At 44.4% G+C, this 572,222-nt stretch overlaps 11 protein-coding genes and 1 long non-coding RNA gene across 37 annotated transcripts; 7 read left to right on the top strand and 5 right to left on the bottom strand.

Moving 5' to 3' along the window:
* Positions 1 to 11,926: 11,926 nt before the first annotated feature.
* Positions 11,927 to 40,544, top strand: LOC121586397 (splicing factor, proline- and glutamine-rich). Of its 2 annotated transcripts, XR_006003936.2 has the most exons (12): positions 11,927 to 12,721; positions 16,908 to 17,096; positions 17,263 to 17,564; positions 17,682 to 17,777; positions 20,326 to 20,522; positions 20,615 to 20,699; positions 20,780 to 20,894; positions 20,983 to 21,022; positions 21,215 to 21,309; positions 37,542 to 37,593; positions 38,104 to 38,195; positions 40,287 to 40,544. XR_006003936.2 is itself a non-coding variant. In XM_041903043.2 (10 exons), exons 1-10 carry the CDS (start codon positions 12,071 to 12,073, stop codon positions 26,854 to 26,856), a joined length of 1,884 nt encoding a protein of 627 aa, XP_041758977.1. In that variant the 5' UTR covers positions 11,927 to 12,070; the 3' UTR covers positions 26,857 to 27,240. The 2 variants fall into 2 exon arrangements, 1 of the variants encoding a protein (XP_041758977.1); XM_041903043.2 differs by lacking the exons at positions 37,542 to 37,593; positions 38,104 to 38,195; positions 40,287 to 40,544 and adding an exon at positions 26,743 to 27,240.
* Positions 40,545 to 51,422: 10,878 nt separating this feature from the next.
* Positions 51,423 to 84,947, top strand: LOC121586399 (zinc finger MYM-type protein 4-like). 4 transcript variants are annotated; one of them, XM_045226329.1, is made up of 29 exons: positions 51,423 to 51,824; positions 52,153 to 52,864; positions 52,955 to 53,977; positions 54,236 to 54,397; positions 54,597 to 54,658; positions 54,905 to 55,066; positions 56,927 to 56,978; positions 57,780 to 58,044; positions 58,190 to 58,379; positions 58,652 to 58,855; positions 59,118 to 59,268; positions 59,446 to 59,561; positions 59,772 to 59,948; positions 60,142 to 60,292; positions 62,969 to 63,141; positions 63,527 to 63,677; positions 68,386 to 68,520; positions 68,811 to 68,848; positions 74,566 to 74,701; positions 75,487 to 75,599; positions 76,520 to 76,721; positions 79,082 to 79,291; positions 79,645 to 79,769; positions 79,932 to 80,109; positions 80,367 to 80,518; positions 80,583 to 80,697; positions 80,929 to 81,186; positions 83,738 to 83,867; positions 84,067 to 84,947. In XM_045226329.1, the coding sequence occupies exons 1-29, from the start codon at positions 51,792 to 51,794 to the stop codon at positions 84,299 to 84,301; spliced, it is 5,811 nt and encodes a 1,936-aa protein (XP_045082264.1). In that variant the 5' UTR covers positions 51,423 to 51,791; the 3' UTR covers positions 84,302 to 84,947. The 4 variants fall into 4 exon arrangements, with proteins under 4 accessions (XP_045082264.1, XP_045082265.1, XP_045082263.1 ...); XM_045226330.1 differs by having other exon boundaries at positions 52,153 to 52,702; positions 52,793 to 53,977; XM_045226328.1 differs by having other exon boundaries at positions 52,153 to 53,977.
* A 23,628-nt stretch (positions 84,948 to 108,575) lies between these two features.
* Positions 108,576 to 113,335, bottom strand: illr4 (immune-related, lectin-like receptor 4). 2 transcript variants are annotated; one of them, XM_041901893.2, is made up of 8 exons: positions 113,210 to 113,335; positions 112,284 to 112,370; positions 111,799 to 111,921; positions 111,349 to 111,444; positions 110,684 to 110,725; positions 110,109 to 110,260; positions 109,288 to 109,418; positions 108,576 to 109,052 (listed from the first exon to the last, which is right to left on the bottom strand). In XM_041901893.2, exons 1-8 carry the CDS (start codon positions 113,277 to 113,279, stop codon positions 108,863 to 108,865), a joined length of 891 nt encoding a protein of 296 aa, XP_041757827.2. In that variant the 5' UTR covers positions 113,280 to 113,335; the 3' UTR covers positions 108,576 to 108,862. The 2 variants fall into 2 exon arrangements, with proteins under 2 accessions (XP_041757827.2, XP_045082589.1); XM_045226654.1 differs by lacking the exon at positions 110,684 to 110,725.
* A 3,133-nt stretch (positions 113,336 to 116,468) lies between these two features.
* LOC121586400 (adenylate kinase 2, mitochondrial) lies at positions 116,469 to 121,909 on the top strand. Of its 3 annotated transcripts, XM_041903046.2 has the most exons (8): positions 116,470 to 116,643; positions 118,051 to 118,176; positions 118,381 to 118,491; positions 118,722 to 118,816; positions 119,151 to 119,223; positions 120,020 to 120,224; positions 121,148 to 121,213; positions 121,703 to 121,909. In XM_041903046.2, exons 1-8 carry the CDS (start codon positions 116,545 to 116,547, stop codon positions 121,708 to 121,710), a joined length of 783 nt encoding a protein of 260 aa, XP_041758980.1. In that variant the 5' UTR covers positions 116,470 to 116,544; the 3' UTR covers positions 121,711 to 121,909. The 3 variants fall into 3 exon arrangements, with proteins under 3 accessions (XP_041758979.1, XP_041758980.1, XP_041758982.1); XM_041903045.2 differs by having other exon boundaries at positions 116,469 to 116,643; positions 121,148 to 121,909; XM_041903048.2 differs by lacking the exon at positions 121,148 to 121,213.
* Positions 121,910 to 122,514: 605 nt separating this feature from the next.
* Positions 122,515 to 151,690, top strand: LOC121586401 (E3 ubiquitin-protein ligase RNF19B-like). Its single transcript, XM_041903049.2, has 9 exons — positions 122,515 to 122,806; positions 133,603 to 134,897; positions 139,210 to 139,409; positions 139,779 to 139,923; positions 147,536 to 147,698; positions 148,642 to 148,897; positions 149,101 to 149,290; positions 149,583 to 149,717; positions 150,086 to 151,690. The coding sequence occupies exons 2-9, from the start codon at positions 134,206 to 134,208 to the stop codon at positions 150,513 to 150,515; spliced, it is 2,211 nt and encodes a 736-aa protein (XP_041758983.1). The 5' UTR covers positions 122,515 to 122,806; positions 133,603 to 134,205; the 3' UTR covers positions 150,516 to 151,690.
* A 2,883-nt stretch (positions 151,691 to 154,573) lies between these two features.
* Positions 154,574 to 159,171, top strand: LOC121586402 (NADH dehydrogenase [ubiquinone] iron-sulfur protein 5). The gene is made up of 3 exons (XM_041903050.1): positions 154,574 to 154,681; positions 157,218 to 157,437; positions 158,937 to 159,171. The coding sequence occupies exons 2-3, from the start codon at positions 157,222 to 157,224 to the stop codon at positions 159,042 to 159,044; spliced, it is 324 nt and encodes a 107-aa protein (XP_041758984.1). The 5' UTR covers positions 154,574 to 154,681; positions 157,218 to 157,221; the 3' UTR covers positions 159,045 to 159,171.
* A 5,472-nt stretch (positions 159,172 to 164,643) lies between these two features.
* Positions 164,644 to 433,537, top strand: LOC121586404 (microtubule-actin cross-linking factor 1-like). 14 transcript variants are annotated; one of them, XM_045226332.1, is made up of 103 exons: positions 164,644 to 164,848; positions 171,625 to 171,897; positions 283,911 to 283,972; positions 291,043 to 291,132; positions 294,506 to 294,583; positions 295,213 to 295,305; positions 311,020 to 311,186; positions 311,270 to 311,382; positions 311,657 to 311,763; positions 316,033 to 316,152; positions 316,522 to 316,617; positions 317,312 to 317,439; positions 318,365 to 318,458; positions 319,545 to 319,699; positions 320,086 to 320,362; positions 320,567 to 320,695; positions 320,904 to 320,981; positions 321,363 to 321,524; positions 321,641 to 321,745; positions 322,537 to 322,632; positions 323,014 to 323,139; positions 324,979 to 325,131; positions 326,531 to 326,542; positions 327,422 to 327,576; positions 327,732 to 327,858; positions 329,308 to 329,491; positions 330,264 to 330,430; positions 330,611 to 330,789; positions 330,889 to 331,027; positions 331,218 to 331,411; positions 331,695 to 331,854; positions 332,705 to 332,788; positions 333,097 to 333,204; positions 333,307 to 333,405; positions 333,541 to 333,663; positions 333,805 to 333,896; positions 334,082 to 334,217; positions 336,484 to 342,972; positions 343,131 to 343,286; positions 343,383 to 343,598; positions 343,893 to 344,045; positions 344,205 to 344,501; positions 345,501 to 345,650; positions 345,938 to 346,171; positions 346,306 to 346,485; positions 347,841 to 348,182; positions 348,462 to 348,653; positions 348,998 to 349,171; positions 349,371 to 349,494; positions 349,776 to 349,975; positions 350,138 to 350,455; positions 352,513 to 352,679; positions 353,058 to 353,214; positions 353,442 to 353,553; positions 353,858 to 353,920; positions 354,582 to 354,823; positions 355,009 to 355,138; positions 356,164 to 356,363; positions 356,591 to 357,101; positions 357,376 to 358,370; positions 359,284 to 359,784; positions 395,690 to 395,851; positions 396,065 to 396,235; positions 397,163 to 397,329; positions 397,702 to 397,861; positions 398,467 to 398,793; positions 398,977 to 399,061; positions 399,256 to 399,482; positions 399,745 to 399,951; positions 400,382 to 400,609; positions 400,996 to 401,214; positions 401,502 to 401,705; positions 402,777 to 402,785; positions 403,831 to 404,056; positions 405,612 to 405,838; positions 409,144 to 409,266; positions 409,442 to 409,543; positions 409,775 to 409,876; positions 410,128 to 410,301; positions 410,680 to 410,835; positions 411,199 to 411,396; positions 411,761 to 411,889; positions 412,238 to 412,426; positions 412,866 to 413,021; positions 413,433 to 413,639; positions 413,787 to 413,906; positions 414,109 to 414,278; positions 414,631 to 414,790; positions 415,077 to 415,271; positions 415,546 to 415,818; positions 415,962 to 416,150; positions 416,254 to 416,365; positions 416,624 to 416,784; positions 417,016 to 417,178; positions 417,327 to 417,481; positions 417,780 to 417,854; positions 419,314 to 419,331; positions 420,489 to 420,606; positions 421,276 to 421,338; positions 423,213 to 423,424; positions 427,015 to 427,125; positions 431,140 to 431,251; positions 431,424 to 433,537. In XM_045226332.1, exons 2-103 carry the CDS (start codon positions 171,654 to 171,656, stop codon positions 431,666 to 431,668), a joined length of 23,742 nt encoding a protein of 7,913 aa, XP_045082267.1. In that variant the 5' UTR covers positions 164,644 to 164,848; positions 171,625 to 171,653; the 3' UTR covers positions 431,669 to 433,537. The 14 variants fall into 14 exon arrangements, with proteins under 14 accessions (XP_045082267.1, XP_045082271.1, XP_045082270.1 ...); XM_045226336.1 differs by lacking the exon at positions 427,015 to 427,125; XM_045226335.1 differs by lacking the exon at positions 421,276 to 421,338.
* A 3,007-nt stretch (positions 433,538 to 436,544) lies between these two features.
* LOC121586403 (bone morphogenetic protein 8B) lies at positions 436,545 to 448,407 on the top strand. 2 transcript variants are annotated; one of them, XM_041903051.1, is made up of 7 exons: positions 436,545 to 438,153; positions 439,784 to 439,976; positions 440,414 to 440,562; positions 440,805 to 440,999; positions 441,194 to 441,273; positions 441,425 to 441,535; positions 447,550 to 448,407. In XM_041903051.1, exons 1-7 carry the CDS (start codon positions 437,580 to 437,582, stop codon positions 447,697 to 447,699), a joined length of 1,452 nt encoding a protein of 483 aa, XP_041758985.1. In that variant the 5' UTR covers positions 436,545 to 437,579; the 3' UTR covers positions 447,700 to 448,407. The 2 variants fall into 2 exon arrangements, with proteins under 2 accessions (XP_041758985.1, XP_041758986.1); XM_041903052.1 differs by having other exon boundaries at positions 440,805 to 440,984.
* On the bottom strand, positions 442,531 to 445,905 carry LOC121586405. Of its 4 annotated transcripts, none has more exons than XR_006003938.1 (6): positions 445,112 to 445,905; positions 443,930 to 444,645; positions 443,747 to 443,833; positions 443,576 to 443,674; positions 443,371 to 443,451; positions 442,531 to 443,287 (listed from the first exon to the last, which is right to left on the bottom strand). It is a non-coding gene; the product is annotated as an uncharacterized LOC121586405 (long non-coding RNA). The 4 variants fall into 4 exon arrangements; XR_006003939.2 differs by lacking the exon at positions 445,112 to 445,905 and having other exon boundaries at positions 443,930 to 444,168; positions 444,300 to 444,719; XR_006003940.2 differs by lacking the exon at positions 445,112 to 445,905 and having other exon boundaries at positions 442,531 to 443,001; positions 443,173 to 443,287; positions 443,930 to 444,719.
* A 1,066-nt stretch (positions 448,408 to 449,473) lies between the features above and the next one.
* On the bottom strand, positions 449,474 to 454,146 carry LOC121586407 (zinc finger protein 706). 2 transcript variants are annotated; one of them, XM_041903054.2, is made up of 4 exons: positions 454,043 to 454,146; positions 452,957 to 453,098; positions 450,365 to 450,492; positions 449,474 to 450,233 (listed from the first exon to the last, which is right to left on the bottom strand). In XM_041903054.2, exons 2-3 carry the CDS (start codon positions 453,089 to 453,091, stop codon positions 450,397 to 450,399), a joined length of 231 nt encoding a protein of 76 aa, XP_041758988.1. In that variant the 5' UTR covers positions 453,092 to 453,098; positions 454,043 to 454,146; the 3' UTR covers positions 449,474 to 450,233; positions 450,365 to 450,396. The 2 variants fall into 2 exon arrangements, with proteins under 2 accessions (XP_041758988.1, XP_041758989.1); XM_041903055.2 differs by having other exon boundaries at positions 452,957 to 453,112; positions 454,043 to 454,133.
* Positions 454,147 to 521,545: 67,399 nt separating this feature from the next.
* LOC121585761 (C3a anaphylatoxin chemotactic receptor-like) lies at positions 521,546 to 522,595 on the bottom strand. The gene has a single exon (XM_041902065.2). It carries the CDS (start codon positions 522,593 to 522,595, stop codon positions 521,546 to 521,548), a length of 1,050 nt encoding a protein of 349 aa, XP_041757999.2.
* Positions 522,596 to 550,847: 28,252 nt separating this feature from the next.
* LOC121585762 (C3a anaphylatoxin chemotactic receptor-like) lies at positions 550,848 to 551,921 on the bottom strand. Its single transcript, XM_041902066.1, has one exon. The coding sequence runs from the start codon at positions 551,919 to 551,921 to the stop codon at positions 550,848 to 550,850; it is 1,074 nt and encodes a 357-aa protein (XP_041758000.1).
* Positions 551,922 to 572,222: the final 20,301 nt, after the last annotated feature.

Consider the following 572,222-nt stretch of genomic DNA (forward strand, 5'->3'; position numbering starts at 1 on the left):
CCATCTGCTGGTATGGTCGGGAACTCCACCCCTCTATGGCCAATCTTCCCACGCAGCTGAAACAAATGAGGAGCTGATGAGCTGAAGGTTTGGGAAGGGAAGAGACACAGTCTCCAACCTGGGCCCTCTGGAGGACAAGAGTGCTGCACGTCCACTTCCATGAGGAATATAAGGATTTGGAGATACTTACCTTTGGGAAATACTCACCTTTGGATATATACACCTGTGGAAATACGTGTGGGACATTTGGAAGGACGTTTTGCTGGGTTGGCCACTAGCTGCAACGTGGAAGACAGTAAGACTGGGGAAAAGTTATTTGAGCAAGGGAGAGTTATGATTTTGGATGTGGAAGAGACATCCCTGAACTGTTAACCCTTAAGAGCCACCAGAGAACAGTATTGTGTTATACTTTCGTTAGTTTCCCCAGACCTTTAATAAAATCCTTGTTTTGGTTGAACCTGGTCTCCTTGCACTACTTGAGCAATCCCGCTGAAAGCTGTGTAGCCTCTCGTGACATCACAGTATGTACAGATAACAAGTTCAAACAGGTGCCATTAATACAGGTAACGAGTGGAGGACAGAGGAGCCTCTTAAAGAAGAAGTTACAGGTCTGTGAGAGCCAGAAATCTTGCTTGTTTGTAGGTGACCAAATACTTATTTTCCACCATAATTTGCAAATAAATTCATTAAAAATCCTACAATGTGATTTTCTGGATTTTTTTCTCTCATTTTGTCTGTCATAGTTGACGTGTACCTATGATGAAAATTACAGGCCTCTCTCATCTTTTTAAGTGGGAGAACTTGCACAATTGGTGGCTGACTAAATACTTTTTTTCCCCACTGTATCTGGTTGTTCTTGTAGATTAACAGCAGCGCTCTGACTTTCTGTTATTTTGTTTTTCTGCTTTTGTATTTCAGATTGCAAGTACGCTAGTTCTTTCCCTCTGACATTTAGTTCTTTCATTTGACTTTCAATTTCTTCCCTCTGTCACAGTAGGTCTGCACTGACCTGCTCCATTCTCTGTCTCCTCCACTCTATCTCTGCCATCATGATCTTCTCGTCCTCTTTCTGAATAATCACGTTTTCCAGTTCCTTCTTTTCTCTCTGTATTTCAGTCTTTATCTTTTCCAACTCACTCTCCTGTTGTATTAACTCTTCCATTCTACTTTCAGTTTTGTCTTTTTGTTTCTGTGTCCAATACTTCAAAAGGTATTGTTACTCCATTTCCACCATTGTGATTTCTTTTCGGAGTCCATGTCCTTCTTCCATTTCTTGTGATATTTCCATCTCCACTAGAGATGTCTGTGTTGAAGCATTAGTCAGGTGTTTTATTTTGGTTTCAGCTTCATCCCTCTCACTCTTGTCATCAGATTTGACTACCTAATCATCTTCTCTCGGTGTATCTATGTCTGCCATACTTTCAATTTCTTCATTTTGCTGTTGGGCAGCCATTTCTTCTACATCCACCTTATCCCATTTTGTCTTCATCATTCTGTCTAGATTTTCTGATCTCCTCTGTAAATCAGTCTTGATTCTTCCTTCTCTCTTTCAGTCTCAATCTTTTATTTTTTTTATTTTACCTTTATTTAACTAGGCAAGTCAGTTAAGAACAAATTCTTATTTACAATGACGGCCTACACCGGCCAAACCCGGACGATGCTGGGCCAATTGTGCGCCGCCCTATGGGACTCCCAATCACGGCCGGTTGTGATACAGCCTGGAATCGAACCAGGGGGTCTGTAGTGACACCTCAAGCACTGAGATGCAGTGCCTTAGACCGCTGCGCCACTCATTTGTTCCAGATCATCTTTCTCCTACGATATATTATGTCCTTGATATTTTGAATTACTTTTTTCTCATCAATAACACTTCCAATTCCTGCCCTTTCTTTCTTCCTGAATTTGGGCAGTCATGTTTTCAACATTCTCCTTTTCTCTCTTTGTGTCCTCCATTAGGTTTTCTAGATTCTCAGATCGTGTCTGTAAATCAACCTTGATCTCTTCCAGCTCATCCTTTTCATCTTTTTTGTTTGTCTTGTTCGATTTCCTCTATTTGTGTTTGCATTTCAGGCACTAGTAATTCCAACTCATCTTTGCCTTTCATTGCCAACTCTCTTGTTCTCTCAAGCTCCTCTTTCTCATTCTGAATGTCAGACGTTCAAGGTCTTCTTTGTCCTGTTTAGATTATTATTATTTTTTCTATCTATTTCAGTCTTTGTCCTCATCACATCCTCCTTCTCCCTCTTTGTCATTTCAATGATGGCTTCCACTTCCTCCTTTTGTATCTCTTCCACTTCCTGCTTTTGTATCTCTTCCAGTTCATTATTTTCCATGATTATAGCATTTTGTCTCTTTTTCTCTGTCGATGTCCGTTTGAATGTTTTCCAACTCTTCCTTTTTGACATCTAACTCTTCCATTTGTATTGCAGTTTCATCTCCATGTAGTTGTATTTCAGCATTAATCTGCTCCAGATGTTCTTTCATCTTCCCAATATTATTTTCATATTCTGCTCTTCCTCTTTCAGTGCAGCCATCCGATTTTTCACTCCATCTTCTTCTCCTTTTAACTCAAGCTTTATTTGTTCCAGCTTACCAATATCGATTTCTATCATCCCCTTGGATTATCCAGTTCTTGTATTTATTTTTTCATCTTCATCTTAATTTGTTCCAAGTCATTTTTCTCCTTTGATATCATGTCCTTCAGTTTTTCTGTTTCTTGTTTCTGTGTCTTTATCTCAGCTTTCATCATTTACAGTTCAGCCTTCTTTGTCTTGGTTTCCTCAACAACATGTTACATTTCCTAATTTTTCTTTTGCATTTGCAAAGCCCTGTCTATTTCAGACTTCATGGGTTCCAGCTCATCCCTCTCTATCATTGCCAGCCTGTTGGTGTGTTCCAGGTCCTCTTTCTCTTTATGTATGTCATGACCTTCAACTTCTTCCATGTCTCTTTTGAGCGTATCCTCCAAGCTGTTTTCCATGGGCTCTGTCTGTGTTTGTACTTGCCTTTATCACATTTTCATTATTAAACTCATCTTCTGCACATGCTTCCTGACTCCCAGCGTATTACGTTACAGAATTCTACCTCGCAAAATGGAAGCAGCAGAGGATAAAACCATCTTCCAGACGGTCAAGGAACAGGGTCATCTACTCCACCAACACCGCGACCAGCTGGCGCAACTGGGTATGGCCATGGAGGAGGTCCTCCACGTTCTCCACCGCCTTGACACCACCAGCGAGGCTCTCCTTACCCCTATCAGAGGGCCTCCTACCACGGGTCGTCACAGTGAGCCAGTCCCCCAGCCTACCCAGCCGTCCGCCCAGGTCAGCGATGCCCGACTGTCCCTTCCGGAGAAGTATGACGGTACTCCATCGAAATGTAGTGGCTTCCTACTCCAGTGATCCCTCTAGTTCGCCTATCAGATGGGAGCCCCCACCACCGAGAGGTCCAAGGTTACATTTACATTTTAGTCATTTAGCAGACGCTCTTATCCAGAGCGACTTACAGTTAGTGAGTGCATACATTATATATATATATTTTTTCATACTGGCCCCCTGTGGGAACCCACAACCCTGGCATTGCAAGCGCCATGCTCTACCAACTGAGCTACACGGGGCCCCGTAATTTTCCTGTTGACCGTAGCCGGCGTTGGAATGGGCTACGGCCGACTGGGAAAGAGGAGAGGAGGAGCTGGGTTCCTATGAGAGGTTCATGGCTCTGTTCAGGGCGGTCTTCGACCATCCTCAAGAGGGCGGACAGGTAGGTGAGCAACTTCTCCAACTCCAGCAGGGTGCCCAGACCGCTGCGGAGTACGCCCTCACCTTTCGGACTGTGGCAGCCTCCAGCGGATGGAATGAGCCGGCGCTCCGCACTCTATTCTGGAGAGGACTGCGCGAAGAGGTCCAGACGGAGTTGGCGTGTCGGGATGACAACCTATCCTTGGACGCACTCAACACGATGGCCATCCGTCTGGATAACCTTCTTTGGCCATCCGTCTGGATAACCTTCCACCTCGCCACTTGCCTCCCTCCTTTGGCTGTCCTGAGGCAGAGTCTGAACCCATGGAGGTAGGGGCCACACCTCAGGTGTTGTCTCTACAGCTCTATTGGACTCCGGTGCTGCAGGGAATTTCATCGACCAGGCCTTTGTCTCCTCTCTGAACATAACTTCGTACCCGCTCTCCTCTCCTTTTCCTGTCCAAACCCTGGATAAGCGACCATTGGGATCTGGCACAATTACCACATCACAGCACCACTCACCCTCACCGTGGGACCCACGGTACCAGGAAAGCCTTCCCTTTCTCATCATCACCACACCCGTACACAAAGTCATCCTCAGCCTCCTGTGGCTCCAACATCATAACTCCACCATCTCTTGGTTGAGGATGAGAATCACCGCCTAGGGACCAGGATGCCGAAGGACCTGCTTTTCCGTATCCTGTGGTTCCACGTTGGTGGAGGGTCCTGTGAGTGCCCTCCAGCCCCCCGTATCGTTAGCCCAGTGTTTTGGGACATGGATGTGGACATCCGCCAGGCTCTGGAGAGGGAACCCGCTCCTGCTACCTGCCCTCCAGAACGCATCTACGTCTCCACGGGGGTAAGAGATCGTCTGTTTACCTGGGCACACACATCCCTTGCCACTGGACGCCCAGGTATCACCCGCACCATCCAATCCCTCTCTGATAAGTAATGGTGGCGCAGGACGTTGCCCACTATGTCAACTCTTGCTCTGTATATGCCCAATCCAAATCTCCCCGGCACACTCCAGCAGGGAAACTTCTTCCCCTTCCCGTGCCTCAGCGGCCTTGGTCACATCTGTCCACAGACTTCGTAACTGATCTCCCCCTTTTTGATGGTTTTACCACTGTTATGGTTGTTGTTGACAGATTCTCTAAATCCTGCCATTTTATCCCCCTCTCTGGTCTACCTACCGCTCTCCAGGTCGATGAGGCACTATTCCAGCAGGTCTTCTGGCACTACTACTCCTGCTTCCTCCCTCCGGCACGCGACGTCACCGTTCTACTAACCACTGGCCCTGGCAACTATCATTACGCACACCTGGTCATCATTATCTCCTTGATTACCCCCCCTTCATTTAGTCCTCCATAGACAGCAGTCACTAGGTAGTATTGTTTTCTCTCATGTTCTGTACGCTCGATTAATTATCAAACTCACCTTTTGCAGCTGCTTCCTGACTCCAGGCTTATTACGTTACATCGTTGACCTATTCCTCTGTGCTGGCACAGATCTACTACTCACAGGGATCCTCTCAGGATCCCTCACCCTTAACCCACCCTCCTCTACTTTCTTCACTGCCTCAGCATATGACACCTTCTGTACTACTCTGATCCTGGCCACCTCAACCTGCCTCTCTCACACCGAACACTTCCGATCGCCAGCAACATGGGCACCCCTACAGTTGACACACAACTTCTTCCACCTAAACTACACATTCCTCTGTCCCATGCCCTCCTGCACACTTCTCACATCTTGGAATCTCCCTCCTACACACTGCTGCAACATGACCATACACGCGGCACCTGAAAGACTGCAGTGGGTTCTGCACAAAGCTCTAACAGGATAACTGATATATCCTAACATGACTTTGTCGGGTAAAGACAATGATTCAAAACTCAAAAGGACAGATAGTGACTCCTCTACTTCCCCATGCTCACCACCAGGTCTGCGTCGCACCATACAACGGGCGTCACAAACACTGGGAATCTTGACCTTCAATTGCTCCACCTCCGCACTTAACGCTAACACAGAAATCACTCCTTTCAATGGCGCCCTGTTCCTAAGAGCAAAGCAAGAAACCGATCTTACCCCGAGTTGCATGACACAGAGCGCCAGTTCCTGCTGGGCAAAGGAAAGGCACACAAATATCACAAGTCCACTACGGGTTACCTTCACTGACTCAACTGTACCCAACTCCTTTCCCACCCACACTGAAAGCACAAATGGATCCGCCAAAAGGCAAGTATAAACTTTTTCCAAAAATGGCACTCCTACTGGACCAGATTCTTCTTTATCCTGTCCATCGATGCAAGGCTCGGGCTCCGTGCTCTTCACCAAACATTCCACTTCACTTAACACGCCCTCATTCACTTCCATTTCACCTCCAGAACTTGACCTGCTGTACTGCTCACTCTGTTGTACTTGCCACCAGTCTTCTTCACCCCCCATCTCCCTTTCTATCGCCATCTTCATATATAGTGCATTCAGGAAGTATTCAGACCCCATGACTTTTTCCACATTTTGTTATGTTACAGCCTTATTCTAAAATTGATTAAATTGTTTTTTTTCCCCCCTCATCAATACCCCATAATGACAAAGGAAAAACTGGTCTTTAGAAATGTTTGCTTATTTTTTATTTATTTTTCCTGAAATATCACATTTATATAAGTATTTAAAAAGTTTATACAGTACTTTGTTGAAGCACCTTTGGCAGCGATTACAGCCTTGAGTCTTCTTGGGTATGACGCTACATGCTTGGCACACCTGTATTTGGGGAGTTTCTCCTATTCTTCTCTGCAGATCCTCTCAAGCTCTGTCAGGTTGGATAGGGAGCATTGCTGCACAGCTATTTTCTGGTCTCTCCAGAGATGTTAGATCGGGTTCAAGTCCGGGCTCTGGCTGGGCCACTCAAGGACATTCAGAGACTTGTCCCGAAGCCACTCCTGCGTTGTCTTGGCTGTGTGTTTAGGGTCGTTGTTCTGTTGGAAGGTGAACCTTCGCACCAGTCTGAGGTCCTGAGCGCTCTGGTGCAGGTTTTCATCAAGGATCTCTCTGCGCTTTGCTCGGTTCATATTTCCCTCGATCCTGACTAGTCTCCCTGTCCCTGGCATTGAAAAACATCCCCACATCATGATGCTGCCACCACCATGTTTCACTGTAGGGATGGTATTGGCCAGGCGATGAGCGGTGCCTGGTTTCCTCTTGGTTTCATCAGACCAGAGAATCTTGTTTCTCATGGTCTGAGAGTCCTTTAGGTGCCTTTTGGCAAACTCCAAGCGGACTGTCATGTGCCTTTTACTGAGGAGTGGCTTCCGTCTGGCCACTCTACCATAAAAGCTGATTGGTGGAGTGCTGCAGAGATGGTTGTTCTTCTGGAAGGTTCTCCCATCTCCACAGAGGAACTCTGGAGCTCTGTCAGAGTGACCATCGGGTTCTTGGTCACCTCCCTGACCAAGGCCCTTCTTCCCCGATTGCTCAGTTTGGCAGAGCGGCCAGCTCTAGGAAGAGTCTTGGTGGTTTCAAACTTCTTCAATTTAAGAATGATGGAGGCCACTGTGTTCTTGGGGACCTTCAATGCTGCAAAAATTATTTGATACCCTTCTCCACATCTGTGCCTCTACACAATCCTGTCTCGGAGCTCTACTGACAATTCCTTCAACCTCATAGCTTGGTTTTTGCTCTGACATGCACTGTCAACTGTGGGACATTATATAGACAGGTGTGTGCCTTTCCAAATCATGTCCAACCAATTTCATTTACCACAGGTGGACTCCAATCAAGTTGTAGAAACATCTCAAGGACGATCAATAGAAACATGATGCACCTCAGCTCAATTTCAAGTCTCATAGCAAAGGGTCTGAATACTTATACTTACTTTCTGTTTTATTTTATTTTATTTTTATATTTTTTTTATTTTAGGGGGTAGATCAGCTTTAATATTGCAGATGGATTGTAACTTCCACCAATGTAATTGTCTGCATCACTTCCAATCCCCCATATGTTTTTTTTCTTCTTTTTCTCACATATATAGTATGAAAAATGTATGCACTCACTAACTGTAAGTCGCTCTGGAAACGAGCGTCTGCTAAATGACTAAAATGTAAATGTAAATATATATATATATATACATACATACATACCCTTTAAAAATATATATATTTCCCTTTATTACTTTCCAACCCCACCATCCCTTCCCTAATTGGAGTAAACTAGTGAACAACAATGCTTAAGCCTCTACTTCATGCTTATACATACTATATACATTTTATGGACACAGTCAATAATTATATTTTGTTTGTTTTTACTCCTGAACTTCCTCCGATCATTTTCATGATGTACATCTGGTATGCTTCTATATGCTATATCTTTCTAACTGTGCTCTTTCACAAAAGCTCACAATATATACAGTGGGGAAAAAAAGTATTTAGTCAGCCACCAATTGTGCAAGTTCTCCCACTTAAAAAGATGAGAGAGGCCTGTAATTTTCATCATAGGTACACGTCAACTATGACAGACTAAATTAGATTTTTTACTAAGTCTTTACAAGGTTTTCACACACTGTTGCTGGTATTTTGGCCCATTCCTCCATGCAGATCTCCTCTAGAGCAGTGATGTTTTGGGGCTGTCGCTGGGCAACACGGACTTTCAACTCCCTCCAAAGATTTTCTATGGGGTTGAGATCTGGAGACTGGCTAGGCCACTCCAGGACCTTGAAATGCTTCTTACGAAGCCACTCCTTCGTTGCCCGGGCGGTGTGTTTGGGATCATTGTCATGCTAAAAGACCCAGCCACGTTTCATCTTCAATGCCCTTGCTGATGGAAGGAGGTTTTCACTCAAAATTTCACGATACATGGCCCCATTCATTCTTTCCTTTACACGGATCAGTCGTCCTAGTCCCTTTGCAGAAAAACAGCCCCAAAGCATGATGTTTCCACCCCCATGCTTCACAGTAGGTATGGTGTTCTTTGGATGCAACTCAGCATTATTTGTCCTCCAAACACGACGAGTTGAGTTTTTACCAGAAAGTTATATTTTGGTTTCATCTGACCATATGACATTCTCCCAATCCTCTTCTGGATCATCCAAATGCACTCTAGCAAACTTCAGACGGGCCTGGACATGTACTGGCTTAAGCAGGGGGACACGTCTGGCACTGCAGGATTTGAGTCCCTGGCGGCGTAGTGTGTTACTGATGGTAGGCTTTGTTACTATGGTCCCAGCTCACTGCAGGTCATTCACTAGGTCCCCCCGTGTGGTTCTGGGATTTTTGCTCACCGTTCTTGTGATCATTTTGACCCCACGGGGTGAGATCTTGCGTGGAGCCCCAGATCGAGGTAGATTATCAGTGGTCTTGTATGTCTTCCATTTCCTAATAATTGCTCCCACAGTTGATTTCTTCAAACCAAGCTGCTTACCTATTGCAGATTCAGTCTTCACAGCCTGGTGCAGGTCTACAATTTTGTTTCTGGTGTCCTTTGACAGCTCTTTGGTCTTGGCCATAGTGGAGTTTGGAGTGTGACTGTTTGAGGTTGTGGACAGGTGTCTTTTATACTGATAACAAGTTCAAACAGGTGCCATTAATACAGGTAACGAGTGGAGGACAGAGGAGCCTCTTAAAGAAGAAGTTACAGGTCTGTGAGAGCCAGAAATCTTGCTTGTTTGTAGGTGACCAAATACTTATTTTCCACCATAATTTGCAAATAAATTCATTAAAAATCCTACAATGTGATTTTCTGGAATGTTTTTTCTCATTTTGTCTGTCATAGTTGACGTGTACCTATGATGAAAATTACAGGCCTCTCTCATCTTTTTAAGTGGGAGAACTTGCACAATTGGTGGCTGACTAAATACTTTTTTCCCCCACTGTAACCTATATACTTATTATGGACGCAGCATGTCTTACACTAGTTATCTTGTTGTTATTAGTTGTTGTTATTAGTCCCATCCTTCAGCTCCATTCAACACCTCCCATCTATCTCTTAACACCATCCATATTGGATTTCTATTTGCCATATATTTTTCAACTGTACTGTGATGTTTTACAAAAGTTCTGAACCTTTCTATTTTCATTGTTTCTACAGTTTGTGAATTGAAAATAAACATTTTTGCTAAAAGTATTATTATATTATTGATCGATTGACTATGACTTTTCAGATCACCCAGTAATGCTATCTGCAGGGTCAGCTCCATGCAAATATTGCAATCCTTCAGCCATTCCTGGACCTGTGTCCAGAAACAAGCTACAAATGGACAGTACCAAAACAAATGATCTAATGATTCTGTCTCTTCACAGCCAAATCTGCAGAGCTGGGAAGATTGTCTCCCCCATACAAATAACATTATATTGGTACCAAGAATTGTATATAATAATTTAAATAGAAAAATTGTCGTTTTGCGTATCAGTTCATAAACACTATGCCATGGAATCGGTACGTCAAAAATCTCTTCCCAACTATTTTGCAACTATTTTTGGGTTAATCTTTTTTGTTGTTGTTAGGGGGTAGATCTGTTGTTTATTTTTAATAAATGTGCAAAAGAAATGGCTTTGTCATTATGGGGTATTGTGTGTACATTGATGAGGATTAAAAAAAATATGTAATCTATTTTAGAATAAGGCTGTAACATAACAAAATGTGGAAAAAGTCAAGAGGTCTGAGTACTTTCCGAATGCACTGTATATATGTGTGTCTGTGTCTGCAGGTGTTCTGACGAGGAGTGCTGTGAAAAAGTATTTGCCCCCTTTCTAATTTTCTCTACTTTTGCATATTTTTGATACTGAATGTTATCAGATCTTCAATCAAAACCTAATATTATATCAAGGGAACCTGAGTGAACAAATAACACAACAATGATATACTTAATTAATTTAATTAATGAACAAAGTTGTGCAACACCCAATGCCCCTGTGTTAAAAAGTAATTGCCCCCTTACACTCAATAACTGGTTGTGCCACCTTCAGCTGCAATGACTCCAACCAAACGCTTACTGTAGTTGTTGATCAGTCTCTCACGTAGCTGTGGAGGAATTTTGGCCCACTCTTCCATGCAGAACTACTGTAACTCAGCAACATTTGTGGGTTTTCAAGCATGAACTGCTCGTTTCAACTCCTGCCACAACATCTTAATTGGGATTAGATCTGGACTTTGACTAGACCATTCCAAAACTTCAAATGTGTTGCTTTTTAGCCATTTTCATGTAGACTTGCTTGTGTGTTTTGGATCATTGTCTTGCTGCATGACCCAGCTGTGCTTCAGCTTCAGCTCACAAACGGATGGCCTGACATTCTCCTGTAGAATTATCTGATACAAAGCAGAATTCATGGTTCCTGAGGTCCTGAGGTAGCAAAGCATCCCCAAACCATCACACTACCACCACCATGCTTGACCGTTGGCATGAGGTTCTTACTGTGGAATTCAGTGTTTGGTTTTCGCCAGGCATAATGGGACCCATGTCGTCCAAAAAGTAATACATTTACATTACATTTTAGTCATTTAGCAGACGCTCTTATCCAGAGCAACTTACAGTTAGTGAATACATATATATATATATTTTTTATACTGGCCCCCCGTGGGAATCGAACCCACAACCCTCTATCAACTGAGCTACATCCCTGCCGGCCATTCCCTCCCCTACCCTGGACGACGCTGGGCCAATTGTGCGCCACCCATGAGTCTCCCGGTCGCGGCCGGCTGCGACAGAGCCTGGATTCGAACCAGGATCTCTAGTGGCACAGTTAGCACTGCGATGCAGTGCCTTAGACCACTGCGCCACTCAGAGTACTTTTGTATATTTAGCTCAATTATTTAAAGAAAGCGATAATCTTGGGGGGCCCAAGAGGCAACAAATAAATAAATATAACAATAGTCATATATACTGTATATCACATTTACATAAGTATTCAGACCCTTTACGCGGTACTTTGTTGAAGCTGTTCAGGTGCCTTTTGGTCATGGACTAATATTCTATTATTAAATTTGAATGAGTGTGTTAGATTATTAGACTGATAAGCGTTACACGGACCGTTAATGTGAAATTATATGATTTCCATCAAAAATAGTTTTAAAAAACACAGAAAGGCTCGTTTACAACAACAAAAAATCACATCCGGTGTAGACGCTCGATATGTAAATAATTATGGGCGGAGAAACGCATGCGCAAGTGCGATTCCTTTCACAATCACTAGCTACGTCGACGTTTTTGAATCGCCATTTTAGAAAGAAGAAGAGCTGTTTGGGACAATAGCAGTCAGTTAGCTATATACTTCAACTTTTTTTTAACGCGTAACGTTATAGTACATATTTTTTATTTTATCCAGTGATCCTACAACGCAGAAATGTCTCGGGACAGATTTAACCTCAACGTTAGAGGAAATAATCGTGGAGCTGGATTTCAACGCCGGGGAGGTGCTGGTCCTGGTGGCCCGATGCGAGGTGGAATGGGTAACCTGAATAATTTCAGACAAAACCAACACCCTTTTCAAAGAGGGCCTCATCCCGGTAACTTTGGAAAACCACCCAACCAGATACCTCAGATAACCCCTCAGAAGCCACTGCCACCAACTCTTTCCCAGCCAGGCGCTCAAGCGATTCGGCCACCACCTACTCCTGGCCCTGCGTTAACCATGAAGGGCCCCGTACAGCAACAGCAGGCCGCTGCGGTAGCAGCTCCGGCGGCCGCAGCAGCAACTCCAGTGGCCGCACCTCCGGCGGCTGCAGCAACAGCGCCCGCGGCTCAACCAAAAATTCAGTCCCCACCTCCGAAGCCTGTTCCTCCGAAACCCACACTCTCATCTCCCCCACCAAACCAAATTAAGAAACCCGCACTCTCATCTCCCCCACCAAACCAAATTAATAGGAACCAGCAAAGACCAGGACCCGGCAACGCCAATGGAAATGGACCTAAATCTGCACCCGCGATCAAAAAACCTGAACCTCAAACGCAGAAGAATACTTCAATTGAGACCGAGGAAGCCCAGCCTCCCAATGTGAGTAACGACGTTAGCCAGCCATGCTAGCGAACATTACGTAATTCGTATGTTAGCTAGTTACTTAGAGTAACCTGTATTTTAGCAATCTAACGTCAGATATGCAGATGTGTTATGTGAAATAAAAGTAGGCCATGGCATTGAGCTAGTTAAGCGTTCCATTCCGTTGTTGCGGAGTTAGCCAACTAGCTTTGCCAGCTAAGGTAACTAGCTACGTTAGTTGGCTACATGGGAGACACGTCGGCCATTTTGTGAGAATCGGGTACATTTCGACAATGTTACTGAAAGCGGATTACTAGAGATGCATCCACACTACGTAGGTAAAAGCGCTTGGAAGAAAGCCACTGTGAGAAGACACATTTAAAATCTTTGACGCCTTTTTCCTCCAAACTACATTTACATTTACGTCATTTAGCAGATGCTCTTATCCAGAGCGACTTGCAAATTGGTGCATTCACCCTACTAGAATGGTGGCATAAATAAATGCTCTATAGATTGAGATGAGCGAAAAACACAAGGCATTTGTCAAAATTGAACCGGTTGTGCAAGAAATCACTAAAAGGGCAGATGGAAGAAAATATGTTAAAATTGAGCGCTTTTAACTTTTGGGATAACAGGACAATTAAGGTAAAAGGTTGTCGCTTTTGACCAAAGCATGGGTCACTTCCATTGCAAAATATCGAATTATAATCACAAATTATATCATTAAAACCAATCGTATACACACATTGTTACATTTTTTAAAAATCCAAAATGTTCAAGTCATTCATTTGAAGTGGGAACAACCTCGTAATATAGGTGTTCTTAATCCAAGTCCAAGTATAGGAAGTGGAATTGCTTTGCAAACCTTTTTTTTGTTCTCTCAGTACTATTTACCTGAAATTTACCAGTTAACTCATCAAATGGCAATCGCTCCAGTGTTGTCTAACAAATCTCATACAAAACGAATGCCCTTGTCAAACCAAAGGCCTTTTAACATTTACATAAAATAATAATAATAATAAACGTAACACTACTTTTCGAGGTTCAAGATCACACTTCATTAGGAATTCAAGTCCACCAAATGTATTAAACAGATTTACCTACCTCTTTAAGGAATACCCGGAATAGTATAAAGTAATCCTTCTACCCACCCCCAGTAAAAAAAAAAATATATAGTTATTGTCCCACTGAACGCACAAATTTGTAAGTCGCTCTGGATAAGAGCATCTGCTAAATGATGTAAATGTAAATTTAGGGATATGATGCCATGTAGCGGTAGGATTAGATTAACATAATTTTAACAATTTAATCTTAAAATTAACCACTAACAACTGTCAATAGCCTATAAACCTCCATCATTTACATTTTACATTTACGTCATTTAGCAGACGCTCTTATCCAGAGCGACTTACAAATTGGTTCATTCACCCTATAGCCAGTGGGATAACCACTTTACCATATATATATAAAAAAACTTTTTTTAGGGGTGGGGGGGGGTAGAAGGATTACTTTATCCTATCCCAGGTATTCCATGATCATAGTCTTTCACTAATTGAGGTTTCTGAAAATATAATGCGTTTTATTCCTTCAAATAAATCTAAATGTCACAGAATTGACCTTTTTGATGTTATTAGAAGAAGAAAAAAGGGACTGACTTGGGTAAATTATTCTAGTTAAACTATCAGTCTTGGGCAAAATAATATGACCCAACGTTGAGATCACGTTGGAGCAATGACTTAAAGAAACTCTTATGGAATTATTGATACTATCAATGTTTAAAGATTCTCTATCAATATCGTTTTTAGTGATAACAATTCCTAAATATTTACTGTACTTTTTAACAGGTATGGAGGCAATGTTGACAGTCACAGCAATGAATTGACATGAGATCGCATTTGATAAGGTTGTGAGTCAACCCAGAGGCCATAGAAAGTTTATTGATTCTGTCAATAGCCAAGGGAATAGCCACCCTATCCTTTAGGAAAGGGGCATTATCATCTGCATATTGACTGATATTTATATCTTTACCAAAAACACGGATCCATTTTAGAATTCTCAGATTTGTTAAGAAATAAGGCAAATAAATGTGACTAAAATAAATGAGGGGAGATTGGACAACCCTGTCTAATTCCTCTAGCAATTTAGAAACTAAGGTATGTTCCATTACTCATAGCCACCAAACTGCTATTATCATTATACATCATCCTTATCACTTTGCAGGAATTCTCCCCAAACCCAAAAGTAGAGTTCTAAATAAAAAGTTGTCCTCTAAAGTGTCAAAAGCCTTTAAAAAAAATCTAAAAACAATATAACACCTTCTATAAACTCACTGTACTCTAAAATATCTAAACCCAATTGTATATTGTTATGAATACTCTTCCTTTAACGAAGATTGTTTTAAGTTTCACGGATTATATCAAGGCCTTTTTTCATCCTATTAGCATAAACATGGGCTAGTAACTTATAGTCCGTTGCCAACAACGTCATGGGTCTCAAATTGTCCAAGTAAAGAGTCCTCCTTTGGTTTGGGTGTTAGAACCATTTGTCCCGGTCTCAAATGATGTAAGATGGCATTAGCAATACCCTCTTTGTAGACCAAAAGCAATAATTCTCTATTAAGCCAAAAATGTTGTTAAAATTCAGGAGTCTGGCCATCTGGTCCAGGAGATGTACCTGTAGGCATTTGTTTAATGGCTTGTTCCAACTCCGTAATATCTATAATGAACAAAAATATAAACGCAACATGTAAAGTCACTACAGACACTGGTTCGATTCCAGGCAGTATCACAATCCGGCCGTGATTGGAAATCCCATAGGGCGGCGCACATTTGGCCCAGCGTCGTCCGGGTTTGGCCGGGGTAGGCCGTCGTTGTAAATAAGAATTTGTTCCTAATCGAATTGCCTAGTTAAATAAAGGTTAATCAATAAAATAAATATGTCTCAAGTTTTGAGGCAGCAAATAGATGTTAGAATAATGTTTCTTGACTTATATTATAAACATAAATATTTACCAATATGTAATGTGACCCTTTATATTCCAAAACAACAGTTGTCCAGTGACCTTCATCACACTTGCATTCTAAAACTGTACCTGGAAAACGTCTGAAAAGTATTGCCACACCAGCAGAATGAGATGAGCCATGGCTAAGAATGATCTTGTCACCCCATTGTGAAGTCCAAAATGTTAAGTCAACATCTGAGGAATGCGTCTGAGTAAAAATACTGACTTTACTGAATCTTTACAGAAAATAAAAACAGCCTTGCGTTTTACATTGTTGCGTAAACCCCTGGTGTTCAAGGATAAAAAGGAAAGAGAAATGTTCAATGAGAAGAGTATCTGAGAAAGTTGTCTAGAATAAACAGGGACCCTGAATAATATAAAGTAGCATAAGCCCTACAAAATTAACTTGACAAACGGTCACAACCATATAAAGGAAAATAAATGGATAGTTTGTGTAATAACACATCTTATATTCATAGTTTACATCTTCAATTGAATTCTCAAACTTAAAATAAATAAAACTCTGAAGTCTAATCAAGCCATATGAAAAAACAGTGTTTACGGTAGTTAATGTTTACAGGCAGAACTTGCCACAACAAATAATTTGGCCCTAAGCAATATCAATAGGTAGAAGAGCATCAATCAGTCAGTCACATAGCTCCATCCTGCAGCCGTCATTGACAGCAAACCCCTCGCGAAAGAAACCTTTTATTCCCCTGCATCTTGCCTCATCGACCTGTGGCCACAGCTTCGCACAGGCATCCCTGTCGCGCTTGGTCAAATCTTCTGCAAAGCTAATGCCTTTCTCCCTGCAGATCGGTGCCAGCTTCGCAGCTCTCCACACCTCGTCTCTCACGTTCAGTCTCCGCCCCCATCGGCGCTTGTATTGGTCCTGTTCAGCACGGACAGCTCCTCGTTTTCTTTTGTCAGGGCATCAACTTTAGTTTTCAACAGTTTCACGTCAGTAGTGATATCCTTAATGCCTGTTGAATTAAACTCTAGTTTTGGAAACGTTTGCAATTGAGAGGGTATTTTTATGAATCGATTGAGTAACATGCATGGACTAAAGACATCGTTTTTTTTTTACTGTACTTGTAATAATGTTAACCATAGTTATGTTCTAGTAACAGAATATCATGGGCATTTGTCAGGCTATAACATTTTAGGATTGGAATCTGAACTGAACGTTGTATCTGTCTGTAGGAGTTGAGAGCAACACTGTCCTCGCTGCGCAGACCTGGCGAGAAGACATACACTCAACGATGCCGCCTTTTCATTGGAAACCTTCCCAACGATATCTCAGATGACACATTCAAGAAGCTGTTTGCGAAGTATGGCGAGCCAAGTGAGATTTTCATCAACAAAAACAAAGGCTTTGGCTTCATACGCCTCGTAAGTACACCACACTGTAGTTAACATAAACATTGACCTTTTGGTAGTTAGCTCTACCATAAACATTGACCTTTTGGTAGTTAGCTCTACCATAAACATTGTCCTTTTTGGTGGTTAGTGCCTTATCTAGTTGTTAAAATTAAACGCCACATTTTTACCATTCCAGGAATCCCGTGCATTGGCTGAGATAGCTAAAGCTGAACTGGATGATGTGCCCATGAAAGGCAGACCGCTTCGGGTGCGCTTTGCAACTCACTCAGCTGCACTGTCTGTGAAGAACTTGTCACCTTTTGTTTCCAATGAGCTACTGGAGGAGGCCTTCTCCCAGTTTGGAGTGGTAGAGAGGGCTGTAGTAATTGTAGATGATCGCGGGCGCTCCACTGGCAAGGGCATTGTTGAATTTGCATCTAAACCTGCTGCACGAAAGGCCCTGGATCGTTGCAATGATGGAGTTTTCTTGCTCACCACGTAAGTGATTTACATTTATTTGGCACCATTCAGTAGAACATGAAATGCAGATGGAGCTTTCTCCTAATGGCTCACGTGCTGTTAGGCTGTAATTCATTGATACTCTTGATGTCTTAGGTCACCTCGTCCAATCGTCGTTGAGCCCCTTGAACAATACGATGATGAGGATGGTCTACCAGAGAAACTGGCACAGAAGAACCACAACTATCATAAGTAACCCTCACTTCATATAACTAAATAGCTTTAATTCAATCGCATGTCTTTTTGTACTATATTGGTGTGCTTATTTTGTTTTCTTATTACCCCTACCCACAGCACTCCTTTGTGATGTTATGTTCATATTGAGGTGTGAAGTGAAAATGTAGCTGTTGTAGCCAGGTGATGCCCAGTGGACCATGTCATGAAAATTACACTGCTAACACCATCAGTCCCAAGATCCCAAAAAAAATCTACCTTTCATTTATCTGCATTTATATCTAGCCTTACAATGAAGTGTTTGACCATATTCTTTTCAGAACATTTATATGAATGCTCTAAGTACACATTGTTTCCTGACTGGGAAACTAATATCCAACTAGTCGGTGACAACTGTTTGGCATTTGTGACATCCACTATATGAGCTTATACAGTGCATTCGGAAAGTATTCAGACCCCTTGACTTTTCCCACATTTTATAATAATAATAATAGTATGCCATTTAGCAGACGCTTTTATCCAAAGCGACTTACAGTCATGTGCGCATACATTTTTACGTATGGGTGGTCCCGGGGATCGAACCCACTACCCTGGCGTTACAAGCGCCATGCTCTACCAATTGAGCTACAGAGGACCACATTTTGTTATGTAACAGCCTTATTCTAAAATGGATGACATTATTTTTTTCTCACCAATCTACACAATATACCCCATAATGACAAAGCCAAAACAGGTTTTTAGACATTTTAGAAAATTTATATAAACAATTAAAAAACCAATACCTTATTTACATAAGTATTCAGGCCCTTTGCTATGAGACTCGAAATTGAGCTCAGGTGCATCCTGTTTCCATTGATTGTCTTGATGTTTCTACAACTTCATTGGAGTCCACCTGTGGTAAATTCAATTGATTGGACATGAAAGGCACACACCTGTCTAAGGTCCTACAGTGCATGTCAATGCAAAACCCAAGCCATGAGGTCAAAGGAATTGTCCGTAGAGCTCCGAGACAGGATTGTGTTGAGGCACAGATCTGGGGAACGGTACCAAAAAAATTCTGCAGCATTGAAAGTCCCCAAGAACACAGTGGCCTCCATCATTCTTAAATGGAAGAAGTTTGGAACCACGAACACTCTTCCTAGAGCTGGCCGCCCGGCCAAACTAAGCACTCGGGGGAGAAGGGCCTTGGTCAGGGAGGTGGCCAAGAACCCAATGGTCACTCTGCCAGAGTTCCTCTGTGGAGATGGGAGAACCTTCCAGAAGAACAACCATCTCTGCAGGCCTTTATGGTAGAGTGGCCAGACGGAAGCCACTCCTAAGTAAAAGGCACATGACAGCCCGCTTGGAGTTTGCCAAAAGGCACCTAAAGACTGACCATGAGAAACAAGATCCTCTGTTATGATTGAACTCGTTGGCCTGAATGCCAAGCGTCACGTCTGGAGGAAACCTGGCACCATCCCTGCGGTGAAGCGTGGTGGCAGCATCATGCTGTGGGGATGTTTTTCAGGGACTGGTCGGGAACGAGGGAAAGATGAACGGAGCAAAGTACAGAGATCCTTGATGTAACTTCTACAGAGCACTCAGGACCTCTGAATGTCCTTGAGTGGCCCAGCCAGAGCCCGGACTTGAACCCGATCGAACAGCTCTGGAGAGACCTGAAAATAGCTGTGCAGCGACGCTCCCCATCCAACCTGACAGAGCTTGAGAGGATCTACAGAGAAGAATGGGAGAAACTCTCCAAATACAGGTGTGCCAAGCTTGTAACTTCATACCCAAGAAGACTCAATGCTGTAATCGCTGCCAAAGGTGCTTCAACAAAGTACTGAGTAAAGGGTCTGAATACTTACGTAAATGTGATATTTCAGGTTTTTTATTTGTAATAAATTAGCAAACATTTTCTAAACCTGTTTTTGCTTTGTCATTATGGGGTATTGTGTGTAGATTGATGAGGAGATAAAAACAATTGAATCAACTTTAGAATAAGGCTGTAGCGTAACAATGTTGAAAAAGTGAAGGGGTCTGAATACTTTCTGAATGCACTGTGTATAATGGACACAATGTCTTCCAATGTAGAAAAAAACCGTACCTTCTAACGACTCTTATGTAGCTTATGAGCGTCATAGAGCAAAACGTGTTATATGTTCGTGAGAGTCTCCGCTTTTCATTGATGACTTTTAATAGTTTTTATAAAAGACCCGGCCTGGGCCTCTGAGATCCGCCCTTGTCTCACAAACACCGCTCTAGCTCAGCCCCCGTTAATCACACAGACTGATGGCTGGTATCTATGGTTGCAGAAGAAATGGAAGAATCCAAAAGTCTGCAGGTCAAACACAATGTTTAAAAGGGAAGTTAGAAGTCAAAACGCGCCTGCGTTACGGTGGGACTCATTGGGCTAAAGTCACTGGGTGGTGTTTACCAGAGGTCGGGGTTGGGTTAGCAGATACCACAGCTGTTAAAAACCCATTGCGGTTGTTTTTCAGATAACATGATTAACCCTCGAGTACCCCTTTTTGTTCTATGTCTTGGTTACAACTTGGTTTCTATTCTAACACTTATGTGCCTGCAGGGAGCGGGAGGAGCCACCCAGGTTTGCCCGTCCTGGCACGTTTGAGTTTGAATACTCTAAGCGTTGGAAGTCCCTGGACGACATGGAGAAGCAGCAACGCCAGCAGGTGGAGAAGAACATCCGTGAAGCCCGAGAGAAACTGGAGGGAGAGATGGACGATGCTTTCCATGTGCACCAGGCCAACATGATCCGCCAAGGCAAGTTTCGCTGGACAGAGACAACCACTTCTCAAAATGGAAGACTAGTTAGATGTAGCAGTGTCTTACATGCATGTTCTTACACTGTTTAGATCTGCTGAGGCGTGAGGAGGAGCTACGACGCATGGAGGAGATGCACAGTGCAGAGATGCAGAAGAGGAAAGAGATGCAGCTCAGGTATTTAAACTTGGTTGAATAACTGTTTAACACACTTCATTTATTGGAGTGTTACTAAAACGTGGCAGTGTGCATAACAGGCAGGAGGAGGAGCGTCGCATACGTGAGGAGGAGATGCTCCGCCAGAGGGAGATTGAGGAGCAAATGCGCCGCAAGCGTGAGGAGGCCTACAGAAGTGGCAACTTCATGGACAATGTAAGCTGAGCACAGTACCATACCACCATTCAGACCTTGACATTTGCATTTGAGGTATATGCATGTTCTTACTGTTTTGATTTCACAGAGGGATATGAGAATGACTGGTGGCGCCATGGGCCTGGCTGGTGAGTAGTACATCCTTAAAAATATTTTTTATGGGGGGGAAATGTCTTATTTTCAGCTTACACCAGAATTGTTTTGAAACAAGAATATGAAGTTTGAGACTGATTTATATAAGTATATGACAACTTTGCCCCCTAAGGGCTGCCATGACTCTCATTATAATGTGTGACATGTAGTCCTGTTGTCCCTACTAGACAGTCAATTTGGCTCACCCAACCAGAAGTTCCCCATGGGACACCAAGGCATGGCGGGACCTAACGCTGGGGGAGCCATGATGCCCAATGAAATGGTAATGTATTCCAAATGGAGAGGAACACTAATAGGGCTCAGTTGGGGGTGGGTTTCTCCACTGGTTGCTGTAGTTGTCATCTGGGAGAGTGAAGTGGATGGTTTTGCTCCGGTCAGCACAGTTTGGAAGCGTATGACAGAGAGAATGAAGCGCTGGTGCTGCCCCGTCTTCGTAGGCGTCTGTGCCATGTCGAGATTAAATTTGTGCTCAACAGTTTTCAGCAACAGCATGTCCCCTCAGTTCCTCCACTCTTACAGCCTGTATTTCAGCTGAAAATAATGAACCTGTACTAAACCCAGTGAATTGCTTTCTCAAAGCTCCTACTTTGTGGAATAGACCTATTGCAAGCCCTGTCTTGTGTGAGCCAGACAGGCACATTTTCTTGGCATGTGGAAAGATGTCACCTGGCAGCATTTTTATTTGGTGGAGAACCTTTTTAGTTGAAGCACTTTCCCATACTGTCATTGAACTTCATATGATCACATGAAATGGCACAGATGGTGTCTCTGTGTAACCTGGAAATATTTTTAGTTGAGTGTGAAAAGTGCATTTCCTGCGATGTTCACTTGTGGCATGGCAGTTGTTGTAACATTTCCCCAGCCACCACCTTGTCCAAGCAATTCAAATGAGGGGTATTAGTGCAGGTTGCTTTTTGAAGCAAACATGTCTCTTGACATAACATTAAGCTAATGAGTAAGCTCCTTAGTGCAACTTGCATAACACAAGATGAAGAACTGAGGGTGACAGGCATTGCCCTGGGACTGCTTGCTTGGATACCTGTACTATTTGTACGCTGTGGGTGAAATCATCTAATAAAAAATGCCCAGAATGTTAAGTCATCTGCATTAGGCCTATGGCAGGCAGGTGTGTTAATGTCTGTGTTATAGGCTACATACAATTAATAAGTTGACCAGTTAGATTTCTGGTAACTTACTTAGAAATGGTCTGACGCAAAGCTGTTAAAGTCCATAAAAATTGATACAGCTTGTGCTTCGCATGAGTTAAGTTTTTATACTGTCAAGGATATATCAATTCATGTAATGGAACACAGCCGCTTTGACGTAAGGATGGCAAACAATCGGACAGGAAAACACAGCTGGTCGGCTGCTTTTGCAATGGGTGAGCAGTTGTTGGTATTCGATACTGAATTGTACAGTTCGACGACGTAGCTGGTGTATTTCTTACTGATAGCACCACATCCGTTTTTCTGTTCTTCACTGCAAGCAATGCAATATGAACCCAACTTGTAGTGCAGTGATCGCAGAGATCCTCTCTTACCCAGAATGTAAGATGGCTAGTAGACATGTTACTGGCTAGACTAGCTGGTCTTGCCGCTATACACATGGACGCTATGACAAATCAGGATCCATTTAGTCAAGTTGACAGTAGAACTACCATTAATCGGCCAAGCATTTTAAAGTTTAATTTAAACAAGTGTTCTGAAAATGACTGGGGGGGACTCTGTCTACAAATTTGTAGACCACCTTAAAGGAAATCTCAATGTATGTAAATGGCATGTTCTAGAAGGGTCTAGACAAAAACATTTTGTACAGTATATACAGCTTTTTTTTTATTTACCCCAGCTGCGATACACTATCTTATTGCTCGTTGTGCCATATCGGGGGACACAAAAGACAATAACAAAAGCACCCAAATGTCTTTTAAGAAATGGGCACGCCCTCAGTGTTGTTATGTAGGTCTTTAGATGTACACATGAAATTGTGTCATTCCAAACTTTTTTCGTAACATTATAATCAAGGGTTTGAACCGGTTCAGGGAACAGAACCGAAAACCAGAAAATAAAAGTATTTGAAGAACAGAATGCAAAACTGGAACCGAAAGTGATCTATACTGTTCCGGAACAGAACCGTTATTTTTAAACGCGTGGGAACCGGTTAATAACCATTTTTTTGTTCCGGGTATATCTTTTTTTCAGTCCCACAAAGATTGGAACCAATCTCCTATGCAAAGCCGTCACTCAAACTTATTCCAGCATCTGCCTGCCAACTGGATACCTTTGCCAGGGGTGTGTGTGTGTAGGCTACTTGCCCCTTCACTCTGAAGCATAGGTTAGTTACTGTAGCCTACTGACGATGTTACAAGCATGATTCGGGAAATTAGGGAGAGATGTTTAAAAGAATAGATTAACCTTTTTCAATGCTCGTTAAGGATACTATACTTATCACATTTCACATTTGTTTTATTAAAGCTGCGGTATGTAACTTTTTGGGTGACATGGCCAAATTCACAAATGTGTGTTATAGATCTGTCACATGTCTAAGAAGCGGTAGATCTGTTCTATGTGCACTTTCTATGCTTCTCGTTAAGTTTTGTTTTTGCGTCTTTTACTTTCGGTTTTGTACACGAGTTTCAAACAACTGAAAATATATTTCACAGCGGTTTAGATGGTACAATGATTATCTACACTATACTTGCTTGTTTTGTCACAAACTGAAATTAGGCGAACTATTAGAATTTTAGCAACCAGGAAATGGTTGAGTGATTTCTGCATAGTGCATATTTAACTACAAAATTGTAAGACGTGTTTTATTTTCTAGTACTGCACACACAAGCTTGCTAGCTGACGTTTGCTTTGGTCCAACGTTATACCAACGCAGAAGTTCAAAGACATTCATAATCCCTCCATAGAATCCGCTTTGTAGGTATAATTCTGTGGGCCTAATTCAGATAATGCATGTGATAAAATGCCCAGCGCTTCAAGACAAACTTCCTCATACTCTCTCGCTTTCTCATTTAAATTGCATCTGGCGCCCAACACTGTGACTGGTAGCACAGTGTGTTTCTTTCATTATGATTAAACCATGCTGTTACGGCAAAATACAATTTGCTCTTAACCACTTTACTATACAGATTAAATCGCTTACCTGTTCAATAGCAAGCTGCTCTATCTGCACTGATTTTGAAGTAATTTGTCATGCTAAATGTAAAACATTTCAGGGGATTAACCAGTTAAATGTAATCTACGTAATCCCCAGAAGTAATTATTTATCCTGAGGGCCATCAACAATAATTAGTAATGCTAAGGTTAAAATTTCACCTTTCTTTTAAAAATGTTTGTAAATTGCAGAGGTGTAGTCACTTTTGAGGACACGCTCAAGGACACAGTACAAATATGATAAAAATATGAAATATTGATGCATTTCTTATTCAACAAAACTATGAATAAGGCTTGAAATGACACATGCTTTCTTAATATAGTATAATCAAAATTATAAAACTACTAAGATTTCACCTTCCTTATAACTGTAACATTTTCATATTTTCTAAAGGTCTCTCTAGATAAAAACGTTTGCCCCTATGGCTGTGAACGTCTAACAGAGCTCTAGCTTGGCTTCGTGAACTTGTTAGGAACTCACCTTTCATCGCATCTTGTCCGTCAATGACAGTGTTTTTGTTTAAAATCGCTGTTATTTTAGATAAATGGCAAATCGATCTCAATGTGCTACCGTGATCAAACCAAGCTCTCCTGCTGCGCTATGATGTGGCTATGACGTAGGGTTCAGCCAGGAGTTGATGGACAGTCGGAAGAGCGAATGAAATGGTAGGAGGGACATCCCAGCTTCAAGTGGTTTCAGATTTCACATAAGTCACACAGGCTCAGAAAATATACTCTGTCCGTGAGAACGAGGGTTATTGCTCAATGCAAGCTATTTCGATCTATGGTGTCCACAGATCGATTTTATAAGCTAAAATGTTGGTCAGTACCAGAACCACGCAGGTCCCCTAAACCGGGGAATTTTGCGTCTAAAATGTTTTAAAAAGGAACAAAAAATAACAATATAAACCTGCAATTTGTTTATGATTAGAACTGGTTCAGAACTTATTTTGCTGGTCGGAACAGTGGAACGTAACGGGAAAATAATTGTTCAGTTCAGAATGAAACGATTGGAATGTAATTTGGATTCCAACCCATGGTTTACATCCATTCTGGACGACTCGCGCTGTTTCCCCCGCACAGCTGTGCAGGCCGAGCGTGTCCCTATAATACACGGACACCCAGACCGCGCAGCACAGCAGGTAGAAGAAACGTCTTGAGTTGAAAAAAATGGAATGTAACGTTGCAGATAAAGTTTGGAATGACACAGTCATGTGAACAACATCTGAAGACCTACATCCCTATACTTGGAGCGTGTCTGTTTCTAAAAGGACATATTTGGGTGATTGTTTTTGTTACTTTTGTTCATGTCTTTTGCATGCCCTGAGACTGCACAACGAGCAATGACGAAGTGAATTGCGGCTGCTGCAATTTTCTCAAAAACAAGCCAAATCACTAAAGTGTGTAGACCCTTCTATAACATGCTATTTACATCAAAAATTGAGAACACTTCAGAAATGAGAATTCTCCTATTAAAAACCATACGATTGTATTGTGCAGGAGCAGGGTGACTATTTGTGTGTATATAAAATGAACCATGGTCTTTTTCGTCCTGGAACTTGTGTAGACAATCAGGATTTGCCACAACCGTTGTGGAACTTCAGTGCAAAGTTGAGTCTTAACCAGTATGGACCTCCTCATTCGCCCAACTGCCGTCATATTAACAAATATGTGACGCATAGTAAATTGTAGTAGGTTTGGTTGGTGAAATGGCACTAAAGCATAGACCAACCAAATAACATGGCAGGATTAGGCCAATGAACATCTATTTGAATTAGGCCTAGCCTATGGTGAGCCAGTAGACTCAGACTTGTAGTGTAATGTGAAATTCATTCCCCCCTTAAGTTGTTCAGCGTTTTACTAAGGCCATGAAAGTTTCAAGTGTAACAACTGGGCTAGACTTCATGTAGGCTCATTGATTAAAATCATATTTTTCAAATGTTTTATTGCCATTTGAAAGGTCAGCAATACTGTAGTTGTGCAGTATTGCTTGTGTAATTAAGCAATAGAGGCAAGACGAGCAACAATGGGGTTACAGCTATATTGGAAAATAGGGCTGATATAGGCTCCTTTTTTAAAGTGTTTAAGAAAGTGGAAGTGGAGCGCTGAAGTGCATTTATCAACTGGCCAGTCTGGCCTACCTGTAAGTTTTGGCATTAAACTTAACCTTTTGTGCCTTTGGGCCATAGCAAACCGGCGGTCTTCCCCTAAATGCTCCACATGATGCCAGTAGTGAGTGATGTAGCCCAGCCTTTGGCATGCACAGCAAACTACGGTAGGACATAACTAACGAAAACATTACCCTTTCTTCCTTCTCCGTATGTTACCTGTGGCACCTGTGGATCTGCGTATTGGAACTATTTCAACGAACGTTTCCCTTGGACATGTCTCCTGCTGTTTATTTTGTCATGGCTCTCAAACAAAACCAACTCTCTCTCTACCCCCTCTTACCTCTCCCCTGAATATGGACTTGAACTGCGTGCCATCGCACTGCCCTCTCCAATCTGCCTCCTTGGTATGGTTGTTGATCCCTATAGCGCAATGAGAGAAACTTCCCTCAGGGAGGCCGGGGGGGAATGGGTCCTACCAACCCAGGGTTTGGCAGGGTCCGGGAGGAGTTTGAAGGGCCTGCCAAGAAGCCCCGCTTTTAAATCTGTTCAGTGTCACTCATAGCAGCGTTTTTGTGTAGCTTCTCTGAACATCTTCACATTGAGTCATTGTTGTATTTAAGTTGAAAGTGTTCTTGCATTTTAGCCTGAAGACTCATTCATTTTATGGCAAGTTAGGTTTTTTCTTTTTGATTTTGTATTTGGAGTAGTGTGAAATTGATAAATTGGTCACCCTCAGTGATCACATAGCGCTATCCCACCTATGTATAACTTTCTTTCCAGTTGTATCGTGCTCTGTGACTCGTGTCGTAAATGGTGATAAATGTAAAAATTTCTCACCTTTCTATGGCTGTGTTTTGTGCCATTTAAGATTTGAACTAAAAACATGTAACTTTACAATAAAGACCTCATTTGGTTCTTTCCAAACCTTCTTAAAGTTTATTTTAACCCTATTTTGAGTTATCCTAAATAAGCCCAGCAAGAGTTGACGAGCGTTTTGTCCTAGTGATCATCTGTTAAATTGATCAATTATTGTCATATATATATTATATAGCATAACCTGGCTTTATGTTGGACGCCGGGGGTGAACAGCAACTTTATAATGTAAATGATCACCATGTGAACTAAATGGAACAACATATGCATACTGGGACAGTATTGATAAAGCAAAGAAAGTTGACATTTTAGAGCACAATTAGGCCTAGTAGAAATTGTACTTGTGGGGCCCAATTTTGACAACGGAAATAAGCAGTGCTGGTGTCAAACGCGACTAATGCTTCTTGAAGTGTTTGCTTATAAAAATTAAGGATTTTGTAATGCCCTTGGAAAGTCGCAGTTAAAATGCACTTTTCGGTGCAGATACTTCAGTGCAATTTTGCGACTTTTCATAAACAATTGTTTTTAAAGTATGACTATTTGTCTAGCCCTAATTGAAGTGATATGGTTTTTGACAACGGTGCTGTTTTTTTTTGCATTGACAAAAAGGGAGTATGTTGGACTCGTGTATTGTTCCCAAGTCGGCTACATATTATTGAACAGAGGTCGAAAGTCCTCTCTGATCACATTTAACGTCTCAAAGCAGCGCTTTATTCATCACGGTCTCTTGACATTGCATAATGCAACATGTTTCATTGGAATGTATGTATCATACACGGGAATGTATGAAAACGATCTAAGAATGTTACCCTAAATAATTCCAGTTCAAGCCACTGTCTGACAGATATTTTTAGGTCATAATTCAAATGGCCAAGTTATTACGAGAAACGGCAACTGTGAGGGAAACAGTAGCATGTGATTTTACCCTTCAAGCTATCGTAGAACTTTTCAGCCATCCACTTTGTACATTTTATTTATGGATCCTTCCCTGAATGTCTTTAGTCTCTTTCATAGCCTAAGCTCTGATAAACCAACAGTGATGTGAACTGATTCATTCCAGTGAGTACCACTGTCACTTTGAAGTTTCACATGAACAGATTGAACAACTAAGTCTGAAACCATCAGTGAAGCATTAAAGGGATAGTTTGGGGATTTGGCAATGAAACCCTTTATCTACTTTCCCAGAGTCTGATTAATTTATGCCTACCACATTTTATGTCCATTAAGAACAAAGTTAGAGGTAGTTTTGCGAGCTAGTGTTAGCTTAGTGCATAGACGAAGTTTTGAGGATGTTAGCTATACCTGAACTTCTAGTCCTTGCGCTAAGCTAGTTAGCGTTAGCTCGCAAAACTACCTCTAACTTTCTTCATACTGGATGCAGAGACATAAAATGGTAGCCACAAGTTTATCTGACTCTGGGAAAGTAGATGAAGGGCTTGATTGCTAAAACCCCAAGTTATCCCTTTAAGGATTAGGGCACATTGGTTAAAAACTGTCAATGTTATCTTTCACGCATTTATGAAGATGTTGAGATATGAAAAGGCCAGCCCTTTGCAACACATTTTCTTGATTTTTAAGACTGCTCGATTAGACCTCTAAATCTGTTTTCCAAGTGAGACTTAAAGGCGAAGCACACCAAAGGGTGGAAATGTCAGCGATGTAAAAAAATAAAATAAACAAACATCATAAATATATCATTACCTAGAAAGCTACAGAGAATTGAGAACATTTTCCCTGTAGGAATTTTTTTATTTATTGAAGATCAAACTTGTGCTCCTACGAGTTGTTTAAAAATGATCTCATCCATATTTTTTATACTGTGTACTTGAACTCAATAGGCTCTTTAGAATTTTGTCAATTTCAGACTCAACAATTACAGCACAAAGATTGATCATGGTTGTGCTCTATGTTACTCAAATGACTACAAACATTCAGTTTATCAAAACAGTTGACTAAACAAATCTGATTGGATACCTTGACAAAAGTAATGTAAACCATAAAACGTTCAATGTTGTTCCTGTATGTTTGTTTTGTGTACATTTCTTCTTTGACAGGTTTGGCCACCTTAAAGGTTGCAGTGTGTAAGGAGACATTTCTAAACCAAGAAATCCTAGGCCTAACTGAGTAGCACTTAATACAGTTTACTCCTGTGACTTGTCTTAGACAGACCAACCTGATGAAGACAGTCTTGCCTTAGTGAAGAGTTAGCCAATTTCAGTAATGTAACAGTATACCAGTTGGTGAAATGGTTGTTTTTGAATAACAGAACAGTAAATTGCAACCCACCGTGACTGAAATCGGAACTGACACCCCATCTAATATTCTAACTGGGTGTTGTTGCCAATGTATCTAGGTGATTTGGAAGACAATGAATGAAGCCAGTTTGCCAGAATGGCTGAATAACAAGAAGACTGATTTGGATCTGGCAGTTTCTCTTAGGGTGTATGTTTCTAGGTAAACTCTTTTAGTCAGCTCTTGCTGTACTACTCACCAAGTTGGTCAACTTGCCATACTAATGTTGACCGACAAGCAACTCGGTGGGATGTAGGCCTAGAAGTAGCAATATACTGGGAAAGAAAGATTGGACATCTTTTAAATGGAATTTCATCTTAATCTGTGGAGATCTTATGTTAACAAAAAAAGAGATTTGGGCTGCCTGTCTAAATGCAGCCATATCATACTCTGTTTGCAGATAGAATCACAGATCAGGAGACACTAGTGGTTAAAATAAATGTAGCTAGCTTTGTTTATATGCACCTGTAGTGGGAATGTAGACCACCCCTTAGTTATTTTTGTGTGTGTATATATATATATATGAGTTGTCCTGGTTTTGTGGATTATTGAAGTACTCTGAAATAGTTGTCAGACTTGTATAACCGATGGAAGTCTATGGTAGAACTTCCCCTTATTCCCCGTCACCCTTCAGCAGACTCAGGAGACCTGCGTACCTATAAGGAGCGAGAGGCTTGTCTTTGTCAAGTGTCTTGAGTGCATGGGCGTGCAGTAGCTGTGCAATAAAGTCCAACAGCCAGCCTGCCCCATTCCACAGTAAAGGCTCCAAGTAGAGGCTCCGGCAGTTGGTTACGTTGAGGATGAGTAGTTCTGCAGAAGTCAGTGGACAGTAGAGCCTGGACTTGTTTGCAGCGAGAGGTATGCTTACAGAGCCACTGAAAAGGTAAGTGTTCCTGTTAATGATTTGTTTAAATGCCAAACATTACTGCTCTACCTTCCTCTGTCACCTGACGTGATGTGACAATACAGGGGTTCTGGCATCACACTTCTGAAAAATGGAATCACAGTGCAGTACTTGTTCCTCCCTCTGTATGTGAACGTGTGGCAATGTGTGTTTTAGCGTGTGCAGTATCTGGTATTTTTCCTTCCATTTCTGACTGAAGCTGGTCTCTGTATGAAACAAACTGTATATAGACTGCTGTGTCACTGGCTCAACAATTAGTGTATGATGGCGTATACCCGCAACTCGACTTTGGTTCAGTTCAATCATCACAACTCCTTTTGCAGATACTCTTTCAAGCTGTAACGACAAATGCAATGGCCTCACGTATTGGCGGGGGGACTTTGTTGGCAAACGTTTTTTGACATTGAATTACTTTATTCCTTGGCACTGTAGAAGGGACTTGTAACCAATTGGTAGTCACAAGAATTCCCTTTTGGTTGTTGGTTGGGGTGCTTAATTGTTGATCATGACCTATTTCATGAAGTAATAGAGGAAGCAATTTGTGAAGCTTGTCCATTTGTCCAATGTTTGCCTAATATTAGAACATAATTTACTTTGCCTATATTGCCAACCTTCATACAGTAGCCTAAATCATGTAGACCTAGGCCAAAATGTTGCAGGTAAGGTGTATCGTAGTACTGGAGCACAGGACTCTAACTGAAGTTGGACTAGTTATTTGCAATACAGAAATGGTAGCTTTGACGCATACAATATTCAGCGCTTGACATTGGTTGGGTTTTTTTGTCTGGGGAAATGAGAATCATCATGGTGACCAATTGTTCATTTGGACTTGACGTGCTCTAAGTGGACTGGCTTTTTTGGGAGTCTACAATGCAACACTGGCAAGTGATATTTGTCCAGTCGATTCAATATTACGGCAAAGGTAAAACTCTAAGGACCCCTAACGAGTAATTGTCAGACTTGCCTTGTCCGAATACCCATACTAGCGTACTACATAAACTGCATACGATGTACTCCTCGTCACATACTATTTAGCATGTACCGTTTAGTAAAAAGTATGCAGTATGCCAGGGCCGCAACGCAGTAGTGGCTCCTGACTGGCTGAGTAGGTGGGGCGGGGCCGAGTGCTGGTGGATTTTTCCAGCCTGATAATAGCTCATATTCGATACATTTCTCTAAACTCTGAATAGAGTAGGAATGGAGTTATATGCCTACTCAGGATGGTTATAGGCAGACTATCACATTCAACCTATACCGTAGCACATTTTATCCTATTTTTAAAAAGGTCAAACAGAATTTGGTTCCATTTCAACATATTTATTAGTGAAACCAAAATGCTGTAACATATACTGAACAAAAATATAAACAACAATTTCAATGATTTTACTGAGTTACAGTTCATATAAGGAAAGCAGTCAGTTGAAATAAATGCATTAGGTGCTAATCTATGGATAGATTCATAGACTCACCCACTGGGGAGCCAGGCCCTGCCAATCACAATTAGTTTTTCCCCCACAAAAGGGGTCCTGGGCTGTCGTGGTTACACATGGTCTGCGATTGTGAGGCCGGTTGGACGTACTGCCAAATTCTCTAAAACGACGTTGGAGGCAACTTATGGTAGAGAAATGAACATTCAATTCTCTAGCAACAGCTCTGGTGGACATTCCTGCAGTCAACATGACAATTGCACACTCCCTCAACACTTGGGACATCTGTGGCATTGTGTTGTGTGATAAAACTGCACATTATAGTGGCCTTATACTGTCCCCAGATCATGCTGTTTAATCAGCTTCTTGATATGCCACACCTGTCAGGTGGATGGATTATCTTGGCAAAGGAGAAATTCTCTCTAACAGGGATGTAAACAAATTTGTGCACAAAACTTGAGAGAAATAAGCTTTTTGTGCGTCTGTAACATTTCTGGAATCTTTTATTTCAGCTCATGAAACATGGGACCAACACTTTACATGTTGCGTTTTATATTTTTGTTCAGTGTGTGTGTTTATATAAATTAAATCTAATAGCCTAGTGTACACACACCAGCTTTTCAAATGTTCAAATCAGAAGGCTATTGCACAAAAAAACGTGGACTACAAAAACTATTTTGCCTACATTTTAACATTGCTAAATATTCCCAATTTAAGTAGCCTAGTTTTGTTTGGATACTTAGAGAACTAGGGCTTATCACTCACAGTCCACCTGTTCCAATGCATTGTGGAAGTGTGCAATTCATTCTACTAGATGAAGAGCAGAAATGAGTATAACATCCTGGCATTTAAACCATACTCTATTTTTGAAAATTCACATGCTATAACACATTCTATTTCCGCGTACTTATAATGCGCCATGCGAGATTGCATTTCCTGCTATTTGTTGATTTCGGTAGCGCATCTCCATATCTAATTGATCAGCTGTTGTCAAAGCCAAAATGAGTATGACACTCGGCATTTAAAGTATGCTAGATTTTTTTTTTTTTATGTTATGTTGCTTACTATTAAACTTAATTTTTTTTACGTACTCAAGCTGCCTACTATTTAGGATGAAAGTATAGATATTCGGAAACGGCCACTGCATTCTCAATGCAGAAATACTGGGGATCAGTGAATTGTACTAGTATTTGTATTTTGGCTCTTTCAGTCATCTTTTCTGCCTGTTTTGTCACACACCAGTAGCCCAGTTATTTTGGTGGGACGTATATGTGATCAGCAATCTCAATTTCCAGATTTTCTTGGTTGTGCGGTTCATCATTATGGGATCTTACACGCTTTTTCAGTTGCTCCCCTAGGTAATTTAAGAAGGTTTTAGTTTGACTTAAGACTGTTTTGTTAGACCCATCTTATATTTATTTACTGTGAGATAGTAATGGGAATAGCAAACATGACCTTGTTGATTTTATTTTATACTTGACAACTGAGTTTAGGCTGGGAACAGCCTAACTTTTGTAGAATTTAACTTTGGTGTATTGCTAAGCTCAACTAGAACGTGTTAATCCACTGGGCTATTATTGGGCGGGTGGACAGTCAGGGGACTGGGTTTGGGTCTATCTGGGTAATTCACAACCTAGCTATGCATAAAGAACACTTGGTCACTTCACTTGAGACTGTAGTGTGGCAACTACCATACACAAGAAGGCATTGTTTCTCTTTCTCTCTCCTGTGCTTTGGAAAGATCTGTGGCAATGGCCAAAAATGGCAGCCTGTTTTTTTCCCTTGTGCATTTTAGGGCTGACTCCATTTAGTAGATTGTTTTGTCGATAGACCGTGTATGTCGACCGAGATTTCTTTAGTTGAGCAGTAGCAAAAATAAATAAAAGTTAATGGTGTACAAAGACACCTGTCTGATTTGCGCCCGTCTGAGTGGTCTAATCCATTGTGGAGGCCCCGTGGGGATGGCACAGTCCATCACTCTAAGACGTGCTACTGAAATTGTATGTGGTTAAGGACAATGGTGCAACACAAAAAATATTTAATAACAAATGCGCTTTCTCCCTCGTTTGATAGTGGTCGCTGTCCGCGGTTTGGAAATATCAGTGCGCTGTTCAATTACCGCCTTTTCCAAGACCATGTTGCTATGTGCATAATCGAAAAGTTAAACAACATATTAGTGTTGAGAAAAATGCAATGGAGGCAGCAACGGAGTTAGGATATGAGAAAACAGCCCTTGCCTTGTCTATAAAATGTGAGGAGAGTAAACCAACTTAATTAGGTCTATAATCAATAGCCTAACTGTTAAATGTGCCTGGCTTTATAAATCATCCATTAACAGTGGCTTGCGAAAGTTTTCACCCCCTTTGGCATTTTTCCTATTTTGTTGCCTTACAACCTGGAATTAAAATGGATTTGGGGGGGGGGGGGTTGTATCATTTGATTTACACAACATGCCTACCATTTTGAAGATGCAAAATATTTTTTATTGTGAAACAAACAACAAATGACAAAAAAACGGAACTTGAGCGTGCATAACTATTCACCCCCCCCAAAGTCAATACTTTGTAGAGCTACCTTTTGCAGCAATTACAGCTGCAAATCTCTTGGGGTATGTCTCTATAAGCTTGGCACATCTAGCCACTGGGATTTTTGCCCGTTCTTCAAGGCAAAACTGCTCCAGCTCCTTCAAGTTGGATGGGTTCCGCTGGTGTACAGCAATCTTTAAGTCATACCACAGATTCTCAATTGGATTGACATCTGGGCTTTGACTAGGCCATTCCAAGATATTTAAATGTTTTCCCCTTAAACCACTCGAGTGTTGCTTTAGCAGTATGCTTCGGGTCATTGTCCTGCTGGAAGGTGAACCTCCGTCCGTCTCAAATCTCTGGAAGACTGCACAAATACAGAATTTCCCTGTATTTAGCGCCATCCATCATTCCTTCAATTCTGACCAGTTTCCCAGTCCCTGCCTATGAGAAAAACATCCCCACAGCATGATGCTGCCACCACCATGCTTCACTGTGGGGATGGTGTTCTCTGGGTGATGAGAGGTGTTGGGTTTGCGCCAGACATTGCATTTTTCTTGATGGCCAGAAAGCTCAATTTTGGTCTCATCTGACCAGAGTACCTTCTTCCATATGTTTAGGGAGTCTCCCACATGCCTTTTGGCGAACACCAAACGTGTTTGCTTATTTTTTTCTGGCCACTCTTCCGTAAAGTCCAGCTCTGTGGAGTGTACGGTTTAAAGTGGTCCTATGGACAGATACTCCAACCTCCGCTGTGGAGCTTTGCAGCTCATTCAGGGTTATCTTTGGTATCTTTGTTGCCTCTGATTAATGCCCTCCTTGCCTGGTCTGTGAGTTTTGGTAGGTGGCCCTCTCTTGGCAGGTTTGTTGTGGTGACATATTCTTTCCAATATTTAATAATGGATTTAATGGTGCTCCGTGGGATGTTCAAAGTTTTGGATATTTTTTTTATAACCCAACCCTGATCTGTACTTCTCCACAACTTTGTCCCTGACCTGTTTGGAGAGCTCCTTGGTCTTCATGGTGCCTCTTGCTTGGTGTTGCAGACTCTGGGGCCTTTCAGAACAGGTGTGTATATATATATATATATTGAGATCATGTGACAGATCATGTGACACTTAGATTGCACACATGTGGACTTTATTTAACAAATTATGTGACTTCTGAAGGTAATTGGTTGCACCAGATCTTATTTAGGGGCTTCATAGCAAGGGGGGTGAATACATATGCACGCACCACTATTCCGTTATTTATTTTGTAGATTTTTTTGAAATAAGTTATTTTTTTCATTTAACTTTTTTGTGTATGTCCATTATAATCCTTGAATAATTAGCCTAAATAATAAATAAACTGTTCTATTTCGGCAATTGCATTCACAAATGCATGCGACTGTTTTTAGTATTTTGCTGTAATAAAGGATTTACAAAACAATTAAAATAAACGTTACAACATACTTTCTGGTATGCATATTTGTTTAGTGTTTACATTTTTCCAAACGGTCAAACTATATTGTAATCTAACCGCACCTGTTTGGCACACACAATATGCACGCAGCGCTTGCTCGTTAAATTCCTTTTCTTGATCTCCAGTATTTTCCACAACTAGTCAAATTTATTCCACACATCTGACTTCCCCTTTACCTCCTGTGCAACCAGTAAACATTCATGTTTTGAGTTAGTCACGTCCTCTGCATCCATTTTGCTGTTACGATGTTTGGCTTTTCTAACCAATTTATTGATGTGATTCTGATATGCTATAGGTCAGGCCCCATTGGTCACGTGCATGCGATGCATAGGCCTACATGGGGCACGTAAAGAGAGCAAGGGTTGAGGGAATAGTGAATGTTTTTCCAAAAAATTTGGGTAACAGAACCTCTCATTCAGAAACGGCTGTAATTATGTTGCAGCTTCAGCAACACGGACAGCGCGATAAACACTGTTCTGTGGTGGTCGCTGCAGCATAGAGGAGGAGACAACGGGTGCTAGTCACACAGTCACGCACTGTCTTTATTTATTTTTACACAGCACAGCAAGTCTGAGCCCCGCCTGACACAATCAAATCAATTGTCGGACTCCCTCTAGTCATTTGCCTTAATTATTTAATCAAACAGTGCGCTTAAAGCATCAGACAAGCTCAGTGCATATAGTTTATTTGATTAAAACACATAGGATGTCTATACATGGTTTTTAAAATGTTGACCAATCGATTGGTCGAAGGAACACACTATTCTCGGTCGACCAGGTTTTTTTTGTCGGGGACAGTCCTATTGCATTTCATGCTTCAAAGTATCATCAATCCTCCTGTCTTATATCAGTCACATTCTCAAGCCAGTGACCAGCCAGCCAATCGTAAAGGGTTCAGTTCACAAGGACTGTGCCAACCACCTTGGTGTAGCAGCTTGTATATAAAAAGTGTCTCATGCAGCAAACTTAGTGTTGGTAGTCTTGGACTAAGCGTCTTGTGTAGAGAACTACCATGAGCAGTGAAATCAGCCCTAGGGCTGTCGAGTGTGTCTGTCTGCACTGTGATCCATTTCCACTCGGGAGTCTCCTCTTTGAGTGGCCAGTCTGCTTCTCTCTAGCCCCTTCAGAGTGTGATGCCAGAACTACCCTCCAGGGCCTCTTCTGGAAGGGCAATGCCTTTTCCAAACTTGTTCTGCAAGACCGACGTCGCAAATGCCGGTCATGATGTATAAGGTGAAAGCGTCTTCATAGGTGCAACTCCTGACGTTTTGGGGGTTTGCTATAATACTTTTTCAGTGTCAACCAAGTCAAGCTTACCTTGCTTTGTAACTGTTTTCAGTCCTCACATTTTTGCATGATTGGTGTCATGGCTCTTATGCATTTGCCTGTTCCCTCGGGAGTTACAATTTTTTTTGCTATAAAGTGACGTAGCCTACATACCTACTACTGTGTCAAAATTCACCCGTATTATTGGGTTTGCTTTATAATTTACTTTTTTAAGATGTATGTAATGTCTTACATTAATTGGCACAAGTTCTTTACTTTAACATTTTATACAATCTGTCATTTACATCTAGTGCATGCATTTACTGTAGTTTTTTGTAATTTAAATTCCAAAAAGCCTAATGCACTGTATTTTAAACTTTCAAGTAGTTTAGCCCTCATATCCACAGTTATTTGTGTCTTAGGATCACTTACCTAAGTTCCTAGCTTCGAGCTCATTGTTTCTCTCTCACTGCAGGGGCCTCGAGTGATTGTAGGAGACTGAGGAGCTGTTCCTGGTCTAACATATGGTAAGCTACCTACAGAGATGGAAGCCTTTTAGTCATTGCACCAAAGGGCAAACACTAGTCTGAATTGATGTAATGTTGCAGAGACATTGTTTACCTTTTTGAAGCCTTTATCTTAAGTGCTCATATTAAACAAATATGGTTTGAGTATCTGTCCATAGGACCACTTTAAACCCCCCAAAATTGTAAAGTGGTTATCCCACTGGCTATAGGGTGAACGCACCAATTGGTGAGTCGCTCTGGATAAGAGCGTCTGCTAAATGACGTAAATGTGCCCTTGAGCAAGGCACTTAACCCTAATTGCTCCTGTAAGTCGCTCTGGATAAGAGCGTCTGCTAAATGACTAAAATGTAAATGTAAAATGTAAATGAAATATTTGTCAATATATATATTGAGTGTCAATATATATATTTTTTGGGGGGGTGTACACGCAGACCCCTCTGATTTTTGACAATGTCGCTTCATTCTTAGTGGAAGTTGTTGACTTATGTTTTTTTTCTTTTGTTGTTGCAGGTTAACTGAAGAGACTGATGTCTGTACAAAGCCTCTGGTCCAGCCTAAAACAAGGATGTGGTCTATCCTAAAGCAAGGAAATGGATCTGCAGGTTGGTTGAACTATTCTCAAACACGTTTTGACCGCTGGGTGGTGCAGCGCCGTCCGGGGTAGGGGAGGGTTTGGCCGGTGGGGCTTTCCTTGGCTCATCGTGCTCTAGCGACTCCTTGTGACAAGCGGACTCCGGTTGTCAGTCGAACAGTTTTTCCTCCCACACATTGGTGCGGCTGACATCCGGGTTAAGCGAGCAGTGTGGTAAGAAGTAGGCGGCCAGGGTCATGTCTCGGAGGACGCATGACTCGACCTTTGCCTCATCCGAGCCCATTGAGAAGTTGCAGAGATGAGCCAAGGGACGTAATTCGGGGAGAAAACAGTGTTTAAAAAAACGCTTGTAGCCATACCAGCCAGGGTCGGGCCTGGTTAGTACTGGGACGGGAGACCGCCTGGGAAAACCAGGTGCCGTAAGCTAAAAAAATATACAGTGGGGAGAACAAGTATTTGATACACTGACAATTTTGCAGGTTTTCCTACTTACAAAGCATGTAGAGGTCTGTAATTTTTATCATAGGTACACTTCAACTGTGAGAGGTGGAATCTAAAACAAAAATCCAGAAAATCACATTGTATGATTTTAAGTAATTCATTTGCATTTTATTGCATGACATAAGTATTTGATCACCTACCAACCAGTAAGAATTCCGGCTCTCACAGACCTGTTAGTTTTCTTTAAGAAGCCCTCCTGTTCTCCACTCATTACCTGTATTAACTGCACCTGATTGAACTCGTTACCTGTAAAAAAGACTCCAACCTCTCCACAATGGCCAAGACCAGAGAGCTGTGTAAGGACATCAGGGATAAAATTGTAGACCTGCACAAGGCTGGGATGGGCTACAGGACAATAGGCAAGCAGCTTGGTGAGAAGGCAACAACTGTTGGCGCAATTGTTAGAAAATGGAAGAAGTTCAAGATGACGGTCAATCACCCTCGGTCTGGGGCTCCATGCAAGATCTCACCTCGTGTGGCGTCAATGATCATGAGGAAGGTGAGGGATCAGCCTAGAACTACATGGCAGGACCTGGTCAATGACCTGAAGAGAGCTGGGACCACAGTCTCAAAGAAAACCATTAGTAACACACTACGCTGTCATGGATTAAAATCCTGCAGCGCACGCAAGGTCCCCCTGCTCAAGCCAGCGCATGTCCAGCCCCGTCTGAAGTTTGCCAATGACCATCTGGATGATCCAGAGGAGGAATGGGAGAATGTCATGTGGTCTGATGAGACAAAAATTGAGCTTTTTGGTCTAAACTCCACTCACCGTGTTTGGAGGAAGAAGAAGGATGAGTACAACCCCAACAACACCATCCCAACCATGGAGGTGAAAACATCATTCTTTGGGGATGCTTTTCTGCAAAGGGGACAGGACGACTGCACCGTATTGAGGGGAGGATGGATGGGGCCATGTATCACGAGATCTTGGCCAACAACCTCCTTCCCTCAGTAAGAGCATTGAAGATGGGTCGTGGCTGGGTCTTCCAGCATGACAATGACCCGAAACACACAGCCAGGGCAACTAAGGAGTGGCTCCGTAAGAAGCATCTCAAGGTCCTGGAGTGGCCTAGCCAGTCTCCAGACCTGAACCCAATAGAAAATATTTGGAGGGAGCTGAAAGTCCGTATTGCCCAGCGACAGCCCCGAAACCTGAAGGATCTGGAGAAGGTCTGTATCGAGGAGTGGGCCCGAAATCCTACAGGAAACGTATGATTTCTGTAATTGCAAACAAAGGTTTCTGTACCAAATATTAAGTTCTGCTTTTCTGATGTATCAAATACTTATGTCATGCAATAAAATGCAAATGAATTACTTAAAACTCATACAATGTGATTTTCTGGATTTTTGTTTTAGATTCCGTCTCTCACAGTTGAAGTGTAGCTATGATAAAAATTACAGACCTCTACATGCTTTGTAAGTAGGAAAACCTGCAAAATCGGCAGTGTATCAAATACTTGTTCTCCCCACTGTATATACAAAATAAAAAAGGGTGTTTGCTCTGTTATTCCTTGATTTCATGTTTGTCGATTAATTTCCAATGGATGACATTATTTGTAGCGGCTCTTTCCATTTTTTGTATTTTGTCTCCCCTAAGAGCTGGACAGAAGGGAATTCTGATGTCGCACCAGGATCCAACCAGCAGAAAAGCTAGAAGTTCAACAGGAGATGTGTTTCTACACACAATATTGTAATAAAAGGTTAAACTTGGAGATATGTCTAGTTTTGTTTTGAATAAATCTAATTTTTTATAGTGCATCTCTAGAGATCTATGATTACTATCCACATTGATGTTTTGTGCATAGTGGAGCTTGTTAAATTACCATAATTAAAAAGTGTCATAATGTAAAATATAGTACTGCCTCTGGTTTTCACCTTACTTGCCTTATTCAACAATTGAATAGAACTGATTTAACTTACATTTGCAGGTTTTACATGAAAATCCACCTACCATTATCAATAAGTGTGATAGTTAACATGTTTATAGTTCTGTCATGAATAGATTTTGGTAGACCTATTTAGCTTGTTCTGACTAAGGCATGGTGATCCCTGTCTACCAGTATATATCAAAGCTTTTAAACTCACTGAACCACACATGCCTATTCTGACCTGTCTCAGAAGCCTCTTGTCCAGTTACAATTAAGGGCGAGGTGCAACGTTTCCCTATGCTGGATCACTCTTGTATCCTGTAGGTTGGCTGTCAATGCTGGAGATGGTCCAGCCAAAGAGGCACCATGCTGGAAGCTGAAACCGAGGGAACAGAAGGCAGGGAGAATGTGGGTCAGTTTTGTCTGATCTGCATTGCACCCTGGCACTAGTCTCCTCTGTAAGGCTGTAGTTAGTTGGGCAGAAACTCTACCCCAACATTTCCCCAAAGCCCATGCTCTAGAAATGATTTGAACATAATCATTTAGAGTAGACATTTCATGATGACCGAAGAAATTTTATCAGTATATCTCGTAAAGACTGTATTCCTGTTCTGATGTAATTGTTGCTTTCCTAAAGATCAACTGAAGACTAAAAGCAGGAAAAACTAAGTGTTAACATGGGGCATATACAGTGTATTCGGAAAGTATTCAGACCCCTTGACCTTTTCCACATTTTGTTACGTTACAGCCTTATTCTAAAATGGATGAAATTGTTAGTTTTTTTTCCTCTCAATCTACACACAATACCCCATAATGACGGAGCAAAAACAGGTTGTTAGATAAATAAATAAAAAATGTATTAGAAATAAACTGAAATATTACATTTACATAAGTATTCAGACCCTTTAATCAGTACTTTGTTGAAGCACCTTTTGGCAGCGATTACAGCCTCGAGTCTTGGTATGACGCTACAAGCTTGGCACACCTGTATTTGGGGAGTTTCTCCCGTTCTCTGCAGATCCTCTCAAGCTCTGTTAGGTTGGATGGGGAGCGTCGCTGCACAACTATTTTCAGGTCTCCAGAGATGTTTGATCAGACTCTGGCTGGACCACTCAAGGACATTCAGAGACTTGTCCCGAAGTCACTCCTGCGTTGTCTTGGCTGTGTGCTTAGGGTCGTTGTCCTATTGGAAGGTGAACCTCCACCCCAGTCTGAGGTCCTGAGCGGGTTTTCTCCCAGGATCTCTCTGTACTTTTCTCCGTTGATCTTTCCCTCGATCCTGACTAGTCTCCTTGTCCCTGCCGCTGAAAAACATCCCCACGGCATGATGCTACCACCACGCTTCACCATAGGGATGATGCCAGGTTTACTCCAGACGTGATGCTTGGCATTCAGGCTAAATAGTTCAATCTTGGTTTCAGCAGACCAGAGAATATTGTTTCTCATTCCCTGAGAGTCTTTAGGTGCCTTTTGGCAAACTCCAAGCGGGTGGTCATGTGCCTTTTACTGAGGAGTGGCTTCCGTCTGGCCACTCTACTATAAAGGCCTGATTGGTGGAGTGCTGCAGAGATGGTTGTCCTTCTGAAAGGTTCTCCCATCTCCACAGAGGAACTCTGGAGCTTTTTCAGAATGACCATCGGGTTCTTGGTCACCTCCCTGACCAAGGCCCTTCTCCCCCGATTGCTCACTTTGGCCGGGTGGCCAGCTCTCGGAAGAGGCTTGGTGGTTCCAAACTTCTTCCATTTAAGAATGATGGAGGCCACAGTGTTCTTGGGTACCTTCAATGCTGCAGTAATGTTTGGGTACCCTTCCCCAGATCTGTGCCTTGACACAATCATGTCTCAGAGCTCTACGGACAATTCCTTCGACCTCATGGCTTGGTTTTTGCTCTGACATTCACTGTCAACTGTGGGACCTTATATAGACAGATGTGTGCCTTTCCAAATCATGTCGAATCAATTGAATTGACCACAGGTGGACTCCGAAGTTGTAGAAACAGCTCAAGGATGATCAATGGAAACAGGGTGCACCTGAGCTCAATTTCGAGTCTCATAGCTAAGGGTCTGAATACTTATGTAAATAATGTATTTGTTTATTTTTAATACATTTGCAAACATTTCTAAACTTTTTTTCGCTTTGTCATGGGGTATTGTGTGTAGATTGAGGATTTTTGTATTTAATCCATTTTAGAATAAGGCTGTAACCTTAAAAAAAGTGAAGGACTGAATACTTTCCGAATGCACTGTATGACCATTAATTTAAAGGACCTAAAAGCATTGGTTTAGGACTCTTGTTCAGATTCAACATGAAGCAGACTGTTAATTAGTCCTTGCTCCGACTTGAAGGCTTCCAAATTTCTCAAATCCAAACATCAAGAATGAAACTTGAAAAATAAATATTTGTATTCCATTCTGCCCTGCAGTTTTTGACTACTTTCAAGACTTTGTAAAATAAATAGAGAAGAAGTATGGCCCACACACACACACACTATTGCTCCACAAACCTTTTGTTACCCTAATAAGTACAAAGTGTTAACAGTGGATCATCAGATCCTTCTGCAGCCCAGGACCCAAGTGATGTGTGTTTTTGTGAATATTAATAAATGCAGCTTTGGAATGGTGTTAGGGTGAGGGATTGATGAGAGTCCATTACAAACCCTGATTGCTAAATCTGTAACAGCGATAATAGGATATATTGAAGTCAACCTACATGTCATTACCATTAGGTCCAATGCCCCTGCCTGTTCCCTGCTACCCGTGTAAGTTGACCTCTGGAAGAAGGAAAAGGGGAGAGGGTATAAAGTAGGTGGCGTCCACCTGGCCTGCCTCATCGATGCATCTTTAATGGACATTAATAATTGATCAGCCTCACCTGGCTGCATGCACCCCCAGGGGCGCCAGTGCACACACTGAGACGGGTTTGTGCAGTCTGCTGTTTCTGGGGGAGACATGAGCACCGCCGGAGCCAATCCTGGCCTCAGCCTGGACAGCGGTGGGCTATGGCACCAGAGAGCAATGCAGAGAAGCAGAGCTCTAGTCCGAACCTACCTCCAGTCCAACTCTGTGCTCCCTCTGCCTCAGCCCAATGGGACATGGCAAAGGGACACTGTCCGACTGCCTTCCCTAGCTGCCTTCAAAGCCTCGCACAGGCAGACCACCACGACTCCACTCAGGTAAGCGGATACTCATATTTCTAGGACCAGCCTGGGGCCCATGCAACCAGTAGAGGCTTGGCTGCTGAATGCATTGTTCTTAATTGCGTAAGTGTTTGCAAATCAGATATAATGGAGGAACTCTTTATAAATGAGTTTTGTGCTGTATTCTCATTGGTGCAATGTTCAAAATATACATTGTGTAAGAATCCTTTGCAATAAACTGTTGCCTTTATCAGGATATATTTCAGATACAATGATTCATAATACAGTATCATTATCATACAGTGAATTGATTAGATAATGAGGAAAGGAAAGATGATTATTTCCTGATTTGTCTGGAAATTGTATATAATTGCCCCAACTTAACTTCTGTTGGCAAATTGTATAGTTCCCAACAATTAAGTATCAAATTAGGTACTAAATACACTACATGCTTTGACAACAGAAATCTTCCTCTATAAATCTCAGGTGTAAGAGGATATATTTATGTTTGGGACACTGTGTAACTACAACGTAGTGCAAGAACAATGCTGAGTTTGTGTGTCTTGGAGGATAGGAGGAGAAACCTGAGTGAGGCACTAAAACACCTCACGAATGGAAACACCCCTGACACCCCACCGCTGCAGTCAGATAATGGCCTCATCTCTAGAGTGCAGGTTTTGAATAACTAAAAAACGATTAAATTCAACTCCTGCCAAAGGAAGCGGTTGACCAGTGATACATTCATACTGTACATCTGTGATCTTCATTGAGGAAATACAGTATTGAGTCTCGAGATAGACAGAGTAGGACTAAAATGCTTGCTTGAACGCAATTGGTTTGTTTCTGTTTAGGCCCTTGATACACAAATGATTACAGGATGTTTAAAGTGTCAACATTTCATACTGTTTCACATTTTACACTTGAATGTATAGTTTTACAGTATGTTTTACTAATGTTATTTGCCCCTAGTTGCTGATCAGTGTTTATCTTTGCCCCTGTCCCACCTCCACCTGTCTGACTCCTCTCCTCACAGCATCAGCGAGCCCTCCCTCTTCACCCCGGGAGAACGAGCCATGTTCGAGAGGTTTTCCCCTAACCGCCACCCCCCTCTGCGGAAACGACCTCTGCCTCTCTGCAAGTCCTGTGACTCAATAGTAGGAAAGAACCTGAGCCAGAGCAGCAGAACAGTGTACAACCACTTCTCCTACCCCATCAGACCCAACCCAAAGCTGGGGAAGCCCAGATCACAAAGCCTGACCCTGACCACGGAGCAAGGCAAGCTCCGTCCTCCGGTGATGCAGCACTGCCAGTCGTCACACAGAGAGGGTCTAACAGTGAGAGGAAAGCCCTGCCTGAGCCTCCCCAGCCAACCTTTGCCTCCCGCCGCTTTTATGCCAGCACGCACACAGCTTCACATATTCTTGCCCACGGAAGGAGTTGGAGTGAGGGAGGAGGGGGACAGTGAATCTGTGGATGAAGGGTTTATGGACGAGCTGGATAGTAAGATCACTTCCCTAAAACTCCAGCAGGGGAAGGCCAAGATTCACACAACCTGATTAGGCCTCTTGAAAAATAAAGTGATTTTCCACAACCAACTAAGCAAGTTGACTGCGTTTCATGTTTAGGAACAGGTCATAATTGAGGACTTCTCAGTTATGCAAGCCACTTTGTATGGTGTGTTACAAATCTTCTTACCCTGATAATACTGTAGGTTTAAAAGGCTCCAAATTAGTGTGATGGGATCACTAGTCCTTTTTTTGTGAAATGGTATTTGTAGGCTCAGAATAGAGGGGTTCTAAAAGTGCATGAAGCCCTCCACTGGTAATTTGTCACAGAAGAATAAATAAATCCAACCACTTCTAAGTTTTTTTATGTGCAGTACCTGTAAATACTTGTTAATTCTGCATATTCCTTCAATATGTAAGATTTCCTGATGTTCAATGGCCGTTTCAATAAATGATATACCCATTTGTTCTTAGAGAATATAACATACAGTGCCTGTAGAAAGTCGACACCCCACTGAACTTTAAAAAAAACATTTTGCTGCCTTAAAATTAAATCTAAAAGGGGATTTAATTCAATGTTTTTCCTACACATCTACACAACCTACTCCACATTTTCAAAGTGAAAGAAAGTTATAGAAAAAAAAATCTGTCAGGATCAGGTAAAATGTTAGAGGTAAATCTGCCTCAAGTCTTCTGAAAACCTAACTCTGGGATATTTTTCAGCGGGACAATTGCAAAATTTGAATGCCAAGGATACACCAGAATGGCTTTCCGAGAGATGTTGAGTGTTCCTGAGTGGTCTAGTCTCAGTCCTGACTTGAATTTCCTTGAAAATCAGAGACAAGGTTTGAATATTGCTGTCCATCAATGATTCCTAACTAAATTCAATGAGCTTGAGCAATTTTGACAAAAACAATGGATAAGTTGCCCTAAGTTGTGCAAAGTTGGTAGAATCTTAATGAAAATGATTCAAAGGTGCTTCCTCCAATAATTAACTCAGGGGGATGGATATTTATCAAATTATGACATTTCCATTATTTAATTATTTTCTTAATTTTGAAAATGTTCTATAAAAATGTGGAGGATGTGTAGATCTGTAGGGGAAAAAATCTAATTGAATCCCTTTTTATCTTCTACAGTGCATTCGGAAAGTATTCAGACCCTTCACTTTTTCCACATTTTGTTACATTACATCCTTATTCTAAAATTGATAATATAGTTTTTCCCCCTCAATCTACACACAATACCCCATAATGACAAAGCAAAAACAGTTTTTTAGAAATGTTTGCTAAATTATTACATATAAAAAACAGAAATATACATTTACATAAGTATTCAGACCCTTTACTCAGTGCTTTGTTGAAGCACCTTTGGCAGCAAATACAGCCTCGTCTTCTTGGGTATGACACTACACACCTGTATTTGGGGAGTTTCTCCAATTCTTCTCTGCAGATACTCTCAAGCTCTGTCAGGTTGGATGGGGAGCTTTACTGCACAGCTATTTTCGGGTCGCTCCAGAGATGTTCGATCGGTTTTAAGTCTGGGCTCTGGCTGGGCCACTCAAGGACATTCAGAGACTTGTCCCGAAGCCACTCCTGCGTTGTCCTGTTGGAAGGTGAACCGTCGCCCCATTCTGAGGTCCTGAGTGCTCTGGAGCAGGTTTTCATCAAGGATCTCTCCTGACTTTGCTCCGTTCATCTTTCCCTCGATCCTGACTAGTCTCCCAGTCCCTGCTGCTGAAAAACATCCCCACAGTATGATGCTGCCACCACCATGCTTCACCATGGGGATGGCATTGGCCAGGTGATGAGCGGTGTCTGGTTTCCTCCAGACGTGACGCTTTGCATTCAGGCCAAAGAATTCTATCTTGGTTTCTCATGATCCTAGTCCTTTAGGTGCCTTTTAATGAGGAGTGGCTTCCGTCTGGCCTTTCTATCATAAAGGCCTGATTGGTGGAGTGCTGCAGAGATGGTTGTCCTTCTGGAAGGTTCTCCCATCCCCACAGAGGAACTCTGGAGCTCTGTCAGAGTGACATCGGGTTCTTGGTCACCTCCCTGACCAAGGCCCTTCTCCCCCGATTGCTCAGTTTGGCCGGGTGACCAGTTCTAGGAAGAGTCTTGGTGGTTCTAAAATTCTTCCATTTAAGAATGATGGAGGCCACTGTGTTCTTGGGGACCTTCAATGCTGCAGACATTTTTTGGTACACTTCCCCAGATCTGTGCCTTGACACAATCCTGTCTATGAGCTCAATGGACAATTCCTTCGAACTCATGGCTTCGTTTTTGCTCTGACATGCACTGTCAACTGTGGGACCTTTATATAGACAGGTGCGTGCCATTCCAAATCATGTCCAATCAATTGAATTTACCACAGGTGGACTCCAATCAAGTTGTAGAAACATTTCAAGGATGATCAATGGAAACAGGATGCACCTGAGCTCAATTTCGAGTCCCATAGCAAAGGGTCTGAATACTTATGGAAATACGTATTTGTTTTATCTTTTATAAATGTGCAAAAATGTCTAACAATCTGTTTTTCGCTTTGTCATTATGGGGTATTGTGTGTAGATTGTTGAGGGGGAAAAGATTATTTAATCAATTTTAGAATAAGGCTGTAACATAACAAAATGTCAAGGGGTCTGAATACTTTCCGAATGCACTGTAGATTTAATTTTAAAGCAGAAAAATGTGAAAAGGGGGTGTAGACTTTCTATAGGCACTGTGAATGCCTCATGTGGAGCTTAGAGAGGATAAGGTAGACGGGTGTATGTATACCATACAAATGATCAAACTGACAAGCTACTCTGACATTTACATACTGAGATCAATTAAACGAACGACCCGTCTTAAATGCAACCAATAGCATAGGCCAATGAAAAGAGTGGATACACAGATTTTAGACTTACAATATGAGGAGGAAATTATAGTCCACCAACTTTCCAGTGGAACTCACCTATTCAGAAAGATTTTTCCCGCAATTGTATTTTGAAATATTGCAAAATACCTTCTAGCTGCTGCCTGCTGTTCATTTACAGCCACAACTCAACAATCAGCTGTTTTATATTTGCCTCGCGGGCTGCCCAATTGCGGGATTCCCGACTGTAGACTAGGCCTATGCGCTCATAATGTGACAAAACACAATCTACAGCAATTTTTAAAAATATGTGGCTAAATTATGCTGGTGTAGTATTTGCAATGATTTCATTTATTTTTATAGAGACATGAGTACTTATATAAGTTGGCAAATGTATTTCAATTTATCTGCAGCACTTCCAGCAGCACTTCCTGTAGCGTTTTCTTCCATGCACTGTGCTCTCCCCAATGCCAAATAAATAACAGGGGAGACCGGGGATGGTTGTAACATGGGATAGTTGTAACACTTGCAAATTCTTCCAATCAGGAGTGAGGTGGAATCATGTGATTTACTGTGCACATGCTCAGTTTAGTCCTGAACCCTCATGTGAAAAAGTAAGTCCCTGTGATAAACTCTGCAGATTTGATGCAAGTTAGCAATGCTAAAGTTTTAACATCTAGCTAAAATGGAAGCCGGCTAATGGCTGCAAGGGTCAGGGTTAGTTGTAACAACTTGTGAGAAAATGTTACAACTAACCCTGAGTAAAACTGAATGTTTTTGGTACATGTTTTCTTTTACTTTCAGCATGCAGAGATCATGGAAAAGAAAGACAGACAGGGGAGTACCTCTCCACACTTTGAAAAGAGCGTCAAATGATGTAGCAGAGCAGGGGAAGTCAATCAGATCGGTTGTATGGCATATGTCATGTGATACTGTACAGATTCTGCAAAGAGAGAAAGATGCTACTGGAGAAGGGGTCGAGAGAGCTTCCTGATGTAGCCTACTGTAGTGGAAACAGGGTCTTCATGGATGAGCAGGAGCAGAAGTTGTCAGAGTATCTCTTGAGGGCAGCTGATTTATATTATGGATTGTCTCCCCGTGAGGTAAGCACTTGATAGGAATTATTGAGGAGTAAGTCAGGGCAAAGTTAGCAGTTAATGTTGGTGGCAATTAAGGTCAAGGGAGGGAGTACTAATGTAAATTATTAATGTAAAGTATTAATTGAGGGAAGTATTGAACATATTTTATTCTATTGTTACAAGTCAGGAAATGTGCCTACCAACTCGCTGTACAATATGGTTGCAAGCATCCTCAGTCATGGGATGAGAGCTATTGCGGGAGCAGACTGGTTCTTGTCTTACCTAAAGCGGCACCCTACTCTCTCCATTAGGAGTGCTGAAGCAACTAGTCTGTCACGGGCCAGAACAACAGAACAAATGTGGCAGAGTTTTTCAGCAAACTTAGAGAGGTGATAAATAAATACAGCTTTGATGACAATGACATATTGAATGTTGATGAGACAGGAAGAACCACAGTACAAACACATGAGGTCGCGAAACACCATGCATTTGCAGTTTGATTTACATATAAATAACCACACCAATTTGTTAAGGACAGATGTATGTTGATTGTATCAAGTTTTGAATACACTACCATAAACGATCTCTGAGAAACTTACGAAAAGGTGAAAAGTGTTACAGCTCAGCATTGACATGATTGGCGGTATAAACACAAACTCACTTCCTTGACAACTTCCTTCACAATAGCTCTGGCCTGCTCCGCTAAGCGCAAGAAGTATGAAAGCCCTGACGTCTGCTGAGGCTGCATCAGCAGTAAATGCTGTATGGCCACTTCAGATTTAGAATTGACCATGCAAAGCCTTATAAACGCAAAGCACATTCTGGTGTATCTGGCAGTGTAGCGATCTCATCTGCTGTGAAAGAGCCGATAGGCGGGCAGACAGTCCCTGTACTCCTGTTAGCAGCTCTGACTGGCTGTAACTGGGATGTTGGGTGATATTGATTGAGGGCACTTAATGGGAGGGAATACAGGAAAACAGATTATCCCATTGGAGAATATTGAACAAGAGCTCCTTTTTTCTGATAAAAAAAGAATGTTCAGAAGTGATCAACGAGCCACTCTAAATTGATAAACGGGCCGAATCTGGCCCGAGGGCCACCAGTTGAATAGCCCTGCAGTACAGTATGGTTTAGAAACTCTGTGGTAGCTAGCTAGCTAGATGTGTACACCCGCCTCCAGTAGTTGATCTAGAAGTGTTGGAGAGACTACAGAAAGATAGGGAGGGTGTTGATCCACCTGGTTTCTTTGAGAGACGTCTGGAAACTGTGTATCAGGATTTTGTGGCCATTTACACAGATGGTTCAAAAGATCCAAGGACAGGACGTACTGGGTCAGCATTTGTAGTGCAGGAATGTGGGGTGGAAGTCAGGAAACGTATTACAGATCATCTGGCTGTATATACAGCAGAGCTGATGGCCATACTGTTGGCCTTGCAGTGGGTGGAGGAAGTCAAAGAAGACAGAGTAGTTATTTGCTCTGATTCATGTGCAGTGTTAATGAGTCTCCAGTCCTTTAGCTCACGTAGCAGACAAGACCTGCTTTATGAGGTGCTACAAACCCATGGCAGGATTAAACAGATGGGTATTCAGATACGATTTACTTGGGTCCCAGCCCATGTGGGGGTGGAGGGGAACGAGGCAGTAGATGAACAGGCTAAACAAGCACTTAATAGTGGGGATGTTGAAGTTTCAATGAGCAAGGCAGAGGCAAAAAGACTGATATATACAGTGATGGTGCAGAGATGGCAGGAGCAGTGGAATAGAGATAATAAGGGAAGGCATTTATTTCAAGTACAGAGGAAAGTCGGGGAGGGGAGGACGGCAGAAAGGGACAGAGAGGAGGCTATTTTTACAAGATTAAGGGTGGGACACAGCCAGTTGAATAAGACATTAAATGTGATAGGAAAGCATCCAACAGGAAAGTGTGATTATTGTCAGGAAACAGAGACCCTGGAGCATGTATTGCTACAGTGTGGGTGGTATCAGAGGGAAATAGAGAGGATGAGATCTAGTATGAGGGAGAAGGGGATACAGGAAATTAGTTTAAAGAGTATATTGAGTAGAACGTCATTAGATATAGTCTCAAATATTTTGTTTTATTTTTTAAGAGCAACGGGGCTGGGAGGTAGGTTTGAGTTTCTCCCTGTCTCTGGCCCACACTCCAGTACAGTAGGTGGCGGTAATGCACCATAACGTTGGATGCCAACCGCCGATAAACCCCACTGAAGAAGAAGAAGGAGAAGTAGCTTGTTGTGAAACAGGAAATGACATATCTAGGTCTTCCATGTTTACGCAGGTGTGTGTGTCTTTGAGGAGCTGTGCAGAGTGAAAATGCAAAGGATTTCACTTCTGTAAAGTTATAACTCACCGGCATTGCTATAATCGAAGTTAATATCTTATGCATGGCAAAGCTTAAGAACCTTATTCGGTAATTCAAATTAAGTCTCGTTTTAGCTGGCTACATATCGTTGCTAGCTAGCAGCTGGCTAACGTTAGCTAGCTAGCTTTCTCCACAACAAGGAGGCGGGCGGAAGTAGCTAATGCATGTTAGCTAGCTAGTAAGCCTCTGTTCCGTTTTTAGTATATTTTGGTGGACGTTGGTTAACCTATATTGTGAGTGAGTGACAATAAGAGCTAGCCGACTTTCGCCGCAAGCAAGCCATGGCTGAATCACAGAAAGCAGACCATTCAGAGGTGATTTACGTTTTTGAATGAATACCAGCTAGCTATGATCTCTTCTGCTAGCTAGTTATGTTGACCCGCTCCATCATTTCCCGCGCAGATGTTGTTATCGAATCAACAATCTAAAACAAACACTGCACGCTCCAACTTGGTTCTATTTGATTCTCCCCAAGTTGGTATTTGATTGCAAGCACGAATTACAATTTTCCCTCAATAGCCATGACACTTGATCAATCTGTAAACTGGGTTCTTGACATTTTCCTGGTCAGGTCATGTAGTAAGGGAAAACTCAGGGCATTACTTATAGGACCATTACTAATAGAATGTTGTTTTTCCTCAGCATACAGGTGAGCCAGACAAAGAGACAGAGCAGCCATCTCAGGCTGGAGTATCAATGGATTCCGTGGACCCTGGAGCCTCACACAGCAATGCACCCACAGCCTTGGCAGATGGAAACAGTAGGGATGATGCTACCAATGCAGTCAGTGCAAGTTCATCCTCAGTTATAGATAGGGCAGGGGATGCTGGTAATTCAGAAACTGTGAGGGAAACAGATGCAGAGGATTCACAGATGGTGGAAGAAACTGTAAAAACAGATGCCTCGCTGACTGTGGGAGAAACGGACAGTAAAGAGGATGCACAGACGGAAAGAGAAACAGCCAGTGCAGATGCTTCACAGATGGAAACAGCCAGTGCAGATGCTTCACAGATGGAAACAGCCAGTGTAGACACTTCACAGACGGAAAGAGAAACAGCCAGTGCTGATGCTTCACAGATGGAAATAGCCAGTGCAGATACTTCACAGATGGAAACAGCCAGTGCAGATTCTTCACGGACGGAAATAGCCAGTGCAGATGCTTCACAGGCGGAAAGAGAAACAGCCAGTGTAGATGCTTCACAGACGGAAACAGCCAGTGCAGATGCTTCACAGACGGAAACAGCCAGTGCAGATGCTTCACAGACAGAAACAGCCAGTGCAGATGCTTCACAGACGGAAAGAGAAACAGCCAGTGTAGATGCTTCACAGACGGAAAGAGAAACAGCCAGTGTAGATGCTTCACAGACGGAAACAGCCAGTGCAGATGCTTCACAGATGGAAACAGCCAGTGCAGATGCTTCACAGACGGAAACAGCCAGTGCAGATGCTTCACAGACGGAAAGAGAAACAGCCAGTGCAGATGCTTCACAGACGGAAACAGCCAGTGCAGATGCTTCGCAGACGGAAACAGCCAGTGCAGATGCTTCGCAGACGGAAAGAGAAACAGCCAGTGTAGATGCTTCACAGACGGAAAGAGAAACAGCCAGTGTAGATGCTTCACAGATGGAAACAGCCAGTGCAGATGCTTCACAGATGGAAACAGCCAGTGCAGATGCTTCACAGACGGAAACAGCCAGTGCAGATGCTTCACAGACGGAAACAGCCAGTGTAGATGCTTCACAGACAGAAATAGAAACAGTCCGTGTAGATGCTTCACAGACGGAAACTGCCAGTGGAGATACTTTACAGACGGAAAGAGTAACAGCCAGTGTAGATGCTTCACAGACGGAAAAAGTAACAGCCAGTGTAGATGCTTCACAGACGGAAAGAGAAACAGCTAGTGCAGATGCTTCACAGATGGAAACAGCCAGTGCAGATGCTTCACAGACGGAAAGAGAAACAGCCAGTGTAGATGTTTCACAGATGGAAAGAGAAACAGCCAGTGCAGATGCTTCACAGATGGAAACAGCCAGTGCAGATGCTTCACAGACGGAAAGAGAAACAGCCAGTGTAGATGTTTCGCAGACTGAAAGAGAAACAGCCAGTGCAGACGCTTCACAGACTGAAAGAGAAACAGCCAGTGCCGATGCTTCACAGACTAATGGAGAAACTGACATACCCCTGGACATGGGAGTAGTGGATGCTGACGATGAGATGGAGGTCAATGCTATCAAAGTGGAGGATGACCAGATGCAGGAGGAAGACAACTTGGAGGGGATGGCTGCGATAACTGCTGTGGAAGAGGGACGCAACATGGACACTTTTAGCAGCAACTCCCTGGATCATGGGGATGAGGTGGAGAAGATGGACACGGGGACAGACTCACTGACAGAGAATGAGGTAGAGGAGCCCAGCAAGACCGGGCCAGTGGACAACACTGATTCCATGCCTTCTATCATGGATACAGGTAAGAAGAGACTGTTGCATGCAACTTTTTGTTGTCTATATGACCTTAGGATCAGGATTGTCAATTGTTTCCGTAGTTTGCTGAATTAATTTATTCAGATTGTATTTGTTTGTGATTTACGGGTGTGTTGCTACCCTAAACACTTTGCTATCTTGCTTGACACTGTACTCCATTGCTGCTGGAATGCCCCAGTGTTTAAAGTCCTATGAGTTCAAACACATTACCTTACACACACTATCCCACCTCTCAAACATAAAGTCTCCATGACAGGAGACACCGAGCAACCTGCTGAGCAGACCAGCTTTGAGAAGGCTAGCGGCTCGTCTCCGCCTATGGAGGAGGACCAATCTGAAGATGTCAAACCGTTTCACCCCAGTCCCACCTCCTCTAGCGAAGCTATTCACCCACAGAACAGTAAAGGTGAGAGGCCACAAGGGTCAGTCTTTGGAATATACGGTCTTTGGCTGCATAATGTTCCGACATGACCCGAATACCTGAATGTTAGTGTGGTCCCTCACAATATTCAGATGCTAATGAGTGCACTGCTATTCCTCAGTAATGGTTTTACAGTTTGTTTGGTTTTTAAAATTTACAAGCTGAATTACCTGTTGTTTTGCAGGCACTGACAGTCCTGCAGGGCTGGAGAATGGAGTCGCAGGACAGCCAGTCAAAGTTGTGGATGTGAGTATCCTCTCTCATCACAAACGATAGAAGAGGGAATTCATTTCCGCCCAAGTGACTAGACAAGCTTAAGCGTGGCAGAAATCTGGTCACTGCTTATGAGTGTTAAAGATTTTCAGGTGTTGCGAAGGCTTTGTCAGAATACCTGTGTAATAGATGTCCTATAACCATTCACATTAACTCACATGATTCCATCTACAATCCTCCTATTGAATGTTACATGCTGTTGTTGAATGTTCTCTGCAGTCGACCCAGTCTGCCCAGCCGGCAGCTGAGCCTGTGTCCACCAGCGCTGACACCATCTCCATGGTGAAGGTGAAGGATGAGCCCGTAGACGAGGAGTATGATCAGGCCCTGGCTCCAGCGGTCCTCTCAGAGGGCGTCAAGGATGAACCAGACGCAGCAGAGGTACGACATCTCTAAACTCACTGGTCCTCAGCAACAGCCAAGTCCTAACTGGACATTTCTGTTGTGAGTTACATCAAAGTCATCCGTTGACATCAATGCATATAGAGTTGAAGTCGGAAGTTTACATACACTTAGGTTGGAGTCATTAAAACTTGTTTTTCAACCACTCCACAAACTATAGTTTTGGCAAGTCGGTTAGGACATCTACTTTGTGCATGACACAAGTAATTTTTCCAACAATTGTTTACAGACAGATTATTTCACTTATAATTGACTGTATCACAATTCCAGTGGGTCAGAAGTTTACATACACTAAGTTGACTGTGCCTTTAAACAGCTTGGAAAATTCCAGAAAATGATGTCATGGCTTTAGAAGGTTCTGATAGGCTAATTGACATCATTTGAGTTAATTGGAGGTGTACCTGTGGATGTATTTCAAGGCCTACCTTCAAACTCAGTGCCTCTTTGCTTGACATCATGGGAAAATCAAAAGAAATCAGCCAAGAACAGAACAAAAATTGTAGACCACTACAAGTCTGGTTCATCCTTGGGAGCAATTTCCAAACGCCTGAAGGTACCACGTTCATCTATACAAACAATAGTACGCAAGTATAAACACCATGGGACCACGCAGCCGTCATACCGCTCAGGAAGGAGATGCGTTCTGTCTCCTAGAGATGAACGTACTTTGGTGCGAAAAGTGCAAATCAATCCCAGAACAACAGCAAAGGACCTTGTGAAGATGCTGGAGGAAACGGGTACAAAAGTATCTATATCCACAGTAAAACGAGTCCTATATCGACATAACCTGAAAGGCCGCTCAGCAAGGAAGAAGCCACTGCTCCAAAACCGCCATAAAAAAGCCAGACTACGGTTTGCAACTGCACATGGGGACAAAGATCGTACTTTTTGGAGAAATGTCCTCTGGTCTGATGAAAGAAAAAATAGAACTGTTTGGCTATAATGACCATTGTTATGTTTGGAGGAAAAAAGGGGTTGCTTGCAAGCTGAAGAACACCATCCCAACGTGAAGCACGGGGTGGCAGCATTACATTTACATTTTAGTCATTTAGCAGACGCTCTTATCCAGAGCGACTTACAGTTAGTTTATTTTTCATACTGGCCCCCCTTGGGAATCAAACCCACAACCCTGGCGTTGCAAATGCCATGCTCTACCAACTGAGCTACATCCCTGTCATGCTGTGGGGGTGCTTTGCTGCAGGAGGGACTGGTGCACTTCTCAAAATAGATAGCATCATGAGGAAGGAAAATTACGTGGATATATTGAAGCAACATCTCAAGACATCAGTCAGGAAGTTAAAGCTTGGTCGCAAATAGGTCTTCCAAATGGACAATGATCCCAAGCAGACTTCCAAAGTTGTGGCAAACTGGCTTAAGGACAAAAGTCAAGGTATTGGAGTGGCCATCACAAAGCCCTGACCTCAATTCTATAGAAAATGTGTGGGCAGAACTGAAAAAGCATGTGCGCGCAATGAGGCCTACAAACCTGACTCAGTTACACCAGCTCTGTCAAGAGGAATGGGACAAAATTCACCCAACTTATTGTGGGAAGCTTGTGGAAGGCTACCCAAAACGTTTGAACCAAGTTAAACAATTTAAAGACAATGCTACCAAATACTAATTGAGTGTATGTAAACTTCTGACCCACTGGGAATGTGATGAAATAAATAATAGCTGAAATAAATAATTCTCTCTACTATTATTATTTCACATTCTTAAAATAAAGTGGTGATCCTAACTGACCTAAGACAGGGAATTCAACTGTAGTTCAAGCTGTGTGTGTATTTGAACCCAAATCCTGTGTGCATGTTAAATGTATGTCACCTTTGTTATTTACAGGAGTTGAAAATCAGTAACGTCTTCTCTGTGGGCGGCGCCCCTACTACGAACGGTGAGCAGGGCACTTTAATATTAACCTGGCTGCAGGTTTTTTTCTGGATCAGGAAGGGGCTTAGGTGGTGGGCGTGGCAGGGGGCGTGGTCGGCCTGTAGGCGCAGCTGAATTTTTGAGAACATTTTAAAGGCCCTTATCTTGGCGGTGTAGAGAAAGTGTTAACATTTTTTATCACATTTCCTGCAATTCTACGATTTCCTCCATGGATCTGAGATACATTTTTGCAGTTTTAAAGCAAATTTCCTGTGATTATACATATTCTGCCATAGATCTGAGAAAGAACTTTGCAGGTTTAAAGCTTATTTCCTGCAATTCTATGCATTTTGCCATGGTTAATGCTGTGCTCTTTTTCTCAAACATAATAACAAAATGAATACTGCTAAATTAATTGCATTTGGAATTTTTAATTCTCCTTCACTGTCTAGCTTTTATTTGTTAGTTCTCAAAGATTATGTAATAAAAATATATACAGGTCATTTATCTTTTCTACATGCTTTTATATATGGTTTTAGTCGTTTAAGTTTGCACTGAAAGTGTTTTTAATATCCTCAAAATTGATAAAAAATAAACGTTATTTTCAAAAACATTTTACACTGTTTGGAGTTAGGCAAGCCCGCCCAAGTATTTCCATGGCAGAAAAGTCCCTGGGCTTTGGAGTTGATTTTTATAGTCTACCGCAAGCTCTCCAGGAGCAACATTTGTCTGACTACCCCACCTTACAGATGATACCTTTCTCTCATCCCCCCTTCCCTCAATCTCCACCGATCCTCTCCATCCCTCTCTCCACTATTATCCACAGCCACATCCACGCCAGTGGCCGCCCTCCCCAAGACTGTAATGCCTGCCCCGGCCTCCTCCTCCATCCCTCCGCTGATCCCCATGGCTATGCGGGTCGCCTGCTCGGCTTGTAAAAAAGTGCTGCTGAAGGGCCAGACAGCCTACCAGAGGAAGGGCTCCTCGGACCTCTTCTGCTCCACGTCCTGCCTCACCTCCTACAGCCCCCCGCCCGTCGTCAAGATGACTGCCCCCGGCTCAGCCAAGAAACCCTGCCACTACTGCCTCAAGTGAGTCCGGCTGTTGTCATGCCAATGGCGTATGTAGATAATGAATTAAGAAAATATAAAGGAATGTAAATAAGAAGACTTCTGACATTGCTAAACTATTTCCAAAGGTAAATTATGTTTTTATTAATTGATTATCCCCCCTCAGGGAGATTGCTAACCCCAAGGACGTGATCACAGCTCCTGTGGACACCATGGGCACGGTGAAGGACTTCTGTAGCCAAACCTGCCTCTCCTCCTTCAACTTCAAGAGGAACTCTGCCGTATCCACCCTCTCCTCCTCCCTCTCCACCATGACGGGGGCCGTCAAGTGCAGCATGTGCAAGAAGGCCTGCATTGTAAGTGACTTAAGGTCTTTGAGCGTTTCAGTGTGGTAGTCACCTGAAGTAACACAATTGGCAATCTAAAAGTGGTGATGTCAGAGCTGACAGGGTAGTGAACAATTTTGATTAATTACACTTTTATAGTGGGCCGACACCACGGAGATATACTTGATATAATAAAGTATAAAACTGGACTTCCTTGGCTGCTTTTGCCTTTAACCTTTTTCCTGCAGCTCTTCCATTGTCGTCTAGTCTCAACATCTACTCCTTGTTCTCTTCCCACACAGAGTAAACATGAGGTGATCTTCCAGGGCAGCATGCACAAGCTGTGCAGCGAGGTGTGCTTCACGCGCTTCCGCTCCACCAACAAGCTGTCCATGAACAGCTGCCAGAGCTGCAACAACTACTGCTACGGCAAGGTCACCGTGCTGGTCGTGCAGGGGGTCAATAAGACCTTCTGCAGCGTCGGCTGTGTCTCCACCTTCAAACAGGTAAGAATGGGATCCCTGAGATGCAGGTCACGCAGTCAGGAGAAGCTGTTGGATTGTAACTAGGGCTTTTTCTAAAAACGGTTACGATCTGTCAAAACCTTGCTTCCGCCTCCCTTGTTTTCTCAATTCCTCTCAAAGCTCTCGGAGGAGGAGGTCTGAGGGAGGAACCTTGGATCTTCTCCTCCAGTACGTAAGAACCATCTACCTGTAAGTTCAAGCAAGCAAAAGTAGTCACTCCTTTGTGGTCGGTCTGGTTTTTCAGAAAACTAAGAAGCCTGTGGCATGTACTATGTGCCGCAACTTCCGCGCACCGGTGGAGATGGTTGAGAGCGCCGACTCTGACGGCAAGCTGGAGATGTTCTGCTCTACTGGCTGTGTTACAGCCCACAAAGTGCAGACTGTCAGCTCCTCAGGTATAGTTAGGCTAACCACCTCCGCAGCATAAACACCTCACTGTCACAAACACGCACTCATTCACACTCACTCTCTCCTCTCTCTCACTAACTTATTCATTCACTCACACACACTTTGTTTAAAGCATGCACTCATGCATATACATTCATAACACTCATTCCTTCATTTCAACCCAGGTGCTCGGGTAGAATGCAACACCTGTGGTCAGAAGACGGTGCCCTCCTTCCACCTAGCCATGTCGGACGGCTCCATCCGGAACTTCTGCACCATGAACTGTGTCGTCACCTTTCAGGTAACTCCTCCTCTGGATTAATTAATTAGCTCAGTTGAAACGTTGAATTAGAATATAAATATTGAAAAGACGGCAACTTAATGTTCTTCAATTTTATTAATTGCGGCTCTGATAACACTTACTTTTCATATTTTACACCTCTTTTACCCTGCACTCTACTCTTTGCTGTCCTGCGCTGACACCACAATGTTATGTTTCTGTGGCCTGTAGGATCAGTTCAATAAGAGCAACACCCAAAGCCAGATGAATGTGGCCCCCAGCACAGGGTCCACAGCTCCGCCCGAGGCCCCGGCCCAGACCAGGGACAAGGGATCCCAAGGGACCAGACTGCCCTGTTTCCAGTGCCACCGCCTCTTCTCCTCTAAGCCCGAGCTCATTCAGTTCAAGGTTACCTATATGGTGTTACCTTTCTCTGCGTCTATCCCATCTCTCATTCTGACTCTTCTCTTTGCCTTTCCCTCTTTGTCCATTTTGTTGAACTCCCTCTCACAAACACACCTCACCTCTATTTAGGTTGACAACCTCCCTCTTAATGCTGCTATAGAATTGATTGAATGTGTGTGTCTGTGCAACCCTACAGGATAAGATGGTATTCCTCTGTTCGGTAAATTGCTCGGAGGAGTACAGAAAGATAAACTACGAGATGGCACGCTGCGAGTACTGCAAGATTGAGAAGCCAGCCAAGGAGGTCAAGCGAATCAACAAGAGAGACTACATCTTCTGCAGCGAAGGTTAGGAGGGTGATACATACATGGTCTTTAACCTTTTGCTGCAGTGGGCTGAATCAAGTTCGCACCGTGTTCCTTGGTAGTCTTAAACAAATCTTCTTTGAAACAAAAGTATACACCTCACACACATGGTTATGAGCTTAAAAAAAGAATACAGCTAAAAAAAAGAATACACGGACCATGTCAGATATCATGTATTCAATTTTGAGTTTGCATCCCAATATTACGCTTTATATACGCCACAGAAAATACTGAAATATAACAAACCCGTTTGACATAGGAACACCGGATTTTCTGCAAAAACAAAAAGTGTATTAATTATGACAAATATTAATAGCATTCTACCCATGAGGCCACTAGAGGGCGATTTGGTAATTTGACTGCAGGAAAGGGTTTTAATAGGTCTGCTGCCTTGAGGTATTATTGAAACATTTTGGTTACCTTTGTCATCATAACACTAAATAAATTGACACACCCAACAAGTCACTTCTTCTACTTTTGTCATCATGTCATGACTTATGTCTATCAGTAATAGGTATTAAGTCTTTATTTGGAAGATCATACTGTACCCCTTGAGGCATTGCAGTCTTTGTTGAACCTGTGTTATACTGGGCGGAGTGTGACAAGGCGAGCATAGAGTGAGGACCTAGAACAGTGGGACCTTAGAGTGGTTGATAGCACCGACAGATGGCAAAAAAGACCATACCGATCATAGTATAAATGTATTTATATTTTTTCCAGTTAGTGTTAGCTAGCGCTAGTCGGCTGTACCTGCGCCAAAACTCCTCTTTTTCATCCTATAGCTTGTTCTCCAACTTTTTAAATTTTACATTTACATTTTCGTCATTTAGCAGACGCTCTTATCCAGAGCGACTTACAAATTGTCATCACAGTCGTATTGGCACTGAAAGGTATAGATAGTTAGACATAGAGCTGGTGCTAAACTGTAACATCCTGCTAAGTGACCAATAAAGGAGCTGCTATAGAAGGAGAAGGGATGTTATTGGTGCCAGAAGCAGACTCAGTCAAGACAGCCAATAGGCTACAGATGGGGACATGCATGGCCGTTCAATAGTTACATTTGGTGCATTACCCCCCCCCTTCCCCTGTACTGCTGTTGGAAGCAGGTTGAGACTAGGTGAGCCATGCATTGAGTCTGGATTTTGAAAACCTTAAGAAATGTTTTGTGAATCCAGACCCTGCAACTTAGGTAAGAGAATGCCACAAGGCTGGCTTGAGCAATGAACGGAAACGATGTGCAACAACTAGACAAACAGAGACACAGCCTGAGAGAAAGTCTGTTTGGGCCATCCAGACAGATCTGGGACTAGGCAACTAGAGACAGATCTGGGACAGACAACTAGAGACAGATCTGGGACACAGACAACTAGAGACAGATCTGGGACACAGACAACACCAGTTAGACAGTTCTCAGTAGAAACAGAGCAGATGTTCAGGCTAGTGGTCAAAATGGCACCATAATCCCTATTTCAGTGCACTACGTTTGACAAGGGCCCATTGGTGTCAGTGTGCCCCATAGGGTCAAAACTATTGCGCTATAAAGGGGATAGGGTACCATTCAGGAGGTTTAGTCTTTGGACTGTACCACTGTTGCCAGACTGGTTTGTTCATCTCCACCAGAGCTCTCTGTTTATCTAAAGAGAACAGAAAACACACCACTGACTGATGTTACTACACCCTGTTAGTTACTACAGCCACAGTGAGTCAATGCAGGTCTAGCTACAGCCACAGTGAGTCAATACAGGTTGGATGTTTATGACAGTGATATTCTTTAAGACAGTCCCAAATGGCACCCTAATCCCTACATACTACACTCCCTTTGACCAGAGCCCCATGGGTCTATATGCCTTGGTCAAAGGGAGTGCCATTTGGGACTTAGAGTCTGTACATGCCATGATGAGAGACAGATGTTGAGGTGACGTTGTGTCTGTGTGAGGCAAAACTACAGGTGACTATTTTTACACCAATCACAGTCGGAGTCCGTCAGATCAGGCAGAGATAGAATATTAGGGCACTTGTGGTTGAGATGAGATGGTTGATGGTGGTTGGTTCCAGGTGGTGCTGGAGCAGGGCTCTGGTCAGTTGACTGGGGGGTCTCTGATACGAACACTACCATCCTCCATCCCAAAGTACACCCTCTCTGTCATCCCCACAAACAGACCTGTCTCTACCACACCTGGTATCATCTTTATAGCTGTATTAACCTCCTTCCAATCGTGAGCCAACATGTTTTCAGCACTTTTATTTCCATGACTGATCAAAACTCATTTTCTCATGCTCTCTCTCGTCTCTCTGCAGCAGACATTCAGTATAGTGAGCCATATGTTTGGCACATCGAATCGCAATAAAATCACAGTATCGAATCGCAATAAAATCACAGTATCGAATCGCAATAAAATCACAGTATCGAATCGCAATACATATAGAATCGTGAGAATCACAATGCGTATTGTATCGGCACCTAAGTATCGTGATAATATCGGATCGGGAGGTCCCTGGCAATTCCCCAGCCCTAGTCATGTCATGGCTATCCGTAATAAGCATTTATTTTTTATTTGAAAGACTATTCTGATCATCATAGTCGACCTGATAAGAATTCTGACTTGGCGGACAAAGCTTAACTTCCCTGTCTTTCTCCCCTCTTTCCTCCATACCCAGGCTGTAAGCTGCTGTACAAGCACGACCTGACCAAGCGCTGGGGGAAACACTGCAGAAACTGTGCATACTGCGCCTCCACTGCGCAGAAGGCAGTCACGGGCCAGTACGGGGGAAAGATGGAGGAGTTCTGCTCGGACGAGTGCAAGTCCCACTACACCTTGCTCTTCTGCCAGGTAAGAGAAGGAACCACGCTAAGGAACCGAACAAGACACCTAGGGCTCAATGAGGCTCAATCATTAGAAGTAGTCTCCTGTGCATGTGTCCTTCTTGTCTTTAACACTGATCTGAAAAGACTAGAAAATACTAATTTTTCTAAAAAAGACTTGTCTGCAAATACTACCAGACATTCTGCTTAGATTACTGTACAGTTCTCTCATATTAGTGCAGGAGGAGAGAAAAAGGTGGGGATAGGAAACCACATTCATTTGATGAGTGAATTAATTGAACTTGTCAAATGGTACATCCAATATGGCAAGTGGGATAGCAGTTATATGAATTCTTATTCTATGAGGTACGCTCTAACTGCTATTTCTACATCATGATTGTCTCCTCTCTCAGGTGGCTAAGTGTGATGCGTGCGAGCGCCAGGGGAAGCTGATTGAGACCCTGCCGATGCTGGGCGAGGTGAAGCACTTCTGCAACCTCCAGTGTCTGCTCCAGTTCTGCAGCCTGCAGACCCAGAACCAGGGCAAGCCCCAAGGCCAAAAGGGTAAGATTTATATAATACAGTGGGGAGAACAAGTATTTGATACACTGCCAATTTGGCAGGTTTTCCTACTTACAAAGCATGTAGAGGTCTGTAATTTTTATCATAGGTACACTTCAACTGTGAGAGACGGAATCTAAAACAAAAATCCAGAAAATCACATTGTATGATTTTTAAGTAATTAATTTGCATTTTATTGCGTGACATAAGTATTTGATACATCAGAAAAGCAGAACTTAATATTTGGTACAGACACCTTTGTTTGCAATTACAGAGATCATACGTTTCCTGTAGGTCTTGACCAGGTTTGCACACACTGCAGCAGGGATTTTGGCCCACTCCTCCATACAGACCTTCTCCAGATCCTTCAGATTTCGGGGCTGTTGCTTGGCAATACGGACTTTCAGCTCCCTCCAAAGATTTTCTATTGGGTTCAGGTCTGGAGACTGGCTAGGCCACTCCAGGAACTTGAGATGCTTCTTACAGAGCCACTCCTTAGTTGCCCTGGCTGTGTGTTTCGGATCGTTGTCATGCTGGAAGACCCAGCCACGACCCGTCTTCAATGCTCTTACTGAGGGAAGGAGGGTGTTGGCCAAGATCTCGGGATACATGGCCCCATCCATCCTCCCCTCAATACGGTGCAGTCGTCCTGTCCCCTTTGCAGAAAAGCATCCCCAAAGAATGATGTTTCTACCTCCATGCTTCACGGTTGGGTTGGTGTTGTTGGGGTTGTACTCATCCTTCTTCTTCCTCCAAACACAGCGAGTGGAGTTTAGACCAAAAAGCTCTATTTTTGTCTCATCAGACCACATGACCTTCTCCCATTCCTCCTCTGGATCATCCAGATGGTCATTGGCAGACGGGCCTGGACATGCGCTGGCTTGAGCAGGGGGACCTTGCGTGCGCTGCAGGATTTTAATCCATGACGGCGTAGTGTGTTACTAATTGTTTTCTTTGAGACTGTGGTCCCAGCTCTCTTCAGGTCATTGACCAGGTCCTGCCGTGTAGTTCTGGGCTGATCTCTCACCTTCCTCATGATCATTGATGCCCCACGAGGTGAGATCTTGCATGGAGCCCCAGACCGAGGGTGATTGACCTTCATCTTGAACTTCTTCCATTTTCTAATAATTGCGCCAACAGTTGTTGCCTTCTCACCAAGCTGCTTGCCTATTGTCCTGTAGCCCATCCCAGCCTTGTGCAGGTCTACAATTTTATCCCTGATGTCCTTACACAGCTCTCTGGTCTTGGCCATTGTGGAGAGGTTGGAGTCTGTTTGATTGAGTGTGTGGACAGGTGTCTTTTATACAGGTAATGAGTTCAAACAGGTGCAGTTAATACAGGTAATGAGTGGAGAACAGGAGGGCTTCTTAAAGAAAAACTAACAGGTCTGTGAGAGCCGGAATTCTTACTGGTTGGTAGGTGATCAAATACTTATGTCATGCAATAAAATGCAAATTAATTACTTAAAAATCATACAATGTGATTTTCTGGATGCTATAGCACATTGTAATGTGTCATCATAGGATATTACATGTCAGTTATTTTTTTACATGTCATTATGTTGCCTGTTCACAGCTCATGTTTTGAAAGAGGTACACAAATTGTCATACAGACTTGGAGTCCCACCCCTATTAACGTTTTGGGGGAATTACTTGAGTGTGTCAGAAGTTCCTCGTTTTATCGTCACAACAATTTCTAAGTAACAAATAAACCTTAACTGCAACTTCCTGTTCTGTTCTGACTAGCCTTCATCCCCCTGTATATCACAGTAAAGACATTGTAAAGAAAGTCTACACCCCCTTGAACCTTTTTCACATTTTGTTGCGTTAAAGTGGGATTTAAATATTAATTGTAATTTTTTATCATTGATCTACACAAAATACTACATAATGTCAAAGTGAAAAGAAAATTCTACACATTTTTACAAATGAATAAACATTAAATAACTAAAATGTAGTCGTTGCATAAGTTTTCACCCTCTTTGTTTAGGCAAGCCTAAATTTGTTCAGAAGTAAAATTTGGCTTAGCAAATCACATAAGTTATATGGACTCACTCTGTGAAATAATAGGGGTTGACATGATTTTTGAATGACTGCCCCTTCCTCTGTCCCCATACATACATCTATAAGGTCCCTCAGTCAAGTATTGAATTTCAAGCACAGATTAAACTACAAAGGCCAGGGAGCTTTTCGAAAGCCTCATATAGAAGGGCAGTGATTGGTCGATGGGTAACAATAACCAATCGGACATTGAATATATATTTTAAGCATGGTCCATTTTTTTATAATTATAATGTGGATGATGTATTAAACCACCCAGACACATCAAAGTCGTCCTTCTGAACTGCTTAGGGATGTCAACATGAGGCCATTGCTGATTTTAAAACAGCTACAGAGTTTCATGGCTGTAATGGGAGAAAACTGAGGACGGATCAACAACATTATAGTGTCTCCACAATAATGACCCAAATGACAGTGTGAAAAGAAGACTAAAGTAATACTGAGAAGAGAAAGAAAACGCAAAGGAATACCCTTTTTGGCCTAATGCAAAGCCTTATGTTTGGGGCAAATCCAACACATCACTGAGTAACTTCCTCCTTATTTCCAAGCATGGTTTGGGTATGTTTGACATGATGAAAAGAAACGGGATGGAGCTAAGCACAGGCTTTACAGCAGACACTGGAAGAGGAATTCACCTTTCAGCAGGACAATAACCTACAACACAAAGCCAAATCTACACTGGAGTTGCTTACCAAGTAGACAGTGGATGTTCCTGAGTGGCCAAGTTACAGTTTTGACTTAAATCTGCTTGCACTACTATGGCAAGACTTGACTATTGCTGTCTAGCAATGATCCCCAACACCTTGATAGAGCTTGAAGAATTTTGAAAAGAATAATGGACAAATATTGCACAATCCAGGTGTGCAAAGCTCTTAGAGACTCACCCAAGAAGACTCACAGTCGCTGCTAAAGGTGTTTCTAACATACACTGCTCAAAAAAATAAAGGGAACACTAAAATAACACATCCTAGATCTGAATGAATGAAATAATCTTATTAAATACTTTTTTCTTTACATAGTTGAATGTGCTGACAACAAAATCACACAAAAATTATCAATGGAAATCAAATTTATCAACCCATGGAGGTCTGGATTTGGAGTCACCCTCAAAATTAAAGTGGAAAACCACACTACAGGCTGATCCAACTTTGATGTAATGTCCTTAAAACAAGTCAAAATGAGGCTCAGTAGTGTGTGTGGCCTCCACGTGCCTGTATGACCTCCCTACAGTGCCTTGGCATGCTCCTGATGAGGTGGCGGATGGTCTCCTGAGGGATCTCCTCCCAGACCTGGACTAAAGCATCCGCCAACTCCTGGACAGTCTGTGGTGCAACGTGGCGTTGGTGGATGGAGCGAGACATGATGCCCCAGATGTGCTCAATTGGATTCAGGTCTGGGGAACGGGCGGGCCAGTCCATAGCATCAATGCATTCCTCTTGCAGGAACTGCTGACACACTCCAGCCACATGAGGTCTAGCATTGTCTTGCATTAGGAGGAACCCAGGGCCAACCGCACCAGCATATGGTCTCACAAGGGGTCTGAGGATCTCATCTCGGTACCTAATGGCAGTCAGGCTACCTCTGGCGAGCACATGGAGGGCTGTGCGGCCCCCAAGAACAATGCTGACCATCAGCGGAGGATGTTGCAGGCAGCAGATCACGGCGTCTCCAGATTGCTGCCAGTGTGACGCATTGAAACAGGGCGCCAGTGGGGAATTGGTGTTCTCTGGCAAATGCAAACGTCCTGCACGGGAAGACAACCATGTGACTCGGGCCTCTACAAGGAGTCGTGACCTTGAGCAGACACATGCACATTTGTGGCCTGCTGGAGGTCATTTTGCAGGGCTCTGGCAGTGCTCCTCCTGCTCCTCCTTGCACAAAGGCGGAGGTAGCGGTCCTGCTGCTGGGTTGTTGCCCTCCTACGGCCTCCTCCACGTCTCCTGATGTACTGGCCTGTCTCCTGGTAGCGCCTCCATGCTCTGGACACTACGCTGACAGACACAGCAAACCTTCTTGCCACAGCTTGCATTGATGTGCCATCCTGGATGAGCTGCACTACCTGAGCCACTTGTGTGGGTTGTAGACTCCGTCTCATGCTACCACTAGAGTGAAAGCACCGCCAGCATTCAAAAGTGACCAAAACATCAGCCAGGAAGCATAGGAACTGAGAAGTGGTCTGTGGTCACCACCTGCAAAACCAGTCCTTTATTGGGGGGTGTCTTGCTAATTGCCTATAATTTCCACCTGTTGTCTATTCCATTTGCACAACAGCATGTGAAATTTATAGTCAATCAGTGTTGCTTCCTAAGTGGACGGTTTGATTTCACAGAAGTGTGATTGACTTGGAGTTACATTGTGTTGTTTAAGTGTTCCCTTTATTTTTTTGAGCAGTGTATATTGACTCAGAGAGGTGAATACTTATCTGATCAAGTTTTATTTTTCATTAATCTAAATTTTGTGGGGGAATTTTTCTTTCACTTTGACAGAGTATTTTGTGTAGATTGTTGACAAAAAATGACAAATCAATTTTAATCCCACTTTGTAACGCAATAAAATGTGCTGAAATCCACAGGGGGTGTAGACTTTCTATAGGCACTGTATAATAATGACTGCAACATTTCTCTCTCTCTCTCTTCCACGTATCCTTCCAGTGGCCATCTCAATCGCTCCATCCCCCTCCAATACTACCACTGCTACGAGTGTGTCTGATCCAGTCATCGCCAACGTAGTCTCACTAGCCAGCTCCCCCACTGGCCAGCCCAACTACTCCAACACTGGCCTGCAAGGTATGCACACACACACTCTGTTACCAGTTACTGTATACACACTGGGATACACACAAGGTGTTATACACTATCAAGTGTAACCAGAGAGTGTGCAACCTGAGTGTTCAACTATCTGTTATCATCTCTTTGAATAGGTTTAAGTTGTCGTTGCTAGTAGTGTAGCCTGTTGACACCCATTAAGGTGCATGTTAATTACAGCTGATTTAGATTGATAAGTTATCTTATTAGCAGGCCTGACTGACTGGCTGTGGTGTTTTTATACTGACTCATGCTCTGTTGCTTCATGACAGGGACTGTTCCCAGCAGACATGTGAAGTATGTTGGAAATGTAAGTTGTGCATATGCGTTCTTTTGTCTATTTGTCTATATGTTTATGTATTATACATATGGGGGCGAATTGTAACTTCCACTTAATGTGACTTTAATGCAGGAAAACTGAAATCCATTTAACCTAATTTCTACCAGCATGTCACCTTTGCAACTAGAGGCGGAAAAAACTCTAGATCACCTTTACTCCACACTAGAGGTTGACACAGGAACAGGACTTCCGTGGGTCTGTCGGGTCCCACGGGATTCTGGCAGGAGTGGGAGTGAAGTTCTAGAATCAAGTTCAGGACAGTCCACAGGAGTGGGCACTACAGGAATAGTTATAAACATAGTTTTCTTTGGCGGGGGGGTGTTATAGAAATATGGAACGTGTGGAGCATTTCATAAAAATAACTGTCTAGGCTAATATAGTTTACTTAAAATATATATATATATATATATATGGTCATTTCCCCCCTCCCCTTCCGTCGGCTCACTCTTGTGCGCCTTGCTCCAGTTGTAGCTAGTCACTACTTTACCCATTAACTTTACCTCAGATGCACAGGAGATACTCAAATGTCCATATCATGAGTTCATCAGACTCTGGGTAAGTAGAAGGGCTGCCTTTATTGCCATATTCTTGTAATATGGTTGTTATCAGCTGTGTGCACTGTGCAGGCAACTGTCTCGTAAGCGCTGAGCAGCAGCCAAACGGAGCAGGTGCTTTGGCTACTCCCACGCAGAGCGCAATATTGCGTTAGTGGATACTCGCACTGCTCTCAGGGCAGGTCTGCCAGTTTTGACTAGCAGAAGTGACTTTTCGAAAAAGGTTAGGTGAACTTACACAGCAGGTTGGATGAATTAACTTGGCGTGTTAGGAGAATTAGGTTAGGGTTATCTAAAATGCAAAAATTGTCCCCCACGCGACTCAAACATATCTAGCTACAACCAGGCCTGCCATGAGAGCAGTCTTGGTTTCCACTAATGCGGTTCTGCACGCAGAGCGGGGGACAGACAGACTAGCAGCTAACAGAGGAAGTTATTTCAGAGGAAAATGTTTGCATGGATCGGGACGTGTGTGATTTGTATTGGGACTGGAAAGTAAAGTTCTGGGGTTATAGAACTGTTGCATTATCAGGACAGAATGAGAAGAAAATGTATAGGAATTACTTTTCATGCCTGTGTCAACCTCTACTCCACACACAGAGACTCATACAAAGCTCTACCTCGCCGTCCATTTGGCAAATCTGACATTAACTCTATCCTCCTGATTACGGCTTACAAGCAAAAACTCAAACAGGAAGTACCAGTGACACGCTATATACGGAAGTGGTCCGATGCTACAGGACTGTTTCGCTAACAGACTAGAAGATGTTCCGGGATTATTCCGATGGCATTGAGGAGTTTACCATATCAGTCACTGGCTTCATTAATAAGTGCATCGACGATGTTTGCCCCACAGTGACCGTACGTACATATTCCAACTAGAAGCCATGGATTACAGGCGACATCCGCACTGAGCTAAAGTATAGAGCTACCGTTTTCAAGGAGCGGGACACTAATCCGGACACTTATAAGAAATCACGCTACGCCCTCCGACGAACCAACTGACTCTCGTCGGATGTGGCAGGGCTTGTAAACTATCACGGATTACAAAGGGAAACCCAGCCGCGAACTGTCCAGTGACGTGAGCCTACCAGACAAACTAAATACCTTTTTTTATGCTCGCTTCGAGGCTAGCAGCACTGAACCATGCAAGAGAGCACCAGATGTTCCGGACAACTGTGTGATCACGCTCTCTGTAGCCTATGTAAGTAAGACCTTTAAACAGGTTAACATTCACAAGGCCGCAGGGCCAGATGGATTTCCAGGACACATACTCCGAGCATGCGCTGACCAGCTGACAGGTGTCTTCACTGACATTTTCAACCTCTCCCTGACCCAGTCTGTAATACCTACATGTTTCAAGCAGACCACCATAGTCCCTGTGCCCAAGAACGCCAAGGTAACCTGTCATGAAATGCTTTGAAAGGCTGGTCATCAACACCATCATCCCAGACAACCTGGACCCACTCCAATTCACATACCGCCCCAACAGATCCACAGATGACTCAATCTCTATTGCACTCCACACTGCCCTTTCCCATCTGGACAAAAGGAACAGCTACGTGAGAATGCTGTTAATTGACTACAGCTCAGCGTTCAACACCATAGTGCCCTCAAAGCTCATCACTAAGCTAAGGATCCTGGGATTAAAAACCTCCCTCTGCAACTGGATCCTGGTCTTCCTGATGGGCCGCCCCCAGGTGGTGAGGGTAGGCAACAACACGTCCGCCACGCTGACGCTCAACACGGGGGCCCCTCAGGGGTGCATGCTTAGCACCCTCCTGTACTCTCTGTTCACGCACGACTGCGTGGCCGCACACGACTCCAACACCATTAAGTTTTCGGACGACATGACAGTGGTAGGCCTGATCACCGACGACGATGAGACAGCTCACTCTTGTGCGCCTTGCTCCAGTTGTAGCTAGTCACTACTTTACCCATTAACTTTACCTCAGATGCACAGGAGATACTCAAATGTCCATATCATGAGTTCATCAGACTCTGGGTAAGTAGAAGGGCTGCCTTTATTGCCATATTCTTGTAATATGGTTATCAGCTGTGTGCACTGTGCAGGCAACTGTCTCGTAAGCGCTGAGCAGCAGCCAAACGGAGCAGGTGCTTTGGCTACTCCCACGCAGAGCGTGTGTCTGAGACCTCGCAGTGTGGTGCCAGGACAACAACTTCTCCCTCAACGTCAGCAAGTCAAAGGAGCTGATTGCGGACTACAGGAAACAGAGGGCCGAGCACACCCCCATCCACATCAACAGGGCTCTAGTGGACAGGTCGAGAGCTTCTGGTTCCTTGGGTGTCCACATCACTAAGGAATTATCATGGTCTAGTCCAGTCATGAAGAGGGCGTGACAACGCCTCTTCGCCCTCAGGATGCCGAAAAGATTTGTCATGGGCCCTCAGATCCTCAAAGTTCTATAGCTGCCCCATTGAGAGCATCCTGACTGGCTGCATCACCGCTTGGTATGGCAACTGCTTGGCATCCGACCGCAAGGCACTACAAAGGGTTGTGTGTACGGCCCAGTACATCACTAGGGCCGAGCTCCCTACCATCCAGGACCTCTATACCAGGCGGTGTCAGAGGAAGGCCCTAAGAATTGTCAGACTCCAGACACCCAAGTCATAGACTGTTCTCTCTGCTACAGCACGGCAAGCGGAACCAACAGGCCCCTGAACAGCTTCCCCAAGCCATAAGACTTCTAAATAGTTAGTCCGGCTAGCTATTGGTTAACTATTTAACTATCTGCATTGACCCTTTTTGCACTTAACTCTTTTGACTCATCACATACGCTGTTTATTATCTATCCTGTTGCCTAGTCACTTTATCCTTACCTATATGTACATATCTACCTCAATTACCTCGTACCCCTGCACATCTACTCGGTACTGGTACCCTGTGTATATAGCCAAGTTATCGTTACTTATTGTGTATTTATTCATTGTTATTATTTTTCTATTATTTCTATTTTTTTCTCTGTATTGTTGGGAAGAGGCCGTAAGTAAGCATTTCACTGTTAGTCTACACCTGTTGTTTACGAAGCATGTGACAAATAAAATTTGATTTGAAGTCGAATATTCACTTTATCTGCATTTACACAGGCAGCCTAATTCTGATCTTTTTCCACTAATTGGTCTTTTGACCAATCAGATCAGATATTTTGCAAATAATAATTTATTACATTTCTATAATTATTTTCATAGAATCTCAAAGTGCTTCAAGTGCAAAAAAACAAACAAGCAATATATAATGACAGGTCAACCAATAGAGGCCAAGTCTTTGAAAGCTGCATCCTCCGAAAATGGAGAGGGTCAGGTCATGGCTTGAGCGAAGGGAGCTCGACAGTGGATGGTAGATGATGGTGGGTCTTAAAGCCGCTGGACTTCTCTTCTTCCACTCTGTGTTGCACCCACTTGGTTGATGCCTCAGCAACTCTGGGCACCAGAAAGCTCACCACACAAAGTTTAGCATAGTAACCAGTCGTCATCTCTACGAGCCCTCTGCCTCAGCACTGCTGTATTCCTCTATCTCCCATTCCTCTCACGCTTCAGGCGACTCCTCAAATTATGTTCTCAAAAGATCAGGGATTGGCAGCCATGTGAAACAAAAAAGATGGTACTGTGTCCAGATGCATTTTTCAAACATAGGCCACCATTTGCCTTGATGACAGCTTTGCACACTTGGCATTCTCTCAACCAGCTTCATGAGGTAGTCACCTGGAATGCATTTCAATTAACAGGTATGTCTTCTTAAAAGTTAATTTGATGAAACTGGCTCTCATGAGGACCACCACAGGAATGGAAGACCCAGAGTTAACTCTGCTGCAGAGGATGAGTTCATTAGAGTTACCAGCCTCAGAAATTGCAGCCCAAATAAGTGCTTCACAGAGTTCAAGTAACAGACACATCTCAACATCAACTGTTCAGAGGAGACTGTGTGAATCAGGTATTCATGGTCGAATTGCTGCAAAGAAACCACTACTAAAGGACATCTATAAGAAGAAGAGACCTGCTTGGGCCAAGAACACGAGCAATGGACATTTAGACCGGTGGAAATGTGTCCTCTGGTCTGGAGTCCAAATTTGAGATTTTTGGTTCCAACCGCCGTGTCTTTGTGAGACGCGGTGTGGGTGAACGGATGATCTCTGCATGTGTATTTCCCACCGTGAAGCATGGAGGAGGAGGTGTTATGGTGTGGGGGTGCTTTGCTGGTGACACTGTCTGTGATTTATTTAGAATTCAAGGCACACTTAACCAGCATGGCTACCACAGCATTCTGCAGCGATACGCCATCCCATCTGGTTTGGGCTTAGTGGGACTATCATTTGTTTTTCAACAGGACAATGACGCAACACACCTCCAGGCTGTGTAAAGGCTATTTTACCAAGAAGGAGAGTGATGGAGTGCTGCATCAGATGACCTGGCCTCCATAATCCCCCGACATCAACCGAATTGAGATGGTTTAGGATGAGTCGGACCGCAGAGTGAAGGAAAAGCAGCCAACAAGTGCTCAGCGTATGTGGGAACTCCTTCAAGACTGTTGGAAAAGCATTCCAGGTGAAGTTGGCTGAGAGAAGGCCAAGAGTGCAAAGCTGTCATCAAGGCGCAAAGGGTGGCTATTTGAAGAATCTCAGATATATTTTGATTTGTTTAACATTTTTTGGTTACTACATGATTCCATATGTGTTGTTTCATAGTTTTGATGTCTTCACTATTATTCTACAATGTAGAAAATAGTAAAAATAAAGAAAAACCCTGGAATGAGTAGGTGTCCAAACTTTTGACTGGTACTGTATGCAATTAAAACTATTATCAAAAACAAAAGAGCTGATAATTTTTTTTTATAATAATGAAAAACTCCTAAAAATAACGAAATATGTACAAATGTACAGGAGCTCTGTGCTTTGGCTGCTACTATTTTCTACAGAATAAGACTATAGTTGCCATGGCGCCATGGCAACTATAGTCTTATTCTGTAGAAAATAATTGGGCAAATGATCAGAATTGGGCTGCCTGTCTAATTGCAGCCTATGTTGTGCATTTATGTCAGTGGGAGACTAAGTGAAATTCAAGTAGAAGTTAGGTTTGGCCCATGGTTACTAACAGTCTGTCTTCATTGTGTTTCAGGCCAGCACACAGACACAGCCCCCCCGGGCCCCTCCACCCAGGGCTCAGAAGAACAAGGCCCTGCTCTGCAAACCCATGGTCCAGAACAAGGGCATCATGTGTAAACCCAACTTCACCACCACAGGGTGCCAGACAGGTACAACACCATACACACACCCACACGTAGCCTATATACCACACACGGTTGATATTATGTTTTTATGGTATAATGATGTCATGCCATAGTGTTGTGAGGAAGAGTTAAGAGATGAGTGGTTTGGGGCCATGAAGTCTACATTCCATTATGTCAAGGTAGATTAGTGATGTTTAGGATAGCATGAGTGATGTTTAGGATACTGACTTGGGGTAAAAAGTTATGAACATCAAAGACAGGGAGTGCCCATGGAGACTTGCCAGATGTATGTCAGGAAGATGGTAATAGAAGGGTATATAAGGTAGTGTTTCCTTTGTTTAAGAGTTCAACTGACGAACGGCAAAGCCATGTCCGTTTGTTAGATGAACCCACGAGCTCGTGATTCAATAAATACTTGGTATGAAATCTCCACAGAATGTCTAAGTATATCCTTGCATCCTTGATTCTTTGATACCTGAGAAACTCATCACAACAACGTTTTTTCTTAAATGTTTGTATTTATTATAAGAAAATACAAAACAATATGATGGTTTAAAAGGTAAACAAAAATAACATGTTTAGGAATGGTCAAATTAGGCTTTTAAGGCACTTCCCCCATTTCAAATATTTATTTAAAAAAAATAAAATAATGTTTAAGACCAATGTACAAATAATTGGATATTTGCACAAAGAAAAAGGAAAACATGGTGAAATGAATGGCTTATATGGTATAGGCCATTGAATACATACATATTCAAAGACACACACATGTATTTCTTTTTATCTTGAAATTGTTTGTTGGTCCACAGATGATAATTTCCCCAAGGTGATCATAGTGCCTGTCCCAGTACCAGTGTATGTCCCAGTCCCCATGAACCTGTACACCCAGTACACCCCCCAGCCTGTTGGACTCCCCATACCGGTATGTTAACATCCCACATCTAGCACTACCTAGCCTTCACCTCAGTCAGTCACATAGTCACACAGATTTCTCCTCAAATTCTCTCAAACAAGAGCTGTGTGCTCTGGACTCATTTGAAACCAACTGCCATTGAATAGTAGTTGGAGGTTGGGTGATACATGCGCTTGCAGAACAGAAGAGCAACATGAACAAAGAATTGCAGCCTCTACATTGTTATGTGAATTGTTTAACAAACTATTTCAGTGTCTCTGTGCGTCTCCCAAAATCAAGAAACGGACAGAGTCCCGGTCTGCATAGTCAGAGATGTTTATTCATTGAGAATTCTGCCATCACAATTTCAGAGTCCATCTTTTATACTCATACGTCATACAAAAATCCCTCCCCTCTTTAGGCGGGCTGTAGTTTTCCACTTTAAAACTGCTCTCCTGACCATCAGTACACACACACACACATACACACAAACACACACACACACATACATACATGCATACACACACGCATACATACACACACACACACACATGCATTCCTTAGTTATTGCCGTCCTCATACTCCTTAAAAAGCCTAACAGTTTCTCTCCTCCCTACATTGGGAGGCCTCTTTATCTTGGTTTCTCAGTTGTCTGTAGACACTTCCCCTTTGTTGTCTGGTCTAACTCTTACTCACATTGCTAAATAGTAGCTCAATGTCATAGTCTTTACTGGTCCTACACTCACACATTACCAGGTAGTAGATTCTAACACATCTCACACAGTTTCAGAGTGTAATAATTAGTCACTACTAAGAAAGTACTAATCATACTTAAAACAAGGACATTTCACAACTATATTTAAGGGTGGAACATTTAGTCATTACTTTTAACCTGTATATATTTTAATTTCTATATCACACATCTAACCCTTTATCTGTCCTGTTTCCAGCTGCCCGTGCCCATGTTCCTGCCGGTGACTCTGGATAACGCAGAGAGCATTGTGGAGACCATCCAGGACATCAAGGAGAAGATCCCCTCTGACCCGTTCGAGGCCGACCTCATCCTCATGGCCGAGATGGTGGCCGAGGAGGGGAGAGAGAAGTCCCCGGAGCGACCCCCTGAAAGACCCCCAGCCCCAGCAGTACAAGACGGTAACCAGGGGAGGGAGACAGGGAGTGGGATGAAACCTGGGTCATGTTCATTAGGAACCAAATGGAAGAAAACAGACTGAAAAGGGGAGGGACTACCTGGATTTGCTAAACATGTTCTGTTGCGTGGCCTAATGAACATGAGCCATTTGGGTAATCAGAGTTAAACAGTGGTTACTGTCTTTGAGCCTGTGAGACTCCCTCTATGGCTTCATAGGGCCAAGCTACAGTGGGGAAAAAAAGTATTTAGTCAGCCACCAATTGTGCAAGTTCTCCCACTTAAAAAGATGAGAGAGGCCTGTAATTTTCATCATAGGTACACGTCAACTATGACAGACAAAATGAGAGAAAAAAATCCAGAAAATCACATTGTAGGATTTTTTATGAATTTATTTGCAAATTATGGTGGAAAATAAGTATTTGGTCAATAACAAAAGTTTCTCAATACTTTGTTATATACCCTTTGTTGGCAATGACACAGGTCAAACGTTTTCTGTAAGTCTTCACAAGGTTTTCACACACTGTTGCTGGTATTTTGGCCCATTCCTCCATGCAGATCTCCTCTAGAGCAGTGATGTTTTGGGGCTGTCGCTGGGCAACACAGACTTTACAACTCCCTCCAAAGATTTTCTATGGGGTTGAGATCTGGAGACTGGCTAGGCCACTCCAGGACCTTGAAATGCTTCTTACGAAGCTACTCCTTCGTTGCCCGGGCGGTGTGTTTGGGATCATTGTCATGCTGAAAGACCCAGCCACGTTTCATCTTCAATGCCCTTGCTGATGGAAGGAGGTTTTCACTCAAAATCTCACGATACATGGCCCCATTCATTCTTTCCTTTACACGGATCAGTCGTCCTGGTCCCTTTGCAGAAAAACAGCCCCAAAGCATGATGTTTCCACCCCCCATGCTTCACAGTAGGTATGGTGTTCTTTGGATGCAACTCAGCATTCTTTGTCCTCCAAACACGACGAGTTGAGTTTTTACCAAAAAGTTCTATTTTGGTTTCATCTGACCATATGACATTCTCCCAATCCTCTTCTGGATCATCCAAATGCACTCTAGCAAACTTCAGACGGGCCTGGACATGTACTGGCTTAAGCAGGGGGACACGTCTGGCACTGCAGGATTTGAGTCCCTGGCAGCGTAGTGTGTTACTGATGGTAGGCTTTGTAACTTTGGTCCCAGCTCTCTGCAGGTCATTCACTAGGTCCCCCCGTGTGGTTCTGGGATTTTGTGGTCTTGTGATCATTTTGACCCCACGGGGTGAGATCTTGCGTGGAGCCCCAGATCGAGGGAGATTATCAGTGGTCTTGTATGTCTTCCATTTCCTAATAATTGCTCCCACAGTTGATTTCTTCAAACCAAGCTGCTTACCTATTGCAGATTCAGTCTTCCCAGCCTGGTGCAGGTCTACAATTTTGTTTCTGGTGTCCTTTGACAGCTCTTTGGTCTTGGCCGTAGTGGAGTTTGGAGTGCGACTGTTTGAGGTTGTGGACAGGTGTCTTTTATACTGATAACAAGTTCAAACAGGTGCCATTAATACAGGTAACGAGTGGAGGACAGAGGAGCCTCTTAAAGAAGAAGTTACAGGTCTGTGAGAGCCAGAAATCTTGCTTGTTTGTAGGTGACCAAATACTTATTTTCCACCATAATTTGCTAATAAATTCATAAAAAATCCTACAATGTGATTTTCTGGGAAAAAAATCTCAATTTGTCTGTCATAGTTGACGTGTACCTATGATGAAAATTACAGGCCTCTCTCATCTTTTTAAGTGGGAGAACTTGCACAATTGGTGGCTGACTAAATACTTTTTTCCCCCACTGTATAGCTGTGAGAGCTTGTTATAACTGGGGTTTCTTGGCACTTCCACCAAGTCTCTTTTAAAAGCAATTTACAGCTGAATGACAGTCTAAAAAGCTGTTCTTAATTTGAATTCCGCATTATGACTTCAGGTAATATATCAGTTATTTTCACTGAGGACATATTCTCCTTTGCAGCAACAACCTGGGGAATACTTGCAGGGGAGGGGAGAGGGGAGGGGATGAATGAGCCAATTGGACAGCTAGGGGTGATTTGGTGGCCATGATGGTATGTGGGACAGGTTGGGACTTTAAGGACTATGTAGTAACAATAGTTTCTGGTACTTACCTCAAATAATTCAACGCAATAGTAACTACCTGGTACATGGTGATATCAATGAATCTCAAAGAAACTGAAATGTAATTAATATCACAATTTTAACGAGTACTTCCTACTTAACTGTCGAGTAAATAACGGGATGTAAAATAGAGGGTTACCGATGAATATTTTGAGAGCTGTCCCATAACTTGAATGCTTTTGTGTTTTCTGTCCGGGGACCAGACCAGGGCAGCACCTACAGTGGAGACCTGGACACAGACGAACTGAGCAACTTCCTCACCACTTGGGATGACGAGCCACCCCCCACCCCCGGCGTCTCCTCGCGCCACAGTCGACCCTACGCCCACGAGATGCTCCGACCCATCGTGGACATCAACGTCCCCGCCACCCCCCCACCCCCCATCATGGACATAGAGGCTGACTTCCCAGTCCGTGAGTGATGGTCGACTTCTACACCTCCCCAGAGTTATCAGGGATTCCTGATTTGAGCAATGGACCTGGTCTGTTAGAGGTTTTAGATGTTTTTTCTGAAATCTCCCAGTATAACTTGTAGAATACTTATACCTTGGTTGAAGACTGTCAATCTTTGTTGAGGGAAAGTATATGGTCAAAACATATTGTGACTTTATAGTGAATGGCTTCTAGCTCTATATTGTTCTGTTATGTTTTTAACATGTAACAAGCATCAGTAAGTCAAACGCTTCTTTGATACAACACACTACAATTCAGCTGGCCTCATTCTCATAGTAGTCAGTTGTATTCAAATATCTGCATCGTTTTGTCAGAAACCCTGGAGCTGATGGCCCATTGGAGGGATCAGGAGAGGGATAGAAGTCCCAGTCCACCTCCTTCTCCTCCACGACGAAGAGCCAGAAGGAAAGCTCGGGATGGCTTGCCACAGAAGAAAAAGGTAAGAGGATAAATAAGACCCCTTTCAAAAAGCGCCATCAGCGATTTTATTTCCATATTTCAACTCCCAGCAGTGCTCCTCTTTAAAATGTCTTAACATTTCCCTCATTCTTTGTAAATATTTTGTCTGTGGGTGCGTGTTTCTCCCCCGTTGACCCCACAGAAGCGTAAGTCGAGAGCAGCAGAGACTGCGTCAGCGGTGCCGTCGCTGAGTGCGGCCAAGTGTGACGTGGTGCCCGGCGAGCCCCCCAAACTGCAGCACATGTACGGGGTGGACGCCTGGAAGAGATGGGTCCAGTGGAGCAAGACCCAGCCTGACCTGGAGAAGCCTCGATTTGGCTGTGAGTCTGCTCACTGATACACTTGTGCATGCACGTGCACACACCCTGCCCTGACCATATCACGCTCACACACAGACAAACATGACTATTATAACTATCAATTTTTATTCATTTCCTGAAACCCTGATATCACACATTTTGTTGCTTTGCTTCTTCCTTATTCACTGCGTCTTTATAGAATTAAACCTACCTCTTAATTGCCAATGGGAATCATTTAACTCAGTACGCTGAATAACGTTCTGTTCCCCCCGTTACAGCGCGGCCAATGGAGATAAAGGAGGATGTTTTAAAGTGTACTACAGCAGAGCTGGGCTACGGTCTCTGTCGGTTTATCTGTGAAGTTAAACGACCCAACGGAGAGTCCTACAGCCAGGACAGTCTGTTCTATCTCTGCCTCGGCATCCAGCAGGTAGGACACACACACTCTCTCACTTCTGATGATATCATTTTGTTAATTGCCCATCTTTCTGCAGTACTTATTTCAGAATGGGCGCATGGAGAACATATTCACTGATCTCTTCTATGGCAAGTTCACACTGGAGATCACCAAGCTGCTGAAAGACTTCAAACCTACCATAACGGCCAGTGGTAAGAAAACACATACACACACTTGTAAACACAGTTTATAGCGCAAAAGTTGTAATAAGGCTTCCACTGTTGTGAATGACCTCTCTCTTATTCCATCTATCATCCTTCACCTTAACACTCACATTCTCTCCCTCTCTTGCTTTCCTTTCATGTATTTGAGGGCGTTGAGTTTGTGGTATGTGTTATTAGTATGCTTATTAAAGGTCTTTAATGTTGGAATCTCTCTCCCAGGCTACCTGCACTCGCGGGTGGAGGAGGAGTACCTGTGGGACTGTAAACAGCTGGGAGCCTACTCTCCCATCGTGCTGCTCAACACGCTGCTCTTCTTCTGCACCAAGTTCTTCCAGTTCAAGACGGTGGCCCAGCACCGCCAGCTCTCCTTCGCCCACGTCATGCGCTGCACCAAGTCCATCCACGACAACACCAAGTCCAACTTCCTTCGCTTTTACCCGCCCATCCCCAAGAAGGACCTCGCAACGGAGACAGCAGGTGCTTCACCTATTTGGTTTTCTCCTCCTTTACTCTGGAGCGATTTCAGTGCCAACAGAAACTGTATTTGAATTCAAGATCAAAAAAATTGTAATGCACAAATTGAATCATTGAATCCATTAATTGACCTTGTATTTCATGATTTGAAACTGAATTAGATGAATAGTGCATTCAGTTTTAATATTTAATTCAATTTTCTAATGTAATATTTATACAGTGCATTCGGAAAGAATTCAGACCACTTCCCTTTTTTCCTCATTTTGTTACGTTACAGCATTACTATAAAATGGATTTTAAAAATGTAATCTACACCCAATACCCTATAATGACAAAGCAAAAACTGCTTTTTGAAATTTTTGCAAATGTTTTAAAAATAAAATACCTTATTTACATAAGTATTCCGACCCATTGCTGAGAGACTCGAAATTGACCTCCGGTGCATCCTGTTTCCATTGATCATCCTTGAGATGTTTCTACAACTTGATTCTATTGATTGGACATGATTTGGAAAGCACACACCTGTCTATGTAAGGTTCCACAGTTGACAGTGCATGTCAGAGCAAAAACCATGCCATGAGGTCGAACTAATTGTCCGTAGTGCTCCGAGACAGGATTGTGTCCAGGCAAAGATCTGGGGAAGGGTACCAAAACATTTCTGCAGCATTGAAGGTCCCCAAGAACACAGTGGCCTCCATCATTCTTAAATGGAAGAAGTTTGGAACCACCAAGACTCTACCTAGAGCTGGCCGCCCGGCCGAACTGAGCAATCGGGGGAGAAGGGCCTTGGTCAGGGAGGTGACCAAGAACCCAATGGTCATTCTGAAAGAGCTCCAGAGTTCCTCTGTGGAGATGGGAGAGCCTTCCAGAAGAACAACCATCTCTGCAGCAATCCACCAATCAGGCCTTTATGCTTGAGTGGCCAGATGGAAGCCACTCCTCAGTAAAAGGCACATGACAGCCCGCTTGGAGTTTGCCTAAAGGCACCTAAAGGACTCTCAGACAATGAGAAACAAGATTCTCTGGTCTGATGAAACCAAGATTGAACTCTTTGGCCTGAATGCCAAGCATCACGTCTGGAGGAAACCTGGCACCATCCCTACGGTGAAGCATGGTGGTGGCAGCATCATGTTGTGGGAATGTTTTTCAGTGGCAGGGACAGGGAGACTAGTCAGGATTGAGGCAAAGATGAACGGAGCGAAGTACAAAGAGATCCTTGATGAAAACCTGCTCAGGTCCTCAGACTGGGGTGAAGGTTCACCTTCCAATAGGACAACGACCTTAAGCACACAGCAAAGACAAAGCTGGAGAGGCTTCGGGACAAGTCTCTGAATGTCTGAGTGGCCCAGCCAGAGCCCGGACTTGAACCAAATCTAACATCTCTGGAGAGACCTGAAAATAGCTGCACAGATACGCTCCCCATCCAACCTGACAGAGCTTGAGAGGATCTACAGAGAAGAATGGGAGAAACTCCCCAAATACTTGTGTGCCAAGCTTGTAGCGTCATACCCAAGAAGACTCGAGGCTGTAATCGCTGCCAAAGGTGCTTCAACAAAGTACTGAGTAAAGGGTCTGAATACTTATATAAATGTTACATTTCAGTTTTTTTTAATACATTTGCAAAATTTTCTAAACCAGTTTTTGCTTTGTCATTATGGGGTATTGTGTGTAGATTGATGAGGGGGGAAAAACGATTTAATCCATTTTAGAATAAGGATGTAACGTAACAATGTGGTAAGAGTCAAGGGGTCTGATTACTTTCCGAATGCACTGTAAGTGGACATTATAAAAGGCCATCTTTTTTTCAAATTAAACAATGGCCAATTTTAGTCGCAATTGCATGTTTTTTTTGTCAAAACAAATAGGTAATGTGTAGCCCGCAAATCCGTTTTTTTTTTCATATCGCCCGTGCGCTGATTGAGTTTGACACCCCTGGGAAATCTATTTATGTAGCTATTTATTTAGCAAGTTAAAAACACAGAGCCTAACGTTGCTAGCTAGCTAGCTATGCTGATCTTGAACGACTATTATCCACAGTTAGCATTTCTCTTAGTTGTATTTGGCAGGCAGGCAAGTTCCCATTCAGTTGTCAACATGGGTTGGAACAAGCATGCATTGGCAGGCAAGCTGCAGAAGGACGAGCAGGCTACTATTCTGCCATCATTTATCAGTGCAATTTTGACGGCCAACTCGCTGAAAAAGTTTTAGAGCGTTTATCTAGTATCTACCCTCGTTAGATTTTAGCTCATCTCGCTCTGGCTAGCATAAGTTGTTGATCTTGTTGTTAATGTGCATAGGCAACTGAGGGAGAGAGCCTACCTTTTATGGTTGTTTTATCAATAGGACTGTGACCTATGTTTCTGTTGTCATGTGAGAGATGTGTGTGTTGTCCTCAAGGTTTCTTCCTACCTAGGGAGTTCTTCCCTTGCCACTGTTGCCTTGGCTAACTCTTTAGGAGATTTAAGTGTGGGTTGTTGTTTTTACTAATGCATTTAGTAAAATGATATAGATCAGATTTCATTCATATGTAATCATGGATCTGTGTGTGTTGCAGATGCAGACGGTGTGGCAGTGAAGAGGAAGAGGGATGACGAGGAGAAAGAGGAGGTACTGGAGATGATGGAGAACAGTGAGAATCCCCTCCGCTGTCCTGTCAGATTGTACGAGTTCTACCTCTCCAAGTGGTGAGTGACACATACACAAATACTACATACCTTTAATCTGCCCATTGTACAGACCAATCTAACCTAGTAGTGTAACCTAATATTCTTGTTCTTGAAATTGCTTTTCAAAACTCTGCTTTTCTGAGATCTTTCCTCATGTCATTAAAAACGAGCCCCCTCTCACTCAGAGCTCTCCTCCTCACCCTGTTCTCTCCTCCAGCTCGGACTCAGTGAAGCAGCGCACCAACGTGTTCTTCCTGCTCCCGGAGCGCTCATGCGTCCCCAACAGCCCCATGTGGTTCTCCTCCCAGGGCCTGGACGACCACACCTTGGACACCATGCTGACACGCATCCTCACCGTCAGGGAGATCCATTTGGGAGACCCCCAGAGGAACGAGCCCCAGTCCAAGGACCCTGAGTGGACCCCCGACCAAGACAGTGCCGACTCTGATTGACTATGAGGAGTGGTGCCCCGACACACACACACACACACACACACACACACACACACACACACACACAGTTGGAAGCTCTTGCTTGCATACATACATGCGCACACGCACACACACATACACTACGTGTTGATCCGTAAGGATTCCAGCCATGTGTGAAGAGTAGTGTGTTCGCACACCTATAGACTGAGAATGTGTCGTGTACACACAATGTGTAGGGGAAGAGTGTAAACACAATTATAAACTGATGCTCAACCGCACGACTGGGACTAAAGAGAGAGACACTGTTCATGCTGTCTGGTCTTTCAAAATCAAATGGAGGAAACAGCAGGAGGAATCACTTGAAGAAGAATCACCATACTGCATTTGTGAGCATGGTTGGGGTCAATACCATTTAAATTCCAGTCAATTAAGAAAGTGGACCAAACTCCAATTCAAATTTTTCCTAATTGAAAAGCATTAAAGATAATTGGAATTTTTGTGTACTTCCTGAATTGAAATGGAATTGACCCTAGCCTTGGTGAGCATAATTGTGGTCATAGAGAAAAAAAAGCTCTTTTCAAGTTCTTTCACTTCACATTTACATTTTAGTCATTTAGCAGATGCTCTTATCCAGAGCGACTTACAGTTAGTGAGTGCATACATTTTCATACTGGCCCCCCGTAGGAAACGAACCCACAACCCTGGCGTTGCAAGCGCCATGCTCTACCAACTGAGCTAAAGGGGACTACTTCACAATATGAGACAATGCTCTCCAGCCCTATTCAATATGGACTCTGATTGGGAAGACGCTTTTAAGAAGTTGCCGATCCCATTGACTGATGCTACATCTGACCAAGTCCTTTCTAATGCAGAGTTCTTATTTCTGGTCTCATCTTTCTGTATGGGATCACTACAAATATGAGGACGCATTGAAAATAATGTTGGTAATTATTATTACAGATGTCATTCAGTCATGTCAGCAAAGTTGTTTTTGTGATTTTGTATGTTAAAGGATATATTATGACAATATTTCTGGTATTAGCTGTTGTTTTTGGGAATGAGAACATCGAACAAACACCGAGGGATATAACTAGCTGTCAATAGTGTTGTCCAAGTCCATTGCCTACTAAAATTGATGACACGCATTCCATTAATTGTCTTGAGTTATATTTGGAGTCATCTGAACATGCTAAAACGCTTTCACATTAGTGCTCCCACATGCATACACAAGAAAGCATGTATAATGTTGTTAGGGGAAAAAATTGTCATTCTCTGTTTCCTTATGTTAAACATTCAAACACTTGAGATTTGGTGTGATATCAAGGAGAGAACCCTGAATCCTCAAAGTGGAATTAGAAATGAATATGCTATAGTTTGAGGCCATATTGACAGTTCATTTGGAAAGGCGAGCACTTTTTACATTGTAAGTGCTCCCCATACTGGCTCATAGAGGTGCGTCTCTTCGACTTTGTTCTGAGGAAAACTTTTGTATCAAATATTATTTTTAAATAAATGCTGAAAAACAAATGTTTAGCTTTTGAAGCTTTATTTATCTAGTTAATTCCAGATTGTTTTAAAATAATACGTACAACATTTATTGCGGTCATATGATTTAGGCGTGAAGATCTCTGATCAATTCTGTTAGCCACTTTAAGAAGGTGGCTAGATTTACACCCTAGCAGAGTATAAAACAGTAATTGATAGTAAAACTTCAGACATACAGTACATTCGGAAAGTATTCAGTCCCCTTGACCTTTTCCACATTTTGTTACGTTACAGCCTTATTCTAAAATTGATAAAATCATTTTTTTCTCTCATCAATCTACACACAATACCCCATAATGACAAAGCAAAAACAGGGTTTTAGAAATGTGCGCAAATTTGTTCGACTGGGTTCAAGTCTGGGCTCTGGCTGGGCCTTAAGAAGCCACTCCTGCGTTGTCTTGGCTGTGTTCTTAGGGCTGTTGTCCTGTTGGAAGGTGAACCTTCACCCCAGTCTGAGGTCCTGAGTGCTCTGGAGCGAATCTCTGTACTTTGCTCTGTTCATCTTTCCCTCGATCCTGACAAGTTTCCCAGTCCCTGCTGCTGAAAAACATCCCCACAGCATAATGCTGCCACCACCATGCTTCACAGTAGGGATGGTGCCAGGTTTCCTCCAGACGTGACGCTTGGCATTCAGGCCAAAGAATTCAATCTTGGTTTCATCAGAGCAGCGAATCTTGTTTCTCATGGTCTGAGAGTCCTTTAGGTGCCTATTGGCAAACTCCAAGCGGGCTGTCATGTGCCTTTTACTGAGTAGTGGCTTCCGTCTGGCAACTCTAGCATAAAGGCCTGATTGGTGGAGTGCTGCAGAGATGGTTGTCCTTCTGGAAGTTTTTCCCATCTCCACAGAGGAACTCTGGAGCTTGGTCAGAGTGACCATCGGGTTCCTGGTCACCTCCCTGACCAAGGCCCTTTTCCCTGTACTCAAACTACATTGTTTGGATAAACCTTTGATTCCCCCCCAAAAATGTTGGTCTGTCATGGAAAAGTCTACACAATATGCTTTAATAGAAGCAATATATGCAACTGAATGATCATGCTTGTTTTCGAAAGAAAAGCAATTTTTTTTAGTCCATTAAAATAACATCAAATTGATCAGAAATACAGTGTAGACATTGTTAATGTTGTAAATGGCTATTGTAGCTGGAAACGGCTGATTTTTAATGGAATATCTACATTGGCGTACAGAGGTCCATTATCAGCAACCATCAGTCCTGTGTTCCAATGGCACGTTGTATTTGCTAATACAAGTTTATCATTTTAAAAGGCTAACTGATCATTAGAAAACCCTTTTGCAATTATGTTAGCACAGCTGAAAACTGTTGTGCTGATTTAAAGAAGCAATAAAACTGGCCTTCTTGAGACTACTTGAGTATCTGGAGCATCAGCAATTGTGGGTTCGATTACAAGGAAGATGAAATCTTATAGTTAGTCATTTTATAATTTGATTATACTATATTTAGAAAGCATATAAGTCATTTCAAGCCTTATTCATCCAATTTTGTTAAATAGGAAATACGTAATTTACAATATTTCATATTTTCGTATTTGTATCATATTTGTACTGTGTACTTGGGCTTGTGTCCTCAAAAGTGGCTACACCTCAGCAATTTATAACTATTTTTACCAGAAAGGTGAGATCTTAACCTTTCTTGGAGTATGCAGCATTTCTAGTTATTGTTTATGGCCCTCTCATGATAAATAATAACTTTTGGGGATTACGTAGATTCCATTTTTGATTCCATTTAGTTACATTTAACTGATTTAATAAATCATTGATTATTGTATTTGCTGATGGCAGGGTAAACATGCATACAATTATTATTCAAAGTTAATTAATGTTGACTAATGCATTAAATAATTGTAATTTATGTACCCTTATTGTAAAGTGTTACCAATCATAGTGGCTTAACTAATGTCTTAACTAATTCATCAATGTGCTTAACTGCACTTCAGTCCTACATTCTGAACAAAAATAGTTCTTACAATGATCCTGAACATTCATCATATGTATTGCTATATACAGTACATTCGGAAAGTATTCAGACTGCCTGACTTTTTCCACATTTTGTTACTTAACAGCCTTATTCTAAAACATATTAAATAAATAAAAATCCTCATCAATCTACACACAATACCCCATAATGACAAGGTGAAAACAGGTTTTTAGTCATTTTTGCAAATGTATTTAAAATAAAAACAGAAATACCTTATTTACATTAGTATTCAGACCCTTTGCTATGAGACCCAAAATTGAGCTCAGGTGCATCCTGTTTCCATTGATCATCCTTAAGATGTTTCTACAACTTGATTGGAGTCCACCTGTTGTAAATTCAATTGATTGGCCATGATTTGGAAAGGCACACACCTGTCTATATAAGGTCCCACAGTTGACAGTGCATGTCAGAGCAAAAACCAAGCCATGAAGTCGAAGGCATTGTCCGTAGAGCTCCGATACAGTATTGTGTCGAGGCACAGATCTGGGGAAGGGTACCAACAAATTTCTGCAGCATTGAAGGTCCCAAAGAACAACAGTGGCCTCCATCATTCTTAAATGGAAGACGTTTGGAACCACCAAGACTCTTCTTAGAGCTGGCCGCCCAGCCAAACTGAGCAATCGGGGGAAAAGGGCCTTTTCAGGGAGGTGACCAAGAACCCGATGGTCACTCTGACAGTGCGTCAGAGTTCCTCTGTGGAGATGGGAGAACCTTCCAGAAGAATAACCATCTCTGCAGCACTCCACCAATCAGGCCTCTATGGTAGAGTGGCCAGACAGAAGCACATGACAGAACGCTTGGAGTTTGCCAAAAGGCACCTAAAGGACGCAACCATGAGAAACAAGATTCTCTGGTCTCATGAAACCAAGATTGAACTATTTGGCCTGAATGCCAAGCGTCACTTCTGGAGGAATCCTGACACCATCTCTATGGTGAAGCTTGGTGGTGGCAGCATCATGCTGTGGGGATGTTTTTCAGTGGCAGGGACTGGGAGACTAGCCAAGACAATGCAGGAGTGGCTTCGGGACAAGTCTCTGAATGTCCTTGAGTGGCCCAGCCAGAGCCCAGACTTGAACCTGATCGAACAGCTCTGGAGAGACCTGAAAATAGCTGTGCAGCGACGCTCCCCATCCAACCTGACAGAGCTTGAGAGGATTTGCAGAGAAGAATGGGAGAAACTCCACAAATACAGGTGTGCCAAGCTTGTAGTGTCATACCCAAGAAGACTCGAGGCTGTAATCGCTGCCAAAGGTGCTTCAACTAAGTACTGAGTAAAGGGTCTGAATACTTACAGTGGGGGAAAAAAGTATTTAGTCAGCCACCAATTGTGCAAGTTCTCCCACTTAAAAAGATGAGAGAGGCCTGTAATTTTCATCATAGGTACACGTCAACTATGACAGACAAAATTAGGAAAAAAAATCCAGAAAATCACATTGTAGGATTTGTTATGAATTTATTTGCAAATTATGGTGGAAAATAAGTATTTGGTCAATAACAAAAGTTTCTCAATACTTTGTTATATACCCTTTGTTGGCAATGACACAGGTCAAACGTTTTCTGTAAGTCTTCACAAGGTTTTTACACACTGTTGCTGGTATTTTGGCCCATTCCTCCACGCAGATCTCCTCTAGAGCAGTGATGTTTTGGGGCTGTCGCTGGGCAACACGGACTTTCAACTCCCTCCAAAGATTTGCTATGGGGTTGAGATCTGGAGACTGGCTAGGCCACTGGGATCATTGTCATACTGAAAGACCCAGCCACGTTTCATCTTCAATGCCCTTGCTGATGGAAGGAGTTTTTCACTCAAAATCTCACGATACATGGCCCCATTCATTCTTTCCTTTACACGGATCAGTCGTCCTGGTCCCTTTGCAGAAAAACAGCCCCAAAGCATGATGTTTCCACCCCCATGCTTCACAGTAGGTATGGTGTTCTTTGGATGCAACTGAGCATTCTTTGTCCTCTAAACACGACGAGTTGAGTTTTTACCAGAAAGTTATATTTTGGTTTCATCTGACCATATGACATTCTCCCAATCCTCTTCTGGATCATCCAAATGCACTCTAGCAAACTTCAGACGGGCCTGGACATGTACTGGCTTAAGCAGGGGGACACGTCTGGCACTGCAGGATTTGAGTCCCTGGCGGCGTAGTGTGTTACTGATGGTAGGCTTTGTTACTTTGGTCCCAACTCTCTGCAGGTCATTCACTAGGTCCCCCCCGTGTGGTTCTGGGATTTTTGCTCACCGTTCTTGTGATCATTTTGACCCCACGGGGTGAGATCTTGCGTGGCGCCCCAGATCGAGGGAGATTATCAGTGGTCTTGTATGTCTTCCATTTCCTAATAATTGCTCCCACAGTTGATTTCTTCAAACCAAGCTGCTTACCTATTGCAGATTCAGTCTTCCCAGCCTGGTGCAGGTCTACAATTTTGTTTCTGGTGTCCTTTGACAGCTCTTTGGTCTTGGCCATAGTGGAGTTTGGAGTGTGACTGTTTGAGGTTGTGGACAGGTGTCTTTTATACTGATAACAAGTTCAAACAGGTGCCATTAATACAGGTAACGAGTGGAGGACAGAGGAGCCTCTTAAAGAAGAAGTTACAGGTCTGTGAGAGCCAGAAATCTTGCTTGTTTGTAGGTGACCAAATACTTATTTTCCACCATAATTTGCAAATAAATTCATTACAAATCCTACAATGTGATTTTCTGAAATAAAAATTCTCAATTTGTCTGTCATAGTTGACGTGTACCTATGATGAAAATTACAGGCCTCTCTCATCTTTTTAAGTGGGAGAACTTGCACAATTGGTGGCTGACTAAATATTTTTTTTCCCCACTATGTAAATGTGATATTTCTGTTTTTGAAATATTTATTATAAAAACCTGTTTTTGCTTTGTCATTATGGGGTATATTGTGTAGATTGAAGAGGAAAAAAACAAATTTTATCCATTTTAGAATAAGGCTGTAATGTAACAAAATGTGGAAAAAGTCAAGGGGTCTGAATACTTTCTGAATGCACTGTACATAAGCATTACCATCAAGTTCTGAGTTTGAAACTAACCTTCATCTGCCCCCTCAGTCCTTTGGTGATTTATTGTATTAATGTAGATACTTGCAGTCTCAGACGTTGTTGATTCTCTCTGTCTTTCAGTAAGTCAAGATGGTGACTGGTTCTAAACACTCATTATAGAGACACTTATAGTAGCTTACATCTCCTCAAAACTTCCTCTGAATGATGGGACTGAAGATGTGTGAAGAAGTAAAACAGCAGTTCCTCAAAAGAGTCTTCTTTTTTTGTCCAGCTAAACTGTGTCACAGTGTTGTCTCTTGAATGTGTAATGGTAAACAAAAGCACTGTACTGGCACCAACTCAAAGAGAACATTTCATGTGATTTAGGCATCTGGTCTCCCTAGCACTGTATTAGGTTGATGGGGACACTGTGCTGAACTATATGCCATCTTTGGAACAAGATTTTAGATTTTAGATTCCAATTCAAGAGGCTAGAGCTAACCATGTATGAGGCTCCATCTTACGATCTTGGTAATCTAATAATGAATAGTGATCTATCAGACTACTGCAAAGTAGCATGTAAACATGTGCTGGGTATTGGGACACTAATAAATCCCTTTAATACACTCACTTTAAAGCTTTGAGTAAAACCTCACAAGACAATTCTTTATGTTCTACCTTTTGAATATTCATGATACACCACTAGAGAAGTGTACTGTAGGCATTCTGGCATCTCTACTTTTTCTAGCCCCTTGAACTACTCTAGGTAAGATTACAAATCTTCTTAATAAATAAAATGCTGAAAAAACAAATTTTACTTTTGACACAATATTTTTGTTTTCAAATGACTAGCCTAGAGACAGCACTGAAAATGATGTACAGGTGTAGGATCTTCATTTGATCACTCTTGATGCTGAGAATATTTCTGCGCGCAGGAAATGCAGATATGCTTCATGATTTACATAAATTCATTGAAAACCCACACTAACACACAGTTAATTAACAGTGTTTAACGCTTATAAGAAATCCCGCTATGACCTCCGACGAACCATCAAACAGGCAAAGAGTCAATACAGGACTAAGATTGAATCGTACTACACTGGCTCTGACGCTCGTCGGATGTGGCAGGGCTTGAAAACTATTACAGACTACAAAGGGAAGCACAGCCGCGAGCTGCCCAGTGACACAAGCCTACCAGACGAGCTAAACCACTTCTATGCTCGCTTCGAGGCAAGCAACACTGAAGCATGCATGAGAGCACCAGCTGTTCCGGATGACTATGTGATCACGCTCTCCGTAGCCAATATGAGTAAGACTTTTAAGCAGGTCAACATTTACAAGGCCGCAGAGCCAGACGGATTACCAGGACGTGTACTCCGAGCATGTGCTGACCAACTGGCAAGTGTCTTCACTGACATTTTCAACATGTCCCTGACTGAGTCTGTAATACCAACATGTTTCAAGCAGACCACCATAGTCCCCGTGCCCAAGGACTCTAAGATAACCTGCCTAAATGACTACCGACCCGTAGCACTGACGTCTGTAGCCATGAAGTGCTTTGAAAGGCTGGTCATGGCTCACATCAACAGCATTATCCCAGAAACCCTAGACCCACTCCAATTTGCATACCGCCCCAACAGATCCACAGATGATGCAATCTCTATTGCACTCCACACTGCCCTTTCCCACCTGGACAAGAGGAACACCTACGTGAGAATGCTATTCATTGACTACAGCTCAGCATTCAACACCATAGTGCCCTCTAAGCTCATCACTAAGATAAGGATCCTGGGACTAAACACCTCCCTCTGCAACTGGATCCTGGACTTCCTGACGGGCCGCCCCAGGTGGTAAGGGTAGGTAACAACACATCTGCCACACTGATCCTCAACACGGGGGCCCCTCAGGGGTGCGTGCTCAGTCCCCTCCTGTACTCTCTGTTCACCCATGACTGCATGGCCAGGCACGACTCCAACACCATCATTAAGTTTGCCGACGACACAACAGTGGTAGGCCTGATCACCGACAACGATGAGACAGCCTATAGGGAGGAGGTCAGAGACCTGGCCGTGTGGTGCCAGGACAACAACCTCTCCCTCAACGTGACCAAGACAAAGGAGATGATTGTGGACTACAGGAAAAAAAAGAGGACTGAGCACGCCCCCATTCTCATCGACGGGGCTGTAGTGGAACAGGTTGAGAGCTTCAAGTTCCTTGGTGTCCACATCACCAACGAACTATCATGGTCGAAACACACCAAGACAGTCGTGAAGAGGGCACGACAAAGCCTATTCCCCCTCAGGAGACTGAAAAGATTTGGCATGGGTCCTCAGATCCTCAAAAAATTGTACAGCTGCACCATCGAGAGCATCCTGACTGGTTGCATCACCGCCTGGTATGGCAACTGCTTGGCCTCCGACCGCAAGGCACTACAGAGGGTAGTGCGTACGGCCCAGTACATCACTGGGGCCAAGCTTCCTGCCATCCAGGACCTCTATACCAGGCGGTGTCAGAGGAAGGCCCTCAAAATTGTCAAAGACTCCAGCCACCCTAGTCATAGACTGTTCTCTCTGCTACCGCATGGCAAGCGGTACCGGAGTGCCAAGTCTAGGTCCAAAAGACTTCTCAACAGCTTCTACCCCCAAGCCATAAGACTCCTGAACAGCTAATCATGGCTACCCGGACTATTTGCACTGCCCCCCCACCCCATCCTTTTTACGCTGCTGCTACTCTGTTAATTATTTATGCATAGTCACTTTAACTCTACCCACATGTACATATTACCTCAACTACCTCAACTAGCCGGTGCCCCCGCACATTGACTCTGCAACGGTACCCCCCTGTATATATAGCCTCCCTACTGTCACTTTATTTTACTTCTGCTCTTTTTTTTCTCAACACTTTTTTTGTTGTTGTTTTATTTAAATAAATGCACTGTTGGTTAAGGGCTGTAAGTAAGCATTTCACTGTAATGTCTGCACCTGTTGTATTCGGCGCATGTGACCAATAAAATATGATTTGATTTGATTTGTGTTGCACTTTTCATGTAGCCTAAATTTGGCCAGCTAATAGCTTAACCACCAATCAAGCAACTGTGGTATCTAAATAACGATGCTAATTATGCTGTGAGGACAAGAAATCCGCTGACACCGTCCTTGATTATAATAGTTTATTATATCGAAGATTTCAGTGCCAATTTACAGACTTCTGCAGACATCTGGAGAACAACTGACCCAATCTCTAATATGTTGTTTCCTCCCCGTCCTTTGTCCCAACCATGGTATTTATAATCTGTAACATAATATTTGTGGTTTCCCCATAAACCAATCCCAGGACGCCACATAACAGACTTCCTTTGTTTTAGAGTGCCCATATAGAAATGCTCTCCAGATGCTTCCGCAAGCTGAGTCAACTTCCTCTAACACACCATTTGCAAACGTCAGCAAAGTCATAAATTGTTTAGACACTACACAACATTATGGACTAAACGTTCAAATCCTGTTGCTGCGACAATACTGGTCAAATTAAGATCCAATACCTGAAGCCTACTGAAAAGTGAAGAGGCGTGAACTGAATATATCTGACATGTTTTTCATTAGACTCAGTTGGGGATTTGGTTTGTTTTACACCATAGCATGAAAAGCATTTAAAAAATGTATGTACAAAAAAAGATATGTGAATATCAGCAGTAATCAACTGTAATCCACTCACAATACAGTTTCTCCTCACTTATTTTTATCAATGCCAGCAGAAAATACTTAAAGATACGTTTGTGTTGTTCAGAGACAAATTTAAGGAACTTTTGAGTTTCTTAAAGGTACTGTTTCAAAAGTGGGATTTTGTCTCACATAGTCTTCTGTGAGTCCAATTACAGTTGACATCAAACCAACTGTTAGCGTCTTTAGTACCACCTGGTTCCCCCATTCTAGCACAGTCTTCACCGTCGGGATATTCTCCATCTTTTCCTTTCCAGTCATCAGGCTCATGGTCACCAAACCAGAATCTAGGGTTTAAAGGATGATAATACATAATAAGAGGTATGATCATACTACGTTTTCATCTAGGGTGAGTGTATTATGATATTGATTTAAACATACATTCAAACCTTGTGCTTAGAGATGAATTGTCCACCCATAACCACTTATTCTCATTTATACCACCCGTCAGCCCAATCCAGAACTAGTCTTCAGGCACCATATGCATTTTTGTACCACTTTGCTGATCTAAGAATATCTTCACCAGAAACATTGAAGAATTATATCAACATGTATTGTAATTTATATGTTAGAAGAGGAAAGGAAAAAGGTGCCTCAAAACAACTGAGAGAATCAATAATAGAGTCATACCTGCTCCTCGAGGCTCTCTATGATGACAAGGTGTCCCCCGATGGTGATACACGCATCCCGACTCTGAGCCCAGGTCAGTTTATCAGTGGAGAAGTAATAGCACTTCCCCCCATAATACTCCCAGCCTTCAGCACAGTTTCTAGGTTTAGGACACTCTTTATTCTCTGTGGAGAGAATGAACAGATATAACCCAATGCCATTTTCATTGACCCATACATTACACTGATCTCTATGCCTACCTATAGTCAAATGCATTTTGTTTTTTTTATGTTACTGATAGTGTACAATCCACATGGATATGAGACATACTGTATGATTATCTCACAACTATTCAAGTATGCTATATTGTTGCATCAATGAATATTGAGGGACTAAAGGCAAAATAGAAAGGCACTTAAATTGACAACTTGATTTGAAGTGGTTTTGAGTTTACCTGGCTAAAAGACAAGGAATATAATATATATTGTTTACAGGAAACTGATTCAACAATTTTAGATGAAATTGTGTGGAAAAAGGACTGGGGGGGGTGAAATATACTTCTCCCATGGGCAAAGAAACTAAAATGGGGTGATGATATTAATTAACAGTAATTTTTATCCGAATGTACAAATTGTCCAAACAGATCTGCAAGGTAGATGGATGATTTTAAGTATGTTATTGGACCATAAACAGATATGCTCATTAATCTATACGGTCCAAATAATGATGATCCATGCTTCTTTGAAAAGACATATAATAATTGATCAAACCTACAAGCAATACAAGACTATATTATTACGGTTTTAAATACCTCAATGGACCGTAAAGGAAATCACACTACAAACTATCACCCTCATGCACTTAAGGAAATCACAGATGCCATGGATATATTGGAACTAGTGGATACAGTGCCTTCGGAGAGTATTCAGACCCCTTGACTGTTAGGTTACAGGCTTATTCTAAAACGGATTAAATTGTTTTTTTTCCGTCATCAATCTAAACACAATACCCCATAATGACAAAGCAAAAACAGGTTTTTGCTCATTTATAAAAAAAATAAAAAACAGAAATATCACATCTACATACAGTGGGGAAAAAAAGTATTTAGTCAGCCACCAATTGTGCAAGTTCTCCCACTTAAAAAGATGAGAGAGGCCTGTAATTTTCATCATAGGTACACGTCAACTATGACAGACAAATTGAGAAAAGAAAATCCAGAAAATCACATTGTAGGATTTTTTATGAATTTATTTGCAAATTATGGTGGAAAATAAGTATTTGGTCACCTACAAACAAGCAAGATTTCTGGCTCTCACAGACCTGTAACTTCTTCTTTAAGAGGCTCCTCTGTCCTCCACTCGTTACCTGTATTAATGGCACCTGTTTGAACTTGTTATCAGTATAAAAGACACCTGTCCACAACCTCAAACAGTCACACTCCAAACTCCACTATGGCCAAGACCAAAGAGCTGTCAAAGGACACCAGAAACAACATTGTAGACCTGCACCAGGCTGGGAAGACTGAACCTGCAATAGGTAAGCAGCTTGGTTTGAAGAAATCAACTGTGGGAGCAATTATTAGGAAATGGAAGACATACAAGACCACTGATAATCTCCCTCGATCTGGGGCGCCACGCAAGATCTCACCCGTGGGGTCAAAATTATCACAAGAACGGTGAGCAAAAATCCCAGAACCACAAGGGGGACCTAGTGAATGACCTGCAGAGAGCTGGGACCAAAGTAACAAAGCCTACCATCAGTAACACACTACGCGCCAGGGACTCAAATCCTGCAGTGCCAGACGTGTCCCCCTGCTTAAGCCAGTACATGTCCAGGCCCGTCTGAAGTTTGCTAGAGTGCATTTGGATGATCCAGAAGAGGATTGGGAGAATGTCATATGGTCAGATGAAACCAAAATATAACATTTTGGTAAAAACCCAACTTGTCGTGTTTGGAGGACAAAGAATGCTGAGTTGCATCCAAAGAACACCATACCTACTGTGAAGCATGGGGGTGGAAACATCATGCTTTGCGGCTGTTTTTCTGCAAAGGGACCAGGACGACTGATCCGTGTAAAGGAAAGAATGAATGGGGCCATGTATCGTGAGATTTTGAGTGAAAACCTCCTTCCATCATTAAGGGCATTGAAGATGAAACGTGGCTGGGTCTTTCAGCATGACAATGATCCCAAACACACCGCCCGGGCAACGAAGGAGTGGCTTCGTAAGAAGCATTTCAAGGTCCTGGAGTGGCCTAGCCAGTCTCCAGATCTCAACCCCATAGAAAATCTTTGGAGGGAGTTGAAAGTCCGTGTTGCCCAGCAACAGCCCCAAAACATCACTGCTCTAGAGGAGATCTGCATGGAGGAATGGGCCAAAATACCAGCAACAGTGTGTGAAAACCTTGTGAAGACTTACAGAAAACGTTTGACCTGTGTCATTGCCAACAAAGGGTATATAACAAAGTATTGAGAAACTTTTGTTATTGACCAAATACTTATTTTCCACCATAATTTGCAAATAAATTCATTAAAAATCCTACAATGTGATATTCTGGAGAAAAAAAATCTCATTTTGTCTGTCATAGTTGACGTGTACCTATGATGAAAATTACAGGCCTCTCTCATCTTTTTAAGTGGGAGAACTTGCACAATTGGTGGCTGACTAAATACTTTTTTTCCCCACTGTATGTATTCAGACCCTTTACTCAGTACTTTGTTGAAGCACCTTTGGCAGAGATTACAGCCTCAAGTATTCTTGGGTATGACGCTACAAGCTTGGCACACCTGTATTTGGGGAGTTTCTCCCATTCTTCTCTGCAGATCCTCTCAAGCTCTGTTAGGTTGGATGGGGAGCGATGCTGCACAGCTATTTTCAGGTCTCTCCAGAGATGTTTGATCGGGTTCAAGTCCGGGCTCTGTCTGGGCCACTCAAGGATTCAGAGACTTGTCCCGAAGCCACTCCTGCGTTGTCCTGTTGGAAGGTGAACCTTCGCCCCAGTCTGAGGTCCTGAGTGCCGTGGAGCAGGTTATCATCAAGGATCTCTCTGTACTTTGCTCCGTTCAACTTTGCCTCAATCCTGACTAGTCTCCCAGTGTCTGCCGCTGAAAAACATCCCCACAGCATGATTCTGCCACCACCATGCTTCACCGTATGGATGGTGCCAGGTTTCCTCCAGATGACGCTTGGCATTCAGGCCAAAGAGTTCGATCTTGATTTTCATCAGACCAGAGAATCTTGTTTATCATGGTCTGAGATTATTTAGGTGCCTTTTGGCAAACTCCAAGCGGGCTGTCATGTGCCTTTTACTGAGGAGTGGATTCCGTCTGGCCACTCTACCATAAAAGCCTGTTTGGTGGAGTGCTGCAGAGATGGTTGTCCTTCTGGAAGGTTTTCCCATCTCTACAGAGGGACTCTAGAGCTCTGTTAGAGTGACCATCGGGTTCTTGGTCACCTCCCTGACCAAGGCCCTTCTCCCCCGATTGCTCAGTTTGGCTGGGTGGCCAGCTCTAGGAAGAGTCTTGGTGGTTCCAAACTACTTCCATTTAAGAATGATGGTACCTTTCCCCAGATCTGTGCCTCGACACAATCCTGTCTCTGAGCTCTACGGGCAATTCCTTCGACCTCATGGCTTGGTTTTTGCTCTGACATGCACTGTCAACTGTGGGACCTTATATAGATAGGTGTGTGCCTTTCCAAATCATGTCCAATCAATTGAATTTACCACAGGTGGACTCCAATCAAGTTGTAGAACCAGCTCAAGGATGATCAATGGAATAAGGATGCACCTGAGCTGAATTTCGGGTCTCATAGCAAAGGGTCTGAATACTTATGCAAATAAGGTATTTTTAAAATTATTTTTTAAATAATACAAATAAATAAATGCTTTGTCATTATGGGGTATTGTGTGTAGATTGCTGAGGATAGCAATCAAGCGAGTCGTCTTGACTACTTTCTCATGTCATTCTCGCTGGCACCAAAAGTTTAAAAAGTGTTGATCAGATAATTGGCATATACAGTGGGGAAAAAAAGTATTTAGTCAGCCACCAATTGTGCAAGTTCTCCCACTTAAAAAGATGAGAGAGGCCTGTAATTTTCATCATAGGTACACGTCAACTATGGCAGAAAAAATGAGAAAAAATGTTCCAGAAAATCACATTGTAGGATTTTTAATGAATTTATTTGCAAATTATGGTGGAAAATAAGTATTTGGTCAATAACAAACGTTTCTCAATACTTTGTTATATACCCTTTGTTGGCAATGACACAGGTCACATGTTTTCTGTAAGTCTTCACAAGGTTTTCACACACTGTTGCTGGTATTTTGGCCCATTCCTCCATGCAGATCTCCTCTAGAGCAGTGATGTTTTGGGGCTGTCGCTGGGCAACACGGACTTTCAACTCCCTCCAAAGATTTTCTATGGGGTTGAGATCTGGAGACTGGCTAGGCCACTCCAGGACCTTGAAATGCTTCTTATGAAGCCACTCCTTCGTTGCCCGGGCGGTTTGTTTGGGATCATTGTCATGCTGAAAGACCCAGCCACGTTTCATCTTCAATGCCCTTGCTGATGGAAGGAGGTTTTCACTCAAAATCTCACGATACATGGCCCCATTCATTCTTTCCTTTACATGGATCAGTCGTCCTGGTCCCTTTGCAGAAAAACAGCCCCAAAGCATGATGTTTCCACCCCATGCTTCACAGTAGGTATGGTGTTCTTTGGATGCAACTCAGCATTCTTTGTCCTCCAAACACAACGAGTTGAGTTTTTACCAAAAAGTTATATTTTGGTTTCATCTGACCATATGACATTCTCCCAATCCTCTTCTGGATCATCTAAATGCACTCTAGCAAACTTCAGACGGGCCTGGACATGTACTGGCTTAAGCAGGGGGACACGTCTGGCACTGAAGGATTTGAGTCCCTGGCAGCGTAGTGTGTTACTGATGGTAGGCTTTGTTACTTTGGTCCCAGCTCTCTGCAGGTCATTCACTAGGTCCCCCCGTGTGGTTCTGGGATTTTTGCTCACCGTTCTTGTGATAATTTTGACCCCACGGGGTGAGATCTTGCGTGGCGCCCCAGATCGAGGGAGATTATCAGTGGTCTTGTATGTCTTCCATTTCCTAATAATTGCTCCCACAGTTGATTTCTTCAAACCAAGCTGCTTACCTATTGCAGATTCAGTCTTCCCAGCCTGGTGCAGGTCTACAATTTTGTTTCTGGTGTCCTTTGACAGCTCTTTGGTCTTGGCCATAGTGGAGTTTGGAGTGTGACTGTTTGAGGTTGTGGACAGGTGTCTTTTATACTGATAACAAGTTCAAACAGGTGCCATTAATACAAGTAACGAGTGGAGGACAGAGGAGCCTCTTAAAGAAGAAGTTACAGGTCTGTGTTACAGAGCCAGAAATCTAGCTTTTTTGCAAATAAATTCATAAAAAATCCTACAATGTGATTTTCTGGAAAAATAATTCTCAGTTTGTCTGTCATAGTTGACGTGTACCTATGATGAAAATTACAGGCCTCTCTCATCTTTTTAAGTGGGAGAACTTGCACAATTGGTGGCTGACTAAATACTTTTTTTCCCCACTGTATATTACTCTTACAGAATTTCCACGTGGGTGAGGATTTTGGAAATGTTATCAAAGCCTATTGGATGATAACTTGTTTTTAACTAGGACAGAATAATTTATAAAGGACTTTTCCCGACATAACATAGGTACAGCATATCCCCTTATTGTATGGGACACTTTTAAATGTGCCTTTAGAGGCCATGCTATTCAGTACTCATCTCTAATACAAAATACATTTAGGTCAAAAGAGTCCATATCAACAAAAGAAATGGAAGGACTAATAGTACAGATAGATAGCAATAAAACACTGTACCATAGAGGCACAGAATAAGTTAGAGGAAAAACAAAAAGAAATGGAGGAACTAATTCAAGAAAGAACTGGATGGAACATGGGGAAAAATGCACCAAATTATTTCTTTATCTTCAACATACAAATGCTACCAAAAAGAATTTACTGAAACTTGTGACAAATGATGGAGTCACCCATGATTCACCAAACGATATTTGGAAAGAGGAAGCAAAGTACTTTAAGCACATGTTTTCATTTCAGTCTCCTCCATCTCCACTAACCGAAGATAACTGTATGGATTTTTATTCTATTAATAATGTAAAATTAACAGCTGTACAGAAAGACTCATGTGAAGGCCAAATTACAGAGGAGGAACTTCTTGATGCAGTTAAAAAGCATTTCAATCTGGGGAAAGTCCAGGGTTGGATGGCATACCAGTGGAGGTATACCAAACATTTTTTTATATACTCAGAGGACCGTTATTAGCATGTTTTAACCACTCCTACAAAAATGGTAGATGATCAGCTACTCAACAAGAAGGTCTGATTTCATTTTACTGAAGCAGGATCCAAGTGTAAATATAAAGATCTGACCACTAAAAAAATTGGAGGCCCCTTACACTTCAGTGTTGTGATGCAAATATTCTAGCAAAATGCATAGCGCATAGAATTAAAAAGGTATTGTCGGATATTATTCCTCCTAATCAGACAGGTTTTTTACATGGACGATACATTGGAGATAATATAAGACAAGGATCGTAAACAATAGAACACTATGAAAAATCTGGGAAACCAGGCCTGGTATTCATAGCTGACTTTGAAAAGGCTTTTGATAAAGTACAACTGGAATTTATATATAAATGTATGGAATATTTCAATTTTGGAGAATCTCTTATAAAATGGGTTAAAGTTATGTATAGTAACCCTAGGTGTAAAATAGTAAATAATGGCTACATCTCTGAAAGTATTAAGCTGTCAAGTGGAGTAAAACAAGGTTGTCCACTATCGGTATATCTACAGTATTTATTATGGCTATCGAAATGTTAGCTGTTAAAATCAGATCCAACAATAATATCAAGGGGTTAGAAATCAAGGGCTTAAAAACAAAGGTATCATTGTACGCTGATGATTCATGCTTTCTTTTAAATCCACAATTTGGATCCCTCCACAGCCTCATTGAGGATCTAGATACTTTTTCTAACCTCTAAAAAATACAACTTTTACACTACCGTGGAGTTTACCAATAAAATGGTCTGACAGTGATGTGGACATACTTGGTATACATATCCCAAAATAAAGAAATGATCTTATTACAATACATTTTAATAGAAAGTTAGCAAAAATAGATATGATTTTGCTACCATGGAAAGGAAAAGACCTGTCTTTTTGTGGAAAAATCACCCTGATTAACTCTTTAGTCATTTCCCAGTTTACAGTGGCTTGCGAAATTATTCACCCCCCTTCGCATTTTTCCTATTCTGTTGCCTTACAACCTGGAATTAAAATGGATTTTTTGGGGGTTTGTATCATTTGATTTACACAACATGCCTACCACTTTGAAGATGCAAAATATTTTATATTGTGAAACAAACAAGAAATAAGACCAAAAAAAAGAAAAAAAGAAACTTGAGCATGCATAACTATTCACCCCCCCAACGTCAATACTTTGTAGAGCCACCTTTTGCAGCAATTACAGCTGCAAGTCTCTTGGGGTATGTCCCTATAAGCTTGGCACATCTAGCCACTGGGACTTCTACCCATTCTTCAAAGCAAAACTGCTCCAGCTCCTTCAAGTTGGATGGGTTCCGCTGGTGTACAGCAATCTTTAAGTCATACCACAGATTCCCAATTGGATTGAGGTCTGGGCTTTGACTAGGCCATTCCGAGACATTTAAATGTTTCCCCTTAAACCACTCGAGTGTTGCTTTAGCAGTATGCTTAGGGTCATTGTCCTGCTGGAAGGTGAACCTCCGTCCCAGTCTCAAATCTCTGGAAGACTGAAACAGGTTTCCCACAAGAATTTCCCTGTATTTAGCACCATCCATCATTTCTTCAATTCTGACCAGTTTCCCAGTCCCTGCCGATGGAAAAACTTCCCCACAGCATGACGCTGCCACCAACATGCTTCACTTTGGGGATGGTGTTCTCGAGGTGATGAGAGGTGTTGGATTTGCGCCAGACATAGCGTTTTCCTTGATGGCCAAAAGCTTAATTTTAGTCTCATCTGACCAGAGTACCTTCTTCCATATGTTTGGGGAGTCTCCCACATGCCTTTTGGCGAACACCAAACGTCTTCAAGCAATGGCTTTTTTCTGGCCACTCTTCCATAAAGCCCAGCTCTGTGGAGTGTACGGCTTAAAGTGGTCCTATGGACAGATACTCCAATCTCTGCTGTGGAGCTTTGCAGCTCCTTCAGGGTTATCTTTGGTCTCTTTGTTGCCTCTCTGATTAATGCCCTCCTTGCCTGGTCCGTGTGTTTTGGTGGGCGGCCCTCTCATGGCAGTTTTGATGTGGTGCCGTATTCTTTCCATTTTTTAATAATGGATTTAATGGTGCTCCGTGGGATGTTCAAAGTTTCTGATATTTTTTTATAACCCAACCCTGATCTGTACTTCTCCACAACTTTGTCCCTGACCTGTTTGGAGAGCTCCTTGGTCTTCATGGTGCCGCTTGCTTGGTGGTGCCCCTTGTTTAGTGGTGTTACAGACTCTGGGGCCTTTCAGAATAGGTGTATATATACTGAGATCATGTGACAGATCATGTGACACTTAGATTGCACACAGGTGGACTTTATTTAACTAATTATGTGACTTCTGAAGGTAATTGGTTGCACCAGATTTTATTTAGGGGCTTCATAGCAAAGGGGTTTTCCGTTATTTATCTTTTAGAATTTTTTGAAACAAGTTATTTTTTTCATTTCACTTCACCAATTTGGACTATTTTGTGTATGTCCATTACATGAAATCCAAATAAAAATCCATTTAAATTACAGGTTATAATGCAACAAAATAGGAACAACGCCAAGGGGGATGAATACTTTTGCAAGGCACTGTACCTATTTGCTTTTGGTCTTGCCTACACCTAGCGACCTGTTTTTTAAATTATATGAGCAAAAAATATTCCAATTGATTTGGAACGGCAAGCCAAACAAAATTAAAAAGGCCTATTTATATAATGAATATTCAGAGGGCATAAATAATTAAATATTAAAGCATTAGACCTCTTACTAAAGGAGTCAGTCATACAAAAGTTAAATTTTAATCCGAACTGGTTCTCTAGCAGTTTAGTAATAATATCTCACTCCATGTTTAAGAATGGCTTTTTCCCTTTATTCAGATTACAACCTCTCACTTTCGGTTATTTGAAAATGAAATCATCTCCAAAATATTGCTATTTTTAAAACAAGCCATAGAAAGTTGATTGCAATTTCAGAATATTCCACCAGGAAAAGACAGAACAAATAATACAACAAATATTGTGGTTAAACTCAAATATGCTAATTGATTAAAAACCATTATTTCTTGAAGAAAATAAAAAAAAAAGGTATAATCTTTGTAAATGATATCATAAATAGGACTGGTGGAGTTATGTCACACATGCAGCTAACAAAAATATATGGAAATGTCTGCTCTACCCAAAATTACAACCAACTAATTGCAGCATTACCACAAAAATGGAAGAGGCAAGAGGAAGGGGGAAAAGTAAGGAGCTTGTCTGTTGGCCCTGCATTAAAGACCAAAATTGGTTAAAGAAAATGTTGCTAAATAAAAAAGTATACCAGTTTAATTTAAGGACCAAACAATTGACAGCTGTGCAATATAGATTGCAAAATAGTTGGAAAGAGATTTTCGATGTACCGATTCCATGGCACATGATTTATGAGCTGATACTCAAAACAACGCCCGGTTCAAAGTTTTTCAATTGAACTTATTATACAAAATTCTTGCAACCAATAGAATGTTATATATATGGGGGATACAACCATCCCAGCTCTGCAGATTTTGCCGCGAAGATACAGAATAATTAGATAATTTGTATTTGTACTGTCCATATGTAGCTTGTTTTTGGTCGCAGGTCCAGGAATGGTTGAAGAAGTGCAACATTTACCTGGAGCTAACTCTGCAAATAGCACTACTAGGTGATTTGAAAAGTCATAGTCAATCGATCAATAATATAATAATACTTTTAGCAAAAAGGTTTATCTTTAATTTACAATCTGTAGAAACTATGAGAATAGAAAGGTTCAGAACTATTGTGAAACATCACAGCACAGTTGAAAAATACATGGCGAATAGAAATAGAAAATGGATGGTGTTAAGCGATAGATGGGAGGGGTTGAGTGGAGCTGAAGGGTGGGATTAAAAACAACAAGATAACTAATGTAAAATATACTGTGTCCGTAAAATGTATATACTGTAGTTTCAGAACATTTGTGAAACAGCACAGTTAAAAATATATGGCAAAATAGAAATCAAACTGGATGTGCTTCTTCTTGAGCCACTCCTTTGTTGCCTTTGCCGTGTGTTTTGGGTCATTGTCATGCTGGAATACCCATCCACGACCCATTTTAAATGCCCTGGCTGAGGGAAGGAGGTTCTCACCCAAGATTTGACGGTACATGGCCCCGTCCATCGTCCCTTTGATGCGGTGAAGTTGTCCTGTCCCCTTAGCAGAAAAACACCCCCAAAGCATAATGTTTCCACCTCCATTGTTGACGGTGGGGATGGTGTTCTTGGGGTCATAGGCAGCATTCCTCCTCCTCCAAACACTGCGAGTTGAGTTGATGCCAAAGAGCTCAATTTTGGTCTCATCTGACCACAACACTTTCACCCAGTTCTCCTCTGAATCATTCAGATGTTCATTGGCAAACTTCAGACGGGCATGTATATGTGCTTTCTTGAGCAGGGGGACCTTGCGGGCGCTGCAGGATTTCAGTCCTTCACAGCGTAGTGTGTTACCAAAAAAATCCAGAAATAAACGCATGTCAAAAATGTTATAAATTGATTAGCATTTTAATGAGGGAAATAAGTATTTGACCACCTCTCAATCAGAAAGATTTCTGGCTCCCAGGTGTCTTTTATACAGCTAACAAACTGAGATTAGGAGCACTCCCTTTAAGAGTGTGCTCCTAATCTCAGCTCGTTACCTGTATAAAAGACACCTGGGAGCCAGAAATCTTTCTGATTGAGAGGTGGTCAAATGCTTATTTCCCTCATTAAAATGCAAATACATTTATAACATTTTTGAATTGCGTTTTTCTGGATTTTTTTGTTGTTATTCTGTCTCTCACTGTTCAAATAAACCTACCATTAAAATTATAGACTGATCATTTCTTTGTCAGTGGGCAAATGTACAAAATCAGCAGGGGATCAAATACTTTTTTCCCTCACTGTATATGTGTCAACGCTCACCTGCACGTTCCTTCTCCTGAAGATCTTTGTTCTTGACTTGCAGTTCTTGAAGCTCTCTGTTTTTGATCGTTAAAGCTAGTTGCCAAAAGATAACAACTCTGACTCAAGTTCCCTACATCCATCTGCATATAAACAACAGTTAAATTAGAAAACCGCTGTGAACGTTTTTTATGTGTCAACTTAAACTTACCGGCTGTCAAATCTTTCTCCAAACCTGTGAGATTTCAATCGTAAGCCGCTTGCAGAATTTGGAGCTCTGTGTTTTTGGTTTGTGGGTTGTGATATCTGATTGCAAAAATACATACATTTTAAACTGCAGGAATCTGACCCCAACATTCTTCTGCTTAATAATGTAATACTAGTTGATTGTGAAAAGTATTACAAATAGCTATTGATTTTATTCACCAACATTTTTCTACGGGATCTTCTATCAATTACGTTGTTACAGATATTAGACAATGACCTGGCATAAAACATTTATCCATTTGAAGCAGTACTTTGGGGGTTTTCCAGCTCTTGTGCAAAAAATGTGCCTAGATATTTCTCTATATTCATAGCTCTGGACAAGAGCCTCTATGACTCTGTCTCCGTTATAGAGTCTGCTTTAGATTAGCCACCTCCACTATCTAGGTCACTCACACAAGAACCCAAGTCCAATGACAGCACCCATCAGAAGAACACAGAGAGTCACCAGAACCACTCTGACAGGGTCACATCCACCTGCTCTGACCTTTGACCCCTCCTTAGAATCAGGGTCACCAGCTGAGGAGACAGAGAGGGAATTAATTAAACTGACAACCTATAAGACTTTCTACTTATTTGTATTGTATGTTAGACATGAAATCATCAAAACATGAAGAAAACGTACACTGAGGGTGTTTCTCAAAATGCATATTACCGTGCTCCGAGCATGCAAATTGGAGCACGGGAGGGTCAGAGTATTAGTCCAAATCAAAGTATGCGAAACGGAGCATGGAGGGCACTTCTCAAATGCGTACTCCGTTTGTACATATTTTGAAGCATACATCGATGCAAGCTTCAACAGAAAGTATGCAAAGAAATATGACTCAACCACGTAAAAAATGAGGAAATATTTATTGAAATCAATGGTGGTCATTATTTGAGTGATCATGGGGCTGGAGATCGGAGGTGTCCGGTGAGAGAAAGGCAGATTGAGTTTGCCAGGGAAAGAATAGTACAGAAAGTGTTGTATGCCTAAGCAGTGAAGAGAGTGGTAGAGGAAGATGGGTACAGGGTGAGGGATCCTGAGAGCATTCCTGTGAATAGGCAGAGATCAAGAGAGAGTGATGGGAAGAATATGTGCTTCAGTAAGGTGGGCTTTTTAACATTTATAGCCATGGTTGTTAATTGTGCTGCAGAAATGAATCGAAAGCCCCCCGAAAAATAGTCACACAAAAAAATAAAAATAAATAGGTGGTCCTGTTTCCCAATTTTGTATTATTGTATCTAAGAATATAATGTACAGAGGGTAGTGCGTACGGCCCAGTACATCACTGGGGCCAAGCTTCCTGCCATCCAGGACCTCTATACCAGGCGGTGTCAGAGGAAGGCCCTCAAAATTGTCAAAGACTCCAGCCACCCTAGTCATAGACTGTTCTCTCTGCTACCGCACGGCAAGCGGTACCGGAGTGCCAAGTCTAGGTCCAAAAGACTTCTCAACAGCTTCTACCCCCAAGCCATAAGACTCCTGAACAGCTAATCATGGCTACCCGGACTATTTGCACTGCCCCCCACCCCATCCTTTTACGCTTCTGCTACTCTGTTAATTATTTATGCATAGTCACTTTAACTCTAACCACATGTACATATTACTTCAACTACCTCAACTAGTCGGTGCCCCCGCACATTGACTCTGCACCGGTACCCCCCTGTATATATAGCCTCCCTACTGTTATTTTATTTTACTTCTGCTCTTTTTTTTCAACACCTTTTTTTGTTGTTGTTTTATTTTTACTTTTTTGTTAAAAATAAATGCACTGTTGGTTAAGGGCTGTAAGTAAGCATTTCACTGTAATGTCTGCACCTGTTGTATTCGGCGCATGTGGCCAATAAAATTTGATTTGATTTGATTTGAACCTAACTTCTATCAACAATGGACTAATGAAATAAATACCAAAAGATCGTTTTTGGGTGGAGTTTTCCTTTAATAATGAAAATGCTGAACTGAAGATATCTGACATGTTTTTTGTTGGGCTCAGTTGTAGATTTGGTTTGTTTTACATTATAGCATAAAACGCATAAAGCATAAACATATTGTAGATAACAAGCAGTCTGTAAACATCAACAGTAATCTACTGTAGTACATTTACCAATACAGTTTCTCCTTTCTTCTTCTTATAAATGTCATCAAAAATATACGTAAAGATACTTTTGTGTTCAGAGCAAAATTCAATAATTTTTTTAGTTTCACACAGATACTGTATCATGCAATTGCCATTGTCTCACATATTCTTCTGTGTGGCCTACCACAGCTGACATCAAACCAACTCTTTTCATTATGAGTACCATGTTTTTCTCCCATTCTAGCACAGTCTTCCCCGTCTGTATTTATTCCGTTGTCTCCTTTCCAGTCATCAGGCTCTGTGTTGACATTTCCGAAAACAGACCAGAAGCTAGGGTAGACGTAAGATAACACATAATCAGAGGAATTACATTATATTTCATTCAGCCATCCATGTCCTCATATTAACTGCATTGTTTGGGAATCCTCATGATTTCACATGTATTTTAGTGTTTTGTCAATTATGAGAACACATCTCAAAACTCTGATACTGTAGAAGCAATACTGAATGATCATGCTTTCATAAATGTATTACTATTGGAAATGTATTCAAAATAACTTCTGACCTTTTATTTGGATCCAGAGGTGTGTTGTCCACCCATAACCACTTTCCCTCTTCAATTTTGTCTGTCAGTCCGATCCAGAACTTGTCTTCAGCAACACTCATTTTAGCACCAACTGTATTATCTAAGAACGTCTTCACCAGGAACATTGATTGACAAATTATATTAGAGTGCTACTATGGTTTTAAAGGATAGTTCACCCAAATGTTTCCTTACCCTGATAGATAGCAGTCTATGGACAAGACGAGTAAATCTAAGAACAGTAATCCATGCTTTTGTGGAACCTAAAGTGCAATGACTAAAAAGCTCAAGGACTGTTTGATGTTAGGTCCACATGATTTGTCATAATATTTAAAGCATGCTAATTTAGGGTACATTTTATTTTATTGGTTTTGGTTATATAATGCTAAAGTTAGCGGTTGGTGACAAAAGCGAGGTATACAAAACAAAAGCGTGCTTTGCAATCTCTCCTTGTCCATAGACTAATTTCAGTTTAGCCTTATAAGGCAACAAATACAAAATTATGTAATGGTTGAATTATCCCTTTAAAAACAGTCAAACGTGGTGTACTTGGTGTACTTGAATTATTGTAGATTGCACGTTTAAATGCATGTGCTTTATAGTTCGTTTTTTTCATTAGACTGACATGGTATTGAGCCCTCATAATAAAATGTAAAGCACTTTGAGACCTTTTAAACCAATTGGCTCAGTCTGTAATTTGTGGATACAAAATCTATATCTGACCACAGCCTTAATTAATGAAAGATGATATGGATGGACAGATGCAATGTATTATTTAATTCCCATTCAATAGTCATAACTACCTGCTCTTCTTCGCTGTCTATGATGACCAGGTGTCCCCCCATGGAGACACACATATCCCGACTCTCAACCCAGGTCAGTTCATCATTGGAAAAATAATAGCACTTTTTCCCATAATACATCCAGCCATCAGCACATATTGGACACTTATCATCTGTGGAGGGAGGAAACAGAAATAACCCCAGACTGGTGATCTACATGTCTTTGTCTACAGTCCCTTATCAAAATCAAGTATTTGTAACATACTATATGAATAGTATTTATTTATTTTTGTTACTGATTGTATAAGATCCATACTGACATGAAAGCACATTGATTTACTGTGCACATACTTCACCAGCCTAAGTGGTGACATTGGGATAAGAAAAAAGCTGAAATAGACTGAAACCTAGGCAATACAATTTGGTTTGAAGTGACTTCCAGTTGCTTTTTTACCATGGAATTTCTTATATTAATTCCAATTCCTTAATTCATTTGAGTTCATTCTATAATATAAAACACAGGCCTATGTCACAAAGCACTTTTAGTTATGACTGAATCTTGTGCCACTATTTATTGGGACATTCGTGCATAGTACCTGTGATTGATGGAGTTGATGGAGTTCTCTGCTCAATCAAGTCTTGATTATGTTTCAAAACAGTTGAGAATAAAGAAAAAACCTAGTCACATTTTGTAACTCAGACTTCCACTACTCTCTTCTGGTTAAATCAGATTTGACATTTTTGCTTCAATAATTTCCTCATAACTGAGATGGTAAAGCCCATAACATACAAACTCTCTTTTCTGATACACTTTTTATAGGGATGAAAATGTCAATGGAAATGTTGCACTGTTTAGTATTCATCTTAGCATGAGGCATATGATCCAAAGCTCAACTGCTGTAAGATTAATTTCAATCGAGTCTTTGAGATTTTGAAGAGCGCTGCACTGGGTTTGTGGGCAAGTTGTATCTGTGTGAAAAATACACATTTGGAATGTACGTTAATGAGTTTGACCCAACTTCCCTCTAGCTGTCCTATCCAGCTGCATATGTGACCAGGCAGTTTGGGACTCCTGCTCTAGACTCTTCCACTATGGGTCTACTCTATAGTACTTACAGAGAAGCTCTCTGTTTTTGATCGTTAAAGCTAGTTGCCAAAAGATAACAACTCTGACTCAAGTTCCCTACATCCATCTGCATATAAACAACAGTTAAATTAGAAAACCACTGGGAAAAAATGTTTTGTGTCAACTTAAACTTACCGGCTGTCAAATCTTTCTCCAAACCTGTGAGATTTCGATCGTAAGCCGCTTGCAGAATTTGGAGCTCTGTGTTTTTGGTTTGCGGGTTGCTGATATCTGATTGCAAAAATACATACATTTTAAACTGCAGGAATCTGACCCTAACATTCTTCTGCATAATATTGTAATACTAGTTGATTGTGAAAAGTATTACAAATAGCTATTGATTTTATTCACCAACATTTTTCTACGGGATCTTCTATCAATTACATTGTTACAGAAATTAGACAATGACCTGGCATAAAACATTTATTCATTTGAAGCAGTACTTTGGGGTTTTTCCAGCTCTTGTGCTAAAAATGTGCCTAGATATTTCTCTATATTCATAGCTCTGGACAAGAGCCTCTATGACTCTGTCTCCGTTATAGAGTCTGCTTTAGACTAGCCACCTCCACTATCTAGGTCACTCACACAGGAACCCAAGTCCAATGACAGCACCCATCAGAAGAACACAGAGAGTCACCAGAACCACTCTGACAGGGTCACATCCACCTGCTCTGACCTTTGACCCCTCCTGAGAATCAGGGTCACCACCTGAGGAGACAGAGAGAGAATATGAATCAGACTCACATCAACCTATTAGACTTTCTACTTAATTTTATTGTAAGTTAGACATGAAATCATCAAAACATGTTGAAAACGGATGACTCGTGGAACAAGGAACATGGTTTTTGAGGCTATGGAGAAGCTCAATTAGATTCTGTTCTGCATGGTGTCAACTTTTTTTCTCACCCATATGTTGTTGAGATATTTTCAGTTGCCTGAAAGAAAACGTCCTCATTGTTTTTTCTAGCTTGCATTTTGCACTGACTTCATCTGACCCACACAACCACGTACACATTCACTGCACACACACGTAAGCACACACGCAGGCACTCACCCACACACGCACTTACCATTAGGGTCGGTAGATGGCTGGTTGCGTCCGGTTCTGGAAATTGAGATTTCAGAGTATGTGGTATCATTCGCTGTGGATGCTGTTGCTGAAATGCAACCATGAAAGTGTGAGCACGAGACAAAACTCCTCTCATCACATTGGCTTTTCAAGAACCAGCATTTTTCGCACTCAATTTGTTAATGTAAAAGAATCGGCACGGAACACTGATAAAACATGAGGCGTGCTTAAAATATTTTATGCCAACCAGCTAAAAATATGTTTCTCGCAAACCCTTTGAATATACCTACAAAGTAGCAATTGAAATCCCTAAAATCTCTTTGTGGTGTAACCCGCTGGGCAAAAACGGGTTCAATCAACGTTGTTTCCATGTCATTTCAGTGGGAAGTCATTTTTGTCTTAGTGAACATGTTTTGAAATAGGTTATCAATATGTGTTGTCAAATAAAGTCAATACAGTATCAATATAATTTTAAAGGGGCAATCTGGGTCTTTTTTGGTAAATAGCTGGGAGGTGGGGCTGGATGACCATGAGATCAAAATGATAGTTTTAACCATGTTTTGAAGCTATACAGTGTTTGTTTACAATTACATTGTGTACAAACGATGTAGTAAAACGAGCTTACATTTGGGGTTCTACATTTACATTACATTTTAGTCATTTAGCAGACGCTCTTATCCAGAGCGACTTGCAGTTAGATGGGATAATACAGTTGAACTAAGCTCATGAGGCATTTATAAGTAATATTCTTCAAGAATCAATGTCTATATATCATTAATTTAAAAGTCTTCAAATGTATTTACCAATCCCAGATTGCCTCTTTAACATTAGATAGATATTGATGCAGATAGAAGCTTTTTGTTGAACATTCTTCACATCCTGTAAAAAAAAACATTTTTGAGTGACATATTTTAGTTTAGAACATACCAGCATTTTTTCTTTCAGTCCTTTGTTGCTTTTCGAACTTCACATCAGCGTACACTATTCCTTCAGACATAATTAGCTATTGTGTAATTGTCTGTCTTTCAGTGGGTCGAGGTGGTTACTGATCCTAAACACTCCTACCAGACACGTATTACATCAATCCAAAATAGACACACAAAATAGACGGAAGGAGGATGTTAAAAATAAAAGTTCCGCAATGACAAGACTTCTCTTTTCTTGTGGCATTCATTCAACTAACAAACTAGCTATCACTATGAATTAATAAGTGGTAGGCCAATTCGTATCATTGGTCATCAATTACATCCACACAGCTCTATCTCTTATTGACATGTAGCTGAACTACATGAGGCACTTGGAATGTTATTAGTTTGATTAATATTCTCTTTTTTTGGGTCGAAATGCTCTTAGTTTACTGTGGTTTTAATAGAAGTTTGTTGGTTTTCTTGTTAGTTGGAAAATTGTTATTTGAACAACCTTTAATTAGGGGTTTGCCTACAAATACATATGTGCCATTTGTAATTTATTACAGTAGTAAAAGCTTCTTCATCAATACTTGGTCAGTAGAGACAACATAAGAATATCAAGTTTGGTGTGAACATTTGTTCAAGTCAAATGTCCTGGACTGGTACATCGATGGCACATGATGAGGACACACTGTGGACACTGTGTGGACATTATGACAACTCTCAGTCTTTCCATCTAATCCATAATTCCATCTTTACCATCTAATCAGCCCTATCTTCATTGGATATGAATTTGATCATGTAATGACTGATCTCCCAGTGTAGTGTGCATAAACAGTGTTAGTGCTATCAGGGATCCTTGGGACATCCCTACCCTTAACCCTAACCTTAACCCCTACCCTAACCTTAACCATAATCCGTACTTAACCCTAAACTTTACCATAACTATTTAAATGTAAACTTTAATGGGGTGACGTCAGAGTTGGGAAGTCCCAAGGAAGCCATTTCGACATTTCTTAAACTGCTGTAGGCGGATGGGACATTGAACATGATTGAATAACTTCCACAGCTAATAGTTTCCTACCATTTGACTACTCATTCATTTCATTATAGAGTGAGCATCTAACAAACGCCTATATTTAGACACAAATAACAATAACAATATTATTAATTAATATTATTATTTATTTAACTTGTATAGCGCTTTTCATTACAGAAAATAATCTCAAAGCACATAAAAAGCAAAACAAAAAAACAACAAATTAAAATTGATATGGTAGAGATGAAGATTGAACGTCTCTATTTGGCTTCATATTAAAGGCAGGGAGTTAAGGCAGTTTGGATTGGGAAGGCAGTGTACCTTCATGGAAGGGGCATCGACGGTACAGCCAGAGAGAAACAAAGACATTCTGACAAACAGGCCCGGAGCGCTTCGTCAGAGCACCACATCTGCTTCTCGGATCGTCAGTTCCTCCAAAGGACCGGCTTCTCCGTAGGTACTGGTCCTCCATTGCCGAACATGTAGCACCCACCTGAGTGATGCCACCGCTGCTGAAAAGCGCACAAAAAGCCACCACATCATGGCAGTGGTTAGGAACAGTCCCCGAGCCTCTTCTGCCATCTCTGGAAACATCATTCAGTACTTGTAATTCTTCCCGACAGATGAAACAATCATAATAATATTAATTAATTATTCATTCATAATAATAATAATAATAATAATAATGATAGAGGATTATGTAACTAATAACAATGTTCCTTTATTTTTTATGATCCCTGACCAAAGAAGATTAATAATTGCATAAGCAAAACCTGGATGTTATATCAAGAAACGAGTTTACTATTTCAGCAAATCAGCGTGTAGGACGCTGGACTGAGCCATCTAATCGCCAATGTGATCGAAGTATTTTCTGATAGAGAGGGCTTTCATCCTAAACAGACAGGATAGTAGATGTTTCATCCTAAACAGACAGGATAGTAGCTGACAATGAGTTATTGGGTCAACCTACAAGGACATGGGGTGTCTCATCCTGCGAAAGGAATTTTACAGGCATGCTGGGAACATGAGCGAAGACAGAACACGAGCTTTGGGTGGGTGGGTAATACCCAGGCGAAGGAGATGGGACAGTATGGAAGGGAGTCCAACCGTAGCTATTTCTGTAAATCCAGCATGGCTACTCCCGCCTCCAGTAGTTGATCTAGAAGTGTTGGAGAGACTACAGAAAGATAGGGATGGTGTTGATCCAGCTGATTTCTTTAAGAGACGTCTGGATACTGTGTATCAGGATTTTGTGGCCATTTACACAGATGGTTCAAAAGATCCAAGGACAGGACGTACTGGGTCAACATTTGTAGTGCAGGGATGTGGGGTGGAAGTCAGGAAACGTATTACAGATCATCTGGCAGTATATACGGCGGAGCTGATACTTGGCCTTGCAGTGGGTGGAGGAAGTCAAAGAAGACAGAGTAGTTATTTGCTCTGATTCATGTGCAGTGTTAATGAGTCTCCAGTCCTTTAGCTCACAATACCTGCTTTAGACTGATATATACAGTGATGGTGCAGAGATAATAAGGGACGGCATTTATTGCAAGTACATTTTTAGTCATTTAGCAGACGCTCTTATCCAGAGCGACAGCATACATTATTATTATTTTTCTTTCATACCCGTGGGAATCGAACCAACTACCAACTGAGCTACATCCCTGCCGGCCATTCCCTCCCCTACCCTGGACGACTTGTGCGCCGCCCCATGGGTCACCAGGTCGCGGCCGGCTACGACAGAGACTGGATTCGAACCAGGATCTCTATTGGCACAGCTAGCACTGCGATGCAGAGCCTTAGACCACTGCGCCACTCGGGAGGTACAGAGGAAAGTCGGGGAGCGGAGGACGGCAGGAAGGGACACAGCCAGTTGAATAAGACATTTAAATGTGATAGGAAAGCATCCAACAGGAAAGTGTGAATTTTGTCAGGAGCATGTATTGCTACAGTGTGGGCAGTATCAGAGGGAAATAGAGAGGATACGATCTAGTATGAGGGAGAAGGGGATAGAGGAAAATAGTTTAAATACTATATTGAGTAGAACGTCATTAGATATAGTTTCAAATATTTTGTTATCTTTTTTTAAGAGCAACGGGTCTGGTAGGTAGGATTTAGATTCTCCCTTTCTCTGGCCCACACTCCAGTACAGTAGGTGGCGGTAATGCACCGTAACGTTGGAGGCCAACCGCCGATAAACCCCAATGAAGAAGAAGAAGAAGAAGCAGTAAACAGACAGGAAGAAGGCGGTGACACTTCCTTTCTTGGGCGAGTTGGCTGATAAGGAAAGTGGCACAAGGACGATTAAAGTGAATATGGCCCCCAACACGCAACTGAATGAAGCGGTGTCCAACGTAAAAAAGGGAATTCGGGCAATCCTGCTCGGACCCCCTGGTGCTGGGAAAGGAACACAGGTGAGTGAATTATGCTAACTTGCTAGCTTGCTTAGGAAGTGCAGGAATGGGAGATCGCTTGGCCGACACTGCCAACTAACTTTATACACCTTGTCCTGAAGCTCATTCTGAATTGGCTTGCATAGATGGCCATCTCTGCCAGCTTTACCAAGTCGCGTGTAATGAATTGAGTAGCTAGATCAGACGAATAAGGAAGTATCATAAAAGTTGTAAATAGCTTGTTAACTAGTTATGAGCGTCTGTCAAGTGGAATGTAACTATTTCCCTCTTGCCTCCCACTATCTGGTGCTGGCCAGTTTGATTGTGAACTTGCAACACCTTGGCACACAGTCAGTGTGGTACTCGTCTCTGGAGTCGCATGCCAACCGTTTGTGTGAAGGGTCCTAAAGATAAGACGGCCCTTTCAACTAACTTTCAATGTCACATTAGGTGACTGTATGCTAATCATACTCTCCAGCTGGCCAGAGCCAACTACTTTCACTTGATCTAACCATGTTCAATGAAAACGTATAGACTCTTTTGACTTCCCTGTCAATAAGCTCATTGTAGTTATTATTTAATATCTGGGGGTCTCTGGTCCAGGAGAGCAACAGGTTGTGCAAGGTTTTGTTAGAGGTAATTTTGTCAGTTGTGTTTGGGCTGGAACAAAAGCTGGAACACCCTGCAGCTTCCCACGACCATAGTTGGGGACTAATGTACTTCCTTGCAGTCCTGTATCCAGACTTCTTTCATGGCTATAGTGGCTGGATAGCTGCACAGCATAGCCTTGTAAAAAAACTCAGTGTGTACTGAATAAAAGTGTTTTATTTGTTTTTTAAAAAATTGCACAGGCTGGAAAAATTACTGTAGGGAGCTTTAAGACGCATACCTTTGGTCTGGCTTGGAAATTCCAAGTATTTAGTCAGTCTCCTGAGGGTTTGGTCTTTCTCTCAGTTGTGGAGCAACCTGAACATCACTCTGTTGAAATGTAAAAACAAAATAGCAACATGATTGTGGCCTTGAAATTACTGTACTGCACTGCATGTGCTATGGAGTTAATTATTCAACCCACTTCTTTTTACTTTTCCAAAAGTGTCCCACACCCTCCCCACACACATTCAGACATTAGTCTCATATCATGGGTGGAGGCTTTGTTGTTCAGTAGCTGAAGGGATTTTGTGCTTCGACTGTGCCAAAAACATGGATGACAGCCAGCCATTTAATATTCAGCATGACTTTAATGCTTTGAAGGGCTCCCACCTGTTGTAATAGTTTGACAGGTTGGGAGGCGTAAATGCTTTGCCATACTCTTCTCTTCAGAGTTGTCAAGTTACGATTTTTAAACATGAGACGTGACTACATAAATGCTACACTTGTTGCCCTTATAACATTAGACTTTATGCCAATACCCTCCCTCTCTCCTCCCAGGCTCCTCGGTTGGCGGAGCAATACTGCGTGTGTCATCTGGCCACGGGGGACATGCTGAGGGCCATGGTGGCGTCTGGCTCTGAGCTCGGCAAGAGGCTCAAGGAGACCATGGATGCCGGGAAACTGGTAAGATGTGTAGTGTGTTCATATGTTAGTTCTGAACATGTCTCTGTGTGCTCATTTAATAGGAATGAATCTGTTTTTGTGTCACTGGTGCTGTAGCTTAGTGGTAATCAGAGACCGGTTTACTTGGGCCTCTGTCCCAATTGTGTGTTCTCATGCATTTTGTTTCACTGCTCATCACTCGGTGAACTGTCAAATTACTCATAGGTCAGTGATGAGATGGTGGTAGAACTCATAGAAAAGAACCTGGACACGCCTCCCTGTAAGAAGGGGTTCCTATTGGATGGATTCCCCCGCACAGTGAAACAAGCAGAGATGGTGAGGATTGGTTGGCGCCTGACTCCATTTTTCTGTCAATCCCCAGAGCAAAAGTTTGTCTTGCTGTTAATCAAGCATATGCAGTGATGTAGTGGTAAAAAAAAAGATAGGTAAACTGTTACGCAACATGAAATAGGTGCGTAAACTGCGTTTACCCTCCACTATACCACTGAGCATATGAACCTGTTTCCTACCTGCTCCCATGTTTCATGACTCCCTCTCTCTCCTAGCTGGATGACTTGCTGGAGAAGCGCACAGAGAAGCTGGACTCTGTGATTGAGTTCTCTGTCGATGACTCCCTACTGGTGCGCAGGATCTGTGGCAGGTAGGACCAAATATTCTGCGGTGCCCTGTGGTCTGAGCTAGTTATTATCGACCATTTGTTGGACAAATAATGTTGCAGAGCCATACCTCCCTCATCCACAACAAACAATGCTCTGTATTGAGGACACGGCTTCATACAGAGGTAATGATGTACCTATAGTCCATTCAAATGGTGACATCAGCATGTCAAAAGGGGTTCTTTGTGTGGCCATGATGGGATATAGTGTAAGCCTTTGAAGTAGGCTCTGAAGTGGGCCAAGGGCAGTGTGGGTGGCTTTGACGGAGGACAGGAGTATTGTTGAAATGGCCCACTAACCTTCTCCTCTCCCCCTCAGACTAATTCACCAGCCTAGCGGTCGCTCCTACCACGAGGAGTTCAACCCACCCAAAGATCCCATGAAGGATGACGTAAGTATCTTGTCGATGGACGTCCCCGTTCCTGAGTCTGGATATCCTACTTCTATTGTAGATCCCAATCTGCTAACCATGGGTGTTCAAATGTGTTTCTGGGTCAACTTGCACTTCAAAAGTGTGTGTGAGTGCTCAAACATACACTTTTAACAAGTGTCTCTGTTTGTAATATGAAGAAAGCAGTGGCTCATTTGCGAACAGTCTTTCACAAGTGTTGTGAAACACACTCCCTTGGCCAGGAGTTTCTCAGTGCTAGTGGCTTTGAGCGCTTGTTTCATTTGAGTCATTTAGCAGACGCGTTTATCCAGAGCGACTTACAGTAGTGAGTGCATACATTTCATACTTATTTTTCTCCATACTGGTCCCCCGTGGGAATCGAACCCACAACCCTGGCGTTGCAAGCGCAATGCTCAACCAACTGAGCCACATGGGACCGTTTCAGATGCTCAGCACAGAGATGGCTTTCAAAACACATGCAAGAGGGGCTCTGTGGTGTACCCAGAGAGGTAGCTCAGTCCTACTGGCTTGGAAAACCTTCACAAGCCCTTCTGTGATCATCATAGATCCGACAGGACTGGATTAGGAGATAATTTAATATGGCAGAAGATGCATTTGCCCAACTTGAGTGCTAGGGGGAGCCATCACCATATTTCCTACACCTATCCAATTATTTCAGATCTTTGAACTCTTTAAGGTGTAGGGAGGAAGGGGGGAAAAAGAACTGACAAGAGAAAGAAAACAAAATGGCCCTTTTCACTCATGACCCCTAATGTTGTTCTCTGTCCCCCATCAGGTGACAGGGGAGCCGCTGATGCGCCGCAGCGATGACAATGCGTCGACACTGGGCTCACGGCTGGAGGCCTACCACAGGCAGACGGTGCCCCTGGTCAAGTACTACAGCGCCCGCGGCCTGCACAAGGCAGTCGATGCCGCCCAGTCCCCCGATGTAGTCTTCGCCTCCATCCTCGCCGCCTTCTCCTCTGCCACAGCCGCCACCTGTAAAGACCTGGTGCTCTTCGTCTAAGCTCCCTCCACCTCTCCTCACTCTCAGGACTCTCGTCCGTGCTCCTTTCGTCTAGCTTTCCAACTCTCCTCCTTAGTCTTTCCTTCACTCTCAAGACTAGTCTGTGCTCCGCTCTCCTCCCCCTCTTCGTCTCTGCTCTCCACTTTCTTCATTCTGTGGTGGGGTGTCTCTCCCTTGTACTTGAATGCTCTCCACTACTGGGACTTGAACACACTTCTCCTGGAAACTACAGAGACTTGAATAGATGGTTATAATGGAGTGTATAAGATAAGTGTAATGTCCCCTTGGGTCAGGAATACATATCAGTGGTAATCAAATACATGTTTCTTTGTCACATTCTTCGTGAACAGGTGTAAACTAACAGTGAAATGCTTACTTATGGGCCCTTCCCAACAATGCAGAGAGAAAAAATATAAATAATAACACAATAAATACACAATAAGTAATGATAACTTTGCTATATACACGTGTATATAATATGTCTATATAATGTAGCTTCATTGATGGTCCCTGTACTTGGATTAAATTGAGCAAACAGTAGGGAATGTGATTAAGAATGTATTAGTTAATCTGAATGTAATATGTCCTGTGATAGATGACAGGGATAGCTAATGCTAATGTTGTACAATGTCAGTCTACTCAGGAATTCATTATGAATCTATTGACTCTTCTACTTTGACACCTTATGTATGCATTGATGTTATTTTGGTTAAAGAAAGTGAAAGCATGCCACTTTTCTAGAGCATAGCCACAAACCAAAAATACCTGTCATACCAATGTAGATTTAGTTCCTGTTAACCAACGACACTATTTTCTGTTCCTGTTGGTACTATTTCTATCCCACTCTGTGAATAGGCTACATGTTGACTCTTTTGACCTTTCCGTTTTTCTTTCTAGGTTTTTGTCTCCCCTCTGTAGATTCTGACTCTTCTCCTCTGAATGTGAATGCAAGATGTTCTCAGGGTAGTCAGAAAACAATAGCAGTTGTATTGTGTGAAGCTATATTGGCCATTAGGCTTGCTGTGGGAATTTTTCTAGCTTGACTAAATAATGTTAAAAGTATCAAAACAATGACACCACTGCATTGAATGTTGCTTTAGTTCCTGTAGTCCAGTTTGCTACTGGTAAATGATTGTTAATGTACTGCTAAGTCACATTGTAGTTCACTGTTCATTTAAACTTTTATGTAAAGCCTAACGGCTGACACTTTTGATTGTTTAATGTTAATGCATAACGCGTAAAGTTTTAGAAATGGATGTTGGAAGCCTAATTGCACTATAGATGGACAGGATTGTTAAGTTGAACACGCACAAGGACCCGTATATGTCTAAGGGAGCAACTTGTGTCTGTAGCTAAATGTTTTGCCTCTTGCAGCTTTGAATGACCCAAAACATTTTTGTGCACATTTCTCCTATGTTTAAATTCACCTGAGACTCTTCTTTCTTTTTTCAGCTGTTTGAATCCCTGCTTCTCCAATCCTTGCAATGGAAACAAGGGAGGGAGGGGAAGGAGGAAATGTTGTACTGTAGCACTTCATTTGGAAATCTGGTTCAGTTTAATGCAGTGCATTCTACAAGGAATAAGTGGAGCCATCTCGGAATTGACTTTGATTATATTACCCTTCTAATAAAGAAAAGAGAAGCTGTTCTACAATCATGACATCATTTTATAGCCTCCCTTTGTGCTGATTACTACTAATATAATATTGCTTGCTACTAATATAACACTCAACTGCCATTAAACCATTGAGTCATGGTTTACTTTGCATATTGGGCAGATGGCTTTATAGAACATAATAGATTTGTTTGCATTAGCCTTAGTGGCTAATGTTCATACTTTTCAAATGTGTAATAGGGCTAGAAGTTTTTCCTCATCAGGTTACCTGGTCAGGAACATTTCTGATAAAGTATTATAGACACTGAAAGATGTAATTTGAGGACATGGATCCAAGTACATTGCTCCAGCACTCAATCATATCTGTAAAGTTGGATGAAATTTAGTAGGCTGCATTTCCCATATCTGATCGACTGTGGTGGGCAGGATCTTTAGGATTTGACTTCAAATGATTTATGGGAACTCTAAACAAAATAATAATGTTGAGCAAGTTCCATGTGATTTCATTCCACAGAAACAAAATATTGACATCAGTTTCGCTTTGTTTACCAGGTTATTTCCACACCCGGTAAATGCGTTTTGAGCTTCCAAAGGTGACGTCATTACGGACGGGTGGGGTTCCGTGTTCTCTGTTGGTAGCGTAACGGACTGGGTTTTTCCTCCATCAGAAAGCGAAGAAGCAAGCTGCGAAGATTATATTATTCTGTTGCGCTCCAAAGAGGGGACGGGGTCCCAGCTGTATTTTATATTCAAACTATACGCCAAGATATAGGCCATTGATATTTTAGGAATGGTGTGTCAGGTCCCGTATAGGAGGCTGAGATGAAATAGCCTAGACATGAAGATGATTTCAACACGCCCAAAGCAAGCGATCACTGCCATCACCGCTCACGGGTGAACACTCACAACGGGTACTAGAAAACGGTCTCATACCACCCCGAGGTAAGAAAAGTCAGCCGTATTGGGCCTTGACACAAATTGCAACATGTTAAGCATTTTCATCATGCGTCTTGTTAGGCTACATTAAGGTTAGTAACCTATCGCTAACGGAAGTGTTACAGTTTGTTACCTGGTCAGTTTATATGAACAGCCAAAGGTACACTACATGACCAAAAGTATGTGGACACCTGCTCATCTAACATCTAATTCCAAAATCATGGGCATTAATATGGAGTTGGTCCCCCCTTTACTGCTATAACAGCCTCCACTCTTCTGGGAAGGCTTTCCACTAGATGTTGGAACATTGCTGCAGGGATTTGCGGTTGAGGTCAGGGCTCTGTGCAGGCCAGTCAAGTTCTTCCACACCGATCTCGACAAACCATTTCTGTATGGATCTCGCTTTGTGCACGGGGGCATTGTCATGGTGAAACAGGAAAAGGCCTTCCCCCAGACTGTTGGCACAAAGTTGGAAGCACAGAATCGTCTAGAATGTCGTTGTATGCTGTAGCATTCAGATTTCCCTTCACTGGAACTAAGGGATTCGTCCGTCGGACTGCCAGATGCAGAAGCGTGATTCATCACTCCAGAGAACGCGTTTCCACTGCTCCAATGTCCAATGGCTTTACACCACTCCAGCCGACGCTTGGTATTGCACATGGTGATCTTAGGCTTGTGTGCGGCTGCTCGGCCATGGAAACCCATTTCATGAAGTGTTTCAACTGAAGTGGCCTACCATTTTACGGCTGAGCCGTTGTTGCTCCTAGACGTTTCCACTTAACAACACAGCACTTACAGTTGACCGGGACAACTCTAGCATGGCAGAAATGTGATGAACTGACTTGTTGGAAAGGTGGCATCCTATGACGGTGCCACGTTGAAAGTCACTGAGCTCTTCAGTAAGGTCATTCTACTGCCAATGTTTGTCTATGGAGATTGCATGGCAGTGTGCTCGATTTTATACGCCTGTCAGCAATGGGTATGGTTGAAATAGCCGAATCCACTAATTTGAAGGAGGGTCCACATACCTTTTGTGTATATATAGTGTATAGGTCCCATATTATTGGGCATGTTCTGACTGTTCCTCATTTTTTAGTATAAAACAATTGCACAGTAATCTAACAGTGAGTCAAGGCTGATGATAGAGTACCACAGTACATAACTACTGTGTGTACGTCTGTGTTTATGTACATGCATGTTGGTACAGTAGCCTATATGAAGTGGTGAGCTACTGTTTAGCTCCTCAGAGCATTCTTTGACATCTCTATTCCAAAATGCCTGTCATGTCGAATGCCCTCTCATTCTCAATTTCCTCCTCTCTCACCCCCTCTCTCTTTCACTCATTCGTTCCTTGTCCCACCGCTCCCCTGTTTGTCCCGAAAGAATGATTGAGGCCAGGATATTAATATAATTCCATTGAGAGAGGAAAGAAGTGACGACATGCAACCATGAAAGCATGGTATCCAGTTGCTTGCTCTAGTTACCGTCTGTCCTCAACAACTAATAGGAAAGTCAATACTCACTACCCCACAACTATATTACCTCTATGTATTAGAAATACTGACGTCATTAGTAGTCTCTGGTCCCATATAGTAGAACTATTCTCATAATCATAGTTTGTTAAGGCCGTAACTTTAACCACAAGCTTCAGGTTGTCACCCTAACAGTCAACCATACTAGGCCTATGTGACATACTGTATCTATCTCCTCTCCACTCACATGCACTGTCCTCATTGACATGTCTCAACTCCTTCTCCCTCATTCTCTTTCTCCCTCGAACTACCCGGCCCCTCCCTGTCTTTCATACCCACTGGTTGGTTGGTAGACACTGGTCTGTGTTGGTGGATTGGAGCTCAGGGGGCAATGGCTGTGGGGCTGGGACCTGGGCCTACTCTCTGCCACTGTGACGCCTCCAGGCTTCACATTAAACATTCAACAACTCAGCAGTTTGCCTCCTGAACGCTCCTGTAATTATAGAACCTCATAGCCTGACTCTCCCTTTTCACTCACTGAATCAGAGGGGCATTCATACGTGTGTATCTCTTATGCAAGACATAAGTGTGTGTGTTTTTGTTTGACGATGTGTCAATGTGTGTATGACTGGGTGTATACGTATGCGGGTGTGTGTCGTGTGCGTTCGAGTGCTTGGAATGGGGGTATTCCTGTTGCTTCATTTTGTTTGAAAAGGGATGCGAGACTGACTGACCACCTCAGACGAACTCATCTCTGCCAGCTTCAGTTCTGAGGTAAATTCAGAGGAAACGCAAAGTCTGGTTTCTCTAGGTGCTTCCACAGAATGGCCAACAACTGTCTCTGGCTCTCAACTTAAAACTCCCACATCTTCCATTACCTTATAAAACTGATAGTGTGGGAGGGCTCCAAATGGCCTCCAAACACTATGAATCAGTAGGTAACCAGATAATGGCGCTTTTAGCTGAACAGAAGGACAAGTTTCATTTTTAACCCAGTTATCACGTAGTCTCATCACATCACGACATGACTCAACTGGCCTGGTGTTTGGAGGCAGCCTTGGCCTGCCCAGCCCTTCTAGCACGCAAGCGAGACACGGCGATGGCCTTGTCACAGAGAGAGGAGGAACGAGAGGGAGAGAGAGGAGGAACGAGAGGGGGAGAGAGAGAAAGAACAAGCGGGAGAGAGAGAAAGAACGAGAAGGAACAAAAGGGAGAGAGCGAAGGAGAGGTTGAGAGAGAGGTGTAACTGTGTCATAGCCACAGGGGCAGTTCACTCTGTTACCTCCCTCTATATTAGCTCCTGCCAGAAGAGAAAGAAAGAAAAAGAGAAGGACACACTGAGGGGCATCTCACTGCCTCAAGCTGCGGCCACCACCTTCGTTATTGCGCCCTTCTGCTCTAATGGATTTAGTCTGTTAAACCAGTAAACCTGAGTTCACAGAGACCACCTGCTCTACCCAAAGACTCAGCCCAGAGACACAGGCCTCAGTCCTCAGTTACAGCTCAGGGCTTACAGAGGGTTTAGGAAGTATCACTACAAACCAGCTAATTAGCTTACCAGCCCGTCTGCCAACCCCTCTGTTTGTCATTCTTTGTAAACAACCACACAGTGACATGAGTCGGATTGTTTGTGTGGTGGTGAGCTTCAATTACTTAGGCCTTCTGGAGTATAGTACTCTATCAGTACCTTACTATGCACCCTTTGTGTTAGTTTGTCAACCATATCGCTGAATATCGACTATATCCCTGAATAATATGACATTTACACACACACACACAAAATATTTATTTCATAAAGCATAGTAATCAAAGTAGCCAAAGTGAAATATAGCACAAAAGTATAATAGGGACGTCCCCAGTCTTCCCTTTGACTTTGGTTGGAAGTCCCTGGGCAAAAATAGACGCATGCTTTTATTGTCTTCATTTTGCATAATGTATTTGCAGAGGCTTGTACAATGTAACCCCGAAACAGCTCTGCTAAAGCAGCAATTCAGCTCTGACTCAGCGGTGGCTTGTGTAACAACTATCAGGTCTTTCAGTGGCACACCTGTATTATACCTAATTGACTTACAGTAAGTGTGTGCATAGATGCAGTATGTAGGTTCAAAGGGCCCCTGGGAAGGATGGAGGATCCTAAAGTGCTTAGACTGTACGGTTTCAGTGTCTTCCGCAGACAGAATTGCTGAGACTAGGCCAAACAAACTGAAAGAACAAACTGGCCCCACTTAATGTCCAAGAAGAGTAATGTCTCTGTCAAGAGGATGAGAGGCTCTGCATACAGTTGACTCACAGGGCAGCAGCAAGCATAACAATATCTGACTTGTCTGAGAGGTTTTTCATGCAGAAGACAAGAAACTAGAGCTGCTTAGAGGCAAAATAAAATGTCATTAGTGTAATTGTACATCACAGCGAGAGATTGTGTGTGTGTGAGCGAGCAGCAGTCGAGTGGGAGGACAAGTGAGGGACAAAGAGTGTGCACAGAATCTAGACCACTGAGTCTTCAGCCTGTCCATGCCCACCTGCCATGCCTCCTCACTCATCCCTCTTTCTATTTCTGTCTCTCTGTCTCTCTCTCTCTCTCCCAAGTCATGTAGGGGCTACATTCATTTTATATCACACTAAAATTATCCTAAAAGGTCTAACCTCTGGATACTAGATGCTTAAACTATCAAAACCCTTCCAAATATATTGTTACTGTCACGCCCTGGCTCTAGGGACTCTTTTAAGTTGAGCCAGGGTGTGTAGAGTTTATGTTTTGTGCTCGTTGTGTCTAGTCTAGTTTTTGTATATCTATGTTGGCCAGAGTGGTTCTCAATCAGAGGCAACGAGTATCAGCTGTTGCTGGTTGTCTCTGATTGGGAACCATATTTAGTCAGGTGGTTTTCCCACAGTGTTTGTGGGATCTTGTTCTGTGTTGGTTTGTGTTTTGCACCTGTGGACGTCACGTATCGATTTGTTGTTTTGTTCGTGTATCATTTAATAAATAAGTATGTTCACCTTCCACGCTGCGCCTTGGTCCTCTATATCCGACGATCGTGACAGAAGATCCCACCAATACAGGACCAAGCAGCGTGCCCAGGCAGGAGAGGAGAAGCGGCACCAACCGGACAGGCGAGGGGCACCCCCAATAAATTTTTAGGGGGGGGCACATGGCAGGGACGACGGGGCCACTGGAGGCAGATAAGGGGCGAGTTGGTGGACGAGGAGAGAAGGCCACCGGGTTACGGGAGCCATTGGTGTATAGAGGGAAGGAAAATGTAGAGGCACGGCGAGAGGTACTGAAGTGTGTTGCCGAGAGGTACTGAAGTGTGTTGCCAGTCCGGTCCGGCCCGTTCCTGATCCCCGTGTAAGGCCAGTGGTGTGTGTTCCCAGTACGGTCCGGCCTGTCCCTGTCCATCGCGCCAAGCCTATGGTGCGCGTCGCCAGCCCGGCCCGGCCTGTTCCTGCCCCTCGCACCAAACCTGTGGTGCGCATCGCCAGCCCGGTCCGGCCTGTTCCTGCACCCCGCACCAAGCTAGTGGTGCGCGTCGCCAGCCCGGCCCGGCCTGTTCCTGCTCCCCGCACCAAGGCAATGGTGCTCGTCGCCAGCCTGGTCCGGCCTGTTCCTGCTCCCCGCACCAAACCTGTGGTGCGCATTGCCAGCCCGTGCCCGTTTCACCGGTGCCTGGTCAGGTACCGGTCAGCTGCTCCACACCGGAGCCTGAGCAATCCGCTCCACCGAAGTCCAGTCCAGCTCCAGCCAGTGGGGCTAGACCAGACCAGGGGCACTACGGGGGGGTTAGTAGAGGGTGGTGGTCAAGCCCGGAGCCGGAACCGCCTCCAAGGAGGAATACCCACCCAGCCCTCCCCTGTTCGGTGATGTTTAGGCGCGGTCGCAGTCCGCGCCTTTAGGGGGGGGTACTGTCACGCCCTGGCTCTAGGGACTCTTTTAAGTTGAGCCAGGGTGTGTAGAGTTTATGTTTTGTGCTCGTTGTGTCTAGTCTAGTTTTTGTATATCTATGTTGGCCAGAGTGGTTCTCAATCAGAGGCAACGAGTATCAGCTGTTGCTGGTTGTCTCTGATTGGGAACCATATTTAGTCAGGTGGTTTTCCCACAGTGTTTGTGGGATCTTGTTCCGTGTTGGTTTGTGTTTTGCACCTGTGGACGTCACGTATCGATTTGTTGTTTTGTTCGTGTATCATTTAATAAATAAGTATGTTCACCTTCCACGCTGCGCCTTGGTCCTCTATATCCGACGATCGTGACAGTTACTTGACAAGAATACATTCTTAATTCCAGAGACTACACATTTGTTCATGTAATGAAGGTTCTATAATGCCATATATACAGAACAGTATCTGAGTGCATGTATAGAGGCAGCTGTCATACCTACACTGAACAAAAATATAAACGCAACATGTGAAGTGTTGGTCCCATGTTTCATGAGCTGAAATAAAAGATCTCAGAAATGTTCCATACACACAAAAAGCTTATTTCTCTCAAGTTTTGTGGACAAATTTCTTCACATCCCTGTTAGTGAGCTTTTCTCCTTTGCCAAGATAAACCATCCACCTGACCGGTGTGCCATATCAAGAAGCTGATTAAACAGCATGATCATTACACAGGTGCACCTTGTGCTGGGGACAATAAAAGGCCACTCTAAAATGTGCAGTTTTGTCACACAACACAATGCCACAGATGTCGCAAGTTTTTTGAGAGAGCGAGTGTGCAATTGGCATGCTGACTTGCAGGAATGTCCACCAGAGCTGCTGCCAGATAATTTAATGTTAATTTATCTACCATAAGCCGCCTCTAATGTCATTTTAGAGAATTTGGCACGTCCAACCGGCCTTACAACCGCAGACCACATGTATGGCGTTGTGTGGGCAAGCGTTTTGCTGACGTCAACGTTGTGAACAGAGTTCCCCATGGCGGCGGTGTGGTTATGGTATGGGCAGGCATAAGCTACGGACAACGAACACAATTGCATTTTATTGATGGCAATGTGAATGCACAGAGATACCGTGACGAGATCCTGAGGCATATTGTCGTGCCATTCATCTGCCACCATCACCTCACGTTTCAGCATGATAATGCACGGCCCCATGTCGTAAGGATCTGTACACAATTCCTAGAAGTGGAAAATGTCCCAGTTCTTCCATGGCCTGCATACTCACCATACGTCACCCAGTGTGCATGTTTGGGATGCTCTGGATCGACGTGTACGACATCATGTTCCAGTTCCCGCCAATATCCAGCAACTTCGCACAGCCATTGAAGAGTAGTGGGACAATGTTCCACAGGCCACAAGCAACAGCCTGATCAACTCTATATGAAAGAGATGTCGCGCTGCATGAGGAAAATGGTGGTCACACCAGATACTGACTGGTTTTCTGATCCACACCCCTACTTATTTTTTAAGGTACTGTATCTGTGACCAACAGATGCATATCTGTATTCCTAGTCATGTGAAATGCATAGATTAGGGCCTAATTTCATATGAACTGTAACTAAGTAAAATCTTTTAAATTGTTGCATGTTGCGTTTTATATTTTTGTTCAGTATAGATCGAAGGAGAGTTTTTGAACCAGATGAGGAATTTCTTTATGCTTTTTAACATCTCATTTGTTACCAAAGGAAAAAAGGGCATTTTCATAAAGGCCTTTTCTCTTGACTTTCACAGAATCACGCATTTTCCTTTACCTCTGAAAAGGAATCTCATAGGAGACATATGAACAGAATTATTTTCTGACAGTCAGTCTAGGACACTTTTACACAGTTTCCAGGGACAATCTATTTTGCCACAAACACGCACGCACACACACACACACACACACACACACACTTGTGTGTATGGCGACTTACAGAGTCATGTAGACATAAAAAGGCACTCACGCAGGGCTATAGAAAGCTATCATCCACGCACACACACACACACACACACACACACACAGAACCTTACACCACGCACACAAATGGCAATTATGTTTCATCATTGGAGAGTAGGGGATAGTGCCATCCTGAGGGTACAGTCTTAGAAAAAAAGGTGCTATCTAGAACTTAAAAGGGTTATTCGGCTGTACCCATAGGAGAACCCTTTGAAGAACCCTTTTAGATTCCAGGTAGAACCTTTTTTGGTTCCATATATAGGACCCTTTCCACAGAGGGTTCTGGGGCTCGGAATTGCCAGGGACCTCACGATACGATATTATCACTACTTAGGTGCCGATACGTTATGTATTGCGATTCTCACGATTCTATATGTATTACGATTCAGTACTGTTATTTTATTGCGATTCGATGTTCCAAACATATTGCTGCTGCAGAGGGACAGGAGAGAGCCATGAGAAAACGAGTTTTGATCAGTCATGGAAATAAAAGTGCTGAAAACGAATTGGCTCCCTATTTAAAAAGAAGATGGAGAACAAGCTATGAAGGAAAAATATTGGAATTTTGTTGCAGGTACAGCAAACTAGTGCAAAAATAATTTTGCGATATTGTCAGAATGGTACGATTTGATATATCGTCAGAAATAATATCCCGATATGTAACTATCTGTTTGTTCCCCCTATCACTAGAGGGTTCTACATGGAATCCAAAAGGGTTTTACATGAAATCCAAAAGGGTTCTACGTGGAACCAAAAGGGTTCTACGTGGAACCAAAAAAGGTACTCCCTGGAACCATAAAGGATTCTCCTATAGGGACAGCTGAAGACCCTTTTGGAACCCTTTGTTCTAAGAGTGTATGATGAGAGGGCTATTACCATCTCTGCTGACTACATGACAAAAGTCGAACATCTCATTCCAAAATCATGGGCATTAATATGGAGTTGGTCCCCCCTTTGCAGCTATAACAGCCTCCACTCATATGGGAAGGCTTTCCACTAGATGTTGGAACATTGCTGCGGGGACTTGCTTCCATTCAGCCACGAGCATTAGTGAGGTAGGGCACTGATGTTGGGCGATTAGGCCTGGCTCGCAGTCTGTGTTCGAATTCATCCAAAAGGTGTTTGATGGGATTGAGGTCAGTGCTCCTGGCATCAGCCAAAACCAGATTCATCCTTCGGACTGCCAGATGGTGAAGCGTGATTCATCACTCCAGAGAACGCGTTTCCGCTGCTCCAGAGTACAATGGTGGCGAGCTTTACACCACTCCAGCCGACGCTTAGCATTGTGCATGGTGATCTTAGGCCATGGAAACCCATTTCATGAAGCTCCCGACGTACAGTTCTTGTGCTGACGTTGCTTCCAGAGGCAGTTTGGAACTCGGTAGTGAGTGTTGCAACCGAGGACAGACGATTTTTACGCGCTACGCGCTTCAGCACTCGGCAGTCCCGTTCTGTGAGCTTGTGTGGCCTACCACTTCGCGGCAGAGCCGTTGTTACTCCTAGACGTTTCCACTTCACAATAACAGCACTTACAGTTGACCGGGCAGTTCTAGCAGAGCAGAAATTTGACGAACTGACTAGTTGGAAAGGTGGCATCCTATGACAGTGCCACGTTGAAAGTCACTGAGCCCTTCAGTAAAGCCATTCTACTGCCAATGTTTGTCAATGGAGATTGCATGGCTGTGTGCTCGATTTTATACAACTGTCAGCAACGGGTGTGGCTGAAATAGCCGAATCCACTCATTTGAAGGGGTGTCCACATACTTTTGTATATATAGTGTATATAAATTGCCGTACTTTTTATACTCCGTAGCTATCCGTGATTCAACAGTGGCCCTTCACTTCACCCCGCCAGCCAAGCAGATCAGGGAGGGAAGAGGCACAATGGTTACTGCACTGCTGCTGGGATAACATAGAATGTTTCTTTCCACCTCAGCGCGCGTGTGTGTGTGCGTCTGTAACGTGGTGGAAATTTACTGCAGTTTCATCAATATAGTTCAATGTTCTTCTTTCAACACAACCTGTGGTGATAGCCTGTAGCCTTTGTCTAACGCTATCGCTGTGGGTCAACCTATATTAACTGTGGTTATTGGCTGTTATGAAGGGTTGTGCAAGGCAAGAGAGCAAACAAACAGACAACATCCAGTTCTTTCAGCCAAAATCTCTCTTATTGATTGGTGCTGCTATCTGTCAATCACTGACCCAATAGTATTTCAATCAATCATGGCTAGCTATATGCAGTATCTATGTCAGCCCAGCCCTTTCCCCTATAACCTTCTGTCAACAAGGGCTGAAGTCTGATGTTTTATGACTCAGTGCACATACTGGTTGATCCTCTGTCTGTGTCTGTCTCTCAGCCTCCTGCACTCAAAGGCTGATACTGTAATCATAATCAGATTTGCCTTGTCATAGACCTGTCATAGACCTGTAGTCCAGATGCCAGGCATACTTTAGGAGGAGGAAACCAGGCCAGGACACAGTTATGACGCTCTTATGACTCATTCTGTGCTTAGAAGGTGGGTGTATATAGGCTAGCTTAGAAAGAGTGGCACAGATTCTGAATATCAACCCTCATAACTCTCCCTCTCATTCTCTCTTGCCCTTTCCCTTAGCATAACATTGTTTTCTGCATACACACACTCACCTATAACACTGTATCAATACACACATACATAAAGCAGTGCTGTAATTACCAGTGTCTGCATTATATGTATGAGTAAATGAGGAGTATATATGTGTATGTGTGTGTGTGTGTGTGTGTGTGTGTGTGTGTGTGTGTGTCAGTGTGTACATAAGTGCCACATTCACTGAGTGGGTCGCTGTTTGCTCGGCTCCTAGTGAGCATCGTCATGGCAACAGCAGTAGAAGCGCAATGTGAAGTGGAGAGCAGCTCTCAACTGTGTGTGTGTGTGTGAGAGAGGGACAAAGGAGAAGAGCAGATGAGAGAGAAGGAATTAGAGGATAAATAATATAGAATGTAATTGGACTGATGAATACGTTCGCTTCCCCTTCAAGGAAGTGTTTGTGGTCCTCTGTAGCTGAATTGGTAGAGCATGGCGCTTGTAACGCCAGGGTAGTGGGTTCGATCCCCGGGACCACCCATACGTAGAAATTTATGCACACATGACTGTAAGTCGCTTTGGATAAAAGTGTCTGCTAAATGGCATATTATATTATATCATTAGTAAGTTCAAAAAAGTAGTATTTCGCTTTCCAAATGGCTGTATCTTATGAGTAAGTGTGAGTCAATGAGCATGTCTTTATCAGTGATTATGCCAGGTGTGTATGTGTGTGCATAGTGTATTTCATTTATTCTTCCTGACTATCTGCACCAAGAGTTAATTGTGAAATATTAACAGCGAGAGAGAGAGAATGAGGAAGGAAGGAGAGGTGTGTCATACTGAGCATGCTCCCTGTGCTCTCTGCGCTGTTAACTTCCTGTTCTCTTCTTCCTCCTCACAGACGGTCGATTGAGAGTGTGAGAGAGACACACAGAAGAGAAGAGGAGAAGAAAAAGAGAGATAAAAGGACTACAGAAGACATTCTGACCGGAGCAACCACCAAGAAGGATTTAAGACATTTTGAAAAACCTCCAAGAAGTTGTTGTATACATCTTATAACGTTCCTCTAAAAAAAAATGTCTCCTCGTTTGAATTGAGAAACATTTACTGAGAAGTGACAGTGACGTTTCCGGTTGTAGTCATTCTCCTCTTTGTGGTTTACAGTAACAGTTTATTGTAATTTTGGACTCACATGTCCGTTTGGACGAAAGCACACCTGTTACTTTTCTCACATTTCTTGATTTGGAGCTGAGTGTGAGGTGTGAAAGCCAGAGGGAGGGAAGGGGAATTTGGCTATTTGTTTCTTTTTCTTTCTCTTTCGTCTTCTCGCTTATTGTTCCATTTGTGGGTTCAAGAGGAAGGGAAAAAGGGTTTCCAACTGGGTATCAGTGACATTCCGTTCTGGTTTCACCCGAGGACAAGTACCCCCGTGTGTGAGAAAAGCTATAAGACTATAATAAGAGCGGAAAAGGAAAGAAGCAACCGTGTGTCACTTTCTGGGAAAATGGGATCAGAAAAGGACTCGGAATCCCCCCACTCCTCGGTGAGCGGCATTCCCAACCCCAAATGCCGGGCATCGGGAAAACGGCAAGGACGCATCTCCTTCCACAGCCTCTTCCACAGCAAACGGGGTTCCCGGAGCGCCAAAGCAGGTGCGGCTACCCCTTTATCTCAGCTCCACAACCAACACCATCAACAACAGCAACTCACCCCTGTTGTTCCCCCCGTAGGCCCTTCCACCCCCACACCTAACCCAGCCCCTACCACCACCGCGACGGACGTTCCCCAGGGCCCAGCCACCGCTCACACCTCCACCCCAGCAGAGCACCTCTCTTCCAGCCGGACCTCCCTGGGTCCGCCCCAGTCCTCCAGCTCCACCACCTCCAGCGCCTCTCCTCCAGCAGACTTCCTGGAGTGCCCCCTGTGCCTGGTGCACCAGCCCCCCGAACAGCTCCCCGAGTTGCTGGGATGCAGCCACCGCTCCTGCCTGTGCTGCCTGCGCCAGTACCTGCGCATCGAGATCACAGAGAGCCGCGTCCACCTCCGCTGCCCCGAGTGCTCGGAGCGACTGGCACCTCATCAGGTGGCGGACATCTTGGGCGACGCAGCGCTGCTGGAGAAGTATGAGGAGTTCCTTCTGCGACGCTGCCTGGCCTCCGACCCGGACTGCCGCTGGTGTCCTGCGCCCGACTGCGGGTAAGAATCAACTCTCATTGTTGCCTGGCCTTAACCTTAATCTTAAACTGAGTGTAAACCTGAACCTTAACCCTAACTCTATAGAGTCATCACTGTCTAGCCATGCTAGAAGGGGCGGAAGTACCTCAAAGCGCTTTCTGACCACAAATAGGATTTCAACCCCTAACCCTGAACTTAACCCTTACCTTTACCAAACCTCTACCATTAGCCCTAACCATAACCTTTTTTTAGCAGATTCATGCTTTCAAAGCAGTGTTCTGTCAATTATATCATAAGTCAGAGGCTGATTGTCGTAAACTGGAATGACCTACAGTGTTATAACAAGCTTTATTGGCTCTGGCAGAGGTGACAAAAGTGAGGATGAGAGGAAAGGTTTATAGCCTAGAATTCTCTAAGTAGGTTAGAATTTTTGACTATTTTGTGGTTACAAGGGGAATGACAATGCTCGGAGGCTGATCGTTTTAATGTGATATGGGGAAATGTCTAATGAACTGGTATGAGCATGTTTGTGTGTGTGTGCCACACGCAAGGGTGTGTGTCTGTGTGTGTGTGTGTGTGTGTGTGTGTGACACATGCATTCATGTGTCTGTGGGAGGGAAAGCACAGATGATGGTGTTCTATTCAAAGGAAACTTATCTGTTTGGTAATGTGAATCCTGTCAGACAGAGGGGAAGAACCAAGACAGTGGGCTGGACTATAGATGACCTACATTCTAAAGAGACATGAGTGACTCACTGCACTACCACTTCCTCCCTACAGTCCTACCATGGAATGGTCTAGTGCGGTTTGGGTCAACTAGAGTGGAGGTTTCCAAAGCAGTACATTGTGTGTGTGTGTGTGTGCGCACGCGCGTATATGTCTCATCATTGACCCACTTGAAGAGTGCAGATTCCATACACATGTATGTCATAATGGTACTAACTACATTGTCATAGATAAGGAATATGTGGCCATGGTCATAGTAAAGTGGCCTGGATTGTCTCTTTGCAATGGAGTCTCTGGGATATATTTGTCTCAATCGCTCTCTCCTTTCTTTTCTTTCTTTCTTTCTTTTCTTTCTTTTCTTTCTTTCTTTTCTTTCTTTTCTTTCTTTCTTTCTTTCTTTCTTTCTTTCTTTCTTTCTTTCTTTCTTTCTTTCTTTCTTTCTTTCTTTCTTTCTTTCTTTCTTTCTTTCTTTCTTTCTTTCTTTCTTTCTTTCTTTCTTTCTTTCTTTCTTTCTTTCTTTCTTTCTTTCTTTCTTTCTTTCTTTCTTTCTTTCTTTCTTTCTTTCTTTCTTTCTTTCTTTCTTTCTTTCTTTCTTTCTTTCTTTCTTTCTTTCTTTCTTTCTTTCTTTCTTTCTTTCTTTCTTTCTTTCTTTCTTTCTTTCTTTCTTTCTTTCTTTCTTTCTTTCTTTCTTTCTTTCTTTCTTTCTTTCTTTCTTTCTTTCTTTCTTTCTTTCATATATTTTTATTTGTTTAACACTTTTTTGGTTACAACATGATTCCAGATGTGTTATTTCATAGATTTGATGTCTTTACTATTATTCTACAAAGTAAAAAATAGTAAAAATAAAGAAAAACCCTTGAATGAGTAGGTGTGTCCAAACCGTTGACTGGTAGTGTATACAAACAAAGACACAAACAAAGACACACACACACACTCAATTTATTATTTTTGTGAATGCCTCCTTTAACTCTTGAACTTCATTGTCCTTTCGTCTCATCGGTCAGTTCCCTCTCCATTCCCCAATCAGACCTCACTCTGCCTGATTGACAGTGGGAGACAACCAATCAGAGCAGCGATAGGTCCACCGGTCGCTCCGCAGGCTGTCAGTTGCTATGGTGACTAGTGATATGGCATAGAGGTTGCCAGGGGAACAGAGAGGTTGGGATTTCTATAATTAAAGGGATCATTACACACTCACTGGACTGAGTGTGTGTGTACAGAGTCACAGACAGGGAATGTGTGTTTCTGAGGGTTCTGTCTATCTCACTTTTGTATCTGTATTACATTTGTACTGTAATGATAGCCTGGTGGAAAACAAAGCAGTTTCACACCATTTAAAGCAATGAAATCTTGGACACTAGATGTGGCTGTCAGAGTGCATTTGCTCCGAACGTGCAGCTTGTCAGCATTGTGCTCCTCAGATTGCCTCCGGTCAAAGCCATGATGTCAGTCATTATCGTGCTCCACCGCAGCAGAACCGACCAATCAAATGCAGCGTTAACATGGAATGTTCCTACGGGGAAAGGCTGCCTTGTCAACTTGTGTCTCTGCTCTGTTGCAACAAGTCCCTGAGCTTAGGCTTGAAGACATGTTGCCAGTTTGAATAAACAAACAAAGTCATTGGGAAAGAAAGCAGCTCAAACTGGATTTAATGGGCTGCTAGGAACTGTGTGAAAGGGGAAAAACCATAGCGGTGTAAACATTTACCCCTAGTTTGAGGTTTTGAAAGAGACAGAGGAGGGTTTCAACAGTTTCAGTATTTGACATCTGGTTTGTCAATGCTGGAGGACTTTAAGAGAGTGGTGGTCAATAAGATTGAGTGCTCAGCTTGAATACCAGTAGACCTACATTCAAAGCAATAGTTGTGCGACGGGTCGTATGTCATTTTTAGCATTGTTTTCTGATGAGAAAGAGTAACTTTCAAATAAAATTCAGTTTTGCGCAGTCTGTCTTTGAACACTGTCACTCACTAATAGTGTTATAGTAGATTAAATACCATTTCATCTTTACATACAGTACTTAATGATCTTGTTACATCCTAGAAAAGATAACAACCCTGCCTTCCCTCTCATAGTGATGAGGCAGCCTGCTTACTGTATTGAGCACAGGAGGTTGGTAGCACCTTAATTGGGGAGGACGGGCTCATGGTAATGGCTGGAGCGGAATAGGTGGAATGGTATCAAATACATCAAACACATGGTTTCCATGTGTTTGATGCCATTCCATTTGCGCTGTTCCAGCCATTATTATGAGCCGTCCTCCCCTCAGCAGCCTCCACTGGTATTGAGACGTTTGTGTATGGTATCGTAGATCAGCCTCGTCTCATAGACTAGATGTAACATAGTAAACGTAAATCCGGGACACTCAAATTAGTATGATATGTTACGTTTGGTGTAGTTACATAAGACCGATGGTTACTTAAGGTAAAAACGAATATATGACAAATAAAACTCTAAACTGGATGGTGTTCAGAGATAGAGGGGAGGGGTTGAGTGGAGCTGAAGGGTGGGACTAAAAACAACAAGATTACTAATGTAAAATATACTGTGTCCGTAAAATGTACATAGGTTCAGAAGTTTTATGAAACAGCACAGTTAAAAATATATGGCAAATAGAAATCAAAACTGAATGGTGTTCAGAGATAGAGGGGATGGATTGAGGGTAACTGAAGGATGGGATTAAAAATAAACAAAAGATAACTATTGTAAAATACACTGTGGCCGTACAATTTATATAGTATGTATAAGCAGGAAGTAGAAGCCTAAGTGTTGTTGTCCATTAGTTTACTCCAATTAGGGGAGGTGTGATAGGGTTAGGGGAAAATAATAAAGGAAAATATATTTAGGCAAAAAATATATGGGGGATTGGAAATTATGCAGATAATTACATTGATGGAAGCCGCAATCTGCAATATTAAAGTCGATCTACCCCCCTAACCTTAACCCTTTAACCTAACGCCTAAACTTAACCCTAACCCCTAGCCTAGATAATGTTAGCCAGCTAGCTAACGTTAGCCACCTAGCTAGAATTCTTAACAAATCATATGTTTTGCAAATTCGTAGCATGCTTTGCAAATTCATAACATGTATAATAAGAATCGAAATTCGTAACATATCATACGAAATGGGTGATGGACATCTAGAAATGAATACATACCATACGAAACGAACATATCATACTAAATTGAGTGTCTTGGATTTACATACAGAATAACACTAAATGCTCTGAGATCAGGTTATACAATGATGATAATATGCTATGAAGTTTAGCTCTTGGTCGTTTCCCCTCATGCCCTTTGTTGAGGTTACTCCAGACAGCCTGAAATCACCTTTTGCCTATTTCTCCTTCCTCTCTTTTTCCTTAACTCTTTCACGGCTCAGTAAATGTAGCCATTTGTCCAGCTACAGTGTATTTACATTTTACCTTAACCACTTGATAGTGACTCCCAATTTCCTCCAAGGCTGTTGTGTTCCCTCCCATTGTCTCCCTCTCTCTCTTTCAGTGCACTGATGTAGTTTTCACTTTGCCATTGATTTCACATTAGCCGAATTGTGCCCAATAAAGGTTTTCTGAAAATCGAACATCTCCCTCTTTCTCCCTCTGCCAGGTTTGCAGTGATCGCTTCGGGCTGTGCCAGCTGCCCCAGGCTGGTGTGTCGTAGAGAGGGCTGCTTGGCTGAGTTCTGTTACCACTGCAAGCAGGCGTGGCACCCCAACCAGACCTGTGACTCGGCCCGCCAGCAAAGGTCACTCTTCCTGCACACGCATAGCAACCACTCACCCAGCTACATGCAGGAGCACGGGCCCGGTAAGTACTTTGATGACTCTTCATAATGTTATTGTTATGTCTCTATATTAGTCACCCTCTTCTCATAAAGCAATTTTTAGACCTCCTCTCAGGTTCCAAAGGACAGAACAATAAGTCTGTATAAATTAGCCCTTACCACAACCTCTTATGTCTCAGCCTGTCTCTTATACTAGCTGTTGGCAGTCAATGTCTCCAAACCAATCCTCCTCTGTCTCTGGTAAAAGTAGAAGTCCCTTTTAGGCACAGGTCTAGAATCAGCTTACCCTCCCCATATCCTAACGGGAAACCATAAAATTGACCTCAGATCAACGTCGTCCTGAATCCTACTCCCACTAATCAACCTACCCACTCTCTCTCTCTTATCTCTAGCTGATGATATCAAGCCCTGCCCACGATGTGGTGCCTACATAATCAAGATGAATGACGGCAGCTGTAACCACATGACCTGTGCAGTGTGTGGCTGTGAGTTTTGCTGGCTCTGCATGAAGGAGATCTCTGACCTGCACTACCTCAGGTAACTCTCAAGACTATGGCAGTTCACGTCAACATAGATGTATGTAATGTAGTAGTAGACTACTTTCCATGTGCCAAAAATTGGTATAGGCCTACCCACCCTTAGCGGAGTTGCCAACAACCGGATGCATCCGGTTTTCAGGGATACAGCTAATTCAACCTAGCTTCTTTTCCCGTTGAAAACCGGATGTGGGAACTCTTTCAATTATGCCTGCTACATTAGGTTTAGGCCTACATGACATCCACCCAATTTTTAAGCATGATTGTCATTACTGGGGCTAGACTGGTGCTTCTTTTTATTCTTCCAGAAATTATTTTAAAGAAGAAATACCTACACATTTTATGGAATTAGTTAAGATCAAAGCAAATACTGACACAAAACATAACTGAATTAAACGTTTTATTGTTTTGATAAGAAGGCTACACCAAATATACTGAAAAAAATATAAATGCAGTTCATATAAGGAAATCAGTCAATTTAAATACAAAAATTAGGCCCTAATCAATCAATCAATCAATTTTATTTTATATAGCCCTTCTTACATCAGCTAATATCTCGAAGTGCTGTACAGAAACCCAGCCTAAAACCCCAAACAGCTAGTAATGCAGGTGTAGAAGCACGGTGGCTAGGAAAAACTCCCTAGAAAGGCGAAAACCTAGGAAGAAACCTAGAGAGGAACCAGGCTATGAGGGGTGGCCAGTCCTCTTCTGGCTGTGCCGGGTGAAGATTATAACAGAACCATGCCAAGATGTTCAAAAATGTTCATAAGTGACAAGCATGGTCAAATAATAATCAGGAATAAATCTCAGTTGGCTTTTCATAGCCGATCATTAAGAGTTGAAAACAGCAGGTCTGGGACAGGTAGGGGTTCCATAACCGCAGGCAGAACAGTTGAAACTGGAATAGCAGCAAGGCCAGGCGGACTGGGGACAGCAAGGAGTCACCACGGCCGGTAGTCCCGACGTATGGTCCTAGGGCTCAGGTCTCTCAGTTGGCTTTTCATAGCCGATCATTAAGAGTTGAAAACAGCAGGTCTGGGACAGGTAGGGGTTTCGTAACCGCAGGCAGAACAGTTGAAACTGGAATAGCAGCAAGGCCAGGCGGACTGGGGACAGCAAGGTGTCATCATGCCCGGTAGTCCTGACGTATGGTCCTAGGGCTCAGGTTCTCAGAGAGAAAGAGAGAACGAGAGAATTAGAGAGAGCATACTTAAATTCACACAGGACACTGGATAAGACAGGAGAAGTACTCCAGGTATAACCAACTAACCCCAGCCCCCCGACACATAAACTACTGCAGCATAAATACTGGAGGCTGAGACAGGATCTATGGATTTCACATGACTGGGTAGGGGCCTATGCCCTGTGGATTTCACATGACTGGGTAGGGGCCTATGCCCTGGGGAGCCAGGCCCAGCGAATTAGTTTTTCCCCACAAAAGGGCTTTTTTACAGACCGAAATACTCTTCAGTTTCATTAGCTGTTCGGGTGGCTGGTCTCAGACGATCCCACAGGTGAATAAGCCGAATGTGGAGGTCCTGGGCTGGCGTGGTTACACCTGGTTTGCGGTTGGTTCTCTAAAACGACGTTGGAGGCGGCTTATGGTAGAGAAATTAACATATAATTATCTGGCAACAGCTCTGGTGGACATTCCTGTAGTCAGCATGCCAATTGCACACTCCCTCAACTTGAGACATCTGTGGCATTGTTGTCAGGGCGTGTTGTAGGTGTAATGTAGGAATCAAACGCAGGACTCAGACTGAATGTTCCAAAGGCTATATTACTGGCCAAACTAAGGCAACAGGACAACTTAGCCCGAAAGCGAAAAAACACGCACGAAGGCGAAAGGTAAATTGCGCACAAACAGGTGCGACAAAATGTAACTGTGCACACACAGGTGCGAAAATGCTCCAGCGCAGTGGAGAATAAGCTCAACCGAGCAAAACACAATACTGACGGAAATAATTACACACAACACTAGACAAACACAACGAGAAACTTATAGGACACTAATTACGCCAAAACAGAAACAGGTGTGGAAACAAACAGACAAAAGCAAACGAACATGAAACATACAGCGGTGGCAGCTAGAATTCCGGAGACGACGAACGCCGAAACCTGCCCGAACAAGGGAGAGAGGCAGCCTCGGCCGAAACCGTGACAGTACCCCCCCCTTGACGCGCGGCTCCAGACGTGCGCCCGACTCCGGCCTCGGGGACGACCAGGAGGACGCTGGAGCAGGGCGCGTCGGATGCCCCCGATGGAATTCCGTCAGGAGCGACGGGTCCAAAACGTCTCTCCTCGGCACCCAGCACCGCTCCTCCGGACCGTACCTCCCACTCCACTAGATACTGGAGACCCCCATCCGACGTCTCGAATCCAAGATGGATCTCACGGAGTACGCCGGTGCCCCCTCGATGTCCAACGGGGCGGAGGAGTCTCCAAGATCTCATCTTCTTGGAGTGGGCCCGCTACCACCGGCCTGAGAAGGGGACACATGGAACGAGGGGTTAATACACTTATACTCCACAGGTAGCTGTAATCTATAACATACCTCGTTCAACCTTCTCAGGACTTTAAATGGCCCTACAAACCGCCGACCCAGTTTCCGACAGGGCAGGCGGAGGGGCAGGTTTCTGGTAGAGAGCCAGACTCGATCACCAGGTGCGTACACCGGTGCCTCACTGCGGTGGAGATCAGCGCCGCCTTCTGACGTCGGAGGGCCCGCTGCAGGTGGACGTGTGCAGCGTTCCAAGTCTCCTCCGAGCGCCGCGCCCACTCATCCACCGCAGGAGCCTCGATCTGGCTCTGCTGCCAGGGTGCCAGAACCGCTGGTAACCTAACACACATTGAAATGGAGTTAGGTTAGTGGAGGAATGGCGTAGGGAATTCTGGGCCATCTCGGCCCAGGGAACGTACCTGACCACTCCTCCGGCCGGTCCTGGCAGTATGTTCTGAGAAACCTACCCACATCCTGGTTTACGCGTTCCACCTGCCCATTACTCTCCGGGTGGTAACCCGAGGTGAGGCTCACCGAGACCCCCAACCGCTCCATAAACGCTCTCCAGACTCTGGAGGTGAATTGGGGACCCCGATCAGCCACAATGTCCTCGGGTACCCCGTAGTGCCGGAACACATGGGTAAACAGTGCCTCGGCAGTTTGTAGGGCAGTAGGAAGACCCGGCATGGGGAGCAAACGACAGGCCTTAGAGAACCGGTCCACAACGACCAGGATGGTAGTATTCCCTTGGGAGAGGGGAAGGTCTGTTATAAAGTCCACTGAGAGGTGGGACCATGGTCGTTGTGGAACGGGCAGGGGTAGCAACTTACCCCTAGGTAGATGTCTAGGCGCCTTACACTGGACGCACACCGAGCAGGAGGAAACATAAACCCTCACATCCCTTGCCAACGTGGGCCACCAGTACTTGGCACTAAGACAGTGCACTGTCCGGCCGATACCCGGATGTCCAGAGGAGGGTGACGTGTGAGCCCAATAGATCAATCGATCCCGAACCTCGAGCGGAACGTACTTCCGACCCTCCGGGCACTGTGGTGGACTAGGGTCGGTGCGTAACGCCCGCTCGAGTTCAGCATCGACCTCCCACACTACCGGTGCCACCAGACACGACTCAGGCAGTATGGGAGTGGGCTCCACGGACCTCTCCTCCGTGTCATACCGCCGAGACAGCGCATCTGCCTTGCCATTCTGTGACCCAGGGATGTACGTGATCTTAAAAGTAAACCTGGTCAAGAACATACTCCATCTTGCCTGGCGAGGGTTCAGCCTCCTCGCGCCCGGATGTACTCCAGGTTACGGTGGTCCGTCAAAATGAGGAAAGGGTGTTGAGCCCCCTCAAGCCAGTGCCTCCACACCTTGAGAGCCTGTACCACGGCTAACAGCTCCCTGTCCCCTACGTCATAGTTCCGCTCCGCCGGACTGAGCTTCTTAGAATAAAAAGCACAGGGGCGGAGTTTAGGTGGCGCGCCAGACCGTTGGGAAAGCACGGCTCCTAAACCGGCCTCCGACGCGTCCACCTCTACCTGGAACGGCAAAGAGGGATCCGGATGCGCCAGCACCGGGGCCGAGGTAAACAGGTCCTTCAGCCTCCCAAAAGCCCTGTCCGCCTCGGCCGACCACTGCAGACGCACCGGACCCCCTTCAACAGAGACGTGATGGGAGCTGCCACCTGTCCAAAACCCCGGATAAACCTCCTGTAGTAATTTGCAAACCCCAAAAACTGCTGCACCTCCTTCACAGTGGTTGGTGTTTGCCAATTACGCACGGCCGACACCCGGTCTACCTCCATCTTCACCCCTGACGCAGACAACTGATAACCCAAAAAGGAGACAGACTCCTGGAAAAACAGACACTTCTCTGCCTTCACATACAGGTCGTGCTCCACCAGCCTCCGCAACACTCTGCGCACCAGGGCCACATGCTCGACACGGGTAGGTGAGTACACGAGAATGTCATCAATGTACACCACCACCCCCTGCCCCTGCATGTCCCTGAAGATCTCATCCACAAATGATTGGAAAACTGACGGAGCGTTCATCAACCCGTATGGCATGACCAGATACTCGTAATGGCCCGAGGTGGTACTAAAGGCTGTTTTCCATTCATCACCCTCCCTGATGCGCACCAAGTTGTACGCGCTCCTGAGATCTAATTTCGTGAAGAAACGCGCCCCATGCAACGACTCAGTCATGGTCGCAATCAGCGGGAGTGGATAACTATACTTCACCGTAATCTGATTGAGACCACGGTAATCGATGCACGGGCGCAACCACCATCCTTTTTCTTCACGAAAAAGAAACTCGAGGACGCGGGGAAGTGGAAGGCCGTATGTATCCTTGTCTCAGCGATTCGTCTATGTAAATCTCCATAGCTTTCTTCTCCTCCTGAGACAGAGGATACACATGGCTCCGTGGGAGCGCAGCTCCTGCCTGGAGGTCTATCGCACAATCCCCCTGCCTATGGGGTGGCAACCGCGTCGCCCTCGCCTTACTAAACGCAATAGCCAAATCCCCATACTCAGGTGGAACGTGCAATGCGGGCACCTGGTTTGGACTCTCCACCGAGGTAGCCCCTACGGAAACGCCCAAACATCTACCCACACACTGAGCAGACCACTCCATCAGAGCCCTCTCTTGCCACGAAATAGCTGGGTTATGGGTACTCAACCAGGGCATGCCCAGCACCACCGGATACGCAGGAGAGTCAATCAGGAACAGCTGAATCATCTCCTGATGATCCCCCTGCGCACACATCCTAAGTGGCGCCGTGACCTCCTGATTAAGCCCGTACCCAACGGACGCACTATCTAGGGCGTGAACGGGAAAAGGAACATCAACAGGAATGAGGGGAATCCCTAACTCTAAACAAAACTTTTTTATCAATAAAATTCCCAGCCGCGCCTGAATCTACCAGCGCCTTATGCTGGGAATGAGGTGCTACCTGTGGAAAACGTACAGGCATACAAAAATGGGCAACAGTGAGCTCTGGGTGAGTGGGGCGCCTACTCACCTGGAGGGAATCCCCAGTGCGGGACCTGTCGTCATCTCCCCTAGGAGGCCATCCCCAGCACCTAGCCGCGGTGTGTCCTCCCGACCACAGTTGGTGCAGTGGATGGACCCCCCTAGCCTGCCGACTCCTCCTCTCTAAGCGCCAGCGCCCCGAGCTCCATAGGACACGGCTCGGAGGCGCTGGAGGGTGAAATGGGCGGACCCTCCGCAGGACGTCCGCGGGTAGCCAGCAGGTTATCCAGCCTGATGGACATGTCAACCAGCTGGTCGAAGGAGAGGCTGGTGTCCCTACAAGCCAGCTCCCGACGGACGCCCTCTCGTAGGCTACATCTGTACAGATCGATGAGGGCCCGATCATTCCACCCTGCATCTGCCGCTAGCGTACGGAATTCGAGCGCGAATTCCTGGGCACTTCTCCTCCCCTGCCGGAGGAAGACCAGACGCTCCCCCCGCCGCTTTCTCCGGGGGATGGTCAAACACCGCCCTGAAGCGGCGGGAGAACTCGTTGTAAGTAATCGTCGTGGCGTCGATCTTCCTCCACTCCGCGTTGACCCACTCCAACGCCTTTCCGGCCAGGCAGGAGATCAGGGCGGACACGCTCTCATGCCCTGAAGGTGCCGGGTGCACTGTGGCCAGGTATAGCTCCACCTGGAGTAGGAATCCCTGACACCCAGCCGCGGCTCCGTCGTAGGCCCTTGGGAGAGATAGTCGGACTCCTCGAGGTTCCGGCGCTGGAATGGGCGGGCTGGCCGATGGTGCTGGCAGGGCGGGAGGCGGTGGAGGCGGACCCCAGCCTCGGATGGTGGAAATCACCTCCTGCAGGGCGGTCCCCATCTGCAGGAGCTGATCTTGTTGGTCCCGAACCTGGGCCTCCAGTCTCGTCTGGGCTGCTTCGGCTCCTGCTGATTCCATAGATGGTGTGTAATTCTGTCAGGGCGTGTTGTAGGTGTAATGTAGGAATCAAAACGCAGGACTCAGACTGAATGTTCCAAAGGCTGTATTACTGGCCAAACTAAGGCAACAGGACAACTTAGCCCGAAAGCGAAAAAACACGCACGAAGGCGAAAGGTAAATTGCGCACAAACAGGTGCGACAAAATGTAACTGTGCACACACAGGTGCGAAAATGCTCCAGCGCAGTGGAGAATAAGCTCAACCGAGCAAAACACAATACTGACGGAAATAATTACACACAACACTAGACAAACACAACGAGAAACTTATAGGACACTAATTACGCCAAAACAGAAACAGGTGTGGAAACAAACAGACAAAAGCAAACGAACATGAAACATACAGCGGTGGCAGCTAGAATTCCGGAGACGACGAACGCCGAAACCTGCCCGAACAAGGGAGAGAGGCAGCCTCGGCCGAAACCGTGACAATTGTGTTGTGTGACAAAACTGCACATTTTAGAGTGGCCTTTTATTGTCCCCAACAGAAGGTGCACCTGTGTAATGATCATGCTGTTTAATCAGCTTCTTGATATGCCACACCTGTCAGGTGGATGAATTATCTTGGCAAAGGAGAAATGTTCACTAACAGGGATTTAAACAAATTTGTGCACAAAATTTGAGAGAATTCTGGGATTTTTTTATTTCAGCTCTTGAAACAAGGGACCAACAATTTACATGTTGCGTTTATATTTTTGTTCAGTATATATTCATACAGTAAAATGAATGAACATTTCCACAGATTCTGTCTAACACATCTTACATCATATGAGCATGCTGTAATAGTGGATAACAGGCAGTGATGCATGTCTCAATGCTGTGTGACATTTAGCAGCGGCCTCTGAATTCATAATGATACAGCCTTACCTCACCTCCACTCCTCTGTTGCTGTGGTGCATCCTGAACTTGGACCCAGAACTAATCAGTCTTCTGTCTACCCCCCCACCCTTGCTCTTCACCTATTTCTCCCCCTTGCTTTCTATATATTTTTCTCTTCATTCCTCCTTTTTCTCTCTTTCACAATCTCTCTCTCGCTCTCTCTGTATTTTCTACCCATTTCATTCTTTCCCTTTTTCCTTTTTTCTCTCTCCCTCCATATCCCTCCCTCCATCTATCTCTCTCTTCTTTCTCTCAGTCCATCAGGGTGTACGTTCTGGGGAAAGAAGCCATGGACTCGTAAGAAGAAGATCCTGTGGCAGCTGGGCACTCTGATCGGAGCCCCAGTGGGCATCACCCTCATCGCTGGTATCGCTGTGCCTGCCATGGTCATTGGCCTCCCCGTCTATGTGGGGCGCAAGGTGGGCAACCCCTTACCCCCCCCCCCTCACATTTAGGCCTACACTCAGTCATTTAGCAGATTATCTTATTTAGAGTGGTTTACTGTCAGTGCATAGACATTAAAATGAGTTTAGAAAAGCAATCCATTGTAGAAATTAAATGCGACAGTGCTGTTCTTAGAAATTGAGTTAGTTTCAATATGATGTTTACTTTCATGGTGGTACTTTCATTTCCTGCGTATATTCCAGTAATTGAGAAATACAATTCCTGAAATAGATAAGCTTTCAAACCATAGGAAACTCTTCTTTAGTTTTGGTATGATGCTACAACTGTTCTTCGGAAACAACATAATTGTGAAGAAATGGTGTGTCATAATAGAATTGCAGAATTACCTAATTTGAAGGATATCTCTTTGGCGCACCCTTGTGGAAATACAGTATAACTGCGAGTTTGAATTTAAGCCCATTTGAATGCTGTACTATAGCCCTCCAACACACACTTTATTGTTCCAGGCCCCTAAGCCTTCCCAGCTGTAGAAATACCTTTCAGAGTATTACCAGTTGTACTCAGCCAACTCCCTACCACCCACTCACAACCAGAGGTTTAAGGCTGTAATAGGCCTAGGTAAAGTAGCTCTGATGGTGGTACTAATATACTAATATAAGTGTGAAAAAAGGAAGAAATCCCCTTACACGACATATGACCTACTTCTCCCAAGTGCTCTATAATATTAATTTTATCTGAATCACAGTACAGACGTTTCAGCTGCAACAGCCCTTTTTTGCTAGCCTGGTCCCAGATCGGTTTGTGCTGTTTTGCAAACACCTATGGGTGTTGTACAAAACAGCACAAACAGATCTGGGACCAGGCTACATTGTTTGACCGTTGTGAAAGTTCAGGATGTGTATCTACAGTATAACTTCACTTCACCTTCACTAATATCTATCTTTTGTTTTGTGATAGATTCACGCCCATTATGATGGGATGAAGACCAATCGCCACAGGAGGAACCTGGCCATCACAGGGGGAGTGGCCCTGTCAATCATCACAGCTCCTGTGATCGCAGCTGTCAGTGTGGGTATTGGTGTGCCCATCATGTTGGCGTATGTCTATGGAGTTGTGCCCATATCTCTGTGCCGCGGAGGAGGCTGTGGCGTCAGCAGAGGAAAGGGGCGTGGCATGCGGATCGACTTTGACGAGGACGACGGCCCAATCACAGGTGAGCATGACTTCAAGAGCTATCATTTTTGCCTTAATAGACTTAATACTGTAAAATGACTCTTACCTACATGTATGTCTCTCTTTTATGTTACAAACGTCATTAAACTGCAAATGAATTGAGACAAGAAATATTGAATGGAATTGAATTGATAAATAACTCATCATGCATCAAATAAAAATATAAAATAATTGTCCCCCCAGTGGCTGATGCGTGGCGGGCCCTCAAGTCCCCCAGCCTGGGTGAGAGCAGCCTGGAGGGGGCAGCCAGTGGCATCAGCACCACCTCCCCCAGCGATGGCCTCTCTGTGGCCCCCGGGGTCCTGGGGGACACCCCCCACTTCAACACTTTGGCCGGGGGCGCCCTTGGAGCCAGGACTGGCAAATACAACAGGTATGGCGGGGGCCCAGCAGGGAAGAGAACCAGTTCTGTACGTCTTATGGAGGGGAATGTTGTGTATTGGAAGCAGAGAGACAGTATAAACAGGGGCCAAGTAAGCCTTAAACGAACTAACTACAGTTGTTGTTGTCCCTTTGAAAGTTATGTATCTTGGTTGTATGAGGACTGCTCTTATAACCGCTGCTGTAAATGTTTTTGCTGAGTAAATATAATGTGGCATATGTTAAACACTGTAATAACTGTTGTTGGTATAACCATGTAATAATCATGTTTTGTGTTGTTCCAGGTTGGAGCTCCAGGGAGGGGAGCTGGGGAAGGACGGTGCCCAGAGAGAGACAGGTAGTCTGGGAGCAGGTAGTGACTGTGCCAGCACCCGGGGCATGGCAGGCTCCATTATCTCCTCCTACACACTCCCTGACAGGTGAGTGTCACAATCTCCCCCTCTCTTACACACACACACACATGATTTTGAGAAAATCTGCTCCTCCTCCTTAATTTTCCATCTAGTCTCAAACAGTTTCTGTCGGTCTCATGTTGTTGTTGTCTCTGATGCAACTCCTTGATTTCCTCGAATCTCTCTTGAATCTGACTTGTCTTTAGTCTGTGTGGTATGCAGGCAGCACTTAGTGGTTCAGAAATATTTATTTTAGCCATTGATTTAGTTCCCGACAGATGTTTTAAAATCCGCTTTGAGTTAAACTTATAATGGTAGGCAAGGTGACACTGGATACAGCAGATGATATGGTGACTAGTGAATCTAAACGTCTTTGTTCTCCTTTGTTCTCCTAGGGACTGTAATAACCTGGAGATCCAGGTGGACATCGAGACTAAACCCAGCCACCTCTGCCTGACCAGTGAGGAAGACCTAAACATGCCCCCTGCTGCTATGGCAGCATGCCCCGGCTCAGGGGGGGAGGAGCCTCAGGACTGCAGCTCCAGAAGGGGCGGGGCTCTGTTTGGCTCAGCTCTAGGCCTGTCGCCAGGGGCGTCGCTCAGGGAGGGGCTTCGCGATGTCACTCTGGCCCAGCCCGAGAGCATCCGCAGCGACCTGGAGATGTCCGACACCCAATCAGATGACATCGCCGAGCTGACGTCAGACGACTGTGACTCGCCTCATCCCAAGAGCTGCCGGCCCCCTCAACCCCAGGACACCTGCAGACCCCTTGTCACCTCTGACAGCCTGCACTGTCCCCCGGATAACGTCATCCTCCATGTTTAAGAGTCCGACTGACTTTGAGTGCTCTCAGAGATTGCACAAACCCAAAATGTTTTTGTTTTAGCTTTTCTCCATTGATTGATTTAGCTTTTCAGTAATTTTTTTGCTTCTTTATTTTTATTTTTTACAACAAGTCTTACCTGCAGACAACACCTATCTACATGTCTGTCTGTCATTCTATCAACATGTCGTTCTCCTTGCAGAGAATTGGCAGGGTTCTACCTCTCTGAGATTTAATACAACGATTTTAGTTTACTTGGTGCAAAAATGCCTTGGCTACTTAAGCAAATTGCCATACAAATTTGCCACAAGAAATACTGCTAAAAAATAGGAAACAAGGTGAAATGTCACCAAGCACACCAATGAGTGAAGGATTGTGGGGAATGGGGTTTGTACTATGGAAGGGGATATTTTTAGGGATGTGTGAGTGTGGCATTTGTACTGGACTTTGTTGGCTTGATTTCCTATTTTTTTCTATTTATAATTGAATGATCTTGAATGGTCTTGAATTTGCTGTGTGCATGAGTCTGCATGAACTGCGTTTTGTATGGGTGTATAGGCCTACAAGCAGAGTACGTACCTAATACACTGGTGGAGTTTACAGTAGTTTGTACAGACACATGACTTTTAGAGGCGATCTGCACTTGAATCTCACCTGCACAGAGAAGAAGAAGAAATTAGGGGTTAACGAGAGTCGATGTCGTGGAAGATAGACAAATACTTAACCAGCAGACCGTTCCACTTGAATGACTGAATGCCTGCCTTACAGACAGTGATGACGCACTCACTGACGAACACACTGGCTTTCTGACATGCTAGCTGTCTAACCCACTCGAATAGTTGTGTGTGTGTGTGTGTGTGTGTTTGAGAGAGAGAGTGTGAGTGAATGTGTATGAGAGATTGAAAGTGTGTGCTACTCAATCACAAAGACTATAAAGACAAAGACACAATATACATTTTCAGTAGAAAGCAATAGTAGAATGGAAGGACTTCTTGTGATTGTATTTGTTTGTCCCACTATCGAGTGAATTTATGAATGAGCACTTGTGCACTTTATTTAAATATTCATATTTTTTTGCTATTCATTGGCAAGTTTTCGTCCATTGCATAAAATCATACTTGTACAATCATAGCCAAATGTTGATTATCAGAAACCTTTTTACAGTGTAACAACATTTTGCAGACTCATTGTTATTTCTTCTAGAATAATTCCTAGAGCTTATTTTAGCTGTTTACCAACCATGTGCTTCAATTTCAGTTCTTAAAGATATCCCCATTTATTATAGACATCATGAGAGATCTCTATATGGGAACATTGTTTCATTTCAAATAACCTTTATTGGGTTGAATCATACGATTGGCCAGCGCTTAGTATGGTCTGTTGATGTAATTCAGTTTTGGCTTATTTCTGCCTATGAGAAACCACATGAATGTACCACGGATTGAAACAGAACTTCCTAAATATGAAAGGAGGATTTACCCTTAATAACACACATAGATGTGGACAGTGGCGATTTTAGCATGTACATCTTGGTGGGGCAAACTCAGAAAAACATGTTTTAGATGCATGCCAGCAAAGCTACTACACAACACTAAACAATAGATTTGTTGCACTATAATGGTGACAAACGGTGCCCACAAACTGTTAGGGCCTACATAAAGCTGTCCCAACAGCAGAGCTTTCTTTTCAGCACCATGGAGTGAATCCTTACCACTGCTACACCTGGCTATCAGCAGAGCCTTGTCTGGCAGCAAAACAGCATTCAGCCTCATTTACTGCCTTTTAAAAAACATAGCTGATATGGCTGACTTGCTTAAACAAATGTGGTTTCTACTGACAATTGAGATGTACAAACTATGGCATAAGGGGACGACGAGCAGATCAGAGGCAATCTGTAATTGCGATTAAGACAATGAGTGAGCTAGGACGGACGTAGTCAATATAACTATTTGTTCAGCACTTTTGAAATGTACAGCGACAGAATTCAGAACATGGGCCGTTCTTACAGTATTCTCCCTGTACGCCAAGTTAGATCCATAGGATAAATAAAGGGGGCATATAAGCAGACAATGAAAGCTCTTACAATATTTGATGATTACATTTCTCTAAAACAGGCTATAGGCTACATGTGCACAACCAAGTCCGAACAGTAGGCTAAGTTATGAGGGGGAAAGGGACCAAATTATTAGGGTGAGGCACATGGGCTACTAACCACTTACTACACAACATATCTCCCTGGCATATTACATAATTTATGCAGGAGCATACAATTCCTTTTTTGACTCGCCTTTTTGTGCTGTGCTCACTTGAACAGGAAGGTGGCATGGCGGTCCTTGTGGGCAAATTTTGTCATCACACTTTGTCATCAAAGTCTGGCATTCTCTGGATTTATGGGAAGTCGGAGAGAAAACAAGGTCGAATCATGACATCAGTGATCTTCAGGTCGGAGCTCTAGAAAGAATTCCGAGTTGGATGACCGTTCAAAGCGTATTCTCCCAGTCGGAGTTCCCAGTTGTCTTGAACTCACTGAAGTCTGAGATTTCCGAGTTTCCAGTGGTTTTGAACGCGGCAGAAGTCATGCTGGATTGACAGGATGAATGTTTATCCTTTTAAGCTTGGAAAAGAGACCCTTAAACCCAGATTTGAACCACACACCCACTCCACTGAATAGCAGGCTAGTGATTGCTTTGCAACGCTTGCAGTTAGCCACTGATTCCTTCCAAACCACTCATTGTTGAATTTGCGATTTCCAAACTTGTTGTGTAATGTTCATGTCCAATGGCCGATGAGCACCGATATGTTTTATCTATAATTTCTCTTTATATGACAAGGATTGAAAAGGATTTGCCAGTAGATCGTTGACGTGATTCATGATGATGACTGCTTGTCTAGCTTGTTAGCTAAGATTTTGAAAGTATGATGTTGACATGATCAGTCCAATCAAAGCTACGGTAGATATAATGTGATTTGATGTCCTTGAGCCTTCTTGGATGGGCACTTCTTATGTAACTCTATGGCCGCACCCGAGGGGCTTGAATTTTCGAGCTCTACCCGTAGATTTTGCGGTGAGGTAGTGTCCCCATGAGTGACAGAACACTGAGCCAATCACGGTGCAACTAGAGAACATTACCAACTCCTACGCTCTGTATTTTCCGCTGGCTGCACCTCCACCACAGAAAGCACTGAGCTAGGCTGCAACCCCTGCATTTTGGAGCTACCTTACTCAAGAAAACAAAAAAGAGACCATGTTTGTATGGGGCTTTATTAACTCAAAGATTTTTATTTTATTTTTTACATTGTTTGCAAACTGATATGTTACACGTATTAATGCCAAAATAACATGCAAAACAGGCAACAGGTGGGGCTCAAAACAGGTGGGGCTCAGCCCTGAATGACGGGTCGCCACTGGATGTGGATAAAATAGTTATAAATATATACTGTAAATAGCAATATAAAAGTATTATATATACATGTGTATCTCCTGGCACTGTTTTGTAAGCCCCTGTAGGCGGCCGAACACACAGGACTGTGAAAGACATTGTGGACATATTTTGGGAAAATAAACACATTTTCTGTTGCACCAATATTGTCTTACTGTGGTTATTCGTGGGGAAAAGGGTATGAAGCACACACACACATAGCGAGAAAATATTTTATCTTAGATTTTAATTACGAATCAAAGTCTTTATGCATAACATACTTGGTCATAGTCAGTGTTGGGGAGTAGTGAACTACATTTACTGTAGTTCAACTAGTAATTTAATAGGTTAAAATACACATTTTGTTAACGTCTGACTCCAGAGTGATCTGTTATTACAATTTGTAGTCTATTACATTTTAGATTTAGATATAATTTATCACGAAGTAGGCTGGATGTAGTTAACTACTTTTTCAAAGTAACTTCAGTTTCTTAAAGGTAGCTTTAGTGTAGCTTAATTTCTTCCAGTGTTAAGTAATTGGTAGCTTGGTGAACAAAATGTTCTGTGTAGCTTCCCCAACACTAGTCATAGTAATGTTACAGTCAAATACGATTGTGTCCAGTCGGTTGAGACATTTCCATATGATATTTACAGTAGTGTCGTAAATATAGGCTAGGTTGCCAAGCGACCATCTGATTTCAGGCTTAGCCTCGCTAAACAGAAGGTTAAAGTGACTTCTCCAAAACACGGTAAATAATGACATGTATACCATATTTATATAACGTTTGACCAGTCAACCCTAACATATTATTGTACATGCTTGCTCAACAACAAGGTGGGGAAAATTGTTTAGCGAGTCACCACACAGCGCGAACGGCCTGTGTTGTCGTTAGCAAGCTAACTAGCTAGCGTTTAGCTAACGTCAGTATGTCCGTTTATCAAAACAGCTAGCTTGCTAAACAGTTAGCTAGACAGTGAAATAAGTGCATGGTTGCTAAAATTGCTAGCTACCATAGCTATAATTAACGACGTTAATAATACTAGCTAGCTAGATAGATAATGGGCTTGTATGAATGTCACATTGCAACGTTGCCCCCTTGGCTAGTTAGCTAGCTAGCTAGCAATCAAACGTTAAAGTGGAACTGACAGCATTTTAGCAACATGAAATCTGACTAAAGTCTGTTCATATACACCCCCAGGAAGAATATGACACTTTTAAAAACATGTTCTGACAAACGGCTACTTAGATATGGTCATTTTAACGTTTTCATAAATTCTTAAATGTTTGGGAATTACAAATACTAAGGCATTTGTGAAAATTATATAGCAATATAGTGGGAAAGCAGCCGTGCGTTTATAATAATAATAATAATAATAATAATATGCCATTTAGCAGACGCTTTCATCCAAAGCGACTTACAGTAATGTGTGCATACATTTTTAGGTATGGGTGGTCCCGGGGATCGAACCCACTACCCTGGCGTTACAAGCACCATGCTCTACCAATTGAGCTACAGAGGACCACGTTTGGACAATTAATAGACACTGCAGTAAATAAAAACAGAGTCTAAGCAGACCGGTGATAGCCAATCAGAGCTACAGTAGGCCTTTATGCAAACAAGCCATTTGCCACACAGACCTGCCATCATTCACTTTGAACTGGACACAGCGTGACTTTAGATCATAAGAACGCATTCGCCAAAAGCCACAAAATATACCTGAATGGATTTCTTCAAATATGTCAATACCATGGGAGTCCTCTTACATTTGGGAACTTTACAGTCCTATTGATAGAACAACCATGAAAAAGTAGGCTCTCTCTCTCCCTCAGTTATGCACATCAACAACAAGATCAACAACTAATGCTAGCCAGAGCAAGATGAGCTAAAATCTAACGAAGGAACATTACATAAATTGAGCACACTGCCATGCAATCTCCACAGACAAACATTGGCAGTAGACTGGCCTTGCTGAAGAGCTCAGTGACTTTCAACGTGGTACCGTCATAGGATGCCACCTTATCAACAAGTCAGTTCGTCAAATTTCTGCTCTGCTAGAGCTGCCCTGGTCAACTGTAATTGCTGTTATTGTGAAGTGGAAACGTCTAGGAGCAACCAAGTGTGGAAACGCGTTGTCTGGGGTGATGAATCATGCTTCACCATCTGGCAGTCTGACGGACGAATCTGGGTTTGGCGGATGCCAGGAGAACGCTACCTGCCCCAATGCATAGTGCCAACTGTAAAGTTAGGTGGAGGAGGAATAATGGTCTGTTGCTGTAGTTCCAGTGAAGGGAAATCTGAACGGTACAGCATACAATGACATTCTAGACAATTCTGTGCTTCCAACTTTGTGGCAACAGTTTGGGGAAGGCCCTTTCCTGTTTCAGCATGACAATGCCCCCGTGCACAAAGCAAGGTCCATACAGAAATGGTTTGTCGAGATCAGTGTGGAAGAACTTGACTGGCCTGCACAGAGCCCTGACCTCAACTCCATCGAACACCTTTGGGATGAATTGGAACGCCGATTGCGAGCCAGGCCTAATCACCCAACATCAGAGCTCGACCTCACTAATGCTCTTGTGACTGAATGGAAGCAAGTCCCCGCAGCAATGTTCCAACATCTAGTTGAAAGCCTTCCCAGAAGAGTGGAGGCTGTTATAGTAGCAAGTAGGGGACCTACTCCATATTAATGCCCATGATTTTGGAATGAGATGTTGACGAGCAGGTGTCCACATACTTTTGGTCATATAGTGTACGTCGTGGAATGTTGAGTCAAATAGAACCTATTTTTAAAACCTCTTATGAACTGGGAATATGTTTTACTGATATTATGACTGTCTGTCTGTTTCATATCTGCAAAGTAGTTAAAACGCTGTCAGCTCCACTTTAACTAGCTTTCCCATTCATGTACTGTAATGCTAGCGCATATGGCTGGGTATGGCCCCCTGGGTTCACGAGAGCTAGTAACGTTAGTTAGCTAATTTTACTGAACATTTAGCTATTGTTCCTGAATTGATATTGATGCCTCCAGTTATATGAACAATAATGTACAGCTAGAGGGCGCTCTATACCAATGAGAAATGTCATACAGATTTCATCCACCTCCAACACATTGGGTGTATTCATTAGCCGAAGACGTAACGTTAGCAAACAGTTGCAAAACGTTTTGCAACGGAAACAATTTACTCCAAACGGAAACAGTTTTGCAACTAAAAATATAGTTTTTATTGGACAAATTCAGAAACCTTCAGCATCACCCTTGCTCTTCTCCCCCCACCTCCTGCAGCATCATGCCGTTCATCGACCTCCAGGGGAAGTTGGGCATCAACATGGACAAATGGATGTTGATCCAGGGTGGAGAGCAACCATACAAACGGGCGCCGCGCTGCCACGCCTTTGAGAAGGAGTGGATCGAGTGTGCAGATGGCATTGGTCAGACCCGTGCCAAGAAGGAGTGCAAGCTCGAGTTTGAGGACTTCTATGAGTGCATGCACAGAGAGAAGACGGTGAGTGTAGGATATCTGAGCTGAAGAGTGTGTGTGTGAACTGTGAAGATAGATTGTGTGTGGGTTTCATGTCCTTTCCCAATAAACACTTATGATTTCATCAACCAAGACCTGTTGAAGAGTTGTCAGTTGATGTCCATGTCTTTGATAAAATAACTGCTTGTCATCCTACCTGGGTGTCCATCCTAGGGATGTGACAAATAGAAACATGTTCTTAAAGTTTAAATAAACATATTTTTTTATTGGTTTTCCAATTCATACAATTCCACGTGAATTCACAATGCAGCTGCACTGCTGCCAGCAACGGTCTAGGTCTCACGGTGCGTCCCTTTCAGAAGGTTAAGCATTGCACCTGTACTACCATTACTGTACCTCAATTCCACCTTGTAAAGTTTGCATTTCCTTCTCATTTAACTTCTCAAAGTATTGCCATACAGGACTTTGCTGCTGTTGCTTGCCTTTCTCTGCCATTTTTCCAACTGTTAACGACGATGACATAGTAGTGTAGAGTCGACTCCAAAATAATTGATTCCTTGCACGTCGACTCCCGGTGTCGACTCCTATTTCTGAGTGTCAAGATTCGTAGCGGAATCGACTCCTAAGATTCAGTATTTTTGGAGGAGACTGATTAGTTGCCGTACTTCCGAGAACACAAACACTCGCATCTTTCATAGCGAGCTAGCAAGAGAATGGCGGAGAGAGAGGGAAGGGCACAGTATAGGCAGGTCGGCCACCAGGCAGACAGTCAGAACCGTGCACTAGGCCCATCTATCGGTAATCAAAAGCTGTATCTCGCAATTCTTGGCTTGCAATGTCTCGCATCTTCAGTAAAGCAGGGCAAGTCATCAATGAATAGCCTAGGATGTTGTGATGAACAAGATGCAACACTTCTCACACCGTATCTGCACATGTACATCGCTTCGCGCTGTTCACATCGTGGTAGCCAGGGCACCAAAACAGCAGAGAAGTTGAGCCTTGCTCTTCAACGCTCTTATTGTTGCGGAAATTGACCCACTATGCTGTTTACTTTCTGCATCTACGTTTAAAAAAACGTAGTCTTTCGGTAAGGGATTTTTCTTAACGTTAAGGATCCCAATTTCCTTTAAACCTTTGATGTTTAAACATTCACACCCCTAGTCCATCCTGTCCAGCTCTACCTTTTTCTGTTGACTTCATGAATAGTTGGAGAAGGAGAAAGCTTTGATGTTGATTACCAAATTATGAGCAAATTATTGTTGTCAAGACTTATAGGAAATGCTTTTGTTGTTTGACTGTTTTTGTTGTTAAAAATACATTGAGTTGATCAATGAAGATAATTGTGATTTTGATCAGCAATGAGCTGAAAAAACACAAATACCTCTAAGAAGTTTTGAGCTTGCGCCCCCCCAAAAAAAGTTTGACAGCCTCTCTCAATACTCCCTCTGAATGTGCAGTAAGTGTCTGACGTGGATATCTCTCTCACTCTCCGTGCGTCTCTCTCTCTCTTTCTGTGTCTGTAGCACAAGAGGCTATATGAGATCCGTAAGCAGCGGGACAAGATGGTGAAGGAGGGCAGCTACCAGACCCCAGCTCACCACACTGGCGCTCAGGCTGATGACAGGCCTTGACCCCATTTGACCTTGTTGACCACAAGGTGTGTCCCCAACTTGTGTATAATAATTTTTATTCAGATATCACTTTATTGTTCGTGTCTACCCCTGTACAAGTTTGCAAATAAATATTATTGACTGTGAATGTTGTATATTGACTTCCTCTTTCACCATTTTTAGGTACAGTGTAGGGAGAGATGATTGGAAGAAAGGGACAGAAATGTGAAGGTGATTTATAAAATGTGCACTTAGGTTTAAGTTTGATGTTCACTATATTTATGATCTTGGTTTGGAATGGGTTAATACTACAGATTTTATTCAATTATCTGTAATACCATACTAACTACACAATACAAGAAAATATTTTTTGAGCGTGAATGTATTCATTATTTACAACCCCAGATTGAGACTGACATAATGATTTCAAATTAGCCTACTTGTTTTGGGACAAAAATAGCTACAGGTGAAGTACTACAGGACTACAGACCTGAGAGTAGGGAGAATATTTTCTTCACATACCTGTAGAGTACCTTCAGAAAGTATTCCAACCCCTTGACTTATTCCACATTTTGTTGTTACAGCCTGATTTCAAAATGGATTCAATATATTTTTTTCTCACCCATCTACGCACAATACCCCATAATGACAAAGAGAAAATATGTTTTTAAATATTGTTGCAAATGTATTACAAATGAAATAGATACCTCATAAGTATTCACACACCTGAGTCTACTTTGTTGAAGCACCTTTACAGCTGTGTCTTTCTGGGTAAGTCTCTAAGAGCTTTCCACACCTGGATTGTGCAACATTTGCCCATTTATTATTTTCAAAATTCTTCAAGCTCTGTCAAATTGGTTGTTGATCATTGCTAGACAACCATTTTCACGTCTTGCCATAGTTTTGACTTATATCTACTTGAAAATCTAACTCGGCCACTCAAGAACATTCAGTCGTCTTGGTAAGCAACTCCAGTGTAGATTTGGCCTTTGTGTTTTAGGTTATTGTCCTGCTGAAAGATGAATTAATCTCCCAGTTTCTGATAGAAAGCAGACTGAACCAGGTCTTCCTCTAGGATTTTGCCTGTGCTTACCTCCATTATGTTTTTTTTTTTATCCTGAAAAACTCCCCAGTCTTTAACGATTTCAAGTATACCCATAACATGATGCAGCCACCGCTATGCTTGAAGATATGGAGAGTGGGACTCAGTAATGTGTTGTATTGGATTTGCCCCAAACATAATTTTTTGTATTTTTCTTGTATATTGTTTTATTTCACCTTTATTTAACTAGGCAAGTCAGTTGAGAACAAATTATTGTTTACAATGACGGCCTACCCTGGCCAAACCCGGATGACGCTGGGCCAATTGTGCGCACCCCTATGGACCTCCCAAATTCGGCCGGATTGTGTTACAGCCTGGAATCTAACCAGGGTCTGTAGTGACGCCTCTGGCACTGAGATGTGGTGCCTTAGACCGCTGCGCCACTCGGGTGCCCATATCATATCACTTTGTATTCAGGACAAAAAATGAATTGCTTTGCCACATTGTTTGCATTATTCCTTTAGTGCCTTGTTGCAAACAGGTTACATGTTTTGGCATATTTGTATTCTTTACAGGCTTCCTTCTTTTCTCTCTGTCAATTAGGTTAGTATTGTGAAGTAACTACAATGTTGTTGATCCATCCTCAGTTTTCTCATGTCACAGCCATTAAACTCTGTAACTGTTTTAAAGTCACCATTGGCCTCATGGTGAAATCCCTGAGCGGTTTTCTTCCTCTCCAGCAACCAAGTATCTTTGTAGTGACTGGGTGTATTGATACACCATCCAAAGTGTAATTAATAACTTCCCCATGCTCAAAGGGATATTCAATGTCAGCTTTTTGTATTGTTACGCATCTACCAATAGGTGCCTTTCTTTGCGAGACATTGGAAAACTTCCCTGGAGTTTGTGGTTGTAAACTCAGCAAAAAAAGAAACGTCCTCTCACTGTCACCTGCGTTTATTTTCAGCAAACTTAACATGTGTAAATATTTGTATGACCATAACAAGATTCAACACCTGAGACATAAACTGAACAAGTTCCACAGACATGTGACTAACAGAAATTGAATAATGTGTCCCTGAACAAAGGGGGGGTCAAAAGTAACAGTCAGTATCTGGTGTGGCCACCAGCTGCATTAAGTACTGCAGTGCATCTCCTCCTCATGGACTGCACCAGATTTGCCAGTTCTTGCTGTGAGATGTTACCCCACTCTTCCACCAAGGCACCTGCAAGTTCCCGGACATTTCTGGGGGGAATGGCCCTAGCCCTCACCCTCCGATCCAACAGGTCCCAGACGTGCTCAATGGGATTGAGATCCGGGCTCTTCGCTAGCAATGGCAGAACACTGACATTCCTGTCTTGCAGGAAATCACGCACAGAATGAGCAGTATGGCTGGTGGCATTGTCATGCTGGAGGGTCATGTCAGGATGAGCCTGCAGGAAGGGTACCACATGAGGGAGGAGGATGTCTTCCCTGTAACGCACAGCGTTGAGATTGCCTGCAATGACAAGCTCAGTCCGATGATGCTGTGACACACCGCCCCAGACCATGCCGGACCCTCCACCTCCAAATCGATCCCGCTCCAGAGTACAGGCCTCGGGTGTAACGCTCATTCCTTCGACGATAAACGCGAATCCGACCATCACCCCTGGTGAGACAAAACCGCGACTCGTCAGTGAAGAGCACTTTTTGCCAGTCCTGTCTGGTCCAGCGACGGTGGGTTTGTGCCGATTGGCGACGTTGTTGCCGGTGATGTCTGGTGAGGACCTGCTTTACAACAGGCCTACAAGCCCTCAGTCCAGCCTCTCTCAGCCTATTGCGGACAGTCTGAGCACTGATGGAGGGATTGTGCATTCCTGGTGTAACTCGGGCAGTTGTTGTTGCCATCCTGTACCTGTCCCGCAGGTGTGATGTTCGGATGTACCGATCCTGTGCAGGTGTTGTTACACGTGGTCTGCCACTGCGAGGACGATCAGCTTTCCATCCTGTCTCCCTGTAGCGCTGTCTTAGGCGTCTCACAGTACGGACATTGCATATTATTGCCCTGGCCACATCTGAAGTCCTCATGCCTCCTTGCAGCATGCATAACGCACGTTCACGCAGATGAGCAGGGACCCTGGGCATCTTTCTTTTGGTGTTTTTCAGAGTCAGTAGAAAGGCCTCTTTAATGTCCTAAGTTTTCATAACTGTGACCTTAATTACCTACCGTCTGTAAGCTGTTAAGTGTCTTAACGACCATTCCATAGGTGCATGTTCATTAATTGTTTATGGTTCATTGAACAAGCATGGGAAACAGTGTTTAAACCCTTTACAATGAAGATCTGTGTAATTATTTTGATTTTTACGAATTATCTTTGAAAGACAGGGTCCTGAAAAGGGGACATTTCTTTTTTTGCTGAGTTTATATGTGTTTGAAATTCACTGCTCAATTGAGGGACCTTACATATAATTGTGTGTGTGTGTGTGGGGGGGGTACAGCGATGAGGAAGTCGTTCAAAAATCATGTTAAAGACAATTATTGCACACAGTGAGTCCATGCAACTTGTGAGTTGGTAAGCACATTTTTACTCCTGAACTTATTTAGGCTTACCATAACAAAGGGGTTGAAAACATATTGACTTGAGACATTTCAGCTTTTCATTTTTAATTAATTTGTAAAAATGTCGAAAAACATAATTCCACTTTGACATTATGGGGCATTGTGTGTAGGCCAGTGACAAAAAAACATTTTAAAAATTCAGGCTGTAACACATCAAAATGTGGAAAAAGTCAAGGGGTGTAAATACTTTGTGAATAATTCATCTTCTTGAAAAAAATAAACATGAGTACATGTGTAAATATTTGTACATGTGTAAAGAAATTACATAATAAGAAATATCTTATTGATATAACAACTCTCCATAAACCAGCCTTGTTTTGGAAGTGGGGGGGTTAATGAAATCTGAAATGCACTCAACTCTAAACCCTATGACCTAATTCTGGTAAATAACAGAGTCCATGGATTAGTTGAGAAATGCTCCCAAGGGACCGCTTCTCCTGATGAAAGCTAAATATGAATGGATGCCCTCTGACACTCTCATTCAATTACCAAGTGTTTCACTAGCCCTTATAAGATTACGAGATTCTCCATGTCACCACAAGGTGGCGCCGAAAGCCAAGTAATAACTACAAAACCTCCCATCTACCTAATCATGTCAAATTACATTTAAAGTAGATAGACTTCTGTTACAAGGTTGACAAAAGTTAGTGATGTCCGTCATGTGTTTAGTGGCAACAAAAAATAAAGGGTTTATTACTTGCTGATATACAGTGGAAAATTAAGTATTATGGAGTGATGTTAGCCTCTGCCTTAATCACAAGGATCTTTTAAAAAATGTTTTATGAAGAGATACCAGAGATGGATTTTTCATATGTGCCAAAAGATTGCCTCATGTCCTGACTCCCACCAAAGTGTTACTGTTCTGAATCACGTCAGAGTCTGGCGGTTACATTATATCTAGGCCGTGGGACAAGGTGAAAAGCAACAAATGGGCTAGATCTAGGCTAGTCATCACAAGGTTTTAATAAAGTTTTTGGGTTAGGGGATTTTGGCCTGTCTAGTTAGCACTGCATTTTATTTTACAAAACTATAGGCCTATTGTGCTGCTTTATTGCCTTGCAGTTGACCTGTTTTATTGCCAATTACAGAAATGTGTTCTTCCCTTATTTTGATTAACTTAAAGGGGATTTTAAAGGAGACTTTATTATAGGCCTATCAGTAAATTTAAGCAGTCTAATGTTGTTACTTTTTACAGACCAAAGTTATACTACCTTCTGAAGCAAGTCTCCAGTCTAGGTTGCAAACTTGCACTGCTTTTCATTTGGCCAGTCACACAGAATTTCACTTAGCCTTTGTTTGATTAAAACATCAGCAGCGAGTTTAGTTAATCCTGAACTGTCGGACAGCATTCCGTTGCGTTCTCTGACCGCTCGGCGGATGGAGGGAGGACCATTCTTACAAGCTATTTTCCCGGTCGGACAAGCTGGCCTGTCCTGTAGGACTGGGAAGGTCCTGCAACTACAAACTAACCTACAAAACTCAGAAAATATGTATTTATTTAGTTACATAAATCCATATTGGAGATGGGGGGAGGAGGGGTCAGGAGAAATGGGAGAACATGGATGATAGATCAAAGGATTAAGGATTAATATGATCACATGCAAAGACAGCAAAACCTATTGCAAAAGTTGTAGCTAAACACAGCTATTTCGTGTTTGCTATGCATCCTCAAATGTAAACGCCCCTTTCTTCCCAAAAATTGCGTGCGTCGTGACAGTTGCCCGTGCACGAATCGTTCAGCTGAGCCCCAGATGACGTTAGAAGTTGGAACACACCGAAATTCCATTTTCGCGACAATAAACATCTCCAATAGCTATGGGTTAATTGTTAAACCCGTGAAATAGCCTACCATTTATATGAGGTCAGGAGAGAGAAGGAGAGAGAAAGTTGGCGAGAGTGAGGGAGGGAGCGAGGGGGGGTTGTAGAGACAGGAAAGAACGGGAGAAGGAAGGAGGGGAATAGACAGCCATTACCGAATCACAGTCGTGGTATTCATTTCTTCCTTGTCCCGGTTTGGTACAAACCATACAAACGGCTGAGTAGCAGCCCTGTTCAGACCGTCTGTATCTAAACGTGCGTCCGAAAGAGGAGAGAAGGTTGTCGTGAGGAGGGGGACTCGAGCCACAGCATCCCTGTCTCTTTAACCGTATAGGATACTCTGACTTGGGGACCGCTATTCTCTGGTAAGGTTTCGGTGTCGCGGAACAAAGCATGTGTAATCTGAATCATATTGACAGCCGTCTGAGATTGTGAAATACATATGATATAATACATGTATTATGGTTGGTTTTCAGTTGCATTTTTATTACCGATGTGCTAAATCTATTCCCATAGCCTGATGTCCAATATCTGTTCTTAATTGCATAGTAATAAGTTGATCTTTATGTAATTCATAAAATTATTGGTCTAATTAATCTATTAGGATATACATAAAAATGTATAGGGAATTGTTATTATTTTGGTTAGATAACAACATTATTAGGTATCCCATAGGCCTATCGTTTTATTATAGCCTATCAAAATCGATTTTTATCCATGCTTGCTCCTGGTTTAGATGCTTTGTGCTTGAAAATGAGAAATTAGAAGGGGTTGGAAGGGTGTGTAAGTCCAATAGCCTAACAATGTTATTCTACTAATGAGAAAGACACAAAACGCATTTTGTTAACACCGGCATCACAAACAGATAAATGTTATTAGCCCGTTTTGAAGGCAGTGTGGACAAAGAGCTCCAGTATGGTCATTGCCTTCGCTCCCCACGACATTTCCAAATAGGACCGATGCTCAAATGCATACCCTTACCGCTACATATTAAAGCACTTGCTACTCTTTTCCTCACAACGGATATCAACTCTTCTTCTACAGAACATACATTCATATGGTCTATTGTAATTTCGTTAAGTCCATAGCCATATGCTGGTTATTCAAGCTATTGTAATTTATGTTCGATTTCTGAATAGAAGTAGGTGTCCCTGATTACGATAATGTCATTGATCGTCCATTAATTACAGGGGATAATACCATGGGGACCGTGCACTCATCGAAATACATCCCTAGAGCGGCATCAATGAACGTTCTACATTTATAGTCTGTTTTTACCGAAGTTGTCTATGTTCAGCCTTCCTCACACAAAAGGCTGTCTGGAAAATAGCACAAATCTGTGCTAGGGGTGAAAGCAAGATTCAGGGGTCCCCCGTTGATTCACACACCAGATGGTCATATGTATTTCCCTGTTGTGAGCAGCCTTGTGTTGATCATAAATCATAAGCTAACACTCGGTCAGTTTGTCTGTCTAGCCCACACTAGCCGAAGTAAATAAACAATCAAGTAGTCATCAATATTCCATTTTAAACCATAGTCATATTTTTCTCCTATTCCAGTGTGACACTTCACACTCGTTGCCAAAGATTATGGCTACTACTCTCACGACCTTTTCAGCTGCAGTGCCCATGGACACACCCCCTTATTACATTAAATATTCAAGACTCGGGGAACCACCATCATGAAACTATATGAAATAAAATGTCACTGAGGTGGCACCTTCAACTGTTCTGTGTTGGCTTTGCAGTAAAAAAACAAAAAAAAGAAGCAATGTCAGACAGTGTATGTCAGTACTGTCCGTCTGTCTGTCTGTCTGTCTGTATCTGCTGTCCTTCCTGCTGTCTTCCTGCCAGCTGCCTGCCTGCCTGTCTGTCTGTCTGTCTGTCTGTCTGTCTGTCTGTCTGTCTACTAGATCGTATCTGGCCATTTGCCTCTGAATTGCCTCGTTCGTCCCACAGCTCTTTGATATGCTCTGTGTGTCTTGTCATGACAGGCTGGGACACCAGAGAGATATAATCATTATAGTCCCACAACATCATTATACCGGTAGCTACACAACATAACAGTCGGTGTGTGCAGTATGATAAACCAACCAATATAGTGCTGTGGTTGAAGGTTATTTGAACAACCGATAAAACTGATTTCTCAGAGGATAAATTGAGTACTTCCATGAGAGCAATGCATGCTTCCATCCCTGACCCCAGCATCTTTTAGGAGAGCATCCTCTTGGTAAAAGTGATAATGTAGTTTGCTTTTCTGTAAATATTGATCACTGCTTGTGGTGAGATGATCGGATGATGACATATGGTCTCATTATCATAGATGTTTCACTCATACACACACGCACGCACGCACGCACACACACACGCACATATGCGCGGTGCAGGTTGACGTTTATTGCCATGAGACTTGTCCTGGAGGCAGAACTGAGCGATTTCCCCTAGATAGGCCAGCTGCAAAGTAAAAATGGGCTATATTGTAAACATACAAAAATAAAATAATTTAACCTTAATTTAAGGTTAGGGTTAGGCATTAGGGTTAGCAGTGTGGTTAAGATTTGGGTTAAGGTTAGGGTTAAAATCAGATTTTATGACTTTGTGGCTGTGCTAGCTCGTGACCACTCTGCAGAGCTGCCTCCAGAACAAGAAAAACGCTAACCTGCATATGGAGTACACACACTCTCTCCTTTCTCCCTCTCTCTCTCCATCCCATGTTCATTCCCTCAGACAGTCAACTCCAGCAGCACCTCAATGGCAGTGAATTTTGACAGTGGCTCTCTGTATCGGAGCGTGTCTGGATCACCAGTGAGTCAGGGTTGAGAGTCTAGTCAGTGTGACAGTGTTACTCATAGCTGGGGGCCTATATCTATGAGGATCGCTCAACTGTCTCTAAGATCATTCATGCACGTACACAAAACCATGTGGATTATATGCCTTTATGCCTAGGTAACCCTGCTGTCTGTTCAACTATCAATGAGGCTTCAACAGCTGTTAATCTGTAAATCGGTCCATAGACTATGAAGGAATGCTGTTTTGGAATCACTCAGTCTCGGCGGTGGATGGGAACACCCTGTATCCATGGCCATGCAAATCCGGAGGCCTAGTTACAACTTATAAATCAATCTAGTCAACTGTTCTGTATCCTTACACGGTCCAACTCCAACAGCTGTTGCCAGGGGGAGAGAGAGAGCGAGAGAGAAGAGGACTGAGACAGAGACAGAGAGCGAAAGAGAGAGAGAGAGAGGGAAGAGGAATGTGACAGAGAGAGGGAGAAAGGAGGGGGCTGTATTGGAAAGGAAATTATTGAATTATGATTTGTTTTTCTGACTTTTCAGCTTTTTCTTTCAAAAGCTGTCTTTTCCTTTCACGCGACGCCACACGAAGGCATAATGACACAGCGTGGCTTTGAACCCCCCATTCTGTCTCTATTTATAAACCACTGGCTCCGGTCACCTCAGAACCAACACTCTCAGGCAGCAGCAGGGAAACTGAGTGATCCAACGGCACGCTGAGGATGCTGGGAAGGGTTAACCCCTTCCTGGTACCTCAGAGACATGCTGGAGGAAGTGGGGTAGGCATTCTGCCCAGGGCTAGACTAGTACAAGGAAATTCGCCACAGTTACCACAGATGGAAATAGTAGTTAGCTTGTTTGACTTACTACTCACATATCAATGAAATATTTCCACTACCTAACCAAAGCTGTAGTAGTAAGGGAGTTTGTATGATTTCAGTCAATTGCAAATGGCTGATTATGGATAGAAGGCCAAAACTCCTTTTAAAAATAGTTTTCCTTATTTAGATAAAAATTGAAAACCATGGTGGTTTTGTGGTCAACTAGGACCCTCATGAGATGTAAAACTGCAAAGGACTGGTCTGAAAAATAGCTGAACAAAACCAGAATCAAATTGTGTCAGTCATTTAGCATAGAATGGGCTGGGGTGTTCCAGGGTCAGCCTTCAGACAATAAAACCCATTAAAAGTCGGCAGACACCACTGTGCTGAGGTGAGTGGTATTGATCCCCAATATGATGGACAGAGCCCTAGTCCATGCTCCCGTGGGTCCCATCCACATGCAGCTGATCACAGAAGAACTCAGTGCTCCTCAGCTCCTCTCTCTGAATGACTCGAGTAGAGAATCCAGTATCGACCAGGACCCAGACTGTATTAATAGAACCTGGAGTGAGGGTATTCGATCAACCTGTCCCTTGGGTCTTTCCACATCATTACTTCAGTGACTCAGCAGCAGTGTCTGTTGACCCATCATCATCATGACCCCAATACCCACCCGTCAATCATCAATTATGAATGTAGAGAAATGGAAGTCATACTGCTCTGAAGTCTTGATTGTCACCAAAGTTGCTTGATAGTTGCTTGAAAGTTGCTTGATTGACCTGATTTCGTCCTTTTCCTGTCCTTCTCCTTAATTGACTATTGATTGAAGTGGGATGCAGTTTCATAACAGCTCCAGTGACGCTGTGATAGCCATCCTCTTTGCCTCTATGTCAATCATCTTCATCTTGAAGTTGAGTAATGGTTTTCTGCTGTCATATTACTTTGAACTCGTTCAATTAATTAAGTGTCATTGAGACCTGGCAGTTCTGTTAACCTAATTCTTCCTCCATCCTCCCTATCGTCATCACCATTAATTTACCACATCGTGTTGTAACCAAGGTGACTTAAACTAATTACATGTCACGCTCGTTGATAGACGGCTCGGACCAAGGTGCAGCGTGGTAGGCGAACATATTCATTTATTTAAATGAACACCGACAAAACAACAAAATACAAATGAACGTAAAGTTCTGCAGGCTACACAGCTACTAACCAGAAACAAGATCCCACAAACTAAGGTGGGAAAAAGGCTGCCTAAGTGGTCCTCTGTAGCTCAGCTGGTAGAGCACGGCGCTTGTAACGCCAAGGTAGTGGGTTCGATCCCCGGGACCACCCATACACAAAAATGTATGCACGCATGACTGTAAGTCGCTTTGGATAAAAGCGTCTGCTAAATGGCATATTATTATTATTATTATTATCCCCAATCAGAGACAACGATCGACAGCTGCCTCTGATTGGGAACCACACCCGGCCAACAAAGAAATAGAAAGCCTAGAATGGACACCCAAATCACACCCTGACCTAACCAACTAGAGAATAAAAGGGATCTCCAAGGTCAGGGCGTGACAGCACCCCCCAAAGGTGCGGACTCCGGCCGCAACAACCTGACTCATTAGGGGAGGGTCCAGGTGGGCATCTAGCCTTGGTGGCGGCTCCGGCTTCGGGCGCGACGTAGGTATTAACCTCTTCTCCCTTCCTGCCTCCCTGTTGCACACCCGGTCCGGTCTAAACCCCGGCGCAATGTTTCCCCTCTCAGTCCTCCCACGATGCACCAAGCCCTGTCTGGACCCTGGTGTGGGAGCCCTCGACCCTGTAGAGGGGTTGACGTCTGGTCCCGGCTCGGTAGTACTCCCGCGATGCACCAAGCCCTGTCTGGACCCTGGTGTGGGAGGCCCCGACCCTGGAGAGGGTTAACGTCTGGTTCCGGCCCGGCAGTCCTCCCGCAATGCACCAAGCCCTGTCTGGACCCTGGTGTGGGAGGCCCCGACCCTGGAGAGGGGTTGACGGCTGGTTCCTGCTCGGCAGTCCTCCCGCGATGCACCAAGCCCTGTCTGGACCCTGGTGTGGGAGGCCCCGACCCTGGAGAGGGGTTGACGGCTGGTTCCCGCTCGGCAGTCCTCCCGCGATGCAGCAAGCCCTGTCTGGACTGCTCTGGCACCGGACTGGAGCAGCTGACCGGAGCTGGACTAGGCACCGATGGAGCGGACTGCTCTGGCACCGGGGTGGAGCAGAGGACCCTCGCTGGAGGTCGGGTGCGTGGTGCTGGAACGGGCCATACCGGACTGGGGACACGCACCACTGGTTTGGTGCGAGGAGCAAGCATGGGTCGTACCGGGCTGGGGACACGCACCACTGGTCTGGTGCGAGGAGCAGGCACAGGCCGTACCGGGCTGGGGACACACACCACTGGTCTGGTGCGAGGAGCAGGCACGGGCCGTACCGGGCTGGGAACATGCACCCTAAATATAGTGCGAGGAGCAGGCACGGGCCGTACCGGGCTGGAGACACGCACCACTGGTTTGGTGCGAGGAGCAGGCACAACCTGTCCTGGCTGGACGCTCACTTTAGGCAAGTGAAAGTGCGGGGCGCGGGCACCAAGCGCACCGGGCCATGAATGCGCACTGGAGACACAGTGCGTATCACCGCATAACAGGGTGCCTGAACGGTCCCACGCTCCTTAACGCGAGTGCGGGGAGTTGACTCTGGTCTGAAACCTGGCTCCGCCAACCACCCCGTATGCCCTCCCCCAAAAAATATTTGGGGCTGCCTCTCAGGCTTCCGTCGTGGTCGTGACCTTCGGAGTTGCTGTTGATCCTCTCTCGCTGCCTCCGTCTGCTCCCATGGAAGGCGATCCCTTCCTGCCTGGGTCTCCTCCTTCGCCCAGGGTCCCTTTCCGGCCAATATCTCCTCCCATGTCCAGAATGTCTTCCCCACCTGTGTCCAGGATGTCTGCTCCTCCTAGCCACGCTGCTTGGTCCGTTTGTGGTGGGATCTTCTGTCACGCTCGTTGATAGATGGCTCGGACCAAGGTGCAGCGTGGTAGGCGAACATATAAATGTATTTAAATGAACACCGACAAAACAACAAAATACAAACGAACGTAAAGTTCTGCAGGCTACACAGCTACTAACCAGAAACAAGATCCCACAAACTAAGGTGGGAAAAAGGCTGCCTAAGTATGATCCCCAATCAGAGACAACGATCGACAGCTGCCTCTGATTGGGAACCACACCCGGCCAACAAATAAATAGAAAGCCTAGAATGGACACCCAAATCACACCCTGACCTAACCAACTAGAGAATAAAAGGGATCTCCAAGGTCAGGGCGTGACATTACAACAAGCCTTGCATTATTCGTGAGCTATGCCAGATTACACTGTGGATGATGAATTATACAGCATTGCCTATCTCTCATACTTCCTATCTCTCCTCTTTCCTCCTTTCTTTCTTCCCCCTTTTGCCCTGACTGTATTTCTCCCCCTCCCCCACTCTCTTCCCTATCTCTTCTCCTCCTGTTTTACTCCAGTCCCTCTCTTCTTCCAGCCGTCCGGCGTGATGGAGTCCTCGGACGAGGAGACACTGAGCGAGCGCTCCTGCATTAGCGAGAGGAGCGAGCGGTCTTTGCGTAGCGAGCGCTCGGGGGGCTCCCTGTCCCCCTGCCCGTCCGGACCCCAAGGCCCCCCTGGGGACACCCTACCCTGGAACCGACCGTCCAGACATGAGAGAGGAGAGAGGAGGAAGAGGAAGACCCACGACTCGGTGCTGGACCCGGCGGAGAGGGCAGTGGTGCGTGTTGCAGGTAAGACGTTTGGGAAATATATACTTCTACAACACTCACCTGCAGAGGGTATACCTGCAGGTTATACCTGCAGCGATGGGAACTGATAATGGTCCCCCTTCAGTGGGTGAAGACAGAAGGCAAATGTGTGGCAATGGTTTTCATTACAACGTCAAGCATTTTATTACACATTGGAATATTGTCAAGTCTAATCTAATTCAAAAACTAACTATCTTTGTAATGATTGTGCTGTATGGGAGGGAGTGGCGAGGATGTGGCTATATCTCTCCATCCCACTATACCCTTATGAATGTGGATGTGGGTTGGGAGTGCAAAAAACCATATATCATAGCAGCGCTCCAATTGGCAGCAACTAGGCATATATATTTTTAAACAGAGTGTACTGTACTTTTACTAAAGGGTTCTAATACCGCTACAAAGATATCAGAGAAAATAATCTGTCAGGCTTGAGGATTTCAAAAAAAAAATCATCAATGAACCTGTCATTGTTCCAGCTTGGGTTGTATAAGGGAGTAAAGTGTTTGTGATGGAAGGAGTGACTGAGATACAGTGAAAAAGGAATGGTTATGTATGGTTTGTTTCTTCAGGCATGCAAACTGCTCTTCGCCTGCTATTTCTGTTAATTTCATTACTCTTTACAAACACAATCAGTGTCCCACTGGGCACAGACTTAAATTCAACGTCTATTTAATTGAAATGACGTGGAAGCAACGTTGATTCAACCAGTGTGTGCCCAGTGGGGTTGTCGTGCACTAAAAGAGATGGATCATGCTCAAAAGCAGAGAACGAGCAGGTATCCAGACTGAGTCATCGAAAATAATAGATTTAAATTGGGACTGGTGAACTGCAATCCACTTAAACAAAACATTTGAAGACTTAAAGTGTTTCAACACTGTTAAGTTTTAAACACAGGTTTAATACTTAAACAGTTTGCACTTATGTATATACTAACCAGTGTGAAGGAGAGAGGAGGCATTCAACAAATTAATGGTCAGAGGTCAAGAGAAAGGAGGAAGAAAGGAGTGTGAGAAAAACCAAACTGTCATGCTAAAGCTACAAACAGGTCTTTTTTTGGTTGCCTGTTTACTTGAAGCGGTTGTGACATGCGTTTCAGGTGACATGCGTCTTCTTTTTGTTTCTCATTTGAAACCATGTTTTTGAGGTTTTCACCATGCTGGTCATTTGACCGTCATTTGACCGTCTCCTGGTTTTAAGAATTCACAGCTGTCCTGATGTGTTGTGGTGCCAGCCTGCCAGGGTTTGGGCTGAGTGTGTATGTGTGAGTGTGTGTGTGCATGCGTGCGAGAGTGTGTGTGTGTGAATGAGTGGGCAGAGAAAAGGCTGTGTCTGTCTTACTGTTGTAATTTGATTATGAGAGAGAGTTTTTGGCTCAGCGTTGACAGTGGAACACGCTATTGGCAGCAGGACCTTTGACTGACGTCTTGGCTCAAACGTTGAGGCAAAGTTGTTGTGTGGTGGCGTTCAGAATATCATCTTTATTCAAGGGGACAAGGCACTGTTATATTTCATATTGGTTTTCATTGTGGATGCAATTGATGATGAAGGATGAGAATGAAGTGAGAATCAATATAAACTAGTCTAAATGCAATTGTGACTGTTTATATTAGCATGTCTGGCCATTTTATAATTAGAATATATTTGGATTAAATGTAATTAATTTGAACAAATTAGGTTTTGTGACAGATTGGCATGTGGAAATTGGAAGCAGCTGAGGCACATCTGCATGGTACATAGAACATAGGCTACATTTGTCTACTTTTCAAAACAGTTCAAAAAAAGATGTCCTGCTATTGTGGATTATTTATCGAGTTATGAATTATTTTCTTCCCTTGAGGGATTTAGATATTTGCTGATTTGTATAGCCTATGTGTAAACGTGCATGTGTAATGAGTGTGTGGAGGCAGAGTGAATGCGGTGGGGGAAATGTATGTACATACAGTATGTACTCAGGCCCCAGACATAAGGTGCCTGCATGGAACTGAGGCGTCTAGGCGACTGCCTGCCTGAGCTCTTGCTCAAACATTTTTCACCAGGCATCGCAAAGGACAGCTCCTAGCCTGGCTCGGCCCCATTCCCCTGTTGCCATGTCGACCTGCATGCACACTCTCCCGGTCTCCCGGTTTCCATGGCTATGAAGGGAGCAGGAAAGACACTGGAAAAGCGAGATAAAGGAGCCAAAACAAATAGTGAAACAGAGAGAGTGAGCATTTGAATTTGAATTTAAGTTGGAGAAAAGAAAGAGCGTTTGTGGAGGACACAGAGAAAGGTAGAGTGAGGGATGTACTGAACCCAAAGAGGAATCCACATTTAAAAGAAAAAAGAGAGAATGGACAGAGAGGAAGATGGAAGGAGGGCAGACAGAGAAAGGGGGCAAGGTTCAAACAGGGGGAGGATGGGAGGAAGACATGTAAAAAGAGACAGGGTCAAGAGAGTATATGTGGAAGGCAAACATAGAGAAAGAGAGGGCGGGTGGATCTGAGCAATTTGAACTGGGAAAAGGGAGTCGGAATGCCTCGCTATAAGTCAATTATGTCGGCTAGTTAAAACACAGGTCAACAGAGGCCCCATACACACAACCTCAGAACACCCTGAGAACCCAAGCCAAGGGGCCATATGTATTCGCAATAGACCTGATTCAATCTTCTGCCCTAATAGGTGCTTTGGAACATTAGCGACAAATTAGCCACTTAGCGGGCTAAATCAGTGCGTAAAAAAATGCAATAGGCTAAGATTTTGAAACTGGGTTGCTGTAGTGAGGCAACATGCCTCATAGTGTGTGTTTGTGTGTGAATGTCTGTGTGTGTGTGGTGTGTGTGTGTGTGTGTGTGTGTGCATGTCTCATACGCCACATTCACTCTCTGCAGCTGGACTCAGTGTGATAAAACAAAGATGACTCGAGCACATTTCATCATGTTTAATTAGTGCTTCTTTTATCACGCAGGGTCAGATAGAAAGTTGTAGTTGGCACTTATGACCACCAGGTGGGGTTATAATGGGGAAATAATGTTTTGGTCCCTCTCTAAAGATCCTGGCAGACTTGCCTTGAGGCAGGGTTTCCCAAACTCGGTCCTGGGGCCCCCCCTGGGTGCACAGCTGATTCAAATAATCAAAGCTTGCTGATGAGTTGGTTATTCTGAATCACCTGGGGTTTTTTTTTCTCCCATTATTCTTAAACAAATTATTCCAAAATTATGTCAAGTTCGTTGTTGATCATTGCTAGACAGCCATTTTCAAGTCTTGCCATAGATTTTCAAGTCCAATATATAACTAGGCCACTCAGGAACTTTCAATAACGTCTTGGTAAGCAACTCCAGTGTATATTTGGCCTTGTGTTTTAAAGAAATGTCCCTACTGAAAGGTGAATTTGTCTCCCAGTGTCTGATGGAAAGCAAACTGAACCAAGTTTTCCTCTAGGTTTTTGCCTGTGGTTAGCTCTATTCAGTTTATTTTTATCCTAAAAAACACCCTAGTCCTTGCTGATTACAAGCATAGCCATAACATGATGCAGCCACCACCATACATGAAAATATGAAGAGTGGTACTCAGTGATATGTTGTGTTGGATTTGCCCCAAACATAACACTTTGTATTTAGGAAAAAAAGTTAATTTATTTGCCAAATTTTTTGCAGTATTACTTTAGTGCCTTATTGCAAACAGGATGCATGTTTTGGAATATTTGTATTCTGTACAGGCTTCCTTCTTTTCACTCTGTAATTTATGTTAGTATTGTGGAGTAACTACATTGTTGTTGATCCATCCTCAGTTTTCTCATATTGACATTTACGTCACTTAGCAGACGCTCTTATCCAGAGCGACTTACAGTAGTGAGTGCATAATTATTTATTTTTTCTTCTCCATTCTGGCCCCCCGTGGGAATCAAACACACAACCCTGGCGTTGCAAGCGCCATGCTCTACCAACTGAGCCATTCAACTCTGTAACTGTTTTAAAGTCACCATTGGCCTCATGTTGAAATCCCTGAGCGGTTTCCTTCCTCTCAGCAACTGAGTTAGGAAGGAGGCCTGTATCTTTGTAGTGACTGTGTGTATTGATACACCAGCCAAAGTGTAGTTAATAACTGCACCATGTTCAAAGAGATTTTCAATGTCTGCTTTTTTTTTACCCATCTACTGATAGGTGCCCTTTTTTGCGAAACATTGGAAAACCTCCCTGGTCTTTGTGGTTGAATCTGTGCTTGAAATTCACTGCTCGACTGAGGGACCTTACAGATAATTGTATGTGTGGGGTACAGAGATGGGGTAGTCATTTAAAAATCAAGTTACACACTATTATTGCACACAGAGTGAGTCTATGCAACTTACTATGTGACTTGTTAAGCACATGTTTACTCCGGAACTTATTTAGGCTTGCCATAACAAAAGGGTTGAATACGTATTGACTCATGACATTGCAGCTTTTCATTTGTAATTAATTTCTAAAAATTTCTAAAAACATAGTTCCACTTTGACATCATGGGGTATTGTGTGTAGATCAGTGACACAAAATCTCAATTTAAACCATGATGTAACACAACAAAATGTGGAAAAAGTCAAGGGGTGTGAATACTTTCTGAAGGCACTATATATGTGATTGGTGGGATATCCTATGTCTTGACTGTATCAGCTATTTTTATTATCTGATGATGGTAAAGATAGTACTGTTTATGGAGGGAATCTTATTAGACAGTACTGTATGTCAAACCATTTGGGGTGAATCCAAGTTCATCTGGAAAGATATCCTGTAAAGGATTATGCTATGTGTCTGTATTCCAAAGTACAGGAGCTATCAATGTATAGCCTGCATACAACAAGAAGAAACACTGCATCCTTAAAATGATAACAGAGGTCAAGCAGTCAGTGGATCTACGGATATAACGTGAACTGGATGTCATCCGAGTCACCCTCCTTGAGTTCATTCCCATCACTATTACCTCTTCCTCAACTCTTTTTGTCTATATTACTCTATCATATGTCTGTTTTGGTGGTGATCTGTGTGTGTGTGTGTTTACAGTACGTGTGTGTGTCTATGTGTGTGTGTGTGTGTGTGTGTGTGTGTGTGTGTGTGTTTGTGTGTGTGTGTGTGCACTGCTGCGGGAGCCAATGGACGGTCAACAACAATATCCGCTGTCCTGCTTTTCTTTCATTTCCGAAACTCTAGACTCAGTCAGTGCGACTGGACTCAGTGTGTGGTGTCTGTTTGCTTGCCAGGTTGGATGGCTGAAGGGCTACATTGTGTGAGTTTGTATGTTTGTATTCATGCAAAGCATTCATGACTGTGGATAATTGGATGTGTGTGTGTTTGTAAAGAGAGAAGAAGTGGGGGGTGACAGAAAGAAACTGACAGACGTCTGAGAAAAAAGAATGAGAGAAAGAAAATATCTCCATGGAGTTGCTCTGAATAATTTAGCCTGAACTCAGCATCTCTTTATTTCTCTCCGTTTCTCACTCCCTCTTTGCCTCACTTCCTACCTGTTGGGGACAAAAATAAGTATTTCTAATCTTTTCTTATCCCTATTGATTTTGTAATGTTCTTGTATTCCATAATATTCAGACTGAACCAATCAGTTGCGGATGGATTATAAAGTTGATCTTATTCTACTAGTCATGTCTATATTATTCACAGTACTGAGGAAATGCTGATGATGCATAACAGCTCATGGCTATGGAGAGATGATGTCCGGTTGATGTCAGGTCAGACTAGGATGCACTGTGACAGTACAGTATTGGTCAGGGTAGGGCTTGGAGAAAGCTCTGTGGCAGGTATCCCTCTACTGACATGTTTGTCTGGACTTCTGAGATCCCCCATACACACAGACGTCTCCTGCCCCACCCATAGGCCTACTACACACAGCCTCCCATCTTATGGATGTCGGACACAACACATCAGTCTCACCTGTCTAAATCCCCTTACCTTCATTGATTATACTAGGCTATAGATGAGCCACTTCTAGGATTAGGCCTATGGGATGTTATGGATCTTTATCACCCTGAGATTATATGAGACAATGGATCCAGCCCATTGATATCTATTGATGTTTCTGTGTATTTATTGAATGATTGGCTTCACCTGTGTGTCCTGGTGTGGCACCCTGACACATAATGTGCGGTGGTAGCTGTGCAGCCAGCCCCCTTATTGTGTGCACTTATTGGATAGGAGTGCCCTAAATTACGATCTTGATTTTAGTCTCCATGCAAGAAAGGTTGTGATGGGTGTGGATTGTTGTTGGAACTGTGGACCTTTTCTGGTCTCAACTGGCATGGCATTAAATTCCATTGCCGTTAGATGGCAGGCTCAGCATTGGTTCAGTCCAAGACAAAAGCAACTATCCTAAAAGCTGATTACTGGACACGCCATCTTTTTAAGTAAAAGGAGGTGCCGTTACACCGGTCGGGATACCACCGAGGGGCGCTCCAACCCTACTTTACGCACATGTGTGCCACGGCAGCCATCTATTGACCTACAGCGATACATTTCCTCTGGTGTAGGTTTCTGGCGTGGCCGGTAGAGAGGGATGGATGACAGCCACTGCAGGAAGAATAGAGAAACCTGAGCGCGAGAGGAGAGAGAGGGAGGAAGAGAGGCAGGCGGAGAGTCGCAGCATACAAACCGTGACTTTATAGAAGCGGCCATTGCGCTGGGAAGAAGCATGCAGAGGAGCTAAATCGGTTTCATTGAATAAAGACATCGACAAAAGGGGATATACGAACCGGCGTCCAGATACTATTTCAGTGGAGCCTCTCTTCTGATTTCGGAATGAGCCAGCCCACTACGACCCCCACTTGCCTTTACGCAGACACGCTTCAGGGGCGCGCTCACGCACACACATAAAAAACATTCGCCGGGTAGGAAGGTAGCTGAAGGGGTTGAGTTCAAAGAACACGGCGAACGATGCTCCTGCGGCTTGGCGGACACATTGGACAATAATGGGTCGATATATTCAATTAAATATCGGTAGAATATAACATTCACATAGACAGACATTTATTTTATATAGGATAAAACCAAGGTTGGAGCTTTCTGTTGGCTATTTTTTCACACATATTGCATGCAAACTATGGATGACTAGACTTGTCAAGTGAGCCGCTTCACTTTTGCTTCAACCAATGAATTGGCCTCGCGAATCGCAACATTCATAAGCAAACACCGGAGAGGAGCAGCACATCCACCGTGGCTTTCAAGGCAAAACGGATTTGACAGCTGTGTTGGCGAGGAGAGGACCCGGATCCACCGTCCTGGATTACTGCTGGAGTGGGCCATTAGGCTGCTGGCCACCGGTAACAGAGGCACCATGGCCGGCTTCATCCCGGGTTTACTGCCGACCAACCATTCCCAGGAAAAGGAATTCGCACAGGCGTACGAAGATGTTCTGGAGAGATACAAAGGTAAGGAACAAGAAGAAAGGAGTGGGCCCTGGCCTGAGTTGATCTTCGGCGAGACAGCGGGACTATGTCATAATCTGGATTGTTTCATTGTTTACATTTTTTGATGAATAGGCTACACTCGCTGCGCACTTTGTGTTTCTTTGAGTCAAACCAACTGCTTGCGTTACAAGTCTGATCTTGCTGTTATATTGTGGCATCGAGACGCCAAAAGAAGCAGTTTTATAAAGTCCCATGCCAGCTAACGTCAAAGAATTTACCCAAATGACATGCACTGTTGTGCATTGAGATTGTTCCCAAGACGCGAAAATAGTGCATAATAGTTAGTTCCACAATTTGTCCCCTTTGGTTGCACACATTAAAACATGGTTCTTAGTTTTAATAACTAAAATGCTACATAGCCTGAAACCAACCCAGTTTTTGGACCTGCTCAACAATGTTACCACCAGCATTGAGACTTGTTATTTTATAATCCGGATGACAGAGCCGCTTTAAAAATGAATGCCTCTACTGAAATTGACCGTGATGGAAGTAGGGAGGGGGGTTAATGGCAATTGACGTTGGTGACATCTGTGATGCTTGGGCCCAGATGAAAGGGGGCCTTTTAAATAATTGATTATTGTAATGAAATGCGACTCTGTTTGGGGTTGGAGTAGTGCGTGTGTGTGTGGGGTAGGGAGAGCACAAGTAATTAGTAGTTATTTCATCCTCTTAAGAAACTTCAGGTAGTTAAACAACGCAATAACTATATGTTCCAGAGGCGGAAACAGCGAGAAAAATATTATATTAAAAATAGGTTGTTGCAGTTATGCAATGGCAACGGAACATACAGTTATTTGGCGGATAGGACCTACAATTATTATTGGCAAAGAGCGAAAGGTGTGTTGACATGGGTAATGACAAAATGAGCCACAAAATCACAGAGCTGAACATGTGTGGGCGGCGTAATGCTTTTCTACACACAACCATTTTGAGTGGCCTTTCAACATGTTGCTCATTCATTGTCACTGATGGCAAGCTTGTATAGTGGCAGAAATAGCTGATTTTACGTCAAGAATACATCTAATATATCAGTGTGTCGTTCAGCCACTAGGTTTTCTCATTGCATCAATAAAGAAGTACTTGGTAACATTGTTATAATCAGTGGGGCTGGGCAACATCCATTAGCGCTCCGGCATGCACACAGACACAGACAGACAGACAGGCATGTTAATGCGGAGTGAATTAATTTATGTGCAAAGGCTAAAAGCCTGCTGCAATTAATTGCCCGCAAGTATAACTACATTTACTGATAGCAATTACAGAATAGTTGCCAATGCAACACATAACATTATGTTTCATGTTGATAAATGTAACAGTGAATTATATAACTGACACAGGCAATATTATTTTTTGAAACAAATAGTCAACACCTCACAGCCAATGAACTGAACTGTGGCTACTATGTTGAACTTGTTTTAGCTTACTTTGTAACCAAACTTGGAATAGTTGAGTCACACTGATGCCTAGTTAAACTTCCTTGTCATTTCTTCCAATAAGGACACTAAAACCTTGGTGGGAGGCAAAGGCCCTGAAGTAACCTGTAGTAGAATCCTCCTTGGGGGCCAAGGCCCTCAGTCAACCCAGAACCTTTAGATGCTTGACTCTGTTTTCTGTCAACACAAATATACTTTACAGCTTGTCCTTTCTATACCAAAGGAAGTGTACAAAATAGAACACACACACTGTATAGAGGTCATATAGCTTTGTGTTTACTATCCCTTCTGGTGGTCTGACTGCAGAAGTGGTTTATGCAATGAACTTGACCCTATGGCCCCTTTCCCACCCTTGTGTGTATGCGTGTGTGATGGGCTTTTCAACTGCATGTCACTTGTGGCAGTTGCATGAAGAAAGGAGTGGGAAATGTGAACTCAGTCGGGTGCTGACAGCATCTCTTGACTATAATTGGAGGAGGCTATATAATACCGTTTTAAATCATTCCGTAGAGTGTGCTTTTGTGTGTTCCACTGTGTGTTCTTCAGGGAGTTGACAGGTTCTCAATAACAATTGACAGGATATCCAGTAAATTACTGGCTGAGCACAAGGAAAAAGCACAGGGATGTGAATCATAAAATGGACACCCACATGTGACTTAAGCGTGAGTGGACACTGGACAGGCATACACACTACTGAGACCAGGTGGCCCAAGACTGACACACGTTTCAGGGGCTAGCTAAAAGTAACAGACAGAAACATTTTTATAAACTTGTTTCCACCTAAAAGTTTAGGAAAAATGAGCCGAGGAAAGCTAGGCAGGAAGGCTTGCAAGGAAACCACAGCAAAAGTCCAATTTAGTTGAGAAGTTCGAGACCTAACTTCAGGCCTCTTGTTCCATCCACTTCTTGTTCCCCCCACATTGCTTAGCCTAAATGGAACATTCCAGACTGTCTCTATGTGCAGTTCAACAAGACAGATCCACAACCTCCCTGACCTGTGGGGTTTCCATCCATCCAGGCTTGTTGTTGCCACCCATTAATAATGTGTCCTCTTGCCCGCTCGCCTGCCAACTCATGTCAGCTCTGTGCTGTGACTTTGCGTGTTGTTTCCATAGCTACTAGTAGCCTGGGAATTGCCAGGGACCTCATAATACGATATGTATTGCGATTTGTTTTTCCAAACATATTGCTCACTATATGTCTACTGCAGAGTGCCTAGCAAGCATGAAAAATATGTTGGCTCACCATTTAAAAAGAAGACTTGCGCTAGCTAACGCTATCTAGCAAAAAATAAATAATATATATATATTTTTTACAAATCGATACTTGGAGTGAAAGTATCAATATAATGTTGTCCAAAATAATAACTGATTTCCCTTCCCCATCACTACTAGCTAGGCTCTGTTTGTTGTTTACGTTTTTAAGCAGACATGGAGTGAGGGATGGACGGTAAGGGCTCCCTCCCTGTAGCCTTTTCACCCCACAGTCCTCATATTATTCTGCTCTGCAGTCACTCTCTCTCTCACACTCACACACACTCACACACTCACACACACACACACACACACACTACATTCACACTTTTGGACTCTCACACTTCACAGAATGCGACACAGGCTTCACACAGATTTTAACTTCCACAGTCCCAGACCCCACACTCACACATACTGTGCATATTCTGATGGAGACAGCGAGTGGAAACTGACAGAAGAATATCAGGAAATATGTGTATTTCCCCTCTGGAGTTGTGCTGAAGCTGGTGTCCCCAATTCTATTTAAATTTTTATGGCATGCAGGAAGTGACCGGTCGTTCGAGTCCTGTTCTACCTGTCTCTCTGATTCGCCACATGCAGACATGTACAGTACCCTGTGTCTTTCCACTGCTTCATTAAACTCTATCTAAGCTGTGCTTTGAATGTTATGGTGGCCTGTGAAAACCTGAATGTTATGGTGGCCTGTGAAAACCTGAATGTTATGGTGGCCTGTGAAAACCTGAATGTTATGGTGGCCTGTGAAAACCTGAATGTTATGGTGGCCTGTGAAAACCTGAATGTTATGGTGGCCTGTGAAAACCTGAATGTTATGGTGGCCTGTGAAAACCTGAATGTTATGGTGGCCTGTGAAAACCTGAATGTTATGGTGGCCTGTGAAAACCGATGCCACTTAGAGTCAGTCAGTTCAGCTGGCTGGACTTGAATTAAGGGTGAATTGGGGAAACAGTCTGGGAAAAGAGGTTGTAACATAACATTCGATCTGTAACTGACTGGCGTTAAGTGCGGAAAGTCCCAAATTGTTCTATAATGGGTTTTGGTTATTGAACCTGTAACCTTGGGACTGACCGAATGTTTGCTGGAAAGAGACTGAGAGGGGAGAGGAGGAACTGAGGCAGACTAATTAACGATTTGGATGGAGGGGTTGGATCGTTACAGCTGGATTTGTTTTTCTCCACGTGGCCTAGTTTCCCTCCCCGAATCCCTGGTTCCTGTTTGCCTCTGCTCACATGGTAGAATGCGGCATGCATGAACACAACCCCTCATTCCTCCCTCTATCATTCTATCTCTATGGCTTTTTACATGCATTTTCTTGCGCTCTCTCCTCCTCTCTTACACTTAAAGTCGTCCTCACATATCAGTTATTTTGCCATCAGTCTCTCTCTATCTGTGTCTCTCTCTGTCTGTCTCTCTGTGTCTCTGTCTGTCTGTCTGTGTCTGTCTGTCTCGCTCGCTCTCTCTCTGCCTGTCTCGCTCGCTCTCTCTCTGCCTGTCTCGCTCGCTCTCTCTCTGCCTGTCTCGCTCGCTCTCTCTCTGTCTGTCTCGCGCTCTCTGTCTGTCTGTCTCGCGCGCTCTCTCTGTCTGTCTCGCTCTGTCTGTCTGTCTCGCTGTCTGTCTCGCTGTCTGTCTGTCTGTCTCGCTGTCTGTCTGTCTGTCTCGCTGTCTGTCTGTCTCGCTCTCTCTCTGAGTGGAATAAACTCCCTGTTCTCAGCAGTCTCTCTCTCTCTAGGCTCTTCCTCCTCAGGGCTCATTGCATAACTGATCTCCAGCTGATTTTTGGAAACATAATCAATGCTGGTGTGTGTGTAATGAACAGTGCTGTTCCTCCCTCCTCTAACACAGCACAGGGCCTGCATTCATAACTGTAAGACTGTGTGTCTGTGAACTGGGCCAGATTGAAACAGAGATGGCTGACTGTGGCTTCCCCACAGTTCAGTCCCAATGTTTGAATGTTAATGCCATGTTGGCTGGAGGATGTGGGGTCTCCTAGAGTAATTATTGAAATGTTTCTGAGTCTCAGTCAGTTTTTTTTTCATTATGTTGAAAATGCAATCTTTCAAGGTTGGATGGAATGAACCGCCCGCTGTGTGTGTATGGTATATGTTTAGGGAAGAGGGGGTCAACCATATACATCTAGGCACTTACTAGGCTCCTGCACATGTGTACTCCTATAGGGTGTGTGTGTGTCTGCTCTCTGCAGGGCCCTTGTAGTGGTGCCTTGAGTAGAATCGATAATGAGGCTCCATCTGGCCAGAGAAGCAGAGAGACGGGCTCTACTGTGACCTCTGGACCGCTCCTGTCTCACACACACACACACACACACACACACACACACACACACACACACACACACATACCCTCTGCAGCAGCACTCCTCTATGCCAGCATTGTGCCAACACATGTGTCTTTATGATGTGAGTGGAGGGGGATGTGTATCTATCAAATGGAGAGGGTAGAGATGTCAAGATGAAGGGAGATGGGGTGGGGGTTAAGCGCATCGCTGCTGAGAGGGAGAGAGAGGGAGGGATGGAAAGAGTGAGAGAGGAGAGAACATGTTAATGAATTAATCATGGAGTCCTGTGCTAAAAGCACTATGGTGGGACTGTGGCCTGGAGAGCATTGATTTCAGATGGATGCACAGGAGAGCCGCTCTGCCTGTCTGTCCCTAGCAACACACACACAGAACTGGTGTTCCCCTCCCCGACCCTAGAGCTCTACTTACATTGTCTGTCTGTCTCATCTGTCTGTAACAATATGCAGTATTAGCGTAGGTGTTTAGGGGAATAACGATGAGGTAAGCTATAGGGGAATGATAATTCGCTTTGCAGGTCTCTTTCTGAACGGGAGGAGAGCCACTAGGGCGGTTTGCATGGTAAATCTATACCACCTCCTCCACACCCCTCCATCATGCTGTCCTCCTGACATGCTATCCATCCGTCTCCATCCTGGATGAATCGATTGTTCTCCAAGGAGAGGGGGATTGGAGGAGAAGACGGTGGTTAAGAGGGAAAGGGTTTACTACCTGCCATCTATTCCGTCACACCATCTAGTCGTTGGATACACGCAAGACTAAGTGCATCTAGACTGTGCTTTCTCTGTGCATGTTGAGTAGGTCTATCCCAGTATTTGCCATGATTAAAGCCCCATTCTGACCTACTCTATTGTGGTAACGTGATTGAATATGATAGCATCCAGAGTCTTGGTTACTGCGTGCAGGCTTGAGGATATGCCTATATGCACCAGTCAAGTGTTTCTGTATGGGCCAAAGGTGTGGTTTAGGGAGCCTGGGTACCCTTCTGTGTCATCATGCCACTCCTTGTCATGTTTGGAATGACAAGGATTTGGAATGATATCACGAACTGGGATCTGGGACCAGGCTATGGATTAGGTGAGGATTGAATGAGAGTCGGTATGATTCTGGATCAGTCAGTGAATATCTCAGTCCAGTACTGCTGTTTACCATTCTATGTGACTGTGTGACTAAGAGTTGTGAGAACCTGCTGGCCAATGGCCTGTGACTGGAGGTGTTGGTCCCGGTCCCAGGAAGAAACTCACTCTTAATCCTCCAGCTCGTGACTCTTAGTTGATCCAGCCATGACAGGACAGTAGGTCACTTCACGGCTACCATGCCGTCACAGGTCACACTATTGTTAGGTCATACACACATGCACATGTACACTTACACGCACGTACACACACACAGAAAGAATGCATTGAGTATGAGGGGGAAATCCCAGCTAAATTAATTTGAACCCTGAACCAATAGCAGATGATGTATCCAGTATTGGGCTAACCCCTGCCCTGATTGTGTATGTGTGTCAGACTAATCACGCTTCGTTCCGCGACAGCGCCTGTTATTCATTTCGCAGTGTGTTTGCAGTCTATGAGCCTGTCTGTGTGTGGATGTTTCTACTCTGTGTGTGTGTGTGTGTCTGAAAGCTTTAGGTGTGGGCAGATTTGCCATTTCAAATCAGTCCCAATGGTTCATATGTGGGGATCCCGACGGGGCGTCCCACAGGCAGACCTCCCGCAGAGACAGCCCTAATCTTATTCATCCACTTTACTACACCGCAGTATCTCCCTATGAAAAGTCAGCCAGGACACCCCCACCGACCAGAGCGCAGTGGATCAGCCCACTCCTTCTTAGCATTCCTCTGCTTGACGTGGCACCTTCCATTTACTCCACTGGCCTAATCGGAGGGGGACGTTTTGGTGCTTATGTGACTGTGACCAATGCCCTCAACATGGAGAGAAGAATGCATCACTTAGGTATAGTGTGTGGGGATCTTTGTATGGGCATATTTGGTATATAGAGATGTATGGGTAATTTTCCTTTATAGAGATACAGTATAATGTGGTTATTTATTTTAACAGATGCTTTTATCCAAAGCGTATAAGCCACTTATAGTTAATACATATTTTCAGTATATGGCCCATGTGGTACTCAAACCTGCAACTTTAGTGTTGCAAGCACCATGCAACCAAATGAGCTTTAGGAACCTTTTTACTACGTTGTGTTGCAGCCTATACCATGGATGTGGAGATTATGAACATTTGGACAATAGCCCATTCTACACTACATTCCAGTGCTTTTGTGCACCTGCTATTGACTCAAATGCCCAAATCAGGTTGTTGTGTATTGAGCTTCGTGCTAGGTTTAAATGTGTCCCCTTGCGACATATGTAATGGAAACGGCAGATATAGGAGACATTTTCAAAAGATCAACAACACTTCTATCCGTTCGACGGGTGGATTTTTCTTTTGTCAAACTTTCTTTATTGCGACAAATGATGATTGAAACAGTTTTTCTAATAAATGATGATTGACGAATAATTTTGAAGGTATGTGGCGCACGTGATGTCACCACATAACTCACATTTAATTCTAAATACCGACTGCTTGCAAAATCTATTTTATCAACTATAAAAAGTATGTTTCTTTGCAGGACAAGGATTGTCCTGACTTTCAAGAATGCCTGAATTGCTTCACCTCCCTTTTTCTGGTTGGCTGGCAAGTTTCACCTTTCAGTTATTTCAGTTCTACAGGTGTGCAAGTTTCACCATGGCACGGACCGTGGCGATACTTAGTCAATTATTGCATTCTATTCATGCTGGCTTTCGCGGGCTACCTGAGACATGAAACAGATAGGTGAGAGGGCATACAGGCTGTCGCCAATTTATTAATGCATAATTTGCCTAAATGGGTAATGGAAACACGTTTTTTTAGGTGTGACAGCATTATGTCCAGCTGTTTTGATCGACACAAGATAGTTAAATGGAAACTCACCCTAGCAGGAAATTGCTGCATCTATTTTCTATGCAAACGTTCTAAATGTCGACAAAAAAATCACTGCATAAGTTAATGGAAACATAGCTAGTGATGATTGGTTGAAAACCTTTATTGCCCATTAGTAACTGAAGGACTTCAGCTTCATTGGCTTTACATGGTCATAGAAAAACATGTACAGTGCAGTATCACAAGAAAACCCCTCACACAAACAGTAGTAGGATATATCAGTGAGAACGTGTGAAGAATACAGTAGTCACCCCTCACTCCTTGATAAAGCGTTCATCATGCCATTCCTATGAGAGAACTGCTCTCTGTTGGTGTGCTAGGGCCACAGACAGTGTTCAGAGACACAGTTGGTGGTATTCTTTCACTCGCTCCACTCCTCTTCATACTCGTCATGTGTCATTACCTTTAGAGTGGCCATCTTTGTCTTTCCTCTCTCATCCTCCCTTTTTCTCGCCCTCCCTTCCCCCTCCTCGCCGTCTCTCGTCTGGCATTCTCTGTCTAGGACTCATCTCTTTATCTGTCTTTCTCGCTCTCTCTCTTCCTGCTATTTCCCTCTCTCCCTCTCTCGCACCCGCTCTGTCTCTCCTTGTCTTTACTAGGTCGGTAGTGGTAATCTGTTGTGGGCTCCAGCTTTGTTAACAAGCTTTGCTCCTAATTGAGAGACTAAAATGATCAGCCTGCAGGCAGTGATGTCTACGCCAGTGTGTGTGTGTGTGTGTGTGTGTGTGTGTGTGTGTGTGTCTCTGCATTTGTTTCTGTAATAATAATTTGGTGGCTGCCTATGTTTTTCCTGTTTCACACATGTACAATTGAATGAGACACCCTCAGAGTGGGGTCACGGCCAGGGTCTGCCATTATCAACGGCGACCCTGGAGCAATTAACATGAAATGTTTTATTGTCACCTACACCAGATAGGTGCAGTGAAATGTGTTTTACAGGGTCAGCCATAGTAGTAAGGGTTAAGTGCCTTGCTCAAGGGCACATCGACAGATGTGATTTCACCTTGTCGGCTCAGGGATTCGAACTAGTAACCTTTTGGTTACTGGCCCAACACTCTAAACGCTAGGCTACCTGCCGCCATGTGCCTGCGTGCGTGCATATCTCCGCTTGCCACCGCTCGTACATATTCTGTCGATTTTAATAGATTTTATTTAATTGCCACTGCCAATACAGGTTAATCATTTTCCATTGGAACAACATATTTTCTCTACAAGGGCCTATAATTTGTAATGAAGCAATGGTAAATTGAAAGATTGAAAACGATCTCCATTTTATAAACTGGTAATTCATTTATGGAATTCTTATTTTTATATTGGATATTAGATTTGTATTGCTCACATGTTTGTTATTTCTAAATCCTGACCTTTCTTTGTTAATCTAGGTCTTATAAAATACTCTTATTCCATTTGTTGTTCTCTACTTTAGCATCAGATTACATAAACTATATGGGAGACATATTGATGGGACATATTGATGTGAGGTCCTAAAGGTGACTTTGTTTGCCTTAAAGATCTTCCACTTATCTTCTGTCATTCTGTTGCAAGTACGGCCCACATGCAGCATGCTTTAAATAATCAAGTGTTTGTTGATAGAAATGTACATCTAGGCTATCCTAGGCCCAAACCCTAAGTGGGCTCAAGGCATGCAAATAAACAGTTACAGTGCCTTCGGAAAGTATTCAATTTTTGCAAATTTATAAAAAAATACATAAGTATTCAGACCCATTGCTATGAGATTCGAAATTGAGCTGAGGTGCATCCTGTTTCCATTGATCATCCTTGATGTTTCTACAACTTGATTAGAGTCCACCTGTGGTAAATTCAATTGATTTGGAAAGGTACACACCTGTCTATATAATGTCCCACAGTTGACAGTGCATGTCAGAGCAAAAACCAAGCCGTGAGGTCGAAGGAATTGTCTGTAGAGCTCTGAGACAGGATTGTGTTGAGGCACAGATCTGGGGAAGGGTACCAAAACACTTCTGCAGCATTGAAGGTCTCCAAGAACACAGTGGCCTCCATCGTTCTTTAAATGGAAGAAGTTTGGAACCACCAAGACTCTTCCGAGAGCTGGCCGCCTGGCCAAACTGAGCAATCGGGGGAGAAGGGCCTTGGTCAGGGAGGTGACCAAGAACCCGATGGTCACTCTGACAAAGCTCCAGAGTTCCTCTGTGGAGATGGGAGAACCTTTCAGAAGGACAACCATCTCTGCAGCACTCCACCAATCAGGCATTTATGGTAGAGTGGCCATTCAGAAGCCACTCCTCAGTAAAAGGCACATGACAGCCCGCTTAGAGTTTGCCAAAAGGCACCTAAAGACTCTCAGACCATGAGAAACAAGATTATCTGGTCTGATGAAACCAAGATTGAACTCTTTGGCCTGAATGCCAAATGTCACGTCTGGAGGAAACCTGGCACCATCCCTACGGTGAAGCATGGTGGTGGCAGCATCATGCTGTGGGGGTCTTTTTCAGCGGCAGGTACTGGGAGACTAGTCAGGACCGAGGCAAAGATGAACGGAGCAAAGTACAGAGAGATCCTTGATGAAAACCTCCTCCAGAGCGCTCAGGACCTCAGACTGGGGTGAAGGTTCACCTTCCAACAGGACAACGACCCTAAGAACACAGCCAAGACAACGCAGGAGTGGCTTCGGGACAAGTCTCCGAATGTCCTTGAATGGCCCAGCCAGAGCCCAGAATTGAACCCGATTGAACATCCCTGGAGAGACCTGAAAATAGCTGTGCAGCAACGCTCCCCATCCATCCTGACAGAGCTTGAAAGGATCTGCAGAGAAGAATGGGAGAAACTCCACAAATACAGGTGTGCCAAGCTTGTGGCGTCACACCCAAAAATACTTGAGGCTGTAATTGCTGCCAAAGGTGCTTCAACAAAGTACTGAGTTAAAGGGTCTGAATACTTATGTAAATGTGATATTTCAGTTTTTTTATTTTGAATAAATTAGCAAACATTTTATAAAAACCTGTTTTTGCTTCGTCACTATGGGGTATTGTGTGTAGATTGAGGGAAAAAATACATTTTAGAATAAGGCTGTAACCTAACAAAGTGGAAAAAGTCAAGGGGTCTGAATACTTTCTGAAGGCACTGTAAATCATTAATCATAATTGAATGTTACTGTTATATACTTGAGATAAAATGCCACGAAGGCATAGTTTCAACAATATGTTCGATTTAGGCATAATAATTGCTCCAGTTCTGTAGAGGATAATGCAGTCAGAGAGGGTGGAACAGTGAGACAAGGGACAGATACAGTACAGGGAGCTCCAGACAGAATCCCGGAGTGTTGAAAGAAAGAAGGGACGTTTTGAAAGTGTTGAATGAGGAGGATCTGAATTGGAAGCTGATTCCCGGATTACAGAGAAGGAGGGGGGGAAGACGGGAATATTTAGTGAGACTGCAACATGACTCCCTAATTACAGGAAAAGGATGTGAGAGAAAAGGAAAATAGAGAAGATAGAGGAGGGGAGAAGGAGTGAATGAATGGAGTCTAATTTTGAGTGGTAGTTTGCAGGTTTGGGGAATTGGGGCAAATTTCATTTAGCTCGTTTCAGGAAAGGTGAAAAAGCTGATAAAGCGAATAGGCAATTTCAAATGAATTGATTGAGTTGCAGTACATCTCCATGAATTTCCCCCATTTTAAAATGGATTGTAGCCCAATCCCGATAGTTAGGATTTTACCAAATCATCACCTACACCTCACCTCCCCTACCTCTACCTACCTATAGGTTAAGCATTACGAGCACATTTTCTGAACATTTAGCCACTAAAGATCCCTTTCAAAACAGAGTGATTATTCTAAAAGCCAGCATAGAAAGACATCTCCTTTCAATGTCAGATCACCTTTCCCTCCCATCAGACAGACTGGGTGAAATGCCTCTGTCTCTTAACTGTGCTCATAATGAATGTCTGTGGTTTAGATATGACCAATTTAGCTGCTAAGTGGTGGTAATGAAACGGTGGCTGACTCATCTGACAGTGGACCTAGTGATGGATTGCACAACTTGACCTGCCTGTCTGCGGTCGCTACTACTGCTCTGTAAGCCAGTGGGTCTAGAGTAGGTAACATAGATTCTTCTTCTGTGGTGGTGGTGTACAGTATGTAAAGATATGTGCGTTTCTGTTTGCATGGTCTGTCTGTGTGCTGTGCTAGTCTGTTAAGGGGTTTGTTTGAGTGAATGTGTACCTGTGTGCTTCTCTGTGCATTCATAGTGTGTCTGCTGGTGCGTGTTATTGCCGGTATCGCGATACTCGTTAGTATCGTGGCGGTTTAACTTCTTTACGAAAACAGCCGTAATGTTGGAAACAAACATCATTATGTTGTCATAAAGAGTCACATTGATTTATTTTCCAAGGTATAGCACACAATATTTTACATACAGCAGGTTTTTAAAGGACCAAAGAGGTTGGTCTGCTTCGTGTTTTCATTTTTGCCATGGAAAAACGATTGCAAAACTGGTATCGTCCCGGCCCTAGAACTGCGTGCCCATGCAAACATTGTATTTGTGTGTGTGTGTGTGTGTAAGAGTTAATCTGTGGGGGGGGGGGTTGTTGTCTCTCTCTGCCCCCTCTATAATCACATAGCTTTGCCCACAGAGCCAGGAGTGCAATGTAGTGCTCCGTTCCACGCTGGGTGCCTACCAGGCTGTGTGGTTTAAGCATGTCTGCATGGCATCATACCGTCTGCTCAGATCCTTCAAGTAGGCATGCCACCTGTCTCTCTCTCTCTCTCTCTCTCTCTCTCTCTCTCTCTCTCTCTCTCTCTCCCTCTCCCTCTCCCTCTCCCTCTCCCTCTCCCTCTCCCTCTCCCTCTCCCTCTCCCTCTCCCTCCCTCTCCCTCTCTCTCTCCCTCTCTCTCTCTCTCTCTCTCTCTCTCTCTCTCTCTCTCTCTCTCTCTCTCTCTCTCTCTCTCTCTCTCTCTCTCTCTCTCTCTCTCTCTCTCTCTCTCTCTCTCTCTCTCTCTCTCTCTCTCTCTCTCTCTCTCTCTCTCTCTCTCTCTCTCTCTCTCTCTCTCTCTCTCTCTCTCTCTCTCTCTCTCTCTCTCTCTCTCTCTCTCTACTAAGAGGAGGGAGAGAGTGAGAAAATGAATCAGAGATGCTGTTGGAAAGACTGAGGTGAGGGAGGTGGAGGCGCAAGGTTCAGGGTGAGCTGCTACTGGGAGATAGACAGAGGCTATTAAGGCCATGGAGAATCAGGGTCACAGCAGAGCAGCACACACACGGTCCCGCTCAATGGCAGCTGAAGGAGAGTGTTTTTTTGAATGACAGAGACAGACCTATATCGCTGGGCTATTAGCTAACAATTGTTAGCTCAAGCTTTATTAGCATATACAGTGAGGGAAAAAGTATTTGATCCCCTGCTGATTTTGTACGTTTGCCCACTGACAAAGACATGATCAGTCTATAATTTTAATGGTAGGTTTATTTGAACAGTGAGAGACAGAATAACAACCAAAAATCCAGAAAAACGCATGTCAAAAATGTTATAAATTGATTTGCATTTTAATGAGGGAAATAAGTATTTGACCCCTCTGCAAAACATGACTTAGTACTTGGTGGCAAAACCCTTGTTGGCAATCACAGAGGTCAGACATTTCTTGTAGTTGGTCACCAGGTTTGCACACATCTCAGGAGGGATTTTGTCCCACTTCTCTTTGCAGATCTTCTCCAGGTCCTTAAGGTTTCGAGGCTGACATTTGGCAACTCGAACCTTCAGCTCCCTCCACAGATTTTCTATGGGATTAAGGTCTGGAGACTGGCTAGGCCACTCCAGGACCTTAATGTGCTTCTTCTTGAGCCACTCCTTTGTTGCCTTGGCCGTGTGTTTTGGGTCATTGTCATGCTGGAATACCCATCCACGACCCATTTTCATTGCCCTGGCTGAGGGAAGGAGGTTCTCACCCAAGATTTGATGGTACATGGCCCGTCCATCGTCCCTTTGATGCGGTGAAGTTGTCCTGTCCCCTTAGCAGAAAAACACCCCCAAAGCATAATGTTTCCACCTCCATGTTTGACGGTGGGGATGGTGTTCTTGGGGTCATAGGCAGCATTCCTCCTCCTCCAAACATGGCGAGTTGAGTTGATGCCAAAGAGCTCTAATTTGGTCTCATCTGACCACAACACTTTCACCCAGTTCTCCTCTGAATCATTCAGATGTTCATTGGCAAACTTCAGACGGCCCTGTATATGTGCTTTCTTGAGCAGGGGGACCTTGCGGGCGCTGCAGGAATTCAGTCCTTCACGGCGTAGTTTGTTACCAATTGTTTTCTTGGTGACTATGGTCCCAGCTGCCTTGAGATCATTGACAAGATCCTCCCGTGTAGTTCTGGGCTGATTCCTCACCGTTGTCATGATCATTGCAACTCCACGAGTTGAGATCTTGCATGGAGCCCCAGGCCGAGGGAGATTGACAGTTATTTTGTGTTTCTTCCATTTGCGAATAATCGCACCAACTGTTGTCACCTTCTCACCAAGCTGCTTGGCGATGGTCTTGTAGCCCATTCCAGCCTTGTGTAGGTCTACAATCTTGTCCCTGACATCCTTGGAGAGCTCTTTGGTCTTGGCCATGGTGCAGAGTTTGGAATCTGATTGATTGATTGCTTCTGTGGTCAGGTGTCTTTTATACAGGTAACAAACTGAGATTAGGAGCACTCCCTTTAAGAGTGTGCTCCTAATCTCAGCTCGTTACCTGTATAAAAGACACCTGGGAGCCAGAAATCTTTCTGATTGAGAGGGGGTCAAGTACTTACAGTGGGGAAAAAAAGTATTTAGTCAGCCACCAATTGTGCAAGTTCTCCCACTTAAAAAGATGAGAGAGGCCTGTAATTTTCATCATAGGTACACGTCAACTATGACCGACAAATTGAGAAAAGAAAATCCAGAAAATCACATTGTAGGATTTTTAATGAATTTATTTGCAAATTATGGTGGAAAATAAGTATTTGGTCACCTACAAACAAGCAAGATTTCTGGCTCTCACAGACCAGTAACTTATTCTTTAAGAGGCTCCTCTGTCCTCCACTCGTTACCTGTATTAATGGCACCTGTTTGAACTTGTTATCAGTATAAAAGACACCTGTCCACAACCTCAAACAGTCACACTCCAAACTCCACTATGGCCAAGACCAAAGAGCTGTCAAAGGACACCAGAAACAAAATTGTAGACCTGCACCAGGCTGGGAAGACTGAATCTGCAATAGGTAAGCAGCTTGGTTTGAAGAAATCAACTGTGGGAGCAATTATTAGGAAATGGAAGACATACAAGACCACTGATAATCTCCCTCGATCTGGGGCTCCACGCAAGATCTCACCCCGTGGGGTCAAAATGATCACAAGAACGGTGAGCAAAAATCCCAGAACCACACGGGGGGACCTAGTGAATGACCTGCAGAGAGCTGGGACCAAAGTAACAAAGCCTACCATCAGTAACACACTACGCCGCCAGGGACTCAAATCCTGCAGTGCTAGACGTGTCCCCCTGCTTAAGCCAGTACATGTCCAGGCCCGTCTGAAGTTTGCTAGAGTGCATCCAGAAGAGGATTGGGAGAAAGTCATATGGTCAGATGAAACCAAAATAGAACTTTTTGGTAAAAACTCAACTTGTCGTGTTTGGAGGACAAAGAATGCTGAGTTGCATCCAAAGAACACCATACCTACTGTGAAGCATGGGAGTGAAAACATCATACTTTGGGGCTGTTTTTCTGCAAAGGGACCAGGACGACTGATCCGTGTAAAGGAAAAATGAATGGGGCCATGTATCGTGAGATTTTGAGTGAAAACCTCCTTCCATCAGCAAGGGCATTGAAGATGAAACGTGGCTGGGTCTTTCAGCATGACAATGATCCCAAACACACCACCCGGGCAACGAAGGAGTGGCTTCGTAAGAAGCATTTCAAGGTCCTGGAGTCTCCATATCTCAACCCCATAGAAAATCTTTGAAGGGAGTTGAAAGTCCGTGTTGCCCAGCGACAGCCCCAAAACATCACTGCTCTAGAGGAGATCTGCATGGAGGAATGGGCCAAAATACCAGCAACAGTGTGTGAAAACCTTGTGAAGACTTACAGAAAACGTTTGACCTGTGTCATTGCCAACAAAGGGTATATAACAAAGTATTGAGAAACTTTTGATATTGACCAAATACTTATTTTCCACCATAATTTGCAAATAAATTAATAAAAAATCCTACAATGTGATTTTCTGGAATATTTTTTCTCATTTTGTCTGTCATAGTTGACGTGTACCTATGATGAAAATTACAGGCCTCTCTCATCTTTTTAAGTGGGAGAACTTGCACAATTGGTGGCTGACTAAATACTTTTTTTCCCCACTGTATTTCCCTCCATTTAAAATGCAAATCAATTTAAAACATTTTTGACATGCGTTTTTCTGGATTATTTTGTTGTTATTCTGTCTCTCACTGTTCAAATAAACCTACCATTAAAATTATAGACTGATAATTTCTTTGTCAGTGGGCAAACGTACAAAATCAGCAGGGGATCAAATACTTTTTTCCCTCACTGTAGCTACGTTGGCTAAAAGCAATGCTAGCTAAAATCCCTTTAGGCTGCTTTGTGCTCTTTTTTTAATGGAAGGACATCCCTCTACAAACACACATGGCTGTTGTACCTATGAATATAATCTGCCATTTCTTTCACTTTAAAATGTATGCCATTCAAAAAACATGGTTTCAAAGTTTAACAAACCATGCAACTCTATGCATAGGACTACATTTAACAATTTCCACAAACATTTACAAAAACGAATTTAGTGGAAGAACTTTGGTAACGGACTAACAGTTAAATCTCCCTCAAGTTTTTATGCAAGTTTCCCCAATTCTCTGTTAAATATCTACTCCGAATTAAGATTCAAAGATGTCTGCAGAAATAATTGGGTGTCAGCTATGACATGGGACCTTGAGTTTGAAAAAATCTATTTTGGTTATTGAACAACAGTAAGTGAAGTGGATTTACACCCGGTAACGGAATTACATCGTGAGTCCCTGATCTGTACTATACAGATATGAATGTTATTCTTCTCATGTTTCACAAGTTTGGACATCACAGAGCAGCACAGCAGATCGCAGTACGATACAGCACAGCACAGCAGAGTAGGGTAGAGTACAGTTCAGTAGAGTATAGTACATTACAATAAACTGTACTGTACTATATTCTTTACTGTATTGGACTGTACTCTACTCACTGTACTTTCTGTGATATCCAAACTTGTAAAACATAAGTCTATGATAGGTTCAAGACTTGGTCCAGTCTGGTCCATCTGTGGACATTAACATCAAGGCCAGGGTGGACTGAGCAATTTTTTTTACTACTTTTTAACGGCCATGGAAGTCCGGTGTCGGTCGACGCGCAGTGGGTAAGGATGCTGGGTAAAGTAAATGGAAAGAGGGGACTCATGAGTAGGTGTCAGTAAGAGCTGGTGGTGACAACTGGAGAGTTTGAGAGAAAAGCAGAGAGAGAGCGAGAGGAAGGGGGTTGTCCAGACTGTTTTAACACTCTTGGTTTGAGCACCAGATGACAGAAAGAGAAAGAAAACAGTTTTCAGCTGAACATAACAGTATGCCAGTGGAAGGGATCACAGTAGCAGGTGACCCAACCGTTGTTAGTGACTATTATGATCTCTGATTGTAGCCAATTCAGTTGCAGTAATTCCGTTACTGATTTTTGTTTTTGGGCGGGTGGTAATTCCGTTACCAATTTGGTAACGGAATTAAGGTTTTAATCAATTAATAATTCATAAACAAAATTGATATCAGTAAATTCACAAACTTTACTTGTTACTTCTGTGAACTTTCATTATCCTCCCTCCTCATGAGGGGGAGAGATTAGAAAATATCTGAAAGATATGTGGGGGTTTTTGGAACGGAATTACAAGGCACAAGCCAATATTTATAAAATGTACAGAAGGTAAACAATTTCTCAAACTAAATATGTGTTGATATTAGTTGGCAGGGGTCTTTATGTCAACATTGTGTTTTTAATGCATTTCTGATACCTTTTTAAGACTTTTCCATCTGTTTATCCATAAATCAGAGCCTTTACTTATGCCTAATTGTTTTATATGGAAAATGGTTGAATAATATATCTAGACCTTCATTTCCCAAAAATAGATTATTAGCTTTCATTTGACACCCAATTTGATATGCTCCTATGAACTTCACACGTTGGTGCTCATGGGTCCTTTACGTGGAAATGCCCTGTAGCATTAAAAGCACCCCATGTGCGACCGGGTTAGCTGGTCCTCTTTTTACAATCCCCCTCTCTCTCCCTTCCTAATCTGTCGTTCCCTCACTCTGCCTCTCCCTCCTTAATCCAAGCGTTTTAATCAGCACTCTAAAACAATGCCATGCCAAGAGGCAGGATAGTGGGCTGGAAGGATGGGGAAACCCAGCACTTAAAGGTGTGAGGGGCGAGCGGGTGGGATGAGGGAGGATGGGAGGAAAGAGAAAAGTAGGTGGGGATGGAATGATGGAGCGAGAGAGGTAGAGGATGTGGCATGGGGTGGAGAAAAGTGATGAGATGGGAATAGAGGGTTGAATGGAGGGGGTGTCGTAAAGCCCTCTGTTGTTGACGCTCCCCTCAGGAGGCAGGAGGAGGATCAATGAGCTCTGCAGTCTGGTGGGATGAGTTGTGTGTGTGTGTGTCTGTGTGCGCGTGCACATGCGTGGTCTAGAGGTATGAGTAAGTGGTAGAACCTTGTTCTCCAAATATTATCATATTTTTCAAGTTGGTGCATTTGTCTTTTTGTGCATGCTTTGTTTCAGGTTGGTTATGTTTGTGCTTTGTCTTGTCAGCACAGGGACAGAGTACTGTATAGATGGTGCCTTTTTTAAGAATCTGTGAATCCGTGTACGTCTCTATGCGTAAGTGTGATTGAGTAACTTTTAGAATCGTCCTCAGCCATTCTATATGTGAACGGTATGTGGTATTTCCAGGAGTGTCTTAGAGTGCTTCTATAAATGGAGTGTCTGTGTCAGGTCTGCATGAGTACAGTGACTGTAGTGTGCTAGCAGGCCTCCGTCATGCAGCGGTGACACAGCAGAACAGAGTGAGAGACGCAGGGCTGGGGAAACATTCCTGAAATGACAGGGAGGGAGGAGAGGAAGTGGAAGCCAAGTTCTATCGCTCTTAAAGATGCAGTGTCGATTGGAACTAAAACGAAACACCGTCTAACAGGCAGGCACACACTCTGCACACAAACAGGCTAACATGCAGACTGTGCATGCACATACTCACAAGCACAACACACACACAGCACAGCTTCCACAGCTCAGTCAAATTGCCCTCATGTTGGTCCTCCCAAACCCCATGTTTACAGTGCAGCTAAGCTGATGAAAACTGTTCCCTCCATGCAGAGACGTCTATCACGGAACTGCACCAACAGCTGTCTTTGCTTCAGTTTATCGCCCAGTTTTATCCTCCTCTGCATTGCATGTGAATAACTAAATGAATGCTAGTACAGTATATCTCTATTGTAAATTGGGAAATAATTGACTTAGATAGGATTTTACTTTCCGAAAGTAATGAGAAAGTTTGCAGTGAGACAGTATGGTAATATAGTCTGATCAAAGTGGTGTTGGTGGTGTTGGTGATGATGATAAGGAATAGGAGGAAGATTGAGGAGAAAGAGAAAGATGGAGTGATGAAGTTGAGAAACGGTAAGGTTAGAGAAGCCTCATGTTATGTAGTCTGAAAATGTAGAGAGAATCAAGCCCTTCAACTTCATCTTTACATTCCACGCTGCTAGGATAACAGGTGTGCCCCATAGGCTTCAAAGAGAAAAAAACTTTCAAACGGGCCATGCGTCTGAGTCCAAATCGGTGCATTGTTTGCATCAGGAAGCACTCATGATCTATGCATTCTGGCATGTGGTGGCATGGATGTGTTTTTCAACCCTTTTCTTTTTTGTTGCTACACCCTCAAGTCGGTTGTTTCATAAACATCCCCATCTAGCGTCCTCTTATCACCTCGTGTTATAACATTTCTAAATCCTATTGAATTTGGAGTCTTATTTACTTCATCAGAGAAACTGGCTTGGCTGGGCGTCGTACAGCTAGCTGCTAGGCTAACCTCTGGCTAACACAGACCGATGGGCCTTCGGTGTCTTCTGGAAGTGGAGCTATTTTTAAATAGCTATGAATATTGATTTAGTTTGGCTGTAACAGACTGTCCTTATTTCAGTGGTATGTGGTTGTCTAAAAACTAGGTCATTTCATGGGGGGTAAATTTGCCTGTTAGTGATTTTGGTTAGCATTTTGGCTTTGGGATAGCCTACATTTATTATGTGGAGTCCTACAGGTAACTGCCAAAATAAAGGAATCACTCGAGCAAATGAGTAGGTGCTTCCACACAGGTGTGGTTCAACCTTGAAAAAATGCCCAGTTGCCCATTATTTTGGCTACCATGGCTAGAAGAATAGATATCAGTGACTTTGAAAGAGGGGTCTCCAAAGGAGCATAGTGGGTTTAAATGGTGTGTGTCTGTCACCAAATTTCAACCCAATTGAACACTTATGGGAGATTCTGGAGTGGTGCCTGATACAGTGTTTTATAGAGTTCCAGACGCTTGTAGAATCGATGCCAAGGCGCATTGAAGCTGTTCTGGCGGCTCGTGCTGGCCCAACGCCGTATTAAGACACTTTATGTTGATGTTTCCTTAATTTTGGAAGTTACCTGTGTATGATTTTAATGCATATTTTTGTGGATTTGTCAGTTAGTGTTGGTTTTGTTGGCTGATTTTGTGTTTGTGGGCATTGACTGGACATGATAGGCGCCATCTGCTTGTACCTGCGACAGAGACTGACAGACAGTGATAGTGCAGAACATGTTGAGGCGTGTCTGTCTCTCTGTGTCGGACATATTAGGCAGACGCTCCATACATCTGCTTTGGTAGAACGCACACCTGGATTTTCTTTCCTGAAGCTCAATGTAAATATGCTAGAATATGCGTGCACACACACACACACACACACACCCACACAGAGTGCTTCTGGAGATTAAAAGTTCATAGGCAGATTAGAAGAGAGAGAGACTACAGACGGAATGTCTGTCGCAGGTACATGCAGATGGTGCCTATCATGTCCAGTTAATGAGCCATAGATATAGCCATGCCTGGGATTGCTTAGATCTCACATGATCTCCACCTTTGGATCCACATGCCAAATGTTCACCTCACCTCTTGGCTGCAATATTCTCCACACCTCTTGGCTGCAATAGGCGTATGTATCCAGTAACTAACCAGGATATAGAACACTGTCTGACATTTAATAACAGAGCAACGACAAGATGGAACAGAGATAGTAGAGGAGATTGTAGGCTAATCCGTTAAATACTTTTGTCACCATGGAATAAAACTAGCATTGCATTACTGAAAATATTCAAATAGGATTTGAAGGCAACTCTTTACCAAATTGCATTTAAACTCAGATTTGATATTATTGATATCTGTTACATCAATACTGAGATCTTTCATGTTTCCCTTTGATCTAATGATATTTCAAATGGCAATGGAGGGAGGAGCTAAGTGAAGAGGCAACCTTTGAGGAAACATCTAAGGCATCAGGAGGCTTCTTCTAGGCTTCCTCCTTAGATGCCCTTTGACCTCTCACACCTTAGCGTGGTATCTGTGACCTCTCACCTCTGTTGTCTCAGGGGAAGTCCCAACAGCCGAGGGACAGCAGCTCTGGGAGGCCCTGAGATGCTGCTGAGCTGCTACCTAATTGCCTGTCATCAGTAGCCATTAGGTAGCACCTCTGTGTAGTGAGTTGTGTGTCTCTATCTCTCTCTCTCGGTCTCTCTCTCACTCGGTCTCTCTCTCTCGGTCTCTCTCTCTCTCGGTCTCTCTCGGTCTCGCTCTCTGTCTTTTTCTCGCTACCCCCCACTCTTCTCTGAGGACAAAACTATGCTCTGATTCTCTGCCTCTAACTCTCTCTATGGTCATTACTCACCCTCTTCAGTCCTACCCTCTCTCTGCACACTGATTACTTCTTCAGTTTGACCTTCAATGTCTATATGTCTATCTTGCCCCTCTATATCTCGCACCTAATATGACTGCTATGCCTTCTGTCCTAGTGCCCTGCTACTAAAACATTCTATTGTGCCCTACATCATGGGATTGATTGTTATCTAGCACTTGGCCGTCTTCCCCTGCAATGTCCCTGTTATACTATACAATGTAGTGTATATTGTGGTCCTCTGTAGCTCAGTTGGTAGAGCATGGCGCTTGTAACGCCAGGGTAGTGGGTTCGATTCCAGGGACCACCCATACGTAACAATGTATGCACACATGACTGTAAGTCACTTTGGATAAAAGCGTCTGCTAAATGGCTTATTATTATTATTATTATTATTATTATTATTATTATTATTATTATATTAGGTGTGCACCAAGGCACTGTTCTGTTCCCACTATTTTTCTAGCAGCCTCCATGTTCCATTGCTCTCTGTGCAAACTGTCTTTAAAAACGCTGCTTACTTTACATGCTCATTTTACCCTTGAGCTAAATATCTTGTGCATAATTGTGCTATAAATGAAATTGCACTATGAACACTTCTTTAAAGAAAGCACACCATCCCTATCAGAAGCGGTGCTCTAAATTGGGCAATCCCTTTGCCTACACATTTTACTCACCACTCCTAATAGCCCTCTTAATAAGGCCGTCTTACAGCTCTGTATAAAAATAATAGTGACTAACACAACTAAATAAAACTGCTTCATTTGAATAGGTGTCACTATTTACACAGTCTATTGCGGTAAAGGTTGCGACGGTTTCAACACGCAACATTCCCCGCGGGCGTAGTTTATTTGTGGAGAAAGAGGCTCCAAGTTCTATTTTAATCTGGGGAGGAACAGAAAACAAGTCTGTTTAATGAGCTCCACCCTTCCCCTGTTCATTACTTAACAAGGTCTGCATTCTGGAACATTCCACAGTAGAAGAGATGGGAGCCACATTCTGTTGTAGCACCTTAACAAAATTTGTAACAGCCACACATTTAGTCATAACACCCATGGTGAGAACACATCTAGACCTATTGAAATACATGTGGTTAGCTTGTTACTCTATTTGCATGGCAACTAGTCCAGGGTCAGTTTACTGTGTAGGTTAATTGTTCAACTTGGGTCTATGTTGGTGAGAATCACAGGTCCTAAATCAGTTCTTAGGGGCAGAAAGTAATCGGGCCTCTTGCTGCGGATAGATGTCTTGTTCAGGCTGACAGAGCTGTGATCTCGCTCCAGTAAGTTCCTCGCCACCTCCAGGGCTCTGGAAATGGGTGGGTGGCTTGATGCTACAGGGACATGTTTCCACCGTTGTGAATCAGGAAACTGGTCAATGTGATGGAGAGCCGTCTGGCACGTCATGGCTCCAGAGACCTATTTCTGCTGCTTGAGAGCTGCGGTGGTCTCGCTCCAACAAGCTCCTCTTTAGGCCATGGAGTGGGTGGGTGTGTGCGCCACCAGATCACAGCGATGCGAACTGCTATTTGCCCATTCACTGGGTTCACACATCAATAGCGGGGAGCTATGGGGGGAGGAAGAGAAGGAGGAGGAGGAGAGGGGAGCAAGAAAGGCCAAGAGAGAAAGGAGAGAGCACAGAATGGCGGTGTTTGTCGGAGGCGAATGAATGAAATCTTTCTCCCTGACAGTGGGTTGAGGCCTTTAACACTCTCTGCTCTCTTTCTCTCACTCTCCCTCGCTCTTTCTCTGCTCTCTTTCCTTTCGCTCTTTCTTTCTCTGCACTCCTCTCGCTCTCTCTCTCTTTTTCCTCTCTCGCTCTCGGAAGCTAGGTTTGTTTCTCTCTCTTCCTGTTCTACTTCCCCTGGAGAAAACAGCACGGAAAGACCAATAAATAACAGGGTTATTTTTATAGCTCAATCCACTACTTCACTTTACTATAACCTTTGTAAGTGAACTCTATAAGAAACAGAAAGGAACCCTGAATGTCTACATTAGGCACTATTCAGTCCATCTTACATGTTTTATTATGTCTGTGAAAAATGCTTTGTACAAGCTGACGGTTTCTTCTTCTCAGTATCTTGTGTAAAAAAAAAGAAGCTAGGTCTCTGATTTGCTCTCTCCTTCAGAAAGGGAAAGGTGGTGGTAAAATAGAGGTGTGTGTGTGTGTGTGTGTGTGTGTGTGTGTGTGTAATATAAACGTTACCGCACTTAGGTGCTGATGGAAGGAGAAATTCCCTGAGAGGAATGCCTTGCCGGTCCAAGAAAACACACGAGGAACGGGATTATTTTATTTTTTTACATTATTCATTTTGTAGCAATATGCTGCCTTTCTTCCACCAATGGTCTCCTTTGTGTCGAGAGAAAACAGTGGTCATAACTATGCGAAACCTTGGCAGCTTCGTGGCTCGGCTGACACAAAGGGAAAGATACTGTAGCTGTTGATGACTCACCACGTTGTTACAGTGGCATGTTTTCAGTGTTCAGAATTATGCAACTGGTTAATGTGACAGTATGGAACGCGGTGGTTCAAGAGGCTCACTTCTGCTGTTAGCAGCACATGCGACAGTAGCATGTTTTTAGTACTTTGAATCATGAAATTGGTCCTAACTGTATCAATGCAGGCACAATGTGCCATTTGACCGCATTTCCTATAAATGCTTTGTTTCAGCATTTGCAATAGATCAGGCTACAGAAAGTAGGCCAAAAGATGGAAAATAAAATGGTGGTTCAAGTCCTATAGTTTGGGAGGAAAAGAGTTTAAACGAAAGAGTAGAACAGGTGGATACAAGCCATTGGAACAACTGAATGGGCCCCAGTACAAGCGAGTGAACACGCAGACAGACCGAAAGAGAGGGAGAAGGGAGTGATGATGGACATAGAAAGAATGATTGAGGAAGGGATGGAGAGGTTAACACGATACACAGTGAAGTATTTCCAGTTGTTGCCAACCCTTTTCTCTTGCAATTCAGAACCCCAGACACAGCTGTTGGTGGTTGATTGGTGTGTCCGGGTCTGCCTGCCTGGACTCTAAAGGGTTCAGTGCAGTCATAGGAATTCACCAATTGGTATTCACGGTATGGCCGCCATGCTGTAAATTCTGACTGTACAGTGGATACTGATAGCTGCTACTAAAGTGCATAAGAATGACAGCTGACATGGTGGACACCGAGAGAGGGAGTGAGAGACGGAGGGGAGTTGAGGTAGTGAGTGAAAGACGTGCGCATTCTGACTGTACACTGATACCTGCTACTAAAGACTGTAGGAATGACAGCTGATGTAGTGGACAGAAAGAGAGGGAGTTGGAGAGCAAAGGGTATATGGTATATGGATGCATTCTGTCTTGTCGCTGTACAAATGACAGCTGACATGGTGGAGAAAGGGAGTGAGGGCATTGAAACCTGCTACCAAAGGGTGTGGAAGACTTTTATTTCCTCATGGTAAAAATGGCAGCTGACATATTGACAGAGCGAGAGAGTGAGGCAGTGAGAGAGATACTGGGAGAGGGAGAGAGAGCATGCAAATTCTGACTACGCTTAAACCTGCCACGGTAGGGTGTGGACTGTGGAAGCCTTCTATTTCCTCTCCTATTAACTGTAGAAATGACAGCTGACCTACTGACAGATGGAGAGAAGCACCATGGTCTGAGAGAAGGGGACGCTCAAACCTGCTTCTGTAAGGGTGTGGTAGCTTTCTGTCTCCTCTTCCTCTCACTGTCAAATTGACAGCTGTCGTGGAGTCAGGGAGGGAGAGAGGGATACAGTGTGAGGAGTGGACCTCTGGCCTTCGCTTACTGTAAAAAGGAAAGCTGACCCCATGGATGTGTTGAAGGAAGATTGAATAGATTGATGTGTGTTTTAAATAGATGAATGGGTGGAATGATGTCTGTCGGCAGGGGGATCGTAAAAACACTGCTGAGAAGGCCACATTGCTTAGTGTGGCGATTAAAGATGAGGTCATAGATGACGCCTGTCCTGTCCTTCCTGCCTGTGGTAGATTGATACGTGGCTTGATCCGGAGGTCAGCGACTTGAATGAACCCCCCCCCACCCCCCCACCTCCTCGCTTGTCTCGTTTAAGTACCCGAGGACCCTTTTTATCCCCATCCACCCATCCTTCTTTCCATCCATTCCTCCATCCCCACAGTGAGTGCCCCCACCCAATCTCTCTATCTCTCTCCATCCCCCTTTCCCTTCCTCCTTCCATCCAGTTTGGTAACACCGGGTCGTTAATAACCACTAATGAAGTAAGGTCTTTCTGCTGAAGAGTGGGCGGCAGCCTGGAGTGTGTGTGTGTGGCGATGTCGTTCGTTGAGTTTTAGTTAATGATTTTAGTTAATGTCTGAAGAGATTATGCTGCTCCCAATTTGCTTGGAGGGTTAAAAGCTGACTACATTTTAACAAAAAGGTTTGTCTGGTCTAGCACTTTGGAGTGATAGGCTATTCAATGTGTGGGAATTACCATTTTAAAAATACAACTTGAATACAGCAATTTCTATCTCTCTTACTATACATACAGTCACCCCAATTAACAATTCACCGTGAATGCAAAGCATTGAAGGCCAAACTGAACTACACTGTGTGGAATCTCAATGAACATGGCTTATCCTTGAAATGTGATACCACTCTAAAAGACTGATGTTAACTTGTTTTTCTCTCTGAATACAAATCTCTACCCAGACCTTATCTGAAAAGTCTACTGTTTCAATAGCACCGTGTTCCTTGATCTAAACTGAGCTTCGGCTAGTATAAACATTCCAAATCTCAACGACCTTTCATGCTCCAGAGACATGCCGCCACCACTATCTCAACCCAACATGACTATTTATTTACGTGATGGCCTTGAAAACGATAAAATAAAAACCTGAAGTAATTTAGCTAAATTACCATTTATGCTGACCATGATTCACACTTGTTTTTATAGGACCCATCTACGCACATCTCTTCATAGATATGAATGAATCTATAGATTATTTTATAGTGCGCTTTCAAAGCCTGGAAAGTCCTCGGGGATAATGCAATTTCATAGACATCAAATTATTTTGTTTCCCAGGTTTGTTGGATGTGGTCCCTTTAACAATGTAGGCACATAGTGAGTAGCCATTTATCACAATATTAGACAATGCTAATATTGGTTCCCACCAAAATGGCTGACGTTCATAGCATTTAGCATTATTATGCTAGGTAGCATTAGTGGAAAGCAAAATTGGTCTTCAATGAAATAGCCTAGGTGTTATGTCATGAGCAATGTTCCCTCTACGCTGCGGGTGCGACGCTCCCCCTGGACTGCCGGGCAGAATAAATATCCGCCCGCGCAGAGAAGCACGAGATTGAACTTCACTCAACTTTCTAGAGTTTTCCCCGTTAGTAAACACTATCATCGGTTCCCTTTACTGTGGGAATTTTGATTGAATCAACGCAATATTAGCCACTTTCAATGCAACATACCGAATCAAAACAAACTATGCAAGAGATTATTTTGTAGGTAGAACGCATCGGAGTAGTATTCTATTTCATTGAACTCTACACAGACCGGTGCACCATAACCAATCAGAGCTGCAGTAGGCCTAAATGCAAATAGACCATTGCCATATATGGATCTGTGCCATTCACTTTGAACTAGACTGTTTCTACAGCATGAGGGTCGTGAGTAGATGCTCTTGTTTTGAGATCGAAGCGAGAGCTACATGTAGCCACATCAAATCACATTTTATTTGTCACATGCACCGAATATTACAGGTGTAGACCTTACCGTGAAATGCTTACTTACAAGCCCTTAATTAACAATGCAGTTCAAGAAATAGTGTTAAGAAAATATTTACTAAATTCAAGTAAAAAATCATGTAAAAAGTAACACAATAAAATAACAATAACGATGCTATATACAGAGGGTACCGGTACCGAGTCAATGTGCAGGGGTACAGGATAGTCTAGGTAATTTTTACATCTAGGTAGGGGTAAAGTGACTATGCATAGATAATAAACCGTGAGTAGCAGCAATGTAAAAACAAATGGGGGTGGGGGGTCAATGTAAATGTTATTGTTCAGCAGTCTTATGGCTTCGGGGTAGAAGCTGTTAAGGAGCCTTTTGGACCTAGACTTTGCGCTCCGGTACTGCTTGCCGTGCGGTAGCAGAGAGAACAGTCTGACTTGGGTGACTGGAGTCTTTGACCATTTTTTGGGCCTTCCTCTGACACCGCCTAGTATATAGGTCCTGGATGGCAGGAAGCTTGGCCACAGTGATGTACTGGGCCGTACGCACTACCCTCTGTAGCGCCTTACGGTCGGATGCCGAGCAGTTGCTATACCAGGCGGTGATGCAACCGGTCAGGATGCTCTCGATGGTGCAGCTGTAAAACTTTTTGAGGATCTGGGGACCCATGCCAAATCTTTTCAGTCTCCTGAGGGGGAAAAAGGCATTGTCATGCCCTCTTCACGACTGTCTTGGTGTGTTTGGACCATGATAGTTTGTTGGTGATGTGGACACCAAGGAACTTAACTCTCAACTCGCTCCACTACAGCCCCGTCATTGTGAATGGGGGCGTGTTCGGCCCTCCTTTTCCTGTAGTCCACGAACCGCTCCTTTGTCTTACTCACGTTGAGGGAGAGGTTGTTGTCCTGGCACCACACTGCCAGGTCTCTGACCTCCTCCCTATAGGCTGTTTCATAGTTGTCGGTGATCAGACCTACCACTGTTGTGTCGTCAGCAAACTTAATGATGGTGTTGGAGTCGTACTTGGCCACGCAGTCGTGGGTGAACAGGGAGTATAGGAGGGGACTAAGCACGCACCCCTGAGGGGCCCCCGTGTTGAGGATCAGCGTGGCAGATGTGTTGTTGCCTACCCTTACCACCTGGGGTTGGCCCGTCAGGAAGTCCAGGATCCAGTTGCAGAGGGAGGTGTTTAGTCACAGGGTCCTTAGCTTAGTGATGAGCTTAGAGGGCACTATGGTGTTGAACGCTGACATGTAGTCAATGAACAGCATTCTCACATAGGTGTTCCTTTTGTCCAGGTGGGAAAGGGCAGTGTGGCGTGCGATTGAGATTGCGTCTTCTGTGGATCTGTTGGGGTGGTATACGAATTGGAGTGGGTCCAGGGTTTCCGGGATGATGGTGTTGATGTGAGCCATGACCAGCATTTCAAAGCACTTCATGGGGCTACGGGGCGGTAGTCATTTACGCAGGTTACCTTCGCTTTCTTGGGCACAGGGACTATGGTGGTCTGCTTGAAACATGTAGGTATTACAGACTCGGTCAGGGAGAGGTTGAAAATGTCAGTGAAGACACTTGCCAGTTGACCCGCGCATGCTCTGAGTACACGTCCTGGTAATCCGTCTGGCCCCGCGGCCTTGTGAATGTTAACCTGTTTAAAGATCTTGCTCACATCGGCTATGGAGAGCGTGATCACACAGTCATCTGGAACAGCTGATGCTCTCATGCATGCTTCAGTGTTGCTTGCCTCGACACGAGCATAAAAGGCATTTAGCCCGTCTGGTAGGCTCGCGTCACTGGGCAGCTCGCTGCTGGGTTTTCCTTTGTAGTCCGTAATAGTTTGCACATTTGTTCAAATCCTTTGCTATTTAGTGAGTTATTTGCCCAGTTATAGATCATTTGTAGTCAGCAATGGGTGAGTGATTGCTTCCTACAAGAGCACAAAACGTGTACATTTCTAGACATCTTTCAAAAGCTTGTCAGGTAAAGAGATTATTTTTGTCTTAAAGGGGCAGTGTTGTATTTTGACAGGCTTGAATAAGCTAAGTAGATAATAGGCAGAGTGTAGCATAATTTTCTATAATAATGGTATGGGAATAATAATACATTTTATTTTGTAAAGTGGTTTCTTGCATCAAACACAACAGTTTCAGCCACCTCCTTCTCTGACGGACAAGTGGATAAACAGGTTAATGTCAAGCCCTACATGTTTTTTTCTAAGGTCTAATGGAATGTAGGCCTATATTGGCTGCTACTGTAGGCTGAACAATGGAACAGCTATTTTCATTTTAAAATGTTATTGGATACATTTTCTCCATTGTTTTTAATGGTAGCCCCTCTGGTAGGCCTAGATTTATTATCAAATAGCTACAGGAGCCTACTTGGCCACTGTTAAAACTGTAACTTAAAGCAGGTACAGCCTCAGTGTTCACAGTAAATGCGCGCCGGAAGTTGCAGAGAATTTCCACAAAGTTTGCGCTCAGCAGACCTGAAATTTGCTGTGATGAATTTTTTTAAAGGGAACATTGATCATCAGGCTGATGTTATATGTAGTGGAGAGGGTCAAGAGGTTCAACCTCCTCGGTGTCCACATCACTATGGCATTATCATGGTCCACACACACCCACACAGTTGTGAAGAGGGCACGACAGCGCCTTTTCCCCCTCAGGAGGCTGAAAAGATTTGGCATCGGCCCTCAGATCATCAAAAAGTTCTACAGCTGCACCATTGAGAGCATCTCACTTCACTCATGCTGCCAAACATGCCCTCGTAAAACTGACTATCCTACCGATCCTTGACTTCGGCGATGTCATTTACAAAATAGCCTCCAACACTCTACTCAGCAAATTGGATGTAGTCTATCACAGTGCCATCCGTTTTGTCTCCAAAGCCCCATACACTACCCACCACTGTGACCTGTACGCTCTTGTTGGCTGGTCCTCACTACATGTTCGTCGTCAAACCCACTGGCTCCAGGCCATCTATAAATCACTGCTAGGCAAATCCCCGCCTTATCTTAGCTCATTGGTCACCATAGCAACACCCACCCGTAGTATGCGCTCCAGCAGGTATATCTCACTGGTCATTCCCAAAGCCAACACCTCCTTTGGCCGCCATTCCTTCCAGTTCTCTGCTGCCAATGACTGGAACGAATTGCAAAAATCTCTGAAGCTGGAGACTTATCTCCCTCACTAACTTTAAGCATCAGTTGTCAGAGCACCTTACCGATCACTGCACCTGTACACAGCCCATCTGAAATTAGCACACCCAACTACCTCATCCCCATATTGTTATTTATTTTTGCTCTTTTGCACCCCAGTATCTCTATTTGCACATAATCTCTTGCACATCTAGCATTCCAGTGTTAATACTAATTGTCATTATTTTGCACTATAGCCTATTTATTGCCTTACCTCCATAACTTGCTACATTTGCACACACTGTATATATATTTTCTGTTGTATTTTTTGACTTTATGTATTTTTTTACCCCATATGTAACACTGTGTTGTTGTTTTTATCGCACTGCTTTGCTTTATCTTGGCCAGGTCGCAGTTGTAAATGAGAACTTGTTCTCAACTGGCTTACCTGGTTAAATAAAGGTGAAATAAAAAATAAATAAAAACAAATCTTGACTGGCTGCATCACCGCCTGATATGGCAACCGCATAACATGCGCACACGTATACTGACGTCACACACCCACACACACACACACACACACACACACACACACACACACTTTCACACTCACCACATATGCTGCTGCTGCTGTCTATTATCTATCCTGTTGCCTAGTCACTTTATTTTTTTATTTTTTTATTTTTATCCCTACCAATATGCACATAGCTACCTCAACTACCTCGTACCACTGCACATGTATAATAGCCACGTGTATTTATTTATTCCTTGTCACTATTTAAAAAAAAAGTTTTATCTTTAACTCTGAATTGTTGGAAAACGACCCGTGAGTAAGCATTTCACTGTTAGTCTACACCTGTTGTTTACGAAGCATGTGACTAATACAATTTTATTTGATATTAGTGCAATGCTAAATAGGTTCTTATTGAACTGGCTGACCCTGACACTGCAAAGTGGCAAATTTGCATCAGCGAAATGCTATATCCTGCTAATGACTCAGAGCTAGGTGTGTCTAATGGTGGACAGGTGTCTCCTGTCTGTCTCTTTACCTCTGACAACTGTGGAAATGAAACTACATTTGGGCAGCCAGACTAAGTCCAGACTATGAGTGGGGCGCAGGTGTGTATGCGCTGATGTGGCTGTCACAAATTCCCTGAGACAAGAGTATGTGAATACCCAGAGCCACAACCACACCTAGAATGTGTCGCCGCCATAACTCAACATGAGGCTGTTGCTGAGAAATATACTGTATCTCTCCCTTCCTGCTGGGTGTCTTTCTGTCTCTACCTCCTCTTCCTCTCTCTTGCCCTCTCAATCTCTTTAGTCTCTCTCTATTTTCCTCTGAGTGTGTCGGTCTTTTCCACCCTTACAACTCTTCATTTTGTCTCCTTCTCCCACTCTTTTAATTCCTCCCCACCAAAGAGAGTGTATTTTATTCATAATATTTTGAACCCTACATGCCTTGCAAGTCACTTCAACTCCTAAGAAGGCCACTAGCCTCTGCATATGGCAGCTCTCCCAGCATGGTGGTTTGTGGAGACATTTCTAGTGGTTTGTGAGGACATGTCCAGGCCTGTTGAGGATGCTCCTCTGGAGGCTATACACTGCACCACCATGACCCACCCCATTATGGAGTGTGCGAGAATGGGGTTGGCCTCTCCTGAGACACCCCTGGACTCCCAGGCATATGATACACACACACACACACACACACCCACTTGAAAAAACTGTTAGTCCCCTGACCTTTTTATTAGGAGGGCATGTGCACATGCAATAAAAATATATGATGTATAGTTTTCATTTACAGAAGAACGATAAATAATATAAATAAATAAAGATACAATAACTCAGGAGGCGATAGCAATGATACGCTGATCTATGGTATAATGTATATAATTCAATGTATACACATGCCAGGATGTAGCCACATGCAACCCCTGTGTGTATTTTATCTTACATGATTGATGCCTACAGTCATTTGTCTAATACAAGAGCGCACGTGTAAATGTCCTCTATTGAATGCTGACTCTAAACTCCGTTAACGTGTGGCTGTCTGTTTGTTTCTGTCTGGGCCTTATTCAAATCAGTGGACATGTTTGTGAGGACGCCAAGTAATTGGATTTAGTCTATGCTTGCTGCTGTCGTCAGCAGACGCACACAAGTCTCCAGCTTTCACTTGACCTTTGTTTATTGTTAAAGAAGACATTGTTCTATTTTCTCTCTCTCCTGCCTAAGTGTTTTTTTCCGTACCCCATATTAGTCTATAAGACTCATCCCTCTGTCTTCTCTCGCTCTCCTCTTATCCCTTTATCCCTTACTGAATAAAGCCTAAATGGTTCCAGCCAAAGGACTAAGATCTCAATGTGTGAAGCCAGGCATTGCAGACCATACGCACGCACACACACGTCTAAACCTGTGTGGGGTAATAAAAGGAACTCATTTCTTGTTGCGCGTATGGCATGGGGAAGACTTTTTGTGTAACGCACCATGTGCTGAACAATGACCATATAAATACTAATGATGTCTCCGTCAGTAGCTAGGTTTCCATCCAATTGGCGACAGACTTTCATGCGAATATTCTAAAATCTGCATAGAAGAAATATGCGCATTTTCCCAACAGTGGTGTGTTTCCACTAAACTGACTTGTTGTGGAAAAAGAATCAGTGCGTGATGATGTAGTGCACACAAAATGTACTTTTTTGCTTATTTTCATTTTCAACTCTACTGATAGTTTTGTCACAAAAACGTTAAATACACTACATGGCCAAAAGTATGCTCGTCGAACATCTCATTCAAAAATCATGGCCATTAATATGGAGTTGGTCCCCCCCCCACTTTTGCTGCTATAACAGCCTCCACTCTTCTGGGAAGGCTTTCCACTAGATGTTGGAACATTGCTGCGGGGACATGGTTCCAGTCAGCCACAAGAGCATTAGTGAGGTTGGCACTGATCTTGGGCGATTAGGCCTTGCTCGCAATCGGCGTTCCAATTCATCCCAAAGGTGTTTGATGGGGTTGAGATCAAGGCTCTATGCAGGCCAGTCTAGTTCTTCCACACCGATCTTGACAAACCATTTCTGTATGGACCTCGCTTTGTGCACGGGGGCCTTCCCCAAACAGTTGCCACAAAGTTGGAAGCACAGAATCGTCTAGAATGTAATTGTATGCTGTAGCATTAAGATTTCCCTTCACTGGAACCAAGGGGCCTAGCCCGAACCATGAAAAACAGCCCCAGACCATGCGTCCTCCACCAAACTTTACAGTTGGCACTATGCATTGGGGCAGGTAGCATTCTCCTGGTATCCGCCAAACCCAGATTCATCCGTCGGACTGCCAGATGGTGAAGCGTGATTCATCACTCCAGAGAATGCGTTTCCACTGGCGTCCAATGGCGGCAAGCTTTTCACCACTCCAGCAGACGCTTGGAATTGCGCATGGTGATCTTAGGCTTGTGTGCGGCTGCTCTGCCATGGAAACCCATTTCATGACGCACACGACGAACAGTGCTTGTGCTGACGTTGCTTCCAGAGGCAGTTTGGAACTCGGTAGTGAGTGTTGCAACTGTGACGTCACGAGAGGCTACACAGCTTTCAGCGGGATTGCTCAAGTAGTGCAAGGAGACAAGGTTCAAACAAAACAAGGATTTTATTATAGGTCTTGGGAAATTAACGAAAATATAACAAAATTCTGTTCTCTTGTGGCTCTTTAAGGGTTAACAGTTCAGGGATGTCTCTTCCACATCCAAAATCATAATTCTCACTCGCTCAGATAACTTTTCCCCAGCCTTACTGTAGTCCACGTTGCAGCTAGTGGCCAACCCAGCAAAAAGTCCTTCCAAATGTCTCTCACGTATTTCCACAGGTGCATATATCCAAAGGTGAGTATTTCCCAAAGGTAAGTATCTCCAAATCCTTAGATTCCTCATGGAAGTGGACGTGCAGCACTCTTGTCCTCCAGAGAGCCCAGGTTGGAGACTGTGTCTCTTCCCTTCCCAAACCTTCAGCTCATCAGCTCCTCATTTGTTTCAGCTGCGTGGGAAGATTGGCCATAGAGGGGTGGAGTTCCCGACCATACCAGCAGATGGAGCCATAGCTGTCTGGGTTTGCAGCCACCTCAGGGGGATGTAACGTCCCTCCAGGACACAGCCTCTCGTGACATCACACATCCCCCTCCTCGGGACCGACGTCCTCGTCGGGTAAAGGCAGCGAAGAAGGCATCACGCCGGGAGAGGGCGTCCGCATTGCCGTGGTGCTTGCCAGCCTGCTCTCTCTTCAACTCCTCCAACTCTAGGACCAGGGACTCAGCCTCCTGTTGTCTCTCCTTGAGTTTCTTACTGAACGCATCAGCCTTGGTTTTAGCAGAGTTTAGCTTCTGTTGAGCAGCTTTCAGTTCCTTCTCTCTCTCTGCCTCCGCATTCTTCATCTTGTTCTCCAACACCTTGTACTTCTCCTCTGCCTTCTTCTGGACCTCCTTACTACTGCGCAGGGTCTCCTCACACTCCTCGATGGTCCTGCGCAGCCTCTCCAGCTCCTCCTGTTGCTTAGGGGAAGGAGCTCCGTTGGAGTTTAGCCTGGAGGATATCTAACTCTTCTGTCTTCATGTCTAACTGTTGCTTTAACAAACGATACCTCTCAGCGGTCCCCTTCAGACCAGACAGTTCTTTGTCCAGATTCTGTAGCTCCGTCTCTGTGTCGGTCTGGGCACCTGCCATCCCTATCAGAGCCCGGGCGGGAGTGAGTAACTCGGAGGATTGCACCGGAGCCTTCCCAGGATGAGTCTTGCCTCTCCGTTTCCGAGGTACTCGGGTTATCCTCTCCTGAGACTCTCTCCAGAGTGGGTAAAAGGCTGGGCAGTCTCGTCCAATTAGGACAGGAACGGGGAGGGAATCAACCACCCCCGCCGTCGTGTGTATGGTTCCCCGTGTGCTGGTCATTGTAAGTTCAGTAATGGGGTATTCTCTGGTGTCCCCATGGACACAGGAAACTGGGAGGACTTTCCCCGGGGTCAGACACGTTGGGCCCACCAAATCCTTACGCACCAGGGTGGCCCGGCTACCAGAATCCAGTAAGGCCTCCACATCATGGTGATTCACAGTTACCGGGCAGGTGGGGGGGTCGATCTGGGCCGCCATCTACGACTCCCAAGAGCGAGGCAAAATGGTGTGTGGGTGCTGAGCTGGAGGACTCCGCAGTGGGCATAGGTTCATCGGCTGGTTTCCCACACTGCCAGGAGATATGTCCCATCTCCCCACACCGGTAACACTGTCGAGTTTCCCCCTCCTGGTGTACTCTTCTTGGACCCGTCTGGTTTCTGGCTCCCCCTGAGCCGGGATAAGTCCTGACGTGGCTGGGTTCGAGACCTTGGGGTCCTTTGGACGGGTTCTTCCCATTTGTGGTGGGGCCGCACTCCTGGGGTCTTTTCGGGAAGCATTCAGCATCTCCGCTGTGGCCTGGTACTTTTCCACAGCTTCCACGGTCAGATCAGCCGTGGTCAAGGCCTGTTGACTGATGAACCGTTTTGCCTCATAAGGCAGGGCGCGTAGGTAACGATCCACCACAACGGCCTCCACCACCGCCGCTGCTGTATTCCTCTGCGGATCCAGCCATTTCCTTGTGATTCGGACAAGTTCATGCATCTGCGCCCGAGGAGGTTGGTCTAGTTGGAAGGTCCAACTGTGAAAGCGCTGGGCCATACCAAACTTTGTGAGTCCATATCTGCTGAGGATCTCAGACTTCAGGGCATCATAGTCAGTAACCTGGTCAGGGCCCAGGTCCCGGACAGCATTCAGCGATTCCCCGGTTAGAAAGGGGGCTAACAGACCAACCCACTGTTGCTTGGGCCAGGCTTCCCTAGTGGCCGTGGCCTCAAATGCATGCAGGTATGCCTCAATGTCATCGGTAGCTCCCATCTTAGATATAAAGTCACTTGCCTTTATTGGGCGGGTATTTTGGACCACCCTCTGTCTCTGCAACTGCAATTCCTCTGCCTTCAGAAGGTTGGCTTTCTTTTGCTCCTCCAAGAGAGCCACGTTTACTTGCATCTGGGCTTGCTGGCCAGCAACAAGGGCTTTCAATATGTCCTCCATTTCAGTCGGCGGAGAGCCTACGGCCAACTTGGAAAACTGGGTGATCAAACCTTCGGTATCCTCCTCTGACATGCACTATTAACGCTGAGCGTGCCTGTATTCTCCACCATCTGTGACGTCACGAGAGGCTACACAGCTTTCAGCGGGATTGCTCAAGTAGTGCAAGGAGACAAGGTTCAAACAAAACAAGGATTTTATTATAGGTCTTGGGAAATTAACGAAAATATAACAAAATTCTGTTCTCTTGTGGCTCTTTAAGGGTTAACAGTTCAGGGATGTCTCTTCCACATCCAAAATCATAATTCTCACTCGCTCAGATAACTTTTCCCCAGCCTTACTGTAGTCCACGTTGCAGCTAGTGGCCAACCCAGCAAAAAGTCCTTCCAAATGTCTCTCACGTATTTCCACAGGTGCATATATCCAAAGGTGAGTATTTCCCAAAGGTAAGTATCTCCAAATCCTTAGATTCCTCATGGAAGTGGACGTGCAGCACTCTTGTCCTCCAGAGAGCCCAGGTTGGAGACTGTGTCTCTTCCCTTCCCAAACCTTCAGCTCATCAGCTCCTCATTTGTTTCAGCTGCGTGGGAAGATTGGCCATAGAGGGGTGGAGTTCCCGACCATACCAGCAGATGGAGCCATAGCTGTCTGGGTTTGCAGCCACCTCAGGGGGATGTAACGTCCCTCCAGGACACAGCCTCTCGTGACATCACACAACCGAGGACAGACGATTTTTACGCGCTACGCGCTTCAGCACTCACAATAACAGCACTTACTGTTGACCGGGGCAGCTCTAGCAGGGAAGAAATGTGAGGAACTGACTTGTTGGAAAGGTGGCATCCTATGACGGTGCCACGTTGAAAGTCACTGAGCTCTTCAGTACGGTCCATTCTACTGCCAATGTTTTGTCTATGGAGATTGCATGTGCTCGATTTTATACACCTGTCAGCAATGGGTATGGCTGAATTAGGCAAATCCACTAATTTGAAGGTTTGTCCACATACTTTTGGCCATGTAGTGTAGCAAATGTGCCTACTCTGGTCTTGGCACATGCACTCTATATCCAACAACTCGCAGATGCTGTGTGTGTAAGCTAGTCTACATGATCAGATTAATTATGGATAAGAACGAGAATATTTGTATTTGTCAAACGGCAGTCATCGATTATCATGTCACCAGATTAAGACCCTCGATATTTATTGGAAAGGAGCCTCAAGCTCATCACCGTGCACTTTCACCACCCTGTGAAGTTCATCACAACTGTAGCCTAATAAACTGCAATGTTTCCCGAGTCGTAGTGGGAGGACCACACCATATCATTGCGTGACTCCAAGATTACTTCGAAATGATGGTTATTATATCAATCTTTACGCATAAAGGCATTTCCACCGCCATTTCTCGCATAATTAACTTTATCCACCATGTCCAACGAACAAATTATCTGTCTGCATTTGTAAAATTGTACTGAAACTTCCTGTTTCCATCACAGCTGTCATGTTTATTTTTATTTTTTAAGGTATGACTTGGTTAGAAAGGGTAAATGCAGTTCACTCTATATATGAAATGAGGACATGGCTCACATGTACACTCAACGATGTGCAGAATGTGATTTGGAATGTCAGGTGATATGGAAAAGGGAAAATTCTCTCTGAATGTCTCCCCTCCGGCCCCCTAATCTGTAGCAATTTGCTGGTGGGGATTTTGGATGGGGCTCCAGCATACGCTTCTTCAAACCAGATTTCCCCAAAACAGTCCTGAACACATTCCGACTCCCCGCAGTTGTTCATGGCCCCGTTTTCGCTCTCTGTGCTCCACTTGCCGTGCCTAGAGATATATTTTTAACTTCACTGAATGTAATGGTCTCTGTATAGCCACTGACCAGCATTCTTTTACTACAAACCTTATTTTTATGTATACTGTAGTCTATCCCTCTCTTTCTCGCCAACTTTGTTTTCCACATTTCATTATTTCCCTCCTTTCCTTACCACCAGTTCATACAATTTATATTATTTAGTTTCTAGCCCTCTGTGGTCTTTTCTTTGTCTGTTCTCATCAGTCCTCTCCCATTCGTATCCCTCTACATCTTTCTCTCCATATCTCCCTCCATCTCTGTGTTCTGGGTGACCTACATTTAGGTGTGTCTGCAGATTCTCTCTCTCTCTCTCTCTCTCTCTGTCTCTCTCTCACTCACACACACACACACACACACACACACATACACACACACACACACACACACACACACACACAACTGGTAGAGACCATTGGCTGTGCTCTGCGGGAGCTGTTCTATTTCATCACCCTTGGGGCAGTCTGTCCGCTCAGTCATCTCGCTCTCTCTGCTCTCACATGACAGTGTCCAGAACGACTCCCTGCTTTTCCTAGATGAATGCTTCATTGTGTGTGTGTGAGACAGTGTGTGTTTCACCTCGTGACCCTCTCACACTCTAAGCTGTCCATGTGTTGTCTATTCATCAAAGCAGGTTCTTTCTCCTTTTAGACAGAGGGGGTTGCCCGTTCTGCAGGGGACAGACCTTGTAAGGTGGCGTCGTGGGGGAGACTGATAGTGTTTTAATGATGCAACACTCTGGTACGGTGTGGGAGAAATCGATGGGCTGAGGTGTCATGGTCTGCACAGTCAGCCTGTGATTGGAGAACTGCGGGTTTGATTAGTGCTGTCATTGGGTGACAGTATCTATCTGACATGTGAACAGACACACACGCACCCCTCTGGCTCCCACACAGTCTGCCGCTGCTTGTGCTTCATCTATCTCCTTTTCTTTAGTGTCAGCTACCTAGAGCTTTGAAGAGACCAGTAGTTTTGGTCTAGCTGACATTCCCTTGTCTCTGTGTGCTGTGGAATGGTTCTGCTCAGTCTACTGTACAGTCGTGGTCAAACGTTTTGTGAATGACACAAGTATTGGTCTTCACAAAGTTTGCTGCTTCAGTGTTTTTAGATATTTTTGTCAGATGTTACTATGGTATACTGAAGTATGATTACAAGCATTCCATAAGTGTCAAAGGCTTTTATTGACAATTACATTAAGTTTATGCAAAGAGTCAATATTTGCAGTGTTTACCCTTCTTTTTCAAGACCTCTGCAATCCGCCCTGGCATGCTGTCAATTAACTTCTGGGCCACATCCTGACTGATGGCAGCCCATTCTTGCATAATCAATGCTTGGAGTTTGTCAGAATTTGTGGGTTTTTGTTTGTCCACCCGCCTCTTGAGGATTGAACACAAGTTCTCAATGGGATTAAGGTCTGGGGAGTTTCCTGGCCATGGACCCAAAATGTCGATGTTTTGTTCCCCGAGCCACTTAGTTATCACTTTTGCCTTATGGCAAGGTGCTCCATCATGCTGGAAAAGGCATTGTTCGTCACCAAACTGTTCTTGGATGGTTGGGAGAAGTTGCTCTCGGAAGATGTGTTGGTACCATTCTTTTATTCATGGCTATGTTCTTAGGCAAAATTGTGAGTGAGCCCACTCCCTTGGTTGAGAAGCAACCCCACACATGAATGGTCTCAGGATGCTTTACTGTTGGCATGACACAGGACTGATGGTAGCGCTCACCTTGTCTTCTCCGGACAAGCTTTTTTCCGGATGCCCCAAACAATCGGAAAGGGGATTCATCAGAGAAAATGACTTTACCCCAGTCCTCAGCAGTCCAATCCCTGTACAATTTGCAGAATATTTTCCTGGAGAGAAGTGGCTTCCTCGCTGCCCTTCCTCGCTGCCCTTCTTGACACCAGGCCATCCTCCAAAAGTCTTCGCCTCACTGTGCGTGCAGATGCACTCACACCTGCCTGCTGCCATTCCTGAGCAAGCTCTGCACTGGTGGTGCCCCGATCCCACAGCTGAATCAACTTTAGGAGACGGTCCTGGCGCTTGCTGGACTTTCTTGGGCGCCCTGAAGCCTTCTTCAAAACAATTGAACCTCTCTCCTTGAAGTTCTTGATGATCTGATAAATGGTTGATTTAGGTGCAATCTTACTATATCCTTGCCTGTGAAGCCCTTTTTGTGCAAAGCAATGATGACGTCACGTGTTTCCTTGCAGGTAACCACGGTTAACAGAGGAAGAACAATGATTTCAAGCACCACCCTCCTTTTAAAGCTTCCATTCTGTTATTCTAACTCAATCAGCATGACAGAGTGATCTCCAGCCTTGTTCTCGTCAACACTCTCACCTGTGTTAACGAGAGAATCACTGACATGATGTCAGCTGGTCCTTTTGTGGCAGGGCTGAAATGCAGTGGAAATTTTTTGGGGGATTAAGTTCATTTTCATGGCAAAGAGGGACTTTGCAATTAATTGCAATTCATCTGATCACTCTTCATAACATTCTGGAGTATATGCAAATTGCCATCATAAAAACTGAGGCAGCAGACTTTTAATTTTTTAATATTTGTGTCATTCCCAAAACTTTTGACCACGACTGTACTGCTATGACAGCAGAGATCAAGATCAGACATTCGGGGTTTCCCCTACTTTGGCTCGGTGTGCACCTGTATTTATTTCTCCCCTCGTCCTTCGATTTTAGAATAATGGGTCCCTGTGTCCTGTCTATGAATAAGATCTTTGTGTCCTGCCTTAATTCAAATCAAATAAAAATGTATATGTCACATGCTTCGTAGACTAACAGTAAAATGCTTACGGGTCATTTTCTAACAATGCAGAGTTAAAGATAAGATAAAATAGAAATAGTGACACGAGGAATAGATACACAATAACATGGAGTAAATAACAGGGAGTAGAAAATAACTTGGCTATATACAGGGAGTAGTAGTACCAAGTCGATGTGCAGGGGTACGAGGTAATTGAGGTGTGTGTGTGTGTGTGTGTGTGGTGACTAGGCAACAGGATAGATAATAGACCGTAGCGGCAGCGTATGTGGTGAGTGTGAAAGTGTGTGTGTGTAGCGTCAGTATGCATGTTTGTACGTGTGTGTGGACCTGTTTAACTATACTAAACATCTTACTGACATTGAAGGAGTGTGTCCTGCCAGGTCTCTGACCTCGACCCTATAGGCTGTCTCATCGTCGTCAGTAAACGTAATGATGGTGTTGGATTTGTGTGCGGCCACGCATTCGTTGGTGAACAGGGAGTATAGGAAGGGACTAAGCACGCACCCCTGAGGGGCCCCTGTGTTGAGGGTCAGCGTGGTGGATGTGTTGTTGCCTACCCTCAGCACCTGGGGGCGGCCCGTCAGGAAGTACAGGATCCAGTTGCAGAGGGAGGTGTTCAATAAGAATTTGACCCCCTCTCAATCAGAAAGATTTCTGGCTCCCAATTGTCTTTTATACAGGTAACGAGCTGAGATTAGGAGCATACTCTTAAAGGGAGTGCTCCTAATCTCAGTTTGCTTCTGTGGACAGGTGTCTTTTTATACAGGTAACAATCAAACAATCAGATTCCAAACTCTCCACCATGGCCAAGACCAAAGAGCTCTCCAAGGATGTCAGGGACAAGATTGTAGACCTACACAAGGTTGGAAAGGGCTACAAAACCATCGCCAAGCAGCTTGGTGAGAAGGTGACAACAATTGGTAACACACTACGCCGTAAAGGACTGAAATCCTGCAGCGCCCGCAAGGTCCCCCTGCTCAAGAAAGCACATATACAGGCCCGTCTGAAGTGTGCCAATGAACATCTGAATGATTCAGAGGAGAACTGGGTGATTGTGTTGTGGTTAGATGAGACCAAAATCGAGCTCTTTGGCATCAACTCAACTCGCTGTGTTTGGAGGAGGAGGAATGCTGCCTATGACCCCAATAACACCATCCCCACCGTCAAACATGGAGGTGGAAACATTATGTTTTGGGGTGTTTTTCTGCTATGGGGACATGGACGGGCCATGTACCATCAAATCTTGGGTGAGAACCTACTTCCCTCAGCCAGGGCATTGAAAATGGGTCGTGGATGGGTATTCCAGAATGACAATGACCCAAAACACATGGCCAAGTCAACAAAGGAGTGGCTCAAGAAGAAGCACATGAAGGTCCTGGAGTGGCCTAGCCAGTCTCCAGACCTTAATCCCATAGAAAATCTGTGGAGGGAGCTGAAGGTTCGAGTTGCCAAACGTCAGCCTCAACCTTAATGACTTGGAGAAGATCTGCAAAGAGAAGTGGGACAAAATCCCTCCTGAGATGTGTGCAAATCTGGTGGCCAACTACAAGAAACGTCTGACCTCTGTGATTGCCAACAAGGGTTTTGCAACCAAGTACTAAGTCATGTTTTGCAGAGTGGTCAAATACTTATTTCCCTCATTAAAATGTTGTTGTTATTCTGTCTCTCACTGTTCAAATAAACCTACCATTAAAATTATAGACTGATCATGTCTCTGTCAGTGGGCAAACATACAAAATCAGCAGGGGATCAAATACCTTTTTCCCTCACTGTAGGTGTCCCTTTTTGTCCAAGTGGGAAAGGGCAATGTGGAGTGCAATAGAGATTGCGTCATCTGTGGATCTGTTGGAGCGGTATGCGAATTGGAGTGGGTCCAGGGTGTCTGGGATGATGGTGTTGATGTGAGCCATGACCAGCCTTTCAAAGCATTTCATGGCTACAGATGTGAGTGCTACGGGGCGATAGTCATTTAGACAGGTTACCTTGGCGTTCTTGGGAAAAGTGACTATGGGGGTCTGCTTGGAACATGTAGGTATTACAGACTGGGGCAGGGAGAGGTTGAAAATGTCAGTGAAGACACTTGCCAGCTGGTCAGCGCATGCTCGGAGTATGTGTCCTGGAAATCCATCTGGCCCTGCGGCCTTGTGAATGTTAACCTGTTTAAAGTCCTTACTCACATCGGAGAGCGTGCTCAGACAGTTGTCCGGAACAGCTGATGCTCTCACGCATGGTTCAGTTTTGCTTGCCTCGATGCAAGCATAGAAGGCATTTAGCTTGTCTGGTAGGCTTGTGTCATTGGGCACCTTGTGGCTGGGTCTCCCTTTGTAATCTGTGATAGTTTGCAAGGCCTGCCACATCTGACGAGCGTAAGACCTCTGTGTCCCGCCTATATGTTGAAGGAAAGCACTGATTACCAGTATAGATTGTTGTGGTGAAGTACATACAACAGAGGGCTAGATAGCATCTGCAAAGCATGTTGAAGTCTCAATTCTTACTGCTTACTTCTAAATTTTGCATTAAAAAAAAGAAAAAAAAGTACAGTAAGCATTTTCTGGAATGCCTTTCTATTCCCTGGCCACTGGTTTCTATAATTGTTTTTTAACCACATTTTTTCTGAATCAATATCACGTTCAGAGCATGCAGTAGAAGTTGACCACATGCGACCTGATACAATTGAAAAATGCTGTAATTGTCCTATTTTATTTATTTTTATTTATTTTTTATTTCACCTTTATTTAACCAGGTAAGCCAGTTGAGAACAAGTTCTCATTTACAACTGCGACCTGGCCAAGATAAAGCAAAGCAGTGCGATAAAAACAACAACACAGAGTTACATATGGGGTAAAAAAAACAAAGTCAAAAAATACAACAGAAAATATATATACAGTGTGTGCAAATGTAGCAAGTTATGGAGGTAAGGCAATAAATAGGCTATAGTGCAAAATAATTACAATTAGTATTAACACTGGAATGCTAGATGTGCAAGAGATTATGTGCAAATAGAGATACTGGGGTGCAAAAGAGCAAAATAAATAACAATATAGGGATGAGGTATTTGGGTGGGCTAATTTCAGATGGGCTGTGTACATGTGTAGTGATCGGTAAGGTGCTCTGACAACTGATGCTTAAAGTTATTGAGGGAGATAAGAGTCTCCAGCTTCAGAGATTTTTGCAATTCGTTCCAGTCATTGGCAGCAGAGAACTGGAAGGAATGGCGGCCAAAGGAGGTGTTGGCTTTAGGAATGACCAGTGAGATATACCTGCTGGAGCGCAGACTACGGGTGGGTGCTGCTATGGTGACCAATGAGCTAATATGCCTCTGCATGCCACATGTACTGTAGCAAGGAGGTTATTAGCAAGGTGAAGACCCCTAGTACAGTAATAATAATAATATGCCATTTAGCAGACGCTTTTATCCAAAGCGACACACAGTCATGCGTGCATGCATTTATGTGTATGGGTGGTCCCGGGGTTCAAACCCACTACCTTGGCGTTACAAGCGCCGTGCTCTACCAGCTGAGCTACAGAGGACCACACACACACACAGTACAGTTGGATACAAACAATAACTGATCTTAACAGTGTTGGGTGTGGTCCTTCTTTAGTCTGTGTGTGCCAATTCACCACTGCCCCCTCGTGCCTTCACATACAGTAGCTTTGAGTCGGTGCATGTGTGTTCAGGTTGTACAACACAACTGTTCTTTCTCCGTGCTAACCAAAGCCTCTTTTCCTTCTCTTCATGTTGATGCTGCTCCTGTTGCTGCTGGGTCCCTCCAACAAAGGTAAGACAATCCTCTGAATTAGCCTACACTTTGTTTTCATGAAACTTACTGTGGCATTATGTAGCTTTAGCGTTCTACTCATGACAATAATTATGTTTAAGATATGCGATATGTTCTACAGATATATATATATATGCCATTTAGCAGACGCTTTTATCCAAAGCGACTTACAGTCATGCGTGCATACATTTTTTGTGTATGGGTGGTCCCGGGGATCGAACCCACTACCTTGGCGTTACAAGCGCCGCGCTCTACCAGCTGAGCTACAGAGGACCACATGCGACCTGATACAATAGATAATCCTTATGGTCAATATTATTGTACATTTAGGCCCAGTCCAATGTCCTAATTTTTCCTTATTTTGACTGGTAGTATGTTGAAAGGCCAGATCAGTTGTAGTTGCAGTTTACCGTAGTAACAGGTCAGATCCCATGGTGTTGCCAGGCTTGAGTCTTTTCAGAGGAATGGGTAAATGTGGTAAACATGAACCATGCTGTGGGAGGCAGACTGTTTGACTCACCTACCATACCGTTGCCATGGGCTACTCCTCAAACTACCCATTTGCCCTCGTGTGACAGGCCCTGGAGACTCAGTGGATGGAGAGGGTTGGGTTACTGTGTGTGTGTGTGTGTGTGTGTGTGTGTGTGTGTGTGTGTGTGTGTGTGTTAATGTTATGCGTGGTGGGGTTTTGTGTGTTTGCTGGTAAGAGGGGTGACTTTGAAAGTGGTTGTGGAATGCATTATGTGGAAGGGTTTGTTCAGGATTGTTGAATGACGGTTTTGAGCATTATAAGGTTTTGAAATGAGAACGGTGTTGAATTTCCTAAAATACTAGTGTGTATGTGTCAAGCATTTTGAGAAGTTCTGTGTGGTGCTGAAGGACTATGTGTGTTTCTGAGGGTGAAGATGACGAAGGGGTTAAAAGAAGAGAGCCTCATAAATGTGAATGATGAAAGAGTGAGGGTGTTTGCGCTCAGCAGTCCAGAGCAGGATGGGGTCAGTATCTCACTGTGATCTAAACACTCACTCCCCCCTTTATCATATAGGCCTAAACATACAGTTGAAATCGGAAGTTTACATACACTTAGGTTGGAGTCATTAAAACTTGTTTTTCAACCACTCCACAAATGTCTTGTTAACAAGTCGGTTAGGATATCTACTTTGTGCATGACACAAGTAATTTTTCCAACAATTGTTTACAGACAGATTATTTAACTTATAATTAACTGAATCACAATTCCAGTGGGTCAGAATATTACATACACTAAGTTGACTGTGCCTTTAAACAGCTTGGAAAATTCCAGAAAATGATGTCATGGCTTTAGAAGCTTTTGATAGGCTAATTGACATAATTTGAGTCAATTGGAGGTGTACCTGTGGATGTATTTCAAGGCCTACCTTCAAACTCAATGCCTCTTTGCTTGACATCATGGGAAAATCAAAAGAAATCAGCCAAGACCTCAGAAAAACAATTGTAGACCTGCACAAGTCTGGTTCATCCTTGGGAGCAATTTCCAAACGCCTGAAGGTACCACGTTTACCTGTACAAACAATAGTACGCAAGTATAAACACCATGGGACCACGCAGCGGTCATAACGCTCAGGAAGGAGACTCGTTCTGTTTCTTAGAGATTAACATACTTTGGTGTGAAAAGTGCAAATCAATCCCAGAACAACAGCAAAGGACCTTGTGAAGATGCTGGAGGAAACAGGTACAAAAGTATCTATATCCACAGTAAAACAAGTCCTATATCAACATAACCTGAAAGGCCGCTCAGCAAGGAAGAAGCCACTGCTCCAAAACTGCCATAAACAAGCCAGACTACGGTTTGCAACTGCACATGGGGACAAAGATCGTACTTTTTGGAGAAATGTCCTCTGGTCTGTGAAACAAAAATATAACTGTTTGGCCATAATGACCATCGTTATGTTTGGAGGAAAAAGGGGGTAGCTTGCAAGCCGAAGAACACCATCCCAACCATGAAGCACGGGGGTGGCAGCATCATGCTGTGGGGGTGCTTTGCTGCAGGAGGGACTGGTGCGCTTCACAAAATAGATGGCATCATGAGGAAGGAAAATTATGTGGATATATTGAAGCAACATCTCAAGACGTCAGTCAGGAAGTTAAAGCTTGGTCGCAAATGGGTCTTCCAAATGGACAATGACCCCAAGCATACTTCCAAAGATGTGGCAAAATGGCTTAAGGACAACAAAGTCAAGGTATTGGAGTGGCCATCACAAAGCCCTGACCTCAATCCTATAGAACATTTGTGGGCAGAACTGAAAAAGCATGTGTGAGCAAGGAGTCAGGAGGAATGGGCCAAAATTCACCCAACTTATTGTGGGAAGCTTGTGGAAGGCTACCCGAAACGTTTGACCCAAGTTAAACAATTTAAAGGCAATGCTACCAAATACTAATTGAGTGTATGTAAACTTCTGACCCACTGGGAATGTGATGAAAGAAATAAAAGCTGAAATAAATAATTCTCTCTACTATTATTCTGACATTTCACACTCTTAAAATAAAGTGGTGATCCTAATTGACCTAAAACAGTGATTTTTTACTAGGATTAAATGTCAGGAATTGTGAAAAACTGAGTTTAAATGTATTTGGCTAAGGTGTATGTAAACTTCCGACTTCAACTGTACGCTCTCGTCCCACTCTGCTCATGTAAACACCAGAATTTGAATTTAAGGAAGTTTAATTTAATTCTAAGAAATTCTAACCAATTAAACTGATACAGTAAACATGAAAGTCTAATTTATTTGACAAATATTTTATTGAAAAGATCTGCCACTTATTAATGCAAAGAATACACATACCATTTCAAATATGTTTGATTATATCTCAAAGATGTCAAACTGTATTTTTCATTGTCAGGAGATGTTAGATGTTCCCTTTCATTCTGCAGTGTCTGATGTAATGCATTCTCGAAAAATGTATTATTATAGACAACCCACAACATGTTTTTAGAATATGTCCAGACCACTGTCATTATTTTTAAAATCGCTTTAAGAGAATACATTTAAAATAAAATGTTTCAACCATATGCTACATGGCATTGGTAACAAAACATGTCAAAATAAACATTTTTATAGTGATGTGTAGAATAAAAAAATAAAATCCATTAGAATTTCATTGAAATAAAGTCCACTTTCTTTAATTCAATTACAATTCTGCTTAATGTGGGGGTGGCCAATTCAAGAACTGAATTGGAATTAAAGAGCAATTTTCAACTAAATTCAGAATTGACCTTAACCCTGGTAAACACACATGTACACCCCTCTATACCCTCACACACCAATTTCACCCATCCTCAGTGTTTGGCCGCCTGTCCTCTTTACCTCAGCCAGAGCTTTGTGTGTGGGAGGGAGTGAGAGAATGGAAGAGAGCCAAACGGGTAGAGAACGCCACGGCCCTGCTCGATCTCTCTACCCTCTCCTATAGCTAATTGCTGGTCCATAATGAACCATGCGTGGGCCTTGCATTCTCTCACACATTAGCATCTGGGTCTTTGTTAGCGCCAAAGCTTCAGAAAGTGTGTTTCTCCAACTGTTGTGACATTTTTGGGTGACTGAAAGGTTTTGTTTGTCTGCTATGGTTTTGTTTGGGAGACAACTCGTTTATTGTGTCTGGGAAAGTGGGTTTGTTTTGGTTTTGCGTCCGGGAGGTGAGGTAGAAATCTGAAAAGCTCCATATTAACAAGACTGAAGTTTTACACCTTCATTCTAATCTAGGCTGTAGTAGTTATTGTGTGAGGAGAGAGTTCTGAGCAGGACAATAGCAGTTTTCTAATGTCATAAAAAGCTTCCTTTCCTCGTCTTTGCCTCATGACCACTGATCTTAAATGAGATGATAGGTGAGACTGGGAGCAAAAAGAGGGAGACCTGTTGGCTCCTTTCATATGCATAAATTGTCCTTATGTCAAGGAAACAAGGAAAGAAAACCATTTTACACTAATAGGACACACCCCATGGGCTGCCATGACAGCGGACCTCATTTACCCTTCCAGGTAAGAGTTTGTGTTTAGTCTCCACTGTAGATCAGTAGTGTATGCGAGATTACAGGGTTACACCACAGGGTAATCATTCACTTCACTTTGTTTACCTTTTCATCAAGGTGGAAAGAGCGAGCGAGAGGGAGCGTGATAGAGGAAAGAATAACAGAACGAGAGAAATAAAATAAAAATGGAAAGAACGAGAGTGAGGGTTTTAGAGTTTTGGAAGTGTTTTCACCTCCCCCCTTAGTAATCTGCTCCAGTATGTTGATCAAGCCAGCTGAAAGTCAAGGAGCTTGCAGAGAGAGTCACAAATCACTGGGAAAATGTAATCTCATTCACAAACATCAGGGGCAAACAGCTAGTCAACCACATACAGGCACACCAGTTTGAGGAAAGATCTTACATTAGTTCTGAGAATGCCTTCTTTCCCTGAAACACACACACACACACACACACACACACACACACACACACACACACACACACACACACACACACACACACACACACATACATACATACATACATACCAACACAAACACACATTACACACACACACACACACACACACACACACACACACACTTTTAAACATAATTTGCTGCTCTGTTCTTTATTATCTATCTATCCTGATGCCTTGTCACTTAACCCTCACTTCATGTACATATCTACGTCAAATACCTCATACCTCAGCACATTGATCTGGTACTGGTACTCCCTGTATAGGAAGCATTTCACGGGTAAAGTCTACACCAGTTGTATTCGACGCATGTGACAAATCAAATTTGATTTGACACACACGCATGTTTGAATAATGCACAGCTGAACACTGAGTAATAAGATCACACCGCTTTTTTCCTCTCGCCCCCTTTTTAATACAAACACACACACGCCGCCCGAAGCAATAAGTGAAACACATGTTCTGGCTCTGGCAGTGACATCACCTGTCTTGTGGTCAAAGTCCAGTTCCTCTATCCTGGCTCAGAGCTGTAAGCACACTGCTTCACTCAGAGCTACCACGGCTGGCACTAACACACACACACACACACACACACTCTCACACACACTCGCTGAGGGAAGAAAAGGCTTCAAAAAGACAGGGAAGAGTGGAGAAAGAGATCTGGGATTACCTACACATTTAAGGATGGGTCTTCCCTGACAGCCAGGAATCCTCTGAGCTTCCAGATCAACTACAGCATCTCTCTTTCTTTCAATCCCTCGCTCTTTCTCTCTCTTCATACACTCTCCTTTCTCAACCTTACTATCCCACTGCTTCAATTTACCTCAGTGTTTTCTGTCTACCTCCTTTTCCCCTCGCTTCTCCCTTTTCCCACCCCTCTTTCCCCATATTCTTTCTCTTCTCTTCCTCTTATGCACCGTTCTCTCGCTTTCATTTTCTGTCGGTTTCCCTGAGAGCGAGATGAACTCCACAGCTGCTTACAGGCAGTTTCTCCAGGATCTCAATGAGAAGAAAGGTTGGTGCCCTTGTGAATAATTTAATCTGTTAAAACCAATCGTAAAACGGGAAACTGTACATTTTTCACTCGGTTTGTCTTGATTGATAGATCAAATTTACCTGGGGTATAAGGAAGACGATGTGCTAGTATTTTTGCCTAGAGGGTGACACATGAAAAGAGGGTAGCGTGGTCCTTGGTTCCTGTATTCAACCTTTTTCTGTACCTAGTTTTCTGTTGAAGTTGACATCAAAGCGCTAAAGAGCGTTCTCTGTTTACCTGGCTAGCAGGAGCCAGATAAGTGGTTGGGTTAGTAGAAGGATGAGGACTTTCCATGAGATTAGCTCACTTCATTAACTGTCGACATGGAGATTGTCTGTTAAGTCATTAACACAAGATCTAAATCAACATTAAATCAGTAGCATCAATGTCTAAATTAGAATAAGATGCTAATTTCCCACATGGTTAGGCTTCTCTACATTGTGACTCTACTTTGTCCTCTGAGTGACACTTGTTCCTTGTGGATGCTACAGTAGAAGCGGTGTCTGGTGACACAGCAAGAGGCAGGGATGCTTTGCCCCAGCTGTCATTGTAGCTAGCATATCCTTGCCTAGCCCAACCCAGCCCAACACAAAGTCAACTGTCCCCTGAGTGTATTAAGTTGAAGTTGCCCATAAACTGAGTGACACTTGCTTGTTCTAAGTGTCTGGTGACACGGCAAGAGACAGAGATGCTTTGCCTCAGCAGCAGCTGTCATAGTAGCTAACCTAGCATAGCCTAGCCTCTGACAGGCAAAGTCAATCAATCAATCAATCAATTTTATTTTATATAGCCCTTCTTACATCAGCTAATATCTCGAAGTGCTGTACAGAAACCCAGCCTAAAACCCCAAACAGCTAGTAATGCAGGTGTAGAAGCACGGTGGCTAGGAAAAACTCCCTAGAAAGGCGAAAGCCTAGGAAGAAACCTAGAGAGGAACCAGGCTATGAGGGGTGGCCAGTCCTCTTCTGGCTGTGCCGGGTGGAGATTATAACAGAACCATGCCAAGATGTTCAAAAATGTTCATAAGTGACAAGCATGGTCAAATAATAATCAGGAATAAATCTCAGTTGGCTTTTCATAGCCGATCATTAAGAGTTGAAAACAGCAGGTCTGGGACAGGTAGGGGTTCCATAACCGCAGGCAGAACAGTTGAAACTGGAATAGCAGCAAGGCCAGGCGGACTGGGGACAGCAAGGAGTCACCACGGCCGGTAGTCCCGACGTATGGTCCTAGGGCTCAGGTCTCTCAGTTGGCTTTTCATAGCCGATCATTAAAGAGTTGAAAACAGCAGGTCTGGGACAGGTAGGGGGTTTCGTAGCCGCAGGCAGAACAGTTGAAACTGGAATAGCAGCAAGGCCAGGCGGACTGGGGACAGCAAGGTGTCATCATGCCCGGTAGTCCTGACGTATGGTCCTAGGGCTCAGGTTCTCAGAGAGAAAGAGAGAACGAGAGAATTAGAGAGAGCATACTTAAATTCACACAGGACACTGGATAAGACAGGAGAAGTACTCCAGGTATAACCAACTAACCCCAGCCCCCCGACACATAAACTACTGCAGCATAAATACTGGAGGCTGAGACAGGAGCGGTCCGGAGACACTGTGGCCCCATCCGAAGAAACCCCGGACAGGGCCAAACAGGAAGGATATAACCCCACCCACTCCGCCAAAGCACAGCCCCGCACCACTAGAGGGATATCCCCAACCACCAACTTACAATCCTGAGACAAGGCCGAGTATAGCCCACAGAGGTCTCACCACAGCACAAACCAAGGGGGCGCCAACCCAGACAGGAAGATCACGTCAGTAACTCAACCCACTCAAGTGACGCACCCCTCCCAGGGACGGCATGAAAGAGCACCAGCAAGCCAGTGACTCAGCCCCTGCAACAGGGTTAGAGGCAGAGAACCCCAGTGGAGAGGGGAACCGGCCCGGCAGAGACAGCAAGGGCTGTTCGTTGCTCCAGCCTTTCCGTTCACCTTCACACTCCTGGGCCAGACTACACTCAATCATATGACCTACTGAAGAGATAAGTCTTCAGTAAAGACTTAAAGGTTGAGACCGAGTTCATGCGTCTCTCACATGGGTAGGCAGACTGTTCCATAAAAATGGAGATCTATAGGAGAAAGCCCTGCCTCCCGCTGTTTGCTTAGAAATTCTAGGGACAATTAGAGGCCTGCAGTCTTGTGACCGTAGCGTACGTATTGGTATGTACGGCAGGACCAACTCGGAAAGATAGGTAGGAGCAAGCCCATGTAACGCTTTATAGGTTAACAGTAAAACCTTGAAATCAGCCCTTGCCTTAACAGGAAGCCAGTGTAGGGAAGCTAGCACTGGAGTAATATGATCAAATTTCTTGGTTCTAGTCAGGATTCTAGCAGCCGTATTTAGCACTAACTGAAGTTTATTTAGTGCTTTATCCGGGTAGCCGGAAAATAGAGCATTGCAGTAGTCTAACCTAGAAGTAACAAATGCATGGATTAATTTTTTCTGCATCATTTTTTGGACAGAAAATTTCTGATTTTTGCAATGTTACGTAGATGGAAAAAAGCTGTCCTTGAAACAGTCTTGATATGTTCGTCAAAAGAGAGATCAGGGTCAAGAGTAACACCGAGGTCCTTCACAGTTTTATTTGAGACGACTTTACAACCATCTAGATGAATTGTCAGATTTAACAGAAGATCTCTTTGTTTCTTGGGACCTAGAACAAGCATCTCTGTTTTGTCCGAGTTTAAAAGTAAAAGTTTTCAGCCATCCACTTCCTTATGTCTGAAACACAGGCTTCTAGCGAGGGCAATTTTGGGGCTTCACCATGTTTCATTGAAATGTACAGCTGTGTGTCATCCGCATAGCAGTGAAAGTTAACATTATGTTTTCGAATAACATCCCCAAGAGGTAAAATATATAGTGAAAACAATAGTGGTCCTAAAACGGAACCTTGAGGAACACCGAAATGTACAGTTGATTTGTCGGAGGACAGACCATTCACAGAGACAAACTGATATCTTTCCGACAGGTAGGATCTAAACCAGGCCAGAACTTGTCCGTGTAGACCAATTTGGGTTTCCAGTCTCTCCAAAAGAATGTGGTGATCGATGGTGTCAAAGGCAGCACTAAGGTCTAGTAGCACGAGGACAGATGCAGAGCCTCGGTCTGACGCCATTAAAAGGTCATTTACCACCTTCACAAGTGCAGTCTCAGTGCTATGATGGGGTCTAAAAACCAGACTGAAGCATTTCGTATACATTGTTTGTCTTCAGAAAGGCAGTGAGTTGCTGCGCAACAGCTTTTTCTAAAATTTTTGAGAGGAATGGAAGATTCGATATAGGCCGATAGTTTTTTATATTTTCCGGGTCAAGGTTTGGCTTTTTCAAGAGAGGCTTTATCACTGCCACTTTTAGTGAGTTTGGTACACATCCGGTGGATAGAGAGCTGTTTATTATGTTCAACATAGGAGGGCCAAGCACAGGGAAGCAGCTCCTTCAGCAGTTTAGTAGGAATAGGATCCAGTATGCAGCTTGAAGGTTTAGAGGCCATGATTATTTTCATCATTGTGTCAAGAGATATAGTACTAAAACACTTAAGTGTCTCTCCCGATCCCAGGCCCTCGCAGAGCGTGCAGATCCAGGACAGCTAAGCCCTGGAGGAATACGCAGATTCAAAGAGGAGTCCGTAATTTGCTTTCTAATGGTCATGATCTTTTCCTCAAAGAAGTTCATGAATTTATCACTGCTGAAGTGAAAGCCATCCTCTCTTGGGGAATGCTGCTTTTTAGTTAGCTTTGCAACAGTATCAAAAAGAAATTTTGGATTGTTCTTATTTTCCTCAATTAAGTTGGAAAAGTAGGATGATCGAGCAGCAGTGAGGGCTCTTCGGTACTGCACGGTACTGTCTTTCCAAGCTAGTCGGAAGACTTCCAGTTTGGTGTGGCGCCATTTCCGTTCCAATTTCCTGGAAGCTTGCTTCAAAGCTCGGGTATTTTCTGTATACCAGGGAGCTAGTTTCTTATGACAAATGTTTTTCGTTTTTAGGGGTGCAACTGCATCTAGGGTATTGCGCAAGGTTAAATTGAGTTCCTCAGTTAAGTGGTTAACTGATTTTTGTCCTCTGACGTCCTTGGGTAGGCAGAAGGAGTCTGGAAGGGCATCAATGAATTTTTGTGTTGTTTGAGAATTTATAGCACGACTTTTGATGCTCCTTGGTTGGGGTCTGAGCAGATTATTTGTTGCGATTGCAAATGTAATAAAATGGTGGTCCGATAGTCCAGGATTTTGTGGAAAAACATTAAGATCTACAACATTTATTCCATGGGACAAAACTAGGTCCAGAGTATGACTGTGGCAGTGAGTAGGTCCAGAGACATGTTGGACAAAACCCACTGAGTCGATAATGGCTCCGAAAGACTTTTGGAGTGGGTCTGTGGACTTCTCCATGTGAATATTAAAATCACCAAAAATTAGAATATGATCTGCTATGACTACAAGGTCTGATAGGAATTCAGGAAACTCAGAGAGGAACGCTGTATATGGCCCAGAGGCCTGTAAACAGTAGCTATAAAAGTGATTGAGTAGGCTGCATAGATTTCATGACTAGAAGCTCAAAAGATGAAAACGCCATTTTTTTTTTTTTTGTAAATTGAAATTTGCTATCGTAAATGTTAGCAACACCTCCGCCTTTGCGGGATGCACGGGGAATATGGTCACTAGTGTAACCAGGAGGTGAGGCCTCATTTAACACAGCAAATTCATCAGGCTTAAGCCATGTTTCAGTCAGGCCAATCACATCGAGATTATGATCAGTGATTAGTTCATTGACTATGACTGCCTTTGAAGTGAGGGATCTAACATTAAGTAACCCTATTTTGAGATGTGAGGTATCACGATCTCTTTCAATAATGGCAGGAATGGAGGAGGTCTTTATCCTAATAAGATTGCTAGGGTGAACACCGCCATGTTTAGTTTTGCCCAACCTAGGTCGAGGCACCTAGGTCAACTGTCCCTGAGGGGAGTAGGTTCAAGTTACCAAACAAACACTGATCTAAGGTCACTTAAGTTAAAGTTAAAAAGTTAAAGGAAAGGTTCACCCATTTTGAATGTTATTGTTTTTGTGCATCTCTGAGTGATGTTCTATCGATTCCCTGGGTCATTTAATGTTTTCATGTGTATGTGAGTTATTGGCCTTCAAGCAGGCAGAAATCCGGCCAGTATGACGTAGCACCGTAATAACGTCGCTCTCACTACACTGGAAGTTAATAGGAATACGATTTTTAGTTTGTGAAAACGTCTATCATACATGTCAGATTTCAATACTGTCCGATGTCATAACTTGGGAGTATGTCTTCTCTCGAATGAGCCATTGATCATATTTTTGCAATATTCCTACCTTGCACATTTTCCTATTTGTCGGCCTCTTTAGTCCAGGGTGCATTATATGGTGCCGTTGCCAGAGATATTATATTATAAATCCAAAGAATGAAGGAAACTTATAATGCCCCACCAAGCAGACTGTCGACCAATCGCGTTCACATTGTCATGCTGCGTCACGCAGTTGCTAAGTGTATATGTCGACAACGTGCCTATTTTTCTCAAAGTACGTGACGTCACGATTCCAAAGCTATGCGATACTACAGATAGCAAGTTAATTATCTCACATCTCTGAAAAGATTTGTAATGTTGTACTTCATGTTGATTAAATTTGTGGTAATGTTGGGTTTTTGAGCTACCACCCAATAGACTCCCATTCACTCCTTGAAGGAGAGCGCTCCTTGTCCCAGAATGCACCAATTGACGTAGCATGGGCAATGTTTCCCATCTCCTCAAAAGTATATCTGCCGTTGCGAATGTTAGACTCCACTCTGGGAGGCACATCGATCTGCAGGTTGAACATGGTGAGAGAGCTGTAAAATCGCCTAAACAAACTGCACTAACTAGCTACGTTACATTCTTTGGTATTATTGTGTGTAGCTAGGTTTGCTAACTAGCTAGCCAGTCAGCCCATAGAGAGAGCATTGTGTTGTGGATTTTGTAGTCGACTTGAGCTGCAACAGATTTCCACAACGATTTTCCATATTGCTACCAATCTTATTATAACGCCAAAATGAAACAGTTGTTCACAAAAAATATTGTTCTCATGTATTAATGTTATTTAACACTAAATTAAAGGAATGAGTGGTTTTGGGTGGATTTTTCCTTTAAGGTTAGGATTTAGATTAGGTAACTTGATCCTAACTCTGCGTGTCTTCTGCCCAAAGGTAACTTCTACCCCAAGCTTCGCAAGTGTTTTTGTCTTTACACTTCTTTGCTGGTCTTAAGGGGACTTTTGAGTTGTCAGTCTCAAGGCTGAATTGAAATGAAAGCAGAGCCCCTTCCCCATTGTTGCTACATGGCAGCCGCTGCGCACCTGCTAGTTGTGTTTTAACTTCACTTCAACAGCTGGACCCAGACCAGTTCTGTTTAGCTCTTAATGGTTAATGTTAGGACATGGGTAGATGCAACATGGCTGTCCTGCGTTTTTGCTTTCAAAAATTAACCTGTTAACTCAGTGTAACGTTGGCATGAGCCCCCAACACAAGGCTCCTAGTCCACAGTACGAGTGTGTTTGTTCAGTATCAGCTGTTGTAGGAAACAAATGGCTGAATGAATAGTTGTGTGACAGTGAGAGGTGTGAGTTGAATGTATTCAGGCTGTTGCTTCAGTGTTTGGTCATGATTTGTTAAAGGGGAGTAGCTGAGCTCTCTTATCTACTGTACTCGCTGTGTCCACATGACTGCAACCTGCACCTACAGACCTGGCTGTGTGCTTGTAGGTACAAATGCAGTGTGTGTAGGCCTATGTGCTCCTGCAAGTGTACCACAGGTTGTGTTCATCGGTGTTCACTGTGACGTCAATCGTTAGATAAGATACTGTAAGCGTTTGTCTGTTTCCACAAAGATTTGTGTGCTTTTAAAATGAATTTACAGGACATAAAACCCAACAAACAATGGCTTCATTGTTGATCTATTCAGCATGATACATCTCATATAGCTGCTGAGCGCTCCATGCTTTGAATCACTGGTGCATCTTCTCTCCCTCGCCAGCTTTTTCTGGCAGGAGATATAACTCCTTGTTTTATCATGTTAATTGAAAATGGTGCGGGCACTATTTCACCCAGTGTAATTCAATCCCAGATCATGGGGCAGCCATTTGCACCAGGTGCTCCGCGTGCGGCACCACACTTGGAGTGTTTGACATATGGTGGAGATGGAGTGGAGCTTTCCGTACCTCATTGGAATCCATTGTCCAGAACCAGCAGTTAGCTTATACAAGAACCAGGAGTAAAATAAGCAGCACGGTCAAAGTGTCTCTTTTAATTCAATCATATGAGCTTTTTGTATCAGTTTTAACATAAAACATTTTGTTTTATTAGTCTTCATTTAGTTCTAATGGTTTGTGTTTTGGTCATGGGTTGTTAGAATCTTGTTTTGTCATACGAGGATAATATTGACGCTTTTCTTTGTACTCCATTGTGTGAGCTGTTTTGTATTGGGTGGAGTAAAGTGTATTTAAATGAATTGTGCAGTTTGGATGGTGTTACAAGTGGATCCAACTGTGAGATGGGGTGGGACAGCTTGGCGGTGAATGTGTGCATGGATTGCATCTGTGAAGTGCACAGCAGGTATGCAAACAGTCTTGTGTGTGTTTGCCTGGTGGTCTCAGTGTTGCCACTTGGTCTTAGTTTAATCTATCCCTCTCAATACACTGCACAGACAGGTGCTATTACACAAGCCTACTCGCACACACGCGCGCAAAAACACACACATTCACAAATACAGACACGTTCCTCACAGCGTTACTGACTGATGCCTCACTCCATCCAAGGCCAGTGTATTAACCTCAAATAGACTGCATATTTCTGACAAGACTCCGTCTCCTCTCAAATTAGCTCTGAAATCTGGGTGAGTTCCATGGCCATTTCAAGCCCACATTGTTGGTTCTGACGACAACTACAGAACCCAAATACCTCTTGTAAGACCACACCTATCCCTAAATCTCATTAAACTCTGACTCTGTTTCTTAAACTCAATAATGACTTCCCATCACCTGTTAATACCTCAATTCCTGGTACAGATAACACTCCTCCTAACACTACTGCTTAAAACCTGTGTTGGGCGACAAACTTGCTTTCCTCAGCTGCAAAGCAACACATTGATGTTACATAAATGTCTGGGAGGTGTTTGTATGTGAAGTGAACATGAGATGGAGTGTCAATAGCAATGCCTTAAGTCAGGAGAGGACACTCAGCCATTGATTCTGCTACTTTTTGCAATCACTGATTCAGGGTCAGCTTTCCCTTAACCCAGTCTGAACAATAACCACTATGAGCTAAACAAATTGACAACAAACCCTGATCTTGGACCAGTTGTAGAGAACATAAAATAACCAGTGCAGCCGCCACTGCTCTGTCAGTCACAGTCAGGACCTTACCTGACCTGATTTTCTCTCTCTCTCTGTCTCTGTCTCTCTCTCTCTCTCTCTCTCTCTCGACAAACCCTCTGATCTCTCACCATCCCTACTCCCTTCAGTCAAACTCACTCTGCAACGACACATCAATTCACAGATCCCACATCTAACATCATTATCAACAGACGCTACCTGTACCCACTGGCTATTACACATACACAGCCGTTCATGTCAGTAAGTCCTTTACTGGGACTGAATGAAGTTAGGAGATGAATAGACGGGTGGATGGGTAGAAAAGACAGATGGTAGTGGTAGTGGTAGGGCATCAGGCCTAACACAGGGTTAGTTACGCCTCTATGCAGAATCTGAAAGTGTGTAAGTGCCGTTGGGGTTGTGTGTGCCTGTTTGTCTACAGTGAGCCCACGTACTTTGGTCTGAATGTGTGCCTCCCCGCGTTCTCTCAGTACAGCAGTAATGACCTCGATTATGATATGAAGTTGCTACAGGCTGATTTGAGGTCAGTCATTGGCGACACAGACCGACACTGGCGCTCAGTAGAGTACCAGTCACCCAGATGTGAGGGGCAAGATAAGACCTCTTCTCTGTATATCTGTGTCATGCCACCTGGGTGTGGCACTCCATGATATACTTACTGGTAGACTTGGCCAACATAAACAAGGCTGCATGAGAGGGTAGCCCCAGCAGCTACCCCCCCAAAAGCTCATGCATGAGTCAGCAGGACTATAGTGCAGGGGTTCCCAAACTTTTTCACTCGGGGGGGGGGACGCCGCACCGTACCGTTCATGACAAAGCACTGTTCATGACAAACTTTTCACACCCTTCTTGTTAGTGGAGTGAATTTTGCAGGTTTAAAGCATATTTCCTGCAATTCTACACATTTTGCCATGTCTAATGTGTATTCATGTGATCTTTGAGTGACTAAAAAATTACAATATCTATTGGCAAAAAAAACTAAATAAAAAAACGTTAGCTGAAATGGGCTAGTTGATCTGGACATTTCTGAAAAGTTATAAATAGCTCTCTAAGGTATGTAATGACTAATATGACAACAGGAACTGATGATGCGCTATCCAATTTGGCAGTTGCAGCTTGTGCATTCTACTATTACAACTTTCAAGAGTAAGTTTAAAGCCAGACTGAGTTCCTGCGCGCCCCACAGTTTGGGAACCACTGCTTTAGTGCCCCCTATGGTCATATTTTATAGACATTTGAGTCACTCTGCTCTTGAAGTGCTATCACGACGAAGAGTGTACACTGTGAAGGTGTTGATAATGTGTGTGCTTTGTCATCAATCGGAAGCAGGTTGTCATTTTATTGTCATAAGTCTTGTTCTGGAGGCAAAACTGAGCGATTTCCCCTTAGATAGGCCAGCTGCAAAGTCAAAATTGGCTATATTGTAAAAATGAAGGGGGAAAAAAATCACTTTTTGGTCTTAAATTAAGGTTAGGGTTAGGCATTAGGGTAAGCGTTGTGGTTAGGGTTAGGTTTAAAATCTGATTTAATGACTGTGGCTGTGCCAGCTAGTGACCGCTGCAGAGCTGCCTCCACAACAAGATTCATGACGGAAAAACGCTAACCCGCCAATTGGTAGCTAAACTGGATAGATTCCCATTGTGTAACACTGGAAGTTCTTCCTACTCTGTTTAACTCTCACTCTGATGACAAGGTCTCACTGCTGCTTTGTGCATGACACGGTTGGAACTCTGCTTATTCTACAAAACACTGTACTTACTGTAGCTGAAGTTCTCTCTGTGCTCTCAACGATTATTCACACCTCTCTCTCAGTTTAGAACTCTGGTCCTCCCTCTGCAGACGTGAGGCAGCTCTGTAATCACACACAACAGAGAGTGTAATTATGTATGCAGTGTTAAGATCTATTGTGTGAGCTATGTGGCAATGACTTAAGAGTGTGGGCGAGAGCGGAGAGGCCGGTGGAGAAGAGATGTAAGGAGCGAGGGAGTAAAGTGGAGGACATGAAAAAAGAGAGACAGGGAAAAGGAGGAGCAGTGGGAGGAGAAGATTAGTAGAAGAGAAATATAGGGAAGTAATTAGAGAAGATTTGTGGAGGGAGAGAACAGAATGGAGAACATTTGAAAGAGCTAGGGAAAAGGAGGAATAGATGAAGAGGGGAGAAGCAGTTGAAGGATGAATGGAGAAAATAGAGGGAAGAGGAAGTGTAAAATAAGAAAAAGGATTGACACCTTGATCCTCTTCCCCCAGTCTCGCCTCTCTGCTTCGCCCGGTGACGCGACATGGCGCAATGTAGTGTACTCCTTCCCAGCTGACTCTGAGTCAGATTGTCATCGTCACATACTCTGTTCTTCCCACACTCTGTAACTCTCCTTTTTCATGTCTTCACTCTATCATTCAACCCTCACCATTCTCCTTAGACCTTTTCCTCTTTTTACAGTAGTTTCGCTTTCCAGTTTCCATTCAAGTTCATTCAGTTTACACCATTGTGGTTCCTGTCAATGGGTTCTACTGTAGTTCAATGTTGCCAGTTCAATATTGAAGTCTTTTTAGGGTTTCTCTTTCCATTTGAGTTCATTTAAGTTTAGTTCATTGTGTCAATACGTTCTATTGTAGTTCAATATACACTACATTACCAAAAGTACGTGGACACCTGCTCGTCGAACATCTCATTCCAAAATCATGTTTTGTTGGTCCCCCCTTTGCTGCTATGACAGCCTTCACTCTTCTGGGAAGGCTTTCCACTAGATGTTGGAACATTGCTGTGGGGACTTGCTTCCATTCAGCCACAACAGCATTAGTTAGGTCGGGCACTGATGTTGGGCGATTAGGCCTGGCTCGCAGTCGGCGTTCCAATTCATCCCAAAGGTGTTCGATGGGGTTGAGGTCAGGGCTCTGTGCAGGCCAGTCAAGTTCTTCCACACCGATCTCGACAAACCATTTCTGTATGGACCTCGCTTTGTGCACGGGGGCATTGTCATGCTGAAACAGGAAAGGGCCTTCCCCAAACAGTTGCCACAAAGTTGGAAGCACAGAATCGTCTAGAATGTCATTGTATGCTGTAGCATTAAGATTTCCCTTCGCTGGAACTAAGGGGCCTAGCCCAAACCATAAAAAACCGCCCCAGACCATTATTCCTCCTCCACCAAACTTTACTGTTGGCACTATGCATTCTCCTGGCATCCTCCAAACCCAGATTTGTCTTTCGGACTGCCAGATGGTGAAGCGAGATTCATCACTCCAGAGAACGCGTTTCCACTGCTCCAGAGTCCAATGGTGGCGAGCTTTACACCACTCCAGCCAACGCTTGGCATTGCGCATGGTGATCTTAGGCTTGTGTGCGGCTGCTCGGCCATGGAAACCTATTTCATGAAGCTCCCGACTAACAGTTCTTGTGCTGACGTTGCTTCCAGAGGCAGTTTAGAACTCGGTAGTGAGTGTTGCAACCGAGGGCAGACGATTTTTACACGCTTCAGCACTCGGCGGTCCCTTTCTTTGAGCTTGTGTGGCCTACCACTTCACGGCTGAGCCGTTGTTGCTCCTAGGCGTTTCCACTTCACAATGACGGCACTTACATTTGACCGGGGCAGCTCTAGCATGGCAGAAATGTGAGGAACTGACTTGTTGGAAAGGTGGCGTCCTATGACGATGCCATGTTGAAAGTCACTGAGCTCTTCAGTACGGGCCATTCTGCTGCCAATGTTTGTCTATTGAGATTGCATGGCTGTGTGCTCGGTTTTATAGACCTGTCAGCAACGGGTGTGGCTGAAATAGCCGAATCCACTCATTTGAAGGGGTGTCCACATACTTTTGTATATATAATGTACTTGTCGATGTGATTCAGCTCAAGTTAGTTTGTTTAAATCTATAGTTCACATAATCTTGTTTCATTTTAGCATTGTTCAGGGTAAATCGATATGACTCACTTTTCATTGTGGTTCAGTTTTGTTTACTTCTCTTCTGTTTGAGTCCAATGCCCAGTGAGTCTACAGAATGCAGTTCAGTTTAATGCAATTTGGTGCAGCTGAATGCCATTTGGTTCAATGCGATCCCAAATCCTATTCACTTTGTTTTATTGACCTGAAGCCAATTGCTTTATCGACCTGAGGACAATACATAATTATGTCCATGCTGACACCGTTACAGTTAATAAACACACACACACTAGGGCTGTGACGATATCACAATATGTTTTCCATAGCAAATATTTAAACACGACGCAGACATACAGTGTAACTATTGGGTCCTTTAAAAATCTGCTGTATGTAAAATATTGTGTTCTTTAGCTTGGAAAATACATGTGACTCTGGATGACAACATAGTGATGTTTGTTTCCAACATTAGGGCTGTTTTCCTAAAGAAATTAAGTCTCCTTTGTGTTTTATTTCTTTGCCACGATACTAACGAGTATCGCGATACTGGTTTTGTCCCGGCCCTAACACACATCCACACACACATTCTGTCCACCACGCTGAGTCACTGACAGGTAATAATCTCAAAATTCCCGATTTGAATTAAAGATCCATTATGACCCATAAAACACCTTGTCACACTTTGACCTGCTGTACAGTACTGTATGTGTCACCTGTGGTAGTCCATATAAAGTGTGTCATAGAACAATGAACTGAAGGAGATCCAAGGGCAATATTGTTCAACAATAACAATTCTCTTAAAGGGCCATACCAACAACAATAACTTGGCTAGTTTCAGTATGTTCCTGCTACAGACGATCCTATATCACTTTGTTCAGGTACCTACGCCTGCTCGGCACGCTTCTCCTTCTAGCCTATATTCTGGTCCCTACACGGCCTTGCTTCAGATTTAATGATAAAGTAGGTTACTTACTAATTTGTGTTTAGAATTTAGGATAAGGGTCAAGGGTCGGTTTAGAGTGTAGTTAATTTAGTTACTGGTTACAAATGGCAAGAAAGGGACTAACTAAGGAAGAATAGGATACATTTTAACTATTTGAACAGGGCCTGGTTTTTAAATTAACTGGGCCGTATTCACTAGGCACCAAACGGAACAAAGCGAATTGAAATGGGGATGGACTACCTTAACCTGTCCAATAAGAAACACGCGCTTTTGTTTTCCATTGCAAAGCGTTTTGCTACGCTGTGTACTACTATTGAATTTGACCCAGTAGTAACACTGTGTTCCTGGCCTTGCGGAAGGCCGGAAGGGAGGGAGGGAAGCGCGTCTGTCCAGTTTTCTTCCTGTTGCTCTGACTGGAGGCCCTGTGGCTCCACATGCAGGGATGAGCTCCACTCCACTTCCTGTTTCTAAGTGAATGGCAGCGTGGGAAACGTGGTGTTATCACAGTTTGGTACCAGCCTGGCCACAATTTATAGGCTTTCAGATCTAGGGAGGGATACTGACAGAGGAAGTGTATGTAAGAGGGAAAGAGTGGGGATAGAGAAAGTGTGTGGATTAAGTAGGATGCTTTTCAACGGATTTTTAGAGTGAAATTGGAAAATAGGGATTTCTCTTAGTGTGTGTTTGCGTGTGGGTATTAGAGTATTGGTGTGACAGCCTATCTGAGTATGTGTGTGCTGCTTGCACAGCAGGGCTTGTTTTTGTGCGTGAATATAGCTGGAATACAGTGTGTGTGTGCGCGAGTGTGTATGTGTGCATCCACTGCCCAGATAATGAGTGTATGTTGGTGATTGTGTGTTTTGTGTATCCAGTGCATTTATGTTTCGTGCAGGCTTGTATGTTTGCTTTGTGAGTGAGGCGGCAGAATCAGAGCCCACTCGTTATCAGGTCATAGGATAGAGGGATGGAGGGGCCTCCTGTTTGTTTCTCTCCTCTCCTCTTCCCCCTGGCCCCAATCCCTTCTTACCCTCCTCTGTCTCTGTCTCCATCTCCGTCTCTGTCTCGCTCTGTCTCTCTCTGTCTCTGTCTCTGTCTCTGTCTCTCTCTCTCTCTGCCTCTCTCTCTGTCTCTCTCTCTCTCTCTGCCTCTCTCTCGCGCTCTCTCTCTCTCTCTCTCTCTCTGCCTCTCTCTCTGCAGACCCTGTCTTCAACTGTTCGTTTTCTTTCTCCACTTTCTCTCCATCTCTCAATCTACCATACCTCTCTCTTTCCTCTCCTCCCTCTCTCCTGTCCTACGTTGTTAGCTCTTTCCATACCAGCGGTGTTCTTCAAATGAAGCCCAGCCCCATCGGGTCCTGTACCTCTCTAGCCGGTTCAGAACTAAACCCCTCAATGTGCCTGAACAAGCTCGTTAAAACGGGATTACCTCTCCTTAACAAGCCTGACTCAACGCGGTAATTAACACAGCGATTGATCATTTTCTGCATTACTGTGTCGGACAGAATTCACATTCTTTATTCTTGATCCGCCTCTCCACCCCTCCTCCCTCTTTCTTTATCTCTCTTCCACGACCACCCCGGCATGTCAGTTTTTGTCTTCCGTTCCGTCACTTAGCCAATGGGAAGTTCAGTCACTTAGGGAAACTGCTTAGTGTTTTGGTGTGTGGAGATGGTGAAAAGGACTGTGTGGCGGAAAGGCAACACAGGGTCATTGGAGGTTGTAGGAGATCTCTCGGACACACACACACCCTACTGCACATGTTAATTGACACATGGATATGCAGCACACACATGTTAATTGATGGTAGGCACTCTCTCTCGCATGCAAATACAAATCTTCATCAGTGTGCCCACATACAGTATTTGATACAAGCCCACCACTCACAAACACACTTCTTACACACTGCAATTGAGACATGAGCATTCTTCCCCTGTCTCCCAGTTGGATGGTCACTTTTGGTAGTCCTTTCCCATCGCTTTGCATTTGCGTGATTGCGACTACACTGAGCACACACACTACAATTCCCTCCGCTCTCTGACTCTCACACACCATAACAAGGTCCTGAGATAAGCACTAGCTAACTCGCTAATAATGCTAACTAACTCTGCAAATGCTCTGAATTCCACTCTTATCTGGGCCTATACGGCCTTACTTTGAAACGCATACACACACACACACACACACACACACACACACACACACACACACACACACACACACACACACACACACACGGGTGGTGACCTTTGCTCTCATAAAACAAATGTAAGACTCAGTCCCAGGGTGGGGAGTCACTGAACCCTGGTAACTGTCCATTTTGGCCACTCTATACCTCCTAACAACAGGTCTAGGGCCAGTTTTGCAGCTAAACTCAATGGGCAAAATTATGACTTAGTCAGGAAGAGCTGATCCCAAATCAGCCGTTAGAGTGAAAGTTAGCATGAGCGTCATTGTGGCATGGACACCCATCTCTCAGCAGGCATTGTAGTAAACTCCCCTGAGGACCTGATAGGCCATAATTCTGTCTCGCTCGCTCTCTGTCTCTTGCCGTCTCGCTCTCTCTGTCTCTCTGTCTCTCTGTCTCTCTGTCTCTCTCTCTCTCTCTCTCTCTCTCATTAACCTGTGATTAAGGAAGGGCTCTAAAACCAAAGGGGTTTGGATAAGAGGCCAACAGCTCCCTCTGTTCTCACAAGGTTATACATTTATCTCCCTTTCTTTCTCAGTCTCCTCCCCCCATTCCCACCATCCATAGAGGCCTTCTCTGTGCCGTCCCACGGTGACAACCCTCCCCTCCTCCCTCCCCCCTCCTTTCTGTCCCCAGTGACAGTGCTACTGCAGTAGGCAGCAGTGGGATAGAGGTACTGCTGCTGTATGAGAACTGCTGCGGAAAAGCGTTTGGTTGGAGTCATTGCAGCTAAAGGTGGCACAACCAGTTATTGAGTGTAAAGGGGCAATTATTTTTTCACACAGGGGCATTGGGTGTTGCATAACTATGTTTATGAAATATGTATGTAATTGTTGTGTTATTTGTTCACTCAGGTTCCCTTTATCTAATATTAGGTTTTGGTTGAAGATCTGGTAACATGCAGTATAAAAAATATGCAAAAGTAGAGAAAATTAGAAAGGTGGCAAATACTTTTTCACAGCACTGTATACCATTACCTGGGTGCCACACATATAGTCATTAACTCGGACACACACACACTAACAAGGACTGACACACACCACCACACACCAACATGACCCTTGTCCTGAGGGGAGGAGAGAATCCTCTACCCCTATTTTGACACTGCACCATAGGAATGAATGGGGGAGTGTAAGAGAGTCAGGTCAACAGCGACAGCTTGGTTATATCCAAGGGTTGTTCAGTAGTCACAAAACTGAGTGAAATGGGGAAAAGAGTACTTACTACCTGTACTTGTCGAATAAGAAACGGTTGTTTTCCTTTACCGTTGCAAAATGTTTTAAACCATTTTGATATGCTGTGCATATGAACACATTTTACATTGACATTTAGTCATTTAGCAGACTCTTATCCAGAGTGACTCACAGTTTGTGCATTCATCTTAAGATAGCTAGGTGAGACAACCACATATCACAGTCGTAGTAAGTAAATGTTTCCTCAAAGAAGTTATCAGCAAAGTCAGTGCTAGTAGACGACCCAGGTAAAGTTGACCTGGCTTATCTATGTTTGTACACTGGGGTGCAATGGCAGAGTCTCTCCACTGGTGCCTGCCCAGGTACTTTTGACCTGTTTGGACAGGCACTGTCAGGCAGTGTACGGTCGACCTAATAGGGCATGTGGGTGCACTGGTGAGGTCTCTCCTATTTTGACATGGTTCTGTCAGATAGGCCTCTGTTATTACACTGTACACACACTGTTATGACTTGGCCTCCTCTGAGGTCATCTAGTTGACAGGCAGTAGACCTGGTCCTGTTCATCAGGCACCAAATGGACGAAAAGGGACTGAAACAGGGAGAGGGACTACCTGGGCTTGTCCAATGAGAAGTACCCACTTTCATTTTCAGTTGCAAAGCGTTTTAAAACGTTGGTGCCTTAATGAACATTACCCTAGTTTTCCTGCTGGCTTGACCTCCAGGTGTGGCTTATAATGGTCTACTGGGTTTCCTCATGAGATGATTTATTTCCCCTGGCTGAGCTGAGCACCACTGGAGAGCTGCCTGCCTGGAGAGCACAGTGAAACTTCAGGGCTGTTTCCTATGTGTGTGTGTGTGTGAGCGTGCGCATGCATGCGTGTGTGTGACCCTCGCTGACCCTTTCTCTACCTTTCTGTCTCTGCCCTTGCTAAGAAATGTGTGTGTGTTTGTGTCACTCACCTCCTCTCTCTCTCCCTCAGCCTCTCGGTGTCCTTGCCGAAGGGATTGATGTGTGTGACTGGATTGTAGCTGTGTTCTCAGTGTGAACGTGACTACTTATTATCAGGGTCTGTAGTGCCTCGTACAGTAAATGGCCGATAGCTAATCTCAATCTGTAGCCTGGTTTATCATCATCACTCACTTCAAAGCTATGTTTTGCTGGTAGGTCAGCATCTCTCTCGTCCCCTCTCTCTTTCCCACACATCTCTGATTCCCCTGTCTGCCCAGGTTAGGTATTTGCCCTCTCTCTCTCTCTCTCTCTCTCTCTCTCTCTCTCTCTCTCTCTCTCTCTGTCTCTCTGTCTCTCTGTCTCTCTGTCTCTCTGTCTCTCTGTGTCTCTGTCTCTCTGTCTCTCTGTCTCTCTGTCTCTCTCTCTCTCTCTCTCTCTCTCTCTCTCTCTCTCCTTGTCCTCATGCCCTTTCCTCCTTAATCTTCTCCTTCATTTCCTCTCTAACATTCCTCGTCCTTACCCATATGGTGGCTGTGTCAGTCAACATAGGTCAACAAATCAGTCTATTCAGGGGCTGAATTTCAGTTAACTTCCCAGAGTAAAATATTTCAGAAATTGATATCAGTATCAAAGCCTTCCTCATACGCTCTGTAGCCTCCACCACTTAACCAGGTAGAAGTCACAATCACAGATCTAGGATCATATTACCCTCCCCTAACCTTAACCATTATGACCTCAAAACTTACCTTTGATCAGTATTCCTAGGGGTAACTCTCCTCTGATCTACTCGAACTATTCATTTCAGTCTCCCCAGCCCAACCCTGACTCCTGTGTGAGTTCCAACTACAGTCTATCGGCAGGACCATATCTCCTGCTGTAATCTCTTAACGGCACCTCTGTCTCACTGAAGGACAGACAGGTGTAGAGAGCCTTTTCGTACCCCTGTCAAAACGTGCTCCCTCCCTCATCCCACTCTGCTCATCACCAGCATGGTTGGTTTATAAATGCCTCCCTGTTGCCTTGATTGTGGGCCATGGATGTTGCAAACACTAGTCTCTATGCCACAGAGAGTGTTCGGCAAACTCTCTTTGAAATTGGCCTATATAAATTGAATGGTGTCACAAAATTCCAAGACAATTCAAGTAATGATTCAAACGACAATGTTATTGTCATGGAAGGTTTGTTTCCTGAACTGTAAGCTACAGTATCTATCTCCGACATGTCAAAGATGGTATTAACGCCATCCCCTGTGCCTTTATTAGCTCTGTGTGTGATTAGCCATGCTTTAATGATGCAGACTTCCACTCTGTCTGTGATTGCTTCTGCCTAGTTGACCCAGATTTTAACCTGTCTGAAAATAAATGTACTCTATTAGCTGGAGAGTGTCTTTGGCTCCTGACTCCATCACTATCTCTTGCTGTGTGTATGCTGTTATAGAGTTTGACGTATAGACCTATATGTTTACTCAGTAAAGCCGTGGATTGGCTTCATGTTACCTCTTTATACCTTATAACTGATCCTGTTGCAGTTTGTGTTGTGTAGCTCATAATGGCTACAGTTTACTGAGAAGAGGGAGAACTGTGATAAGAGCAAATGGGCCTAACTGCTGAATTTGTTTTCTGTTACTGTGGGTTTAGGCCTGTATACACTCTGTAAATAGAACCCTGTTGCCCCCTAACTGTAGAATGTGGTATTACAGGGATCTCTGTCATTTTATTAACCTGGAGAGAAAAATGTAGGCTGTTAGCTTTGTCCAAATTAGCCTTAGTGTTTGTGCTACTCAATGTCCCTCCAGTATCAAACTCTCCGCCCCCACACCCTCAGATCCTGTTCTCCCCCTTTTTTCATTTTTTCCTAACTTGCAAGCTGGCGTATTGAATAAAACGGTGTGGAGCAGGGAAAGACCCTGGCTGGCTCAGATTCCTCTACAGGAAGTGTTTGTGCTCATAGCAGCAATGAAGGGGTCGCGGGTTCACCGTGCCACTGCGGAACTGTGGGGGCACCCAGTGATTATTCGTCAGGGCCACACAGCTGGTGACTGGACTGGACACGAATAGAATAGAAGGTGTTCCAGTAAGTATATACTTGTGCGCTCACTTTGAGTGCTCAGGAGAAGTATACGGAATGGAACATGACCAGCTGTGTGGCCCATTAGTACATTGTTGCGATTTGTCTTTTTTAACCATAGGCAGGCAAATCTAAGCAATGTTATTGCATATGCCTGCCTGTGTGTGTATCATATTGCTATTAGACTACTGTATTTGGAGACGTGTATTTCTAGGGCTAGTTTGATCGACAGCTATGCAGACAGCAGCGCAGGAAGCATGAAGGTATAAGGGAAAAAGCAGAGGATGAGATGGGGAGAAGATGGAGAGAGCGATGGAGGGATGCCAGTAGAGAGCATGGGTGAGCGAGAGACAGAGGAAAGAGCGAAAGACCGACACAGAGAAACAGAAGGACAGGGAAAGAGTGACTTCCTTTGTTTTGTTTTTAGCTGTACTGACAAGACATGCCAAGGCCAGTTGAATCATGGTCCTGCTGTTGCTGTCTGTCATCCTTTTCCACTTCCTCCCTCTTCCTCCCTCTAACCCACCTCTTCCTCATGCTTCCTGTGGGTTATTTTGAGATGAAAAGGAAGATGTAAAATATGGAGCCTGTGGAAATTTCTCCAAACCTCGTATGGTTTGAATAGATCGTATGTATGCTCATTGTTTTTGCTATGCGCTTAATGTAATGTGTGTGTGTGTTTGTATGTGTGTGTGTTTGTATGTGCATACACAGTGTTCATGCGAGCACAGTCTGTCCCCATGTGCTTGTGTATGGGCGAGGGGCGTGTTTCAGTTAATGGATGTAGGCTTGTGTCTGTGTGTGTGTGCGCGTGGTCTTGTATGTCAGGGTGACCTTGTTGGTGGACTCCCTGTCCTATAGGATGCTGCCGACTCGAAAAATTGAAGGGTATATAGGGAGAGGGAGAGAGGGAAAGAGACCAGTGAAAATAAAAAAAATGGAAAGGAGGACAATGATTGAAGAAGTAGAATATGAACTGCTAATGTTGGAATACAAACAGCAGGGACCGTCATGACACTGGTCAGTGGTCACAATGAACGATTTGTGTGTGTGGGGGGTTGCTCGTGTGAGATTCTAGTTTCTGTATGAAAAGGGTAATTCACAACCCAGCACAAACGGCCATTAGAGCGCAGAGCCTTACAATAACATTTACATTTTAGTAATTTAGCAGACGCTCTTATCCAGAGAAACTTATAGTAGAGAGTGCCTACATTTTCTTACTTGTCCCCCGTGGGAATCGAACCCACAACCCTGGCGTTGCAAGTGCCATGCGCTACCAACTGAGCCACACCGGACCTCTACCCCCTCAATCTCCTCTCCCTTCTTTCTTCCCTCTATTCTTTCTCTCGATCAACATCATCTACAGTATCTCTTTCCCATTTTTGTTTTGTTCGTTCATTCTTTCTTTCCCTCTTTCTTTCTCTCTTTCTCTCCGTGTCTCTCTGTGCCAAGATCGTACAGTAGGCTGACATCTCCATGCCTTCTTTACCCAATGAGTCACTCTCAATTCATTGGACGTTTTGGGTGTGTTATGTAGCCACACACACACACACAGCATTGAACATTTCCTCTTCCGGTGGAGGGGCTTTGAAACAGACCCCCGTTAGAGGCCCTGACCTCTTGGCCTCCAGTGTTTTGCACACACTGCTCCGCTCATTCACTCAATGTGCTTCCGCCTGTCAAGAGAGAAAGCGTGTGCGTTTGTGTGTGCGCTTCTGACCTCTGACCTTTCTGTTCATGTGTGAATGTATGGATTATTTAGTTTGATATTTCAGCAAAGTCAGAGGCACTTAGTTCTCACAGACTCACCAACTTGGCTGTCAAACTATTTTCTTATATAATCTAATCTTGATAGTGGATTCAAACCCCTCTTAGCTGAGATAGCTTGCACGTACAGACAATCAAGCCAAGAGAGGTTAGCTGGGGTAATTACACCACACACAATGTGTGTTTACAGTACTCCTGTATTTGTGTACTTTTGGCTGTTTCATACTTGAGTACTCTCCTCTCATTCATGTCAGTGTGAGTAATGAGAGGCCCAGGACAAGCTACCCCCTGCCCCACCCCAAACAACAAACAAACTTACACACACTTCTAGAAATGACTGATGTGAGAGTTGGGTCTGCACACAGATCTGATTTATTTTTCATAGTCTTTAGTCAGCTCTATAAATAAAAGTTCAGACATTCTTAGAGTTATAAATAAATATTTCTGGGGTTATTAGTGGTGAGTTTAAGATCAATGAATGTCTGATTGCAGTGTAGCTCTACCGTTAGTAAACTATTGTAGATGTAGTATGAAGCATATTTTTGACAGTGTTTTGCATGGCTATTAAACTAGAGTGTAAGGGATGTTGTGTTTCAGTGTTGTGTAACTGTTTGCCTTCACCAATATTGGTCTCTTCTGTCCCCCAGTTGTGGTTTCACACTGTTGACCTCAGATTTGTGGCTGTTACTAAAACATTGACACTTCCCTTACTAGGCCTTTCTCTCTCTCGTTTGTCTCGCTCAGTATTGGTTTTCTCACTTTCTATAAACCACACTTAGTTTTAATCTTTGGGTTTTGGTTTTGAAGCGTTTTGCTTTTGAAGCAGTTAGATAGGGTGTTTCTATGATTCTGACGTGTGATTGGTGGATTGGCTCTGGGCGGAGAGTACAGTAGGTAATTGAACACTGGAAGTTCCCAGAACAGACTGGCATGTGACTGTCATAGTGGAAACCACAAGCTGGACAACTGAGGATCAAGATGTCTCTAACTGTTTTCCCAAAATACTGGTGACTGTGATGTTCTGCACACTTTTACTCTATATAGGCCTGGCCTTTCCACACTCACTGACACACACACACACACACACACACACACACACACACACACACACACACACACACACACACACACACACACACTATTAATCTACATGTGATTCTAAATTGGATTCTATGACCTTTGTGTTTTCATATCTTGGACAGCAACTCGGTTAGAGGTTGTTGCCGCTGTCAATTTAGCGTTGGCATACAGGAGAACATTTAGAAATGCAATACATGGACGTCCATATTGTACAGTACAAACACACACACACAAACGTTTCTCTGTGAGGCGTGAATAACTCGAGGACCCCCTGCCATGCTGTCTATATCTATTCTACCCCCTGTCCCCCTACCATGCTGTCTATATATATTCTACCCCCTGTCCCCTACCATGCTGTCTATATCTATTCTACCCCCTGTCCCCTACCATGCTGTCTATATCTATTCTACCCCCTGTCCCCTACCATGCTGTCTATATCTATTCTACCCCCTGTCCCCCTACCATGCTGTCTATATCTATTCTACCCCCTGTCCCCTACCATGCTGTCTATATCTATTCTACCCCCTGTCCCCCTGCCATGCTGTCTATATCTATTCTACCCCCTGTCCCCTGCCATGCTGTCTATATCTATTCTACCCCCTGTCCCCCTACCATGCTGTCTATATCTATTCTACCCCCTGTCCCCCTACCATGCTGTCTATATCTATTCTACCCCCTGTCCCCCTGCCATGCTGTCTATATCTATTCTACCCCCTGTCCCCCTGCCATGCTGTCTATATATATTCTACCCCCTGTCCCCTACCATGCTGTCTATATCTATTCTACCCCCTGTCCCCTACCATGCTGTCTATATCTATTCTACCCCCTGTCCCCTGCCATGCTGTCTATATCTATTCTACCCCCTGTCCCCTACCATGCTGTCTATATCTATTCTACCCCCTGTCCCCTACCATGCTGTCTATATCTATTCTACCCCCTGTCCCCTACCATGCTGTCTATATCTATTCTACCCCCTGTCCCCCTACCATGCTGTCTATATCTATTCTACCCCTGTCCCCCTACCATGCTGTCTATATCTATTCTACCCCTGTCCCCCTGCCATGCTGTCTATATCTATTCTACCCCCTGTCCCCCTGCCATGCTGTCTATATCTATTCTACCCCCTGTCCCCTACCATGCTGTCTATATCTATTCTACCCCCTGTCCCCCTACCATGCTGTCTATATCTATTCTACCCCCTGTCCCCCTACCATGCTGTCTATATCTATTCTACCCCTGTCCCCTACCATGCTGTCTATATCTATTCTACCCCCTGTCCCCCTACCATGCTGTCTATATCTATTCTACCCCCTGTCCCCTACCATGCTGTCTATATCTATTCTACCCCCTGTCCCCCTACCATGCTGTCTATATCTATTCTACCCCCTGTCCCCCTACCATGCTGTCTATATCTATTCTACCCCCCTGTCCCCCCTGCCATGCTGTCTATATCTATTCTACCCCCTGTCCCCCCTGCCATGCTGTCTATATCTATTCTACCCCCTGTCCCCTACCATGCTGTCTATATCTATTCTACCCCCTGTCCCCTACCATGCTGTCTATATCTATTCTACCCCCTGTCCCCCTGCCATGCTGTCTATATCTATTCTACCCCCTGTCCCCTACCATGCTGTCTATATCTATTCTACCCCTGTCCCCTACCATGCTGTCTATATATATTCTACCCCCTGTCCCCTACCATGCTGTCTATATCTATTCTACTCCCTGTCCCCTGCCATGCTGTCTATATCTATTCTACCCCCTTTCCCCTGCCATGCTGTCTATATCTATTCTACCCCCTGTCCCCCTACCATGCTGTCTATATCTATTCTACCCCCTGTCCCCCTACCATGCTGTCTATATATATTCTACCCCTGTCCCCTACCATGCTGTCTATATCTATTCTACCCCCTGTCCCCTACCATGCTGTCTATATCTATTCTACCCCCTGTCCCCTACCATGCTGTCTATATCTATTCTACCCCCTGTCCCCCTACCATGCTGTCTATATCTATTCTACCCCCTGTCCCCCTACCATGCTGTCTATATATATTCTACCCCCTGTCCCCTACCATGCTGTCTATATCTATTCTACCCCCTGTCCCCTGCCATGCTGTCTATATCTATTCTACCCCCTTTCCCCTGCCATGCTGTCTATATCTATTCTACCCCCTGTCCCCCTACCATGCTGTCTATATCTATTCTACCCCTGTCCCCCTACCATGCTGTCTATATATATTCTACCCCCTGTCCCCTACCATGCTGTCTATATCTATTCTACCCCCTGTCCCCTGCCATGCTGTCTATATCTATTCTACCCCCTGTCCCCTGCCATGCTGTCTATATCTATTCTACCCCCTGTCCCCTGCCATGCTGTCTATATCTATTCTACCCCCTTTCCCCTGCCATGCTGTCTATATCTATTCTACCCCCTGTCCCCTACCATGCTGTCTATATCTATTCTACCCCCTTTCCCCTGCCATGCTGTCTATATCTATTCTACCCCCTGTCCCCTGCCATGCTGTCTATATCTATTCTACCCCCTTTCCCCTGCCATGCTGTCTATATCTATTCTACCCCCTGTCCCCCTGCCATGCTGTCTATATCTATTCTACCCCCTGTCCCCCTGCCATGCTGACTCACTGAGACAGTATGTCTCACATATTGTGACTTCATGCACTCACACACTTGGACAGCATAGTTACTCTTATAGTTAGATAGCAAGTCCCTGCCGCAACCCTCATGTGTTCTCTCACACTATTTTAGACCGCAATTTCACACACACACTCTCTCACACACACATGTTCACCTTGGTTTAGTGGTCTGTCACCCCAACCCACTGCCTCTGAACATCAAGTCACCCACAGTTGGGAACACTTCCATTCAAAGGGAGCCATTAATACATTTCGGAGCGAGTGACATTATCTCTGTTGCTATGAGTGAGCCAAACACACAGAGACATCAGCACATGCTCACACATACCACCATGACACGTGGCCTGACACACACACTCACTCACACGGACATATGCACAAACATGCACACAGGAAAGACGATCTCCCATGTGGTTTCCTCCCTAGCGAGAGAAGGAAGGACCCCAATGGTTTCATTGGTTTTATTCTATTTATTAACTGTTTTATACTGGTGGTTGGAGCAACGGCTCAAAGCCGGGCGCTTGTTTCAGGGGAAAGGAATTCAGTGTACGAGTGTCAGAGAGCGAGAGAGGGGCTAACCAAAGAGCGAGAGAGACTAGAGAGGATTGGTGAAAAGAGGGAGGGAGCTCCAATGGAGAGAAGGACTTGGCAAAGATTATTAGTCTCTCAGCAGTGAGGCTACGTGTTCAAAGAGGAGGAAAAGTTGGAGAAGGACAACGAAGAGGAGGATGGAAAGTTGAAAAACGTTTATCTAACAGCTGACTATTATCCAAGGCAAAAAAGGGAAAAGAATGGAGAGAATATGCTTCTAACTAACAGGCTGAGGCAGAAACTTCAAAACTCTTAGCCGTAGCTTGTTGCTGACGGACTGACCGTCTTAGGACAGACCTGGGATTGGTATTGGACACTGGAAGTTGTCACTCTCGTTTAACTCTTTGTGGAACGAACTGACTTTGGGTCAGTTAGCACGTAAGCGGTTAGCAATGGACCTGCTCAAGGACCCGGCGGTCGTCACGCCTATCCTGGTGGTGGCTGCTCACTTCCTCTCTGCGGCCGGGGTGTGGTTCTACCGTCGACGGCGTACCCCTCGTTTTACACCAGGTATATACTCCTTAAAACGCATAGGACTGGGAGGCAGAGAGCGAGAGTGAGGAAGAGACTCATCTGCTTCTGTCACTGCTGCCTCTTTATCCCCCACAGACAAGGAGAGGGAGGGTGTTTGGTGTGACTCCTGGCTTCCTACTTCCTCTTTAGACCCCTCCCCTTTTGGTGTCATTCGGTGACTCTTGTCAGCATGTCTTGTGTTGGCATGATGGTTTGTTCACTGCTGTGTTGCTGGTTGGAATTGGAAGGAGTGGATGATTAGCATTTAGCCTTCTAGTCAATGTATTGGGGTTTTTAATTAGTGTAGATGAAAGTGATCATGTAGCTTCTTTCTGTTCGATTTCAATTTAAGGAGAAATGTTACATTTCAGAGTACATTTATTTTTATTCCATAGCCTTTGTCTTGCTACTCTGAATTTTGTCGTTGTGTACAGTCTGTATTCTCTTTAGACTGAGACAGTGTTTGTCTGATTTAGATCGGTGTGAGTCATTCTAGCGCAGTTCTCCTTATTTGGCCTTTTCACAGCATAGCTGCTACCTTTCATGTGCCATTTGTTTCATATCAACTTAATTGGAGTTGACGTTCTCGTTTGTCACTCACTGTATGTGTTGGCCAGTTAAGTCTCTTGACTGTTTTTAAGTCTGCTTTTTGTAATATCGTGTAACCTAATGCAATGAACAAAGTCACTTTGGTGGAAATAAGCAGCTCCACCCCGTCATGTGGCCAATTATGCTGAGCTAATGATAAACACCATGACATATGTTATTGTACCGTTGCAGTCCTGTAAGAGGCATACGTCCTTTAATGTAAAGCCTAATACAAGTTATGGAATACATCATATTTGGTCTGTATCCAACTACCTATTATCCCAATGGTAAGTGACTTTGATAGTGGCTAATGCTAGAATAGGCTATTTACTCATTGGCCAGAAAGGACAACATTGGCCGCTGGTAAGGACGTTCTGCTAATTGTCTGGATCGATAGGGTTGATAGGAGCTGAGGAACGGTGAGGGATAGCCCGGCTCTGTGTTCTACAGGGATGCCTTGGGAAGAGTGACCTTTTCCTACTGCCACTTCCTATTTGTACAGAAACCTACTTTCACTATCTAAGGGGACTGGATAGGACAGCTGTGCTGTGTTCCATTTCTTGGGGCTGTGTGTGGGTGGCACTGTGTGTGGGTGGCATTGTGTGTGTGATGCAGGCAAGCATGTTTAGGCTTGCTAAAGTGTGGTACAGACTGATACAGAGCTGTGTGTGTGATGCTGGCGCACTGGCTTTATTTTTAGCTGCAGCAGGAAGCAGCAAGCAAGACGTGGCACAGCACAGTGATGGGCAGGGCTGGGAGGTAATTCATATATATTGTGTATGTATTGGGGTAATACAACTTTGGGATTTTGGCAATGAGGCCCTTTATCTACTTCCCAGAGTCAGATGAACTAGTGGAAACCATTTTTATATCTCTGTGTCCAGTATAAAGGAAGTTAGAGGTGAAAATGGTTTCCACTAGTTCATCTGACTCTGGGGAAGTAGATAAAAGGCCTCATTGCCAAAATCCCAAATTATACCTTTAAGTGATTAAAATTAATAATTCCATTACCAAAAAATCAGTAACGGAATTACTGCAACTGAATTGGCTACAATAGACTGGCATACTGTTATGTTAAGCTGATAACTGTTTTCTTTGTCTTTCTGTTGTCTGGTGGTCAAACCAAGAGTGTTAAAACAGTCTAAGTCTGGACAACCCCTCCCCGTCTCTCTGCCTATCTCTCTCTCTCTCCAGGTTAATGCCACCTCTCCCAGCTCTTACTGACACCTACCCATGAACCCCCTTTCTTTCTGTTTACTAGGGCTGTCCCCGAACTAAAACAAATCTTGATTGACCGAAAGTCCTCTGTTCTTTCGACGAATCGATTGGTCGACATTTTTAAATGTGTATTTTTCCATATAGACACACCCTATGTGTTTTAATAAAATCAACTATATGCATTGAGCTTGTCTGATGCTTTAAACACACAGTTTGATGAAATAAGACGCAAATGACAAGAGATCAAGATAACCAGAAGGAAAAAAAACATCACCTGACCCGACATCCTCCTCCTGCTGGCTTTCGCAGATTCTGCCTTTACTTTCCTGAAGTTGTCGGTAATAGGCTACACGAGGAGTCTGCAACCTTTTTCATGTGGAATGCCAATTTATCTGACCATTTCTACCGATCTGCGTGCCAGTTATATGCACATTTTCATGGAACAGTTTCCTTTCATTTAAAATGATGTCTTTGTATCTCAAAATTCTATCCAAATCTAAATGAAAATTATACAGACCTAAAAAGTGTAAAAATAACCTACATAAAGCCAACAAATAAAAACATTGCAGCCTGCAGGTAGAAAATGTCCTGATAAAAATAAATATCCTATAAATCACATTGGCTACGCATGGTCTGTCTGCAACGAACTTGAAACTTTGTATCAGCTATTAACTTGGGTCAGACTAGAAGCTCGCACTAGCAAACTTGCAGCATTGTATAAAATATTCTGGGCACTCAGTTTCCCACGCCAGTGTGCTCTGGACCGATGCAGCTGTAGGCTATTTGCGGAAGGGATAAGAAGTAATCAGGTAGGCCTATTTTATGACGTTTCCAATGGATCAGAGCATGACACTTTTCCCTTTCACGCTAAGTGGTTATTGAAAGGAAGAAAGCTGTCAAGATCTTTCAAATACATTGAGGAACTATTGTCATTCTCAATGGATGTAAAAACAGACTGACTGCTTGCTGTTTGAGGTGAAGAAAACATTACTTTGAGAAGCTCCACAGCTCATTAGTGGTAGTGCGTTAAGCAAATCAGTATCAGATCCCCAAATGGGCACATTTACAGTGGGGAAAAAAATTATTTAGTCAGCCACCAATTGTGCAAGTTCTCCCACTTAAAAAGATGAGAGAGGCCTGTAATTTTCATCATAGGTACACGTCAACTATGACAGCCAAATTGAGGGGAAAAAAATCCAGAAAATCACATTGTAGGATTTTTTATGAATTTATTTGCAAATTATGGTGGAAAATAAGTATTTGGTCACCTACAAACAAGCAAGAATTCTGGCTCTCACAGACCTGTAACTTCTTCTTTAAGAGGCTCCTCTGTCCTCCACTCGTTACCTGTATTAATGGCACCTGTTTGAACTTGTTATCAGTATAAAAGACACCTGTACACAACCTCAAACAGTCACACTCCAAACTCCACTATGGCCAAGACCAAAGAGCTGTCAAAGGACACCAGAAACAAAATTGTAGACCTGCACCAGGCTGGGAAGACTGAATCTGCAATAGGTAAGCAGCTTGGTTTGAAGAAATCAACTGTGGGAGCAATTATTAGGAAATGGAAGACATACAAGACCACTGATAATCTCCCTCGATCTGGGGCACTACGCAAGATCTCACCCCATGGGGTCAAAATGATCACAAGAACGGTGAGCAAAAATCCCAGAAACACACGCGGGGACCTAGTGAATGACCTGCAGAGAGCTGGGACCAAAGTAACAAAGCCTACCATCAGTAACACACTACGCCGCCAGGGACTCAAATCCTGCAGTGCAAGACATGTCCCCCTGCTTAAGCCAGTACATGTCCAGGCTCGTCTGAAGTTTGCTAGAGTGCATTTGGATGATCCAGAAGAGGATTGGGAGAATGTCATATGGTCAGATGAAACCAAAATATAACTTTTTGGTAAAAACTCAACTCGTCGTGTTTGGAGGACAAAGAATGCTGAGTTGCATCCAAAGAACACCATACCTACTGTGAAGCATGGGGGTGGAAACATCATGCTTTGGGGCTGTTTTTCTGCAAAGGGACCAGGACGACCGATCCGTGTAAAGGAAAGAATGAATGGGGCCATGTATCGTGAGATTTTGAGTGAAAACCTCCTTCCATCAGCAAGGGCATTGAAGATGAAACGTGGCTGGGTCTTTCAGCATGACAATGATCCCAAACACACCGCCCGGGCAACGAAGGAGGGGCTTCGTAAGAAGCATTTCAAGGTCCTGGAGTGGCTTAGCCAGTCTCCAGATCTCAACCCCATAGAAAATCTTTGGAGGGTGTTGAAAGTCTGTGTTGCCCAGCGACAGCCCCAAAACATCACTGCTCTAGAGGAGATCTGCATGGAGGAATGGGCCAAAATACCAGCAACAGTGTGTGAAAACCTTGTGAAGACTTACCTGTGTCATTGCCAACAAAGGGTATATAACAAAGTATTGAGAAACTTTTGTTATTGACCAAATACTTATTTTCCACCATAATTTGCAAATAAATTCATTAAAAATCCTACAATGTGATTTTCTGGGGAAAAAATGCTCAATTTGTCTGCCATAGTTGACGTGTACCAATGATGAAAATTACAGGCCTCTCTCATCTTTTTAAGTAGGAGAACTTGCACAATTGGTGGCTGACTAAATACTTTTTTTCCCCACTGTATATGCCTACATTTGCGCGCAGGTCAGGTAGCCTATAGGCCTACTTCTAGGCGTAATCAGGTGCACGTCCTTACTCAACATTGACAGGAGCGCTTCAAACAAAAGACAATGAGTAAATTGACATTATCTTGCTCAGTTGTGCATTGGGGCCTCCCACTCCTCTTTCTATTCTGGTGAGAGCCAGTTTGCGCTGTTCTGTGAAGGGAGTAGTACACAGCGTTGTACGAGATCTTCAGTTTCTTGGCAATTTCTCACATGGAATAGCCTTCATTTCTCAGAACAAGAATAGACTGACGAGTTTCAGAAGAAAGTTCTTTGTTTCTGGTCATTTTGATCCTGCAATCGAACCCACAATTGCTGATGCTCCAGATACTCAACTAGTTTCAAGAAGGCCAGTTTTATTTCTTCTTTAATCAGCACAACAGTTTTCAGCTGTGCTAACATAATTGCAAAAGGGTTTTCTAATTATCAATTAGCCTTTTAAAATGATAAACTTGGATTAGCAAACACAACGTGCCATTGGAACACAGGACTGATGGTTGCTGATAGTGGGCCTGTGTACGCCTATGTAGATATTCCATTAAAAATCAGCCGTTTCCAGCTACAATAGCCATTTACAACATTAACAATGTCTAGACTGTATTTCTGATCAATATGATGTAATTTTAATGGACAAAAAATTATAATTTTCTTTCAAAAACAAGGAAATGTCTAAGTGACCTCAAACTTTTGAACGGTAGTGTATGTTTCACAAGTTTGGATATCACAGGACAGTACAATGAGTAGAGCACAGTAGAGTGCAGCACAAAATAGTACAGTACTGAGTATAGTACTGTACAGTGAGTACAGCACAGTCCAATACAGTAGTACCGTACAGTAAAGAGTATAGTACAGTATACTCTACTGTACTATACTCTACTGCACTCTACTCTGTTGTGCTGTATTGTACTGGACTGTACTCTAATGTGCTGTGCTGCTTTCTGATGTCCAAACTTGTGAAACATGAGGAGAATGACATTCATATCCATAATTATGCATTTCTGTGTTGTACAGAGCAGGGTGTAAATCCACTTCACTTACTGTTGTTCATGAAAGATGTTATAAGGTCCTAAGTTAAAGGTCCACACACCATAACACACTGGCCTATGTGATGTCATAGCTGACATCCCATTCTTTCTGCAGACAAATTTGAATCTTAATTCGGTGCAGATATTTAAGAGTTTTTAGAAAAAGTGGTCACTTAAAAACCTGAGGGAGTTGTATGGTTTGTTAAACTTTGAAATCAATGGTTTTCGTTTGTCATACATTTTTAAAGTGGAAAAAACTGAGCGAAAGTGTAATTCCGTCAACTTGGATTTGCCCATAGCCTACATTTGTATGGGGTTACATGACAGATTGCATAGCCTATGTAGTTCACTGCAATTTTATCAACCATGATGTGGTAGGCTACACACCTTCCCTGTCCTGTCAAAGCGTATATGCACTGTGAGGATCTTGGCATTGAATAGAGCTGACATCAAAGAAATGGTGAGTCACAATGTGTGTGTCACGGTGTCCCTCAGAACCTATGGGTGCTAGACCTAACTAAGATCTCAATCAAGCCATTCTCTCCACTTTAGGTACTAATTGGCCTACAGTACTTCCCTGTTCTTAAAACTTATGTAGGATCAGCTCTCCCTACAAGGCCCAGCCTAACCCATTATGAGCTAAACGTATAATCTGGCCCTGGTCCAGTTTGTGAAGGGCAATACATTACCACACGCCACCATTATCAGGTTAGCCCTAATGGACATTTGGTCTTAAGTACGGTCTTCGTGTTCCCACCACTTCTGTTCGAGTCTTACAGGCCCATTAGTCAACGGTCTTGGGAGATTGCTTCATGAAAGATGTTATAAGGTCCTAAGTTAAAGGTCCACACACCATAACACACTGGCCTATGTGATCAAATGTACTTTGCATACAAACTCAATGTACAGTATATACAGTGCCTTTGGAAAGTATTCAGACCCCTTGACTTTTTCCACATTTTGTTACATTAGACTTTTTCTAAAATGGATTTTTTTAAAAATATATCCTCATCAATCTACACAATACCCCAAAATGACAAAGCAAAAACCTTTTTTTTTTTTTTTGTGCTAATTTATTAGAAATAAAAAAACGTATATTAAATTTACATGAGTATTCAGACCCTTTACTTAGTACTTTGTTGAAGCACCTTTGGCAGCGATTACAGCATCGAATTTTCTTGAGTATGACGCTACAAGCTTGACACACCTGTATTTGGGGAGTTTCTCCCATTCTTCTCTGCAGATCCTCTCAAGCTGTCAGGTTGGATGGGGAGCGTTGCTGCACAGCTATTTTCAGGTCTCTCCAGAGATGTTCGATCGGGTTCAAGTCCAGGCTCTGGCTGTGCCATTCAAGGACATTCAGAGACTTGTCCCGAAACCACTCCTGCGTAGTCTTGGCTGTGTGCTTAGGGTCGTTGTCCTGTTGGAAGATGAACCTTCACCCTAGTCTGAGGTCCTGAGCGCTGTGGAGCAGGTTTTCATCAAGGATCTCTCTGTACTTTGCTCCATTCATCTTTGCCTCGATCCTGACTTGTCTCCCAGTCCCTTCCGCTGAAAAACATCTCCACAGCATGATGCTGCCACCACCAAGCTTCACCGTAGGGATGGTGCCAGGTTTCCTCCAGATGTGACGCTTGGCATTCAGGCAAAAGAGTTAAATCTTGGTTTCATCAGACCAGAGAATCTTGTTTCTCATGGTCTGAGAGTCTTAAGGTGTCTTTTGGCAAAATCCAAGCGTGCTGTCATGTGCCTTTTACTGAGGAGTGGCTTCCGTCTGGCAACTACCATAAATGCCTGATTGGTGGAGTGCTGCAGAGATGGTTGTCCTTCTGCAATGTTCTCCCATCTCCACAGAGGAATTCTGGCGCTCTGTAAGAGTGACCATCAGATTCTTGGTCACCTCCCTGACCAAGGCCCTTCTCCCCCGATTGCTCAGTTTGGGCGGGCGGCCAGCTCTAGGAAGAGTCTTGGTGGTTCCAAATTTCTTCTATTTAAGAATTATGGATGCCACTGTGTTCTTGGGGACCTTCAATGCTGCAGAAATGTTTTGCTAGCCTTCCCCAGATCTGTGCCTTGACACAATCTTGTCTCGGAGCTCTACGGACAATTCCTTCGACCTCATGGCTTGGTTTTTGCTGTGACATGCACTGTCAACTGTAGGACCTTATATAGACAGGTGTGTGCCTTTCCAAATCATGTCCTATCAATTGAATTTACCACTGGTGTTCTCCAATGAAGTTGTAGAAACATCTCAAAGATGATCAATGGGAACAGGATGCAACTGAGCAAAATTGAGTCTCATAGCAAAGGGTCTGAATACTTATGTAAATAAGGTATTTCTGTTATTTATTTGTAATAATTTTGAAAAAAATTCTAAACCTGTTTTCGCTTTGTAATTATGGGGTATTGTGTGTAGACATAACCTTATGAACCCAAACAACATGCGTCCCCATAGTGCAGGTTATCCCATACGTAGATACACAGCATGTCCTCCAGATGTTGCAGTCCTAATAAGATTTACACTGCCCATTATCAGAGTCTTTACAAGTCACAAGGAGCCCAAATTCAATATGTGCTAATCTGATGACTGCTCCTCCAGAGGGCTGCCAGGGGGTCCTGGTAATTGTGGAAGGATTATGTAGCAGCCAGGAGTGGAGTATCGGCACTGTCTTTCTAAACCCGTTACCCGATACAGGAGTGGTTTGGATATTTGTAAATATTTCAGCTGGATTTTTTGGGGAATATCGCTCCCGAGTGGCGCAGTGGTCTAAGGCACTGCATCGCAGTGCTAGCTGTGCCACTAGAGATCCTGGTTCGAATCCAGGCTCTGTCGTAGCCGGCCGCGACCGGGAGACCCATGGGGCGGCGCGCAATTGGCCCAGCGTCGTCCAGGGTAGGGGAGGGAATGGCCGGCAGGGATGTAGCTCAGTTGGTAGAGCATGGCGTTTGCAACGCCAGGGTTGTGGGTTCGATTCCCACAGGGGGTATGAAAAATAATAATGTATGCACTAAACTGTGGGTCGCTCTGGATAAGAGCGTCTGCTAAATGACGTAAATGTAAAATGTAAATATCATGGTGTGGTTGATTTAGATTTGCTATAGGAGTTAATTTACTATTTATTAGACCTATACGGTCATAGTAAAGAGAATGGAGAGGGAGAGATATGAAGAGAGGTAGGAGAAGAGGAGGGGAGAAAGATGTACCACTGCTGACGGAGAAGGAGAGCGATGAACTCTAGGACCTTTTGATGACTGGGAAAGGGAGAAAGAAAAAGTGAAAGAGAAACAGAAAGAGAGTGATCACACTAAAACGTGGAGAAGAGAAAAGAAGATGATCAGCAAACAGCAGCAGCAGGAGGAGAACACTTTGGGAGCGGGGACTTCCTCTGTTTAATTGGAGGAGAGGAGCGACAGAAGAGGAGAGAGCGAGAGATTAGACGCGATAACGAGAGAGGGAGGGAGCGAGGGATAAGTATACTGCGTGGCACTAAGAGCGTAAGCTCTGCCTGGTATTTATAGTTTATAGGGCCGAGGGAGAAACGGAGCAAAGGAACAACGCTCTCACTCTAAAAACAGAGGAGAGAATCATCCTTAAAAATAAGAGTGGAGTGAACAGAGGGAAAGAACAAAAAATAACGAGAGATGAGGATTGGATATGTGGAGAGAGTAAAGAGGTCACTATAGGAGGAGGAAAACACAGCTACTTGAGTGACACATCATCGACAGGAAGAGGAGGAGAGCGAGAGATGAGAGGACGAGTGTGTGTGGGGACTGTTCCAACAGACCGTGCTGTCATTGTGTGTCACGAGTGTGTGTGCGTCACTGCTTTTGTTGGGGCCGTCTAGGTGTGTTGTGTCCAGCTCTTTTGAATGCTAAACTATAGGTCTTACCTCGTCTTAGTATTTCCGTAAGAAACTACAGATTAAAACCAGCGTGTGGACAGGGCAGCCATTTGCTGTGACGTCTCTTGACTCCCTGTCTCCTAGTGATAATGTCACTGTTCCGGTCACATGTTCATATGCCATCAATGTTGTTTTATGAAGCTAAGTTTCTGCAACTGTTTTTGCTGACTCACCATTTCAGTTCCACTATTGATTTTGTTACTGTTGTTTTAAATTGAAACATGACTGTGCAGAAATTATTGTAGAGGCTAGCATTGTGAAAGGTTTTGACTCTGCTATCTCTGCAATATCGACAGATTTTAAGGGATGTAGCAATAGGCTAGCTAAAAATGCTGTTGTATCTAGGGAATGCTTAGTCATAGAAAAGGGGGTTACAGTGAAGGATGAGTCAATGCTAGGGATTTAGAGTGCTGAGACAAAAGTGTTTGTTTGTCCCGGTCTTTGAATGTTAGTGGGTTTGTATGGTACCATGGGAGGGTGTTTCTCAGCTCAAGACCCTTCTTGTTCACTTGTAGCTGGTGCTTGTGCCAGTCTGCATAGAACCAGCCTGGAGAGGAGTCAAGAAATCTGATCAGGACATTTCTCCAATAGACCTCCTCATACACATAGATACACACTACAGCTCTCTCTCTCTGAGGGTCTGTTTTCATGTATTTATTAAATCAGATGACATCAGAAGCTCTGCAGATCTTTTTGTGATAAGACTAGAAGTCTTAAACACACACAACACACTCACTGGCAGAAAGCACCATAACTGGGTTCTCTACAATGGACAGCCAGGGAGTTTCTTCTGGGTTTGTGGCAAATTTGTGTTCCCAGGCCTAGAAAGAGGAAAGAAAAAGCAAAATATTCTATTGATGTTGGTTACAGTCTAGAGCTAGCATTGTCTGCTTTCTGTTAGTCAGAGAGAGCAGTGTGTGTGTGTGTGTGTGTGTGTGTGTGTGTGTGTGTGTGTGTGTGTGTGTGTGTGAGAGACGTGTGTGTGTGTTCACATGGCAACAGACTGGATTCAAAACACTGGAGTCTGGAGATTGCTTGAGTGGATGACATCATCATAAAGGGACACTTCCAGGACTATAAACGAGCACCTTCTCTTTTTGACTTCCTCATCATCTACCTCAACCAGCGTTTCTCTACAAGTACTTACTTCCTTTGCTCTCGAAGACTGAAGAAGGGAAAAACCCTCTTATTTCCAACTCAACGGCAGACAGTTTCCTTAACCTGCTGTTGCCACATCTTGACAGGATACAAATCTCAACCACTGGACTGCAGATACTTTTTAGTGCAGGAGGGAGAGAGCGAGAGAAAGAGAGGCTGTGTGAAAGAGCGAGAACCGCAGCTCTGAACCTGCTGTCTGCAGAGCCACTGCTCGACGACTGCATTTTAGAGCACAAGGTGTCTGTCTTGCACCAGGAATAGTGTGAACGAGAAAAAGAGAGCGACTGTGCCTCAGACCAGTGAGGTAGCAGGGGACAGGAGTGACTGAGGGAGTGAGAGAGAACAAGAGTGGAAGAACCAGAGAGAGGGGTTGGCAAGGCGGTCCTTGTCACAGGGGCAGGCTGTGACTTTGACACACACGTGTGACTGCTCCAGCGAGAGAGAGCTGGCCTGGAGTTTTGAAATTGCATTGACAGTAGGACTGGCGGAAGGAGAGCGGGAACAAAGGAGCGACAGAAAGAAAAAGACGACCCAGAAATAAGTCCCTCTGCTTGCCTGAGATGCCGGGAGACTAGTCCTTTTTGGGAGAATCAAATTCATTGGAATAGACTCTTGTTTTGACATTGTGGAAACTGGAATAGCAATTTGTTTACATTTCCTCTCTCTGGTTTGATACCTGACTTTGGAATGACACGTGGTCTTGCACTGGGAGAGAAATGAGGAAGTGCCTGTAGAAGCCAGGTAAAGGAAAGGGGAAAGAAATACAGAGGTGGAACGGTAAAAAGAAGGATGTGGCGGGACTACCATAATGAGTGCAGCCTCAATGCTCACCTGCACTCTCTCATGTGCTGTGCAGGTCAGTGCCGGTTCGAGTTGGTTCATTTAAAGTGTAATGTGTGTGTGAGAGAGAAACAGTATGTGTTTCTATGCAACTTTATATAACGGGTGGGTCTAATCCTGAATGCTGATTGGTTAAAACCGCATTCGACTTCGTCTCGTGCCTAACAACACCCGTGCCAATATATCATCCAAACACCGGTTTCTCAGGCATTATCACTTAAGTAGAGTATGAATGTGTCATGCATTGTACAGTAGGAAAGTGTTGTTTACATAGGCGTAATAAAACGTGTGGGTGTGTAGGCTGTCATCGTGTGTGTCCTGTGTTTGTACACTGTAGTAGAGTTGTGTACTGTTGACAACGCCTTGAGTTATTTGTGCACTATAATCAACCAATGTTGTTTACAGTGTGAAGACTCATTCTAGTAGTGGTAGTGTAAGTGAGCGTCCTTTCTGTGTGTGTGTGTTCTATTTGGACAGTGTGGAGGGGTGTATAACGCTGAACAAGGTCTCTCTGTGTGGTGAAATGTGTGCCTTTCCGTGGCTGTCACACATACAAACACAACACACACACAACCCTGTTGGTTTATAGGCTCTACCCATGGCAAAAGGGCTGTGACGGTCATGGAATTTCAGGTGTCGGTGATTGGCGTCTCATATATACGCGGCCATCGACATAACGGACTGGGGGGGGGGCACAACATTAGCAAAGAAACGACATTGGCTCATTTAGGCCTAACTGTCTTGCTCATAGGCACCATAAAAAATATAAAGCATTCCATGCAGCATCACATTTGTATACCTATGGAAAGATAACTGACTATTCCTTATGTGATTAGTAAATTGAATAGTCATAATTTAGGCTAATAATATAACTCGATCACTGTTCAATGCAGTGCGTGGTGGCGTAGGCTAGGCTGTATCAGATATGTTTCTTTTCCTTTCTTCGCACGGGATAAAAGTGGCCTTTTATAAAAACATTTAATGCAATTCTACTACACGTTATATGACTGGAGAGTTAGCAGAATCTTTTTTAATACGACTTTCAAGTGGCGCTGACCTAATGATAAAGACGGTATGCACACTTACTGGGGATATGGCTGCTGCTCCGCTGGTGCCAATAATACTGTTCGCTCAATTAAGTTGAGAATTTTAAGACGGATTAGTCTGTTCATTGTCTTCTCTTTGAAGCAATAGACAATTGCTTTCCGAACTGTTTTCCCGCGATTGTATTTTGAAATATTGCGATATGCCTGGCTGGACCTCACTTTCAATGACATTCGCAACTCTACAATCATCTATTTGGTAGCCTATTTGCCGCAGCCGCTGCCTTTCCACAGGCTATGTGATTTAAAACAATCCAAGGTTTAAAAAAATTATATTTAAGCTAATGATCTTCCGATCCTCCAAATCAAATAAAATAAAATACAATTTTATTGGCCACATGCGCTGAATACAACAGATGTAGACATTACAGTGAAATGCTTACTTACAGCCCTTAACCAACAATGCATTAATTTTTTTATAAAAAAGTAAAATAAAACAACAACAAAAAAGTGTTGAGAGAAAAAAAGAACAGAAGTAAAATAAAATAACAGTAGGGAGGCTATATATACAGTGGGGAGAACAAGTATTTGATACACTGCCGATTTTGCAGGTTTTCCTACTTACAAAGCATGTAGAGGTCTGTCATTTTTATCATAGGTACACTTCGACTGTGAGAGACAAAAATCCAGAAAATCACATCGTATGATTTTTAAGTAATTAATTTGCATTTTATTGCATGACATAAGTATTTGATACATCAGAAAAGCAGAACTTAAGATTTGGTACAAAAACCTTTGTTTGCAATTACAGAGATCATACGTTTCCTGACCAGGTTTGCACACACTGCAGCAGGGATTTTGGCCCACTCCTCCATACAGACTTTCTCCAGATCCTTCAGGTTTCGGGGCTGTCGCTGGGCAATACGGACTTTCAGCTCCCTCCAAAGATTTTCTATTGGGTTCAGGTCTGGAGACTGGCTAGGCGACTCCAGGACCTTGAGATGCTTCTTATGGAGCCACTCCTTAATTGCCCTGGCTGTGTGTTTCGGGTCGTTGTCATGCTGGAAGACCCAGCCACGACCCATCTTCAATGCTCTTACTGAGGGAAGGAGGTTGTTGGCCAAGATCTCGCGATACATGGCCCCATCCATCCTCCCCTCAATACGGTGCAGTTGTCCTGTCCCCTTTGCAGAAAAGCATCCCCAAAGAATGATGTTTCCACCTCCATGTTTCACGGTTGGGATGGTGTTCTTGGGGTTGTACTCATCCTTCTTCTTCCTCCAAACACGGCGAGTGGAATTTAGACCAAAAAGCTCTATTTTAGTCTCATCAGACCACATGACCTTCTCCCATTCCTCCTCTGGATCATCCAGATGGTCATTGGCAAACTTCAGACGGGCCTGGACATGCGCTGGCTTGAGCAGGGGGACCTTGCGTGCGCTGCAGGATTTTAATCCATGACAGCGTAGTGTGTTACTAAGGTTTTCTTTGAGACTGTGGTCCCAGCTCTCTTCAGGTCATTGACCAGGTCCTGCCGTGTAGTTCTGGGCTGATCCCTCACCTTCCTCATGATCATTGATGCCCAACAAGGTGAGATCTTGCATGGAGCCCCAGACCGAGGGTGATTGACCGTCATCTTGAACTTCTTCCATTTTCTAATAATTGCGCCAACAGTTGTTGCCTTCTCACCAAGCTGCTTGCCTATTGTCCTGTAGCCCATCCCAGCCTTGTGCAGGTCTTCAATTTTATCCCTGATGTCCTTACACAGCTCTCTGGTCTTGGCCATTGTGGAGAGGTTGGAGTCTGTTTGATTGAGTGTGTGGACAGGTGTCTTTTATACAGGTAATGAGTTCAAACAGGTGCAGTTAATAAAGGTAATGAGTGGAGAACAGGAGGGCTTCTTAAAGAAAAACTAACAGGTCTGTGAGAGCCGGAATTCTTACTGGTTGGTAGGTGATCAAATACTTATGTCATGCAATAAAAAGCAAATTAATTACTTAAAAATCATACAATGTGATTTTCTGGATTTTTGTTTTAGATTCCGTCTCTCACAGTTGAAGTGTACCTATGATAAAAATTACAGACCTCTACATGATTTGTAAGTAGGAAAACCTGCAAAATCGGCAGTGTATCAAATACTTGTTCTCCCCACTGTACAGGGGGGTACCGGTGCAGAGTCAATGTGCGGGGGCACCGGCTAGTTGAGGTACACTGCTCAAAAAAATAAAGGGAACACTTAAACAACACATCCTAGATCTGAATGAATGAAATAATCTTATTAAATACTTTTTTCTTTACATAGTTGAATGTGCTGACAACAAAATCACACAAAAATTATGAATGGAAATCAAATTTATCAACCCATGGAGGTCTGGATTTGGAGTCACCCTCAAAATTAAAGTGGAAAACCACACTACAGGCTGATCCAACTTTGATGTAATGTCCTTAAAACAAGTCAAAATGAGGCTCAGTAGTGTGTGTGGCCTCCACGTGCCTGTATGACCTCCCTACAACGCCTGGGCATGCTTCTGATGAGGTGGCGGATGGTCTCCTGAGGGTTCTCCTCCCAGACCTGGACTAAAGCATCCGCCAACTCCTGGACAGTCTGTGGTGCAACGTGGCGTTGGTGGATGGAGTGAGACATGATGTCCCAGATGTGCTCAATTGGATTCAGTCCATAGCATCAATGCCTTCCTCTTGCAGGAACTGCTGACACACTCCAGCCACATGAGGTCTAGCATTGTCTTGCATTAGGAGGAACCCAGGGCCAACCGCACCAGCATATGGTCTCACAAGGGGTCTGAGGATCTCATCTCGGTACCTAATGGCAGTCAGGCTACCTCTGGCGAGCACATGGAGGGCTGTGCGGCCCCCCTAAGAAATGGCACCCCACACCATGACTGACCCACCGCCAAACCGGTCATACTAGAGGATGTTGCAGGCAGCAGAACGTTCTCCACGGTGTCTCCAGACTCTGTCACGTCTGTCACGTGCTCAGTGTGAACCTGATTTAATCTGTGAAGAGCACAGGGCGCCAGTGGCGAATTTGCCAATCTTGGTGTTCTCTGGCAAATGCCAAACGTCCTGCACGGTGTTGGGCTGTAAGCACAACCCCCACCTGTGGACGTCGGGCCCTCATACCACCCTCATGGAGTCTGTTTCTGACCGTTTGAGCAGACACATGCACATTTGTGGCCTGCTGGAGGTCATTTTGCAGGGCTCTGGCAGTGCTCCTCCTGCTCCTCCTTGCACAAAGGCGGAGGTAGCGGTCCTGCTGCTGGGTTGTTGCCCTCCTACGGCCTCCTCCACGTCTCCTGATGTACTGGCCTGTCTCCTGGTAGCGCCTCCATGCTCTGGACACTAGGCTGACAGACACAGCAAACCTTTTTGCCACAGCTCGCATTGATGTGCCATCCTGGATGAGCTGCACTACCTGAGCCACTTGTGTGGGTTGTAGACTCCGTCTCATGCTACCACTAGAGTGAAAGCACCGCCAGCATTCAAAAGTGACCAGCCAGGAAGCATAGGAACTGAGAAGTGGTCTGTGGTCACCACCTGCAGAACCACTTCTTTATTGGGGGTGTCTTGCTAATTGCCTATAATTTCCACCTGTTGTCTATTCCATTTGCACAACAGCATGTGAAATTTATTGTCAATCAGTGTTGCTTCCTAAGTGGACAGTTTGATTTCACAGAAGTGTGATTGACTTGGAGTTACATTGTGTTGTTTAAGTGTTCCCTTTATTTTTTTGAGCAGTGTAGTTGAGGTAATATGTACATGTGGGTAGAGTTAAAGTGACTATGCATAAATCATTAACAGAGTAGCAGCAACGTAAAAATATGGGGTGGGGGGGGCAGCGCAAATAGTCCGGCTAGCCATGATTAGCTGTTCAGGAGTCTTATGGCTTGGGGGTAGAAGCTGTTGAGAAGTCTTTTGGACCTAGACTTGGCACTCCGGTACCGCTTGCCGTGCGGTAGCAGAGCGAACAGTCTATGACTAGGGTGGCTGGAGTCTTTGACAATTTTGAGGGCCTTCCTCTGACACCGCCTGGTATAGAGGTCCTGGATGGCAGGAATCTTGGCCCTAGTGATGCACGCACTACCCCCTGTAGTGCCTTGCGGTCGGAGGCCGAGCAGTAGCCATACCAGGCGGTGATGCAACCAGTCAGGATGCTCTCGATGGTTCAGCTGTAGAATTTTTTGAGAATCTGAGGACCCATGCCAAATCTTTTCAGTCTCCTGAGGGGGAATAGGCTTTGTCGTGCCCTCTTCACGACTGTCTTGGTGTGTTTGGACCATGATAGTTTGTTAGTGATGTGGACACCAAGGAACTTGAAGCTCTCAACCTGTTCCACTACAGCCCTGTCGATGAGAATGGGTGTGTGCTCAGTCCTCTTTTTTTCCCCGTAGTCCACAATCATCTCCTTTGTCTTGGTCACGTTGAGGGAGAGGTTGTTATCCTGGCACCACACGGCCAGGTCTCTGACCTCCTCCCTATAGCCTGTCTCATCGTTGTCGGTGATCAGGCCTACCACTGTTGTGTCGTCGACAAACTTAATGATGGTGTTGGAGTCGTGCCTGGCCATGCAGTCATGGGTAAACAGGGAGTACAGGAGGGGACCGAGGGGCCCTGGGGGTGGCACGTCAGGAAGTCCAGGATCCAGTTGCAGAGAGAGGTGTTTAATCCCAGGATCCTTAGCTTAGTGATGAGCTTTGAGGGCACTATGGTGTTGAATGCTGAGCTGTAGTCAATGAATAGCATTCTCACGTAGGTGTTCCTCTTGTCCAGGTGGGAAAGGGCAGTGTGGAGTGCAATAGAGATTGCATCATCTGTGGATCTGTTGGGGCGGTATGCAAATTGGAGTGGGTCTAGGGTTTCTGGGATAATGGTGTTGATGTGAGCCATGACCATCCTTTCAAAGCACTTCATGGCTACAGACGTCAGTGCTACAGGTCGGTAGTCATTTAGGCAGGTTATCTTAGTGTCCTTGGGCACGGGGACTATGGTGGTCTGCTTGAAACATGTTTGTATTACAGACTCAGTCAGGGACAAAATGTCAGTGAAGACACTTGCCAGTTGGTCAGCACGTGCTCTGAGTACACGTCCTGGTAATCCGTCTGGCCCTGCGGCCTTGTGAATGTTGACCTGCTTAAAAGTCTTACTCACATTGGCTACGGAGAGTGTGATCACATAGTCATCCGGAACAGCTGGTGCTCTCATGCATGCTTCAGTGTTGCTTACCTCGAAGCGAGCATAGAAGTGGTTTAGCTCGTCTGGAAGTCTTGTGTCACTGGGCAGCTCATGGCTGTGCTTACCTTTGTAGCCACATCCGACGAGCGTCAGAGCCGGTGTAGTACGATTCAATCTTAGTCCTGTATTGACTCTTTGCCTGTTTGATGGTTCGTCGGAGGGCATAGCGGGATTTCTTATAAGCGTCCGGGTTAGAGTCCCGCTCCTTGAAAGCGGCAGCTCTACCCTTTAGCTCAGTGCGGATGTTGCCTGTAATCCATGGCTTCTGGTTGGGGTATGTACGTACGGTCACTGTGGGGATGACGTCATCGATGCACTTATTGATGAAGCCAGTGACTGATGTGTTGTACTCCTCAATGCTATCTGAAGAATCCCGGAACATGTTCCAGTCTGTGCTAGCAAAATAGTCCTGTAACTTAGCATCTGCGTCATCTGACCACTTTTTTATTAACCGAGTCACTGGTGCTTCCTGCTTTAGTTTTTGCTTATAAGCAGGAATCAGGAGGATAGAGTTATGGTCAGATTTGCCAAATGGAGGGAGAGCTTTGTATGCGTCTCTGTGTGTGGAGTAAAGGTGGTCTAGAGTTTTTTTTTCCTCTTGTTGCACATTTAACATGCTGGTAGAAATTAGGTAGAACGGATTTAAGTTTCCCTGCATTAAAGTCCCCGGCCACTAGGAGCGCTGCCTCTGGATGAGCGTTTTCCTGTTCACTTATGGCCTTATACAGCTCATTCAGTGCAATCTTAATGCCAGCATTGGTTTGTGGCGGTAAATAGACAGCTATTAAAAATATAGAAACTCTCTTGGTAAATAGTGTGGTCTACAGCTTATCATAAGATACTCTACCTCAGGCGAGCAAAACCTAGAGACTTCCTTAGTAAATGATTTTGTGCACCAGCTGTTGTTAACAAATATACACAGACCGCCACCCCTTGTCTTACCGGAGTCAGCTGTTCTATCCTACCGATGTAGCGTATAGCCCGCTAGCTGTATGTTGTCCATGTCGTCGTTCAGCCACGACTCGGTGAAACATAAGATATTACAGTTTTTTATGTCCCGTTGGTAGGACAACCGTAATCTTAGGTCATCTAATTTATTCCCAAATGATTGAACATTAGCTAATAGGATTGATGGAAGAGGCAGTTTACTCGCTCGCCGTCGGATCCTTACAAGGCACCCCGACCTACGTCCACGATATCTCCGTCTCTTTCTCATGCGAATGACGGGGATTTGGGCCTTGTCGGGTGTCTGTAGGATATCCTTCGCGTCCGACTTGTTGAAGAAAAAATATTCGTCCAATACGAGGTGAGTAATCGCTGTCCTGATATCCAGAAGCTCTTTTTGGTTTTAAGAGACGATGGCAGAAACATTATGTACAGAATAAATTACAAATAACGCGGAAAAACACACATAATAGTACAATTGGTTAGAGGGATGTAAAACGGCAGCCATCTTCTCCGGCGCCATTCTGAGCTTTCTGGTGTAGCCAAGTATACGCATGTAACATGTAGGATTCCCAGAATATTTTATTAGGATTCCCGGAATCATTATTATTTAATTACAGTCGTTGGTTTAACCAGAGTATAATTGGCAAAATAAAACAAACAGGCTTATTTTGTTGTGACAATACAATGGGCCTATGGTAATGCAACATTGAATGATTCAAGGAAATTAGCCTATTTTATTAGTTTATTTTCTAGGGCATGTGAATAAAATTCTAAATGAACAATAATTTCAAATAGCATAGCTTATTCTTTTGATATCTGATCAAACTTAATTTCTCACCAGAAGGAGGCTGTGATTTGGGAGGTCAGCGCCGTCTGGGCCTTCACTAGGTCCCTCTTTTTTTTTGCCAGCTCTGCGAAAAAGTGCCCTCCAGCGTTCTACGTAGGTCTAGAGCCCAGCCTATGCATGTGCTCTCGCTGTTCATGCCGTTGGTGACGGCGAGATGGACATTGTGGCCAAAGTAATTTAGCCAAGGCCAGTTCAGTTGCCACACTTCAGCCAAAATGTTGGCCCCGTTGTCTGTGGTGATACAGGAACGTTTATTTTTGTCAAGGGCCCAGTCAAACAATCCCAAACGCAGGGCTTCGGCCAGGTAGTCGGCTGTGTGGGATTCCGGCATTTAGGTTGTTTGCAAACAGCGGGTTTTCAGTGTCCAGTCTTTCATGAGAGTGCACCGTCAGGCTTACTGTATGTAAGGAGTCATATTTACACTTGACCACATGTCCGGGGTCAGTGCAAAAAAATCTACGTCCTTTAGATCTGTCTGAACCTCCCCCTTCACCTTGTTGAACAAGGTAGGGACCACTGTTTGAGATAAATACTTTCTCCCCGATAACTCTAACTCATATAGTCTGTTGCATTTCTTTGAAGGTGGGTTTCTCCACTGTTCTGAAGGGCACCGTTCCTATTACTAAATAACGAGTTACACTGTTCGTCAGAGCTTGCCATTTATCGGTGTGCCATTTGTGGGGCTGGAGTTCTTAGTAGGTAGCCTATGGATTTTGCGCGTATTCTGCAAACAGGCTGGTCCAAGTCATCTGGTTCTCCATCGTTGTTAGGTTTGTAACTGAAAATACCCAAATAGGCAATGTTATGTATTGTTTTGCTATGAAAGCCATCTTTTTCACCTCACTGCTCCGATCTACTGTAACAATGAAAAAGGCCAGAGGTGATGGGCAGAGGCTACCCATCCACCCCCACCCTGTAGACTATAGGAGCTATAGTTATTAAATGTACCACCGGTCCCCACTTTTCATCCCACCCCCTCCCCTCTTCAATTAACTGAATTTACCTTTAAAGATTCTCTCCTATCAGCGCATATCGCGGATTTGCTGATTGCGGCCCATCAAAAGATAGTTGGAAAGAGGAGGAGATGTATGAAGTTTAATAGACTAAGTTAGCAAAGCGATACCATATAATCAATAGTTAACACTCTCGCTATGGGTAAAGTATATCTACATTAAAATAAAGTTGTTCAAACATTTTATATATTTATTTTACGGATGGTACCAGGTTTCCTCCAGACGTGATGCTTTGCATTCAGGCCAAAGAGTTCAATCTTGGTTTCATCAGACCAGAGAATCTTGTTTATCATGGTCTGAGAGTCCTGGTCTGAATACTTACGTAAATAAGGTATTTGTTTGTTAATTTTAATACATTTGCAAAAATGTCTAAAAACCTGTTTTCGCTTTGTCATTATGGGGTATTTTGTGTAGATTGCTGAGGACAGTTTTTTATTTAATCCATTTTAGAATAAGGCTGTAACGTAACAAAATGTGGAAAAAGTCAAGGGGTCTGAATACTTTCCGAAGGCACTGTATACTGTCACCAATAGCTGATTTTTATGAATACAGAGCCTAACCTAAATGTCGCAAAGAAAGCATAGTGTTTCTACTTTGCGGGCTAGGCTAGCTTACCAGGCAGGTTTGTTAACTGGGGCGTGCTTTCCTGTTGAAACAATTAGCAAGAGCATGGTGAAATGTGTGTGCCTGGGGCTTGCCCCCCTGAGTGATAAATTCATGAACTTCTTTGAGGAAAAGATCATGACCATTAGAAAGCAAATTACGGACTCCTCTTTGAATCTGCGTATTCCTCCAGGGCTTAGCTGTCCTGGATCTGCACAGCTCTGCGAGGGCCTGGGATCGGGAGAGACACTTAAGTGTTTTAGTACTATATCTCTTGACACAATGATGAAAATAATCATGGCCTCTAAACCTTCAAGCTGCATACTGGATCCTATTCCTACTAAACTGCTGAAGGAGCTGCTTCCTGTGCTTGGCCCTCCTATGTTGAACATAATAAACAGCTCTCTATCCACCGGATGTGTACCAAACTCACTAAAAGTGGCAGTGATAAAGCCTCTCTTGAAAAGCCAAACCTTGACCCGGAAAATATAAAAAACTATCGGCCTATATCGAATCTTCCATTCCTCTCAAAAAATTTCAGAAAAGGTTGCGCAGCAACTCACTGCCTTTCTGAAGACAAACAATGTATACGAAATGCTTCAGTCTGGTTTTAGACCCCATCATAGCACTGAGACTGCACTTGTGAAGGTGGTAAATGACCTTTTAATGGCGTCAGACCGAGGCTCTGCATCTGTCCTCGTGCTACTAGACCTTAGTGCTGCCTTTGACACCATCGATCACCACATTCTTTTGGAGAGACTGGAAACCCAAATTGGTCTACACGGACAAGTTCTGGCCTGGTTTAGATCCTACCTGTCGGAAAGATATCAGTTTGTCTCTGTGAATGGTCTGTCCTCCGACAAATCAACTGTACATTTCGGTGTTCCTCAAGGTTCCGTTTTAGGACCACTATTGTTTTCACTATACATTTTACCTCTTGGGGATGTTATTCGAAAACATAATGTTAACTTTCACTGCTATGCGGATGACACACAGCTGTACATTTCAATGAAACATGGTGAAGCCCCAAAATTGCCCTCGCTAGAAGCCTGTGTTTCAGACATAAGGAAGTGGATGGCTGAAAACTTTTTACTTTTAAACTCGGACAAAACAGAGATGCTTGTTCTAGGTCCCAAGAAACAAAGAGATCTTCTGTTAAATCTGACAATTCATCTAGATGGTTGTAAAGTCGTCTCAAATAAAACTGTGAAGGACCTCGGTGTTACTCTTGACCCTGATCTCTCTTTTGACGAACATATCAAGACTGTTTCAAGGACAGCTTTTTTCCATCTACGTAACATTGCAAAAATCAGAAATGTTCTGTCCAAAAATGATGCAGAAAAATTAATCCATGCATTTGTTACTTCTAGGTTAGACTACTGCAATGCTCTATTTTCCGGCTACCCGGATAAAGCACTAAATAAACTTCAGTTAGTGCTAAATACGGCTGCTAGAATCCTGACTAGAACCAAGAAATTTGATCATATTACTCCAGTGCTAGCTTCCCTACACTGGCTTCCTGTTAAGGCAAGGGCTGATTTCAAGGTTTTACTGTTAACCTATAAAGCGTTACATGGGCTTGCTCCTACCTATCTTTCCGAGTTGGTCCTGCCGTACATACCAATACGTACGCTACGGTCACAAGACGCAGGCCTCCTAATTGTCCCTAGAATTTCTAAGCAAACAGCGGGAGGCAGGGCTTTCTCCTATAGATCTCCATTTTTATGGAACAGTCTGCCTACCCATGTGAGAGACGCAGACTCGGTCTCAACCTTTAAGTCTTTACTGAAGACTTATCTCTTCAGTAGGTCATATGATTGAGTGTAGTCTGGCCCAGGAGTGTGAAGGTGAACGGAAAGGCTGGAGCAACGAACAGCCCTTGCTGTCTCTGCCGGGCCGGTTCCCCTCTCCACTGGGGTTCTCTGCCTCTAACCCTGTTGCAGGGGCTGAGTCACTGGCTTGCTGGTGCTCTTTCATGCCGTCCCTGGGAGGGGTGCGTCACTTGAGTGGGTTGAGTTACTGACGTGATCTTCCTGTCTGGGTTGGCGCCCCCCCTTGGTTTGTGCTGTGGTGGAGACCTCTGTGGGCTATACTCGGCCTTGTCTCAGGATTGTAAGTTGGTGGTTGGGGATATCCCTCTAGTGGTGCGGGGGCTGTGCTTTGGCGGAGTGGGTGGGGTTATATCCTTCCTGTTTGGCCCTGTCCGGGGTTTCTTCGGATGGGGCCACAGTGTCTCCGGACCGCTCCTGTCTCAGCCTCCAGTATTTATGCTGCAGTAGTTTATGTGTCGGGGGGCTGGGGTTAGTTGGTTATACCTGGAGTACTTCTCCTGTCTTATCCAGTGTCCTGTGTGAATTTAAGTATGCTCTCTCTAATTCTCTCGTTCTCTCTTTCTCTCTGAGAACCTGAGCCCTAGGACCATACGTCAGGACTACCGGGCATGATGACACCTTGCTGTCCCCAGTCCGCCTGGCCTTGCTGCTATTCCAGTTTCAACTGTTCTGCCTGCGGCTACGAAACCCCTACCTGTCCCAGACCTGCTGTTTTCAACTCTTTAATGATCGGCTATGAAAAGCCAACTGAGAGACCTGAGCCCTAGGACCATACGTCGGGACTACCGGCCGTGGTGACTCCTTGCTGTCCCCAGTCCGCCTGGTCTTGCTGCTATTCCAGTTTCAACTGTTCTGCCTGCGGTTATGGAACCCCTACCTGTCCCAGACCTGCTGTTTTCAACTCTTAATGATCGGCTATGAAAAGCCAACTGAGATTTATTCCTGATTATTATTTGACCATGCTTGTCACTTATGAACATTTTTGAACATCTTGGCATGGTTCTGTTATAATCTCCACCCGGCACAGCCAGAAGAGGACTGGCCACCCCTCATAGCCTGGTTCCTCTCTAGGTTTCTTCCTAGGCTTTCGCCTTTCTAGGGAGTTTTTCCTAGCCACCGTGCTTCTACACCTGCATTACTAGCTGTTTGGGGTTTTAGGCTGGGTTTCTGTACAGCACTTCGAGATATTAGCTGATGTAAGAAGGGCTATATAAAATAAAATTGATTGATTGATTGAGTTAAATGTTCATAACGAGGTGTGTGTGTGTGTGTGTGTGTCTCACCTTTCCCCACTGGGTTTGACCGCGTTCAGGTATTTGACCAGCATTTCCACTGTAAAAATCTTGTTTGAACAGACAAGCTTTTGAAATGCTGTCTTGTCAAATATCAGTCAGTCTTTATCAAAAAGAGTCCGCAAACAGATATAAAAGCTCACTAAGACCACTTGTGTTTGCGAACTGTAATGGGAATGTGTGTGAGAGAGTGTGTGTGTTCAGTTTTTAACGTGGTGTGTAATGTATGTAGACCTATCTGGGGAGAGGAAGCGAGACAACCTACAATACCAGTCAAAAGTTTGGACACACCTACTCATTCAAGGGTTTTTCTTTATATTTACTATTTTCTACATTGTAGGATAATAGTGAAGACATCAACTATGAAATAACACATATGGAATCACGTAGTAACCAAAAAAGTGTTAAACAAATCAAAATATATTTTATATTTGAGATTCTTCAAATAGCCACCCTTTGCCTTGATGACAGCTTTGCACACTCTTGGCATTCTCTCAACCAGCTTCATGAGGAATGCTTTTCCAATGGTCTTGAAGGAGTTCCCACATATGCTGAGCACTTGTTGGCTGCTTTTCCTTCACTCTGCGGTCCGACTCATCCCAAACCATCTCAATTGGGTTGAGGTCGGGTAATTGTGTAGGCCAGGTCATCTGATGCAGCACTCCATCACTCTCATTCTTGGTTAAATAGCCCTTACACAGCCTGGAGGTGTGTTTTGGGTCATTGTCCTGTTGAAAAACAAATGATAGTCCCACTAAGCGCAAACCAGATGCGATGGCGTATCGCTGCAGAATGCTATGGTAGCCATGCTGGTTAAGTGTGCCTTGAATTCTAAATAAATCACAGATAGTGTCACCAGCAAAGCACCCCCACACCATCACACCCCCTCCTCCATGCTTCATGGTGGGAACCACACATGCAGAGATCATCCGTTCACCTACTCTACGTCTCACAAAGACACGGTGGTTTGAACCAAAAATCTCAACTTTGGACTCATCAGACCAAAGGACACATTTCCAACGGTCTAATGTCCATTGCGCGTGTTTCTTGGCCCAAGCAAGTCTCTTCTTCTTATTGGTGTCCTTTAGTAGTGGTTTCTTTGCAGCAATTTGACCATGAAGGCCTGATTCATGCAGTCTCCTCTGAACAGTTGATGTTGAGATGGGTCTGTTACTTGAAGTCTGTGAGGCATTTATTTGGGCTGCAATCTGAGGTGCAGTTAACTCTAATGAACTTATCCTCTGCAGCAGAGGTAACTCTGGGTCTTCCTTTCCTGTGGCGGTCTTCATGAGAGCCAGTTTCATCATAGCGCTTGATGGTTTTTGCGACTGCACTTGAAGAAACTTTCAAAGTTCTTGAAATTTGCCGTATTGACTGACCTTCATGTCTTAAAGTAATGATGGATTGTCGTTTCTCTTTGCTTATTTGAGCCGTTCTTGCCGTAATGTGGACTTGGTCTTTTACCAAATAGGGCTATCTTCTGTATACCACCCCTACCTTGTAACAACAGAACTGATTGGCTCAAACGCATTAAGAAGGAAAGAAATTACACAATTAACTTTTAAGAAGGCACACCTGTTAATTGAAATGCATTCCAGGTGACTACCTCATGAAGCTGGTTGAGAGAATGCCAAGAATGTGCAAAGCTGTCATCAAGGCAAAGAGTGGCTACTTTGAAGAATCTCAAATATAAAATATATTTTGATTTGTTTAACACTTTTTTGATTTAGGTTACTACATGATTCCATATGTGTTATTTAATAGTTTTGATGTCTTCACTATTATTCTACAATGTAGAAAATAGTAAAAATAAAGAAAAACTCTTGTATGAGTAGGCGTGTCCAAACCTTTGACTGGTACTGTATCTCCCTACACATGGCCGCTCTGTGTCATAGCGTCACCACAGCAACCACATCAGCAGTGGAGCCTATCAAAGTCGAGTTGGGGAAGTACCAGCAGGAACTATTCTCTGATTTGATTGGTTGGCGCAAAGCAGAGAAGGGGAGAAAGCAGTCACTAGATAGCCATGCTATAAAGGACAAGAGTTTGAATATTGCCAAATATGAAATATTATGTGTTCTCATTATAGGGGGTTAAGATATACGGTTTGTATGTGTCTTGTGGTTTTGGTTAGTGGTTCAAATCATGTTAGCTGTTAAATACATCCACAACTTATGTCCTTTCTAACATTTGCCAGATAGTAACAACCAGGGGAAAGCGGGAAGAGGCATTCCATTGGAGGGAGTCAGATATGAACAGGAAGGCAGGAAACGCAAAGCTAACCGTCTGCATGCCATACATAGAGAGACCTAGATATGAGAAGAGGAGGCTCCATGGGCTGTGGGGGAGGGGGAGATAACAGCAACGAAGCCTGCCATCAGGCTCTATTCTGGGCATCGCTGTGTCACTCCTCTGGCCTCTGGATGGCGTGGTCTGAACTGAGCTCATAACAGACAAACCGAAATAGGCTGAGAGAGAGTCTGTGTGTGATGGAAAAAGAGTGAGAGAGAAAGCTTGAGTACATTATTTGGCGATATTGAATAAGCATGCGCGCGTGTGTGCGTGCGTAAGTGATAGTTCACGATTGAGTTGTAGAGTGTGTGAACACAAGGGGAGGGTGTGTGTATGAGTATGGAGGATAATCTAATAGCAGCTCTATGCCTGTCCGAGAGTTTTTGACAGAGTGAAGATGTAAAGATTTTGTCAACACTCCTTTTCACAATGTAACCCACATTACTGTCAATATAAAGCCATTGCTTCATTTTCTCCTCATCAAACCTTCCGAAATCACTGTTCAGGTCCAGAGGTTAGCAAGCTGGCTTGCTAGCCTATAATTTGACTGAGGTTAATTGATATAATTGGATCATTGATACTCTATGGATATAAACTCAGATCTTACTGTGTAGCATGCATCCTATGCTGTATCCATATGGACATTTTCCAGTGTCACCAAAGACGCTGCAGTGTCAACAAATGTAGTACTCACACAAAACTAAGGCACATTTCTTCCAGACGCTACCAAAGTCCTCCAGTTCAGACACACAGATTTAGTAGAGCGCTGCCTGCACCAGACAGCTAGCTTGGTTAAATCTAACTAAACGCTGCAATCCCAGGCTACCAGACAGCTTCAGTACAGAGAAGTGTTTCAGGGCAATGGAGAGTGAATCTAAATAATACAGGACTGAGGAATGACGCTGCACTATACTTGTTATATAATGAACTCTCTCCTTTTTCTCTCTCTCCCTCCCTCTTTTCTTCTCCAGATGAGCGAGACAGGGTGCAGAAGAAAACCTTCATGAAATGGGTGAACAAACATCTCATCAAGGTACGGTACAGAATTTCAGCATCATTCTGGGGGTTGGTGGGGGGTTGTGGTGCAATTGGGCACACATACACAAGCAGAGACGGATTGTGACTCAGACCATCATAGAAATTAATAAAGTAGAAAAGTAGTTCTAGATTATTTGGTAAATTCCACACTGTGCCTCCAGCACTGACTCAGTTTTTGTTTACTGTGTGCCTGGGTCTGTCTGCCCTGAGTTAAGGCTGTTATTATTTTTCTAATATTATAATTAGAGGTAGTAGCAGGCTGAGGTGACAGGGTGATATTACTGTCTGTCTGGCATTAAATCAATGTAATAGTTTATCTCTCACTGGCATTATGACTGGAAGTAATGGATTTGTCTGTCTCGGCTGTTGTGTCTGTATGGGGTTTTCGGTCTGGGTCTCTGTCTAGGTGCTTGTTTATTCCGGACTTTCTCTTTTTTTTCTTTTTTTTTGTCTGTCTATGTCTTGGTGCTCTTTCTCTCTCTCTCTACTTCTTATCTAAAGTATTTATAAGGAAGAACGTCTGTTAGGGTTGGGCGGGATCCACATTTTCATATAGTCATTCCGTCCTTCTCTCATTCCGGGATTTATGGTATTACCGGCTTAGTACACAAAGGGGCACCAAAACATGCATAAAAGACCATTGGGCGTCTATTACCAGAATGCTAACCAAATTTGCACAAGTAAGAGCGAATTTCCATGGAGGTTGCTAGCTAAATATGCTATGGAGCGCAAACAGGAAAACATTTAAAAAGTAGCTACAAACATTAACATTTATAGAAAAACTTCAAAGAAATAGTTTCAACGGTATTGAAAAACCATCCCGTGGCTATTTCCAAATACCCCGGTATACTCCCAAGCCTACTGTCTGTCCAATGGCCAACTGTTCATGTCCCCCCACCACCACCACACAACGCAGACGTAGATCACATAGACTGGGCATTCCACTACTTGACTGTGGAATGGGGCGTCTGACCTCATAACTCTAGTGTGCTGCGTATATCTATGCTGTAGTGTAATGTGTGTCCGACAGACTAAGGATGGGCACCAACGCTGACGATTGACAGGTGTTCCAACGTTGGCACACCTATCAATCGTCAATTCCTGTTGAACGCAGATTTGGTTAGTGGTCTCAGAAAAATTGTTTTATATTGAATAAGTTTGGTTACTAGCTAGCCATCTTTTGAGTTTGGATCCCGTGACACGGTTGGCATCAGTTGCTGAAACCGCTGCTATCTGTCCAGGGATCCTGCCGACCAAGGGTCTGAGGAGCTGCTTGGCATTATCTGCAGTATGACGCTACAAGCTTGGCACACCTGTATTTGGGGAGTTTCTCCCATTCTTCTCTGCAGATCCTCTCAAGCTCTGTCAGGTTGGATGGGGAGCGTCGCTGCACAGCTATTTTCAGGTCTCTCCAGAGATGTTTGATTGGGTTCAAGTCCAGGCTCTGGCTGGGCCACTCAAGGACTTTCAAAGACTTGTCCCGAAGCCACTCATGCGTTGTCTTGGATGTGTGCTTAAGGTCGTTGTCCTGTTGGAAGGTGAACCTTCGCCCCCAGTCTGAGGTCCTGAGCACTCTGGAGCAGGTTATCGTCAAGGGTCTCTCTGTACTTTGCTCTGTTCATCTTTCCCTCGATCCTGACTAGTCTCCTAGTCCCTGCCTCTGAAAAACAGCCGCACAGCATGATGCTGCCACCACCATGCTTCACCGTAGGGATGGTATTGGCCTTGTGATGAGCGGTGCCTGGTTTCCTCCAGACGTAATGCTTGGCATTCAGGCCAAAGACTTCAATCTTGGTTTCATCAGACCAGAGAATCTTGTTTCTTATGGTCTGAGAGTCCTTTAGGTGCCATTTAGCAAACTCCAAGCGGGCTGTCATGTGCCTTTTACTGAGGAGTGGCTTCCATCTGGCCACTCTACCATAATGACCTGATTTGGTGGATTGCTGCAGAGATGGTTGTCCTTCTGGAAGATTCTCCCATCTCCACAGAGGAACTCTGGAGCTCTGAGGGTGATCATCTGGTTCTTGGTCACCTCCCTGACCAAGGCTCCTCTCCCCCGATTGCGCAGTTTGGCCGGGCGACCAGCTCTAGGAAGAGTCTTGGTGGTTCCTTTTTTTCCTCCAATTTCAATTACGATCTTGTCTCAATTGCTGCAGCTCCCCAACGGGCTCGGGAGAGGCGAAGGTGGAGTCATGCGTCCTCCGAAACATGACCTGCCTAACCACGCTCCTTAACTCCCGCCAGCTTAACCCGGAAGCCAGCCGCACCAATGTGTCGGAGGAAACACTGTTCAACTGGCGACCGGGGTCAGCCTGCAGGCACCCGGCCCGCCACAAGGAGTCACTAGGGCGCGATGAGCCAAGTAAAGCCCCCCCGGCTAAACCCTCCCCTAACCCGGACTACACTGGACCAATTGTGCGCCGTCCTATGCCGGTTTTGGCACAGCCCGGGAATGAGGTAACGCCTCCAGCACTGCGATGCAGTGCCTTAGACCGCTGGGCCACTCTGGAGGCCCGGTTCCAAACTTCTTCCATTTAAGAATAATGGAGGCCACTGTGTTCTTGGGGATCTTCAATGCTGCAAAAATATTTGGTTCCCTTCCCCAGATCTGTGCCTCGACACAATCCTCTCTCGGAGCTATACGGACAATTACTTCGACCTGATGGCTTGGTTTTTGCTCTGACATGCACTGTCAACTGTTGGACCTTATATAGACAGGTGTTTAAAAGCGATACGATACCAAAGCGATACGTCTTTAGTCTCTTGTAGTCTAGCATGGAATAGAATGAATCATGTATGTTCCTTTTATAGTCCTATCAGTCTAGTTCCTCTACACTGTTGACAGTCCACCCTAGCGCAGGTGTTTACATAGCACATAGCCACAGAGCTCAGTTCAGTAGAGAGGCTGACAGACAGTACATCACCCAGTCAGTCTACATGTTCCTGTGTTTGTCTTGGCACTCTCTATTCACTGATGTAACCTGACTGCACCCATGTTTATAATGCAACCAATCTCCTCACATCAGCTGACAGACAGGTGGCTGTGGTTGGGGTGTGTGTGCCGTCATGTGGTCAGGACCGTGTTCATGGCTGCCTCTGGGAGTGTGCTTGTATGCATTGGGGTGTGTTTGTGTGTGTGTGTGTGTGTGTGTGTGTGTGTGTGTGTGTGTGTGTGTGTGTGTGTGTGTGTGTGTGTGTGTGTGTGTGTGTGTGTGTGTGTGTGTACAGATCAAACACACATCCATGTAAACACTGCCCTCACTGCAAACTGTGGTTTTAGGGACCTGTGTTGACAGCTCGCAAGGAATGCAATGACACAACTAGGGCCGGTTTTCCAGACACAGATTTAACCTAGTCCTGGTCTAAAAAGCATCTCCATATAAATAGCTTTTTAGCTCAGAACTAGGCTTCATCTGTTTCCGAGAAACCGGCCCTTAGACACACACATACAGTAAACCAATACCAGACAAGGCAAGTAGCTGTGGAATTGGTTGAATAAGGAAGAATATTGAATTATGCTTATTGAATCTGAGAGGCAGAGAAATGGTTCCAGTAAATTGAGTGAAGATGACAACACACACACCTCTCGCTCTCTCTCCTACTCTCTCTCTCCTACTCTCTCTCTCCTACTCTCTCTCTCCTACTCTCTCTCCTACTCTCTCTCTCCTACTCTCTTTATCTCGCTCTCTCCTACTCTCTCTCTCCTACTCTCTCTCGCTCTCTCTCCTACTCTCTTTCTCTCTCTCTCCTCTCTCGCTCTCTCTCCTACTCTCTCTCTCCTACTCCTTCTCTCGCTCTCGCTCTCGCTCTCTCTCTCTCTCTCTCTCTCTCTCTCTCTCTCTCTCTCTCTCTCTCTCTCTCTCTCTCTCTCTCTCTCTCTCTCTCTCTCTCTCTCTCTCTCTCTCTCTCTCTCTCTCTCTCTCTCTCTCTCTCTCTCTCTCTCTCTCTCTCTCTCTCTCTCTCTCTCTCTCTCTCTCTCACACACTCTTTGTGTTATCGCACGAGAGATCATCATTTCCAGTCAGAAAACCCCTTCATGAGACACTACATGACCAAAAGTATGTGGACACCTGCTCGTTGACCATCTCATTCCAAAATTTGATTTTATAACCTGTCAGCAACGGGTGTGGCTGAAATAGCCGAATCCACTAATTTGAAGGGGTGTCCACATACTTTTGTACATTAAGACTCAATTACACATCCCCTCTTTTTCATCACTCATGGAGGCCACGCTCAAACACATGGATGGATAGAGGGTGAGGGAGAGCGAGAGAGAAAAAGATAGCGAGAGAGACATGGAGAGAGGAGTGAGACATGGAGAGAGGGAGAGACTCAAAGAAAGCAGAGGGAGAGAATAAAGGAGAGGGCAACAGAAGGATGTGAAGAAAGGTTCCAGATGGCTTCTTCTCTCCTTGTTTGTGGTCTTATGTGGGGTTAGACTATTGAGATGACCATTGACCAGTAGGACACAGAGTAGGCCCATTATTCCGGTGATGTTTGGGATTCTCATATTAAAAGGCACAATTCGCCCTCTGCTGGATGAATCTGGAATTTACGCTGTTGCAGTTGAGGGTTGAAATGCAGCGAAATGTTGACTTAGTATTTTTACAGCTTCTGTAGCTTGCTGGACTGCATTGTGTTATGTAATATAGCACAGTGGTCCTCAAACATATTTGTGTTGTGAATGTGATCCGTGAAAGCTTCAGATGATTCTGTGTGCCGAGATTAGTCTTGGCCTACTATGGCTCTAGCCATAGCCCGGTCTTACTCAGGGCACAAGAGGACTCCAGTTTTAATCAAACACTTAACCCCAACTAATAGAATTTAAGTCAGGTCAGTACACACACACACACACATACTCTCCTCCCACCCCAAGCCCCTCCCCTTCAGCTGTCAATCACTCCAAGATAACCAAAGAGCACTGTGGGAGTTTAATCTCTCAGGTCTGTGATGTGCCTGCTTTGACCTGCACCATCTGTTCACACAGAGGACTCCTGTCCTCTTTTTAAGACTACCTTTATTTCTCTCGGTTTTGTTTCTCTCCATCTCCCAATATGTTCTTAGATTATCCGTCACTCAATGCAGACCAAGAATATAACACAAGCAAGAGTGGCTACATCTCCTCATAATTAATTGCTAGTACATAATCTCTGTCTTCTAGAAACCAAAGCATATTAAAATGTTATATTACACCCGACTGCCCCCTTCACTCAGCTCTCTCCTCATGTTTATACATCTCCCTGTCATCCTCATTTCCTCAACGCCTCTCACTGCCTGTCTGTGTGTCTCTCTCTCGGGTTGAATTTACATTTGTAATGTAATTGTATGGAGGTTGTTGTGGTACTTTATGTGTTTTTAATGTAACAAAAAGTATCTCTGCTCTCCTCTCTATAATGGCTCCATTGCCTCAGGTTAAACCACAAGTCATGATCAGCTGTGAATGACAAAGTAATTAGCCTCAATCTCCTCTCTAAATGTCCAGTCTATCCTCTCTCTAAATGTCCATCCAGTCTTGCCTCTCTAAATGTACAGTATTTCCTCTCTCTAAATGTCCAGTCTATCCTCTCTCTAAATGTACAGTCTTTCCTCTCTAAATGTCCAGTCTATCCTCTCTCTAAATGTCCAGTCTTTCCTCTCTCTAAATGTCCAGTCTTTCCTCTCTAAATGTCCAGTCTATCCTCTCTCTAAATGTCCAGTCTATCCTCTCTCTAAATGTCCAGTCTATCCTCTCTAAATGTCCATCCAGTCTATCCTCTCTAAATGTCCATCCAGTCTATCCTCTCTAAATGTCCATCCAGTCTATCCTCTCTAAATGTCCATCCAGTCTATCCTCTCTCTAAATGTCCATCCAGTCTATCCTCTCTCTAAATGTCCATCCAGTCTATCCTCTCTCTAAATGTCCATCCAGTCTATCCTCTCTCTAAATGTCCATCCAGTCTATCCTCTCTCTAAATGTCCATCCAGTCTTTCATTTTTCAATTTTAGTCATTTAGCAGACGCTCTTATCCAGAGCGACTTAGTTAGTGAGTGCATACATTTTTCATACTGGCCCCACGTGGGAAACTAACCCACAACCCTGGCGTTGCAAGCGCCATGCTCTACCAACTGAGCTACAGGGGACTTTCCTCTCTCTAAATGTCCAGTCTTTTCCTCTCTCTAAATGTCCAGTCTTTCCTCTCTCTAAATGTCCAGTCTTTCCTCTCTCTAAATGTCCAGTCTTTCCTCTCTCTAAATGTCCAGTCTTTCCTCTCTCTAAATGTCCAGTCTTTCCTCTCTCTAAATGTCCAGTCTATCCTCTCTAAATGTCCAGTCTTTCCTCTCTAAATGTCCAGTATATCCTCTCTCTAAATGTCCAGTCTATCCTCTCTCTAAATGTCCAGTCTTTCCTCTCTCTCTTCCTTGCTTCTCTTTTTCTCTCCCTCTTTTAATTCCTGGTTCTTAGCACTGAGCTACATTATTTAGCCTAGTCATTGGGAGTCCATCAGCAGGGTCTGAAAAGACAAAGCGTGATAAAATAGGCCTGCCAAAGCTGCTGAGTCGCTGTGCCAACGGTTGTCCCCGGACACCCTGGGCCGAGACATGGGGTCACAGCCGGAGCACATGGTTTGTCGTCCTGGCAACTAGGGTCCCTAGCGGTGTTGCTTATGTCAACAATGCTATGTAAACGCTGGGATGATATGAACATGATGAGTATGTCATTAACTCTCTCTTTCTCTTTTTCTTTCCGTCTCTCTTTCTCACTTTCTCTCTTTATTTCGCTCTGCCTCTCTCTCTCTCTCTCTCTGCCTCTCTCTCTCTCTCTCTCTCTCTCTCTCTCTCTCTCTCTCTCTCTCTCTCTCTCTCTCTCTCTCTCTCTCTCTCTCTCTCTCTCTCTCTCTCTCTCTCTCTCTCTCTCTCTCTCTCTCTCTCTCTCTCTCTCTCTCTCTCTGCCTCGCTCTCTCTGCCTCTCGCTCTCTCTCTCTCTGCCTCGCTCTCTCTCTATGCCTCGCTCTCTCGCTCTCTCTCTCTCTCTCTCTCTCTCTCTCTCTCTGCCTCTCTCTCTCTCTCTCTCTGCCTCTCCATCAGGTGAGGAAGCACATCACAGACCTGTACGAGGACCTGAGAGATGGACACAACTTGATCTCCCTCCTGGAGGTCCTCTCTGGAGTCACCCTGGTAAGACACACAAACCCACCAAGACATAAACCTTCACACCTCGACAACCATCATGCACCGGTATACTGTGCCACAGCCTGAGACACACCCTCCAGACACCTTCACATTGAGAAAGACATCCTCGGAGCAGATCTTTAAGTGAACTCGGGTTCACTGACACATATTGTTCTCTAAAAATGTCAGTAGTACAGTGAGGGACATGCATGTGTCCCGATCTAAACTTTTCTAAGAAATAGTATTTCCTTTATTTCCTGTAGTGCACTATACAGTGGGGAGAACAAGTATTTGATACAATGCCGATTTTGCAGGTTTTCCTACTTACAAAACATGTAGAGGTCTGTAATTTTTATCATAGGTACACTTCAACTGTGAGAGACGGAATCTAAAACAAAAATCCAGAAAATCACATTGTATGATTTTTAAGTAATTAATTTGCATTTTATTGCATGACATAAGTATTTGATCACCTACCAACCAGTAAGAATTCCGGCTCTCACAGACCTGTTAGTTTTTCTTTAAGAAGCCCTCCTGTTCTCCACTCATTATCTGTATTAACTGCACCTGTTTGAACTCGTTACCTGTATAAAAGACACCTGTCCACACACTCAATTAAACAGACTCCAATGGCCAAGACCAGAGAGCTGTGTAAGGACATCAGGGATAAAATTGAAGACCTGCACAAGGCTGGGATGGGCTACAGGACAATAGGCAAGCAGCTTGGTGAGAAGGCAACAACTGTTGACGCAATTATTAGAAAATGGAAGAAGTTCAAGATGACCGTCAATCACCCTCGGTCTGGGGCTCCATGCAAGATCTCACCTCGTGGGGCATCAATGATCATGAGGAAGGTGAGGGATCAGCCCAGAACTACATGGCAGGACCTGGTCAATGACCTGAAGAGAGCTGGGACCACCGTCTCAAAGAAAACCATTAGTAACACACTACGCTGTCATGGATTATAATCCTGCAGCGCACGCAAGGTCCCCCTGCTCAAGCCAGCGCATGTCCAGGCCCGTCTGAAGTTTGCCAATGACCATCTGGATGATCCAGAGGAGGAATGGGAGAAGGTCATGTGGTCTGATGAGACAAAAATAGAGCTTTTTGGTCTAAACTCCACTCGCCGTGTTTGGAGGAAGAAGAAGGATGAGTACAACCCCAAGAACACCATCTCAACCGTGAAGCATGGAGGTGGAAACATCATTCTTTGGGGATGCTTTTCTGCAAAGGGGACAGGACGACTGCACCGTATTGAGGGGAGGATGGATGGGGCCATGTATCGCGAGATCTTGGCCAACAACCTCCTTCCCTCAGTAAGAGCATTGAAGATGGGTCGTGGCTGGGTCTTCCAGCATGACAACGACCTGAAACACACAGCCAGGGCAACTAAGGAGTGGCTCCGTAAGAAGCATCTCAAGGTCCTGGAGTGGCCTAGCCAGTCTCCAGACCTGAATCCAATAGAAAATCTTTGTAGGGAGCTGAAAGTCTGTATTGCCCAGCGACAGCCGCGAAACCTGAAGGATCTGGAGAAGGTCTGTATGGAGGAGTGGGCCAAAATCCCTGCTGCAGTGTGTGCAAACCTGGTCAAGACCTACAGGAAACGTATGATCTCTGTAATTGCAAACAAAGGTTTCTGTACCAAATATTAAGTTCTGCTTTTCTGATGTATCAAATACTTATGTCATGCAATAAAATGCAAATTAATTACTTAAAAATCATACAATGTGATTTTCTGGATTTTTGTTTTAGATTCCGTCTCTCACAGTTGAAGTGTACCTATGATAAAAATTACAGACCTCTACATGCTTTGTAAGTAGGAAAACCTGCAAAATCGGCAGTGTATCAAATACTTGTTCTCCCCACTGTATAGGGAATAGGGTGCCATTTCAGATGCAGCTAGAGACTTTCTAGGAGCACATGATGACTCATTGTAACTCAGTGACAGACAGGTGTATTAACATGAAAACACTGACTCTGGTCCACCTAGACACTGACTCTCCTTTTACTGTCTGTGTGACGCGTTCACCTCAAATTTGAACCACAGAGTGTGTGACTGTGGGTGAGAGAGGGAGGGAGAGAGAGTGTGCAGGTACGGGAGGAACTTTTCGACCTCTTTTTTTTTTTAGAAAGCTGGCCTGTTAGCGGTTTACTTTTTGATTTGGCTTTACTATTGGCCCAGCTGCAGTTCTCATTTCCTCCTACTCTACCTCTTTCTCACTTTCTCTTTAATCCCTCTCTCTCTCTCTCTCTCTCTCTGTTTTGGAACATCACCTCATCCCTCCACATAATTCTTTCATCCTCCATCCACTCTTCTCTCACTCTCCACATCCCCCTTCCCCTCTGGATGGTAGCAGCTCAAGGGTGTGTCCTCGCTGAGGAGGGTGTGTGTGTCCCGAGCCCCCCCGCTCATCTTGCTCGGGGGGGAGGAGGAGGATGGAGCTCAGGGAGTATGTTTGACCTCCAACCCTCACGCTGATTCTCACCCCATAGACAGTGTTTTAAGACTGCATGTGAGTGGAGTGCTGGATAGGAATTCCAAGACACACATTTACACACTCAGATGTTCCACACAAGCATTTTTTTCCCGTTCAACCACACACATTCTCAAAGTCACAGTTGCTTGACACATGTACAAACATCCACACACATCATCACTACAAGCAATACAAAATGATAACCAGACAAAATCTCCTTAGACATTCCTTCTAAGGTTAAATAGCATTAAACATTTTCAGTTGTGTCAGCATCTTGGCTGGGGCCTCTTCTCTCCGCCTGACCCTTCCCTCACCTCTCTTCCTCTGCATGGAGTTCTCGGTTTGGCCTGAGTGCTCCTTATAGCCCTGCTACAGTGCTTGTTCAGTACTGGTACTGTTGACTGCAGTATACCTAACCCAGCCCAGCACAGTGTGACACACACTCCTGCATCTTGCACTTCTAGCAGCTTTGCTGTGTGTGTTCTGCCAGACTGCCAGTGATTGTCTGAGTGTGTGTGTTTGTGTGAGTCAGCCAGCCAAGGATTGCCTGTGTTCGAGAGAGCAGCAGTGAAAAAGTGTGTGTGTTTTGAGGAAGGTATTAGACTGCTTAAACCAGCATGGTTTGCAGATGTACATTTTCTGGTTTGCAGAATGTTTTTCCCGGGTTGTTTCCTGCTCTGCTGTGAGGATGCTTGTTGGCATGTCTTTGACAACAGTTGAAGACAGCGCCCTCTAGGATAATACCATGTCATTACAGCGGCATATGCATATTTTTCCTCTCACTGCACTTTGAATTGGGAATGACACTTCTCACGCTTATCTCTCTCTCTCTCACTGGTCAGCATTGTGACTGTGAGAAGATCTAGATTTTTTTCCTACACCTTTTCTTTTCTGTTTTTCAGCCCAGGGAAAAGGGTCGCATGCGATTCCACCGGCTCCAGAATGTCCAAATCGCCCTGGACTTCCTCAAACAGAGACAGGTACAACTGACACACACACACACACACACACCTGCCGCTCTCAAACCCACTCAATATTTCAACAGGTACTCATGCTCTCAGAAATACACATTGAGCTGAACTAAGCCATATTTGACGACATCTGCGTCAATAAAATGTTTTGTTTGGTTTATTTGACCATTTGAAAGCCCATACAAAGCACATCCATAAATAAAATCATTGAAGTGACCTTTCTCTCTATCTCCTGTCCCACTGTGTCAGCGCCTTATGACTGGGGCTCCCAGATGACCATAGTCACACCTCATGTATCACTAACCATGCTGCACCTCTCTCTTAGAGACACCTGCTCTTACTAGACATGGGCTGCATCTCAGTAGCCTTTAGTGGCTTCCTCTCCTTGTTTCATTGCTTTTATGTGCACTGATACGAGAAAGCAGGATGGAATATGGAGGGTATTCTCACCTCACACAAAAATATAGATTTTGTAGTATTCAATGTTGCAGTAGGGAGCAAGAAGTCATGTCTGGTTAATAACATGGAGCACATGGGTACCCAACTCCAGTCCTCTTATAGTTTTCTGTTCTATGTCAAATCTTTAATAGGTTTACCACTAGGCCTGGTGTTTAATCCTCCCATTCTACATGTTTCAGGTCAAACTGGTGAACATCCGGAACGATGACATCACAGACGGCAACCCCAAGCTGACACTGGGCCTCATCTGGACCATCATCCTGCACTTCCAGGTCTGTGCTGCTCTATGTGTTCTATTTCTATGTTGAGGTTGGCCACCCTGCTCTATACATTGTGTTGTGTTCTTATGTTGTGTGTACACGGCACGCTGACTACTTCCTGCTGGCCTCTTGCCAGGTCCACCTCACAACAGAGGTTTCTAATCTCAAGGATCTTTTCCTGGTTAAATTAAGGTTAAATAAATTAAAACAACGACACCTCCAAACTCCTTAACGACGCCTCCAAATTGGATCTGTCTTTGCAGGGAAAGTGATTATGACTGGCCGGCCTCACGGCAGTCAAAAAAATGGTTAAGATCAAATCATACATCTAATTACCTTGAGTACCTGTAGCGGTCCTGTGGGTGGGTGGGTGCAACTGTCCTGTGGGGGAGTATGGCAGTATGGTGGGGGGGGCTCGGTCAGAGGGGAGGGGGGGCTCGGTCAGAGGGAGGGAGGAAGGAGGGGAGGGTAAAGGTCATCCTACTATTTTCCTTTTTGTTTAAGTTCATGACTGAGTGAGGGTGGGGGGATCGAGGGTTAATATGACTCCTTACTGTTTTCTTTGTCCTCTGTCCAATATAAATGATTTAAAAAATAAAAACTATCACTATGTTTTACAAGTAAAAATATATTTCTATGTTGTGGCTAATCTCTGTTGGTTTGTGAGTCTGCTATGGAACCAAATGCACAAATAACTTTATTAACAGCACTCTTGTCAAATAGAATTTACAGTTCTGCAAATCATGATAATTGCCACCTTCTCATGACATTTGTTAGTGAGGCTGCTATTTTTGGTAACCTCTGTCCATACGGGCTAAAGGCGTAGTCATAGTTCCTTGGCCTGCTGTGGCCTATAGTGTAGTTAGCATCACTTGGAGACAGAGGCAGAGGTGGTGACAATCCTTAGAGGTTGTGGTGGATGTTGATCTCTCAGTCATGTCTTCTGCTGTCATATTGGATTGGTGGGAGTACCAGGGTTGGCTCAGAGGCTGTATATGTGTGTATGCGCACAGCTAGATAGTTCTGTGCCAGGAGCAGACTAGATTTAGGAGTCTTTAGTGTATCTTGTCAGTGTGGGAGTTTACTTGAGTTGTTGCTTTGTTTGTAGATGTTGTTCCATCCTGCTTGTTGTGGAGACAGAGATGGCTTTAGGGAAGCCTCATATGGCTATAGTTTGGTGATTTGTGTGTGTGAGTGTCTGTGAAGACACTTGTAGTAGTGTTTAAAAGCTGGATTCGAGTGGCTGTGTGTCACATAGTTTTCCTTGGCATGTCCTTGTGCTGTTGTGGAAAATACCCACCAGGCAGGGCATTGCAGTAGGTCAGGCCAGGTTTTAAAGCAGTGGCACCATAGAGGGGCACACACACATCTGGCCACAGGAACCCAGGGGTGAAACAACAACATGTTTGGACACAAATCAGTAAAGCGAACCCAAATCTACTCTTCCTGCATCCTTGACACAAATCAAAGATCTTAAACTAAATGTTCTCCTTTTTTTTGGGGGGGGGGGGGTTGGCGGCGGCAAACTTCTCTATAAAAGTTAGAAAAATAAATGAGAGTATTTGCCAGTATTTTGACAGCTCAAGTACCCACATTTATTATTAGGTTTACAATCAGCTACACTTCCCATGAACGACCACTAGGATGTGCTCTGGGTAGTACAGAGCGATTATGATGATGACATCACCTCACAAGGTGACACTGGCAAGCCGGTTGCCATGGAGACACGCCGCATGACTACGCAGCCACTGCAATCAGCATGATTCAGTAGAACGGTGTGAGCCCGGAGGGAGGGAGGGAGGGAAAGAGGGAGGGTGGTGAAGTGATGCAAGTTGAGGGATAGAGGTAGAGGGGGATAACCCAGCACTGATGGACAGAATGGGGGCTGAAAACTACTGTTGCACTGAAAGAGAAAGAAGAGGAGGAAATGAAAGAGGGAAGATGGAAGGATAGAGCAGTGGGTTTACAGTTGCAGTTGAGGATAAATCTAATCAAATCAAACCATTTTTATTTGTCACGTGCTTCATAAACAACAGGTGTAGACTAACAGTAAAATGCTTACTGACGGGCCAAACAATGCAGAGAGAAAAATAGAGAAATAGTTGGAAAATAGTAACATGAGGAATAAATACACAATGAGTAATGATAACTTGGCTATATACACAGGGTAGGTACAGAGTCGATATGGAGTGGTACTAGATAATTGAGGTAGATATGTACAGTGCCTTGCAAAAGTATTCAGACCTCTTGGATTTCTTCACATTTTATTACGTTACAAAGTGGGATTAAAATGGATATGTACTTTTTTTGTCAACAATCTACACAAAATACTCTGTTCAAGATAAATACAAAATGCATAACTACACTGAACAAAAATATAAATGCAACATGCAACAATTTCAAGGATTTTACTGAGATACAGTTCATATAAGGAAATCAGTCAATTGAAATAAATTCACTAATCTATCGATTTCACATGACTGGGAATACAGATATGCATCTGTTGGTCACAGATACCTTAAAAAAAGAAAAAAGAAGGTAGGGGCGTGGATCATAAAACCAACTTCCTCTGTCCCCCATACATGCATAATCTGTAAGGTCCCTCAATCAAGTATTGAATTTTAAGCACAGATTCAACTACAAATACTTTTTGAAAGCCTCATAAAGAAGGGCAGTGATTGGTAGATGGGTGACAATAACAAATCAGACATTGAATATCTCTATAATCATGATCAAGTTAATATTTATGCTGTGGGTTATGTATTAAACCACCCAGACACATCCTTCTGAACTGAGCTGGAGGACAGGAAGGAACTGCTCAGGGATGTTACCATGAGGCCATTTGTGATTTTTAAAACAGCTACAGAGTTCAATGGCTGTGATGGGAGAAAACTGAGGATGGATCAACAACATTGTAGTGACTCCACAATAATGACCTAAGTGACAGAGTGAAAAGAAGAATACAAATATACAGAATACAAATATTTCAAAACATGCATCTTGTATGCAACAAGGCACTAAAGTAACACTGCAAAAAAAAAAAACGCTGCAAAGGAATACCATTTTGGGCCTAAATGTAAAGCCTTATGTTTGGGGCAAATTCAACAAATCACTGAGTAACTGCCTCCGTATTTTCAAGCATAGTGGTGGCTGCATCATGGTATGGGTATGATTGACATCAACAAATACTGGGGAGTTTTTCAGGATGAAAAGAAATGGGATGGTGCTAAACACAGGCAAAATCCTGCTTCAGTCTGCGTTACACCAGAGACCAAGAGAGGAATTAACCTTTCAGAAGGACAATAACCTACAACACAAGGCAAAATCTACACTGGAGTTGCTTACCAAGAAGACAGTGAAGACAGTGAGTGGCCAAGTTACAGTTTTGACATAAATCTGCTTGAAGATCTATGGCATGTTTTGAAAATTGCTGTCTAGCCATGATCCCCACAACATCTTGATATAGCTTGAATAATTTTTAAAATGGGAAAATATTGCATAATCCAGGTGTGCAAAGCTCTTCGAGACTTACCCAAGAAGACTCACAGCTTTAATCGTTGCCAAAGGTGTTTCTCTATTGAGTCAGGGAGCTGAATACGTCTGTAACTACTATTTTAGTTATTGCATTTTTATTAAACTTTTTTAAATGTTCGCATTTTTCTTCCACTTTGACTTGAGTATTTTGTGTAGATTGTTGACAAGAAATGACAATTCAATCCATTTTAATTCCACTTTGTAACACAATAGAACGTGAAGAAATCCAAAAAACATCTGTATTTACTCTGGTGAAGTCTTCTCTTGATTGTTGACTTTGACACAGATACGCCTACCTCCTGGAGGGTGTTCATGATCTGGCCAACTGTTGTGAAAGGGTTTTTCTTCACCAGGGAAATAATTATTCTGTCATCCACTGTTTTCCGTGGTCTTAACAACAGGCGCAACAACAGGGCCCTTTGGTGTTCCTGAGCTCACCAGTGCGTTCTTTCTTTTTAAGAATGTACCAAATAGTTGATTTGGCCACACCTAATGTTTTTGCTATTTCTCAGATGGGTTTGTTTAGATTTTTCAGCCTAATGATGGCTTGCTTCACTGGCAGTGACATCTCTTTGAACTTCATATTGAGGGTTAACAGCAACAGATTCCAAATGCGGGGGGGCGTTTTGCTGCACCAGGACAACCCACAGTTGAGCTCAGATCAACGCTGATTGGCTAAATATTTTTTATCAAGGGAGGCCAAATTCTTGCTGCCATCAATCAATCAAATGCTACGGCGGCAACATGTTATACCCGTTTGGTCAAGACAGCATCAGATACATTGGGTACACATACTGAGACAGAGGGGCGCTGTTTCCTTCACTTGGATGATTTCTCCGGTGAGATTCAGCCACTTGCGAATTGATGGAAAATTATGAAAACACTGAGAAATTATTTTAATAGTTGGATTGGTCAAATATTTGGGGAAGCCTGGCTTCGCTTGGCATCCATGAATACACGCCACTGAGTGCTATGTCAATTCAGTAGGCTTACATCTGCCCTGATGCAACAGTGGTGCAAGGCTGGCTGCAGCTCCTCACTTTCACCCCTTGGGGTCACCATTTATCCCAGCATCATAGATGACCTGGCACACTAACAATGCTCTCAGCCAACTGCACTCCCTCTCACAATCCCTGCCTCTCCTGAGCTGTGGCGGCATGCGATTGGCTAATCCACTCTAGTCTGGCTCTTTTAATTAATGCTTCTGTAATTCTTCCCCTGAAGAACCTTTAATACAAAATACATCATCATGACCCAACTGACCCTACCAAAGCACAGATCTAGGACCAGCTTACCCTATATATCTCCAAATCTTTGTCATTTACAGGTGAAACATCAAAACTGACCTCAAATCAGCTAACAACCTATATTCTCTCTAAATGCTAATTATGTTGTGACAGAAAGAATTGCCTGATAAAATACTCTCATTTGCGAATGATTATCTCTAATGGAGCTGGTCCAGTACAGTATAGGTTCCCTGAGGGGGTCAAGTGATGGGATTCAGGTAGCTAGTTGGAGGTTTCCAGCCCATTATAGCATAGCCATGGGGAAGGCCTGAAGGCCTCAGGGACCTGATTAGTGTCTGTTTTCCACTGTGGGGATAATGGAAGAGCTGTGGATTGGACCAATGTAGCCTATCTATCATCACTGGAGAATACTCTGTATTTATTATGTTTCTATTGGTATTTATTTTTGGGCTGTGGGTAGAGCTCTAAGCTGCTATGCAAAGCCTCAGGTCCGTGTGTGTGTTTTCTTGATGTGGGTGGGGGTTCCTTAATGTGGGCTTGTGACACGAGTGTTCGTTGTGTGTGTGTTTGCTCGCACAGTCCACCACCCACACACAGTGAGATGTTGAGTGTCTAAGGTGTGTGAGAGTACAGTGTAAAGGCTTTAACAAACCACATGACCATACTGCATCAGTGTTGTGTTATGTGGGAGACAAGGTTGTCACGTCTTGGAGCCTGTGTGTTAAAAAGGCTTATCAATGAAAGTGATGGATCCTTAACTGGTGCAAAGGCTCTTTTGCATTTCTCTCTCTCTCTGTCTCTCTCTGTCTCTCTCTGTCTCTCTCTCTCTCTCTCTGTCTCTCTCTCTCTCTCTCTCTCTCTGTCTCTCTCTCTCTCTCTCTCTGTCTCTCTCTCTCTCTGTCTCTCTCTCTCTCTGTCTCTCTCTCTCTCTCTCTCTCTCTCTCTCTCTCTCTCTCTCTCTCTCTCTCTCTCTCTCTCTCTCTCTCTCTCTCTCACACTCTTGCCACAACTTTGGAAGTATGCTTGGGGTCATTGTCCATTTGGAAGACCCATTTGCGACCAAGCTTTAACTTCCTGACTGACGTCTTGAGATATTGCTTCAATATATCCACATAATTTTCCTTCCTCATGATGCCATCTATTTTGTGAAGTGCACCAGTCCCTCCTGCAGAAAAGTACCCCCACAGGATGATGCTGCCACCCCCGTGCTTCACGGTTGGTATGGTGTTCTTCGGCTTGCAAGCAACCACCTTTTTACTCCAAACATAACGATGGTCATTATGGCCAAACAGTTTTATTTTTGTTTCATCAGACCAGAGGACATTTCTCCAAAAAGTACGATCTTTGTCCCCATGTGCAGTTGCAAACCGTAGTCTGTCTTTTTAATGGCGGTTTTGGAGCATTGGCTTCTTCCTTGCTGAGCGGCCTTTCAGTTTATGTCGATATAGTACTTGTTTTACTGTGGATATAGATACTTTTGTACCTGTTGCCTCCAGCATCTTCACAAGGTCCTTTGCTGTTGTTCTGGGACTGATTTGCACTTTTCGCACCTAAGTACGTTCATCTCTAGGAGACAGAACGCATCTCCTTCCTGAGTGGTATGACGGCTGCGTGGTCCCATGGTGATTATACTTGCGTACTATTGTTTGTACAGATGAACGTGGTGCCTTCAGGTGTTTGGAAATTGCTCCCAATGATGAAACAGACTTGTGGAGGTCTACCATTTTTTTTCTGAGGTCTTGGCTGATTTCCTTTGATTTTCCCATGATGTCAAGCATGGAGGCACTGAGTTTGAAGGTAGGCCTTGAAATACATCCACAGGTACACCTCCAATTGACTCAAATGATGTCAATTAGCCTATCAGAAGCTTCTAAAGCTTTGACATAATTTTCTGGAATTTTCCAAGCTGTTTAAAGGCAAATTCAACTTAGTGTATGTAAACTTCTGACCCACTGGAATTGTGACACACTGAATTATAAGTGAAATAATCTGTTTGGTAAACAATTGTTGGAAAAATTACTTGTCATGCACAAAGTAGATGTCCTAACCGTCTTGCCAAAACTATAGTTTGTTAACAATACATTTGTGGAGTGGTTGAAAAACAAGTTTTAATGACTCCAACTTAAGTGTATGTAAACTTCCAACTTCAACTGTGTGTGTGTGTATATATATCTATATATCTCACCAATATTCAATAAATCGGATGAAATATTGTAAGGAAATCTCATGCATATCTGATCATTTGTGGCCATTCTCATGATGTCATTGTCACAATTTAACACATTAACATTTGAAGCATATTTCTTGGACAATTGCTGTTTCGGATGACAATTTATAAGAACTGTGTGGAAAAATGTCACTTTTTTATTTCCCAGCTATAAAACAGTCTATTGGCGGATTTATCATATCGGTAAGCTTTGTCCCCCCAAAAATCGGAATCCATATCAGACCAAAACAAACATATTGTTCGGGCTCCAAGTGTGTGTGGCACACCAAGACCTCGGAGCTCACAAACAGCAGAGTGTGCCAGAGAGAGAGAGAGCGAGATGGAGGGAGGGAGGGAGCCACGAGGAAGCGGATAGAAGGAGGAGGAGAAAAGAGGGAGGGAGGGAAAGAGAGCAGGAGAGAGCTAGAGCAGCAGCAGGCTGTGAAGCTGCAAGCAGCCTGAAGATAAAGCGTTTTTCTCTGTCGCTGCCTGCGAGCGAGGGAGAGAACAAACGAGAGAAGCCACCGAGAGAGCGAGAGGAATACAGGCTGCCTGCTGTTACTGTGTCTCCCGGCTTTCCCTGGATCTACGGGTGTCGGCTCAAATGCACACATAGAGGATTCATACACTCACACACATGCACAGCTGATCAGAGGATCGCTCAGCCCTGCAGGCACACACACACCCTTGCTCTCTCTTCAGCTGCACACACACACACACACACATTTCACTTCTCTCCCAGGAACACCGTATAAATTGGATCAATCCGACCATGCCTGTCTGACGGGGACCTTGTTCTCCCTTCATCCGGATCCCCCTCTCCTCCTTCATTTCTCTCTATAACCAGCCAAGGATCTCCAGACCACTGGACTTATCATCTGCCTTTGCCTTACCCAGTCAGCTGCTCGTTTGCAGGCAGCGTCAGGAGGACAGCTATAGCTGGGGACACTGGACCTACCCTCACAAAGTCTAACCCAGTTTAGCCTCCTGTAGCCTAGCCTCCTGTAGTCTAGCCCAGCCACCACTGGTAATTTGATTAACCGGACCAGACCAGACCAGAGGAAACGAGTGGAGAGGGAGTGCCTTTTTAACCAATCGCCTGTCTATCTGCTTGGTTGTCTGCAACTAGACCCTCTTTGCATGCACGCTTGTGGACTCATACTGGGAACACATACAGACCTGGATGAGCGTGTATACTGGAGCAGTGTCGCGACGAAGACTGCAGCAGGGATAACGGAAAAAGCCTGCCTGGCTGAGAGACAGTGACAAGGATAGAGACGGACTGAGGGGTTAGTGATTGGATAGCACCAGCCACCAGCACGATCTCCCAGCAATCCTCCGTGGGAGGGAGGATAAGAGCAAGGCCGCTATCCAGAGGGGAGCCACGTGACGTCTGGAAAGCTAAAGGGGGAGTCTCTACTCCCTAACTCGACGTGCTCTGGATTTTAACCTGGTACAGTACCAGAGACAAAGCTACAGGAATCACTGCCAGAGTTGTCTGGCTTTTCTATGAGACAACGCTACAGGTATCTCACCACTCCTAATGCAATGTGTGATTGCAGTCATTGAAGGATTGTCGACGAAGGATAATGCAGGACACCTACAGTTCAGTATCTCATCACCTCTCTTCCTGGTTCCATGGTTACCCGTATCACCTGGAGACTTCCAAGTCAGCACCATAAAGTTGACTTAACGCTCATCTAACGCCCCCAGGAGGTTTCCTTCGTACTAAGACAACAAAGACCTCTCTGTGGTTAACAACCGTGTGAACTGAAGGATATCAAGCATCACATGACACAGCGACTCGATGAACAGGGGGGATCGTGGGAGATGGCGAGGAGTCTGAGCCGCCTCCGTCGAGGCTCTGATTGAGGTTTTTAACAAGCTGTCGGAGTGTTGGCTGACTGTCCACTATCGCCAATCTCCAATCTGGATAGTGGATACTAGCATGCTGCCGCGGCAGAATGGGACACCACCAGCTACTACAGGGCTAAAGCTATCACTGCTACTACTATGAATTTTGTTGACCGTTAAGGCGCTGATAGCAATAACATTATCGAAGGAGCGGAGAGGTATTAATAATATATGATTCTGGATACTTGGAGGCGAGCCAGGATAGTACAGGAAAGTACTTGGATTACAGTACCCCCGGAACTACAGGGAAAACCAATTGCAAACAAACTGCGTGTGTGTATGTGTGCAGGGTGGCGGAAACAGAGCAGAATTGCAGATGACGTGAGTTTTCTTTCCGCTGCCGAGCGACTGGGATGATGTGCACTGAGTCAGACACACTGCATGTGTGAGAGTATGTGTCCATTTGTGTGTGTCTGCACTGCAGCTCCCTCGCAACACACACTCTAAGAAATTGCAGATATGAGATGAGACAAGCACTGATTCCATCGCAGGCAACGGCAGAGACCCCACGGACTACTCGAACACACACACGTTGTGTGCGCGAAATGACTGATTAGCTGAAATGGACACATCTGCAGTGCTGTGACTCACCGTCTCCTACCACAAACTCTCCTAGCCTCATTCAACATGTAGTATGTATGAGCCACATTGACTTTCGTTCTCACCTGCCAAACCTTAGATGACTGAACTACCAAAGCCTGAGACAAATCGATTTTCTCTTACGCTGTGCTTAGTCTGCTGACATGTTTCTGCCTCGGTTGTCCTTGAAGTGAGTGCTGGGACCCTGCTGGGACGTCTGTGACCTGCCCATAGAGGCGTAGCGACATTGGGGGCCTTGGAGAGCGAGCAAGAGCAGTCAGGGCTGACCATGGTGTTGCCTGAGCCTGTGTGAAGTGAGGCAACAGGTGCAGAGAGAAGGGGAGAGGAGCACCTACGGAGAGACGAGAGCTGTGACACGCAAGCCTGCAGCAAGCACCTCGGCCGGGTGGACTGAACCAGACACTGTGAGAAAGTGACGAGCCCACGTCCTCGCTCTTTCATTCTGTCATTTCCTATGCTCCTGGCAAGCTACCAGAGCTAAACCTGCTATCGCTAACGTCGCACCGAGAGCAGGGGTCACATTGGTATTGGATTCGTCCGTCACTCTCTGCTACTCTTATCTGCCTGTCCAACTGAGCACTTCTGTTTTGCTTTCTATTTTTGCCTCCTCTGCCCCTCTTCCCTTCCCTCCATCATTCTCTCCATCTGAGATGGGGAGCTCTATGGGTTGTGTGAGGCCTCCTAGGGAGGGAGGACACGGCTTCCCCCCACTGTCCCCAAACCCCAAACGGCGGCTCCGCTTCCGGCGGAAACGCAAAGGAAAGAAGCACCAGAAAGGAGGGTCGTCGGTAGGCTCGGAAGTGGAAAGCATAAGGATAAGCAACATACCAGAGGATGAGGAGGATGAGGAAGAGGACAAAGGTACTGTCACGGAGGCAACCACAGCGTCGTTCAACACTATGAGTGACATCGGAGCCAAAATCACCAATTTAACCGTGCCTCATGCTCAAACTCAATCCAGACTGCCCCTGTCCAGTGCTCTCTGTGCTGATTCCACGAGTGACAGCATGGGTGGGTTGGGTGGTAGCAGAGTGCTTTCCCCTGAGCCAAGCCCAGTGTGGAGAAGGGTGTCCTACCCCAGAGCTGGGAGTGAGGAAGGGGGGACGAGCAGTACCATAGAGGCCCCAAGCAGCCATGGGCAACCCAGTGAGGACCCCAACCCGACCCCAGACCCAGCTGTCCCATCCCAGGTGCACACCACCCCTGGCAGGGGTCAGGTCTGCAAAGTCAGGGAGCGAGAACAAGGGGTCCTGGAGAGGCCTTGCATACTAAGACCCAAGAAAGACAGGGAACGAGAAAATAAACGTGAAAAAGAGGAGAAAGAGGAGGTGGAGGATGAAGGTGGGGGTGGGGTAGTAGGGACGCTAGGGGTTGCTTTTAACACCCCTCTGGAAAAGGATCGCAAAGGGGTGGTCCACATTCGTGAGGTGGGGGGCCTGCTGTGTGTTGTAAGGACAGTCTACCCCAGTGACTTTGGGTCCCCGGTTTGGAGAGGGGACAGTTACCATGACAAAGAGGTAGAGGTACGTGCCGAACCTCCAGCCTTATCCCCAGTGACTGGGAACATCCTCAAAGTACAACTTTCTGAGGAGGACATCATGAGAGCCAAAATTGACGCCTCCTGTCCCAATAAGACCGCTAACCGTCTGGGGACCCAGGAAACTACAAAAGTCAAGGAAGGCACAGTGACTGGAAACAAAGTACAACTCTCTGAGGAGGACAGCAGGAGAGCCAAAATGGATGCCAGGGCCATTTTCCTTATGGGTACCCAGGAAACTACAAAGGGCAAGGAACTTAGTCTGGATAAACCAGCCCAGGTCCAAGAAGGGGCCTCAATACAGTCCCCAATGGCTAGGAACATCCTCAAAGTACAACTCTCTGAGGATGACACCAGACGAGACAAAATGGATACCTCCGGTCCCCATAAGACCACTAACCTTATGAGTACCCAAGAAACTGTAAAAGTCAAAGACGTCAGTCTGGATAAACCAGCACTGGTCCAAGAGGGACTATTAATACAGAACCCTCTTTCCTCTGGCTATGCCAGCGATCTGCAACACACCTCTCCAGAGACTGGGGGCTCCACCCAGGTAGGCAGGGTTAGCTTGACCCAAAGGAGAGACAAAATGGACACCTCAGGTCCCAATATGACTACCAACCTTATAGGGACCCAGGAAACTACGAAAGTCGAGGGACCCTCGGTACAGGACCCTCTGTCCTCGGGCTATGCCAGCGACCTCCCACTAACCTCCCCAGAGGCAGGGGGCGCCATCCAGGTAGACTGGGAACGCTCCAGAGAGGGGCTGGACTCTGCAACGGACAGTCCTCTATCTCCACCCCAGGTCCCCACAAAGCAGTTCCCTCAGGTCAGGGGCATTTTTCTCTCTTTCCCTCTCTCTCTCTTACTCGTGGAAGTGGAAATGTAGGCTGCACATATTTGGGGGCTTGTCCAGGATCAGGGCGGGAGAGCATATTTATGAATGTGTGTTGCCCTTTTATGTCTTGTATACTAGTGCCACATCTTTGTGTGAGAGAGATGATTTTTGCTTTTGTGTCCCTCTCTGTGTGTGTTTGTTTGTGTGTGTGTCCTGGTTATTATCAGCCCTGCGGAAGGCAATCTGCATCTTCTCATCCTTCCTGGGTCTGTCCCCAGAGCCTAATCAGCACAGCACAGACCTTCTCTGCATCTCTCCCTCTTTTCTCTTTCTCCATCACTCATTATTTTTCCTCACACCACCCACTCTTTCCTCTGTTACTTCTGACTGTGTGTGTGTGTGTGTGTTGCCTCAAATGGCATTGTTCCTGACAGCATACTGAAACTTGTTATTTTGCAATGATGTATCGGTTTATGAGATCATACGGCTCACAGAATGGGGCGGGGGGGGGGGGGGATTCAATGGCCTCATTTGAGCGCCATCACAATAAGCTGTTTAATAGAAGGACCTACTGTCATAGGAATAGAATTACATTAACTTGAATGGTAATGTCGGTTCTAGTAATTCAATTTCTATGCCAATTATATTGTAGATCTTTAACCCCACAGTTGCTGGTGACCATTTCACTGTTACCGATAATGCCCCTTAATTGGTAGATAATTGAAATAGCACCTTTCTTGCTCAAAGCACTTTACATTGAAAGCAGGAAACTCACTTCATGGCTGCCGATGTGTAGCACCCGGCCATCAGTATATTATGTATGCTGTGACGGTATGCATGATGTTATGTTCTCTTTGGGCCTATGTGTCTCATTTGACGCACGGTGCCGAGTCACGGAGAAAGCAAGACACACGCAGGTGCTTAGAGCCCGGTCTCCGTTTACGAGCGTTTTAGCCAGGTAATGATCAATAGTCCTGGCTCTGGCTCTTTCTCGAGCTTTCATTCTGTGTGTGTGGGTGTGTGTGTGCGCGACGGCTGCCTTTTTGGCAATGTCTGGGCTGCCCTCATCTGAATAAATAGGGATTTCAGATGCACATTCATCAACAGTATACTGCTGCATCTAGCCCCAGGGGGGGATTCCAAACACTTTATATCCATCCCTCTCTCTCTCTCTCCCTCTCGCTCTCCCTCCCTCTATCCCCTCTTTTTATGTATTTGGTGTATTCTGTCCATCTCGTTCCCTCTCCCCATCAACTAAATGTGTCCTCGTCTTTCTCCATGCCTATCCTCCATTTTCTTTCTCACTCACTCACTCTCTCTCCATCCATCCCTCTCTCTCCCGTCGCCCCTCCCTACCCCCTGCTACTTCAAAGGACCCTTTTTTAAATGGAATCTATTCTGAGCCCCAGGGGTCTAGTGTGTATCATAGCAGTGTACAGTAGGTGTTATATAGGCCTAGCTTTTATAGCCATTCTAGTCAATGGTGATAGCACTACCTTTCTGTCTCTGAAGCTGTGAGTGTGTAAAGGCACCTAAGAATCACATGAGACGGTGAGAGAATGAGTCCGTGCGCGCGCACACACACACACACACCCTATCCTAGGATTAGCCATCTTAAAGAGCGTTAATAGTGTGTCTGTATTGGTATGTATCATGACTCCTGGGTGGAAGCAGGTCACTAGCTGCTCGTCGGTGTGTGTTTGTGTGCGGGTCGGTGTTTGTGTGCGTGTCGGTGTGTCTGTCTGTTAGTGTTTGTTAGTGTCTGACTTAAGCATGATGTCACCAGCTAATTAACACTATGTGCCTTGTTTTGACGGCGTAAAATCGCTACCATATGTTACCCGAAACAACCGTATTACTCATTATACCTGGATCAGAATTTATGACAAGCATGTCCATGAGAAGGTGGCAATTATGTATGAAGATTTAAATTGGGCAGCGCAAACGTATGTGGGATGCAGTCGAATCACCAGCTGCAGTATTCTAAACAGGTTATGGGTTGCAGGGGGACAACAGAGCTACATAGGATTGTACAGTACCTTGGTGTAGAATGGTAGAGTGAGGCTGTGCTGTGCTCTGTTTATTGCCAGTCACTTGAGGGCTCAGCCAGAGTCCAATTAATGGAGTGGCCCTGTAATGTATTGCCTTGCCTTAATAATCTTTACTGGAAGAGGCTCACGACACAGAGGAGCAGTGTTTTGGGTTACACACAGGTGTTTGCCTTATTAGTTTATGCAGGCCTGGTTTGGCTCTCTCTCTCTCATTTCAGAGCCATTCCTCCTCTCCTTCGTTACCCCCCTCTCTCTCCCTCTCTTTTGGCTGTTACTGCAGTCTTCTGGCACTCACTGGACTTTCATGCTGTTCTATATTAGCACTTGAGAGACAGTCAGGGAGAAGGAGGAGGAGTGCAAGACGGGGAGTGAGAAGAAGAGATGACAGAGGAATAGTGATGACAAGAACCAGGCACAGGCAGATACAGCATATACATCAGCCACCCTTTGTCAATCGGAACAGATGAAAGAAAGTGTAGAAAAGGGGAGGAGGGTGGAGGATGGATGGTCAAAGGGGTATCAGCGCTTTGGCCTCCAAAAAGAAAAGCGGCGTAAAACAGCAGATTGATGTGAAGGAGAGACGGATTGATGAAAACAAGGCAGTTTCTGAGACAAGCCGACGTGACCGACTGATGGAAGGGGAAGGAGACTTCAGGAGAGGAATGGAGAGAAGGGGAGAGACAGAAAAAAAGAAACAAATGAGGGAGGGTGGGAGAGGGGGATATTGTGGTGAGAAAACAGGAGGGTGGGAGAGGGGGATATTGTGGTGAGAAAACAGGCTAATGAGCTGGCCAGACATAAAGAAGAATAATGACAGACTGAAGGAGAAAAATAATGACACAATACCAGAGAGCATTGGCTTCACTCAGCTCGGGCTAAAGGCCAAAGAAGATGATGGATAGGAACAAGGATGACAAGTTGAATCAAAGTGAATAAAAGACTCCCAGATATAAGAGTCTGTATTACGACTAGCATGTGGATATATTTTTCTGCTGACTGTGTTTGTGTGTGTGTGTGTGTATTTGTATGTACTTGTGTGTACGAATGTTTCTGTTTGTGTGAAATATGGGTACGGTGATGGTTCATTAATTTAAGTCATGACTAAAGACACCATATGTTTGAAACGGTGTAATTAATGCACGCTGTAGGTTACAGTCTGATAGTAGGACAATGGTATGAATATGAGATAGGATAATGTAGTGTATAATTAATGCCTCTCCCATATTTGACCTAGATAGTTTGTGTGTATGTATTGATAGGTAGGCTACATGTGCCTTTAAAAAAACATGTATGTAGTTCTGTTCTTGTCTATTAATGTTCTGTATTATTTCATGTTTTGTGTAGACCCCAGGAAGTGTAGCTGCTGCTTTTGCAACAGCTAATGGGGATCCTAATAAAATACCAAATGTTTGCCCCTAAATGGAAAGGGTATGCTTCTCTGCCAGTTGTTGTAGGCTTCATATCACATTTTTTGTTACCATACAGTAAGAGCAGGCATCCTTTCACCATGGAATATGTCATATTTGGAACCTTATACCAATACTTATGGATGGATCCAAGCAAAGTCATCCCAATATTTATAGGCCATATTCAATAACCCTCACCTCTCCTCTGTCCTCTCCAGATCTGACATTTATGTGAGTGGTGTGTGTGTATTCATAATGAGTGTTTCCTATATGAACCCCCCCCTCATGTCCCCTGTATTCTGCAGTTCTCAGAGATTTATGTGAGTGTGGAGCGTGTGTTTGTATTCATAATGTGTTTCCTATATTAACCCTATCCTCACCTCTGTATTCCAGATCTCAGAGATCTATGTGAGTGGTGAGTCAGGGGACCTGACGGCTAAGGAGAAGCTGTTGTTATGGAGCCAGCAGGCCACAGAGGGTTGGCCTGGCCTCCGCTGTACCAACTTCTCCTCCTCCTGGAGCGACGGACGCATGTTCAACGCCCTGCTCCACCGATTCAGGTATACACACACACACACACACTGAGAGACACACACACACTTTCAGTTCTGACCCCCCTGTCTCCCTCTCTGGTGGTCTCCAGGCCAGACCTGATTGACATGGAGGTGGTGGCGCAGCAGAGTAACCTTGACAACCTGGAGCAGGCCTTTGAGATCGCCGAGTCACTAGGGGTGACCAGACTTCTGGACGCTGAAGGTAACTGCCTGTCTGTGTTTCTGTCCGCCTACTTGTCTGTCTGTCTGTCTTTCTGTGTACTTCTAGCCTCGACTCCAGCCATTCTACGGTGTTGACAGGCCTAGGATCGTGAGACCAGTGTACTTCATGATACTGTCTGTGTTCCTCTGTGTTCTGTTGGTCTGCCTCTATCTTTTTCTTCGGTCTCCCTACCGTCATGTTGACCTTTCCACTCCACCTTTCATCTCCCCATCTCCTCCTTTCACTCTCTCTCTCTCTCTCTCTCTCTCTCTAGATGTGGACGTTCCATCTCCAGATGAGAAGTCGGTCATCACATACGTCTCCTCCATCTACGATGCCTTCCCCAAGATCCCAGAGGGAGCAGAGGGCATCGCAGCACATGTATGTTCTACTTCTCTCCACATTAATATTAGCATCTATTAATGTAATTAACATTAGAACCGCCTGGCCTTTCAGCCTATCAGTACCCGCTAGAGAATGTTGCGAGCAAATGCATCAGATGCATATCAACCCGCAAGGTGCCGCAAACATAAGCACCAACGCTTTATAAATAGTGCATAAACTATTATAAAGGATTAATTGAATGAAGAAATATTTGTGGAAATATATACATGTAAAAAATAACAATAGTTATTTGTTTAGATAGAGTAAAGGATATATTATTTTGTATAATTTTGTATAATTCCTAGAAAATACGTAGGTCTAAAGCCTATTTTCATTTCCCTTACAATAAGAACATTAGTGTAATCCATTTACATTTTACATTTTAGTCATTTAGCAGACGCTCTTATCCAGAGCGACTTACAGGAGCAATTAGGGTTAAGTGCCTTGCTCAAGGGCACATTGACAGATTTTTCACCTAGTCGGCTCGGGGATTAGAACCAGCAACCTTTTGGTTACTGGCACAACGCTCTTAACCACTAAGCTACCTGCCACCCCATTTGATCAACTTTATTTGTAGATTTGAATAGTAATAGAGATAGTAATTCATGAAGTCCAGTTACAGCTTCTTTTGACAAAGTAGAAAGATAATAATAATATAACCAGCCAGATGCGCAGGTGAAATTATTTGCAGTATTCCTAAACAAAAGCACCAGTGCATGAAACATTATAAAGGATGAATTGCATAAATCAATATTTGTGGAAATACTGTATATTCATGACAAGTAATTTGTTGATTGTATCGGACACTGTATTGTGCCCTTATACGCGTGCCTTTACGCATGAATCAATCCTGTCTTCTCTTTATGCTTTGGGTCCACAGTCAGCACACAGCTTCGGGGCTTTGTGTGAGCAAGCCCCACAAACAAATCGGTTGCACTGCACATAGTTTACATGGGCCTTGTTTCGTGTACACCTGCCGCAGGTGTCACATAATCTCTCTGAAGCGGTTGCGTGGCATGGTCTCTCAGAAAAGGTCCACCCCATCCCTATCTGACCAAAATGACTCCACATCCATGCTCTTTCCGCCTTATGCCCCGCGGACATACAAGAGTGCAATAAATGCTTAGAGTTCATCCGTTTTTTCTGCGGCAAGGTTCAGGCATCGGAGGCGGAGGCCCCGAGTCAACATCAGATTCAGATCAAGACTCTTCATCAGCAACGTCGATTTCAAGCTCAATATCCGATCCTCCATCCGACTCCAACTCGTCTAAATTCTGCAGCATTTGCAATGCTGTCAGTGCATCCATTCGTTTGGTTCGGCGTGCCATTGTAAACTACACACATTGTATGCTGTACTCAGTGTCTGATTTGACTCTCCCATGGGAAATGATTTACCATTTCCAGCATTTCATAATAAAATAATTAGACCGCCCACAATTCTTCATAAAAATTACACTATTGTTCTAAATTCAATCACCCTCTTCACCCTCCTCATCATTCAGTTCAGTGAAGTCACATGCACCATTATTAGTTTCTATCTGGTTTCTATTGCCCATTCATCCATTGATGACAGAATAGCATATTTACATTTTAAGTTTATTATGTTACTAGTTTTTGATTAGTAGCCAGAGCAATGCTGCCGTGAGAGTGGTCATGTGCTGAATACATGAACAACACAGATATTCTTGGAAAAAGGGACATTTGGAAATAGAGCTGCACCTCTTGAATTATGAGAGTTATTTGACAAAGGTAAGTGTAATAGAAACTGAGAATATGCTCATCAGATTATTGTCAATTTAATCTTGTCACTTATTATGTGTGAAATTAGTTTTGATATAGTTTAGATGTAGTTTCGATGGGCCGGTGGTGCAGGCTGACTAGCATCGTTTGTTTCCCGCTCATCACGTTGAGCAACACATAGTACATTTTCCTTACAAAAAATGTGATTAGTTATAGAGTTACAGTAAATAAATCAGTCCTGTAACAGTTTCTTTTTACAAGTAAAACTTAGAGAATGGTGTCAACCCCCAAGGCGCGCGGTCAAATTATTTGCTGCTGATAAATAGGCATAACACAAACTCATCATTACACCATTGTCTTTCTAAATTAAATCAACCTCTTCACCCTCCTTATCATTCAGTTACAGTTGAAGTCGGAATTTTACATACATCTTAGCCAAATACATTTAAATTCAGTTTTTCACAATTCCTGACATTTAATCCTAGTAAAAATGCCCTGTCTTAAGTCAGTTAGGATCACCACTTTATTTTAAGAATGTGAAATGTCAGAATAATAGTAGAGAGAATGATTTATTTCATATTTTATTTCTTTCATCACATTCCCAGTGGGTCAGAAGTTTACATACACTCAATTAGTATTTGGTAGCATTGCCTTTAAATTGTTTAACTTGGGTCAAACATTTCGGGTAGCCTTCCACAAGCTTCCCACAATAAGATGGGTGAATTTTGGCACATTCCTCCTGACAGAGCTGGTGTAACTGAGTCTGGTTTGTAGGCCTCCTTGCTCACACACGTTTTTTCAGTTCTGCCCACAAATGTTCTATAGGATTGAGGTCAGGGCTTTGTGATGGCCACTCCAATACCTTGACTTTTGTTGTCCTTAAGCCATTTTGCCACAACTTTGGAAGTATGCTTGGGGTCATTGTCCATTTGGAAGACCATTTGCAACCAATCTTTAACTTCCTGACTGATGTCTTGAGATGTTGCTTCAATATATCCACATAATTTTCCTTCCTCATGATGCCATCTATTTTGTGAAGTGCACCAGTCCCTCCTGCAGCAAAGCACCCCCACAGCAAGATGCTGCCACCCCCGTGCTTCATGGTTGGGATGGTGTTCTTCCCCCTTTTTCCTCCAAACATAACGATGGTCATTATGGCCAAACAGTTCTATTTTTGTTTCATCAGACCAGAGGACATTTCTCCAAAAAGTACGATATTTTTGTCCCCATGTGCAGTTGCAAACCGCAGTCTGGCTTTTTTATGGCGGTTTTGGAGCTGTGGCTTCTTCCTTGCTGAGCGGCCTTTCAGGTTATGTTGATATAGGACTTACATTTACATTGTTCTACTGTGGATCTAGATACTTTTGTACCTGTTTCCTCCAGCATCTTCACAAGGTCCTTTGCTGTTGTTCTGGGATTGATTTGCACTTTTCCCACCAAAGTACATTCATCTCTAGGAGACAGAACGCGTCTCCTTCCTGAGCGCTATGACAGCTGCGTGGTCCCATGGTGTATATACCTTTGTACTATTGTTTGTACAGATGAACGTGGTATCTTCAGGCATTTGGAAATTGCTCCCAAGGATGAACCAGACTTGTGGAGATCTACCATTTCTTTTCTGAGATCTTGGTTGATTTCTTTTGATTTTCCCATGATGTCAAGCAAAGATGCACTGAGTTTGAAGGTAGGCCTTGAAATACATCCACAGGTACACCTCCAATTGACTCAAATGATGTCAATTATCCTATCAGAAGCTTCTAAAGCCATGACATCATTTTCTGGAATTTTCCAAGCTGTTTAAAGGCACAGTCAACTTAGTTTATGTAAACTTCTGACCCACTGGAATTGTGATACAGTGAATTATAAGTGAAATAATCTGTCTGTAAACAATTGTTGGAAAAATGACTTGTGTCAAGCACAAAGTAGATGTCCTAACCGACTTGACAAAACTATAGTTTGTTAACAAGAATTTTGTGGAGTGGTTGAAAAACGAGTTTTAATGACTCCAACCTAAGTGTATGTAAACTTCCGACTTCAACTGTAGCCCTAATTTCAATTCAATTGTGAAGTAAGGTGCACAATTATCTCCTATTCCAATTTCTCATTCATTCAGTGAGGAGAGAGACTCATTACCGCCTGGCTGGGTACCAATGTCCTACAGCACATTGTCTTGGCAGGTTGAATAGGTGTGAAAAAAACAACAGTAAAAAGGCTCTAAATACTTTTCTTTTTGTGATAGAAAAATTATTTTCTGTTTGTGATTGAAAAATTCTGACAAATGAGCAGTGGCCGTTCTAGTGTTAATGTATCAATGTACAGTTGGTCAGTCTGTGTGACATCATGTTGCCAAAGCTGTGGAGCCAATAATGAACTGCATTGATCGCAGTCAGCCATTGAAGTATATTGATAGCTGACTGTCAATGAACTAGTCTGATACTCCCTCCCTCTCTTTCTATCTCTCTCTGTCTCTCTCTTTCCCTCCCCCTTCCTCCTCTCCCTTCCTCCTTGCCCCTCTCTCTCTATCAGGAGGTGGACCACCGCTGGGCAGAGTACCGGTCTCGTTTCTCCACGCTGCTCCAGTGGAGCCGGCAGCACACGGCCCTCATGGCCAACAAGAACTTCCCACTGAGCCCTGTGGAGCTCAAGGTGCTGAGGGGGAGGGAGGGAGAGAAAGGGACAGGAAATGGAATGGGGGAGATGGAAAGGGTGGTGATAGAGAGAAGAGGATAAAATAGGGAGAAGGGAAGAAGAGAATGGAGGAGAAGGAAGGATAGGTTGAAAGAGAGGGAGGCAATGTTTATAGAGCATCTGAGTAGGAGTGCTGATCTAGGATCAGTTTAGCGATTCAGATCATAATGAATAGGATTATATAGACAGGGGGGGCTGATCCTAGATCAGCACTACTACTATTGAGACGCTTTCTGAATACGGGCCCAGATAACTATTAACACTTTTCTGCTTGATCTAAAAAAATGAAAACTAACCTTTTGTCAATACCCTGTCACTGTCCCACAGGCACTTTACAATGAGTACGTCCATTTCAAAGAGACAGAGATCCCTGCCAAGGAGATGGAGAAGAGTCACATAGAACACCTCTACAAACTGCTGGAGGTAAGAGAGGGAGACTTTTGATTTGTAAAACATATTGAGACTACTCAACGACGACCAGCATTATACAATTACAGCAGAAACTGCAAACCTACATTGATGGTAAACACTGATTTACCGTGAGAGAGATTGAGCGAAATACCCAGGCAGATACTAAAGTATCATTACCCCTCATTTCAACATCAAATCATATTATGGCATGTTAGGCTGGCATGAGTCTTGTAAAAAACGGAAACATGGAGCGAGAGAGAGAGAGAGGAAAGGATATGAAGAGGTGACCTGGTTTTTGCCACCACGAGCGGGCCACACTGTGCATCATGAGTCTCTCCGGGGTACTCTCTCTGTGTGTGTGATCGAACACCCTGTTCTCTGCACCAGGCCATTTCAACCCCATGCCACTGCCTTGAGACAACAAACTATAATTCCTCCTTTATCAAATCCTCTTTCATTGCCCCTCGGTTCTTCTTTCCTAATGTCACCACTGCCCTGCTGACACTACTGATCAATGGCTTTATGATGACTCCCAACACCAAGCATCCAAAATATTTATACTTCAAGACCTGGGTCCTTTGCACTCGAAATCATGTACTTTGCACACGACATTCCGAATTTCAAATTATTTTATAATTGTTATATTGTATGTAAAAGTAAAGAATATGTATTATAGAAGTAAAAATTATATGTTTGTGTTCCACAGGTATGGATGGAGTTTGGGCGCATCAAGCTGCCCCAGGGCCTGCACCCCAACGACCTAGAAGAAGAGTGGGGAAAACTGATCCTGGAGATGCTGGAGAGAGAGAAGGCCCTGCGGCCCGCTGTGGAGAGGTCAGCACAGCGAGACCATAACCCTGACCTTAACCCTTACTACTGCTGCGAGTGTTTGAGTTATGTTTATACCAGTAGTCATAGAGAGAGAAGGCCCTGCGGCTCGCTATGGAGAGGTCAGCAACACAGACCTACTTAACCCTACAACTAACCCTAACCTTAAAGCTGGAATCTTTAATGGTGAAACAGCCACGTCCATTTGAGATATTACAACAACAACAGAAGTTACTGCAAACAGCAAAGACTGTTTTATCCACTCGGACATCATTGCAAGCGCGATATATATATATATATATTTTTTTGTTATGCTGTACAACGCTTCTCAGCTTGGCAACAAAAACAATAACAACAGTGGCGTTGTTTCATCCTACTGCGGATTCCGTCTTTAACCCAAACTACTCCTGTTAGAGTTAGTTTATACCAGTAGTTCTAGAAAGAGAAGGCCCTGCGGCTCGCTGTGTAGACATACGCAGCACACTAAACTAACCCTGACACTGTACTATAGACATCACTTAGGGCTACATGTTCATGGTGCAAGAGCACAGATCTCTGCACAAAACACAGTAAGTCTCATTATATTTTGCACAGATCTGTACTCTTTTGTTTTGTGAAAACGTCGCCCTTGTAGATACTTTAGTCTGAAACATCACTACCACTGTGCTTGAGGCCTAACTGGTAGAATGTTATTTTTCATTTAGGTTGTTTTTCAAGTTTGTTATGGTTATACAGTAAACCCATTCCATAGACACTGGCTGCATATGAAATGGCACCCTATTCCCTATATGGTGCACTACTTTTGAACAGGCCCTGGTCAAAAGTAGTGCGCTATATACTAAATAGGGTGCCATTTCGGACGCACAAAATTAGTGTTTTGAGATTGTTGACACTCTGTGACACTGTGCTGATACTGTGTGTCTCCCTCCAGACTGGAGTTATTGCTGCAGATGGCCAATAAGATCCAGAACATGGCCCTGGATTGTGAGGAGAAACTCACCCTGGCCAAGAACACACTACAGGCCGTGAGTGATGCTATCCCTGTGTCTCTGTCTTTGTCTCTCGGTCTCTGTCTCGGTCTCTATCTCGGTCTCTATCTCGGTCTCTATCTCGGTCTCTATCTCGGTCTCTATCTCGGTCTCTATCTCGGTCTCTATCTCGGTCTCTATCTCGGTCTCTATCTCGGTCTCTATCTCGGTCTCTATCTCGGTCTCTCTCTATCTCGGTCTCTCTCTATCTCGGTCTCTCTCTATCTCGGTCTCTCTCTATCTCGGTCTCTCTCTATCTCGGTCTCTCTCTATCTCGGTCTCTCTCTATCTCGGTCTCTCTCTCTCTCGGTCTCTCTCTCTCTCGGTCTCTCTCTCTCTCGGTCTCTCTCTCTCTCTCTCTCTCTCTCTCTCTCCGTCTCTCTCTCTCTCTCCGTCTCACTCTCTCTCTCTCTCTCTCACTCTCTCCGTCTCACTCTCTCTCTCTCTCTCTCACTCTCTCCGTCTCTATTTCTCTCTCTCTCTCTCTCTCTCTCTCTCTCTCTCTCTCTCTCTCTCTCTCTCTCTCTCTCTCTCTCTCTCTCTCTCTCTCTCTCTCTCTCTCTCTCCGTCTCTCTCTCTCTCTCTCTCCGTCTCACTCTCTCTCTCTCCGTCTCACTCTCTCTCTCTCTCTCTCTCTCTCACTCTCTCCGTCTCTATTTCTCTCTCCCTCTCCCTCTCTCTCTCTCTCTCTCTCTCTCTCTCTCTCTCTCTCTCTCCCTCTCTCTCTCGCTCTCTCTCTGTCTCTCTCTCTCTCCGTCTCTCTCTCTCTCTCTCTCTCTCTCCGTCTCTCTCTCTCTCTCTCTGTCTCTCTCTCTCTCTCTCTTAAATAACTTTTTTTTTAACTGCATCCATTTTCATGACTTCTCAATAAACTGAGGAGTAGAAGATATTTATTTTTTATATTTTAAATTTATAATGACTTCCTGAATTGACTTCCTTCAATTCGAATTGACCCCAGGCCTGGTAGCTACATGCCATTTTCACTATGATGTAGTGTGTGTCTCACTAATTTCCTCAGCATTTATCACTTCCTTTTCTCCCACACTCCCTCTACCCTACTCTCCTCCCCCGTCCCTCCATCAGGACATGTCCCTGGTGGAGAGTGGCGAGGCGGTGCGTTGTGAGAGGGAGCTGGGGGTGTACCTGCAGGACTGTGAGGCTCTGATCAGACAGCTCAACCTGGACCTCAACATCCTCAGAGACGAGAAGTACTACCAGGTGGAGCAGCTCGCCTTCAGGTCAGTGGAGGGAGAGGGGGTGTGTATGGACAAATAATTGTATGCAATCTGCTTGCAACGCCAGGATAGTGAGTTCGATTCCTGGGACCACCTATACGTAAAATATTTATACACGCATGACTAAGTCGCTTTGGATAAAAGCGTCAGCTAAAGGGCATATCAATTAGGCTTGGTTATACTGCATAGGTGTAAATGTGACACCACAACGGTACTGTGTTTTGACAAAAGATATGTTCTGTGGAGCAACAGTGGAGGCCCAATGTCGAGTCGTGGCTGATGCATTTTTGAGTCGCATCTGAAGAGTAGCTTGACTGAATTTGTGTATTCAGTGTGTCACAGGAATTTTTTTATTTATTTTTTAACACGTTTGTTTTCCTCCTCCACAGAGTGTCCTGTCTACAAGAGGAGCTGGTCTCTCTCCGGCTCCAGTGCTCCAGCGTCTACAAGAAGGGCCACTTCTCCCCAGTGACGGGGGGAGACCGTACGGCCCCACGGGGGAGCGACAGTGGTCTCTCCCTGTCCACGGGGTCCCAGACCCTGCTGGGGGCAGTATTGCTCAGGAGACCCATGTCCCGCTCTCAGCTGGTGGCCATGTCATCCTCGGAGGACGAAGGAAGTCTCCGGTTCATCTATGAGCTCCTGGGATGGGTGGAGGAGACACAGGTAAGAAAGAAGGGGTATGGAGGGAGGGAGGGAGAGGGGTTGATAGGGGGATGGAGGGAGAGGGATTGATAGGTAGGTGGAGGGAGAGAGGGAGATGGAGAGATGGAGGGAGAGAGATTGATAGGTGGCGGGAGGGAGCTGGGAGGGAGGGATGGATGGACGGGAAAAGGGATGGATGAGTAGAAGTGATTGTGTGTGTGTTAGGAGGTGCTGGAGCGTGCCGAGTGGGGGGCAGACCTGCCCTCTGTAGAGCAGAACCTCCAGGACCACCACAACATCCACACTGCCGCGGAGGAACTACTGCACAGCCTGAAGGAGGCCCGCAACTACGAGGTACACGCACGCGCACACATACATTCTAAAACACACATTCTTAGGCACTTGAAGATCTACTGTACATACTAATACATATACTGTAAGTAGACATTAACATACACTGAAAGGACCTGTGCATATACAGTACATTAACATGACACTCACGAACCTAGTAGAAAGAGCCAGATAATGTTTTACTAAGCTTTTGATATCTCTTTCTCTTCAGACGAAAGTCTCTCCTAACTTCAGGAGCAGTTATTCTGACACTCTGGCCAAGCTAGAGCATCAATACTGCAAACTGCTGGTGAGTGGTTGGACTTTTTTTTGTGTGTGTGTGTGTGTGTGTATGTATGTGTGTGTATGTATGTAGGGTGTGTGTGTGCATCCCAGTGTGCCCACATTCTCAGTTAATCCCATCAGGGTGTGACTGCGCTAGCTAAAGGCTCAGAGAAGCTAGCGAGCATTAAGAAAGACTGAGTGCAGCTGGAAGAAGCACCTGCTTCTACCACAGCCCCTTGATCAGCCCTGTACAAATAAATGGATTCTCCACAGCAGGGAGTTCACTGGGGAGTGAGAGAGAGAGTGTGCGTATATTTGTATGCCTCTGAAATAACCTAAAACTCTTCGTAAACGTATAGAGTTAATACCTAGTAACATTACCACCTCCCATCCCCTGTCTTCACAGGAACACTCGTCATGGCGTCTACGCTGCCTGGAGAGCCTGCATGCGTTTGTGTGTCACTGTACAGAGGAGCTGATCTGGCTCAACGAGCGAGAAGAGGAGGAACTGGCCTACGACTGGAGTCAAAACAATACAAATGTCAATGCCAAGAGAGAACTATACGCCGTGAGTGGACAGGGAAAGATACACACACACACACAGAGAGAATACACATTTTTTAGACAGTTTTACACAGATATTGCCCTGGGTGCTCCTCTGAATGCTCTGTCATCCTCTCTCAGGAAATGAGGTCAGAGCTGGAGGAGAAACAGGAAGTGATGCACTCGCTGCAGGAAACAGCCGATCGGCTCTGTCAGGAGAACCACCCGGCCAAACAGACAGTGGAGGTGAGGTTGCCTAGCAACACAGCCATCGAGGCTGTTCAATGGCCTTTCAAAATATTGGCTTTCCATCTACGGTACTTGTCAGTACAAACAGTGCTGCTATCGATGTTCCCCTGAAAATAAGATTGTCAGTAGATTTTGTACTTAATGTTTGGACTGTAGAGCTTGAGTGTGATTCAAATAAAGAGCTTGAGAAATGTGCATTCAGGAAGCAACACATCGACTAGCAGAAAGGCGTCCGCATGCTTCCCAGCCGAAACAGTTCGGTAGAGTTTGTGCAAATATTATGATGACATTTTGTGACGTTTTTGTTCGTTTTGGACTTTGTTGAGAGTTTTTTTCAGTTGTTCGGGTAGACACATTTATTTCTGGAGGCAAGCCGAAGTTCGGAGTCGAAGTCTTCGTCGGTGATTGGCCAACAGTAGGGATTCTTCAATAAAGTCTTTGTTGTCATTCAATGAGAGACGACTCGTTTTCATGCAATTTCTTTTGTAGAAAAATACTACACCAAACATCTTAGTTAGATGTAAAGTTGTGCGACTAAGATCTCTTGAGTTATCTTAGATTAATTCTGACTATTTTGAGGAAGTGTATACTGGCTACGGCGTCTCAAAATGGACAAACAGTACTATTGCCGCTTTTTTTTTCTTCTTGTTTTTCAAGCAAAGAAAAGGGAGTATGCAAGCACACTTGTTTGGTTCGTCTAGCCGAGTTCGGCTAGGCGCCAGCCGAACTGAAGCATGCTGATGCCTTAACACATCTCCCCCCCCCCCATGCGCCCTCCCTCTCCCCAGGCGTACAGTGCAGCGCTGCAGACCCAGTGGCAGTGGGTGCGCCAGCTGTGTGTGTGTGTGGAGCAGCACCTCAAAGACAATACTGTCTACTTCCAGGTAGGAGAGTTAAGCAAAGTTAGCCCAAGTCCTTTTACATGTTATACCTTATACTATTACAGTATACCTGTAATACCCATCTGGTCCTTTACAATGTCAATTGTTTGTTGGTTTTCACGTAGACACCGTCATAAAAGATGAAGATTAAATTAAATGCACTTTATTTGCCTGCATTTAGTTAGTCTATTTACTACCTATCTATGTTTTGACTTGCCCTTAATTGGGAGTGTAAAGCTATTTCATCTTCTAAAACCTTGTATGAAAGGCTCAATAAAAAGAGCTGTAATACAAGGTTATATATTGAATATCTCATAGGGTCTAGCAGCAGTGGATGGATTACATATAAGCCCTTATGCTGATCTGTGTATTGCCTCCTGTCAGTTTGTGAGTGACGCACGGGACTGCGAGACGTACCTGCGTCAGCTACAGGACACCATAAAGAGACAGTACACCTGTGACAAGAACAGCAGGCTGGGCAAGCTGGAGGACCTGCTACAAGACTCTATGGTATCATTAACTTATTATTCACAATAGTATTATTCCCCCAAATGATGTTGGACCAAACACACTCAAACTTGTTAGACCAAACCTTCAAATACACCCCACTAATTCGTCAAAACACCTAAATTCCTGCCAATTCCTCCACTATTGCCTGTGACTACTTAATATCTGTAGTCTAACAGTTAGTTTTGCTCTAATCATTCAAGTATTTGCCAGTGAAAAGCTTAGGCACATGATTATAGTTTATCCACATTTAAGCTAATAAGCTACATCACCTTGACACTTCTGACGCATTTAGTAACATTATCTACGGTTAGCTGAGGCTAATGTCACGCTAATACTGTAGCCATTAGCTAGCTGTTGATACTGTAAGTATTTAGCTACCTCATCTAAGCTGCTGTAGGCCGTCTAATCTACTCTAGTCTACCTCTGCTGATTCACGGCCCCTGTGGCGCATGGCCACTCTGCCACCACCATGCCCACCTGACACACAGCAGATGGCACACTTGGAGCGGGCATGGCTCCGCGGGCCTAAGCACTGTAAGCAGCGGGCATATCCACCCTGGGCATAGAGATGAGAGGGAGACTGGGTGTCTGACACAGGTCTAGGCTAGTGGGGAATGATAGAGGTGCAGACGCTAGAGCAGATTGACTGATATTAAAACTATACAGAGGTATATGAGTCATGGAAGTGAAAGGCGTTGTGCCTGGAGAAGTCAATGTAATTACACTGCATGTTTACATTGATGCAAAATATTTTGAAAGTATGATTACGTGGTTTATATCGAGGGGGGAATGGATGGTCACTCAGGATATATACATGTAGATGTGTTTTTTTGCGTGTCTGTGTGAGTGTTTCATACGTGCTAGCCTCATTTCAAGATACCAAATTATGAGCACATCACTGCACTCAGTTTGAGGCAGCATGTGTGTTTTTGGTCTGAACGGGGGTATTAAGCACTGGGCGGTTGATTACATTTCCAGTGCTGTGTGTGTGTTCTCACTGGGGAGATTAAACAGGACTTTGACAGATGCCTCCTTTGCTATATTCCATAAACACAACCGCCAAAGCCCTTTATTAGACAGACACAATGCCTTCATGATTGGCTAACTAATGAAAATACCTCTACCAATTTTACTCACAATTCATTCGTCCATTTCACAATACATTCTTTCAAATAATACAATGGATAAGTAATGGCTATATCCCTAAAATGTATTCTTTCCCCCCACCACCATTTTGTTTTCCGTATTGGCCTCTTGACTCACGGTCCACCTCTAATAGCGCTAACCCGTTGCTAATGCTATTTCAATGTTAATTCGGCCTGTGTGAAATTCAGCTCTGAAGGGTAATGCTATTAGCATATTAGCATTTCCCTCACTCTGGCCCTTAGCTCACCTTAAGCCTCTATTAAACCTTAATGAAGCTTTCTGTCAGGAAATTTGTCCATATGAATGTACAAGTCAACATGAGGAGTTAAGCTAATACTGTGTTGAATGTTTAATGGATAGTTTAGCTAGCAGAAAAGCTAATTCCGAGTTAGCTAGCAAACATTGTCACAGTGTCACCAATTGGTGGTTGTAAGCTAAGCTAATGGGACTCTGTAGCTATGCTATTGAGCTGAGAAAAGAGATTCCTGCTGTACATGATCAATTGGGGGACTGTGGAGTTTAATGGAATCAATATGTATGTAAAGGATTTTTTTCATTTACTGTAACACTGCAGGCCTATAGATCACACACAGTATCACAAAAGCTTACCACTTCGTTGACTGACTGACTGATTGATTTGATTGGTTAAGTGATTGATTGACACCCTCGCTGACCAATGGCTGTACCCCACAGGAGGAGAAGGAGCAGCTGATTGAGTACCGCAGCTCGGTGGCCAGCCTGGTGGGCCGTGCCAAGACGGTGGTGCAGCTCCGCCCCCGCAGCGCTGAGAGCACCCTGGGAAGCACCACGCCCATCCGCGCCATCTGTGACTACCGGCAGATAGAGGTACGGCACCCCTCACCACACCCACACTATCATGACAATACCAGGGTCTTGTTCATAAGGCACCAAACTGAGAAAAACAGAGTCGCATAGCGAGGAACTGCCTGGACTTGTCCAATAAAAATAAATTGAAAAAGTTTTCTGTTATGAGCCTAGTGAATACGACCCAGGTCACCTTACCTCTCTTCACCTAACTGTATCCTTCCACCAATTGTTTCATCTCTACCCTGCACAACCCCTCTCAACACCACCTACACCTTAGCAATCCCATATGGTGCACTTTCAAGCAATCAGCTGTCATCATTGTCTGCTTTCACCATGCCATTATTGGTATATAGACCCAGTGAACTTGTCAGCTAAAAATCGTGTTTTCAATAGTTGCTTCAATAGCATTTATTATTCAACTGTGAATTTAAGCTGTGTCCCCCACATAGGGTTTTAGAAGTACAGTGTTGATTGCAAGAGTGCTGCATTAGAACTATTGAAATGTTGTCTAGTGGCACTACTAGACTGCAACAACATCACTAGACATCATTATGTCGCTTGAGAACAGATAAGTGGTCAGATTTTGGCAGAGTGGGCTCAATTATCCTTAGTATTCGTGATCATGTTTTTCACCTTCATATCCTACTCATAGCGACATTCAAATGGCCTTTTTTAATGGCTAAATTTTTCATAGATATTTTTCTGCTAACACAGCAATATTGGATTATGCCATTATATCATAATGGAAAGGCAATACTCGTTAAAAATCCCCCTGAAATAGCCCACGTTAGCCACTCCAAAGTCAAGTAATGATTAATGAGGAGAAGAGAATAGCATTTGGCCACTGACACCCCACTCACCTCGCACTCACATCAACATGGGAAGCCTGTCGATCGCCAAGCCCAAAGTGCTGTGTGATGCTAGCAGAGAAGCTAAACACTATGAATTATGAATTTCTCCCATCTGAAAATCTGCATTTCCACTCCTCTAGTGTTGTATAGGGACAGGAGGTGGCTCAGACACAGCTATTTTAGTCTTGCTGAGTGGGACGGTTTGACCAGTAAGGCGTGTGCAAGGTATCATTACATTCTGGTCAGGTGGAGGTGCAGTGATTACTGCAGGGGTGCGTCTCAATAGTCTTGAGTGGCTTCCTCTACTTTCCTTTCCTTCATCTGCAACTACTAGAAACACACACACACACCTTTTACATTGACACCAACTACGGGCCACTTTAAAGAAAACACACACAACCCGGACAAGGTCTTCATGACACTATCCCAAAATAATCTTTCTCTCCCCTCTCTCTTATGTCTTCTCCTTTCTCTCCATCCTACCGTTTCCCCTTCCTGCCCTCTATCTCTCCCTCACTCCTCCGTCTCTTTCTCCCTTCTTGTCGTGTGTCCGCTGGGCTGTCAAGGCTACCGTTCAGGTATTACTGCCGATGTTCACCTTCTCTCACCTCAGCGCTCAGCTCTTACACTGCACACTGAATACTCCCTGGTTACTCTACACTCTTATCAACTGATTTAGGATTAGTTTTTCTTTATCTTGGTTGTATTCACAACCATTATTAGCTAAAGTCCCAGATCAGTTGGTAAAAGAGTGACGTAACCACACGACTGAACACCGGTTCCCCAGGTTATTCAGTCAGTGAGACTATTTTAGCTGCAGTCGTAAGCTTTTTAAAAACATTTACTTTGCAGTATTTGTGTATGTGTGCAGGGGTTGGGGTGACAGGGGGGTGAGGCAAGGGGTAGTTATTTTAGATGAACAGACGTCGCTTTGCTGAGCTAGACAATTATTTGTTTTTTGTATTTTTAAAAAATCATTAAGAACTTCGGGACCACACTGTACTATGCCAAATTGAAACTTTTACTACCGTAGCTCTCTGTATTTGTTGGCCAGATGTCAACTAATATTGTAATGAGTGGGGGCACATCTAGCCATTTTCAGTCCAAGGGATACTATTATAGTCCCATGGTTTTTAAATGGCTGCTCAGTTCAATATGGCACAATTCTTGTGGTAGATTCTAGTTTCTCTTTCAGTTGTTAGGGCTTTTGCTAACCACATTAAACCCATTAACATTTGCGTTTTGGTTTGTATTATTTGTTTGTTGCCGTAAACCTTTATTTTTCCATTTGTTTTCCCACCCCCTCCCCTTCTCTATATATCTCTTCCTCTCCCAATCTTTTTATCTCCTCAACTGTCCATATCTTTCTTCATCGATCCCCCATCTCTTCTATTCCCAATATATCTCCCATCCTCCTCTCTCTCTCTCTCTCTCTCTCACTCCCCCCCCCCACGTAGATCACCATCAGCCGAGGTGAGGAGTGTGTGTTGGAGGACAACTCTCAGAGGACAAAATGGAAGGTGATCAGCCCCAGTGGGAACGAGGCTATGGTGCCGTCAGTCTGCTTCACCGTGCCACCGCCCAACCAGGAGGCCATGGACACCGCCAGCAGGTACACACATATAGTACATACACACACACACACACTTACAGCTCACATGCATAGACACACACATTCACATGTTCATATACACACATGCACGCTGGTAGACACACACTCATACCTAACCCTGCTGTATATTGAAAGTGTTATTCCATGTGTTCTAGGATGGAGCAGATGTACCAGAACGTGATGTCTCTATGGCACCAGCTACACGTCAACATGAAGAGTGTGGTCTGCTGGCACTACCTGCAGAAAGACATCAGGACCGTCTCCTCCTGGAGCCTAGACACGGTTAGACATAATGTTTTAACTCAATGTGTCAACGTCCAAGTCGCAGTACATCTCTATTGTTGACAGAAATATCGGATTGCTCTCTGTCTGTCTTCAACCACATTTATCTCACACTTTCTCTCTCTTGCTCTCTCTCTCTCTTGCGCTCTCTCTCTCTCTCTTGCTCTCTCTCTCTCTTGCTCTCTCTCTCTTGCTCTCTTTCTCTGTCTGTCTTCAACCACATTTATCTCACATAACTGTTATATTTCTTACACACTGAACAAAAATATAAACGCAACATGTAAAGTGTTGGTCCCATGTTTCATGAGCTGAAATAAAAGATCCCAGGAATTGTCCATATGCACAAAAAGCGTATTTCTCTCAAATTTTGTACACAAATTTGTTTACATCCCTGTTAGTGAGCATTTCTCCTTTGCCAAGATAATCCATCCACCTGACAGGTGTGGCATATCAATAATCTATTTAAACAGCATCATTACACAGTTGCAACTTGTGCTGGGGACAATAAAAGGCCATTCTAAAATGTGCAGTTTTGTCACACAACACAATGCCACAGATGTCTCAAGTTTGGAGGGAGCAGAAAATGGAATGTTCATTTCTCTACCATAAGCCGCCTCCAGTGCTGTTTTAGACAATTTGGCTGTACGTCCAACCGGCCTCACAACCACAGACCACGTGTATGGCGTTGTGTGGGCGAGCGGTTTGCTGAAGTCAATGTTGTGAAGAGAGTGCCCCATGGTGGCGGTGGGGTTATGGTATGGGCAGGCATAAGCTACAGACAACGAACACAATTGCACAAAAATACCGTGACGAGATCCTGAGGCCCATTGTGAGGTCCATTTTTTAAAGGGATCTGTGACCAACAGCTGCATATCTGTATTTCCAGTCATGTGAAATCCATAGATTAGGGCCTAATGAATTTATTTCAATTGACTGATTTCCTCATATGAACTATAACTCTTTAAAATCAATGAAGTTCTTTCATGTTGTGTTTATATTTTGGTTCAGTATAGTTTCATCCAAGCATATCTTTCTCTCCCTTTCTCCCTCTCTCACCCTCTATTTCAATCTTTCTCTTTCTTTCTCTTTCATATTTCTCTCTCTCTCTCTCAAGCTGATATCTTTATGGTGTAATGTCCCTCTGTTGTCATACTGTATATCCTCCTCTTTCCACTCCATCTGCTAATGTGTTCATATCAACTTCATGGCTTATTACCTATGAATAACGTCTTAATGCATGTTAATTAATACACATATCAACATCCATGTTTTCGCACCATGCACTTTAGGGACCACAATGGAAATAAGTATCAGACTTTATTGTGCTATCCCTGTCACGTTTTTAAAATCTATATACTGTGTGTATACATGCTTTTTTGACTGGCATATAAAATCAATCACTACTCTTAAATTTAGCTGACATACACCTCTCTCTCCCTAACCCCTCAGGTGCGTTCTCAGCCCCCTGTGGAGAGGGACCAGGCTCTGGACCACTTGGAGGCCCACCTGGCTGACTTCCTCTCTGACAGCAAAGAGAGCGCCCTCTTCACCCCCACTGAGAGACGCGAGCTGGAGCGAGACGCCCACACCGCCCAGGAGCATTGCCAGGACCTGCTGGTCAACATGGAGACAGGTAGATGGACAGATACGGTGTCTCAGTCCCAATTCTCCACCCTTTTCCCCGAAGTGTGCACTTGTTCACTCCCGTACTTGGATTTAAAGCAGAGGATTGGTATTGGAGGCCATGCGTACACAAATCCTTTGGTTTTAAATGCACAAGGGGTAGTGCACATTTCAGGGGAAAGGGTGGAGAATTGGGTGGCAGTGGGGGGTTTGGCTTACTTTGCTCACATACTTACTTACCTTTACTTGCTTGGTAGTATTGAGATTCATCCAAATTATTGATAGTGAAATTAAATAGTTCACTGAAAAGACGACAATTGTGTGTCTGTTTTGCATGGGGACAGGTAGATTTGACAGAGTGCATCCCCTCACTTACTCGAGTCTTGGCTTCATCCACATTTGGGGCATGAGGGCAACATTGGGGATTCTAATGAATGGGTTTTGTCATGGTGCATTGACCCAATTAAGTGGGATTGAAATTAAATTAAATCTCTTGTCTTATCTCCCCACTCCCGCTCCCCTCTGTCTCCATTTACTCTCCCCCATTCTCCACCCCCTCCTCTCTCTTTTCATCTACTCTCCCCCTCTTTCCACCACCACCCCTCTCTCTCTCTCTCTCTCTCTCTCTCTCTCTCTCTCTCTCTCTCTCTCTCTCTGTCTCTCTCTGTCTCTCTCTCTCTCTCTCTGTCTCTCTCTCTGTCTCTCTCTCTGTCTCTCTCTCTGTCTCTCTCTCTGTCTCTCTGTCTCTCTGTCTCTCTGTCTGTGTATTTGTCTCTCTCTAGTGGAGAAGGATGAGTCTGTGTCTCGGTCCTACCTGTCAGAGCTCCAGAACATTAAACTGCGTCTGGAGGAGGCTGAGCAAAGGCTGATGCGTGGCATTCAGACTCTGCCCCCTAGCAACCTATCGGGCGACAGCGTCAATAATTCTGTTCAAATTGCAGAGCATGAGGTCAGAATTGCGCCACAGCCCCATCTGCTGGTCACCAGAGTCCTAACCCTCTTATTCATCTACCAATGAAAAGGGGACCATCACTAACTTTATTCAGTTGCTTTCATTTATTTTCATGTTTCAACTTAATGCTGTATAATGAATATACAAATCAATACTAACCCTTATTCCCGGTGTCAGAAGCTGCAGTCGGACCTGGATGGTCTGCGGACCAGTCTTGGTGAGGTGTCGCGGCGCTGTGTGAGTTTCTTTGAGGAGAAGCCCACCTCCTCCAGTGTTCCCATGTTGCGCTCTGAACTCAACCTGGCTGTGGAGAAGATCGACAGACTACACAACCTCTCCTCTGTCTACCTTCACAAGTGGGTTGGCCGCACGAACACACACACTCACACAATCAAAATACTCTCTCTTAACCAATATACTTGACTAAGTATCACGTGCTTCCCCTTTTCTCTCAGGCTGAAGACAGTAGACGTGCTGATGCATAGCTTGCAGGCTGTAGAGAGCCAGGTGAAGAGGTACGAGAGCAGGCTGAGTGAGGAGGACATCGTCCCTGCAGACACCAACGCCATCCAGGCCCTACGGGAACAACTGGGGGTAAGAGACTGGCAGATACATTGAGACTAAACTATCTATTAATATCTGACTAATTCAGATACTGGGTAGTACAAACAGATGAAAAACATATTAATGCCCACAAAGACATTGCATGGACCAATATTAAGATGTTTGTTAATGATAGGAGTGTGTCTGTCTACTGATTCTCTGCATCTCCCATTCCCTCCAGAAGTGGCAGTTGGAGCTTGAGGACCAGGAAGGGGTGTTTAGCTCCCTGCAGTCAGAGGTACAGAAGGCCCAGGAGGCAGGGACTCAGCTGAACAAGCTCCACACAGACCGCAGCCCGGAGTTGGAGCGCTACCAGGAGAGAGCCACCCAGCTCACCGAGAGGTGGGCCGGAGTCAAGAGACAGATGGACACACGGTGAGTGGTGGATGGATGGATGGCTGGATGGATAGTTGGATGGATGGAATCAAAGTTAGTCAGATATTTGTATAAGTCTTAAGTGAAGCTTAATCCTTACTCAGTATTTGTACTGTAGGTTTATGCTTAAATGAATACAGTATATCCTTGAGATGGGGACAGGTTTTGAAAACCACTGTACTGGTCAAATGTGAAATAGAGAAGAGCATAGACCCATATCACTGATTGGGTACTTTATTGAATGGTGTGTGATGTGTTAGTGTTTTTCCTCCTTGTGTTCCAGGCGAGGGGAGCTAGAAGCCCTGGGCTCGGTCCTGCAGCAGTACAGAGATGGTCACTTTGCTCTGATCCACTGGATAGAGGAGACCACTGAGAGACAGGAGAACAGCCAGCCTGGAAAGACTGACAGCAAAGTCCTGTCTGAACAACTAGCACAACAAACGGTGAGAGGGATGGATGGAGACGGAAAGACCGATCCAGAGACAGAACAACAGATAGAAAGACATAAAGAGACAGAACGGCGGCTAGAAAGAGACAGGACGGCGGCTAGAAAGAGACAGGACGGCGGCTAGAAAGAGACAGGACGGCGGCTAGAAAGAGACAGGACGGCGGCTAGAAAGAGACAGGACGGCGGATAGAAAGAGACAGGACGGTGGCTAGAAAGAGACAGGACGGCGGCTAGAAAGAGACAGGACGGCGGCTAGAAAGAGACAGGACGGCGGATAGAAAGAGACAGGACGGCGGCTAGAAAGAGACAGGGACGGCGGCTAGAAAGAGACAGGACGGCGGCTAGAAAGAGACAGGACGGCGGCTAGAAAGAGACAGGACGGCGGCTAGAAAAGAGACAGGACGGCGGCTAGAAAGAGACAGGACGGCGGCTAGAAAGAGACAGGACGGCGGCTAGAAAGAGACAGGACGGCGGCTAGAAAGAGACAGGACGGCGGCTAGAAAGAGACAGGACGGCGGCTAGAAAGAGACAGGACGGCGGCTAGAAAGAGACAGGACGGCGGCTAGAAAGAGACAGGACGGCGGCTTGAAAGAGACAGGACGGCGGCTAGAAAGAGACAGGACGGCGGCTAGAAAGAGACTGAAAGACCGAGAGTGAGAGAAAGACTACACAGTAGATAGATATTGACCCAGCCACAGAGAAAGGTTCATTGAAAAAATAGATGAGTGATAGATTTGTTTAAATAGGCTATTGAGGAGAGTGATTGAAATTAATGGAAGATCTGACTGTGGTTGAGTGACTTCTGTAAATAACATCTATTCTCTTCGACCTGATTCTCTTCTCAGGCATTAGTAGCCGAGATCGAAAAGAACCAGACCAAACTGGACGAATGCCAAACGCTCTCAAAACAGTACTGCACCTCTGTCAAGGTACAGTACAACATCACTTTGTCATTGTAATGTAAAGATATGTTTTTGGATGATTGGAAAAGGACCCAGAGTAAGCATTTCACTGTTAGTCTACACCTGTTTATTTGTTCTGACAAATAAAATGTGATTTGATGTCTCAAAATATGATTATTCATGCCAGGTGTCATACATTTTAAATTGAGGTGGGCTACAAGGTGTACTGGATACCCAATTTCCACACTAAATGTCCCATACCAATACAACAACAAAAATAGTAATTTTCTGTTTGATGTAAATAAGTTACACGTATCCATATCTGTGTCCGTCAGGACTACGAGCTGCAGCTGATGACGTTCAAAGCCTTTGTGGAGTCGACCCAGAAATCTACTGTGAAGAGGAGGAGGATGCATTCTTCATCAGACGCCATCACACAGGAGGTAAGGAGAGATGGAGGCGAGCGTCACAATGTGGCTAATGTATTTATAGAAATATGTGTCAATGTCATTGTGTAAAGCCAAAATATTTGTTTGCCATTCCAGTTCATGGACTTGCGCACATGCTACACAGCCCTGGTTACCTTGACGACGCAGCACGTCAAGTACATCAGTGACGCACTGAGAAGACTAGAGGAAGAAGAGGTATGCCTCGCTCTTTTTCAGTTTTCTTTTTCATTCTCTCTCTGTTGTGGTTTCTTCAACCTTCCTCTATGTTTGTCAGATTTATTGTCTATACCGCCAATCAGTGTCTATCATGGTGACATGTCCCCCCCGCAGAAAGAGGTGGAGGAGGAGAGGCAGCAGAGGGTAGGCCAGGTGTCAGAGCTGCTGGGCTGGGTCAAGGGCCTCCAGGGCCGAGCAGAGGACCCCTCCGCCGAGTCATCCATCGCAGCGCAGGAGGTACAGAAATATGAAATGCATTTAGTATATTATGTAATAAAATGTTATGCATCCACTGTTCTGTTCACACTCTCTTAGCCTATAAAATAAATATACCAGTGTTTTTTTAAAATTAAATTTTCATTTGTGTTGTGTTCATAGGCTGTCAGTGAGCAGTTAGCGGCTAAGAAGGAGGAGGTGGCTAAGGTTATCAGGAACACCCAAGTCTTCCTGATGTCTAAACAGGCCAGCAAGTAAGTTCATATTTCTCATACACACATGAATACCACTGTATAAACACACAAATACTGCATAGTACACTCAGTAACATCTCACCTATATCCACACACCACATGCATGCGGCAAGCCCCACCACACACACACACACACACACACACACACACACAAGTTCAAACGGACAGAAATGCTTGTCCTCTAGGTTGTCCCCAGAGGAACGTGCCCAGGTGACCTCCCAGCTGGATGAGCTGACTGCCACCTACAGCCAGCTGTGTGACAGTTCCACCGCCCAACTGCAACAGCTGGTGCAACAGCAGGCCAAAGAGGAGCAGAGAAAGGTAGAGAGGATGGAGGGATGGGCGGAGGGAGGGAAGGAGGTAGGGTGACCAGGAAAGCAAGGGAAGAGGGAGTAGAAGGGAGGTTGCGGCTAAAGCCATAAACTCACTTGCGAGTTGCCAATGCGAGCTTACAACATTGCTGTTCAAGTGTGTTGCTCACTGACAATGTCTGTCTGCCTATTGTGAATTTGAGGTTCTGAAATGGAATATGCTCACGAGCTGAGCGTGTTTGTGTGTGAGCGAGAGTGTGTCGCATGTTGTGTATTGCCCGTCACCATGTGTGCATTTTTTGACACCCATCATCATCACCATCATCCCCCATACGGAATGTTGTTGACTCATGGACTTGGTTTGGTTTAACAGACATTTTGTGTAATTGCATGGAGTGAGTTCCCCCTCACTTGCACCAGCAACCTGCCTGCAGTCATGTCACCCATCATCCTTGCCATCACCATCGTCATCAAACACATCTGCTTAACGGCTAATCTATGGCCCCCAATTGGTATAGTAGTTGTAGAGCCGAAGAAGTCATGCTACCATTTAGCTATAATAGCTGTTCATAGGAGGTGGGCCATCAAAGTCTGCCTTCATAGTCACCCATGTTAGAGCATATTCACAGTCACCCCTCCATATGCTCCACATTACTTCTGAGCACTCATTTGTAGTCAATAGGAGTGACACTAAATTACAATGGTCATTTACTGTCCCTACACACGTTCGGTAGACTACCTTATGTTTCATCTATAAACCTACAAAAGCACATACATACTCTTCATAAACACATGCACATACTCGTTCACATAGTCGAAATCCAGCCACACACTGTCATGTCCCCCCATATACATCAGTCCAAATGTGATTGTATGCGTGTGTGAGCCGGTACCGTGATGTACCGAGTGTATCAGTGATATACTGTATGAGAGTGATTATGAGTGTGTTGGTGTGTGCACGTAATCCCCACCCACGAGTGTGTTTTCTATGAATACTGTGTGGTTTTATGGGTAGTTCTATATTCTCAAGACAAATTTACACACGTTGCATCAAATCACTTGCCAGAAAATAATGTCTAACTGCCAGTGTTGGTGTAGTGTGAGCACCAGAGGCCAGCTACGCAAACCCCCACTTCACCATTTGAGCATGATGTGTCCAGATCACAGTGTGTCTGTGAGCGTGTGTGTATATGTTTGTGCTGTCTAATGCATTAATGTGTGAAATAATCAGCATTTTGCTTCAAAATCACTAACAGCTGCCAGAAGAGAATCAAGGACATCCAGCTCTGAGCAAAGCATAAGAGGGACTATAGTTAAGGGACTCTAGTATGATACAGAATCCTATTATCTATGTTTAAGTTGAGCTAGTCTATGTCGTCTGTTACTTAGCGAGTGAGCAAAGAATCAGTGAGATAAGTCCATTGTGGAGTCAATTTAAGTTAGATTTGAGCGAGGCCATTTGTAACGAGCCAATGAACCGTAGTCAGAAGTAACTAATGCCTCTCAGCCTTAGCTAGTGAATGGTCCAAAGCCTATGGCGTCTATAGTATAGTGAATGGTCCAAAGCCTATGGCGTCTATAGTATAGTGAATGGTCCAAAGCCTATGGCGTCTATAGTATAGTGAGTCTGTTGAAATAGTGAGTGTCAATCAAGTGAGTCAGGGCCATCCAGGCAGCACCTCGGGTAGATGGAGTGTGGCATGCAGAATCCTAATACCAAGCTTCTCACCTGTCGCTCCTCAATCTGCCGAGCCCTCGGCCCGTTAATGTGTGCATCACGGGCCAGCCCCGTACGGTAAGTAGTGCTCGCTTTCTCTCTTACCGTTGCTTCTGATCTGAACTGCCTTTTCTAGCTATATCTTATTTTCTTTGATCTGTCTTTCTCTCTTGCTGTTTTCTTTACCTCCCTTATGGAGGTTTCGTATCATATTGGTTTTCTGCATTTCTGTTCGCTATGTAGCATGCTTAGTGCTTTGTAGAACAGAGGTAAGTGTTCTTGTGCCATGACGAAAGATAAATAATGTGGGGATACAAAAAAAAAAAAAATGTCATACTATATCCAATCATATTGTATCTATTGAAAAAAATATACTTTTATCACCAAAATTATTTTGAAGTAATTATTATGGCTCTTGGGTGAAGGGTTCTTTTTTCTTGCTGGATACTTATGGGCTATGGGTTCCTCAGCAAAGTACTCATCAGACTGTTAAGCAAAGTGTGTAGGTAGAAGGAAGTTCAGATATTCACTTTCTTTCTTTGTTTCTTTATCTTCACAGAGCCAAGCTGCCATTGGCGGAGTTATTGACCTGGGCACCATGGAAACCGTCCCAGTCTTCCAAGCTGCACGGCGTGGCCTCATAGACAAGGACACCTGCCATGTCTTATTGGAGGCCCAGCTCACCATGGGTGGGCTGTTTCAGCCTGACTCCCCTGTGAGCCTATCACTGGAAGAGGGCCTCAACTGTGGCCTGATTGATAGTCACATCAGCCAATCCCTATCAGAGCTGGAGAGTGCCTTGCATCTTGTCGACCAGACAGAACAACTGGAGGGCCAGCTCCTCCCAGTGGCTGCAGCCATGGAGGAGGGCCTTATCAGAGAGGAGGTGGGGCTGCGTATCCTGGAGCTGCAAATAAACACAGGAGGCCTGAGGGAGTTAGGAGGAGGTAGACTAACATTGAATAGTGCTGGAGAGATGGGCCTGCTGACCCCAAGGGTCTACACCAAGCTCGGGTCACGGGTCAATCGACGGGAGCTCATTGACCCCAACACAGCCGAGAAACTGAATCTGGACGAACTGCAGCAGCGCTGCATCCTCAGCGATGACACCGGCTTGCATCTGCTGCCAGTGAAACAGCAGCCAGGAGGCACAGTCTGTCTCCGATCTGGCAGGAAGGTCGGGATCTTCCGTGCCGTCCAAGAGGGACTGATTGACAGGCAAGTTACAGTGAGATTACTGGAGGCCCAGCTGTTTGCTGGTGGCATCGCTGACCCCCGTTCTGGGCATCGTCTGACTGTGAATGAGGCTGTGCGTCACAATCTGATGGACCAGGACCTGGCCTGTGCAATGCTGACCCGCCAGCTGCAGAGTGGTGGGATACTAGACCCTGTAACTGGGGATCGCCTAGGGGTGGACGAAGCCATCCAGAGGGACCTACTCTCTCCTCGTCTGGCCCTGGTGGTGCTCGAGTCCCTCTGGGCTTTTATGGGGATGCTCTGGCCTGAGTCAGGGGAGCTGCTGCCCATTGCTGAGGCTCTACAACAAGGCGTAATCTCAGGAGAGCTGGCTCGGAACATCCTGAGACAACGCCACACAATAGGTGCCCTCTACCTTCCTGAAACCCCCAAGGTTGTGTCCCTGAATCAGGCTAAGGAGGTCCTTGAACCCAAAGTGGCTGAGATTCTGAAGGAGATTCAGATCCCAGATGTGCTACACAATATGAACCTGTCAGGCTCCCCTAAACTGAATCGCCTAAGCTGGGGCTCCACTGGCTCATCCCCTCCTCCCTCCTCATCCCCTGCCTCTTCCCCAGGGCTCACCAGTGACCCCTCATTCCTGGAGGAAATGGCCCCTGAGGAGCAGGCACATCACCGCCTGCTTATACATTTAATGACCCACAGCTATGTGGATGCCCATTCTGGCCAGCGCTTTGTGTTGCTTGAGCCTGAGTTGGTGGAACTTGTCAAGGCTGCTGCTGGTCTGATCAATGTGGATCCTGTACCCAGAGTGGTTGAGGAAGGGTTGTGTTTGACTTCAGAAAGACAGGAGTTTATGGAAGTGGTGCCAGATGTAAGTTTGGCGCATAATCAGCAGACAAGGGAAATTGGAGAGGTCCAAGAAAAGAGTGCAATATTCAGCTTGTCTGAAAAATATATTAATTCCAGAAAGATGTTAGAAGAAGCTGATAGTCAAGGATGGGATGGTACACCTGACATATTGCAGGCTAAGCAAACTGGAAAAAATGAGATAGGACAGGTAGACGTTGAGTCAACCATGAGAATAAGTGAGAAGGTAGATGGAGGTGTACATAGAGAAGTAAAAGGTGAAAAGGATGAAATGGTTCATTTTGAAAGTGCCCAGCCCTCAGCTGAACTACCGGAAAAGCAATTAATTACAGACTCATATGAAGAGAGGCTGGTAGAGATAGAAACAGAGGGAGCAAGAGAGAGTGGTCACAGAAAGACAAAGGAGAAGGACTCACTCGTGGAAGACATTGACAGTACACTTGTAGAAGCCTCAGAAATATACTCAACACCAATAAAGACAGAGACTCTGATGCCAACCCAATCCTTCAAAGAACCTGATATCCCACCATCAGAGACAAATGAAAAGGATAGTGTGCTTGTGAGTGTTGGAGTTAAGTATGCAAAGAAGGATGCTCAGCGGGTCACAGAGAAGGCCCAACCCCAGGTTAGGAGTTTAGAGGCAGCAGCGGTGAAGAGTGAGGAGGATGTTGAGCTGGAAAGGTTGGCCTCAGAGCTTCAGCAAGGGGGTCTACTGACTGAAGGAGGGCAGCGGCTTCTCCCAGATGAAGCCGTGGTTCAGGGGGTCCTCCCTGGACACACTGCAGTCAAGCTGATGGCCAAGGCAGGTCTTTTCGGAGGTTTCCTGGATGTCAGTGCATGCGAATCCCTGAGCATGGAGGATGTGATGCAGGAGGGTCTGCTTGACGAAGACCTGATGTGGAGTGTGCTGAAATCAGAGAAGACCCTGGCAGGGGTAGTGGATGTAGAGAAGGGGAAGATTTGTACCCTGAAGGATGCTGCTCAGGCAGGCCTGATAGACTCCAAAACGGCTGCTCGGCTCCTGGAGGCCCAGGTGGTCTCAGGGGGAGTGGTTGACCTGCGAAGAGACAAAAAAGTGTCTGTTACCCTGGCAGCCAACCTTGGGCTGATAGAGGAGGACCAAAGAGAGAAGCTAGTTGCGTTGGAGAAGTCATACCGTGGAAAAGGCTCAGACCCAGATGCATCTCTGACCAAAGCAACATTGCAGCTGCAAATGAAGGGGGTTGTAGATCCCAAAACGAAGTCACCTGTTCCCCTAAAGCAGGCCCTTGAAAGAGGTTTGATTGGGCAGGAGGAAGTCTATCAAGCCTTGTCCCAGCAAGTGGCAGAGGGCGGCATCGTGCACCACAACTCTGGAGTTAGACTGTTAGTTGCTGATGCTTTGCAGCGAGGTCTGGTAGACCGTGCAATAGCCCCAGAACTGGGGGAGTTAGAGAGAGCATGTCAGGGGGAGGTATCCCTCTCTTCAAACCCAGATGCTGCCCTCCTCCAGGCATCCACAGGTGCCATTTTGGACCCTGATTTAAAGTGTAGACTTACATTGACAGAGGCTGTCTCCGATGGTCTGCTCGATGAGAGCATTGCCAAGAAAGCAATGGTTTCTCCAGGTGTAACAGAAGGTGTTTTGGATCCACAAAGTGCCCAAATTGTGCCTTACTCAGACCTTGTAAACCAAGGCAAGATTGACATTAAGAGTGGAAAGCGCTTCTTGGAAGTGAAGCCTTTCAAGGGAATCCAGGATAAGCAAACAGGTGAAATCCTGAACCTAGCTAAAGCAATTGCATCTCAACAAGTTGATCCAGTCCCAGCACTCAGAATGTTGCAAAGCCAGGCAGACACTGGAGGGATTATTGATATTTCCAATGGAGCTAGGCTCCCTCTGCCTAAAGCCTCTAAGAAAGGACTGGTGGGAGAACATATGGCCAGGCTCATTGCCACCAACCAGGTTCTGAAAGGGGGCTTGCTTGACCCTTCCACTGGGCAGAGAGTCTCTAGCCTGAAGAAAGCTGTCAAATATGGGCTTATATCCAGAGAAATGGCTGCAGAGCTCCAGGACAACCTGGGCTCCATGGAAATAGAATGTGACGATGAGGATAGTTCAACACCCGTTGCCTCTTCAAGTGGGACCTATAGTCCTGCAGTCACATTATCAATATCCAGTCCAGACAGCCAAACCAAAATAATTATTGAAAGCTCTGAAGTGATTTCTCCATCCCCACATCCAAAAGAGTCAGAAAAGGGGTACCCTTTGATCACAGAGGACATTGTGAAGACTCTAGAAGCCGGAACATTCAAGCAGTCAGGAGCTCTGCAACACCATGGCTCTGTTCACATTGAAGAAGAGATGGAAGAGGAACAGGTCTCAATAGCCGGGAAGTCATTGGAAATTGAGTCAAACCAGTCAGTCAATTTGTTGGCTCAGTTTGCAATCAATGCAGAGAAAAGGCTTCAGCAGGCCCTTCAGGAGATGGAGACTCCGCAAGATGTTACTGTTAGACCACCAGAAAAGGGTAACAAAAATGTGTCTAGATCAGTTGGTGAAAGTAGTTCAATCATGCAGCAGGGGCAGTCTGCTATGGGCAAAGAACCACAGATGGATTCGACAGTGGCCATTGGCAGAGCATGTAGGGATCAAGAGGGCAACATAGACATGTCTACCCTAGTTGAGAGAGATGAAGGGAAGACAAATGTGGTAGAAGACAGTACTGAGAGAGTGGTGGAGCAAGGTAGAATGGATGTTGAGAGGGATACAAAGATTGAGGCCAGAGAGAGTGATGATCTTGGACATGCATCACCCCCTTCTAGGGAGGCCGAAGGTAAGAGCACAAAGAAGAGGAAGAATAAAAAGAAAGGAAGAGGGAAGGAGGTTGATATTGAGCAAAGACCCTCAGAAAAAGCTGATATACAGAAAACGGAAAACAAAGACCAGAATGCACAATCAGAGGGTAACGGTCATAAGGGTAAGGATAAGGGTGTTGAGTTCACTAGAGGTTATGTTACCCCACAGGAGAAAGAGGAGTCACTTGTGCAAGATGTTCAGTCTGCACTCAAAGGTGCCAAGGTACAGACTGTAGAGAGGTTTGGCCATCCAAAGGATATTGGCAAAGTAAGGCTAGGTTCTACAGTTCCACCAGGAGCCATAGAAGATGCTCTTGAGGTAGAGAGAGAGGGTACAGAGTACAAGGTCTTCGTGGATCAAAGACCGGTAGAGAAGAACAAAACGTCTAAGATATCTATAGCATCAGAGAAGGTTGAACCTGTGACAGAGGAGATACCATCCATCCATGATCAAGCAGATTCTGAAGTGACAGTAACGAAGGCTGTTCTCGAAAGCTTAGACAAAAAGTCTAAGATACCCACAGGAGCAGAAAAGTTTGAACCTGCGACAGAGGAGAGATCATCCATCCATGATCGAGTTTCTAAGGATGAGCAAAAGTGGGAGGTGGAGCAGATTGTGGAAAAGAGTGATACAGATGGGGTGGAGACAGTTTCTCAACAGACTGGACAGCAGGAGCATAAGGATAGGAAAGAGGTGGAATTCACTCCAAAAACCACCCCAGCAGCCAATGATAAAGAGGCCCTTTTACTGAAGGCAAAAGAGAGTATTCAGAGGAAGGTGTTTGGACGTGGTGTTAGTGAGAAGCAAGCTGCAGAGGGGCTAGTGGCACTGCGTCAGGTAGTGGGGAAGAAAGAGAGTTTGGTGACATCTGTAGAGGAAGTTAAGACTGTGGGGAGTCCTCCTGAGGTTTCACCAGAAGAAAGGGAGGGTAAGGGAATTGACAAGAAGGAAGAAGGAGAAAGAGAGAAAGTTCTGCCTGACCATTCTACAATAACTGTAGCAGCAGAGGAAGTGAGAAAAGCTCTGCCATACCAGGCTAAAGAAGGAGAGAAAAAGGAGAAAGTTATATCAGACCAGTCTACAATAGAAGAGAAAGGGGAGAAGATTGAAGAAGGAGAGAAGGAGGGGACATCTCAAACAGACCAGCTTAAAGAGACCAAGCCGGGAAAGAAGAATAAGAAGAACAAGAAGTCTAAGATGTATAAAGTGGTAGAAAAAGTTGAACCTGCGACAGAGGAGAAACCATCCATCCACAATAGAGCAGATTCTGAAGTGATATCGACACAGGCTGATGTAGACAGCTCAGTCTCCGGGGATGAGCAAAAGATTGAGAAGCAGCAAGACAGTCAATCAGACAGTGATGTAACAAGGGTGGCAAGTGGTGGTGAGACTAACAAAATGGCTGCCTTTACCAAGAGTCCTAGTGGAGTTGACACCAATCAACAAAGATCAACCCACACCACTGCACCATACCAAATCGATACACATCTTGAGGAGAAAATTAAGGAGGACATTTCTTTGGGGAGAGAAACTGATCCACATGGCAAGAAAATTGAACAATTTAGGATAGGTACACCTGAGAAAGATGTCCACCCAGACACCCATCGTGTTATTGACATTGTGGATGCCTCTCCTGAAGCCCTTGTATCCATGTCTGGCGCCCATCTGGTCAAGGCCTCTGTGGCTCCAGGTACCCAGACTGCTAAGCACACAGAGGAAGCTGATGCACCTCTGGTGAAAGATACTGAGGAAGACAGGTCTCTGAGCAAACAAACTGATCCACTTGGCAAGGACATTGAACAACTAAGAATTTGTACACCTGAGGAGGCCTCTGTGGCACCTGCTACCCAGCCGGCTAAAACCACTGGCAAAAAGAAGAAGAAGAAAATGAAACCGCAGCAAGAACAACAGCAGGAGCAGAAACTTAACAGTCCCACTGAAACAGAGTCTAAAGAGGAAAAGTACCTTGAGTCCACAGAATCAGGACAGTCCTGGTCTGACGAGACCCCACAGTCTGATAAGATTGTTGAATCTGATACAACAGAGGTACCCGAATCTGATACAACTGACAGCTGGAAGGAGGATGGAGAAATCAAAGAATTGGAGATAAGGAAAGAGAAGAGCCCAGCTAAGAAGGGAAAGGTAAGCAATCGATTTAGGAGGTGAAAAGCAAATTCTCTACTTGGTCATACTTGATCTGTATTGTGTAACCCAATAATAAGCTGTCAAATGTCTATTTTTTTGTTTATTGGAAAAATGCCATTCAGACTGATCCTTATCTGACATTCCCTTTCCATCAGTCCTCATTGCTCCGCCAGGAATGCCTGGAACGTGACCAGCAAATTGTGGCTCTTCTCTCTATGGTGAGACACATCGAGGTTCGTGTCAAGCAGCAGCAGCAACAGTCGATTGGTCGCAGCCTCATTGCCCTTGATGACATTATCAAACAAACAGATGTAAGAGATTTGTACCTGTTGAAAATTTATGATCTATGATGTTACCACAATTGAAATCTTAGGTTTCAAATTTGACTAAACTTTCTATTATCTCAGACCTTGGATCTAGAACTTCGGGATTTAGAACCCCAGGTCAACAAGGAAGTGGATGCTGCTGGGCAGCTGCTGGAGCCCCGCCCACAGGAAGTCCCTCCTCAGCTACTATTGGCCTTGGAGAAGGATGGGCGAAGCTTAGCTCGAGGTTACAAGGCTGCCAGAGGGGTTTCTGAAAACATCCTGCAGGGGCTGCGCGCACACAGAGAGGCACATAAGGTAATGGTACATAGAATGGTATAGTGCCCTCAAACTCAACTCTGGACCTCGAAGCCAGTTCCACTGCATTTTTTCTTTGTTCCCCTCTAATCAAGGACTTATTTAGACCTGGGACACCAGGTGTGTGCAATTAATTATCAGGTAGAACAGAAAACCAGCAGGCTCCAGACCTCTTAGGGTAAGAGTTGAGTACCTCTGGTATAGTGGATTGATATATGAGATCTGTGTGTTTTTGGTGTTTAATCCACTATTGTCACCCTTTGCTAATCAGTGCTGTTTGTTTCTCTCTCTCAGGAGGCATTGACTGGAGAACAGAAGTCACTTGGTGGGCGAGTAGAGGATCTTCTTTCCTGGCTGAAGGAGACTGAGGCACAAATTACAGGAATGGATGGGCAAACCCAGGGCGAGACTCCTGCTCAGCTCACACAACAGCTCCAGCTGTGCAAGGTTAGCACACTCACCCCATACTTCAAGTTTTATATTGTACCCTCTTCTTGTGCACTTTCAAGTGTCCAATTATTGACCTTGTTCGGATTCAGCCTACACTTTGCTTCATGTCCAGCTATTCCTCAGTTCATCATCTCTACTTTCTTCTTTCTCCCTCAGGAGTTGCAGTCGTCTCTCTCGGCCCGCTCCAATGACGTCAACGCGGTGGCCTTTGACATCCAGGTGTTCATCTCGGAGCGGGCTCAGGACCTGGCTCCCGAACAGAGCAGGCACCTCCTGGGGCAGCTACAACAGCTCCAGAGGGGCTTCCACCGAGCCGCTGGCCAAGCCCACGCCAAGACCGACGCCCTCGCCGCCCAGAGAGAGAGGGAGGAGGAGAGGCAGCGCAGACACAAAGAGAAAGAAGAGGAGGAGAAGGAGAGAGAAAGAGAGAGACAGAGTGCAAGGGAGAGAGAGGTTTGCAAACCGCTGGCTATGTTGCACAGTCCCATTGGAGTGGTCGAATGCACGTTTAAAATACTCACATACATTCAATCATCAGTAATAACATACTTTACCATAACTTTTGTGGTCATGCTATCACTGTTTAAATTCTCACTTTTTATCACATATGTTTTGTAACTGGCAAACCCATATACATATTACTAATCATGTCCATCAAGGCAAATATACTGTTCTAACTTAAAAAATAATTGTCTTATTTACCATATTTACAAACTCAGTATCACAACCACCCATGTCTAAATGAGGTTTATAATTTACATCAGCTTGGCAATCAACCGCTGCTGCTATTGTGACTGATACTCGCACCACAGGCTTCTATGCCAAACGTGTTTTGTCCTCTGCATGTGTCCCTGTATAACACTTGTGTGAATTAACATGTCTGCCTTGCTCTTCCAGATTGCCACAGAAGGAAATACGCTTCTGCCTCCACGGAAAAGGCTAGAGAGATTTAAATCAGAGAAGCCTTGCTGTGGCTTGAATGCTTTCCTTTTGTCCTCCTCTCCCCTATTGTACGATGTGGGGAGGAAGGAAAAAATTGCAAATGAGGACACTATTTGTTTGATTTTCTTTGTGTATTGTTGTTTTGGCTTGACTGACCTCTTGATGATGATGCTATTTCTATATCTGTCTGTCTGTCTGTCTGTCTGTCTGTCTGTGTGAATTCTGGACACATCCTGGTCAAAATCTGGCAAAGTGTGCACAGATTACATTAAAAGGGTTTAGAAACAAGGAAGTGTGCACTTAACGGAAGTGTGAATGGGTGGTGAAGAGAAGTGTAAAAATATCTGGTTTTCTGCTCAACTGAGTGGAAAACGACAATAGGGGTCTGATTCGACGTTATGGACTGACCTCTGTTTATTAGCAAAACAGGCAATATTACTTTTCTCACACTTTCTTTTTGCTTGCATTTCTCCTTCCATCTCTCTTTCGACCTTCATCCATGGCTCTCAGGTGGTGCAGCAGCAGAAGGCAGAGTGCTCACAAAAATTGGAAGGCCTTACGATGTGGTTGGCTGGAGCTGCCAGCATGCTGGCCAATCAAAGAGCGGGAGCAGAGTCAGGTGACGTGAATGTGCTGCAGCAGAAACAGAGAGAGCTAAAGGTGAGAAACGTTCAGATTTTCACATCCATGTCTCATGAAAGGAGATACCCACATGTTGTTTAGTTGCTCCCGGACTTCTAATGTAGCCAGGTTTCAATCATGCTAGGTCTCTTTGAGGATCCACAGTTATAGGTACTAGACTACATTAAAACTGTCGGGGCGTCTTACCGTATTCTCCTTTCTCTTCACATGCAATTTTGTATTCTCTGCTCCAGAGAAATATGCTACACTACCTGTAACCCCTCTATATCTGACCCTCTCCATCCCTCCCTCTCCCTCCCCCCCAGGAAGTACAGAAGGACCTGCTGACCAGAGGCGAGGGCGTGGCGGAGACCATCCGCTCGGTGGAGGAGTTCCTGGCGGAGCACGGTGACAGCCTGAGTCCAGAGGAGAGGGCCAACCTCCAGGGGGCACTGTCCCGTATGAAGGAGCAGTACAGTGCACTGACCGACACGGCCCACTCCTCCCTGGCCCAGCTGGACACGGCCATCAGCACCACCGTCCATCAGAACACACAGAGGGTAAGGGTTTAAACTATTTGTTTAATTTGTATCTTTATGGATACTGTTTTGATTACTGAAGAAATACTATGGAAATAGCTACAGTATGGCAATGGCATGTTCTAACGTTTCCTCTCTATTTTCTTCCCCCATAGGCAAAGGCAGTAGAGGAGCTGCAGGAGACTCGGGGCCAGATGGACTCGCTGCTAGAGGAGCTCTCCTCACTCAACCAGCCTGGGAAGAGAGGGGCTGGCATGACTGTTACTGACCACCTCTCCTCATCCTCCTCCACATCGCCAGAGGGAGGTCTACAATCACACAGTGACATGCTCCAGGTCAGACATTCTCCTTGCTCCTTGTTTATTCACGAAAGTCATTTAGTTCTTATTGTTGTGGTAGACAATTAAATGTGTTTAGAATGAAACGTAATACTGCAGAAAAGGGCTCTAAAATTTCCTTTTTAGGTGCTTGGAACAGGTTTTTGAATGATAGTCAGCGTGCTTCCCAATAAACTAAGGTGGCTTCCTCTCCTAATCTCCTTTCCAGTTAAGACAAGGTGCTTAAAGTACATGAATTTGACACTCTGAAATTCAAGTACTGGAATACCTTGAAAATCTGACATTTTCTCAAGTTGGTACTTGGAAAAGTACTTTAAGTTTAACGAGAGGAGAACAGATATTGATAAAATATATTTAGAAAAAAAAATGTATTGGTCTTGTGAATTAATTTCCTCACGTGTTTCGCGCTGCGGTTGCCAGGCGAGCTTGCTCATTCCATCCACACTGCCACTCAGCCAGGCAGGTACAGAACTGACTTAATATGCACCGCCAAATGTCATATCCATAGCTAAAATGCCGGGCAAATGTGGATTCAATCCTGCCTTTTGTGTACATGGAACATTTCTGGGATCTTTTATTTCAGCTCATGAAACATGGGACCAACACTTTACATGTTGTGTTTTTTATATTTTTGTTCAGTACAGTTTACCCACTTTTTTTTACCACTACATCACTGGACCCAACCAATCCACACCAGGTAAGATACAAAAAATGCGTCAGACTTTGGCATTGCGAACATGACTGAATTGGCCCTGAAGAGCGACATGAAGGGGGAAAGACTCAACGCTGCATCCTGCGCTGGCGCCGGTTCAACATTGTGACTTTTTCTCTGCAACAACCTCCAGAGCTTTTTCGCCAATCGCCTCATTCACGGGGCGCCCTGTGATATTCCACAGCCGTGCTCCTGCCGTCATGGTGACCGTTCACGTGCCGTTTAGCGCACACAGCCTACCCGCCTCACCAGTAGGCATGTCCCAAAACTCTGCACATCACTACTCAAATTACAAAATCATCAGTACTGACTTACCACTCATGTATATAGTAAATAAGTAATGAAACAAAGTATTATTGAGTAAAACTTGTAAGATAGTGATGAATACGAAGTTACTTTTGTTTTCATGAGGTTGTGGCGATATACTGCCATCTGGTGGCGACTAGCAACAATTGAATAATATGAACTATTACAAATGTGATAGTCCTTGAAAATAAATATCAGTGCTAGAAAAAGTACTTGAAAGTCCTTGAATTTGACTTGCCGCTGTCTGTACGAACCCTGTTAAGACTATTGAGATGAACCCTCACTAATGCTCACTGTGACCCTATACGACCTTTGATCTTTGACCCCTCTACAGGCGGAGCTCCAGCAGCTCCAGGCCCAGCAGGCCCAGCTGATGCAGGTGTCCCAGAATGCTCACTCCCTCCTGGACCAGCCTGACTCGGCCGTGCCAGCCGAGGAGAAACGCCGTCTGCGGGACCAGCTAGACCAGCTCCAGACCCAACACCAGGAGAAGCTGCAGGCTTGCCAGGAGAGGCTGAGGCGCTCGGAGGCCCTTAAGGACGAGCTGGCCAAGTTCCTCCAGGAGCACGGAGGCCTGGGGACCTGGCTGGAACAGAGTGAGGGGGAGCTATGTTCCCTGGGGGAAGGAGAGACGGACGCACAGGGCCTGAAGGGGAGACTGGAAGAGCACAAGAAGGTATGTTGTTTTTTGGCTTTTCCTATACTAGTGTGGGTTAGAGAAAAGCTACATTGCATAGCCATAGAGAGATGATTTACATTAGCGAGATGTAAGCATATAGGCTTACTATAAGAATAGTTTAGGGTTTATGTTGGCAGTTGGTAGCAATATTCACTCCTATTGTCAGCTGTATACACACAATCATGATACTCAAGATGCTAAGTTTACTGTTTCAAACTTTGGAACTGAACACATTCTTGACTGTATCAAACTGACCTGAAACCTGTTGTCTTCCAGCTGGCGGAGGATGTGATCTGCCACAAGGCAGACTTGCGCTTTGTGTCCATCTCTGGTCACAAGGTGCTGGACTCTGTCCAGGGGGCTCTGGAGAAGGTAGGTGGGTCTGACCCAGCCCTGGAGGAGACCAAACAGCTGGTCACAGACAAGCTACAGGACGCCAACCACCGCTACACCACTCTGCACACCAAGGTGGGTCTCATATAGAGGAGGGGGATTGTATTCTTCATTACTACTGTACTTTGTGTACCAATGCATACTAGGGGTATTTCCAAAATGGCAGGAATTGTGTTGAAAGACGCGCTATAGTCAGTTAAGTGAAGGTCCCTAAGCCTTAATCATTATTTTTTATATTTCTATATAGCTACAATATCTAACAATCAATAATATTACAGCAATAAGCATAAGTGGGCTGTAGAGATATTCGACATTGCTCTACTTTCATGTTAGAGAAAGTGTCCCGCTCATCTTTATAGATCTATGCGTACTCACACTCCCCCCGTCTTCCCCCCTGTCCCCCCGTCTTCCCTCTCCAGTCGTCAGATCTGGGCGGGCGTCTGTCGGGTCTGTTGGAACGCTGCCAGCAGTACCAGGACGAGGCTGTGTCGCTCCACACCTGGCTCAGCACCCAGGAACAGAACCAGAGTATAGCCGGACCCAGCGGAGAGACAGACACACACACACTACAGAACACACTGCGGGCCGTACAGGTGAGAGACAGCATAGAAATACCGCAGGTAGATGGGGTATGCAAATATACGGAATTATTTTATACAGTCTGAATATACAAAGCGGAGACATTATCAGCATCTCACTCTTTATGAAGAGAGGATAGAACACTTATCTCTCTGTTGTTTTCTATTCCCTGCACCTCAACATTTCTCCCCCCTCTCCCTGTTTTCTGGTCAGCTGTTGCAGGATGAGATGGCTGAGCGGTCAGTCCAGTTGGAGAAGGTGAGGAGGTCAGGCAGAGAGCTGGCCAACACACAGGAGTCCCCCACTCTCAGAGCTGTCGAGATCATCAACACTGCAGGTACACTAGCTCACAACTATGTCTATTGTTCTGGCATTTTCATCAACCCTCTATATTGTTATACATCTCATACACTTCCCTATATCAATTAATATCTTATTCCTCCATATCCTCATAGATCATAGAGTGGATCTCCAGTAATGACCTTTTACTATCCTTAATACTCCCATCTCTGTTGATGTCTTTATATCCATCCACCTAAACAAATTATTCTATATCGTAATGGAGAAAAGTAACCACACTGACATGCTCTCCTCTCCCCCTTCCTCTCTCTGTGTCAGATGGTCTGCAGAAGAGGTTCAACTCTCTGTCTGAGTCTGTGTCGGCGCGGGCTGAGCAGCTCCAGACGTCCGTAGCCCAGTCGGTCAGTATCCAGGAGGGGCTGAAGGGCCTGCTAGCCTGGCTGGACGGCCTGCTGCTGACCCCCGGGCCCATGCAACCCACCGCCCAGGCTGTCCAGGACGCCCTCACACAGAATCAGGTACCATAGTAGAAATACAGCGAGTCTACTATGGAACAGCCTGCAGCTGCTGTTTATGAGATATTTGTACTTTTTTGCCTTCACATCTATTACAAACCTCCACTGTCCATTTTGCAGCTGTGTTACATGAGCTTATTTTAACCCACTTCCCCTCTGTTCCAGAAACTACGCCAGGAGCTGTTATCCAGACAGGGCAGTGTGGAGGCCACCTGTGACTCTGTCTCCAAACTGCTCCAGAGCTCAGACGCCTCCACAGCCACCGGTCTCCAGGGGTCACTAGAGAGCCTGAACCAGCGCTATGCCGCAGCACAGGCCAAGCAGGCCGAGAGGGAGGCTGAGCTCCGGGGTCTCCTGCCCAAGCTGGAGAGCTATGAGAGACTGAGTACGGACCTGCAGGGTTTCACTCAGACCTGCCTGAGAGCTCTGAGCCCCGCGGGACAGCCTGACCGCAGTATGGAGGACTATAGACAGACGATAGAGGTGAGGTGTGGGATGGTAGATATCAGTGTTCCAGAACCATAGAGGTGAGGGGTGGGATGGTAGATATCAGTGTTCCAGAACCATAGAGGTGAGGGGTGGAATGGTAGATATCAGTGTTCCAGAACCATAGAGGTGAGAGGTGGAATGGTAGATATCAGTGTTCCAGAACCATAGAGGTGAGAGGTGGGATGGTAGATATCAGTGTTCCAGAGCCATAGAGGTGAGGGGTGGGATGGTAGATATCAGTGTTCCAGAACCATAGATGTGAGGGGTGGAATGGTAGATATCAGTGTTCCAGAACCATAGAGGTGAGAGGTGGGATGGTACATATCAGTGTTCCAGAACCATAGAGGTGAGAGGTGGGATGGTAGATATCAGTGTTCCAGAACCATAGAGGTGAGGGGTGGAATGGTAGATATCAGTGTTCCAGAACCATAGAGGTGAGAGGTGGGATGGTACATATCAGTGTTCCAGAACCATAGAGGTGAGAGGTGGGATGGTAGATATCAGTGTTCCAGAACCATAGATGTGAGGGGTGGAATGGTAGATATCAGTGTTCCAGAACCATAGAGGTGAGAGGTGGGATGGTAGATATCAGTGTTCCAGAACCATAGAGTTGAGAAAGTAAAATATGTAGTACATTAGCCAAATATAATCATTTCAAACACAGATGTTGTATTACATAAGGATGCATAGGCAGCAAATTGTTCTTTGTACCCCCTGCAGTGTAGAAAATAAGAGTTTCTATGTCAAGGTATTTATGAAAGAACTGGAAAAATGTGTACTTTCAAAAAAGAGTGGTCCATCTATACAATTGAAAATAAACTGCAAAAAACGATGGTATAGATCCTCTTTCTTTTAAATCTACCATTACAGATTAATTTGCAATTTGTTATCATGGAAATGATACATTTATTGATGCACAAAAATATGTCAAATAACTGAAAGTAGAAAAAAGAGTAGCATTTTTCATTTTGTTGCATTACAAAGTGGGATTGAAATAGTTTAATTGTGATTTTTTTTTGGTCATTGACTACACAAAATACTCCATAATGTCAAAGTGAAATGAAAATTCTACAAATGTTTACAACTAAAAAAAAGAACACCAATATACAGGAAGAAACTATTCAAAAATGTGCATCCTGTATGCAACAAGTCACTAGGTAATACTGCAAAAAAACATGGCAAAGGAATACACTTTTTGGAATACATGCAAAGCCTTATGTTTGCACAGGCAAAATCCTAGAGGAAAATCTGCTTCAGTCTGCTTTACACCAGACACTGGGAGAGGATTTAACCTTTCAGCAGGACAATAACCTACAACACAAGGCCAAATCTATACTGGAGTTGTTTACCAAGAAGACCGTGAATGTTCCTGAGTGGCAAAGTTGCCGTTTTGACTTAAATCTACTTGAAAATTGCTATTTAGCCATGATCCCCAGCACCTTGACAGAGCTTGAATCATTTTGAAAAGAATAACGGGCAAATATAAGCTCTTAGAGACTTTCCCAAGAGACTCACAGCTGTAATCGCTGCCAAAGGTGTTTCTAACATGTATTAACTCGGGGGTGAATACTTGTCTAATCAAGGTATATTAGTGTTTTATTTTTCATTCATCTTTATAAAATGTTAGAATATTTCTTCCACTTTGACATTAGAGTATTTTGTATAGATAATTGACAAAAAATTATAATTAAATCCATTTTAATCCCACTTTGTAACACAATAAAATGTGAAGAAATTCAAGGGGGGGGTGGGGGGGGGGGGTACTTATGATACCCACTGTAGATAGCAGAATTCCTGAACTATAGACATCAGAGTGACAGACCATAGATATCAGTCCGGTAGACCATAGATATTAATGTAAGGTGAGAGGAGGATAGTCTTGCAGGACCATCGAGGTGAGAGGACGATGATGATGATAAATAATGTTACAGAAACATAGATATCTGTTTGAACAGAGACGTGGAAGAAGGCACAGGGACTATGCTCTAAGAGATTTCGGGGAGGGTTAGCTACCTTCAGATAACATATCTGTATCTGCCTTACTACTACAGGAGGTGAGAGCGGAGCAGGAGCAGGAGGCAGGTCAACTTAAGTCCTTCTGCCAGCTGGGGACAGACCTGAGCCAAGCAAAGGCCCTAACCAGCACACAGACCCTACTGGACAATGTCAGAGAAGTGTCTGATGAGTTCGCCCGACTGGAATCTAACGTCAATGAAAGGTAAGCACTGCCTTAGAATAAACAGAGCCAAAACCATTACACAATCAATTGTTGGCCCTGTGCACAATGGGATAATGGTTTATCCTTGACTGCATCCCTCTCTCTTTTTGTGACATGAAGCATGTGATTTTAATGTAATGGTTGTGTGTTTTATATGGAAAGGATAGTGGGATTGAAATAAAATGATCTCTTCCCCTCTTTCTTTTATTCTGTTTCTCCTACTTTCTATCTCTCTTCCTCTCTTCATTCCTCTTTCTCTTTTTCTCCCACTTTCTCAATTTATATCCCTACATCTCTCTATTTCTATCTCTCTCTCTTTTCAATCTTCTCCTATCTCGCCATCCCTTCATCTTTCCCTCCTATATCTCTCCGCTCCAGGTACAACGCCATCCAGAGTTGTGAGCAGCAGTTGGGCCAGTTCCGGTCTCTCTCTGGCTCCCTCCTCAGGTGGCTCCAGACAGCGCAGGAGCAGCTGCCTCCCAAAGAGCCCAACCTCAACACAGAGGCCCTGCAGAGGAGAGTGCAGCAGCTCAAGGTGTGTGTCCCTTTTTTAATTACTACATGGATTAATCACACTCATGCAACAAACAGAATCCTCAGTCAATCACTGAAACATAATTAACTCGTTCTAAGGTATTGCTAGATTTTGGAGTGTATTCATAAATACGTTCCAAATCATGATTCAGAATGATATTTCCATGTGTTTATTCAATGAGGAATTATATAAGGCCATTAATAACTTTCAGACATTTCTTTACTAAGGACTTACTGAGTGACTGGGAGGCCCAGGGGGTTCGGGTTCAGGAGCTGAACAAGACTGGATCAGAACTGGAGACCCTCATCATAAACATCACAGCCCCCCAGACCAAGACAGGTAAGGGGAATGGGAAACAACTGCCAGTGTGTGTCCCCTGCTACCTGTATGTCCAAGTTAATACAAGCTCTGTTTGTGAGTATATTGTGTGTGTGTTGAAGTCTATGCTATCAATGTGTGTGTGTAATGTGAATACATGTTCTAGGTGTAGAGGTGTCCATGCAAAACCATGTGTGTGATTGTGTATGTGCATAGTATGTGAATGCCAGAGACTGAGCGTGTTTGTATTGTACTGTACATGAATGTGTGTTAGTGTCTGTTGCAATGTATGTAGTTGTCTGAGTGTAGTGTGTCCCTTTCCCAGGTGTTCCCCAGATCAATGGTGCAGGCAGCCCCAGCAGTGTCAATGGCATTCACACATGCAAAGGTGAGCTCACCTCACTCCCTTATCCAAACCAATCGTCTATGGCCTCCTTTCTCATATGAGATGCTCTCCAGCACTTACTACTGTGGACATCACAGCTTGATTTACAATCTGCTTTTTCACTTGCTCGCTCGCTCCCAAAAATTCTCATTAAATATCAATTTTCTATCTGTCTTCTGTCTGTAAGCTTCTTGTATGTTCTACTGCAGTGTCTAACACCGTTGAAAACATTTGTTGTCAAGAATATTCTGTTGGTCTGGATAATATCAACCAAATAACTTTAGTGTGTACCTTTCAAGAGTTTCTCTTGCCACTGTCAACTCTGTCTGTGAAATGAAAAACACTATACAAATCAAATTGGAATGAATGTGGCCTCCTGTAGCTCAGTTGGTAGAGCATGGCACTTGCAACGCCAGGGTTGTGGGTTCGATTCCCACGGGGGGCCAGTATGAAAAATGTATGCACTCACTAACTGTAAGTCACTCTGGATAAGAGCGTCTGCTAAATGACTCAAATGTAAAATATGATTGATGAATCCTCCTCTTCTCTCTCTCTCTCTCTCTCTCTCTCTCTCTCTCTCTCTCTCTCTCTCTCTCTCTCTCTCTCTCTCTCTCTCTCTCTCTCTCTCTCTCTCTCTCTCTCTCTCTCTCTCTCTCTCTCTCAGACCTGACAGAGCTGCAGGTGGCGGCGGCAGAGGTGAATGGTCGTTACAAGGAGCTGGGAGAGGAACTGAAGGCCCGAGAGTGGCGCCAGGAGGCCTCTCTGGAGCTGAGGCAGAAGGCCAGGCAGGGTACCGAGGAGCTCAGCCGCTGGCTGGGAGACCGGGAGAACAGCTTGCACCTGGGCCAGACCGCCGCCTCCCCTTCCAAACCGGAGGTGGTACGCGCCCAGGCCCAGGAGAACAAGGTAAGTGTCTGGACACGGGTCAAACCACTGTCAAAATTGGGGTGTATTATGCATTTGAAAATCAGTGTCATCACCCCCTAGCTGACATAAACATATTGTACTTTCTATTGCTTACTTTCTACATGCGTATCCTTGTCTTTTTGTAGCCAACATACTGATATAACTGTTCTTCTTCTGTACTTTAGGCCTTACTGTCTGAGCTGGCAGAGCATTCTGGGAAGGTGAAGGAGCTGAAGAGCACCCTGGAGAAGCTGATAGCAGACAACCCAGACTCCCCAGAGGCAGACACCTGGAGACAACAAATGAAGGAGATCGGTGAGTGGTACTGGAATGGACGAATAGGGTCGGCCATTTTGAAAAGTTATGGGGTAAGGGACACATTTTAACATGAGGAACCAGTAGGCCTATGTCATTTGCATGGGCATCTACATAGGACTTGGCCCTGAATCAAATAATGAATAGGGCCAGCCATTTTGAATGGTAGATGAATCAGTGTAAGGAACAAATGACGTTTGATTAAGCGAGGTACATTTCAGAGGATAAGAAGACCGACGCTGTAGATGAGAAGACAGGCTAATATAGTAGTTATTTGAGATTTAATGATTTGCCTCAGCAAAGGTAATTAGCGCTTTTCACAGCTTGAAATGTGAAGAACAAAGAACATGTGGGAGGTTAAGATCAATATTAGGTAGGAAATGAGTGGGATGACTCTGTCAAAGCTATTAACATCACCTTCAAATACTTGATATTTTTACCCTGACCTGATATAGCCCTGTGATATTTAAGGTAGGAACACTGCAGAGCTCCTTTCTCCACACATTTCACACAGGGCCTTATTTCAAAGCCATGTGGATCCAAGACTCATTCTCTCTGCTGGATGCCCAGTGAATGAGTCATGAGGAAAGAGAAAAATGGCTTTTTTATAAGCTGTGTGTGTGTCAAATCAAATGTTATTTGTCACATGCGCCGAATACAACTGGTGTAGACTTTACCGTGAAATGCTTGCTTACGAACCCTTCCCAGCGATGCATGGTTAAAAAATTATAATACTAATTAATTGGTAACTCGAGGAATGGAATAAAATAAAATACACAAGAATGGAGCTTTATACAGGTAGTGTGTGTGTGCGCATTAGCAAGTCAAAATAATTGTTCTCCACTGTGATTAAAGTGTTCTTCATACTGTGTCTATAATGATTATTCAGCCTTGGGAATGCCACTCATGGAACCCATCAGTTTCACTATTGTTATGATTCTCCACTGGTTTGTTAGTGTCATTTTTTATTATAAGCAATAGTTGCTATGGTTTTTCACTCCAACGTTCACTTCCTATTTACTTAGACTCCCGCTGGGCAAAGGCCAATGAGGCGGCAGTACAGAGGCAGGCAGAACTGGAGACCTGTGCTGATAGGCTGGGCAGCTTTGCCACAGCAGCCAGTCAGTTGGGGCCGTGGCTCAGAGAGAAGGAGCTGATGATGAGTGTGCTGGGACCCCTGAGCATCGACCCCAACATGCTGAACACCCAGAATCAACAAGTGCAGGTACATGGAGGATGTTAACTGTGTTGAACACATGCAAAATAATGAATAAGAATGTCACAATAGATTGTTCACAACTTGCCAATTCTGTTCTTGAATCTGCATAAACCAACACCAACTGCATTCTGATGAATTACTGATCAATTGTACTAGCCAAAATGTAGAAATGATTCGTCATTGATGGATGACGTTCTGACCTCTCTTCTTTCCCATCCCTCCATCCTCCACAGTTCATGCTGCGTGAGTTTGAGACCCGCCGGCCCCAGTTCGACCAACTCACCCAGGCGGCCGAGGGCATCCTTTCCCCGTCTGGCGGCAACTCCTCCCCGCAGGATGCCAAGGACCTAGCGGAGGTCCGGTCCGAGCTGGGCTCTATCTCGCAGCAGTGGGACGACCTCACTCAACGTCTGTCCCAGCGCTCAACGCACATCGACCAGGCCCAGGGCACCAGTGAGCGCTACCATGCCCTGCTGAAGGATCTCTCGGTCAGCGTGGGGGTGTTAGGCGAGAGGCTGGACAGTCAGGCCTCGCTCAGTGCCCAGCCCGAGGCCCTGAAACGGCGTCTGCAGGAGACAGGTGAGATCCGCTCTGAGCTGGAGCAGAGGAGGGAAGAGCTGGGTGAAGCGGAAAAGCTGTGCGGAGAGCTGAGCACCATTGTGGTTGAACCTTACCTGAGAGACGAGCTGAAGAAGAGGCTGGAGAGCGTGAGTGGCCCACTGAGGAGCCTGGAGGAGAGGGCCGGTGAGTCTTCTGTTTTGTCGATGCTGTTCATCTTAATTCTGTTTGTATGAATCTCTGTTGGCTTCAGTAGTATTTGTATGTGGAGGTGAAGGGTATGTTTTTGGTTTTTGGGGGGTTTTTGGTCACATCGTGGCTAGTTGTTGTCAAGGTTTTCAATCCAGCGCTATAACCTCTCTCAGGCTTAGGTAGCTGCTCCATCTGATTTGAATGTTCTTCATCAACACATCTGTAAATGAATAGCATTAAGATCCTCTGTCCTTTCTCTTTCCCTCAGCGGACGGTCTATCCCAGCTCCAAGCCGCTCTCTCCAGCACCCAGCAGTTCCAGCAGATGTTCAAGGAGCTGCGGAGCTGGCTGGACAACCAGGGTGGTCAAAGAGACTCTACCGCGGACTCCCTCCCCTGCCAGCCAGAGGCTATCCGGACCTTGCTTGCCCAGCAAGACGAGCTTCATCGCGGGGTGGCCAGCCAACGTGGTCCCTACGAGCTCATCCAGGCCGAGGGGGCCTCCCTGCTCTCCTCGCTACCCGCCGGCGGTGAAGAACGATCAGCCTTACAGTCCCGGCTCGCCACCCTACGCCGGGACTGGGATGAGCTCAACCAGTGCATCGCGGAACGCCAGAACCGGCTGAAATCCGCCCTGACCAAGGCCGAGAGTTACCAGCAGCACCGCGCCGAGCTCACACCCTGGGTGGCGGAGTGCGAGGAGCGGGAGGCTGACATCCAGCCCTCCCTAGACCCTGTGGCCCTGGACGAGGCCTTGCAGAAGGCCAGGCAGCTGGGGTTGGACCTGGAGCGTCGTCGCCCCCTCCTGGAGGCTTTAAACACTGCGGCCGACCAACTCCTGGAACACTGCCGCGTCGGAGAGGAAGACGTACGCGACGAAAAAGCCCAACTCAACCGTAGAGTCGACGGGCTGGCAGAAAACCTCCAAAACCGTGTTTCCCAACTGGAAGAGCTAGCAGGTCGACTTAAGGAGTTCGAGGACGGCCGGCAGGCGGTGGAGAGGAGGCTGGAGGCGGCGCGGCATCAGATCGAGGTGCAGGAGGCGCTGGGCCCACAGGCATGCAGCAACAAGAGCCTGGAGCGGCTGAGGAGCCAGCAGGAGACGCTGCACTCGCTGCAGCCACAGGTGGCCTACCTGAGGGATCTGGCCCAGGGGCTGGTGCAGGACGCACCCCACTCAGCAGGGGGCGGCGGAGAGGGAGGACAGAGGCTGGAGCAACTGGCCCGAGACACGGACAGAGAGTTTGAAGACGTCAGCGAAAAGGTGAGAAGATGTGTGAGGAATTTAGTATACACTGTATTTCATATATAAATAGTATAAACATTTCATAGACACTCCGATGAACATAATGCAGGCCTCTATCTTTCAATAGGAGAATGTCCCAAAAAATAAGTATAGTTAAAAAAAATATAAAACACTAAAATACAATAGGGGTGTCACAATACTCTTCAATAGCCTTTTCTCTTTTGAAAGCATTTGTTTGGCTTTGTTGGACTTATCACTTTTACTCATCCTTTACAATACATTAGTGGACAAATGAGGAAAGGAGACAAGGAAAGGAAGCCATTTATGAGTGTTGTAACACAGCCAATCTGTTCACCCTGGAGTGTGGATGATACAAAGGAGGAGCCAGTTTTAGCAAGGGTCCTTGTGTGCAAGGGTGTCAGAGCGTGTGTGTTGTGTGTGTGTCTGTGAGTTGAAAGAGAACAGAATGTCTTTTAGCTGACAGAGGAATTAAAGTATTAGGAGTTCCAGTGATCTTATATGGTCATTGTACATCTACAACACTTCAGACCATTTAATCACTGTACTGAAATGTAAACCAACGAGTCAAGAGCATTGTACTGTATATTGATATGTATAGTTCCCAAATGTGCCATATATAGTTACTTACAGACTGGTTTCACTTACAAATCAATATGGTATTTAATCAGATACATGGTCAGAAGATATTACATTTTACCATTATTGATTAAATAATTGTCTCTTATCTCTCTTGCTAATGAGAAAAAGTGAGTCATCAGAACAGAGATCAAATGCTGATTCATGTAGCCTAGTTAATTTTATTTGTCCCAGTATTTATATCATATCATTACATCAGCAAGGCACCATGCCACTTCCAACTTGCTAACATTATTAACTCTCTCTCTTCCACTTCCCTCCCTCCCCCCTCTAGATTGAACAGTGCTGTTCCACCCTGGAGTCCCGTCTCCAGGGCGTGGGTGAGGTCCAGTCCTCGGTGCGCGACCTCTTCTCCCACCTGGCTGACCTGGACGACGAGCTAGACTCGCTGAGCCCTGTGGGGCGAGACGCCGACTCGCTTGCCTCGCAGGCAGACGCCGTCCACGCCTTCCTAGCTCGCCTGGCCGCGTTGAGGTCGGAGCTTGAAGGTCACGGAGGCGACTGCACCGCCATGCTCCGGCGAGAGGGGTCGTCTCCCGATCTCCTCGCCCTGAGGAGAGAGACGGAGGCCCTGAGCCGCCAGGCTGGGAAGCTGGCCGAAAGGGGCCAGGCCAGACTGGGACAGATCGAGGCGGCTGCCGAGAAGGTGGGAGAGTTCTACGCCCAGGTGGCGGAGCTGCAAGGGCTGCTGGGACGGGCAGAGGAGGGGCTGAACGCGCAGGGCATGGTGGGGACGGAGGTGGAGACCATCAAGCAGCAGCTGCACGAGTTCAAGGTAAGAATGAGTTTTATGTTTATGGTTGTGAACGTGCTACTGCTGTCTTGGAACTGGAATGACTAGAATGGACATTCCCGTTCACGTCAATGTTCCGTGATGGGTGGGCTTTCTATGGCTACTCTATTGTAAAATGTTTTTGTATTGTCTTGTGCTATTGTTCTCTCATAAGTTTTTGTTTTGGTTGCGCTACCGTGTAATATCTTTGGGCATTATGTCTTCAGAGATTGGTAAGTTGGGTAGAGCCAGCTATGGTAGTATAGCCTCCTAGAAGTGAGCTTGGCATGTGTTTTTGGTGCCGGCATCAATGAACAGCATTCTGAATTTTCTTGTGATTCCTCACAGAATGGAAAACAAAGTTTCTAGCCACAACCCTAGTATTATCTAGCCACAAGCCACCATTTGGGGAAACATTGCATTAAGGACTTATTAGATATTAGAACCAGCTATTAGAACCAGTTCAGCAATGGGTATTGTGAAGCTTTAGTTATTCTAGAATTGAGCTTGACATGTTTCTTTGGTTTGAATTACAGTATATTCAGCAAATATTGTGCATAGAATTATAACTGACATTGTATATGCTATTGCATAGTTGTTGCTCTCTCTGGCGGCCATTTTGTTAGAACCTCTCAGCTGGTGCTTGACTCTGACCTGTAAAAGTATTAGTGCGTCTTATTGAAATAAGCAATTGATTAACACAGATCCTTTTGAAAGCCTTTAGTTACATAAGAGTAATTTCTTGGGAGAGTTCTCAGAGGAAAGTACTTGACCCTTCTTGGTTGTTGAACTTTGTGTATTAAGCCTCATCTTCTAGCGCAGATGCTTTTAGTCCTTGTCTCTCTCGGTCTGTGGGACTATGTCTACAGCATGAAGTATGTGTACTGTGGCATCCTCTCTTCTACAAATCAACTCCAGCTTCAACTTAGCTGTCACACTACTTCCCTTCCCTTCATGCTCTTGTATCAGCACTGGATCAAACAGGATTTTGGTCAGGTGACACTTCTTTCATGACTCCGCTCCTACTGTGGGCTGTGTGGACGGTGTTGTGATGGAGTGTGACCCCTCTCCTAACTCGAGTCGTTCCTCTGGCTCCCAGCTTTATTTATAGAGCAGTTTGGGGGGGGGTGATGTATCCCGTCTCCCTCCTCTTTATTCAAGTCACTGGAGATCAGAAGAGGGGGTATGGGGACTGAGGAAGTGTGTGTGTGTTGTGCGTGCAATGTCCATTATTTGTGTGTTAGAGATGTGTTACCTTAGGGCACTTGAGTGAGCCTACGTGCAAGAGAGGAAGGAAGGAGGGAGTGATGTGATCCAGTTGATCATGGCAGGGGGTATGACACAGAGTTCTAGAGCCAGGTAGAGAGAAGAGTTTAGTCACGGTAGCACTGCACTACTTCTTTGCCCACGCTGAGTCACTCCCGTCTAAAACGTTGCTAAAACGATCCCTCAACATTCCATCAACCCCCCTCCGACCCCCTACCACGCCGGCGCCAGCCCTTGGAACTCGTTAGGGCCTGTCATCGTGGTGATGGACGCCGGGCTAAATTTGATACCAGAGCGAATCACACACCATTCGTTTGTTTTTTCTTCAAGCTATCCTCCTCACCATCTAGGAGAGATCCTAGGCTAGCTAACCAAGCCAACAAGAATTAGCCTACTGCCTCCCGTCAATAGAAATCTACTGTAGAACATTCTATAGGAATTAACCATAGGAATTTGCTGTGTCGTGCTGAATAGGAATACAGTAACAGGGCCTCTCCATTGTACTACTACTTTCCATTGGTTTCCATTCATTGTGAAATGTTCAATGAGATTTCATGAGTACTGTACAACACAGACAGTTCATTCTGGCTGAGGCCATTACTGTGAATTATATGTTTTTTCCTGTACTTTATGTTACATCCGCTGCACTAGAAGTACTGGTACGCAAGTAAGTTTGCAACACCCCCCTTCCTGTTTATTGACTAGTTACAGTAGCTCCCTAAGACGGGGACATTTTTACATAGATTATGTTAATGATTGGTTATATTGTCATATCATATATAAATTGATAATTATAAATATGTTACAATGTAGGATAAGCCTTATTTTTATCTGACTGGAGGTGTGTTGCTAGACTTAGTGGACAGTGGTTTCTGATTTGAGGTGTGTTGCTAGACTTAGTGGACAGTGGTTTCTGATTTGAGGTGTGTTGCTAGACTTAGTGGACAGTGGTTTCTGATTGGAGGTGTGTTGCTAGACTTAGTGGACAGTGGTTTCTGATTGGAGGTGTGTTGCTAGACTTAGTGGACAGTGGTTTCTGATTTGAGGTGTGTTGCTAGACTTAGTGGACAGTGGTTTCTGATTGGAGGTGTGTTGCTAGACTTAGTGGACAGTGGTTTCTGATTTGAGGTGTGTTGCTAGACTTAGTGGACAGTGGTTTCTGATTGGAGGTGTGTTGCTAGACTTAGTGGACAGTGGTTTCTGATTGGTTCAGCTGGTGTCTTAGTGTGGGAGGATACAAGACAGGTTTTTTTCTCTCGCTTTGAGTTTCCTTTCTCCTCTTTCTTCCTCCCTGTCCTGTCTCTTACTCTGTACTCTCTTGATTTATCGACTCTATTAATATTGTGGTTGGCCACTACTACTCTCTCTCTCTCTCTCTCCTTTCTTCCCCCTCTTAATGAGAGCAAGCTGGATGGATGTGTGGCAGAAGACAAGCAGACAGAGGAGATAAAGAGGTAGAGGGGGAGAGGGAAGGAGAGGGAGCTGTGAATAGCTGAGGGAGAGAGACAGATAGGAAAAGAGAAGCGAGACAGCTTAATGGAATGTGCATGAGTGTAGAGTAGACACAAGCTGGGGGGTGAGAGGTAAATAGAGAGAGAGGCAGACAGGGCTGAGCAAGACTTCCCTTTCCCTAAGATCCTCTTTCGTTCACTCAGGGAGCCCACTTGCCCCGTTTCACCCCTCCCTCTTCTCTTTTCCACCCTCTCTCTCAACCCCTCCCTCCCTCCCTCCTTCCCTCTCCCCCTCTATGTGCCCCTCTCCTCTCTGGGCTGTAATGGATTCCACCCAGGTCATTTCAAACCTAAACATGTCTGTCTGCCCTGAAAGCAGACTAGCCTGACTGCCCCACCAGACCATCCCCCCACCAGACCCCAGTTTAGAAAGAAGAAAACAAACTACCCAATCCACAGGGATGATGTCATCATGCCTGAGATTAGTGTGTGTGTGAGTGTGTGTAAAAAGAGGATGGTAACGGTTAGGGGGTAAGGAGGATGGGGAGTGGGGGGGTGGTGTATTGTCAGATTAGTGAAGTCGTGAACTATTGAACACTGATCTCATTGAGTCATGAAGCGAGGGAGGGGAAATGTTTTAAATGGCCTGTGGCATTACCAGTGTCTCTCCGTACATGTGGCGTCTTGGCCCGTGTTCGGACAAGTCAGATTGTTTATCAAGTATGTTTTTATAGACCACCATACTATCTGCAGACGTGCTCTTATGTGATCAGCAGAATTCACGTGTGTATTTAGGGATGCTTTGTGTGTCGACGAGGTGTGTGTGAGTGTATGTGTGTGTGTCTCGGGAGGATGTGTGTGAAGGGTGGGGAGACAGCTGAGATTCCGGACACACCCCCGAAAAAGGCTGGAATTAGAAACACACACACACACACACACACACACACACACACACACACCAGGGTGGGGCTCTACTGTATGTCCCCTAGCCCCAGAGCAGCTGACATAGTCCATGGGGTGGGACAGGGATGTTGAGTTGAAGGGTGTTGTGAAGCTTTAAGTCCCCCGCTACAAATGGGAATTCCTGTGTAGGACTGGTAAGGGGGACAGGGGTGACGGGTGAGGAATGCCTTCCCTTAAATCATGCCCTCACGTCTCTGCTGTCCTCACCCCTGCTTCCTCCCTCTCCCTCTCCACCCTCCCGCCTGCATAGGCCTGTGTCATGGGTTCAAATACTACTTAAAATCGTCAAATACTTTAGTGTTTGCTTAACCTGCCTGGAGTGCCAAGTCTGCGGGGTTTGGGACTTTTGGGACTTTCCTATTGGTTCAGTGCAACAGGCAAGCTCATTCGAGCCCAGCTAAAGTATTTGGAATTATTTTGAATAGTATTTGAACCCAGGTGTGATAGAGATGTCCCTCCATATGGTCTGTGAGTCAGATCTCTCCCTCCACCCTCCAACCAAATCCTCAGAGACATGTAGTAAGGGATATTGGGGTAGTCTTGCTTATTAGGGATTATGATGTAGTTTATGTGCACGCTTCGGGTAAGAGTGGCCCAAAGGCACAGATCTAGGATCAGCTTACAACTCCCTCAATTATTGTTACTCACCCCTCACTTAATCATTAGGGGGGGGAAACCCCAAAGTGAAATTGGTTATTTTTTTCCTAAAGATTCTTTGATAGATGGTTTACATTGAAAGCGATCTGACTTACTGGTAATATGATGTCATGTTGATTAGGTGTTCCAGTATATCTTCCCCATGACTTACATAGTTATTATACTCATTTATCATCTTCAAAGATCTGGCCGAATTTTGTGGGTCTACACTTTCTGTTTATTTATTTAGCTCGTTTTGTTCATGAGCTCTTTGGTCCATTTTTTTCTTTGTTTATTTTCTGTCCTTGGTGGTTGATTGGATCAGGCTAACACAATTTTCACTAATCATATGAGCTGATTTTCAAATTGACCCTTCCTGTACCCTGGTGACTGTCCGATTGACATCGCTGTGTGTGTGTGTGTGTGTGTTTGCGTGCTGCTGCATGTCTGTATAGCAGCATACATGCGTGAACGTGTGTGTTACATCTCCCTCTCCCTCTCCCTGCTCTCAGGGTCCTATATCGTCTCAGCTGTTGTGAATTAGACGGCATGCCACAGCATATCTCCCCTCTCCCCTCATCGTCACCATCCTCTGTTACCAGACCAACCATAACAAATACACTGCTTCTTTACATAAACTACATAACTAGAATAATGTCAAATTAAGAAGCCCAATAATAAACTTAGAAGAAGAGAGGGAGAGAGTGTGTGTGTGTTTGTCTGTGTGTCTATTTTTTACTTATAAAACACAGAAACTGGGACAAAGCAGAAATGTGACCTCTAATTTGGCCAGGATTAGGATATGGAAAAAACTTTATCATTCACATATGGGCTCCATATTGATTCCAGACCCTGCCTAATAGTGCGTAACACTGAAGTTTAGAAAAACCTTAGGAACAATACGTTAGTCTTTCAGGTATGAAGGTGTGAATTCTTCATTTCCGAAACCATATGTGCCCACTGGCCACATATGACTGTAGTTAAAGAATCTGTAACACCTAAAGGATTGTACCACCAGTGTTCATTTGATTGACAAGCCTGTTATTCACTATATTTACTGTACTGTAGCAGCATGGTGGAAGTTGCCGGGTGGTTTGCCATGCTTCTCTTTGTGTCTTGGGGGGGGACTGAGAGAACAACAGCCGCATTGAGCCGCTCAGGTAAAACACTGCTAGTTAATAATAAAACTGCTGCTGAGACAGAGAGGGAGAGCACTTCCTCGCTGCCTGGATAGGAGTGGGAGAAAGGGTGAGTGGGAATGGAAGAGGGGAGGGAAAAAGGGAAAAAGACAGTCATGGAGAGAGAAAATTACATGAAATGTTTAGAAATATGAGATGGATGGATGGATGGATTGAGTTATGTTAAGAGAAAGGGAAAGGGGGGAAGGAGAGGGGGAATGAAAAGGAACACTTTAATTTCTACAGGAGTACTCTTGTGAGCAAACCAGCCACAGCAAAGTCAATGCTGTCAGTATCCTGTGCCTATGCACCCGCGTATATATCAACAAACAGCTCTACTGACTTTGCAGAGACAGTCATAGGCCTACATTATTATATAAAGTATAGAGACCTACAGCATGGCCTTTTGGCTGAGGGCTAAACATTCATGGAATCCATTGCTTTGAGTCCCCAATGTGTTTCGCTCACTGGGGGATTTTGGGGCCTGTTCTCCCCTCCCTCTTCCTGTCTGAGTCAGAACTGTGACTCCTTAACCAGCCGTGACAGGCCAAATGAACGGGGGATGAATGACAATTTAGAGGAGAGGAGTGGGGGATAGACAGACAGTTTAAAAAAGTATTGCTATTTTTCCTGTGCATCCCTTGTGTGTTTTTCTATCCCTCGCTCATTTCCCTTTTCTGGCTTTCCATCTCTCCTGGTAGCTGGTCTACATGTGAGCACGGTTTGATTTGTAGCGTGTTGTGGGGGCATTGTAGGTCGTGCGAGACTGAGGAAGCTTGGGGGGGGGGGGGGCAGAGAGGCTGAGCAGAGGAGGGACAAACCCCTTTTGTTTCTCTAAAGACGTTTGCCTTGGATGCAGCAATAACAGCTGCACCACAACTGACAGAGAGTGAGTGAGAGGTGGAGAGAGAGAAGGGGGGAGAGGGTGAGTTAAAAAGAAAGAGTAGAGTATTTAGCGTGTTTGACATGCAGGCCACGGGCGGCTCACAGCAACAGTTAGATGACAGAGAGAGGGGGAGAGAGAGATGGAGTGAGAACTCCCTTCCCCCTATCAAGTGGAGAATGTGTGTGGACTGAAGAGCGACAGAGCGAGAGAGAGCGAGATGAGTTCACATCGGCTGCTGTCTCTGCTAGAGGTCTTTAAACAAACAGTTAGAGCAACTGAAAAAGGGAAGGGAGGATAAGAGGAGAATGAGTGGAGGAGTGGAACTGAACCACAACTGGCACTGTATCAGGGATACAATGACAGAATACAAGGAGGAAAACAAACTTGGTTCAAATCAATAATTTATATGTACACTAGATGACTAATAAGGGGCGCTGTGTCGAAGCCACCGTGCCACAATCTTGGCACTCCCCCACCATTGTAAAACATGTTTTTACAGGCTATAGAACTGCATTTTTTTATGTTAACATTGATTTTTGCCACATTTATTATATTACGGACACCTTAATACATACCTGCACAAGGCAATGTAGACCTGCACAAGGCTGGGATGGGCTACAGGACAATAGGCAAGCAGCTTGGTGAGAAGGCAACAACTGATGGCGCAATTATTAGAATATGGAAGAAGTTCAAGATGACGGTCAATCACCCTCGGTCTGGGGCTCCATGCAAGATCTCACCTCGTGGGGCATCAATGATCATGAGGAAGGTGAGGGATCAGCCCAGAACTACACGGCAGGACCTGGTCAATGACCTGAAGAGAGCTGGGACCACAGTCTCAAAGAAAACCATTAGTAACACACTACGCCGTCATAGATTAAAATCCTGCAGCGCACGCAAGGTCCCCCTGCTCAAGCCAGCGCATGTCCAGGCCCGTCTGAAGTTTGCCAATGATCATCTGGATGATCCAGAGGAGGAATGGGAGAAGGTCATGTGGTCTGATGAGACAAAAATAGAGCTTATTGGTCTAAACTCCACTCGCTGTGTTTGGAGGAAGAAGAAGGATGAGTACAACCCCCAAGAACACCATCCCAACCGTGAAGCATGGAGGTGGAAACATCATTCTTTGGGGATGCTTTTCTGCAAAGGGGACAGGACGACTGCAGCGTATTGAGGGGAGGATGGATGGGGCCATGTATCGCGAGATCTTGGCCAACAACCTCCTTCCCTCAGTAAGAGCATTGAAGATGGGTCGTGGCTGTGCTTCCCTTTGTAGTCTGTAATAGTTTTCAAGCCCTGCCACATCAGACGAGCGTCGGAGCCGGTGTAGTACGATTCGATCTTAGTCCTGTATTGACGCTTTGCCTGTTTGATAGTTCGTCGGAGGGCATAGCAGGATTTCTTATAAGCTTCCGGGTTAGAGTCCCGCTCCTTGAAAGCGGCAGCTCTACCCTTTAGCTCAGTGTGGATGTTGCCTGTAATCCATGGCTTCTGGTTGGGGTATGTACAGTCACTGTGGGGACGACGTCATCGATGCACTTATTGATGAAGCCAGTGACTGATGTGGTGTACTCCTCAATGCTATCGGAAGAATCCCGGAACATATTCCAGTCTGTGCTAGCAAAACAGTCCTGTAGGTTAACATCTGCTTCATCTGACCACTTTCTATTGACCGAGTCACTGGTGCTTCCTGCTTTTTCTTTTTTTTTTTTTTACTTGGGGGATGGATCAGCTTAATATTGCAGATAGAAGATACAATCTATCAATGTAATTGTCTGCATCACTTCCAATCCCCCATGTTTTTTATATATATACTCCCCTTTATTACTTTTCAACCCCGCCATCCTTTCCCTACTTGGAGTAAATTAGTGAACAACAATGCCCAGGCCTCTACTTCCGGTCTATACTTACTATCTACACCTTATGGACACAGTTAATTTTACAATAATTCTATTAATATATATATATATATATATATATATATATATATATATATATATATATATATATATATATATATATATATATATATATATATATATATATATATATATTCTTCTACTCTCAACATCTCCGATCATTTTCATGATGTCCATCCGGTTTGCTTCTATATGCCATATCTTTCTAACTGTGCTCTTTCCCAAAAGCTCCCAACATACAACGTATATACTTATTATGGACACAGTATGCTTACATTATTAGCTATCTTTGTTATTATTTGTTGTTATTTGTTATTAGTCCCATCCTTCAACTCTATTCAATACCTCCCATCTATCTCTTAACACCATCCATATAGAATTTCTATTTGCCATATATATTTCAACGGTACTGTGATGTTTTACAAAAGTTCTGAACCTTTCTATTCTCATTGCTTCTACAGATTGTGAATTAAAAATAAACATTTTTGCTAAAAGTATTATTATATTATTGATCGATTGACTATGACTTTTCAGATCACCCAGTAATGCTATCTGCAAGGTTAACTCCAGGTAAATATTGCAATCCTTTAGCCATTCCTGGACCTGTGTCCAAAAACAAGCTACAAATGGACAGAACCAAAACAAATGATCTAATGATTCTGTCTCTTCACAGCAAAATCTGCAGAGCTGGGAAGATTGTATCCCCCATATAAATAACATTCTATTGGTAGCAAGAATTTTATATAATAATTTAAATTGAAAGATTCTAATTTTTGAATCCGGTGTCGTTTTGCGTGTCAGTTCATAAACACTATGCCATGGGATTGGTACGTCAAAAATCTCTTCCCAACTATTTTGCAATCTATATGGGACGGCTGTCAATCCTTTGGTCCTTAAGTGAAACTGATATACTTTTTTATTTATCACAGTTTTCCTTAACCAATTATGTTCTTTAATGCAAGGCCGACAGACAAGTTCCTTACTTTCTCCCCCTTCCACTTTCCTCTTCCACTTTTGCGGTAAGGCTGCAATTATTTGGTTGTAATTTTGGGTAGAGCAGACATTTCCATATGTTTTTGTTAGCTGCATGTGCGACATAACTCCACCAGTCCTACCGATGATATCATTTACGAAGATTATACTTTTTTAAACATTCTGTCAAAAAATAAAGTTTTTTTGTCAATTAGTATATTTGAATTTAACCACAATATTTGTTGCATTATTTGTTCTGTCGTTTCTGGAGGATTGAAATTGCAACCAACTTTCTATGGCTTGTTTTAGAAATAGTGATATTTGGGAGATGATTTCCTTTTCAAATAACTGCAAATGAGTTGTTGTAATCTGAATAAAGGGAAAAAGGCCTTTCTTGAACATTGGGTGAGACAATCTTACTAATTTGCTTGAGAACCAGTTCAGATTTAAGTATAACTTTTGTATGACTGAAGCTTTTAGTGATAGGTCTAATGCTTTAATATTTAATAATTTCTGTCCTCCAAATTCATATTCATTATATAAATATGCCCTTTTAATTTTGTCTGGCTTGCCGTTCCAAATAAAATTGAATATTTTTTTCTCATATAATTTAAAAAACTGTTCGCTAGGCGTAGGCAAGACCATAAGCAAATAGGTAAACTGGGATAATACTAAAGAGTTAATCAGGGTGATTTTTCCACAAATTGACAGGTATTTTCCTTTCCATGGTAGTAAGATCTTATCTATTTTTGCTAACTTTCTATTAAAATGTATTGAAGTGAGATCATTTATTTCCTTAGGGATATGTATTCCGAGTATATCCACATCACCATCAGACCATTTTATTGGTAAACTACATGGTAATGTAAAAATTGAATTTTTTTAGTGATCCAATAGGTAATATAGTACATTTGTCATAATTTGGTTGTAATCCAGAGAGGTTAGAAAATGTATCTAGATCCTCTATGAGGCTGTGGAGGGATTCTAGTTGTGGATTTAAAAGAAAACATGAATCATCAGCGTACAATGACACCTTTGTTTTTAAGCCCTGGATTTCTAATCCTCTGATATTATTGGATCTGATTTTAATAGCTAACATCTCGATGGCCACAATAAATAGATATGCCGATAGTGGACAACCTTGTTTCACTCCTCTTGACAGTTTAAAACTTTCTGAGAAATAGCCATTATTTACTATTTTACACCTAGGGTTACTATACATGATTTTGACCCATTTTATAAGAGATTCTCCTAAATTGAAATGCTCCAGGCATTTATATATAAACCCCAGTTGAACTTTATCAAATGCCTTTTCGAAGTCTGCTATGAATAGCAGGCCTGGTTTCCCATATTTGCCATAGTGTTCTATTGTTTCCAATACTTGCCTTCTATTATCTCCAATGTATCTTCCATGTAAAAAACCTGTCTCATTAGAATGAATAATATCCGACAATACCTTTTTAATTCTATGCGCTATACATTTTGCTAGAATTTTTGCATCACAACACTGAAGTGTAAGGGGCCTCCAATTTAGTAATTGGACTGGATCTTTATATTTTCCACTTGTATCCTGTTTCAGTAATAATGAGATCTTCTTCTTGAGTGTCAGATAATCTACCATTTACATAGGAGTGGTTAAAACATGCTAATAACGGTCCTCTTAGTATATCAAAAAAGGTTTGGTATATCTCGACTGGTATGCAATCCAACCCTGGAGTTTTCCCAGACATAAAGTCTTTAATTGCATCCAGAAGTTCCTCCTCTGTAATTTCACCTTCACATGAGTCTTTCTGTGTGGCTGTTAATTTGACATTATCAATAGAAAAAAAATCTCTACAATTAGCTTCAGTTAGAGGAGATGGAGGCGACTGAAAGGAAAACATATGCTTAAAGTACTTTGTTTCTTCCTTCAAAATATCATTTGGTGAATTATGGGTGACTCCGTCAATTGTAACCAGTTTCATTAAGTTCTTTTTGGTAGCATTCCTATGTTGAAGATTAAAAAATAATTTAGTTTTTTGGTGCTTCCTGCTTTAGTTTTTGCTTGTAAGCAGGAATCAGGAGGATAGAATTATGGTCAGATTTGCCAAATGGAGGGCGAGGGAGAGCTTTGTACTTGTCTCTGTGTGTGGAGTAAAGGTGGTCTAGAGTTTTTTCCCCCTCTGGTTGCACATTTAACATACTGGTAGAAATTAGGTAAAATAGATTTAAGTTTCCCTGCATTAAAGTCCCCGGCCACTAGGAGCGCCGCCTCTGGATGAGCGTTTTCCTGTTTGCTTATGGCCGTATACAGGTCATTGAGTGTGGTCTTAGTGCCAGCATCGGTTTGTGGTGGTAAATAGACAGCTACGAAGAATATAGATGAAAACTCTCTTGGTAGATAGTGTGGTAATGAGATACTCTAGCTCAGGCGAGCAAAACCTTGAGACTTCCTTAGATATCGTGCACCAGTTTTTGTTTACAAATATACATAGACCGCCACCCCTTGTCTTACCAGAGGCTGCTGTTCTATTCTGCCGATGCAGTGTATAACCCGCAAGCTGTATGTTATTCATCTCTTCGTTCAGCCACGACTCGGTGAAACATAAGATATTACAGTTTTTAATGTCCCATTGGTAGGATATTCATGCCTGTAGTTTGTCCACTTTATGATCAAGTGATTGTAAGTTGGCCAATAGTATCGATGGCAAAGGCAGAGTAGCCACTTGTCGCCGGCTCCTTACCAAGCACCCCGATCTCCTTCCGCGATATCTCCTTTTCTTTCTACTGCGAATGACGGGGATGAGGGCCCTGTCGGGTGTCTGGAGCAAATGACTCTCGTCCGACTCATTCAAGAAACATTATTTGTCCAGTTCAAGGTGAGTAATCGCTGTTCTGATGTCCAGAAGCTATTTTTCGGTCATAAGAGACGGTAGCAGCAACATTATGTACAAAATAAGTTACAAACAATACGAAAAAACACACAAAATAGCACGGTTGGTTAAGAGTCCATACAACGGCAGCCATCCCCTCCGGCGCCATTTTCTTTTCAGGTCTCTCCAGAGATGTTAGATCGGGTTCAAGTCCCGGCTCTGGCTGGGCCACTCAAGGACATTCAGAGACTTGTCCCGAAGCCACTCCTGCGTTGTCTTGGCTGTGTGCTTAGGGTTGTGGTCCTGTTGGAAGGTGGCCCTTCACCCCAGTCTAAGGTCCTAAGTGCTCTGGAGCAGGTTTTCATCAAGGATCTCTCTGTACTTTGCTCCATTCATCTTTCCCTCGATCCTGACTAGTCTCCCAGTCCCTGCCGCTGAAAAACATCCCCACAGCATGATGCTGTCACCACCATGCTTCACCATAGGGATGGTGTCAGCTTTCCTCCAGATGTGACGCTTGGCATTCAGGCCAAAGAGTTCAATCTTGGTTTCATCAGACCAGAGAATCTTGTTTCTCATGGTCTACCTTTTGGCAAACTCCAAGCGGGCTGTCATGTGCCTTTTATTGAGGAGTGGCTTTCGTCTGGCAACTCTACTATAAAGGCCTGATTGGTGGATTGCTGCAGAGATGGTTGTCCTTCTGGAAGGTTCTCCCATCTCCACAGAGGAACTCTGGAGCTCTGTCAGAGTGACCATCGGGTTCTTGGTCACCTCCCTGACCAAGGGCCCCCCGATTGCTCAGTTTGGCTGGGCGGCCAGCTCTAGGAAGAGTCTTGGTGGTTCTAAACTTCTTCCATTTAAGAATGATGGAGGCCACTGTGTTCTTGGGGACCTTCAATGCTGTAGAAATGTTTTGGTACCCTTCCCCAGATATGTGCCTCGACACAATCCTGTCTCGGAGCTCTACGGACAATTCCTTCTACCTCATAGCTTGGTTTTTGCTCTGACATGCACTGTCAGTTGTGGGACCTTTATATAGACAGGTGTGTGCCTTTCCAAATCATGTCCAATCAATTGAATTTACCACAGGTGGACTCCAATCAAGTTGTAGAAACATCTCAAGGATTATCAATGGAAACAGGATGCACCTGAGCTCAATTTCGAGTCTCATAGCAAAGGGTCTGAATACTTATGTAAATAAGGTATTTCTGGTTTTAATTTTTAATTTGCAAACATTTCTAAAAACCTGTTTTCGCTTTGTCATTATGGGGTATTGTGTGTAGATTGATGAGGATAAAAAATAAAATAAAAAATTAGAATAAGGCTGTAATGTAACAGTGGAAAAAGTCTAAGGGTCTGAATACTTTCCGAATGCACTACATACATTTTACAAACACAATGTATTTTACAAGAGTTATCTTTTGTTTGTTTTTAATCCCATCCTTCAGCTACCCTCAACCCCTCCTATCTATCTCTGAAGACCATCCAGTTTGATTTCTATTTGCCAAATGTTTTTAACTGTGCTGTTTCGCAAAAGTTCTGAACCTATATACATTTTTACAGACACTGTATATTTTACATTAGTTAACTTGTTGTTTTTAGTCCCACATTTCAGCTCCACTCAACCCTTCCCATCTATCTCTTAACACCATCCATTTTTTATTTATATTTGCCATATATTTTCAACTGTGCTGTGATGTTTCACAAAAGTTCTGAACCTTTCTGTTCTCATAGTTTCTACAGATTGTAAATTAAAGATAAACACCTTTTGCTAAGAGTATTATTATATTATTGATCGATTGACTGACTTTTCAAATCACCCAGCAGTGCTATTTGCAGAGTTAGCTCCAGGTAAATGTTGCAATTCGTCAGCCATTCCTGGATCTGCGACCAAAAACAAGCTACATATGGACAGTACCAAAACAAATTATCTAATTATTCTGTATCTTCGCGGCAAAGTCTGCAGAGCTGGGATGGTTGTATCCCCATATATATATATATATATATATATATATATATATATATATATATATATATATATATATATATATACAGTGGGGAGAACAAGTATTTGATACACTGCCGATTTTGCAGGGTTTCCTACTTACAAAGCATGTAGAGGTCTGTAATTTTTATCATAGGTACTCTTCAACTGTGAGAGACGGAATCTAAAACAAAAATCCAGAAAATCACATTGTATGATTTTTAAGTAATTAATTTTCATTTTATTGCATGACATAAGTATTTGATACATCAGAAAATCAGAACTTAATATTTGGTACAGAAACCTTTGTTTGCAATTACAGAGATCATACGTTTCCTGTAGGTCTTGACCAGGTTTGCACACACTGCAGCAGGGATTTTGGCCCACTCCTCCATACAGATCCTTCAGGTTTCGGGGCTGTCGCTGGGCAATACGGACTTTCAGCTCCCTCCCAAAGACGTTCTATTGGGTTCAGGTCTGGAGACTGGCTAGGCCACTCCAGGACCTTGAGATGCTTCTTACGGAGCCACTCCTTAGTTGCCCTGGCTGTGTGTTTCGGGTCGTTGTCATGCTGGAAGACCCAGCCACGACCCATCTTCAATGCTCTTACTGAGGGAAGGAGGTTGTTGGCCAAGATCTCACGATACATGGCCCCATCCATCCTCCCCTCAATACGGTGCAGTCGTCCTGTCCCCTTTGCAGAAAAGCATCTCCAAAGAATGATGTTTCCACCTCACGGTTGGGATGGTGTTCTTGGGGTTGTACTCATCCTTCTTCCTCCAAACACAGCGAGTGGAGTTTAGACCAAAAAGCTATATTTTTGTCTCATCAGACCACATGACCTTCTCCCATTCCTCCTCTGGATCATCCAGATGGTCATTGGCAAACTTCAGACGGGCCTGGACATGCGCTGGCTTGAGCAGGGGGACCTTGCGTGCGCTGCAGGATTTGAATCCATGACGGCGTAGTGTGTTACTAATGGTTTTCTTTGAGACTGTGGTCCCAGCTCTCTTCAGGTCATTGACCAGGTCCTGCCGTGTAGTTCTGGTCTGATCCCTCACCTTCCTCATGATCATTGATGCCCCACGAGGTGAGATCTTGCATGGCGCCCCAGACCGAAGGTGATTGACTGTCATCTTGAACTTCTTCCATTTTCTAATATTTGCGCCAACAGTTGTTGCCTTCTCACCAAGCTGCTTGCCTATTGTCCTGTAGCCCATCCCAGCCTTGTGCAGGTCTACAATTTTATCCCTGATGTCCTTACACAGCTCTCTGGTCTTGGCTATTGTGGAGAGGTTGGAGTCTGTTTGATTGAGTGTGTGGACAGGTGTCTTTTATACAGGTAACGAGTTCAAACAGGTGCAGTTAATACAGGTAATGAGTGGAGAACAGGAGGGCTTCTTAAAGAAAAACTAACAGGTCTGTGAGAGCCGGAATTCTTACTGGTTGGTAGGTGATCAAATACTTATGTCATGCAATAAAATGCAAATTAATTACTTAAAAATCATACAATGTGATTTTCTGGATTTTTGTTTTAGATTCCGTCTCTCACAGTTGAAGTGTACCTATGATAAAAAATTACAGACCTCTACATGCTTTGTAAGTAGGAAAACCTGCAAAATCGGCAGTGTATCAAATACTTGTTCTCCCCACTGTGTGTGTGTGTATATGTATGTATGTATATGTGTGTGTGTGTGTGTGTGTGTGTGTGTATATGTGTGTATGTATATATATATATATACATTCTATTGGTTGGAAGAAGTTTGTATAATGATTTAAATTGAAAACATTTTGAATCCGGTGTCGTTTTGCGTATCACTTCCTAAACCATGTGCCATGAAATCGGTACATCGAAAATCTCTTCCAAACTATTTTGCAATCTATATGGCACAGCTGTCAATTTTCTGGTCCTTCAATGAAACTGGTATACTTTTTTATTTATCACAATTTTTTTAAACAAATGTTTTAAAGTAGCTATTTAGCTGAAAAATAGCCTAAACAAACTGCATTATCAATTCAGGAGTCTACAATATCACCATGTTCAACCTGCAGATCGATGTGCCTCACAGAGTGGAGTCTGATATTCACAACGGCACCATGCAATGCACCCTGGACTGAAGAGGCAGACAAAATTGAGAAATGTGTTAGACCCTCTGTTAAATTACACATTTCTGGAGGTAGGAATATCGCAAAAATATGATGGCTCATTCGAGAGAAGACAACCTCTTGCGTTATGACATCAGCCAGTATTGACATCTGACATGTATGATAGACGTTTTCGCGATCTAACAGGTCGTATTCCTTTTAACTTCCAGTGTAGTGAGAGCGGCTTTATCGCGATGCTACGTCATACCGGTTGAATTTCTGCCTGCTTGAACGGCAATAGCTCAGATACACATGAAAACATGAAATGACCGAGGGAATCGATAGAACATCACTCAACGATGCACAAAACAATATAACATTCAAAACGGGTGAATCTTTACTTTAAATACATGTAATTTTGTCCTTAAACTTTTAATTTAAATACTCTAGAATTCTGTTCATTCCTATGGAGGACTGCTCCTACTGGGGAGTGCCAATATGTCTGACCGGCGGCTTCAAAGCCTCTCAATGGCCAATGCATAGCATCAGCAATCGAGGGTTTATATACATCATTGGTTAAAATACTCCACTTTTGTCTGCTGCCAGGGGTTGCTGTCATGCTTACTGAATTCCCCCGACTGTGTCTCCATTGATTTTTTTGTGTGGCATCCTGAGGCCCCCTTTTTTGTAACCACTTACCCCCTTTGCCTCCCCCTTCACATACACACACACACACACACTCCTCTCCTGGCTGGATTGGGGTACACAGGAGCATAACCCAATCCATATTGTTTTACACTGTCGCCCACTACGCTGGAGAATAGTAACCGGCTACCTGGAAACCTGGAAAAAAAGAGGAACGAGGGGGAGAACAGGATAGACAGAGGTTCTACTTCCTTGTATGCATATAGGCTGTTTGTTTTGGAAAATAGAAAAGCCATCATTGATAAGCCTCTTTTCTACCTGATTTGCTAGCAGTTCCACCCCCCCCTTCTCTCCTCCATCCATCCCTCCCTCCCGCTTTCTTTCTTTATTTTTCGCTCTCTTTCACTGTTTCTCTGTATCACTTCCTTTTCTGCGGACAGTGTTTTTGTGCTCTGAGGGGGAGGTGATTTGCCCAGGAGATTCAGTTCTGGATTACAAAGCAGTGATGAATGTTGCAGTCTCACACTACTAGCGTCTCTCTTTCACTCCTCCTGAGCTTGTGGCTGGCTGTGAACACTGAGAAATAGTACCAGCCTGCCTAGCAACAAACCCCCTCACCTGTGTTAGTCTTTACATTTCATCCTCAGTCTATTAATCTGTTCATTTTGAAATATGATTTGCAGAGTGCTTAGCGTGGGATAATCTTTTCCCGTTATCCCGAGATTTTTTTTTTTACAAGCAAAATCCTCCCTGTCCAACACTCTGTCTCTCCTCCCCCTCTATCTTTGGCGCCACGCCCCCCTCCTCCCTTCCTCTCTCCCTATCTGTAGCTCACTCCCCCCTCTCACAGGGGCTTTTTTGGGAGAGGAAACCAGCATGATTGGAGCACTTCCTGTGTTTTAATACCAGAGCAGGAAACAGAACAAACGGAGCTGGATTCAAACAAAAACAGTGAGAAAGGGAGAGCGAGAGAGCAAGAAACGAACAAGTGAGTGCGAGAGAGAGACAGAGTGGGCGAGCAAGGGAGAGAGGAAAAGTGGGGAGATTTTTTTAGCAGCTGCAAACCATTTCAGTCTGAGCGACAGAAAGAAAGAATGCGAGGGAGCCTGTATGCAGAAAACAGAGGAAGAAGAAGAACTGGGATTGTGAGGTGCCTTGTTGTTTCTCTCATCTAAGGAGCCTCTGAACGAGAGAGAAGCGGAGAGAAAGAAAGAAAGTAGAGTGTGTCCGGGGATTGTCTGGGAGAGGGAGAACGCCTGCAAGGCAGAGTCAGAGGCAGCGCTCCGACTGGGGCTCGGACTGTCTGGGTCTCTGCCCTCTGGATACAGTGCCACGACTCACAGCAGCTCTGCCCGGCTGGACGGGGCTCAACCCCCCTACCCTCTCCCCCTAACGAACCCTCTCACCCCCTCCCGGATTCAGCCTCCGCTCTGGATTTACTGTCTCTTCTTCCCTGGAGCTGTGGATGAGCAGTGCCATGGAAGAGGGAGATGATAGACGGGCGTCTAGTCTACGCTAGAAAAAGGGTCTGGATCTCTTTGTTCTGTTTTTTGAATTGCAAGACAGACTTATGCGGAGTGGTGGGTGATGGGATTGACTTTTTCTCGCTAATGATGAGGAGGATAATGATGATGTCAACAAGAGGGACGAAGGTGCACTCTAGGCACAGAGCAGGGCACGGCCTCCAGACACACACCACTCATACTTTGTGATGGGAATGAAAGAGAGAAAGAAGAAAGGGTGAAAATATAGTCTGTCTGGAAGGACACGCTCACAGGACCAAAGCAGGCTATGAGTGACTGCTCGGTTACTTTGTCTGAGATTTTGTTTCATTTTGCTGCGGTTGTATTGATTCCCTCTAAAGAATGTGAAGGATAAACTATTTTCTTAAATCATTCTCTTGGTTTTGGATCGACAACAAACTTGGACTAAGACAGAAAAAGAGCCTCATTGGAACTCAGTTTTTCACTCCCGCACTTCCTCTTTTTATATAAGGGAGTAGTGGATTTCTCACCTTTTGTAAAGGAGACTTTAGACACTTCTTTGGCTGCTTCTCACCGAGACAGTTACAGTTGCTCAACCCTTCTCTGCTGCTTATCCTGTTGCGGCAGAGAGAGGAGAGCAGAAAGAGGAGGAAGTACTGTACCAGCAAGGGGAGATTGAGAAATGATTCAGGAGTCTAGAGCTGAAAGACTGTGTGAGTGAGGGGCAGTTAACGTAAAAAAACGGAACAAAAGGATGTTATCTCCTCGGCACTCACCTCGTTCTGGACTTTGGACGTCTACGAGACAGCCCCTGCCTCCTTCCTGACAACCTTCCAAATAAGCAGTGCTGATTAATATGCTGCTGGAGGAGATGAGCGTCTGCAGGCAGGATACTCACTCACTAATGATGCCCTGCATTTCAGATTGCGCTGGGATATTCTGCTGCACTGCTATTGAAGTGACATAGTAACATTCGGACCTATGGACTTGTACTGTGGATTGCAAACCTTTTTGAGATTTAATGTTTGGGATTGCGGATTGGACCGGGATCGGTTGAGCAACTGAACTATTTTCAACCCACCCATTGAGGTATTTTTCCCATTTGTTTTCTGTGGAATACTTATTGGCCCCGTCCCTAAGGGGGCCAGCCTGCCCCTATAAAAGACCACTGCAGGGCGTCAGGGGGATCTCCCCCAGGGGCAGCTGCGGGATGGGGAAGCCCCTGAGCCGGCCGGACTGCCTGAGGCAAAACTCCCGATGCCTGGGGAAGGGGGACGAGGATGAGGCCTACATTGAGGACTGCTATGTCCCCCAGCGCTCAATCTACGACACCATGCGCATCAATGAGCAGATTGACCAGGGCTCCTCCAAGCTCAGCCAGCCCTCGCGCAGCACCCTGGGCTCGGGTGGTGGCGGAGAGGGCAGCACCCTCTCCAGCAACGGCACCATCGGGGCTGAATTAGGGAGCGTCTTTGTGTCAAGGGGGCACACTGATGCCGGAGTTAAAAGACTGGACGAAAGGGTGATATTTGATGCCCTCAAGCTAACCGGTGATCCCCAGAGCATGTTGCCACCTGGAAGTGGCGGCGGTTCTGGTTTACCCATCACGCCCTCGTCCTCTGCCTCCTGTGGGGCAGCTGCAGTAAAAAGGCGCCACCAGGGTGGCGATAAGAAAGACAACCCCAATCGTCGATCCTGGAAGGCGTTTATGCCCCCCAGTTACCCGGAGTTTGCAGAGAGGCTTGAGTTTACTCCTGGGGAAAGTGCTGAGAAGCGTCTGTCTGGTCCTGGGATTCCACTTTCTCTACTGCTGCCACCAACCCCCACCTCCACACACCCCTTACCTCCTTACTTGCCTTCCACTTTGTCGTCCGGGTTTCCTCACACTCCTCCTGTCTCATCCTCCCCTTCATTGACGCTGACAGTGAGTCCCATTCCCCCCCTCCAACAGCACCCTGTTAGCAAGCAAAAACAACTTCACCCCCTGCTCCAAAAACAACACAAGCAAACACATGCACTACCCTCCCCCTCAAAAGAACAGCCATCTGTGCAGTTACCTGTGCAACCCCACCAGGGCTCTGTGAGCACCCCACAGCAGAGTCCCAGTGCTACCACACAGCTGGACAGAAAAAGAGACAAGCATCATAGGTGGCCGGCTGTATCTCCCAAAGCTGGTATCAAAATAATTCCAGAGGAGAGCCCGGAAGCGGCCAAGGCTTCTGACTCTGAAAGGGAGACGGACTCTCCTCTGATAGAACAAGACCTGGACAACGCCCCTCTCCTACCCCAGTTGGCCCCACCGAAACCTGTGTTCTGCCCCCCGACCAAAGCACGCACTTGGCCCCGCAGCATGAGACGGGGCAAGAGGTCCCACGGGGGTATGCGCCACAACTTCCCTGTCCTGCCGCCCCTGCCCAGCTTACTGGGAGAGGACAGTGACCTGGACGAGGAGTCATTCTACCTACTGGACCCTCCCACACCTTTCCTCCAGGAAGAGGAGGGGCTGGCCCATGGAGGGCTGCCTTTCTCCCCCTGCCTCAGCCAGGAGGGGGGTGAGGAGGGACTCCTGGGCTGGGCTCCCCCTAATAGTGAGCTCCGGCAGCGAACCGCCTCTGAGCTCAAATTCGAGGAGGATGAACGCAGGATCTTACAGGAGCTGGAGGAGGGCGAGGATGAGGAGGAAGAAGCGGACGTGGAGGAGGAAGGGAAAGGGGAGGAGGAAAAACAAAAGGAGATGGAGGAGGAAGGGACAAAAGAGGGGGAAGAGAAAGGAGAAATAGAAGAAGAGGAGGAGAGGGCTAGGAGGGAGGATAATTGGGAGGGGGACTCTGGAGGCGGCTGGGAACTCCAACAATCAGGCTCTTCTGGACATTGGCCCCTTCTGACCCCTCCAACAGGTTTTGGGGGGCCTGGGGCCCCCAGTACCTCCCCCTGCCCCAGCTCAGGTGCCAGCTCAGATGACCTTTTCCTAGAGCTGGAGAGACAATGTTTAGAGGACGAGGGAGGGGAGAGCTCTGTGGACCCTGAATCTAGTGAGCCAACAGATCCCTACACCCTAGCCAGTGTAGAGGAAGAAGAGGAGGTGGAGGAAGAGGAGCAAGAGGAAGCCACTTATGCCTGTATATATTTTGTGGAAACACTCCCTATGGATATAGATCAAAGCACAGAGACTGATTGCACTGTGCCCTGGTTGAAACACCCCAACACAGTTTCTCCACCACCTAGTCCTGAACACATGGACCAGGCCCAACCACAGACTACTGAACACACTGACCTGGAGGAAGCACAACCCTGTTATGAACTCGACCAGGTTCTCATTGAAGATGAACAATATGATATTGATGAAGAAGAGCAGAGTTGCCCTGAGACTACTCAGATGGACTCTGTCTGCGGACCTCTCCCTGTGTCGGACTCCAGCGGGGTCCACATGTCCCAGCCAGACAGAACCGCTTTGTCCGACACCTCCCAGAACGACTGTGAACACGAGCCGCCTGCTGAAACCGAGTTGGACCTGGACAGCGGGGCGTCATCAGATCAAGAGGTCGAGGAAGTGAGCGAGGAAACAGGGTTGTGCCTCCAGACGACCTCCCCACCTCCTCCCTCCCCCAGCCCACAGAACCCTTATGCCGAGGGGGAAGAGCAGGAGGAGGAGGGGGAGCCAGACTGGAGTTCATGTGAGCAACCTGAGCCTAGTTGGGACAGTGAGGAGGCTAGGGTAGACCAATCCCCTGGGTTGACCCTCACAGATGGAGAAATGGGGGTTACTGCTGCAGAGGATGTTGATGTACAAACTTCCTGTCAAGAAAAGCTGTTCTCCTCAGAGATTAGTGACGTTGCCAAGGAGACGACCTCTGACACTGAGGGGATAACACTTCCGTCATCAGAGACTCAGGATCGCTCTGTCCCCGCAGATGAGGTTTCTTCTCTGGACATGTCTGGGCAAGACTTGGACCAGAGGTCCACAAGCACCCCCAAAGCTTTCGCTGACTCTCTCCCCCGTACACACTCCCCTGCCCAACAAATAGACTCTGCCCCCCCTTCACCCTTACCACTGTCCCCCGTCAAGCACGAGCGAAAAGGGGCAGGCCTGGACAGCAAAGACTCTGGCGCCTTTGTGGCCACCGACAGTTTCGTTTACCTGGCAGTGTCTGTGCCACCCCCGTTCCCTCAGGACTGTCCCCCCTCCCCGCTGGAGTCCTCAACACCCCCCAGCCCCATCCCCAAACCCTGCCCTGAGCCAGACGAGGGGGCTTTCCTTTGCCCCGACAGCTTTGTTTACTTGGCCGCCCCAGAGCGGCTCACCCAGGTGTCCGACGGAGGTTCCGCATGTGAGGACGCACAGGAGCTGGACTATGGAGACTCATACTCTGAGGGTACCCAGTCAGGAGTGGACTTCGTCCTTGGGTCCATGACCGGGGACAGTGACTGGGAGTCTGACGGCTCGGCCTTGGACTCCCCTTGCACCAACAGGGAGTGGGAGTGGCTGGAATCTGGGTTACTCCAGGGGCTTTTCAGGGAGGGCCAGTTGGAGGACCAGAGGCCCCCAGGGGCCACAGCAGAGGCTGAAGGGTCAGACTGTGAGACCCCCTCAGGGCCAGAGACCACAGGGCAGGGAGGAGCACCCTCACCCTGCCCCGACATAGAGACCCCGGCTGAGGTATAACTGTTTCCATTCATCTTTAATTTAGTCGAGTAATCAATGGTCAAGATCCAGTCAGACAGAAACTGACATGGCTGGTGAATGTTTCGGTCAGTGGGTCAGTCGCTCAACTTGCTAGGATAAATTTCAGGGTATAGTAGTGTTTGTAGGTACTTGGTACAGTGTCTCAAGTTCTGTCTAAACCCCTCTTCTCAGCACCCTCCTCTTGTCTTAATTCTCACTGATTGGTCTCAGCATGTTCCTCATATCTATAGTTAATTGTATAAGGCTATAGGATGCAGTGTGATCACAGTGGCTCTCAATTCCTTTCAATATTGAAAATGCATGAGGTTGATATATAGACGGCTTGGAAAATGCAGTGGAAATGGGGGGCCAGTATGAAAAATGTATGCACTCACTAATTGTAAGTTGCTCTGGATAAGAGCGTCTGCTAAATGACTAAAATGTCAAAAAAAGGGGCTGGAGCCACAAATAGCTTGTGCTACTGTAGTTGGACTGTAAATGATTGCAATATGATGCACATGGGGGTCTGTCCATTTAATGGAAAGTACCTTCAGGTTGTCTGTGTGTATATGATTGTGTATTTTTTAAATTTAATTGTACCTTTATTTAACTAGGCAAGTCAGTTAAGAACAAATTCTTATTTACAATGACGGCATACACCGGCCAAACCCGGGCGACGCTGGGCCAATTGTGCACTGCCCTATGGACTCCCAATCACGGCCGGTTGTGATACAGCCTGGAATCGAACCAGGGGGTCTGTAGTGAATGTACTTCAGACAGAACGGCGCATTAGAGAACGGCATGTGCTTGCATTTTGATCTATAGTGCACTATTTTAGAGTAGTGCATAAACAGCTATTTTGTTGTTTGCATTGACTGTAAATAGCAGCCAGACTAAACCGTTTCAAATGTCTCAATTTACAGTATGGGTGCTTACATACCTCATATGTTTGTGTACGTTCACATAGATCACAGGCTTTGAAGTAAGCACTTCCATCTGTTTCGTATAATTGTGTACGAGTTCAGTAATTGAAGGACCGGCACTTGTGTATGCAGTGAGACTTCTGAATTCTTTGACATTTCCAGACGTTGGTTTTGATTACTTTATTAGATGTAATCAAAAACTGTTTATAAGAGAATTTGAATTTATATTTCAACACCATGTGGTTTCATTGAGCAATTCAAAGTCTGAATTTGGAAGTCAAGCACACGGTCTGCACCCTTTTACGAACATTCCATTGTGCTAGTAGTTGTTTGCCTTTATCAAAGTCTCTCCCTCTGTTGTGTGACTTGCGTTCCTCTGGGTTTCCATTCTCTTCCGACTCCCCTGTGTGTGTTTGTGTGTGTGTGGTTCTGTACGTGTGAGTAAATTACGGTAGTATTCGGCCAGTATTTGTTTGACTTGACTTACTCTGTCTCTTATGTCTTGCTTTCGTATATGCATGTCCCCACCACCACATACTTCCATTCTGGTCTCTGTGCTGTTTGTCTGTGTGTATTTACAGTGCATTCGGAAAGTATTCAGACTCCACATTTTGTTACGTTACAGCCTTATTCTAAAATGGATTAAATTATTATTATTTCTCACCAGTCTACACACAATACCCCATAATCACAAAGCGAAAACAGGTTATAATTTTTTGCAAATTTATTAAAAATAAAAAACAGAAATACCTTATTTAAAAAAGTATTCAGACCCTTTGCTATGAGACTCGAAATTGAGCTCAGGTGCATCCTGTTTCCATTGATCATCCTTGAGATGTTTCTACAACTTGATTGGAGTCCACCTGTGGTAAATTCAATTGATTGGACATGATTTGGAAAGGCACACACCTGTCTATATAAGGTCCCACAGTTGATAGTGCATGTCAGAGCAAAAACCAAGCCATGAGGTCGAAGGAATTGTCCGTAGAGCTCCGAGACAGGATTGTGTCGAGGCACAGATCTGGGGAGGGGTACCAAAACATTTCTGCAGCATTGAAAGTCCCCAAGAACACAGTGGCCTCCATCATTCTTAAATGGAAGAAGTTTGGAACCACCAAGACTCTTCCTAGAGCTGGCTGCCCGGCCAAACTAAGCAGTCGGGGGAGAAGGGCCTTGGTTAGGGAGGTGACCAAGAAACTGATGGTCACTCTGACATGACTCCAGAGTTCCTCTGTGGAGATGGGAGAATCTTCCAGAAGGACAACCATCTCTGCAGCTCTCCACCAATCAGGCCTTTATGGTAGAGTGGCCAGACGGAAGCCACTCCTCAGTAAAAGGCACATGACAGCCCGCTTGGAGTTTGCCAAAAGGCACCTGAAGGACTCTGACCATGAGAAACAAAATTCTCTGGTCTGATGAAACCAAGATTGAACTCTTTGGCCTGAATGCCAAGCGTCAAGTCTGGAGGAAACCTGGCACCATCCCTACGGTGAAGCATTGTGGTGGCAGCATCATGCTGTGGGGAGGTTTTTCAACGGCAGGGACTGGGAGACTAGTCAGGATCGAGGGAAAGATGAACGGAGCAAATTACAGAGAGCTCCTTGATGAAAACCTGCTCCAGAGCGCTCAGGACCTCAGACTGGGGCGAAGGTTCACCTTCCAACAGGACAACGACCCTAAGCACACAGCCAAGACAACGCAGGAGTGGCTTCGGGACAAGTCTCTGAATGTCCTTGAGTGGCCCAGCCAGAGCCCGGACTTGAACCCGATCGAACATCTCTGGAGAAACCTGAAAATAGCTGTGCAGCGACGCTCCCCATCCAACCTGACAGAGCTTGAGAGGATCTACAGAGAAGAAGCGTCATACCCAAGAAGACTCAAGGCTGTAAACGCTGCCAAAGGTGCTTCAACAAAGTACTGAGTAAAGGGTCTGAATACTTATGTAAATGTGATATTTTAGTTTTTATTTTGTATTTTTTTCTGTCTAAATCTGTTTTTACTTTGTCATTATGGGTATTATGGTATTATGGTATTTTGTGTAGATTGATGAGGGGGAAAAAACAATTTTAATCAATTTTAGAAGAAGGCTGTAACGTAACAACATGTGGAATGAGTGAAGGGGTCTGAATACTTTTCCGAATGCGCTGTGTGTGTATGTCTTCCTGGGATAGTGTGTTTGACAGGGTCTAAACTGGGCCTGCTCTGCCTCACACTGTCTGTCTGCCTAGGGTGTCCTTGTCCCTGCCTGCCTGATTGACTTCTGATGGACTCCTGGGTCTTATTATTCAATTACTGGCTCCATCAGCTACACACACTGTTGGCCTGGTCCTGGCGGCCAGTCATCCTCATCTCATTTTGTGTGTGTGTTTGTCTGTGTGTGTTTGTCTGTGTCTGTGGGCTTCATCTCATTTGGTTTGTGTGGTTTATGCGTAGTCACGGTCTCTCTGGCCCCTCTAAATGCAATCAGATGCCCTGTCCTGTCAGCCTGGATTTGACTGGAGAGGATTAGAGTTATAGTTTACTGTAGTACAAGGAGGTTTCTGAGGGGAAAAGAAAATCGCTGTCTGTTGGCAGGGTAGCAATCTCCCAACCATAAAAATCCCTGATGCATCCCCCGCGCTCTACACTTTCACCTCGTCTCTTCTCTCTCTCTCTCTTTTTCTCTCTCTACTCTCCCTTTTCTTTCTCTCTCCCCTCACCCTTACCTTCTCTCTCTTTTTGTCTCTTTTTGTCTACCTTTTTCTCTCTCCGCTTACCCTCGCTCTCTTTCTTTACCCTCTTCACAGTCTGACAGCACTGCTCTAGAGATAAGGAAGTGAGAAGTAAACACAAGAGTTCTATGCAGGGAGAGTTGCTCTTGCCAGTAACACACAAACACTGTACAAAGTTGTTGGGGGGTATTAATAGAAGATTAGGGCATGCCAGGGTCTATCTGAGCCGCTGAACTCTCGGCTATGGCCAGTCGCTCCCTCTTCAATGCCAAAGGCCACTTTGGATAGGAAACCAAATAAACAAGAGACCGTAGATTGTTTTAGTGGCAAGGTTGGTGATACATGGTTTGGAATGAAAATGGCGGCCATTTTTGGTGCAAGAGAGAGCACTCTGTGAGGGAACAAATTGCTGTATGGCTGAACACCTGGTATTACTCAAAGATAAGGCCCTGGTAAAATGATCAGGAGGGCTAACTTGGCAGGGCCAATCAAAAGTGCCTTGGTTTAATGGGAGGCAGAAAGGCAGAAAGATATACATAACACATAAACAGTCCGCTCTTTCATTTCATTTGATTCCGTTTAGTAAATATATTTGATAAATATATTTTCTGAATGTAACATGAGCACGCTGACACACAATCATCTTTACAGGGATGATAAACGGAACAGATGGTTACATTGGAAGATGAACTGAAAGACAGCAGAGACTGATAGGGAGGAAAGACGGACTGACAGACAGGAGAGATGCTTAAACACAGAGTACACAGAGTGCAGGTGGGCTCAGATCCGGTAACCCAGGCATATTTGATATGATAATGATGGTGCTGAAAGACAAGCAGAAAGCACCTGCAAAAGAAGAAAAAGGGAGAGAGAGAGAGAGAGAGAGAAGGAGACAGATGGAAAGGGAGGAGAAAAAGAGAGGAAAGGGTGAGCGAGAACAGAGAGCGATGTTATGGCCACAATGCCCTGAGTTCAATGAGCTTGGTTCCTTTTCAAATGCAGTCTATCATCAAAAAGGGATATTTCTCTACCACTTTGATTGATTGATTCAGCACTGCCCAGTCTGACCATCGTAACCTACTGCAATATTTTAATATTGAGGTCAGGGCGAAAGTAGATCCTCCCTCCCTCCTTTCGAGTTCGACTAAAAAGGAAACCGGGGGGATAAGGATGGGGACAGAGAGCGCTAGACAGGAAGAGAGTGTGCCATCACTAGCACATTAGAGGCTGCTGCCTATAGACACAGACTAGAAATCACTGGCCACTTTAAATAATGTTTACATATCTTGCATTACTCATCTCATATGTATATCCTGTATTCTAAACTATTCTACTGTATCTTAGTCTACGCCGCTCGTCCATATATTTGTTTATATATTCTTAATTCCATTCCTTTACTTAGATTTGTGTGTATTGGGTATATGTTGTGAAATTGTTAGATATTACTTGTTAGATATTACTGCACAGTCGGAGCTAGGAACACAAGCATTTCGCTACACCCGCAATAACATCTGCTAAACACATGTACAGTGGGGGAAAAAAGTATTTAGTCAGCCACCAATTGTGTAAGTTCTCCCACTTAAAAAGATGAGAGAGGCCTGTAATTTTCATCATAGGTACACGTCAACTATGACAGACAAATTGAGGAAGAAAAATCCAGAAAATCACATTGTAGGATTTTTAATGAATTTTTTTGCAAATTATGGTGGAAAATAAGTATTTGGTCACCTACAAACAAGCAAGATTTCTGGCTCTCACAGACCTGTAACTTCTTCTTTAAGAGGCTCCTCTGTCCTCCACTCGTTACCTGTATTAATGGCACCTGTTTGAACTTGTTATCAGTATAAAAGACACCTGTCCACAACCTCAAACAGTCACACTCCAAACTCCACTATGGCCAAGACCAAAGAGCTGTCAAAGGACACCAGAAACAAAATTGTAGACCTGCACCAGGCTGGGAAGACTGAATCTGCAATAGGTAAGCAGCTTGGTTTGAAGAAATCAACTGTGGGAGCAATTATTAGGAAATGGAAGACATACAAGACCACTGATAATCTCCCTCGATCTGGGGCTCCACGCAAGATCTCACCCCGTGGGGTCAAAATGATCACAAGAACGGTGAGCAAAAATCCCAGAACCACACGAGGGGACCTAGTGAATGACCTGCAGAGAGCTGGGACCAAAGTAACAAAGCCTACCATCAGTAACACACTACGCCGCCAGGGACTCAAATCCTGCAGTGCCAGACGTGTCCCCCTGCTTAAATAATTAATAAATAATTGGTCATTTAGCAGACACTCTTATCCAGAGCGACTTACAGGAGCAATTAGGGTTAAGTGCCTTGCTCAAGGGCACATCGACAGATTTTTCACCTAGTCGGCTTGGGGATTAGAACCAGCGACCTTTCGGTTACTGGTACAACGCTCTTAACCACTAAGCTACCTGCCGCCCTAGCTTAAGCCAGTACATGTCCAGGCCCGTCTGAAGTTTGCTAGAGTGCATTTGGATGATCCAGAAGAGGATTGGGAGAATGTCATATGGTCAGATGAAACCAAAATAGAACTTTTTGGTAAAAACTAAACTCGTCGTGTTTGGAGGACAAAGAATGCTGAGTTGCATCCAAAGAACACCATACCTACTGTGAAGCATGGGGGTGGAAACATCATGATTTGGGGATGTTTTTCTGCAAAGGGACCAGGACGACTGATCCGTGTAAAGGAAAGAATGAATGGGGCCATGTATCGTGAGATTTTGAGTGAAAACCTCCTTCCATCAGCAAGGGCATTGAAGATGAAATGTGGCTGGGTCTTTCAGCATGACAATGATCCCAAACACACCGCCCGGGCAACGAAGGAGTGGCTTCGTAAGAAGCATTTCAAGGTCCTGGAGTGGCCTAGCCAGTCTCCAGATCTCAACCCCATAGAAAATCTTTGGAGGGAGTTGAAAGTCTGTGTTGCCCAGCGACAGCCCCAAAACATCACTGCTCTAGAGGAGATCTGCATGGAGGAATGGGCCAAAATACCAGCAACAGTGTGTGAAAACCTTGTGAAAACTTACAGAAAACGTTTGACCTGTGTCATTGCCAGCAAAGGGTATATAACAAAGTATTGAGAAACTTTTGTTATTGACCAAATACTTATTTTCCACCATAATTTGCAAATAAATTCATTAAAAATCCTACAATGTGATTTTCTTGATTTTCTTTTCTCATTTTGTCTGTCATAGTTGACGTGTACCTATGATGAAAATTACAGGCCTCTCTCATCTTTTTAAGTGGGAGAACTTGCACAATTGGTGGCTGACTAAATACTTTTTTTCCCCACTGCATGTGACCAATCAAGATTTGATTTGATTTGAGTGCGAGGGCAGGAGGAGAGGGATGTCGGTAACATGGAGGAAAGGAAATGTTCTCATTGATTTGGATGGAATTATATTTTATCACTGTAGTTATCTCAGAGGAGTGGTCAGATATGTCCCACTCTATTTATATAAGTCAATACTCCCACTGTGACTTTCTCAGTAGCATTTGGACATGCTGTCTATATACAGTAAGGGTATATGTCATTAATCTAGTTCATACTACTGTTCGCACCACAAGTTAAGCACGCTATGAAGGTCTATAGTGTGGGTGTGTGTGTGCATGCAAGATTGGCAGTGACGTTGGTTCCAGTCTGTAGTTGAATTGAGTTGAATCAGACAATGTTGTTTATATTAGCTGGCAGTTGCCCATTTTGTCATGATTAAGGTGGTGATTGTTTCTGAGTGATGCTCTGGACACCAGCCATGAGGACTGCTGCTGCCTGTCTCCTGTACTGCATTAGCTGGTTAGCGACATGCACGCACACACATGGAATGGAAACACACTTGGACTTGACACACACAAATTTAGAGCACACACATATGCACACACACACACACAAACACGTACCCAAGGAAACACACACACGCTCAGACACACACTGTTTAAAATGGTAGTTATACACGTCAGTGTTTAGTAAGTTCTTGTGGGTTTTGGTGTATGTGGAGAGAGATGAATGGCAGATAGAGACGGTGAGATGTCACACAAGTAGTAGATAGTTTCTCTGAGATTTATGTTGTTTTCTACTTTTAAGCTGAGAGGTCAACTTGTGAAACTGCCTTGAGCCAGGCACATTTTCGAAAAAAAGAATTTCTCCATTTAAACTGAATTGTGGCTAAAGTGAGAAAGCCAGTGTCGGGTTGTGGTTTTGGCCAAGAGAGAGAAAAGGAGGGAGGTTGGAGGGGGAGTTAAGTGGATAGAGGGGTGGAGGGGAAAGTGAGGGGATAGGAGTGAGTGACGAAGGTGAGGGAAATGTGAAGTAGGGTAGAGAGAGAGTGGTGGAGATAAGTGGAGGAGTGCTACCGTGTGTGTGACTGGTTGAGCCACTGCCATGGTTCAGAGAGTTGGGGAGGAATGAAAAACATCCCAGATATTTTCCAGAGCTCTGGTTTAGTGGAGTCAACCGCTTTGAGCTGGCTAGGGAGAGGGAAGGGAGAGAGAGGGAAGGGAGAGAGAGAAGGATGAGAGAGAAGGATGAGAATAGGAGTCTGGAAGCACACACACACGTTCATTCAGTCACACACACAAACACACACAGACACACAGACACACACACACACACAGTCTGGGATATGGATAGGGTGGAGTGGGTCATGGCTGAGGCTCATTGTTGTCGAGGCAGCCAGGCTTCCTGTTGGAAGCAGGGAGGAGGCCCATCACCACAACACAGCTGTGACACACAGACACACAATCCACAACACATATTGTTCTATTTTAGCATCCCTGTTCTCTTTGAAACTCCTACACGTCGTCTCCTGGCGTGGAAAAGCAGCACTTTCACACAATATTTACTCAGAATCCAATAAAACACTTTAATTATAGAACAAGATCAAAGACAGACCTCCACACAACCGCTTCCAGGTGATTATACGGTGTAGAAAAACAATGACTTAGATGAGACTCCAAAGAGGACAAAACTCTTACTCACTTTTATTCATTTACCATAGAAATCACCCTCCCCATTGTTCATTCTCACAAACGCAACTCAACTGTTTTGTACTACTTTGCCAGTATAAAGCAAACAGTAGTTCGAGGCACTTACGAGAAATCCTTTGTCTTAGTATTCTACTCTCTCATTTTAATTTAATCAAATCAAACTTTATTGATCGCGTACACAGATTTGCAGATGTTATCGCAGGTGCAGTGAAATGCTTGTGTTTCTAGCAGTGCAGTAATACCTAGCAATAAAATAAAATAAACAATACACAAATAATCCCCCAAAATATGAAATATATATTTATATTCCGGTCTCTGACATTGTTCGTTCTGATATTTCTTATTTTGGGGGGATTTTTTGTGTATTGTTTTTATTTATATATATATATATATATATATATATATATATATATATATATATATATATAATATATATATATATATATATATATATATATACAGTTGAAGTCGGAAATTTACATACACTTAGGTTGGAATCATTAAAACTTGTTTTTCAACCACTCCACAAATTTCTTGTTAACAAACTATAGTTTTGGCAAGTCGGTTAGGACATTTACTTTGTGCATGACACAAGTAATTTTTCCAACAATCGTTTACAGACAGATTATTTCACTTATAATTCACTGTATCACAATTCCAGTGGGTCAGAAGTTTACATACACTAAGTTGACTGTGCCTTTAAACAGCTTGGAAAATTCCAGAAAATGATGTCATGGCTTTAGAAGCTTCTGATAGGCTAATTGACATCATTTGAGTCAATTGGAGGTGTACCTGTGGATGTATTTCAAGGCCTACCTTCAAACTCAGTGCCTCTTTGCTTGACATCATGGGAAAATCTAAAGAAATCATCCAAGACCTCAGAAAAGACCTCCACAAGTCTGGTTCATCCTTGGGAGCAATTTCCAAACGCCTGAAGGTACCACGTTCATCTGTACAAACAATAGTACGCAAGTATAAACACCATGGGACCACGCAGCCGTCATACCGCTCAGGAAGGAGACGCGTTCTGTCTCCTAGAGATGAACGTACTTTGGTGCGAAAAGTGAAAATCAATCCGAGAACAACAGCAAAGGACCTTGTGAAGATGCTGGAGGAAACAGGTACCAAAGTATCTATATTCACAGTAAAACGAGTCCTATATCGACCTAACCTGAAAGGCCGCTCAGCAAGGAAGAAGCCACTGCTCCAAAACCACCATAAAAAAAGCCAGACTACGGTTTGCAACTGCACATGGGGACAAATATCGTAATTTTTGGAAAAATGTCCTCTGGTCTGATGAAACAAAAATAGAACGGTTTGGCCATAATGACCATCGTTAAGTTTGGAGGAAAAAGGGGGTTTCTTGCAAGCCGAAGAACACCATCCCAACCGTGAAACACGGGGCTAGCAGCATCATGCTGTGGGGGTGCTTTGCTGCAGGAGGGACTGGTGCACTTCACAAAATAGATGGCATCATGAGGAAGGAAAATTATGTGGATATATTGAAGCAACATCTCAAGACATCAGTCAGGAAGTTAAAGCTTGGTTGCAAATGGGTCTTCCAAATGGACAATGACCCCAAGCATACTTCCAAAGTTGTGGCAAAATGGCTTAAGGACAACAAAGTAAAGGTATTGGAGTGGCCATCACAAAGCCCTGACCTCAATCCTAAAGAAAACGTGTGGGCAGAACTGAAAAAGGATGTGCGAGCAAGGAGGCCTACAAACCTGACTCAGTTACACCAGCTCTGCCAGGAGGAATGGGCCAAAATTCACCCAACTTATTGTGGGAAGCTTGTGGAAGGCTACCCAAAACATTTGACCCAAGTTAAACAATTTAAAGGCAATGCTACCAAATACTAATTGAGTGTATGTAAACTTCTGACCCACTGGGAATGTGATGAAATAAATAAAAGCTGAAATCAATCATTCTCTCTACTATTATTCTGACATTTCACATTCTTAAAATAAAGTGGTGATCCTAACTGACTTAAAACAGGGAATTTTTACTAGGATTAAATGTCAGGAATTGTGAAAAACTGAGTTTAAATGTATTTGGCTAAGGTGTATGTAAACTTCCGACTTCAACTTTATATAGGATGAGCCATGACTAGAATACACTGTTTTCATATAAAGTGGGTTGAACAGTATGTAAACATTATTGAAGTGACCAGTGTTCAATGACTCTATTTACATAGGGAGGCAGTCTCTAAGGTGCAGGGTAGAGTACCGGTGGTAGCCGGCTAGTAACAGTGGCTTAGGTTCAGTTCAGGGTACTGGGTGGAGACCGGCTATTGGTGACTAACAGTCTGATGACCTGGAGATGGAAGCCATTTCTCAGTCTCTCGGTCCCAGCTTTCATGCACCTATACTGTCTCCACCTTTTAGATGGTAATGGGGTGAACAGGCCGTGGCTCGGGTGGCTGAGGTCCTTGATGATCTTCTTGGCATTCCTGTGACACCAGGTGCTGTAAATGTCCTGGATGGCAGGCAGTGTGCCCCCGAGATGAGTTGAGCTGACCACACCACCCTCTGGAGAGCCCTGCGGTTGCGTATGGCGCAATTGCCATACCAGGCAGTGATACAGTCAGAGAGGATGCTCTCAATGGTGCAATTGTACAAATTCATGAGGGTCTTTGGGGCCAAGTCAAATTTCTTCAGCCTCCGGAGGTTGAAGAGGTGCTGTTTTGCCTTCACCATGCTGTTTGTGTGAAGGAACCATATCAGGTTGTCAGTGATGTGCACGCCGAGGAACTTGAAGCTTTTGATCCTCTCCCTGTCAATGTGTATGGGGGAGTGCTCCCTCTGCTGTCTCCTATATTCTACGATCAGCTCCTTCGTTTTGTTGACGTTGAGGGAGAGGTTATTTTCCTGGCACCACTCTGCCAGGTCTCTCACCTCCTTCCTGTAGGCTTTCTCTTCGTTGTTGGTAATCAGGCCTACCACTGTTGTGTCGTCAGCAAACTTGATGATTGAGTTTGAGACGTGTCATGGTTGAACAGGGAGTACAGGAGGGGGCTGAGCACGCACCCCTGTGGGGCCCCCGTGTTGAGGATCAGCGAGACAGAGTTGTTGTTGCCTACCTTCAACACTTGGAGTCGGCCCGTCAGGAAGTCCAGGACCCAGTTGCACAGGGAGGGGTTCAGACCCAGTTCCCTGAGCTTAGTGATGAGCTTGGAGGGCACTATGGTGTTGAAGGCTGAGCTGTAGTCAATGAACAGCATTCCTACATAGGTATTACTCTTGTCCAGGTGGGATAGGGCAGTGTGCAGGGAAATGGCGATTGCGTCACCCGTGGATCTGTTGGGGCGATATGCGAATTGTAGTGGGTCTAGGGTGTTGGGTAAGGTGGAGGTGATATGGTCCCTAACTAACCTCTCAGCACTTCATGATGACAGAAGTGAGTGCTACGGGGCAATAGTCATTTAGTTCAGTTACCTTCGCTTTCTTCGGTATAGGAACAATGGTGGACATCTTGATGCAAGTGGGGACAACAGACTGGGATATGGAGAGATTTAATATGTCCGTAAACACTCCAGCCAGCTGGTCTGCACATGCTCTGAGGACGCTGCTTGAGATGCCGTCTTGGCCGGCAGCCTTAACACGCTTAAATGACTTACTCACGTTGCCAACGGAGAACGAGAGCACACAGTCCTCATGAGCGTCGGGGGCCTGCGTCGGCGGATCGATTTCAACAACTCTACTAGTCCTTCTGTTTGTCTTCCAGTCATTCTTCCCACTGTTCTCAGAGTTACTCTTCTGTCCCGGCCCCTGGGCTTAGCCAGGTCTGGTTTATGTGTATGTTTTCCAGTTCTGGGCTGTAGGCTATGTGTGTGGCCACTGAGGTTTGGCATCTCCACCATTGGGAACCACCATGGCTAATTTAGAGTCCATGTAATCTATATACAGCTCTATGGGAAAGCAGCCATTTTGCATTTAAGCCCCGTATTTGATTTCAGGCTTTGACTCAGTGGACTTTGGGCTGGTTTTCTTTAGAGTTGGACGCCCATTGTCATCATGCCGTGTCTCCAGCTCTAGATGATGGCGTGTGTTTGAGTAATGTGGCCAGACAGGCGAAGGGTGTGTTCAACTCCCCCTTTTCCAGCCACCCTTACTTCCTAGCTCTCTAATCCTTATAATCTCTTTCTCCTCCCTCCCTATTTTTCTTCCCTCGCTCTCCCTCTTCTCTCCCTCCTCCCTTTATCTCTGTCTCTCTCTTTCTCTCTCTCCCCGCCTCCCTCTCTCTCCCCCCTCTCCCTCTTCTCTCTCTGTCTCAGGCGGTGGAGAGGGAGCAGGTGGACAGTATTCAACCCAAGCTGCAGCGCGTGAACGCGGTGGGCCAGGGCCTGATCCAGAGTGCAGCCAAACACACAGACACCCAGGCTCTGGAGCACGACCTAGAGACCACCAACCTCAGATGGAACTCCCTCAACAAGAGGGTAAGTCTGTCTATCTGTTTGTTTGTAATGGTATGTCTGTGCTGATGTTTGTGCTATGGTTTGTGTCTGACTGAGTATGCATATTTATGTGTTGCGTTTGTTTGGTGTGTGCGAATGGAGGGATGGGTTTGTATGGAATCAGGTTTATGTCTTCGTGCATGTATGTCCATGTCAACATTGTCCCCCTCACTCACTGCATTGTTCCTTGACCAGGTTGCAGAGCGCATTGCTCAGTTGCAGGAAGCCCTGTTGCATTGTGGGAAGTTCCAGGATGCCCTGGAGCCTCTTCTGAGCTGGCTGAGTGACACAGAGGAGCTGGTAGCCAATCAGAAGCCCCCGTCAGCTGAATACAGAGTGGTCAAGGCCCAGATCCAGGAACAGAAGGTGATGAGTGGAGAAAGGGATGATAGATGGAATGATGGATGAGTATCTAGATGGAGAGATAGATAGATAGATTGAGGAACATATATTTTATTTCAATACCAAGTATTTTCCCTATATCATATACAGAGTCATTATGACTAAGAATTGACTGGTCATTAGAGACATTTGGAACCTAGATTTGGATAAAATGAGCTTAATAAGAACTTTGATTCATATATTTGCACTTTATTTATTCATAGATAATAATATAATTGGCTATTCGTGTTATTCAGTTGTCCTTATTTTCACCAAGAAACATTTAGCACATGAAAGGGGGAAACACCCACACACATCTTTTGGCGGAGGAAAAGCCCAATTGACAGTCTGGTTGGCATACAACACACCAGTTCACAGAGATGACGGATTACAATGGTTTTTCAGAGAAACCGAGAGGCAGAAAACACAATGCCTGCTCTCCCTGTTTATCTGACACACTTCCCGTGTTTGCGTGTCGAGGAGCACGGAGGATTCAGCCACTTCACTCAGTCATACGTGTTTACATCCGCCACTGAAAGTAGAGCCTCACTGAGGGTCAGTGGAGAGGAAACTGGAGATGAGTGCCGTTTAACGGGGGCCCGTTCAACGTCACTGAACAGTTATGAATGTTTTCAGAAAGGGAAGTACTGCCAAATTGAGCTACTACTCATAGTGAACGTCCTCAAAAGAGGAGTGGCCTGATATTTGAGAATAATATATTGTTGAGGAACACTGCAAAACATTGCGGTATTGAATGTGAAGTATGTTCTAGCTATCTTACCAACTGTTTAACGCAGAAATCCTTCTGGTCTTGAATATACCCCTAACCCTAGTATACATGCAGAACAAACATTATGAGAGTTGGTATTATTTGTGGTGTTGAACGTACCTTCTATGTCTGTCATTTTCCAGCTGTTACAAAGACTACTGGACGACCGCAGAGCCACTTTTCAGATGATCCAGGGAGAGGGAGAGAGGATTGCAGCCACGGCCGAGACTCAGGACCGAGACAAGATCCAGAAACAGCTGGAGAGTCTGGGAGAGAGATGGGGCGAGCTGCTGGAGAAGGCCATGGCAAGGTAACGTACATTATTGTATGGACACACTACACATAAGAATTGATAGAACCAGTCCTCATTCATCGTGTACATGCACCACAGTCAGCGAATACATACACACTCAACACCACATAAAGACTCTTACACATGCATAGTATGCACACACACACACACACACACACACACACACACACACACACACACACACACACACACACACACACACACACACACACACACACACACTAGCCTACCTACTTCACTACCACTACTTCAGTACACAACCCACACATTCCTGACTGTCACATCGGACTACTTATTTAGATCTACAATGAGACATTGATATACAAAAGCGACCCAAACCCTCACTCCCTCCTCCTCCCCCCTCTGCAGGCAGTGCCAGTTGGAGGAGCTGCAGACGCTGGCACTGCAGTTCCACGAGGCGGTGGAGCCTCTAGGAGAGTGGCTGAGTGCCACAGAGAGACGCCTGAGCACCGCCGAGCCCATGGGAACCCAGACAACTAAGATCACCCAGCAGATTACGAAACACAAGGTAATGTGGATGACGGTAACGTGGATGACGGTGTCACAAGCTAACGTGGATGACGGTAATGTGGATGACGGTGTCACAAGGTAACGTGTCCCTCTCGACACATGGATTGTGTTGAAGTCCCTGGAATGAAACTAGGGAGAGAAGAGGATGGTACCGGAATGAAAAACGGGTTACTTTCCAATGAGAGAAAGAAAGGGAACCCCAGGCTCAACCATTTCCCCCTCATCATTTTGATATGATTTCAATATTATATTTCATTGAACCTTTTTTGTTGTTTATGATTTTATGTTGTCGTTATTGTAAGTTATCAGCATAGTTAGCACTCATTCATTCCTTATGATTCATGGCCATTCCTGATGATTTATGGCCATTCCTTATGATTCATGGCCATTCCTTATGATTTATGGCCATTCCTTATGATTTATGGCCATTCCTTATGATTTATGGCCATTCCTTATGATTTATGGCCATTCCTTATGATTTCTCATCTGCATGCTCTCATTTTATTTTATTTGTTTTTTTTCTTCTGTTCTTCCTCCTCTCTCCTTTACCCCCCCTCCCCTCATCTCCCCTCCACCCTCTCCTCTCCACACACACCACACCAGGCCGTCGAAGAGGCCGTCTCCTCTAGAGGAGCCGAGGTCGACCGCCTCGAGGCCCTCGGCCAATCCCTGGCGCCCCTCAGCTGCGCGGCCGACCGTGATTGGCTGGGGGAGCGCGTGGGGGCGGTGCGGCTAGGCCATTCGGAGCTCAGTGATTGGTGCCAACGCAGGGCCGTCATGCTGGAGCAGGCCTTGGCCAATGCCCAGCTGTTTGGGGAGGATGAGGTGGAGGTGCTCAACTGGCTGGCTGAGGTGGGCCAGCGGCTGGGACAGGTGTCGGTGCAGAGCTACCAGCCGGGGGTCCTCACCCAGCAGCACAAGCACACACTGGTACGATACTATGGTTTGGACAGGGAGTAGCTATTCATTATCACACAGTGGTAGGATACTACCGCACTACCACAGGGAGTATTGTATTGGCTAGTACTGTCTAGACATTGAGTAGCAATATGAATGACTTCTATTACTCTCTATAGGGTGTTCATTCTATTTTCTCTCCACTTCCCCCATCAGTCTTTGAATGAAGAGATCGTGAGCAGGAAGAAGCAGGTTGACCAGGCCATCAAGAACGGACAGGCCCTGCTCAAGCAAACCACAGGTACAGTACAACCTCTTAACTCTGGAAACTACGAAATCTCCCTTCCCTGATTCTGGACCGGCTCTCCCGTGGCCCGCATCTAACCATCACCAGCCAAACAGCCAGAACTGTTCCTGGACCTGTCGTTATAAAGGCATATTATAACCACGGAGCCTGGATTCCACTGACTCTGGGTCTGTTGTTAACCCCTGCAGGTGAAGAGGTTCTGCTGATCCAGGAGAAGCTGGACGGTATCAAGTCTCGCTACGCTGAGATGACGGCCGGGAGCAGCAAAGCCCTCCGCACACTGGAGCAGGCCCTGCAGCTGAGCACGCGATTCGCCAGCGCCCACGACGACCTCAACCAATGGCTGGACAAGGTGGAGGCGGAGCTCAACGTCATGGAGCCCGACGCCACGCCGGCCTATCAGGACAGACAGAAGGTAGGGGCCGTTTTCTTAACAGTATGCTGTGAATATATAATATATGCTGTGTAAACATATTTACAATCTTCAATATTTCCAGATGTTCAGTGGTCATTTCAATTAATGACAAACCCATTGATTCTTAAAGAATAACTTATAGATTCCTTATTCCTTAGCCCAACTGTCTTGTGGTTATTATAATTGTTCTTACTGTAGCGTAAGTAGGACTTATATCTTGAGTTGAAGATACTCAATCTGTGTGTGTGTGTTTCTCTCCCAGGAGCTGAAGTGTGTATCAGCGGAGAAACGTCTGGTTTTGGACACGGTCAACGAGGTGGGCAATGCCCTCTTAGACCTGGTGCCCTGGCGTGCCCGTGAGGGTCTGGACCGCCTGGTGGCTGACGACAACCAGCGCTACCGAACGGCGGACGAGACCATCACCCAGCGGGTAAAGCTGGTACAGGCTGCCATCCAGAGGTCACAACAGGTACTGCAATGTGACAAAATCAAATGAAAGTTTATTGGTCGCGTACACCATTAGTACTTCATTGAGTACTGGCTGCTGAGTCCATTCAGTGATCGTATATATTTACAGTGCATGATGGTGTTGATAGTTAAAGGTAGGCCTAATTGTATAAGTTCAGGATTTGAATAGTTTTTATTTTCAGGTCTTCATTCTCTCTATCTTTGTCTGTATGATGTGTAGAAGTAATTCATGAGGTTTCTGCTCTCGTTGTCAATAAGAGGATGATGCTAATGTTGTAGCATTTCCCTCTGGTCTTCTCTTAGCATGAGGAGGCTCTGTGTAATGCTAACCAGCTAACGCTATTGTAAATGCTAATAACATATCATCCTCTCAGTCAGTATGGGGAGGCTGAGTGTGCCATGCTAACTGTGTCTATCTCTCTGTGCCTCAGTATGAGGAGGCGGTGGACGCGGAGCTGACCTGGACTGGGGAGACTGAGAGGAAGTTATCCTCCCTAGGTCCTCTGAGTCTGGAGCCTGACGTCACCGTGGCCCAGCTACAGGTCCAGAGGGCCTTCAATATCGACATCATCCGACACAAAGACACAGTGGACCAGCTACTCAACACCAGGGACGACATCCTGGAGACCTGCAGCGACCAGCAGAGAGATGCTCTGGTGGTGAGAAGAGAGGGACGAATAGGAAGGGGAGAGTGTTTGGGGAGAGCGAAAGAGGGCAGAGAAATGCAGGGAGTCAGAGAGAAGGGTGAAAGGCTTCCAAACACCCCAAGAGGACTTTTGTAACATATAAGCAATGACCAATTTTAAGAAAAGTTAATTCACAGGAAAATCTAATGACATGATAGACGTATTATTAAATATTATAAACAAGGAGGGAAATATTGTGTTTTGGCCTCGAAATACAAATATGCAAATTCTCTTGTATTTTGTGCTTGAAGTAAAACGGCACAACAGTAGTAGACAAAATGGGAAATATTCCAGTGATTTTTGCCGAGTTACCAAATGTGAACCATTCTAACCGCTTTTCCTCTGCTCTCTCTCCTCAGGAGAAGACTGACTCACTGTCTGCCCGCTACGAGGCGGTGAGCCAGCAGCACCAGGAGCGTTTCTCAGCCCTGGAGCAGGCCCAGGTCCTGGTGGCCCGTTTCTGGGAGACCCAGGAGGACCTGGAGCCCTGGCTGGGGGAGACGGAGACCCTTATCGCCCAGCTGCCCCCACCCGCCATCGACACCGAGGCCCTGCGTCTACAACAGGAACAGATGAGGGTGAGGAGGGAGCGTTGGAAGGAGGCAGAAGGGGGAGGGAGTGGGATGGGAGTAGGCTCTAATGACTGTATTTGAACTAATATCCTTGTGAAAAGATGTATCATGTCGAAGGAGTTCCAGCACTTCTACTTTTTATCATTTGCCTTTTTTCATTTCTCCCTCTCTTTCTGTGTGGTACTCTAACTCTACCACTCTCTCAATCACACTATCCATCTTCCTCCTTCCTTATTCTCCACTCTTTCTGCCTCTCCTTTCTTTCTTTCTCCCTCCCTCCATACCTCCTCCAGCTTCTGAGGGAGTCCATATCAGAGCACAAGCCCCACATCGACAAGCTGCTGAAGATCGGCCCCCAGCTGGCTGCTCTGAGTCACCAGGAGGGGGCCACGGTGAGGCAGCGCTACAGCGACGCCGAGAAACGCTACGTGGCCATCAAGGAGGTGGTCAAGGGTCGCGCCACCACCCTGGATGAGGCCGTGTCTCAGTCTGCACAGGTATGGTTTCGTAAAGTGAATTTGAAATTAGATTGTAGCTTGAAAGGGTGTCAATTGCCGACGCTTGTGTCTGCCGATTGATGCCCCAATACAACTGAACTATGGCATCCATATGAGGAAATCTGATGACTTCCTTATATGGATGCCGTAAGCCTTGTTGTATACATATTTGGAAGTCATCAGATTTCCTCATATGGATGCCATGCGTACAAGCTAGCTGCTAATGGCATTATGAGATCAATGTACACTTATACTCCTCTTCCACAACAGAGTGGTGTGGTATTAGGCATTGGCTGTAGTGTAGTTGTATTTCTGGGACCAATGCTCAAACTATAGTATGATGGTGTACTGGACTCTTTACTTGGAGCTGTGTTTTGGCTCTTTTTGCTAATTTCCATAAAAGGAATGGAAGAGAGAACTTATTCTTGCGCTCCAAGAAATGTTGCAATGATCTTCGAAAGTCTTGGTCATAATATGATGGTAGTGGTAGTAATAGTAGCTATTTGCTAAACTACACAGCTTCTTGCTACGCTTGTAGTAAAGAAATGGTTACATACAACTCGCTTTTCCCATTTCTATTTCCATAAGTAACATTCACATTTTATTTCAATAGTTCTCTTGTCAAATGCTCTCTCATAGCACCTAATTGAATAAATCATGAGCCACCATTGATTATCACGGAGCGCGAAGCTGATTGTTGCTGCTGTTGGTATTGCTTGGCCAGAGTGTGTGCATGTCACTGATCTAACACAATGTATTGTGTCTCCACCTCCCATCCCATCCCTAATGGACCATATCACCCACTTATCTTTATGCATCCTTCTCTCTCTCTTTTCATCCCTCCTAAACCACCAACCTCCATACCTCTCTACCCCCCCCCTAAATTCCCAACCCTCCCTTGTGCCTTACATTTCCCCCTATCCTTGCACTCCTCAATCCCTCCATCCTTCCATCACTCCCTCCCTGGTTTGCTCCATCCCTCCACCCCACCTCTTACTCATTGTGGATGTGCTGTATGTGTTGACCCACCATTTCCTCCATCCGTCGTCACTTCTCACTGCAATCACCCAGCTGGTAGAGGTAAGACCACTGACTGACCTGTACTGACGCCAACCGACCACAACGTGACTTAGTAACCATAGTACTGACCCAGATGTACTGACACAACTTACAGAAATGGTTTTGTTAGTTATTAGAATTCCTTCCTGCGTGAACCTTGTCTAGGCTTAGACAACCCTCTATAACTCCTAAGAATACTTTGTCCAATGCCTCTCCTCTTTCCCAATTAGTGTGTTTTGATATGTATGGCAATTGGCAACTCTAGGTTTGCCCTCCTCTCTGTTCCAGTCCATGTTACACATTTTGACATTGCTCAAATGCAGTTATTTAACAAAAATGTCCATATAACCTTTATCAACAACCACTTAGTGAGGCTGTGGTAATAATGTGTGCTGATTGAAAGTTGGGCGCAGTATTCCTAATTAAGTCAACTTTATTAATGTATAGTAAATACATCTATAGTACTCCCACATCACATGCCCGTCCAAGTATCCAAAATTACATGGTATTTTTTGGTAAGATCTCTGCATTTTCGCACCATCAAAATGTCACCCCTCCCCTCAGAATACATATGAAAGTATGTATAATAACACGAAAAAATCTTGAACGTCTCTGCATGGTCAATCCGACGTCTGCAGTGGCCATACAGCATTTGCTGCAATACGGCCTCTGTAGAAGTCAGGGCATTCATAATTATTGCGCTTCGCAGAGAAGAGCAGAGCTGTTGTGAAGGAAGTTGTCAAAGAAGTGAGTTTGTGTTCATACAGGACCTCCCGCCCCCACCTACCGTCAACCAATCATGTCAATGCGGAGCTATACGGAGCCCTCCACATTGTTACAAAAATTGGGAGGCGCACGGCATTGCCGTACGGAGCTCGATTTGGCCTCCGCAAGCCTCCGGAGGCTCCGCAATTGCGTCACACCCTCCATACGGAGCCTCCGGACAGCATTGGCGGATCAAGCATAAATCATCGATTAGTCACATTACATTTACATTTTACATTTTACATTACCCACCTCCTCTTCTTAACCCTTTCTCTCCACCCCCTCCCTCTTCCCCTCCCAGTTCCACGACAGGATGGACCCCCTGTTGGAGACCCTGGAAGGGGCTGTGCAGCGCCTCCGATCCCCTCCTCCCGTGGCGGCGGAGGTGGATAAGATCCGGGAGCAGCTAGCTGATCACAAGGCAACAGGGCTGGAGCTGGACAAATTGCTGCCCTCCTTCTCTGCCCTGTGTGCCCGCGGCGAGGAGCTCATCAGTCGAGCAGCCCACGACGACCCTGCTGCTCAGGGTGAGTGCCTGAAACACACACAGAGATACACTTACATATATACTGTGTACAAACAAACACACACAGAGATACACTTACATATATACTGTGTACAAACAAACACAAACACACACACATCACATACGTCACCCAGGGATACACTCATACACAAGAGACAGTGATTCATAAGGGTGGCAGGTACCTTAGCGTTTAAGAGCATTGGGCCAGTAACCGGAAGGTCGCTGGTTCAAAACCCAAAGCCGAGTAGGTGGAAATCTGTCGTTGTGCCCTTGAGCAAGGCACTTAACCTTAATTGCTCCTGTAAGTCACTCTGGATAAGAGTGTCTGCTAAATTACTCAATATGAGGAGAGTGACTAAAACGTCAATTTCTCAGTACGTCACTTCATAAATATGAATGAGTGCTCTGTGCAGTGGTAGTGGGAGTGTAGCCTACTCACTCTCTAAAATACCACTGTTGAGAGCTAGTCACTAGATGGCCATGCTAGAAGGGACAAAAGCAGCAATAACATCAGAAATTATAAGCAAGTACATGAGCTATTAGTTGTAATGTTATGGTTAGGTTCAGGGCTAAAATAATGAATAATTACTTGTCTTTACATACAATTCCTCCATCCATTTTCACATACACGACCGTTCAAAAGTTTGGGGTCACTTAGAAATGTCCTTGTTTTCGAAAGAAAAGCTATTTTTTTCTTTGCAACTCTGCCTAGAAGGTCAGCATCCCGGAGTCGCCTCTTCACTGTTGACATTGAGACTGGTGTTTTGCAGGTACTATTTAATGAAGCTGCCAGTTGAGGACCTGTGAGGCGTTTGTTTCTCAAACTAGTATTTGTCCTCTTGCTCAGTTGTGCACTGAGGCCTCCCACTCCTCTTTCTATTCTGGTTAGAGCCAGTTTGCGCTGTTCTGTGAAGGGAGTAGTACACAGCATTGTACGAGATCTTCACTTTCTTGGCAATTTCTCGCATGGAATAGCCTTCATTTCTCAGAACAAGAATAGACTGACGGGTTTCAGAAGAAAGTTATTTGTTTCTGGCCATTTTGATCCTGTAATCGAACCCACAATTGCTGATGCTCCAGATACTCAACTAGTCTCAAGAAGGCCAGTTTTATTGCTTCTTTAATCAGCACAACAGTTTTCAGCTGTGCTAACATAATTGCAAAATAGTTTTCTAATGATCAATTAGCCTTTTAAATTGATAAACTTGGATTATCAAACACAACATGCCATTGGAACACAGGACTGATGGTTGCTGATAATGGACCTCTGTACGCCTATGTAGATATTCCATAAAAAATCAGCTGTTTCCAGCTACAATAGCCATTTACAACATTAACAATGTCTACACTGTATTTCTGATCAATTTGATGTTCTTTTAATGGACAAAAAAATTGAATTTCTTTCGAAAACAAGGACATTTCTAAGTGACCCCAAACTTTTGAACGGTAGTATAGCTAATCGCAAATAGTGACTCTGTCCTTTCAAGCATGGACAAATACCACCACGCTTTCAGATTCATTCCCAACTCTCTCACCCCCCTCTTTCCCCATCCCAGCCGTGCGTTCCCGTCTCCTGCGCCTGCGCTCCCTGTGGGATGAAATCCGGCAGAGGGCTGAGGAGCGGGAGGGGAAGCTGACAGACGTCTTGGACCTGGCTGGGAAGTTCTGGGCCGACATGGCGGCACTACTGAGCACGCTCCGTGACTCGCAGGACATCGTCAAGGAGCTGGAGGACCCCGGGGTGGACCCCTCCCTCATCAAACAGCAGATAGAGGCTGCAGAGGTACGTATGGAGAAGGGGATGGAGGGTTGCTGAGAGAGGGGGGGTAAGAAAAGGAGAGGATATGAAGGAGTGGTGAAGATGAAGAGGATAAATGTGAAGGAATGGTGCCAGCATGTTGGTAGCTATGTAACAGCCTTTACACCTTCTGTTTGAAACGTGCAATGTATTTACTGTAGCAGTGGTGTAAAGTAACTAAGTAAAAATACTTTGAAGTACTACTTATGTATTTTTGGGGGTATCTGTACTTTACTTTACTATTTAGACTACCAGTCAAACGTTTGGACACACCTACTCATTCAAGGGTTTTTTTTTATTAATTTTTTTTTTTGACATTGTAGAATAATAGTGAAGTCATCATAACTATGAAATAACATGTAGTAACCAAAAAAAGTGTTAAACAAATAAAGATATATTTAATATTTGAGATTCTTCAAAGTAGCCACCCTTTGCCTTGATGACAGCTTTGCACACTCCTGGCATTCTCTCAACCAGCTTCACCTGGAATGCTTTTCCAACAGTCTTGAAGGAGTTCCCACATATGCTGAGCACTTGTTGGCTGCTTTTCCTTCACTCTACCGTCCGACTCATCCCAAACCATCTCAATTGGGTTGAGGTCGGGGGATTGTGGAGGCCAGGTCATCTGATGCAGCACTCCGTCACTCTCCTTCTTGGTAAAATAGCCCTTACACAGCCTTGGAGGTGTGTTGGGACATTGTCCTGTTGAAAAACAAATGAAAGTCCCACTAAGCCCAAACCAGATGGGGTGGTGTATCGCTGCAGAATGCTGTGGTAGCCATGCTGGTTAAGTGTGCCTTGAATTCTAAATAAATCACAGACGACAGTGTCACCAGCAAAGCACCCCCACACCATAACACCACCTCCTCCATGCTTTACAGTGGGAACTACACATGCAGAGATAATTCGTTCACCCACACCGCCTCACAAAGACACGGCGGTTTGAACCAAAAATCTCTTGCAGCAATTCGACCATGAAAGCCTGATTCACACAGTCCCCTATGAACAGTTGATGTTGAGATGTGTCTGTTACTTGAACTCTGTGAAGCATTTATTTGGGCTGCATTTTCTGATGCTGATAACTCTAATGAATTTATCCTCTGCAGCAGAGGTAACTCTGGTTCTTCCTTTCCTGTGGCGGTCCTCATGAGAGCCAGTTTCATCATAGTGCTTGATGGTTTTTGCGACTGCACTTGAAGAAACTTTCAAAGTTCTTGAAATGTTCCGTATTGACTGACCTTCATGTCTTAAAGTAATGATGGACTGTCGTTTCTCTTTGCTTATTTGAGCTGTTCTTGCCATAATATGGACTTGGTCTTTACCAAATAGGGCTATCTTCTGTATACACCCCCTACCTTGTCACAACACTACTGATTGGCTCAAACGCATTAAGAAGGAAAGAAATTCCACAAATTAACTTTTAAGAAGGCACACCTGTTAATTTAAATGCATTCCATGAAGCTGGATGAGAGAATGCCAAGAGTGTGCAAAGCTGTCATCAAGGCAAAGGGTGGCTACTTTGAAGAATCTCAAATATAAAATATACTTTTGATTTGTTTAACACTTTTTTGGTTACTACATAATTCCATGTGTTATTTCATAGTTTTGTTGTCTTCACTATTATTCTACAATGTAAAAAGAAATAAAAACCCTTGAATGAGTAGGTGTGTCCAAACTTTTGACTGGTAGTGTATATTTTAGACAACTTTTACTCCACTACATTCCTAAAGAAAATATGTACTTTTAACAATTGATACTTCTGATATTTTCCCATACTGTACATTTCCCCTGACACCCAAAAGTACTCTTACGAATGCTTAGCAGGACAATTGTCCAATTCACACACTTATCAAGGGAACACGTGGTCATTCCTACTGCCTCTGATCTGGTGGATCATCGATAACAAAATCTGAAAATACAGATACATTCCGTAACATAATAAGAATATTCATTGAAATTTTGGAGTAGGTGCAAGATAAGAAAAAATGATTACAAAGGTTTGAGAGGTCTAACTGGTGTCTCCGAGTTGTCACACACCTCTCCGAACTGTGCACAGTTCCTAAGTAATTTCAGTGCACTTTTATGACTCAAGGAAATAGCTTTTTTGAGTTCTCCTAGCTGTGCCATTGAGGAACTGAAGCAAGCACACTTGTAGTTTTTTGTTTGGAACATAGCCCTGCGTCCCCACCATCACACAATGACTGTTTATGCAATCCAAAAACATTCAATAAAAAATCACAATCTGGGTCAGGTGGGCATCATTTGAAAGCTTATTCTATTGCCAACATGGCTAGCTAAGCTAGAATATGATCTTCACTGTTAGGCTTTCAAAAGGCATGTCAGACAAACAGATTGTAATTGTGGTGCGCATAGAATGGAGTCATGAGTGCATTCGAGTGAGTGTTCCGTGGCTAATTTTCTTCACGATACGACAGACATAGGCTCATTCTGTACAGGACAACCCAGGGTATGACGCATGTCATCCTTGTAACTGTGGATCAAACATAGCGATCATAAACATTGACACTGTAAATGACATGAGTTTTCAAATATGTAAATGTGAAGTGCACATTTGGACTCATGGGTGTGTGTGGTTTGCTTGTTTATTGGATCCCCATTAGCTTTTGCAGACGCATCAGCTACTCTTTCTGGGGACATGAGTATGACATCAAAGTGGTATTTGTTATAACGTCTCATCTTTCAGAACACATCGACTCCTCTCGATTCACAGCAGTTCCCTCACTCCGATAACAACAAATGTGCAGAAGTAGCCCAATTAGAGGGAGCATCATCTTGTCGCACGCGGTGCACAAGTTTATAACGGCTGTCAGTCAAAACTGTGAGGCGGAGAACGTCATGTATAGCATGTTACTGTACAGCCACTGCATTTCAATTTAGGAGCTTATAAATGACAAATCTGTCAATTTCAATACTGGATGACAGGGGCTGCGAGTGGAAAGGGCTACGTATATTTAAAACCAGATACCTTTAGACTTTTACTCAAGTAGTATTTTACTGGGTGACTTTTACTTGAATCATTTTCTATTTTTACTTTTACTCAAGTATGACAAGTGGGTACTTTTTCCACCACTGTACTGTAGTTAGCTCAGAGTTAGGAAAGGGAAAGAATATGCAGAGGTAGTTACTGATAAGTGTGATGACTTTTGGGTTATCTGATCTGTCCATCTATGTTTGTCTGTGTCTCTGCCTGCCTGCCTGTCTCTCTCACTCTCTCTCTCTCTCACTCGCTCTCTCTCGCTCTCACTCACTCTCTCTCACTCACTCATCAGGCCATCAAGGCCGAGACAGACGGACTGAGGGAGGAGCTGGAGTTTGTACGAACCCTTGGGGCTGACCTCATCTTCGCCTGCGGAGAAACAGAGAAACCTGAGGTCAAGAAGACCATCGACGAGGTAGGAGGTGTACAGGATGACAACCAACTTCAAGACAGGATCAAACAAATCAAGAACATTAATGGACTCATTGCATTATATTTTTTGTGTCTCGATTTTCTGTTTGTCTTTTTATTGCAGTACAGTATATGTTTTATCTTTCCTCTCTTCTTCCTTCTCTCTATCCGTTTCTCAGATGAATGCCGCCTGGGAAGGCCTGAACCGGACGTGGAGAGAGAGGATGGAGAGGTTGGAGGAGGCCATGACGGCTTCTGTGCAGTACCAGGATGCATTGCAGGTCAGTGTCCCAGAATGCATCACTCTTTCAGCTCAGTGTGTCAGATAATTAAATAATCTGGTATTTATTGCACTAGTTCTTTAGGAAAGTAGATGCTTAGAGGAAATGTAAATCTGTCATGAAGTAGAGGCAGCTATAAGTATCAGAACCTCGATCGTCATTATAGTTTTCAGAAGTTAGATTGACTCGTGTGTGTGTGTGTGTGTGTGTGTGTGTGTGTGTGTGTTGCAGAGCATGTTTGACTACCTGGACAACGCAGTGATAAAGCTGTGTGATATGTCCACTGTGGGCACTGATCTGGGAACTGTCAAACAGCAGATCGAAGAACTCAAGGTTTGAATCATAATCGACTTTTGTCATGTAGCTTTGATATAAATAGTATACTTAATATTTTCCTATATGTTTTTATCATCCTCCAAATATTTATAATATTTATTGTACTTAAAAAACGGTTTTGACGAAAAGATAACATTCTCGGTAAGTCAAAAATACGCTCTTGGTCAAAAAAGTTAACTATCACTTTAATGATAAGCAAATTGCTAGTGCAGGCCTGACTCCTCTCTCCTCTCCTCCCCTCTGAGAAGCAGTACAAGGTGGAGGTGTACCAGCAGCAGATAGACATGGAGAAGCTGTGCCACCAGGGGGAGCTGCTGCTCAAGAAGGTCTCGGACCAGACCGACAGAGACATGATCCAGGAGCCCCTTACGGAGCTCCGACACCTCTGGGACAACCTGGGGGACAAGATCACGCACAGACAGGTACACAGACTATGCATTGACCTGTTGTACCCAGTGACTCCCTAACTATTGGACAGTAGCTACAGTAGCACTGCTGCCCTCTCTACAAGAACGCCTTCAGACCTCCGGTCCTCTGGAACTCAAACTCACTGTCGGCTAATAGCGCTACATTGTTGTAGGGAACCCAATATTTGCCAAATCAAGTTTGTCATTTACACACATAGAAATATGGATTATCTTTCTATGGTTACACATGCATAATAGATTCTACCATTAAAAGTTGTGGTAAATAAATTAAAATGAATTGATACTTCAGATATGTACAATAGATTACAGATTGCAATACAATGCTACATGATTACTGAATAACCGCTGTTTTCCCTATGCTGTTTCCTACAGCATAAGGTGGAGGGTGCTCTCCTGGCACTGGGTCAGTTCCAGCATGCCTTGTCTGAGCTGCAGTCCTGGCTGAGTCACACCCATGCCACCCTGGACACACAGAGACCCATCAACTCTGACCCCAAGGCCATCGAGATAGAACTGGCCAAGCACCACGTACGTCTACCTCTCTACATCTATTCCTCCCACACTCTTACCTATCAACTCTCCATTTCTTCTTTACTCTTTAAGTTCTAGACTCTTAACGGCCAGTTTCCCGAGACCCATATTAAGCCAATCCTGTACTAAAAAGCACTTTCAATGGAGATTCTCCATCAGGAAAACGGCCTTATTAGTCTACCTCTACCTCTCTCATCTATCCTCAATCTCCCCTCCATATCAGCCTCACTTCTGTTATTTTCCCTTATAGATTATGCATGGCAGCCATTTTGTGCCAGAATGCTTGCTTCACATCAGTTATTGCATTGGAGAAGTGTAACCAACACACCCTCCCTCCATCTCTCCCTCTCTCTCTTTCAGGTGCTGAGGAATGACGTGCTGTCCCATCGGTCCACGGTGGAGACGGTGAACGCGGCGGGGGCTGAGCTGCTGGAGTCCAGTCCCGGGGACGAGGCCAACCACCTCCGCGGCCAGCTGGACCACCTCAACCGCGGCTGGGAGAACCTGCTACTCAAGACCCAGGACCGACAGAAACTACTGGAGGCCGCACTACACCAGGTAAGAATAATACAGGAGGACTGGGCTGAGAAGAGTTACAGTATAAGTACTGTTTAACTGAACTGAACTAAGCGAAAAGAAAGAATGAAACCATTTCTATCCATTTCATCTTACCCCTCCCTGTAATTATATTTCTATATTAGGGGTTTCCAACTTGTACAAATAAGATTATCAAGTCGCCCTAGCAAAATGTGTTATTTCCCAGTTAAGTAATGGTTTAAGTACTGTACTTAATCTTAACTAAGCTAAAATCACAGGGCTAATGAATGAACCACACAGTAGCACTGCCATTAACACACAACTCATGACTTCCTCTCTTGTTTCCGCTCTCCTCTTCCCCTCCTCCTTGTCCCTCGTTCCCCAGGCGGAGGGTTTCCATGGTGAGCTGGAGGAGTTCCTGCAGTGGCTGAGGAGGACAGAGAGCCAGCTGTCTGCAGCCAAACCCACAGGTGGCCTGCCTGAGACCGCCCGGGAGCAGCTGCAGCAGCACCTGGTAATACTGGGGATACATTTTATAATACTGCAGCCTGCCCATACATACATGAGATATGATGTGATGGAGAAAACACATGCACCCACTAAATATGATGGATAATACTCATTCACTGTACAATCTACTATCTAATCTGTAAACATGTTGTTTTTAACCATGTGTAACGGGTGTGTTATACATGCACAATACATAACCTATGTAGTTTAACACCTGTTGTTATTGGGTGGATCCTCAAAGTATCAAACTCCTCATTCCAAACCATGGCCACATATGTTTACCATTCATTATGGAGGTTATTCATTGTTCATCCATTCAACCCTTTGAAAACATCTGTGTGTGTGTCTATAGGAGCTCCAGACCCAGTTGGCCCAGCGCGCTGAGCAGTACAACCGGCTGCTGGACGCGGGAGAGTCCATGTTGCTTTCCCGCGGGGGGGAGGAGGGTGGCCCCGGAGCTGGTACGACCCAGACCCAACAGAACCTGGCCCTGCTGCAGAACAAGTGGGCCAGCCTGAACACCAAGATGGACGACCGCAGGGTAAGAGAGGAACCTTCTGTTTAGATGCATGAATGAAGGGCTTACTTCTTTAAAAACCCTGACGGAGGCCAAAAGCTGAAACACCTCAGTGTTTACTTGTAACAATAAAGAAGCTTGCTATTTACTTCCATTGTTCTCCAAAGGATGCAGAATCTTCTCTCTAAGAGCTACTTCAGAAAATGTAATGGTTGCTGAGATTAGAGCTGAATGCTAACTTGAGAAACAAGTACCTAACGCAAAGTCGTGCATATTTAATTTGTATATGTATACGAATAGCTGCACTCATGTATTTCTTAGGTAGGTTTTAGACTCAAACTAATACAATATAGATTTTCACAGATAGACTATAAAAAACACTGTTTTACATAGGAGCTGTATCTATAAGTTACCTTCAAACCTTTCACTGACCATTTTGCTCCCCCTCCACTCCCCACCGTAGGCGAAGCTAGACGAGGCGGTGTCGCTGGCCACAGGGTTCCAGTCCTCCCTCCAGGACACCATCAACTGGCTGACCCAGGCAGAGCAGACCCTCAACATGGCCCAGCCCCCCTCCCTCATCCTGGACACTGTCCTCTTCCAGATAGATGAACACAAGGTAGGGGCAGTTTAGGCACCATGGAAGTATAGAGATCCTATGTTATACGTGATTGACATTAATTTCTATGGTAGGTGGGGTTATACTGGTGAGAAGTTACAATGGAATGGAATGTGATAGAATATACTTGACTGTATTTTACATAAATATATTCAAATGGAATATTGCAGTTTATCATGCAATAATATGTAAGTGAATGATGAGTTGACTTATCATATTCATCAGACATTTTGCAGACTTAATACATTTCCCTTACTCCCACCCCTCCTTTTTGTTAGCTGATCTGCATGTGCATATACGGCTGAAATCATGGTACCCAGAACCAAATCAGCGAATCAATTTTATGTTAAGGCTGTCATGAGGGACTAATACAATTGTAAAACGCTCTCTGTCTATCTCTGTTCACCCCAGGTGTTTGTGAATGAGGTGAACACCCACAGGGAGCAGGTGCTGGCCCTGGAGAAGGCTGGCTCTCAGCTGCGTTTCGCCAGTCTGAAGCAGGATGTGGTTCTGATCAAGAACCTGCTGCTGAGTGTACAGGCCCGCTGGGACAAGCTGGTGCAGAGGTCCCTGGACCGCGGCAGACACCTCGACGAGGCCCGCAAGAGGGCCAAGCAGGTACCCTACTAGTACTGACCCCGGAGTGGTAACTCGCCCTAACCAATATGCAGCACCTGAATGGATGATATATGGCAGCCATTTTGTACCAGAATGCACACACATCAATAAGAGATGATACACCAGTTTCTCTTGACCTCCCTCTAGTTCCATGAGGCGTGGAGGAAACTGTCTGACTGGCTGGAGGAGGCTGAGAGCCGTCTAGACTCAGAGCTGGAGATCTCCAACGAGCCAGACAAGATCAAAGTACATCTGACCAAACACAAGGTACAGTAGGAATCCCACTTTAAAGCTCACTGTATGGGTCTTGCATGGAAATAATAGGGTTCTGAGTGATACCCACACACAACATATGATTAGGCTGCACAATGTAGATCCTCTGTGCTTTTGTGAGATTTTTCACTTACCTGTACGACATGCTATCCTTAACTAAATACCCCTCTCTCTGTCTCCCTCCTCCCGCCCGAAGGAGTTTCAGAAGGCTCTGGGCTCTAAGCAGCCGGTGTATGACACCACAGTGAGGTCTGGTAAAGCCATGAGGGACAAGGCCACGCTGCCCGAAGACACCCAGAAACTAGACCACCTACTGGGGGAGGTCAGGGACAAATGGGACACCGTTTGTGGGAAGAGTGTGGAGAGGTGAGGGGAAAACTTGACGCCAAATGCTTTATTAGTATGACTATTATGGTAGGGTTCTCCAACTCCAGTCCTGGAGAGCGACTGATTGTACAGGTTTCTGTTCCAGCTGCCCAGCACTAAGTAACGCACCTGATTCAGCTAATTCTGGTCCTGATTGAACCCCACAATTATTGATTGGTTATTTGAAACAAGCGTGTTAAAGCAGGTCTGGAACAAAAGCCTGCAAACCCAGTAGCTCTCCAGGATGCTGACATATAGAATACTGGATCATAAAAGCAAAGTTCATATAATGATAGCTACAATTTCAATGTAATGTGACAGCTGACTTTTTCCTTCTCCATCTCTCATCCAGGCAACACAAGCTGGAGGAGGCCCTGCTGTTCTCAGGTCAGTTTGCTGAGGCCCTGCAGGCCCTGGTGGACTGGCTGTACCGTGTAGAACCCCAGCTGGCTGAAGATTTGCCTGTCCATGGAGACCTGGACCTGGTCTCCAACCTCATGGACTCTCACAAGGTATTTATTTATTTATGTAACAGCAAATGTTAGACTATTGGTTACCATCGGTTATGAAAAAATATTAAATAATCCACAAAAAAGCCTATACTTACATTTGCTCAGTACCTCATTGCCCAAGCAGCATTAAATGTGAATTCTTATTTATCAAACATCATGTTTGACCCATTTTTCCTATTGGGGACTAATTTAATATATATTCATTCATATTTCACCCCTGTGCCCTATGTTTAGGGTTAACACTATTTCCATGTTGTTTGACCACTATTCGGTTATGTCTCCTCAGGCCTTCCAAAAGGAGTTGGGGAAGAGGACCACTAGTGTCCACGCCCTGAAGCGCTCAGCCAGAGAACTGATGGAGACGGGCCGCGACGACACCGCCTGGGTCAAAGTTCAACTGCAAGAGCTCAGCAACCGCTGGGACACAGTCTGTGCCCTGTCCGTCACCAAGCAGACCCGCCTCCAGCAGGCCCTCAAACAGGTCAGTTGGGAAGAAGCCGCCAAGTGGTTATGCCATCTTTATTGTTTTTATGTATTAATACAATACTTCAAAGATACAAAAAATCATGAATTTGATGATAATTTAATGTAAAGATACAGATAATTTCAGTTAATCTTCTTTTCCTTCATTAATGCTATCTGTGCAAGCACAGTACAGTGTATAAGACCTTAAACTTAGCAAAAGCTAGATAAAACTGAAAACCCTTTTCTCTATCCTTCTAATGATCCCTCCCTCTTTCATCCCTCTCTCTCAGGCGGAGGAGTTCCGCACGGCGGTGCAGCTGCTTCTGGAATGGCTGTCAGAGGCAGAGCAGACGCTGCGTTTCCGTGGGGTGCTGCCCGAGGAGGCGGAGACTCTGCAGACGCTGCTCCACACCCACCGGAACTTCATGGCCACGGTGGAGGAGAAGAGGACAGACGTGAACCAGGCAGCGGGCCAGGGCGAGGCCATCCTCACCGCGTGCCACGCCGACTGTATCACCACCATCAAACACTGGATTACCATCATCCGAGCCCGCTTCGAAGAGGTAGGTTGGCTGGAGAGGGAATGGGAGAGAGAGAGTGGGATGAATAGAGAGATAAGTGAGGGGGTAAAGATTTTAAAGCCCTGTTGGGCCAGATAGTCATTTCAAGTATTTCACCCATTAATTGGTGCATTTTGCTTCTATAGGTCCTCACATGGGCCAAACAGCACGAGCAGCGTCTGGAGACGGCTCTGACAGAGCTACTCAACAACGCCACTCTATTGGAGGAGTTGTTGTCATGGCTGCAGTGGGCGGAGACCACCCTAGTCCAGCGTGACGGAGAGACTCTTCCACAGGACATCCCTCAGCTCAAAACACTCATCACAGAACACCAGGTGGGAGGAGCCTACCTTTCTCAAACCCTCATTGGCTAAGTTGCTATTATAATTGTTATCACCCTTTCTGATTGGCTGTCTAATGTCAATCCATTGTTCCCAGGTGTTTATGGAGGAGATGACCCGGAAACAGCCTGACGTGGACAAAGTGACCAAGACTTACAAGAGGAAACCAGCAGAGCCCCCTAGCAGCCTAGCTGAGAGGAGAGGAGCTCGTACGTTACCTTATTTTACCTCACAGAGATGCATTTATATTATGTTAAACTAAATGCATATGTACCTAGAAATGCATAAGCGAAGATATACAGTGGGTGCCTGTCCCCCAAACATTCAAAGTCCATCCTGACTGACTTCACTGAAGGAGAAAGACAATAGAAGTCACCTAAATATGATCAAACATTCCATCGAGTGTCATCAACATAAACCCATATAATGCACAGTAACCATGACACCTCTCCCTCCTCTCCCTACAGGTAAAAACCAGCAGCAACAACAGCATCAACAACAGGCGGCGATGCAGATCGCCGGGGGCAACCCCCGCCTGACCCAGCTATGCTCAAGGTGGCAGCAGGTGTGGCTGCTTGCCCTTGACCGCCAACGCAAGCTCAACGACGCCCTCGACAGGCTTGAAGAGGTACTTTATTGTAACAACTTGATATTCCCTATTCGGGCAGTAGCGGGCTTGGAGACCCGAGTTTGAGACCTGCATCACTGTCATGTTCGCTACATTGGTTTCAGAAGTGGGATGTCTGTATGTTTGCAGAGGGTGTCCTATATAGTGTCTTGTCAAAACAGACACAGGATTTCCTCAGTGTATTGCTCTTCCTCATTTATCTCACATTATCTTCATTGTCTTTGTCCCCAGCTGAAAGAGTTTGCCAACTTCGACTTTGACGTGTGGAGGAAGAAGTACATGCGCTGGATGAACCACAAGAAGTCGCGCGTCATGGACTTCTTCAGGCGCATCGACAAGGACCAGGACGGCAAGATCACTCGCCAGGAGTTCATCGACGGCATCCTGGCCTCAAGTATGCTCTTGAGAGCTAGCTAGACATCGTTAGCTCTGTTCTTTGCCCATAGCCTGCTCCAACTTAAACTCTAGTCAAGTCCAATATCTTTCTGATAAGTGCTATATCTTGGTCATCATCTTTTTCTAACTGTTGTTGTGCTGTGCAGAGTTCCCCACCAGCAGGTTGGAGATGACGGCGGTGGCAGACATCTTTGACCAGGACGGAGACGGTTACATCGACTACTACGAGTTTGTGGCGGCGCTGCACCCTAACAAGGACGCCTACCGGCCCACCACCGACGCTGACAAGATAGAAGATGAGGTGAGGAAGACACACACACACACACACACACACATACCCACATATCATAAACAACACACACACACACACACACACACACACACATACCCACAAATCATAAACGACACACACACACATACACACACACACAGATATACCCACATATCATAAACGACACACACACACACACACACACACTTATTTTGAATAACAAAGCTGGACATTTGACTTGCCTAGTCCAATAGCAGCTCATGAATTGGAGGTTAATGGAGCCAGCCTTGTGACTTTGTCTCTCTTTCTCCCTTCTTTTTCTGTGCAGGTGACCAGACAGGTGGCACAGTGTAAATGTACCAAGAGGTTCCAGGTAGAGCAGATAGGAGAGAACAAGTACAGAGTAAGTCCTCCTCAGCCTGTGACTGGATACATTTACCAACAGTTAATAAACACATTATTATATATTCTGTCTGCATGTTATGAGTTAGTATTAGGTATGAGATATTGTATTTTTAAATGCAGATGGGCCAGAGCAATTACAAGGTGAGTTACACCTGAGTCTACAGTGCTGTGGACGTTAAAAAATATATAATCTTAAAAGCTTTTTTTGCTTGGACAGCTTCTACTTAGCTAAATACAGTTTTCAGATGCTACTTGATGGAGTGAATCTTGGTAATGTTAAGAATAATGTGTATTTTTGAAGTTGTTGCATTTGCAGTCATGGTGGGTCTAGGGCTGCGTCTGAAATGGCACCCTAGTCCTTATATTGTGCACTACTTTTGACCATAGTTCACTACCTTTGACCAGGGCCCTGAACAGAAGTAGTGCACTATATAGAGAATAGGTTGTCATTTCAGACAGCCTAGTTTTTGTTAACTGATGCTGGCTGTGTGTCACTACTTCTTTGAGCACCAATAACTGCTGTTGTTGAACTAACGAATGACATCACTCCATTTCTCACGTATTTAAATGTTAGCCAATAGCAGTAGCACTCATCTGTATCCATGGAAATGCCGGCTTTGTAAGCAAGCTTCAATAAGCTTTGCCATATACTCATTAAAGAAGGTGGTCACATATTATTGATAATTTCTAAGAAATCCGCGGGCCAAAAAAGAGCGTCTCACAGGCCGCATTATGCACCCCGAAGCTCTTCAACATATCATATCTCTCGATACATATCTCTGATCACAGCACTATGGGATTGATATGCTGTGTGTGCTTCCCACCAACAAACTAATATAACCATAATATAACATAAATATAATTTATAAACCATAACATTTATCACAGCTTCAGGATTAGCAACTACTACCATCGCTGTTTTTTTTGTGAACTACATCATCATTATCCATGGGTTAATGATATCCAGTGTCTGGCCAAAGACACTGAACTATAAACTAACTGCACCGAGCTTGGGTCACGTTGTCACGTGACATCACACCATTCTGTCTGTCTGACTCTCTTCTTGTGTGTTTGTCTGTCTGGCTTCACCCTTCACTGACTTATCCATCTTGCTGTGTCTTCGAGTGGCAGTTTAGTGGCACTTTAACCACACTATTACAGATCGGAAATAAGATCATCCATAGTATCCATATTATTCAAATTCCACTGCATCCTTTTGCTTTTGCAGTCAAATTTAAGGTTGGTTTTAATGGCAAGAAGACGAGTCAATTAACTACAAAATGAATTGTAAAATGTCTTACATGGAGTAAGCTACAGTTTTATTTCTCTATCCAAATTAGGTCTTATCCAATGCCAGGTTTAGTCTTCATTATTTGTGTCTGTACATGTTATATCATTCTTTCTCTTTTTCTTTCTCTTTGTTTATTCCTCCTCCACGTCTGCTGGATTTATTGTAGTTCTTCCTTGGAAACCAGGTAAAGTTGACTCGAGTGTTTGGTCCTTTGAAATCTGCTTCCTGGATCTCCACCAATGCAGTGGCCTCAATTCTATGCCACAAAAAATGTTGCCATGGTGACAATGCATTTCATGTTTGACCGGAAATGACATAACACCATTAAATATAGCACTACACTGTTGGTGCGAATTATGGAAGTGGGTTTCATAGGCCATTGAGGTTGTTCTCTTGGTGTGATTTTGCACATTTTTAAGACTTTTATTTTGAGAATGACATCAATTTGGCAGACTGGAATGGGTTAGAATGATAAGGGTTATAATGGTAACAAGGGGTTACCCTATCTGATTAGCTTTGGACTGGGGCAAATGGAAAAATTATGCTGTTCTGAGAGTAATTCAAAATTAACATTGGTCCCTTATCTGTTTGTGCTGTCTTGCCAACTCTATGGTCATTGTCACAATGACCATGAATCCCCAAAGAGTTGACAAGACAGCACAAACAGACACAGGCTAATCAAAGATAGCTCTGACGTGGTATTGCTTCATAGAGTTCTGCTTGCTGGGTGATGGAGCAGTTTACCATAGTAACTCTCTGAAGTGTAAATGTAATTCTGCATGAAACAAAGCTGACTATAAGGTAGAATGAAATATTTTAGAGATTGCCATGGGAACTAATATTTTGTTTTAGTTTATTGGGTAAGCTGGGCTTTTGACAAATAGGTGATTTAGTAGTATCATTAGTGCATGGGTGTTGTAGTATAATTTGCATGGAGTGGAGTGTACTTTTGCTCAGATTGGTATGGGTTGCTGTGTATAATGGCTTTGGATTCTTAAAATCTCATGTCAATAATCGTTGTACTCACTGAATTCCTCTCTGTTTCTCCCTCTGTCCATTTCCTCTCCTCTCTGTTTCTCCCTCTGTCCATTTCCTCTCCTCTCTGTTTCTCCCTCTGTCCATTTCCTCTCCTCTCTGTTTCTCCCTCTGTCCATTTCCTCTCCTCTCTGTTTCTCCCTCTGTCCATTTCCTCTCCTCTCTGTTTCTCCCTCTGTCCATTTCCTCTCCTCTCTGTTTCTCCCTCTGTCCATTTCCTCTCCTCTCTGTTTCTCCCTCTGTCCATTTCCTCTCCTCTCTGTTTCTCCCTCTGTCCATTTCCTCTCCTCTCTGTTGCTGTGTTAGTTTGGTGACTCTCAGCAGTTGCGGTTGGTGCGTATCCTGCGCAGTACGGTCATGGTGCGGGTCGGAGGGGGCTGGATGGCCCTGGACGAGTTCCTGGTCAAGAACGATCCCTGCAGAGGTGTGTGGGGTTTATTTATGCACAGAGACACACACACACACACACACTGAGTACACATACAAATACAGAATGTACGTACACACATACTCACATACACACACAGTTACAGAGTACAAAATGCAAGGCACTGGTTACACTGCGATGGACAAAAGGTAAATATATGGTACTATGGTCCACTGTTTAAACTAGACATAGTCGGACATATACATATAACCTTTCAGGTTTACTGTTTTCAGAGTTCTCTCTGTCTACAGTCTGCTCTGAGGAGCACACCAGACAATCTCTCTCTCTCTCTTTCTCTCTCTCCATCATCCCTTCTTTCGCTTCATCCCATTCTATGATAGTTATTTAAGCCAGTGGGCTTGAATCATCTCCATCTCTATCCATCTCTCTCTCTCTCTCTCTCTCTCTTATGTTTCGTATTTCTCTGTTGGTATCCCTTCTTTTTTCAGCTCTTCATTCATCTCTCCCTTTCTCATTCCTTTTTTCCAGCTTTGTTTTCTGTATATGCATGGCCTTTCTTTTCTCTCTCTTACTCTTTTTCTCCTGCTACTCAGTCATTCTTTCGAAGTAGTATTGCATGGTGCATGATCCTCAGTTCTCTTCCTCCCTTACCGTTCCTTTTGCCCCTCCCTTCTTCCCTCTCTCTCCTTTTCTCTCTCCTTCCAGTGCAACATCCTGGACTTAAGATCCTTCGCTCCGACTCCAGTAGCACCATTTCATCTCGTATAGGTTGGGTTTCTCTCTCGCTCTCTTTCTCTTTTTTTCTCCCTCCGCCTCTTTTTTGTTCCCTCTCTCACTCCCTCTTGGTTGTTTTTTGGTTTGGCCTTTTTGCTGTGCTTTGCTGACTGTGACACTGAACTAACGTTCCTGCCCTTTCTGGCTACATGCTAATGCTAGCGCGAGGGGATCCATATCACAGGTTATAGGGCCAAGTCATTGACCTGTGTCTTTCTTTTGTTTTGAAGTTGTTTTAGCCACTTGTCACTTTGGTCCCTGATGTGTCCACCTCCACAATCCTTCAATCTTGGGGACTTTACCTGTATTTTTACTCCTTTGCCACTGTCTTCTGTGTTGAAGTGAGAGAGAGAAAGTGTGTGTACGCGAGAGAGACGCTAAGCAGAAGGAATGTGTGTGTTTTGTCTATGTATTTCCACCTCACCGTGAGCATGCCACTATTTCACGTTGTCTCTTGTGTCTCTCAGTGACGGTCACTCCTGGCTATTTCTGCTGCAGAGGTACCTACATTCCCTCTCTCTTCCATTGCTCCGTTGTCCAGCTCTCCATCTTTCTCACTCTGTCCATCCATCCAGCTCTAAATTTCTCATTCTAACTGCTCTGTCCATTTGCTTGTATCTATGTGTGGGCGTATGTATGTGTATACATGTCTAAGTCTTGTCCGTGTGCCAGTCCGCATCATGCTTCCCACTCAAAAAAGGATTGGCCAGCCCTGGTCTTGGTGGTAATGGTTGCCATGTGGATCCAAAATGGCGGCACAGATTGAAGGGCGAGTCCCATTTAAAAACAGAGACCGTCTAAGACCTGGGTGTGGCCAGCCTGGGTTTCTATTAGCACTTGAAGCGGCTCTTTAAATGTAATGGCGGGTGGGGACTGAATTAGAGGGTGCACCTGGCTCGCTGGGGGATGTAATTGCAGGGCGCGCACCCATGTATTATTGACTGGCCTTGCTGCTGTTGCTAGTGGATGACTATGAGGGGGTGTGTCCTGTCCTGGGTATATCTACTGACCACGGCTCCAGTGCCCTGCTGCTAATGCTAGCTGCAGCCCTCTCATCCCTCTTTCTTTCTCTCTCTCTTTCTTAGTCCCTTTCCTCCCTCTCTTTCCCTCCCTCTTTCTCACTGTGGCTGGCTTTTCTGGGCTTAAGTGTTGTGTGCTGGGGCTGCTGAACTATCTTGTCTAAGAATGCTTCTATGAATGTCTATGGGAGGGGAGTCCCCCATGGTACTGTATTGGGGCTCCCCCAAAGCATAACCAGGCATGCCCCACATAAACGCGCCAAACGCACTGTTTACGAATTAGGGAAAGAATAAAGGAGTCAACAGAGCGACTCCCTCGCAGTGAGAGAAGAGAGGCTGTGCTTTGGTTTACAGACAGACCTCTGTGTTCTAACTATATAACCAGATATATAACAGTTGTTCTAATAGTGTGGCTATAACAAATAAAAATGTATTATCAAAGTCCATACTTCCAATTGCTAAACATTTTTCACTAATAGTTTGGATATACTGACCTCTAACCTCTGTGTTAGGATGCCTTGCTGCCTTCCTCTAACCTCTGCACCATCACAAACACTACACACCCACTCCCTCTTCCCCTTAAAGGTAGCCCAGCCAGAAGTGCACTTCACTGACTCTGATTCCCAACCCTCCCCTCCCCGTACTCTATTCAGCACTTACTCAACCATACAGTGCACTGACTCTGAGAGCAGTGACTCGCCGGGGAAGCACTGACTCTGCCTCGCACTGCTCGCTGCCTCGATATGTACTGCATCCATAGTAACGATAACTATACGTGACTCGTTGTTTTGTCTCCCTCTTTCTTTCTTTCGCTCTCGTTCTCCTTCTTCCCTTCTTCCCTCACTCCAGCCCGAGGCCGTACCAACCTGGAGCTGCGTGAGAAGTTCATCCTACCGGAGGGGGCTTCCCAGGGCCTGGCGGCCTTCCGCTCCCGGGGCCGGCGCTCCAAACCCGGCTCCCGCACGGCCTCGCCCACCCGTTCCTCCTCCTCGGCCTCGCACAGCGCACATAGCTGCGCCTCCCTGCCCTCTGCTCCTGCCACCCCCACGGCCTCCTCTAGAGTAAGTGCCCTCGAAACCCATTCTTCCCCATAGAAATACAATTACTAGAACGGGAAAAGCTCCTCAGACCATGACAACTTGACAGAACCGGTGTACTCATCATGGGTAGACTCAATATGGTATTTATGGGAGCTAGGTGATAGAGCTATATCGCCCTTAAAGGGACATTTCCCTGCTTCTCTTCACGTCATATGTTGGTTACCATGTTAGTTATAGTAGAACTTTGTCACAAAGATCGGTAGTGTCTTTAATATAGGCTGAGCAATCACACAAGCTACTTTAATCGCTGTGGAAAAGGAAAGTGAACATGGTGTCTCTCTTTAAGTGTTCCTAATGGAAACAAAGATTAAAATGGAAACTGCACGTGTACACTATACATATGCATAACAATACTACAATACATGTTCACAAACTGCAGTCAGTCATTGTCACATGTCAGTCATGTCAGAGTTTTTAAAAAAAAGTTGTTTTGTATTTTACCCCCTTTTTCTCCCCAATTTCGGGATATCCAATTGCGATCCAATTTATGATCTTGTCTCATCGCGGCCAAACCCTTTTTCATGAGCATGGCCTTATTTCTATTACAGCATATTGGATGACTGTCATTCATATTTCATTCACAAAGTTCAATGTAACAGCAATAGGTTTAAGCTACTACATGATACACTCAAATTTTCCCTATACCCATCATGAGGTTTCTACAACCTAGCCTATGAATGAAAGTTTACAACATAGGTGCACACAGGTCGAGATAAATATTTGAGGTGACAGACAGTGACACATTCAATACTGCCTTGCATACTCTTGCCTGCATCTAGCTGATCTAGGGTGTAATCATTAGTCCAACAGTTGCAAATGAGAGTTTCTATTGGACAAATGCAGGTATGTTTATCCCGTTTCATTCCGTTTGCTTCCGTTTAAGAAACGTTTTTTAACAGAATCGGCGGAATGAATATACCCCTGATCACACTTAAACACAGTTCACTTTCATAGTAGCCACGTTGTATTCCTTCTCACATCTATGCGCTCTTCTCCTTTCATCTTTTCCCTTCGCTTATGGACTTCAATGCACAACACATCAACTGTATGTGACCAGGCGAAAAAACTTTTCCAAACCATATCATAACCACTACACACAGTTTACATCGTTGTCACTATATTAGCTAAAGTAACATCATAGTCAACATAGCTAATAGAACTAACGCGTTTGTAAACCCACTACAATCATGCAGTAACATTACAGTGTACAATCAGTGAGCAGTTTAGCACTTACACCGGCGGGCCCCGGTGCCAATAAATGAGTAAAACCAAAAGCTTACCTTGACTTGGAAGAGTTCCAGTGTTGTGTTGGATAGTCATAGCCAGCTAGCTAACATTAGCATCCCTCTGTTTGAGCAGGGTGTTTGAGTAGGCTAAACTAGCTAGCTGCATTTGCAAATGACATCTCTCTCTAGCTCTCTTCATTTTGGAAGAAATTAAATTGTTCAAAACTGTTCAACTATTGTCTTGCTCTCTCTTTGAGTCAACTACTCACCACATTTTATGCACTGCAGTGCTAGTTAGATGTAGCTTATGCTTTCAGTACTAGATTAATTCTCTGATCCTTTGATTGGGTGGACAACATGTCTCTGATAGGTTGGAGGACTTCCTCCGGAAGTTGTCATAATTACTGTGTAAGTCTATGGAAGGGGGTGAGAACCATGAGCCTCCTAGGTTTGGTATTGAAGTCAATGTACCCAGAGGAGGATGGAAGCTAGCTGTCCTCCGGCTTCACCATGGTGCTACCCTACGGAGTTCTGTTAAGGCTACTGTAGACCTTTATTGCCAAACAGTGTATTTTAATCAATTATTTTGTGACGTGAATATATTTAGTATAGTTTTATCTAAAAAGGATATGTTTTTTAATGTTTTACCATTTTTATGAAATTTCACTGAGGAGGATGGCCCTCCCCTTCCTCCTCTGAGGAGCCTCCACTGCTCAGTTCGGATGAAACACACCTCTCCGGCCTTTCTCACGTATACCACTGCATCCTAAACACTAGACAATTATGTTTCGTATAACGTAGTGTAGCACCACTGGTCGTATATTCAATCAGTCAGTTACTGTAGCCTAGGTCAAAATAGAAAAGTATATGGTCATCGCAAGTATACTTTCATCACTATCTAGTGTGGCAGTCCAACCAAGGTGCATGAAATGAGGAAAAACTGAGTCTAAAGAAGATATTCAGCCAGTCTTGGAGGACAAAGCATGAAGCCATATTACCCAGAATACCCATAATTATCTGTATTGTTGTCACTGATCATTAGTTGTGTAGTCTGTTTATTGTGTGATTTTTGTATCGTGTATGTGTCTTTTGTCAGTCTGTGTTGAAATGGTTGTTTTTCTGTTTCTACATGTCAACAACAATCACCACGTCCTTAACTGTGAGATTTTTATTTGTTGTTCTGTTCTTTATTTTTGTCTTTCTTTTGTCTCCTAAATCCCTCCAATCCACCCCCTGCTAACCTCGCTTGAAAAATGTTTTTCGTTCTGTGTTTTTAAATCATTCCACTGTCGCACCAAAAACACTGCGCTACACTACCTGCCTCCCCTCATACCCCTTCCTCCCTTCCTGCCTTCCCCTATTTTCCTTTGCTCTACTTTCCTGCTTCTCTCCTTGCTTCTCCTCCTTTTTTATTCTCCTTGGCTGCCTCCCTGCCTCCCTACCTCCCTACCTCCCTGCCTCCCTACCTCCCTACCTCCCCTACCTCCCTACCTCCCTGCCTCCCTACCTCCCTACCTCCCTACCTCCCTGCCTCCCTGCCTCCCTACCTCCCTACCTCCCTGCCTCCCTACCTCCCTGCCTCCTGCCTCCCTACCTCCCTACCTCCTGCCTCCCTCCTGCCTCCCTACCTCCCTACCTCCTGCCTCCCTGCCTCCTGCCTCCCTACCTCCCTACCTCCCTACCTCCCTGCCTCCCTGCCTCCCTACCTCCCTGCCTCCCTGCCTCCCTACCTCCCTGCCTCCCTACCTCCTACCTCCCTACCTCCTGCCTCCCTGCCTCCCTACCTCCCTACCTCCCTACCTCCCTGCCTCCTGCCTCCCTACCTCCTACCTCCCTGCCTCCCTACCTCCTACCCCTGCCTCCCTGCCTCCCTACCTCCCTGCCTCTTCCTCTCCCCCTGCCTCCCTGCCTCCCTACCTCCCTGCCTCCTGCCTCCCTACCTCCCTGCCTCCCTGCCTCCCTACCTCCCTGCCTCCCTGCCTCCTGCCTCCCTACCTCCCTACCTCCCTACCTCCCTACCTCCCTGCCTCCCTGCCTCCCTACCTCCCTACCTCCCTGCCTCCCTACCTCCCTGCCTCCCTGCCTCCCTACCTCCCTACCTCCCTGCCTCCCTACCTCCCTACCTCCCTGCCTCCCTGCCTCCCTACCTCCTGCCTCCCTACCTCCCTACCTCCCTGCCTCCCTACCTCCCTGCCTCCCTACCTCCCTCCCTCCCTACCTCCCTACCTCCCTACCTCCCTACCTCCCTGCCTCCCTACCTCCCTGCCTCCCTACCTCCCTACCTCCCTGCCTCCCTACCTCCCTCCTTCCCTTTGCTGATCCCAGTCCTCAAACTCGCGTGGCTATGCCAAGCCCTGGCTGGCACACAGTAAAACTCCAACGCCTACCAAGTGCCAGTCCTGCCCAGACCACGGCCACACCACCCATGGGCATGAGGTAACACACAGACCCCCTCCCGCCACCCCTCCCAAGCCCCAGCGAACTAATAACGCACTAACTCACACACACTTATCACTCACTTACGGGTGGCTATAGACACTGCACAATGGGACCATGAAGACATAGGAGACGTGATATAAAAATTCAGCTTTAAGACTGAATATATTTGCATCATATCTTGTTTCACTGTTTTTGCTCAATATTCAGTTTAACATTATTATGTGCATTGTCACAATATTTTTGCACCCCGGCAAGAAGTGACTGGTGGTAGGTCAATAGAAAGAGATTCAAAGTGATGTTCTCTTAAAGAGGAAGTAGTGAGAAATTGTATCATTATTAGCGATCTCCATATACGTTGTGTTGAACTGGTAGTTCTAGGGATTTAGTTTGGTAGTCTTGGTCATTTTTTAAGTGATGTGTCTGCTGTATTATGCTAGTATGGGGATGATGCTTAAAAGTAGGACCAGCTCCTTTAGTTAAAGGTAGATGCAGCAATATGACATCATCATACACAACAGGGCAACATCCTGGCTACAAACATCAACAACAATGAAATTCTAATTCACTATTGACTTCCCAATGTCAGCATGCCTCAAGACTCAAATTGGGAAGAGCCAAAAGTGACAGCCTTTTCAGATTTGTACTCTGTTTGGTGGATTTATTTTTATTTTATTTTTTATTTCACCTTTATTTAACCAGGTAAGCCAGTTGAGAACAAGTTCTCATTTCCAACTGCGACCTGGCCAAGATAAAGCAAAGCAGTGCGATAAAAACAACAACACAGAGTGGCGCAGTGGTCTAATGCACTGCATCGCAGTGCTAACCGTGCCACTAGAGATCCTGGTTCGAATCCAGGCTCTGTCGCAGCCGGCCGCGACCGGGAGACTCATGGGCGGCGCACAATTGGCCCAGCGTCGTCCAGGGTAGGGGAGGGAATGGCCGGCAGGGATGTAGCTCAGTTGATACAGCATGGCGTTTGCAACGCCAGGGTTGTGGGTTTGATTCCCACGGGGGGCCAGTATAAAAAAATATGTATTCACTAACTGTAAGTCGCTCTGGATAAGAGCGTCTGCTAAATGACTTAAATGTAAATGTACATATGGGGTCAAAAAAACATAAGGTCATAAAATACAACAGAAAATATATATACAGTGTGTGCAAATGTAGCAAGTTATGGAGGTAAGGCAATAAATAGGCTATAGTGCAAAATAATTACAATTAGTATTAACACTGGAATGCTAGATGTGCAAGAGATTATGTGCAAATAGAGATACTGGGGTGCAAAAGAGCAAAATAAATAACAATATAGGGATGAGGTAGTTGGGTGGGCTAATTTCAGATGGGCTGTGTACATGTGCAGTGATCGGTAAGGTGCTCTGACAACTGATGCTTAAAGTTATTGAGGGAGATAAGAGTCTCCAGCTTCAGAGATTTTTGCAATTCGTTCCAGTCATTGGCAGCAGAGAACTGGAAGGAATGGCGGCCAAAGGAGGTGTTGGCTTTGGGAATGACCAGTGAGATATACCTGCTGGAGCACAGACTACGGGTGGGTGCTGCTATGGTGACCAATGAGCTAAGATAAGGCGGGGGATTTGCCTAGCAGTGATTTATAGATGGCCTGGAGCCAGTGGGTTTGACGACCGAACATGTAGTGAGGACCAGCCAACAAGAGCGTACAGGTCACAGTGGTGGGTAGTGTATGGGGCTTTGGAGACAAAACGGATGGCACTGTGATAGACTACATCCAATTTGCTGAGTAGAGTGTTGGAGGCTATTTTGTAAATGACATCGCCGAAGTCAAGGATCGGTAGGATAGTCAGTTTTACGAGGGAGGAAGTCGTCCCGCTGTGTATGATGATGTCATATTGTGGTGTCTACCTTTTAAAGGCCCAGTGCAGTCAAACATTTGATTTGATATATATATACATACCAGTCAAAAGTTTGGACACACCTACTCATTCAAGGGTTTTTCTTTAACTTTACTATTTTTTACATTGTAGAATAATAGTGAAGACATCAAAACGATGAAATAACACATTTGGAACCATGTAGTAACCAAAAAAGAGGTTAGAATATATATTTAATATTTGAGATTCTTCAAATAGCCACCCTTTGCCTTGATGATAGCTTTGCACACTCTTGGCATTCTCTCAACCAGCTTCATGAGGACGTCACCTGGAATGCATTTCAATTAACAGGTGTGCCTTCTTAAAAGTTAACTTGTGGAATTTCTTTCCTCCTTAATGCGTTTGAGCCAATCAGTAGTATTGTGACAAGGTAGGGGGGGTATACAGAAGATAGCCCTATTTGGTAAAGACCAAGTCCATATTATGGCAAGAACAGCTCAAATAAGCAAAGAGAAACGACAGTCCATCATTACTTTAAGACATGAAGGTCAGTCAATACGGCAACATTCAAGAACTTTGAAAGTTTCTTCAAGTGCAGTCGCAAAAACTATCAAGCGCTATGATGAAACTGGCTCTCATGAGGACCGACACAGGAATGGAAGACCCAGGGTTACCGCTGCTGCAGAGGATAAGTTCATTAGAGTTACCAGCCTCAGAAATTGCAGCCCAAAGAAATGCTTCACAGAGTTCAGGGAACAGACACATCTCAACATCAACTGTTCAGAGGGGACTGTGTGACTTAGGCCTTCATGGTCGAATTGCTGCAAAGAAAACACTACTAAAGGACACCAATAAGAAGAAGAAACCTGCTTGGGCAAAGAAACACGAGCAATGGACATTAGACCGGTGGAAATTTGTCCTTTGGCAATACGCCATCCCATTTGGTTTGGGCTTAGTGGGACTATCATTAGCTTTTCAACAGGACAATGACCCAACACACCTCCAGGCTGTGTAAGGGCTATTTGACCAAGAAGGAGAGTGATGGAGTTCTGCATCAGATGACCTGGCCTCCACAATGCCCCGACCTCAACCCAATTGAGATGGTTTGGGATGAGTTGGACGGTAGAGTGAAGGAAAAGCAGCCAACAAGTGCTCAGCATATGTGGGAACTCCTTCAAGACTGTTGGAAAATAGTGAAATTAACTTTTAACAAGGCACACCTGTTAATTGAAATGCATTCCAGGTGACTAACTTATGAAGCTGGTTGAGAGAATGCCAAGAGTGTGCAAAGCTGTCATCAAGGCGAAGGGTGGCTACTTTGAAGAATCTCAAATATTAAATATATTTTGATTTGTTTAACACTTTTTGGGTTACTACATGAGTCCATATGTGTTGTTTCATAGTTTTGATGTCTTCACTGTTATTCTACAATGTAGAAAATAGTGCAAATAAAGAAAAACCCTTGAATGAGTAGGTGTGTCCAAACTTTTGACTGGTACTGTGTGTGTGTGTGTATGTATGTGTGTATATATATATATATATTCACACTATGTGGTCGGAAAACTTTTAAATTGTGAAAGTGATGATAATACCCTTTTAGTGTAAGATTGCCTGAAATTTCAGCCTGTTTTGGTGGGAGGGAGTTTTGGCTTTCCATAGTGACATCTCCATGCAGTAAATGAGTTAATAGACCAATAAGAAAGAGTTTCAAACCTCTGCCAATAACAGCTAATTTTCAGTTTTCCCTCCTCACTCAAACCACTCCTAGCAAAATTCTTGCTTAAGAAAATGCTCTTTGCTAAGAAGCTATTTTTGTTTCTTTTAGACCATGTTAATTGAAAACAATCACATTAAGGTACTTCATTGTTACCCAGAAATGATTTGATATTGATATAAAAACAGCTGCATTGAACTTTTAATGCAGTGTTTCTTAATCCTGGTCCTGGGCACCCAAAGGGTCAGTTTTGTTTTTGCCATAGCGCTACACAGCTGATTCAAATGATCAACTCATCATCTTTGATGATTTGAACAGGTGTGTATTGCTGAGGCAAAAACAAAAATGTGCACCCCTTTGGGTCCCCAGGACCAGGATTAAAAAGCATTGCTTTAATGTATTCAGTAGCACAGTTTGCCACTGTCTGACATTCCCTGTGTCTGTCTATAGGGGGCAGCGTCGGGGTCCAAGCTGAAGAGGCCCACCTTCCACTCCAGCCGAGGGTCTCTGACTGGAGAGAATGGAGGAGCTACACCCACTTCTACTAAACCTGGACGCAACGGTAAGAACAAAGTCCTGATTTTTCATACCAGTTTTGATTCCTATTTTCAGTCCTCTATTTTTGTTATCTTGGAACATGTGATTCCCATAATTAAAATGAGACTAAACATCATTATTTTCTCTATTCTTCACTTTCTATCCCTCATCACCTACCCTTACCCTCCTCCTCTCAGACCCCAGGCGTACCCCATCGGGGGCCAGTGGTGCTGCCAGCCGGGCGGGCAGCAGAGCAGGCAGCAGGGCCAGCAGCAGGCGGGGTAGCGACGCTTCGGACGCCTCAGAGCTCCTGGAGACGCACTCGGCCTGCTCAGACACCTCAGACACCCCCCGGCGACCAGGAGCGGCCAAGCCCTCCAAGATCCCTACCATCTCCAAGAAGGCCCCCAGCCCCAAGACACCCTCTTCTGGGAAGAAATAGTGAAGGAAACGTCAAAAAGACGTCATAAAAACGTCACACATCCAACTACAGAGACGTCAACATAAATACGTCATAAGGCTGGTTTGACTCCAAAGGCTCCCCCAGACCCCCAAACACCAGCCAGGATGAAATGGAGAGGAAGATGTCCAGACTATAAAATGAGATCAAGTAGAACGGACCGTCTCCCATTCAAAGAGACGCTCTATAGTGGACAGACTACTGGCGGCCATATTGGGTGTCACATTTGATCCAAACGTCCATCCATAGGGCTTGCATGGGATTCATGCACCAAGACTACTGTACGGCGGGCAGGTAGAGAGGGGGATAGATAAGGGAAGAAATCTCTTTCTCTCTTTCCCTCCCTCGTACACACACTCAAATACACTAACTGGGGGCGTCGAGGCCCGGGTTTGTGCACTTAGACAGGGGTGAAATGGAACAGAACTTTCCCCTTTAAAACCCAGGTCCCAGTTTTCCTTCCAGTCTCCTGTGCGCTCTCTCTCGTAACGGGATTGTGCCAACCAACCAACATGATGCTGCCTTATTTGTGTTGTACATTTCTGTCGTTACTTTTACCTAATCTGAGTTCTACAGAGCGTTAAGTAGGGCCTTGTAACTACTTTGTGTATGTACACACTGACAAACAACTGAAATACACACACACACACACACACATTGAGGGGAGAGATGAAATCACTCAGAACTTGCTAGAGAATGGCATTCAGAAGAACTGGATTGTGGGTATTGTGGAAATTGTTTCTCACCATGAGTTAAACAGAAAATATCCAATGACTGCCATCTTGTTTTTTCCTTTCCTGGACTGGGAAGTGAAGAGGAATGACACTTCAGCATGTCTGTGGGTCGGGAACAACCAGACTAGCGTGGACTTATGTTCAGTGTGTGGGTGGCCCCACTCGGACCACTTCCTGCACTGAGCTGACTGCCTAAACCTCATGCCTAGGAGACTGTGGAAGTGGTGGGAAACACACATATACACTGCGATGTCCTCACAAACCACTGCAACAATCAAAGTGTGTTTGAAGGTGTGTATGAGAGTGTGTGTTTGATGGAATGGAGGGTTTGTCACATTGTCCTATAGTCTGAAACTACTGTGTTTCTGAGAAAAAAGCACTAAAATTGAAAGAGTACTTCTTGGTGGGACCCCACTAACAGCAAAAACGTGACAAAATGTATAACAATGAAGTGGCTTGTAAGGACACGTACAATTTAAACTACGCTTATTCCAGATTAGAGATTGAAGACCAGCGCACACTGACAGTCTGTATCGCTGTAATTCCGCTTCGCCCCTCTCCCCTCCATTGCCGCTGGAAACCCCAGAGCGGCAAACACAAATGTTTGTATACGCGTGTCGTCGTCACGTGATACAGAAATCAGAGGTTTCTACTTCTTCATAACATTACTCAACTAGGAAGCTGACTGATAACCCATGGCAGCCTTTTTTGCTAATGACTACAACTCCCAGATCATGACCAAAGGGGGTTGCCCTTATTGTGTTGATAAGAAACTGAGAGAACCCCCAGTATCCCGCCTTATAGGCGTTTGAATTGTCATGTCTTTGATGGCTGCAAATGTCCTCCCCTGTATCTTGACGTGAGAGCTGAAGTATATGAAAACCTAATGACCGCAAATTACATCTTAAGGTGATTTTTATTTATTTATTGTCTCTTTGGGGGTGGGGATCTGGGCGCAGCAGAGGAACTCACCTTTTGATGCTGTGTTATTCACAGTGTGATGAAGAGAAAATATGGAGGGGGGGGTTGTTAGAAGTCAATTGTGTATAATAAAAATATAAGATTATAAACCTTTTTTGTTCTCTTTTTGTATTAAAAATATGCTTGCAGTAAACAATTTTTTGTGTCATTGTGGATTGATTTTAATTTCATTTGGGGGGAAATTGTGTATGTGTGCGTGTCTCCATGCCTGTGTGCGGGTGAGCCTACGTGTCTGGGAGAGAGTCTGTAGACCACAGACTCTGCACACTGGAAATGGCTTGGTAATTAGGGTTGGGGTACAATTAGCATCTCCAGAGATAAGGACACGCCCTGTAGTAGGATCTTCAAGAGAGGAAGTGAGGTCTCTCTGTGGTCATGGATGGGTGTGTTTCTCTTCCGCTTTTTATTCTACAGTATATTGTGAGAAATGTAGCTGAGGTCTGTCTCATTCTCTGCTTCCACAGTAGCTAAATATAAGACTTGGTTTGTATGTGTTAGAGGAGGAGATGGAGCTATTACGTCATTTTCGTTAGAGAGAGAGAAAATGAAAATCACCTTGGTTTATTTGGCGGATGGGGTTTGGTCTTTACAGTCTTCCCTGTGCAGCTGTGTGTCGGTGTTTACATGGAACTATCCAAACCCACTCACATCCTCTCCCATCTATTCTCACGTCTGTCCTCACCACCTATAATTACTCCGACGACAGACGGACGGACTCACTATCATTCTCTCACCCTTCCCTCTCCATCCTTCATTCCTCTCTCCGGCCCTAAACTCCCTCAACACTGGAGAAAGAAAAACAAAAATACCACAGAAAATACTCATTCCTGGCACTTCTGACTCCCTGGTCTTAGAAAAGATGGCGGTCATTTTGGTTTGGTCTGTCAGTATTTTTGCCATTCAAAGTGGCCGCAAGTCCCAGGTGCTTTGAAGTCAAACATACACAAACACAAACTGGAATTGAACTGACCCTCACCACTATATTTGAGTCTGTCATTTCTCCCCTCAAATCCCTTGCTAGCACACACACTCACTCACACGCACAGTATTGCAGTCAAACTGGAAGGAGGTAAAGACAACTCGCAATCTGTTTAAGAGGAAATTAAAACCTGTAAAATACAGAAAACAACATTTTATAATGTTTTGACAGTACACCTAAAGCTACAGCAGTCTCCATTCATGCTGTTAGTACTGGGTTTAAAGATACGGTAGGATTGCTAATCTGTGTTGTTCTGTGAGGTTTTGGCAGGCCATTGACTCCTTGTGGTTCCCCAGGATTCCAAACCACAGCTAAAACACACAGCTGTGTCTATATACACTGCTCAAAAAAATAAAGGGAACACTTAAACAACACAATGTAACTCCAAGTCAATCACACTTCTGTGAAATCAAACTGTCCACTTAGGAAGCAACACTGATTGACAATAAATGTCACATGCTGTTGTGCAAATGGAATAGACAACAAGTGGAAATTATAGGCAATTAGCAAGACACCCCCAATAAAGGACTGGTTTTGCAGGTGGTGACCACAGACCACTTCTCAGTTCCTACGCTTCCTGGCTGATGTTTTGGTCACTTTTGAATGCTGGCGGTGCTTTCACTCTAGTGGTAGCATGAGACGGACCCACACAAGTGGCTCAGGTAGTGCAGCTCATCCAGGATGGCACATCAATGCGAGCTGTGGCAAGAAGGTTTGCTGTGTCTGTCAGTGTAGTGTCCAGAGCATGGAGGCGCTACCAGGAGACAGGCCAGTACATCAGGAGACGTGGAGGAGGCCGTAGGGCAACAACCCAGCAGCAGGACTGCTACCTCCGCCTTTGTGCAAGGAGGAGCAGGAGGAGCACTGCCAGAGCCCTGCAAAATGACCTCCAGCAGGCCACAAATGTGCATGTGTTTGCTCAAACGGTCAGAAACAGACTCTATGAGGGCCCGACGTCCACAGGTTGGGGTTGTGCTTACAGCCCAACACCGTGCAGGACGTTTGGCATTTGCCAGAGAACACCAAGATTGGCAAATTCGCCACTGGCGCCCTGTGCTCTTCACAGATGAAAGCAGGTTCACACTGAGCACATGTGACAGACGTGACAGAGTCTGGAGACGCCATGGAGAACGTTCTGCTGCCTGCAACATCCTCCAGCATGACCGGTTTGGCGGTGGGTCAGTCATGGTGTGGGGTGGCATTTCTTTGGGGGGCCGCACAGCCCTCCATGTGCTCGCCAGAGGTAGCCTGACTGCCATTAGGTACCGAGATCAGATCCTCAGACCCCTTGTGAGACCAAATGCTGGTGCGGTTGGCCCTGGGTTCCTCCTAATGCAAGACAATGCTAGACCTCATGTGGCTGGAGTGTGTCAGCAGTTCCTGCAAGAGGAAGGCATTGATGCTATGGACTGGCCCGCCCGTTCCCCAGACCTGAATCCAATTGAGCACATCTGGGACATCATGTCTCGCTCCATCCACCAACACCACGTTGCACCACAGACTGTCCAGGAGTTGGCGGATGCTTTAGTCCAGGTCTGGGAGGAGATCCCTCAGGAGACCATCCGCCACCTCATCAGGAGCATGCCCAGGCGTTGTAGGGAGGTCATACAGACACTTGGAGGCCACACACACTACTGAGCCTCATTTTGACTTGTTTTAAGGACATTACATCAAAGTTGGATCAGCCTGTAGTGTGGTTTTCCACTTAAATTTTGAGGGTGACTCCAAATCCAGACCTCCATGGGTTGATAAATTTGATTTCCATTGATAATTTTTGTGTGATTTTGTTGTCAGCACATTCAATTATGTAAAGAAAAAAGTATTTAATAAGATTATTTCATTCATTCAGATCTAGGATGTGTTATTTTAGTGTTCCCTTTATTTTTTTGAGCAGTGTATATGTGTCTATATATTTTTTTTTTCTTAATCTCAAAATAAATAAATATATTCAGTGTATATATTTTTCACCAAACTGACAGATATTTTCCCATGAAAGGAAGCCTCATGAGGATGAAAAGATAAAAGGGAGGGAGGGAGATTTTAAAAAGCCCAAAGGGAGGGATAGGGAAGAGCGTTGGTAGAGGATGTGGGGAGAGGGAGGAGGCTGTATAGGACACTCCCTCTTGGTAATGGACAACTCAACCAGTGTTGAAGCGCCCTTACATGAGGTAAACTCTCAGAGAACACACCACAGTACGCTGACAAACATACCGGCATTGTTCTCCACAACAGGTATTTTGGGGGAATCCAAAAGAATAGTACAATAGCAAGGAATAAAAGACTCATCTCATAGAAAATACTCAATGCACCAAGGATTTTAAGTAGAAGCTGCACAAAGGTTGAGGAAGACATTAAAGACGCAAGTGGACGTAACAAACAAACAAAGGATCTTTAATGGATAAAAAGTACCCCAGAATTGTGGATTAAAGAATTATAGATCAAGAGGTGGACTACAGATTATTTTCCCACTGAGAATTTGACTCCTTGTTCCTTGCGTGGGATCAGGTTGTTGCTTGCCAGCCAACATTGAGGCGCGACAAGTGTGGTGTTTTTTTCTCATCCTTCTGAAGACCGATTAGACTGAAAACAGGTCTGATTATTTAGTTCTCTCAAATTTCATTGACTACCAATCTTGGTAGCACCTGCCCTTTAACTTAACCACATTCAACCTCCTTCAAATGTACTTATTCAAAGGGAGAGATTTTGAAGACGTTTGTTTTCATCAAAACAGTTGTAATTAAACCCTTGCTTTCCTTTTATTTTCTGTGTGTATGGCATGAGCAGAGTCGTGTAGAAGTGTCGGGTAGAAGAGAAAAGGCAAGCAGTGGCTGGGGGATTAAAGTAGTAGAGGAAGGGAGGAGACGAGAGATAAACAGAGGGAATTAAAGGAGTAAACATCTCTTAGTGTCTACTGTTGATCTAAACACATCTCATCACAAATCACAGAGGCGCAGTTGTTAGTGACAGACCTGTGATACGTGTAAGACAAACAGTTTGGCATACACAGACAGACGGGACATGCAAATTGTCTGAGACATACAGTAACAGTCCTCTGTGGCGTGTGTACGTGCACTTTGGGTGTGCGTTGCAGAATATTATTTGCTCTCTTGTGGACTGAAGAACATAGAAAAATCAACCAAAGACTTGTAGGTTAGAAATAGAGAGAATAGAAAAGCACCCGGGTAGAGCTTCTTCCACTATGGCAGCGGACACCTTGGAAGATCTCTGTTCAACCACACAGAGCTTTGACAGACCGGATGGTTTCAGAACATACGTCTACACCCACAGCTGCCCGTGCACAGGAAGAAGACACATCCATGACAACAACAGCAAGTACACCTACAGGTGCCTTCTCCAACTCCCACTCTTCCCTATAGCTCTACTCCTCGTCCCCTTGCTGCTCTGTATCTGGGGCCACCAGGCCCAAGGAGTCGTCCACTCCAGCTTCCGCCGCCTCAGCAGCCGAGAAAAGAAAGAGATGCAGAGGGAGATCCTGTCCATCCTGGGTCTACCGGGTCGGCCCAGACCCCATCCTCCCCTCCGACCGCCCTCTTCAGCCCCCCTCTTCATGCTGGACCTGTACCACGCTGTGTCGGCCGAGGGGGATGAGGGAAACGGAATAGGGGATTGGGCAGGGGGTCTGGGGTTCGGCGTTGTGGATGGGTTGACGGGCCACATCAGCCATGCCGCGCTGCCCACGCTTAACACATACACGGCGCCACTGGGGATGGTGGTCAGCGAGGCAGATACGGTCATGAGCTTCGTCAACCTGGGTGAGTTACTGACCGTTGATAAACCTGCAATTTAAAATTATTGTGTTTTAATTGGCTATTGTTGTTGACTCGTTATCCAATTAGTTGGGAGTTGTTTGTTCAGCCAATGGCCTCCCAATAGGGATTTCCAAATAGAGGCCCCAGGGCCTGATCTGGCCAAAAACTTATCCTGTGATCCTTTACATGTCTTGCAAAGAGCCCAGTAACTGAATAAAGGACATATAGTTGGATTTTTCAATGGGAAACTAGGCCAATATGGCAACGTTATGTGGTGTTGAACCAGTTCACCTCTCAGGGACAGTTTTGTTATCACATGAGATACTTTTCCTGTGCTGCACCATCCCAGTCAGTAGACCTACTGATGCTTATCTGACACGGCATAAAAATTAAACATCCTTTTCCCAGTCGTTTCCTTCCGCTATCTCTCCTGGAATAAGATGGAAAACCTTGTTACCGTGGGAAACATAATTCCATGTTATTTCTCTTCACATTTTGCATTGCTTCGACACTTGATATGCTAGTTTTTCTTCGGATTTCTAGTATTTTGACATACATAATAATATATATTACTGTATCATACATTACTGTTTTTGTTATATTTTTGTGTAATTATACATTTCAGTTAATGTTTCACTAGATCTTATTTTGACAATGTCTGGTGTGACGCCTTGAACCACCATCTAACCAATCTAGACAGTTTCTCATTTATAGCCCCTGTCAGTTGGAGAAAGAAAATACACCCATCACACACACAGTACACACACACACACACACCCTATCAATCCGACCCAGTCAAGGCCATGCAACCCGCTCAACACAGCTGTAAGGAATTACAGGCCCCACTGACACACACAGAAATGGAGAAACGGGCTAACAAGAGGGGAAAATGCGGCAGAGGACCGCTCTAAAAATACTCCCCAACCTGTAGTTAGTGGTGTGTGTGTTGAGCAGCTGCTGCAGTTGTAGGTCCTTAGTGTCTCTAATTACTGTACACTACAGGGCCCCGACCGTGGTTGTTAATCTGCTCTGCAGAGAGAGAGAGAGGATGTTTGTGTGTTCATGTGTGCGTAGTCTCGCTTGAGACACTGTGTCTGTGGTGAGAGACCAGCGTGTGCGTGTCCTTCCCTATCTTTCTCTGTCTTTCCCTATTGCCTCCCTCTCTCTCTACATTATCGCTATCCTGTCCTCCTTCACTGGGGATCGCCTGCACACCTCTCTCCACGTCTGCTCCGCTCCTCTTTCCTCTTATTTCCATTGACTCAGTCACTCACCTTCCAATCCTCCCATCTCCCATCTCCCTCCACACCTTCCCACTTCTGCTGCTCTTTTCTCTCCCTCTGTCTTCTCATTCACCACTTTCATATTATATTTATTGCTCCATGTTTTGCTCTTTCGCCTCCCTCTTCAACCTCCTCCTTGTGTCATGTTGGAATGTCTGTATCATACACTATGTATCGTACAATGAGTATATCTCTGTGTTTGTATTTCTGTCTTTTTAGGGCTTGTTGAGGGGAGTAGAGGTAATGTGTAGTGTAGATGTGAGCATGTGTGAATATGAGGTTTTGTGCTGTTTAAATGTGAAAATGTCAGTGGTATTACATCGACCTCCCTCTCTCCTCCTCTCTCTCAGTGGAGCAGGAGCGGGACCTGCTGCAGCCGCGGCCGTACTGGAAGGAGTTCCGTTTTGACCTGACGCCCCTCCCCCAGGGGGAAACAGTGACAGCTGCAGAGTTTCGCATTTATAAGACCCTGACCATGGGCCAGAGGGCCAACCGCACCCTGCACATCTCCGTCTACGAGATCCAACGGGAGAACAAACACAGGTTCCTGCCACTAGATCTACTTAATATAGCTATTTAACGCTCTCTCTCTGACATATGTATATGATCTACTTTTGGTTTTGCATGAAAAAAAGGATCAAACAGATAAAATAATGCCTTTCTTATGATTCCCCTCACTCTCTTTGCATGCTCTCTCTTTTTTCTCTCTATACACCACGGTTTGGCATATCGGTCCAGATGTTTTTTGTTTGTTGCTGTGGCAAAATGCAATGTTGAATTTGTATTGCTATTCACCCTGGCCTCATAGAACTCCTGGCAAAATAACTCATTGGCCACGTTGTGGCTTGCGAGGACGTCTTGTACAAACTTGGTTCTCGAGAGCTGAAGCTCAGTGTCTGTCTCTACTGCACGGCCATACAACATGTTTTGCGTATCTCTCCAGAGTTTGTTGTCTCATGCCACTCCTCGACTTTCCTCAGAGAGCCAGAGCTGGTGCTGCTGGACATGCAGTCGGTGCCTGCGGGGCAGGAGGGCTGGCTGGCTTTTGACGTGACCTCGGCCAGCAACCGCTGGCTCCTGCACCCCCGCAGCAACCTGGGCATCCGGCTCTATGTGGAGACAGAGGAGGGTGAGCATCATAGAGTTAATACTATGGTCAGGGTCAGGAAATGCTCTGCAGATGTGGAGGCTATTTCCCACTAAGTGGATTTCTTGATTTTTATGCCTTTGAATAAGGAGGGAAATTCACTCAGAATACAACACCAGTATCTGTGCAGTAACACTGTAATGTCACATAGTATTTGTAATTGTTTAGTAAATACATAGAAATTGAGGTTTTGGTTTACCTCAAGATTGTTCTCTCTCTATCAGACCGGTCCCTGTCAGCTGGGTGGGTAGGATTGGTGGGTCGTAGGGGCCCCCGCTCCAAACAGCCCTTCATGGTGACCTTCTTCAGGGCCAGCCAGGCCCCCTGTCGCCCCCCACGCGCCCTGAAACCCAACCCCCGCAAGAAGAAACCCAAATACGACCTGCCCCTGCCCAGTATACATGGTGAGGTCCTACAAGGTCAGGGGACAACTGGTTTTTGGTCTTGTTGTTAAACTTGTTTTATGCACAGTTTAAAGGGATAGTTCATCCAAATTACAAAATTACTTAAATTGCGTTTAAATTTAGTTATGTATTTTATTTTAAATCCAATGCATCCAAAGTGTACATGACAGTTTGTCCTGGCTCATAACATATTTTTTGGTCCCTTTCAGATCACAGCCACGTCAACAGTGGGCGTCAGGCTTGTAAGAGACATGAATTATATGTGAGCTTCAGTGACCTAGGCTGGAAGGTGAGATTCTGTCTCCCTTAACTACTCATTCGATTGAATAGATAATATCATGAGCTAACATTGTATCAACTTATTTGCTGTAACACACAGTTCTATTCTAGTCATTAATCTAATCTTGTCATTCTATTTCTATGGTATTTCTCTCCATTAGGACTGGGTCCTGGCTCCTACGGGTTACTCTGCCTTCTATTGTGATGGAGAATGCCTCTACCCTCTGGGTTCCTGCATGAATGCCACCAACCACGCTATGATCCAACTAGTGGTCAGTATGCACTACTAAATCCTCTCTCACATGAACGCTAACATTATTGGTTTCAGTCGGAAAGATGGTAAATGGCTCAGACATTAATGGCAAATATAAAAAACTAAAATACCCAAGTTACCTGAGTCTACAATGGCGGACTCTCAATGTAGAGTGCGGATAGTGAGAAGTAACATTCAAGACTGAAGCAATTGTGTCCTCTAGTGGTATACTTTATACTGTACCAGGTTACTACAGTACACACACTGATAATACAAAACATTAAGGACACCAGCTCTTTCCATGACATAGACTGACCAGGTGAATCCAGGTGAAAGCTATGATCCCTTATTGATGTCACTTGTTAAATCCACTTCAATCAGTGTAGATGAAGGGGAGTTAAAGAAGGATTTTTAAGACTTGAGAGAATTGAGACATGGATTGTGTCTGTGTGCCGTTCAGATGGTGAATCGGCAAGACAAAATATTTAAGTGCCTTTGAACGGGGTATGGTAGTAGGTGCCAGGCGCTGCTGGGTTTTTCATGCTCAACAGTTTCCCGTGTGTATCAAGAACGGTCCACCACCCAAAGGACATCCAGCCAACTTGACACAACTGTGGGAAGCATTGGAGTCAACATGGCCAGCATCCCTGTGGAACGCTTAGGGTACCTTGTAGAGTCCATGCCCCGATGAATTGAGGCTGTTCTGTGGGAAAAAGGGGGAGCAACTCAATATTAGGAAGGTGTTCCTAATGTTTTGTACACTCAGTGTATGTTTTTAAATAGTACAGTATCACATCACAGTACAAAGCCATATAAAGTGTGGACCTGTAGTACCTGTAAATCAACTAAACGTTGCTTTTTATTTCCATATGCAAAGAATAAAGCATCATTGTTCATGTAATAATCTAATATTAGCCTCATAACTCTAGGAAGAGGAAATAGTGATGAAATAATCAAATAAATGAAAAGACAGAGTTGAGTTTATTTATTTTATTTTTGTTTTTACAGGGACAGTGCACATTAATCAACGTTTCAGTAAAAGCGCCGGTTTTAGCCAGCTGGTTAATTTTCAACCGCAGTAATAAATGTTTTTGAACTACTACTTATTTTATAAAAAAATTTAAAATTCAGTGCAAAGTAATGTATTGCATTGGTGTCTAGATCCCTGTTAGGTGGCAAAGTGTCACAATAATACTGTGGGGAGAGAAAACAAGAGAATACATTAATTTAATGGGTGTTAACTAATCAGGGTTCAACAAAGCACTTAAAGTTCTCAATTCCTTCACAAGAGAGAGAGAGGGAGAAAATGTGAGAAGAGAGAGGGATGAGAAAGGAGTATGGTCCCTGCAGTATGACTACATGCTGGCCATGAGGTTCTCCAAGTGGTACTCCAGGAGGCTGGAGAGCTCAGTGACCAGAGACTGGGTTAAAGTACCAGGCCAGCTTCTGGCCAAACATGTCATCTAGCAGAGCCATCAGCCAGCCCTGAAGAGAACACCACACAACACATAGAAAATGGCTCTGAGTTACTAGCTTATCAAGAGGAGAGAGACAATGAGCACTACTCCCCCTAAAATGGCATTGAAACCTGGTTAACCATTAATAAGGAAGTAAAAAGGAAGTAAACTAAGAATACGGAAGTAAACAGGAAGTAACCTCTTGACTCATTGAGCAGCAGCAGGTATCTCTCAGCCTCTGGCTCCATTTTGGCAGCAGTGGGCAGGAAGGAGTACAGGAGAGCATACAGACGCTCCACGAACCCACCAGGGTGCTAAAGGAAAAGGAGGAGAAAAGAGGAATTTAAGTGAAACTGCTAAGAGACATCAAAACATGTACCAGTGAGATGCTACTTACCACCATCAGGGACTTCTGAGCTGTCATCATCCCAAACAGCACCAGCTCAAAGAGGACATCAATCAGGTTAACATGATGGATCTAGGACAAGAAAACACGTTTGGAGAAAATAGGAATGATTTCATATAGATCAGCTACTGTCATTTATAAAAGACATGCATGTGGAAGAACTCAAAGTGAGACTTGAAAGAGTTAATGAACTCACCTTTGCCTCAGCCAGCTCCCTCTCAATGTCAATCTGCTTGGAGGGGTCACTCAGGTAGTCCACAAAGTTGTTATAGGCACGGATGAATTTGGCCTCGTCCTATGACAAAGAAAATAGCATCTTAGTGAACAGAACACATTTCCCTTGACAGACAATGAGTTAGTGAGTTACCTTGTGGTTGGCCTGAACCAGTGCGCCCAGGAGGACCTTTCCCACCACAAACAGATGGTTCCTGCTCAGGGTGGAACCGAGCAGGGTCTAGAGAAAAGGGAAGAGTTAGGGTGAGACATTTTCCTCTAGGAGACAGACAGAACAAGAAGTCACAGAGAGAAAAAGAAAAGTGGGTCCACTCACAGTGAAGGCCTGGCGCAGGGAGACGAGCCTCAGGGCGATGTCCTCCACTATCTTGGTGGTAAGGTAGAGGCTGTGGGAGGGAGGGAATGGAGCATGTCAACCAGTAGTCAATGGGGGATAACAGCATTGTGACCACTATCCTTCAGCATCTGACAAGCCCAGACTACACAGACATTTAGAGGAACTCAGTTTAGCAGAGGAACCTCCCTCTCCTCAGGCAGCAGGTCCTCCTCCCATCCCTACAACAACAAAACAAGCATTCAAAATCAGTGACCAATGCAATGACATAACAAATAATCGGTCAATCGAAGGATCTTAATGTGCCTAGTCAATAGTATGTATGTGTGTGTGTGTGTATGTAACATCTGACCTCATAGCAGTTGTGGGCCTCTGGCTCAGTGAACTGCTGAGTGGTGGGCATAGAGAAGGAGGCAGCCTCAGACCACACTGGAGAGGAGAGCAGCCCGTCCAGCCCCATGTGGAGAGTGGCATATGCCACCGAGACATCGGTCTGCTGCTCAAAACACGCACAACACACCTGTTTACCACACACACGTTATTAGAAAACTGACCAAATCTAATGCAAAAATGCCCAGTAATGTCTAGTCTATATACATAGGAAATCGTTTATTACATAGTTGCAGCCAAGCGTCACCTCCACAGACTTCTCGTGGCGGAGGTGAGACGCATACTGGGGTCACCCTGCCAGCCACATACTGACAGAGAGAGAATACATTTACATTACATTTTAGTCATTTAGCAGACGCTCTTATCCAGAGCGACTTACAGTTAGTGAGTGCATACATTATTAATTTTTTCATACCCACAACCCTGGCTTTGCAAACGCCATGCTCTACCAACGTATTTTCTTTGCCCTATGTTATAAATAACATAATTAATCATTAGATTGTTCGCTACAATATTATAACATTAATATACTTGTACTTGACAGTGTTGATTAAATAATAACGTTAATTTGCTGTGACCATTGCTAGTTTAGACTGCACCGCTCTTGGTTGTATATCTTCCAAATCAAATCGTATTGGTTATTGCGGGTGTAGCGAAATGCTTGTGCTTCTAGCTCCGACAGTGCAGTAATATCTAACAAGTAATATCTAACAATTTCACAACATATACCCAATACACACAAATCTAAGTAAGAAATGAATTAAGAATATATACATATATGGACGAGCGATTTGGTGTTCCATATTGGTGTTGTGAGGTGGTACGATTTGGAGGCGTTGCCGCTGGTTGGACCAATCAAAATCAACTTGATACCTTCTTCATTTTCACCTCCAGATCCTTCCTATTACCTATAACCGCGATCAATCTACGTTGAGAGGGGCCGTTCTATAGCGTTTTAAAGGGAAAGACATATATATATATACATATATTTAGTCCCTATTTAGTTTTGTATTCAGCGGATTTCATTAATAAAAAGCATATGTTTTCACTCACGTACCTACAGCCACTAGTTAGCTTGTAAATTGAATTTCGAAGTTAGCGCCGTTCTGCCGCGGAGTTCTATTGAACGTGACCACTTTTTGATCATGCCTGTGATGACGTTCCATTTAATCTAAACATGCTAAATTCTCAAGAGTAAATCGTCGGTAACTTTTGAACCATATACGGTAGATACATGGGGTTTGGACTATTGTTTTCTGACAGAATTTTCTATTGAATGGGAATATTTGTAAACCTTGAAATAATTAATAATTTGATGGGTGAACACCCTATATATTATTGACTATTTTGCCACCAGAGGCGTTCCTATATTGTTGGTATAATATAAAATACAAATACCAAATATTGTTTTATAAAGTCACTAGCTACGTTGGAAGAATGAGACAAGGTGATTTTTTTTTTCTGGTGTTGTTTAACTCCTGAAAGTATTTGCCTCAGTGGCAGTGGCGGCTCCTGAAAAAATTCTCAGGGGGGGCAATTTTTCTGATGATTTAGGTGACCTACACACATTTAAAAAAAGATATGTCCAGCAACAACATGAAGACAGGGGCAGCATATAAGTCAATACCAGAAGCATTTATTGACTGATCTCAAAAGTGTTGGCTTACAAAAGCAAAATAAGTTATCACAGTAACAATAATCAAGGGTGTTCTTTCACATTCCTCAACACTGCATAAACAATATGCATTTCCATAAAACACCTCATCTAATTGTGCCACAAAGTTGACAAGTCCAAGAAAAATACCAGGGTTGGTGGAGCCCTCAGTTTCATCTTTGCCTCGCAAAGCTAACTCAAACACTCCGCAAAACTTCACACACTGGATTAGCCGGCTGAGGATGTGGCGGTTCTTGCTAACCTCATCGTTGTGGCGGCGGACAGCTAGCCTGTATCCCTCATCCAGTTGAGTGGCAATGTTCACTCTCCCCAAAGCAGACAATCTCAAACAGCTATCCATGTGGGTCTTTGACAGCTCATGTTTCTTAATCTTTTCTGAAAGATGGTGCATGTCCGTTACACCAGTCGCTGTCCAAGCGGTGCTGTCTGCCGTGCCGCCTTCAGGGTGAAAGAGTAAGCAGGGGTAGCAGAAGACTGCATTAGCTACATCGCAGCCTGCTAGCCAGGTTTTTCGTTTCGTACCAATTTTTTGAAAATCCTCGGGTGTAGGACTTTCCCCCTTTAGTAGAAACCTGTTGAATTATTAAATTTGGTCTGGGAGGTCCTAATTGTTTCGTTGCCAATTTATCTTGATTTGTTCGCCGACAAAAGGAACTTCTTTCAAAGAGACAATCGAGTTGCACTGAACGCTAGCCATCTTGACAGTAGTACGTGAATTGATTGACGCTGCTACCCGCTCTTTCTTAGTTACGTTCATGGTTATGTTACGTATGACGAAAAGCGCCGTAAGTGCAAGCCCTCCCGGAACCCATAGAGATTGTATTGAAAGCTCTGATATTTGAAAAAAAAAAGATTTTACATGAGAGTCTATGAGAGACTTCTGGGGTGATTTTCAACCTGACTGAAATCGCCCCAAAAGGGGCGGGGCCATTTGAAGCACGACTTTAGCCTGATTGGACATTTAGTGGCAGATCAGACGTCTAGATTAGAACACTGATAACTACTGTTGCCGTGATATAATTGATTATAAAAAAAATCCCTTCCTTTTCCCGTTTGGCAGTGCGTCGCCCATATCGCCCTAATGAACACACCGCCCCTGCTCAGTGGGCTATAAAGTATTGTGGAGGACAGAGGACCCGGCTTCATTAAAACATACCTTCACACGGCCTTCCGAGTGGCGCAGCGGTCTAAGCCACTGCATCTCAGTGTTTAAGGCGTCACTACAGACCCCCTGGTTCGATTCCAGGCTGTATCACAACAGGCCGTGATTGGAGTCCCTTAGGGCGGCGCACAATTGGCCCAGCGTCGTCCGGGTTTGGCCGGTGTAAGCCCTCATTGTAAATAACAATTTGTTCTTAACTGACTTGCCTAGTTAAAAAATATTGACCAAATTCAGACAAGGGGGGCCCACTGAAAAAAGAGAGCACTGAAGGATCCAAATAATAATAACCCATGTCTCTTTTATAACAGGATAGTATCATTGATTATATCAAAGTGCATGTATGAATGAGTCTGATTTACATTTTTTTAATGGCAGGTTCACCTTCTGAAACCGGATGAGGTTCCCAAAGCGTGCTGCGCACCCACCAAGCTCAGTCCCATCTCTGTACTCTTCTACGATGACAATAACAATGTGATCCTAAAGAAGCATCGCAACATGGTGGTCAAGACCTGTGGATGCCTGTGACACCTATGGTAGCACATCTATCAATTCTACACCATTTTAATCAATTTGACTGCCATTGTCCCAAAAGATACAAACGAGGTAATATAACTTGCAACCAGTAGTTGATAGCAATAATCTGACAATATGCTGATAAATAGTATGTATCTAATATATTGATTTTGAGTCAGAGATTGGTATATGAACAACACCCATTGCCTCCTTCTTAAAGAAATCCTCAATTATTATCTTCACATTGGACTTATAACCATAATTCACTCTTAATTAACTAAACTATTCAAATCTACAGTAATTCAGATAATTACATCACCCTTTCATGTAATATATTCTGTGACCAATCAAAGCTGCAAAGTACTGTATTAGAACTTCAATCAATGCTAAAATTCTACCCTTTTGATGGCTATAGTATCTTGTTGAACCATTAATTTATCAGTCTCTTTTAGATGTACTACACATGGTTAAATAAAAAAGCTAAATATATGGACCATAAATGCTTTGCAAAGATTACACGTTTTTTTCCCTTCTTTAATTATACTTTTAACCAGTACAAGTTAGTAGCAATGGAAAATGTCAAATTATTTGCCATTTTTATATGTACAGAGGATCCAATACACAGTGATGTATGTCCTTGTCAACAGATTTCTGGAGGACTGTATACTGCTATATTTGTAATAAAATAATAAACTATACTGAACAAAAATATAAACACAACATGTAAAGTGTTGGTCCCATGTTTCATGAGCTGAAATAAGATTCCAGGAATTTTCCATACGCACAAAAGCTAATTTCTCTAATATTTTGTGCACAAATTTGTTTACATCCCTGTTAGTGAGCATTTCTCCATTGCCATGATAATCCATCCACCTGACAAGTGTTGCATATCAAGAAGCTGAGTAAACAGCATGATGATTACACAGGTGTACCTTGTGCTGGGGACAAAAGCCCACTAAAATGTGCAGTTTTGTCACAACACAATGCCACAGATGTCTGAAGTTCTGCGGGAGCGTGCAATTGGTATGCGGACTGCAGGAATGTCCACCAGAGCTGTTGCCAGAGAATTGAATGTTAATTTCTCTACCATAAATCGCCTCCAACGATGTTTTAGAGAATTTGGCAGTACGTCCAACTGGCCTCACAACCGCGTGTAACCACGCCAGCACAGGACCTCCACATCTGGCTTCTTCACCTGCGGGATCGTCTAAGACCAGCCACCCGGGCAGCTGATGAAACTGGGAGTATTTCTGTCTTTAATAAAGCCCTTTTGTGGGGAAAAACTCATGCTGATAGGTTGGGCCTGGCTCCCCAGTGGGTGGGCCTATGCCCTTCCAGGCTGGCTGCACCCTCACCCAGTCATGTGAAATCCATAGATTAGGGCCTAATGAATTTATTCCAATTGATCGATTTCCTTATATGAACTGGAACTTAGTGAAATTGTTGCATTTATATTTTAGTTCAGTATAGAATATTTATTGTAAGAGGTTGATTTGATGCAGAAGAGAGAGTAAATGGCAGTGAACACAGATCTCCAGAAACACATTTACAAGTCTATCCTAGACAGTGTCACCTCTATTCAGCTACATAGCCTTGCAGTATATTGGAAATACATTTGAAAATACTTATAAATATGCATTTATCTGGTATCAGTATAGACGGAATGGCGTTTAACTTGCATTCAGAAGTCCCGATTTTCTGCTAGGATTACAAGGCATACATATTCTCTCACACACACAAATGTACTCACTGCTTTCCTTCAGAATGGATCAAATAGGCAGAGGAATGCTTTCATATATATTGCAAATTTTATTGGAAATGGTCAAATGCAAAAAAACAATTGTTACAACATGGACCCGGAGACTATCAAAAGTGATTTTTGCATACACAGACCAAAACTACTATGGGATTTGGCATTGTTTCGACCAGGGCCTTTGCAGGCAGAACAAGGCTCGGTCTTGGGCTACTAACAAATCCTTTCCACCATGACACCATTCTCAAAGAAAGCAGAAATGATCGAGAACATTTGAACAAGAGTGTATGGGAGGAGGTATAGAAAAGAGTTTGGGGCAAAAGTAGGACAGCGGTACACAGGTGAGAAAAAGTAGGAAAAAAAAGTCACACCATGAAACTTGTAGACGTAACAGTCTAGATGTTATTGAATCAGGAATTAAGTGAAGGAAGCAGCATAGGGAAATGGGATGTAGGTAGAGTGGACTCAGAAGTAGTCCTGTGTGGCTCAGTTAGTAGAGCATGGCGCTTGCAACGCCAGGGTTGTGGGTTCGATTCCCACTGGGGACCAGTATGAAAAATGTATGCACTCGCTCTGGATAAGAGCATCTGCTAAATGACTGAAATGAAATGTAAGTAAGATGGGTGCTTCAATAGAGTCTGAAGTTCAGGAGTGGTTGGACAGATAAGGGGTGCTGGTGTGCTTCTGCCCCCATTTTAGGTCGTCAAACAAATATTCCCCCACCCATGTCCAGGGGTCTCAGTGTTTTGTCCCTTGACGCCATTATATCAGTTGCTGTGTTCAAATCGTGTGTCTGTGAATCACAACATGAAAAACAATGAGTGACAACATTTCCACATATTGAGCCATACAAAATATAACTGAAGCATAGGGCAAGATTTTGCTGCTAACGTATACTGCAAGTCAATGATGAGAGCGTCTTACCCCAGCTGTAGGTCCATTGTATGTGTGATCGTTTAAGCCTCAACATCAACCAGCTCTGGTGGCATTGGGGACTTAGGATGCTTGCTCTCAAAATGCTGCTTGAATGTCTTCGGGTCCGGCATCTGCGTCTGTAAGGGTCAGGTAAGGAATGGCTGATATTAACAATCATTGGCTGCGACTGAATTTTCAGGTGACAAACAAAGCAATAAGATGCATCAAACTACTACACATCACACAGGCCAGTACAATGGACTACACAGAGAGAAACCTAAAGGTAGGCACGTCAAACGTTCAGGTTGCTGCACAGACTATGGAGGCTCTAGAGCGCCAGGATAAATTGTGTTTGAGAGCATTTGTTAAACTCTTTAAAATGGTTAAATGAATGTAATTTTTGCAATAGTTTGAGTGGGCAACATATACTATCATCTTAAAATTGACATGTTCAATTATTTTGCCATAGTAAATTAATGTATATTGCGCTCATTTCCCTAATGTGGACAGTTTGTGTTACTACCTTACACAAGCCTGCATTGTCACCCTATAAAATTGAATGGAATTAAACAATTTTTACCTCAGATTGGTGATGTTAGTATAAAAGTTTATAGACGTCACGATTACATAAGATTGATTGATAAACCAGATCAATATCTTTGGTTTTGTACCGTTGATTTTGTCACCCGCTGGGATGCGCAGGACTTCGAACGCAGAGTTAATGAAACGGCACAGAAAATTTGGGCCGGTCTCTCTATAAAAGTCGCTGGCCACACACCGATACATGGATTTGACAGTCAAACTATTACTTAAATATGTTGTCACTGTTGATATCCTATGTCAGGTCATGTTTTCGTTTAGGTTAACTAACAAAAAAAGTGGTCTAGTCCTTTTTCCGTGATGGAAGCCTCCCGAAATCAACATCCCAAAATATAGACATAAGCCTTCAAGTTTTCATCTAACCAATCATGTATAGGTTATTCCAAGTTTCCGTGTGGCTTTTGAATAGTGTTAGTTCAAACAGCACTACACCTGAAACATTTGCCCCCTGTTCTATTGATTTCAGTGTGATATCAATGGAAGTGATTAACAAAAATAGTGTTGGTTTTTGTTGTTGTGTTAATTTCAACAGCGCGTACAACCTGATTGAATATATTGGAAGAACTGGCCACATTTACTTTTCGCCAGCCAACAAGATGAGTAGGCCTAACAAACAGCAAAAGCACCAACCTATGTCAATCTAGTATCCCCCATAGTACAAAAGTTGACCTATTCTGTGCAATAAATAAATATTCCAAACATAGTCTGGGACAGTTGTGGAATGCGATAGATGCCCAATTAATACAACCGCTAGCATAAAAAAACAGTTTTAAGCAATGAGCCTGACGCAACAGATGAGAACATTTAGCTTAAAATGTTGATAAACTATTAGGCTATTTCTTCACATTATAAGCGCAGCAATGTGCACACGGTAGTAGGCTATAAGTGCGAATGTTCCATTCACAGGAAAACACCATTCTCAAAAGTGATCACATGCAATTATGCATGTAATGCTTTTATTATAAAGGTGCATTTTTATGGTGAAAAGGATCTTCCCCAAATTTGAGACTCATGAGCTGCGTATGCATGCCAGTTAGGCTCTACACCAGTTGTAATGCGGATTAATGTGCTTCATTTTAAGAAGTTATTTGGCCTCTTTAGTTACATTTTAGTCATTTAGCAGATGCTATCCAGAGCAACTTACAGTTAGTGAGTGCATACATTTTCATACTGGTCCCCTGTGGGAAACGAACCCACAACCCTGGCGTTGCAAGCGCCATGCTCTACCAACTGAGCTACAGGGGACCCTAGTTGTGATACAAACCGTATCAAAACATATAGGCCTATGGGCTAGGCTACATGAGGTGTGCGACTATGATTTGAAAAAGTTGCAAAAAAGCTGGGCATCATTCACAAATAATAATTCACAAGTGATAGGCTAATATTGCCACTCATCACACTATTCTTGATTTAATCTTTTCTTTATATATACTAAATAATATATGTGTAACATTTATTTAGATTTAGAATGGACCATTATCATGCACCAGTCTCAAACGGGCAGCGGAAAAAAATACATATCATCTATGCCCTTAAATAGCGAATGAGGACGCTTTCCCGTGGTTCATTTTCATGCCAGCCAGGTAGGCTATACTCCTGTTGTAAAGAGAAGTATTGTGCTTAATATTAGGAAAGTTGAGAAATAAATATAGTAGGCCTAGCCTATAGAAAGCTGATGGGATCCTACTCTTTTTAATAGAGGCCATCACTGTTTTCTCAACCAATTGCATAGCCTATAGAATTGTTGCGCAACATGAGCTCTCATGAAGTGTTTGATTAGATTGTCGATTACATTTGCATTGATGTCAGAGTGATTAGAGGGACAATAGAGTGCTAAGTACAAGGCAGTTATCAAGTTTGGTAGGCTACTAATGACCGTCAGCAGCATCAGAGCTTGGTCACGTGGAATTTGACTGCCGTCATGACTCGGTAATACAGTCACCGTAACAGCCCTAGCCCTGCCTACTAAAGGCACATAAAGTACCAACCACTAATACTCACCCTACAGACAGGACAGGTGTGGACCAGTGCTGCCTTGGCTGCAGTCTTCTGGTCTGCTGCTGCTCCCTTCTTCTTAGCAGCCGCCGCCTTGGCGTTCTTTTGCTGGGATTGAATCTTCTGTTGCCCGCGAGCCATAGCCTACCTGAGAGAAATAGACTTAGAAAAATGCAACCCATAGCATTGATATTTATCTGTTGATACCAGTATCTCAGTCTTGTCAGCAATCTAGCCATCTATGAAGAGAATGTACAAGTGAATTTAGCTAAACAAGTGACTAACCAGCTGACAACTAAACAAGAGATTATGTAAGATTATATACCTAGCTAGCTTGTATTTAGTAAACAATAGGTTTGTTATGTAACAGATTTAAACTATAAGATTTAGGCGTGCTATACAATTAATGGCTAACATTTTGTTAAGGTATCAACTGGCTAGTCAGGTGTGACTAGTCACTTGAGAAACGTGCCATCTTATGTTCGGAGAAGAATGTGATGATAAGCATAAAGCAAGAGCCAAAACAGGGCATTCCACTGCAGTGGCTAACTGGGGTGTATTCCCAAAATCAGAAAACGGGACGAAACTGACCTATGTGAAGTTGTCCGATAGAAACGTTTTTGCAACTGTTTGCTACGGTGTGCACTAATGAATATACCCATCATACCTCGCTCTTGCGTTAGTTCGGCTGGCAAAGTTAGCTAGCAATGAAAGCTAGAACATTTAGCTAACTAGTAAACTAGCCAATTGATTAGTAACAGTTGGCGTGAATTTATTAGTAACCGTTGGCGTGGTTTAATGGTAATAACTAAGACAAACATGTCTGCGGCGTGAACTTAAACAAAATACAGCATGGTTAACCAGTTCTAACAACATTGGCTAAGCTATAAGTTGGATAGCTAGCGTAGGTAGCCAAGTTAGCCAGCCATTTTCACGTGTGGCTTAGCTAGCTAGCTATTTAGCTACCGCCGGAGAACTGGATAGCTAAACCAAAATAAATGTTACCGAAGTGTTTATTTGCGTATAAGTTGCACACACCGATAAATGTGCTGTTCAATCTGATAAATAAAATGCTTATTTTTTATAAAATACCTTCGCGTTGTTTCGCCCGTCTTCGTTCTCCTTGGGTGTTGTACCAGAATCGGAAGATGGCTAGTAGGAGGTGTCAAAACTACGCAGCGCCACCTTCTTCTTCGATGAGGTTTAACGGCGGTTGGCATCCAATTTGTTGCATTACCGCCACCCACTAGAGTACAACTCCCTTATATATAACACTACACTCACAAATTCATAAATATTATTAATAATTAACACCACCCTACTCCACTATTTAAATATATTAATTCCTACCTCATGCCCTCAACCTGAAATGATGGGACATCACCACTTAACACTCCCTGTAACTCTTCTGATGTCAAGTCTCGCACACCCAAATAAATACCTCTCTGCAGCTGCCTCCACAACCTCAATTTTCTTCGACTTACGTTCCATCCCTGCAGTACAATTAATAACCATTGCAGGGATGTAGCTCAGTTGGTAGAGCATGGTGTTTGCAACGCCAGGGTTGTGGGTTCGATTCCCACAGGGGGCCAGTATGAAAAATATAAAATAATGTATGCACTAACTGTAAGTCGCTCTGGATAAGAGCATCTGCTAAAATGTAAATGCTAAAAATCCTATCTTACTGAAACATGTATCACTTGTTGGCCTATCTCTCTGTACTGATACAGATCTACTACTCTCACCACTCCTCCCCCTTGACCCATCTTCCTCTACTTTCTTCACTGCCTCAGCATGTGACAACTTCTTCACTACTCTTACCCTGGAAACCTCAACCTCTCTTGCACAGGACATTTCTGATCCCCAGCCCCATGGGCACCCCTACAATTAACAAATACCACTACTTTCCCCAATGCTACACATTCCTTTGTCTCATGCCCTTCTGCACACTTCTCACACCTTGGAACCTCCCTCCTACACACTGCTGCCACATGCCCATAAGTTTGACACCTGTAACATCGTAATGTATTCGGCACATAAACTCGAACAGGATAACTTACATATCCTAACTTCACTTTGTCAGGCAAGGACTCAAGTTCAAAACTCAACTGTTTCCCCACCCTGTTTGCGTTGCACCAAACGACGAGCATCACAAACAACGGGATCTTCCCCTTCATTTGGTCAATTTTTACATTTACTGCTACCCCAGTAATCACTCCTTTCAATGGTTCCCTTTTCTTGAGAGTGAAACAATTCACAATTCTTTCCCCCATTTGTTTAACTCTGAGCGCCTTCTCCCTCTGACCAACAGAAACACAAACAATTATCACTAGACCACTTCTGGTTACCCTCACCGATTCCACTATACCCAACACTTTTTTCACCCATCCTGAAACCACAAATGGATCAGCCAAAAGGCAAGGGTCCACTTTTTCAAAAAACTTCACTCCTACTCTCACTGACTCATCTTTATCCTGACCCTCTGTGCAAGCCTCGGGCTCTGAGTACTTCACCACACCAACCACCTCCGATACTTCACCATCATTCACTTCCATTTCTCCTCCTGCCTTCAGCTCACTTTGCTTACATTTCCTACCATTCTTCTTTAACAAACCTTCTCCCTTTTTTCCGCCATTTTTTACCGACTCAAGCTCACAGTCTTCCTCCCCCTCTCTCTTAGACCTCCTCCCCCTCTCTTTTTCCCTCCATTCCTCCTCTGTCATCCAAGTATACGTCTCCTTATGATAACACTGCACTTCTCCTGACATACATCTGTTTCTTGCTTTCTCAAGACTTTCTCTTACGAGGCACTCCAATATGGCAGTTCCCCCTACCGGTCTTTCCTTCCCGTCTGTCTCCTGCGTTCTCTACATCCCGCAGCGCCACCTGGCAGTGTGGGTGTTCTATATTTATTCTTATCGCGCCTATACTTCTAGGTGGCAGTAGTCCATTGTGCCTTCACATCAATACAATGGTGATGAAAGGATTAAACTGATCAGGGTAAAAATATATATTTAAAAAAATCTTATTTTACTATAAGCTACTATTTTGGCGCATTTCCAGTGAAGGTTCACCCCAGTGTTTTACCCAAAAGGCTAACTTTTCTGTTTCCATTGTTGGGAATTTTTGGTTAACTACTCTGTCTCACATAAGGGCAGACAACATAACAAACCAACTATATGAATTATGCATGTTGTAGAATGAAACGCCTATATACCTTATATGCCTATGGATTAAGAACCAATTAAAGGGTTAAAACAGAGCCATGATGAAATGGCTCTATAGGTATTTTTCCATTACATATATTATAATATGCTTAAACATGGTAGAGACATTTCGTTAGTGCAAATGCTGTGCTTCTGAGAAAGGATGGTTCCCTCTAGCTCCCTGCAGCTGGTCTGGGTGTGTAGTCAAGGACACGGGATGGAGATAAAACTTCAGGAACAGATAGACCTGTATAGGCCTGTATTGTTTCTTGTTGCTTCTGAGTAACCTGGTCACATGGTCAGGATGAGGAGCTTCAGAATGACCACAGGTTTTTCAGTTCATCCTGTCTTGTGCTATCATCCAAGGGTGCAGCTGTGTGGAGATTAGCAACGGAACTAACGTTATCACTTGTTTGTGCGTGTAGTAACTAAATAATGATGCTAATTATGCTGTGAGAACAAGGAGTCCGCTTACACTGTACTTTGATTATAAAGGTTTATTATTACAAAAGATTTCAGCGTAAATTTACAGACATCTGCAGGCATCTGGAGAACAACGGACCTGATCTAATATGTTGTTCTGTCCTCCTTTGTCCCAACCAAGTATTTATAATCTTTAACATGATATGGGTGGTTTCCCCTACAGACCAATCCCATGACTCCACACAACAGACTTCCTCTGTTTTAGGGTGCCCCTATAGAACTGCTCTCCAGATGCTTCCCTAAGCTGAATCAACATCCTCTAAGATACCATTTGCAAACGTTAGCAAAGTCATAAATTGCTTAGACACCACATGCGCTATGACCTGACACGCATAGCCTGACCCGATGCACATAGCCACATACACATAGTCACAAGAAGAAACCATAGTTGCTCAAGGTCCAGGGAGGATGGCTGTTAGGAATGTCTTAAATGTATATGGTTGAGAATGGGTTATGGACATAACATGTTTAAACCATATTTAAGTATTGATTGATATGTTTTATAATGTGTTATGGGTTAGATGGGATGTTTTATGTGCAAATGTATTTGTGGCTGGAATACTGTGTGTGCAGAGGGGGCCTATCTCTGACTCCCTGACTTATAAGAGATGGCTCTGTTATTTTTTGCATGAGAAAGCTTGGTCCGGTCACTATTGTCTTAAAATCTGAATACACAGGAGGAGGAGAAGTCAGAATTCATCACTATCATAAATTAAGAGAGTGGGCGGAGCGGTCAAATGAAGGAGATTTGGAGACAGCGGTGGGGGAACCAACGAGGGAGGGATTAGGCAAAAAGTATGTAAAATGTGCAGGAATAGAACTGTATATAAACTGAGGGCCAAGTGTTGGGAGTTTAGATGCTCTGCAGACCACCTCGGCTTTATCTAAATTGCAATAACGTCTATATTAATTCTACAAAAACTCTGGAAATAAGTACCATTTTCTACGACACCATCTACAAGGCCTGGCACCTGTGTCTCACTGGGCCATGACTCAGGTGGAACTTCTCTAATTTGGGGCCAAAGCCAAGCCACTGTTACTTTTCAATCACTTTTGCCAACTATAACTGTGAACTTTAACACCTTCTCACAAAGCAACTGCTTGAACTATGCAGAGGTTGTTGATTCGGCTTGCCACAAGTCTTTAGTGTCACACTCCTGATGGAAACACAAGAACACTAGAGCTACATTAACATAAAACGCTGGTGACCCACTGGTGTGGGGTAATCTCATTGGAAACACCAAAAGGGACCTTCAGTGACATAATTCCATAGTATTCCTAATGGGTATGTATGCAGTGAATGCCTCTGCATCAGGCCAGCTGATTGATCCTTTAGGCTCAGTTTCATGAAACAACATGAAATCTATTCATGAATTCACAAGGTAATGTGTGGATTTCCCACAAAAGAAAACCCAACACACAATGGTTTTGTGGAAAATCCACAAACTAACCATCTAGCCACTATGCTTCATGAGAAACATGACACACTGTTTCTCACAATGAGAATGAGATCTGTCTTGGTACAGCCTACCCACTCACACCCCAATTCCACTTATATGCATTTTTTTGTGAGTATAGTAACTAAATAGGCAATTTCAATTATGTTTAATCAACACCCTTCATGTTTATCTCCAATGTTGGTGAAACACAAAGTTACACAAAAGCAGCAAAGCTTAATTTCTCAGCAAAATTGGTAGGCTACTTTCCGTCTCACATTATTTTATATTTTCACCTTTTATTTTTTATTTTTTATAAACACAAACAGAAGCAACACAACACAAAAACAACACAACCACCACACCTGATGCACACCACAACATGCCCACACCTGTACTTCAACGTATCAAATATACATATCAAATTCACACACGATTATGTCTGTTGGGAAACGTCACACTCCTCAAGATGGTCAATATAATTTTTCTTTGGTTAATTTGATAAAACACAGAATCCAGTTTGTTATTGACGGTGAGTATGATGCTTTCCAATTGATAGCAAATAATGGAACACTAGTCACTTTAATCATGTTTACATACTGCTTTACTCATCTCATATGTATATACTGTATTCTATTCTACTGTATTTAGTCAATGCCACTCCGACATTGCTCGTCCTAATATTTATATTTAAATATTTCTTAATTCCATTCTTTTACTTTTAGATTTGTGTATTGATGTGAATTGTTAGAAACTACTGCACTGTCAGAGCTAGGAACACAAGCATTTCACTACACTCGCAATAACATCAGCTAAATATGTATATGTGACCAATACAATTTGATTTGATTTGATTTGAGCTATACATTTTTTTCTGCAGAAATTTGACCAAAGTTACAAAACTTTCTTTGATATTGGTCACCAATATATACATTTCCCAACAGACATAATCGTGGAGATGGATGGATATAAATTCCTAGACACAATGATATGATTGTTATGTGGGCAGCTTGTCTCTCCCTTTTCTGTTTCCCTTCCTCCTTGTTTTGTCCCCTCTGTCTGTTGTATCTGTATGTGTGTTTGTCCCCTTTATGTGGGTGTGTCTGGAGTGGATCAGGGGGCGTGCTCAGGATCTGCCTCTCCTGTGCAGCTGCGGGTTGTTTCCAGTGATTCCTGCCTACGCAGCTGCATCCTATTCTCTCATCAACCTGCACTACTAATTCCGGGGCATGGCTCTCCACCGGCGCCAGATCGTTGTTCTTACCAGAGCGTTCAGACATACCTCCCAACCTGCCTGCCTTCCTGCCTGCCGGTCTGCCTGCCTGCCTGCCTGCCTGCCTGCCTCAGCCTCTCCTTCCTCCGGAGCCGACTAGCCCACTCCGTTCCTTTACTTCAGTTGTTTTTGGACTAAGACAATTTGAACTTTTATTAAAGTATTTTTGTTTCTTCCACTCCCTTTGTCGTGTTTGTTTCTCTGAGTGCTGGGTTGAACCATAGCCTAACAGAACGATCTGGCCATGGACCCAACAGAGAAACAGCACGGGGCAAACGAAGACAGCTTCCAACAAGCTATCCAGGCTCAAGGAACGTTGCTAGGACAGCATGACCAATTGATTCGGACTCTTTTGGAAGATAATCATCAACTGCTGAACCAGGTGACTCAGTTAACTACACAAGTCTCTAAATTGTCTGTTATCAGCTCTCCATCTCTCTCTGTCCCTCAGTTTGATGCACCCCAAGTTGTTTCCTCTGACATTATGCAGGCTTCGTTCCATCGGGAACCCCCTGTCACGTCGCCTGAACCGTTCAATGGAGAATTGGACAAGTGCCGGGATTTTTGCTTCAGTGTGACTTGATTTTTCGGCAGAGACCACTGTCGTTTTCTACTGATTCTTCTAAGGTACATTATGTTCTGGGGCTGTTAAGAGGGAGAGCTCTGGTTTGGGCTGAGTCTGTATGCTCAAATCAAACTTTGACTGGATTGACTTTCGCTGATTTTTCTGCTAAATTGAAGACTGTTTTTGACCATCCTGACCATGTGGGTAATTCCTCCAAGATACTTTTTAATTTGAGGCAGGGTTCTAACAGTGTGGCTGAGTACTCTATTGAGTTCTGGACTTTGGCAGCAGACTCCAAGTGGAACAATGTGGCACTTCAAGGAGCATTTCTAAACGGTTTGAATGAAGCTATTAAGGATGAACTGGCTGCTCGTGACGAGCCACATGATTTACATTCTCTCGTTTCCCTGTCCATTAAGCTAGACAACCGGTTGCGGGAGAGGCGTCGGGAGAGAGGCGGTCGGCCGCATCTAGGAGGACGAGTTCCCCAGCCTTCAACCACTCGAGTCTCGCCTCCCGGAGCCGGCAGCTTCTTGTTCCTGATTCCATCCCGAGCACAGAGGAGGAACCTATGCAAGAGGGTCGAGCTCGACTACCTCCAGCAGAGCGGCAACGGCGCCTTCAGGCGGGTGAGTGCCTGTACTGTGGAGACGCCACACACATTCTGGCTACATGCCCTAAGCGGCCAAAAGACAAGGCTCGCTCGTAACGGTGGGTCTACTTGCGAGCCCAGAGTTAGATCCTGAACCCATCATTCCCCGATTACAAGTACCTGTAACCTTACGTTTCCAGAGTCATTCCCTGCCACTCTCAGCTCTCATAGACTCAGGTGCAGAAGACAACTTTATTAGCCACCAGTTCGTTACACAAGCTCGTATCCCCATGGAGCCACTACCTACCCCCATTCGGGTCACAGCCCTTGATGGGCGCCTCCTCGCGGGAGATAACTCATCAAACCACCCCCGTTTCCCTAGTGATTTCTGGCAATCATTGTGAAAGCATTCAGCTAAGAGTTATGTCTGGCTCAGCTACCTCCCTTATCCTTGGCTTCCCCTGGTTGGCTCTTCACAACCCACAAATTGATTGGACACGTCACACCATTCTCAGTTGGAGCACTAACTGCCATTCAGAGTGCCTTAGGTCAGCGGTTCCCCCCACTAAGTGTAACCCAACTCATCCCTCAGCTCCTCTTGATCTGTCATCTGTCCCCAAAGAATACCATGACTTAGCGGAGGTTTTCAGTAAGGACAAGGCTCTGTCTCTACCACCACATAGGCCTTATGATTGCCCTATTGAACTGCTTCCTGGTGCTCCCTTGCCCTCTAGTCGCTTATACAATCTGTCCCGACCGGAAAGAGAGGCAATGGAGCAGTACATTGGTGATTCTCTGGTCTCGGGCATAATCCGTCCTCGTCGTCTCCTTTGGGTGCAGGTTTCTTTTTCGTGGAAAAGAAGGACAAGTCGTTACGCCCCTGTATCGATTTCAGGGGTTTAAACAACATAACTGTTAAAAACAAGTATCCCCTTCCACTCATCAACTCTGCTTTTGAACCTCTGCATGGCGCCACAGTTTTCTCCAAGCTCGACCTCAGGAACGCTTATCACCTTGTCCGGATCCGAAAGGGAGATGAGTGGAAAACCGCTTTCAACACTCCACTGGGACATTTTGAGTATTTGGTCATGCCCTTTGGGCTCTCAAACGCCCCTGCTGTTTTCCAAGCCATGGTGAACGATGTTCTTAGGGATTTTTGAACCGTTTTGTCTTTGTATACCTGGATGATATTCTTGTTTTTTCCAAGTCACCCGAGGAGCATGAGTCACACGTCCGTCAAGTCCTTCAACGGCTCTTGGAGAACAAGCTGTACGTCAAAGCAGAGAAGTGTGAGTTCCACAAACAGTCTACATCGTTCCTTGGTTTCATCATTGAGAGCGGGCAGGTGAAGGCGGACCCCGAGAAGATCCGGGCAGTGACGGAATGGCCCATACCCACCACCCGTAAGCAACTTCAACGATTTTTGGGCTTTGCTAACTTCTACCGTAGGTTCATTAAGGGTTTTAGTAAAGTGGTGGCACCCCTTACTAGACTCACATCCCCTAAAGTCCCTTTTCTGTGGTCCCCTGAGGCGGAGCAGGCGGTAGGGGTTTTGAAGGAACTGTTTTCCACCTCCCCTGTGTTGATACACCCCAATACCTCTCTACAGTTTGTTGTGGAGGTGGACGCTGTCGGACTCAGGTGTGGGAGCAGTCCTCTCCCAGCGCTCCCCCACTGACCAAAAGCTTCACCCCTGTGCTTTTTTCTCCAAGAAATTGTCACCCACAGAACGGAATTACGACGTTGGAAACCGAGAACTGCTGGCGGTCAAGCTAGCATTGGAAGAATGGCGGCACTGGCTGGATGGAGCTGAACTGCCGTTTGTGGTCTGGACAGACCACAAAAACTTGGCTTACATCCAAGCCACTAAGAGACTCAACTCACGCCAAGCCAGATGGGCCCTGTTTTTTAGTAGGTTTAACTTTATTCTTACATACAGACCGGGGTCAAGAAATGTTAAACCAGATGCTTTGTCCCGCCAGTTTGCTGACCCTTCGGAGACCAGCGAGCCTGAGGCAGTCCTACCTTCCTCATGCGTCGTGGCGGCAGTACAGTGGGAGATCGAGTCTCTTGTGAAGACTGCACTTGCCACGGACCCGGGACCGGGTGATGGACCTCCCAACCTACTCTTTGTTCCCGAGACGGTCCGGTCTCAGGTGTTGCAGTGGATTCACACCTCCCGTTTTGCTGGTCACCCTGGGATGAGACGCACGTTGACGCTGCTTAGGAGACATTTTTGGTGGCCTTCAATGGAAACTGACGTTCGGGCTTTTGTGGCAGCCTGTTCAACCTGTGCTCGGGGCAAAGCCTCCCATCAGTCCCCTTCGGGGCTGCTGCTACCCCTCCCAGTTCCCAGCCGTCCCTGGTCCCACATAGCCATGGATTTTGTCTCCGGCCTACCCAAGTCTGAAGGTAATGATACTATACTTAACATTGTGGACAGATTCTCTAAATCTGTTCACTATATAGCATTACCAAAATTACCGTCTGCCAGTGAGACAGCGGACCTCCTAGTCCAACATGTATTCCGTCCCCATGGAATACCTGTGGACATCGTATCTGATAGAGGCCCACAGTTTACTTCCTGTGTTTGGAAGGTTTTCTGTTCTGCTTTGGGTGCTTCCGTTAGTCTATCCTCAGGGTTTCATCCCCAGACCAACGGTCAAACAGAAAGAGCCAATCAAGACCTCGAAGCAACCATTCGTTGTGTGGCTGCTCAACATCCATCATCCTGGGCCAAACATCTGCCTTGGATAGAGTACGCCCACAACTCCCTCACCACCTCTGCCACTGGTCTTTCACCCTTCGAAGTTACCATGGGTTATCAACCCCCTCTGTTTCCTGCTCAGGAGAAGGAATTGGCTGTTCCTTCGGTTCAGGAGAACCTCCGCCGCTGCCAGAGAGTGTGGCGCGACGCTCGGGAAGCGTTGCTTCGGACCACCGACAGGAACAAGATGACAGCGGATAGGAGCAGGACTCCTGCACCTATGTTTCATCCTGGTCAAGAGGTTTGGCTGTCGTCTAAGAACGTACCTCTTCGTACCAAATCACGCAAGCTGTCTCCTCGGTACCTGGGTCCGTTTGTGGTGGAGTCCATCATCAACCCCGCTGCGGTTCGTTTGAAGTTGCCTTCAGCCATGAAGATACACCCTACTTTCCACGTCTCCCAACTGAAACCTGTGTCCTCCAGCCTTTTGTGTCCGCCGGCTGATCCACCTCCACCTGTTCGCCTCATTGACGACCATCCGGCCTACACCGTCAGTAGGCTCCTGGACTCTCGGAGGCGGGGTAGGGGTCTCCAATACCTAGTCGATTGGGAAGGTTATGGACCAGAGGAGAGGTCTTGGGTCCCTAAGCGTTTTGTGTTGGATCCTCAGCTGATCACGGACTTCCATCACGGCAACCCTGACAGGCCTGGTGGGTCGCCAGGTGGCGACCATTGAGGGGGGTACTGTTATGTGGGCAGCTTGTCTCTCCCTTTTCTGTTTCCCCTTCCTCCTTGTTTTGTCCCCTCTGTCTGTTGTATCTGTATGTGTGTTTGTCCCCTTTATGTGGGTGTGTCTGGAGTGGATCAGGGGGCGTGCTCAGGATCTGCCTCTCCTGTGCAGCTGCGGGTTGTTTCCAGTGATTCCTGCCTACGCAGCTGCATCCTATTCTCTCATCAACCTGCACTACTAATTCCGGGGCATGGCTCTCCACCGGCGCCAGATCGTTGTTCTTACCAGAGCGTTCAGACATACCTCCCAACCTGCCTGCCTTCCTGCCTGCCGGTCTGCCTGCCTGCCTGCCTGCCTGCCTCAGCCTCTCCTTCCTCCGGAGCCGACTAGCCCACTCCGTTCCTTTACTTCAGTTGTTTTTGGACTAAGACAATTTGAACTTTTATTAAAGTATTTTTGTTTCTTCCACTCCCTTTGTCGTGTTTGTTTCTCTGAGTGCTGGGTTGAACCATAGCCTAACAATGATAGCGCAGACATGATCCCAGAATGGTGTCAGTTTGTCACAGGACTACAGCATGTAATAGCGCAGACAGAAGGCCCTGTGTAGCTCAGTTGGTAGAGCATGGCGCTTGCAACGCCAGGGTTGTGGGTTCGATTTCCACGGGGGGCCAGTATGAAAACTGTATGCACTCACTAACTGTAAGTCGCTCTGGATAAGAGCGTCTGCTAAAATGACCAACAAAAAAAAAGAGAAAAAAAAAGAATGGCTAACCCAGACACGTCACAGGGGCTTTAAAGCAGAAGCATCCATTTTGAATGTTTTCTCGCCACCAAATATGGTACTGAGAGGAATTCCAGTCGCAGGTAGTGGGAGAGGCAGGAACTAGGTGAAACTGAGCCGACATTCTGCTGAATTCCTCATCGATGAAAAATCTGATCTCAATAAAAAATGTTGTTCCCAAAACTACAATCTGTTATGAACACAGTGCACTAAGTTTTATAGACTTGGCGTTTTGCCAAAGTTTTAGAAAATTGCGTTGTTTGGAAGGAGTGTAAGGTCGAATTGAGTTTGTGCACACGCGCACTTCACAGAGGAGGCGTTCCTTAACGGAAATATGCAAATACTAGCTACAACGCACCAATAGGATCTTGTCAGCTCGTGCTTGGCTTTGCCTACCTCCTTACTTGTTCTGCCCACTATGCTTCATTTGCTCCCACTGTGAACGACACAGATGAACTACCTTGGGTTAGTTATAAATATCTTTGGTAATAGGGTTCCTTTTATTTTTTTCATCTCCAACAGAGATATGACATTTCTCGGTGCATTACATGCATTCTGCCAGGAATGTAGTCAATCCTATTGATAGAAGAATTTGGTAATGACTAATTATTACACTCCAAAACTGTGTGAAATGTATTAGAATAATAAGACTATAATCTAGTAATGTATGTGCGTAGGACAAGTTAAGATTATGACATTGTGTTACTATTTAGCAATATGAGTAGGAGTTAGGCCAAACAACAAAGGAGAAGGAGAACTGTCGACAGACAACTTGTGACAACTGTGAAACCAAGATTAGTAAATAGGCCTCCCAACTTTGGGAGGGGAGAAACCGTTAGGCTTGGAGAAGATTATGAAACATGTTAAAGACTGATATGTGTACAGTGGAAAAATACAGCCCGCCTAAAGCGGGGTGGGATATTCGTCTGATGTGTGTGTATAAAAGATGGACTCTGAACTTGAGAGGGCAGAGTGCTCTCATGAATAAAGGCTGACCATTGCAGAAAGGGGTCTTTGTTTAATTCATTATTTAAACTAGAGATTTACACCTCTGGAAATTATTCAAAGATTTAAGAAGTAGTTGACTTCAACCATTGAGATAACAAAATTCTCGTGACACCTATGGATTATCTTCAATTGCAATAATTTATGTCTAAGGTTGTAGGAGCAAATATGAACATTTTAACATATCTGTGACCAATAGTTCTCATCGATTTCTCCTTTTAGATCTGTTTCCTATTTTTTCCTTACAGGTTCTGAGCTATCAGGTAGAAATTTAATCAACCCTTGATATAACTTGGCAATCTTCTTCTTTTGCGTTGCAGCGCCTTTCAGTATTTTTCCAATGCTAGATGCTTTAGGTTCATCCAGATTCTGTTAAAGCAATTTAATAAGATTTATTAGATGTAAGAATATAAAGAAATTGGTCTTGGATAACAAACATTTTTCTTGTAATTGATTGTAGAGAGCCATTATAATACATATGCTAAAAATTCATGATGCCACTTTGGAACCAGGACTTAATGGTATTGTCATTAAATGCTGGAGGTAATGTCTGGTTGTTCACAATAGGGGTGCCTGGTGATATGTGTTTCTTCCATTTCAGGAATTTATGTAAATTTTCCCAAATACGAATTGAATTGAAAATCATTGGATTGCCAGTTTTTTTCTTTAAAGCCTTGGACCCAAAGTAGTGGATATATTTTCAATCATAGGGTATTATATTTATGGCTTCAATTCTCCTCCAAGCAAAAGGATAGTCTTCTGTCCATTGTTTCAGTGAACGCAGTTGTGTGGCCCAGTAATACATTTTAATATGAGGTAGTCCAAGACATCCAGCTTTATAAGGTAAGTGTAAACATTACATTTTAGAAATTGGCATTATTTCAGTTTTCTCCCAATTCACGTTGAATCCTGATACAGCACCGTATGTGTCCAACAGTTGTAAAATAAATGACAGAGAATGTTCTGGTTCAGATAAATGATATCACATGTTGCATACAATGATATCACATGTTGTTCTCCACCAATCTCTATTCCCCGGATTGAGCCATGGGTTCTGATTATTGATGCTAGGGGTTCTGTGTCTAAAGCAAATAAATAACTAGACAGAGGGCATCCCTGTCTTGTACCTCTTGATAACTTAAATGAATCAGAGATTTGTCCATTTTTTCTCATAAATGCATTGGGGGATTTATACAATAGCTCAATCCAACTTACTTCTCAGAGAAAAAAACTAAAGATACTAAATGTAGTAAATACAAGCACGTGTACGCGCGTACACATGCATACTCACACACTCGCATTCAAACACACAAATCTAGTAAGGAATTGGAATTTAAGAATATATACATATTGCTTGTCCATATATGTATATATTCTTACATTCCATTCCTTACTAGATTTGTGTGTATTGGGTATATGTTGTGAAATTGTTAGATATTACTTGTTAGATATTACTGCACTGTCGGAGCTAGAAGCACAAGCATTTCGCTATACCCGCAAATACATCTGCTAAACACGTGTATGTGACAAATAACATTTGATTTGATCAGCACACACACGGACACACACACACATACACACATGTAAATAGTGCCATACATGCACACAAACGCCTTGCTGTTTTGATTTTTGTTGTCCTTGATGTCTTTTGTTTTTGCATTGTTGTTTTCTGTTGTTTTTCTCTTTTTTCTCTTTTGTTCTTTTTGTTGGTTGTTGGTGCATCATGGTTTTGGTTGGGTTGAAGGGAACGTGGCTTGGGGGGGGTGGAGATGTGGGGGGAATGTGGGGGGGGTCTTGGATGGTTGAGGGGCAGCTCTGGGGGAAACTGTGGGGGGATCTTGGATGGTTGGTGGCCTGGCGGTTTGGGGCTTGGGCCGGTGGCCGAGAGGTCGCTGGTTCGGGCCCCCGATTTGACTTGGTGGGAGATCTGTCGATGTGCCCTTGGGCGGGGCACTTGACCCTGCATGCTCCTGTGGGTCGCTCTGGATGGGAGTGTCTGCTAGATGACTGAATGTAATGTAAATGTTGAGCGGCTTCACTGCAGGTAGATCATATGTTTTAAAATGTAAATATACACAACAACATGTATTCAATGTATTAACAGATAAAACATTAATGCAATACAACTTGAAATTATTAGTATGGTAATGAAGAAAAGAGCAAAGACGGGATATAATTTTTCATGTAGCTACAACATTTACATAAGAAAAATGTGAACACTATGCTATGTTGACCTTAGAATGTTTAAAGGGGCAACTACATAATTTACATGAGCCAAGTGATAACTGAGCAATAGATTTCAACCAATGGAAGTTTAAAAGATAATGAAGAACATTTAAATAATTAAAACAACAAAAACTAACTCAAACCCAGTTCAGAACTATTGCCTTTTGAGTGAACAATTACTGAAAACATTTTATTTTGGCATCTTAAAAGGTAGAAATTGAGTTATGACCAATATGGCAATTCATATAATTTTCCCAAAATGAATTATTATTACACTGAAAAATGCTGGGTTAAAAATAACCAAATGTGGGTCATTTTGACAACCCAGCGCTGGGTCAATATTGGACAATCACAGCATTGGGTTAATTCAACCCAGTGGGGTTGGGTTGTGCTTCTAACCCAGCACCTTGGGATGAGTGCTTGACCCAGCTGCTGGTTAAATTAGACTATATTGCTGGGTTAAAACAACCCAGCAGCTGCATAATTTTTTATGTATTCCTTGGGTTATTTTCAGTGTAATCCTAATTTCAATTTTGCTTATACTTTCCTACACACAATCAAGATACAATGTTGAATGTCAAATAATTAATTTGTATTGCCTGCATTTCAGAACATACAGTAACAGTCAAAAGGTTGGACACACCTACTCATTCATCTTTATTTTTACTATTTTCTACATTGTATAATAATGGCGAAGACATCAAAACTATGAAATAACACATACGGAATCATGTAGTAACCAAAAAAGTGTTAAACAAATCAAAATATATTTTAGATTTTAGATTTTTCAAAGTAGCCACCATTTGCCTTGATGACAGCTTTGCACACTCTTGGCATTTTCTCAACCAGCTTCACCTGGAATGATTTTCCAACAGTCTTGAAGGAGTTCCCACATACAGTGAGGGAAAAAAGTATTTGATCCCCTGCTGATTTTGTACGTTTGCCCACTGACAAGGAAATTATCAGTCTATAATTTTAATGGTAGGTTTATTTGAACAGTGAGAGACAGAATAACAACAAAAAAATCCTGAAAGATGCATGTCAAAAATGCAATCAATCAATCAGATTCCAAACTCTCCACCATGGCCAAGACCAAAGAGCTCTCCAAGGATGTCAGGGACAAGATTGTAGACCTACACAAGGCTGGAATGGGCTACAAGACCATCGCCAAGCAGCTTGGTGAGAAGGTGACAACAGTTGGTGCGATTATTCGCAAATTGAAGAAACACAAAATAACTGTCAATCTCCCTCGGCCTGGGGCTCCATGCAAGATCTCACCTCGTGGAGTTGCAATGATCATGAGAACGGTGAGGAATCAGCCCAGAACTACACGGTAGGATGTGTTTTTCTGCTAAGGGGACAGGACAACTTCACCGCATCAAAGGGACGATGGACGTGGCCATGTACCGTCAAATCTTGGGTGAGAACCTCCTTCCCTCAGCCAGGGCATTGAAAATGGGTCGTAGATGGGTATTCCAGCATGACAATGACCCAAAAAACACGGCCAAGGCAACAAAGGAGTGGCTCAAGAAGAAGCACATTAAGGTCCTGGAGTGGCCTAGCAAGTCTCCAGACCTTAATCCCATAGAAAATCTGTGGAGGGAGCTGAAGGTTTGAGTTGCCAAACGTCAGGCTCAAAACCTTAATGACTTGGAGAAGAGGAGTGGGACAAAATCCCTCCTGAGACGTGTGCAAACCTGGTGGCCAACTACAAGAAACGTCTGACCTCTGTGATTGCCAACAAGGGTTTTACAAGATGTCAGCATAAGTTACAGACCCGCAGTGTCTGGAGAAAACAGCGTCCCAAACTAATCTGCCTGTTTCTAACACCCCCTTCCTCCAGCCTGTACTTATAAACAATGTAAAAATATGGGTTGCTCCCTCTGCCGTCCAATCACCTGTCTCCCCTGGGGCGTCACCCTACAACTGGCTACTTTTGAACTAACATAAACAACATTCCATTTCTTCATGAAAAACCATTAACAAAGACATAATCCTAATACACTACATTCCCCCCTTCGAGACGAACAAGTCTCGAAAACAAACAAAACAGGATTATGACAAGTAACAATTTATCTTATTGAGTATCTTTAACATTAAACCAAAAAAAACATTTTTCTCTAGAGTGTAAATACCTTTCTATGAAATATGAACAAATGTTTATGGAGTGTGAATAAATTACTCTGAAATATGAACAAATCTTTATGGAGTGTGAGAGCGAAAAACTGTCTGGCAACCTTCGTTCCAAATCCATCCATCAATCAAGACAGTAAAATTCTCTCACGGTCCCTCTGCCCCAGGCAACCACCTAGGTACTCCCGATGACTTCACAAATCTTTATAAATGCATTTGAAACTATGGTTGTCATGAGCCCTCTCACTCCACCGGGTTACCACCTTAATTGGTTTCCACTATCTTCCACTCTGCTCACCTCCCTCTCTCTACTCAGCCTAACTAGCTCCACCTGTCCCTGCTCTGCTCGGCTCTAATTACTCTGCCAGCTGCGCTGCATTACCCACTAACCTCTCCCAGTATTTAAGGCCCTGTCTTTCAGCTCTCCGGTGTCAGATCGTCTGCAAAGCTCACACCCGGAACCTGTTTGCTCGCGCTTCTGGCTCACCCTGGTTTTGTGACCCCGGACCTGCCTGTTTATTGGATACTCTTCTGCCTTAGGAGATCCAGACCTGCTTCTGCCATTACGACTCCTGACTACTCTTCAATCCCGGTAACTCTGACCAGCCTTCTGCCTTGCTACTACGTATTTTGGATTCCCTTGAACTGTACTGCTGCCTGGTTTCATTCCGCCCTGTTGTGTCTGTGTCTCCCCCAGGACTTCTGGACCACCCACCACCGGCTTCATAGGACGCATCGCTGCCACTGGGGGGCACAGACCCAGCGCATTGGACGGGATCCCTGTTACCCTGGAGCCTTCATTCACTCCCCTACTTCCCTTTTCCCTTAAGTTTAATAAACTTTCTGGTGTGACGCAATTGTGGTCCTCTGGTCGTCTGTCTGAATCGTGACAGTACGATCTGACCATTATGGACTCAGCGCACACTTTCCCCGACATGGAAACCGATGAGCATGAGCAGCAGTTCCAGCAGCAGCAACAACAACTCGCCATGCTCATTCAACTCCTCACCAACCTTACCCCAGCCAGTCTGCCCACCAGCCCAGCCCCCGAGTTACCTGCCCCGGTCATTGCAGCCGCTGCTCCGGAACCCAAGATTGGAAACCCCGAGCGGTTCAACGGCGATTCAACCCAGGTCCGGCCATTCCTGACTAGCTGCCGACTTCAGTTCTCCTTGCAGCCAAGGACCTTCGCCACGGAGGGGGCTAAAGTTGGGTATGCCATCACTCACCTGACGGGCCGAGCTCGACTCTGGGGAACAGCAGAGTTCGAACGTCAAACCCCCGCATGTGCAACCTTCGACCTGTTTGCTGAGGAGATGCTGAAGGTGTTTGACCTGGATTCACCCACCGCAGAGGCGTCTCGTGAACTGTTCAGTATTCGACAAGGCAGACGTACAGTCGCAGACCATTCCATCGACTTCCGAACCCTGGCTAGACGAAGTTCTTGGAACACACCACCGTTGGTGGACGCGTTCTTCCATAGTTTGGCTGACTATATCAAGGACGAGTTGGTCTCCCATGAACTGCCTTCCACTCTTGATGAAGCCATCGCACTGACTGTCAGGATCGACAGAAGGATACAGACCCGTCGTCGTGAGAGGGGGCGCCAAGGTCCACCTACTACCGGCATTCGGAGAGATCCGACTGGGCTCCTGTCATCTACTGCCACTCACCCAGGTCAGCTTGATCAGTCTGAGCCTATGGAGATTGGGCGAGCCTCCCTCACTCCTGCAGAGCGCCAGCGCCGCTTCACCTCAAACCTCTGCCTCTATTGTGGAGGTGATGGACATCGTGTGGTAACCTGCCCTTTAAAGGGCCGAAGCTCACCGGGCGTAGGGGGAGTCCGGTCGAGTTCAATGACCATCCAGTCCTCCGACCGCAAACCCCTGCTGCAAGTTCACCTCCGCCTCTCTGACTCAACTCACACCCTGGCTGCTCTGGTGGATTCTGGCGCCGAAGCCAACATAATGGACGTCAAGCTGGCACGCCAACTGGGACTGGAGAACCTCCGTTTGACACCTCCTATTCCTGCCCGGGCACTGGACGGACACTTACTCGGATCGGTCACTCATGTCACGGCCCCGGTCTCGATGGGTCTGTCCGGAAACCATCAAGAAACTATCCAGTTTCACCTGCTCCCCTCTCCAGGCCAACCCCTCATCCTGGGTTACCCATGGCTCCGCCGGCACAACCCTCAGCTCGACTGGGTGACCGGGGTGATCAGGGAGTGGGGAGAGGACTGCCACCGAACCTGCCTGCTTGCTGCCGCACTACCCCCTCGGCCAGTACCTACTAACTCCGCTCCGGACCTCTCCAATGTCCCAGAATGCTACCATGGTCTCAGAGAGGTGTTTAACAAAGCAAGAGCCACATCTCTGCCCCCTCACCGACCGTACGACTGTGCCATCGACCTCCTCCCTGGAACAGCTCCTCCAAGGGGTCGTCTTTATTCGTTGTCTGCTCCTGAAAGAAAGTCCATGGAGGACTACATCAATGGCTCTCTGTCCGCAGGATTAATCCGTTCATCTTCATCTCCTGCTGGTGCTGGCTTCTTCTTTGTGGGGAAGAAGGACGGATCTCTTCGCCCCTGCATCGACTACAGGGGACTCAACGACATCACAGTGAAAAACCGTTACCCTCTGCCTCTGCTCACCTCTGCTTTTGAGTTGCTCCAGGGAGCCACTGTTTTTACCAAGTTGGATCTCAGAAACGCTTACCACCTAGTGCGGATCCGGGAGGGAGATGAATGGAAAACCGCATTCAATACACCAACAGGCCACTACGAGTATCTGGTTATGCCTTTTGGCCTCACCAATGCTCCTGCTGTGTTCCAGGCTCTAGTGAATGATGTACTGCGGGACATGTTAAACAAGTTTGTCTTCGTTTACCTGGATGACATCTTAATTTACTCCAGAAACCTGTCTGAACACACCCGCCATGTCCAGCAAGTCCTTCATCGTCTTCTGGAGAATTCCCTCTACGCCAAGGCAGAGAAATGTGAGTTTCACGTCAAGACAGTGGCCTTCCTGGGGTACATAGTGGCAGAAGGAAGTATCCAAATGGATCCTGCCAAAGTATCAGCAGTCACTTCGTGGCCAGTTCCGGAGAACAGAAAGAAGCTGCAACAGTTTCTGGGGTTTGCTAACTTCTATAGGAAGTTTATCCGGAACTACAGTACCGTTGCTGCCCCTCTCACTGCTCTAACCAGCACCAAGCAACCCTTCACCTGGACCCCAGCAGCCGACAAAGCCTTCAGTACCCTCAAGGTGAGGTTCACCTCCGCTCCCATCCTCCAGATGCCTGATGTGGACCGGCAATTCATTGTGGAGGTGGACGCCTCGGATGTGGGAGTTGGTGCTGTGATTTCTCAGTGGGCTGCGGAGGATAGGAAGCTCCATCCCTGTGCCTTTTTCTCACGTCGGTTGTCCCCCTCTGAGTGCAATTACGACATAGGGAACCGTGAGCTGCTGGCTGTGAAGCTTGCCTTGGAGGAGTGGCGTCACTGGCTGGAGGGGTCCACCATTCCATTTCTCGTTTGGACCGATCATAAGAACTTGGAGTACATCCGCACGGCCAAACGGTTGAACTCCAGGCAGTCCCGCTGGGCCCTGTTCTTCACCAGGTTTAATTTCACTCTGTCATACCGGCCTGGATCACGCAACACCAAGCCAGACGCCCTCTCCCGTCAATTCCAGAAGGATGACACCCCCTCCAAGGACTCTGTGTCGATTCTGCCAAGTCCCTGCATCGTTGCAGCTCTGACCTGGGCTGTTGAGGAACAGGTGCTGGAGGCTCTCCGTAACCAGCCAGGTCCCAGCACTTGCCCAGCTGACCGCCTTTTTGTCCCCGAAGACCTGAGGTCCCAGGTCATTCAGTGGGGACATGACTCCCGCCTAGCTTGTCACCCTGGCTCCACCCGCACTTACAACCTGCTCGCCCAGAGGTTCTGGTGGCCCTCTCTGAGGAAGGATGTACGGGAATTCGTCCAAGCCTGCCCCATCTGCAACCAACACAAGTCGTCCTGCCAGCCCCCAGCCGGATTGCTGCAGCCCCTGCCTGTGCCCAGACGTCCCTGGTCTCACATCGCCCTTGACTTTGTCACGGGGCTGCCCCCTTCAAGTGGCATGACCGTCATTCTCACCATCGTTGACCGTTTCAGCAAGATGGCACACTTCATTCCCCTCCCCAAGCTCCCAACCGCCAAGGAGACCGCCCAGGTGGTCCTGGAACACGTCTTCCGGATCCACGGACTGCCAAGGGATGTGGTTTCTGACCGTGGTCCACAATTCTCCTCCGCTTTTTGGAAGGAGTTCTGTCACCTGCTGGGAGCCACAGTCAGTCTGACTTCCGGATTCCATCCCCAATCCAATGGGCAGTCAGAGCGGGCTAATCAGGAGCTCGAGAAGGCACTGCGATGCATGACTTCACGCAACCCCCACTCCTGGTCGCAGCAATTGACATGGGTGGAGTACGCACACAATTCTCTGACCTGCTCTGCCATCGGTATGTCCCCCTTTCCAATGTGTTTATGGATACCAGCCTCCTCTATTTGCCAGCCAGGAGGAGGAGGTTACTTGCCCATCTGCACTTGCTTTTGCCCGTCGATGTCGCCGCACCTGGTCACAAGCCCGAGCCACACTCCTCAGGTCCGTTGCCAGCTACACTACCGGGGCCAACCGTCGGAGAATTCCTGCTCCCACCTACCATGTTGGTCAAAGGGTGTGGTTGTCATCGAAGAACCTGCCACTCAGGGTGGAGTCGCAGAAGCTGGCACCTCGGTTCATTGGCCCATTCCCTATCATAAGAGTGATTAGCCCAACTGCTGTCCGGCTCCAACTGCCTAATTCCCTGAGGGTGCACCCCACTTTCCATGTGTCTAAGATTAAGCCCATCCATGAGAGTCCGCTGGTCCCTGCTGCGCCTGGTCCTCCTCCTCCACGGCTCGTCGATGGTGGTCTGGTTTACACCGTCCGCCGCCTGCTTCGGTCCAGACGGAGGGGTAGGGGTCTCCAGTACCTCATTGACTGGGAGGGCTATGGACCTGAGGAAAGGACCTGGGTGCCAGCTAGTCGGATTGTGGATAGGACTCTCATCACCGCTTTCCACCAACGGCATCCTGATCAACCTGCAATCCGTAGGGGCCGCCCCAGAGGGGTCCCTAACCGTCCGGCCCGCTCGGCTTCCTGTCCTGTGCCTGATCCTGTCTCGGGACCTGTCCCATCTCCCGACCACGGCCCTCCGGCTTCCTCCGAGGATGAGGACGTTCACTCGGACCGTTCGGAGGAGTTCTAGCCCTCCTCCGGCTCCCCTCCTCCCGCCCGGCGTGGTGTTGCTCTTGGGACTTCTGGGGCCGTCCCTTGGGGGGGTTCTGTCATGAGCCCTCTCACTCCACCGGGTTACCACCTTAATTGGTTTCCACTATCTTCCACTCTGCTCACCTCCCTCTCTCTACTCAGCCTAACTAGCTCCACCTGTCCCTGCTCTGCTCGGCTCTAATTACTCTGCCAGCTGCGCTGCATTACCCACTAACCTCTCCCAGTATTTAAGGCCCTGTCTTTCAGCTCTCCGGTGTCAGATCGTCTGCAAAGCTCACACCCGGAACCTGTTTGCTCGCGCTTCTGGCTCACCCTGGTTTTGTGACCCCCGGACCTGCCTGTTTATTGGATACTCTTCTGCCTTAGGAGATCCAGACCTGCTTCTGCCATTACGACTCCTGACTACTCTTCAATCCCGGTAACTCTGACCAGCCTTCTGCCTTGCTACTACGTATTTTGGATTCCCTTGAACTGTACTGCTGCCTGGTTTCATTCCGCCCTGTTGTGTCTGTGTCTCCCCCCCCCCAGGACTTCTGGACCACCCACCACCGGCTTCATAGGACGCATCGCTGCCACTGGGGGGGGCACAGACCCAGCGCATTGGACGGGATCCCTGTTACCCCTGGAGCCTTCATTCACTCCCTACTTCCCTTTTCCCTTAAGTTTAATAAACTTTCTGGTGTGACGCAATTGTGGTCCTCTGGTCGTCTGTCTGAATCGTGACAATGGTGCAATTAAATATACATGTAAGCCCCTGCAAACAAAATACTATCCAAAAAATGTCCACACCAAGGCTGGTCAACCCATCGGACCCTATAGTGGACCTCTCCCTGCCTAGACTCCCTGTCCCTAAGCATTCACGAAATAAACAAAAACATCTAAGTTCCCCACATGTATTCAATAACATCAAATATCATTCTACAAAAATTAATACCTAAGACTATGACACAAATTATGTATTACACATGCAAATATGTCTATATTTCATTGCAGACACTGGAATGTAGTCCACTACACTTCATCTCCCCCGTAGTCTCGACTTCCAATGCATTGTTGATGATGGAATGAGAACCTTTCCACACCTTCCTTGTTCCATCTCCTCCAGTCAGTGTCCTTTCATATTGTCCTTGTTTGAGTATTTCAATCTTTACATTTTCCCCCAAATGCTTCTGGAAGAAAAGAAAAGACCAAACAGTATCTTTTGCAAAACAAACACTTTCAAATTAAAACATCAATATCAACTAAGAATATAAAAATGATATATAAATGATGTATGAATCACATTATCCTATTCCCCCCTTTGATTCATAAAATCATACTAAAAATCACACTAATATTGAAAAAAAAAAAAATGTTTGAAAAATGATCAAATAATTAAAAAGGATATTTATCCATTAATACTCCATCCAGACCCCCTTGTCCATCTTCATCCAGATCAGGAACAGTCAACAACGGCATCTGAGTGTTGTCTCCAGGCATCACAACTCCAACCCATCTTAATATCATAGCTTTCGCAAAGGTCAGTAACAAAGTACAAAAGCAAAACATCACACACAACGCTATCAGAGCTGCAACTAAAATCTGAACCATCACTGCTCCTACTGGGCCTAACTGATCTTGCAACCAAGACTTCGCTGACCATCCAGCTCCTTCAGATCTACCAAACGCATCCCTTATATTCTTCAACGCATCTATAACACTCGTGATATTATCGGAACTATCTGGGATCAAAGTATAACAATCATCCCCCGTCAGAATCATAGCCAAACATAAGCCACCTTGTTTTGCTAAAATATAGTCCAGAGCCATGTCATGTTTCAACAGCGTCAGTCAGTGACTTCTTTGAGTATTTGACAGAAGGTTAAACCCTCTTATTGTTTCATTCGCAAATCCCTGCAAAGTATAGGTAATATTATCAATATGATCTGCCAAAAATGTTACACCATACCATGGAAAAAGACCGAGTCCCCACCCCTCCCAGACTTATTCTCCAATGGTAGGCTTCAAGGCTATGAAATGTCGCCATGTCTCTTTTCACCCTATTTTCAACCCTAGCTTCAGATTTATCTGTGTCCGGTGCTACCCCTCTTTTAATGGTAAAAGCCTCATATGGAAGTTTCAACGTTGACATGTAACAACATCCTGTCCATCCATAGGGTAAGAATATATATGCTTTATCACCACAAACCCACCATATATCTCTAAAATTCCCAATAGTCACATTGCCAGGCAAAAGCTGATCTTTCACCATCAAAGTCCTGCTCTTCTTACTACCTGGTACATAAAAAGTAACATTATATTTGTCATCTCTAATCTTATGTTCATGCTTATCCAAAGTCATCATATAATCATCACAATCTGATATTCCCATGAACATACCCTTTACATCATATGTTTTATTAGAACAAAAACAACTTTTAGCCCTCACTGCTTTCACCTCCAATGCTTCAGGGTTCGCTGTTACCTGATTTTCCTTACCGTCTAATAAATTTACATAGGGTAATTCATTTAACCAAGAACACCTAAACCTAGGCCTAAACAAATGTTTTGACAATGACATTACTTTATCTGTTAATGCTCGTTGCTGATACAACAGCCATGACAAAGCATAAGATTGACACATACTTGATAGAGGTTGAGCAACTGTCTCTAAAATGGAACCCCACGTCTCTGGTGCCGGAATTCTCAACAGACATGGACCCTCAAGATTCCTCACTGATCTTACAGAATGAGTTAACTGCTGGAACCAAAGATTTCTACCTGCCCATTCATCTTTAATCTTCAAAACAGAAGAATCAAATCCATATGCTTTCCATTTAGTTTCCCTTTTCCCTAACGAGCGGTATTGATCAGATGTATCTTCTGATGTTATGTTGAACTCAAAGAACTCATCCTGTACTTCCATGATATTATCTTGCACTATTTCAGATGAATCTATATTGTTCTCTACCACTATTTGCTGAGTCATTCCTGCTACATCCTTTAATTTCAGAAAAGTTGTTGTCGGTGTCGGTGTCATACTTCCTACATTTGTTATTGCCGTCGTACCATTAATTCCTTCCAAAGTTACCATTAAAGTAGTTGATTTAGTCGATGAATTAACACCCTTAATTACTTCTAGTGGGAAAGTTACCGATATTTTCGGTGTATTATTTACTGTTGGAGTGGCTACTGTAACATACTTCTCCTGAACTCCCTTGGTGACTGTGGAGGCTACAACAGACCTCAACTCTTCCATTATAAGCGTTACTTTACGAATTACATAGCCTTTTAACCAAAAATTCTTAACCGGAACAAATTTTAATGCTTACACTAGATAAGTACATATATATTCTCCCTGATCTTTCTCAGTAACATTACGCAAAATAAGTGAACAATCACTCATAACCCTCTTCCCCTCCATATTGTTGTACAAAATATACTTCCATTTACATTTACATTTTAGTCATTTAGCAGACGCTCTTATCCAGAGCGACTTACAGTTAGCGCATACATTATTTTTATCGAACCCACTACCCTGGCGTTGCAAACGCCATGCTCTACCAACTGAGCTACATCCCCTGCCGGCCATTCCCTCCCCTACCCTGGACGACGCTGGGCCAATTGTGCGCCGCCCCATGAGTCTCCCGGTCGCGGCTGGCTACGACAGAGCCTGGATTCGAACCAGGATCTCTAGTGGCACAGCTAGCACTGCGATGCAGTGCCTTAGACCACTGCGCCACTTCCTTTGACTAGGGGGCACCGCTTCTACATCTGGTCCTGATAACAATACTTCTTCTCCATAATTATCTCTCCATGTGGGAGGAACGTCCCCTCCCCCACTCCATCTCTCACAGCTACACGGAAGATTAGCTGTCTCACCCCTCCTAACCTTAATAACAGTCTTTTCTTCTAAAATTGGTGCTGGAGCTATTGGTTCCCTTGTAATCAAATGCGATATATTTATGGCTTTAATAACTGTCAATGTTGAAAGAGTTAAATCGCTTCCCACTGTTGTTATAACAGACTGAAGTGTTGATGTTATTGTTGTTACTTCATCCCTAGTTTTCGTAACGTTTTGGTCTGACTTTTCTCCTAACTGGTCTAGGCCTACTTTGTCTAACTGAATCACTAGCTTCTCCTGTAACAGAGTTGCCCTTGGTGGTCTCTGCTGCTTCACATTCCACTGAAATATTCCCTGTTGCTTCTGGGACGTATTGGAAATCAATTTCCCCAAATCCCTTTCCTTTCCATCCCCTGCATAGTAATCTCTGGCATCATCAGAAGTGTAAACATTATCAACGTTATCCCCAACATTGACAATCTCTCCCTCTTCCTGTTCTCCCCTATCTCCATCCTCTCTCTCTGCGCGTGGCACCTCTTCTGTAGGCGCTTTAACACAATGTGACAAATGATACCACGTAGGAGACCCCTTAACCTGGACAGCTGTTCCAGTACTACGAACCACTTCAAATGGTCCTTCACGACGTTCGTTATACCACTTCCTTCTGAATACCTTTACGAATACTTTGTCTCCCGGTTGTACTGTATTCCTCTTATCCTCCTCAAGCGCCTCCTGCACCTCTTCTTGTCTTTGCCTGTCAGAAACATATGTGGACAACTTTTTATGAAAATTGGCCATATATGTAACGTACACTCTCATTTCATCTTCCAACAGAGCCAAGCTTGGACCCTTTCCGCTTGTTCGCAAACAAGGCGTAGGCATCCTTCTTCCTGTTACCAACTCATGGGGTGTCATACGTAGATCACGTAACTCACTTGAGCGACACACCATTAGTGCTAAAGGAAGCGCCGCTATCCAGTTTAGACCTGTATGTTGACAAATCTTCACAATGCGATTTTTCAAGACACCGTTCATTCTTTCACACATCCCTTGACTTTGTGGGTGATAAACTGCTCCAAGACGTTGCTTAATTCCCAATTTTTGCAACATCAATTTAACTGATTTATCCACAAATTCCCTTCCATTGTCTGAGGATATTCGATCGGGTAATCCCCACCTGCTTATGACTTCTTTACACAAGAACTTGGCAACCGACTGAGCATCCTTACGCTTGGTTGGACAAGCTTCCATCCATCGTGAAAATCTATCTACAACCACCAACATGTATCTTTTCCCATCAACTGGTTTTATCATATCAACAAAGTCAATAACCAACTCACGCATAGGACCCCTTGGTGTAGGAATGTAACCCGGATGAACAGTTATCCCTCTTCGAACATTATTTTTAAGACAGATAGTGCACCTTCCTATCATATAATCAATTTGTTCAAACAAATATGGAGCCCAAAAACCATATTCCTTTGTGATCTTTCTGTTAACCTCCCCCCTCGCAACATGAGCTAACCCATGTGCTTCCTGAATCATCAGACCTAAGAGGTCTAGAGGCGCTACTATCAGCCCCTCATGGTTTCTCCACAGACCAGTAGCATCTTTGACCGCTCCTCGGTCTAGCCATAGCTGATGGTCGATCATAGAAGCAGCTTCTTGCATCAAAATTACATCCTGAAGCGTAATTTTGTCTTCCAAGTCCACTCCATGAGTGACCAGAAAAACTTTTCCCAATTTATCCGCTCCTGCGACGGCTTTTGCAGCTTCATCAGCAGCTTTGTTCCCTTGTGTCACTCTTGACATATCTGTCTTGTGAGCTGCACACTTAGCTATCGCTATCTCTTTAGGCTTCATCATAGCATGCAACAGTTTCATTATTTGCGCATGATGTTGTATCGGAGAACCATCCATTTTCTTAAACCCTCAACCTTTCCATACTGCCCCAAACAAATGACATACACTATGTGCATATGCTGAATCAGTGTATATAGTTACTCGCTTTCCTTCTGCTAACAAACATGCTTCTGTTAGCCCCACAAGTTCAGCAAGTTGTGCAGACGCAGGCTGTGGTATTACTTCAGCCTTTTCCACAACAAATCCAGTTCCTCTGCCTCTAACTACTGCATAACCAGCACATAATTTCTCTCCCACCCGATAACAAGACCCATCAGTCCAATACTCCAGGTCTGCCTCACGTAATGGAAAGGCTTGTAAATCTGATCTAAGCCTCGAATATCTCTCTGCTTCTTGGACACAATCATGTGGCTCACCATCCTCTGAAGTTGGTAAACTCTCGGCTGGATTTACTGTATCACACCTCACTAGGGTGACATCTTCCTGCTCTAAGAGCCTATGATAGTCTCTGAGCCTAGGCATAGTCAATGTATATTTCCCATAGTTCAGAAGATTTCTGAGACTATGATGGGTAAGAATTGTTACTGGGTAGCCCATCGTGACCGATGATGCTTTGTCATACATTGAATATACTCCCACCATTGCTCTGTAGCACAGTGGTAACCCTAGTTCTACCTCTGAATAAGCAGTAGAGTAGTAGGAAATAGGCTGAGGATTCGTCCCCGTGCCTGTCGGTTGACAAAGAACCGCACACGCATATCTACCTCCAGTAGAAGTAGACACATATAGCAAAAAGTTCTTTGAGTAATCTGGTAGTGTAAGTGCAGGTGCCTCCTGCAACCGTTTCAAATGCCACATGGCCTTCCTGTGTCCAGGAAAGATTGCTATGGAGTTGACCACTCTCAGTACCCCTAACCATAGCTCTCAAAGGTGCCATCAAACTAGTATAACCCTCCACCCAAGCTGAGGAATAACCAGCAATACCCAGAAATGTCATCATCTCTCTGACCGTTCTAGGCTTTGGAGCCTTACGAATAGTTTCCACTTGCCTGTCCGAAATATTTCTGTGGCCATGCGTTATGTTTTGACCTAAATACACAACCTTCTCCTGGCAATATTGCAGCTTTTTCTGTGAAACCTTATGCCCCTTTTCTGCCAATACCTGTAGCAATTTAATTGAGTCTCTATGACATGTTTCCTTATTTTGTGAGCAAACCATTATATCATCCACGTACTGAATGACAGTGCTCTGCAATATCTGATCTATCCCTACCAAATCCTCCTTCAGTACCTTATTGAAGATATGAGGAGAATGCCGGTACCCCTGTGGCATTCTACTGTACTCATAGAATTGTCCCTTATATGTGAACCCAAATAAATTCTGACTCTCTACACTAAGTGGAACACTAAAAAATGCTCCACATAAGTCTAGCACCGTAAAATGTGTCGCATCAGGAAGAACTTGGGCTAACAAGGTATGAGGGTCTGGCACTTCTGCTGGAAAGTCAGTCACTACCTCATTTACTGCTCTCAAATCATGAACCACACGATAAGTTCCATCTGGTTTTTCCACAGGCCACAACGGCGTGTTACTCCGAGGGTTTTTTGTTGTCCTTAAAACACCTGCTTTCGAAAGTCCTTCAATTTGTGGTTCAATCCCTTGGATTGCTTCATCTTTCAATGGATACTGATTTTTCCATGGAGGTCTGGCTCCTGGTCGAAGTTCAACTTTCACAGGTTGGGCTGATTTCACAAGTCCAATATCGGTACTATGTTGAGACCACAACCCTTCTGGAACTTGTTGCAACATCTCCTCTTTCATAGAGTCTGAATCCATCTTCATATTGCAAATAGATTCATGTGTCATTCCTACCGCTTGTGGCTCTCCTTGTCCTTGAGCCTAAATCATTATTTTAAGAAATCGTTGATCTTCACTTCTCCAGATCGCCAAATTCTCTTTCATTGGTCTGAAACGAAGTTTCTCTGCTTCTGTCATCATTTCTCCTATTTGCTTCTGCTCATAGCCTTCCGAAACCAACAAGGTAACATGTGGCACACTCTATTCAATCTCAAATTCTTTATTCAGATAGTCGTCTGTGTTTATCTTCATAGCTGCTCCTTGTGGTCCTAAAATAAAAAAATAATATTTTTTTTTATCAATCAATAAAAATATGAATATTAAAAAAATTCAATTACAAATTTTATTCAAAAAATATTTATAATTAAAATAAAAAAAAATCAATTAAAAAATCAATTAAAAATTATGAATAATTAAAACCAATTTTTTATTTCTATATCCTATCTTACCAATTTATCAATTAGTGGCTATCTTACCACAACCCATCCGGACAGTAAATACAAGTAGTCAACTTCACAGCAATCCCAAAAACCAAAGACCTTCAATCCTACACCCCTACAATACTCATAAATTCCATTGTTTAATATGCACCCAAGTATCTTAATTGCACAGAATAATGTCAGTACTTGATTTCCAACCGAACCCCTAATCCAGCCCAGTGATGCACAGAGACTCCAAAATGCAAATTTTATTCAAATGATCAGTCTGTTGCCAAGCGTCTGCGAAATTGTCATAACATCAAATATCCTGTAGGGGAAGATTTAGTAAACTAGCCTGATATCTGATCCTCTGCCGCGTCACACCTTGTCACGTCAGTCAGCCCCTCCTCTCTTTCTCCTCTGACACTCCTCTCGTCCTATCGCCTCTCATATGACAAGGGAATAAAAAGGTACAGACAAAAGCCTTTAAAGTTTATACACTGAGTTATACACATTCAATATTCCCCCACTCCTATTCGCTCTAAGACTTAACTCAGGACTAAATAGCTCAATAAAATTTTTATTTATTTTAATCCGTCATTTAATTCAATTTATTATAATCCGTCAACATATATCTAATTTATAAATCCACTAAATCCTAACAAATAGTTTCATTTTCAAACCACAGCCGCTTTAACAACTAGGAGATTTGTGTCCAAATCTCCCCTTCTTCTGTGTGTTTCTCTGTCTCCCCCTGCAGCCCAGTCTAACAGAAATATGACCACTTTACCCACAATCCCGTGTTGCAGTTTTAGCAACCAACGTGTTGTAGTCTAGTGCCGTAAAACAAAACGTCTCATAATCTCGTGCCGTACCCTCCCCCGTTTTGTAGTGTAGTGTCGTAAAATTAAACGTGTTGTAGTTTAGTGAAATCCCACGCATGCGCGATACATTCAAAAATACTTTTTCACCGTGGAAGGGAGATTCTTAGCTCTCTAACCAACCCAAATAGACAGTTTAACAGTCCTGCTGTACCTCCGTTTTCCCCTCATAGTCAAACAACATTTAACAGCGCTCACAAAACATAGAATTACACACACACACAAACATAATTTAAGAGGCTTTATTCCATCGCAATGGCCCCCCTTAGGTCACCCGTTAGCATGTAGCACGCAACACAATTAGCATTTTAGCATTTAGCATTTAGCCTTAGCCTTTGTGTACAATGTGGCATGAAACACAACCAGCATTTAGCATCAGCATTAGCAGTAGCCTTTAGCTACCCTGTGGCTTGCAACACGTAACAGGTACCTTTCACTGCCCTTTTCTTTGTCTATTCTCTACCGTTTGTGATGCCGTGGGTTCAATGACCATCCACTGAGAGATTACCCCCAAGCAGACACCCCGTCGGATGAACGATGAGCAATAATCACAATCAGATAAATCTCATCAACCCGAGTTTTTTAGAACACACCGAATGCACATTCTATCGCGCAAACGGATTTTCGGCCCATCATAGATGGCCCCCCCGGGGTCTTAAATGGTGCAGTGCCCTAATGTATACGTATATCTGCCTTTATTCACTACCAATCAATTGTTCTAGACTTCCTATTATTTGCCGTTTACCAATGCAACGACATTTTAGAATAATTATTACCGACCCTTAGTCGACCGCAACAAGACCACATCAGCACATCAGCACAAACCTAAGTAATTTTAACGGTACACCCTTCCAATTCCCCTCAATGAGCCATCGAAACAACTAATGCCCAAATTGTGTGAGAAATCTCACCTTAAAGCCGGCTTGAGCAGTAGTCAACTCGCGACTCAGGAAGGGAACCAAGAACAATGCAATCAGTATCTCAGCGGAGCCTCCATTTTGTCGTCTATCGTGTCAGAAGTGGGATGCTGGTGGTTATTGCTGTCAAACAAAGAGTCCGCTTAGACTGCACTTTGATTAGAAGGTTTATTCATATCACAAGATGTCAGCATAAGTTACAGACCCGCAGTGTCTGGAGAAAACAGCGTCCCAAACTAATCTGCCTGTTTCTAACACTCCCTTCCTCCAGCCTGTACTTATAAACAATGTAAAAATATGGGTTGCTCCCTCTGCCGTCCAATCACATGTCTCCCCTGGGGCGTCACCCTACAACTGGCTACTTTTGCACTAACATAAACAACATTCCATTTCTTCATGAAAAACCATTAACAAAGACATAATCCTAATACACTACACACCCCTACCTTGTCACAACACAACTGATTGGATCAAATGCATTAAGAAGGAAAGCAATTCCACAAATTAACTTTTAACAAGGCACACCGGTTAATTGAAATGATTTCCAGGTGACTACCTCATTTAATTTTAATTTTTTTATTTAACCTTTATTTAACCAGGTAAGCCAGTTGAGAACAAGTTTTCATTTACAACTGCGACCTGGCCAAGATAAAGCAAAGCAGTGCGATAAAAACAACAACACAGAGTTACATATGGGGTCAAACAAAACATAAAGTCAAAAATACAACAGAAAATATATATACAGTGTGTGCAAATGTAGCAAGTTATGGAGGTAAGGCAATAAATAGGCTATAGTGCAAAATAATTACAATTAGTATTAACACTGGAATGATAGATGTGCAAGAGATGATGTGCAAATAGAGATACTGGGGTGCAAATGAGCAAAATAAATAACAATATAGGGATGAGGTAGTTGGGTGGGCTAATTTCAGATGGGCTGTGTACAGGTGCAGTGATCGGTAAGGTGCTCTGACAACAGTTAGTGAGGGAGATAAGAGTCTCCAGCTTCAGAGATTTTTGCAATTCGTTCCAGTCATTGGCAGCAGAGAACCGGAAGGAATGGCGGCCAAAGGAGGTATTGGCTTTGGGGATGACCAGTGAGATATACCTGCTGGAGCGCATACTACGGGTGGGTGTTGCTATGGTGACCAATGAGCTAAGATAAGGCGGGGATTTGCCTAGCAGTGATTTATAGATGGCCTGGAGCCAGTGGGTTTGGAGACGAATATGTAGTGAGGACCAGCCAACAAGAGCGTACAGGTCACAGTGGTGTGTAGTGTATGGGGCTTTGGAGACAAAACGGATGGCACTGTGATAGACTACATCCAATTTGCTTAGTAGAGTGTTGGAGGCTATTTTGTAAATGACATCGCCGAAGTCAAGGATCGGTAGGATAGTCAGTTTTACGAGGGCATGTTTGGCAGCATGAGTGAAGGAGGCTTTGTTGCGAAATAGGAAGCCAATTCTAGATTTAACTTTGGATTGGAGATTCTTAATGTGAGTCTGGAAGGAGAGTTTACAGTCTAACCAGACACCTAGGTATTTGTAGTTGTCCACATACTCTAGGTCAGACCCGTCGAGAGTAGTGATTCTAGTCGGGTGGGCGGGTGCCAGCAGCGTTCGATTGAAGAGCATGCATTTAGTTTTACTAGTGTTTAAGAGCAGTTGGAGGCTACTGAAGGAGTGTTGTATGGCATTGAAGCTCGTTTGGAGGTTTGTTAACACAGTGTCCAGTGAAGGGCCAGATGTATACAAAATGGTGTCGTCTGCGTAGAGGTGGATCTGAGAGTCACCAGCAGCAAGAGCGACATCATTGATATACACAGAGAAAAGAGTCGGCCCAAGAATTGAACCCTGTGGCACCCCCATAGAGACTGCCATAGGTCCAGACAACAGGCCCACCGATTTGACACATTGAACTCTATCTGAGAAGTAGTTGGTGAACCAGGCGAGGCAGTCATTTGAGAAACTCATGAAGCTCATGAAGCTGGTTGAGAGAATGCCAAGAGTGTGCAAAGCTGTCATCAAGGCAAAGGGTGGCTACTTTGAAGAATCTCAAATATAAAATATACTTTTGATTTGTTTAACACTTTTTTGGTTACTACATGATTCCATATGTGTTATTTCATAGTTTTGATGTCTTCACCATTATTCTACAATGTAGAAAATAGTAAAAAATAAAGAAAAACCCTTTAATGAGTAGGTGTGTCCAAACTTTTGACTGGTACTGTACATCACAGCACATCATAGAATTGTCCACAATGTACAATATATACTTTTTTTTAAATCGCAAATTGAAACAAAGCCCTATTGTCTAAGTATGTGTTATTTCATGAAATAAAAGATTTCAAAAGATAGGATTGATTATTAACATGTATTCATATTATTTCATGAACCAAACAGTCCAAACATCAGACTAAAGCCTCAGCTGAACTTGATGTGCACACTCAGATTGCGATCGGAGAAAAACAAAGCATGTGTGTGACACTGTCTGTCTTAAGTGGTCTATCAGACAGTGCCAGAGCTAACCAATAGATATTCACATTCACTGACACACTTCAGCTATCTTAAGTAACAGCACACACACACGCTGTTTTGCCATACAATAATGATCTACATTTGGGTCGAGTCAAAACATTGTTACACAGAGAACAAGTGTGAAATATTACGTTTGAAGGGCACTCTACTAAGGACATGGACTAATGACTGTCATTAATTAAGTAATAAAAGTATTTCATTCATATAGCACTTTTAACAATCCCTAAAATGTAACATTTGTATTTCAAATAAATTTCTGTGATAGAATAAAAGCGTACCAGAGCACGCTTCAGCCCAGCTTGAACAAAAAATGTCATTATCATTTAATCATACAAATATATAAAGATTTATGTGCAACAGTAGTTAAACTAAAGGCAACCAAGCACATACCGTACAGTAGGCAAAAATGCATTAAAACAAACTAAAAGTAAATTGACCAGAGCTATAAATAGTGCCTTAAGAGCATATTAGCATTGGAACATGAAGGGGAAAGGGAAAGGGGGATACCTATTCAGTTGCACAACTGAATGCATTCAACTGAAATGTGTCTTCTGCATTTAACCCAACTCCTCTGAATCAGAGAGACACTCATGACATCCCTCCATTGATCTATTAATTCACAGGAACACAAACACATTGTGGTATCTGAGGAATTTATGACTTTGCTAATGGTTTCAAATGGTTTTAGAGGATGTTGACTCAGCTTAAAGGGAGCATCTGGGGAGTAGTTCTATAGGGGCACCCTAAAGCCGAGGAAGTCTGTTAGGTGGCCTCCTGGGATTGGTCTGTAGGGAAAACACCCATATTATGTTACATAGGGCATAGGATATAAATACCACGGTTAAAACAAAGGAGGACAGAATAACATATTACAGATTGGGGTCCGGTTATTCTCCAGATATCTGCAGATATCTGTAAATTGACGCTGGAACCCTTTGATATAAATAAACCTTTATAATCAAAGTACAGTGTCAGCGGAATTCTTGTTCTCACAGCATCTCAACATAGTTTTCTCGACACCACAAAATGGCGACGAGGTATTTGGTCGCGTTGCGTCTTTTCTCAGCGTTCCATTCATGGGCGCCGAGCTGACTTTCGCTCCGGAGTCCGGCAGATAAGGGTGAGTTTTCTCGCTACTTTGGGCACTGGTCAGTTCGTGTGTCTGTGTGTGTGCGTTGAATGAATGCACCGTTAAGAACTTGCGTGTGTGCTTTGCTGTTATTTGCTGTGGGATAGGAGTCCGTTCTAAATTTGTTTGCATTGAAAGCAACGCAAACAGGGGGGAGTGTCTATAGGGATATTTTGCTTGAATAAAATTCAAAAAGAATACAATGAAGGAAAGGCCAGGAACTAAGGTAAATGTATACAAATTAGGACATTGCGAATCTAGGAAAGCCCTCTAACGAGACGATCATTAGGATGGGCCGAAAAATCCTAAAAGCACGTGAGCGGTAACTTGCAACCGAATATATATACCACAACCTCAAGTCCCGGGGACTTGAGGTTGTGGTATATATATTCGGTTGCAAGTTACCGCTCAACTTATAGTTGACGAATTATATGATTGATGTGACCGCTCATTGGATATCCGCGGAACTCGTGTTAGCAGAAATGTAGGTACAATGGAAATATACGGCGCAACGGAGGTAGCATACTGCCTTAGGGGTCCATAGGAATGGAAATAAGCCTCTTAAACTGTATGTATGTGTGTAGAAGAGAGTAGGATTTGTGTTCTATGGTTTGTGAGCTCTGTTAAGTGTTACTGTTTGTCTATGGGGGGTAAGAGAGGAAGTACAGCGGGACTGTTTACTTTCTGTCGTCTAGCTGGGAGAGAGCTGGAAGAGAGCTCCCTCCACTCTGAAATCGCACTGGTGAATGTACTACGCATGCATGTGATTTTATGAGTTTAGAGTTACGTAGAGCAAATGTGCCACTCCTCTGCCTGCACTGAGTTGCTGGGTGACGCAGACTCAGAGCAGACAGAGAGGAGTGGAGGAGATTTGAACACGAATGGAGAGTTCTGTTTGTTAAATAGGCTGTTGCTTAATGATGAAACTATTTGTTGAGATCTATTGAATTGATAAATGAGAGAGATATGTTGACGGATTAAAAATAAAAAATAAAATAATAAAATAAATAAATAAATAAAATGTTATTGAGCTATTTATAATATTCCTGAGTTATTTCTTAGAGTGAATGTGACTAGAGGAATATTGAATGGTTGTAATAACTCAGTGAGTGCATAAACTACTAAATTATTGTCTGTTTCTTTGTTCTTCTGTGATATGAGAGACGATAAGAAGGAGGAGACAGAGAGAGAGAGGAAGTGCTGACGAGTGCATCATGCGACAGAGTGTGCTGCAACGGATCAAGTCAAATTAAGGCCAGTACTGTTCTATTTACAAAACGTACCTTCCCATAGAGGATATTTTGGGTGCCTAGCATATTTGATGTTATGACAATTTGACAAGGACTTGGCAACAGACTGATCAATTGATGTAATTAAGAATTTCATTTTGGAGTTTTTGTGCATGAGTGGGTTTGATTAGAGTTGAGTGGGGAAATCGAGTACTGACATTATTCTGTAAAATTAAGGTAATTGGGTGCTTATTAAGCAATGGGGTTTGTGAGTGCTGTAGTGTTGCTGGATTAGTGGTCTTTATTTTTTGGATTGCTCTGAAGTTGACTACTTTCATTTACTTTTCCTGATTGGATGTGGTAAGATTGCCACTAATCAATAATTTGGTAAAATAAAATAAAATGAATAAATAAGTAAATTGATGAATAAATTAATAAATTAATTGATTAATTAATTAATTTGGGGAAGAAAAAAAAAGAAAAAAAGAGGTTGGCAAGAGAGGAAAGAAGAAGGATACTAGAGATTTGATCTCTGATGGAAGTTGGAGGAAGAAGAAGGATACTAGAGATTCGATCTCTGATGAAAGTGAAGATGGAGAAAGCAATGAAGATTTGGAGATTAAAGGTGCTTTATGTTCAAGAGGATTTTATCCTACAATGACTAGCACAGAATAAATAGAAAGAGATATAGACTGATGCGTATCATGCCTGGATAAAGCAAGTAATTTAGAAGAGATAAAGAGAACTGGAAGAACAACTCAAGAAGCTGAAGATACAGAAGAGAAAAAACTGCTGAGAAAAGGATCCCAAGAATTGGAGAAAAAGTATACATTGAGGCCAAGGAAAGAGAGCACAAGTAAGAAGATGATGCCAGATGATATTTCGAGGACAGAACTTAGAATATAAGCCTTTGAAGAATACCGATATGTCAACAACTAGAAAGAACAGGACCAAGAAACTCTCAGAAAACTTGATGAAATACAACTGGGGGAGAATAAGAAGGAGAAGAAAAGCTTTGGTTATGAAGAATCAGTGTGCACCAAATCAACAATCACTGCCACAGCTTCAACTGAACAAGGTCAAATGCAATTGTACCAGCCACAACTAGTGGTACAAGCTGTTTCATATCCATAGATAGTTTCTGGAAAGACAAAGAATTGGAGAGGAAGAGGACGAGAAGGCTTAGGAAGAGGAAGAGGAGGAAGATTTAAGCCATACTACCAGCAATCTTAAGAAGTGTGTTATGATTATGGACAGGTTGGTGACTTTGCCTGTGAGTGTAATGGGCCAGAAGGAAACACAAGAGGGAATTTCAGAGGAAGATACAGGAGCAAGTGAAGATCATCTGGAGGACAGGTGAACCCTTATAGGGGCAAGGAGCAAGGATTCTAGGGGTGCCTAGAAGATCTGAAAGGGGGGTGTCAGCTGGTAGCACCAGTTAGGGGAAAAAGATCCAACAATTGAGGTGAAAATAAACAACGGACCATGGGAAGTGATGGTGGATAGCGGAAAGGCTTTTATCTGTGTTCAGCCTGAAGAGGTTACACATCTCACTATGTCAAATCAACTAATTAGGATAGGGATTTGAGGGAGTAAAACTGTTGATTACTCTTAAGGAACCAATTGAGCTCTGCCATGAAAATGAGAAAATTACAATACCCATACTGGTATCAGAACATATACCTATTGCATTGTTGGGAAGAGATGCATTGTGTAAGTTGAATTGTAAAATAAGATGTACACCAGACGGCTGTCTGGTAGAAGTGCCTGTCACGCTCTGGCTCCGGGACTGTGTATTTTGAGCCAGGGTGTGTTCATTTGGTTGTGTTGTATTTGGTTGTGTTTCATTGTTTGGTCGTGTGACTCCCAATCAGTGGTAACGAGTGTCAGCTGTCGGCTCGTTATCTCTGATTGGGAGCCATATTTAAACTGTCAGTGTTCACCTTAGTGTTGTGGGTTTTTGTTCCTTGTCAGTCATTGTAACGGAGGACTTCACGTTTCGTCATTGTTTGTTGTTTTCGTGTTTCGGCTTTAATTTAATAAAGTCATGTTCACCTTCAACGCTGCGCATTGGTCCTCCTCATTAGACGATCGTGACAGAAAAACCCACCAAGATGGGACCAAGCAGCGTGTCCAGGAGCCGTCGCCAGGGAGATCCCTCACAGATCTCCTTCGCCTCCTGGACTGGGTCAAGCCGAGTGAGGAGGAGAAGGGCTTGACACTATGGCAGAAGGGCGAGAGGCTGGCGAGCAATATGGAGACCTGGTCCACGGGTAGGAGAGACGCCCCGAAATTTTTTAGGGGGGGGCTCACGACGTCGGACCAGCAGGAGGCCGCGATAGAGCGGCCCAGTGGGTTGCCGGAGAAGGCCGCCGGGTTACGGGGGCCACTGGTCGAAGAGGGGATGGAGGAAGTAGAGGCACGGCGAGAGGTACTGGCGTGTGTTGCCAGTCCGGTCCGGCCCGTTCCAGATCCCGGTGTAGGACCAGTGGTGTGTGTCCCCAGTACAGTCCGGCCCATCCAAGCTTCCCGCACCAAGCCAGTGGTGTGCGTCGTCAGCCCGGCTCTGCCCGTGCCTGCTCTCCGCATCAAGCCTGTGGTGCGTCTCGTCAGCCCGGCTCTGCCCGTTCCTGCTCTCCGCACCAGGTCTGTGGTGCACGTCGCCAGCCCAGTCCGGCCCATTCCTGCTACTCGCAACAAGCCAAGGGTGCGAGTCGTCAGCCGGATTCAGCCCATTTCCTGCTACTCGCACCAAGCCAAGGGTGCGAGTCGTCAGCCGGATTCAGCCCATTCCTGCTACTCGCACCAAGCCAAGGGTGCGAGTCGTCAGCCGGATTCAGCCCATTCCTGCTACTCGCACCAAGCCAGGGATGCGAGTCTTCAGCCTGGTGAGGCCTGTTCCGGCTCCACGCACCATGCAAAGGGTGCGTATCGTCTGCCAGGTCCGGTCCATTCCTGCCTCATGCGCCAAGCCAGGGGTGCGCGTCGGCAGTCCTGATCCAGCTAACTGGGTCAGATCGGACTGGGGACACTGCGGGGGGATTGTAGTAGGGTGGTGGTCAAACCCGGATCCGGAGCCGCCTCCGAGGAGCAATACCCACCCAGCCCTTCCCTATTTGGGGTGTAGGCGCGGTCGGAGTCCCCGCCTTTAGGGGGGGGGTACTGTCACGCTCTGGCTCCGGGACTGTGTATTTTGAGCCAGGGTGTGTTCATTTGGTTGTGTTGTATTTGGTTGTGTTTCATTGTTTGGTCGTGTGACTCCCAATCAGTGGTAACGAGTGTCAGCTGTCGGCTCGTTATCTCTGATTGGGAGCCATATTTAAACTGTCAGTGTTCACCTTAGTGTTGTGGGTTTTTGTTCCTTGTCAGTCATTGTAACGGAGGACTTCACGTTTCGTCATTGTTTGTTGTTTTCGTGTTTCGGCTTTAATTTAATAAAGTCATGTTCACCTTCAACGCTGCGCATTGGTCCTCCTCATTAGACGATCGTGACACCCTAAGCTTTTCTCTGGTCACTTGGGGCGCTATCTGATCGACTGAGATAGTCTTCTTTCCACATCTTCAATCCTGTAAACCTTAAAATCCACTTTATACATTTCCAACTTAACATTCACCATTCCTCAATCAACATTATCAATGGACTCTAAACTGGAATAATATAATATATATTAAGAATTATTACTCTTAATAAACTCAGCAAAAAAAGAAACATCCCTTTTTCAGGACCCTGTCTTTCAAAGATAATTCATAAAAATCCAAATAACTTCACAGATCTTCATTGTAAAGGGTTTAAACACTGTTTCCCATGCTTGTTCAATGAACCATAAACAATTAATGAACATGCACCTATGGAATGGTCGTTAAGACACTTAACAGCTTACAGACGGTAGGTAATTAAAGTCACAGTTATGAAAACTTAGGACATTAAAGAGGCCTTTCTACCTGCTCATCTGCGTGAACGTGCCTTAGGCATGCTGCAAGGAGGCATGAAGACTGCAGATGTGGCCAGGGCTATAAATTGCAATGTCCTTACTGTGAGACGCCTAAGACAGCGCTACAGGGAGACGGGATGGACAGCTGATTGTCCTCGCAGTGGCAGACCACGTGTAACAACACCTGCACAGGATCGGTACATCCGAACATCACACCTGCGGGACAGGTACAGGATGGCAACAACAACTGCCCGAGTTACACCAGGAACGCACAATCCCTCCATCAGTGCTCAGACTGTCCGCAATAGGCTGAGAGAGGCTGGACTGAGGGCTTGTAGGTCTGTTGTAAGGCAGGTCCTCACCAGACATCACTTGCAACAACGTCGCCTATGGGTACAAACCCACCGTCGCTGGACCAGACAGGACTGGCAAAAAGTGCTCTTCACTGACGAGTCGCGGTTTTGTCTCACCAGGGGTGATGGTCGGATTCGTGTTTATCGTCGATGAATGAGCGTTACACCGAGGCCTGTACTCTGGAGCGGGATCGATTTGGAGGTGGAGGGTCCGTCATGGTCTGGGGCGGTGTGTCACAGCATCATCGGACTGAGCTTGTTGTCATTGCAGGCAATCTCAACGCTGTGCATTACAGGGAAGACATCCTCCTCCCTCATGTGGTACCCTTCCTGCAGGCTCATCCTGACATGACCCTCCAGCATGACAATGCAACCAGCCATACTGCTCGTGCTGTGCGTGATTTCCTGCAAGACAGGAATGTCAGTGTTCTGCCTTGGCCAGCGAAGAGCCTGGATCTCAATTCCATTGAGCACGTCTGGGACCTGTTGGATCGGAGGGTGAGGGCTAGGGCCATTCCCCCCAGAAATGTCCGGGAACTTGCAGGTGCCTTCGTGGAAGAGTGGGGTAACATCTCACAGCAAGAACTGGCAAATCTGGTGCAGTCCATGAGGAGGAGATGCACAGCAGTACTTAATGCAGCTGGTGGCCACACCAGATAATGACTGTTACTTTTGATTTTGACCCCCCCTTTGTTCAGGGACACATTATTCAATTTCTGTTAGTCACATGTCTGTGGAACTTGTTCAGTTTATGTCTCAGTTGTTGAATCTTGTTATGTTCATACAAATATTTACACATGTTAAGTTAGTTGAAAATAAACGCAGTTGACAGTGAGAGGACGTTTCTTTTTTTGCTGAGTTTACATTCCTGTATGTCTCTAATATTTCCCATAGCTTTAGTTCAATTCCCAAGACCTTCCTAATCTTGATGGCCAACATCTAGATTAGGAACATCTTGATATCCCCCATATAATCACATACATTCCCTCTTTATTTACTATAATAGCATCCAATGCTATGTGATTATAAATGTCATAGTCTAATGAGTGACATCTCAGACCCCATTGCTTAAACATCCATGATTGTATATTTTAACAATGTTCAACTCCAACTTTGTTCTCCTAATATACCTGAGAAGACATACACATTATAACACTCTATTTTCACTCCCTGTTAAATCATTACATCCATAAACTATTCATGCTTTTAGAATTCAACCAAAATCAGATCATATGAAAATAGCATAACAATTAAGTACTTGCCTAGCAACATAGATATGTACCACTCTAAACATCTATATCAATATCACCCAATACTTCAAATGTATATAATGACTAATCTGTTAATACGTTAACCCAATTAATCAACATATTCATGATTTCATTCACAATCCTCACATTAACTTCCATATTTCCAACAGTATGATTCAACAATATTTTATCAAAATAAATCATATAAGTGTATCCTAAGACATTATCATAATTTATCGCTTTTTTACCATAATTTCTCTATAAAACATTTCTCAATTGTACAATCAATATCCTTCATTTACTACAATCATTCAGTCATCTTAGAAATTATAACCAATCAAACTACTTAACTCAACCAAATGTATATTGACAATTATTATTGATTCACTTAATTTTTATCAATCAAAATTAAAACCCTCAACTTGTCACTATTTCTAAAACAAGCCACAGAAAGTTGGTTGCAATTTCAATTTAATCCTCCAGAAACGACAGAACAAATAATGCAACAAATATTGTGGTTAAATTCAAATATACTAATTGACAAAAAACCTTTATTTTTTGACAGAATGTTTAAAAAAGGTATAATCTTCGTAAATGATATCATCGGTAGGACTGGTGGAGTTATGTCGCACATGCAGCTAACAAAAACATATGGAAATGTCTGCTCTACCCAAAATTACAACCAAATAATTGCAGCCTTACCGCAAAAGTGGAAGAGGAAAGTTGAAGGGGGAGAAAGTAAGGAACTTGTCTGTCGGCCTTGCATTAAAGAACATAATTGGTTAAGGAAAACTGTGATAAATAAAAAAGTATATCAGTTTCACTTAAGGACCAAAGGATTGACAGCCGCCCCATATAGATTGCAAAATAGTTGGGAAGAGATCTTTGACATACCGATCCCATGGCATAGTGTTTATGAACTGACACGCAAAACGACACCGGATTCAAAAATTAGAATCTTTCAATTTAAATTATTATATAAAATTCTTTCTACCAATAGAATGTTATTTATATGGGGGATACAATCTTCCCAGCTCTGCAGATTTTGCTGTGAAGAGACAGAATCATTAGATCATTTGTTTTGGTTCTGTCCATTTGTAGCTTGTTTTTGGACACAGGTCCAGGAATGGCTAAAGGATTGCAATATTTACCTGGAACTAACCTTGCAGATAGCATTACTGGGTGATCTGAAAAGTCATAGTCAATCAATCAATAATATAATAATACTTTTAGCAAAAATGTTTATTTTTAATTCACAATCTGAAGAAGCAATGAGAATAGAAAGGTTCAGAACTTTTGTAAAACATCACAGTACGGTTGAAATATATATGGCAAATAGAAATCCTATATGGATAGTGTTAAGAGATAGATGGGAGGTATTGAATAGAGTTGAAGGATGGGACTAATAACAAATAACAACAAATAATAACAAAGATAGCTAATAATGTAAGCATACTGTGTCCATAATAAGTATTTACGTTGTATGTTGGGAGCTTTTGGGAAAGAGCACAAGTTAGAAAGATATGGCATTTAGAAGCAAACCGGATGGACATCATGAAAATGATCGGAGAGGTTGAGAGTAGAAGAAGTTCAGGAGCAAAAAAAAAAAAAAAAAAAAAATATATATATATATATATATATATAGAATTATTGTAAAATTAACTCTGTCCATAAGGTGTAGATAGTAAGTATAGACCGGAAGTAGAGGCCTGGGCGTTGTTGTTCACTAATTTACTCCAAGTAGGGAAAGGATGGTGGGGTTGAAAAGTAATAAAGGGGAATATATATATAAAAAATAAAAATAAACATGGGGGATTGGAAGTGATGCAGACAATTACATTGATAGAAGATACAATCTATCTGCAATATTAAGCTGATCCATTCGCCCCGAAAAAAAAGAAAAAGAAAAGAATAAAAAATATATAAAATAAAATAATAAAAATAAAATAAAAAAATACCGTCAACTTTATCACCCATTACAACTGTCAGAATGTACACTTATATTAACCTACAGAATAAACATCCATAATTCTATTATGACTTTCCTCATCCTGATAATAAATACAGATCATTATCTCAATTCATTCTTAATACTATTAATTTAGTAGTGTATTATACCTTCTACCCAAATTAGCAAATTTAGATAAACCCAATTTTATTAACACAGCTAAGCAACCCCTTTATTTCTCCCGGCACTTTAATATTCTGGCGTCTCTTCATTATGTTACTTATCCCAAGTGTACATTAAGTCCTCATGACATTTATTCTCATAAGAAATCATGTGTATACACAAAACTCACTCAAAAAAGAAAAATCTTCATAAAATTCACTGTGTGTGTCACGGTTCCCTCAGACAGAACCCAGAAGCAGACCAGGACAAGGAGAGTTGAACGAAGGTGAGGGTTTATTACAGATTCAAAAAAAGGTGCAGGATAATCCAGGGAACAGAGCGGGCGGCGTGGATGAGTTGTTGAGGGTGCAGTTGTTGGTCCAACGATGGCTCGGCAGCCGCCGACCATCAGGCAGAGGTAGGGTGAGGGTTCCGGACGAGTGACTGGAGATGGAACAAAAACGGAGGTAAGTCAACAATAAACCAACAAGGTACAAAACAACAAAACTATCGCTAGAAGCTCTAGGACTGATACTTTGATAAACCTACTGTTCATGGCTAACGATCCGGCAGGAACTGGATGTTTGGCCAGAGCCTAAGAAGGGGTGATGATCAGGACCAGGTGTGCAGATTGCTGATGGGATGCAGGTGCGGAAAACAAGAGAGCTCCCCGGAGCGTTCCCGAACCCTCGGGAAACTGGAGATCACGAACAGGAAAAACTAGTCACCAGACAGGACCCGACTCAGACTGCCGGGATCGTTACAGTACCCCCCCCTCCGACGAACGCCACCGGGCGGACCTCCCGGAGCGCCAGGATGGAGGCGGTAGAAATCACTGATGAGGTCAGCATCTAGGACCTGTCGCCGCGGAATCCAACTCCTCTCTTCAGGACCATACCCTCCCAGTCCACGAGATACTGGAAACCCCGGCCCCGCCGTCTGGAATCCATGATGCGACGCACCGTGTAGGCAGGACCACCTCCGATCATCCGAGGAGGAGGAGGAGGAGGCGGAGGAGGCAACAGAGGACTGAGGAAGACAGGCTTGAGGCAGGAGACATGAAAGGTGGGATGGACTCTGAGCGTCCTCGGTAGTTTGAGTCGAACTGCCACTGGATTGATCACCTTCTCCACCACAAACGGACCAATGAACTTCGGTAACAACTTCCTAGACTCAGTCCGTAAAGGAAGATCCCGTGTGGCCAACCAGACCCTATCTCCGATGGTGTAGGTGGGAGCGGGGATCCGAGCGACGATTCGCCTGGAGCTGATACCGGTCCGAAACTCTAAGGAGTGCCTTTCTGGCCCGATGCCAGGTCCGGTGGCAACGACGAATATGGGCCTGAACAGAAGGCACTGAGAGCTCCTTCTCCTGAGAAGGGAACAAGGGAGGTTGGTAGCCATACAGGCACTGGAAGGGAGACATCCCAGTGGCAGATGTAGGGAGAGTATTGTGGGCATACTCAACCCAAGGCAACTGAGAGACCCAGGAGGTGGGGTTGGAAGAGACCAGACAGCGTAGCGTGGATTCCATCTTCTGGTTGGCTCTCTCCGCCTGACCATTGGATTGGGGGTGAAAACCAGATGTGAGACTGACTGTAGCTCCAATGGCCAAACAGAAGGACTTCCAGACAGCAGAGGTAAACTGAGGGCCACGGTCGGAAACGATATCACAGGGCAAACCGTGGACCCTGAAAACCTCCCTAACCAGGATCTCGGACGTCTCCGAGGCAGAGGGAAGCTTGGCAATTGGCACAAAGTGGGCGAACTTGCTGAATCTGTCCACGATAGTCAGAACGACCGTGTTCCCCTCAGAAGCGGGCAACCCAGTGACGAAGTCCAGGGCCAGATGCGACCATGGTCGCCGGGGAATAGGAAGGGGTGAAGTAGTCCAGAGCTGGGCCGATTGGTACTCTTATTCTGCGCACACACTGGACAGGCAGCAACAAAACCCCGAGTATCCTCGGCCATGGCAGGCCACCAAAAACGTCTGCGAAGAAACGCCATTGTCCGAGCCACGCCAGGGTGACAAGCCATCTTACTGGCGTGGGACCATTTGAGGACAGCAGGACGAACCGACTCAGGCACAAACAACCGACCGGGTGGACCGTTACGGGACCGGGCTGAGTCCGAAGGGCCGCCAGCACCTCCTCCTCAATCTTCCACATAACTGCTCCCACGACGCAGTTCCGGGGGAGGATTGTCTCGGTCTTGGACCCACTCTCCTCCGTCTTGGAGAACATCCGGGACAAGGCGTCCGCCTTGCCGTTCTTAGATCCAGGTCGGAACGTCAGGGCAAACTTGAATCGTCCGAAAAACAACGCCCACCTGGCCTGACGGGGAGTTGAGACGTTTAGCCGATTGCACGTAAGCAAGATTCTTGTGGTCAGTCCAGACAATAAACGGTTGCTCCGCCCCCTCCAACCAGTGGCGCCACTCCTCCAAGGCAAGTTTCACCGCGAGAAGCTCCCGGTTACCCACATCGTAATTCCTCTCCGCAGGCGAAAGGCGACGAGAGTAGTAGGCGCAGGGATGGAGTTTACTGTCCGTGGAGCATCGCTGCGACAGGATGGCGCCAACTCCCACATCAGACGCGTCCACTTCAACGACGAACTGACGGGCCGTGTCCGGTTGAGAGAGAATCGGTGCGTTGGTGAATCGCCTCTTCAAATCCAGAAACGCTCGATCCGCCTCCGGATTCCACTTGAAGGTCCTGATACTGGAAGTCAAGGCAGTTAACGGAGCGGCCACACGGCTGTAATCTCGGATGAATCTGCGGTAGAAATTCGCAAACCCCAAAAATCTCTGGAGCTGCAATCTCGTACCGGGCTGGGCCCATTCCAGAACCGCTCTAACCTTCTCCTGGTCCATCCTAATCTCTCCCCTGGAGATGATGTACCCGAGAAAGGATGTCGTGTGGGCGTGAAACTCGCACTTCTCGGCCTTCACGAACAGGCGATTCTCCAACAATCGCTGCAGAACCTGCCGGACATGCTGGACGTGGTCGGAAGGTTCCTTCGAGAAGATCAGAATGTCATCCAGGTAAACAAACACAAAGAGACCGATCATATCTCTCTCAGGACGTCGTTCACCATACTCTGGAATACCGCTGGAGCATTGGTCAGTCCAAACGGCATCACCTGATACTCGAAGTGACCCATCGGTGTATTGAAACCCGTCAACCACTCGTCCCCCTCTCTGATCCGGACCAGGTGATACGCATTGCGTAGGTCTAGCTTGGTGAACACCGTAGCCCCCTGTAAGGAGTCGAAGGCAGAACTCATCAATGGCAGGGGATACTTGTTCTTGACCGTGATGTCATTCAACCCCCGATAATCAATACACGGTCGAAGAGAGCCATCCTTCTTACCCACAAAGAAGAATCCTGCCCCCAGGGGGTGATGACGAGGGACGAACGAGACCAGCAGCTAGGGACTCCTTGATGTAGGTCTCCAACGCCTCACGTTCAGGTCGGGAGATACTGTATAACCTTCCCTTGGGGTAGACAGCTCCAGGAACCAGGTTGATGGCACAATCATATGGTCGGGTGGGGAGGGAGTGACAGAGCCTTCTGCTTACTGAAAACTTCCCCCAAATCGTGATATGTCTCGGGAACCAGGGACAAATCTGGGGGTTTAGCCTCAATCACCTGACTGGGAACCGAATGGGGGCAGGCAGTCTTGAGACAGTTAGCATGACAATCAAGGCTCCAACTCGTTACCTTGCCCGTCACCCAATCGAACGTGGGATTGTGTTCCTTCAGCCAGGGGTATCCAAGGACCAGAGGAACATGGGAAGACGGCAGAATGAAGAATGAAATCATCTCAGAATGATTCCCCGACAACCGCATCTTAACCGGTTCAGTCCTCATCGTGATACGTGCCAGACTACTGCCGTTCAGAGTGGTCGCTTCAATGGCTTCCGGCAATTGCTCCTTGGAAAGCCCCAGCTGTTCCACCAACTCGGCATCAAGAAAGCTTCCATCGGCACCTGAATCGATAAAAGCGTTAAGCGCTAAGCTCTGATTCCTGTTCACAAGGGTAGCCGGGAAACGGGGTCTGACAGAGGTACTGAGAGGTTGAAACTGGCTCGCTAAAAGTCCTCCCAACTTTAGCGAGCCGGGCAGTTTGACGACCGCCGGGAACAGGTGGAGATGTAATGTCCCGAGCTACCACAGTAGAGGCAGCAGTTGGTCTTACGTCTATGTTGACGCTCCTCCTTGGTTAACCCGTGCCGCCCCACTTGCATGGGTTCAGAATCGGGAGAGAGGACCTCTCCACTAATCCATTGTGGTGGAGAATGATCGACGTGTTCTGGTCCACCACCCGACCCGACTGGGAACTGAGAAGCTGATCGATTGGACGGACCCCATTGCTTCTCCCTCCTTCGCTCTCGGACTCGATTATCCACCCGAATAGACAAGGCTACCAAGCTGTCCAGGTCACTAGGCTCGGATAGGAGATCAACTCATCCTTGAGCTGCTCCGACAGACCCTGGTAAAAGGCCGCTTGCAGAGACTCCTCGTTCCACCCACTCTCCACCGCCAACGTCTTGAACTCGATCACGAAGTCGGCCACGCTGCGAGTTCCTTGGTGAAGCGAAAACAGGCGCCTAGCTGCGTCCCTCCCTCGGACGGAATGGTCGAAGAGCTTCCTCATCTCGGCCGTGAACCCCTGGTATGAAGCCATGCAGGGGTCTTGTCGTTCCCAAACGGCTGAAGCCCACTCCAGCGCTCGACCACGCAGCAACGCAATCACAAAGGCTATCCTAGCCTTGTCTGTGGCATAAGAGTAGGGCTGTAGATCGAACACTAATCCACACTGCATAAGGAAGGAACGGCATCTTCCCAGCTCCCCCCTCATATCTATCCGGCGTCGGAACCTCGGGCTCACGGAAGGACACAGCTCCAGAAGCGGCAGGCGAGATGGGTGAAACCGGTAGTGGATCCTCCACCGGAAACTTGCGTTGGTTCTGGACCTCCGTCAGACCGGTAGAAAGGTTCCGAACTGACAACGCGATCTCCTGTAGTACCGTGCTATGATGGCCCAACATCTTCTCCTGATGGGTAATGGCATGGCGAACAGAGTCCAGGTCCGCTGGGTTCATTACTGGCCGGATCGTTCTGTCACGGTTCCCTCAGACAGAACCCAGAAGCAGACCAGGACAAGGAGAGTTGAACGAAGGTGAGGGTTTATTACAGATTCAAAAAAGGTGCAGGATAATCCAGGGAACAGAGCGGGCGGCGTGGATGAGTTGTTGAGGGTGCAGTTGTTGGTCCAACGATGGCTCGGCAGCCGCCGACCATCAGGCAGAGGTAGGGTGAGGGTTCCGGACGAGTGACTGGAGATGGAACAAAAACGGAGGTAAGTCAACAATAAACCAACAAGGTACAAAACAACAAAACTATCGCTAGAAGCTCTAGGACTGATACTTTGATAAACCTACTGTTCATGGCTAACGATCCGGCAGGAACTGGATGTTTGGCCAGAGCCTAAGAAGGGTGATGATCAGGACCAGGTGTGCAGATTGCTGATGGGATGCAGGTGCGGAAAACAAGAGAGCTCCCCGGAGCGTTCCCGAACCCTCGGGAAACTGGAGATCACGAACAGGAAAAACTAGTCACCAGACAGGACCCGACTCAGACTGCCGGGATCGTTACAGTGTGCTCCTTTAAGATGTATCACCTTTGACCTGCTGAAGCCTTTACAATCAAAATAAGAGCCCTATATAAACATCATCCTAGGTGTGTTGTGTTTTTATTTGAAAAACCCAATTGAAAAACACCAAACAAAAATAGCCAGGCCTTATTCAATTTGGTAGCTCCCTTCCATGACCTAATACTGCCTAACTTCACTAAACTGCTCCCCCTATCCCTGGGAAACATTCCAATGAGATAAGGAAATCCCCTTTCTCCTGGAAGATAAATTATGCATTTTGTTAACATTCAATTACAATCAGTAATCCAAAGACAGTAATTACACACAAAACATGATACAGATATACACAGTCCTATCTCATCAATAATCATTTGTATCAATCTAATACCACATAACTATGTATGAAAAAGTATGGGGGGAAAAAAAGAAAAAAAATGTATGCACTCACTAACTGTAAGTCGCTCTGGATAAGAGTGTCTGCTAAATGACTTAAATGTAAAAATGTAAAATAACTACTCCATAAAAATATTATATAAAATCTCTCAAAAGTTGAAAACCACTCAAAGTTCCTCGAGTTGACAATTTGTATTTTTAATTGATTACCCTTCAGACCATATCCTCTTTAAATCTCACAATGATTATTGAACCCCTAAATCTGCTCCTTGTGATCCCATATCAAATGATCCATTCTCGTTTACTTGATCAACAATATAGGAAATACCTGTTTCCCCTTCTATTGTTCCTGTCACTATGGTAGAATGAAACACCTATATACCTTAAATGCTTATGGATTGAGAACCAGTTGAAGGGTTGAGACAGAGCAGAGACATTTCTGTGCTTTTCATAAACTCCCTGCAGCTGGTCTGGGTATGTCAATGACATGTAATGGAGATACAACTCCTCGTGGTGGCTGTGTGGAGATTGGAGTAACAATGGAACTAGTGTTATTATTTGTTTGTGCTCATGACCTGACACATAGCCACATGCACATAATCCCAAGGGCCAGGGAGAATGGTAAATGATAAATGCTTAAATGTATGTGGTTGAGAATGGATTACGGATGACATGTTTAAACCATGTTTAAGTATTAATTGATATGTTTTATAATGTGTTATGAAATGATAAAGGTAAAACAGGAATGAACAGGATTGATACTTTGTACTCCAGATATATGTCTGGATAGTGAATATAGTCAATACAGAGTGTGATTGTTCTTTAATGTACGTATGTACATAATCTTTTGAGTCACGCCACTAATAAGATACAGAGGCCCCATTTAGAGAAGCGCAAGTAGCTCTTGTGAGTAGCCAACATGGGATACTGAAAGATGTTATTCATTCACATAGAGAGGAGTAACTATGTATGTTGTATAAGAATGACTATGCATTTGTGTCTGTATAAAAGGAGGGCTCCGGTTCAGGGCAAGCAGTTGCTCCATGGAGCAAGCTCGGCTTTGTTATGCAAATAATAAAGTCACATTTTTGGATTCACAAGCTCCAGTCTCTTGAGAGATATTTTTGAGTTGACTACTTTTGAGTCAAATATTTCTACGACATCACCCCTGTAAATGTCATATTTCATTCATTAGCCAATACAATCACGTACTCCGCGTAAGTAAGACTTGATATTTTATCCCAGGCATCTATTTTTTTAAATGTGATACGTTGTCTCCTACTTTCACCTTAACATAATACTATAGTAGACTTCCATCAATCCTGGAGAAAAAAAACTCCCACTCTAGATAATACCACGTTTCATTAAGTTCACTACACCTTCTAATATAAACCTATAACCCCTTTCTATTAATTTAATCATCGCAATCTGTTGCATTTAAAATATAAACCTATTGTTTAATAAATCCAGAACCTGCAAAAATAAATGTTTACTTCTTCATCAGCCTAATAGTAAAAACTATCTCTCATTGTTCAACCTACCATAAACAGATTATTGTTCTTAGAATTAATGAACTGTCTGCATAACTCCTTGTTGTTTAACAAACTATATAATGTAATAATAATAAAACAAAATGTCAAAGAACGTTCCATATTCAACTATCTAGATGTGTGCTCCACATTATCCCAATGCGTCCTTCATATGTCAATATAGCCCACTTATCACTACTTTCTTTCACCCTCTTACGAAATCATGTCATTAGTAAATTTTCTCCACAAAGCACTACTACCTAATAACATATTTTCATTCACCTAAATATAAATAATTATTTTAATACCAGTCTTATTAAACAATCCATGTCAACCTTTCACATCTCCCAATAAACCTACTTAACCTTCTTCAAACAATTCAATTCAACATTTCACATCTCCCAATTAACCTACTAACTTTGTAACACAGAAAACCCTCTACAATATCTATTATTCTATATCGCTGACTTTACATCTAACGGTACTTCAACAGATAACAAATTATTTTTAAGTTATAGTCAAAACAAATAAAACATCCATTCACAGCTATGCAACTTTAATTACTATGTTATACTATCCTCTATGTGTTGGTAAGACAATCCCTTTCACATAATGTTATCACTTCACCTAGTGATCTAGGTCAATAGCATCAATGTAAACGTTTTGCATTTTGTCCCTACCTGGGCTTGAACCAGGAACCCTCTACACACATCGACAACATTTACCATCGAAACACCGTTACCCATCACTCCACAAAATCTGCGGTCCTCGCAAGGCAAGTTAAACAACTACTTCCACGTCGCATAGCAAGTTACGTCACCACTCTAAACGCCACGAGTTCTCACTACTAACTAGCTAGCCCTTTCACACCAAACAGTCAACCCCCTATGACTTCCTTCTACTCAGCAACCATTGATCCTTGTACACCTAACGTAACCCATAATGTCCCTTACAGCTCTCTCACGTTACAGCGAGCCCCCAATGGCTAACACCCACAGACAAAAACATGGAAACTCTTCCATTTCTTTTAATGAGCAGACCAAATAACACCATTTCAAACAACGTTCTAGATTTACCTCTATCGTAGGGTTAGAAAACTAACGTAACAACATTAACCATCCTAAATTGCTGTAGTAACGTCATGTTTGGTTCAGTTTATCTATTACGATATTGAGTCAGTAATATTTCTGTATTAACCTCAACCAAAAGTTGCTATATTCCTCAATCAATGTTATATTTCCTATTATTCTCCGAATTCCCTTGCTTCACTTCCCATAAAGATAAGACATTCGCTTCTCTGTGCGTCCTAAACTACATTCTATTTCCCCTGTAATCAATTAAGATCATAGCCACAGCTCTTATGAAACCACCACTCCGCCATTATCAGAATACATCAGATCTAGGTAACTGTCCTTTCTAAGTAGGCTACAAGTAACACCAAACACTTGCTGTATTTTACCAGTATATATTGAATTCATATCCATATTATCAATATCCAATTTATTTATGGACATTACGCCATCATTCTCAATCATTTAATCTAGAAAACCCTTAGTCAACGGCAACAAAAAACAAAAAGACTACCACGCAATCGTCTCTCTGTACCTGTTAAATAAGTGAGTCTTTCTATTTAAACCACAACATGCTACAAGCCTTCCATTCTACATCACCAAACCAAATACTCAGTAGTATCCGGTCAAGCAACACATACCAGCAGTTGAATTACACTCATAAATACAGATTTTACTCTATGCCATTGAAATTAGAAATAAATTCCACAAATAGCGCCATTACAATGGTTTGTCATCTTAACCTCTGAATAAAATGAAGTTCCTTCACTTCACCACCTTATCTCCACACTGATAATTAGTTTAATGGAAACCCTAAATTACGTCTATAACCACATTACTTATGGTCAGTTTGTTCCTTAAACCTTATCTCTATCACATGATCCCACAACTGTACAAACTTAGAAATCACATATTAATTACTTCCCCACCCATGACGTACGTCTACGTTTGGGTGAGCAAGTTAATACATATATAACATTAGAAACTTCTAGGTACTCACATCAAATAATCCTTTCATGCTTTTTAACCAATTCTCAATACACACAAATCTCTTCAAACATTTTCCCAGCGGACCAAAACCACAGTAATTTCCCGGACACTCTCTAAAATAACCTCACAATCTCCATACCACTCCTTGATATTCTATGAATTAATTATGTTATATATCGTATCTTCTTATCCAAACTTATATCAAATTATTATACCCATTTTTAGAACTTATTATGCACCCCTCAGATTCAAATTACCTTCTGCTCTTTGTGCATAAGATAGACCATGTTGTCCCATTCAATTACTTAACTTTGTTAGCTGACTTTTTCTCCTTATTACTTAAATTTCCTTGCCATCGTGCACTCATTAAATCGCATGCTTTATTTCGTGTTGCTTACGACGATATTGTAAATGATATATTTTCGCGCTATCTGTAACTTATCCCTTTTTAAAAATAACCTTACTCATTATCTATCCATGCTGATAAATCACCAATATATGGTCCTATATTGAAAAACCCTAATTTACTTAATTTACATTACTTTGACAAAATACTTATTCTAAATGCGGATTTACCTGTAATAATTTCGTCATTTCAATCAATCAATCATCAATCAATTTTATTTTATATAGCCCTTCTTACATCAGCTAATATCTCGAAGTGCTTTACAGAAACCCAGCCTAAAACCCCAAACAGCTAGTAATGCAGGTGTAGAAGCACGGTGGCTAGGAAAAACTCCCTAGAAAGGCCAAAACCTAGGAAGAAACCTAGAGAGGAACCAGGCTATGAGGGGTGGCCAGTCCTCTTCTGGCTGTGCCGGGTGGAGATTATAACAGAACCATGCCAAGATGTTCATTTCCTGTCTCTCTCCGAGTTAAATGAAACTCCACTTTACTTTTAATAGTGACTGTTTTTTTGTGTGTTTTTTTAAACGTTCTACTAAGCTGGACATTCATTACTACTATTAGTTCATGCAATATTAGTAATTAAACACTTAAATAAAATCCCCATCCTGCTCTGTATTAAAATGTAGTTCCTATTTGTCGTTTTGGTGCTATGATTCAATATGTTACATTGCGTTGGCTCCATCTCCTGGCCGTTTTGAGTAATTAACATGGGATTAATTCTCCCTTCTGTTTATGACGATTTACCACATCAAAAAGGTCCGTAACTTATTATTTTATAATGTACTTTTACACTACGGGACTAAAAACCCTCTCTCTTTAGAATGTACTGTACATTAAGGGTGCCGTGCGCCCACTTATTTTATTTGGTACCTTACATCATGGGTGCCTTGCCCACTCTCTTGATGATGCATCTTACATCAAGGATGCCCTGCGCCCACTCGTTTGTCATTCTGTTGCTTTTACTCCTTACTTCGACCATACCCTATTTTTGAATCATAACACCATGTCATAGTCCTATTTGATATTTCTCTTACATAACTCAATACCACTCATCGTCCCCTTTTAAAAATATTGCTTAAATGTTTGTTACAGCTAAGCCTTACCACAGATAAGCAGAATTTGATATAATCAAACAAATGAAGTCTGCTTACCTGTTAGTTCGGCTGTAAACGGCATCCTGTTCGTTTAGACGCCAATCTGTTATGATGAGTTTCTAGGGTATCAAGTGATTACGAATGTAAGGATGTACTTAGACACTTTTGATGAGGAGTTCATATAAGATATTTAATATGGTACCATGGTTCGATATGACAACAGACATAGCCCTGCCTCTTACCATTCCAAACTGACTTAGAGTGAAAAACTCTCACTTACATGCTCTCTGCTACACGTTTCTTCACGACCATCTGGTACCCATCATGGGCACTCCCTTTCTTTGATGTTATTACCCTTTACCCCTGTCACTATATCCTGTCCATCAATTATTCTAACATCAATCTCAGTAATCTCCTTTGACATAACGGAATGTAGACTCTGTGACACCAAACCACTTATCTACCAACTCTCCCCTGGTCCATACAATACTATGACATGACATCATTACAGGGGCTGTGCTTTTACTGGTTGGCTCTCATCTGTGTCTTTCTCACTCAAACACACACACGCACAGCCACAATCAGCCTCCGAGCGCTGCCCCCTTCTATTACAATGGTTGGATTTTCAAATCCAAACAGTGCGAGGCCTCAACCCCCTCAAAAAAAAAAACATTTGACAGAACGAATCAAACCCTGTCGCACAATTTATGAGTGAATATTGCATTAACAAACAGCCTCCTTTCCAGACCAGTGTGGTCCCAGCTCTCACTGCGTTGTGAGTCACGTGGGTTGCGTCAGCCAGGCTAGTTAATCACAGCAAACAGAATCAAATTCCAGTGTAATGTTTTAGTAAAAAAATTTACCAACCATGCCTGGAGTAACCAGCAGAAGCTGATACTCTCGGACTATCTCGACCCCATTCTGTCTGGTCCTCTGAGCCCTCTGGATTGCGGTCTCATTCATGTACTCCGCAACTTGGTTTGCCGGCCAGATGTTGTTCTTCAGCCACTCGGTCATCTGGGCTGCCCTCTCACATTTGACTGTTGTGAGCACAAAGTATTAAATTAATAATAAATTCCTTTTAACAATCAGTTTTCAAAATGCACAACAAATCTTTCAACATGTACCTGGCAAGACCCGACTACTGCTCAAGCTTGGCGTGTTGCTTGATGTGTCCACAGTCCTATTTATTCACGTGTGTCCCGAGGACCTCCCCTCGTGTTTAAAAAATGTGGCGTTTACAGAGTACTCACTGCGTGTAAGTATTTTATGTTCTTCTTTAACTTCAGGCTATAGTCGAATCCTCCAAAAGCAAGAGCATTTTCTGATCTATCTCCTCCGCTGCAAAAGAGAAAGGGGTACCTAGTCAGTTGCACAACTGAATGCATTTCACCGAAATGCATCTTAACCCAACCCCTCTGAATCAGAGAGGTGCGGGGGCAGCCTTGATCGACATCCACGTCTTCGGCGCCCGGGGAGCAGTTGTTGTTGGGGATTAACTGCCTTCCTCAAGGCCAGAACGGCCAATTTTTCCCCCTTGCTGGCTCAGGGATTCAAACCAGCAACCTTTTGGTTACTGACCCAACCCTCTTAACCGCTAGGCTTAACCGCTAGGGGGGAGATTTTTAGGGATAGTTTCACCCAAATGTCTAAATGACATACTTTGAAGACGGAAGGGTTGATAAGCCAGGTCAAAAGATTGAACAAAGGCAAGGTAGTGAGAAAATAGAAAAATGAATAGGGGCGGCAGTAGCAGGGCCAGCTCCAGGCATAAGCGACATAAGCGGTCGCTTATGGCCCCAGGAACTCAGTCGGGTCTCAACTTACTGTTGGTGCAAGTTCTAAATTTGGTTGAGCATCAGCAGTTTTTCTATTTTTATGTCAGTCACTGACAGTCACTCAATTAGCCATGTCAGCTAACAATTTTTTAATTGGTAAATTAGTCTAGCCAGCTATCTAAACTTGTAGTAATCATGGCTGAATACCGACCAGTCAAACAGGGCACGTGGCCAGGGGCCCTGACCTCCAGGAGGCATCCAATGATTTTGTTAGTCACTCTCACTCAGATATCATGGCATAAGTCATGGCAAAATGTGTAGAATTGCAGGAAATTAGCTTTAAAATGGAAAACAACTATCTCCACCCCATGGCAAAATGGATAGAAATGCAGGAAATTAGCTGTAAAATGGACACAAAATGATATCTGCCCATGTTAAAATGAGTAGCATGAAATCTGTCATAAAATTGCAAAAATGCAAAAATATCTCTCCAAAAAGTGTAGAATTGCAGGAAATTCACTTTGTCTCCACCGTCAAGAGGGGGGGACCACTAAAATGTTTTGCCCGTGAGGTGGGGGTAACCAAATGTCACTCAGCGACCCAAAAAGGCTAGAGCCGGGCAGTAGCTTCGAGGTTAGAAAGGTAACCATATGTCCAGGGTGTTGATGCATCCTCCTCCCAATACAGCCTCTTCCAACACCATTGGTAGGGGAAGGGTATCCAAAAGTGAAGTTTTGCTTTGATGTCAAATCAACTCGTACTGTTATTACCTTAGCTGTTGTGCTAGCTAACATGCTACTGACACTAGCATATTGACATGCATATTGGTATTAAAAGACAACAATGTATTCACATAAAACTATAAGTGTTTAGGCAAATCATTAGTTGGCTAGCTACCTATCACATTAATTGTGCAAAAATATGATAGCTAACTTTAGCTAGCTAAGCACTAGCCATTCAGTGGCACTGACAGATTGAAACTGGTATCAACAACATGTGTTTCACTCTATCTCATAAAACATGACATTGCTAACTAGGCATCATTTAGTTAATACAATTTTAAAGTTAGGAAGTTTAATTAATAAGTTAGACACTCACCGGACTACTTTGGTAGGTAGCTAGCTAGATAGCTTGGTTTCCATTTTCCAACAGATTTTTCTAATCCTCCTAATTGGTCATCAACGGTTACTGGTCTTGGAACTCATGTGTTCACCAGAAACGGCTTCTGGTAAACCGTTTGCCACAGGCTTGCCACAGATTGAAATAGAATCTTGAGAGAATTTTCTTCCAGAAAAAACCTCTGGTGAACTTTTTGCCTCTAGTGGCAATAACTATTATTGTTGCCAATGTTTTGCCGCAGATTCACCACTAGAGGCAACCCTTTCAAAAAAAGATTGCAGTTTTGAAACTGCAGTAAAAGTACAGTAACTGCAGTCGACTGTGGTATTTTGGACGCAGTAATTGCAGAATAACTGCAGTGTACTGCAGTTGAACTGCAGTTATACAGCACTACAGTTATACAGTTACCTGCAAAATTACTGCAGTAAAAAAAACAGTGTTATTTTGGACGCAGTATTCGCAGCATACTGCAGTTATACTGCACTCTAACTACAGTTATACTGCAGTGTACTGCCGTTATAATGCACTCTGACTGCAATCTTTTTTTGTAAGGGAAACATTTGCAAACTTTCAAACATCTACTTCCCCAAAGTCAGATGAACTTGTGGATACCATTTTATGTCTCTGTGTCCAGTCTGAAGGAAGTTAGAGGTAGTTTTGCGAACCAATGCTAATTAGGGTTAGCGCAATGACTGGAAGTCTATGGGTATCTACTAGCAGATACCCATAAAAATAGTATCCACGAGTTCATCTGAATCTGGGGAAGTAGATAAAGGGCCTCATTGTCAAAATCCCAAAGTATCCCTTTAATCTTAAGCATGAAGGACAATTGGATATGGTCCGTAATTATTCTAGGAAGGTATTTACATTCAGAAACACAGTCAATTAAAGAAAAGTTTATAATAAAAAAAGTACATTCTTCAATATGAGTTGAAAACATGAGAGTAATAGGAGTATTCTCTTTCAGTTGGATGTTTATATTTCCACAGTTTACATAGACCCATCTCTCTCCTGGATTGTATATGCTCAACAGTTACCTGTGTGTATCAAGAATGGCCCACCACCCAAAGGACATCCAGCCAACTTGACACAACTGTATTGTCCCTAAACAAGGTCAATAGGGGAGCTTTCTGAGCTGTGTTTTTCATGTCTTCACTGTTCCTTCACGCGCCATGATGCACCTGGTGCAGCTTTGAATGCTTTTATATGTGGTATGATTGCTAGTTAGCTTATTGCAGATCTGGACAAACAATCCACCTACCACTATTTTCACTATGAATGGTGGATTACAGGCAGGACAGACCGTTAGTCTTGTAGACTATACTGACCTGTGGTATAGTAAAAGTTAGCACAGTGAAAAGCGTGTGCATAAGGGAAGTATCAAAACACCTTGATATAGAGGAGGCACATGCAAGCAGATGAGGAAATTTGGCTAGGATGGAAGAAATTATATAGTAAAACCTGTGCCCAATAAAAAACCACACAACCCTCCCCAAAGCAAAAAAAAAAAAGTTTGACAACCCTCCCGTATTTTGGACCACCCCAGCCCCCCCAGTAAATTGCAAGCTGTCCCTTAGGCAGCATATCAAATTGGAATAATGTTGTAGGTTACGCCAGCAAGTATAAGAATATTGCTGTCTCGGTTTAGCTTGGCATTAAATAAGCAGCTTATTTTGCATTGATAACTAAATATAATCTCAGTGACTGTTCAAACAATAAATCAAACAAAATCTGTGGCGATTTTAGCATGTAAATCTTGGTAGGGCAAACTCCATTTATTTTATTAAGATGCATGCCAGCAAAGCCACTACACAACACAACACTAAACAATACATTAACTGCACTATAACGGTGACAAACGGTGACCACAAATGGTTAGGGCCTACATAAATCTATTGTATTCTGCTCATTTATGCAGCAGAATACAATACATTTTTGGACTCACCTCGTTGTGCTGTTCTCACTTGAACAGGAAGGTGGCGCAGCGGTCCTTCTTGTGGACTTTGCCATCAAAGTCTGGCATTCTCTGGATTTATGGTGCTTTCAAGACAACTGGGAACTCAGGGGAAAAAAACAAGGTTGAATTATGACGTCAGTGATCTTCAGGTCGGAGCTCTAGCAAGAGGCCCGAGTTCCCGACTTGGAATTCTGAGTTTGGATGATCGTTCAAAACACTTTTTTCCCAGTCGGAGCTCATTTTTTCCCTAGTTCCCAGTTGTCTAGAACTCACTGAAGTCTGAGATTTCCCAGTTCAGAGTGTGATGGAACATTTTATGTTGGTGCTTTTCTATTTTATACATTTCTGTGTTCTATGTTTGTGCTTTTCTAATAACCGTTTCCTGTGTTCATGCAAATGACTGATTGAACGAACCCTCACTATCAGTATCTGCAATTTGGCAGTACGCCCAGACCCTTGTTTTGATATCTCAGTTTCAAGGTATCAGCATAGAGAAGAAGCCTCATGAGGTATTGGTCTGTCACATGCATGACCCAGTATGTCACGCCCTGGCTCTGGGGACTCTTAAATGTTGAGCCAGGGTGTGGATTTTTCTATGTTTAGTTTTCTATGTTTTTTGTTCTAGATCGTTTAGATCTATGTTGGCCAGGGTGGTTCCCAATCAGAGGCAGCTGTAGCTCATTGTCTCTGATTGGGGACCATACTTAGGCAGCCTGTTGGCACCAGTTAGTTTGTGGGATCTTGATCCGTAAAGGTTTGTTGTGTGTAACCTCAGGACTTCACGAATCGTTTCGTTTTGTTGTTTTGTTCGTGTGTTGTGTATCAATAAAGATGTACGCTTATCACGCTGCGCCTTGGTTCCACGAGTCATTAAACGAGCGTGACAGAAGATCCCATCAAAAAAGGACCAAGCAGCGTGTCCAGGAACAGACAGCCTGGACTTGGGAGGAGATCCTGGACGGGAAGGGATCCTGGACTTGGGAAGAGATTCAGGCCGGAATGGATCGCCGTCCTTGGGAGGAGACTGTGGAGGCGCGCTACAGAGAGGAGCAGCGGCATCGCAGAGGGTACTGGCCGAGGAGGAAGCCCGAGAGACAGCCCCAATATTTTTTTTGGGGGGGGCTAAAAGGGTGGTTGGCGGAGCCTAGAGTTAGAGCAGAGCCAACTCCCCGTACTCAGGCTAGGAAGCGTGAGACTGGGCAGGCTCCGTGTTATGCGGAGCCACGTACTGTGCCGCGATTGTTCCGGCACAGCCCTGTACGCACGTGTCGTGCTAAGATGGGCATGCAGCCAGGACGGGGTGTGCCGGCTCAACGCTCGTGGCCTCCAGACGCCTCCTCGGTCCCGTATATCCTGCGCCAGTGCCACGTGCTGTAGCGCCAGTTCGAGTGCACAGCCCTGTACGTCCTGTGCTGATGCCTCACACATATTGTGTGGAAATAGGCATTCAGCCAGGACGGGTTGTGTCAGCTCTCCACTCCAGACCTCCAGTCCGCCTCCACAGTCCGGCCCGGCCCGTTCCGGCTCCCCGCACCAAGCCAGTGGTGCGTGTTCCCAGTCCAGCCCGGCCTGTTACTGTCCCTCGCACCAACCCAGTGGTGCGCGTCGCCAGCCCGGTCCGGCCTGTTCCTGTCCCTCGCACCAAGCCAGTGGTGCGCGTCGCCAGCCCGGTCCGGCCTGTTCCTGTCCCTCGCACCAAGCTAGTGGTGCGCGTCGTCAGCCCGGTCCGGCCCGTTCCTGCTCCCCGCACCAAGCCAGTGGTGCGCGTCATCAGCCCGGTCCGGCCCGTTCCTGCTCCCCGCGCCAAGCCAGTGGTGCGTGTGTCCAGTCCGGCACGGCCCGTGCCTGTTCCACCGGTGCCTGGTCCGGCACCGTTCAGCTGCTCCACTCCGGAGTCAGAGCAATCCGCTCCACCGGGGTCCAGTCCAACTCCAGTCCGGAGCCGGTAATGTTTGGTCCACCGTCGTCGGGTCCAGCTCCAGTCAGCGGGGCCAGACCAGACCAGGGGCGCAACGGGGAGGTGGAGAAAAGGTGGTGGTCACGCCCGGAGCCGGATCCGCCTCCGAGGCGGAATGCCCACCCGGCCCCTACCCTCTTGTGTTTGTGTGGCGCGGTCGCAGTCCGCGCCTTTGAGGGGGGGGGGTACTGTCACGGCCTGGCTCTGGGGACTCTTAAATGTTGAGCCAGGGTGTGGATTTTTCTATGTTTAGTTTTCTATGTTTTTTGTTCTAGATCGTTTAGATCTATGTTGGCCAGGGTGGTTCCCAATCAGAGGCAGCTGTAGCTCGTTGTCTCTGATTGGGGACCATACTTAGGCAGCCTGTTGGCACCAGTTAGTTTGTGGGATCTTGATCCGTAAAGGTTTTGTGTGTGTAACCTCAGGACTTCACGTATCGTTTCGTTTTGTTGTTTTGTTCGTGTGTTGTGTATCAATAAAGATGTACGCTTATCACGCTGCACCTTGGTTCCACGAGTCATTAAACGAGCGTGACACAGTATTGGTCGGTCACATGAATGAAGCAAACGTTAATGATGAATTAATCATGCAAATATGACTTGTCTGCAGTATATAAGAGAACTAACGGGACTGCCCCGTTAGAGGTTCTGACAGACATTCATTATGGTGCATTAAGTTTGTTGGAACTTCTCCAGCGCACTGACAATAAACAATGATTCATTTATGATTGACTTCGAGTGTCCTTATGTAAGAATTTCCACAACACGAGTTCCCAGCTGCTTTGAAGGTGGCAGAAGTCATGCTGGATTGACAGCATGGCCAATGTATTTAACCGTTTCTGGCCCATGGTGTTGGCTGTGAATGTTTATCCTTTTAAGCTTGGAAAATAAACCCTTCTACACAGACTTGGTCCACACACCCTCTCCACCAAATAGCAGGCAGGGGAAGCAAAATAGTGATTGTGTTGCAATGCTTGCAGTTAGCCACTGATTCCTTTTCACATGACAAGGATTGAAAAGGATTTGCCAGTAGATTGTCAACCTGATTCATGATGATGACTGCTTTTCTAGCTTGATAGCTAAGATTTTGAAAGTATGATGTTGACATGATCAGTCCAATCAAAGCTACGGTAGATATAACGTGAATTGATGTCATTTTATCTGTGGCCAATGACCTTGAGCCTTCTTGGATGGGCACTTCTAATGTAAATCTATGGCAACACCCAAGGGGGCTGGAACTTTCTAGCTCTCCCTGTAGATTTTGTGGTGACGTAGTGTCCCCATGAGTGACAGAACACTGAGAAAATCACGGCGCAACTAGAGAAGATTACCAACCCCTACGCTCTATATTTTGCGCTGGCTGCCTCTCCACCACAGAAAGCACTGAACTAGGCTGAAACACCTGCATTTTGGAGCAACCTTAGTCAAGAAAGCAAAAAAGAGACCATGTTTATATGAAGCTTTATTAACTTAAGAATAATTGTTACATTGTTTGCAAATTGATAAGTGACACGTATCAATGCCAAGATAATATGCAAAACAGTATTAACCCCCTTAGCATTTTTCCTATTTTGTTGCCTTACAACCTGGAATTAAAATGGATTTTTTTGGGGGATTGTATTATTTGATTTACACAACATGTCTACCACATTGAAGATGCAAAATATTTTTGTTGTTGTTGAACAAACAAAAAATAAGACAAAAAAACTGAAAGCTTGAGCGTGCATAACTATTCACCCCCCAAAGTCAATACTTTGTAGAGCCAACTTTTGCAGCAATTACAGCTGCAAGTCTCTTGGGGTATGTCTCTATAAACATGGCACATCTAGCCAATGGGATTTTTGCCCATTCTTCAAGGCAAAACTGCTCCAGCTCCTGGTGTACAGCAATCTTTAAGTCATACCACAGATTCTCAATTGGATTGAGGTCTGGGCTTTGACTAGGTAATTCCAAGACATTTCAATGTTTCCACTTAAACCATTTGAGTGTTGCTTTAGCAGTATGCTTAGGGTCATTGTCCTGCTGGAAGGTGAACCTCTGTCCCAGTCTCAAATCTCTGGAAGACTGAAACAGGTTTCTCTCAACAATTTCCCTGTATTTAGCGCCATCCATCATTCAATTCTGACCAGTTTCCCTGTCCCTGCCGATGAAAAACATCCCCACAGCATGATGCTGCCACCACCATGATTGACTGTGGATGGTGTTCTCGGGGTGATGAGAGGTGTTGGGTATGCGCCAGACATAGCGTTTTCCTTGATGGACAAAAAGCTCAATTTTAGTCTCATCTGACCAGAGTACCTTCTTCCATATGTTTGGGGAGTCTCCCACATGCCTTTTGGTGAACACCAAATGTCTTTCATAATTTTTTTCTTTAAGCAATGGCTTTTTTCTGGCCACTCTTCTGTAAAGCCCAGCTCTGTGGAGTGTATGGCTTAAAGTGGTCCTATGGACAGATACTCCATTCTCTGCTGTGGAGCTTTGCAGTTCCTTCAGGGTTATCGTTGGTCTCTTTGTTGCCTCTCTGATTAATGCCCTCCTTGCCTGGTCCGTGAGTTTTGGTGGGCGGCCCTCTCTTGGCAGGTTTGTTGTGGTGCCATATTCTTTCCATTTTTTTATAATGGATTTAATGGTGCTCCGTGGGATGTTCAAAGTTTAGGATATTTTTTTATAACCCAACCCTGATCTGTACTCCACAACTTTGTCCCTGACCTGTTTGGAGAGCTCCTTGGTCTTCATGGTGCCGCTTGCTTGGTGGTGCCCCTTGCTTAGTGGTGTTGCAGACTCTGGGGCCTTTCAGAACAGGTGTATATATATTGAGATCATGTGACACTTAGATTGCACACAGGTGGACTTTATTTAACTATTTATATGAATTCTGAAGGTAATTGGTTGCACCAGATCTTATTTAGGGGCTTCATAGCAAAGGGGGCGAATACATACAGTGAGGGGGAAAAGTATTTGATCCCCTGCTGATTTTGTACGTTTGCCCACTGACAAAGACATGATCAGTCTATAATTTTAATGGTAGGTTTATTTGAACAGTGAGAGACAGAATAACAACAACAAAATCCAGAAAAACTCATGTCAAAAATGTTATAAATTGATTTGCATTTTAATGAGGGAAATAAGTATTTGACCCCTCTGCAAAACATGACTTAGGACTTGGTGGCAAAACCCTTGTTGGCAATCACAGAGGTCAGACGTTTCTTGTAGTTGGCCACCAGGTTTGCACACATCTCAGGAGGGATTTTGTCCCACTCTTTGCAGATCTTCTCCAAGTCATTAAGGTTTCGAGGCTGACGTTTGGCAACACGAACCTTCAGCTCCCTCCACAGATTTTCTATGGGATTAAGGTCTGGAGACTGGCTAGGCCACTCCAGGACCTTAATGTGCTTCTTCTTGAGCCACTCCTTTGTTGCCTTGGCCGTGTGTTTTGGGTCATTGTCATGCTGGAATACCCATCCACGACCCATTTTCAATGCCCTGGCTGAGGGAAGGAGGTTCTCACCCAAGATTTGACGGTACATGGCCCCGTCCATCGTCCCTTTGATGCGGTGAAGTTATCCTGTCCCCTTAGCAGAAAAACACCCCCAAAGCATAATGTTTCCACCTCCATGTTTGACGGTGGGGATGGTGTTCTTGGGGTCATAGGCAGCATTCCTCCTCCTCCAAACACGGCGAGTTGAGTTGATGCCAAAGAGCTCAATTTTGGTCTCATCTGACCACAACACTTTCACCCAGTTCTCCTCTGAATCATTCAGATGTTCATTGGCAAACTTCAGACTGGCATGTATATGTGCTTTCTTGAGCAGGGGGACCTTGCGGGTGCTGCAGGATTTCAGTCCTTCACGGCGTAGTGTGTTACCAATTGTTTTCTTGGTGACTATGGTCCCAGCTGCCTTGAGATCATTGACAAGATCCTCCCGTGTAGTTCTGGGCTGATTCCTCACCGTTCTCATGATCATTGCAACTCCACGAGGTGAGATCTTGCATGGAGCCCCAGGCCAAGGGACTGACAGTTCTTTTGTGTTTCTTCCATTTGCGAAAAATCACACCAACTGTTGTCACCTTCTCACCAAGCTGCTTGGCGATGGTCTTGTAGCCCATTCCAGCCTTGTGTAGGTCTACAATCTTGTCCCTGACATCCTTGGAGAGCTCTTTGGTCTTGGCCATGGTGGAGAGTTTGGAATCTGATTGATTGATTGCTTCTGTGGACAGGGGTCTTTTATACAGGTAACAAGCTGAGATTAGGAGCACTCCCTTTAAGAGTGTGCTCCTAATCTCAGCTTGTTACCTGTATAAAAGACACCTGGGAGCCAGAAATCTTTCTGATTGAGAGGGGGTCAAATACTTATTTCCCTCATTAAAATGCAAATCAATTTATAACATTTTTGACATGCGTTTTTCTGGATTCTTTTGTTGTTATTCTGTCTCTCACTGTTCAAATAAACCTACCATTGAAATTATAGTCTGATCATTTTTTTGTCAGTGGGCAAACGTACAAAATCAGCAGGGGATCAAATACTTTTTTCCCTCACTGTATGCACGCACCACTTTTCCGTTATTTCTTTTTTAGAACAAGTAATTTTATTTTTATTTTGTGTATGTCCATTACATGAAATCCAAATAAAAATCAATTTACATTACAGGTTTTAATGCAACAAAATAGGAAAAACGCCAAGGGCGATGAAAACTTTTGCAAGGCACTGTATTTTTGGCCCACTTGCCCTGAATGACGGGTCAACACTGAACAAGATAGTAGCCATATTAGAATCCCTCCAAAAGGTATTTTGTTTAGAATTGATTACTTCTAAACAAAAGGCTATTTGGAAATGTAAAACAGATAGTCATGTGCTTTTTTTTCTCCATGACTAAAAATGATGACATTCTATTTTTAGCTGATCTGGGAGCCAATACGTTGAAGCAGCATATCAAATTGGGATCATGTTGTAGGTTGCACCGGAAAGTATAAGTATTTGCCATTTAATATTATTTCATTAGAAATCCGATCAAGAGTCCTGAAAAATATAAGCAGAGAGAGGAGGAGAGAAATAGAGAGAGAAAGAAAGAGAGTCAGAAAGCTAATTGAATTGTGGTTTTCAATTCTCTTCCGCTGTGAGAGTGGTGTCTGTCATTGTGGAAACATGACCATCCGGTTTCAACTGAACTGGCAACCACAGAGCTTAAGCTAAGCCACTGTGTTCATCTCTGACACAGTTTGTCTGAAGGAGAGAGCAGTCATATGACTGAGACACGATAGAGACAGTCTGACTAGGAGGAGCAATGTGGTGACTAAAAGAGAAACAAGCGACCACCACACTTCCTCAAGTCCAGTTGTCCAGATCACATCCTCTTTTTCTGACTCCCCTCTCCCTTTCTTTCTATTTTCTCTCAAATTTTCTATTTCCACCCTTTGAATCATCAATGAGAATGAATGAGGTGTCAGCAATATGGAAAATTCACCATTGGCACATAAGGATGCTGCCCTGTAGTAGACAATGATTCTAAATGGAAAAGCTGAAACCGAAAATTTAAATAAATATCCTTGTTTTTCCACTGTAAAACATAGCATGATTGAAGTCATCTATGACTTTCCCCAAAAGATATATCACTTCCCCCTGATATGTTCTTTTCTCTTTTCTAGGCACTGTTCCACGTTCTTTCTCAGATTTTCATCATATAACACTTAGAAAGTGTGATAATTATTTATTGAGTCATTTACATAAATTCACAGTTACCCTATGTCTATATGTATCCCAACTGTTAAAAAATATGAAAAATGTTTGTCTACACAAGCTATTCAGCTATTCAGTGTTAACTAGCCTGTGAACTAATAAGGACTGAAACCCCTCCTCATACCAAATGTCACTTCCCTCAGACATTGGCCACATTCACTCGAGACTGACCATTGCAGGTCGTGACGCAGAGCCAGAACTATCATCCACTGTGCGCTCGTTGGACTGCGTGGAGCGACCATCCCTGTCATCGGCTAGTGCTCTCCGGTACACCCCCACTAAGCTCTGCCTGAACCTCGACCCTCTCATGTCCAACCCCATACAGAAGTAAAGCAGCGGGTTCACGCAACTGTTGAAGTAGGCAAAGCCTGTGGCCACTGTCAGCCCAACCTTCACCACCTTACTCTTGCTGTTCACCATCTTGGCCAGTAGGAGGAAGTGGTAGGGCGCCCAGCACAGGAAGAAGGCACAGACCAGCGATGCCAGGATATGGAGGGGACGTGACTTGCCCAACAGGCGGGTGCGTCGGATGCCTAGCCCTGCCAGGATGTAGCAGCAGAGGATGATGAGGAAAGGAAGCAGGAAACCGCATAGGAAGCGGATGAAGTAGAGCCCTAGCCTAGCGCTGTTATCGTCCTTCATTGGCTCATTTTCCTCCAGCGAGCACCTGCTCAGGTTGTTCTTGCCCAGGTGAACCTGGCGGTAGGCGAAGTAGGGTGCGCTCAAAATGGTTGCCGCCACCCACACGCCGGCGCTCACCAGGCGGGCGGCGCAGATCGTCCTATGCCGTTTGGTAAAGACGGGGTGCAAGACGCACAGCGTCCGGTCCATGCTGATGACGGCGAGCAGGAACACACTACAGAACATGTTGGCATACTTGAAGAAGCCATTGGACTTGCACAAGAAGATGCCAAACGGCCAGTAGTCGAAGAAGAGCTTCTTAGTCAGCGAGAGCACACGGCTCAGGCAGAAGATGAGGTCGGCAATGGCCAGGTTGACCAGCCACACACTGGTGACGGTGGGCTTGAGCTTGAAGCCTGCCACCCAGATGACTACAGAGTTGCCCGTGGTGCCCAATACAATGATCAGCATGTAAAGGACAATGCTTAAGTTGTCCATGATGGCATCGATGTCCACCACCGTGGCTTTGTCATCTCGGGCGGCTGAGGTGACGAGGACGAATGGAAGGGTGGTGTTTGGTGTCATTCTGTAAAAAAAGGGCGACAAGGGTGTGAATATACAGAATGACTTCCTTCTACAGTATTAAAGGCCTTCATCTAGGATGAGTCATATAGTGTAACACTGTTTCCTCTAATGGTTTTACACTTTGTCACAGCCAGCAGCCAGTCAGTTATTATTATCAGGAAGAGGACTCATAGTCACAAATGGACAGAACTCTTTAAATTCTTGACTTTAGTAAGTATTCTGAATCTTCAAATGAGATGTTGTGTACCAGGCATGATGTGATCTATTCATGACAGTCCATTTCTATGTCTGTGTCTGAGTCATTTTGTGTCTGTGTCTGGGAATGTGTGTGTGTGTATGTGTGTGTATTTGTGTGAGTATGTGGCGGGGGTCTGGGACTGTGAACTACCCACAGTTTTAAAATATTTTTTATTTTTCCAAAGTGCACACCACAGGAGGCTGCTGAGGGGAGGACGGCTCATAATAATGGCTGGAACGGAGTACATTTAATGTTATCAAACACCTGTTTCATGTCTTTGACACCATTCCACTCATTCCGCTCCAACCATTACCATGAGCCCATTCTCCCCAATGAAGGTGCCACCAACCTCCTGTAGTGCACACCCACATACTATACATACTATACAATTAAATGGATATTGACATACTGTCTGCGTTCCACCTAAAACAAGTCAGTCCAACAAGAAACGTGTAAGAACATGACTGCCATCCTGCTCCTCTTTGCATGCAGTATCTCAATTTCTTTTCCAGAGGCATACATAGACAGGAATCATATAATGGTTTTGGCTTATGACTAGGGCTGTGGCAGTCACGTAATTTCATCAGCCGGTGATTGTCAAGCAAATAACTGCCGGTCTCACAGTTTATAGCCTACAAGCCACTGGCTATAAACTGAATGTTCCATTAGCTGAAAAGTCTAATAAATCCATGTAATATAGCCTACACCATCACAATAAATCCATTATTTATTTTAGACAGATCTAAAGAAACATGATATGAAGAAAATGTAGTCTATTTCAGAAAAACAGAATAGCATCTGAGTTGTCCTTATGTTAGGTCCTGATCTGGCTATGCCATATGGCTGTTGGCTACACTAGTTCATTTAACAGACAAGATTTGATTAGAATTCAATGGCATTATTTTATAGTATTTTATAGTATAAAGAATACAATTGAACAAAGCTGAATAAAATAGAAAGGATATTTTCTCCAAATGATTTCAGGGAATGCGCACATGCGGCTATTCTGTGTTGAGCGGTTAACAAAGAAACAGCTACTCCTATATGATGCTGGGTCAATTGTGCGCCGTCCTGTGGGACTCCCGGTCACGGCCGGTTGTGACACAGCCTGGGTTCGATCGATGCAGTGCCTTTGACCGCTGCACCACTCGGGAGGCCCCATATGTTTAGATTTTTAATACATTCTAAGGCTGCATGATGCGACTCTAATGATGATTGAAAAAAAGTTGCATGAAAGGCATGAGGTCTGCTTAGTTTTTTGTGCAGGCTGTACACACTTCATCAGTCTCTCATTCACAATTTGAAAAGCACTTGATAATGACTCGAATTTCCCAGGGGCATCCCCTTGGTGTGACCATAATGCCCCTAAAAAAATCCATGCCTTTTGCCTTTTGTGACCTTGGGCTGAATATAATAATATTTATTCCCTTCTCCCTTCGTGCTGCGTGCTCCGAAGCACCTCTCACTCACATGGCTCTCAGTCACGTGATCAGGTCTTTCTCACAGGCTACAAGTGAAGACAGACACATCGGGGTCGCAACTGCATGCGTCCTTATCCAATTCAGAGGTGCATATTGAAGATATTGGAAGAATTTACTTTTCGTCAGTCAGCAAGATGAGTAAGCCTAAATAACAGCAAAAGCACTAGCCTATGTCAATCTACTATCCCCCATAGTACAAAAGTTTACCTATTCTATTCTGTGTGAGAAATAAATATTCCAAACATATTCTGGGACAGTTGTGGGATGCGCTAGATCCCAAATTAATACAACCGCTAGCATGAAAAAAAGCTTTTTTATGCAATGAGGCTGACGCAACAGATCAGAACGTTTGGCTTAAAACGCTGATAGACTATTAGTCTATTTCTTAACATTATAAGTGCAGCAATGCACACACGACAGTAGGCTATAAACTGAATGTTCCATTAGCTGGAAAACACATTATCAAAAGTGACACAAATGGGATTATGCATGTATGCTTTTATTATAAAGGTGCATTTCTATATCAGCTAGTTAATTCTAAAATTGATTCAATCGTTTTTTTCCCCTCGTCAATCTACACACAATACCCCATAAGGACAAAACCGTTTTTTAGAAATTGTTGCAAATGTATTAAAAATAAAAAACTGAGATATCATATTTACATAAGTATTCAGACCCTTTACTCAGTACTTTGTTGAAGCACCTTTGGCAGTGATTACAGCCTCAAGTCTTCTTGGGTATGATGCTACAAGCTTGGTACACCTGTATTTGGAGAGTTTCTCCCATTCTTCTCTGCAGATCCTCTCAAGCTCTGCCAGGTTGGAGGGGGAGCGTCGCTGCACAGCTATTTTCAGGTCTCTCAAGAGATGTTCGATCGGGTTCAAGTCCAGGCTCTGGCTGGGCCACTCAAGGACATTCAGAGACTTGTCCCGAAGCCACTCCTGCGTTGTCTTGGCTGTGGGCTTAGGGTTGTTGTCCTGTTGGAACGTGAACCTTCGCCCCAGTCTGAGATCCTGAGTGCTCTGGAGCAGGTTTTCATCAAGGATCTCTCTGTACTTTTCTCTGTTAATCTTTCCCTCGATCCAGACTAGTCTCCCAGTCCCTGCCGCTGAAAAACATCCCCACAGCATGATGCTGCCACCACCATGCTTCACCGTAGGGATGGTATTGGCCAGGTGATGAGCGGTGCCTGGTTTCCTCCAGACGTGATGCTTGGCATTCAGGCCAAAGAGTTAAATCTTGGTTTCATCAGACCAGAGAATCCTTTAGGTCTCTTTTGCAAACTCCACATTTTGTTGCATTACAGCCTTGTTATAAAATGGATGAAATAACATATTTTCCTCATAAATCTACACACAATACCCCATAATGACAAAGCAAAAACAGGTTTTTAGAAATGTTTGCAAATGTAAAAAAAAAATAATAATAATAATAATACGGATTTACTCATAGCAAAGGGTATTCAGACCCTTTGCTATGAGACTCGAAATTGAGCTCAGGTGCATTCTGTTTCCATTGATCATCCTTGAGATGTTTGTACAACTTGATTGGAGTCCACCTGTGGTAAATTCAATTGAATGGACATGATTTGGAAAGGCACACACCTGTCTATATATGGTCCCACTGTTGACAGTGCATGTCAGAGCAAAAACCAAGCCATGAGGTCGAAGGAATTGTCCGTAGAGCTCCGAGACAGGATTGTGTCAAGGCACAGATCTGTGGAAGGGTACTAAAAACTGTCTGCAGCATTGAAGGTCCCCAAGAACACAGTGGCCTCCATCATTCTTAAATGGAAAAAGTTTGGAACCACCAAGACTCTTCCTAGAGCTGGCTGCCCGGCCAAACTGAGCAATCGGGGGAGAAGGGCCTTGGTTAGGGAGGTGACCAAGAAACTGATGGTCACTCTGACATGGCTCCAGAGTTCCTCTGTGGAGATGGGAGAATCTTCCAGAAGGACAACCATCTCTGCAGCACTCCACCAATCAGGCCTTTATGGTAGAGTGGCCAGACGGAAGCCACTCCTCAGTAAAAGGCACATGACAGCCTGCTTGGCACCTAAAGGCACCTAAAGACTCCCAGAGCATGAGAAACAAGATTTTATGGTCTGATGGAACCAAGATTGAACTCTTTGGCCTGAATGCCAAGCATCACGTCTGGAGGAAACCTGGCATCATACCTACGGTGAAGCATGTGTGGTGGCAGCATCATGCTGTGGGGATGTTTTTCAGCGGCAGGGACTGGGAGACTAGTCAGGATCGAGGGAAAGATGAACAGAGCAAAGTACAGAGAGATCCTTGATGAAAACCTGCTCCGGAGTGCTTAGGACCTCAGACTGGGGCGAAGATTCACCTTCCAACAGGACAACAACCCTAAGCACACAGCCAAGACAACACAGGAGTGGCTTCGGTACAAGTCTCTGAATGTCCTTGAGTGTCCCAGCCAGAGCCCGGACTTGAACCTGATCGAACATCTCTGGAGAGACCTGAAAATAGCTGTGCAGCGATGCTCCCCATCCAACCTGACAGAGCTTGAGAGGATCTGCAGAGAAGAATGGGAGAAACTCCCCAAATACAGGTGTGCCAAGCTTGTAGCATCATACCCAAGAAGACTCGCGGCTGTAATCGCTGCCAAAGATGCTTCAACAAAGTACTGAGTAAAGGGTCTGAATACTTATGTAAATGTGATATTTCTGTTTTTTTTGTTTTTGCTTTGTCATTATGGGGTATTGTGTGTAGATTGATGAGGGGGGAAAAAACTATTTAATCAATTTTAGAATAAGGCCGTAACGTGACAAAATGTGGAAAAAGTCAAGGGGTCTGAATACTTTCCGAATGCACTGTATATATATATTCCCATCAGTGAGCCAACAGTAAAACAAACATAGTCCTGTTGTATTGGAACCAATAAACCTCCAGTCTATATAACGGATGGGGTTTACCTAGGAGCAAGATTATTAGGAATGCGTTTTTGTGCCATGAGCCAACGACTCACTCCACCTCTCGTACGGTTTAGTGTTTTTTTATGAGCAGAGGCTTCTTTGATATGACGCTAATAAGATTTGTATTCCCGTAAATACTTGCGTTGTCATAGTGCTTGCTCTCGGCGAAAGTCAATATTGACAGGCTACATTCATTGGATGTTCTTTATCAGTTTGAGGATGTATTTCATTCATGTAAATACACCTTACAAAGTATTTTTTTTTTGTCATTTAGCAGACGCTCTTATCCAGAGTGACTTACAGTTAGTGAGTGCATACAGTATGTCAGTCACATCTAACAATAAGACATCATTCATAAAAAATTCAAAAAAAAAAAATCATACTGGCCCCCCGTGGGAATCGAACCCACAACCCTGGTGTTGCAAACACCATGCTCTACCAACTGATCTACATCCCTGCCGGCCAGTCCCTCCCCTACCCTGGACGACGCTGGGCCAATTGTGCACCGCCCCATGGGTCTCCCGGTCGCGGCCGGCTACGACAGAGCCTGGATTCTCTATTTTGTCCAATGCACTGTCATTGACAAACATGAGATACTATTTCAGTTTGATTTCTTTATTGTCAAGGTTATGAATGATGTCTTATTGTTAGATGTGACTGACATACTGTATGCACTGGTGACTTCATGAGCAATGTGTCTAGCACAGTGGACTGATAGTTCTGGACTACAGTGTATACATGATGAGGATTAAGTTGTTTTATTACACCTCCTATTTTATGGCAGTTTGTGTTATTGCTACAGTATTCATGTTTGCCTACGTGATTAAATGCTGTCCGCCCCTGCTCGGAAATGTAGAAGATACTTTGTTTTCAATGACACTGTTCCTGGCTAAATTAAGTTTCATTAAATGCTGCAAAACAAACCGTCCATATCTAGCCTAGACTTTACTCAATATTTTCATCTACAGTAGTAATGTATATCAGTGGCTAATCATCATCCATCTTGTTGGCAACTCAATTTGAGCTGGCATGTGGTAATATTTCAATGGAAAGCAATGGACACAGATAAAGGGTAACATACAGTAGCTTCTTTGGATAGCCCTGACGGATTATCTGTATGTACAGTGGCTTGGGAAAGTATTCTTTGGCATTTTTCCTATTTTGTTGCCTTACAACCTGGAATAATTTTTTGGGGGTTTGTATAATTTGATTTACACAACATGCCTACCACTTTGAAGATGCAAAATATTAGTTATTGTGAAACAAACAAGAAATAAGACAAAAAACAGAAAACTTGAGCGTGCATAACTATTCACCCCCCAAAGTCAATACTTTGTAGAGCCACCTTTTGCAGCAATTACAGCTGCAAGTCTCTTGGGGTATGTCTCTATAAGCTTGGCACATCTAGCCACTGGGATTTTTGCCCATTCTTCAAGGCAAAACTGCTCCAGCTCCTTCAAGTTGGATGGGTTCCGCTGGTGTGCAGCAATCTTTAAGTCATACCACAGATTCTCAATTGGATTGAGGTCTGGGCTTTGATTAGTCCATTCCAAGACATTTAAATGTTTCCCCTTAAACCACTCGAGTGTTGCTTTAGCAGTATGTTTAGGGTCTTTATCCTGCTGGAAGGTGATCCTCCGTCCCAGTCTCAAATCTCCGGAAGACTGAAACAGGTTTCCCTCAGGAATTCCCCTGTATTTAGCACCATCCATCATTCCTTCAATTCTGACCAGTTTCTCAGTCCCTGCCCATGAAAAGGTGTTGGGTTTGCGCCAGACATAGCGTTTTTCTTGATGGCCAAAAAGCTCAATTTTAGTCTCATCTGACCAGAGTACCTTCTTCCATATGTTTGGGGAGTCTCCCACATGCCTTTTGGCGAACACCAAACGTGTTTGCTTATTTTTTTCTTTAAGCAATGGCTTTTTTCTGGCCACTCTTCCGTAAAGCCCAACTCTGTGGAGTGTATGGCTTAAAGTGGTCCTATGGACAGATACTCCAATCTCCGCTGTGGAGCTTTGCAGCTCCTTCAGGGTTATTTTATTATTTTTATTTATTTTATCTTTGGTCTCTTTGTTGCCTCTCTGATTAATGCCCTCCTTGCCTGGTCAGTGAGTTTTGGTGGGCGGCCCTCTCTTGGCAGGTTTGTTGTGGTGCCATATTCTTTACATTTTTTAATAATGGATTTAATGGTGCTCCATGGGATGTTCAAAGTTATGGATATTTTTTTATTACCCAACCCTGATCTGTACTTCTCCACAACTTTGTCCCTGACCTGTTTGGAGAGCTCCTTGGTCTTCATGGTGCCGCTTGCTTGGTGGTGCCCCTTGCTTAGTGGTGTTGCAGACTCTGGGGTTTTCAGAACAGGTGTATATATACTGAGATCATGTGACAGATCATATGACACTTAGATTGCACAGAGGTGGGCTTTGTTTAACTAATTAGGTAATTGGTTGCATCAGATCTTATTTAGGGGCTTCATAGCAAAGGGGGTGAATACATATGCACGCACAACTTTTCCGTCATTTATTTATTTCGAATTCTTTGAAAAATAAAAAAAAATCATTTCACTTCACTTATTTGGACTATTTTGTGTATGTCCATTGCATGAAATCCAAATAAAAATCCATTTAAATTACAGGTTGTAATGCAACAAAATAGGAAAAATGCCAAGGGGGATGAATACTTTTGCAAGGCACTGTATTAAGCTAACTATCCACAGAATCTCATAATTTGTCCAGAATAGGCTATAGCATGCTACATCTACGTATGTGTACAGCTTGGGTGGCCAGTGTAGCTAGTCAGAAGACACAGTTTCTGCATGTCAAAAGAGTTTATGTGGTCTCTAACTAAATCAAACCAATCGTCTCTTGATAGTCAGAACATCTAGAGAATATTCTCTCCTGTAGTTGAAAATATCAAAATAAAGTGATTTAAGAAACTAAATGAAAAGTAAAGACAAAAAACGCTGTATACGGTTGTTCTTATTCATACTGATAATGCTTACCTATGAGTTGAGATGTTCCAGTTGTAGCTGTCCATCATGTTTAGCTTCAGTGGTTGAGAAAATCTTGGAGGTTCATAGATCTAAGCTGTGTGTCTTCAGTTTACAGATAGGTCTGTGTCCCTACAATCCTCACGATCTTCTCTGTCCTTCTGGTGTGTGAGTGTGTATGTGTGTGCGTGTCTAAATGATGTGGCCTCCAACCACAAGTCACTTTGTCACTTGGGTGAAGTGGCCACAGAAAAGACATGAGATCTGTGAACAGAAAAGTTAACATCCTGCATCTCGCTCTCTCTTTCTCACTCTCCATCTCTTTCGCTCCCATCCCCTCTCTCCCACCCCATCTCTCTGCTCACACAGACACAGATACAGTGGCGTTTTTCCTATTTTGTTGCATTACAACCTGTAGTTTAAATTTATTTTTATTTGGATTTCATGTAATGGACATACACATAATAGTCCAAATTGGTGAAGTGAAATGAAAAAAAAGACTTGTTTCAAAAAATGCACCATTTTTTTTTACCGCAAAGTGGTGTGTGCATATGTATTCACCCCCTTTGCAATGAAGCCCCTAAATAAGATCTGGTGCAAACAATTACCTTCAGAAGTCACATAATTAGTTAAATAAAGTCCACCTGTGTGCAATTTAAGAGGGGGTGAATAGTTATGCACGCTCAGGTTTTCTGTTGTTTTGTCTTATTTCTTGTTTGTTTCACAAGAAAAAATATTTTGCATCTTCAAAGTGGTAGGCATGTTGTGTAAATCAAATGATACAACCCCCCCCCCCAAAATCAATTTTAATTCCAGGTTGTAAGGCAACAAAATAGCAAAGATGCGGTGAATACTTTCGCAAGCCACTGTACAAGGGGCAGGAGTTGGAAGGGGGTGTGGACTACTGACCATGCCTTACTCAGTTGTTGGACGCTCTTCCTTCTTCAACTGGAGTCCTAGAGTGTCCACTTCCTGCAAGAATTCTCAATGTTCAGCCAACAGACACACCCAGAATTGTTGTATTTATTTGTATTTAATAAGGATCCCATTAGCTGCTGCCAAGGCAGCAGCTACTCTTCCTGGGGTCCAAACATATTAAAGCACTTACATTACATACAGTGAGGGAAAAAAGTATTTGATCCCCTGCTGATTTTGTACGTTTGCCCACTGACAAAGACATGATCAGTCTATCATTTTAATGGTAGGTTTATTTGAACAGTGAGAGACAGAATAACAACAAAAAAATCCTGAAAAACGCATGTCAAAAATGTTATAAATTGATTTGCATTTTAATGAGGGAAATAAGTATTTGACCCCTCTGCAAAACATGACTTAGTACTTGGTGGCAAAACCCTTGTTGGCAATCACAGAGGTCAGACGTTTCTTGTAGTTGGCCCCCAGGTTTGCACACATCTCAGGAGGGATTTTGTCCCACTCCTCTTTGCAGATCTTCTCCAAGTCATTAAGGTTTCGAGGCTGACATTTGGAAACTCGAACCTTCAGCTCGCTCCACAGATTTTCTGTGGGATTAAGGTCTGGAGACTGGCTAGGCCACTCCAGGACCTTAATGTGCTTCTTCTTGAGCCACTCCTTTGTTGCCTTGGCCGTGTGTTTTGGGTCATTGTCATGCTGGAATACCCTTCCACGACCCATTTTCAATGCCCTGGCTGAGGGAAGGTTCTCACCCAAGATTTGACGGTATATGGCCCCGTCCATCGTCCCTTTGATGCGGTGAAGTTGTCCTGTCCCCTTAGCAGAAAAACACCTCCAAAGCATAATGTTTCCACCTCCATGTTTGACGGTGGGGATGGTGTTCTTGGGGTCATAGGCAGCATTCCTCCTCCTCCAAACACGGCGAGTTGAGTTGATGCCAAAGAGCTCGATTTTGGTCTCATCTGACCACAACACTTTCACCCAGTTCTCCTCTGAATCATTCAGATGTTCATTGGAAAACTTCAGACGGCCCTGTATATGTGCTTTCTTGAGCAGGGAGACCTTGCGGGCGCTGCAGGATTTCAGTCCTTCACGGCATAGTGTGTTACCAATTGTTTTCTTGGTGACTATGGTCCCAGCTGCCTTGAGATCATTGACAGTATCCTCCCGTGTAGTTCTGGGCTGATTCCTCACCGTTCTCATGATCATTGCAACTCCACGAGGTGAGATCTTGCATGGAGCCCCAGGCCAAGGGACTGACAGTTATTTTGTGTTTCTTCCATTTGCGAATAATCACACCAACTGTTGTCACCTTCTCACCAAGCTGCTTGACGATGGTCTTGTAGCCCATTCCAGCCTTGTGTAGGTCTACAATATTGTCCCTGACATCCTTGGAGAGCTCTTTGGTCTTGGCCATGGTGGAGAGTTTGGAATCTGATTGATTGATTGCTTCTGTGGACAGGGGTCTTTTATACAGGTAACAAGCTGAGATTAGGAGCACTCCCTTTAAGAGTGTCATTTGTCATTTGTGTAAGTGCTGTGCTTGTTGAATGTCCTTCTCTATAAGCATGCTGAACGTTTGTTGTCAATTTGTTTACAGGAAAATAGCATTGTATCTGGTCAAACACAATTTTTTTCCAATAGTTTACTAAGGGTTGGTAACAGGCTAATTGGTCGGCTCTTTGAGCCAGTAAAGGGGGCTTTACTATTCTTAGGTAGCGGAATGACTTTTACTTCCCTCCAAGCCTGGGGGCACACACATTCTAGTAGGCTTAAATTGAAAATATGGCAAATAGGGGTGGCAATATCGTCCACTATTATCCTCAGCAATTTTCCATCCAAGTTGTCAGACCCCGGTGGCTTGTCATTGTTAATAGACAACAATACTTTTTTCAACTCTTCCACACTCACTTTACGGAATTCAAAATTACAATGCTTGTCTTTCATAATTTGGTCAGATATACTTGGATGTGTAGTGTCAGCAATTGTTGCTGGCATGGCATGCCTAAATTTGCTAATCTTGCCAATGAAAAAAATATTAAAGTAGTTGGCAATATCAGTTGTTTTTGTGATGAATGAGCCATCTGATTAATTGAATGATGGAGATGAGTTTGCCTTTTTTCCCAAAATTTCATTTAAGGTGCTCCAAAGCTTTTTACCATCATTCTTTATGTCATTTATCCTTGTTTCATAGTGTTGTTTCTTCTTCTTTTTATTCAGTTTAGTCACATGATTTCTCAATTTGCAATACGTTTGCCAATCGGTTGTGCAGCCAGACTTATTTGCCATTCCCTTTGCCTCATCCCTCTCAAACATACCAATTTTCAATTCCTCATCAATCCACTGGGATTTAACAGTTTCTACAGTCATTTTCTTAATGGTTGCATGCTTATTAGTAACTGGAATAAGCAATTTCATAAATGTGTCAAGTGCAGTATCTGTTTGCTCCTCATTACAGAATGAGGTGAATGCCTCCAAAATCGACAGTAATTAGTAATAAATGATGACTTTATGATTAATTATGGTGTAGTTAGTAGCTAATTAAGTCAAGATACAGACTTTTTCATGGTGGCATCCCAATCTCATAGTATCAAATGTTACTACTTTATCTACTGTGTCCTGCCAAGCAAAGAATATAATGATCTAAACGCATCATTCAATCACAATTTTTTGTTTTGTTGCAGATTTGATACGGTATGTGAGAATATAGGGGTAGAGTATATCACTTTCCAAATGTAACAATAGCTGTCTTACTGATGCATGTACTGCACCACTGTATACAGTGCTTTATAAAAGCTATCTGCAGAATGCCTCTGGCCCCATATAGTTTTGGTGGCTCCTACACGGGGATGTTACACTCTGGTGGCAGACTGTGACAAGTCATCACGTTGTGCCTTATTACAATAGAGAAGTCAGAGATATCCTGCCACAGAATGTTGCAACCAATTGTAAATGTTCTAGTGTTCTATCAATTGTAGCAAACCTCCTCTTCATTCTGATGTTTGTCATTGGTTAAGCATTAAGCAAGCAGGGTTTGGATTTCCCTTTATTTCCCAATGCATATAAAAGAAAAGACAGCTTCTTGCTTTGATTAAACAACCTTTGCCATTTTGGATATATCGGTGATCTCAATAGCCATGATCTCTTTTACTCAGTCACAGGTAAGGCTTTTTCATTATTTCATCTAAAATACATGTTTAGAGTATTTCAGAAGCATTACACAATAAACACAATATTTTTCTATCTCTATGTTTATTTGAAGTGTATTCTTACTGTGGAGGGCACCTCAACAACATCACAGATGGGTCTGTGGTTTATTGCTTTCACCACTTTTCTGTTGAAAGGTCAGTTTCTCCCTGATTGTGCATACTGTACTTTCCTCTTAACTTGTACACACTGACTTACTGACAATTTTACTGACATTTTATGGACAGCATATTATTTAATTATGAATCTGATTATTTCACAGCTAATCAACTTTAAAATCACTTAAACTTCAAGATTGCTGTCTCGGTTTAGCTTGGCATTAAATAAGCAGCCTGTTTTGCATTGATAAATGAATATAATCTCAGCGACTGTTCAAACAATAAATCAAAGAAGATGAGTGGCAATTTTAGCATGTAAATCTTGGTGGGGCAAACTCAACAATTTTTTTGGGGGGGATGTATGCCAGCAAAGCCACTACACAACACAACACTAAACAATACATTAATTGCACTATAACGGTGACAAACGGTGCCCACAAACTGTTAGGGCCTACATAAAGCTGTCCCAACAGCAGAGCTTTCTTTTCAGCACCATGGAGTGAATCCTTACCACCGCTACACCTGGCTATCAGCGGAGCCTTGTCTGGCAGCGAAACAGTTCATTCAGCCTCATAAAAAAACAAAAACATTGCTGATATGGCTGACTTGCTTAAACAAATGTGGTTTCTACTGACATTTGAGATGTACAAACTATGGCATAAGGGAACAATGAGCGGATAAGTGTTAGGCCTACTGCTGCTAGGTAGCTCTCTCTCTGCTCTCCCCCTCCCCTCTGTCTGTCCTTGATTGCAGGAGTGAAGTCTGGTGTGCGGGAGTCAGGGTTCCAGCTGCAGCTCATTCACCATAATCACCTCAACCTTTAAGACCCGGTCAAACTTTCCACTCATCGTCAGATCATAGTCAAGACGACCATGTTAGTCTCGCTGCCGACTCAACCTGTTTGTTTTCGCTCTTTGTGTTTTTGGCCTGTTCTATTTACTTTTCTCCTGTGCCACAGATTATGGGAACCTGACTTCTGCCTCCGCTTCACTCCTGCCACCACCATCCTGCTCCCCACTACCGGACCTCCCTTTTGGACTCACCACGGACACTAGGACATTACGGTACCACACCTGCCCTGACCTGGATCTGTTACCCTCCCCTGTAACCTGGACTTGCTCTTCCCCTATTATTGGAAAACTGGACTTTTTGAACATTGTAAATAAACCTGTTAAACCTTCTCTGGCTTGGTGTACTTGTCTGCATTTGGGTTCTAATCCAGTTAAATCATGACAGTATGATCTGACCAACATGAACCCAGCAGACAGTAGCTCGGATACCACCCCAGAGTGCACTCAAATTCGGACTGCTATAGCCAATCAGGACATTTTACTTGGCCAACATGATACCCTGTTTAAGACGATTGCTGAGAACAGTCAGGTGCTGTTTAATCAGGTTCAATTACTCACCAATCAGGTGTCTGTCCTTACTACCCAAGTTAATAATGCAACCCTCGGGCATGGCATACAAACTGCCCCTTCTCCTGCTCCACCTGTTTTTCCTGGCCCTCCAGCCCAGATCAGAGAGCCTTTTGTTCCTGCTCCAGAGCGCTATGATGGGAACATGGGAACCTGTGGTGAATTTTTGACTCAATGCTTGTTAGTGTTTGAACAACAGCCCCTCACCTACGCCTCAGAAAGAGCCCGTATTGCCTACCTTATCAACTCTACTAGCGGTTCCGCTCGTGCCTGGGGATCCGCGGTCTGGGAGAGTCAGTCGGACATTTGCAACGCTTACGTGGCCTTCTCCACTGAGATGAGGAAGGTTTTTGACCACCCCGTACGGGGCAAGGAGGCTGCGAAACGGTTGTTGTCTCTTCGGCAGGGGGTTCGCAGTGTGGCGGAGATGGCAGTGGAGTTTCGGACGTTAGCGGCAGTGAGCGGTTGGAATGACGAGGCATTACAAGGAGTGTTCATCAATGCTTTGTCTGAGACTTTAAAAGATGAGTTGGTGTCATATGATTTATCGCCTACGCTGGATAATCTTATTTCACTCACAATCAGGTTGGATAATCGGATTCGGGAGCGCCGCCGGGAGAGGAGTGTTAGTTCCAAGCAACTGGTCTGTCGTCAACAAACTCCTCCCCGCATCTTCCCTACGGAGAAAGCCAAGTCTTCCCGAGTCGATACGAGGAGCACTGAACCCGAAGCCATGGAGGTGGGTCGTGCACGGTTGTCCTCAGAGGAGCGTGCACGTCGTATTCAGGCTCGGGTCTGCCTGTATTGTGGAGAAGCTGGTCATTTCGTTCCTTCCTGCCCAGTTCGTCCGGGGAAAAGGGCCGGCTCATCATTATTGGGAGAAGTTTTGGTGAGCCGAGCAGCGGATTCTTCCTCTTCTCCCCGCATTCTGCTCCAGGCATCCCTCCAGTGGCAGTCCCAGAATTTCTCTGTTAGTGCGCTGGTTGACTCTGGTGCCGATGAAAGCTTTTTGGATCGAGAGCTGGCTCAACAAATGGAGTTAGAGACTGTTCCTATGGACTGTCCGCTGCAGGCTAATGGTCTAAATGGACAATTGTTGACCCGTATTACTCATCAGACTGTTCCTGTTTGTCTCAGAGTGTCGGGTAATCATCAGGAGAACATTCAATTCCATATAATTGACTGCCCACAGACCCCCCTGGTCCTTGGTATCCCCTGGCTCATAAGACACAATCCACACATTGATTGGGTGACCGGTAGAATTGTTTCATGGAGCACATTTTGTCATGTGAATTGTTTGTGTTCTGCTCAGACCCCTGCCAGCACTGTGCCTCAACCTCCACTGGAGTCCATGGATCTTTCTGCTGTCCCTGACGTGTATCATGACCTGGCATCCGTTTTCTGCAAACACAGAGCTACTTCTCTTCCTCCTCACCGGCCTTACGACTGCGCCATTGACCTCCAGCCAGGAGCCCCTCTCCCCAGCAGTCGCCTGTACAATCTCTCCCGCCCGGAGACGGAGGCTATGGAGAACTACATTCGGGACTCCTTGGCGGCAGGTATTATTCGTCCTTCCTCGTCACCTGTAGGAGCGGGATTCTTTTTTGTTGCTAAGAAGGATAAGACCCTCAGACCCTGTATTGATTTCCGTGGACTTAACAACATCACCATTAAGAACAAATATTCTCTGCCTTTAATTAACTCTGCTTTTCCCCTCCTTCATGGTGCAACTATCTTCACTAAACTGGATCTACGAAATGCGTATCACCTGGTGCGCATTCGTAAAAGGTGATGAATGGAAGACTGCCTTCAACACACCTTTGGGACATTTTGAGTACCTGGTTATGCCTTTTGGGTTGTCCAATGCCCCTGCCGTTTTTCAGGCACTAGTCAATGATGTCCTTCGGGACATGTTGAATCGGTTTGTTTTTGTCTATCTGGATGATATCCTGATTTTTTTCAGAGTCCTCCCAGGAACACGAACTGCAGGTGCGCCAGGTGTTGCAAAGGTTGTTGGAGAACAAACTGTTTGTGAAGATGGAGAAATGTGAATTTCATGTGTCTGAGACCTCTTTTTTGGGTTACATAATAGCTCAGGGGGAGTTGCGGATGGACCCAGCTAAGATCTCTGCTGTCACGGACTGGCCAGCCCCCTCCACCCGCAAACAACTTCAACGATTCCTGGGGTTTGCGAACTTCTACAGGAGGTTCATCAAGGACTACAGCCGCATTGCGGCGCCACTCACCGCTCTCACCTCCATCGCACGACCGTTCGCTTGGAATGAAGGGGCCGAAGCAGCGTTCGAAGAACTGAAACATCGCTTCGCCTCGGCTCCCATTCTGATGCAGCCGGACCCCGACCGCCAGTTTGTCGTGGAGGTGGATGCATCCGACACTGGGGTAGGTGCGGTGTTGTCACAACGTTCACCGGAAGATAACAAACTGCATCCCTGTGCTTTCCTTTCACGGAAACTTTCTCAGGCAGAGAGGAATTATGATGTTGGCAATCGTGAACTGCTCGCCGTGAAGCTGGCTCTCGAAGATTGGCGGCATTGGCTGGAGGGGGCGGAACAACCCTTCATCGTTTGGACGGATCATAAGAATCTGGCATACATCCAGTCAGCGAAGCAGCTCAACCCCCGTCAAGCCAGGTGGGCACAATTTTTTGGTAGATTCAATTTTTCTCTGTCTTACCGTCCTGGGTCACGCAACGTCAAGCCTGACGCCCTGTCTCGTGTTTTTTCTGCTGTTGATACTGGTAGTAACCCTGAACCCATCTTGCCTCCTACCTGCAGTATTGCGGCCATTACATGTGACATCGAAGGGATTGTTAGACAGGCTCAACATCATCAAGCTGACCCTGGGAGCGGTCCTCCTAACCGGTTGTTTGTCCCTGAGTCTGTTCGCTCCCAGGTACTTCAGTGGGCTCACTCGTCTCCCCTTACCTGTCACCCTGGAGTTACTCGGACCCTTGACTTTGTGCGACGGAAGTTCTGGTGGCCCAGGATGGAGGCGGACACTCGAGCCTTCATTGCTGCTTGTACGGTATGTGCACGTAGTAAGAACTCCACCCAGGCCAGCGCTGGTCATCTAAGACCTCTGCCTATACCCAGCCGGCCCTGGTCCCACATTGCCTTGGATTTTGTCACTGGACTTCCCCCCTCGTCTGGAAAGACGGTCATTCTTACTGTGATTGATCGTTTTTCTAAGTTTGCTCATTTTTTGGCCCTACCTAAACTGCCCACTGCCAGAGAAACGGCTGATATTTTGGTTGAACATGTGTTCCGCTCTCATGGTCTACCCATGGATATTGTCTCTGACAGGGGTCCCCAGTTTGTCTCCCAGGTTTGGAAGGCTTTCTGTAAAGCTTTGGGCATTACATCCAGCCTGTCCTCTGGATATCACCCCCAGACCAACGGGCAAGCCGAGAGAGTGAACCAGGAGATGGAGACCGCTCTCCGCTGTGTCACAGGGTCTAACCCTGGGTCATGGAGCTCCATGCTCCCCTGGGTGGAATATGCTCATAACACCTTGACTAACGCTTCCTCTGGTTTGTCTCCCTTTCTGTGTGCTCTGGGTTATCAACCTCCCCTGTTCCCTTCTCAAGAGAGGGAACTGGCGGTACCCTCGGTGCAGTCCCACATGCGCCGCTGCTTCAAGGTCTGGAGGAAGGCCGGGGTAGCTCTGTCCCGAGCTTCGGCGTACATGCAGAGGCAAGCCAACCGTCACCGGTCCCAGGCTCCCGGTTACTCTCCTGGTCAAGAGGTATGGCTTAAATCACGTGACCTTCCATTGAAAGTGGAGTCTAAGAAGATGGCGCCTCGTTTTATAGGACCGTTCAAGATACTGTCTATTGTTAACCCCTGCGCGGTTAAGCTACAGCTTCCTGCCTCAATACGGGTTCATTCCACCTTTCATGTTTCCCAGATTAAGCCTGTGTCGGTTAGCCCTCTGTGCCCGCCCTCTCGTCCCCCTCCTCCGCCCAGGATCGTGGTCGGGGGTCCGGTCTACACTGTCCGGCGACTTCTGGATGTTCGCCGCCGGGGTCGTGGTTTCCAGTACCTGGTGGATTGGGAGGGTTATGGTCCTGAGGAACGTTCCTGGGTGCCCAGGAGCTTCATTGTGGATCCTGCTCTGGTCCGTGAGTTTCATAGGTTACATCCTGATAAACCCTGTCGGTCGCCAGGTGGCGTCCGTAGAGGGGGGGTACTGTTAGGCCTACTGCTGCTAGGTAGCTCTCTCTCTGCTCTCCCCCTCCCCTCTGTCTGTCCTTGATTGCAGGAGTGAAGTCTGGTGTGCGGGAGTCAGGGTTCCAGCTGCAGCTCATTCACCATAATCACCTCAGCCTTTAAGACCCGGTCACACTTTCCACTCATCGTCAGATCATAGTCAAGACGACCATGTTAGTCTCGCTGCCGACTCAACCTGTTTGTTTTCGCTCTTTGTGTTTTTGGCCTGTTCTATTTACTTTTCTCCTGTGCCACAGATTATGGGAACCTGACTTCTGCCTCCGCTTCACTCCTGCCACCACCATCCTGCTCCCCACTACCGGACCTCCCTTTTGGACTCACCACGGACACTAGGACATTACGGTACCACACCTGCCCTGACCTGGATCTGTTACCCTCCCTGTAACCTGGACTTGCTCTTCCCCTATTATTGGAAACCTGGACTTTTTGAACATTGTAAATAAACCTGTTAAACCTTCTCTGGCTTGGTGTACTTGTCTGAATTTGGGTTCTAATCCAGTTAAATCATGACAATAAGAGGCAATCCGTAATTTCGATTAAGACATTAATGAGCAAGCTAATACGGACGTAGTCAATATAACTATTTGTTCAGCACTTTTGAAATGTACAGCGACAGAATTCAGAACATGGGCCGTTCTTACATTATTCTCCCTGTACACCAAGTCAGAACCGTAGGATAAATAAAGGGGGCATATATGCAGACAATGAAAGCTCATACAATATTTGATGATGACGTTTCTCTAAAACAGGCTATAGGCTACATGTGCACCAACAAGTCAGAACAGTAGGCTAAGTTATGAAGGGGAAAGGGACCAAATTGTTAGGGTGAGGCACATGGCCTACTAACAGCTTACTACACAACATACACTTAGTATTACTTTCTTAGCTACAGTATACGTATCTCACTGGCATATTACATCATTTATGCAGCAGCATACAATACATTTTTGGACTCTCCTTGTTGTGCTGTGCTCACCTGAACAGGAATGTTGCACGTCGGTCCTTCCTGTGGGCAAATTTTGTCATGAAACTTTCATCAATGTCTGTCAATCTCTGGATTTATGGTGCTTTCAAGACAACTGGGAACTCTGAAATAAAACAATGTTGAATCATGACATCAGTGATCTTCAGGTCGGAGCTCTAGAAAGAGGCCAGAGTTGACGACTTGGAATTCCGAGTTGGATCACCGTTCAAAACGTTTTTTCCCAGTCGGAGCTCGTTTTTTTCCCCTAGTTCCCAGTTGTCTTAAACTCACTGAAGTCAGAGATTTCCCAGTTATGAGTTTCCAGCTGTTTTGAAGGCGGCAGAAGTCATGCTGAATTAACAGCAAAGTATTCAACCTTTTCTGGCCCATGGTGTTGGCTGTGAATGTTTATCCTTTTAAGTTTGGAAAATAGACCCTTAAACCCAGACTTGGACCACACAACCTCTCCACCGAATAGCAGGCAGGGGAAGCAAAATAGTGATTGCTTTGCAACACTTGCAGTTAGCCACTGATTCCTTCCAAACCACTCATTGTTGAATTTGCGATTTCCAACTTGTTGTGTAATGTTTATGTCCAATGGCCGATGAGCTCCGGTACGTTTTATCTATAATTTATCTTCATATGACAAGGATTTGCCAGTAGATTGTCGACGTGATTCATGATGATGACTGCTTGTCTATCTTGCTAGCAAAGATTTTGAAAGTATGATGTTGACATGATCAGTCCAATCAAAGCTACGGTAGATATAACATGATTTGACATCATTTTATGACCTTTAGCCTTCTTGGATGGGCACTTCTAATGTAAATCTATGGCAGCACCCAAGGGGGCTTGAACTTTCTTGATCACCTGTAGATTTTTTGGTGACGTAGTGTCCCCATGAGTGACAGAACACTGAGCAAATAACGGTGCAACTAGAGAAGATTACCAACCCCTGCGCTCTGTATTTTCCGCTGGCTGCCTCTCCACCACAGAAAGCACTGAGCTAGGCTGAAACACCTGCATTTTGGAGATGCCTTACTCAAAAAAGAAAAAAAGAGACCATGTTTGTATGCAGCTTTATTAACTCAATAATCATTTTGACATTGTTTGCAAACTGATATGTGACACGTATTAATGCCAAAATAACATGCAAAACAGGCGAAACAATTTTTTGTGGCTAACAGGTGGATCTCAAAACAGGTGGGGCTCAAAACAGGTGGGGCTCTGCCACCTTCGCCCTGAATGACGGGTCAGCACTGAACAAGATTGTAGCCTTATTAGAATCCCCCCATAAGGTATTTTGTTTAGAAGTGATTACTTCTAAACAAAAGGCTATTTGGAAATGTAAAACAGATAGCCATGTGCTTTTTTTCTCTGTGACTAAATATTACGACATTCTATTTTTAGCTGACATGGGAGCCAATACATTGAAGCAGCATATCAAATTGGGATCATGTTGTAGGTTACACCGGAAAGTATAAGTATTTGCCATTTAATGTAATTTCATTAGAAATCCGATTATTTCAAAAGGCTAGCTAGCTTGCAGTGTTTAGCCAACTTGCTAGCAAGGGAAGACAACAAGGCAAGAGGGATTTCACAACAAATGAGAAGACAACAAGAAAACCTCTGTCGCCCCCTTGTGATTATTGATCAGTGAAAAAGCAACTATAGAGGATGTGTGTCGCTGAAATAGAAGCACCCTTCACCACACTGCCTTCAACCCATTTTATTATTTCACATGTTGCTCAATTCAAGACCTTTCACCTCATGACAAATCAAATGAATTAGACATACAGTGGGAGTTCCCTCTTCCTATAGGTCAACATGTTGGTTGAAGAATGTGATATCCGTTAGCGTGGTACTTTTTTGACAATGGCAATTGGTCAATTTGCTTTACACACATTGATTTAGACAAGTCTTTTACATTGTATAATACATTGAAGAGATAAAATCACCACAAATATGTCACAGTATGTACAGTATCACCAGTTACACTATTCAAACAATTTTTTATTTTTGCATTAGACGTTTCGACCTTTAACCTATGTTACATTCAGTCTAAGCAAAGCAATGATGATACAGGGGGGAATTTCTTGCAAGGAGCATCAAAAAGATGAGAGGAAGGAGGGTGCGGCTTGCTGGTCTGTTCTTTTTGTTCCCATCCATTTATGTCCCTTCTCCTCCATTGTCCTGAGGGGGATTTCTGTTTCTCTGCATCCTGGGTGTTTGGGCCTTTCATGAACGACACCGCTACCTACACAGTTTCAGACAATACAGGAATACTCATTGAGAATATTTATCAAAAGATAAGTAGATGTTAGCTTAATTGTCTCTCTTTCATACTTTTTCTTTCAGTACAAGAGTCCTGAAAAATATAAGCAGAGAGAGAAGGAGAGAAAGAGAGCGAGAGAGAGAGAGAGAGGGAAGGAAGGAGAGAGAGAGCGTGATAGAGTCAGAAAGCGAATTGAATTGTGGTTTTCATTTCTTCTCCGCTGTGAGTGTGGTGTCTGACATTGCATATTAAGTGGAAACGTGAACATCCGGTTTAATCTGATCTGGCAACCACAGAGCTTAAGCTAAGCCACTGTGTTCACCTCTGATACAGTTCCTCTGAAGGAGAGACCAGTCATATGACTGAGACATGATAGAGACAGTCTGACTAGGAGGAGCAATGTGGTGACTAAAAGAGAAACAAGCGACCACCACGCTTCCTCAAGTCCAGTTGTCCAGATAACATCCTCTTCTTCTGACTCCCCTCTCCCTTTCTTTCTCTCAAATCTTTCATTTCCCCCCTTTGAATCATCAATGAGAGTGAATGAGGTGTCAGCAATATGGAAAATTCACCAGTGGCACCTGGTCCTGCTGCTGCTCCAGTTTCCACTCTTCTGCCTGCGGCTATGGAACCCTGACCAGTTCACCGGACGTGCTACCTTGTCCCAGACCTGCTGTTTTCAACTGCTGTTCTCTCTCTACCGCACCTGCTATTTCAACCTCTAAATGACCGGCTATGAAAAGCCAAGTGACGTTTACTCCTGATGTACTGACCTGTTGCAACCTCTAAAACCACTGTGATTATTATTTGACCCTGCTGGTCATCTATAAACGTTTGAACATCTTGGAGAAAAGTCTGGCCTTAATGGCCATGTACTGTCGCAATCTCCACCCGGCACAGCCAGAAGGGGACTGGCCACCCCACAGAGCCTGGTTCCTCTCTAGGTTTCTTCCTAGGTTTCTGCCTTTCTAGGTAGTATTTCCTAGCCACCGTGCTTCTACATCTGCATTGCTTGCTGTTTGGGGTTTTAGGCTGGGTTTCTGTATAGCACTTTGTGACATCTGCTGATGTAAAAAGGGCTTTATAAAAAAAATTTGATTGATTGATTGATTGATGCTGCCCTGTAGTAGACAATGATTCTAAATGGAAAAGCTGAAATGGAAAATAAATATCCTTGTTTTTCCACAGTAAAACATTGATATTTTGAAGGAGGAAGCAAAGTACTTTAAGCATATGTTTTCGTTTCAGTCGCCTCCATCTCCTCTAACTGAAGCTAATTGTAGGGAGCTTTTTTCTATTGATAATGTAAAATTAACAGCCATACAGAAAGACTCATGTGAAGGTGAAATTACAGAGGAGGAACTTCTGGATGCAATTAAAGACTTTATGTCCGGGAAAACTCCAGGGTTGGATGGCATACCAGTTGAGGTATACCAAACCTTTTTTGATATACTCAGAGGACCTTTATTAGCATGTTTTAACCACTCCTATGTAAATGGTAGATTATCAGACACTCAAGAAGAAGGTCTGATGTCATTATTACTGAAACAGGATACAAGTGGGAAATATAAAGATCCAGTCCATGAAAAAAATTGGAGGCCCCTTACACTTCAGTATTGTGATGCAAAAATTCTAGCAAAATGTGGAAATTAAAAAGGTATTGTCGGACATTATTCATTCTAATCAGACAGGTTTTTGACATGGACGATACATTGGAGATAATTTAAGGCAAGTACTGGAAACAATAGAACACTATGAAAAATCTGGGAAACCAGGCCTGCTATTCATAGCAGACTTTGAAAAGGCATTTGATAAAGTATGACTGGAGTTTATATATTAATGCCTGGAGCATTTCAATTTTGGAGAATCTCTTTTAAGATGGGTTACAATCATGTATAGTAACCCTAGGTGTAAAATAGTAAATAATAGCTATTTCTCAGAAAGTTTTAAACTGTCAAGAGGAGTAAAACAAGGTTGTCCACTATCGGCATATCTATTTATTATGGCCATCGAAATGTTAGCTATTAAAATCAGATCCAACGATAATATCAAGGGATTAGAAATCCAGGGCTTAAAAACAAAGGTGTCATTGTATGCTGATGAACCTGGTCTGATGGTGATGTGGATATACTCGGAATACATATCCCAAATGAAATAAACAATCTCACTCCAATACATTTTAATAGAAAGTTAGCAAAAATAGATAAGATCTTGCTGTGATGGAAAGGTAAATATCTGTCTATTTGTGGAAAAATCACCCTGATTAACTCTTTAGTATTATCCCAGTTTACCTATTTGCTTATGGTCTTGCCTACACCTAGCGAACAGTTTTTTAAATTATATGAGAAAAAATATTTAATTTTATTTGGAACGGCAAGCCAGACAAAATTAAACGGGCCTATTTATATAATGAATATGAATTCGGAGGACAGAAATTATTAAATATTAAAGCATCAGACCTATCACTAAAAGCTTTAGTCATACAAAAGTTATACTTAAATCCAAACTGGTTCTCCAGCAAATTAGTAAGATTGTCTCACCCCATGTTCAACAATGGCCTTTTTCCCTTTATTCAAATTACAACCTCTCACTTTCAGTTATTTGAAAAGGAAATAATCTCCCAAATATCACTATTTCTAAAACAAGCCATAGAAAGTTGGTTGCAATTTCAATTTAATCCTCCAGAAATGAAAGAACAAATAATGCAACAAATATTGTGGTTAAACTAAATTATACTAATTGATAAAAAAGGTATAATCTTCGTAAATGATATCATAGGTAGGACTGGTGGAGTTATGTCGCATATGCAGCTAACAAATATGGTAATGTCTGCTCTACCCAAAATTACAACCAAATAATGGCAGCATTACCGCAAAAATGGAAGAGGAAAGTGGAAGGGGGAAAAAGTAAGGAACTTGTCTGTCGGCCCTACATTAAAGAACATAATTGGTTAAAGAAAATAGTATACCAGTTTCAGTTAAGGACCAAAATGTTTATTTTCAATTTACAATCTGTAGAAACAATGAAAATAGAAGGGTTCAGAACTTTTGTGTAACATCACAGTACAGTTGAAAAATATATGGCAAATAGAAATTCAATATGGATGGTGTTAAGAGATAGATGGGAGGTGTTGAATGGAGCTGAAGGATGGGACTAATAACAACTAATAACAACAAGATAACTAATGTAAAGCATAATGTGTCCATAATAAGTATATAGGTTATAGGTTGAGAGCTTTTGTGAAAGAGCACAGTTAGAAAGATATGGCATATAGAAGCAAACCGGATGGACATCATGAAAATGATCAGAGAGGTTGAGGGTAGGGGAAGTTCAGAGGTAAAAACAAACAAAATATAATTCTTGTAAAATTGACTGTGTCCATAAAATGTATATAGTATGTATAAGCTGGAAGTAGAAGCCTAAGCGTTGTTGTTCACTAGTTTACTCCAATTAGGGAAGGGGTGGTGGTGTTGGAAAGTAATAAAGGGAAATATATTTTTTTAAAGGATATGTATGTATGTGTATATGTATGTGTATGTATGTATATGTATATACAGTGGGGGAAAAAAGTATTTAGTCAGCCACCAAATGTGCAAGTTCTCCCACTTAAAAAGATGAGAGAGGTCTGTAATTTTCATCATAGGTACACGTTAACTATGACAGACAAAATGAGAAAAAAAAATATCCAGAAAATCACATTGTAGGATTTTTTATGAATTTATTTGCAAATTATGGTGGAAAATAAGTATTTGGTCAATAACAAAAGTTTCTCAATACTTTGTTATATACCCTTTGTTGGCAATGACAAAGGTCAAACATTTTCTGTAAGTCTTCATAAGGTTTTCACACACTGTTGCTGGTATTTTGGCCCATTCCTCCATGCAGATCTCCTCTAGAGCTATGATGTTTTGGGGCTGTCGCTGGGCAACACAGACTTTCAACTCCCTCCAAAGATTTTCTATGGGGTTGAGATCTGGAGACTGGCTAGGCCACTCCAGGACCTTGAAATGCTTCTTACGAAGCCACTCCTTCGTTGCCCGGGCGGTGTGTTTGGGATCATTGTCATGCTGAAAGACCCAGCCACATTTCATCTTCAATGCCCTTGCTGATGGAAGGACGTTTTCACTCAAAATCTCACGATACATGGCCCCATTCATTCTTTCCTTTACACGGATCAGTCGTCCTGGTCCCTTTGCAGAAAAACAGCCCCAAAGCATGATGTTTCCACCCCCATGCTTCACAGTAGGTATGGTGTTCCTTGAATGCAACTCAGCATTCTTTGTCCTCCAAACACGACGAGTTGAGTTTTTACCAAAAAGTTCTATTTTGGTTTCATCTGACCATATGACATTCTCCCAATCCTCTTCTGGATCATCCAAATGCACTCTAGCAAACTTCAGACAGGCCTGGACATTTGCTGGCTTAAGCAGGCGGACACGTCTTGCACTGCAGGATTTGAGTCCCTGGCGGCGTAGTGTGTTACTGATGGTAGGCTTTGTTACTTTGGTCCCAGCTCTCTGCAGGTCATTCACTAGGTCCCCCCGTGTGGTTCTGGGATTTTTGCTCACCGTTCTTGTGATCATTTTGACCCTACGGGGTGAGATCTTGCGTGGAGCCCCAGATCGAGGGAGATTATCAGTGGTCTTGTATGTCTTCCATTTCCTAATAATTGCTCCCACAGTTGATTTCTTCAAACCAAGCTGCTTACCTATTGCAGATTCAGTCTTCCCAGCCTGGTGCAGGTCTACAATTTTGTTTCTGGTGTCCTTTGTCAGCTCTTTGGTCTTGGCCATAGTGGAGTTTGGAGTGTGACTGTTTGAGGTTGTGGACAGGTGTCTTTTATACTGATAACAAGTTCAAACAGATGCCATTAATACAGGTAACGAGTGGAGGACAGAGGAGCCTCTTAAAGAAGAAGTTACAGGTCTGTGAGAGCCAGAAATCTTGCTTGTTTGTAGGTGACCAAATACTTATTTTCCACCATAATTTGCAAATAAATTCATAAAAAATCCTACAATGTGATTTTCTGGATTTTTTTTTCTCAATTTGTCTTTCATAGTTGACGTGTACCTATGATGAAAATTACAGGCCTCTCTCATCTTTTTAAGTGGGAGAACTTGCACAAATAGTGGCTGACTAAATACTTTTTTGCCCCACTGTATATATATATATGTTTGCGAGAATATATGGGGGACTGGAAGTGATGCAGACAATTACAGTTGAAGTCAGAAGTTTACATACCCTTAGGTTGGAGTCATTAAAACTCGTTTTTTCAACCACTCCACAAATTTCTTGTTAACAAACTATAGTTTTGGCAATTCGGTTAGGACATCTACTTTGTGCATGACACAAGTAATTTTTCCAACAATTGTTTACAGACAGATTATTTCACTTATAATTCACTGTATCACAATTCCAGTGGGTCAGAAGTTTACATACACTAAGTTGACTATGCATTTAAACAGCTTGGAAAATTCCAGAAAATGATGTCATGGCTTTAGAAGCTTCTGATAGGCTAATTGACATCATTTGAGTTAATTGGAGGTGTACCTGTGGATGTATTTAAAGGCCTAGCTTCAAACTCAGTGCCTCTTTGCTTGACATCATGGGAAAATCAAAAGAAATCAGCCAAGACCTCAGAAAAAAAATAGTGCAAATCAATCCCAGAACAACAGCAAAGGACCTTGTGAAGATGCTGGAGGAAACAGGTACAAAAGTATCTATATCCACAGTAAAACAAGTCCTATATCGACATAACCTGAATGGCCACTCAGCAAGTGATATGAGGTTTTTATAGTGTTATGGGAAACTAGGTTAGAGTTAGTGGATAAGTGGCTTGGTGCCACAGAGTCTGCATTCCTTATGTCAAAGGAGATTACCTATATTGATCTTAGAATAATTGATGGACATGATATAGTGACGTGGGGTAAAGGGCAATAACATCAAAGAAGGGAGTGCCCATTGAGAGTGCCCATTGAGGGTTAGCAGATGTACATGAAGAAACTTGTAACAGAGGGTATGTAAGGGAGAGTGGCTCTTTGTTCAAGTCAGTTCGAAATAGCAAGAGGCAAAGCTCTGTCTTTGGTATATCGAACCCGGTACCAACTAATAAAACATTTGCATTAACTTTCTACAAAGTGTCTAAGTATATCCTTACATCCTTAATTACTTGATACCCGAGAAACTCATCATAACAGCAAGGAAGAAGCCACTGCTCCAAAACCGCCATAAAAAAGCCCGACTACGGTTTGCAACTGCACATGGGGACAAAGATCGTACTTTTTGGAGAAATGTCCTCTGGTCTGATGAAACAAAAATAGAACTGTTTGGCCATAATGACCATCGTTAGGTTTGGAGGAAAAAGGGGGTTGCTTGCAAGCCGAAGAACACCATCCCAACCGTGAAGAACGGGGGTGGCAGCATCATGCTGTGGGGGTGCATTGCTGCAGGAGGGACTGGTGCACTTCACAAAATAGATGGCATCATGAGGAAGGAAAATTATGTGGATATATTGAAGCAACATCTCAAGACATCAGTCAGGAAGTTAAAGCTTGGTCGCAAATGGGTCTTCCAAATGGACAATGACCCCAAGCATACTTCCAAAGTTCAAAATGGCTTAAGGACAACAAAGTCAAGGTATTGGAGTGGCCATCACAAAGCCGTGACCTCAACCCTATAGAACATTTGTGGCCAGAACTGAAAAAGCGTGTGCAAGCAAGGAGGCCTACAAACCTGACTCAGTTACACCAGCTCTGTCAAGAGGAATGGGCCAAAATTCACCCAACTAATTGTGGGAAGCTTGTGGAAGGCTACCCGAAATGTTTGACCCAAGTTAACAATTTAAAGGCAATGCTACCAAATACTTATTGAGTGTATGTAAACTTCTGACCCACTGGGAATGTGACGAAATAAATAAAAGCTTAAATATTCTGACATTTCACATTCTTAAAATAAAGTGGTGATCCTAACTGACCTAAGACAGGGAATATTTACTAGGATTAAATGTCAGGAATTGTGAAAAACTGAGTTTAAATGTATTTGGCTAAGGTGTATGTAAACTTCCGATTTCAACTGTACATTGATGGAAGTTACAATCTATCTGCAATATTAAAGCTGATCTACCCCCTAAAAAAAACACACAAAAAAAACATAGCATATCTGAAGTCATCTATGACTTTCCCCAACAGTAGTATCACTTCCTCCTGATATGTTCTTTTCTCTTTTCTAGGCACAGTTCCACGTTCTTTCTCTGATTTTCATCATATAACACTTAGAAAGTGTGATCATTATTTATTGAGTCATTTACATAAATTCACAGTTACCCTATGTCTATATGTATCCCAACTGTTAAAAAATATGAAAAATGTTTGTCTACACAAGCTATTCAGCTATTCAGTGTTAACTAGCCTGTGAACTAATAAGGACTGAAACCCCTCCTCATACCAAATTTGACTTCCCTCAGACGTTGGCCACATTCACTCGAGACTGACCGGCCACCATTGCAGGTCGTGGCGCAGAGCCAGAACTCTTATCCACTGTGCTCTCGTTGGACTGCGTGGAGCGACCATCCCTGTCATCGGCTAGTGCTCTCCGGTACACTCCCGCTAAGCTCTGCCTGAACCTCGACCCTCTCATGTCCAACCCCATACAGAAGTAAAGCAGCGGGTTCATGCAACTGTTGAAGTTGGTAAAGCCTGTGGCCACTGTCAGCCCAACCTTCACCATCGTACTCTTGCTGTTCACCATCTTGGCCAGTAGGAGGCAGTGGTAGGGCGCCCAGCACAGGAAGAAGGCACAGACCAGCGATGCCAGGATACGGAGGGGACGTGACTTGCCCAACAGGCGGGTGCGTCGGATGCCTAGCCCTGCCAGGATGTAGCAGCAGAGGATGATGAGGAAAGGAAGCAGGAAACCGCATAGGAAGCGGATGGAGTAGAGCGCTAGCTTAGCGCTGTTATCGTCCTTCGTTGGCTCCTTTCCCTCCAGTGAACACTTGCTCAGGTTGTTCTTATCCAGGTAAACCTGGCGGTAGGCGAAGTAGGGGGTGCTCAAAATGGCCGCCACCGCCCACACGCCGGTGCTCACCAGGCGGGCGGCGCAGATCGTCCTACGCCGTTTGGTAAAGACAGGGTGCCAGACGCACAGTGCCCGGTCCATGCTGATGACGGCGAGCAGGAACACACTGCAGAACATGTTGGCGTACCTGAAGAAGCCGTTGAACTTGCACAAGAAGATGCCGAATGGCCAGTAGTCGAAGAGGAGCTTCTTGGTCAGCGAGAGCACACGGCTCAGGCAGAAGATGAGGTCGGCCACGGCCAGGTTGACCAGCCACACATTGGCGACGGTGGGCTTGAGCTTGAAGCCTGCCACCCAGATGACTACAGAGTTGCCCGTGGTGCCCAGGACAATGGTCAGCATGTAAAGTACAATATGTAAGTTGTTCATGATGGCATCAATGTCTACCACCTTGGCTTTGTCATGTTGGGTGGCTGAGGTGACGAGGGCGAATGGAAGGGTGGCGTTTGGTGTCATTCTGTAAAAAAAGGGCAACAGGGTGTGAATAAATCAAATCAAATCAAATGTTATTTGCCACATGCGCCGAATACAACAGGTGTAGACCTTACAGTGAAATACTTACATACAAGCCCTTAACCAACAATGCCGTTTTTAAGAAAATAAAAAAATAGATACAGTGGGGAAAAAAAGTATTTAGTCAGCCACCAATTGTGAAAGTTCTCCCACTTAAAAAGATGAGAGAGGCCTGTAATTTTCATCATAGGTACACGTCAACTATGACAGACAAAATGAGAAAAAAAAATACAGAAAATCACATTGTAGGATTTTTAATGAATTTATTTGCAAATTATGGTGGAAAATAAGTATTTGGTCAATTACAAAAGTTTCTCAATACTTTGTTATATACCCTTTGTTGGCAATGACACAGGTCAAACGTTTTCTGTAAGTCTTCACAAGGTTTTCACACACTGTTGCTGGTATTTTGGCCCATTCCTCCATGCAGATCTCCTCTAGAGCAGTGATGTTTTGGGGCTGTCGCTGGGCAACACGGACTTTCAACTCCCTCCAAAGATTTTCTATGGGGTTGAGATCTGGGCCCGTATCCTTAAAGATTCTGAGAATCCTCTCAGAGAGCTCCTAACTTAACCTAAAAATTCCTTGCCAGGAGTTTTAGCTTAGAAGTGATTCCAGAACATTTTCAGTGAACTCTGAGCCAGGAATGGATGAAAAAATCCTATCTTAGTGAGGAGGTGTGGTTGACCCCGTTGCTAGGTATGAGTCATCATTTCAAAAGCCGTGATTGGTTGATCCTACAAGTTTGATGAAAATGAACTTTTGGTGATAATGAGCAAAGGATGTACCCTCAAATCAATAAACATAATTATACACTCTAATCTTATGCAGACTATAATTGTAAATAATATTTCACATTCAAGAAAATATCTGGAAAATGAATAGTAAGCTGTAGGGGTTATAGCCTAACATTAGAATCTAAAATATGTGAAAACTTAAGCTCATTACACCCTGTTCAAATAATGATTTGTGTCTCATTTGCTCATATTAATATCCTAGCTGGCATATTTTGTACTTTCACTTCCATATGGACCCCATTGAAAACAAGATGGCCTATCTCAAGGGGCTGTCCTTAATGAAGTAGAAATTGCAACGTTACAACTCAGTGTGAACTTAACGAGGGTAACACAGCTCAGCTTTTAACAATGTCTGTGATTGCTGGCTGGTCTATTTATGAAGGCTTGTTAACAAATATCCTACAAACACAGAAAATGGAGAAAAAAGGAATCGCAAGCCGAACTGGACTGAGGAGCAAGGTTTGTTGCTGGCCCAGTTGGTGAACGAACATAAAGGTATGTTACGAGGAAAATTTGGCCCAACTGTCACTAGCCAAGGCAAGAGGCGCGCCTGGGACACAATATCCCAAACAATCAATGCCTCTTTTCCACTGGTGGTGCAGACAGGCGACGATTGTGAGAAAAGGTGGTATGTGCTGCAGTCCAAGGCAAAAGATGAGATTGCAGCACACAAGCGGGAATCCTCACTCACAGGTGAGCAAAATACTATGGCCTACCACATAATCTGGCAATTTGCTCCTGCTGGCAAGGTTAATTTACATGCCTAAGTACTGTGTTCATTGACTGTTTCTTTCTAGGGGGTTGAGATCTGGAGACTGGCTAGGCCACTCCAGGACCTTGAAATGCTTCTTACGAAGCCACTCCTTCGTTGCCCGGGCGGTGTGTTTGGGATCATTGTCATGCTGAAAGACCCAGCCATGTTTCATCTTCAATGCCCTTGCTGATGGAAGGAGGTTTTCACTCAAAATCTCACAATACATGGCCCCATTCATTCTTTCCTTTACACGGATCAGTCGTCCTGGTCCCTTTGCAGAAAAACTGCCCCAAAGCATGATGTTTCCACCCCCATGCTTCACAGTAGGTATGGTGTTCTTTGGATGCAACTCAGCATTCTTTGTCCTCCAAACACGACGAGTTGAGTTTTTACCAAAAAGTTATATTTTGATTTCATCTGACCATATAACATTCTCCCAATCCTCTTCTGGATCATCCAAATGCACTCTAGCAAACTTTAGACGGGCCTGGACATGTACTGGCTTAAGCAGGGGGACACGTCTTGCACTGCAGGATTTGAGTCCCTGGCGGCGTAGTGTGTTACTGATGGTAGGCTTTGTTACTTTGGTCCCAGCTCTCTGCAGGTCATTCACTAGGTCCCCCCGTGTGGTTCTGGGATTTTTGCTCACCGTTCTTGTGATCATTTTGACCCCACGGGGTGAGATCTTGCGTGGAGCCCCAGATCGAGGGAGATTATCAGTGGTCTTGTATGTCTTCCATTTCCTAATAATTGCTCCCACAGTTGATTTCTTCAAACCAAGCTGCTTACCTATTGCAGATTCAGTCTTCCCAGCCTGGTGCAGGTCTACAATTTTGTTTCTGGTGTCCTTTGACAGCTCTTTGGTCTTGGCCATAGTGGAGTTTGGAGTGTGACTGTTTGAGGTTGTGGACAGGTGTCTTTTATACTGATAACAAGTTCAAACAGGTGCCATTAATACAGGTAACGAGTGGAGGACAGAGGAGCCTCTTAAAGAAGAAGTTACAGGTCTGTGAGAGCCAGAAATCTTGCTTGTTTGTAGGTGACCAAATACTTATTTTCCACCATAATTTGCAAATAAATTCATTAAAAATCCTACAATGTGATTTTCTGTATTTTTTTTCCTCAATTTGTCTGTCATAGTTGACGTGTACCTATGATGAAAATTACAGGCCTCTCTCATCTTTTTAAGTGGGAGAACTTGCACAATTGGTGGCTGGCTAAATACTTTTTTTCCCCACTGTATGTAAAAAATAAAAAATAGCAAATAATTAAAGAGCAGCAGTAAAATAAAATAACAGTAGGGAGGCTATATACAGGGGTTACCGGTACAGAGTCAATGTGCGGGGGCACCGGTTAGTCGAGGTAATTGAGGTAATATGTACATGTGGGTAGAGTTAAAGTGACTTTCCATAACTAATAAACAGAGTAGCAGCAGCGTAAAAGAGGGGGGTGGGCAATGCAAATAGTAAGGGGAGCCATGATTAGCTGTTCAGGAGTCTTATGGCTTGGGGGTAGAAGCTGTTAAGAATCCTTTTGGACCTAGACTTGGCGCTCCGGTACCGCTTGCCGTGCAGTAACAGAGAGAACATTCTATGACTAGGGTGGCTGGAGTCTTTGACAATTTTTAGGGCCTTCCTCTGACACCGCCTTGTATAGAGGTCCTGGATGGCAGGAAGCTTGGCCCAATTGATGTACTGGGCTGTACGCACTACCCTCTGTAGTGCCTTGCGGTCGGAGGCCGAGCAGTTGCCATACCAGGCGGTGATGCAACCAGTCAGGATGCTCTCGATGGTGCAGCTGTAGAATTTTTTGAGGATCTGAGGACCCATGCCAAATCTTTTCAGTCTCCTGAGGGGGAATAGGCTTTGTCGTGCCCTCTTCACGACTGTCTTGGTGTGTTTGGACCATGATAGTTTGTTGGTGATGTGGACACCAAGGAACTTGAAGCTCTCAACCTGTTCTACTACAGCCCTGTCGATGAGAATGGGGGCGTGCTCAGTCCTCTTTTTTTTCCTGTAGTCCACAATAATCTCTTTTGTCTTGATCACGTTGAGGGAGAGGTTGTTATACTTGCACCACACGGCCAGGTCTCTGACCTCCTCCCTATAGGCTGTCTCATCGTTGTCGGTGATAAGGCCTATCACTGTTGTGTGTCGGCAAACTTAATGATGGTGTTGGAGTCGTGCCTGTCCTTGCAGTGATGGGTGAACAGGGAGTACAGGAGGGGACTGAGCACGCAACCCTGAGGGGACCACGTGTTGAGGATCAGCGTGGCAGATGTGTTGTTACCTACCCTATATACAGAATGACTTCCTTCTGCAGTATACTTAATGGCTTTCGTCTAGAAGAGTCATATAGTGTAACGCTGTTTCCTCTAATGGTTTTACACTTTGTCACAGCCAGCAGCCAGTCAGTTATTATTATCAGGAAGATGACTCATAGTCACAAATGGACAGAACTCCATTTGTAAGTCGTTCTGGATAAGAGCGTCTGCTAAATGACTTAAATGTTAAATGTTAAACTCTATAAACTCTTGACTTTAAGATTCAAATAAAATATATTTTGCTTTTTAGGAAGTATTCTGAATTTTTTTTAGTCATTTTTAGCAGACGCTCTTATCCAGAGCGACTTACAGTTAGTGAGTGCATACATTTTTCATACTGGCCCCCTGTGGGAAACGAACCCACAACCCTGGCGTTGCAAGCGCCATGCTCTACCAACTGAGCTACAGGGGACTTCAGATGGGATGTTGTGTGCCGGGCATGATGTGATCTATTCATGACAGTCCATGTCCATGTCTATGTCTGACTCATTCTGTGTCTCTGTCTGGGAATGTGTGTGTGTGTGTATGTATTTGTGTGAGTATGTGGCTGGGGTCTGGGACTGTAAACTACCCACAGTTGTACAATTTTTTTGCTTTTTCTGAAGTGCAAACCACAGGAGGCCGCTGAGGGAATGTCGGCTCATAATAATGGCTGGAACAGAGTGAAAGAACAGAGTCACAGGAATGGCGCCGGAGAAGATGGCTGCCGTTTTACAGCCCTCTAACCATTTGTATTATTATGTGTGTTTTTCCGCGTTATTTGTAATTTATTTTGTACATAATGTTTCTACCATCGTCTCTTATAACCAAAAAGAGCTTCTGGATATCAGGACAGCGATTACTCACCTCGTATTGGACGAAGATTTTTTCTTCAACGAGGCGGCCGCGAAGGATATCATACAGACACCCGACAAGGCCCAAATCCCCGTCATTCGCGTGAGGAAGAGACGGAGATATCGTGGACGTAGATCGGGGTGCCTTGTAAGGATCCGACGGCGAGCGAGTAAACTGCCTCTTCCATCAATCCTATTAGCCAATCTTCAATCATTGGATAACAAATTGGATGACCTAAGATTACGGTTATCCTACCAACGGGACATTAAAAACTGTAATATCTTATGTTTCACGAGTCGTGGCTGAACGACGACATGGATAACATACAGCTAGCGGGCTAAACGCTACATCGGCAGGATAGAACGGCTGACTCCGGTAAGACAAGGGGTGGCGGTCTGTGTATATTTGTAAACAACAGCTGGTGCACAAAATCAAATACTAAGGAAGTCTCGAGGTTTTGCTCGCCTGAGGTAGAGTATCTTATGATAAGCTGTAGACCACACTATTTACCAAGAGAGTTTTCATCTATATTTTTCATAGCTGTCTATTTACCACCACAAACCAATGCTGGCATTAAGATTGCACTGAATGAGTTGTACAAGGCCATAAATCAACAGGAAAACGCTCATCCAGATGCAGCGCTCCTAGTGGCCGGGGACTTTAATGCTGGGAAACTTAAATCCGTTCTACCTCATTTCTACCAGCATGTTAAATGTGCAACCAGAGGAAAAAATACTCTAGACCACCTTTACTCCACACACAGAGACGCATACAAAGCTCTCCCTCACCCTCCATTTGGCAAATCTGACCATAACTCTATCCTCCTGAATCCTGCTTATAAGCAAAAACTAAAGCAGGAAGCACCAGTGACTCGGTTAATAAAAGAGTGGTCAGATGACGCATATGCTAAGCTACAGGACTGTTTTGCTAGCACAGACTGGAACATGTTCCGGGATTCTTCAGACAGCATTGAGGAGTACACCACATCAGTCACTGGCTTCATCAATAAGTGCATCGATGATGTCGTCCCCACAGTGACCGTACGTACATACCCCAACCAGAAGCCATGGATTACAGGAAACATCCGCACTGAGCTAAAGGGTAGAGCTGCCGCTTTCAAGGAACGGGACTCTAACCCGGACGCTTATAAGAAATCCCGCTATGCCCTCCGATGAACCATCAAACAGGCAAAGAGTCAATACAGGACTAAGATTGAATCGTACTACACTGGCTCTGACGCTCGTCGGATGTGGCAGGGCTTGAAAACTATTACAGACTACAAAGGGAAGCACAGCCGCGAGCTGCCCAGTGACACAAGCCTACCAGACGAACTAAACCACTTCTATGCTCGCTTCGAGGCAAGCAACACTGAAGCATGCATGAGAGCACCAGCTGTTCCGGATGACTATGTGATCACGCTCTCCGTAGCCGATGTGAGTAAGACTTTTAAGCAGGTCAACATTCACAAGGCCGCAGGGGCCAGACGGATTACCAGGACGTGTACTCCGAGCATGTGCTGACCAACTGGCAAGTGTCTTCACTGACATTTTCAACATGTCCCTGACTGAGTCTGTAATACCAACATGTTTCAAGCAGACCACCATAGTCCCCGTGCCCAAGGACTCTAAGATAACCTGCCTAAATGACTACCGACCCGTAGCACTGACGTCTGTAGCCATGAAGTGCTTTGAAAGGCTGGTCATGGCTCACATCAACAGCATTATCCCAGAAACCCTAGACCCACTCCAATTTGCATACCGCCCCAACAGATCCACAGATGATGCAATCTCTATTGCACTCCACACTGCCCTTTCCCACCTGGACAAGAGGAACACCTACGTGAGAATGCTATTCATTGACTACAGCTCAGCATTCAACACCATAGTGCCCTCTAAGCTCATCACTAAGCTAAGGATCCTGGGACTAAACACCTCCCTCTGCAACTGGATCCTGGACTTCCTGACGGGCCGCCCCCAGGTGGTAAGGGTAGGTAACAACACATCTGCCACACTGATCCTCAACACGGGGGCCCCTCAGGGGTGCGTGCTCAGTCCTCTCCTGTACTCTCTGTTCACCCATGACTGCATGGCCAGGCACCGACTCCAACACCATCATTAAGTTTTCCGACGACACAACAGTGGTAGGCCTGATCACCGACAACGATGAGACAGCCTATAGGGAGGAGGTCAGAGACCTGGCCGTGTGGTGCCAGGACAACAACCTCTCCCTCAACGTGACCAAGACAAAGGAGATGATTGTGGACTACAGGAAAAAAAGAGGACTGAGCACGCCCCCATTCTCACCGACCGGGGCTGTAGTGGAACAGGTTGAGAGCTTCAAGTTCCTTGGTGTCCACATCACCAACGAACTATCATGGTCCAAACACACCAAGACAGTCGTGAAGAGGGCACGACAAAGCCTATTCCCCCTCAGGAGACTGAAAAGATTTGGCATGGGTCCTCAGATCCTCAAAAAATTCTACAGCTGCACCATCGAGAGCATCCTGACTGGTTGCATCACCGCCTGGTATGGCAACTGCTTGGCCTCCGACCGCAAGGCACTACAGAGGGTAGTGCGTACGGCCCAGTACATCACTGGGGCCAAGCTTCCTGCCATCCAGGACCTCTATACCAGGCGGTGTCAGAGGAAGGCCCTCAAAATTGTCAAAGACTCCAGCCACCCTAGTCATAGACTGTTCTCTCTGCTACCGCCACGGCAAGCGGTACCGGAGTGCCAAGTCTAGGTCAAAAGACTTCTCAACAGCTTCTACCCCCAAGCCATAAGACTCCTGAACAGCTAATCATGGCTACCCGGACTATTTGCACTGCCCCCCCACCCCATCCTTTTTACGCTGCTGCTACTCTGTTAATTAATTATGCATAGTCACTTTAACTCTACCCACATGTACATATTACTTCAACTACCTCAACTAGCCGGTGCCCCCGCACATTGACTCTGCACCGGTACCAACCCCTGTATATATAGCCTCCCTACTGTTATTTTATTTTACTTCTGCTCTTTTTTTCTCAAAACTTTTTTTGTTGTTGTTTTATTTTTACTTTCTTTGTTAAAAATAAATGCACTGTTGGTTAAGGGCTGTAAGTAAGCATTTCACTGTAATGTCTGCACCTGTTGTATTCGGCGCATGTGACCAATACAATTTGATTTGATTTGATTTGATTTGAAAGGAATGGTATCAAACATGTGTTTGATGTATTTGACACCATTCCACTCATTACCACAAGCCCTTTCTGACCAATTAAGGTGCCACTAACCTCCTGTGGTGCACACCCACATACTATACAATGACTATACAATGTGTCTATTTGTCAATAACAGCTGGTGCGCGATGTCTAATATTAAAGAAGTATGCTTGGGGTCATTGTCCATTTGGAAGACCCATTTGCGACCAAGCTTTAACTTCCTGACTGATGTCTTGAGATGTTGCTTTAATATATCCACATAATTTTCCTTCCTCATGATGCCATCTATTTTGTGAAGTGCACCAGTCCCTCCTGCAGCAAAGCACCCCCACAGCATGATGCTGCCACCCCTGTGCGTCACGGTTGGGATGGTGTTCTTCGGCTTGCAAGCCTCCCCCTTTTTCCTCCAAACATAACGATGGTCATTATGGCCAAACAGTTCTATTTTTGTTTCATCTGACCAGAGGACATTTCTCAAAAAAGTACGATCTTTGTCCCCATGTGCAGTTGCAAATCGTAGTCTGTCTTTTTTATGGCAGTTTTGGAGCAGTGGCTTCTTCCTTGCTGAGCGGCCATTCAGGTTGTCGATATAGGACTCGTTTTACTGTGGATACTGTATAGATACTTTTGTACCTGTTTCCTCCAGCATCTTCACAAGGTTCTTTGCTGTTGTTCTGGGATTTATTTGCACTTTTCGCACCAAAGTACATTCATCTCTAGGAGACAGAACGCATCTCCTTCCTGAGTGGTATGACGGCTGTGTGGTCCCATGGTGTTTATACTTGCGTACTATTGTTTGTACAGATGAACGTGGTACCTTCAGGTGTTTGGAAATTGCTCCCAAGGATGAACCAGACTTGTGGAGGTCTACAATTCTTTTTCTGAGGTCTTGGCTGATTTCTTTTGATTTTCCCATGATGTCAAGCAACGAGGCACTGAGTTTGAAGGTAGGCCTTGAAATACATCCACAGGTACTCAAATGATGTCAATTATCAGAAGCTTCTAAAGCCATGACATCATTTTCTGGAATTTTCCAAGCTGTTTAAAGGCACAGTCAACTTAGTGTATGTAAACTTCTGACCCACTGGAATTGTGATACAGTGAATTATAAGTGAAATAATCTGTCTGTAAACAATTGTTGGAAAAATTACTTGTGTCATGCACAAAGTAGATGTCCTAACCGACTTGCCAAAACTATAGTTTGTTAACAAGAAATTTGTGGAGTGGTTGAAAAATGAGTTTTAATGACTCCAACCTTAGTGTATGTAAACTTCCAACTTCAACTGTATATACTAGGCGGTGTCAGAGGAAGGCCCAAAAAATGGTCAAAGACTCCAGTCACCGAAGTCATAGACTGTTCTCTTTGCTACCACATGGCAAGCGGTACCGGAGCGCCAAGTCTAGGACCAAAAGGTTACTTAACAGCTTCTACCCCCAAGCCATAAGACTGCTGTCATGACTGTCCTGTGAGGATCCAAATAGGTCAGATCAGGTTTGCAATTAATAACTTCAACCAGACCCCCTTTCACCCAAAGAGAGGGGGAGGAGGGAACTGGGCCGGTTTGACACCTCACTGTCAAGGGGTGCTGAAGGTGGGTGTGGTGCATGAATCAAGTGCAGGACGCAGAAGCTCAGTCCAAAAGACTTTAGTGCAATATTCACGTAGAAAATAAGCACAATAAGCCCGAAGGCGAAATAACGGCGCACACAGGCGTCAAACAAACGGCGCACTAACATGTGCGAAAAACCTCTCCAAAACACTGGAGGGAAGTACGTAGCTCCAACACAAAACAGAAGAGCAATCACACACAAAGACAAACACACACAACGAGAACTAAATAGGACACTAACGAGGACTAACAAGACACAGGTGTACAACATCTAGACAAAACCAAACGAACATGAAACATAGATCGGTGGCAGCTAGTACTCCGGGGACGACGACCGCCGAAGCCTGCCCGAACCAGGAGGAGGAGCAGCCTCGGCCGAAACCGTGACAGTACCCCCCCCCCTTGACGCGCGGCTCTAGCCGTGCGCCGACCCCGGCCTCTGGGACGACCAGGAGGACGCGGAGCAGGGCGCGCGGGATGGTCCCGGTGGAACTCCGACAGGAGAGATGGGTCTAGGATGTCCCTCCGCGGCACCCAGCACCGCTCCTCCGGGCCGTACCCCTCCCACTCCACGAGATACTGGAGACCCCCCATCCGGCGTCTTGAGTCCAAGATGGACCGAACGGTGTACGCCGGAGCCCCCTCGATGTCCAGTGGGGGCGGAGGAGTCTCCCCTATCTCATTGTCCTGGAGTGGACCAGCTACCACCGGCCTGAGAAGAGACACATGGAACGAGGGGTTAATATTCTTATACTCAACAGGTAGATGTAACCTATAACACACCTCGTTCAATCTTCTCAGGACTTTAAAGGGCCCCACAAACCGCCGACCCAGCTTCCGGCAGGGCAGGCGGAGGGGTAGGTTTCTGGTAGAGAGCCAGACTCGATCTCCGGGTGCGTACACCGGCCCCTCACTGTGGTGGAAATCGGCGCTCGCCTTGTGACGAAGGACGGCCCGCTGCAGGTGGACGTGGGCAGCGTTCCACGTCTCTTCCGAGCGCCTCATCCAATCATCCACCGCAGGGGCCTCGATCTGGCTCTGCTGCCAAGGTGCCAGAACCGGCTGGTAACCTAACACACATTGGAAGGGGGTTAGGTTGGTAGAGGAGTGGCGGAGAGAGTTCTGGGCCATCTCGGCCCAGGGAATGTACCGTGCCCACTCCTCCGGCCGGCCCTGGCAATACGACCTCAGAAACCTACCCACATCCTGGTTGACACGTTCTACCTGCCCGTTACTCTCCGGGTGGTACCCTGAGGTAAGGCTAACCGAGACCCCCAACCGCTCCATGAACGCTCTCCAAACACGGGAGGTAAACTGGGGGCCTCGATCAGACACTATATCCTCGGGTACCCCGTAATGCCGGAAGACGTGGGTAAATAGGGCCTCAGCGGTCTGTAGGGCAGTAGGAAGACCCGACATAGGGAGAAGACGACAGGCCTTAGAGAACCGGTCCACAACGACCAGGATGGTGGTATTCCCCTGAGAGAGGGGAAGGTCTGTCACAAAATCCACCGAGAGGTGGGACCATGGTCGTTGTGGAACGGGCAGGGGTTGTAACTTACCCCTGGGCAGATGTCGGGGCGCCTTACACTGGGCGCACACCGAGCAGGAGGAGACATAAACCCTCACATCCCTAGCCAAAGTGGGCCACCAGTATTTAGTGCTAAGGCAATGCACTGTCCGGCCAATACCGGATGTCCAGAGGAGGGTGACGTGTGAGCCCAGTAAATGCGTCGATCCCGGATCTCGAGCGGAACGTACTTCCGACCCTCAGGACACTGTGGAGGGCTGGGGTCGATGCAAGCGCTCGCTCGATTTCGGCATCGACCTTCCACACCACCGGTGCCACAAGGCAAGACTCCGGTAGTATGGGAGTAGGCTCAACGGACCTCTCCTCCGTGTAATACCGCCGGGACAGCGCATCTGCCTTACCATTCTGGGACCCAGGGATGTACGTGATTTTAAATACGAACCTGGTGAGAAACATACTCCATCGAGCCTGGCGAGGGTTCAGTCTCTCGCTGCCCGGATGTACTCCAGGTTCCGATGGTCAGTCAAAATGAGGAAAGGGTGTTGAGCCCCCTCAAGCCAATGCCTCCACACCTTAAGGGCTTGAACTACAGCTAACAGCTCCCTGTCCCCAACGTCATAGTTACGCTCCGCCGGGCTGAGCTTTTTTGAGTAAAAGCACAGGGGCGGAGTTTAGGTGGTGTGCCGGACCGTTGAGAGAGACGGCCCCTATACCAGCCTCAGACGCGTCTACCTCAACCTGAAAGTGTAATGCGGGATCCGGATGCGCCAGCACCGGAGCCGACGTAAACAGGTCCTTCAGTCTCCTAAAGGCCCTGTCCGCATCAGCTGACCACTGCAGGCGCACCGGACCCCCCTTTCAGAAGGGACGTGATGGGAGCTGCCACCTGTCCAAAACCCGGATAAACCTCCGGTAGTAATTCGCAAAGCCCAAGAACTGCTGCACCTCTTTTACAGTGGTTGGAGTTTGCCAATTACGCACAGCGGACACACGATCCACCTCCATTCTCACCCCTGACGCGGACAACCGATAACCCAAAAAGGGAGACCGACTCCTGGAAAAACAGACATTTCTCTGCCTTGACATATAGGTCGTGCTCCAACAGCCTCCTCAATACACGACGCACCAGGGTTATATGCTCGGCTCGGGTAGACGAGTACACCAGAATGTCATCAATGTACACGACCACCCCTTGTCCCTGCATATCCCGGAAAATGTCATCTACGAAGGATTGGAAGACTGATGGAGCATTCATCAACCCATATGGCATGACGAGATATTCGAAATGACCTGACGTGGTACTAAACGCTGTCTTCCATTCGTCGCCCTCCCTAATGCGCACCAAGTTATACGCGCTCCTGAGATCCAATTTTGTGAAAAACCGTGCTCCATGCAATGACTCTGTCATGGTCGCAATCAGAGGGAGTGGATAACTGTATTTCACAGTAATCTGATTGAGACCACGGTAATCAATGCACGGGCGCAACCCTCCATCTTTCTTCTTCACAAAAAAGAAGCTCGAGGAGGCGGGAGAAGTGGAGGGCCGAATGTATCCCTGTCTCAAAGATTCGGCTGTGTAAGTCTCCATAGCTTTTCTCTCCTCTTGAGACAAAGGATACACGTGGCTCCGTGGGAGCGCTGCTCCTGCCTGGAGATCAATCGCACAATCCCCCTGTCTATGAGGAGGCAACTGCGTCGCCCTAGTTTTACTAAACACGAGAGCTAAATCCCCATATTCAGGCGGAATGTGCAGTGCGGGCACTTGGTTTGGACTTTCCACCGAAGTCGCCCCCACGGAAACACCCAGACATCGCCCCTCGCACTGAGCAGACCACCCATCGAGAGCCCTCTGTTGCCACGAAATAGCAGGGTTATGGGTGCTTAACCAGGAATTCCCAGCACCACTGGGTACGCAGGAGAGTCGATCAGATACAGCTGTATAGTCTCTTCATGACCCCCCTGCGTACACATCCTAAGTGGTGCTGTGATCTCCCTAATCAACCCCGACCCCAACGGGCGGCTATCTAAGGCATGAACGGGAAAAGGTTTGTCAACAGGTAGGAGAGGGATCCCTAAATCTAAACAAAACTTCCGATCAACAAAAGCTGCGCCTGAATCTACTAGCGCCTTATGCTGGGAATGAGGTGCAACCTGTGGAAAACACACAGGTATATAAAAGTGCGCAACAGAAAGCTCTGGGTAAGTGGGACGTCTACTCACCTGGGAGGCCCCCCCAGTGCGTGGCCTGTTGTCTTCTCCCCGGAGAACCCTCCCCAGCACCTGGCCGCAGTGTGCCCTCCACGACCGCACTTGGGTGCAGGAGACAGGCCCCCTCGGGCTCCTCCTCCTCCTTTCTCTAGCGCCGGCACCCCGAGCTCCATAGGGGCTCGGCTCGGAGGTGCCGGAGGGCGGAATGGACGGACCCCCCTCGGGACGTCCACGGGTGGCCAGCAGGGTGTCCAGACGGATGGACATATCGACCAACTGGTCGAAGGTGAGATGGGTATCCCTGCAGGCTAACTCACGTTGAACGTCCTCCCGTAGGCTACATCAAAAATGGTCGATGAGGGCCCGTTCATTCCACCCTGCGTCCGCCGCTAGAGTCCGGAACTCTAGAGCAAACGCCTGTGCGCTCCTCCTCCCCTGTCTTAGGTGGACTAGACGCTCCCCCGCCGCTTTGCCCTCAGGTGGATGATCGAACACGGCCTTGAAGCGGCGGGAGAACTCGGCGTAGGAGATGGTGTTGGCGTCCATCTTCCTCCACTCGGCGTTAGCCCACTCCAACGCCTTGCCCGTGAGACAGGAGATGAGGGCGGACACGTCTCGTGTCCCGAGGGCACCGGGTGTACAGTGGCCAGGTAGAGCTCCACCTGCAGGAGGAACCCCTGACACCCGGCAGCTGTTCCGTCATACGCCCTCGGGAGCGAGAGCCGAATCCCCCTGGGTTCCGGACCTGGGACTGGTGGACCGGCCGATGGGGTTGGCAGGGTAGGTGGAGGTGTGGGTACCCCGCTGGCCTCCCCATCGGTGCAGGGTGTTGATGACGTCCTGTAGAGCGGTCCCCAGTTGTCGTATCTGGTCATCTTGGCCGCGAACATGCTCCTCGAGCGACTCAGGCGTAACTGCAGATCCTGCTGATTCCATTTTGGTGTGTGTGATTCTGTCAAGGGGTGCTGTAGGTGGGTGTGGTGCATGAATCAAGCACAGGACGCAGAAGCTCAGTCCAAAAGACTTTAGTGCAATATTCACGTAGAAAATAAGCACAATAAGCCCGAAGGCGAAATAACGGCGCACACAGGCATCAAACAAACGGCGCACTAACATGTGTGAAAAACCTCTCCAAAGCACTGGAGGGAAGTACGTAGCTCCAACACAAAACAGAAGAGCAATCACACACAAAGACAAACACACACAACGAGAACTAAATAGGACACTAACGAGGACTAACAAGACACAGGTGTACAACATCAAGACAAAACCAAACGAACATGAAACATAGATCGGTGGCAGCTAGTACTCCGGGGACGACGACCGCCGAAGCCTGCCCGAACCAGGAGGAGGAGCAGCCTCGGCCGAAACCGTGACACTCACGCCCTGTTGTAAATCACTGAGAGAAGGCCCAGGGTCTCCCTCTCCAGTATTGACCAAAGGAATGTTCTTTGTTCCACAGACTTATCCTGCTGAACCTCTAACACATTCAAAAGCGAATACTGGAACAATATTCCTAACAGAGAATGTGGGGAATGGTCAGAGGCGATCTATAGACAACGAATGTCGTTTGGTTGGTTATTTTGTGATGTCATTAAAAATGTTGTAAAGGAAATACTGTAACTTATTAAGTATACCCACTACATGTACAAAGTTTTCATCCGCTGCGTTGTGCATGAAATATGAAAAATGATGAAAGTATTTTTGTTAAGATAGGGATGTGATTTTAGGAGCCATAAAAGATAATGTTTTTCTTTAAACTTTGCACAGTAAGTAGTCACGCCCCGAGTAAGGTCAGAGAGCGTGTCAGCCTGACGGAACCGTCCCTTTCGACCAGAGTGTATAAAAGGACTGGTTAACAATTAACAGATCAGACCAGAAAATGTGAAAGCGGGAGCTACACGTTTAAAATGGTTGGAACTTTGAATTGCAACACGAGGTGGAGAAGAAAACTCCCCTCCTGGTAATCACTGGTACGGCTGATTAGCTGTCCTAGGTACAGTATCGTCGAAAGTGGATTTAAGTGGGACCATTCTACTACTCTATCCAAACTGTCCAACTAAGCTACTCTCATCACCCCACTGGGGAACCATCGACACGGCTGGCCAGCCTATCTTCAAAGAAGCAATCTTCCAGAACGAGTGGAAGGAAAATCCATTCTGTAATTCTGTTTAGGACTACATGACAAGTCACCGGACATCGGACAACTACAGAGGACCACAACAGTAGAAGACTTGTTGTAACTGCAGGACAATCAGAGCCTTACGAGCGAGCCTTGAGAAGGCCTAACCAACTCCCTTTCCAGGGCGGCCCGGTTCTGAGAGAGAGAGCTACATGGTGGCACTTCACTTAAATGCATTCATGATTTCTTACTCCAAGCGAGCGGCAGTTCGTGTGCAAAGTATAGGAGAAATATAAGTGAGAGTAGTTTCTAAATGTACCAACGTGAAGTGTTTCTGTCCCTGTCTCTCTACCTGTCCCTCTTTTGAAACAAGCAGCCATGTTGTTATCAGTCCGCTAGGGACCTGTTGTTAATGTATTAAGTGTGTATGTTATCCTGTGTTACCATTTAGTTAGCTAGTAAATAAATAATTAAACCAATTTGTGTAGTACATAAGTAAGGCTGTTTTTTTTTTGCAGATGCAAGGAGGTTACGACGTTCAGAATGATGATATGATACGAGGTTATGATTAATAAGTTGACTGTTTATCGATGTGATAGGTATAGACCTTCTAGAGTTTAATTTGGGAGATGGTAACTCTTTAAACAACCGCTCTCGTGGTGCCCCAAATCCTAATGAGTTAATTGTTACATGATTCATTTCATTGGGTAACAATTAAACATAGTTAGTTAATTAGAGAAATAACAGTAATCCGACACTGCTGAACAATTAATCAAATGGCCTCCCGGACTATTTACATTGACCCCCCTCCCCCCTCCCTTTGTTTTTACACTGCTGCTACTCGCTGTTTATTATCTATGCATAGTCACTTTAACCCTACCTACATGTACAAATTACCTCGACTAACCTGTACCCCCGCACATTGACTCGGTACTGGTACCCCCTCGTTATTGTTATTTTATTGTGTTACTTATTAACTTTAGTTTATTTAGTAAATATTTTCTTAACTCTATTTCTTGAACTACATTGTTGGTTAACGGCTTGTAAGTAAGCATTTCACAGTACCTGCTGTATTCGGCACATGTGAAATTTTTTTGTTGATGATTTGATTTGATTTGAATTCATTGGATATTGACATATTGTCTGCATTCTACCTAAAACATATCAGTCCAACAAGGAACTTGTAAGAACATGATTGCCATCCTGTTCCATTTTGCATACAGTATCTCCATTTCCTTTCCAGAGGCATACATAGACAGGAATCATATGATTGTTTTGGCTTATGACTCATTTCACCAGTCTCTCTGAGTCATAGCTGCGGGAAGTAGGGGTGCTGAGGGTGTTGCAGCATCCCCTGGTGGTGAGATAGTAAAACTGCCGAAGAGGTGTATATTCCCATCAGTGAGCAGTGCATTCGGACCCCTTAACTTTTTCCACATTTTGTTACATTACAGCCTTATTCTAAAATGGATTACATTTGTTTTTTTCCTCATCAATCAACACACAATACCCTATAATGACAAAGCAAAAACAGTTTTTTTAAACGTTTTGCAGAAATAGTTGCACATTTAATTAAAATACTTTGGCGGCGATTACAGCCTCAAGTCTTCTTGGGTATGACGCTACAAGCTTGACAACCTGTATTTGGGGAGTTTCTCCCATTCTTCTCTGCAGATCCTCTCAAGCTCTGTCAGGTTGGATGGGGAGCGTCGCTGCACAGCTATTTTCAGGTCTCTCCAGAGATGTTCGATCGTGTTCAAGTCCGGGCTCTGGCTGGGCCACTCAAGGACATTCAGAGACTTGTCCCGAAGCCACTCCTGTGTTGTCTTGGCTGTGTGCTTAGGGTTGTTGTCCTGTTGGAAAGTGAACCTTCGCCCCAGTCTGAGGTCCTGAGCGCTCTGGAGAAGGTTTTCATCAAGGATCTCTCTGTACTTTGCTCCGTTCATCTTTCCCTTGATCCTGACTAGTCTCACAGTCCCTGCCGCTGAAAAACAACCCCATAGCAAAAGCGTTTTTTTGCTTTGTTATTATGGGATATTGTGTATAGATTGATGAGAAATAAAAACGATTTCATTCATTTTAGAATAAGGCTGTAACAAAATGTGGAAAAAGTCAAGGGGTCTGAATATTTTCCGAATGCATTGTATATATATTCCCATGAGTGAGCCAACAGTAAAACAAACAGTCCTGTTGTCTGGCAACCAATAAACTTTCAGTCTACAGTGGGGAGAACAAGTATTTGATACACTGCCGATTTTGCAGGTTTTCCTACTTACAAAGCATGTAGAGGTCTGTATTTTTATCATAGGTACACTTCATCTGTGAGAGACGGAATCTAAATCTCACATTGTATGATTTTTAAGTAATTCATTTGCATTTTATTGCATGACATAAGTATTTGATACATCAGAAAAGCAGAACTTAATATTTGGCACAGAAACCTTTGTTTGCAATTACAGAGATCATACGTTTCCTGTAGGTCTTGACCAGGTTTGCACACACTGCAGCAGGGATTTTGGCCCACTCCTCCATACAGACCTTCTCCAGATCCTTCAGGTTTCGGGGCTGTCGCTGGGCAATACAGACTTTCAGCTCCCTCCAAAGATGTTCTATTGTGTTCAGGTCTGGAGACTGGCTAGGCCACTCCAGGACCTTGAGATGCTTCTTACGGAGCCACTCCTTAGTTGCCCTGGCTGTGTGTTTTGGGTCGTTGTCATGCTGGAAGACCCAGCCACGACCCATCTTCAATGCTCTTACTGAGGGAAGGAGGTTGTTGGCCAAGATCTAGCGATACATGGCCCCATCCATCCTCCCCTCAATACGGTGCAGTCGTCCTGTCCCGTTTGCAGAAAAGCATCCCCAAAGAATGATGTTTCCACCTCCATGCTTCACGGTTGGGATGGTGTTCTTGGGGTTGTACTCATCCTTCTTCTTCCTCCAAACACGGCGAGTGGAGTTTAGACCAAAAAGCTCTATTTTTGTCTCATCAGACCACATGACCTTCTCCCATTCCTCCTCTGGATCATCCAGATGGTCATTGGCAAACTTCAGACGGGCCTGGACATGCGCTGGCTTGAGCAGGGGGACCTTGCGTGCGCTGCAGGATTTTAATCCATGACGGCGTAGTGTGTTACTAATGGTTTTCTTTGAGACTGTGGTCCCAGCTCTCTTCAGGTCATTGACCAGGTCCTGCCGTGTAGTTCTGGGCGGATCCCTCACCTTCCTCATGATCATTGATGCCCCACGAGGTGAGATCTTGCATGGAGCCCCAGACCGAGGGTGATTGACCGTCATCTTGAACTTCTTCCATTTTCTAATAATTGCGCCAACAGTTGTTGCCTTCTCACCAAGCTGCTTGCCTATTGTCCGGTAGCCCATCCCAGCCTTGTGCAGGTCTACAATTTTATCCCTGATGTCCTTACACAGCTCTCTGGTCTTGGCCATTGTGGAGAGGTTGGAGTCTGTTTGATTGAGTGTGTGTCACGACCCGGTGCGAGAAACAGTCACTAATAATTGTCAGAACCCAGAAGATGAGGCAGACACAGCTGTACTAGAGATGGTGGTTTAATAAAAGAACAAAATCTTCAGGCAAAGAAACTAAATCCACAATGTCCAAAAATAAAGCCAAGAGGCACAAAGAGGAAAACCTCCAAAAAAACAAAAGAAACTCCACAAAGTGGTAAAAAACAGCAGGGAAAAACAAACCTCAAAAGACTACTCAAACAAAACACAAGAACTAAACCAGAGAACCTCTGGAAAATCCCACCAGAGAAATGTCTATATAAAACAAGGCTTGGGCTGGGGCTGGGTGCTAACTTACAAACACTGAGCAAGGAACTGAGGAACACACAGGGTATAAATACTAACAAGGGAATGACCTACAGGTGCAAACAATAATTAGAGCAAGAAAAACAAAAGGTACAAAAAAGGTGCAATGGGGACATCTAGTGACCAAAACCCGAACAGTCATGGCCAAAACCTGACAGAATCCCCCTCCTAGGAACGGCTCCTGACGTTCCTACCAGCCTTCTCAGGGTGGAGGGCCCTGAACTGACGAATGAGGTCAGGGTCCAGTATGTCCTTGGCAGGAACCCAGGAGCGCTCCTCGGGACCGTAGCCTTCCCAGTCCACCAGATACTGCCAGGACCGCTGCACCCGGCGGGAATCCAGTATCCGGTGGACGGTATAAGCCGACTGGCCACCGATGACACGGGGCGGAGGGGGGAGGTCTGCCTGCCGGGATAAGGGGAGAAAAAACAACAGGTTTTAATAAAGAAATGTGAAATGTTGGATTGATCTTAAGTGATCTGGGTAAGTGCAGGCGAAAAGTAGCGGGATTGACTCTCCTGGCAATCTTAAAGGGACCGATGAACCTCTGGGACAGCTTGCGAGACTCCACCCGTAGTGGTAGGTTCTTAGTTGAGAGCCATACTCTCTGGCCGGGGTACAGGGTAGGACCGGGACGGCGACCTCTGTTGGCTTGTCGTTGGTACTGCTGAGAGGAACGCAGAAGATTAAGACGTGCCTTCTTCCACGTAAGCCGACAGCGTCTGATGAACCTCGAGGCTGAAGGCACTCTGACTTCTGCCTCCTGGTCCGGGAACAATAGAGGCGCATAGCCAAACTGACACTCATGCGGGGGACATACCAGTGGAGGAGGAGCACAAGGTGTTGTGCGCGTACTCGGCCCAAACAATGAAGGATGACCAAGTGGACGGGTTGTTGGAAACCATGCATCTGAGGGTGGTTTCCAGCTCCTGATTCATCCTCTCAGTTTGGCCATTGGACTCCGGATGGTACCCTGAAGATAAACTGGCCGTGGCCCCCTATGAGTTGGCAGAAGGCCTTCCAAAACCTTGAGG

Source organism: Coregonus clupeaformis, chromosome 17 (genome assembly GCF_020615455.1).
Source record: "Coregonus clupeaformis isolate EN_2021a chromosome 17, ASM2061545v1, whole genome shotgun sequence".
Taxonomy (NCBI): domain Eukaryota; kingdom Metazoa; phylum Chordata; class Actinopteri; order Salmoniformes; family Salmonidae; genus Coregonus; species Coregonus clupeaformis.

Coding starts and splice junctions, on each gene's coding strand:
- LOC121586397 (XM_041903043.2), top strand. CDS start 12,071: ATGTCTCGGGACAGATTTAACCTCAACGTTAGAGGAAATAATCGTGGA. Junction 17,565..17,681: donor GGAGTTTTCTTGCTCACCAC/GTAAGTGATTTA, acceptor TTGATGTCTTAG/GTCACCTCGTCCAATCGTCG. Junction 21,023..21,214: donor TGGCGCCATGGGCCTGGCTG/GTGAGTAGTACA, acceptor TGTCCCTACTAG/ACAGTCAATTTGGCTCACCC.
- LOC121586399 (XM_045226328.1), top strand. CDS start 51,792: ATGGCTGAATCACAGAAAGCAGACCATTCAGAG. Junction 79,292..79,644: donor AGAGGCTGACTTCCCAGTCC/GTGAGTGATGGT, acceptor TCGTTTTGTCAG/AAACCCTGGAGCTGATGGCC. Junction 79,770..79,931: donor GCTTGCCACAGAAGAAAAAG/GTAAGAGGATAA, acceptor TTGACCCCACAG/AAGCGTAAGTCGAGAGCAGC.
- illr4 (XM_041901893.2), bottom strand. CDS start 113,279: ATGTCTGAAGGAATAGTGTACGCTGATGTGAAGTTCGAAAAGCAACAA. Junction 111,445..111,798: donor CATTGGACTTGGGTTCCTGT/GTGAGTGACCTA, acceptor TTTTGCAATCAG/ATATCAGCAACCCGCAAACC. Junction 109,419..110,108: donor TAGACAGCGAAGAAGAGCAG/GTAGTTATGACT, acceptor TTCCTGGTGAAG/ACGTTCTTAGATAATACAGT.
- LOC121586400 (XM_041903045.2), top strand. CDS start 116,545: ATGGCCCCCAACACGCAACTGAATGAAGCGGTGTCCAACGTAAAAAAG. Junction 118,177..118,380: donor CCATGGATGCCGGGAAACTG/GTAAGATGTGTA, acceptor AATTACTCATAG/GTCAGTGATGAGATGGTGGT. Junction 118,492..118,721: donor CAGTGAAACAAGCAGAGATG/GTGAGGATTGGT, acceptor TCTCTCTCCTAG/CTGGATGACTTGCTGGAGAA.
- LOC121586401 (XM_041903049.2), top strand. CDS start 134,206: ATGGGATCAGAAAAGGACTCGGAATCCCCCCACTCCTCGGTGAGCGGC. Junction 149,291..149,582: donor AGGACTGGCAAATACAACAG/GTATGGCGGGGG, acceptor GTGTTGTTCCAG/GTTGGAGCTCCAGGGAGGGG. Junction 149,718..150,085: donor TCCTACACACTCCCTGACAG/GTGAGTGTCACA, acceptor TTGTTCTCCTAG/GGACTGTAATAACCTGGAGA.
- LOC121586402 (XM_041903050.1), top strand. CDS start 157,222: ATGCCGTTCATCGACCTCCAGGGGAAGTTGGGCATCAACATGGACAAA. Junction 157,438..158,936: donor GCATGCACAGAGAGAAGACG/GTGAGTGTAGGA, acceptor CTGTGTCTGTAG/CACAAGAGGCTATATGAGAT.
- LOC121586404 (XM_045226332.1), top strand. CDS start 171,654: ATGGAGTCCTCGGACGAGGAGACACTGAGCGAGCGCTCCTGCATTAGC. Junction 332,789..333,096: donor AGTACTGCACCTCTGTCAAG/GTACAGTACAAC, acceptor TGTGTCCGTCAG/GACTACGAGCTGCAGCTGAT. Junction 416,785..417,015: donor CCCTCGACAGGCTTGAAGAG/GTACTTTATTGT, acceptor CTTTGTCCCCAG/CTGAAAGAGTTTGCCAACTT.
- LOC121586403 (XM_041903051.1), top strand. CDS start 437,580: ATGGCAGCGGACACCTTGGAAGATCTCTGTTCAACCACACAGAGCTTT. Junction 441,000..441,193: donor ACATGGTGAGGTCCTACAAG/GTCAGGGGACAA, acceptor GGTCCCTTTCAG/ATCACAGCCACGTCAACAGT. Junction 441,274..441,424: donor TCAGTGACCTAGGCTGGAAG/GTGAGATTCTGT, acceptor TCTCTCCATTAG/GACTGGGTCCTGGCTCCTAC.
- LOC121586407 (XM_041903054.2), bottom strand. CDS start 453,091: ATGGCTCGCGGGCAACAGAAGATTCAATCCCAGCAAAAGAACGCCAAG. Junction 450,493..452,956: donor ACACCTGTCCTGTCTGTAGG/GTGAGTATTAGT, acceptor TGACCCTTACAG/ACGCAGATGCCGGACCCGAA.
- LOC121585761 (XM_041902065.2), bottom strand. CDS start 522,595: ATGACACCAAACACCACCCTTCCATTCGTCCTCGTCACCTCAGCCGCC.
- LOC121585762 (XM_041902066.1), bottom strand. CDS start 551,921: ATGACACCAAACGCCACCCTTCCATTCGCCCTCGTCACCTCAGCCACC.